General features: G+C 39.6%; 1 protein-coding gene across 1 annotated transcript; it reads right to left on the bottom strand.

Annotated features, from left to right (window-relative positions):
* Positions 1 to 263,790: 263,790 nt before the first annotated feature.
* Positions 263,791 to 576,436, bottom strand: SRBD1 (S1 RNA binding domain 1). Its single transcript, XM_079111646.1, is given in 23 exon segments — positions 263,791 to 264,246; positions 267,539 to 267,723; positions 306,054 to 306,230; positions 313,080 to 313,256; positions 314,480 to 314,586; positions 368,610 to 368,692; positions 385,322 to 385,413; positions 452,369 to 452,476; positions 453,146 to 453,236; positions 454,525 to 454,682; positions 458,538 to 458,645; positions 466,580 to 466,683; positions 476,322 to 476,457; positions 478,108 to 478,204; positions 483,114 to 483,252; positions 484,589 to 484,706; positions 495,162 to 495,328; positions 505,035 to 505,333; positions 505,336 to 505,408; positions 508,140 to 508,150; positions 508,153 to 508,316; positions 569,921 to 570,000; positions 576,329 to 576,436. Coding segments are annotated over 22 exon segments (2,964 nt in total). The 5' UTR covers positions 576,329 to 576,436; the 3' UTR covers positions 263,791 to 263,956.
* Between the last annotated feature and the right edge of the window lie 280 nt (positions 576,437 to 576,716).

The raw sequence follows: 576,716 nt of genomic DNA, 5'->3' as shown, positions 1-576,716 counted from the left end.
ACTAGACAGCTCTTTCTTCTGATCCGATTGGCCAGAACAAAAGGCCTCATTCTCTCAACTAAATCTTTCTTCATCTGACTGTTTTGCTATGGAGCCCTAAAGTGCTGTCAGTAGTGTGTCAGGAATATCTACGGATCACCTACCACTTGCTGGATACTGTGCTGAGGGCTTCCTGTCTTTACTTCCTACAGTGATCCACGGAGGGACATAACACGAGGAAGGGTGGCCTGAGTGGAGGGGCTAGGTGTCCATGCTGTGGTCTGGGCAGCCTGAATTCGCCATTGCCAGCTGCCACTTGGTGAGTGTCTTAACCCAGCTGTAAAATGGGGATGAGAAACAAACGTGTGTCACAAGGTCCTGGTGAGAACTGGAGAGATGATGATGCACAGTGCCACTCCATTTTCAGGGTATTTTAGCTGATATTGTCATTAGTCTCTGGTTTAATAACAAGGAAGGTGAATTACAACATAATTTCATAGCTTGCTCAAAATCACATAGTAAGCAATACACTAAGATTTGAACCTGTCTGGTCCCCAAATTCTTGTAATCACTACACCACACTACTATTGAACCAGGGGACAGGCTGCACAAGAGCTTTGCTACAAAGCTACCTCCCCAACTCAAGAACAGGGTGTTTTTTGTTTTTGTTTACCACTCTGTACCAGATCTCACAGTACCTGACATAGTGTTTAATAAATATTTATTAAAAGAATGGAAAGGGAACTGGATGCAGTGTTTGTCGCAGAGATAATAGTATGTGCAAAGGCCCAGAGGTGTGAAAGAGGACAGCCACCAGGGGAGCGAGTTGGTTGAGCCTGGTCTACACCATGGAGCTTTTTCTCACAGAAGGGATGCTCCCTGTGGGCAAGGCAGGATCCTGGGCTCACAGGAGTCCAGTCCAGCTAAGCATGGAGGCAGTTCACCTCGGGGCCTGGGGTGGACTGGAAATGTGCTCCTAGAATTTTTACTAAGGAAATAGTATTTCTCTCTCTCTCTCTGTCTCTCTTTCTCTCTCTCTCTCTCTCTCTCTCTCTTTCTCTCTCTCTCTCACAGACACACACACACACACACACACACACACTTATTTACAGTTTTAAAAGCATTGGATTTTTTGGTTTTTTAATTAGAAATTTGGCTTTGAGATAATCATAGATTCACATGCAGTTGTAAGAAATGATACCCTTCAGCTGGTTTCACCCAGCTGGGTACAAAACTATGTATACTATCACAACCAGAAAGTTACCAGTGACACAACCCACTCATCTAATTCCGATTTCACCAGCTTTACATATGTGCGTATTTAGTTTGATCCAATTTTATTAAACCTCTGGTCTCTACCACCAGAGTCAAGAGAAATAGTCCCACCACTACAAGAATCCCTTACCTCTGGAAATCTGTCCTAATTTTCTGTACTTTTGTCACTTTTAAGAATCTTACAGAAAAACAATCATATCATACAACACGATACCTTTGGAATGACCTTTTTAAAACCAGCACGGTCCCCTTGTGGTTCTCCTGGTTGTCGCATGGACCAACAGCCTGCTCCCATTCGTTGCTTTATAGTGTTGCACGCTAGGGATGCACCATGGCGTGTTGACCCATTCCTCATCAGAAGACGTCTGGGTTTCTTCCACTTGTTGCCTATTGGAATAAAGTTGCTATAAACATTTATGGGCAGGTTTTTATATAAACATAAATGGTTCTCATTTCTCTGGGATAAATGGCTAAGGGTACAATTACTGAGTCGAATGCTAATTGCATGGTCTGTTTTATGAGAAATGGTCAAATTTTTCTAGAGTGACTGTACTATTTTATATTTCCACCAGCAATACATGCATGATTGGCATCTTTTATGGTTTGGATCTGGAAGGTCCCCCACAGGCTCAGGTGTTGAAGTCTTGGTTTGCTAAGCTGCAACGTTCAGAGGTGGGGCTCTTGGGAAATGAGAGGGTCATGAAAGCTTATCAGTGGATTCTTCCATTGGCAGGTTCGTAGTGATGGCGTTATTGGCGGAGACTATAGGAGGTGAAGCTTAGTTGGAGGAAGTAGGTCACACCCTGGAAGGGGATGTCTTATCCCCAGCTCCTCTCCCTTTCTCTACTTCCCAGCCACCATGAGGTGAGCAGCTCTGCTCTGCCACATGCTCCCTGCCATGATGTTCTGCCAGTTCCCTGCCATGCCAAGTGACCAAGGACCAAAACCTCTGAAACCATGAGCCAAAATAGGATTTTCTTTCTTTAAAAACTTTTTCAGGTATTTTGTCACAGTGATGGAAAGCTGACATAGCACCTTTGTCCACATTTGATGTTGTCACTATTTAAAAAAATTATTTTTAGTTGCAGGTGGACACAATACCTTTATTTTATTTATTTATATGTGATGCTGAGGATTGAACCCAGTGCCTCAGATGTGCTAGCCAAGCTGTCCACCACTGAGTCACAACCCCAGTCCTGTTGTCACTAGCTTTGGGTTTTATTATTTGTTTGTTTTGCGGTGCTGGGGATTGAACCCATGACCTTGTGCTTGTGAGGCAAGCACTCTACCAACAGAGCTATATCCCCAGCCCTGTCACTGGCTTTTATTCTGGGCTTTTTGATAGGTGTGTGAGTTGCTTTTTATTATATGTTTTATTTTTAATTATTATTTTTTGTGGTGCCTCTTACATGCTAGGCAAGAGCTCTGCCACAAAGCTACTTCTACCAGCCCTGCTTTTAAAAGTTCTCCCTCCAGGCTTCTGGCTTTAAATCTGGGACTTTATCAATGATAATAGCAGTTGCCATTGACGGAGCCCGTGCTCTACAGGTGTTTTATGTGAATTGTCTTATTGAATTTCATCATTCCTCAGTATAAGCTTGGGAGGTAGGATAGTGCTGTGCATCACAGGCCCAGTCGTTTCCGAAATGGTTAATGGGCTTTAAGTCATCTGCTCCTCTGTGTGTCTGCTTTTCTGTTTTCCTTTTCTTTTTTCAGTTTACTCTTGTGTTCTCTCTCCGGATAGAAAGGAACTGAGAATATTCAGGACCTTGCTGGTGCCTTTGAGACAAGCACCAGATGGATGGGGACAGGCTGGAGAGCTGAGGAGCCAGAGTGGGGAGTGATTGATGGGCTTTTGGTGCCGCCCTCTTCCTGGTTCATGGATACTACTGACCAGCAAAGCAGGACACACACACACACACACACACACACACACACACACACACACACACACGAAAATGCCTCTGGCCTCCTTCACACAGGGCAGGGTCCTAGTCACCTGCCCAGGGCCTCCTCTGGCAAATGGAAACCGTTGACCACTCCAAGTCCAAGTGACTCTTGGCCCTCGCCCCAGAGCAGCAAGGAAGGAAAAACACACAGCTGAAACAGCAGAAAAGTCCAACTAAATCTTAGGGATAAAGCTAGAAGCAGCCCTGTGTCTCCAAGCTGACAAAAAGCCTGGAAACCAATTTGGGCAAAGGATACTAATCAATCAATCAATGTCCCGGGACATTTTCCAGTACCTTTTGCTTGAAAGGACTTTAACAGAAAGTTGAGCTGGAAGGGACCTAAGGGGCCCTCTCCTTTTTCTCCATTTTACAAATAAACAAAATCCATCTGTGAAGAGACCAAGAGTAAGGATGAGAGCTGCATGTTTGCCAAACATCATCTGTTTTCCAGTCATTTTCCAGGTCATCTCATCATACCTTGACATTGAACTTTTTTTTTTTTTTTAATTTTAATTTTTGGATCAGGAGGCTGATCAGAGACTCAGAGGGTTTAAGAAATTTGTCAGACATCCCCCAGCTTACTGGTAGCCGCCACCAGGATCTGAAAGTCCGTCCCCAATCCTGCTTCTTCCTTTCTTACAGATCAGTCCACACAGCAGTAATACACAATAGAAGGAGCACCTGTGATCAAGACCATGGATTCTTGTCACTAACTTAATGGGTGACCTTAGGCAAACCAATTACATTCTCTAGGACTCTTGTTTCTTTACCTTTCCAGCTCACATATTCCCTGGTAGAGATTACGTGTTGATCATCAAATGAGTGCAACATATAATACACTTTAGAGTCCAATGGTGGGGACAATTAGGATGTCTCTGAAGACTGGACAGCCCATAGGGCAGGTGGCATAGACTATGACCAGAAGGTGGACTTTGCAGACTTTAGGGCCCTGACAGTCCGTCTGGGGGTGTGTTTGTTGGCTGGTAAAGAAATATCAAAAGCCCTGCGCTCCTCACAGCCCTGCCTTTCCCACCCAAGGCAACACTGGCTTTACTTCAGGTGGACCCTGGTGGCCCAGCCAGGGCCAGCCTCTGCTGGGCACGTACATGGCTGCAGTTCATGCCCCCAGCCTCTCCTTCCTGTAAGTAGCTTTGACAGAGCTCTGCGGTGTTCCCAGGATGGTAGCTGTTTTCTTTTAAAAAACAGATGTGGACGACAATGAAGTCTAAAATGAAGGCTGCAATATAACTGGATTTAAAAATCATTTCTATTTAGAGGAATTCACTGGACATATTTTTCAAAAAGTACTGTATAAGCTTCGACGTGATTCCTATTACTAGTCCCATTGATGAAAAGGCTCAACCACATTTGGTTTAACAACCTTAATGCAAAGAAGTGCCTCAAAACACATTTCCTGGTGAAGAGCATGTAGAATTTTTTTCGCTTTCAATTAGACCTCACTTTGTGTCTATGGGATCCTCCGTTATCTCTCTTTCCTTTTTAAAAACAATTTAAAAAATGCAAGTAGTCTCTTTTGTTCATGAGAAAATTTAAGGAAAGAGAAGCAAAATAAACAATGATTTTGTTCATATATTTAACTATTTTGAAAACACAAGAAACATGTTAATATGATTAAAAGTTCAAAAATTTAATCTGCAAAAACTTCCCCCCCATAGCCCCTCAATTCCCCTCCCCAGAGGGGATCAGCATTGCTGGTTTCCGGTGTTTCCTTCCAGAGATATGTTATTCATAAACACACACATGTATACCTACATTTTTTTTTTCCTTTTTGGTACTGCAGTTTGAACCCAGGGCCTTGTGCATGCTAAGTATACTCTCACTGAGCTATGTTCTCAGCTCTATTTTTTTCTTTTTACATAACATACTACACACATTGTTCTCTCTGATATTTTTTTCATCTAGCAATATATCCTGGAGATAATTCATCTGCATTACATAAAAGATTTTCTATTCAGCTATATAGTATTTCATAACTATATGAAATTTAGTTATGAAATTTTTAGTTATGAATTTATAGTATTTTATAACTATATGAAAGTATTTGGCAAGTCCCCTACTGATGGACATTTGAGTTGTTCCCAGTTTATTGCTATTAAAAAAAAAAGACTGCAAAGAAGTACTTAATATATGCATAACTTCTCACATATGCTCATGAATCTTTAGGATAAATTCCTAGAGATGGAAGTTCAGGATCAAAGAGGTTAGCATGGGTAACTGATGAATTGACTTTCATTTTAAATCACCTATAATTCCTTCTCCTGTATTAGCCACGCTACCATTTTTATGTATAGTTTTCCAGTCACTGATGTAACAAATATTTCCTGAGCCCCCAGGGGGCACAGTGCTCTGTTAGGTACCGAACCCACTTCTAGGCCAGAGCAAGAGGCACAGGGTAGAATGGAGCAACTGGTATGAATCGTTCCATGACACTTGAGTGTGAAAATTTCCCCCTAAATCCCATCGAATCTGGATCTCTGTTCTACTCTTGCCAAGGTCTGCACTAAGTTCACATTAGTTACTGAGGTCATTTCCTTTCCCATGGACTATACTCAAATCCTGGCGTTTGGTGACCACATAATTGAAGTCAGTTCTTAGACTCAGTCCATACCTGCAGTCCTTAGGGTTGTCCTCACTCTTTCCTAGGGGGCTGGGTAGAGCCTGCTACAGTCCTTCACTGTTCTTGTCAACTCTGGGGGCAGTGGGTTCTACCAACCTGGCTTGCTTCAAATTGGGAGGTACTTGCTTTTTACCACTAAAGGCAATTCCTGCCCCTCCCTGCCCCTGGATTCTGCCCCTGGGAATTTACTCAGTTTCTGAGTACAAACCCCTCTGCCTTCTGTTCAAAGACCCCTGCTTCCATTCCTTCCCTTGTCCAATGCTAGGCCTCTCCTAAGCAACCCCCGTCTCTGTCCAGATATGGTCCTCCTGAAGAAGCCTAGACATTGGACCATAGAAACTAAGCTGCTTTGAGAATTGGAGGAGGGTCAATCACATCTCCCTTCTTGGAGTTTCTATATCCATGGGGATCAAGCCAAAATTAATATGTAAGTGAATGATCCCACTGCATAGATAAATAATGCATAAAAATATAATGCCAATCTCTGGTAAACCCAGTTTTGATCACTATGTTTTCTGCATCTAGAATAGTGCTAGACGCATGGCAGGTGCTCAATAAATGTTGGCTTACCTGGGACAAATTGCAGGCTGGGAATAACTGGAGGGTGAGCTAAGGGCATCTCTGAGATGGGAAAGCAGAGGGAAGCAGGATAGAGCATTTCGGCATCCACGGAGTGCTGGAGTAGTGAAGGGTAGGGGTGGGGGTCAGGCCGACTAGATCTTAGTGATGGCCCACAGTGCCCAGGTTCCTCACCTGGAAGGGCATAATAATACTTCTCTCCCAAATTTTTATGAGGAGCAATTGAGGTAATGTATACAAAATGATTACAATGGCATTTTTCATATAGTAAAGCATGCAATAATATTTAGCTATTTTTATTTTTATTTATTTTTAATTAAAATTTTTTTATTTGTTCCAATTAGTTGTACATTATAATAGAGTGCATTTGTACATTTTGATAGCTCATACATAAATGGAGTGTAATCTTTCATTTTTCTGATTATACATATTGTAGGATCACATTGGTCATGCAGTCATATATGTACATGAGGTAATAATGTCTGTTTCACTCTACTCTCATTCCTACCCACAAACCCCTTTCCCTCCCAGTTGAACTCAGAGGCACTTAACCTATGAACCACATCCCCACCCTTTTTATTTTATTTTTAAATTTCTTTGTTCTAATTAGTTGTACATGACAGTAGAATACATTTATACATTTTGATAGATCATACATAAATGAAGTGTAATCCTTTTTATTTTTTATTTTGAGACAGAGTCTCACTGAGTTGCTTAGAGCCTCACTAAATTGTTGAGGCTGGCTTTCAACAAGTGATCCTCCTGCCTCAGCCTCCAGAACTTCTGGGATTACAGGCATACACCACCACACTTGGCTATTTAGCTATTTTTATTATCTACCTCTACATTGGCATTGAAAATGGATGGAGAGTATTTCATTTATGAATGAATTATTTATCCAAGTTCTCATTTGGAATTCTATGCCTGCAATTTAATAATAATAGTATAGTTGTGGGCTGGGGAGATAGCTCAGTCGGAAGAGTGCTTGCCTTGTAAGCACAAGGCCGAGGGTTCGATACCCAGCACCAAAAAAAAAAAAAATAATAATAATAATAATAATAATAGCATAGTTGTTAAGAGCACAGACTTAGGAGTTTGGCTGCCTGGTTTAAGTACTACCCAAGTACTTACTGAAGGTATACCATGGGGCAAGTTAACTAACCTCTGTGTCTCAGTTTCCTCATCTCTAAACAGGATCATACTAATATCAGCTAATAACCTCTCTTTGCATAGTTCCTTATCTTTAAGATGCAGATAATAATACAAGCAACTAATCACACCAATCTGAGGAGAGATTCCACAGCAATCGAATATTAAGGTCTAGATGGCTTAGAACAGTGCCTTAGGACGTAGGCCATATTAGGTACTGTGTAACCATTTGCTTTTTTTCTTTTAATATTTTTTAGTTGTAGATGATCTTTTATTTGTTTATTTTTATGTGGTGCTGAGGGTCGAACCCAGTGCCTCACACATGCTAGGCAAGCGCTCTACCACTGAGCCCCAGCCCCAGCCCCTAACCATTTGCTTTTATCATTATGTACTAGTGACTCTTTTTGTCCTTGTGTCTTCATTTCATATTTACAACATCCCTATGGAGTACGTTTTACTATTATGCCAATGTTCTACAATAGAAAACTGAGGTGTAGAGAAGACTTGAACTTGGACTCCAGGTTTGAAAAACTATTACAAATGGCCCATCATTTTATGTGTATCTTTGCTCATTCATACTATTTCTTGAGGATAAATCCATCCAAATTTCATGATTTTAAAAAGTTCTTTTTAGGACCTTTGATAGATAATTAGCAAATTACTCTGCAGAGAGTTGTAGTGATTTACAATCCCACGGAAGTTAGAATAGAGTGTATTCTGACTGGACTACTTTCTTCCTAGTTAAGTAACATGCATTATTATTACTATGCTAATTTTTTGGTCTTTTTCTTTATTTTATTTTAATCTTTTTTTGTCCTTATATTTTAGGTTTTCCTCTTGCAAACACTATATGTCTATATTTTGACTTTTTATTCACTCTAAATTCTATGTGCCCTTTTAGGAAAGCCTAATTCAGTGTTTCTGATACAGTGGGACTTTTTCCCCGGACATATTATTTTTATTTTTTTATTTATCATATTTCTTTCAGTACTACTTTCCCTTTCCATCTCTTTGTTCTCCTAATGGATTGAGTCTTCTTATTTCTCCTTTGTTTCCTTGATTAGTTTGAAATCACGTGTTATATTTCTATTTTTTTAGCAATTGGGCTAAAATATTTAATATGCTCATTATTATTATTATTATTTGATACCAGGGATTGAACTCTGGGCACTCGACCACCAAGTCCTATCCCAGCCCTATTTTGTATTTTATTTAGAGACAGGGTCTCACTGAGTTGCTTAGTGCCTCGCTTTTGCTGAGATTGGCTTTGAACTCCATCCTCCTGCCTCAGCCTTGGGAGCCGCTGGGATTACAGGCCTATGCCAGGGAGCCTGGTTTAATATGCTTATTTAACAACACATTCTAATCTTCCCAAACAAGATTAGGATCTTAAAATGCATTCATTTCAACTTCCCTTCCTCTATTCATCTACAATATTACTAAGAGATTACTTTATTTTAAAAATTCTCTCAAATTATTCTTTAAAAGATACCCTTGGGCTGAATGTGTAGCTCAGTAGTAGAACACTTGCCTAGCATGTGTTTTAAACCAAGGCCCTGGTTTAAAAGAAGATATTCAGGCAGGAATTCTGGCTGTGGCCTAATGAGGAGGTTGGCAAACTCTTCTGCCCTCCCCACCCCCAAACAACCAGGAAGCAAGACAAGATGATAAACGTAACCAATTCCACACTCTGGAAACTGGTGGAGGGCATACAACGATCAGAGAAGCCTTTAATCTGGAAACTGGTGGACTTGGGGTAAGGACAATGGAAAGCTGTGGCATTCTAGCTTGGGGTTTATTTCAGCATGGCTGAAATGAGGTTTTCCCATACCAGGCACACCAGGAACAGTGGCAGCTTCTCTGTGGGGGTTGGGAGTTGAAGGCAACTCATCTGTTTGGAGTTGCGGGCAAGCTCACGCCCAGGGGTGCTACTAATGGATGTGGCCATGTTTGCTACCTGGGTGGGCCAGGGCCTCTACTGGCCTGAGCTTGTGAGTCAGGGCAAGGACATTACTGACCGAGGCCAGGCGCATGCACAGCAGAGACTGAGCACAGCATCCTCAGTTGTCAGCTCTTCTTAATTTTCTCCAGTCTGAGACAGTTAAGTCCTCCTCCCCGCCCCCCGCCCTTCCCAGACTCTTGGCACTTTTGAAAAGCAAATGCTCCTCAATTTGGAATCAGATAAGCAATAACATATATTTACAACTTATTTATATAACATTTTCTAAATATGTTAAAGGATTTATAGGAAAAGATGGATATAGTGAATAAAGAATTAATAGGGTATTTCAGAACAAAAATGGAAGCTAATGTGGAATCTAAAGAAAATTCTAGAACTGTAAAATACAATCTCTAAAATCATTTCATTGGATGGTATTAACAACAGATGGGATATAGGGGGATTACAGAAGGATCAGTGAGTTTGGAGATGGCCAGTATAAATTACTCAAACTGAAGAAGAATGAGAACAAAAATAAACAAACCATCAGTGACATGTAAAATAGTACCAGGTTTCTAGCATATATGTAATTGCACTCATAAAAGACAGGGAGAACATGACAGAAAAAAATTTAAAGAAATGATAGCCAAATATTTCTCAAATTTGATTAAAAAATCAATTCATAGACCCAAGATATTTGACAATCCCTATAGGATAAACACAGACACCTGGATGGATATAAATCATGATCAAATTGCTCAAAATGACATGGAGATAATACTAAAAGAAAACAAAAGAAAAAGGAAAAGTTATAGACAAGGTAACAAGGATATGGATCATGGTTGAATTGTCAAATTAGAAGCGACTCAAGCCAGAAACAATAGAAAAGCATCTTTGAGGTGCTGAAAGGATAAAAACCTTCAACCTTGAATCCTAGAGCCAGTAAAATGATACTTTTTCCTAAAATTAAGGTGAAATAAAGACATTTCTAATAAGCAACAGTTGAGAGAATTGATATCCATCAGATCATCACTGCAAGAACTGATAAGGGAGCTAGATGTAGTGGTGCACGCCTGTAATCCCAGTGGCTCAGGAGGCTGAGGCAGGAGGATGGCAAATTCAAAGCCAGCCTCAGCAAGTCAGTGAGGCTCTAAGCAACTTAGCAAGACCGTGTCTCAAAATAAAATAAAAATGAGGTGGGGATGTTGCTCAGTGGTTAAGCATCTCTGGGTTCAATCCCTGATCCCAAAGAGGAGGAGGGGGTGGTGGGAAGGGAGCTCTATAAACTGAAGGTAAGTGATCCATACCAGGTAGAACACAAAAACCAGGAAGAAACAGTTCCAGAAATGTAAGCATGTGGGTAAATATAAAGAACTTTTCCCTCTTTTTCTTAATTTTTTAAAAATATAACCGAAGATTTAGAGTAAATAAAATTATCAATAATGCTATTGGCTTTATAATGGATGTTTAAAAGTAAAATCTTTAAAAATACTAGTACAATGGACAACTGTACAATGGATAATATTGTACAGTTTTTCATTACATGTGAAGTGACATGATATTAGTAAACTGTAGTCTGTAAAGAGCTGAAGCTGCATATTGCAATCCTTAGATTAAGAACTAGAAGTAGAAACCAAAAAGTATAAACTAAAAATCCAATGAGGGAGATAATGGCATTCAAAGAAACAATCCCAAAAAGTCAGAAAAAGAGGAAAATGAACCAATGCAGGGGGACAAATAGAAAACAAATAGCCAGGTGGTAGAAGTAACCTAATACAAGATAATTATTTATCAATAATTGCATGCATGCAAATAGACTAAGCAACTCAATTAAAACCTCAGTGCCTTGAGCTCTTATCTGGTTCTGATCATACCATGTGCCGGTTGCTTGCCATTCTGATTTTAATGCTATTTTTCTATTTTTCTGTGAATTTCCTTTTCTAACTTTTGAAATAGGTTGGGCATAAATTGTTTTAAACTATATATTTAGGGCTGGGGAGATAGATCAGCTGCTAGAGTGCTTGCTTGCAAGCACAAGGCCCTGGGTTTAATCCCCAGCACCACAAAAAAAAAAAAAAAAAAAAAAAAAAAAAAAAAAATATATATATATATATATAGTAATATATATATATATAGTAATGTATGGTAGGTTGTCCAGGGACTCTCTCTGCAGCAGTTCGGTCAATCATATTGGCAGCTTTATTTTAAAATTTTGTGAAGTTAATACCTCCTGAATTTATTTTGTTTTAAGCCAACAGATAGGTTTCTAACTCTATTTCACAAGTGATTAGCTAATTGCCTTTTTTTGTTAAATAAAACTTAGCCTTCCTCCATTGGTCACAATGTATACTTGGGAATGTAGCTCAATTTCAGTTCTGTTACCATGGTTGCCTGTATCTATCCCGGTAGAATAGCCTTAAAATTACTTCAGGTTTACATTTTTTTCACTGTTGGTGTCTGCTAAGGTAAGGCCCAGTTTAAAACATTTTGGCTGATTTATTTTGATTAACTGTATGATTATTTCTTCAAGTTTAAAATCTTCTGTTTGGATTTTATTTGGACTCATGTTAATGCAGAATTTGAGGGAAGAATTGGTATCACAGTTGTTCAAGATTTTCCTACACAAAAATATGACATACTTTTTCATTTATTCAAGACATAAAAATCTCCCAGTAAAGTTTTGTAAATTTCTTTGTAGAGATCCTGTGCATTTTGTTGTAAGGGTATTCTTCGACCCCTGCTCAGTAACTTGTTTTGCTCCAGTGAATAAAAATTTTTCTATCACACATATTATGTTATTTTGCTTGTGTTTAGTGAAATAAAGCACTAACAGGAAGATGGTTTTCTTTATAAATCTTCACTAATGTGGCAATATATTCAAATTCTTTTTCTTCATTTTTTCAGTTAAGTATTTTTATTGAGGCATAACATGCATAAAGTGTGTAAGTACACTAATCAAACATGTTCATCTTGGTGGGTTTTTTACAAATGTATAATCAGGTCAAGATGTGGAATCTTTCCAGTACCCCAGGAAGGTTCTTCCTGCTCCTTCTCCATCCACAGTAACCCCCGAGGTAAATATTGTTTGTATTTCTATCAACAGGAATTAGTTTAGCCTGCTTATGAATTTAATATGAACAAATCATGCAGCATGCACTTTAATGTCTGGCTTTTTTTATTATGTCTGTTCCACATAATACCTTTGGGCTCATCCACTTTGTTGTACTTAGTGCTTTGTATGGAGTTTTGCTTTGTAGTATCCCATTGCACCTGTGTGTGCATAGGTGTGTCTGTATGTGTGTGCGTACGCATACAGACACTGAAATATCACAATTTATCAATTCATATATCCATTCTCTTATTGATGGGTCTTTGGACTGTTTCTAGTTTTTAGTCATTATGGGTGAAACTACTAGAAACATTGGTATGTGTCTTTTAATGCTTACATGTACAATTTTCTGTTGAGAGTTCCCCTGTGTGAATTTCCTGGGTCATATGTATGTACGTCTGCTTTAAGTAAGCTGTCAATCCTGTATATCCTACCAAATGATATGCAAGTGTGATTATTCCATTTTAAATTCCCACCATCAATGTTTGAGAGGGCCACAGGAGATCCTGTCCTCACTAACATTTGGTGTTGTCAATCTTTTTAATTTCAGTCATTCTGGTGAGGGTGTAGTGAATTTCACTATAGCTTTTAATTTGCACTTACTTGTTAGTAAGGTGTTTGGCACTTTTTCATATGCTTGATCACTTGAATCTCTTTTTTTTTATAGTGCCAGTTCAATGTTTTTGCAAATTTTTAAACTGAGTTGTTTGACTTTCTCTCTCTCTCTCTCTCTCTCTCTCTCTCTCTCTCTCTCTCTCTCTCTCTCTCTCTCTCTCTCTTTCTTTCTTTCTTTTTCTTTCTTTCTTTTGGTACTGGGGATTGAACCCAGGGGTGTACCACTGAACCACATCTCCAGTCCTTTTTCTATTTTATTTAGAGACAGGGTCTTGCTAAGTTGCTTAGGGACTCACTAAGTCACTGAGACTGACTTTGAACTCCCGACCCTTTTGCCTCAGCCTCCTGAGCTGCTGGAATTACAAGCATGTGCCACTGTGCCTGGCAATTATTTGACTTTCTCATTGATTGGTAGGAGTTCTCCACACATTTCAGATGAGTCCTTAGTCATAGTTGTATAAGGACATTTGTCTGTGGCATGCCTTTTGATTCTCTTAGTGATTTCTGTTGGTGAAGTCTTCGATTATAATGTAAATTCTCCAATGTTGTTCTTGAAGATAATTTTAGCTAGTCTGGGCCCTTTTTGCTTTTTTTTTTTTTCAGAATCAACTTGTCGATTTCAACAACCATGAGCTTTTTGGAATTTTGGATTTGGATTTGGATTTCAGTAAATTTATATCAGTTCAGGGAGAATTACTGTCTTAACATGGAGTCACTTGACCCATGAGTATGTGTGTCTCATTTATTCATCTTCTCTCAGTAATTCTGTTGTCACAGTTGTATTCTCAGTATATAAATCTTACTTGCATATCTTCTTAACTGTATTACCATGTATTTCATATTTCTTAATACTATTTTAATGGTATAGGGATTTAAAATTTTATTTTCCAATTGTGGTTATGCTATAGAAATACAATATTGTAGATCCACTTGTATTAACTCACTTACTAGTTCAAATAGTTTGTTGTAGATTCTTTTGGAGTTCCTACCTACACAATTGTGGCATCTGCAAATAAAGACAGTTTTACTTCTTCCTTTGCACTTCTTTATGGGCTTTTATTTATTTTTCCTTTCCAAAGAAGTTCCAAATATTTTCTCTGTAGACTGATGGTCCTAATTTAAGTCATATGTAAAATGAGCTATAAAAAGTGTGCAGACAAGGAAAGCTTCTTTGGGAAGAATATTGGATAATTTAATTGAAGCAATGATCTGAATATGATTTCTCACTCAATGCCCCTGTTGATATGAAATGTTTGCCTGCACAAAAATGCATCTAAGATACATGCATAATAAATATGCATATCAGCAACTGCATGGCGAATCACCTTCACGGTGAATGCAAAAAAAAACCTTGCCAGAAGGAAAATTTTTGCAAAATTGCCACAAAATGCTCCAGAGTTTGAATGCAGAGGTCTCAAAACAACTTTGCTTATATCAAAATTTGCCTCTTGATGTCTTGGGATTCTTTTGGAAAGCAAATTTATCCCTGTATTTATTATCCACATAAGCACTCAGATAAAGGCAGGGTCTCTGCTGCCGGTCCTAGTCTGTACTTTGCCACACAGGGGTTCTATAGTTATTCCTGAATACTCAAATAGATGACAGGAGTGAATGAGCAAACTTACAGATCAGAGAGCTCAGCCCAGCCTTCAACTAGCTTCGACTACTCACCTCATTGAACTTTGAATACATTTGCTACTTTTTGTTTGAAAGCCAGCTAATCAGGTTTCCCATTTCAACTTGATTCCATGAAAGGAATAATCCCATTTGTAATGCCATTTTCTCAAAGTTGGTCACATTGAGCTCTCTCCTTCCCACCACCTCACTCCTACTTCTCAGAGGGTGTCACTAAGGACAATCAAACAGTGAAGCTGCAGAAGTGGAGACTGGACAGAACCTGACTTTTTAAAAAACTGGATTTAGTTGTATCAATCTCTGTGCATACTCTGTAGAGTTGTGGGCATGGTAGATATGACATCACTATTTCACGCTTTCAACGAACTTCAATCCATCATCCGTCAGCTCTGGCCTCTCTACTTGTCCTTGCATCTATCTTGAGGCAAATACTTCCATTCTCAGTCTATAGTCAACACTCCTGCCAATGTCTACACACCCAACCCTCCACACCCAACCCTCGCCCCTTGCCCAGATAGTTTACTCACTTACCAAGGTACATCTCTAGCTCCAGATGCAAATTCCTAGGCCCTGAGTACCCAGCACAGTGTCTTGCTTCATGCAAAAAATAAAAAACCGGAACACATATATATTTAAGATGGAAGCAACTAATATATCCTAAATGTTATAATATGCAAGGTATAGTTATACCTTATATTACATTGGATAGCTTTCTAGCAATTATGGTTCTGGGCTTATAATGGTTTCTAGACAGGCATTAGAAAGTCCTACTTCAATTTAATCACAGTGTTTACTTTTCTCTCAGAAGGCACTTTATTTACTTAATATCACGGTACTAAAATAATTCCATTCTGCAGTGTTCAACAAACAGAAAAAAGCCCAGAACATCTATATTAAGTCATTGCTAAGAAAGTAAACATTTCTCCTCCTCTTTTCTCTGTGTTGATTAGGCACCAGTATATTTAAAAATGTTTCCCAAGCTTGAGAAGGCTTCCCTCTGTACTTACAACTATTCAATCTAAAATGTTTTTCCTACCCCTTGATTACAATTTGGCAGTAGTTTCTGAATAATTTACAAATTTTAAATTTCTGTGACCCAAACACACATGTGTTCGCAGCTAAACAGACTTGAAAGAATATGCAAATTGCACTTTTATGTCAGAAATGAGTGAATGCAGCTTCTTGCTGAAAAAAGCTAACTGTCACCCCTGTGTTTTTGTTTAGACTAATCTGTGTGCTCTCGCGCCCACATCAGACTGCATCAACATTTTCTTTGGGATATTAGACGTAAATGTTTATGACTGCAGATAGCCTAGGAGGGATTGGCACTTATTAAAAACGACCCTGGAGTATTTTCTTGGGTTTCCACATAAATATCCCAGGGAAGCATTCAATATAACAACAAACGAGGCTGCCAGGCGGAGGGAAGTGAGCACTCAGAGGGCACTTGGGACGCCTAGGTCCTGTCACATGACAGGCGCCACCCAAGGATGTGGTGACAAGGCCAAGCCCAGAGAATCAGGAGCAGCCTGGTTTGGCGGGTGATGAGATGTCTCTCCCTAAGGCCAGGAATCTCGGCCCCCAACGCCCCGCCCCCAATCTTACATTTTAAAAAGTCATCAAAAAACTAGATACACTTGTGAATTTCATTCCATCTCCACTGTGGGGCCAAGCACTGGTGTTTTACCAAGATGGGACAACTTCTTACACCCGACTCTTTCATTCACAAGATGAGGTAGGCAAGAGTCCACCATATCTTCACAAGGGGTGGGAGCTGACTCCTGAACTTGAAGCTCAGAGATATATTTTCATGATTCTAGAAAAATCTGAGAGTCCAATTCTAGCGTCTCAGATACTGAAGATGTCTCTTTCCCTCCCTGCTTCAACCAAAATGTATCCAAACTTCCTTTGCAAAGATCCATTAAGTTGTCTTGACACTAACAATGCCAATGGAATCACTGCCTCAAGCTTTATCCTGGACTCCTTGAAATCCAGAGATGCCCTCCTACTTCCTGCGGCCTCTCACCTCCCTTAATGTCTCCTCAACAGTTGCCACCAGTTCACAAACAACCTCCTCAAAAGCCAAATAGAATGTTCCCATCTTACCTTACCTCTCAACAGTACTGATATTCTGGACTCCTTCCATCTTGAAATCCTTCAGTAACTCCACTTTCCCTCCTGTCTGGATACTCCTGTCTCCTTTCTTTCTACGTGGTGTTTACATGGTGACAGACCAAAAAAGGTCACATGATCATTTCAAGGGGCACAGAAAAATCATGTATCATTCTTCCATGTTAAAAACACTCAGCTATAAATAGAAGGGCACTTCTTTAACCTGGTAAAGTCAAGGAACTAGAAGCACCTGTAGAGTGCCCACAACCTTGCCCAAACTGAGTTAGCCCAGTAGAGCCCACATTGGATTTCAGCTTACAAAACTGAGACATGCGTTTTGTTTTTTTTTAATATTTTCATTTGTTCTAATTAGTTGTACATGACAGTAGATTGCATGTATACATTTTGATAAATAATACATAAATGAAGTGTAATTTCTCATTTTTCTGATTGTACACATTGTAGGATCACATTGGTCATGCAGTCATACATGTACACAAGGTAATAATGTCTGTTTCACTCTACTATCCTTTCTACCCCAATACCTCTTCCCCTCCCTTCACTCCCCTCTACCTAAAGTAACTCTATTCTTCTCTATCCCACTCCCCTATTGTGAATTAGCATCCACATATCAGAGAAAACATTTGGTCTTTGGTTTTTTGGGTTTGGCTTATTTTACTTATAAGATAATCTCCAACTCCATCCGTTTACCAGCAAATGCCATAATTTCATACTTCTTTAAAAATGAGTAATAGTCCATTGTGTATATATACCACATTTTCTTTATCCAATTATCTGTTGGAGAGCATCTAGGTTGGTTCCATAGTTTAGCTATTGTGAGTTGAGCTGCTATAAACATGGATGTAGTTATGTCACTGTAGTTTGCTGATTTTAAGTCTTTTGGGTATAAACCAAGGAGTGGGATAGCTGGGTCAAATGGTGGTTCCATCCCAAGTTTTCTAAGGAATCTCCGTTCTGCTTTCCATAATGATTGTACCAATTTGCACTCCCACCAACAATGTATGAGGGTACCTTTTCCCCCACATCCTCACCAACGTTTATTGTTGCTTGTATTCTTGATAATTGCCATTCTGACTGGAGTGAGATGAAATCTTATAGTAGTTTTGATATGTATTTCTCTAATTGCTAGAGATGTTGAACATTTCTTACATATTTGTTGATCAATTGCATATCTTCTTCTGTGAAGTGTCTGTTCAGTTCCTTAGCCCATTTATTGATTGGGATATTTGCTTTTTTGGTGTTAGGTTTTTCTGAGTTCTTTATATATCCTGGAGATTAATGCTTTATCTGAGGTGCGTGTGGTAATGTTTTCTCCCACTTTGTAGGCTCTCTCTTCACATTATGGATTATTTCTTTTGCTGAGAAGACACTTTTTAGTTTGATTTCATTCCATTTTTTGATTCTTGATTTAACTTCTTATGCTTTAAGGATCTTGTTAAGGAAATCAGATCCTAGACCAACATGGTAGAGATATGGGCCTACTTTTTCTTCTAGTAGGTGCAGGGTCTTTGTTCTAGTGCCTAAGTCTTGGCTCCACTTTGAGTTGAGTTTCATTTTGTTACATGTGGCTTTCAATTTTTCCCAGCACCACTTATTGAATAGGCTATCTTTACTCTTGTGAATGTTTTTGGCGCCTTTGTCTAGTATGAGATATCTATATTTGTATGGGTTCATCTCTGTGTCTTCTATGTGTACTATTGGTCTATGTGTCTGTTTTGGTGCCAATACCATACTATTTTTATTACTACAGCTCTGCAGCATAGTTTGAGGTCTGGTATTGTGATCTTCTTGCTTCACTTTTCTTGTGAAGGATTGCTTTGGCTATTCTGAGTCTCTTATTTTTTCAACTGAATTTCATGATTGCTTTTTCTATCTCTATGAAGGATGTCATTGGGATTTTAATAGGAATTACATTAAAATTTGTATAACACTTTTGGTTGTAAGGCCATTTGGACAATACTAATTCTGCCTATCCCAGGACCACATTTATCTTAAATAGTTACAGCAGTGAGAGAAAGCTAATACAGCTGTCTATGAAAAATCCACATCTAATATCAACTCAATGGTGAAAGAATGATTTCTTTTCCCTTAAGATCAGGAACAAGGATATCCACTCTCACTACTTCTATCCAAAATGGTACTGGAAGCTCTAGTCAAGGTAATTAGGTAAGAAAAAGAAATCAAAGGCACACAGATTGGAAATGTAAAAAGCAAAACCAATTTGCTCATGATGTCACTTTGCATGGATCCTGAGGAATCCATGAAAATGATTATAACTAATAAATGGGTTTAATGTGGTTATAGGACACAAGATGAAGATACAAAAACATTGTATTTCTATAACACTAGCAAGAACAATCAAAAACAACACTTAAGATAGTGCCATTTAGAATAGCATTAAAAGAATAAAATACTTACAAATAAATTTAAAATAAGTTCAAGACATGTACACTGAAAACTATAAAACACCACTGAAATAAATTGAGAAAGACTTAAGTAAATGGGAAGTTATCCATTTTCATGAGTTGGAGGAGTTAATATTGTTAAGCTGTCAATACTCTCCAAATAGATCTACTGAGTCTATGGAATCCCTGCCAAAATCCCGGGTGACTGCTTTATAGATATTAGTAAGCTTGCTTCAAAATTTATGTGAATATTCAAAGAACCTAGAAGAAGAACCAAAATAGTCTTGAAAAAGAACAAATTTGGAGAACTCACATTTTCTAATTGAAAAGCAAACTACAAAACTACAGTCCTCAATACTGCAGTATTGATGTAAAAATATAGGTCAATGGAGTGGAATTGAGTCTAGAAATAAACCCTGACATTTTTGGTCAATTGATTTTTGATGAGAGTACCAAGATAATTAGAGGAGGAAATAATGGTCTTTTCAACAAATATTGCTGAAATCAGATATTCACAAGTTAGGGGATGAGCTCGGATGTCTACCCAACCCAGACCTAAAAGTTAACTAAAAGAGATCAGAGACCTTACTAAAAGGGCTAGCCCTGTCATTTTAGAAGAAAATATAAATCTTCATGACCTCAGATTAAGCAAGGGTTTCTTAAATATGACACAAAAAACGAGAGTAACAAAATAAAAATGTTAATTACAAACTATACTTCATCAAAGTCAAAAACTTTAGTGCTTCAAAGAACATCATCAAAAGAGTGAAAAGACAATTCCTAGAATGAGAGAAATTTTTGTAAATAATGTATCTGATAAGGGATTCATATCTTGAATAAAAAAACTTGTACACAGCACAATAATCAAAAGATAAATAACCCAACTTAAAAATGGGCAAAAGATTTGGATAGACATTTCTCCAAAGAAGATATGCAAAAGGTCAGTTTTGAAAGAGCACTCATCATCTTTAGGGAAATGCAAACCAAGCCCACAATGAGATACCACTTCACTTCCATTAGGACAGCTATAATGAAAAACTAGACAATGATAAGTGTGGGTGAGAAGCTGAACCTCACACATTATTGGTGAGCATGTAAATGACACACTACTTTGTAAAAAGTTTGGCTTCTTCTCAAAAGGTTAAACATGGAATTACCATATGGCCCAGCAGTTCTATTCCTAGGTGATTAAGAGAATTGAAAACATATGTCTATGCAAAAAATTATACATAAATGTCCATAGCAGGCTTATTCATACTAACTAAAAATGGAAATAACCCATATGTCTGTCAACTGATGGATGAATAAACAAAATATAATATATCTGTGCAATGAAATATTATTCAGCTATAAAAAGGAATGAAGTACTAATACATGTTACAATCTGGATAAACCTCATAATAATTATGCAAAGTGAAAGAAGACAGACACAAAAACTCACATGTTGTATGACTGTACTTATATGAGTTGTCGTTAACAGGCAAATCCAGAGACACAAAATAAATTTGTGATTGTCGGAGGCTAGGGGGGAGGGGTGAAGGAAGAGAGTGAATGCTAATGGAGACATGGTTCCTTTTTAGACTGACAAAAATATCAAGAAATTAGATATTAATGATGGTTGCATGAGTTTGTGGACATATTAAAAGACCAAGCCATACACTTTAAAGGTTGAATTTTAGATCTGTGAATTATATTTCAATAAACTATGGTATACCTAAAAAACAAAACAGCAGTGGGCCTCAAGCCTTCATCTGAAATCTTATTCTTTTTCTGCATCCTCCCTGGGCAATCTCTTCAATGCCTATGGCTTCAACTGTAATTGAGGGACCCGTCAACCTCAAGTTTGTATCTCTATCACAAATCTCTCTCCCATCACACTTCTTCCTATGTTCCATTGGGGGTTGAGGAGGTCCCATATAATGGGCCCTTTCCTCTGCTCAGGTTGATATGAACCAAGAGCTTATTGTCAGCTTTATTATTGATAAAGCCAATACTTTATCAATATAAATAAAGCCAATACTTTATCTTGTGTCTTGGTTGTATAATATCAGACAATTCCCCAATATAATCATATACTCAAAAATATTGATGACAGGGTAAACAAATGAAGAGACTATTGTAACCACTCCCTGTAGTGAGGGATTGGTTTTAGGCTCATGTATGTGCTACTTTTGGAAATAGAAAATGTCTATAGAAAATGCTCTTACCTGCGATGGTGCATAATGCATATGAAAGAAAATAGAGGATAAATGTATTTGGACTTAGAACTTGAACTTGAGTGTGGTTGTTTGTTTGTTTGTTTGTTTGTTTTTCTTTCAAGAGGCACCATGGAGATTATTCTGCTGTCCTGACTGTTCGTCTTCCTGGAAGATTTTGAAAACCCATACCTGGCAAATGGGAAGGCCTTTGTGTCTCACAAGTGTTTGGTGAGTGACATTGAGCACTTGACAGGGGAAGGTCTGGTGGTCTGGGCTCTCTTCTATAAAGATTTTTATGGTGGTGACAATGGGATGCGAATGTTTTTCACGCGTGACAGAGCAGAGTGTCTTGTGCAGCTCTCCTGTACTTACAGCAATAAACCTTTACCGCAGCCCAGATACTCTGCACTCCACGTACAATTTCTCTTGCTAATTTGGAACTCCCTTTCAGCCTTCTCCTCTCCCTGCGGGAGAGACACAGAGATTGATCTCACAGTTATGCATCTGGTCATAAGAAACCCAGAAACCAAAGTCCTCATGACATTTGCAGTTTCCCTCCTCTACTTGTGAAGACCAGATTGAAGTTGGGTGATTCTAGTGACCACTGTGTGTGTGTTGGGCTCCTACAAGGACCACGTCTTGGACTTCCTACATGTCTGCAATAATGAATGGCAATGGAAATTTGCACCTGACCACCCTCAAGAGTCACTGTGCTTAACTTGCCTCTGCTCATTAACAGGAAATAATTCAATGGCAATATAAGTTACTCTGTATAGTTGCTGAAAATCATAAGGTATAGAGCCCTGTAGAGTTATTAAAAAGTGTGCTGATGGAACTCACAGTTTCATCCTTCTTCCCAAAGCTTGCCAGAGAAGCCTTTGGACCAGGGGTAGAGAGAAAGATGGAGAGGAAGGCATTTTGCAAGAATATTCTCCTTTCCTCCTTTGACAAGTTTGAGCATGTTGGATCCTGTGCACCCTGACCTTGACCTTTGCCCTTTCTTAGTTTTCCAGAACCTTGGTTGTCCCACAGTGGTACTGCATATTCCTGAAGCCTCATGCCTTTCACCTGGTCTGGGTCATGCTGTTGATGACCAATGAAAATAAGCTTGGCAGCTGACAACGCAAGCTTGGGCATTGGCAGACTTAGATTTGAAAACTTTGTGAACTCAGACAAGGCACTTAGCTTTTCTGAAGCTGTGCGTCTTCACAGAGGAGAATTCCTCATGAGGCAGTTGGAGGAATAAACAAACACAGGTGAGGCTGCATGTCTAGAACATCTTGTCATCCGGCCATGCTTAGCTGTCATCATTGTCACCATGTCACATCATCATCATTATCATCAACCAGTAACAGTTGCAGGTGACAAAAGCCCAACTCAAATGATCTTAAACAAAGAAAGAAAATAGTTTGGCTTGGTTAACCAAAACGTCCCAGCACAGACTCGATCCAGAGGGTCAACTGTATCATCTGTGCCCGCCCGTCTCTCTCTAAATCTGGCTTTGCTCTATCTCGTCTTCACCCTCCAGAACGTAGATAAAAGATAACCAAAGGCCTCTGACCCACAGAGGCCCATTCCCTTCTCTTCCTACTAAGGACCTCTGAATATGTGACCGCTCTAGCCTACGTGTACCTGTGAATCCTTAAACAGACTCAAAGATTTTGGGAAAGGACTTCCAGGGTCCTGGGTATTGGGAATGTGGTCTGAAAGCAGGAGTAGAAAGGAGGCAGGCTCAAAATGTGAATGTCCACTTGTTCTCACAGAACCATCACCCCAGGGGGAAGGATGGGATCAGATGAGGACCAGAGCAGAGCCTTCCCACACGCAGAGGCCCTGACTCCAGGTCTAGGAGGGGTATTTATTTAGTGAATAGTGTGTTTATTCAGAAGTGAGTGTTGTGAAACTATCTAAAGCAGTGCAAGAGCGTTGTGGCAGTTCTCAGGAAGAGAAGGACTGCTACACAATGAAATTAGCAAAATTATGCTATGCACATGGGTGAACAGACCACAGTGAACCCCACCTTTACACATATCTACAAAGAACTAATTTAAAATAAATAAATAAATAATAAATTAAGAAAAGGAAGACCTGTAGAGTGGAGAAAGGGGTGGGGAATAACAGAATGAATCAAAAACTATTACCCTAGGTAAATGTATGATTACACAAATGGTATGCCTCTACTTCATGTACAAACAGAGAAACGAGATGTGTTCCATTTGTTTACAAAAAAAATGAATTTTAAAAAACCTCAAAAATGAAAACAAAAGCTATTTGTCAATCTTTCTCAGCATGTTAATAAGTTGGAGTAAAATATAACAACACATTTTTTTAAATTAATTTTAATAGGAATTATCAACAGTTATTTGAAAAAAAAAGAAAGAAAGGGGAGGGGAGAGAACGTGGAAGCACTCAGGATTGAAATGGAGTAAATTATATTACATGCATGTATGAATATGTCAAAATAACCTCACTAGTATGTACAACTATACTACACTAAGAAAAATGTGAAAAAAAAAAAAAAGAGGGAGAAAAGAATGGCTATCAGAAGAAAGGGACCTTGAGCAGAGGTCCTTGAGGGATGGGGAGATGAGGGTAGACCCGGACACAGGGAGGTGTTCCAGACAGGGAAAGAGACATGGACAAAGGCCTTGGGATCAGACGGGGCCTGCTGTGTATGGGAGCCATGGGGAACCCAGCCCAGTAAGATGGAAGATGCGTGCTGGGAGAAACAGGAGATGGTCAGGAAAGGGGACCCGGAAGGGTCATTTAGAAGAGCTCAAGGAGGAAGATTCTAGTTCCAAATCATGCTGCAAGAATTCAAGAATCTTTGAAGGTTTGTGAATAGAAAGGACAGTTCAAAGAGGAGGAGCTGGAAGCACCATACTGGTGGACCAAAGGGCCCAGAGCTGAGACCTGGGGTCGTGGCTGTGGAGCCAGACAACAGCTATTGTGTGATGATGAACGAGGAGTGAGAAAGGGAGGGAGGTGACTCAAAGTGCCCAAATCAAGACCTGATGTCATCAGAAGAACCAGTTGCCTAGCACTAGGTGAGCTGCTGGTAAACAGTGTTGTCAAGTCAAACTGTCAGAAAAGATGGGAGGGACACATGTCCAGTCTGTCAGTGGTCACAATGACTGGCAACTTCACCAGGTGATTTCTTTTCAATGTCCTTCCAGTCCTCAGATGGGAAAATTAAATTTTGAGTCCACGGGACTTGGCCTGGCCAGGGTTACCGCCTCTGGGTGTCCTGTGGGCAGAGCTGGCGCCTCAGGCTCAGCCTGGCACATTGGTGAAGTTCCTGTGGCCAGAACTGAGGGCTTTTTCCTGCCTGGTTTTGCTGGGTGGTTTGCAGGGCCGTCTGCTGACCAGGCGTGAATGCATACTTGAGTGTGTCTGTAAAGGGGGCTTCCAGTCCTGGCTGGTGCCCCCTGGCTTCTCTTCTGAGAAGGAGAATCCACAGTGCCTGGCCAGCCACATAACAGGGGTGCTGGAGCCAAAGGGTCTAGGTGGTCCCTCAGGAGCTTTGGATCCTACAGCATGGGGACATGAAGGGGCTCCAGGGAGTTCCTGAGAGAGAGAGAAAAATCATTCAAGGACGTGTAATTCAGCCCCAGCCTTTAAGCTGGGAAATTTATAATTGTGTGGTAACCGTCAACCCACGATTGTTTTCTGATCACCAGCTGAGTACTCTGCTTTGTGCTGAGAGCCATGTGAGGCACAGAAGGGAGCTGAATGACTTCTAACCAGTCTAGAGTTTTGAACTGGACATCTTTGCTTCCAGTCTTACCTCTTCCACTTACTAGTTACCTGGACTTCAGCAAGCCTTCCAAACTCTCTTGTCCTGTTTCCTCATCTGTGAAATGGTGCAGACACAACCTCTCTGACAATGCTAATGTGAGAAATAAATGAGATCATCTATAATGCTATATCCTAAACTGGCAGATATTTATTTGACTCTGATTTATGCAGATTAATGTAATTTATAGTTTCATAATATTTATTTATTAATGATAAAATTACTCCAGTTCTGAAATTCAAGAAATTCTATGAAACATTTTCTTGCTCCTAAGATGTATGTAGTTTAGGGAACTAAAACTAACACACGTGTTTGACAGCAGTGACAAGAGAGAAAATACGCCACCTTTTGTGAAAGAGACCATAAAGAGTCATTTGGCATTTTTTCAACTTCAGCCCAAATAAATGTGTCATTTTCTTCCTTTCTTACTGCCACCGTTTGGATTCCTCCATAGGCTCCTGAAGGTGGAAAGTGTCTGTAAGTGGGAGATGGTCAGGCCCCTGTCCTCCCTGTCCCTGCTTACAGATGGAGTGATCAAGGCCAATGAGGCGGGCATCCTGCACCCCAGACGTGGGCTGCAGGGAAGGAAGTAGTATGAGTGGCTGTTGACCTCAGGGCTTCTGGTTCTTTCCAACGCTCCCTGCTGCTCTCCTACGTGGCAGCCATTGTGGTGCGTAAGATCTGGATAACTGAGGTGGGCCACTGCACCCCCGCTTCATTCAGGCCACTCCTTGCTTTTGTTCCCTGGTGGGGTGGCTGTCCTTACATACCCAAAAATCACCACATAGACATTTGTTTTGGAGTGACAACACACACCCACACACAAGGACTGCCAAATAGGGAACAGGTGTAGAGCCAGGGAGGCCATCCCTCGGTGCCCCTGTCCCTACCCTAGCAGGATGCATTCCATGTTGACCTTAGACTTTCCAGGGTCACACAAGCCTCATCTCACAGAGGGTCACCCGTAGCTGCTGCTGCTCTCTGAGCCATCTTTGACTAGAATGACCATAAGATCCAGAAGTTTACTAAAAAAACCACTTGACTGGTGGTTTGAAGAGGATGGAGATGCTGGGGCAGCTGTAGCAGCCAGACATCCCTGGGGTACTTGGGGGTAGAGGGTTAATGTAGGAGAGAAGAAGCTACTAGCAGCCCCTGAGAGGGGAGCACCAGAGCTGGGAGCACCCAGGTGCTCTTTTTGATTTTATTTCTTCCATATCTGACAGAGTTGCTCAATTCATTCTTTTATCCAAGACTCAGTCACTGTGAAGCCTCATGTCTTCAGGATGCTGTTCTCCTCCTCCTTTAGGGTAATTGGTTTTTCTAATGATGTCCCTAGGGCCCTGTGTCACCCTGGAATGTGTTCCGAATCGCTAAGAGAGTTGAGGTTGTGTTCAGTCTAGTTTTAACAAGAAGTGATTCTTGCCCTGTGTTTCCAGAGCATAGAATAAATGGCAGCTCTCGTGGGAACTCCCTATATGTCCCAGGGAAAAAAAAGACAAAAAGACACCTGCCTGGGGGCTGACAGTGTGGCCCCGGCATTTCAACTACCTCTGGGTGTCTGCTTGTTTATGTGAACCCATGTTTATCTACATGAATTTATTTAGGCTACATTTGTGTTATCTGAGGTTTGAGGACTTGTGTTTTTTGTGTATTTATTTTTGTTTTGATTTTTGGATTTGTTTTTGTTTTGTTTTGTTTTGTTTTGTTTTTACTTATTGCAAACTCCTTGAGGGCAAGAAACATGGCTCAGCCTTCCTCTGTTCCTTTCATGCCCTGTTGCTGACTGCATTCACCTAGGAACTAAGTCCTGGGGATGCCAAGGTCACTGCACTGCTCTGACCAGAAACTGCCAACCCCCTGTAATGCATGTCCCTCTGTAGAAACATGAACTGCCTCCCCAAAGTGACAAATTCTTAGGCCTGAACTTCCCAATCATGGTGACCCTTTCCCTGGAACACACTTGGCCAGCAGTTCTTCTATGGAGGGTGCCTCTGCTCCATGGTTCCTTCCTGTTTTCCTCACAGATGTTTTCAATTATATTACCCACCTCCAGGGACAGGAATTGGTGAATGGACTGAGAAAAAAATAGCTGGCAGGGCAGAGGCAATGAGGAGGCTCTGGCAATGCTATGCTAGGAGGCAGAGATATGGCCTTCTGAAGCAGCCCCTATCCAGTAGGGCCCTTGAGGGTAAGAACCTGATATGCTCAGTTCAACTTTATATTCCCAGCATTGAGGAAAGTGCTCAACTTATGTCCAATAATTATTTGCTGAAGGATTGAGACTTGGGTTCCCAAACTAGTTCAGTCATTCATAAGTTCCCTGAATCTTCCACCTTTCCTCATCTTTAAACTGAATGGACTTCTACTATAGTTCATTTACTCCTCTGTACTATATTCCATTGAATAAATCTCAGAAAGAAGATGTTGGGTGGGAAATAAAAGTAAATAGTAGATGATGACATATAATATTAATAATCTCTCAAAGCTCAAAGAAGCAAAAGTAAACAATATGCTATCCAAGGATACACAGTGTATCAGTCAGCTATTGCTACAATAATGCTGCATAACAAACAATTCCAAAACTTGGTGACTTACAACATTTGTGTATTCTTAGGTTTACGGGGTATCCCTGGGAGTGGTTCAGCTAGGCGGGGCTCAGTTGGGCTTAATTATAACTTTAGATTGGATCCAGGCCTGCTCCACATATCTTTCTTCCTCCTTGGAACAGTAGGTGATCTGGAGCATGTTTTTTTCATGACAGAGGCAAAAACCCAAGAAGGTGAAGTGGATACATGTGATTCCTCTTAAATCTATGCTCAGAATTCAAACCCTGTCACTGTCTACAACATTCTCCTGGATAAAGCAAATCTACCATCATCAGGTGGGGAAATGCACTCCATCTCTAATGGGAGGAGCTGCAAAGTACTGGGTCTACAGAGAACTGAGAGCAATACTGCACCCTTCCAATCAAACATATTTGACAAAACTATAAAAATAATCAAGAGAGCAATCAACATAAAATGCAAGATAGTGGTTGTTTCTCTGGGGGGTGGAGGAGAAGAATGTGAGGTGCATCTGTCATCCTGGTCTGGTCTAAGGTTGACTGAATGGAGGGCTTACAGGCTTTGTTGTAAATGGAGGGTTTATGCTTTGAAATTTACATGCAATTTATTCTGTACTTATCAAATGCTATATAATAAAATCTGTAAATTTAAATAAATAAATGAAGGATTTGATTCACTGATGTGAGACATTCTTTTCAGGGCTAATGTTGTAACCACAATTCCAAAGTAACAGGAACTGAGAGCTCTCCTTTTGAGGTAGAACACACCTGAACAGTCATAAACACCACTGATCATCTTGCATCCAGGCTAAGAAAAAGGAATCAAACTGTGCTGGTTCTGCCCAGGCCAAGGCCTGTACTAGGCCCATAGGGAAGATGTGAAGATGTAGTCCTGCCCTTAGGGCTGCAGGAGTCTCCAGGGAACAACCTGGATTGCAGCCATGAGTGGCACAGAGCCCTGGCTTTAACCTCAGGCTGATTTGTCTCAAATCCCAACTGAGACACTGACCTTGGGTTAGTGAACTTCTCTGAGTCTATTTCCTCACTCATAAAGGAGACAACTCTACTTTGGAGGGTTGCTATGGATCCTTGAATCAACAAGTTTCTATTTTCTTTGAGCGGAGAGGCCCTTGTAGCACAGTAAGTTGCAAAGTTCAATCCCTGAGTTTGCATCTCATCTGTGCTGCTCATAGGGATGGGTCCGCAGGTCTTAACAACTTCTCCAATTCTCCATCACCTCCTGTAACGTGAGGTATCAATATTTTTTTCTCAAAAGACCTGTTTGGTGGTTTAAATAAATAATGTGTATTAAGTACCTAACATACAGGGGAGGGTTCCATAAATATGAATCCCTTTCTCCTCCTCTTTCCATCCACTTATGCAGTTTCTTTCTGGCTATGGCCCAAAGATGGTGGGGGAAAGAGGTCAAGTTCAGGTGTTTTCAGGAAAAGATGAGTGTGGATCCATGAATGGAATCCCAGTCTCTTGAGCTCAAAGGGTAGGAGGGTCTCAGGTGTGGGTACTGGGAGGGGGCTTGGGCCTAGGGAGGGATTATGTTTTCCATTACCCAAACATCTCCAATTTCAGCCTCCAATTTGGGGAAGCAAAATAATTTTGGCCCCCCACGCAGTATCTGTCTCTGGAACTGATTATCTGCTTTGTTAAGTTCAGAGGCATTCTGATAAGGGTAATTGAATTAGGCTTCCCGGGACTCCTACAAGCAGGCTAGCAGCCACAGTAGGGGGTCTTGCCGGCCAACCCCCTTGGCATGCAGGCTTTCCCTCCATGGCTTTGGAGCAGCCCTCCTGGGGGTCACAGTGCCTTGGGCTCGGCCTTTGAAGATCTCTGCATTGCAGAGAAGCCCCTCTACCCTCCACAGGCCCTTCATGCTTCCCTGGGGTGCTCTTCAGCCTGTTCCCAGCCCCTTGGAGACCTCTGGAGGCGAGGGGCTGTGAAGTCTTTCCTTGAGGCAGAGGAATTTTTGGAGGTCAAGGAAATGTCTGTTTGGGGACAAAAGATCAAGAGGTCAAGGTTCAACTGATGTTGATCTAAATTTTTTTCCAATTCCAGAGGGTGGTTTATTCCTCAGGGGAACTGCTGACACCCTCCACATCATCTTGACAGGACTCTGCCACCTGAAATGACAAAAGTTTGGAATTTGGGGATATTATTATGACGGCGGCTGCTCATGTTTCCAAAACTCAGTGGGCTGCAATAAGAATTATTTGGTCCCTAAAATGTGTTACTCACACCTGGACCATGGTCTCTCCACCCCCACTGCCTCCTCTTCTTGTGACTTGGCACTGAAAAAAATCATAAAATGTTGCACTCCTCTTGGGTGGTGGTGTCATTTTTTCTTCCACCAGACTCCCATGGATTCAGCATGAAGAGATGACAAGGAGCAGAGTAGCTCTGCAGAGTGCCCTTCAAGGCTCAGACCAAGTCCTCTCGATTCCACAAACCACAGTCAACGTCACCATTACCTCAGCTTCCGCTCACCACCCAACTCTACCTTGGCATGAACCTGTTGAGCCCTATTATTATTACAAGCAAAAGCAATGTCGTTTTAGAGAGTGCTAGAAAAGATCTGGGTTTGAACCCCAACTCTGGAATTCACCACGTGTGCTATCTTGGGCATGTTAGCAACCTGGGAGAAATAGTAATAACCCAGATGTTCCTGAGCTCTCTCTGTTCATGGTATCCTCAGTCCTTAAGCATCCCATTTATCAAGAAGTTAGGACCAAAGAACTTAATAAGAATTTATGTCCTGACAAAGTAATTATACATAAAATGAAGGAAAAAGTAATAGCTTGATTTCATTCTTAAGAAGCAACAGTTATTTATTAATGGGATGTAGACACTGCGTAACTTTTCGAACCTTGGAATGTGATTGGACACTACTTCTCTCATCTCCGGTTCCATGTTGACTTTCATATGGTTCTTGTTTACTTATAACGGCCACCTCCACAGATCTAGCTCCACAAAGATATGACATCATTAGAAGGAATGTAGTATGATCTAATGTTAAAACTGTGAACTACCTTGAGCTAGTTTGCACAGTGTCTAACAGATGTTAAATATCATGATGTTTCCCTGAAGTAACCCACGGTCCCCCTATGAGTTTACTTTGGCACCCCAGAGTGGGAACTGTTGCAATAATGTTTGAAAAGCACCTAACATGTTGTAAGTGTTTAAAGAATGGCAGCTATCATTATTTGTCTTTGAACTTTTAAAGTCACTGTTGGGGGCCTGATGACTGAATTGCCATGCTGCCAGACTATAATTCATCAGTTGATATAGTTCAAGGTCTATCTTGTTCAAGTATTTCCTATGACTGGAACATAGTAAGTGCTCAGTAAATGTTTCCTGAATGGATGGACAGTGGATGGATGGGTGACCTGGATGGATGGATGGATGCCTTTCTGGCCATTCACCTTCTGGTTCCTTCATACTTACATACATTTGCGCCTCCACCACTGCATGCATTCATCCATCCATGCATCCAAAAGCAACAGAAAGATGACTCTTCTGTCACCTGGAGCTGTCTTCCAAACCCTGCCTCACTTTCAGGGATGGCACTGACCCTTCCTTCCAGTTGGTCTATCTTGTGTTGCTTTGAAGAAACATCATATTTGGCATCATCTTTCATGTGTTTTCTCAAAAATTTTCTCAAGTCTTTGCAAAGTCCTCCAGGTCAGAAACAGGTCTATTTTATCCATAATTTCCCTCATTTACTTACAGCCACAGGGCTGACCATAACCTAGGTAGGTGCTCACTAAATACTTGCTGAATGAATTACTAATTTATGTCATAGTTCTATGTCTAACCGGTGTCAATATTTTGATCAACTGGGCTAGTGACTCCTTAATCATAAAATGGGCAGCTAGTTACCAGTCAATACATCCTCATGGCTCACTGAAAGAAGGAGGAATCGGGACATCTTACCAGGCTGTGGGCTTCGCTAAGAAGGAGCCAGAACTGGGTGTTGAATGATGGGTAGGACTGGGAGAAGCCAAAGGAGGAAGGCAGGCATTTAGGATTTGGATGGTGGGGCTCAGCATGAAAAATGACCTGGAGGAAGGAAAGGATTAGGGTCTAGTGAGGCAAAAGGCTTAACTGGAGAAGGAAGGAAATGGAATCATAAGGATTGGTGCTATAGTTTGGACGTGAATGTCTCCCAAGGTCTATGTGTTAAAGGCTTGGTTTCCAGGGGCAGTGTTATTGGGAGGGAGTGGAACCTTAAAAAATGGCATTTATTGGTGGCATCCAGAGGGAGGTCCTCAGGTCTTTGGGGCTAAGATCTTGAAGGGGATTGTGGGAACCCAGCTCCATCCTCTTCCTCTCTTTTGCTTGCTGGCTTGTGATTTAAACAGTTTTACACCATCACACGCTCCCATTATGAGGTGCTGCCTCACAACAGGCCCCAAACAATGTGGCTAATCCATGATGGACTCAAAACTCCAAAACTGAACCAAAACAAACCTTTCCTCTTTATCAGTTAATTATCCCAGCTATTTCATTATAGTGATGAAAAGCTGACTAACACAGTTGGTGAAAAAGCTTCCAAGATCTAGAGAGCTAGGAAGGAACATATACAGTCATAAAAATAAATGTGAACATGCGCAGTTATGTGGAAGTTATACCACAGAGTTGGTTGCAGAAAGGTGGTTGCACCATGTTGAATCACTTTACCTAGGGAAAAAGGACAAGGGGCGAGAGGAAATTAAAATAATCTACCCTATTGCAGGAAAACTCCAAATGAAAACATTTTGCTTGGGTCTAACTGGCCATAGGTCTGATGGTTTTTTTATCCACCACACAAGTAAATAGCTCAAGGGCAACCTGCCCGCCAGCATAAATCTTTGTGTGGAAAATACTGCCAGTGTGGCCATGGAAAATGCCCTCTTGCTGACCATAATTACATAGAATATGTGCAAATAAAAGCTGAAAGAAAACACTTTTGCAGAGGCGCATATATATGTGTGTGTGTGTGTGTGTTTTATCCCCCCCCCCCCGCCGTTCTTATTTTGACAGAGTGGAAGAGAAATTCGCAGACCATTTTCTCATTCTCCCAGTTGGGGCAGAATGAGCTCATGCTGCCTGGCTAGACAGGGGGTTGGATTTCAGCAAAAGACTTAAAACTAGTTTCTACACATAGACCTACGTTGGTGAGTCTATCAGTCCTCAAATGGCTTCAGGAGGTAGGAGTTGCTGAGGAGACTGCAGATACCATTTTCTTGTTTAACTCTGACCAACCAGAGATATGTGGTCTTCTTCAAGCAAAGGGAGATGGGAGACACTGGGGTTTTGGAAGCACAATCCCCACCTTTGAAGGTTAACTTCACTATAATGCAACCCCTCTGTGTCCTCAACTCTTCCCTGGGGGTCTTCTTAGAGACAACTTTTAACTCTGAAGAAGTCCAGAGCAAAATAAATGACTCCTAGAAATGTTTCTCAGAGCAGTAAGATGGCAGATTTTGTTCCTTCAGGTTTCACATCTGGATGTCCTTCCAGAAGGTTATCCTTTCTCCTCTTTTCTTTGACCTTTTTCAGAATACATGAGGAAAAGAAAAAGCCTTAGGGAAATAGTTGGTACTTGCGAGTCTTGCAATGATGGATGAATTGGCCCCCATCAAGTCTGGGCTCCAACGTGCAAACAGGCTAAGGATAGACAGTTGTTTTAGTTCAGCTTTGCGAGAAGACACATTCAGGGTCCCTGCGGTTGCAGATTTGTTGCATGGGCAATGGGCCCTAGAGTCAGAAATGGATCAGGAACCAGAAAGCTAGAAGGATCCCAGGAAGCCCTGGAGACTGGCCCTCCTCTCCACATCTCTTAGTCTATCTGTTTGTTCCATTCTCCTTTCTGTTCACCCATAGTTAGTTTCTTCTTGCATACGGCCCATCATGACTGACAGAACTCTTGCCAATGATACAAATTTTGGCCTCTATACCCAATGCTGACTAGCTATTTTTCCATTTCTTAAGAGAAATATATTTAGCCCAACTAGCCCAAATCATCTTGGGGGACAGGTATAAAGCCTGGATCAGTTTGTGGCTAGGTTGCCCTTGTGTTGGGTACCCTTCCAGGTGGCAGTCAGCTGAGTGATGGGCAATGTACTACCAAGGAGCAGAGATTATGAGTTGAAGTGTGGATAACCCAAGCAACACTTGTCATACAGAACACAACAGATATTCTGAACAGCAGTGGTAGGGAAGGCTGCAGTAAATTACACTTATACCTTCTATCAGCTTAGCTAATATTTTTTACATATAAAATTATTCATATGGGAAGAAAAATCATTGTTGGGGGCTGTGCCATGTTGGCGACGCCGGGATGGCGCCTGATCACATCGGCAGCGAGGAGGTTAATTGACATAAGCACACTCAGGTGACTTTCTCGTCCACGCACACAATGTATGCGCATGTGTTCTCGAGCACTAATTGCCTGCTCGGATTGTCTGGCCTAATCTTTGCGTAAGAGGCGTGGCCCTGCTCTCCGCCTCCTGGAGGTGATATAAGCGTAGGCAGAGCGAGACAGACACAGCAGCCATTAGCAGAAGAAAAACAGCAGAAGAAGACACGCGGCGAGGCAGCAGTAGCCAGAGAAGACACGCCACAGCAGCCATTAGCAAAAAAGCCAGAAGAAAGAACACAGCAGCGAGTAAGGGCAGCGGCGGAAGGCAGATTGCAGAACGGAGGACTGAGACGCATCACTAGGGCACCTTGGGTGGACGTACCTTTAGTTCACAGGATGCAGGACTTTAAGGCGTAGCAAGTTTCTCTCTTAAGCAAGGTCTCTCTTCTTCTAAGCTCTAAGAAAAGCCTGTCCTTCTTTCAATATCTCTCTTAAGCAAAGTCTCTGTCTCTGATAAGCAAACTCTCTCTCTCTCCTATCAAAGCAAGTAAACCTCATTTCCTCTATCCTCTATAAACAAGCAAGAAAGCAGTGCACTAAAGAGAAAGATAGAAGTGCCTCAGTTTCCACTCCACCACCCATAAGACCCATGCAAGTTGTTGCTGCAGGCGATGACAAATATTCATGGATTTTGTACCGCAAAGAGCCAGCGACAAATCATAATCATGAATACCATGTGATTGTGACTTAGTCTAAGACACATGGGTTCATGGTGCATATAGATATCTAATACCACCCAAATAACCTGTTAAAGAATCTAAATATCTACATGACCAGTATAACTCTGCATCATGTACAACCACAAGAATGGGAAGTTTTATTCCATGTATGTATAGTATGTCAAAATATACACTACTGTCATGTGTCTCTAAAAATTTTTTTTTAAAGAATCTGAATATCCACTTTAACACTTTAGCGCCATCCCAGAAGAAGTTCATTTTCCTTCAAAAACAAGGTAAACCTATTCAACTAGTTATCTGAATTAAAAAAAAATTCTTTGTTTTTAGAACATGATTTCACCTAGCAAAAAAGATGGGGAGAATTATAATGCTTAGGTTATGCTACGGTTTGGTTGTTGAATGTCCCCCAGAGGCCTATGTGTTAAAGGCTCTGTCCTCAGGGAGGCACCTATTGGAAGGGGCTCTGGAGGTTTAGGAGGTGGTGCTTTATGGGAGATCTTTAGGTCACTGGGGACATGCCCTTGAAAGGGATTTTGCAACTCTAGCCTTTTCTTCTTTCTCTTTTGCTCCATGACTTGTGATGTGAGTGGTTTTGTTGTGCCACACACTCCTGCCACCATGTGCCATTTCACCAAAAGCCAAAGCAATAGGGCTGTTGATCATAAAATAGAACCTCCAGAATTGTGGGCCAAAAGAAACCTTTCCTCTTTATATATTTATTATTTCAGGTATTTCATTATAGTGATGGAAAGCTGACTAATACAAGTGATAATCCCCATTTCTTTTAAAACTTATTTTTGTGGGAAGACAGCTCCACTTTGTCCCAGCCCACGTCTTGGGATATGTAAATGCCATCATGACCTGCACACAGGTATTCAGCATGCTTTGACCCCAGTTATAGGAGCTGTACTCAGACATAGTAGATGGACACAGGAAAGGCTGGGTATGTCATTTAAGATTAGGTTCAGCTGCTAGTAAGAGATATTCAAATAGCAGCGGATTAGCCAAAGATGGTCATTTCTCTCCCAAGTAAAATTTCAGAACAACATAGTAACTTTGCTCTGTTCATTCCAATGGCTTCAATTCTCAGATACAGCTTCCCTCTTCCTGTGCTCAGGATGCAGTTCCACCTAACACATCTCATCTCTGTTTCAAGTAGTAGGAAGGAGGGAAGAGGGAAAGAAGTGACAAAGGGCATGGGCCAGTAATGTCCTCAGTAAGGTCCTTAGAATCTGCCTTATGAACTTCTGCTTACATCCCATTGGTCAAAATTTAGTCACATGCCATACCTAGCTATAAAAAAGGCAAGGAAAGACAATTTTTATTCCACAAGGCTATTTGCCAGCTGGAATTCTCTTTCGATGTGTATTAGGATCAGACTTTATAGAATGTGTACATATATAGAAAAAGATTTATTATATGGAACAGGCTCACACCATTATGAAGACTAGTAAACCCGAAATCTGCAGGGTAGGCTGGTAGACTGAAGAATTCTCTCTTGTTCAGGTGAGGCCAGAATATTGGCTGTTCAGGCTTTCAACTGATTGGATGAGGCCCACACACATTAGAGAAGACAGTATGTTACTTAAAGCCCACAGATTTAAACGTTGATCTCATCGAAAGAACTCTCACAGAAATTCTCAGAATAGCATTGGACCAAATATGTGGGCAACCCATGACCCAGACAAAAATTAACCATCATACTATGGAAGAAGTAGAGCCAGATATTGGGGGACAACGGCTGTCTCTACCAGATTGAAAATCCACAACTTCTACTCCAAATAAGAATGTAAAATCCCCAAGGGCAATGACTGTCCTCATTGTTTCAGCAAATTTTATGATACTTTGTATAACAATGCTAATTCCCTCTTTGCTTCTACAGAAAATTTTGTCTAAACCAGGACTTCACAGCTTCTCTTCCTGACCTCTGCTTACATCATAAAACGGACTCTCCTTCCTTCCTTGTTGCAGGGAAGTGGAAAGAAGAGACTTTGGCTCTCAGAAGAGGCCGACATGGGCTAGGACACATTAAGGACTTAAGTGGGATGGTTCCTGAACTGGGAATCTGAAAGCTGGGACTTGGCCCTGATTTTGTGGCAGTCGTGAGCAAGGGCAGTCAGCACAGGTGACTCTGAATTGACTTCACCTCTGAAGTGGCTACTTCATCTCTCTGGGCTTCAGATTCCTCACCTATAAAGTGAAAAGAATGTTCCTCGCCCTCCTCTCAGGACGATTTCAAACCTAACAATTAATTTCTAAGAAGGACTTGAAAAACTAAAAGTGCAATTCTAACATTAAATAATTTGCATCCACAAGGTGGGGGAATTCCGCTCTTTCCTCCCTCTCTGTTCACTTTAGCAAATGCTAAAAAGCCAAATGCCTACTTTGGGCCAGGACTGCACTTGGCTTTCCTGTGCATCACAGGGGACTGACTTTCTTACCTGGCCCGCTCCCTATCCTTACTGCCAGGAGGATCTGCTTGTCTGAATGTCTCCCTTCTCACCTTCCATAACCACCTCCAACATGCAAACACTGCCCAACAGTAGTTTATCCAATTTCATCTTCATGGCGAAACTTCCAGGAAGCCCTGAGGAAGAAATCAGCTCGCACACCGATACTCACCCACAGGATGAAATGTACACAGAGACCCTCAAAATTGGTGTTAAAAGCACATAAACCTCTTGGGTTGTTGAGATTCTAGCCCAAGCAGGGTGTGTGTGTAATATCACTAAAAGCAGGTATGATGGATAAAAATGAGCGATGGCCCCTTCCAAACATAAACCGAGCTGCTCATCCCTCAGGGTTGTTTATAAATAGAGGGGGGTCCATTTGCTCAGGATCCCGAGGACAGGCCGGCACTCCATTTAGATAACGACCACACTTCGCGCCCAGCCGCCACTCTCCAGCCGCAACGGGTGATTAATCAAATGGTGTTTTGGTTTCTCCCGATACACATCTACTCCTTCCGGTTGAGAGTGGGCTGAAGGCGGCTTCCAGGGTTACAGAGCAGCCGGGGTGCACATCAGAAGGCAGCAGGACCTGGCCCTCCCCGGCCCGCGGCGGCACGCTCAGCGCATGCGCAGGGATCCCAGGAGCGCGCCGCAGTCTCGGTGGGCCTGGCTTTCTGATAGACCACTGACCACTGTCTTCAAGACGGAGATGCCTGAGTTGAAGAAACACCCAAACTGGAAGCACCGGAAGACATTTGTCTTGCTGATAAGATAATTTTAAGCCACAGTCTGAAAACAAGTTTCCTTCTCTGGCCTCATCTCAATCACAGGTGTGAAGAGGGACCCCTTATTTTGTGTGCACCCATGAGACATGCCACCCCACCCTGCCCACCCCAGGACTCCATCTGCTTCTCAGGCCACTAGCCCTTTTATTCCTGTTTGTTCATCACCCAAGAAGCCCAGGGCTTCTACATCACCCTTTACCCCCTAATTCTCGCCTTCAGACTGCCCCAGGAAGCCCCTAATCTTGACCATTTCCCACTCTCCCCTTTTCCCCAAACCTTCTGGATCTCAAGTATCTGCCTTTGGCCATCACCTGTTTGCTGTAACCCAATGCTGGCTTTCAGCCAAAGACACAACTTCCTGGAGGCCCTCTCAGGGGGGCTCTGCTTCCCCTCCTCCATTCCTTCTGTGTCCAGTGAGACCACCATCCCTTCCCCTCTATACAGTGCCTGCTTCAGAGCACATACCATCAGACTGCAGCTCCTGCAACAGACTCTGGTTATAGACGTCTACTACTGAGCCCTGGCTTGCTGCTCTCCTATTAGACTTCTTGGTGACTTCAATACCTGTGAAGACCATCCTTCCAACATCCAGGCTTCTCGGTTCCTTGATCACCTCTCCTCCAATGACCTGGCCCTCCAACCTATCCCTGACACTTACGCTCACCTCACAACCCTCCCACAGTACTGACTGTCACACTCTCACAGTCCCAATTTCATCTTCCCACTCTAGAATCACCCCTGCTGTGTTGTGATTCACACTCCCCCCCCAGTACCCAGCCCCAATAATCCTTTGACCCAGACTTCCATGTACTGAACAGAAGCCCTTAGCCAAAGGAACAAGGGGTCCTGAAATCCAGCCCAGGGTCCAGGAACAACACAGTGCCCACAGCTTGGTTCATGGCCTCCTCCACCCAGGAGAAAAGAAAGATTTTTTTTTTTTTGCACAATTGTGGGCTGTATCACCTAGAAGGGAAACATTTTTCTGATTCACTCAAGATGTTCCATGAACCAGTACCAGCTCTGATTTAGCCCCGCTGGGACCTACAATTCATTGTGATCACTATCTTCCCAATGTCCACCATCCCCCTCATGTCCCTTTTTGCCTTTACCAGCTTAAATATTATGTTTCATGATTATAAACCCTTTGCATATACTTAAAACTCCCTACTCCCTTTCTCTCTCTTTGTATCACTTGGAAAAATCTCATTCCTTAAAAATATTTAATCTTCCAGCTACTTTGTGGCTACCCCCATTGCAGTTGAGTGTGACCAGAGTAAGACGCACTTTTCACATTCCTGTTCATGATCACTAACTTCCGGTGAACCTTTAGTTCTGTCTGGTCATCAGAATCTAGCTACTGTCCTGCTCTCTCAGACCCCACTCTGTTGCGTGCACACAGGGAGAGTCCCGTTTCCCATTCCTCTGAGAGAACACAGCAATCAGAGGAGAACTTCCACATGGTCCCTGCCATATTCACCCATCTATTTGCACCTGCACCCCTTATTCTGCCTTCCCTTCTGTTACTGTGGATGAGCTGGTCCTGCTCTCATCCAAAACCAATGGCTCCACTCACACTTTAGATCCTGTCCTTTCAGCCTCTCTGAGGGCTGTGCTGTAATAATTATCACCCCTCTCTTCTACATCATCACCAAGTTTTTCTTTCTACTGGATCATTTATATTAACATATCAACAAGTTGTAATGTTTCCTCGACTTAAAAAAAACTTTCCTTGACCTTGTGACTCTTCCGGCTACTACATCATTTCTGCTGTCCTTTATAGCAAAACCTCCTCCTACAGAACAGGCTGTACCTGCAACTTGCTCCCCCATTGCCTCCTGAACTGACTCTGGGCAGGCTGTGGTCCTCATCATTCTTGTCAAGATTACCAACCACCTACACGTTGCTAAATGCAATGGTCAATTATCCACCCTCAGCTCATTTGACCTACAGCAGTCTTTGACCTGGCTGATCACTCCGTCTTTTTTCACTTGTTTTCTGGGACTCTGCTGTGCTGGCATCTTCTTTGGCCAAATTGATCTCACCCTCTCAGATGCCCTTCCTGGTTTCTTCCTATCTCCTCAAGCTCTGAACATGAGCATGGTTCTGGAAATCCTTAATGGATTCTTCTTGTCTTTATCCACACTCACTCCCCTGGTGAACTTATCTTCTCTTATGGCTGACGAGTCTCGATATTTCTATATGCAGTCCCCCAACTTTATATTCAATTGTCTACTTGCAAACACAGATCTCTGCTTGAATCTGAGACTCAAACTTAATATGTCCAAAAACAGAGTTCCCGATTCCACCATCCAGCCCAACTTGCATATATCCTGTCCTTCCCTCTCAGTAAATGGCAACTCCATACTGCCAGCACTTAAACCAAAAAACTGGGAGTCATCTTTGCCATGCCCCTTCATTTATTAATTACTAGTCTGTCAGTTGTGCATTCAAAATTTAGCCAGCATCCAGCCACTCCATATGATCTGTACTGCTACCACTGAGATCTCCATAATTTCTCACCTGGTGTATTGCAGTAGCATCTGGGGCCCTCTGCTGAGGCTGTGAGCATCCACATGTAACCTCCCCCATGGTGGCCTGTGCTTCCTCACAACATTTTGGCTAGGTTTAAGCACAAGGAGAGAGGGACAAGCAGGGTGAATTGGGGCAGGGGGAGGGAGGGAGAGAGAGAGAGAGAGAGAGAGAGAGAGAGAGAGAGAGAGAGAGAGAGAGAGAGAGAGAGAGAGAGAGAGAAAGAGAAAGAGAAAAGAGAAAAGCTGTAGTGCCTTTTCTAACCTAGCCCTACAGGATCAGGTATTAAATTAAGCATCAAGGACATAAAGATGCATAAGAAATAGTCCTTGAGTTCAAGGAGTATATAGACCAGAAGCAGAAGCAGAAAAGGTAACTCCGTGTTAGACCCTTACATCCTAAGTGCTGTCCTGGAATTAAGCAGAGGGCACTTTGGAAAGTGAAGTGAGAGAGGAAAATCAGAGTGGGGAGTTGCGGTTGAGTTTGAAGGTTGAGCAAGAATTACAGTATGGAGAAAGAGAGAAGCTTCTACATCGTGGGAACTGCACACCTGCTGGGTAGAGGTTAAAAAGGGTGCTGCAAGATCAACAATTGATTGACCAGGGAGTGAATCAGATGGGACGGATTCACATCTTCTTGCACTTCCTAGTTAGACTTGGAGAGATGATGCAATCTCTCTGAGCCTGTTGCTCATACAGAACAGAAATTACTTTCAGACTTGAGAAAATCATCACAACGTGTGACACTTAATAGATTTCCACTAAATGACAATTTTAAAAAATTAGTTGACTTAAATTGCCCAATGTAGCTTTCCTTGAAGTTTTTTCTTTTGCCAGTCCTATTCCAATAGGTCCAAACAATCTCCAGAGTTTTAATTTAAGAAATAAAAGAGGAAATTTTGGGAGCAGGGAAGTAGAAATCAAAGCTGTGCAGCCTGGTTTGTAATACCCTGTCACCCCTGACTTCAACAGGGAAACTCCTTGCAGTGGGCCAGGTATTGGATTCTAGGACCTAATCTGAAAAGTGCTATCCTGGGATATGGACTGATGGATGAGGTGGCTTCAAGGTCATGTCACTTTCTATGTCAACTGGGGCAGATTGAGTGTTATGACTTGAATATGAGGTGTCCCCCAAAAGCTCTTGTGTTAATGCAGGAATATTCCAAGGTGAATTGATTAGATTATGAGAACTGTAACTTAATCAGTCCTTCCTAGTTTGAATGGACTCACCGAGTGGTAACTGTAGGCAGGTGGGGCATGGCTGAAGGAGGGGTCGCTGGGGGTGCTGGAAGGGTTCATCTTCCCTGCAGTCCCTTCCTCCCTTTCTCTCTGCTTCTTGGTCGCCATGAGCAGAGCAGCACTCCTCCACCATGCACTTCTGCCATGATGTTCTGCCTCATCTGGGGCCCAGAGCAAGAAAGTTGGCCAACCATGGACTGAACCTCTGAAACTATGAGCCAAAATAAACTTTCCCCCTCCTCTAAATCTTTTTGTTTTTGTTTTTGTTTTTTTTTTTTTTTTTAGTTTTTAACATTTTTAGTGCATTATAGTTATACATATAGTGGAGTTCATTTTTAAGTATTTATAAATGCATGTAAAATAGTTTTCTCAATTTCAGTCTCCAGTACTGCCCCCTTCCCTCTGCTCCTTCCTCCCCCTGATTCCCTTCCTCCACTCGATTTCTAAGTTGTTTTTGTTAAGTATTTTGGTCACAATGACACAAAGCTGATCAGCACACAGGGAATACAGTAAAAATAAACTGGAAATAAAAGTTTTCTTTTTAGTTCAATTTTTAAACTGGTAAGAACAGAGAATACACCATCTGGTTTCTGCCTTCAAGATGCTTACAACAAACTCGGATGAGATTTAAACATGCAAATCAGAGTTGGAATCACAGAATATAATCGAGTATTTCAAGGGTTGGAACTGAAGGTGGAGCCGCTGGGTCAGGAGCCCCGCCCTGGCTGGGGGCATCTGTTTTACCAAATCTGGCTCTATGGAGGCAGATGTTGTCTCTGCATAATCACCTGCTTCTTTTTTAGCTGTTCATTCCAAGATTGCAACTTTCTGGAAAGGAAGTGCCAGCCAGACCCTAAAGCCATGAGGCCAGATCCATCAAAAAGCCTGCCCCACATGCTTTGAGGATTAGCATTGGGCTTATTTAACAATCTAATTAATGTTTTGATAATTTAACAATTTTGTATGCTTTTGGAGGGCTTTCGAGGGGAGCGACCTTGGCAGACAAAACCACATTTTCTTTCATTCTTAGAGAGATGCTTTTTCTGATCCTATTAATGAGAAACACCCTTCCTGTCTGTGCTGGGCCATGGGAGTGAGAGCAGATTTCCTGCTGTTGCAGGGGGTAGGGTGTCCACAGCAGTGGACCAGTGAGGGGTGGGGGCCGAGCAAATCAGAGCAGGAGGCTTCTAGTTCCCAGTCACACCAGTGTTGGTGACAGCCCTGTTCAGGTTTGGCACTGTAGCCCCATCAGACAGTGAGGCACCAAGTGCTGGAGGCAGACACAACTTGCTGAACTCTGCCTTCTGTTGACCCAGTTTCTTCTTATTTTTAATGGACATGGCATCTTACCTGACTGGCCTCAGTCCATGATAAGCCAGGAACGGCTGCATCACCAGGAAGAGGAGAGGGAAGCTAAAGTTAGAACTAAGATGAAGATCTCACACGACCCAAGGACAGAAAACTTGATGAGATGTACCTTCTAGAAAAGATGCAACTACCTCTCTCCTTTCACCCAGGCCCTATGGAGCAGAGTTCAGGAGTGCAGGCCCTGGGTTGACTGGATGGAGTTCGGATTCCTGATCCATCACTGCCTAGCTGTGCTTCTGGATGCTGGTTAGTTGCCCTCGCGGATCCTCTTCATCCATAAAAGATGCAATCACAGCACCATCTCCACCCTTCATGAAGTTACCATGAAAATTAAATGAGGTAACAAAGAGGCAGTCCTTCCTTTGCATAATTCAAATACATACCCATTTTGGTCATTACAGTTTAGTTCAATAATTCCTGTTCCCAACAATATGGTTCAAATGTCAGTTACCATGTTACCTGCTGAGCGCCAAGGAGGATTAGTGGCAATAGAGAGTCCAGGGAAGGAAGAGCTCACGTGGGCTGGGCTGGTCAGAGCTTCATGGACGAGGTCTTGTTCTCTATTTCTTCCCACAGACCATTCCTCAACCCTAGCTGGCCCTCTCACAAAAGCAAGCCACTGATAAGAAGGAGGGGTCAGGAGCATTAGGAGAGAATCTGAAATAAAACAACTGCCAGCGTAGCCGCTGTTGGTGAAGATGGATGGAGACAAGCTCCTTCTTATTACAAACAGTTAACTCAGTAGCGTCTCATTCAGAGAAGAAAGATGAACTCTGGGAAGGAGAGAGTGGGAGCCCATAGATGAGAAAGTTTCTGGGTGGCATCAAGACCCTGAATGGACCCCCCACTGTCTAGAGATGTCTGCAGAAGACAGTTGAAGGCCCACAGCACAGACTACTACTGAGTTTCCACCCATCACTCATTTCTCTAGTAAACCTACTGACCCAGCTATTTGATACTCAGTTCCTGGAAAAATGGAGGTGTGTGAGGTGGCCAGTCCTCACTGGCACTCAGCATGTAACGTGATCTTTTTCTTTTCCCCCACCCTTGTCCACCCAGGCAGGCATGACATTCCATGAAGGGAGAAGTGATCCATTGCCATCTCCCCTCTCCTGGAATGGCTCTCAGTAGCTCTAAATGGGAAGTTCCTGCTGATCAATTGAAAGGAGGAAGCTCTCAAGGAAGTGGGTGGAAGCTCTTGGGCAGGGAATAGATCCAGGTCGAGGGCAAGGCCTATCCATCCTGGGTCTGCATCTGTCTTACAGCTGCCCCTGAAATCAGTAATCTCAACAGTTTACCACCTCCAACAGGGTCTACCGGAGTAAATGTGTCTCAGGAGACCTCCTGGTTCTAAGAAAATGGAAGTTGGAAATGGGGCCGTTGCACATCCTGGAGGGAGAGGAAGGGCAGAGCCCTGTTCATGGCAAATCGAATCAGCTGCACAATGTGCAGGACCCAGTACAAAATGAAAATGGGTGATTCTCTGCCTAAAATCGATAAGAATTGTAAGATGGTAACCACACAGTATTAAACCAAGTACAGGCCTAGATGAGCACAAGTCCCTGGACTGCCTGGGCTTCAAGTCCGTGAACCTGACCCTGAAGAATATCCAGGACCTGAAATTCCAGCAGCTTGGGAATCTGAGGCAGGAGGATTTCAAGTTCAAAACCAACCTCAGCAATCTATGGAGGCCCAAGCAACTCAGCGAGACTCCTTCTCTAATAAAATATAAGAAAGGATTGGGGATGTGACTCAGTGGTTAAGTATGCCTTGGTTCAATTCCTAGTTAAAATATATACATATTATTTTATATATATATATACACACATTTATATATAATTCCTAGTTAAATATGTATTTTAAATATATAAAATATCCAGGAGCCCTGCCCAGCTCTGGCCTGGTGCAGCCCCTCACCACCTACCCCTTGCCACTCCTCAGGGGTAAGGGAAGAAGGGCAGTGTAGGCTCCTTCCTCCCTGGCTGAGAGCAGAGACCAGGACAAGAGGGACACTGGCAGGACTAGGGTACTGTGCCCTAGCAGAGGCCCCGGCAGCCCCATGGATGGAAATGTTAAACATGGGGTCTGTGTTTATCGCTCCTGTTGTCGTGGAGCATGACGACGGCCACTGCCACTCTGCCCTGGGCATGCTGGAACAGTCACGTCTTCTCCAGCTGTGACTTCACTGTGGCACCGGGGAGCTGTACACTCTTTGCTCTAACCCTCACCCTCATGAGCAGCTTCCTTTACCCATAGAGGGGGTCTGGCTTGAGTCCAGAGTGAGGTGCAAGTTGCCACCTGAAGAAAACCCAGGGAAACAGAAAACCTTCCATCTTTTACCACGGCCAAGGATGGAGGGCAAGGTGTGACCGTCGGTTCCCTTTGCCCACCAGCATCTCTGCCTCACAGTACTTGGGCCGGACAAAGGAGCTCAGTTTGCAGATCAGAAGGAGGGATGGAGGAGGACAGGCCAGGCAGCTTCTCTGTCCTGCTAACTCTGTTGGGCGCTGCGGGTGGGATGGGGCTAGAGGGTGGGGAGCCATGGAGGACAGCGGAGAATCTGCTCTCCCTGACTGTCATTCGCCTTGGCTTGCCAGGCAGGCCAGCTGGAATTCAGGTGTTGACTTTTGCCAAATACTTTAAGAGGAATGAACGCTTACCAGCTTTGTGAAGTTCCCCAGGGAGTCACCAAGGTTTTCCTAAGGATTTAGCCTGTCGTGAGCACATGAGACCTAAGATAGCTCTGCTTTTGAGAGTGATGTCCCAGAAAAGCCAGATAATACAGGGAAATGAGCCTCCTATTTACAGGAGACTAGTAAATAGAACACTCTTTTGCTTCACATAGATACTTCTATTCGTGGCAGGACATATCCTCTGGCATGTTTTCTATTCACCAAACTCATCAACCTTGGGATTATTGCATAGTTGTTGTCTTAGTAATATAAACTGATATGACTAACATAATGGAAACATAAAAAGAAAGTAATTTATTGTAAACTGAAATACTATTTTATTCTGTGTAATATATGTTATGTATTACATTATAAATTATATATCAGATGTTATATGCTGATGTCATATTTCTTACATATATCTCATATTTATATATATATATAAAACACATGCCAAATGTAATATAATAATGTATATAACTACCTTCCCTTATTACAGTTATTTAGATATAATTTAGATTTCCTTTTCTGCAGACTTTTAAATACCTTCTGTTTTGATAGGCCCAGATATTAAATGTCACTGAAGAAGAGAGATCTAGTCTTTTGGCTGATGACTTCATCAGACTGCTAGTCATTCTATCCCTTTTTAGTGTGACACAATTACTTAATAACCTATGTCAACAAATTATCATTTGCTCTCTATATTTGCAAATAACTTACTATTATTCATTTCATTCATATAAGCAAATCTGGCTGCAAACAACTTCATGTTTTATGGATCAGGCAGGTAATGGGACACACATGTACAGCAACCAGCATTTCAAGGGACCATGAGGACCCCAGCCTTCTCCACTTGTAGCCAATTTAGAGAACCCAGGAGTAAACTGAACTTGCTATGGGGCCAACTTGGCGCTCTACTGCTTTCTGTGGTGACTTTACTTACAAGACCTCAGGCTTGGCGGATTGGGGGAGATCTTCTTTAAGCACTTGATATCCTTATTTCCCAATCTATCCCCCACCCCACAACTTCTGAAATTTGTTTTTCCTCTTTTCACTGTGGTCACTTCACATTAGAGACTTTCTCTACACTTGGAAAAAGCAGCGGATTCTTGGCAGCCTCTACAATTAATTTACCCCTCCATTGCTTCCTGGGTGACAGCACTCACCTCCCCATTTTATTAGCTTAAAATAGCAACTCAGACCTGAACTTGTGGTCCAGTCCTGGTCAAGGGAACCTGAAGGGAAATAGGCTTGGGGTTTCAGAGAAAGGGTTTCCTTCTTAAAACAAGAGTAAGGGGAAATAGCAACTCCTACATTTGGATGTGGAGCATGATAAACAAACAAACAAACAAAAAAAAAAAAATCCACACTCTGAGCAGAAAAATGGAAAGAGCCTGGGTCTTTATAAATGTCATCACTGAGTCTCTTCTTGACCACTTTTTTTTTTGTACTGAGGATTGAACCCAGGGTCTCTTAACCACTGGGCTGCATCCCTAGCCCTTTCTATTTCTTATTTTGAGGCAGGATCTCACTGAGTTGCTTAAGACCTTGCTACGTTGCTGTGGCTGACCTCAAACTTGTGGTCCTCCTGTCTCAGCCTCTCGAGTTGCTGGGATTACAGGCATACGCCACAGCACCTGGCTCTGCTTGACCACTCTTGCTCCTGCCCTGCTTTCTCCTTGTTGCTATGTGAGTAAGGACAATACCCACATTGTTCAAGACAATTTTGGTTTTGCATTTCGTTTTGAGATCATCCCTCCCCACTAATAGCACTTTCTAATTAGCAACACACAGGGTAGATGAAGGACTTAGTTATCAGGTACTAGCAGGCAAATTCAAAAGAAACAGAAAATATGTTTATTTCTTTCTGTGAGATTAAAATCTAGTTGATGGAGATAAAATATATCTACAAATGCAAAATGAGAATTACTACCCAGCACCACACATTTGTGTGCAAAATGCTACAATGTAAACTAAACAGCAATGGCAAAAATCTCTGCTCTATTCACTTAGGTTATCTGTTTGCATCAAGATGTTTTCATACTCTTAAGAGAACAACAAAGAAAAATTAAATATAAAACACATTTTTTTTTCCCAAGAATCTTCTTGGAGACTGACATTGCTATCTTTGAAAGTGTACTCTGATGTTGTCTTGGAAAGTTCTAGGACATAAAAAAATTCTCAGAATTAGAAATTTACCCATAGAACCCGCCAAACATATATATTGCTGCTCATGTCTGATTTGAAATATTTAAGTAATTTACCCATTTAAGAATTTATTGGCATCAGGTTGATAGTAATCTTCACCTGACTCTGAACTAAACATTGCAGGTCCCTTCGTGCTTTTTAGAATTCTATTTGTGGCTGAGCAGTTAGCCGAAGTTAGCACGAATGCAAATTTGATGTGGTCAGAAGTAATCATTTTGCAGCTTTTGGTTTTCCTGGAGGCCATGTCTGTCAGAGGTGTCGTGAAAATGGTAAAAGGGTGTATTTGTAGGTGTGTGCTACACAGCAGTTATTGTAGTCGCAGCTTTGACTCCAATTTTCAGAGTTTGGGGAAACAGGCCTCATTTGAAAGGTAAACTGGTTGGTTGGCCTTCACATCATCTTCCCAGAAATACCACAAAATAATACCTGGACCAAAATTTCCCTAGAGGAACTGCAAGGGGTCTGGCAGCTGGCAGGCAACTGCGCCCCAGAGAACATTAGGACTTGGCTGGACCCTTTTCTGGTTGAAGGGGAAATGAGAGTAACAGAGGTATTTCATAGATGCTGGTATCTATGCTGCTGGCACAAAGAGGCACAGCCTAGGAGGGGACACAACTGTAGTGCACATGACATACGTGAACTCTAGAACCTTCCACAGATCTTTCTGCTGCCTCAAGTCCAAGCCCCTCCCCATAGACTTCCATCTGTCTACCCTCAATCCCGCTCTTCTCTGCTCATCCCTGGAAATGGGCATGTCATTCCTGCTTCCCTGCTTTGCCTGTGGCATACCCACTGCCTGGAGCACCTGCCTCACCCCACTTCCCTTCTACACCTCTGTTCTGCCCATTCCTCTTGACCTAGTTCAAGCCTCATCTCTAACAGGTCTATTCTGGTCTTTGGAGAACTGTCTCTGCTTTTGATAATGGTAATTACCATGTAGTGAGCGTGTCGGGCATAGGGAAACCCACACATGAGCAGTCACCCTGGCACAGCCCTTTGCAAGGAGGTAATTTGAGAAGATTTAAGTGCTCTCAAGGAGATTTAAGTGACTGGCAAGAAGCATACAAGTCAAAAGTAGCTAAGGTCAGACTCCAGTTGAGTCTGGCTCCAGCTGCCCCTACTCTTGCCCCCAGCCTCAAGCCACCGGTGTCAGTGCCTCAGGCTCAAACAGCTTTGCCTGCCTAGAGAGGGGAAATGGAGTTTCAGCCTTCCAGAGTGCTAAGTGCTCCTGAGTCAGAGGCGCTGCATGGGTGGAAGAATGTTCTGGAAATGAAAGCTCACAGTGATGGAGTAGGATTTTTCTATTCTCTATATGCTATCCCCCCCCCCCCCCAACACACACACACACACTGGGACCTGGAACACAGGTGCAAGAGCATTTGATAATACAACACGAGAAATCTGATAATTTAAGCTCTTAGCAAAATGATGTTCAGACTGTCTTGCCAGTGTTCCGCCTCTAGGAGCTAAAGGCTCCAACCCACTCAGAATGAACTGACATTTTTCAGAGGTTAGGGAGAGGTTGTCAGGCCCAAAGATTAGGGGACAAAGGGCTGAAGTGAAGAGAATCCATGGACTATAATAATCTGGTTTTCTTAAGATAGAAAGAGGCATCCATCATCAGAGGCTCTGCAGATCTTGGATGTGTTTTCAACGTGCTATTGAGAAGTGGGGGGAAAGAGTGAATAGGCAGGGGAGCTACTCCTGAATCCCCACCCTACTGCATACTCTGCTCTGTGACGGGGGAAAGGGTTGAATCTCCAAATGTTTCCATCAGTACCTCGTTCCGAATGAATGTCCCTTCCAGGCTTGGACATTTGCACAAAGGCTCCCCGCCTGGACATTCCCACCCTCCCAACTTCCCTCTTCAAAATCTAGGTCTTGTCTTTTATTCATCTTGTTCCCTGTATTAGGTGAAAGACTGATCCGGCTCCTGTAATAAAGACCAAACTAAGAATGGCTTATTTGAATGGCATTTATTCGTCCTTCTCTGCCAGTTTGAACATGAACAGTCTGTGGCTTGTGGACAGCTTTTCAGGGCTAGGAGCCTGGACACCTGTCCTGTTGCTCTGCAGTCCCCAACATACAGCTTCCCCTTCATGCTCACAGAGTCGCTGCAGCTGTCCTGCCATCACATCTGCAAGTTAGCAGTGGGAAGGCAGATCAAAGGAGAAGGGGAAAACAAACTCTGTCCTTCTAGAGACTTGACTCAGAAACCAGGTAAAGCAAGCACCCAGTTAAAATTCAGGAATCCACAACAACTACAAGAAGAGAGACACAAAATGGGGGACAACTAGCAATCTCTGCCATCTGTCTTCAGGTTCCCCGTCAGGTGTCCCTATTGTCCTTTCAATGGCTCCCCCTCTCAATGAAGGGAGATTCAGTCCCTTAGCTCCTGGCTCTTCGCAAAACTTGGACCAGATGCACAAAAAGGCTTTCTCTTGCTCTGTCACATGCATTCCAAAGGGATGGAGTGTGCTCTGCCCTTATTAGGGCAAATGTGGACTCCAATGCTGTTCACCTTCCCAATAGAAAGACAGACATGACTATTCTTCTTACTAGAAAAAAGTAAATACCTCTAACCAAGATAACTCTTTACAATGTTCACAGCAACATGGTGTCTACTCGTGGGACTGGAAGACCATTTCCCGTAGTTTGGCTTTCCTATTTGGAAACAATGACCCTGTTACTCATACCAAGGAGCAAAGGAGCACTGGACTCCTTCTGGTGTCTCCTGACCCTCTTGACATTACTCTCATTTTATCATGCAGGAGGGACAGCACCAACTTTTTTTTTCCCCATTTTCTTAAATTCCAAGAAATGAAAGGATGATGATGATAATAACTAAAATTTATTGAGATTTTCCAACCACCAGATTGTCCTCTGAGTGCTTCACCTGGTTTTCTTCATTTAATTCCCTAAACAGCCCTTGAGGTGAGAAGTTCTTTTCAACTTACAGACAAGAAAACCGAGACTTTATAAAGGGTAAGTAACATGCCCAAGATAATACAAAATCAAGTACCTCGGTTTTGATCTGAAAAAAAAAAAAAAAATGCTGGTATTTTTGTTTTATTTTTATATGAACGGTTATTGGAGAGTTTTCTAATTATCATTTTTTACTGCAGAAAAGTATGAGGGAAAGAAAGGAATCTTCCATCATACAATTTTCACAGCCAGCCATGGTGAGCACACTGCTCTCTTTCTCCACAGGCTTTGCCTCTGTGCTTGTCTCTCTATTTATCCCTGGGTTAGTGTTACTTTAACAGCCTCGATCTCGCTCTCGGCAGAAATGCCACTCCCAGCCTGTAGTCCATTATGCTCCTCCCATTTCTAATGCAACTTTTTCTGAAAACTTCAGCCTTGGTGTGTCCTTCAGAAATCATCCAGGTTAGAAGTAATACTGTGGGATGTGGCCCTTGTCAGGTAATATTCACATAGGGACATGCCTGGAGAGGCTTTTTAGCAGCCATGCCACCGCCTGGATGTTTTAAAGATGTCATCTGCACTCTTGAATCATAATTCAAATCCTCCCGGTGACTACAGCTTGCACCCCAGGGTTTCCAGGGAGATAGGATGTGGGCTTGGGTCTCCGTTTGAAGGCCTCAGCTATCAACAACAAATTCCCTCCAAGGCTATCCAAGGCTTTTAAAGATGGGAGCCAAGAAGTGGAATCACATGATGACATTTGATAATTTTTTGAAAATGAAACACACACAGAAGGATAAAGTTTTTGATCAGTAGCTGTCCCCTACTCTGTGTGATGTCAGACCTACAGACCTGGGGCAGGAAAGATGCATGGTTAGGTTAGAGGTTCTTGCTTTTCCTAAAACCAGTCTAATCCAGAAATGTTTACGCAGGTAGATTGATCACCCTCACTAATTGCCGGGGCACATTTTGCTAGGATTATGGGGAGCAAGAAATATTCCCAGGTGCCAAAGAAAACAAGGTGAAGCACTTTCAAAGTCTCTCTTCTCTCATTAAAAAAAATCTTTTATCCATTACATATTGCTCATTCTCTCTTCCCTGAGCCCTTCTTAACACTTGTCGGTTCTTAGCAAACGAAACCTTATCACCATAGTCACCTTGGGAGGGTGTCAGTGGATTGTCCTCAGCACTCCATTGTGTGTTCCTCATGTCCTTTCTTGTTCTTCCCAGAGTCACCCTCCTGGCCAAGCACAGTGACTATTCAACAGATTTTGCATTTCTTCTTGCACTAACTGCAAAGGTGGCAAGAACAAATGCAAATTCTGAAGCCAGATAGTCCCAGCAACCCTCTTGGCTGGCTTCTGGGTGCCCACTATTCTGCACTGAATCCATTCAGTTCCCACAATACATTGCGAGGCAGCAGTGCCACTTTTACCAAGGAGGAAGTTATGACTCAGACAAGCAAAGCCATTCCCCAAAGCTCCTCAGAAGAGCCAGTGGCCGGAGTGCACTTTTCTGATTCTAAATCTTGCCCTGATGTGACAGCTGTCCTCCCTTTGCCGCAATTATCAATTGGGCTGTGGGAAAATCTGAGCAATGTGGGGAGGGGCCCTTTGAGGCCATGTGTCTGCGTTGCCTCGTCCACTGGGTCACTGTACAGGGCCCAGATGGGCTCCATGGTGTGCTGCTTGGCAGCCTCGGGCTCCTTGTTTTCCTACTGAGGCTCTTTCATTCCTTTTTCCCTGCCCCCTCACTTCCCTACCGAATACAGACCCCAGGAATAAAATGCAAGAGCTCGACCAACTGAAAGCAAAGGTTAGAAATTGAACGCCGGCCCTCCCGAAGCCAGGAAATTCCAGAGACGCGGTTCTCATGGTAAGGGGACTTCAAGTTACATATTTTGCAGTCTGGCTAACTGGTTGTACTTTTCAGTGTGAGGCTTAAGACGGGGTCTGCCTGTGCTACGAAGGTGCCTCTGGGCTCTGAGGCCCATATTAGATTGCACACAGGCTGTACTGTGGATTAGCTGTGAGATTTGCAAATGTATAGTTTACAATGTGGTAAGAGCCTCACGGCCGAGTGGGCGAGCTTCAAGGGCGGTTACTGTGGCCTGGGCCTCGCTGTGTGCTGGTGCAGGGGGAGATCTGCTCAGCCTCCAGGCTGTGTGAGCACAGCTGGGGCCTACGGAGCTCTCCTGCTGTAAGAATCAGTGTGCAGGGCATCCAATTTGGTTTCCAGGAGTCCTCCCTCCCACCCCAAGCAACTGGGGGTACTTCCCTGGGTAAAACCTTAAAGGCCTCACAAGTCCGGATAGATGGGATGTCTAAGGTTTTAGAATCAGAGACTGGACTCCAGTAGAAGTGGTTTCCTAATCAGTTGTGAGCTAAATATGGGGGTCCTGTACTCCCCTACCCTGTGAGTACAAGGCACCAGCTCCAAATGCCAGGCTGAGAACTGACTGCTCACTACTCCTCTTGCCTCAAACCAGGGCCCAGAGAGTTCTCCAGCCCATGGCAAGGCACAAATCCTCACACCACCTGGTGAATGGCAGTGAGGGAATTCCAAGCTTTCCTCTAAAAGTCATCCTAGACTGGAGGCCTGAGAGCCCTGTCTCTTCACTTTCCTGTGCCTGATCTGTCCATGGCCCCAGAGAGTGGGCCCGTGTGTCCACACATTGCTTCTCATGGATCTTCAGTGCTCTGTGCTCCCACAACAGAAATCTGGCCAAGAGCCTCAGACACGTCACCTAATTGGCTTTTTGGTTTGAAATCTTTGTTGCTTCTCTTCTGCACCCATCTCCCCTCAAGACCTTTCCCCTATCTCCCTATGACCTTTTGGTGCCTTGCAGGCACCTGATGTCCTTCCCGCCATATATATATATATATATATTCCCACTGTGGAGATCTCGCCTCCTGTCCCTAATCCCTCCTACCCAGTGCTCTTGCCAAAGTTTTCCGCAGCTAGCTGCCACTCACAAGAAGATCTGATAAAAATCAATGAATAATGACTGATGCAATTGTGTTCCTTTGTAGAGAAATGCATTTCACAAATACTCACTCTTAACTCGCATCAGTCTGTAATATTACTCTCATGTCACCAGTGATGAAGGAAATAAATACCAGTCTCTCTGAGCAGTTAAGTGACCTGCCCTGGATTGTGTATTCAAGCAGCATTAGGACTTGAATCCAAGTCTGATTGCAAATACCTGGTGCCCCTTGCTTTGCCAGACACTGCTCTCTCACCATTGTCCTGCTAGAGATTAATGTCTGCTCTGGACTTGTGTTCCCTATTCCCATGGGGTTTGCATCTTGGGACTCAGCTCTTGCAGCAGAAGAGCAAGGCTGATGGGAGAACCCAAGAGGGCTTTCCCAACTTCCTTCTGAGCAGATGGCTCCCACTGGACATGCTCAAGAGAGAACTGAGTTGTGATCATTTAAAGAACTTCCCGAGGTGCTTTTCTGCCAGGGGACAGCAGCCATTGCTCGACGTACCATTCTGAGTGGTGAACTGACATTGCAGAGATCACAGGTTCTTCTCCTTTGCTGCTGCTTCTCTTCCTTCCTGGGAGTAGTTCTTCAGTCTTTGAGGCCTCTCTCTGGCCAGGAGGCTCAATCCTAACTGTGACTATATGGTACCCCTCTGACAGTCCCCTAAAAAGTCTTGATCCATCCCCACTTCCCTTGTTCTTCAGTGCATGAATGGGTGAATGCAAACTGCTACTCTAGCCCTCTGCTCAGAGGACCAAGTCCCCCAGGCAATTCATTCTCAAGGATGGGGTCTTAGGAGTTTAAGAGGTTATCGTTTGCTGGAGCAATGCTCAATGCTTTTTAAAAATGTGGCACATACAGCCCTAGAGCTCTTGTTTGGAAAAGATAGCTTACTAGAAGTCATTTTAGTTTCTTAGCAAATCCCTCTAGCAGCTGAGAATTGATGCAGGCTGCCTTCTACATAATTGGACTAGATGGTCGCCCTGTTGGTGTAACCAGAGAGGGGCTGGAATGGTCCTTCATCCTGAATATCACTCACATCAGTCTGTCTCAGTGCCTGGGATTCCACTGTTACCGATGCAGTACTTTGTAGTCTTAGGAGCATTTTCGATAAGCATTGTCAACAACTCAATGTGTGACTGACATGACACTAAATATTCAGATACATTCATCTCTGTGATTAGAGTTGTGTAAAGATAGCATCGTTCTACTTACTAATCAAATTAAAGAAAATCTACCCAAGATGAGATTCACATGCTTCTTATTTTCTGAAACTGAAGACACTTTGCTTACTAAGACTCTCCCCCTTTCCCTCCCCGATTGCCCTTTATATCAGGATACAGCTCAGCAGCACCTCCCAGTCTTTGGCTCCCAGCAGGACAAGGTCAAGTCCATAGAGTCCAGGCTCAAAGCCAAGGAGAGGAATGGAGGATGTAGGAAGAAAAAATGGTGTTGAAAACAGAAAGAGTCAGAAACAGAAGAAACAGAAAGTAGGAAAGAAAGGAGGTCAAGAAAGAGGTGCCAGAGTTGCTGGCAGGGAGGGGGAATATGGTGTCCATTTCCTCAGGGAAGCCATGATTTGGTCCTCCTGGGCTCAGCTCTGAATCTTTTCCTCCCCAACTCACGTTTATCCCAGGGCCTGAAATCCCACCTTTAGGGGTGAGTTTCTCTTGTAGACATGGCCTGTTAGCACACTTCACTGGGGCTGGTCCCATGTGGCTCCCGGTCTGAAGGCCTTTAATGTTCCTCAAGCTAAAGGTCAGAAGGTGAGGTTGGGCTGTGTAGACCAGGCCACTTTTGGGGATATATTGTTCACATCATCACAACCACGTTGAAGAAGTTTTAGGAAGAACTTAATGTGTGACTTGGGTCCAATCAAGTTGCTCTGTGGGATTGTTTATCCCAGATGCAGGGAGCTGAAGTTAAAGACGGGAAGTTAGTTTAGTAGTAGTGATGAGGCAATGTCTCGTCCCTTATAGTATTCAACTTACAAGCCTCTGTCCTCCCCGGTCTCCGTCAGAGATCTGGTCCAGGCCGAGGGTGAGGCACTCTGAGAACCAGACCGATGAGCAGATGATGCTTTGCCTGTGCTCCTTTTTGAACCAAAAATAGAGAAATATTGGGCATTTGGAAATAAGCTCTGATTCAATGTCCTCAGATGTAAGGTGGGTATGCGCCCCCCCAGGCAATGTTTTCTTCCTTCTTCTTTTTTTCTCCTTCATTTTCTTTTCTTTCTTTTTTCCTTCCCTCTTATCTTCCTTCCTTCTTTCCTTCCTTTCTTTCTTCTTTCCTTCCTTTCTTCCTTCTTTCCTTTCCTCCTTCCTTTTCCTTCTTTAAGTTGGGGACTGAACCCAGAGGCACTTAAGCACTGAGCCACTTCCCCCGACCTTTTATTTCATTTTTTACTTAGAGACAGGGTCTCACCAAGTTGCTTAGCACCTTGCTAAGTTGCTGTGGCTGGCTTTGAACTTGCAATCCTCCTGTCTCGGCCTCCTGAGCCACTGGTATTACAGGCATGTGCCACCTTGCCTGGCTCCAGATAATGTTATTTTAACTGGCTCTCCAGGTCAAATGAGTCTCAGTCTCCACAGCAAGAGAAGCCACCATAATCTGAAATGGGCAAAGATGCCTCACCCTTTTTGAAATACCAGGGATTTGGGATTACAGGGATAAGGAGAGATTCAACTGGCTGCTTGAATCTTTTAGTGCATTCTTCATGGTTCCAGGAGGATCTCTCCTCTCAGTCCCTACAAAGAATATCAGTTCACTTTTATAAGATTGTTGAAAATGCTGGCCAAAACTCAGGAGAAAGACTTACATCTTTAGCTTTCAACCTTCTTTTTCCCCAATTGCAACACATTATAGCAGCAGCTCGCAAACTCATTGCTTTCAGAAACTCCTTTCCATATTCTAACAATCATTGAGAACTTCAATAGGCTTTCGTTTTTATGAACTACGTCTACTGATAATTGCCAATTAGCAATTAAAATGGAGAAAAATTATAGACATGTATTACCTCATTAAAATAATATGACAAACCCATTACATGTTAATATAAATAAAACTTTTATTAAAAATAACTACATATACAAAAGCAACAACAAAACATGGTTGGGAAACCTGGCAGTATTTTTCAGTTTTGAAACTATTTTCAATGTCTGATTTGTTAGAAATCAGTTTGGTTCTCATATACAGTTCTGCATATAGTCTATTATAATATCACACATTGTATATCCTGTGGAAAATTCCAGAACTCATGAGAGAATGAGAATGAAAAAGTCAAATAACATCTTAGTATGGTTATGAAAATAGTTTTGACTTAGAGACCACTCTGGGAACCGCTGCTTTATAGCATCAGAGTTGTTAGGTTTCCCAACACCAACTGCCTTCTCATAACACCTGTGCATGGACACACGCACATGCATGCACTTGAATGTGCTTGACTAGTATTTCCGTTTTGGTAATATCATGGTATTCTTAGGATAACTGAAGACTGTGTACTGATAATTGACATTCTGCACTGCTGGCTAATAATAATTGAAGTTATTAGCCACTTTGGAGGCACATAATCCCAGATTTGGATCTTGGCCCTGTCACTGATAAACTCTGGGGCCTGGGGAAAATTATGTGATCTCTTTAAAGCCTTAGTTTCTTCTTCTGCAAAATGGAGACAATAATAACTTCTCTCCGCAGGGTTTCTGGGAGGATCAAGAGCACAATGTATGTAAAGCAGCAGGTGTCACACCTGGTAGAAAAGGAACGGGTGCTCTATACATGGTAGGTATCATTGGTAATAGTAATATGCTATTGTTATTCCTACTCAAGAATAATGTAAGTTCCATGTGTGTGAAAATATTGTTCCCTGCTTTACCTCCAGACCTCTAGGTAGCACTCGGAAAAGATGAATGCATGAATTTTTATTCAAATCCGACTTTCTTCAGAATCCATTAGCTTGACTAGTGGTGCTGTTAGGCTCAGCAGAGGAGTCAAAGTGAGCAGAGCCACCAGTAATTACTGCAGTTGCTCACAGATGGGAAATTCTACCACACAGCGTGGGGACTGATGTTGGCGCTGAGGTCTGTCTGTCACTGTTGTTGTTTTGAACCCACCTGCAACTTGCATGCACAACTGTGCAGCAATGAGGAGATGGAGTAGACAGTCTTCAGAGATGGTGATCTTCAGTTCCTCTTCTGTGCATGCTCTTCCTTCCAGCAGAGTTCTACTTCATTTGGACTGGCTTTGTGACCTGCTTTGATCGATAGAACACTGTGAAAAGGACACTCTGGAACTCCCAAACTCAGACCTTCTTAAGGCAGCTTCTGCTTCCCCTTTTTGGAAGCCAGAAGCCATGGAAAAAGTTTGATCACCCTGACACCACCATGCAGGGAAAGAGCCCAACAGGAAGAAAGTAACATAGAGAAGCGCCAAGGTACTGGACATAGCATGAAGCCTTCCTTGACTTTCCAGCAGAGTCCAGCTAGCAGCTGAATGCAGCCAAGGAATGTGGAGCAGAACTGCCTGGTCAATTCCAGCCAGGCCACAGAAGCACAAAAAATCAAAATTGTTACCTGAAGTCATTATATGCTGTTGGGTATTGCATGCACTGCAACAGAAAACCAACACTGGAGGCCAGGAACTGGATAAACGGGGTGAAAGGGGGTGGAGTCACTACCCTCATAAACCTTGGTATGTGGCAGATGGCAGTCTTCCCCTCCAACCTCTGGCATAAATCACCCTTTGCTAAGGTGTTTTTGGATTTGAGCGTATATTCTCAAAAAAAAAATCTCATAGACAATTGTCAGGTAGGAAAAATGGTAGGTAGCTGATAACAGCTGTCAGGAAAGAGATGCCCGAGTTCACCATTAGTAAATGTCCCTTCTGGTGGTGATCGCCACTAAAGCACTTTCTCCTGAGTACTTTATCTTTGTACTCTACTTCCACCAGGACCCACAGATCCCTGCTGCCAGGCCTTTGCTCGTGGTTTTCCTTTCTAGACTACCCTCTCTTTTCCTCTTCCAGTTGAACACTGCCATCCTTCAGGATTCTGCTTGGCCCATGGCCTCCACTGCAGGGCTTCCCCAACCCCAGCTCATGCCTGTCACACCCTCCCCCGAAGGCCCACAGGGCTGGTTTTCTGTAACATACATTTTGCCTCTTGGAATCTAGGTGTCACAGGTGGTTGGAACTGACTGAACTTTAGTGGTGGCATCCAGGGGAGGAAACTGAAGCTTGGGGAGGTGATCCACCCAAGGTCTTGCATTAGTCAGTGGAGCCCGGAGCGTTCACACTGCAACTCTCAAGTTTTGAAAACCCCAATTCACTAAACACCTGAGTTAAAACGGAATCAGGCCAGGACCCACTGAGAACCAGTAATTGCAAAATAGAGTTCTATCTGCTGTAAAATGAAGACACCCAGAGACAGCAGGTCAAAGTTGACTTCTGTCAGACTGTACTATCAGTAAGGTGAGATACGCAGAACAAGCATTATTTGAGAGAAAAGACAATGATCAAAACCATAAAGGCATATCTGATCAAAGCTCATAATTTGGACAGTTCTGCTGCAACAGAGTCTCCATGTATTAAACTTCTAGGCATCACCCATGAGGAGCACCACCTTAGGAAGCATGCTCTGGGGGCTTGTCGCCTGTCTGCAATCAAGTCCATCCACTTGTATTTGCAACTTAGCTCAATTGAGAAGGCAACACTGACTCATGTGCAGTTCAGTGAAAATCATGTCCCATGTGAAGAAAAAAGAACAGAGAAATGAATAATTAGAACAAAAACAAAGGAGGGAAGAATCCCATTTGTGTGTGTGGCGTTGGCCCTTTTTGAAACAGATGGTAGTGTAAGTTAACTGATGAGTTTTGTAATCATCAAATTATTGTCTATTTGTTAAGGCATTTAAAGCAATTAAAAGAATTTGATATATTGGAATTTTGAAGCCTTTAATTGCTTAAGGGTGCAAGAAATGTTTGCTTGTTAGGAGGAATCTAATTAGTTGATATTTTTGAGTTATTAGTTATTCAGTAGTGGGTAAATATTTTCAAAATGTTAATTGCTTAAAAATTAGTCAACTGGATGAAAAACTAAGCAGAAATCCTTGTGATTTTTCCTTTCTATCCTCCAGGCCCCTCTGACAGGACAAGCTTTGACTTTTCCCCAAGGAGTGCCCACCCAGCCGACTGGTCACCTCCCCTCCCTCGGCCACACAGCTCTTGCTTTGCTCTCCGTGTTTTTTGTGTGTGCTCATTTCCTGTCACTGGAGCAGATGGTGGCGTCCTCTTCTTTCTTCCTTCACTGCTCAGAGCAATCCCAAATTACTCCTACGTTTACATTAATTGCATTTAATAAAATTGAATGTGACTTTTAATCCAAAGACAGCCACGGGGCCCAGAATCTGTAAAGAACAAATTGGGCTCCGCCCTCATGGAAAAATATCCCTGAGGCCATGACACAATAGGGAAGGTGCTTCTCCAGCCACAGAAGGAAAAGCCAGAATGAACTCGCCTGGAATGGACGGTTGTGTTTTCAGATGGTGCCGGCAGGCAGGTTATCTAGAAGTGATTCCACTTCACATAATGGATCTCTTCTTCACTTACCATTTGAACAGTTCTAAGGTCCTGGCAGGCTCCCGAACTGTCTTCATGGATCAATAGAAGGAGGAAGACACAAGGAACCAAGTGACGAAGAATCATGGCTCCAACCTCTCCTCGCCCACCCCTGGCAGCCCCCCTTCCATCACACAGAGACATCCAAGTCTCATGGAACAAAACCTGAGAAGGGTGGCAGAGCACAGGTCAAGGGGACAGTGAGTTTGGTGTGGGGAGTAAAACAAAGGAGAGACTTGAGAATTCTCAGAGCAGCTAATGCTTACAACCCTGAAGGTGACAACCAGGATTCTATTAACAACCCATTAACTGAGGCCAATGATAAGAAAGGTCCCCATGGCCATAAAGGAAGTAAGGAGGGGTGGGGTGGAGAAGAAAGCTGCTGAGTCGCAGGGAGGAGCTTGGTATCCAGAGGGGCAAAGGGCGTGGAAAGCAAGGAGCCTGGGAGGAGGCCCATCTGAGTGGAAAGTGAGGAGGCTGCTGGAGAAAGAAGGGGAAGGTGCCCTTGGCCAAGCGCAGATTCAGAAACAGAGATGACTAAGACTGCCTGTCCTGGGGACGAGCTTGAGGTTAAAATCTGAGGCGAGGAAAGTATTTGAGTCATTCGCATAAAGCAGTGAAAACCTAAGGTCAAGTTTTCCAGAATATTGACATTTGGGACTAAACATTGGCTTTGGTGCCAAGAAGGGCTTCTATAACCACTCCAATACCTTTAATAGTTAGTTCTCCTCTGATGGACTAAATAACATCCCTATAGTACGTTATTTTGCACTTTGGGAAAAACACAGTGATGTGAGTCACCCTGTGACTTACCTGCGGGTGAAGTCGGGTGGCTCCTGGAAGAGTCAGAAGACAGGAGAGCAGTGAGTATTTAAGAGGCAGCTTACTGAAGTATGTCCAAACAGTCTTTTCACCCATCAGTAGCCGTGAACCGCAGAAGGCCTGGCTGATGTGGGAGGGGTGGGCTGACGGCCATGGGCATCATACACAATGTGGCCTGGAGTACTAGCGTCCATTGTGTCCTCCTGACGATATCTGGTAAGACAGTCCTGAGTGAGGAGCCTCAGCCCCAGTCCTAGCAGGGCTGAGGATGTCCCTCAGGTGAGGCTCAGGGGACTACTCAGAAGCAGCTGCAGGCAGCCTGGGGGCCCAAGGGAGGACCACAGACAGAGGGGCTGCCTGAGACCTTTGTCCACCCTATCCCCAGGTATTCATCATGAGGAAAGGGGGGAAATCTGCATGTTAGTGACCAAGTGGTTATCGAGAAAGATCATTTTTCTCTTATTACATTTTAGGGTTTTTGTCAAGTAGACCTGCAGTTCCCAAAGATGGGCATTGTTGTCTTGTGGCCTCTTACCTCCTGCTCAGGACCCATAGCTGGGGAAGACCTTCAGTGAAGACAGCCCATTAATCTTTTCAGCCCCTTCTCCACCCTCTTTGTGAATAAAGGAGGGTCAGATTGCCAACATTTTAAAAATGTGGTAAACAAATTTTGTAAACATCTGACTGGGGATTTTCTAAATGCTCTACCAGAATGAATTTATCGATATCTCAGATTTTAGTGAAACTCCTTTCACGATGTCTTAAGGTCTCTGTTTAAAAGTTTGTGCTATACTTTTTTGTCAAATTTTCTTTTGTATTTCACTTGTCCTATTGAGGTGATTAAAATATATATTCCACCAATGAAAATAGCCTCTTGGGGCTATTGGACTATCCTAAATATTATTATCATCATCATCATCATCATTATTATTATTTGCTATAAAGAAAACAGGGCTCCGGAAGTGATCTTTAGATTTTCTGTTGGAAAAATACATTGACAATACAATATGGAAAATATGGACAAAAAGAGAGCTGGAATATGGGGAGAGAGAAAGGAAAAAATCACACATGCAAGATAATGCCTCCCCTCCCCTGAGGTAGCTCTGGGAGCCCAGGGGGATCTGGAGTGACTGAAAGATTGAGGTGACTTTCCCATTGTATTCAATTTGCTACTATTTTTTAGTGGATAAAGGACAACAAATGGTCCTAGCTTTAGCAATAATTAGAATGACATTTTCCCCATTGTTGGGAAAGTGTTCCCCCAGTGTGATGCCAGCTGGGATGTTGTGGAACTAGCCTCTGGGCTCACAAGAGTTAGTCTGAGTATTGTATAGTCTCCGAAGGGAAAAAAGGGATTTCTTAAGGGAGGCCCAGGCGGGCAGTAATGGTGAATCAACTATTGTCGCAGCTGACTTCAGGGAAGTCCAGCATTAGCAAGGCCCCCGTTTTGTGCAAACTGATCAAATACAGATGTTTCCAGGGGGTTGACCTTATGGACCGAGACGTCACTGGAGATTGCAGAGCAGACAGCCGGCCAGTAGTGGGGTGAAGGCATGTTTTGGCCAGAGAGTGTAAATGTATATACAAGGACAGGATGTGGATGACACTTGACAAACATCTGTTTTATTGATAAATACATGTTTACTTCCCAAAAGTTTTCTACCAGGGAGATGTAGTGAAAAATAAGTACAGTTTCAAGCTTTAGTAGGTGTCTGGTGTGCACGTCGAACTCTGAAAGAAATGAAGGGGGAAAAAAGAAAAAGAAAAAAATTAAAAATGGGTTCAACCTTCCGTCTTCCTGAAATATCAGATTTCATATAAAACTCATCAGCTGAGTTAAGTATTAGGCTTGATCAATGGCAGGAAACTAGGGGATCAAATGCTAATAAATCAGAAACAGATACCCCCTCTTGAGCAGAAAATATATCACAAAACCGAAAACAAGGAAATCATCTGATGATTTTTTAATGTAATGTATGTGCATGGAGAAAACTTTTTTTTTTTTTTTGGGGGGGGTGCGCTGTACCATAATCAGGGATGAAGAATAATATTCCTAAGTATCCTAATCATAATTCAGCATTAACATATACAAAAAATGAAAGATCCAAATACTTGGTGAAGAATGGAAACTGAGGCATAATCTAAATGCTTGTGGATGTACAATACTAAAATGGCAGAGTGGATATATTCAAACCTTGCTAATGATATTTTGCTAGACAATCCTGCATTTTCTCTTTCAGAAGTATATCCTCAGCTTTCAGCCCTAATTTCTCTGCCTTTTAAAAATGTGTTGTCCCAATTCAATTCTTTCACCTTGTATTTTTTAATTCATTTTCATTTTGTAAATATTTTATTGAAATAAAAACATATGCGGAAAAAGCACAAAGTATAAATTTTAAAAAACGATAAGCTCAATGAAGTTTTTATAAATGGATACACCTCTCTAACTAGTGCCCAGTTTAAGAAACAGAACACTACCAGTGCCCAGAAACTCACCGTCAACTGCTCCTCTGAGGGTAACTACTATCCTGTCTGGTAACACTATAGATTAGAGTTGTCTGTTGCAGCTCAATATAAATCAAACCATAAAGCAAGTATTCTTGCATCTGGTTTCTTTTGCTTAATATTAATTCTGTGCAATTCATCCATGGTAGTTGGTTGCATACTTACCGATATTTAAATTGTATTGTTTTGAATAATACAGATGTATTCATTTCATCTAGTAGGTGCACCAATATCTATTTATTTTAGCAGGGGATTGGTCTCAGCACTCAGGAGAGTTCAAAAATGTAACCAATCATCAACAGAAATCACAAAGAATGCACAGATCTATGATAAAATTCTCAAGCTGACAAGTGTGCAGTCAAAGAAAATTATCACAAACACCTTGAAAACCATATCTGGTTCCCAATTATTTTTCCTAAAAAATGCACATGCAATTATTATGTTCTTTCTTTTACCCACCTTGAACAAGAAGCCAAAGAGTGTGGTCCTGCTCTGTGAATGGAAACTGTGTTTGTGAAAACAGAGCTAAATTAAATTAGAAAATCCTGGTATTCAGTAGGGCAGAATTTCCCTTCCTTCCTATTTTCCCATTCCACAATCTATCACCTAGAGTAATTAAGACCAGGGAGGTATCATCTTCACTGGATTAACCTTAACTAAATTGTGCTCATTCAACATGTGCCCTTTTGATTAGTCCGAGCAGGGCCTGCTGTCTCGGATACACCCACCTTGTAATTCTACACACTTAATTAATTTCAGATGAATAGTGAGGGGGATAAGCTAAATTCTCCGATTAATAAACTATAAGTCCTTATGTGTGTTAGAGTAGCTCGAGATTTCCATCTTCCCTTTATTTCTTTTTCTTGCAAAGGCTAAATGGAAATTGGAAGAGAAAACACACACACACACACACACACACACACACACACACACGGAACACATACACACAGCTGCAATTGTGTAGGGTTGATGAAAGGCACCCCTGAGAAGCTTCATCATCCTAAAGAGCAATCCTTAAGAATTATTGGCAAAATAGATTATTTTTTTGCCAGGCATAATTTTTAATGTCCTTCTCCATCTACTTGTCAGTATTTAATTTGTATTGGCACATATTTCCTGTTCTATGTACAGATTCTTGGTTATGAAAGCTCAATATTAATGTCACTAATTTTGTATTTTTAAATGCATTTCTCAGAAGTAAAATATTATTGATGGTCTGAGAACTTTTCTGAGAAATGGTTTGAAGTTATTTGCTTAATCATCAAATTTAACAGTTCTCAAAAATATAATAAAAACTTGCCCTCACAGTATCTGACAGCAAAGAAAATTATTTCCTTAAAACAGATCTTAAGGATGTTTATATGCTTTAGCTCATGTTAAATATTTTTTAAAAAATGAGTAAAAAATCATGGAAGATAGATTTACTGTCTCTCCTTCAACCCAGAAAATTTATGTCTAGTTATTAACGACTTAAAAAATACAACTGATTTGCATAATTGTATATAGTTTTCCCAGTAGCTTTTATGTCCTAGGATTCAACTTCATGAGGTCAATTATATTCAGGGAATTTAAATTGCTGATATTTGGGGAATAAAACCAACATAACTGTTAGTTTCTTATGTTGGTAGACAAGGAGTTCGAGTTATGTAAGACAAAATACCTATCTGAGCACAGCCTGTTTTATGTGTTTCTGCAAAGATTTTAAAGTTTTTTTTTTATGTAGAAAATCATTTAAGAAACCATATATTCAACTCACCACTATTTTCAAATGTTAAGACTGTTCTGATTTTGTTTCCTAAGTTTAGTTCTTTGTTCCAAAATGATTTTTAAAAATCCTGGAGTAATTGTTAGTATTTTCCACTAGTTTTTAAAAAAGTAACTGAAATTCTTGCATTTCATCTTTAATCATACTCTGAATTCCCTAGCTATTACATATTCCTAAGAGTTAAATAAGGATAATTTACCATTAAATGAGTGAGAAATTGTAGAAGGACTTATGGATTATTTTACTAATTGCTTATTTGCGAAAATTCTCAAAATGGTGGTGTCACCTGATTAGTTGAATGCAAATATTAAATAATTTTTGATTGATGACATGCATACTGATAAGTACATCATTTTCCAGGCTGTATCAGCTAATGCCTTGTCAGGTTTATATTATCTCCTCCATCTGAGACTAGGCACAGAGGCATTTTCACTCAGGAAATCTTATTCTCTCTGCCTTCCCCAAACCAGACCCTACCTTTGACCCTTTAGAAAAACACAAAACCAAGTAATTTAAATCAGCCCCACACCTGCACCATCTTCCAAAATAACCTCATATATATGCTTAGCACATCTCATTCCTGAGCACTTCAGGAGGCTGGAAAGGATAATTTATTCCCCCTAATGAACAAAACACTGACATTGCAGTTTGTCTTCTTTGGGGTCCCAGAAAAGCTGAGATATTATTCAGGAAAGGGCAGCAATGTTTGGCCCTGTGTGATTTAGATTTACTATGCAAACCAACAACTATTTTTGGATGATGGAATTAAGTATTTACACCAGGGAACTTAGCAGTTCTTTAGCTTGGTTCTGTCCAGCTGTTTGTTACAAAATCACTAACCTTGTGAATTCTTACATTAGGAAAGTCTGGGATTTTATTGTAGGCAAACTTGTTTACCTCAATTTTGCACTTTAAAAGATAACTGAAAAATTCATGAGAACGGTTCCCTAATGTATAGTCTAGTGCACTGGTCTCATCACCCTGCATTTATTGCCATGTGACTCTGCGTTGGTCCCTTTTAACAGGACTTACATCAGTAAATTTGAATGTTTGGTTTTTGCTTACAACCGGAATTCCCAGGTCCTGGCCAGATCTGCAGAAAGGAATAAAGGGTTTGGACAGTTTCTCGATAAAATTTGAAGCTGTTTATCACTTCGTCGTTTAAGAAATCTCTCCCTTTTCCGTACACCCATTGCTGCGTCCCCTCGGGCTCGGTACAGGAGTCCCTGCGCCAAGCCAGGTTGCTCCGGGCAGTTCGCGCTCCCGCGCCTCCACGCTCGTACAGTCCTATCCTCCTCATCTCTTTCGAGCACGTCTCTGAATTTTTTGTTCAAAGCCGGTGGCATTTCCTGGTGGAGACGGAAAGGCAAACGGCGGAGGTGGGTGCAGGTGCGAGCGGGTGCGGCGGGCTGGCTGGGGGCGGCGGCGGCGGCTGCTCCTTCCGGCGCCGGGGGCTATGCGGCGCCTACTCCGCGCACGTGGCTTTCGGCCCCGCGGCAGCCGGAGCGGAGAGCTGGGGCGGAGGCGGCCCCGGCCTGAAGTCCTACTCGCCGCGCCCGGCCGGCAGGGAAAGAGGAATGCCGGGGGTTGGCCGGCGACTCGGAGTACTGCTCCCAGCCCCGCGGCTCGGGAGGGCGGGCCCTGCGCGGTGCCCTGCCAAGCTCCGGGGGCCTCCTCCGCGGCCGAAGGGGTGTCAAGAGGCGCCGCGGGATGGAGGGTAGGCTTTGAAACCCCGGTCCCCGCCGTTCTCGAAAGCGACTGGCGGGCCCGGGACGGCCGGGCGGCTCGGTGGAGGAGGCCGTGCACCTCCGCGGCCGAGGCCCCTCGGGCCTTCACATTTCTAAGGGGAGCCGCTCCCGCAGCGGCGGGCTGGCGCGGTTGGTGCCTGGAGAGAAGTGAACGCCCCGGCCAGGCTCCCTGGGCGGGGATGGCTTGGGGGCCCGGCCTGTAGTCCGATGAGGCGGCGGACGTGGGCCGCCTCCAAGTGGTCTGCAGCTACGACCTCTGCCACCCTCGTGGGCGCCGGAGTGGCACCCACGGAGAACCGCCAGGATGGGCGAAAGAGGTTACTAGGACCCGAAGGGCCCGGGTCGGAGGCAGCGAGGACTGGAAGTTCCGGCCGGGATGGGGCGAGGGGTGACCCGAGCTAGCAGAGGGAGGATGATTGTGAATCCCACCGATTGGGCTCGGGACAGACCAAACACTGGAAGTGCGCTAGACTCGGTTTCCTTCTAGCTCTCCGCTTTCCCCCTGGTCATTTAGCAGAGGGGTGTCGGGTTCCGCTGTTCCACCTCCCAGCGGCGCGGGGCCTGCCTGGGGCTCGACCTCTCCGCTGCCTCTGCCTGCACGCACAGGAGCGCACACCGCGGTCCCGGAGGTCACCACGATGTTCTCAGGTCTGCGCGCCCACCTCTGAGTTCTCGCGCCTAAGCTCCAGTACCCAGCAGGGACCGAGAAGGCGTAGGTCTGCGTGCAGTGGGCTGAATCGGTTATTGGCCGTGGGATCAGCCAGGCGGTAGGAGAGTGAAGTTTCCCCAGCCGTCCGGTCCAACCGGGTTCGCGATTTCCCAGGTACTGCCCGACTGTCGGACCGGTGGAGGCCTGAGCGGGCAGAGAGGGAGAGTAACACCTCAGCTGCTTTAGAGAAGCGGCAGTGAGGCCAACAAGGTTGTGGGCAACGGTGCTCACATTATTGCCGCGCTGCCCACAAACTCCGGGCCTTCCTGCCCTCTGCTGTCACTTAACTTGTGCTTTAGCCATCCTCGGCGACATTACTGCCCGCGGGCGCACGGGCCTGCAAACCGAGGGAGGTGCGGTCGGAGAGGCCGCCTTCCGCCCTCCCTGGATCTCTCTCCTGCCTGTCACATCTGCATTTATTTAAAGCTCAGCTGGTGGTCCTCACTCTCTGGAATGCCAGTTGCGGGCCTGGCCTCCTACGACATTCGCATTGATTAGTGAGCCGTTATGGAGGTAGTGGGGGGCATAGAGGAGACCGGAGATGCACAATATTCATCCTGCCCCCTTCGTTCGAGCTAGCCTGCAGCCCAGCGATTCACACCAGATGACTGACTGTGTCTAGATCAGAGACCCGAACTTCTAGAACGTTCCATGGGTATGGGAACTGACCATTGTCACTTAGTATGTTGTGGTCAGGTGTGCACATGCGACGCTGGATCTCTGCAGGCTGCTGTGCCGAATCATGCAGAAGTGAACAAGTGCTGTCACCCCAGGTCCTAAAAGTGTATACGCAGCTTCCTCCATGTGAAACTCTTGAGAAATATTTGCTGGTACAAGTCCAGAAAAAAAAATGGGATTCACTTGCCTCGCTTAAAATACTGCACACAAAGCGTAAAAAAGGCACCGGCAACCTGCATGGGAGACGCCACCCCAAGCAATAGAAGCCGGTGCAAATTCATCGTTGAAAAACAAGCTATGTTCCAGTTTACAGTGAATCTCTTGAGAGTGCTTGGGAGCAGATGACGGGAGACTTCGGATTTTCTGAGTTCCCCCAAATCAGTCTGATTTTGCATTTGGTTTTGGGCTTGATATAATTAAGGGTGAAAATAAGGCCCCTCTGTATTTCTATTACCCTTTGCTTTTCTGCTAAGCTTTTACCCCAGAGAAAAGTTGTTTTAGTAATCTGGGAAAGAGAAACCATGTGCTGAGTCAGCAAAAATGCAGCACTAGGCCAGTTCAGTTCAATAATACCGGTATGTGTAATGTACACACTCTATATGCCTTTGTGGAAATAATGAAAAGTATATTGGAATTTTCATGGCATAAAGTACCCACAAAACCTGTTGGCAGTAGAGAGACCAGGTTAAGTGGCGTGTCTCTAATACACGGAAATATGTTCTGGACATGTTTCCTAAGACGGGTTAGATCTCACAACACTTAACATGGGCGCAAATGAGAAATACAATTCTCAAAACAATGCAAACTGTTTTTTTCAAATGGCTGTGTTGCAGAAAGTTAAAACAATCCTCTCTGCCTAAGGTCTTGTGACATGTATTCAAGGTGGCTCCAGTGAATGGAATCTTATGTTTTTGTTTTGCATCTATAAAACCATTTCTTCAAAAATACACCTTTAAAAAGTCCTAAAAGTCTCCTTGCAAATCCCATTAGACCTTTGATAACCTGTTGATCCTGCATTCACATTGGTGTGTAAGGAATAGATATATTTACAAAGTTGTTGTTAAGCAACTATTTTTCAAAATGATTGCTTATAACTGTCCAAGTGTTAACCTGAATTTGCAAAATGTGAGCATTTCAACTGTTAAACATTCCAAATTGCTGCATTTTCCTTGACTCAATATTTCTGGTGCTATTTCTTCATGATGTTTGTAATGTTTTAGATGCAAAAAGTATGTTTTTTTAAACTAGCATATTGCATAAAAACATTGATAAGTTTGCTTCAGTTTCACTTATCTCTACTACCTCAAAACAAATGAAACTGGTACAACTTTTATGCTTTTACTAATTCAACTCTTTAAAATACAGCTGACTTCTTTAAGTTGTTTCAGCATGATGCAAAAACATCTGGATGTAAAGTGAAAAATCCAGTCTGTCACCCAGCTTCCAGATGTTTGGTACTACGTAGACAAAACATCAGAATGAATGACTGAATTTTTTTTTTTTTTTCTTTCTCTACAATCCAGATGGTTCAGTGTCTGGTGCTTCTACAAGGAAGCGTATTTTCCTTTCTCTAAACATCACATCCTACTGTAACCCACGTAAAGCATGATTTACACTCTGTCAGCTACAGAATACTAGGCCATTTGGAGTGCAGCAAAACAATCAGTAAATGAAACTCTTAAGTATATGTTTTGGTAAATGCAGTCCAAATACAAGTGTTCGTGTCCGCTTAGGAGGGGTGGTGGTGGTGGAACAGAATGGGAAGGTGAGAGAGAGGGATGCTTGTTCAACAGAATGACTGACTTAAAGGACACAGCCCTCCAAAATGCCATCCCTGGCATCAAATAAGCTTAAATAGTGAAGCATAGCATTTAACAGTTTGGACCGGTCTACCTTTTGCCTGAGATGCAGCTAGACTCTGGAGTGTCATTATGTGCTCTGACACTCTTTCCCTACTCTTCCTTCTTGGAGTATTCTCAAATCAGACAAACGTAATATAGCATTAAAACATGATTTTTAAAAGAATTTTATTTGTTGTAGTTAGTTGTACATGAAAGTAGAATGCATTTATACATTTTGATAGATCATACATAAATGAAGTGTAGTCTCTCATTTTTCTGATTATACTCAAGTTTTATGGGCGGGGGTGGATCCTGTGTTTCCAAAGTAAGAGAGCAATAGGATGAGTATTTTAATCATTCACAAAATAGGATAATGACAACATATTCTCCTTTGTGTGAAATATCACCACATTTTACAGTTGTTAAACTTCCGGATGAAGACACAGCAACATTTTTTTTTCCTTCCTCACAGTCAGGAAGATTTAAGGTCACGAGCAAAGTACAGTTTCTCCAAGTCTCTTTGACTTAACCATGTTTAGAAAGAAGGGAGTGATAGGAGAAGCCTTCCACTAGCCCTAGCAGATGAAAGCAAACCCCAGAGTGAATTCCAGTCACCTAGGAACCTCACACTCACTGAATTGTAGGACAGTGTTTAGATAATGAATGCAATGAACATTAAAACATAAAACTACCACTTAACAAATGCCCAAGGAAAGCATACCATTTGAAAAGAGGCCTTCTTACATCTTAGAACCTGAGCTTTGGATAATAAGACACAGGCTTTTATACTGGTCCAAGATCAATTTTAAAACTAGTTTATGGGAAGCTAGTAGAATTTTAGGGGTACACATACTAAGTAGTTAAGAGACCCAAGTCAAGTGGGAATCTTTTAACACCATGTAAAACAGAATCACAGTTATTTTTTAGGATTGCTATAATTGGATGTTTCATGACTTTTGTCATGCGTTTATTAGAATAATAAAATGACAGAGCTGGAAGGGACTTAGCACTCATCCAGGCCTCCTCTTCTGTTTTATAGATGAGTAAGCTGGGGACCAAGAATATGAAAGGACCTATCCATGGCCACACAAGAGTTAGAGGAAGGGTCAGAAGCAGAGTTACTGAGTTCCAGTTGTGACTCAGAATCCAGTACTCTTTCCAGAACAGCTTGCCTTCACATTAATTCAATACTGCTCAGAGTTACAGATTTCCTGGTAGTATCCAAGAAACTGACACCCATCAGTACAGGTTGGAAATAGCTCCAAACCATTCATTTGTGTTACACATCTAAGAAGTATAAAACAAAGCCAGAACGAAGGCAGAGTTTCCCCCATTTGTCTCCAGAGTAAGACTATTGCAAAAACAGAGCTAATAAAACTCTGTCATCTTCAGCAACTTGGCTAGAGGTCCTGATAACAACAAATGATAGCTTTTTATAGAGAACTTAAAGCACCTTGGAAGAATGTCATGTGCAGAGTCTGCTACAGTCTCTTTCCTCAGAAGATATCACATCCAAACATTCAAAGCCAGTGACTCCAGTGGAGAGAAGGGAGGAGGAGGAGCAAGTGGTAGCCCCGTCGGCTCCACTCTTTACAAAAGAGAAGTGTCAGTGGTCATTTGTCCAACTCCGCCATCTCTGCTCACTACTCCAGTGGCCTCTATAACGAGGTGGAAGGGTAGGGTGCCCGAGGAAGGCAGAGGGTGAAGGATGGGGACTGGTGAGTCAGAGAGAGAGACTGTTTAAGAGTATTTAGATAGCATTATGAAGTGGACGTTCCCAATTTTAAGGACCAGGGAATCTGACTGTCCTTCATGGCATGGGCCAAGGAAGTGGCCTCATGTGATGTTACCAAACTTCTTCCATTGGATTCAGCACCAAATGAGAATGTAGAAGCATTCACTTCTAGGAGGGAATACAACCTTCTGCCTCTTTATGAGCATTCGATCTAAGAAATGCAGGGAAAGTTAACAATTAAGAGAGATGGGGGCGGGAGGGGTGGGCGGAATCCAGGCCCAGTATTTGGAGTTGTGAGGAAAGAAAGCTATGTTTTGACTGGCCTGGAAAGAGGACACTGGCAAGGTTTCCCCCTCACACTGATTCAAGGCCAGTGCCCTTTGAGAAGAGGCTTGGCCAGAATCTGGGGAAGAGGGATCATGGGAGAGGAGGTCTGACAAGCTATTCTTCTTTGGAGATGTTTAGGGCAGCAACTAAACCATCAGAAGTTAAACCAAATAAAACCCGCCTGCCCGCTTACCTCTTTAATTTACTCTCCCAAACAGATGATCATTTGGGCTATTCCTCTGAAGTCAAGCATGAAATCTATTTAGCTGGCTAGCTACCCATTTCCTCTGACCTGCAAAAGAGATGCCCTATTCCTTCAGAATCCCTGGAATGCCAGAAGGTTGGGAGAACCGAAGCCACATGCCTGGGCCCACTGGGATCCCCCATCCCTGCCCCTGTGCCAGAGGAACACTCTGACAAAGACAGAGCCGGTTTCAGCACCGCCCTGTCCAGATGCAGACTTTCCAGGTCTCTAGCTTGAGTCCCTGGGTGAGTGTAAGATGTGAAGGGTTTAGAGGAGCTCCTGGTTGAAAGTTTTTAACTTTCCTTGTACCTACAACCCCTGTGGACTACTTCTCAGAATGTGCTTAAGTGCATAAATTATATTGAAATAAAATTACCAAGATACTTTTAGAAACCAAGTTTGTGACGGAGTGCCTGTACTATATTTGCTTATTTATTAGCACATCAAAAGCAAGATCTGGTGGTGGTTCAAACTTCAAAAAAATTGAAATAAAGGTAAGTCTAGATAATAATTCAAAATACCATTAACAACTATAATGTGATAGTAAGGTATCTGTGATTTCTGTTGATGGCACAGGCACTGATATTGCTGTGTAACTGTAGTTTGTTATCTATGTCCATAATTAAAGAAATGTTAGTTTCCAGATAGAGGCTTGTGGAAATGAAGATGTACATTTTTCATCTGGACTTTGGCTCTTACATGATTGCATTTCCAAATGACTTCATGTCCAAGTGAAGAACCCCTTAGGAGGAAGAAGAGGGGCAGACCTAGTAGTACTATAGAGATACACATTGAGAGGGTTGTGCCTTTTGATTGGATTATGCTGGACCCAAGTTTGGAGTGTCAACATTGAGCCTGTGACATAAGATCTTGTTCCTGAGGTCAAGAGTAACTTTATATTCTAATCCTGGAGAGTTGAGATTTTCAAAAGCATTCCCTTGCTGAGAGGACACTAAAGGAGGTGTCAGGATCACCTGTCACAGTGGGGAAGTGGTAATCAGAGCCAGGAAGGACTTGATAAGCATGAGTGAACTTCCTCTGGTTGGGGAATGAACCAGGGTGGGGTTCAGACTGGGCTCTGCACTGCAGAGGTAGCTGAGAAGGAGTACTGGGTGCTGACAGCAGGCCAGAGACTCCCAGGAGGATGACATAATTCACATATATTTATTTAAACATTTACATGTTACATATATATTTTATATATTTCTATCATTGACTTGGAAACAACACAAATTGCAGTATGTTTATGTAATGGAATATCATATAGCAGTGAAAAATAGCAAACTACTGCTATACGCAGAGTGGGTGAATCTCATATGTACAGTGCAGAGCAAAAGGAGCCGACACTATAGCATATATATTTCATGCCTGTGTTCACGTGAAGGACGAGAGCAGGCAGAACAAATCTATGGTGACAGAGGTCAGGATAGAATTGACTTTCACAAGAGGTGGAGGGGGGTACTGATTGGGAGGGGACACAAGGGCACCTTCTGTGGTGCTAAATTATGAATATTATTGACTTTCTGAAAAGTGATTTGGAAATGCAATCAAGTAAAAGCAGCCCGTCATAATATAGATTCCCTCCTGACTCTGGTTTTAGGTTACAAAAAGATTTTGCTTGGGCCATGTGAGCTGGGAGAGATGCAAGGGCGAGCTACACGCTGGCAGGGGATGTTTGCAATAGATCGAGCTGAGGAGCAGCGTGCAGCCAGCTTCAAAGGTGCAAAGGACTCGAAATGCTCTTTATAAAGGAGCACGACCCAGTGGACAGTCAGTATAGGGAAAGTTGTTCCACGTCCTTCCTCTTTAAGGAAATGCAGATTACAGTTGCCAGGTGATACTAATACACACCCACAAAGATGACCGAGATGAAGGAGACCAGCAATGCCAAAGGTGGCGAGCCTCCTGAACAGTGGCACTCTCCCGCTCTGCTGCCGGGGAGTGCAAAGTGGCACAGCTGAACTGCAAGCTGGCTGTTGACCCTGAAGCTAAACGCGTGCCTCTCGGCTAAGGCTCTGCTTGCCTGGGCTAGGAACCCTGTTTTAGTGGAACAGGGAAAAGGATGGGAGCTTGTCTTGTGACGTCTGCCAGGCTTGGGAAACCTGATTCCAAGTGTTGGGGTTTTTCCTTAGGTTTCTAGAAGAGTTCCTTACACAAAATCCTACCATTATCTTGGCTTGATTAAAGGTGAAGAGGGAAGAGATCAGTTGTACATCATGGTGACTGTAGTTAATAAAAACATACTGTACATTTGAAAATTGCTAAGAGAGTAGATTTTAAGTGTTCTCACCACACACAGACAAGGATGTGACGTAATGTATGTTAAATAACTTGATTCAGCCATTCCACAATAGATACGTATGCATATATATCAAAGCATCATGTCATACATGATAAGTGTACAAATTTTACTTGTCAAAAATTTTGTGTGTGTGTATAGTACTGGGGACCAAATCTAGGAGTACTCTGTCACTGAGCTACATCCCCAGCCCTTTTGATTATTAGTATTATTTTTTTTTTTGAGACTGGGAATTGCCCAGGCTGGCCTCAAACTTGCCCCCTCCTGCCTCTGTCTCCCAAGTAGGTGGGACACAGGCTTGCGCCATTGCACCTAGCAGTGGAAACATTTTTATAGGGAGGAAGGGAAATCGCCCATGCTTAGTTTGGAACGTTAAGGGAGAGGAGAAATGGGTCTGCTAGTGGAAGCGGCTGAGCCCATGGAAACCTGGGGAGCACCCTGGGAGGTCTGGGGTGCGCGGGTGACTCAGAACGGCTAGCAGTTCCCCCCCGTGGGGCCCTCAGGGAGGAGGCAGGGAAAGCCACTCCCCTCTTCACACTGCTGTCCAGGAACTGGCCTTCTCCCTTTCTAGAACTCAGCTACCCATGGGCAGCAGGGTTGACATATGTGCCCTAAGCAGAGGTGTTCAGCAGCACTGCGCCTGCGCCTGATGAACTGACTGAGAGCCCAGCTCTGGAGGGGAGGAGGGTGCTGGAGGGGAAAAGGGGAAGGAGTCAAGGCGACTGAAGGAGTAAAGAAGATGGGAGCGAGGGGAAGTGGAGGCTCAGCCTTGCGGGTCTTGTGAGCCCATCCATCAGCACCCTTCTGGCCACACATGGGTGCTTCCCATGGAAATCCATTCCAGGGTGACTCAAGATAAACAGCAAGCAGCAGAAGTATGGCTGGGGTTTGACATCTGTTCTGCAGCCCATGATGGAAACTTCTTTCCCCAAACACAGGACAGTGGTTACAAGCACCAGCCTTTTTCCGTCACTGTCAGAGCACTCCTTCCTGGTTGGAGATTTTTTTCTCAGGACACATAACAAATCAGCCACCCTAGATTTCCCAGGCCATGTGTCAAAGTTCCAAATTTTCATTATCTTATGGAGCAAACAAAGTATAACTTACAAGATACCAGCGTCTTGCAAATGAAAGCTCTTTTAAAAGAGATGCTGTTTAACTTAGACCCTATTCACATGCCCTGTTCTGCACATTTGGCTTTCCAAGTGACTTTTCAACTTCATGTTCCTTGTTGTCACCATCCACAGACAAGCCTGCGTAGGCGCCTATCGTATCATAGAAGGGATGTGTATCAACTCATAAAAGGTATCAGTAGAATAAGCCAGTTAATGCCAAAAATCCCAAGATACCATGCATTTATTAAAAAAAAAAATATGTATTGAGCCTCCATTAGGTGCCCAGCACCAGGTAGCTGCCAGGGCACAACAGAGGGCAGTGGAATAGAAGCAGCTTCTGCCCCTAAGATGCTCAGTCAGTGAGGGAGGAAGACCTTTTAAATTAATTTTATTGGCATATTATAATTATACATAATAGTAGGGTGCCTTGTGATGTGTTCACACATGCACGTAGCATAGTTTGGTCTGTTCTCTTCCTTGTACCGAAGGGAGGAAGATTTTAACCATTAAAAACCACTCCTTTCCCCAACCTAAAGAAGATAGCTGGGAAGTTTAGGATGATCAGAGGCGCACAGTGAGATATAAACTTCCTGCACTCTGAGAGGGTTATGGATTGGGGAGAAAGTACACAAGTAAGCAGAGGAAGCTGTGGCTGGTAGGCCCTTCCTGCATTGTCAAGGACTTGGGGTGCCTGGCTGGGGTCAGCAATGGCATCCTCCAACTAAGGCAGCTCTGGAGAGGCCGGTGCCCCCATGTGGGTGGGAGTGCCCAAGCTGACTCCAGAGAGTAGTGGGGCCTGGGTGAGAGTGGAAAGTGGGGGGCTCCAGGCAGGCAGAGACCATGACTGAAGGCAAGAAGAATGTCATTATAGGTTCTCTCTCACCCTGACTCTCCACCTGGTCTCCACAAGAAGTCAGCCAATGCTGCCGCCTGCCCGTGAGAAGAGGAAGGACAGTGCACCTGCAGCTGCTGCCCAGGTCACAGACCTCTCACATGTGTGATTGCATTTGTTTCTCTTAACAACCTTCCGAGTAGGCGAGGGAGGCCATTTCACAGACGAGAACTGAGGCTCCCGTCTACAGGTTTAATAACCTGCACGATACCATACAATGTGCTAAGCGGCAGAGGGGGGATTTGAACCCCTGTTCTTTCCACAGGCATAAATAATATTATTTAAATTTGCAGAGCCAAGAACATGGATGATCTACCACCACCCACCACCAGGCAGCCCAGAACCTCCCAAGGTAAAGGTCTGCTTGGAATGCGCAAATGACATTGAAGATCCTGCCGAGAAGGTCTCTTGCATCTGTCAGAACACTTTCCCAGGAAAGCTGTCTCAGTGCTCCGAAGAGAAAACAGATGTCAGGAACAGGTTTTCAATCTCTGACATTCAGTCCACTTTATGATTCTCTTCCAGAGGCAAAATGGGAAAGAGGGATTCCTGCTTGCCAGACAGGGCTGTTTATATGCACACGGAAAATGATTTCTGTCTCTGCCATGTGATTCTAGAGCTGGGGTCAGCAAACTCTCTGTAAAGGGACAGTGATGTTTTAGGCTTCGGGGCCATATGCAGTATCTGTTACAACTGCTCACCTCTGCCCTTGAGGTGTGAAAGCAGCCATGGACAGTGTGGAAACCAATGGGCATGACTGTGTTCCAATAAAACTTTGTGAACGCTGAATTGCGTCTCTCATATAATTTTTACAAAATAGTCTTTCACTGCTTTTTTTTTTCAACCTTTAAAAAATATAAACACTATTCTCAGCTTGTGGATCATTACAAAACAGGTGTTGGGCCGGGTTTGACCCACAGGTGGTAGTTTGGTGATCTCCTACTCTAGAAAAACAAAGAGGTCTCTCAGTCCCAAGTATTTCCCCTACAGATGCTTGGAATTCCACTATCAGTACTTCCTTTTGGATTAAACTGTATTTCTGCAACTTCTTTTAAGAAGGAGGCATCCTGGCAGGGAGGGACATGTTGAATTCCTAATGCCTTCAATTGAGAAGTGGATTAGATGAGTCAGAGAACCGGTCTCTTCGTCCATTTTCTTCACTGTTAAGTTCAGCGTTATGTGCCTGGGCAATGCGCGGAGTTGTGTAAATGCCTATCAATACTCACCGAATGAATGAATGAGCTTTCCCTTCTAACCCGAGCTACCAGCAGGGGCAGCTGAGAGAAGAGTGAAAGCAAGGGGCCCTGGGTAAAGCCACCCTTGCCACATTCCTGCAGGCCCTGGGCCTGGGTGGCCCTGAAGTGTGCTGATGCTTCTGGAAGCAATAGGGCCTGGAAGAGGCAGGACGCAGGGTGCTCTAGTGCCCTGGGAACCTGGGAAGGAACCCAGCAGCTGCGTACAGCACCTGAAAAGTGGCACCAGCGGCCGACAGACTCAGCTGATCCATTTCAGTGGAGTGGCACAGTCCCTGCCGAGGAAAACATGAGGACTTGACAAGATTTGACAAGTCCCTGAGGCGTTCGTGCGTTGTAAAGTTAGAGGGGCCTTTTGGGAGATGGGGCAAATCTGAACAGATGGTACAAAGAGGGGACTTCAAAAGCCACACCCTCTGCAGGGAAGTGACAAGGAAAGGCTAAAAGGGGCTGAACATGAAGATAGCCCCTGACTCCTCCTCAACTGGCCCCACATTTTTCTGGGTCAGACATATCATAAAATGTTGTAAGACTGACTAAATGCAATGGATTAGTGTGTATTATTGAAAATAATGAAAGTGAGTTCATCATTTTGACTGTAATGAAGAATATCAACCAGGGTGCTTATAGGATGGGAAAGTTTCTAGAGATAAACTGGTCCAGCAAAGGGACTCCAGCCTTGCTTTTGCACCCCAACTTTCCTTGCGTAAAGCAAGGTTAACAACCAGCTGCCAATCTAATCCTCATCTGCATGTGGACATTTAGATATGACTTGGTGATTCCCCAAATTGTACAGAGATGGATCAGATCAACCCCTTTATCTCTAGTTAGATAAGTCAAGCTGGGGCTCTGTGAGGCTTTCCAGATGTGGGTACAGGGGGCAAAGTCTCCATATACTTGGTCCAGGAATCCCGAGATGGGAGAAACCACTGGAACAAACTGAGCTCTCGATGGCAGCTGGGGTCTGTGCCTGCAACGGTGAAGGATGGCATTTGGGACCAGCACAAGAATCACCTTCAGGGAGGGCCTGTGAGGAGTTGCAGACACACATGCTGGTTTTTCTTCCTTAAGACACCCACAGTGGCATGGCGTCCTAACAGACTGCTGGGCCTGGGATGGGATCCTGGGCTTTCATCTTACTTTCTGACTTAAGGAAGTTATTTTACCTCATCATAACTTAATTTCATCAGATGTAAAATGGAGTAATATTTATGAAATCATTCTCAATATTTTCAATATTTAATAAAACCACGTCCCTTGCTCCTAATTAGCATGGCTTCCATTCCCCATTTCCCAGCCTCCATGAGGAAATGGGGCCCTCTCATGATGTGGCACTTGATGTCAATCACCCACTCACTGCTCAAACTCATCTGCCCAAGGTCCCCAGTGGGGAGGAGGGCAAGCAGGTAGCCAGTTGGGTATGACCCAAAGTGGCACTCCACTCTCATGGAATTTCTTCAGAGTCTTGGCTTTTATTTAGACATTCTTACCAATTTTGCATTTTACTCCATATAATGTGTCATTGTGTCAAGTCTTCTAAATTCATTCCCCCAGGATCTTTGAGTACCTTCAAGACTCTGAGAAGAAGAGCAGTCATCCTGAATACACACCCCTGTTGGCTCTCAGGCTAAATCACTTCTGCTTGTGGTCAGTCAGCAACTCAGAGGAAGAGGCTTCCAGTTAGACCATCAGGCAGACTCCATGAAGATAGCGAGGCCTGGGCTGGTCTGGGAGGCTCTGGACACACGGAAAGAAGGTAGAAATGCCTTGAGCAAAATGCTGGGCATGGGGGATACAAATGAATCTCTCAATGTACCACAAAGAAACTTCATTCCAGAAACCAGGAACTAGGGTTCGTGCTCACCTGAAAGTCACTAATCTTTGTGTCTCATTCCAGTAAAGCCGGATCCCTTAGGAGCCAGGTTCACCGTCCGAGGTCATCAGTCACCTCCAGCAGCCCTGAAGTCTCTTCTCTCCCTCCTCCCTCACTCCCTGCACACTTTCCATCTGGACAGGCGGCCCCGTGCAAGCTTGGCTGGCGCCAGGCACAGCTCACGTGCCTCCCTCAGGACTCACGGTCATTAAGAAATTCTCATAACTAGCACTTTGGCCCCAAAGCACCAGGCCCTCCCTGCCCCTCTCAGCAGCCAGCCTTCAGGTCCTACCCTCCCCCATGTCAGGCCCCTGCGCCTTCTCGCCATGGGAACTGTCCAGCTTCCCTCCCCCTTCCCTTCCTTCCTCCCTGAAGCTTCCTTCCTGGAAGTCTTAACAAGGGTTCAAAGCCAAAGGGAAGATAAATTGTGACGCTCAACAGTTCTGCTACATGAAGCGTGAGTCGCCTGAGCGTGCTGAGCTAACATGCTTATCACCAGCCTGCTTCCCTTTTCTCTTCCGATTGTAGCCATGCTCCTTCAGGCCCAGGTGGAGATGTCCAGGAAGCAGAGCGAGGGGGCCATGGGTTGGGGGATCTAATGACACCCGCCTCCCATTGGCACACCCACCCACCACCACTGAAGATGGCTGCATGGAGACTCACTGGCACAGGGTGCTGTAATAAGGGGCCCCTTGAACTCATTGGGTCCTTAGAGTTATTTCTTGATGTTTGTCTACATCTTAAAGAGACCACCCAAGCTCGGCTGCAAAGAAGACAGGGCCAGTGGACATGTTTTCCTGTGTATTCCAAAGTGGGTCATGCAGAGGGATCTCTATTCACTTGGCCTTACAGCACTGAGTATGTCCTAGGTCTTGGTAGTATTGATGGGAATTACTGGCTTCTAGCCAACATATTTAGATGTCTTGTTCTCTTCCACACAGACACCAGCGTGCAACACCGGAATAGAAGCAGCAATTCTATTTAGAGAGACTGAGGGCACGACAGGGCACAATACAGTAGGATTACAGACTGGGCATGAAACATGGAGGATAGTCTTAGGGTTGGCTCAGATGTTACAGTCTAGCAGCTCATCTGTAAAATGGGGATAAATAACAGATTTGCTGTGCAACAGTTCAGCAGAGATGAACTGTTAGCAAAGGGTTTAGCATGTAGATCCACAGTTCTAATCATTCCTTCTTCCTGTCTTTGGTCATCAAATTCAAGAGGGTGAAGGTAAAGTGGCTCCTTTGGAAGCTTCAGAGAGAAAGATGTGCCTGTGTAATACAGTGGAAAGTCAAATTATGAAATTCACTCTTTCTAGAGAGGGCCCTGATGGAAAGTACCCAGAACTTACTGGACTATCTAGGTGTCTTGTCACAGCTATTTCCCTGCATAAATGGAGGTAGCCATTTCCCTAGGTTCTCAGTCCATGCTCTACCTTCTGAGGTCACAGTTCCCTCCCAAGTCATGCCTGGGTATCTCAGCCATCATGAGATTCTAGGCTGGATAGAACTTGGATCTGCTGACATGTGGAGACCTTTCCTGGGCTCTCGCACCCTTGGCCCCACTGTGACTAGCTAGTGGCACTGCAAATGAACTTAAAATGACTAGGACACAGTGGCTACCAAAGCCTCCTTAGGGTTTTGGGGAGGAACTGGAGATGCTTAAAGGGGGATGAGGAAGAACGGCACCCATGGAACCCCTACTTCTTGACAACAAGGTGGTCATGGGGGATGGCACCCATGCTGTGACTTTCTCCACTCACGGGGGCCAGGCAACTCCTCTCACAAAAGAGTAAGCACTAGAGGCCATTTTCCCCGACGCCGGGATTCTCCCCACGCCTGGAGCATGCAGACCTGACTACAGCTCTGAGGCTTAGTTTCCAAAACTAAACTGGGTAGGAGGTTGTTCAGTATCTCTTCAGCTTTGACAGTCCTGTTGAACATCAAGAACGTGTCGAAAGACCAGTGAGGTTTCAGTTAAATTGGTTTTGTTTGGTTTTACTGCTGTAAGGAGAAAGCAAGAACTAAAGAATTTTGTAGAATCAAACCAGTTTTGGCAGGCGGCAGGGTTACTTTTACTTAAACAGCATCTTCATTCCAGGAAGCTGGTACATCACCAGAATTTGTCCCCAAGTAAGGAAGACAGGAGTAAGGATGTGAACAGTTTGGGGTGGTGGCCCGGATCACAGCACAGGAAAGCCAATGGGGAGGAGGGGAAGCTGCAGGGGGAGCTGTTTTTCTGATGCCTGGTTTACAGTTCTTTCTGGCAGATGGATCTGTTTTCTTAACTTTTCAAATTTAGTCTTCGAATTCCAGCCCAAGGCAAGGCTGCACGGTCTTCAAGATGAAGCTCACACATACCAACAACCCATTTCTCCAGGGTTGGCCCCTTGGGTCCTTTGCCTCCAGCTCCCCCTGGCTGTCACAGTGCCATTCGTATCCAGAGTATTCCCACCACCATCTTCTCTGCTGTCTCTGCTTCCAGATTGACGTGAGAGGCTGGAGCAAGGTCATGACCAAGCAGGCTGCAGCAGAGCCAGACGCCATCTTCAGCGGGATTCTGAGTGCCGAAGCCCCATAGTTTGCTCCTGCTTGACTTCCCATCCCTTTTCCTGCCTGCCTCTCATCTCCGAGCGTCCCCATTCTTCCATGGCCTTGCTCTCCACGCCTCACCCTCAGCACATGGTCACACCATGCTCCCATGAGGGGCCACCAGCACTCCCGCCTCCCTCACCTTTGCCTCTGTGGTTCTCTGGCCCGTCACCCCTTCCTTCCACTGCGCTCCAAGGCCAAAGGCTCTTTCTGCCTTTCCCAAGATCTTGCTCCACCAGGGAGGCCCCTTTCTGGGGGCCTTTTCCTTCTCCATTGATTCATGCTTGACTATGGGCCAAGGGTCTGTCACCCAAGAGTACTCCTCTTGCAGGCATCACTGTGCCATTTCTTGAAAGCCACACCCAGCATACCCTCTTGCTGCCTCTGCCTCTCAGTCCGCCACCTTCCCCTCCCCATAGACTGCTCTCCCATGGGTAAGTGTTGTCCCAAGCAGCTGAGCCCAAGCAGCTCACTGACTCCTCCTGGGTCTCGACACAGAATTGTGTTCGTCTTCTTTTGGGGACTCTCCTCCCTTTTCTTGGTGCATCCCCAAAGCCTACTGTCCCCTTTCGTCTGTCACATTGATTGCTCTCCACCTGGGCATTCCTCGGAGTTCTGCCTTCCTCCCATTTGGGTCCATTTCTCCCTTTACCATCCCCATTGAAAGTCACTGTCAAGAACTAACAGTCATGTATCCAATGGGAACCAATGGTATGTTTTCTCCCCTCCCGCAAACCCACTACTCTCTTGGAGTTCCCTGTCTCTGTCATGGCCATGGCCAATTTTCCAGGCACTGTGAAGACAGACTACTGGCTGGCCCCTCTCTTCCTCCCACCACTCTGACTTGTTGCCCAGCATCCCCCGTCTCCAGGACACTGCCTCCTGCCTTGCAGCTCTCCTCCTCTCTGACCTGAGATATCGCAGTGGTCTCTGGTCTGCCGCCTCCCTCAAGCATCTCCCTTCCCACGTGCCCTCTATACAGCTCACAGGGTCTATTAATGAATACGCAAGTGGGTCACAGCTCCACTCCCTCACCGCCACGCCCCATCCTCCGGTGCCTTTAAGGGTTTGCAAAAAAAAGCATAGCTTCTGTAGCCTGCTGGTCAAGGCCCTCAGCGTGGCCCTATCTTAATTCTTCAATTTTATTTCCCGCCGCCTTTCCCATCCCTACACACACACACACACACACACACTTTATCCTCCCTTCCTTTGGGACCACTCATCATTCTCCCTCCCACCTCCATGCTTTGCTGATGCCTTACCTTGCAGCCTCCTCCTCCCCGTCTGAAATCCTACTCGTCTCTCAAGGCTCACCCCTTCCACGAAGCTTTCCCCTCATCCTCCTGGCGCAGGCCCCTTCCTGCTCTGAAGCCGCGGAGCATTTTGTGTGTAGCTCCCCCCACCCCACATTCCAGGCTTGAGAGGGCAGCCCCCGCCTGTCCCCACAGGAGCCTAGCCACACAGTGGGCACGCAGCGAGAACCGTACTTGCTGAGTGAGTGAAGTGTCCCCCGCCATGTGGGGGCTGCTGTGGCCTTCGCAGAAGGCAGATGGCTGTGCTTTCACGTGTTCCTGTCTTGGTTCCATCAGGACCCCGGCCCATGCTCAGCCAAGGCCCCTGGCCCTCCACCTTCCCCTCCTCACGGTATTTTCCTCCTGGGACATGGGCTTCCGGACCCCTTTACCCTGGATGAGGTTGTCTTCACTTCTTCATGAATCTCCTATCTGTTATTTCATCGGGGACCTTCATCTTTCTTCATGGGCCCCTGCGAAGGTGTCTGTCGACTGTAACACTTGTCCCCCATTCCTTTGCCCTCTCCCCTTCTAAGATCTCCTTGCTGCCATTCAGATACCAATTATGTCCAGTTCTTCCTCTCTCCCTGTCATGGCAGGCTTCGCTTGGCCCTCCCTCCCTTGACACCCATTCCCATGTCCTCTTCCCAAGGCCTTCTCTATTGAAGAAATGAAAGGCTCTGTGCCCCATTAAAGGGAATGGACTTAGGATCTGGGTAGAAGGGTTCTGAGGGTTTGAGACCCTTGCTCGTGCCCCTGGAGTCCCGTCAGCAGCCAGCTCTTCTGTTTTCCACTGCCGTAGATTTGGGGAGGTCAGACCTCACAGAAGTCCTTCCCCTGAGCCCTGTCCCGGGACACAGCCAGAGGGGGCAGGACGGGTAGGACAGCTTGTGATTCTGGCCCGCCTGGGTGGAGTGAGTCAGCATTCATGCGGTCGCCCTCTGGCTCCTCTCCACCAGCCTGGGGAGAAAACGCTGAGTCGCACACCCTGTGGGCAGCCGCGGAACTAGTGGCTCCCCGTGGCCCTCCAGCTCCACAGGCCCCAGACAGCTTGTGGGCCTCGTACCCACTCTTGGCCTTTGATGCGGGGGCCCAGCAGGCTCCAGAAGCGCTGCCAGCTGGGAAGCCATCCCTCTAGCGGTCAGATGAAAGGGGCCTTCAGAGAAGGGACAGAGCCACAGGCCTCATGTCTAGTGCCTGTACCTGCATGGGGGCCCCTTTCCTGGCTTCGGTTGGAAGCAGAGCCAGCAGATCACACCAGCCAATTCAGGTTTCCATTCATGACCCGTCTAGAACAAGGCTGGATGGCCGCCGCCTCCTCTGCCTTGGCTTGAAGTGGTTTGCACAGAGCAAGTTCAGATATGTAATAGCCGTTCTCTATTTTCTATGAGAAGATTTATTCAAAAATAAATTTAGTTGAGGGGGAAAAGTTTAAAAAAAAAAAAAAAAGGGAAGACAGACAGACTTTCTTGTTGACTTGATGCCAGGGATTGAAACACTGAGGCGGTCAGTCCCTTCGGAGGGGGACAGCTGCAACTTTTCAGGTGGAAAGTCAGCGAATTTCCACAGGCCCGCCTGCCAGAGACCACAGAATGGTTTCAAACAACGGCTCCTTCATGATATTTGTGTGTGAGTGTGTGTGCGCGTGTGTGTGAGTGTGTGTGTGTGTTTTCTTAGAAAAAGGCAAGGGTTGGGGGTGGACACAGGGGTTGCTAAAAAGTGTCCTCCTGCGTCCGACCGAGTGGGCAGGGGCGCGCTGAGCAGATTAATGAAAACGTTTCCCTGGCACGAGGGGTTTGATTGCCCCATTGCAAAATTGCTTGCAGATTCGAAAACAGCATGTTTCATTTCAAACTCATTCTCTTGCCATACATTAGCACTTGTCAATGTAACCATTAAGCACAGGCAGTGCAGAAATTTAATTACAAAACCATTTATTTTATTGAAAGAAAAATAAACCCAAGCTACCTCAAATGCATTAGGTAGGTTCAAAACATGTTCAGCTGATAACACCCAAGGGTAGGGAGGAATAAATGCGTCTTTCATGTGCAGTGGGGACTCGATATTAGAAACAGCTGCCTATAGGTCACTCTTTATTTAAGTTCAATTATGAATTAAAAAACAACTGATTTAATGAAGGGACTTTTTATATCTGAAGTTCCTGGGCAGTAGTATCCATTCTTCTCTTTCCGTTTTTTTGCCTCCCTTTTTACACGTTGGAATTAAAAAACGCTAACGAGGTGAACAGAACTTTTTATGGAGTGGGTTCCGCTCCCGTCCACCATCCACCCCCGTCTCAGGCTTGTCTTTTGTTCTCCTAATGGTGGAAGAATGCAGGAGCTGTGGTATTAAAGGAAGTCACAAAAATGTGCTAAACACATCAAAAAGTCTCCAATCTGTGTCTTATTTATGCCTTCTTCCCCTCTCCCCCGTGTATGTCTTCTACACAGTTGGAAAGCTGGCTGGGGAAGGCTGTGGTGAAATACTAGATTTGGGTCAAGCGGTGGGCTGATGTCATCTTGGAGACCACCGCTCCTTAGCACTAATGGGGTTGCCAATAACGAATCTGTTTTACTATTCTGTTGGAAAGAGAGAGAGAAAAAAAATAAGAGTTATAACCTTAGTGGTTTGGACCGATTTGTCAATTTAAAGGACTTTCCCCCCACTCCCGTCTGAGATATCCACCCACAATTTCTTACACATATCCCCTCATGCAGTCACACAGAGGAGGAATCTAGAAAGGGAAGATCTTTTTGTTATTATTATTATTATTTTAATTTCCCTAGTGACAATATGAATCGCTAAGATTTCAGAGGCATCATTTGATCATCTGCCTGGAGGGAGTGAGGAACAGGAAGTGGGGGTCTTTCTACCGAAAGTCTACTGAACAGTTTTTTAGCTGTTGCAACTGCTTTATGCACAGTAGCAGACTTTTGTGACATTGACACGGTGATGAGTTTGCCTATGTTCTTGCTTCCCAGGGTGAGACCCAAGGAGGGCTTCCTGGCCTGTTTCAGAAGGGTCTCCAGACCTCTGCAGATCCTTGCAGAACCACCGCTTGGTGGGGGGACCTACATCATTGTCTATGCTGCTCTGAGACCACCTCCCCAGGAGCAAAATCTGAGCAGCCATGTGGCCTGTGGTCCTGGTGGCTTAGAAATGGTACTGCTGTCTTGCCTGCATGGCTGCCTCTGACCCCGCTGCCCTGTTCTGTTCTCGACACGTGCTCTGCATGCCAAAGACCTGGGGAGTCTGAGGCAGGAAAAAACATTCTGAAACAGAGAAACTTGCCATTCCAGGCAGCAGACTCTTGACCGATAGGTTTTAGATAATCCCTTGCTTGGATAAGAGGAAAGAGGGCAGAAGGACCCAGGATGGGGAAGCTGGGGGAGGCATTTGGGTCACATTTTAATGTTCTAAAAGAATGGCATTTAAATGGAGCCCTGCATGCTGAGGGAGCCCCAGAGTAGGCCCAGAGTAGAGTGGTTTCTTCATCCTGTTATCACAAGTACACCAGCAGAGAAAATAGCAAAGCACTACAAACAATCCCACAGGGGGCCGAGAAGGGGACACCCCACTCTGACCCAGCCATGAGAGATGACAGAAGAAAAGAGCAAGGGGGGGAAAGGGGATGGTGGGGAGAAAGGGTTAGATCGGCTAATGCACTGTTACAAAAAGAATCTCCACTGGTTGCCGCGCTATAGATTTCCCGAGCATCATATCCTACTCAAGAGCATGCTCACATCGTGTGCTTCCGCCAAGGTTCCTTCCTATCTGGTGCCTGTGGTCGGTGAAGGCACTCTACCTCACTTCCAAGCTCTGTGAGGTCTATATTTTATAATTATGTGATAGTTCCTGGCCTGAGTTTCAGGCAGGAGACTTCTAAAATGTATCCTAGTTTCAGACAGCAATTTTTTTTTTTTAAATAAGGCAGCTTGATGAGTTATTCAAGCATGACTTCCTTTCTCTTACTTTCATCTTTAGGAGTGAGAAATAAATTCTCACAAAAGAGGTGTCATCTCGTAGGGGGCGAGGTTGGCAAAGTGTACGGAGCAGCCAAGCTCTTCAGAACCATCCTGTGGCCTAGACCCATGAGGAGGGGAAGGTGGAAGAAGTGTGCATGGCTGTGGCCTGCTGGGAGCGTGGAAGTCCCAACCCAGTGTGCCTAGGAACAGGGGAGCTGGGTGAATTACCCAAAGCACTTTTCTCACAGGCAAAGCCACTCCTCCCGAAGGAGCAGCAGAACCTATAACAAGATCAGGAGGAACTTCCTTTCAGGTGGGCTACTGGCAACTGGGATGCCCCCTTCCAACAGGGCTTTCTCTTCCCTCCTGTGGCTCTTCACCCTCGTTCATCAACCTGCTCTGTGATAGGCAGTGTTGATAACACAACTTCTGTTAATAGCCATTTATTGACATAGTGCTTGACTACCTACTCTATGCTGGGTACTTCACTTGCACTACAAGAGCAGTTAAGATGAAAACTGGTTTTTAATCATGAAATTGCAATATTACATGACCAATATTAATAAACCTTATCATTGTGGATGTCTAATGTACTTTAAAACCTGAGCTGTGGCCTCAAGTTGAAATTGAAAACAGACCTGGTAGAATATACCTCCATTTAGTGAACAACTGAGTGAGTGAACTGGAAGATTGATCAATAGGAACTGTCCAATCTCAAAATAAGAGAGAAAAAAGATTGCGGGGGAAAAATAGCTTTAGGTACATGTGGGACAATATCCAAAGTTATGCAGTTAATTTGAGTTCCAGGTGGAGAAGACAGAAATAACAAGACAGAAAATATATTTGAGAAAATACTGGATGAAAAATTCCCAAATTTGTTGAAAGATAAAAGTTAAAGATCCAAAAGAACAGTGAATCCCAAATAGGACAATTATGACTAAAATAACATCCAAGTACTTTATAATTAAACTGTCAAAAACTAAAGAGAAGGAAAAAATCTTGCAGGTAGTCAGAGAAAAATGACACGTTACACATAGGGTGATGGTGCTTCAAAAGGCTGTGGACTCACAATACTAACTCTAAGTACACTGTGAAAAATCTAAGGATATTTATTGTAATCACCAGCTTGACCATTTAAAAAGGAAATCAAAATGAGATAGGTCAAAATCTAATGAATAAGTTAAAACAATATTATAAAATATATGCAATAGTCCAAAAGAATGCAAGAAAGGGAGATCAGAGGAAATAAAACCAGAGTATACAACAGAAAAGAAATACAATAATAATATGTTTTCAATAATTACATTAAATGTAAATGAGCAAAATATTCCAATTAAAAGACAGAGATCACCAGATTTCTTTTTTAAATGCAAGACCAATTATATGCCAATTATATTTTTTAAATGTAAAAAGCCAGTCAATGAAGAAGAATAGTAATCATTAATGCATATGTGCCTAAGGAAGATGCATCAAGCAAAGTTGTAAGAATAAAAGAATAAACAGAAAACATTGTGATTGTAGTAGGATATTCGAATGCCCCATCTATGCAACTGATAAAGTACAAAAAATTTAGTCAAGTCATATAAGATCTCTGCAACTTTATCAATACCTTGACTGAACTGATATGTACAGAACACTATACATAACAAGTGAAGCATATGCATTCTTTTTAATCGCACAAACTCACCAAGAGAGACCAGATCCTGGGCTATGGGTCCTCATGAAAGGATTGAAATAATAGTGACATATATTCTGTGAAAATAATAGCTGAGCACTACACCAGGTATTTAATGCTTTGAATGGAATAAATTGTGAAAGGATTTAATAAGTAAGGTAGAAAAGGTCTCTAGAAAAAAAAAGAAGAAATAAAATATTACAATTATAGAGGGACATTTGAACATCCACTTCTCAATACAAATAAAATATCTAGGGAAAATCCAACATTAGCAAATAAAACACATGCTTCTAAGCAACCCATGAGTGAAAGAGAAAAAGAAACACAAAGATGTTATAAAATATTTTAAACTTAATAATAGTGAAAGCACAAAAAAATTGTGCAATGCAGCCAAAACTGATTAAAGATAATTTTATGGCTTAGATTCTTATATTAGAAAGGAAGAAAGGTCTAAAGTCCATGACTTAAATCAAAATCCAAAGTAAACCAAAGTAGTAAAAAGAAATTATAAAGAACAGAGCAGAAATCAATGTAATCATAAACAGGCAGTCAATAAAAAAATTAGCAAAGTCTATAGTTGTTTCTTTTCAAAGAACCAAAAGATAAATTTTGTTAGATTGATCAAGAAAAATGGAGAAAACAATTTAATATCAGGAATGAAGAGAAGTTATCATTACAGATTTTACAGACCTCAAAATAATAAAAGAAAACTTAAGGATGTTTTAAAAAACTTTGTAACAGTTATTTCTTTAAAAATGATAAATCAGACATATGTCCGTACATATACACATATATTGATAATATTTACACAATATGAAACAGGAAACCTAAATTCTAAACTGTAGATATTTTTCACTGATACATTTTATCCAACGTTCAAAGAAGCAATAACACCAAACTCTTTCCATAGATAAAGGATATCAGGATATACTTTTCAATTTGATTTATAGTACCATCGAAATTCTAATACCAAAACATGACAGACATTAAAAAGGACTGTCCAGACCAACATCTCTCCTGTTTATATCTCTCCAGATATAAAATCTTTAATAAAATCTTATCAGATTAAATTCAACAATATATTAAAAAAGAATAATCAATCATATCATGATCAAGGAGTGTTTATCCCAGGAATGCAAGGTTGGTTTAATACTTAAACATCAACCAATAATATAGTTACCACATTAACAGAATGAGAAGAAAAACCATACAATCATTCCAATAAATGCAGAAAAAGCATTTGACAAAACTTAACATATGTTTATGATAAAAACTGTCAGCAATCTAACAGTCTGATGAAGGGCATTTTTAATGAAGAACTATTGAACACAGCAGCTCAAGAATGCCCACTCTCACCACTTCCACTCAACATTGTACTAGTGGTCGTAGTCATTGCATTAAAGTAAAAAAAAGGAAAAAAAAATGTTTTAAAGATAAAAATAAAGAAGTAAAAGTGTCTCTGTCTATAGATGACAAAATTTCTTAGGTAGAAAATTCTAGAGTCTATAAAACTACTATTAGAACTAGTGAATTTAGAAAGATCTCATGTTATAAGGTAATATAAAAATTATTTTTTTACTTGCAACAAATAAAATTGAAAAAATTAATTTACAAGCTTGATGAAAATATAAACTCAACAAAAGATATGCAAGACCTATACACTGAAAACTGTAGGATACTGCTGAGATAAATTAAAGATGACATAAATTACAGAGATATATATTGTACTGATGTAGTAGAAGACTCCATGCTGGCAAGATGCTTGTTGTCCCCATATTTATCTATACATTTACCATGAAATTTCAGCAGTAAATTTCTTTTGGTAGCAATTAACAAATCAATTATATAATGTACATGAAATTCTAAATGACCCAGGAATGCTAAGTTTTTATGAAGAACTAGGTCAGTAGTCCTCTACTATCTAAGACTTGTGTTATAGCTATAATAGCTTTATAGTTAATGTAATTAAGACAATGTGATAATGTCCAAAGGACAAACAGGACAGTAGAACAGAGTTTGGAAATAAATGCCCAAATACACTGTTGATTGATTTTCAACAAAGGCAGGGGCAATTCAATGGAGAAAGGATGGTCTTTTCAATAAATGGTACTGGGACAATTATATATCCTTATGCAAAAAATGAGGAGGAGGAGGAGAGGGAAGAGGGGGAAGGGGAAAGAGAGGGAAGGGAAGAGAAAGGAAGGAGGGATGGAAGGGAGAGAAAAGGGAAAGGAAAAAAACCTTCCTCGACTCTCCTTATCTTGTAGCACATTCAAAGCTAAAAATGGATCATAGATCTAAATATAAAACCTTGGAGTATGTAGAATTTAGAAGGAAGCGTAGGAGACAATTTTTATGACCTTGGCAAAGGTTTCTTAAAGACAACACCAAAAACACAATCCATAGGAGAAAAAAAAAAGATAAATTGGACTTCATCCAAATTAAGCAGGAAGCAAAGTATCACTTTATTAATAGCTTTAAACTATAAGCTTACACAAGGTCACATAGCCAGCAAATGGCAGAGCCTAGAGCAATCTAACTCCAGAATCTGCAATTTTATGCACAGAATTCTAGAACAACTCCACTTGCAAGATAATGGCTCAGGGAGCAAGATCTCAACAGCACAGCTGTGACTCTGGGCTAATTGGCCAAGGAGAGCCCCACCCGCACTCCCAGCCAGAGCCCCCGGACCTGGGGAAGACCCAAAAGCTTGAGCTTTAGCAAGACTCAATGAGATTTCAACAAACAGCAATGCTTCATCGCCAAAGAAAAATGTTATGATGGAGGTTATGACTGGACTGTCTTCCCTGAAGATTTGCTAGTTCAGTCTCCATGACTTGTTATGGCTGAAAACAAGAGCCATCCATGTGACTGGTATCACCCCAGGGGCTGCGCTGCAGTGAATGCAGTTAGGTAAGAGCCAGGCCCCCTGCCCCCCAGTCAAGGCTTTAACTGGAGGGTCCAGCGAGGTTTGGGGATGAACTAAGGCAGCGAGGCCCCTGTCTCTCTGGACCTGCCTCCGCTTCTTTCCTGCAGTTCCTAACTCAGGACTAGATACACAGTGGATTTTGATAAAGATTCATTGCTTGAGAGATGGTTTGTAGATTTCATTATTCCCATTAGAGATTTATTTGTAGTTCTGAACTCCAGACATGAGACCATTGGCTTCTCTTAGTGTTTTATACAGCAGCACAAATGAATCTCCTTAAAATCCAGGCTCTGCTGCAGTAGGTCCGAGGTCGGGGTTGGGACGCCACACTTTTCACAAGCTTCCAAGTACTGCCGATGCTGTCCCTGGACTGCACTGTGACTAGCAAGGACAGAGAACATAAACTCCCCAGGTGCAGTTTCTCTCTTCCCTTTCAAGCAAGAGACGGCTCCACGAGAACAATGCCTTTCGATCACTTACCTCCTGGAAAGAAAAGCTCGACTAGTTCACTTCAACTTTCTTTTGAATTTGTTTATTTTAAAAACATTGATTCGGAATCCTTAGGAAAACCACCAAGTTATTTGGAGACCTGTGAGTGACAGGTCAGCCTCATGCGTGTCTGTCATGGTCTAAGGGTATCCTCCCAAAATTCACATGTTAGAATTCTTGAGGTGATGGGGTTAGGAGGTGGAACATGGGGGAGCGGTCATGGGGCCCCAGGTCTCATCCAGGGGAGTAGAGCCCTTAAAGAGGAGTCCTGAGAAAGATCCCTTGCCCCTTCCGCATGTGAGGACACATGGAGAAGGCTCTATGAATCAGAAGGCCGGTCCACACCGGACACCAAACATGCCAGCCAATTCCTTGATCTTGGACTCCCAGCCTCCAGGGCTATGAGAAATAAGTGTTTGTTGTTTAAAAGCCACCCTGTTTGTGGCATTTTGTCATAACATCCTGAACAGACTAAGAAGTGCACTTCAAACAAATTTGGGCACACAAATTTGAAGGTTGGGATGAGCTTTGCCTGGTGAAGGAGAAGAAGTAGCCTGGTCTTCCCTCTGTTTGCCTGGCCAGATTGGCTCTGGACCAAATTAGCAAACCCCTAAAACAATGTGGAGCAACTTAACTATTTGTTGAAGGGGGACCGATTCCAGGGTCTTTCCCAATCACATGAAACTTCTCATGAGACAGGAGGAAGTTTACTTCATTCTCTGAGAACTTGACATAGTCAGGAATCACCACCCCCAAACGCACACCCCAGGAGAAACAGGACCCCTTAGGACTAAGGGAAGAGCATCTTTCCAGGGGAAATAAGACAGCTGGGCTAGCTCTCAGTCCTGTGGGGTGAGCAGCCATCCTAGAAATGAGGAGTTAATGAGGAGTCTCTAGGGCCATGGGAGGGACCTAACTCACCAGGAGACGTAGGCTGGGAAAGGCAGCTTAGCCTTCTAGGCTGTGTGGTCAGCAGAAAGGCCAGCTCAGAAAATAATGACATTAGAGTCGTTGCCAGGTGAGAAGGGCAAGTCCAGGTGGTGAGGGGCAAGTGCCTGTGCAGAATAGTCACCAAATTTACCCACAGTTACTTTGACCTTATTAGCATAGTAAAGCCACCCCTTAGGGGGAGACCTAAGAAGGTCATGAAACACTACGCACGGGGAGGCATGATGAGGAAGGGTGCAGGCGGGATCAAGTCCCACCTCCACCTGTGGTGACATCCATCGCAGGTGGGGCTTTAGAGTATAGCCCCTGCTGACCCTGCAGATGCCTTAAAAGCTTTTGCTGTTTGTTCTTTGCTGGGATCTCTGTCCCCCAGGTGCTGTCTCCCTTTTGACTCCAGCAGAAGTCTTCAACAAAGCCTCGCCTGTGTTTAAATTCTTTCCAGGTTCATTGTTGGTTTCTATGGCTCTGGATCCAAGAGCCCAAGGTCAGGAACAAACCCAGTAAGTACACATTTTATATCTTGATATTGATACTAGAACAGCGTCCTGGGGAAAGGCCTTGGCCCATCCCTCTGGCTCACAGCTAAGCAGTGACAGTGGCTGGCTAACCCCTGGGCTGTGCTGCGCAGTCTGATGGCCATATGAGCAGGGACAGAGTACTGTGGCCTAGAAGAGATTCCTGGAAAGGGCTGGGCCAGGTCTAAGGGACAAGAACATAATGTGAAATCAGACAGTGTGAACCAAAGCCAGGGAAAGAAAACTTCAGTCTGGACAAAAACACACAGGAGCAGGCCTGCAGGTGGTCGGGAGCCAGTTCCCCTGGCTTTTCGGAGCCAGTTGCATGCTGTTCTTACCAGCGCCCGGCCAAAAGCCCCACAAACATTTCCATCCCAAAATCAGCCAGGTTGGGATAGTTCATTCTACCAAAAGGAAGAGCCAGAGGCTTCAACCTGACTGCAGAAAGAAGAGGTGGCAAAACAATGTTTGGAAATATTTCTTCAGAAAAAGAATTCAATCAATAACCTGGAAAATTGGCCGTCGTTTAGGACAACAGCTGAGGTGATTTGACAGAGGAGGGAACTGGGAAGCCCTTCCCTGCACTGCAGTGATGGCCCCGTGGTTCCTGGGAGACAGAGCTGGAGAAGAGCCCAGCAGTCTTGGAGCTGTAAGAAGCAGGGGCTGCCTGCAGCATCGGATGCTACAGCCGAGCCTGGCCTTCTCTTCCATGGCACCACAGTGACACGGTCCCATCTTCTGCCCCTGCAAGCTTCAGGTTAGAGCATTTGTAACATCAGATTTGCAATGTGCTTGTGGAATAAAATGCCATAACAGTTCAGCGGAGGATGGAGGAAAATAAGAAACAGTATGGCTGGGGCCCTTCTGCCTGATGAACTCTCTGCTCTTTGCAAAAACAGAGAACGGCAGCGCAGCAGTGCAAGGAGAGGCCTACAGCCCCTTAGGGTCAGCCCCCATCTTTGGGCAGCCATCAGGAACCTCTAGCTGGTAGGTTTGGCCCTTTGTCAGGGTAGCTGTGCTACAAGGAATGCCATGGTGTTTACAGCACAGGCAAACCGCCACCAAGGTGGCCAGGGATCCCAGGCCTCCACTGTTTGGAGCTTCTGCTCAAGAAGGCTTTGAACATCTTGGCCACCTGGGCATTCTGATTTAGGGAAGGAGAGACACTGTCAGGGACAACACTGCAGTCACCTCCCATAGAGCTCCATGGCTTATGGGAATTATTACCAACCTGTAATGACTGAGAGTTCAAGGCCTTTAAAATATGGACCCAATCCATTTGCCCCACCTAGTTCCTCCCTTGCACAACCCTGCATGAGCTCCAGCAAGGTCAGTGTTCTTGGCTCCTCACTGCTTCTCCCTCTGGGAACACCCTTCCTCTTCTCCCTGCTTTCTTATCCTACCATCTTCAAGACCCATGTCACTTCCTGACTCTACAGACCCACAATAAACTGGTCTTTCTCCAGGCCTGGGCTACCTGCTGACCACACTGGATTTAGAACCAGCAGATCATGGGCAACTAAAAGCATTGTTTGGAAAGAACGTGTTTTCAGAATTTTTGTTTTAAAAGTACTAAGATAATCGTAATGGGGAAAATATGAACTTTTTTTGTACTCCTTGGCTCTTATTTTATTGTTTATAGCACTGCTTACTTTTTTAGTTAAGGAAAGGAGTCCCCATAATTTCTTCAAGATTTAAGTTCCCTGACTCTGAATCCAGTCTGTGCTTCTCTAACCAGTTTGTCCAGTCTGCCTGTCCCACACATCTGGACTTTTAATCATGTGTCTTATGTGCGTCATGTAACTGTTTGCTGTTTAGCTTCTCAGTAGATCAGAATCTCTGTTGGGACAGGCACTTTGCCTTCTGTGTGGTTAAAGGATGTGAGGCATGGAAGGCTGTCAAGAGAGAGCCCAGTATGTAGGGAAAGCTTTACACATTGCTGTTTCCACTGCCATTGTCATTGTCACCATTGTCACCACCACCACCACCACCACCACCACCACCACCATCATCATCACCATCATCATCATTTCACTCTTCTGTAACACCTAGAGAAGAGATTTTTGTTTTCTTCAAATATTGAGCATGGGCGCAACTGATAGGAGCTTAATAAATGCTTGTTAAATTTCACTGCAATGAAGCAACGAAACAGCTGAAAGGGAAATGAGGAAAACAACTCCATTTGCAATAGCCTCAAAAAAAATAAAATACTTGGGCATCAATCTAACCAAAGAGGTAAAAGATCTCTACAATGAAAACTACAGAACATTGAAGAAAGAAATTGAGGAAGACCTTAGAAGATGGAAAGATCTCCCATGTTCTTGGATAGGCAGAATTAATATTGTCAAAATGGCCAAACTACCAAAAGTGCTATACAGATTCAATGCAATTCCAATTAAAATCCCAATGACGTACCTCACAGAAATAGAGCAAGCAATCATGAAATTCATCTGGAAGAATAAGAAACCCAGAATAGTTAAAGCAATCCTTAGCAGGAAGAATAAGCAGGGGGTATCACAATACCAGAACTTCAACTATACTACAAAGCAATAGTAACTAAAACGGCACGGTATTGGTACCAAAATAGACAGGTAGATCAATGGTACAGAATAGAGGCCATGGACACAAATCCAAATAAGTACATTTTTCTCATACTAGACAAAGGTGCCAAAAATATGCAATGGAGAAAAGATAGCCTCTTCAACAAATGGTGCTGGGAAAACTGGAAATCCATATGCAACAGAATGAAACTAAACCCCTATCTCTCACCCTGCACAAAACTCAACTCACAATGGATCAAGGACCTTGGAATCAGAGCAGAGACCCTGAATCTTATAGAAGAAAAAAGTAGATCCAAATCTTCAACTTGTTGGCTTAGGATCAGACTTCCTTAACAGGACTCCCATAGCACAAGAAATAAAAGCAAGAATCAACAACTGGGATAGATTCAAACTAAATAGCTTTCTCTCAACAAAGGAAACTATCAGCAATGCGAAGAGAGAGCCTACAGAGTGGGAGAATATCTTTGCAACTCATACTTCAGATAGAGCACTAATTTCCAGAATATATAAAGAACTCAAAAAACTCTACACCAAGAATACAAATAACCCAATCAACAAATGGGCTAAGGATATGAACAGACGCTTCACAGAAGAAGATCTACAAGCAATCAACAAACGTATGAAAAAATGTTCACCATCTTTAGTAATAAGAGAAATGCAAATCAAAACTACCCTAAGATCCCATCTCACCCCACTTAGAATGGCAATTATCAAGAATAGAAGCAACAATAGGTGTTGGAGAGGATGCGGGGGGAAAGGTACACTCATACATTGCTGGTGGGGTTGCAAATTAGTGCAGCCACTCTGGAAAGCGGTGTGGAGATTCCTTAGAAAACTTGGAATGGACCCGCCATTTGACCCAGCTACCCCACTCCTCGGCCTATACCCAAAGGACTTAAAATCAGCATACTACAGAGATACAGCCACATCAATGTTCATAGCTGCTCAATTCACAATAGCCAGACTGTGGAACCAACCTAGATGTCCTTCAATTGATGAATGGATAAAGAAACTGTGGTATATATACACACACAATGGAATATTACTCAGCTATAAAGAATAATAAAATTATGGCATTTGCAGGCAAATGGATGAAACTGGAGAATATCATGCTAAGTGAGATAAGCCAATCTAAAAAATCCAAAAGGTGAATGATCTCACTGATAAGCAGATGATGACATAATGGGGAGTGGGAGGGGGGCAAGAATGGAGGAAAGAGGGACTGTACAGAGGGAAAAGAGGGGTGGGAGGGGTGGGGGAGAAGGAAAAAATAACAGAATGAATCAAACATCATTACCCTATGTAAATGTATGATTATGCAAATGGTATGCTGCTACTCCATGTACAAACAGAGAAACAACATGTATCCCATTTGTTTACAATAAAAATAAATTAAAATAAAAAAAATTTTCACTGCAATGATAAAGTACCCACTAAATTAAATGGCGGGCTAGAGAGCAGCATGGCATAATGGTTAGAAGCAGAGTGTTTGCAGACATGAGATTTGGGTCCAATGTTGATACCTCTCACTGAGCACATTGCCTGGCCTGTGCGGGGCATCTCTGTTTCCTTGACTGTTGGGCCCACTTCATACTTCTGTGATGAGAATTAAATGGGTTAATATTCTCACAGTGCTTCTGACTGTGCCCAAACCATAGTAAGCCTTCAGTAGGTGTCTTAAAAGCATTACCAAATGGAGCTGAGTAGAAAATTACCCTAGAGAAAAAATTTTTATCAGCAGCATCAAGAAGACTGATGCTAGTTTATTGATTTGAGTGACTAAATTGCTCTTTTTGATAATATTGCTTACATATATTTAGTAGGCTAATTTCATTGACTCTCTGCTTTTCTTTGAAACAGATACAGCAGCAGGATCTCTGTCAAGACAGGACTAATGACTGACCTTAAGGTATGTATCTTGGTGATACTTTCAATTCAAGCTCTCCTCTGACATAGAGTAGTGAACACTCTGATATGCCACTTTGACCTGTGTTTCCAGCACTTTCTGGAAATCTGCCCTCAGCCAGAGAGAGCTCTTGGGAACAGCTACATCCATTGGCTGGTGGATGTGGAGATCAAAGATCTGTCCCCCTTCACTCCAAATTGGGACAATTCTGAAGGTCATCCAGCCCCAGAGTTCCCTGAGGTCACTTGAGGCCTTGATGAGACTTTAGGCAGACCAACTTCTCCCCACTGCCCAAACCCACTTTCTTCCTGTCCCTTCCATTTGTGGAATAATAAATGTCTTGCACCCTATCTCCATCTCAAAGTTCACTTCTAGGGAACTTGGCATGGGACACCAGTGAGGGCAAATTAATTTGTTTTTATTAGTTCTAATTTGACCTCTAATTTATAATTACCTAGATTCCATCTGTAACTAAGGTGATTATATGACCTGTTTTACTGTTTGCGATTTTAATTGCTAAAAGGCTCAATTACTTTAAGTTAAAAGGTTTAATTAGCAATGCGTTTTACTTTCAAAATATTCCCAGTTTGATCAATAAATTATATAGTCACCCTTTCTGTAAACAATCCTCCTGTCCACAGGCCTCACTGCCAGTGTGGAAGAAAGTGATCACATTGACGTGGTTGGAATCTCCTGAGTTTGGAGCTTTCCATAAGCATAACTTTGGAACCTCAGCCCCCTGCAGGTTCTATCACTGGCCCTACCCTACTTCCTCCCAGGACACCTGAGTGACCATAGGGAGCCTGCAAACTCTCAAAGGATCGAATTGTTCACTCAGCTCTGCTTAACCTACTTCAAAGCTACTGTTCCCACCCTTCAGAGATGGCCTCCTCCCTGCTCCCTGGAGCTGTGGCTCCTGCCTGTACAGCTCTTGGGCATCAATGGCCTTGGGGTGTTTCACCATATCCACAAGGCCCATTGGACCCTAGGAGTCCTTGTGGGTGCTCAGCTCAGCCCAGATCATACTTTGAGTTTCTATTTTGGTTGTTTCTTGATATGTTGACACTCCGTGAAGCAAGTAAAGAAATGCATTGCCTTTGTCTTGTACCCACCTTTTAGATGGATCCCTCAGCAGAAGGGTAGCATATATGGGTGCGGCTGATCTCATTTCATCCACAGAGCTCTTTCCCACCCAGAGTCATACACAGGCAATTGAGGTGGTTGGATCAGGTTGGGGTTGAATAGCAGCCTCCAAACTATACCTGGAACCCATGTTCCTACCTAATCCTAATAGTTTAAGGGGTTTTCCCCCCGGAAGTTTCCTCACACTTCACATAAGTTGGCACAACCAGATTTGAGGAAATTGTAGCCTACTCCACATAAACCAGGTCTGTATACAGGCAGTCCTTACTTAGCACAGTAGTGCAGGACCATAAAAATGACTCGGTAAGTTGAAACCATACAAAGTAATCTTAATAATCAAGGGGAAAAATTAAAATTGCTCTGTGACCTTTAAAAGGTTTTGTCAAAACATTAAAAACTCTCGTACCGTTGGTTATAAATGCATTGGGAAATGAAAAAGTAGTAAAAATAATATTTATTTATTACATTATAATTTAAAACATTAGAAACATAAAGTGTTTTATGTCTGTGTAAAAAGCTTATCAAAAGTAGTTTGGAAAAGAAGTCCTTGCCTTCTGTATGAGATCGAATACACATCTTTTCTATGCCTTGGTGAATTGTCATAGTTTGCTCTAAATTTGGATTAGTTTCTGATATTTTATTCCTTGTTCCTGCAATGTCATAAAATACCTGTGAGAACTCCTTTAAGGTAAAGCTTCATGTTGGCATCACTTCCATTGAAACGGCTTCATTTTGGGGGGATCTGGGTGCAGATTTTCACAGCAGCAGTTTTACCTGTGCTACTGTGTAAGCAGCGTTACCAGTTGTATTAACATCAGTCAAACCGTGCTCAGTTCTGAAGTGCGGAAACCAACATTTACAAGGTTCTTCTTTAATCTCCTTATAATCATTATTTTCTCTTAATGAGTCAAATAATTCCAATGCATTGGTCTGAATACTAGCCAAAACAATTAGAATTTTTAAAGATCAGTCTTTGATTCAAAGAAGAAAACATTCTATTTGAACCCCAAGCAACTTTTCTGTTCCTAGTGTGATTTAAACTAAAAGATGCTAAATTGGCTTACCTTGTTTCTTATAGTCATTGGACTTTTGCAATATGGCTACGTGTCCCATAGCTTCACGTCGATCCAGGTGTCCTTCTATCTTTGCTCTATTACAATTTTCAAGTCTTCAAATCACATCCAATTTCACTGTCAGCGCTATGACTTTCATGGTTTCATTTTAATTTTTGTTAGCTTTTATTATTGATTATCAATTTTTGTAAAATCTCACATGGGTTTATCCTTGGGAGACGAGACAGAAACACTAACTACACTACACTTTGCTGTCTGTGCATGAACTGGGTAACAGATGTGCAGCAACCAATTACAGACAGACTTTGAAAGAAGTGACATGATTGGTCAGGTCTCAATGTGCATCTGTTATTTATGTAGTGATATGTGGATTGACAGTGAAGCCTGTGCTAAACATTAATAAAGCAATCTTCTTTTTGTATGAGTTTCAGTTTGGTTACACAATACCAGTTCCCAATAACCTGGTTCAAACTGCAGTGAGGTTGGTACTTCATGCAATTACAGTGAATATACTGTGGTGTCTAGAATTTGAACTAGGTTGTTGGGGAGTGCTACTATTTAAACTGAAGCTCGTGTATATCAGTGTCATGCAAAGCAGGAACCGTTTTATTAATGTAGCTCTAACATATTTCTGAACAAGTTTATAGCACTGCATTTCACCTTCCTTGTGGTTGGGTGATTCCAAGTCACCAGCCTGGCCCATGGATTGTGAACAGAGGTTGCATATGTGAATTCTGGGCCAAATGAGGACATCTGATGAGGCAGCTGCTCTGTTAACCTGGGTCCCTGAGTAACTAAGATAAGCAGAACCCCCTGCTGAGATATGATAGACATGTAGCACCAGCAAGAAGTAGCCCTTTGTTGTAAACTGCTAAGATCTTGAGTCTGTTTGTTTCTGCAATGTAATAGCCCATTCTGATTGACAGAAAATGTACTTAAGAGAGAAACTAGGAGAAGGAGGAGAGGTAGCTGGCAGAATTCAGAACCCAGAAATTGGCAGCTGACAGTCAAAAGTGCTCCAAGTCAGTGGGAGAGAGGTGCATGTACTTCAAATAAACAAAAAAAGCTTTGTATGATGAAAACTTTAAAAAAGAAAAAGTCCAAATACAGAAAATAGATGTGTAGTGCAATAAGTTAGAAAGAGGGAATATTCTTGTAACCTCCATGCTAAGTTAAGAGACAGCCCAGCTTCTGGTGTGCACTGTCCCTCCTACTTCTTTCTCTGCTACAGGTTGCCCCTCACCTTATGATAATGTCCTCTTCCTTTCTTTACAGCAGTGTCAGTTCACATGCACACCCCTTGACATTGTGGTTTAGTTTTCTTTTTGTATATTTGTAAGTCTCCCCTTCCTGTATTGACTCTCCCTCTACCCTACCCCTTTTCCTTTGAGAATTTATTTTTGGGTCATTTGGGGAATTTCCCACAGTGCAGGTTTTGCTACTTGAATCCCATGGTGTTGTTGATATGTTCCTTTGACCCTAATATTTCCTATAAATTGCTAGTTGGATCTATAGGTTTGACCCAATTTGAGTTTGATTATTTTTTTTTTGCAAGACAATCCATAGGTGGTGCATTTGTTCACCAGAAGGAGGTATGTAATCATATATATATATATATATATATATATATATATATATATATACACCACCAATGTTTAATTCTAAGATTCTGCCTAGATACGTTCATTTATATGAGGTTTCAGAACAGTGAAATTCTAATTCAACACATCCCCTGTTCTACTATCTGATTACTAGTGGTACAGTTAAATGGGAAAATTTGGGTAAATGCTTGATTGTTCCCTTCCCACAGAACTCAAAACTCTGTCACATCCAGGTAAATTGCTTTAGTATTTGGCAAAACTGTTGTCAAGGCCAAGATGGCCTCCGTGAACCCAGCCTGCTGTGCTGGGTCCTCTGACTTGCAGAGAGGTCATCCCAGGGCCTGGGCATCATGGGGTTTTTCCCCACTTCATCAGAGTCCACCTTCGAGGAGGAAAGGTCCTTATTTCCTCCCACTGGTCCTTAAGCATTCTCTCGCTTAATCCTCCTGAGGTTGGGAAAAAGTCACCTCAAGCCCAGACCCGCCTGCAGGTGTCTGGTGTGAGCGCGCAGCGTGCTCTTGCTTGTTGGTCTGTTGTGTTCTGAGGCTGAGTGAGACTGCATTTAGGTGGGGGCGGGTGCGCTCCAGTTAGTTCAGAGTCCCCATCCCCCGGTGTGCTAAACCCATCCCGTATTCTAAGTCCCCACTGCACTTCCCTCCTTGGTCTTAGAGCAGCCTCGTGTGTAAATGTCACTAGCCCACTTTACAGATGAATGACACAAACTTGGGAGTGGCTGTGAATGCCCGGGGGAGGCACAGATGAACATCTGTGCCCTGGCAAAGAGACCACAGGCCAAAGCAGCGAGTGCCTGCTGGGCAGAGCCTGCCAGGGGGCCTCTCCAGTCAGCCCGGCACAAACTAAAACCTACATTCTTTCTTGGTCCCTTTCACAGAAACAGCTGAAGGAAGCATGATAAGATGAGGCCTCAGATAATATTTAGGGGGAACGTTTATTTTTTTATGGTCTGTTTGCATTATACTGTCGGGCAAAGAGAGGCGGAGAAAGACTTGTCCCGAATGGCAGGGCTGGAGAAGTACAAGTCCAATGTCAATAGTTGGAAATACAAGTGTTTGGTTTCATTAAATTTCTTTTCAAAGAAACCAGTTCTTTCTTTTTCCTGAGGTGATCCAAGAGAATGGGATATAGAGGCAGAAAGAGACGGGAGGGAGGAGGGAGCCGGCCGGGCGCCAGCTAGCGGGCTCATCGGAGGAATGGTTTCCCCTGAGTGTCTTCAGTCCAGGAGGTTGGTGGCCTGGCCTGTCCCTCAGCAGTGGGCTGGAGGCATGTGCTGGTCCCAGTGACTCTGCTAATCAAGGGCAGGCGAGCCAGAGTCTCCGTGTTTGTCCAACAGCAAATTTGGTGAAAAACAGTAAAAAGGAACCGTTGAACCAGGGCCACCCTGGGAAAAATGATTTGACTTCTGCGTTCCTCCATGACCCCACCAGGTGACAGCTGGCCCTTTCCTTCGCTTGCTGGCTCTTGGCTGCCCTGAGGTAGAGGCCACATTGCAAAGCAGAAGAGGGTTAGTTAGGAATGTAGGCTCTCATAATGTAGCCTGAGTTTTCAGGTTCAAATCCCGGCTGTCATTTATTAACTGGGTCACCTTGGTTTGTTTGTTTGTTTGTTTGTACGGAGGACTGAACCCAGATGCATTTACCACTGAGCTACATCCCCAGCCCCTTTTTCAGTTTCTATTTTGAGACAGGTCCTCACTAAGTTCCCTGGGGCTCACTAAGTTGCTGAGGCTGGTCTCAAACTTGCAATCCTCCGGCCTCAGCCTTCTTGAATTGCTGGGATTACAGGTGTGTGCCATCACGTTGGGTAAATTTTTTGTGCCTTAGTTTTCTTCACTTTAAGATGAAGAGATGATATCCTATGAGCTATTGAAAGGGTTCACTGGAAATGATACAATGCCTAGCATATAGTAAGTGATCAGTAAAACATTTGTTGTTACATCATTTTTAGAACGAAAATGTCCACTCCTTAGTGATCCCACTGAATTTGTCCAAATAGATACATTCACACAAGGAGATGAAAATATGTGTTCTTTCACAGGGCACTTTGCAATCGGTTTCTGTACAGCTTCGTGGATACAATATCCTTCCCCTCACCAACACACCCTAGTTCCTATGGCACTGCACACCCCAGATTGCCCTCATTGTTCACCTCTATTCACTCAAGTCTAGTTCAAGGTTCATCTTGCAACATGCTCTCTGTTTCAAGAGAACCAACCCAAGTTCACATAGGAAGAAAGGAAATGTTTTGACTACAAAGTTGAAAAGTTCTTTGGCTTCTCCACTGAAGATCAGGAACAAGGCAAGGATGTCCATCCCCATCATGTCTGTTCCACTAGTACAAGAAATCGTAGCAAGAGCAATTAAGCAAGAAAAAAGAAAAGCATCCAAATGAGAAAGAAGAAAGTAAAATTAACTCTGTTAACAGACGGCATGATCCTAAATTTAGAAAATACTAAAGATTATACATAAGAAGCTCTGGGGACTAGTAAGTTCAGCAAAGTTGCAGAATATAAAATTAATATTCAAAAATCAATTGCATTTTAATACACTAAAAACAATCCAAAAATAAATTAAGAAAACAATTCCATTTACAATAACATCAAAAGAGAATAAAATACCTATGAATAAACTTATAGACTTATACAGTGAAAAGTATAAAAAACACTGCTGAAAGAAATTTAAAAACACGAACAAATGTAGACATTATGCGTATGTGGGTTAGAGACTTACTATTGTTAAAGTGTACAACCCAAAACAATTTACAGATTTAATGCAATACTTTCAAAAATTCCTGGGCATTCTTTTCTCAGAAATAAGATAAAACAATTCTATAATTTATGAACCTGGGAAAAAGAACAACCCTGAGAAAATGCTAAACTGGAGCTTCACACACTTTCTGACTTGAAAACATATTTCAAAATGACAGTAATCAAAATAATATGGTACTGGCATAAAGACAGACATATAGACCAATGGACAGAATAGAGAACCCAGAATGGAACTTATGCACAAAGGATCTTCAACCATGGTGCCAAGACTACACAACGGGGAAAGGTAGTCTCCTCTATGAAGGGTGTTGGAAAAACTGGATATGCATATGCAAAAGAATGATATTGGACCTTATGTTACCATACACAGAAGTCAACTCAAAATGGCTTAAGGACTTAAACATAAGACCTGAAACTAAAAAACTTCTAGAAGAAAACATAAGAAAAAATCTTCATAACATCAGATTTAGCAATTTCTTGGATATGACACCAAAAGCAAAAAATGGCCAAGTGAGCCTACATCAAGCTAAAAAGCTTCTGCACGATCAACAGAGTGGAACACTTTGAAATCACTCTTTTCAATCTATATATCTGAAACATATAAGAACCCCCACAATTCAATCACAGCAAAATAAAAATAACCTGATTTAAAAGGGCAAAAGACTTCAATAGACATTTCTCCACAGAAGACATATAACTAGCCAACAGGTGCACGAAAACTGCCAGCATCACTAATCACCAGGGAAATGTAAATCGAAACCATGAAGAGACGTATGCGTTTTGATGGCCATTAGAAGAAGTGAAGATGAATTAACAAGTGCGGGTGGGAACGTGGGGAGACTGGCACCCTGGGGCACTGTTGGTGGAGAGAAAATGGCACCTGAATGGAGGATCTGCGAAGCATTGAAAGCATTACAAAGGACCCAGCAAGCCCCTTCTGAGCATTTATCCAGAAGAATTGAAATCAAGACCTCAAAGATCCTGTGTTCGTTGTAGCATTATTTACAAAGGGCAAGAGGTGGAAATGGCTTCAGGGCCCACAGACAGATGGATGGGTAAAGACAATATGGAATACACTAGAGCAGAGTACTGTTCAGTCTTAATCAAGAAGGAAATCCTGCCATATAATAAAATGCGGATGAACCTTGAGGAGAGAGCTGAAGTAAGCCTGTCACAGAGCTGAACGCTGCATGATTCCACTCGTATGAAGGATCTCAATTAGTCGAACTCTTAGAAGCTGAAGTAGTTGCCAGAGTCTAAAGGGAGGGGGGCATAGTGAATTGCTGTTGAATGGCTGGAGTCTTAAGTTATGCTGGATGAGAAAGTTCTAGAGATATGCAGCAAAATAATGTACATATGACTAACAACACTGTACTACAGACTTGATAAGAAGAAAGATTTTATTTCATTTATATTTATTTTTATTTTTTTTACCACAATAGGTTCCTCAGGCATGTGGAGAGGGGATATTCTGGGTCAAGGCATTGTCCCAGACTCCTCTAGTCACATGACTGAAGTGCGGGCCCCCTATTCTATCAACTGAAATGTGCTTGACATCTTGGTTCAAGCATCGCCGGAGTCTGCCATTAGGGGCTGGTGGGCTGGGGCTGGTGGGCTGGGACCGGAGGGCAGACCAGGTGAGCCCAGTGCAGGAGGCAGGAGCACAGCCTTTAAACAAACAAACAAGCTTTTCATTCTTCCGGGAACAGAGATGAATGCAGGGCAGGTCCTTAACAGGTAAATGAAAGAAGTCCACAAAATGAGAGCGATACCAAAAGGGTGTGAAACCAGTTTGGACGCTCCCTCCAAAGCCTCTGCCATTACCTGGCAAAACTCCTTCACTTGTGGAGGGAACTCTGTCCTCTGGGAGGAGTCCTCTTGAGCCTAGTCCAACCCAGCTTCCCTTTTCCCGCTGGTTCCCTGGCCGTAGGTCCCCAAGCACACTGATGGGCCTTTAGGTCGGGGAGGGCTGGGACTGCAGTCTCTCCCCAGTCCTCTACCAGAAGGCGAGGTCCCTGGGAGTCAGAACGGGGCAGGGATTGGCAATCCTTCCTCACAGGAAACCCCCAGCAGACACCTGCCATCCACCTCCTCCCAGCCCTGCCCTCCACTGTGTCTTAGACTGGAGTGGCAATGGGCAGAAGTAGGCGCTCTTGTTTTCCTGGAGAAAGAAGAAAAATTTAGAACATTTGAAAAGATTCTGTCAGGAGACCTTAGACCCCATTCTTGTCTCATTATTTTCTAGCTATGGAACCCCAGGTGACCTCTGCAGACCTGGATGCACTAACCTTTGGAGGGTATCTGGACAAGCTCCCTCCCGGCTCTAAGTCAGGTGACAGTCAGTGCTGATGACATGCTACCACTGGCATTGAGCACCCACAGATGTTTGGGGTCCTCAGTGGACAATTCAGGGAAAGCCTCCATTTGGCTGGTACGGTATGGAGCACAGGGCAGTGCTGCCTAGCAGGGAAGGACACTGCTCTGGAGCCAAAGTGCAGTGTTTGAACCCAGCTCTGCCCTCCCTCCATGCCGCATCCTTCCCGTCTATAAAATACAGATAGCGCCTATCTTGTACACAGGGTTGTTAGGAAGAGTCGGTGAGATGAGCTAGACAGAGCGCTTCATGGTTGGCATTTTGTAAGTGCTGGATAAGGGACAGGTGCTATTACCACGTGTTTAGGTAGGAGCCCATGGAGCTCAAAACCACCATTTGCACTAACAAAAGCTCCAAGGACTGAATCTTTGGGAAAGCTGGGGCTTGTGCAGACCTGGGACCAGAAGAGGTGGCCTTGGATGGGCCCAGCCTCACTCTGAGCTGGGAATCAGTCCCATTGCCTGGAGACTAGACCCCCTCAAGCTTCAGGGCACAGCTGGGGAGTGCTGCTGACCCTAAACAGCTGCACCCACATTGCCCCGTGCAGCCTGGCAAGCCGGATGTGGCCTCCTTTCTGGCCGGGCTCATGCCAGGCGCAGCTCCATTACGATGGGGTGCATTTCAGGCCTCTGGCTATTATCAGCTTCTCACTTTCACGGCTGGATCAAGGGCAGGCTCCTTCCTTTCTCCATCAGCCCCCTCACCAGGGGTTTGTTTCAAGACAGCCTGGACTGCAGAGGAGAGCAGTCTCCTGGCCTGATGAAGACCCTGGTCATCACGGCTCGTCTCTTAAGTTGGAATGTCACTCTTGCCTCCCAGCCCAGCCCCAAATGATCCAGTTTGAGTGTACACTGGGAGGTGAGGAGGGAGCTAAGTTATAACGGTCCAGCCCACGCCACCAGCAGGTCAGCGTCGCTGATGAAAAAGGTATTTTTTTCCCTAACTAACACCAGGAAAGAGGAAAGAAATTGATAGAGAAGGAAAAAGCAAAGACTTGTGCTAAAGTTATAGACATCAGATTTTCAAATTAGCCCTGTCCCCTCTGCTCCCTTCCTTGCGCAGCGTCTCCATGTCCTGTCCTCCCTTTTGCCCTCTCCTACCTGCAGCCACCTTCCCTCCACACTCCTCCCCAAGTGGACAGTGGGCACCAGCTGAGAGTTCCCCTGACCAAGCCCAGGTCAGAAAGCTTCCTAATGAATAAACAAATGATTCTTTCACCAAAGAGCATTAGAGAGAAGGTCTCCCAGGAGGAGGTGACAGTTTGGCAGCTGGTCCCTTCTCTTCCCCTCGATCCTTGGTCCCCACTGGTGCCACCCTGGTGTTCTTGCTGCCACCAAGTCACCTTGTCTGCCTTGTTCTCTGGTCCAGATGTGGTCTTCAACCCTGCTGTCCCCCTTTGCCAAGCTCAGACAGGTTGGAATTCTCAAAAAATAACCTCACAGAAAATCAGTGAAATGAACAAAGAGAACACAAACAACTGAACAACAGATGTGCTTACCCAGAGCAGTTTGCTAATCCTAAAATAACCAAAGTCTCGCCACCAGTGGGCTGGCCAGGTCTGGGTTCCTCCTGTCCATTTCTTGCTCCTGCCAGAAAAGACCCTCCCAGGTAAAGTCACTCCCCCAACCCCAGGCAGGCAAGGGTGGGAAGACAAAGGACAAGTGTTGTGCAGAACACAGCAAACTGCTGACCTTGTGGCTGAGCTAAGATCAAAGGCCAGGAAGGGCCCTGTCTGGAGGTTGGGCACAGGGTCTGGCTCCAGCTTTGCCTCTGTCGCTCTGGATGCCTCTTCGTGGGGCCTCAGTTTCCGCACTGGTAAAAGGAGGAGGCTTAAGTGAGTGATCTCCAAAGTCACTTTCACCTCTAACATTTTCTTTTCTGTAATTCTTGATCTCCGATCACCAATTCTCAGACTTAGACACTTGGGTCCACCCCAATAGGTCTCACTGTGTGTGGCACGTAGGTAAACATGAACTCCTGACACGGTAACAGTTAACCTTCTGGAATGCTGACCAGGCACCAGAAGAGACCGGGGCTGCTGCTTTGAACATATTAGCTCATTTCCTCCTTGCAACAGACTGAAACCTGAACTTTCCATCTCGCAGGTGAGAAACTGAAACACGAAGAGGTTAGGATCTTCACCAACATCCAGAGTAGTTAGCAAAGGCCAGGGGGAGTGACTTTACCTGGCTCCAAGGGTCTGGTTCTGATCCCCAGACAAGCAGATGAGCAGCTCTGGTAGCTCTGACAGACAACCGCCAAAACTGAATGTCCATCAACAAATGGATGAACAAATGTGGTCTGTATGTCCAATGGCTATTATTCTGCTCTTTAAAAAAGGTAAAATCTGACACATGTTGCAATAGCGATGATCCTTAAGGACATGATGCTAAGTGAAGCAAGCCAAGCATCAAGGGCAAATACCGTATGACTCCATTACATGGACTTTCTGAAAGAGCCCAGTTCCGAGGGTCAGAGAATAGGCTGGAGGTGCGCAGGTGCTGGGGAGGGGTAGGTGGGGGGTACTGCTTCACCAGAACAGAGTTTCTATTTGGGAGGATGACAAAGTACTAGAAAAGGGTAGTGGCGACGGCTGCTCTGCTTTGCGAATGTCCTTAACGCCTTCGAGCCGCATACCCACAAGCAGTGAGCGGCCGGCTGAAACGCAAACCCAGGTGCCTGAGAGCAAACCCAGAAGAGGGCAGCGAGAAACCCGAGACCTCGGAGCAAGCTGAGGCGAGCCAGGGAGGGGCCACCCACACCCTCGCCCGAGCCTGCCAGCTTCACAAATTCCGCGTTTGTCTTTCCTCACGTTTCTCCCTGCGTGGGTCACGCTTTCCCTCCTGTTTCCCATCCGGTCAACACCTTCCTGCCCCACTCCTCCGCTGACATCACTACCTCTGCCTTTCCTCTACCTGGACCCCTCCCCGCCCACCCCCACAGAGTAGGACAGCCTGGTGGGATTTGGGGGTGAAGGCAGGGCTCAGAGTCTGTGCTGATGGAGAGAGGCTCAGGTCATCGCTGCTTCCCGGCACCGCACTGGAGGTGACTCCGTGGGACGCTGGGCCTTGCTGGGTTCCTAGTTTACCAGTGTCTGTGGAAGGCCCGTGGGAGGAGTCAGGAGTCGGGGTAGTGAGTTTCTTCTGCCTCTTAAATAAGGGAGGGGCTGGGGTCGTGGCTCAGTGGTAGGGTGCTTGACTGGCGTGCATGAGGCACTGGGTTGGATTCTTAGCACCACATATAAATAAAATAAAGGTCCATCAACAACTAAAAAAAAAAAAATTAAAAATAAACAAATAAGGGAGAAGTCCCTAGGACTACTGAGGAACAGCATTTTGTATGTAGGTCACCCCTGGAAGCCAAGCACACCTACATTCAGTCCACTCCACTCCTGTCCAGGTAGAGCCTTCTGAGCTGTCAGCCTTCCTTAGGACCCAGGAGGAAGAGCTCAGGCAAAATTTTCAGCTGCTAAAGGTCATCATCGTCAGGACTGGAGCGGGGTTGGCGTGTGCCCCACGCCTTGCTCTCACGACCACTTATTTCTCTGGCATTCCGTTCCCCCAGCTCAGCTAGTAACTGAGAATCCCCAGAAGAAATCCATGAATGAGTTGTGACTCCTCTCAGGGACTGTGAACAGCAAACTCCAACTCAAGATATGGAGCCCATAGGGAGTCCACACCACAGGCATAGTGAAAGGAAGCAAGTATTAAGCCAACAGCCCTTTAATCCAGAAAAGACGATGGCCACTAGGTGGTAGATTTAAAACATAGACCCCCATACTCTCAGGAGTCACTATTGCCCAACAGGGAGGACTCTGTTGTCAGACTTCTAAGGTTTGATGCCTGAGTCCGCCACTAGCTAGCTACATGATCTTGACAACTTAATTTCCCTCATTTATAGACATTTAAAGCCAGGAAGAACACCTATCTCTATGGCAACCATCGTCTGGCATTTAATGCCCTTCTCCTTTCTCTGAGGTACAGCCCCCTTCTTTACCCTTATCTCTTATGATGCCAATACCAGGATCAAACTGTGACCCCTACACACATACATCCAAAATTGGTGTCCAGTTTCCTCATGCACAATTTCAAACAGTTTTATCAAGAAATAATTAGCACAGTATACAATTTACACTCATTTTAAGTGTGCATTTCAACAGCTTTTAGGATTTCAGAATTGAGGATCTATCACTATCATCAATTTTAGAATAGTATTTTTACTACCCCTTGAAATCCCACACCCCTTGCTATCATCCCCCAACTTACCATCTCTTACCCCACTTCCAGTTCAAGGTAACCACTAATATATTTTCTGTCTCTATGCACTTAATTAAAATAGAATCATATAATATGTGGTCCCTCATGATTGGCTGCTTCAACTTAGCATAATGTTTTCAAGCTTTACCATGTGTAGGACCTATCAGGACTTTATTTCCTTTTATTGCTGAATAATATTCCATTGTACACATATAGCACATTATCTTTATCAATTCTTCCATTGATGGACATTTGGATTGTTTCTGATTTTTGATTATTATGAATAATAACAGCAGCAGCTGTGAATATTTATGTTGAAGTTTTTGTGTGGCATGTTTTCATATCTCTTGGGTAGGTATCTAGGAGTGGAATTGTTGGGTCATATGGTAACTCTATGTTTAACCATTTGAGGAACTGGTAGATTTTTTTTCCAAAGCAGTGGAACCATTTTAAATTCCACAAGCAGCATATAAGGGTTTGATTTTTCCACATCCTTGCCCAAACTAGTTATTATCTGTGTTTTTGATTATGCCGGCATAAGATGGTATTTCATTGTGGTTTTATTTGCATTTCCCCAGTGTCTAATGACTTAAACATCTTTTCATGTGCTTATTGGTCATCCAGTCTCATTGGAGACACACCTGTTCAGAGCCTTTACTTGCATTTGATTGAGTTATTTGTCTTTTTATTATTGAGCTATAAGAGTTCTTTATATATTCTAGGTGCAAATTCCTTTTATTATATGCTTTTTAAATTTTTTTTCCATTTTTACCAAATTTTATTTGATCTGGAATACAGATTTTTTTATATGCTTTTAAATTTTTTCTCCCATTCTTGTACTGCTTTCTTAGGGATATCCTTTTAAACAAAAAAGTTTTTAATTTTATGTCATTCTAAGCAAATTTTGTATATGGTATGAAAGGCAGAGGCAAAATGATCATGATTTATAAATAATAACATGACTCTCTCTTTAAAATCCAAAATAATCTACTGAAAAACTGTTGCAAACAAGAGTATTCAATAGTGAAGCCAGTTAAACAATTACTATTTTAAACAATCACCTTTATATACACAAGTAAGCACTGGATAGAAGATATAGTAGAATGAAAGGTTCTGTTTTTAATGACAATTAACATATAAAATAGCTGTTCATAACCCTTTTAAAGTGTAAAAAGTGTATGAAGAAAACTTTTAAATATTTCTGGGGATAAAAGGGGAGCTCAAAAATGGAAAGTCATGACATATTCTTAGATGGGATGATACATCATCATGAAAATGTCAACTCTCTATTGAGTTGGTTATTGTTTTAAATCAAATACTACTCAATAGAGACACCTACAAGACTTTTTTTTGATGGAATAAAGAAGCTGCTTCTAAACTTCATATAGAAGATTAAATAAGTATGGCCATGAAAACCAGGGAAAGTGGAGTCAAAAGCAAGCTTGCGAGTGAGAATGAAGAGATCAGAGCTGTAGGCCCAGCTCTGCCCTAACAAACGAAAGAAACATTCTTCATTTCTGTTGGGGCTGGCATTTCCTTATCCGCAGAGTGAGGCACCGCTCACTCCATCCAGGTTAGAGGATGTCTAACCTTCCTTCCAACTCTAGAATTTTCTGGTTGATTCTAATTTTCTGATTGATTCTAAGACTGTTAGTGCAAACACTCTAGATTCAGTTGGTGCCAAGTCTGCTCTAAACAAGTCCAGGGCAGCTCAGCGTGGCAAGGCATCTGAAAGAGTGATGGCCTGGAAGGTGACCTTGTGAGGCCCTAGGAAGGCCCTGTGCCAAAACATGGCCCTGCTCTCACTGCCATTCTCTCTCTGGTTTGGCTCCATGGGCTTTGGTGAATCTTTTCACCTGGCTTCTCTCTCCATCACCTGCCCTCTGAAGAAGTAAGCAACATAGTTGGGTCTTGGTGCAACTTCTTTCTTAAGAGCCAGTCTGGGGGCTGGGGTTGTGGCTCAGTGGTAGAGAACTTGCATAAGGCCCTGGGCTCAATCCTCAGCACCCCCCAAAAATATTTACAAAAAAGGTATTGTGTCCACCTACAACTTAAAAAAAAAAAAAAAAAAAAAGCCAGTCTGAACAGGACAGGAGAGAAGACAGGAACAGAGACCCCACAGAAGGAGGGTGAGCCCCCACAGGGCAAAAAGAAAAGAAAGTGAAGACACAGAGAACAAACTGTCCTAAAAACTAGGATATCTTATCCCCAGAGTTCATTCTGCGATCATCCCATTTAGCTGATCTAGAAAAGCATATACTCAGAGAACCTACAGGAAGATCCAAGACCCAGACCCAGACCAAAGTAGAATTAAAGAATCAATATCTATATTCATTAAAGAATAACTGCCTTATAGACTGGGCTAGGTGGTTATCAATTTGACCGCAGCAGAAAAATTTGCACAAGAAGAAAATAAAAACCATTTTCTCTTCCCTAAGCTTAGTCATGAAGGACTTTCTGGGAAAGAAAAGATTTGAAAGAGTTCCTTGAAGGAAAGGAAGATGTTTGGTGAAGCTTGCAAAGATGTACTTTCTCTGAAATCCAGAGAAGACACAGGAGAGAGATGGGGTATAGCCAGACAGAAAATAAGAAATGATGAGCTTTCACTTAAAGGGAAAGAGGGATTGAAGAACAGGGAAAGAAATTTCAGCCCCAGATGCCCAAGCACAAAAAAGTGTCTGCAAGTGCACAGAAACTTAAAGTAGGTTGAACAATTTATCCTACTGTGGGTAGAACAGTAAATGCCCCAGTGTCAGGTCCCCATGTAGGAATTTTGGAGTGACACTCTGGTATAATTCTCTATGATATGATGCTGTGGGGCATCTGGGGAGATAGAAGTTGGACCATTTCCCAGTGCCCTTCACCTAACCTTGGAAATGTAAATCATGCTATAGTATTGCAAGGGGTCAGGCAAGGCCTGAATTCAGGTCAAGTCATCTATCAGCTCCTACCAGGAGTCCGGTGTCATGCTAAAGCCCATGGTGAAAGGAAAGGAAGCCAGAGTAGGTGCTTGCTGCTAAGTGTTCACAGTTAGAAAAAAGAGGAATTCCATATCACCAGAAGATTTATATAATTTGTTTATATAATTCACCCAAGTATTGAATTAAATAAAAATGTGAGGGGGAGAGTGAGAAGTTCAGGGGGGCCAGGGAGGACTCCATGGGGAAAGTGGAACTTGGCCCCATGTGCAGGACCAGAGCTCCAAGCGAGAGCCGGGGACTGGAAAGAGCTGCTTATCTTCTGGAAGCTTAGGGATGAGGCTGAAAGTGAGAACTTTCTCCTGTCCTATCTTTGTCAGAGCTGTTTGTTTGAAAAGGGAACATACTTTCCCGTGACAACAGCCAAGAAAACAGAAAATAAATCAAGAAAGGAGGGGCAAGAATAGGTCTGGAAATGAAGTTAAAATATCCAGGCTTGGAGAAGACACCACGACCTGGTTTTCTCCTCATGGCGGTTGCTCAGTTTAGGGGACCGCAGACTCGGCTGTGCTAATGAATCTGGGGACATAGTCTTCCTGAGGTCCCCACCCATCCCTCTTCCCACCCGTTTCCTCCAAAAGCTTTTTGCAGATGGTGCCTTTCAGTTCCCAGAACCAGTCTGGAGCAGTGATTAAAAGACCAAAATTCCAGGAACCATTTTTTTTTTCTTTTTGTGCACTTTGGCATATGCTTAGGCTACACTAAGACCTAGTGAATCATTTAAGAGTGACAATCAAGAGAGGAAAATTAAGGATTTCAGTAGGCATGGGGCCAGTCCTCAAAAAAGCACTTGTTTGGAAGGAAGGTAGGGTTTTTAGACACTCTTTGGGAACGCGCAGGTGCTCAGGCCTCCTTCCTGTCCCACTGAGTCCCTCCTTCCTTTCCCCATTCCCATTAACAGGAATCATTTCCACTATTACCCGTCTTCTAGATATTACAGAGTCATAATGTGACCTAGAAAAAAGAAAAAGAAAGAAAGAAAGAAAAAGAAATGCTCAGGAGCTGGGCACAGTAGAGCATGCCTGTAATCCCAGTAGCTCAGGAAACTAAGGCAGGAGGATTGAGAGTTCAAAACCAGCCTCAGCAAAAGCGAGGCACTAAGCAACTCAGTGAGACCCTGTCTCTAAATAAAATACAAAATAGGGCTGGGGGTGTGGCTCAGTGGCCACAAATGGGGTACAACTGTTGTTTCTGTGGTTGTACAGGAAGTAGAGTCACATGATTTGTGTAATTATACATGTACGTAGGGTAATTATGTTTGTCTCGTTCTGTTATTTTTCCTTCTCCCCACCCCTGTTCTTAAGTTTTTAAACAGGTCATGGTGAATATCATACTGCTATGATATTTATATTCTGTTGAATACATTAAAGAGTAATGGTATTATTTTTAAATGGTTTATTTTATAATTGCTGAATTTTCAATATGTCAGTAATGGCACTCCCTGGGCTGGGTTTGTGGCTCAGTGGTAGAGCACTTGCCTTTGCCTAGCATGTGTGAAGCATTGGGTTCAATCTGCAGCACCAGATAAAAATAAATAAGTAAAATCAATGTATATAAAGAAGAAATTTCACCCTCTTCAATTACTATTTAGGTTTGCCATGAAATATCTGTAATTGCCCATGTGCTCCCCCTGGGCCTTGACTCAGCACTTCCCCTTGTCTGGAACAGTCTTCCTCTCCTGGCTAGTACAGCACACACAGCACAGGGGTCCCGCGACTGGTGTGGCCCAGCGTGAAGAGGTCTCAAGAGGAGACACCTCCTGGTGCAGAGGTGAAGTTGGGGAGGCTCCAGGGTTCTCTGTCTGCGTCCCCTGTGCTGGTGCTGCCCCCACCCCAAAAGAGCCAAGCAGAGGAAAGTTGCAAGCCTTCCCTCGGGAGTGTGCCCTCTGAGCCGAGGACAGCGACAGCAGTGTCCACTCATGTCAGGGGTCCCCAGGACTTTCAGTTACAAACCCGTCCAGGGGCCACTGGCTTAGTGATGCTTGCATTCCTACTGGTAAGTAGTTGTGGGGCTTGGGTTGCATGTGTGTGCACATGAGCATACATAGCCTGTCCACCCACTGCATAGCCCGGCCTTCCCCCCAGCAGCCCTGAATAAGCACTCTGGAGAAAAAGAATGGGAGGACCAAAGTATCCGGGCTGTTGGAGAAGACAGTTCCCATACAGACGCTGAGAGGGCGCATCAGAATCTCCACCACTACCGCCTCATTCCTGTGTAAAAGGGTGGCAGATACTTTAAAAAGTCTGGGTCCCAAATATTCTCTGTGGTCCTTTAGAACAAGCTACAAAAGGAGAGAACCACATATGGCGAGGGCATAATAAAGGAAGCCAAATCTTAGGGACTGGCAATCCAGGAAGGCTCCCTGGAGGAAGAGAGAGATTCTGTTTTTAAGAGACTTGCGTCTCATGGAAGCTAGTCAGCAACAATTCCAATGACCGTTGCCCTTCCCCACAGGATATTGCCTGTGTGAGAAGGAGTTACAACCTGGAAAATGCCAGAGATCAGCTGGAGACAGATAAAGTGAAATTTGGAGAAAGCAGGTGAGAAGAGGGAAGTGGGAAGAGAAAAAACAAATTCTATCTCAAATCCAATAACACTGCCTGACTTCATTACCAGAGTCGAATGGGGCTTATAAATGATGACATAAGCTGAAATGTGATCCCCTGGGAGAAGCCCGTCAGCTGCCTCAGTAATTATAGATCTGCTCTCTGCCTGCCTTCCTCACTGATCTGCGTGAGCCCCATGATCTGAGGCCATTTGGTTGGGGAAAAGCGGAACACGGCACAGCACTGAGCCATTTGGGCAGCTCTGCTGTGGGGCCTCAGCCAAAGAATCCACAAGACCTGGGATCAGCCACAGCTCTGTGGTGTGGCTGAGGCGGACAGCCCATCCCCCAGCCCTCCTCTCCCGTACAAGGTGGACACAGAGCTGTGTGTGTCTGACGACGTTCCCACCCAGTCTGGCCACACTCTCTCCCCGGCGCTCCTGGCCAACCTTTCAGAGCTGCGTGCTCAGCGCAGCCGCCCAGGTTCTCAGATCCCGTGCCTACCTTCCGCCACTCTCCAAGTCCGGCCTCCACAGCTCCTCCTCCAGAAAGGCTTCTTCCCCACCAATTCACCAGGCCCGCGGGCCAAAGATCCTCTGCCATCTTCTGAGCTGCAGCCCCTGAGCCCTTGACCTGCGATTCATGGTTATTTAAATGGTGTGGTTTCCTCTCCAGCCCAGGGCAAGACTGACAAGCCCTTCTTCACTTCAACTCCACTCACATGAACTGAGCACCTCCATATATCAGGCAGTGTGCACAGTGGATGGGGGAGGAAGCCAGGGCCCTGCCACCGGAAGCTCCCATCCCAGCTGGAGAGCAAGGCTTGAATGGCCTGGCCGAGGTGGCCGAGCACACCCAGAGCCCTGTCTCTGGGGCCTTGCGCCATGCTCTTTCTGCAGTGTTAACCCAGGTGGGGCTTAGAACCAGATGGCTGCAAAATGATTTATCTCTAGCTGAGTGCAGGCCAGTCTGTGACCAGGCGATGGTCCAGGGAGCAGGGATTCAAAGGAAATCCAGCAAATGCCACAGTCACTGGGCATGGGCTCCCGGGCAAGGTGAATGCAGCCTCTGTCATAGCACTTTATCCATCTGGAGGCTCAGGAGGGACTCTGAGAACCAAGACTCCTGCTGGCGCAGCACAGTACAAGGAGAACATTCAGTTCACAAGCGGCAGGTGGTTCTGCACATTCTGAGAAGCTAATGAGAGTTCTGGATGTTCTCCCCAGAAAGGCATCAAGACCATGCAATGCGTGTCTGTCTTGCGCATAGTTCCAGGGCATCAGCTTCTCTTAGAAGCTCATCTGTGGAGTCCTGCAGCGGTAGTGCCTCGACTTAGACAGTGGATCCTTCAGTGTGGTTGCTGTTCAACGACGGAGGGAAAGTGCTTACTAAATATTGGTTGAATTAATGAATGGCCTTGAATTCGATCAGGCCAAGATCCCTCATTGGTAGCTATCTCTTGTACGTTCTGGTAGAGCCGGCAGGAGCTCTTAACCAGAGTCCACCTAGGGTTAGGTGAAATAGGTCACCTCCTGCATGGTGGCATTCTGGGGTTCAGGGAATGCCCTTCTTCTCCAAAGCATCTTCCCCCAACAATCTTCCTTTTGTCCCACCCTGCCTGGAACTCCAGAATCAACACAACTGTTACCACACATCCCTTTTGGGCAAGAGCTCAGAGTGCCTGGGTTTATAGCGCTCTTTCCTCCTCCCAGAAGCAGCCCAGGGGTTAAGAACAGATGTGTGGAGAAGAGGAAGCAGCTTGGCAAATGAAGGTAAGAGCAACACCACACAGAGACTTCCCAACCCGGGTTGGCCTCCACCATGGATGACAGTCAGACTGGGAAGGACTGTGGGGACCTTGAGAACACGGTCAAATCAAAACACCATCCTTATGATTCGACAACTTAGAAATGCAAAAGTATTCTAGGAAATCTTTTGTAAGTTAATAAGAGCTGTCAAGAGCCCTCAGAATCTAGAAAGTTTTGATTTATCCAAACAGGAAAGGGTTCTGCCAAAAGAGGTGTAGAGGGACAAGAATGAACATTAATTGGGTTTTTACTATGTGCCAGATGGTTTCCATATATTATCTCATTTAATCCTCACAATGTCAGGGAAAGAAAGTAACATTTTTCTCATTTACAAGTGAGGAAACCGAGACAAACCCGTACAAAGAACTCAGATGCAACCTCCAGGTTGTCAGTTTTCAAAGACCATGAGGATGTTTTGTTCTGTTTTATCTTAGGACAGAACACAGCTCAGAATCAGGGACAATTTGAGGAGACCAAGATCGTCCTAAATGACATCAGCTTCAAAAATGAAGCTGAGCCAAAACCTCTTTCCCCTGTGAAATTAGGGCTGGTTTTGCCTCTAGTTAAGAGGATTCAATCGCTTTTTATTTTTACTATACATCCTCTGCAGATACTCGGACCCTGATGAAATCTAAAAATTGGAAGATTTTCCCTGATGACCTGGGTCCAGACCTTTCAGGGACTGGAATGATGCTAGAGCACTAGCCTCTGCAGGGAAGCCAGGTCTGGGGTCCCAGTAGAGCCCAAGAGGGCCAACCCTGTGCCTCCACATTGGCCAGCAACTCCACAGTCCTTACGTTTTCTGGTACAAGAAAATCACCAACCTGGGAAGATATTCACTTCCAAAACATTATTTCTTTTCTTTTCTTTTGTAGAAAGTATTCGTATTTACTTTGCCTCTTTGGCTCTTCCTGTTATTTCCGCGAACAAGTGTCCTCCCCTAAATGTGATGCTCTTAATCGTTGTCATGACAGCTAACGTCCAGGAATTCATCGCAGTCTAAAAAGCATTCTCTCACTCATGGCTAATTATGAGTACGGGTCACCATCGAGGCCTGCAATACGGTCAGTGTTATTACAAAGATAAATTTATTTTTGTAGTTAGTAACTTCGGGTATGTTTATCAACTTTCACTCCTGGATTTTTTCCTCCTCTTTCTCTGACAGATTATTTTTACCTAGTTGTTGTTTTATAAGTTACTTTCCTATTGACCCCAATTGGACGGGGAAATAGGGACTGAGCAGGGTATCTACATATAAATAAATATTTGTGCACTCCAATATTTTCAAACTGATGACTTTTGAGGTCTAGTTGGAAAAATTTCCCAGACAAACACCATTTAGATAAAATTTCTGGAAAACAAATTTTACACTTAATAGAAAGCTCTGCAGAAAACATTTTTGGCATCTCGAGTTGTCTTTTTTGTAATCAGCTATTATTATAGGGGTTCACACCAGAGCCGTGTTCCAAAAGCTCTTTATCTCAGTTACATAAGCAGAATGGCATTTCAAAATCTCATTTTTAAAGGGCATTAGTCACCACTATAACAAAATACATGCTCTGTACCAATAAAATTTAATGTTCAAATAAAAAATGCTTGTTTACATGCATTTTTATTTGCCTCTCTATATAAAAGAAACCACGTTTTCATGACATAGTCTCCTTTGGTCAGTGGGTACTCCCTCCCATATCTCTGCTAATGTGGAATGGGCCCAACCCATCAACATGGTCCCTGGAGAGAAGGCAGATAGCCAAGAGGGTGGAGCCGATTTGGTAGTTGAGGCTTGACTTCAAGCTAAACATGGGCTCTGCCTCCTCACTCCCGCAAATTGCCTATCCTGTGGACCCTGCAAGAAGTTTCCTTCTTCCTACAATGGCAGTAGGAGAGGACCAGATGCTTGTGTTCTGACCAGAGCATGACAGAGAGGAGAGTTTCTCTTTTTCTTTCCTTCCTTCCTTCCTCTTGGCAGTGGACTTGACCAGTGCCTCATGCACCTAACCACACACTCTACTACTGAGCTCTACTCCCAGCCCCCTTTTTTATTTTTTAACACTTCCTTTTATTCTCAAAGCCAGAAGAATCCTCCATCAAAACAACTGCTTGTTAACTTGTTACTTCGTCCAAAAATTAAATCCCATGAGACGGGGCAATAGTTTACTTTAAGTCAGTTCAGATCAATTTGATCTCTTTAGACTAAAATTTCCCTTCCATCTAATTTAAATTTCCTAGCTGAAGTTTATGGGCTGGCAGTATCTGATATTTGTTACTAGCTTTAATGTATACCTTATATACATTCAGAAGGCACATAGCATAGCATAAACCTAACTGTTAGGTCATTCACAGACTTGTTTTGTGTGCTTAGTAACCATGGGAAAGGGTTGAGGTAGAGTTTCTTGTGGGTGATATTTTCTTTTTGGTACTATAAACAAAATAAGTGTTGTATTAAGTAATATTTTATTCTACTAAGAGCTTAAAGTTTTATTGAATAGCAGGTTAAATGATTCATTAGGCTTTTTCATTAGACACCAAAGCCTTAACAAATAAAAAATTAACTAAGCTTAATAGTAACAAAGATAGCATGAGGGTAGAAAAATATGTCCTGGAAACTATTTTGTGTGTGTGTGCAAATAAATACAGCTACCACTAATTCCTTTTCCTTGTGTGAGAGTCTTGCAAATTCTAGACAAACTACGCCTCTGTCAGAGTTCAGAAAGAGAATGAAAAAACAAAACTAAGCTGACACCATTTTTCGCCCATGATGTCATTTTCTGTCTTCCAAAGCCCGTGGGTCTGATTTTGATGTCAGGGTGCGTAGCTCCACAGTGACAGCCCCAAACGTATTTGAAGAGGGAAATAACCTTTCAGCTCCACAGCACTCATTTTCCCCAGCAAGACAAATACAGCCCTGGCTGAAATCACTTAGTGTCAATCAAGGTAACCAGATCAGCTCGGCGTTAATAATGAATTTGGTCACGTGCCCCCACTGGGAGAAAAGTGTGAGAGAGCTGAGCACTCGTTCTATGTGACACCCACCAGCTTCTATGTCAGGCCACAGTTCCCCAACCCAGCTGGGAAGCAACAGGGTGATTTAATCTGCCACCCACTTTAATTGTCAAACTGAGAGAATTATCAGGGTTGCCCAAAAAGGGACTTTCAGAGCACTGGTCCAGGTTTGGTAGCTGGCATGCAAGCCATACCTGGGTTTGTCATGAGGGGGACACGTCAAGCTTTTTTGTGGGTCTACAGTTTATAACATTTCTTTTTAAAGAAACAATGTAAAATTACAAATGTAAAATGAAGAGCAGGGCCTCGGAAGGGGCCCCTGTGCAAGTTAGAGGCCTGGAAACGTCAGCTTCCTTAGCACCATGGAGATGCTATCTCTAGTTGTCATGGAAACCATAAGTTCATTAGCGTCTTGTTGGCATCCTGGGTTCTGCATCCTCTAACTCCATAGCACTATAGCCTCTTTACTCTTATCCTAGTTTGTTCTTTTCCATGTTTCCTCAGATGAATATAATCTACTTAATACTCTCATGGGTCATGGGTCATACCATTACCAACTCCTCAGTCCATCTCGAATGTAAGATTGTATTTCTGCCAGGCACCAATCACCAGCCTGAATGTCCTGGCTGTACTCTATGATGTCAGTTTTAAAAAATTAATAATATATCCAAAATACCCTGAGTTTCTCCAATATAATCTTTAATAAAACCTCTAAAGAGAATGACACAGATTCCAATACCAGAAGCAAAATAACTGAACAAACAGAGCCAAGGAGGCCCATTAAGCGGTCTTCAAGCAAATCTGCCTGTCCCATGTGTACAAGCAATTTAAACGTATCATTAGATAAATGAGAAAATCAAATAGAATTTATTCCCTAAGAATAAATAATGTTGGCTCAACATTTCAAAACAGTGTTAAATCAATGGACTAAAAGAGAAAAAATTATATGATCATTTTGACAGAAGCAGAAGCAGAAAAATTAATTCATGAAACTTAACACCTATTTTCAACAAACTCCTACAAAGCTGGAAATAGAAGAAAAATTTTCTTTCCTTCATAATGAATGCCAGCTGGAAACTGGAGCAAATACCATACTTAAATAAGAAAAAGGAGAATTATTACCAACGATATTAGGAATAAGATAGTAATAACCACCACAATTAATCCACATTGGCCTGGAATTCCTAGACAATTAAATGATGAGGAAAAGAAACGAGATACAAAGATTTGAAAGGAAGAAACAAAACTATATTTGCATATAATAGAATTGTGTAGGTAGAAAAAGCCAAGAGAACCATTTGAACAAAACTATCAGAATCACAGAGCTTACTCAACTAGGAGGTTAAGCACAATATTAACATGTGAAGATTACGGCTTGCCTCTATTATATAAGAACTACTACAAAACGTCATGAAAAAGGGCTATTCACAAAAGCACTAAAACTACAAAATACCTAAAAATGAGCAAAAAATATGTGAAATATGACTGAAGAAAAATGATAAAATTTTACCAAAGATATAAAGGAAAACCAAAATAAGTGAAAAAAATGTGCACATAGCTTGTAGAAAAGATTTGACTTGGGAAATATATGCGTTCTCCCCCAAATCAGTCCATAACTTCAATGAAATCACAATGGAATTCCCAGTGGGGTTTTTCAAAGAACTTGTAAAATCCTCTAGAAGAGATATGTGAAAGAATATCCAAGGAAGTTTTGAAAAAGAGGACCTAAACAAGAGAACATTCTGTTCTGAATTTCAGAAATAATCCAGGAGAGGCTAATTTGAGGATGAGTGGGAAGGGCACACAGACACGGGTGCAAATTGCATGTCACTCTCTGACCTTGAAGGTCCTGAGGGCGCGTTGAGCAGGAGAGCACAGCTTCCTGGTTCCCTTTCATCCACCACAAGTGCTGCCACAGTCAGTTGTCAGGAGAAACTGTCCGGTGGTGGAAATCCTCAACAGCGTTTTCTGGAGCACAAAGGTCTCCACTCACAATACCTCGAAACTGCAGAAAGGTTACAAAACACTTTTGGCAAACCATATTTCCCAGATTAGTTAGCAAGTCCAATTTCTGCTGTTTTGCTATCATGCCCTATTGCTGCACTAAACACAAGTGAAATGGTAACAGCCACACATCACACGTGCCCGGTTGCACTAAGACGGTACCACAGGCCACGTGAGATGCCTGGTTATCATCGCACCCATCCGTAAACCCATCTGCTGCTGGACCACTTCAGAAATGTAGGAGAGCATGTTCTTTTTTTTACAACTCCCTTTTCAAAGTTTTATGCAGTCATATCATTTTTTTCTACTGGGAGGAGATGAGTAGTACAAGCCCAGCCGTAGCCTATAAAAACATAATATAAGTAACAGGAAACAAAACATTGTGATCTTGGTGCAAGGATTAAAAAAATAGCTCCATGGAACACAAAAGGGAATCTAGAAGCCATGAAGATGTGAAAATATATGATAAATGGGGCACTTCAAATCAATGGGAAAGAATAGACTATTTGAAGAATGGCATTGACATCAGCAACTTGCTCATTTGGAAAATATTGACATCACTACTCTTAACTATTCAAAGATATGAGTTCCAGAAGAATTAAAGACCTAAATACAATGCAAAACAATAAAACATTGGAAGAAAATATTAGAGACTATGACATAGACAAAGCCTTTGCAGAACCTATAGAGAAAAAGAGGGTATATTTCACTTTGCCAAATTATAGAACTGTCAAAAGAAATCACCATAAACATATTAAAAAAAGTAACAGATTAGCAAAAAAATATTTACTTCATTTTAAACAAAGAATTGGTATTCAAAATATGTAAGACACTCCTTCAAGAAAAAGACAAGTGACCCAATAGAAAAATGGGTGGAAAATATGAATTGGTAGTTCATAGAAGACAAATTACAAGTTAGTATTAAGCATAATAAAAAAGGTCAGCCTCGCTGCTCACTCACATATATTGAATAATAGTGAGGGGTTATTTGGGGGGGTACTAAGGATTGAACCCAGGAGCACTTAACCACTGAGTCACATCCCCAGCCTTTTTTAATATTTTATTTTGAGACAGGGTCTCACTAAGTTACCTAGCACCTCACTAATTTGCTGAGGCTGGCTTTGAACTTGAGATCTTCCTGCCTCAACCTCCTGAGTCACTAGGATTATAGGTGTGAGCCACTGTACCCAGTCTGAGATATCATTTTCTTAGTTGTGCCCCACAAAAACTTAATTTTTTTCCTTTATATCTGAAAGATATTTTTATGAGATATAAATTCTGGCTTGACAGGTATTTTTTCCCCAGCACTTCAAAGATGTTACTCCATCATTTTCTTGATTATGTACTTTCTGACAAGAAGTCCGTTCTGATTTTTGTCTTTCTTTACATTTCATGGTTTTCCTTCCCTCTGACTTCAAACTTTTATTTTTTTTTTAACAGTTTAAATTTGATATGCCTAGGTTGTTTTGTTTGCTTGGTATTTTCCAAGTTTTTCAAATCCCTGGTATTGTGTTTGTAATGAACCTTCATTTCTTTAAATGTTTTATCTGTCCTTTTCTCTCTTATTTTTCTGAGATTGTAATTTATATGTATGTTAGATTAGTTGATACTGTCCCTCAGACTTTTGTATGTCTGTTCTATTTGTTTTTTCCCACTTTTTTTTTAATGATGCTTTGGTTTGGGTAATTTCTTTGACCTTATCTTCATGTTTACTTATTCTTTCATTGGCTGTATCAAGTCTTCTATGGGCCTGTTGAAAGTATTCTTCATCTTGGTTGCTTGTGTCTTTGATTTCTAGTATCTCCATTTGATTTTTTTCTTATCTTTCCTCTGTTTGCTTTAATTACCCATCTGCTCTTACGCATTGTCTCTCTTTTCCATCAGAGCATTTAACACATAATCATAGTTAAATCCTCTCATTATTCCAGCATCTTGTGTTATGTCTGAGTCTGATCTTGTTGATTACTTTGCTTCCTGTTACTTTTTTCCTTGCTTTTTTGTATGTTTCATAATTTTTTCATGAAAGTCAGACATCTTTTACATGATAATAGACTTGAAGGAAAATGGTATTTAGGCCAGGAAGTGAACATGACTTTTCCTCTGCTAGGCCTTCAATATAGGGGTTGAGTCAATTTATTCAGGAGATGCCTTATGGCAGACACTGTTGTTTGTCCCCCCCAGCAAAACCTCTTCTTTCTTATTTTCTAAAAACCTCCAATTATTCAAGTATGGTGTGACATGCCTTTAGAGAAGAGGGGATCTTACTCCAGTTCCAGAAGTTGGAATTGTATTTGGTTAATCATGGGAATCTGATTCCCCTTTACCAAAAATTGGCTTAAAAGTAGACACATGACCGAGTTCACACCAAGGATATGCAGAACAAAGATTCCAGAGAGGAGTCTGGGAGAGCTCCCCCGCATGATAGAAAAGGGGGTCTGGAAGAGACTCTTACCCACTTCCACCCTCTTCAACTTCCTAGCATTTGAGGATATGATATTTAAAACTGTGACACCAACCGTGACCATAAAGGGAAAACCAAGGTTCAGAAGCTGAACCACGATCAAACTGGACACGATTGAACTACTGAATGAATCAACCATGAAGTCATTTATCTCTGGTTTTCATGGTGTGTAAGAAAATAAAAAAATCCCTTTTTCTTGTGTCATTTCTTATAGCGGAATAAAATACTTTGGAACAAATTTGGTTCTTAAAAATATTTGTTGGTAGAATGAATGCAAACTCGGGGCTGGGTCTCTGTTTACTCCCAACAATGTTCTCACTACTTCTCCCCTTCTCCTCTATACCCCTGTCATCCTGGTCTCTGATTCCAGTGCTCCATGACTTACAATTCTCTCTGCCAGCAAAAAGTCCCCAACATCTTTATCTTCATCTAGCTATTTTCTATTCATCGTTTGAAGTCTTAGGGCATTGCTTTGTTGAGGAGAGGCCTCTGTGGCCTTGAGTACAGTTAAGTGACCTTCTCATGTTCTCTCATAGCACCAGTACTGTCCCCTAAGTAGCACTTGTCACACTGAATGGCTATTTTCCCTCACCACACTGCAAGCCCTGGAGGGCAAGGACCATTTCTGTCCTCTATAGTGTTCCACAAGGAAATCGGGTCTCTGTGGTTAGTCCACAATAAATATTAGTTAAAGAAATGAATGAAATATTACCATCTACAAAGAAAAATAAAGCACACACATTAGATAGAAATAAAAATATAAGTCAGAATATGCTAAGTATCAATAATTTCTGTTGAAGCCCAGGGAACTGGATGGAGTAACTAGGAAACAATTTCTAGAGGGGGCTGTAGTAAGCTGGACCTTGCAGGAATCCTGCCAGAGGGAAGAGGACACTTCTGCCAGGATGACAGTCAAGTCCCAGAAATGGGCACATTAGGGCTAGATCCAAGGTTTTAAGTTAGGTGAGTTTGAGAAATTAAGTTGGATCAGATTACATAGAGTCACAAATGCCAGCTTAAAGGGTTTGATTTTTATTCAGTAAGCAAAAGGAAGCCTTAGTGATTTTGAGTTGGAGCAGTAGCATATGGACTATTTAGTGAGAGATCCAGGAGGAATGGGAGCTGGTGGGACGGAGCCCTGGCAATGAGTGAAGCAGCCACAGTGATACTCCAGTGTGTGTGTGACGAGACCGAAATGATGTGCACTTGAGTGTTGATCCTGCTACAATTTTAGCTGATAGTGAACACAAACTGTGATTAATATAAAAAGCACATTAATATAAAAAGTACATTAATTTTGAAAAGACCAAAAGGAAAAAATAGGCAAAAATGATTCCTCACCATGATTCTACAAACAAGAGATCAAGAACCAGTCCCAGAAAAAGAAGGAAGGAAGGTCCTTGAACAACTCATTTACCAACAAGACTGAGCTCTTTCGAAGCCCTCTATTTCTGAGTTGGCGCTGTGGCGCACACCTATAATTCTAGCAACTTGGGAGGCTGAGGCAGGAGGACCACAAGTTTAAGGCTAGGCAACTTAGCGAGGCTCTGTCTAAAAATAAAAAATAAAAAGGGCTGGAAGAGTAACTCAGTGGTAGAGTGCCCCTGGTTCAATCCCAGTACCAAGAACTGCAGCTGAGAGAGAAAACTTGGTTTGTCTTCTCAAAGACCAGTGTCATTCATGGTGTGTGGTTTTCAACTGCAAAGCAACTTTCCTGTTGTCACTAAAAGCTCTAAATTTTCTTCAAATTACAAAGTGAAGGTCAAAGCAGTACTGAAGTGAGTGAGTATGCTGTTCTCCAGAAATGTCTTTTTAAACTGGAGCAAGAGAAGAGATATTCAAGTAAAGTGTTTTTGTTTTTTTTTTTTTTTTTTCATCCCACAGTACTTTAATTATGATAACAGTTTGAAAATTCCTAACACCTTTCATGTGAAGTGATCAAAAGCAATTTTATCGCAGTCATGGTTTTATTTATATGCAGAAAATCTCTTCGGATTTCAGTAAAGAGGTGAGATTTATTATATATTTGCATCAAAGCTACCAACTCATATACCTGACAGCAAGTCATATTTTACCCAAAAATGATGCCTTAAAATTTTACTGTCATAAGGTTTCCAGTCCCTCAGTTGTGTTTTAGCATTCCTGCCAAGCTTGCCAAGAGGGAAGGAGCCTTGAACTTTCCTGACCCTATTGTGTCAAACACATCTCTTGTGCTTCCAACCTTGTCTCAGTTCTTTTTGACAGTTAGGTCTGAGGTTTAAGAAATTCTCCACAGGAAAACCCTCAAAACATGGAGCATACCTTCCACTTACATCTGGAGTCAGCCTCCAGAAACTGCCCAACTTTTCCTGACCAAGGGCTGGCTCTTTTTTCTTTACTTGATTCCTCATTTGCACATTAGGAACCCACTCTCCCTTTTGGTTCTCTCAAAGTCCTTGGAGGGTCTGTTTCTGGAATTCCTGGAACCCCATAAATAGTTCCTCAATCACACTAGCCTCTCCAGCAGAGCTCAGCTGATTGTGACCCATGCCTTCAAGCCCCAATTTGTGAAGTCAGATATCTTCACTCCTAAGGAAGATGTATGTGTTTAGATATTGAAGCCATGTCAAATCTGAATCTCTGGGGGGTAAGGCCCAGAGATCCATCCAAGATAATTTATCAGTCAGATAAATATCAGTCCAGATAATTTTGATCTGTAGCCAGGGTTTGGAACCACTGATGATGATCTCTAAAGTTCTTACCATCTTGTACATTCCATGATTCGGGGGGGGGGTGCTAAATAGATTACTAGGATGTACCACCCACTATTTTGTACATTGACGGGCACTCTGGAAGTATGATGGCTGATCCTAGAGCAGCAGGGACCTGCATTGGTGGCTTAGCAGTGGTTGGCTGAGCTCCATGGTGAAGTCACAGCAGTCTCTGGGCTGAATGGGAAGATAGCAGTGATCAATCAGCAGTGTCTGCTGTAAGCAATGGGGAGCCAGAGACACTAGAGATTTTCCCTGACCTGTCCTAATCCAAAAAGAAGACCATGCAGGGAGAGATCTCAGACACTGATACAGAATGGTTACTCTCCTTTGTTTCAGGTATGCATTGCTGCATAACAAGCATTCTAAATCATAGTTGCTCAGAGCAACCACCATTCATTCATGATGGTGCAATTTGAACAGGAATTTTTCAAGAACAACTCATCTCTCTTCCAAGCAGTGTTAAGGCAGGGATTGGGATTAGCCCTAGAGGATCCAAAGTGGCTTCACACTCTCATGTCTTGTGCCTGGGTCAGGGGGAGGCTGGAATGGCAGGTGGGGGGGCTGGGCCAGTCCTCCCCTCAGCAAGTTAGTCAGACTTCCCTACTTGATGGTTCAAAGCTCTAAGAGAAAGTGGAAGCCATCAGATGGCTTGAGGGTCTCTGACAAACAGAATTCTCTCCTCCGAAGCAAGTCACAAGGCCAGCCAGGCTCAAGAGAAGGAGAAATAGATTCCACTTCTTGGTGGAAGGCCCAACACATGTGTTTGTCAGCTTTGCAAGAAAATATCTGAGAAATCAACTTAAAGAAGAAAAGATTTACTGGCAGCTCACAGTTTCAGGGTGTCTTCCCATGGCCACTTGGTTCCAGGTTTCTGGCCCTGTGATAAGGCAGAATATTAGGACAGAAGGGCATGGTGGAAGAAAGCTGACCCTCTCCTGGCGGCTGGGAGGCAGAGAGAAAGAGAAAGAGAGAGAGGAAGGGGCTGCGGACAAAAATAGAGCCCCCAAGGCACACCCCCAAAGAGCCACTTCCTCCATCGAGGCTCCACCTCCTAAGTTTCCAACTCCTCCCAATGGCCTATTAAATGAGGAGTCCATTGATGAGGTTAGAGCCTTCCTGAGCCAGTCACCTTCAAAGGCCCACCTCTGAGCATGGCTGCCTCCAAGACAAAGCCTTCGACACATGAGTTTTAGGGGAACATTTCAGATCCAAACCATAACACTACTCTACTCGTCCAGGAAGGGGAGAAATTGTTTATAGCCATCTCTGCAGACAATTTTCCATATCACTTACTCAGCCCATCTGTATATATCTTTTCACCTGAAAATCATATAAAAATGGTGAGGAGGGGGAAAGTTGATATTCCTGATTATTCACTCCTAATTAAATAATTTAATTACTAATATAAGCCACATATATACATGTAATTCACAAACACATATGTTTATATCACTGCCTCGGTTAATATCTAAATATTGTCAATTAGTATCATTTATTAGACTCTTGCCTGTACCAATAAGAGATGTTTTCAAGTTTCAATCCTAAAATCTCTTGGAGGGACTGTATTTTTGTTGTACTTTTCAGAATATGATTGGGAAATAGGAAATTAAGAATACAATAGGAAAATAGCAGTTTCCCTCCATGGAACTTTCACCGTAAACCAAAATTGGCAGATATATTCTCTTGGGTGTCAATTTCAGGATGTAATGCACAGCAGTGAAGTGAAGGGCAGGGAGTGAAACTAGTGCCTTAAAACTTACTTCTTCCAGGAGATCACAATCTCAGCCAACTTTGACCTTCCCCTTGTGCTGCCTATCCTTAGCTTGTGTGCTTCTGTCTGGGGGTTCTGTGCACTTTTCTAAGTCATGTACCCAATCACACCATATGATCCCAAGAACTTGGCTAGTGGGGATGGGGAAGTTCTACTTTTTAAAAATTGCTCTTCAAATAGAACCCAGACTGACCTCTGTTCTTGAAACCACGTCCAGGACAGTGTGACCAGGACCACATCTCCAAGTGGAAAGATTTATTATCACTTGAGTTACACTGGTTTTCACATTGTAGTTCTGCTGGTTAAACTCCCAGGACAACTTTGCTATTTAAACAAAAATAAGACCTCCATGCTTTTAAAACCACAAGACAACTCATATGAAGATCAGAGAGGTAGAGTGAACGAGCTCCTTGTTCACTCTACTTGGGGGGAAAATGGTGTGAATGATGTCATAGATGTGACCATGTAGATTATTCCAGTCATTTATCCAACAAGCATTTATTGAACACTTAATATGCTCCTGACATGGTGTTCAGCACTGAGAAAACAGGAAAATGGGATTCCACTACAGTTCTTGTAGTCTAAGTAAGGGAGACAGATATGTAATCTATTATGCTGCATACTATACATTAAGTACTAACATATAATAATAATATATTTGCAATAGTAATAACAAAATATTTAGGTAGCACTTATGAATCAGACATTGCTCTAAATGCTTTAACTCATACTAACTCACTTCTCAGAATAATCCTATGGTATCGACTCTTGTGTTACCTCCCTTCTATCAATGTGGATCCTGAGGCATGGACAGGCCAAATGCTCTGCCCAAAGCAAACACCCAGTCGGTGGCAGGCCTGGGATTTACACCCCTGTGGGCTGGCGCTAGTGACCACTCTCATTACCACCATGCAGAGGGGACTAACTAATGTGTCTGGGGGAACTGGGAATGGTGCTAATGAGGCAATGCTGCTGCTCTATTAAAGGACAGGGAGAGTTTCCCAAGTGAAGAAGAGACATTTGCAAACTGAAGGACAATCTCTCAGGCAGGAGTGCTTGGGGACTGATGAGAAGGCCCGTAGGCTGTCTCCTGGGGTGTAACAGGGGGCTGGGGTGGTGGAGGCACTGATGGTGATAAGCCCCTGTACTCTAACCATGCCTGGGCTCCCCAGTGGCTTCATTTAGGGGCAGCCAGCTTCCTCGCATCCCCTGTGCAGACCCTAATGCACAACGAGGTCCTCATACCTCACAAATGACGTGCTGGAATCTGGGAAAGAGAGATGGAAAATAATGGTCACGAAATCTACATGTATAGCTTCAGTCTTTGGCACTCTGTGGTACACTTTCTCTTAGCTACACTTCATGTTTTGCAGTTGAGAAAAGAGACAGAAAAAAACAGTGTCATCCAGCAAATAAGTACAGAGCCAGTCCTCAGATCCAGTCTTTGGATTCTTTATCTGATGTCCTTTCCACTGAGATGGACACGGTCTGTCTCCATTGCTGGACCTGAAAATCTCCAAGTGTCCTCTCTGCTAGCTCTGTGAATAGAGGGCCATTGTTTTACCAGAAGGAGAGTGAAGCGCATACAGAACACTCAACTCCAGGGGAAGCAAATGTGCCCGTGATGCAAATGACATTGGAGTGAGAGCCAGGAAACTTAAACTTAAGTCTCATCATTATCACAAAGTCACAATGTGACCTGCAGGCCTTGGTGTCCTCACCTGTAAAATAAAGGAAAGTAATTTCCAAAGGGCTTGTCCAGCCTGATCTTTCTCCACCTCTGTCACTGTCTGCACAGCTTAATTATTTCAGTCAACTGCTGTTTTTGGCTATCAGTAAGTGCCCAGTTCCATTGGAAACAGAGTTGAGTTGACAGACTGTGCCATTAGAGCTGGAAGCACTGTGTCTGGGGCCCAGCTCTGGCCTGTCTGTATTCCAACTGAGTTCTCTCCGGTCGAAGCTAACCTTGGGGTGCCCAGCATTCCCATGGCCCACTGTGGGATCTGAAACCTGAAATGAGATACATGTCTCCCTATTAATATCCTCACACTGTCTGAATGCATTTTAAAAGCTCACTGTGCTTGGCAACCTGTGGGTCTGTCTTTGTTATTGTTGGTTGGAATCTTACATACTTGACTTAAAAATTAGCACCAAATGCAGGTCTATCTGATCAGGAAAGCATGAAATAGAAGGAATGGGTAAATTTCCTTTGCAAAACAGACATTCTTGGATGTGTTTTTCACGCTGGCATGAAATGAATGGCAGCCACCGGTTCTCACTAGGCAAAGCAAGTGGCAATGAGGTCACGGGGAGAGTGGTGGGCATTGCAAAGATGACAACAGAGACTGAGCCTACTGCCAAAGGCCACTGCTGTGTCTATACAGGGCTCTCCAGTTTTCAGATTCTCCACATTCCTTATTTCATTCAATCGCCATAGCTCTGGGGAGGTGAACAGGGCATAGGTAATTATCTCTGGTGACAGGAAGCTGAAGTTCAGTGCCCGGCCAAGGTAAAATGGAAAGGCAGGACTGGAACTCAGCTTTCCTAACCTCTAGCCCAGTGCTCTCTCCTCTGCACAAACTGCCACAAACACCTGTATTCAGATGTGACCTTCATGAGGGCAGAGACAGCCCACCTCACTGATGTGTCCTTGGGACCTGGTATCAATTCAAGAAATACTCACTGAATTTCTTGAAATCTAGCTTGGCTAATGAAGGAGACTGGTCTTTATCAATTGACTCAAGTAGGGACAGGAAAAAGTCCAAGTCCTGACAGTGCCTCTAGCCTTTATAATCTGTCCCCTGTTTTGTCTCCGACTCCACTTCCTTCTACATTGCTCCTTTCACTCTGGCCACTCTGCCTTTTGCTTTTTCTTAAACATGCCAGACGTACTTCTGCCTAAGGACCTTTGCACTGCTGTTCCTTCTCCCTGGAACACCCTTCCCCAAATACTCTCATGGCCAACTTCCTCTTCTCTCTCAAGCCTACATTCAGATATTATCTTATTACCTTCTCCACAAATATCCTATTTGAATATTTTTCACTCCAGTGTTTCCAAACACTCTTAATCCTGCTTTGTTCTTTTCTATGGCACTTATTTGCCTTTTGTCTATATTTATGCTTTATCCTATTGGAGTGTAAACTCTATGAAAGCAGGGATTTTTAATTCACTGATGTATCCCAAGGACCTAGAACAGTATCTGACACACAGTAGACTCTTAATAAATAGTGCTGAAGGAAGGAGTGAATGAATGGATGGAAGAATAGGTTTGCAAAGTCCCAGCATATTTGTATTTCATAGAGAAGTTTTCTATCGAACTCTACTTGGTGCAACAGGGTTATCAGGGAACGGGGACCCTGTTATCTTTGTCCAGAAGAGAAAGAGCAAGTTCTAGTATATTCTCCCATCAGGCATGGGCTCTCTGACTCTAGAAGGGGTTCTTGCAAATAGGAATGGGGGAGGATGAAAAAAAAAAAGAGGAAAACTCCCTCATGGTAATGTCCAGAGGGGCTGTCTTGCAGAATCAGGGATTGCTACATATGGCAGTTTGAGATGTTGAGGAGGGGTCAGGATGTGACACCAGAGCCACTAGAGGAGCAACACAGGAGCCAGGATGGAGACTCAGGAGCTGTCGGATAGGTAGAAGAACCCCTAGGTGTGGGTTCCAGACCCAGACCAAACAAGCACTGAATAGGCAGCACAGGTGGAGGAGGGGCTTCCCAAACGTGGACTCTCAGCAAGAATACTGAGCCCAGGTACAGGCAAGCTCCACAGCTGGCTTCCAGAACCCAGATCTCTGTTTGGAGCAAGCTGTCTTTGCCATTGGGGACTGAGGTCCTAGGCTAGTCACTGGCAGGACTCAGCAGGAAGAGAAGTCAGGGCTCAGAACCCAAGCTGCTGAGGAGGACTTAGCACACAACCCAGGGCACCCTCAGCTCAGACCAGGACTGGGAACTGGGGACAAGTTGAGCCAAAGAAGAAGGCAGCCTGGAGCAGCCCCTGCTGTGGAGAGAGGGAGGGTTGACCCCTGCTGTGCAGGGTAGGGTTGACCCAAGGCCCAAAACTCCTTCCTAGAGAGGAACGGCCAGGTTCAGTTCTTCATTTGGTGAGGCACTGCCCATAGACCCTCAGAGTTGGGGGCAAAGCCTTCCCTCACTGATTTAGAGCTGGGCAACTCTTTACTGTGTCAGGGTCTCAATTCCCTGTCAGGGTTTCCCAGGAGTGCTGGAATAATGGAAGGAGAGCTCAGGAAGCCTGCAGGGCATGCGCGCCTGTTGTACACACCGAGATGAGGGGCTCAGCCCAGTCTCTGTAGAAGGATCCGGTCCCTGACTTCCTCCTCCCTGATACACTCTCAGCCCAAACCGAGGCAGGTTGGACCCTATGGCTGGGCTCCTTCCCTCCCCTGTGCCCAGCCAGAGCTGGTTTATTTGAACAAAAATTTAAATATAAATATGCAACATCCCTTCCCCTCTCCTTCCACTCAGCAGGAGGGAGCGTGTGTCAGCTGCAGCAAGAGTGCCCTGTGTGCTGAGAGATCCTATCTGCATGGAAGAGAGCAGAAATATTAGACACGGCTAAATAAGAAAACACAGATTACTGCTGGAGACCCCTAAGGCCTACTTTGTCTGTGCAATAGTTTGTTTTACTTTTCACAGAATTTATTTTGGCTGCAGCCAGATTGATGGTGATTATCTGAAATCCCTCCCACATATCTGTCACATAAACACTTCATTTAATTCAGGTTTGTAAAAATCTATGGGCCAACAGGGAGCCGGCTTGTGGATTAATTAGCAGACGCTAATGCTGGGCATCTTGTCACGGGGTCCAACCTGGCTCTTTTCTCAGGAGTCTGATCCTCTGGACTGGACAAGGAAAACTAAGGAAGATCTGGAGCAGGGAGAGAAAAGTTGGTCACTGTCTAGCCTGGCTGGAAAAATGGATTCCAGACTGCCAAGGGGGCCAAAGTCACCCATCCGGGCCCGGCCAGAGTGCAGGATATTCAGAGGTGTTTTGAAGTTGATACAAAATAAACCCTCAGCTTCCTCGGGGTTTCTGTTGATAGCATCACTGGATCCGACACCTCCTGGGAAGGGGAAGGGCCTTGGGGGCCAGGGCAGGGAGCAAGACTCCTGATCAACCAGCTATATGGGGACACAGGGCCCCAGAGCCTTGGCAGTGATGGCTCTGATTCCTGAGCCCCCCAGGCCTCCTGTTCCCCAGGGGCTGCCCTAGCCTTGCCAGCGCCGGGCAGGATTTCCTAGTGTCTGATGGGAGTGTGCCCCTAATAGGCTGCATATGCCCGCCAGCTGTTGCTCTCCTCCTGCCACTGCAGGCCAAGACAAGAAAAGCATTATTTCCTATGGCTTTCTAATCTCTAGGCCTCCTGACTTCACAGGCTTGCATTGGACACTGTTAACTTGGGGCTTCTCTGGGGCTAGTTTCCCTTTGCTCAGAAAGGGCTCTTTTCTTCCTCCGTCCCATACGTCTCCTCCTTCAGCACAGCGTTCCTCAACCAAGGTGCTGTGCTCAGGCGTGTGGGACTTTAGTGGAATATTTGGCTCTTAGGGGCTTTCTTCCATCCCTGCTGCTTCGGGAGAGACTGTTCTATCTGCACAAATGGTCCCAAGCCTGGGAGAATTTGTTAGCCCAAGAATAAATATTTTTTGAGCACCAAAATCTCCAGAGTTTACATGTACATTTAACGTAACATCCCAGTCAACAGAGCTATTTTTGAGCCCATTTCACAGACGAGGAATCTGCATGATAAACAATAATTTGCAGGAGGCAACCCAGCCAAGAAGGGGCTAAGACACACGAGGCCCCTCTGCTTGAAGCCACATTTCAGTACCCCTCAGGCTTTCCAGAAGAGGCACTGGCACCGGAAGCCACAATGCTCCATTCTTGTCTCTGCTCTGCCAGGATGAGGATGACCAGAATCAAGTCCCCAACCCTCCCCAGGCCTGTTTCCTGATGTGTAAAGGAGGAGTGGGCAGCACCCCCCTCGGCCTGGCTTCCAGGGCCGCCTGTCTTGATTTCACCTCCAAATAACCATAAGAACTGGGCCATCCCCAACTGCTCAACCTGCAAAGGGACTGGAGGCCAAAAACCAGTTCCAGCCATATCCAGTTACTAACCAAACACTTGTCTTTCTTTCTCACTGAAACTGAACGTGCCTGTCTGTCGCTTGGGGTTCTTGACCAAGAAAGCTAATTTTTAACCATTTCACAACAGCTTTTTTTTTTTTTTTTTTAAACAGTGCATAAAACACAAGGCACTGATCTGTCAGAAACAATTCCATGCAGAACTCAGCTGGGGACGCCCTTTAAAAGAGAGAGAGCTGAAGGAGTCCAAGGATACACCATTTTTGGCTTAGCGCATCCTAATTTCTCACTCCTGTTCCTTTTTGTAAATGTCACTTTGGAAGTGTGATTATTTCACCCCCCTTTTAAAAACAAAGGATGGGATTGTTTAGAAGGCAGGAAACAAGAGGCTGGTTTGGAGTGGGGAGGGAGGGTGGGCAGGGGTTGGGATCAGGGTCATGCTTCGGTACAGGGATATGTGTTCCCCAAGGTGGAGCTGGGGAGGGCCCTGGCTCCTGGGAAGTCCCTACCGGATCAAGATGCCCCGCATCTGTGGGGAGCGCCCATCTAAATACTTCACAGGGCCTCTTACCCACTAACTCCGTATTCCTCAAACTCCCTTCTAGGCATGGTACTGGATCAGAGTTTTGTCTTTCTGTACCGATTTTTAATGGCTTCCAAGATTTTTAAAGCTCTGGCCCCAGCACCAAAATCAAACAAACAAAAATAAAACAAAGCAACTTCAGGGAACAGGACTGTGGAAACAGGATCAAAATTCCAAAATTTTTGGGTTCACCCCGGGATTAAGGACGTGATAGTGGAAGCCAGGAAACCGTGAGTCTGAGCGCTGGCCTCCCTGGCTGAGAGGCCTCGTTGTCAGACTGGGTTTCCAGATGCAAGCTTTCTGCCTTTGGCACGGACCTTTTCTATAACAAACCCACTTTGGGGTCATCCATCAATACCTAAATGCACACCTGGGAGGTGGGGGACAAGCCCCCATTTTTCTGGCTTTACAAATATGGAACTCACATTTCTCCAATTGACATTTGCAGAGGAATGATCGATTAGAGTGCCTTCTATCCTGGAGCAATGTCAAATAAACCAGAGTTGGCTGGTGGAGGCTCCCGCTCTCTGTGCCCTGCAGAGGGAATAAGCTTTCCCTGCCAGCCTCTGTGGGTGAGTGAAAGCAAAGCCCCACATGCCGAGAGGTTCTCTCCACCCAATGAGGTGAGAAAAGGTGAGGATGGACTTTCAGTTCTATTTACTACTTGCTAAAGCAGGGAACCCACAATTCAAACACAGATCAACTGGGATCAAAAAAAAAAAAAAAAAAAAAATGGAAGTGGTAAGACTCATGGCTGGGTGGCTCCCTGGTGTCACTAGCAATAGGCATCAAGGGTGACCCCTGTCTGCTGACCATTGGCTGTACAAATGGGAAAATGTGAGAGAACCGCTAGTATTGCTGCATACCCAAAATATCAACTGCCCCAATACCTGGAATGATGTCGTGGCTGATGCATTTCCTTGGGTTAATTTTGCCTTAAGTTTCTCTTCCTGGAGCAAATATGGTTCCCTAACTCCTCAGTGAAGAAGCCCAACAAATCCCTTTCCAAGCAGGACTTAAAGGAACCTAGCTTTGCATTCTTCCTTCTTCCCTTATCCATTGAACAAAGTTTGGGTTTCCATGCCATGCTGGGCACAATGCTAGACACAACACAGAGCCAAAGCAGCCATGGCCTTGTCTCCGTGAGCCTACTGCAGACTCAGGAAGACAGGCACATGGTCACTCAAAGAATAGGAGGCCATGACTGTGGCAGGATGAAGAGGACCCCTGAGAACGAGGAGGAAGTAGGAAGGCTGCCTGTCCCGCCCTGCCAGCCCTGGGAGGAGCAGACCCTGAAGGATGAGCAGGGGAGGGAAGTTCATCCTGAAGGAGAGCAGCACAGGCAGAAGCCAGAGGGGCAAGCACCCCAAAAAACAGGATGCAGGGAAGGCACGTGTGAGGCAGTGTTGATGGGCCAGTGGAAACCAATACCAGAAACAGTGAGAGAAAGAAGGCAAGTCCAGTCCATGTCACAGCCCTCCTGTGGATGCCAAAGCCCCTCCTGGCCGCAGCCATCTCCACATCCAAGGGACAACCGTGGTGGCAACACGCAGGCAATGCTCCTGCAGAGGGTCTGAGCAACAACACAGCAAAGTGCCAACCAGAGTCAGGGACAATGAAGCTGAGTTTTTGGAGCAGGTAAAGGTCAAGTGGGGTTGGGGCATCACAAGTTGCCGTGGGTGGCTTTGTCCTGAAGCCACCAGGCTGGCTATGTGCTGGCTGGTGGTTGGCATCTCACCGCTGAAGGCTCCTGGCTCAGAGCCTCAGTTCACTTCATTTATGACTCAGAAACTGACAGGGAGAAGTACATACCTGGAATTTCTGTGCCGATAGCAGGCGTGACACCCCCGCTCCTGCTCAGTCCCTCACCCACCACCTCAGGTGATTGCACTTCCAATCTGACAGGCTGTCGTGGCCTCCCACTTAATTATATTGTCACACAAGCTTTCAGGGATTCCAAGAACAGAGCCTTCTTCAGGGAAATTTAATCCTCCTCCCAGACTATGCACTGGCTCCACTTGCCCTTCCCTTCACACCCTGGTCTTTCCCTCTAAAAGCTCAAGAGAAAGTTCAGCAAGTGCCAGGCACCTGCTTGGTGTTGAAAGAGGAAAACAGGAGGCTGAGGAGGAGACTCCCCGGTCATCCTCCCTCACCCCTTTCTCTCTCAGGCTCGATTGACTCCAGTTTCCATTTCCTGGGGCTGTGTAAAGGGTGTAGGTGGAGAAGCCACCATTCCCGAGTTCCGCAGAGAAGCTATGTTGTGGAGGTTCAGCAGGTGAAGGGCACCCTATGGCTGGCCAGGTGAGGCTCGGGTCTCTCCCCTCTGTGGACTCCAGCCCTCCTACAAGTTACAGGTCAGGACCCCAAACCCCTTCGTCAGTATGGCTCCCTGCTTTGAAGGTCCTTTCACATACAGCATGTTATACGAGCTGCTCAAAGAGTCTGCGGGCCTTCTCCAAGTTCTTCACTCAGTTGTCTCATCAAGCAGGAGTGTTAGCTCTCTCTTCTTCAATCCCAGACTTATGAAAAATGACTCCATCCGCACTGCCTCTACTTCATGACCTGGAGTCTTCCTCTTCATCCAGAGGAGCTGCCATCTTTAAGGTGACCGCCAATGTCCGGCTTCTAATCCAGGGTCCTCCTGAAGCCTCACTGCTTCTGCGACATTTGTTGCTGTCACCAGCATCCATTCACCTTCTGCTCCCCGCCCACCTTCTCCCAGTCCACTTTCATCTCCTCCCAGTTTGATTCCTCCTCCACCCTGTCCATCTCCTCTTCCTCCCAGTCCACCCCCTACTCTGCCTCATCTTCCTGAGCCACGGTTACTCCACAGCTGTTTCAGGACTCCAATCTGAACCAACCTTTGATTTGGAGAACACTGCCGAATAGCTGCGATGGCCCCTTAAACAAATGTCATCCCCGCAGACAATAAACACCAACACACATACGTAGAGATAAACATATATATGTTCAGTCTCCAAACCATTTTAAATAAATATTTCCACGACACAGCTCAGCTATGTGGACTTTACAAAAAAAAATCGATATTGCCTTGGGCTGGCAAGTAAGGAAGGAAATCACTGGGAACTGCATTATTCATGAGCTCCCAAGTGCTGATGACTGCCAGTGATAAGAGTCCCAGCGTGAGCGAGGCGGGCTGACAGCTCCCTATCAAGTCAATCTAGCCAGCTGGCTTCCTGTTTTCGGGAGCAGGAGATCGGCTCTCATCACTCTTCTCCTCTTCTTTATTTAGGAGAGCGAGGCCCCATGCACCTGTGGGGACTGAACTTGTCTTTCTCTGGGGTCATGACATGCAGGGAACAGGATGGAGCAGGGGAAGGAGAGAACAGAACTCCCTCGGGGGACATCCTGATAAGAACTAATTGGAGTTCTGTCCTCTGCAAGTCTTTGACTCACAGTTCTCTAACTCACGCCTTCTTATGAGCGAGGAAGAATCGTTCTCAGCTTTTGAGAATTCTAACTGGCAAAGAAAAATAATCATTGGACATGTATCAATATGGAGTCTTTTCCTAATGGAAGTCTGGGAAAGGCTCTCAGAAGTCAGAGCCCAGAGGAGAGTCAGAGAGGCCCTGGGTACCCAGCTAGGTTAGCTGCCAGGGAAGAGGGTTGAGGAGGAAAAGGAAGGGCTCCTGGTCCTGAGATTACTCAAGAAGCTCTACTGCTCCTCAGGGAGGGTGCCCTGCTCCACCTGGGCTCCTGAGCACCCCTCCCTCCACTCTGTTCAAGTAAGTCAGGAGCCCGAAATGCAAGAAAAGAGACCCAGATTGCTTCTGAAGAGTTGGATGACCTAGAGAGAGAGAGAGAAAGGGGGAACTGAGAAGAATAAAATACTGTGGTGTTCACATTAAAATTCCAGATCATGAACAACATAGCCTCATGCTTAACTTACATGCACCTGAGAAATGTGATATGCAAATGAACACAGAGTTCCAAAGCTTACTGGTTCACACTCCACCATGCATGCAGAGGTTGTGAATCTAGTGCTGCACCACTAGGATAAGATAAGAAGCAAAGATCATTGCTAGAGAGGCACTTGCTAAAAGAGCTACGGTCATATTTGTTGAGCCTCCAGAGGTAAAAAGAGTCAGTTGTCTGATGTAGTTTGTTCCAGGCCTGAACTCCTAGCAGTATTTCTGGATGGCAGAGTCCATAGCAGAGATCAATGGGTGCTATTTCAAGGGGCTGGGGGTGGGGTGGGCAGAACAAGGTCCCAGGAGTCCCTAGCCCCGTAGGTAGAATGCAGAGGGGAGCCAGGTGTTGGCACCTTTCAGTCCTGGCTGGTCAGAGAAGAATCCTTGCTTACCATTCTCCTGGGTGATTGTCTTCAAGTACATGTTCCTAATGTGTGACAATTGTTCTTAGTTGAGCTGCCCTTCTTCCTGTAATTTTACTTCCATGATGGCAGTTTCCCGAAGGAAAGAACTGCAAGAATCTCAAGCACAGAACCAGCATAATACCCAGTGCACAGTAACAAGAATATCTAGGAACAAATAACTTTCTTAAAGCTCATGCATCCCAGGGATACCTAACCATTGCGCCACATCCGCAGCCCTTTTTATTTTTTGAGACAGGATCTTGCTAAGTTGCTTAGGGCCTCACTAGGTTGCTGAGGCTGACCTTGAACTTGTGATATGCACTAAACTCTTGAGATGACGTTGTCCTTCAGTCTCTTGCCCACATGAGGTGTCTAAGAGGCAAAGTCTGGTGGTGAGCAGGGCCAATGGCACAGACACATTACCAGCTGATTGCCCAGCTTGTCCCTGCAAACAATTCTGCTGTCTGTGTTCTTTCTGGGACACAAATTGGATCCATTTCATTCAGGAATGGAAAACAGTAATAACAAAAGCCCTCTCCTTCCCTTAATAGTCCCTGGGCACAACTTGTGTTACAAAATAGCATAGAACAATAGAACAAGGCATTAAAAGTCACCCTAAGAATCATCTGGGTTCAGTGTTTCCAAAACTTGGATTTCCTACTACATTTTCCCTAAGAGATGTTAATGCTGGGTTATATAAAAAGAATCTTGTTGTCAAATTAGTTTGAGAAATATGTAATACACCCTCCATGTATTTGATGCATGTTGAAATATTGAAGGCACTGAGAAGTACCCTAGTAAACAAACCTTAACTTTGATTTACCCATCATCTAACAATTGATTAAGCATGGAGTAACTTTTCCCTAGCACAGCCAACAACCATAGAATGATGTTATTATGGTTAAATGCTATCCACAGCTCCCCCACCAAGACTTTCTTGTCCCAAACTTCACCAAGCCCTGAGAACACCTGCTTGAATAAAGCAGCTTGTTGCACGTGGCTGATTGTTTTAATGTCCCAGTTCTTTGCCTGTATCTACACCCTTTGCCACATAATTTGCAGCTTCTTTCTCCACCTCTTGATTTCCAGTTTAGCCATGTGACTTGGGGCATGACCAACAGAAATGAGAGGACTGTATGTTGGATCCCAGGCTGAACCTCAGGGGGCCTGCATGATTCCTCCTGCTCTCTTCCACCTGCACCCCTGCCATGAAAGCATGCCTGCTGAAGGATGAAAGGCAGGTGGAGCAAAACTGAGTCACTCCCGTCACCTAAACAAGGTCAACCTAAATCAGCCAACAGCCAGTCAACCACCAGGCATGTGAGTGGGCCCAGCCAAGAACAGCAGAAGCAACTGACAACTCTTAACTGAACCTAGAGGCTAAGCAATAAGTATCTATTGTAGCCTGGCGCTGAGGTTCTGTGTGAGCTTGTCCTGCATCATGCAGCATCATGGAGACAATAGATAACCAGGACTGAGTAGTGGAAGAACGTGGGCTTTGGAGTCAGTGTTAATCGTATTCAAATCTTGGCTCCACTGACTGCCAGCTGCGTGTAACTGAACAAGTTCTGCAACTTTTCCTAGCTTTAGCTTCCTCATCTATTGAGCAAGGTTAACCTCAGAGCATGATTATCAGGATTAGCCAGATATCCTGTGAAAACTCCTATATCTTGTCTGGCAAATGGTAGGTGATCAGTGAATGTGACTTCCTTTGTCTGAGACCTTTTAATGGAGTGCATGATCTTTTAACTCAGGCCAAGTACTTTGGTGTCTTCGTTCATAGATTTGAAGAGTCTGGAATCAGAGCATGGGATCATCCTGATGTTCATCCTGTTTAGCAGCCTGCTTGAATCAGCTGGCAATAGAGCACAAACTCTCTCCAGTGTTCCAATTTCTACACTGATAGTCATCTACTTCATTTCCAAAGGCCACAGAGCAGCCTGTTAATGAACACAGCATCATTTATTTTACCATTTGAGATGTTTACACCATTGTCCCCACCAAATAAAGAGTAAGTATATGTTAATTACTAAAATTAAATAAGGTAATTAATTGGGTGTGGTAGCTCACGTCTGTAATCCCAGCACTTGGGAGGCTGTGGAGGAGGATCATAAGTTTGAAGCCAGCGTCAGCTACTTAGGGAGACCCTTTCTCAAAATAAATAAAAGTAAAAAGGAATGGGGATGTCAGTGGTAAAATGCTTCTGGGTTCAAACTCCACTATGTAAATAAATAAAGTGATATAATTGGGAATGCTAATGAACAAAGGATAACAAAGAGAAGACAAAGCCTTTAAAACTGACACTTGACATTAATGATCCTGCATCATTAATGAAATCTCGCATCCCTAAAACAAGTCTGTTGAAGAGGCACAAATAATATCTTTATTAAAACAATCTATCCTGAATCATTAAATAAGAGCTTTGATGTCTAAAGGCAAAAACCCTCGCTATCTGAGAAATTTTACTTCTGAGATGCATCAATGCCAGATAACAAATTAGCCAGCACACTCTTAAAAGAGAAGAAAAAAATATAGTCCAATCTTTCCAGATTGCAAGGGTTCAGGCTGGCGAGACTGGTGGTCACGATGCCCACCCCTCTAAACCTGTTTCTGCCCTTGGTCTTCTCAGAACATAAGACAAACAAGAGCAGCTGCCTGGCTTGAGAGAAAGATGTCTGTCTTTCCCCAACCCCCTCTGTGAGCACACAGTTCCCTCAGCATGCCATTTCCCCATTTCTGAGCTTTCCAATGGAAACAGCGGGTAAGGTTAAAACAGATGCTGCCAACTGGTCAGCAGGGCAGCGGCACGCCATCAGCAGATCCCTCGCTCCTGGAGGAAGTCATTCAGGTCTACAGCGGAAGTCCATTTCCAGTTATTACAACTAGACAAATGGCTTTTAAATTACATCCTCAAAGGCAAACAGGCCATTTGTCTTTGTAAGTAATGGCACAGAAATACAGTATTACTGCCATCCTCACCCTGCAAAGGGGAGTGTGGGAGGGTGGCTAAGAAAGAGGCCCAAGAGGCAGAAATACCCAGGGTGGGCAGGATTTGATTCAGAAAAGTTGGCAGTTTTTCTCGAGCCAGGTGGGAGCATGCACACTGGCTACATCTCTGAGAAGGTAGAGCTGAGGCAGCTGTTTCTGAAAGCTCAAAAGATCACAAAGAAACCTGGTGCAGAACTACCAGGATGAGACAGGGAGGCAGAGGAGCATTGGAGTATTGGTGAGCAAAGAGAAAGCTGGATGGTAGCCATGACCAGGCCTCAACCACCAGGCTAGAGAATTCAGACATAAACCTTGAAGAGGCAACCTTGTGAGCCACGGACTTTGCAAGGAAGTAGCCAGATGTCTGGCTAGCTCAGAGTCTGGGGCTCCGAGCCTTTCTCCTCACCATCCTCTGGAGATCTTAAAAGCCAGGAACTGCTACCTCTGCCAGGCCAGGCGTGAGTGCTATGACATGTTATGAATAGAGAGACATTAAAGAAAGAATGCCAGCATTCCTCTTCTGTACTCTAAAGCCTTTGTTTGTCTTATTAGTCGAGGCCTGTCAGTCCCCCCATGAGCTGACAGGTCTAGAGGGTGAAGGAAGCTGTCACCGCAAGGTTTCCAAGCTGACAGTCTGTCTCGACTCCGTTTCAGCACACAGCCAGACTTGAGGCACCAAGTCACGCTCCATCTTTCAGATTTGCGGCTTCCCTGGGGGCATGGCAGGACCAGCGCCCCCAGTCTGGAGCCCATAAAGTCACACGGTGGGGCCTCTGGGTCTGCTGAGAACAAAAAGCTGCCAGCTTTCAGGGATGAAGTTATCATCATCTCTTTTCGCTGGCCTCTCCTCCTTCCCAAGGAGGAAGCGTGGTTATGTGTAACCTCCTCCCTGCCGACTCATTTGCGTGAGGAGCAGTCAGGGCCACAGCTGTGTAAGATGCTCCGTTACTGACTTCATGTCCCTCCAACTGGACTTTCACACTATGTGTGCTTTACAATTGATTAGCATCATGCATGTCTGAGAGAGTTAGCTTTATAAAAATAAAGGGTTTCTATATTAGATACATTTAAAAATTAGAGTGCAAAATTTTCATGCATTTTTTAAGGTAACACAGAACTCCAAAAGTATTCAATTATTATGGAAGGAGCTAAGCCTCCAGATCCCTGGGATGAGGTTTCTACTCCTCTCTACTGTTAGGGATACTCTGGTGAAAACTGAAGAATCACTTTACTAACCAGATAAGTTACAAGAATAGGTATGTGTCCAAGTTCTTCATTTATAGCAATAAATAAAATTGCATTTCTATGACCAGTTCTATCCTAAGCCCTTTTTATGGATTATACTCTTCACACATGGCCACTACCCAATGAAACAAGGACTATTATTATAACAGCTCAAAAAAATCTAAGTGCCCAAAGGTCATTCAGTTTCAAAGTGGTGGTACCAAGATTTAAATATGATGACAGTAATATGATGACAGATGCTGCTTTCTTACATATTTATTTACTTAACTGGTATTGGGGATTGAACTCAGGGGCACTGAGCTACACCCCCAGTTTCCCAGTTTTCTTTTGTTTGTTTGCTTTTGAGACAGAGTCTCACTAAGTTGCTGAAGGTCTGTCTGGTTAATTTGCTGAGGCTGCCCTCAAACTTGCAATTCTCCTGCCTCAGCCTCCTGAGTTGCTGGGATTACAGGCATGTATTACCGTGCCTGGTTTAGATCCTGCTTTCTTGTTTGTTCATCTACACTGACTAAAATGAAGGAGCTGGATCAAGTGATTTCACAATTTTGTTTTGTTTTTTTCCAGCTATATGTTCCCAGAACCAAAGCACAAGGAAAGGGATTACATAAAGTGAAATTCTTTCTTAAAAAGATAATTCCAAGATAGGTCATCCTTATTCAACTCTAGTTTTTTCTAGGTGAGAATTTTGAGCTGGGTTTCATATTATAGTCAAATTAGGTAAATTGGAACCTGGGAAGGATTCCTGGAGGAAGCGTGCGAGTGGGCTCAGAGGACATGTATTTCATGAGCTTTCCAAAGCTTCCATGGTGCTGTGTTGGGGTCAACTTCTGCAGAATGAGAGTGACTTCCCAGTAACCACATGCACTCAGGAAGCAAATGGAGGAGATGACAATCAAGTCACAAACACGATTTGAAAAGGGGTTGCATGGCTGAAGAGTGGACCTCAGGGAATACCTGTCTTCCTGTGGGTTCTTGAGGCACTCTGAGCATAGTGACTCTGAAGGACAGGGACATCTGGTACCTAAACCCTACCATCTTTCCACTTCCAAAGACTACTTCTTGGTCCAGGATGCTGGCTCCAAGACCTGCCCTCTGGGCCTATCCTCATACAAAGCACAGCAAAGACAAGTTTGATTCACAGAATCAATGGAGGGAGCAGACATCTGCCTAAGAAGTGCCAGGGAAGAGAATACAAGGCAAGGGGTCTTAACACAAGATCACGTGGTCTTGGCGAGACCAGGTACAAAGGAGGAGAGACTTCACCAATCCCATGGTCTCTGTCCTGCTGTGAATGGCTTCAGGAAACAAAGGCTGAATATCTGAGATGCAGAACTTTTGATTAGTCTAACTCGAAGACTTTCCTTACCCACCTGTTCTGAATGTCCACACCCACCAGCAATTACTGAGCTACAGCTGCCTCTTCTCTGAAGCAGCCAAGGCTTTCCCCCAAGAACCATGGTTCAAGGTCATGCCTCCAGAGGTCATGGCATCACTTGGCCACGGATGTGATGCAGAGATCTTCAAAATATATAATTATTGGTGTGATTTGAGTACCAACCAATCAGAGAAGAATTGTTACCAAAGACACCTTCATATTGAGTGCCCTCTGCATTTTAGTTTTAACCTCCAGTGACATCACCCTTCACCTTACCTGCTGAGGACCTTCCCCTTCAGCAGCACCAGTCTATCTGCCCTGAATCCTTCCTCATGCCTCACATGCTTTCCCAAACTCCTAGACTCTCTCAGCACAGGCCACCAAAATGACCCAGGTATCACTTGTTGCAACCTCTCCTATGTAACCAAGCTTTCCCTGTTTTAGTCAGCTTTTAGGCTGCTGTGACTAAAAGGATCCAATCAGAACAATTTTAGGGGAGAAAAGGTTTATTTAGGGACTCACGGTTTCAGAGGCCTCAATCCATAGACAGCAGACTCCATTTCTCAGGGGTCAAGGTGACCAGGACATCGTGGAGGTAGAGTGTGGTGGAGGGAAGCAGCTCACGTGATGATCAGAAAGCAGAAAGAGAGACTCCACTCTCCAAATACAAAATATATACCCCAAAACCATGGCCCCAGTGAACTACTTCCTCCAGTCACACTCCATCTGCCTCCAGTTACCACTCAGTTAGACCCATCAGGGATTAACTCACGGATTATGTTAAGGCTCTAACCCAATCATTTCTCCTCCAAACCTTCTTGCATTGTCTCATATGTGAGCTTTTGGGGGATACCTACATCCAAACCACAGCACCCACCTTGCAAGGGTCCTGCTTTCTCCTTCACTGGTCACATCTCCCCACCTCCTCAGCTCTGCCTTCAACTTTCTGACTCTAATAATGTTTCCCTCTACTCCATCCAGTGTTGCCTGCATCTCTTCCAGGATACCTTCTTCTGGATTTGGCATTTGATGTCCTGAAGCTCAGTTCTTGACTAGATGTTGCCCTACAATGTCTTTCTGACTGCTCTATCATTGGTTCTACCACCCCTGTCCCTGAGTTTGGTGCTCCTTGAAGGCAGGGAGCAACCTTTAGGTTCTTATAACCCATCAGGCCTAGAGTAGGTCTGAGTATTCTGCAGATGTTCAACCAAGTTGACATGTATGTGGACATGAGTTCTGCCCTGATGCTGGCTGTCACCTTCATCTTGGAGTCTGTTTCCTCATCTGTAAAATGAGAGGTTGGAATCTGGTTCTCAACCATGGCATTACATCGAATCACCAGGGAACTCAGAAATAGTCTCAATAGCCAGGACCTCCTTGGAGATTCTGCTTAAATAGCATTGGGTAGGACCCAACATCAGATTTCGTCCTTTTTTAAAAATGTTTTTAAAGCATTCCTGGGAACTCCAGTGTGCAGGTAAGACTTTAACTAGTGGATTAGATCATCGAAACAGTCCTGTGCAACTCTGTGATTCCATGAATAGAAATGAATTGGATAGTGTTCCAAGGGAGGTCATCCCTGAGAGAAGGTCTGGTTTAACGCTCTTCTGACACACAGGCAGGAGAAGAGCTGCAGGTGGGGACTGTAGCAATAGCCACTGTCAGAGCTCAGTCCTGGTCATCACTGATGCCTGTGACAGGTCTTCCCCAGAGCCCTGTTCTTAAGTGATGTGTGTGTCCAAAGGATGGTAGATGCTGAATGAAAGGGTTAAGGCCTCCCCCAAATCCAACCCCCCATACATATTACGTGCTCTTTAAAGTGTCAAGAAAAGTTCAGGATTGCTGTTGGCAGGTCGTGCCAAAATTCTTGCCTGAACATATTGGATTATAAAATATGTGGATATGACAAGCCTATCTGACAGATCGAATGCCTCATGCTAAGATGATGTTTCAAAGAAAAGACATGTTTCTTCACTATTGTGGTTTAGGGTTTGGGGTTGTTTTGTGTATTTCCTGAGTGTTTTCATTCTTTCCTCCTCCTCAAAATATGGTCCTGACTTTGAGTTGTGACATCAATTAAAAACTGAACTAATAAAATAGTTAAATCCATGAGAGCACATGAAAGGCCACTTAGGAAGGTTGGTTCCGGCTCCTATTCAGAGCCAAATCTTGGACAGCAAACCATGCTCAATTACAGACCTTCACGATTCCTTGGGTATAAAGGTCTTTTTGTAACCCTCCCTCATTGCGGGGCTGCATAAATGGGCATATTCATATTCCCTCTCTCCCTTGCCTCCTCTCTCTTTCTCACCCCTGCCCCCACGTGTTGAAACAAGCACAGTAATTGCATTACCAGATTTCCAGGATTAACTCTTGGTTCAGGGAAAAGAGCCGAGTTTGAGCGTGTATCTGTAATTAGAGGTGGGAGGGTAATTGGCTGTGCACGGCTAGCTGATGGCTACAAGGGGCCTAGAAGACAAGTCTATTTGTTCTGTTTCATCAAACAATTTAATCAAACAGTAAGTGCCCTGCTCACAGGCCCCACAAAACAAATATTTGCTGATTGATTGATTCATCAAGCCTCTGGTCACTTCAGTTAAACCAGGTCTTTGCTGTCCATAGGGCCAAGGAGAGAAAAATAATTGACCTAAGTCCTTTGCTTTCCAATGGCTGCATTGCTACCTTGCAGAAGCCACTGCAGAGGGCACAGGGGAAAGGTGCTGAAACCTACTCCTCTCTCACCTCTTCATGTCTTTCCAAAATAAATAGAATTTTAAAATAAACAGTTTAAAAAATGAAGTTCAAGAGGAAAATCCACAAGAGACAGTCATCACTAAGCTAGGCAAAGCCCCGGTTCATGAGCGGCCCATCTCCTCAGGATGGAGGTGTTTCCCCCCAGCCAGAGTCTGTGAAATCAGTGTCCCCTTGCAGCAGGGCAGTCCTGACCCCAGAGGCATCTTCTCCGCCACCAGCTCTACAGATGCAGAGCAGAGATGCTATCCCATAGCCAGGTGTGGACATGATTCCAACATCTAGACACAAAGGGAACACAGGGAGCAGATGTGAATGCCTGTCCACCTCCCACAGAAACCTCTGCTCTGTCACTCATTAGCAGACTGTAAATGACTGGCTGGAAGCCCCACTCTGCCCTTTGGTAGAAATTCCCAGTGGGGAGTGAAGTGTCTCAACACACTTTATTTTCTATTCTGGAGCCACTGACCAAAGGATATTTGTCTATGTTGGGCCCAGAAGAAAGAAATTTACCCCACAGCAAAGCAGGGCTCCAGCTGTGCACAGAAATGCCTGCCTGGAGGCTCTGCCCAGGCTGAGGAATGGCAGGGAGGCAGCTTTCCATGAAAAGCAATTTAAAGTGACGTGATGTTAAAGGCCAGGAGTCCAAAAAAGGCAAACAGGTCATCACCTGTGAGTGATCCCCTGAGCCCGGACACAGTTTTTAAAAAATCTGTCTCACAACTCACCCAGTGTTTAACTTGAAGTCCATTTGTTAATTAGGTAAACACGGACATGATATTGACAATATATCTCTAATCCAGGCAGGAAGGAAGTATCCGGTGTCAGGCAACTTCAGGCCCTTTCCAGGCCCCTCACCTGAAGGGCTGGGATGCACGTGGGGGCAGGTGGGTGGATGGGGGGGTAACAGCTCAGACAACAGGTGGAGAGCAGTGGTGCAGGGGCTCCTTAACCCTCCATGTGCCAGGACACTCATGCTGGGGTCAGGGAGCAACACGCAAAAGTCCCCCCACTGCCCTTAGCGGTATAGAGCAGTTTGCAGTTTACGAAGCACGTCTCATATTTCCTAAGTAATTAAATCTTCAAACTCTCCCGATGCAACCAGTTGTGATGGTTAGTTTTATGTGTCAACCTGGCTGGGCTATAGTGCCCAGATATTTGGTCAGACGTTATTCTGGATGTTTCTGTGAAGGTGTTTTTCAGATGAGATCAACATTTCATCAGCAGGCTTTGAGTAAAGCAATTATCCTCACAGACATGGATGGGCCTCATCCAATCAGCAGAAGTTCTGAATAAGACAAAGATTCACCTCTCCAAGGCGAGAAGGAATTCTCCTGGCAGACTGACTACCTTTGGACTCAGCCCAACTGAGTCTTCTGCGTGATGGATCACCCTGCAGATTTTGTGGGTCAATTCATTATTTTCATTATCACACACACACACACACACACACACACACACACAGCCTGTTGGTCTGTTTCTCTGAAAAGCTGGGTAATACACTGGCGGTATTACCAAGCCCATTTTATGGATGAAGAAATGGGTTCAGTGAGAAAAGGAGCCAATACTGGGCCACTGTGGTACAGACTGATCACTCCCAGGGTGCATTGGGGACATGTTTACAAATGAGGACATCATCATTTAAAAACGTAAAAGGCCAGAGTTGGGAGGTCAGAGCTTTAGCGTGTGTCTTAATCATACCCCTTCTGGTCTTGAGGACTACGGGGCACATTCTCCCAGCCCACCCAGGGTTCCTCCCCAACTCCTGATCCGATCGCCTTTCTCAATTTTCCTCAGCGCTGTCTTCCACACAAGGGAAAATGCCTGCCTGCAAGGTTTCTGGCAGGAGACTTCTGTGAACTAAATGACAGTTTTAAAGAGTGCATAGCACAATGCTCAGAACTCAACAGATGAATGAAAGAAATAATTAAGCAATTGTGTCTGTGGTTCCCTACAAATGTGACCGGTGCTGCAAAAGTAAGGTGTCATCATCAATGTGGTTCCAGGTCGCAAGACTCTGGGATGTTGAGAGAACACACAATTTCTCAGGTGTAAAAAGAAACAGATCACAGAAGTTCCAAGTCCAAGGTCGAGACCACTCTGTGGTACAATTTAGCTTAAGTGAGATGATGAGACTTTAGACCCTGAATTAAGTAAATAAATCCTCCTGGTTCAATCACATTATCCTCCAGCCCTTGCATTAAATAGGTTCCTCTTCTTCATTAAGGAGAACCATTTGGTTGCAAGAAAGAGAAACCAACTTAAGGCAACTTCAACACACAAGTGTGGGTCTCACAGAACCTGAGGGTAAGAACAGCTGAGCCTAACAAAGAGTTGAGAATCAGAGCACGGAAGGCCATTGGGAAGCCAGGGGACATTCTTTTCTTCCTCTCCCAATGACTTCGTTCTTGTCGCTCTGTTAACTCAGTCTGTGTAAGTTTGTTCTAAATTTATGTTTGTCCTTTGTTCAAAAGTCTAACCAAGAATGAGACCTTTAGGTCCTTATTCCAGACTTGAGAGTAAACAGTTCTGATGGTGGAGGTGTATGCCAGATGCCCACCCCTCACCCAATCAGCTATGGCATCTGACATCAGCACTACCAACGTGGTCATCAGAGGCCTACCCTTGTGGCCATGGCTGTAGATGGAAACAGGAATGTTACCCCCAAATTGTCACTGACACTAGTATTTTTCCAAATCTGGCTCTGAATCAGAATTATCCAGAAATCTTGAAAAATATATGTATTGTCTTAACCTATACTAGCTCAGAGCCCTTGGACTGGTGGCCTCCAGCTCCTAGTAGCCTGTCTACCTTCCCTGAAATGTTCTAAGACTAGGACAGGATAATCGGCACATTCATTAATAGTCTCCTCTCCCTTTTCCTTGCCTACTTTCCCCGCTTCCCCAATCCTACCAAGTGATTCTGTGCAACTATTTTGAAGAACCCTCCTTGGAAAACCAATGTAAAGTACCATCAGGCGATGCCGAGTGAGAGACGGTGATGACAACCCAGGACCCTCATGAGCCTCTCACTGGGTATCAAGTGCTTTCCCACGTCAGTGCTTCCTACTAGCTGGTCACTGTGCAGCTTGATGACCATGAACTCCTTCCATCCTCAGGACAACCCCATAAGGCACATGCTTTTCATTCTCATATGACAGATGGAGAAAGTGACACTTAGAGAGGTTAAACGACTTGACGAAATCACTTAACAAGTGGCAACCACTGACATGTTGTCTCCTTTGGTTCCGTAAGGTCAGGGACTGCACTGTCCCAGCCATGAGCCTGATGCCTGGCATAAAGTAGTTACTCAACAATGTTTGTGGTCTGAATGTCAAGGAGAGGGATGGTGGCCTCCTGGTCTTTGGGCTAGGCCATTCTGTGCCTTCCGACTGCAGCTTCCTGACCAGGTGGCCTTCGGCACCTTTGCAAGACCTGATAGTCGACAGATGGATTATCCTCTGAACCACTAGGGCAGCCAGAGACCTTGGGCCAGTAGCCTCCTCCAGCTATAAGCAGTCTTTGTCTACTTCCCTTGGGATGCCAAAAAATGATTGTTTTGCATGTGTTATGATCTGGGAAAGTGTGGAAAATAGAGCGTAGTCTTATTTAAAGAATAAAGATTTGTCCTGCGATCAAACACTGTACCCCAACACTGACCCTTTTTGGTTATCTAAAGACCATCCTGTTGCTACAGGGCATGAAGCCTTCTGCAAAACTGAAGCAGTACAAAGACCTCCCCTTCACCCTGATTCTTGCAATCAGGCCAGAAAATTTCAGACATGTCACTCAGATTAACAGGTAGGAGTTTACTAGAAGGGATAGGAAAGGGAAAGGGGGACATTCCCAAGGGAGAGGGTGGATCCTCTGAGAGAGAAGGGATGGCACACCTCTCCTGCCCTCCAGTTTTATTGGGGGGCCCCAGGGGAGTTTAGAGTCCTGCCTAGGTCCTCCTCTTTTAACTGAGAGCAGGATGACATCAGACTTTCATGTCTCTACTGCCTTGACAACTCTGGGTTGTCATGGCCCATGCTTTGGCCCATGCTGACTTGAACCTGTTCTTACAGATTTTATGGTTAAGGGGAATTATCCTTATCTCCCTGACTTCTGGGACCTGGTCTGTGTAAGGATCACAAAAATGTCCACTGCAAGGTAATTTATGTTCTTTTTATCAGCATTTTGGGCCTGCATTTCTCCTGCAGATAACAGGTAGTATGCTAAGGAATATAACATATCCGATTGACTTAAGTTAGGCAGGTAAATTGCTTTTTAAAAGGGAAAGCATGTGGGGGTCAGCACAGTGGGTCATTTTATAGACTTATTCCCTTAATCTCATGTTCCCATCACTCACATCTGTGTGACCCTTATCACTGTGATATTTGGGAACTTGTTCTTTATCCTCTCTCTTAGGAGAATAACTGGATGACAGTCCTCACGAGACAGTGGCCTCCTCCTTTCCAGCCAAAACACCCCAAGACCTGGTCCAGATTTAAACCCAGACCCTAAAGATGGGGGATGGGCAGATGGATGAGTGCTCCAGTGCAGAGACGCTGACCAAGAAGAAGGCCATGGCCAACGAGTCTGGCATTCCTCACGTGAAACCCAGAGGCCCTAAGCCTGGTGCCAGGACTCTGAAACGCCTTTCCTGCCAGGGATTATGTTCATTTGCACAGGATCTGAGCAGAAATTCCAAAGAGATGATACTGGAAACCAAAGGCCCATATCATATTAATAATACAGACAGGAAGACTCCCTCAGCAGCTGGTAAAAAACGTATTAAATAAAGAAGGGGACCTGGCCCCAGCCCAAGCCCCAGCAATTCAGCCAGGTCATTTCAGATTACAAATAGAAACAATTAAACCTTATTAGGTTTATTATAGACTTTGTCTCTGGTTAGCTATTAGGTTTCTGCACTTACATGCTAATTTCTGAGTCAAGGAATTAGAGATCTCCCAGATTAGCTATCTACCACAGCTCTGTGGGCTGCACAAATCAAACTGTATTTACACTTCACCAAATCCTGCAGGTCCTGGTTGGGTGCAGCAGGGAGCAGAACCCAGGGTCAGTTGAGGGCTAGATTACAAGGCTCCACACAGAAACGCCAGTGTTCTGTTCAGAGGGCTTGGTCTACAGGTGTGGCTCAGCTGGGCAACCCTGGGAGAGGAAGAACCCACATTTCCACTACTTCTTATGTCAGTCTGCCCAAACCCCATCCCTCTCTTCCCCCAAACCAAATTTGGTTCCCACATTCCCACACCCACCACTTGTCAGCTGGTGATAACTGAACAATCATATCTTTTAAGTAGTACAGATGTAGACAGAACTGTCTCATTTTTATAATAAGAATAAGAATGACCCCTGCCTGGGTCTTGGACCCATCTGGGTTCATAGACTTGTTCAAATCACTACTTATATAACTAGTTGCTTAACTCCTCATGGTCTCAGTTTCTTTATCCAGGAAGTGGGGATTGGATTCTGGAGAGATGTAATGAGATGGATGTATTCCTTCTTTTGCAAACTCAATTCTTGTCCACTTTTCTTTTGGGACACTTATTTTTCATTGATTTGTAAGAGCTCTTTATATACTATACTCCTTAATCCTCACAAACACCATATTTTTCTTAGCCTATCATTTGTTGATGGTCTACAAAGTGTCTAACGTTGTGTCTAACACATTGGCAATAATTCTATGACTGAGAAATGGTTTCTAAGTGCAAAATTTCAACACAAAAAATAAGTTATCATTATCTTGTTATTACCAACAAGGACAAGGCTCTGGACCCCCAAATGGGGAGTTCTACCTTTCTAGGGAAATGAAATTGGTGGAAGCTGGCCAGGGCTGGCACTAGTAACTAGGAGCCTTCAGGTGAGAAAGACAAATGCTGACAGGAACTAAGATCTTGAAACTGAAGGACTGTGCTTGAATGAGACTACATCTTGTTCCCATCCACCCTTCTCCCTCCAGCATTCTTTCTTTCGCCCGCACACACACACACACACACACACACACACGCACACACGCACAGACATGCACGCACATGCAAGTTTGAGGGAACAATAAAAAGACCGATGGCAAAAATCATCCTATACCACATTACTGGAGGAAACTTAGAGCGGTTTAGTTGCAGAGTCGGCTCTGGTTGGAAGAGAAGCAGGTAGGATGCAGTTGTGCAAACCAGTCGTGACTGATATTCTGGGGGCGGGGTAACTCTGAGCATAAAAGGAGCATGGTAAACATGAGTGCCTGTGTGGAGATGCTGCAGAATGTCGCACATTCATTCCACTCAGAGCAGGCCTCAGAGGCACCCAGGACGGGTATTTCCGGGCCATTTCACAGAAGGAGAAACTGGGGCTCAGAAGTTCCATGCTGTCTTTAAAAACACTTAGTAACAGACAGAACCAGGATCTGGGTCTCTTGATTCCTATCAAAGATTTGCATTCCACAAATACGTACCGAGACCCTACCTTGTGTCAGGGTCCCAGCTGTGGGCTTATTCCACCCCCGGTTCCAGATGCCCTCAGTGTTCCTCACGCCTTCTCTGGCAGCCTAATGCTCGTGGACTCCCAGAAGGTCTCAGGATGAAAGGACCCTCTGAAAGGACCCTGGTCAGAGTGGCATTGCAAATGTCCCTGTATCGGAAGCCTAGGAAAACAGAGTTGTGGCCAACTCTATCAAACAGCTGGGCTGTGGCAACTCCAACGGAGGGCCAGCTCGTGAGCCACACAGAACCCTTCAATTTATTTGATAGCTTAAGAGGATTTGCATCTCTGAAATACCTTTGGTTTCACTGCCCCAGTTGAAACCCCTTTTACATTTTAGTTCCTGCTAATTCAGCAAAATCAGTGTGGTGTGGCTTGGGTTAGGGCTGACGGGGAAGAAGTTACCTCCTGTCCCTAAACCTAGTTCAATAGCAGACCAGACAGCTCTCAGTGGGCTCCACCTCACTTCACCCTTCCAATGAGCACCCCACCAAGGCTGGCCACCAAAGGAGCTGTTCGGGGATCCCCACAGCGGAGACCACAGAGGTCCACAGCATGCCAGCTACCTCATGGAGCTCACAGCTCTGGGTCCTTCCCTCCTCCTCAGCATCCTCTCCCTTAAGAGCTGCTCCCCTTTCAGGAGAGTCTAATCAGCCAGCAGCCAGAGCTGTGGTAACTGAGCCCAGACACTGGATCAGATGTCCTGAGGGCCCCTGCCGTAAACTGCAGGTCACATAATTCAACCTGATCCCTCACTCCATCCTACACTTTATGTGCTTCAGGGGACATGCAGCCCATGGTGAGGAGGTACGTCTTTGCTGTAGACCTGTGGGATGAAGGATTGCTCTAAAATGGAAAAGTTACTCAGGTCCAAAGAAGAGTGACTGGTTCAGATCTCCCAGAGGGGAGGGAGGGACCCATCAAGAGTCTCCATCAATTTCCCCCCCTGAACCCCATGAGGTAGACACGGCTCGTCTCTTTGCTCGTGCTACAGGCAAGTCCTCAGAACTGTGTCTATAACATGGGAACCCCTCTCTGCTGAGGAATGAGATAAAATATCAGTGTGCATCAGTCCTGGGGAAGAACAAATCTTGGAATGAGTGAGAAGGCCATTTTTCATCCTGGTGACCCTGTAACTGCAGAGAAAACATTTTGTTTTATCCTGTAGCAGGGACACGTTGCATGGGAGCAATGGCGGCACATGAGACTTTTTCACCAAAGGTACCTGTGGCGGACATCTAAGAAGACCAAGCCCTCCACAGAGCCTTGCAGAGAGGCTGAAGCCTCGGCTCCTGTTTTCACAGGGAGGAGTCCGAGGAACCTTCCCATCTGACCCAGGACCCCCAGGGACATGGGGGCAATCCCCAATCCGCATCTGCTTGGGAAACAGCCAGGAGGCCCATCCTCCCAGCAGCAGCTGTGTGCCTCAAGTGCTCCACACCACGGGGCATGATTGGCGGTCACACTCGGGTCTCCCTCTCAGCTGTCACAGGCAGACAGGCCCCATGGTGGGGCCGCTGTGCAGTGACATCTAGACACATTGCTAAACACTTCCAGCTGCCAGGAGGGCCTGGGTACTATATGAGGTGAGATTCTGCAAGGTTTCACCATAGAGGCGAGGACAGCCAGGGGGCATTCCCTAAACTCTTTTCTACTGTCCTCCATTTGATGAAAGACTTGTGGTTGAACCTTTATCTTCCATAAACACTGAAAATGTGGTTACCTTGATTTCCATGTCTCATTTTCATTTTATTAAAAAAATGGGTTCCTTGCAGTAAAACATTTGATACTCTGGATGTTCTGCAGAAAACAGATGTTTCTCCATGTAATAGATGTCGGCAGGCCTCTGTGTGCCCACCAGGCCTTGCACTCACACTCAAACACACTTACGCACACGTGCATCTGATGAGGGGCCAGGACAGGGCTGGCTCACTGGGGACAAAGAGTTTCAACAGCCACAAAGAGACAGCACTGGAGTCCCTTCAGCTGTGAGAACTTTGAGCCAATAGGTCAAAGGAAATGCAAAAGCACCAGCAGGAAAGTGAGGAGGCCTGGAACAGTGACTGGGGGGTCTTGGCTTCTGAGTCCCTGTATGCACATTGTGCTTGCTCCCTGGGGAGTGGCAGGTGTGGCTGACACTGGCTCTCTTCACCTCCAAGGGGGATAGGACAGGACTCAAAACCACTTAGGCCTCATCTTTCTCAAAATCCCATGGAAGCACCTTAAAGATTCTGCAAGGCCCTTTTTGACAAAGGTGTAAGTGGGTCCTCTTTCCATCTTTCTCCTGTTTCCACAATCCCAGGCTGAAGGGAGTGGGCCACATGGGGCCCAGGGACTCAGGAAAAGCCAAGGCTTGGTTTCTTCACCCACAGCACATAGACACTTTCACCAGCTTTATACCTTGGGCTCTGGGACAGTCTGGCTCGCTCATTTTTCCATGGACATGGTTCTCCATCTCTTCTGAAGCTTCCCCTAGAACTAGCTAAGATACCCAAGGCCTGTTTCCTTCCCAGGGATATTTGTACTTTCATTGAGACTCTGAAAAACAAAGAGCTTCCAAGACCCACAGTAATTAATCCCTCTCTGTGGAGTGCCTTGGTGCCAGGAGAGTTGTTTCTGGGCAGGAGGGGACTCTGCCTGCTGGAAGTTGCCCCTTTCCCCTACTCTTGCTGCCCACACCGCACCTTTAGGGCAGCACTGCAGGACTTGTCCTGCACCAGGATGCCCGGTCTCCTCTTGGCAGGCCTGTCTCTATTCTAGGGTGCCAGGTGTGTCACTTTCCTTCTCTGTCCCTCAAGACCACTTGGGAGGCTGCATGTTGTTCCTTTGAGCTCCTGTTGTACCCAAGAACTATAACTCTGCACCAATGATTCTGTGAAACCATTTCCCTCTGATTATTTTTAATTATGTCCACCTTACCTCCTTCCAAATAGGATTTGTGAATGTTTAAGAGGTACACATAGTCCACCGGGTATGGTGGTACATGCCTCTAATCCCAGTGACTCGGGAGGGTGAAGAAGGAAGATCTCAAGTTCAAGGCCAGCCTCAGCAATTTAGTGAGACCCTGTCTCAAAATAAAAAAGGATGAGAATGTAGCTTAGTGGTAGAATTCCCCTGGGTTCAATCATCAGTACTAGAGGGAAAAAAAATGCGGGAGCCATATAAAATGAAAGTATTATAGCAAATGACTTGGAAACCAAGATAGAAAAATAAGATGAATCATGAATCTCTGTTAAGGAGAACTATAAATTTGGATGTGGGATTCCCAGATGCTATAGCAAAGAGATAATTGATCAGTTATAAGATTTACAGTGTCACCAACATAAAATACGAATGTTGCTGAGGAGAATCAGTTATTCCTGGGAATGAGATTCAAAGTAATTAGTCACATAAGTTTGCAAAGAGAATACTGTAGTATGCCAGTGGTTTTCATCTTGGAAAAACAAAAACTAAAAGCTAAAAAAAAAAAAAAAAAGAAGAAGAAGGATAAATCTTTTTTCAAAGTTATGGGGAAAAATATATCATTCAAATGGATTTCATAAACAAGCAGGGGTTTCTATCTACATATCAGATAAAGTGAACTCCAAGTCAAAGTTAATCAGAAGGAACAAAGAAGGACATTTCATACTGCTTAAGGGAATTATAAATCAACAAGACATAACAATAGTAAATAATTATGCCCCAAACAATGGAGCATCTATATACATCATACAAACCCTTCTCAATTTCAAGAATCAAGTAGACCACAACACAATAATACTGGTTGACTTTAATGCACCCTATCACCATTGGATAGATCCTCTAAACAAAAACTAAATAAAGAAGGTACAGAACTAAAAAAATACAATTAGTAATTTAGACTTAACAGACATATATAGAATATTTCATCCATCAATACTGAATACACTTTCTTCTCAGCAGCACATGGATCCTTCTCTAAAATAGACCATATCTTAGGCCACAAACTCTTAGAAAATAAAAATAATAGAGATAATACCTTCCGTATTATCAGATCATAATGGATGAAATTAGAAAATAAAAAGTAGAAGCTACTCCAACACCTGGAGACTAATACACTATTGAATGATGAATGAATAGCAGAAGAAATCAAGGATGAAATACAAAATACTTAAAAGTAAGTGAGAATAGTGATACAATCTATCAAAATCTCTGGGACACTCTGAAGGCAGTGCTAACAGAAAAGTTTGTGGCACACAGCTCATTCATGAAAAGAACAGAAAGTCAACAAATAAACATTTGTTGACTAATATTACATCTCAAAGCCCTAGAAAAAGAAGAACAAATCATACCAAAATAAGTAGAAGATAGGAAATAATTAAAATCAGAGCTGAAATCAATGAAATTCTGAAACAAAAGAAAAAAATCCAAAAAGTTAACAAAAGTTGGTTCTTTGGAAAAAAAATCAGTAAAATTGATAAACCCTTAGCCAAACTAACAGAGAGAGAGAAAACTCAAATTACTAAAATTAATGTTGATAAAGGACATATTATAACAGATGCTACTGAAATACAGATGATAATCAAACTTATTTTGAAAATTTATTGTCTAATAAAATAAAAATCTTGAAGACATCTACAAATTTCTAAGACATATGACCTACCCAAATTGAATCAGGAGAACATAGAAAATTTAAACAGATCAATTCAAGCAATGAAATTGAAGACACCATCAAAACCTACCAAGAAAGAAAAGCCCAGGACCAGATTCTCAGCTGAGTTCTACCACACCTTCAAAGAAGAACTAACACCAATTCTTCTCAAATTATTCCATGAAATAGAAAAGGAAATGTATTACTCAGGGTTTTCTAGAGGAACAGAATCAACAGGAAGTATGATTATAAAAAGGGGATTCATTATATCCGCTTACATGACCAGAAGCTAGATAGTCGACAATGGCCGTCTGCAGCTGGAGAGCTGGTAGAACCAGTAGCTGTGCAGTCCAGGAGGCGGAAGCCCCAGAACAAGAAGGATCAACAGTGCTACCCTAGTCCAAGAAACTCCCTGGAGAATCACTGGCAGAGTCCATTTTGGAAGAGTGAAGAAGCGAAAGTCTGATATCCTCAAACAATGGAAGCAGCAATCAAGAACTCGTTCAAGAAGAGTCGAGCTTTCATCTGCATCTGCTTCCTTGTTCTTCCAACTTTTATTCCATCCAAGCCACCATCCTATTGGGTGGTGCTGCCCACGCTTAGGGAGGGTCTCCACTTCAGTTCACTCTCCCACATTCCAATCATTCCTAGACACGCTCTCATTGACACACCCAGAAGCCTTTTAATCATCAGTATCTCTTAATTACAGGAGATTACCTTTCCAAACTCATTCTATGAAGCTAGTATCACCCTGATACCAAAACCAGATGAAGACACAAGGATCAAGAAAAGAAACTTCTGACCAATATCCCTGATTAACATACATGCAAAAATTCTTAATAAAATACTGGTGAATTGCATACAAAAACATACTAAAAAGATAATGCACCATGATCAAGTGGCGTTTATTCCAGGAATGCAAGGTTATTTCAACATACAGAAATCAATAAACGTAATTCATCATATCAGTAGACTTAAAGACAAGAATCACATGATCTCAATATGTAAGGTTCCATATGCAGTCCGATCCACACCAAAGATGGCCCCTGAGCGGCTTCTTCTTCCCATAAGTCTCGGCTTCCCGCCACCTATTTTCCCGCCGGCGGCAAGCCGGACCAATCAGAAACCCACACGTCACTTTCTCCCTTAACCCGGAAGCCCCAAGAGTATATATGTAAGCCTCATCTTTTAATAAAGCGGACTTCTCCGGTGACTTGCCAACCGTCTCCATCTTTTATTGGTGCCGAAACCCGGGACGGAGTTAGCCTTCAACGGCACTCCGTTCCTCTGTTGGCAGGCCACCCTCGTCCTCTTGCTCCGGCGCTGGCTCTCAACACTCAACACCGGCTTCGAAAATTCGTAAGTTTCCCCTTGGAGGAGCACACCTTACCTCAGCTATACGCGGGAGTACTAGCCGTGACCGTCCGGTAGCCTCCCGACGCTGAGTTAAGGGGGGACAACCTCCCACCACGACCTTCATGGTCACAGTGGACCCCTGTGCCCTTCCGTCAGAACACAAAAGAGGCCAATAGAAGACACTTTATGAGGAGTGAGGAGCTTAATCTACCCCCCGGGGAACCCCAGTCACCTTTCCTCTCCAACTGCCTAAATCCAGTACTGGTAACCTCGTGGCCATCCGGGTTCCTTACCCCTTTGGGAATAGCGATCGAGGTGACGATCTCCATCGCGCTTTCCCTTCCGTTCCGTCTCTGGAACCTCCGGATCCTTCTCAAGGCATTGGGGACGCCCTTTACCTTGTAGATTGATCCCCCTCCGGGTCTCTCTCGAGGCATTGGGGACGCCCTTTACCTCGCAGACTGCTCCCTCCTCGCCCGAGGTCTTCCGCTCCCTACACCCTTCTTCCCTCTAACCATGGGGACCTCCCCATCTTCCCCGGTGGCAGACACGCCCCTCCAGTGTCTCCTCAAAAATTTTGGACCTCTTTCCCTTAAGCCTGACATCAAACCCAAATTATTGACAAAATTCTGATCCAAATCTTTTAAGGGACCTTTTCAACTATTGCCAGTGCCTGAACAAGTGGAAGGAGATCCCTTAAGATTGCTTCCCCATTGTCCTCCCCTCCCCCATCCTCCTCTCTTGATTCTTTTGACCCCGCCGATGAGCCTCCCCTTATAGGGCCCCTCCTCTCAACCCTATACTCCCGGAGCCACCTTCCTCTCCTCCCCCCTCCCCCCCCCCACCGCCTTGGCTCCCGCGCCCACAGCTCCTACACCCACCGCTCCGCCTATTTCCTGCCTATTTCCTTCAGCCCGCCGCTCACGCGCTCCCATGGACCCCCTCCAGCCCCTCCCACTTTTATGGCCCCATTAAGGGAGGTAGCTGGAGCTGAAGGTATTGTCCGTGTCCATGTCCCCTTCTCTCTGGCTGATTTATCTCAGATGGAGCGCAAACTGGGCTCCTATTCCTCCAATCCTACCACTTACATAAAGGAACCTGACTTATCCTGACCAATCTAGTTAAAACCCTTTCAGCTGCAGGAAAAAAACCCCCCAGGAAGTGACTCAACAATAAGAATTCCAATGGATTTTACAAGCCTACAGCTTAACTTTTAAAGATATATTTATGCTCCTTGCCAACACCCTCCTGACCGAGGAACGGCGACGAGTTTGGGATGCAGCTCAAACTCATGCGAATGAAACACATCGCATAGACCCTACTTTCCCTCTAGGGCCTGAAGCGGTCCCAGAAATCGATCCACAATGGGACTACAATACAAATCAAGGCATACAAGCCCGAGATAGGTTTGCCTCGTGTCTCGTTGTGGGCCTAAAGAAGGCGGCCCACAAAGTAGTTAATTTTCAGAAGGTCCAGGAAATTATCCAAAAAAAGGATGAAACCCCCACTGAGTTTCTAGAGAGGCTTACTCAGGCCCTCAGGCAATATACCACACTGGACCCGGACACAGATGAGGGCCGTCATATCCTTATGACCAGTTTCCTAGCTCAGTCCTACCCCGACATTAAGGCCAAATTAAAAAAATTGGAACATGGACCGGCAACTCCTCAAAGTGAGATTCTGTCGCTGGCCTTTAAGGTTTTCCATGGACGAGATGACGAAAAAGAACACCTAAGGCATAAGGCCAGGCAAACTGATTTACTAATGGTTGCTCAAATGATCAGGGGGACTCCTCATCCTGTTCCCCATTCACAGAAATTCCCGATCCCTACAAGGGCCCCTCCTGGAGCTTACTTTAAATGTGGAAAAGAGGGTCATTGGTCACGCTCCTGTCCTCAGCCACGGCCCCCCAATAAAAACAAACAGGACATTGGGGCTCCGATTGCCCCTTCTCCCGAAGGGGTGAAGGGCCAATCGCTAGAATGCCCCCCTCTTGTCCTCCGATAGTGGGATTGGCTGAGGAGGACTGACGGAGCCCTGGGCCACACCCGACCCTCAATATCACCACTCGCAAGCCTAGGGTAACCCTTGTAGTGGATGGCCGGTCTGTCACCTTTTTATTAGATACAGGAGCAACCTTCTCACTTTTGACAGAGTTCCATGGTGCCACCACTCCTAGTTCCACTCCTATTGTCGGGGTAGGAGGGAAACGCATATATCCACTCAGAACTCCCCCACTTCTGTGTCGCCTTAAGAATTCCTCTTCACATTTTATCCACTCCTTTTTAGTCATGCCTCAATGCCCAATTCCCTTGTTGGGACGGGACATTCTTTCCCAATTCAAGGCGTCTATTTCCTTCCCACTTTTCGATGCCTCTACTTCCTTTTTTATGGCCCTATTGCAGGATCCTACCTCCTCACATCCACGTATCTCCCACCCTGTTAACCCCTCAGTTTGGGACACGGACAATCCCTCCATAGCTCAGTGCCCCCCAGTCTCCATCCAATTACGGGACCCTACCAAATTTATTCATCAGCCTCAGTATCCCTTAACCACCTCTACCCTTCTCGGACTTTCTCCCATTATTTCTGACCTTCTTCGCAAAGGATATCTACGTCCCACTCAGTCCCCCTATAACACCCCCATTCTGGGTATAAAAAACCCAATGGTTCCTACCGTTTGGTACAGGACCTCCGCTCCATAAATGCCGCTGTCATACCCATCCACCCTCTTGTTCCCAATCCCTACACTCTACTCTCTCTCATCCCAGCTTCTTCCACTCACTTCTCAGTTCTGGACTTGAAGGATGCCTTCTTTTCCGTACCTCTAGACCCTTCCTCACAGGACCTTTTTGCCTTCACATGGACTGACCCCCACACACGACACTCCGAACAGCTCACTTGGACGGTTCTTCCTCAGGGTTTTAGGGACAGCCCACATCTATTTGGACAGACCCTCTCCCATGACCTCAAAAATTTCTACCCCACTTGTCCTCTTTCCACACTTTTGCAGTATGTTGATGATCTCCTTCTCTGTAGCCTTTCTTGGGATATCTCTCAACGGGACACGGCTGCCTTGCTTAACTTTTTGGCCCAACGTGGATACAAAGTGACACCTTTTAAAGCTCAAATCTCAGCCTCCCAAGTCACTTAATCCATTACAACTGACAGGAAACAAGCCCTTTCGTCCTGGCCCGTACCTAAAACCAAGGCTGAAATTCTCTCTTTTTTGGGCTTAGCAGGGTATTTCCGTGCTTGGATCCCTAACTTTTCTCTTTTAGCCCAACCCCTTTACGATCTCTCTAAAGGAGACCCAAATGAACCACTCCCCTCCTCCCCTAAAATGCCTTTTAATAACCTACATCTCAAACTCCTATCCGCCCCTGCATTACACTTACCAGATTTAACAAGGTCCTTTCTTCTCTATGTTCATGAAAATCAGGGACAGGCCCTAGGGGTACTGGGACAAATGCAGGGCCCCACATTTGCCCCAGTAGCCTATTTATCAAAACAACTTGACCCCACAGTAAGGGGATGGGCCCCTTGTCTCAGGGTCCTTGCAGCTGCCCAAAAACTACAGCAGGAAAACTTTTAAACTTACTTTTGGCCCTTAACTATATGCTCTCCACACCATCTAAAGGATCTCCTAGCTTACAAGTCCCTGCATACTTTACCCCCCTCACGAGTTTTAGCCCTAATAACTTCCTTTTTAGAAAACCCTTCTATATCCTTTCAATCCTGTTCTCCTCTCAACCCAGCCACTCTTCTTCCTGTTCACCCTACCCCAGAGCCTCCACTTCACAACTGTCTAGAAACATTACAATCCTTAACTCATTCTCCCTCTACCATTGTCGAGGGCCCCTTACCCCATGCGGATCACAATTGGTTCACGGATGGATCCTCATATAGAAGTCCAACAGCCCCCAAAGCTGGTTATGCCATAGTCTCCCTAACAGCCACTATAGAAGCCCAACCTCTCCCTCCGGGTACCACCAATCAGCAAGCTGAACTTATCGCGGCAACTCGAGCATGCATTCTGGCCGAAGGGAAAACCCTAAACTTATACACCGACTCTAAATATGTGTTCCACACACTCCTCTCCCATTCGGCAATATGGAAAGAGAGAGGATTTATGACAACTCGTGGGAACACCATTACCAATTCTGACCTAATTCACAAGCTATTACAAGCGTCCCAACTACCCACGCGGCTCGGATGCCCAAGAACCAACCCTAACACCACTACAGTTCCTTACCCATATCCCTCACATCAAGCCCGCGGTTCCATTCCGGCGGCAGACTGGCAAGTTGATTTCACACACATGCCTCCTGTTCGCCGACACTGGTACCTCCTAGTTTTCCTAGATACCTTTAGTGGCTGTATTGAGGCATTTCCTACTACCAACAAAAGGGCTTCCACTGTCGCCAATCACCTCCTTACCTCCATCATCCCACGCTTTGGGATGCCTACCTCCCTTCAATCGGACAACGGACCGGAATTCACAGCTCAAGTAATCCAATCTCTCTCTCAATCTCTAGCCTTACCCTGGCATCTACACTGCCCATATCGTCCCCAGGCCTCAGGTAAGGTTGAAAGAGCAAATCGGTCCATAAAGGAGACTCTCACCAAACTTTCCCTAGAACTCCACTTAGACTGGATTCGCCTTCTCCTACTGGTTACTTCCCCGTCCTCTTGCAACCTCCCCTCCTCCCTCCTTGAACCCAGGGGATCTTGCCTATTATACTCCACCAACCACACCTGAACCTTTATCTCCTAAATGGCTGGGACCATACCCAGTAATCCTTAGTACCCCCACCGCAGCTAAACTCATCCTACCTAATAACGAGACCACTCCTTGGATCCATATTTCCAGGTTAAAACCCTGCCCGGCTGACCAAGGAGACTCACCCCCTACTCCTCTGGATCCTGACCCTATAAATACGGGCAAGCCGAACATCTATACCAGTTCCGTGGATCCCTCTAATCCTTTGAAACTCCGTCTCTCGCGCCTCTCACCCATTCAGGAGGAATGATAACTTCCTACCTTTCTGCTTTTTTCCCCTTCTTTTCCCTGACCCTAGTTGGATTTGGTCCACCTGTCAACAAACTGGAACTCATTAAAACCCTATATGGACAACCCTGTGCAACTTGCAAAGGGGCCTTAACCCCGGGAGCAGTGACCACCACAGGGAAAAATTATGTAGTTGCCTCCCTCTATTAGGTCCACTTATTGGAGTTCTTTGCATCATTTTCTTCCTCCCCTGTCTCATAAGGTTCGTTAGAGACCAAGTACAAAAAATTTCTAACCAAGCCTTTAACCAGCTTCTCCTCAGGAATTATCAACTGCTACCTACTGGGAACAACGCCTGGTGACATCCTGCTATGATGGACTTCCCCCAACTTCTTCCAAGGCTAATATCCTTTCTACGGACCTTGGACACTGATGCATGGCTCCTCCACCCGACTAATGACTACAATGAATTCCTAGACCAAATTGAGGACTTATGGCTCCAAGGGAGTTTTATGGACTTTACGGGGGACGAAGTAATCTGATATAATAGCCAACGCTTTGTTCTCCCCTCACAACCAACCCCCCCTGCCCTGGGCCCCTTGACGACGCCCCTGATCAGCAGGAAGCAGCCAGATTGAAAATCAACGTCCCGAATACCCATAAACCAAAGAGGGGGGAATGTAAGGTTCCATATGCAGTCCGATCCACACCAAAGATGGCCCCTGAGCGGCTTCTTCTTCCCATAAGTCTCGGCTTCCCGCCACCTATTTTCCCGCCGGAGGCAAGCCGGACCAATCAGAAACCCACACGTCACTTTCTCCCTTAACCTGGAAGCCCCAAGAGTATATATGTAAGCCTCATCTTGTAATAAAGCGGACTTCTCCGGTGACTTGCCAACCGTCTCCATCTTTTACAATAGATGCAGTAAAAACATTTGACAAAATACAGCACCCCTTCATGTTCAAAACACTAGAAAAACTAGAGGTAGTAGGAACATACCTCAACATTGTAAAAGCTATATATGCTAAACCCAAAGTCAACATTATTCGAAATGGAGAAAAATTGAAAGCATTCCCTCTAAGAACTGGAGCAAGACAGGGATGTCCTCTTTCACCACTTCTATTCAACATAGTCCTATAAATTCTAACCAGAGCAATTAGACACAAGAAACAAATTAAAGAGATACAAATAGGAAAAGAAGAACTCTAACTATCCCTATTTGCTGACAACATGATTCTATATTTAGAAGACCCAAAAAACTCCACCAAAAAACTTCTTGAACTCATAAACAAATTCAGCAAAGTAGCAGGATATAAAATTAACACCCACAAATCAATTGTGTTCCTATACATCAGTGATGAATCAACTGAAAGAGAAATTAGGAAAACTGCTCCATTCACAATAACCTCAAAGAAAATAAAATATTTGGGAATCAGTCTAACAAAAGAGGTGGAAGACCTCTACAATGAAAACTACAGAACACTAAAGAAAGAAATTGAAAAAGACCTTAGAAGATGTAAAGATCCCCCACGTTCTTGGATAGGCAGAATTAATATTGTCAAAATAGTCATACTAAAAAAAGCACTGTACAGATTCAATGCAATTCCTATTAAGGTTCTGATGACATTCTTCATAGAAAAAGAAGTCATGAAATTCATATGAAAAAGTAAGAGGTTCAGAATAGCCAAAGCATTCCTCAGCAAGAAAATTGAAGCAGGAGCTATTACAATACCAGACCTTAAATTATGCTACAGAGATATAGTAACAAAAACGCCATGGTATTGGCACCAAAACAAACATGAAGACCAATGGTACAGAATAAAAGACACAGAGACAAACCCACATAAATACAGTTATCCCATACTAGACAAAGGCATCACAAACATACATTGGAGAAAAGATAACCTCTTCAACAAATGGTACTGGGAAAACTGGAAATCCACATGTAACAAAATGAAATTAGATCCCTCTCTCTCACCCTGCACAAAACTCAACTCTAAGTGGGTTAAGGACCTACACATTAGACCAGAGACCCTGTGCCTTGAAGAAATGTAGACCCAACTCTCCATCATGTCTGCTTAGGAACTGAATTCCTCAACAAGACTCCTAAAGTGCAAGAAGTAAAATCAAAAATCAATAAAGGGGATGGTATCAAACTAAAAAGTTTCTTCACAGCAAAGGAAACAAGAAGGTGACTAGAAAGTCTACAGAATGGGATAAAATCTTGGCTCTCTGCACCTCAGACAGAGCATTAATCTCCAGGATATAAAAAGAAGTTAGAGAACTTAATATTTAAAAAAAACCGATCAACAAATGGGCAAAGGAACTAAACACACCTCACAGAAGATGAAATGCAATTGGTCAACAAATATATGAAAAATGTTCAACAAGACTAGCAATTAGAGAAATGCAAATTAAAACTACACTGAGATTTCATCTCACTCCAGTCAGAATGACAATGATCAAGAATACAAGTAACAATAAATGTTGGCAAGAATATGGGGGTGAGGGAAGTACACTCATACATTGCTGGTGGGACTGCAAATTGGTGCAACCACTCTGGAAAGCAGTATGGAGATTCCTCAGAAAACTTGGATTGGAACCACCATTTGACCCAGTTATCCCACTCCTAAGCATACACCCAAAGGACTTAAAATTGATATACTATAGTGACATGGCCACATCAATGTTCATAGCAGCTCAATTCACAATAGCTAAGCTATGGAACCAATCTAGGTGTTCAACAAATGAATGGATAAAGAAAATGTGGTAGATATACACAATGGAATATTACTCAGCCATAAAGAGGAATGAAATTATGGCATTTTCTGGTAACTGGATGGAAGTAGAGACTATCATGCTAAGTGAAATAAGCCAATCCCAAAAAACCAAAGGTCAAATGTTCTCTCTGATATGCAGATTCTGACTCACAATAGAACTAAATAAATGAAATAGATAAAAGAATTGCTCTGGTTGAAGGGCTTTGTACTGTCCTCTGCCTGCCAAAATAATCCTTAACCTCACCCCCATTGGCTCAGTCAGACTGCCTTGGCTCTGTGTGAGTCACTGTTTCCAAACCTTGCCAGAGATATGAGTACCCTGGAGGACATGCTAAGCATAGGGAGCCCAAGGTCCTCAACAAAGAGATTGCAGCAGAATTCTGGAAAAAGGTGGGGGTATAGGTATGGCCCCAGGTGATCTCTGTCCAGGTGAGTTGTGGAAACCCTGCCACCGACCAACACCTCAATCACAGGGCTCCTGGATAGTGTACACCCAACCCTGGTAATGTTACCTTCATTATAAGGTGGGGCCCCTGCGGAGGTCTCAGCCACAAGAAACAGGTGGGGTAAGATGGCATTGAGTAGGCTCTCAGGTCCCTGGGCTACAGTGATCTGGGAGAGAGAATTTTCCTGACCCATTCCCTATCCCACCTCCACACCAGCCACCCTTTCCTGTCCTGTCCTTCCTACCCAAGGTGAAGCAGCTCTTCTAGTCCTCTCCTCAGAGATATGCAGATATCAGTGGCAACAATACCAGGCAGGTGGGCAACAAGGCTACCCCTTCACGTGGTGGCAGAAGGAAGAGCACAGCACCTCAGGTGACCTAAAAGCCATCTCCTTAGTCCAGCCCAGGCCCCACACATAAGCCAACACAGCTCCCGAAAATCCTGCTCTCATCAATTATTTTTACTTTGCAAAGTCCTTTATTAACTTTCCATTGACCATGTTTTGTCAAATCTTATCATGGTTACGTGCTTGGGCTTTAGAGCTGAATTCTGGGTTCAAATCCTGTGCTCTTAACGAGCTGTGTGCCCTGGGTAAGTTCTTGACCTAAAGAGCCCTAGATTTCTCATCTGTAAAACGAGGATATTCAATAGGCAGAATATGCCACATTGTGCTGCAATAACAAAGAATACCAAATTTCAGTAGATTAAAATAACAAAGGGTTTATTTCTTTTTAAAGCCAATTCAGCTAAAGGACCAGAACCTCCCCAAGGCAATTGTCCTCCACAGGTACAATACAGGCTGTTTCACACATTTCCACAATTGGGAGTGGATTTTGGAGGACTTCACTATTAACTGCATGGCCCAGAAATGATGCATGTCACTTCCATATGCCAATCATTAGTTTAAACTAACCATATGGTCCTGCTTCCAGTCAAGGTGTAGCAAATATTAACGATCCTGGTGCCCAGAAGAGACCCAGATACGAGGAAGCACTAAGCACATTGCCAATGTTTAAGGGAGTGCTGGTGATAATGAAAGGAAAGAATCCATATAAACCTTCAAAGTTTCTGCCATACAGAAAAGATTGAATAAATGTTTATCTTTGACCATTTTTTCCATTCTGGTTCTGACCAGGTTTTAGGAGTTGCCTATTTCCTAGTTTGCAACTTCATTTACCCTCCAAGCTCAGGTATTTGTAGCTTCTCACTTCCATGAAGCCTGATGTTCATCATGAGACTTGCATCAGCCACTGTAAGAACTGGAAGCTGCCAGGGCAAGGCCAAGGATGATTTAGCATCTGAAATATAATCACGCACACAGCACACATACTTAGAAAGACACGTCATCCAGAGGTCAGCAACTGATGTTTCATCCACACCATCATGAGCAGTGAAGAGAGCTGATTCAGGATCAAGGCGCAGGAGAGGTCATCAAACGCAGAGGCAGGAGCACGCCAGGAAAGGGATGATGACCCTGGGTTCTAAAACCTCAGTGTCTGCATGTAGCAAATGGGGTCGATGCTCCCGCTGAGCTCACTGAGCTGCGGAGAGCAGGACCTTGACCCTCTGTGATGTGCCATCCAAATGCAGAACGGCATCTCTGACACCTGCCAGATCCTTTAGTATCTGGCTCTGGGGAAAGCTCATAGCAAAGTCCTTTGAAGATCTCCCACGCGCCTCCCTGGCCCTCAGGGTTTCTCTCCTCAGAGGTCTCTGTCCCCCACCCCCTAATTCTTACTCCCTTGATAACCAATTTACCATCAGACTACACAAACCAATCTCCTCCTCCCTCCAGCTTGCTGGGGCGGAGCTGCTCGCTTGAATTTGGAGTGTGTGCAGCTTCCCGAGTCTTTCCCAGTGGAGCCCTGAGCTCTGGAGAACAGCAAGCAGCTGCCCTAATCGTAACGAGGCTCCTTTCCACCATTACACTACTTTAATGCCAGCTTTTACGTGGGCATCTGGGGATGTGTGTGCTTACGAGCAATTTGTAATGAAAAAAAGACTAACCTGCAGTGGGCGGGGAGGAGAGGAGTCCAGAGTAGCAAGAAAGACAGGCCCCTTCACAGGGGCCGCCCCAGGCTCTGGGGATAGGGCTGTTGCCCTGGGATGTTTAAGGTACTTATTTGATCTCTCCTTAAGTCCCATATGGCTTTAATTTCCATGTGTTCTGAAAGAGAATGGAATTAGACTCAACAGAACCCTTGTGTCTTTCCTAAAGACATGTTTTTAATCAAGAAGGAGAAGGACTAAGGGGAATTCCTGTTCATGAAAGACCTACTATGTGCCAGGACCATGCCAAGAGCTTTATTATCTCATATGTGCCTCACAATAACCCATGGAGGTAGGTTTTGTTATTATCCATTGTGCTCGATTGCCAAACCACCCCCTCAAATAGCCATCCGCTCATCGCATCCAGAAGGAAAGCCCCTGTCTCTATCCTTCGTCTTGTTTTCTTGCTCGGTCCATGGGGTATCCACAAAGACAGTGCAAGAAGGGGCTTGAGCAGCATTTTTGCATCGGGGCTTTCCTTCTCTTGTTGCTCTAGTTCTTTACCACCATGTGAACAAGTGCAGGCTAGCTTCCTGGAGAATGAGGGACCCCGTGGGCTTCCAGTCGTCTCAGCTAGGGTCACAGGCATAGGAGTGCGGCCATCCTAGACCATCAAGCCTAAGCCATGGCAATCAGGCCTGAAAAACTTCCCAGTCGACCTGCAGAATTGTGGGAAGGATTCTGTGCTTATTGTCTTAAATCACTATGATTTTGGAAATTTGCTTGGCAGCAAAAACTACCTGATATGTTCCTCATTATAGATAAGGAGTCGGTGGTTTAAAAGCTTAAGTCGCTTCTCCAAGGCTCCTCAGGGTAAGTAGCAGAGCAGGGATTTGAACCCAGACTTATATTCAGTGACAGAATTACTTACCTTCCCCTAAGACTAGCAATGGAGTGGAACACCTGTAAGAAACTTGCCCTAAGAAATGCTAACTCCCCTGCAGCCAGGGTCACCATGTCATATTGAAGGAAGTTGAGAACTCTATGACCCTTGAGAGCATCGCTGCTTGGGCAGACTGCGCTTCTTACAAAAGGCACAGCACAGGCCTGCAAACTTTTCTCTAGATGGTATTTTATAAATTGAACCTCTCCTTTAGGAATTTTTCTACCTCTGCCTCTGAAGAACCTTCAAAAGGTGGAGGCAGCATGACCTTCACTTCTGGTCATATTCTGAGTGGTTCAAAGATAAACCTTCAAGTGCATCATCTGGGGATTTCCTAGTTCAGAATATGCCTTAAGGGATGCTATTTTAAATGTTCAAATTTATCCCCCAAGGAAACTACTCCCTAATATGACATCATGTCATATTAGGCCCAAGAAGAGCCTGCCTGCGCATGGACACATCAGGCACAGGAGACTCCAGTCAGTTCATGAGTACAGATGTCCCCAGAAAAGTCCTGTTGTGCCTGCTGGTATAGCCTCAGCCACCCTATGTATCCTGGCACATAGGCACAATAGCGCATGAGCTCTGGATCCTACTGCCAGGTTAGCCTTCTGTGCTGATGCAGGATTGGCTTTAAGCAAAACTGAGAAATAACCACCATTATATTTTAACATTTCTGGTGTTCTTTTTCAAGCCCCTGGCTTCCCCACTTTGGAATGAGCTTTAGCCCACCTCCCACCTCCAGTACCATCAAAGAGCTCCATGCTCTGAAATTATTTCTCCTCTCTCTCCCAGCCTCCTGCCCTCTTTTCTAGTCCTCACCACCTGGATGGGCCAGTTCTCCAAGGGGGGCTTCCTTCAGTCATCCCAATTTTGTCTCATTTTAACTAATTCCTGTCCTCCACTTAGAATACCATAGATTATCTAGAAGCACCAGGTCTTTCTTACCTTGTCTCTCCCCTGGAAAAGGCAGTGGAGCTGCATGGTAGCTGCATGGACTAATTCGTCAACAACACTAAATTGGATTCAAATCATATCTGAAAATTCAGATATAAAGTCTCATCTACAGTGAGGAGGGAGTTTGTACTTTGGTATCCTTCATTACTTAAAGACTAAAGTCTGAATCTATTTAATGATAAAATGCATAAGGAGAAAGAAAACTTTTATTTGATTTATGGGATACTGTATTGAACCTGGAATTTATTCTTGAAAGTAGTTTTGTGTAAAGAAATTAGCAGATACTAATTGCTTTCGGGAGAAAATTACATCTCATTACCAACTATTGAATTTTTTTAAATGAGCTCCTTCCTAGCAGTGTGAACATCTGATTTCCAGGAACTATAAGCCATTGTAGAGCTTTCCTTCGAGTCCAAGACAGAGGACAGGTTTTGCAGGTTGCTGAGGAGCTTTGCTTAAGAAAAGCTGTAGGACTGGGAAGTGTCCAGTGTTATTTTTTGCATCACAAAGTGACTCCATATGGGGTCATCAGTAATAAGTGCTTATTTAAAATCTCAACTTCTATTCCAAACTCAGCATGACATCCAAGGCTCTAAAGCCTGGCCTTACCAGACTCTTTTCTGGGCTCAGACCCCCACCCCAAACCATCCCCTAGCCACAAATAACTTGTGTACCCTGAAATTACTTTCTTCCCTATCTTCACTGATTCATCCCCTCAGCCTTTAAGGTCCACTGCAAAGCAACTTCCTCCCTCTCCTGCAGGGCCTTGGCCCCTCCCCAGCAATAGCATGGAAGAATTCTGTGGGCCAGTTGTACCTCCTCCGGCCTGCCTCCTGCTGCTTTCACTTCTAACAAGGGCCAAGATGAGACTGGAAGAATCTTACTTAAAAGATCCTCTTCAGGGTTCATCCTGCAGGTTCTGGGGGTCAGACACCTTCTTCATAGACAGCACCACATTTGGGCAACCTAGGGCCTCCATCTGCCATGGCTAATAGACTGAGCACTAATGAGTCAAAACAGAGAACAGTGCATTTCCCACAACTCCCCCGGGGCCCTGTGGCTGGAAGGAGGGCCACAGCAGGAGGGCATGGGTAGGAGCCTCCAAGGGTCATTCCCAAGTAACAAGAATGGTCTCTAAACTGCACTTCAGGGCCCAGTAAGCTCCAGGGCATTGGTTTTACTGAGAAGGGAACTTGAACAGAACTGCTCAAGACCAGGGTCTCCGGTAGCCACCATGGGAAGTCTTCTGCTCTTCCCCACAGGGCTCTGCCTCTCCTCCAAACCAAACAGGGTCCATTAGAAACAGTGCCAGCTTTACCAGCCTACCCCAGATACCTACTGTACCCTAACTGTGGCCCTGCTGACAAAGAAGAGGGGCCTTTGTTCTTCCATCTCTAAAGGACTAGAATGGGATACCCTGCCAGGCCACTCTCTCTGCTCATGGGAAGTGCTGTCTATGGTTGGACTTGAGAGCTCTGCCCTAAAGCACACGTCTCAGTAGAAGAGTGGTCACTGGAGCCATTCAGGTGTTTATCAGTCAGGCCACCACTGGTCAGATTCCCTCTTGCTACTGGCAGCTTACAATGACCAGGTCACACCCAGGTCTTTGGAAGCCCAAATTTAGCCCCATTCTAAGCCTCAGTTCTGGGCCTTTCCAGAATTCCTCCCAACTGCAGAGGAGGAGGGGTCAGGACTCCTACAGAGGAACGTACCACTGAGCCCAGCCCAGGCAGATCTGACTCCAGGACAGTCAACCCAGAAACACAGAACTGAGGTTAGCACACTTTTCCTCCTGACCCTCCTGAGTAGAAACAAATGAGTTTGCCTAAGGAATCCTGGCCTTTAGGTTACTCTAAGAAGTGGGAGAACAACAGATGTTGCCCCCAAACAGTAGCTGAACCTCCAGGGTCCAGTGCCCTGTCTGCAGGCCTGGCTCCAAGGAGAGTGAGCTACAACCTGGCCTCAGCCACCCCAAGAGCCCACCCTGCTCAGCCAGAAGCAGTTGCCCTGCCACATGCTCTAAACACCAAAGCTCCCCTCAAATGCTAGCATTTCCTGTACCAAGCCCTGGTTTTGTGCCTCGATTCTGACCTTCATGTTTCCTGTTCCAGATACCAACTCTTGTCACCAAGGCCTGCCTCCTGCCAACACTCCTCACCAGCTCATGGTCTTGCAAAAAAGCACAATCTCTTAAACTACATCAAAATGTAAAAGTTCTGTGCCTCAAAGGACATTACACAATGAAAGGTAACCCACAGGATGGGAGAATATATTTGCAAATCACACGTCAAGTTAGTGAATAATATTCAGAATTTATAAATAATTCCTGTAATCCAACAACATGGGTGGAAAAAATGAACCTAACTAAAAAATGGGCAAAGGACTTGAATAGACATTTCTCCAAAGCAGATACTTAAATAGTCAGCAAATGCATGAAAAGATTCTCAATCTTCCTAATCATTAGGGAGATGCAAAACAAAATGACAATGAGATAACACCTCAAATCTATTAGGAAGGAAGCTATAAAAAATAAATAAACAAATAACAAGCAGCTAGGGTGTGGAGAAGTTGGAACCCTTATCCAATACTGGTGGGAATGTAAAATGGTATAGGTACTAGAAAATAATATGGTGGTTACATAAAATTTTTTAAAATAGACTTAGCATATGATCCAACAATTCCACTTCCAGGAATATACACAATAGAACTCAGGGTCTTAAAGAGATATTTGTGCATCCATGTTCATAGGAGCATTATTCACCATAGCTACAATGTGGAAGCAACTCAAGTGTCCATCAATGAATGAATGCACAAGCAAAACGTGGTATTGCCCTCATACATTGCTGGTGGGGCTGCAAATTAGTACAGCCACTCTGGAAAGCAGTGTGGAGATTCCTTAGAAAACTTGACCCAGCTATCCCACTCCTCAGCCTATACCCAAAGGACTTAAAATCAGCATACTACAGAGATACAGCCACATCAATGTTCATAGCTGCTCAATTCACAATAGCCAGACTATGGAACCAACCTAGATGCCCTTCAATTGATGAATGGATAAAGAAGCTGTGGTATATATATACAATGGAATATTACTCAGCTATAAAGAATAATAAAATTATGGCATTTGCAGGCAAATGGATGAAATTGGAGAATATCATGCTAAGTGAGATAAGCAAATCTCAAAAATCCAAAAGACGAATGATCTCACTGATAAGCAGATGATGACACGTAATGGGGGGTGGGAGGGGGTCAAGAATGGAGAAAGGAGGGACTGTATAGAGGGAAAAGAGAGGTGGGAGGGGTGGGGGGGAAGGAAAAAAATAACGGAATGAATCAACCATCATTACTCTATGTAAATGTATGAATATGCGAATGGTATGCTGTTACTCCTTGTACAAACAGAAACAACATGTATCCCATTTGTTTACAATAAAAAATAAATAAGAAAAAAAACATGGTATTGCTATGGTCTAAATATTTATGCTCCCCCAAAATCCATATGCTGAAATCCTAATCCCTAAAATGATGGCATTAGAAGGTGGAGCTTTAAGGGGGAGATTAAACCATGAGGGTGGAGCCCTCATGCATGGGTTGTGTGCTGTGTGTTGTGTGTGCGTGTGTGCACATGTGTGCACCCCAAGGGAGTTCGTTTACAACTTCTACCATGAGAGGAAACAGCGAAAAGTGCTGTCTATGAGTGGAAAGTTGGGCTTCATCAGACACAAAATCTGCTGGTGTATACTTCCCAACATCCAGAACTGTGAGGAATACATCTTTGTTGTTTATGAGTCATCCAGTTTAGAGCATTTTGTTATAGCAGTTCAAATGGACTGAGACAGGTATATACCTATGATGGAATGTTACCCAGTTTTAAAAAGAAAAGGAAAGAAATTCTGACACCTGCTAAAACATGAATGGAACTTAAGGACATTATGTTAAGTGAAATGGCTTATTAGTATACAAATACTGTGTGCTTTCTTTTACACGAGGTACCTGGAGTATTACCACGGAGAGAACAAAGTAGAATGGTGGTTTCCAGGGGGAATGCAGTGGAGAGGAGGAATGGAGAATTGCTGTTTAATGTACAAAGATTTTCAGTTTTGCAAGATGAAAAAAGTTCTGGGGATTGAATGTTCAGCAAGTGGATGGATGTACCTAATACTATTGAACTATACATTTAAGACAGTTAAGGTGGTAAAAAAAATTAAGTTTTTTGTATTTTACCATAATTTAAACAACAACAACAACAAAATTCCTCAGATTTGGGTCTCCATAATGTAAATCCTGACTGCAGTGCTGCAGACAGAAGAAAAGATGTCTGTCCAAGACTGCAGCAACCTATGTTTCTACTGCCAAGAATAAAAATTTAAGAATGGTCACTCAAAAGTCAGTACTAAGCATGACCCAAGCACCACCATATACCAGCAGCTAGTTATCAAGACAACATCAATGTAAACACTTCAGTTTGAGAACAGCACCAAAATGTTTTTCAACAACTAGTAAAATGGCAAAGCTTGATCACATCCCATTTGAGGACATAGTACCCTATGATCCCTAGGTCTGCTCTATCTTGGGAATCCCCATTTTGTGGGTGACTTGACACACTTTTAGTTTTAGATGACGTTAGGACAAGAGTGGAAAACCACTTACTGGGGACGTCTGAATTTCAGATAAACCATGCCTGTCCATGTCTGCAGCAAGGTTGTCCAAGGCCACATATGATTACCAAAACTTGATAATGGGCTCTGCCTTCACATCTTCATTACCTGCTTTCCAGTCTGGGCCTCCTCAATAATTTTCTAGAACTATCACCTGACGCCTCTGGTGAGCAGCCAGGGTTCTTCCAGGAATCGGGTTCTCTTCAGAGCAGCACAGACCAAACTTGACAAGCCGCAGGAAGGCCTCAGGCTCCTGGAATAAGAATTCTCGTCAGGAAAGTAAACGAGGGTGTCCCTTCCTAAACACAAGGAGCCGAGATCACCACTGAGAGAGGGAGAACTGTTTAGTTTGGCCAAAGCCAGGTCTAACGGGGAGTGCGAGTGATAACCATCTCCAGGCTCAGCGAGGGGATACAGACCAAGGAGGAAAGAGGAGCTGGGCTTGGGACCCACGAAGTCAGGAAATAACGGATGAGGGGAAATACAGTCTGAAAGGCAGGAATGTTCCCCAGCCCTGGTTCACCGAACATGTTGAAGGGGGCAAGCAGATAAAAAAGATAAAAATGCTGACATTAATACTGGAATCATCCTCCAACTTCATCTTTTCCTGAAACATTAAAACAAAAGAAATAGAAATAGAAACACAACAGTAACCCTCTCCATTTCTATTTTCCCTTAAAATGGAAGTGGATAATGTCTTGCTTGTGCCAGCACCTGGCACAGAGCATCCACCTAGGTTAACTAATTGAGGAAATTGTTGAATAAACACACAAATAAATGAAGGGGGTATCCTATTAGAACTGCCTCTAAGCTTGAAATCAGAATATCTGGGTTTGAATCCAGCTTTGTTCCTCTCTTAGGGCTTTGAATCTCCCCAAAGCCTCCCTATCTATAAAATCATATTCATAACTGTACTAAATAACCTCACCAGACAACAGTGAGCACTGAGTGACATGAAATAGCAGAAAGAGCTGTCAACTCTAAAGCTATTTCAAAATATTTCCAAATATTATGTTCCACAAAATGTGATCCCACCTTTAAGCAGTTTACACCCCAGACCTGTGCTGTCCATTATGGTAGCCACTCGCCACAAGTGGCTGTTGAGCACTAGAAATACAGCTGATGCAAGGTGGGGTGACACATACTGAAAGTATAAAATACGCACTAGGAGTGTGTGTGTTTTAATATAAAGCATGTTTTAAAAATCTTGCTAATATGTTTTATATTGAATACATGATGAAATTAGAGTATTTTGGTTTACTGAGTTAAAGAAAACATATTATTAAAATTTCTCCTGTTTCATTTTACTTCTTTTAATGTGGCTACTAGAAAATTCTAAATTGAACATGCAACTCATGTCGTATTTCCAGGGTATGGTGTTGGTGTAGATGGACAAGAATACAGCAAGTCAATGATAGTACAAGAACCAAACAATAAAAGGTCAAGATGCACAAGGTCAGGAGGGGTTCTCAATACTTTATCACTGTTCATTTACTGATGAGGGCAATAATTTACTGGTGCTGGCCAATCACTTTGCCTTGAAATGTAAACTAATTGTATGTTTGTCTCTTTGAGCCTCTTTTAATCAGAAGAACAAACATTTAGAACTCTAACCAATCTTCGAGATAGTCCAATCCAACATTTAATTTTTTTCAAAATGAAGAATTTAAGGTTCAGAGAAGTTTCGGACTTAACCAAGATCACACAGCCCATAAATATCCAATGTATTTTCAAATACACCATAGTGTGGTTTTTAGAGCTTATCAAAGTTTTTATATGAAGATTGTCCAAATCAAGACTCACAATGTCTCTGGGAGATAACAACCATATCCACATTTGGAGGATAAGAAAGCTGAAGACCCAAATGACTAAACACAATTAGTCATATCTTTGAGATGACCAGAGCCCTGAAATTTCACCCCGTGCTCTCCCTGACCACAGGCTTCCTCTTCAGATCCAGAGGTCCAATAACGTGTGAAGCATCCCCCCTCCCATCCCCGACTTCTTGTTCAGGAAGAATGCCCGTGAGCATTCTTCCACCTAATTAAATAATGGAACCACACTGATCCTTTCTTCCAAAGTCCAGGGGCACTGTTTCCTCTCTAGCCCAGTTCTGCTTGGGAATGTTGATTTTGGAAAACGGCACCAAAAACACTCCAGCTGCAATTTCCAAATCAGAAACAGTCTCTAAATCCTTATTCAGCAGAGAGCAAGGGACCTTGAAGGGCCCTGAGAGCCTAGAACGTCTTTTTGTTGTAGAACTTCCAGAGACAAAAAGGGGTGATTGGTGTGATAAAATTCACAAATGGGTACCATCTGGGTGTCCCAGGATTCAGAGATGAATGAAATAAAGTCCTACCTGCTCATGATTTTTCTAGTCCAGGATTGATATATCTGGTTAGCTGGACTGTGAGGCAGGAGGACATGAGTACCAGCCATGTGGACTCAGAATAAGGAGCCTCCAGGGTAGGCTTCCTGGAGGAATGGGGTCTGACCAAGGTCTCAGAGAATAAGAAGGACGTGTGGGCAAAGAAATAGGAATGGACTTTTTCAGGCAGTGGCACAGAGATCTAAGGAACTGTCAGTCTTTGAGGGCATGTGACCAGAGCTTTTATTGTGACAGCTCTTTAGGGTCTTCCTGAGCCAAGTTGGCTCAGCAGCATTAGCAGGCACTCCTCACTTCTCTATGATACTTCATTCCATGCCTGATCTCACAGGATCCTCACAAGCAGCCCAGGAGATACGAAGAGCAAAATTCCCCATGAGTTCTCCAGATCAGGAAAGCAACACTGGGGTGGGAGGCTAGTACCCTGACTCACCTCACACACCAATATCAAGGTGTGGAGCCCAGGCACACCGAGGCTTCTGTCCTCTCCACTCTGCTCTGGCTCTTCCTCACAGTTCAGCTGCTGGGATCCGTGCAGCCCCATAGTCTTCCCCTTCTTCCTTTATCTTCATGGAAACTCAGTGACTGCCAAATACCACTCATGGGGCACTCTGCAGATGGCCTTGCCCTGCAGCTCTTTTCTCAGGGTCTTTATCTTACCTCCAAAGTGCTTCTTTTCTAGAATGGTACTGGGCACACAATAGGTGTTCAGTGACTTGTCGATTGATGAACCGGCAGAACCAATGCAGACAGAGATGATGTCACACAGGGAAGAAGATGCTGGAGAGTCCAAACCCTGCTATCACTACCTCAGTTCATAGACATTGTCTTTGGAAGTCTTCAAAAATCAGGGTTAGCTGGTCACTGTCTCTGAGCATCAAGCCCCTCACCTACCTACAGACATTTTCCTACTTGCCTGCAGGAACCTCTTTAATCCCATGCAACGCATCTACCTCCATTAGATAAACACCAATTCATCGAACATCTCTATCTTGGGCACCAAGACACAGAAGAGGTGTGTGGGAGGGTGGGGGAGACGTGTGTTGCAAAGGAGACCCAGACCTGTGCTGTCCACCAAGCCACAGGTGGCTATTGAATACTTGGAATGTGACTCCTCTGAATTGAGATGTACAAGTATAAAATTTCAAAAGATTTCAAAGATAGTAGAGAAAAAAATAATTGTAAAAGTAGTTTATTAAAACTGAGTGCCTGTTGAAATGATAATATTTTAGGCTGCTGGGTTAAATAAAATATATTACTTAAAATTAATTTTACTGGTTTCTTTTAACTCTTATTAATATGGCTACTAGGAAATTTTAAGATACATATGTGACTCACAAGATATTTCTGTTGTGCAGTACTGACCCGTAGAGGGGTCAGATCTGGAAAGGGGATAGATGTGAACAACCCACCCTACTAGGACCTGCAGTGTGGGGAGCCACGTTTCCCTCTAAATGCTGATCTTAGTTTCTTTCTCTATATTTTCCACATTTGGTCCCTTAGTCCATCCAGTCCAATAACAAATTATTTATGTCTCCCCCTCCAATCAATCCAAGCCCAAGTACTTCAGAATGAAACTCAAGGGCACCTTGACCCACACCTACTGTCCCCGTGTGCCCTCTGACTGACTCCCTTTGCTGCTTGTTGCTTATTTCACCCATTTCTGCCTTATTCGCCATGGCGCGAAGTGGCTGCCACAGGGTGGTCCCTCAACACTAGCGTGAAGGAGTGGCCAAAAAAAATGGCAAGAGAGTGAAGAGTGCAAAGCAGATACACACGGCCTTGCTCGCCTATTTCTTTGTGTGTTTTTTATTTCAAATATACACGTCTCGTGTGTTTTACTAGCTGTCAGACCTCTGCCTTATGACTTTAGTTAAGTTTCAGCACATGGTTTTTACGTCAGATACCCAATATGTTCTTGTTGGCTAATTAATTCTCTTTTTCAAGGCCAAGCCAGAGTCTCACTTCCTTCATAAAGTCTCCATGACCTCATCCACATGGTTCTTCCCCCCACCCCCAGCCAGTCCTATACAATGTGACAAGTATGCCTTGGGTTTCTTTTAATTGTTTTGGAGTATGAATCCCACATGCCCTTTAGCCCTCTGCTCTAGTTTGGATTTGAAATGGCACCTAAAGGCTCATGTTTTAAAGGCTTGGCCCCTAGCTTGGCACTATTGGGAGATGATGGAAACCTTAAGAGGCGGGGCCTTGCAGGAGGCTGTTAGATCACTGGGGAATGCCCCTCAAGGGGACCCCAGCCCCTTCCTCTTTCTGTTTTGATTCTCATGGTTATGAGGAGAGTAGCTTTGTTCTCCCACACGCTCCCACCATGGCATGCTGCCTCAGGACAAACCTAAGAGCAACAGAACCAAACAACTAGGGGCTGAACCTCCAAAATTCTGAGTCAAACATTTTCTCTTCATAAGTTGATTCATTTTCTCAGGTATGTGTTATAGTGATGCAAAACTGACTAATATACTCTCCCTCTGCCCACAGTCCCAGTGGACTATAAGTTTCTTAAAACTATCTTTTCTAAAGTCTTAGTACACAGTAATTGTTTAATGGAAACTTGATTGATTGTTTGGAGGATGGAGTGATGTTTCCTTAAAGGTCTTCCAAAGAGACATTTTTGGGAAGATTGGTATCAGGACTTCTAACCCCTTCTCTCTACTGCTAGCATTCAACTACATTCCATGAAAAATAAAAATCAGCCAAATAAAAATAATTTCAGAGATGGCCTACTGGTCTTCATGCACTGCCTGTCGATGGATTTCACCTTATTATGTACCCTCCCCCAAAATTAATGAATTGGTCTGCATAATAACCAACTCAGTCTGAGACTTTGCCAGGAATTTCAGCACAAGCAGGGTTGATGTTGACTTTCCTAAACTGTATCTTCTACTACACCAATAATAAGGCTGCCCAGGAGGGGCCAGGAGACCAGATGAAGCTCTGAGGAGTGGTGAGTTCCCAAACTGAAGCAAAACATGCTGTGTAGCAAACCCCACATCACTCTCTACCCACCCAAAGCTCCACTAGGAAGAGCTCATAAATGACAAACACTGATCCCTCAGATCAGCAAGCCAGCAGGCCAGGGCATAACCTCAGGACTCCATGTCCCTGGGCCCTGCCCTTTGGCCTCCCAGAGGAACCTCTGGCAGTTAGAGAACCACAGTGTCCATTACCAGCTGAGATACTGGCCTCAGGCTGCTGCAGGGGCAAAGGGGTCTTTTGCAGCTATGTCTGCCTTGTCACAAGGCCATGCTGCTATCCTGACTCTTGAATTTCCATGGGGCTCTGAGCACTTTTCCCACAGTGTGGTAGTCCCAGACTGACAAAAGAATGTGTTTGAAACAGGAGAGAGACCTAGGATTTGGCCCAAACTTGTTCCCTGAACGCTTTCAATGGCTCATGCTGAGAACTGCTCAGGAAAGCCAGGCATGGCTCCAAAATGACCTTCTTTCAGGAAGCATTAGGTCCCTTGCCCAGTGTCACAGACCCTACAGCAGACACCCATTATCTCTGGGACACCTCTCTCTTGGCCTAAATAATCTCTTTTAACCAGAACCTAAATGACCAGTCTCACCCAATGTCACAGGGGTGAGCCTTAGCAACTGTCAACGAGTTCCCTGTAGTGGAGATCTTGGAGTGGTTTGGAGACTTCATCCCTGACTCTTGATTTTACTCAGGCCCTTAGAAGATACTATAGCGTAGGTATCACCCCATGTGGAAGCATCCAGACTGCCAGTGTGTGGAAGTGGTATCCTGGCTGCCCTAGGCAGGCCCCAGTTCATTCATCGTTCTTACTCTCCTCCCCTCCACATTGTGAGGGAGCTGTGTTTTCTAGGTCTCCCAGGAAGACCAAGATCCTAAAGCTACTAGGACATTGTGCTCTTCCAGTCTGTCCTTGGCCCTTCCTGGGACTGTCCTTCATCATTGCCAAGGGCTCATTAAGCTGTGGTGCATGAGAAATGCTGTAGACTCAAGGGCAAAAGGAACCCGACAGTTCTCACCTTGACCTGACACCATTCCCAAAGCTAGGTGGAAGATAGGGAGGGAAGGACTGGAATATCTCCCATGCCCCAGGACTAAGCTGGGTGATTTATACCTGTTAACCTCTTAGCAGCACATAGGAAGGTACCTGTCTGCTTTGCAGAGGCCCTGCTCCCTGATGCTCCATCTGGCTTTGTGGGAATAATTCTAAGTGTGTTATGCACACAGTGTGTTGGCTGTAGTGGCAAAGGAAAGTCTGAGCTCACAGCCTCTATTGAGAAAGCTTGCCCACTTTTCAAATTTGGCAAGACTCTAAATGGACTTTCAAATGAATTCTGGGGCAGCTGTGGTTAAGTAATTATTCGTATATCCCGAAAATTGAATGATGGGGAAACTTTCTGATTTCACTTGAACTTGAAAAAGCCTTTGCTTGGTGCACAGGTATATATTCTCAAGTCCCTCATTTCAGGAAGGCGAAGACCACTTCAGTAGCATGAGTGTGCTGGTGCGCGTGCACACAACTACCTCAAGCATTAAAAGGGTGTGCGTGTTTATGTTCTTTACTATCCTCACAGGCATTTCTACTGAAGTTACATTTTTCTAAAATTTTATTGCAGGTGAAAGAAATGCATAAATGTGCAGAGTGGAATTACTGACACATTCAGGATATATGAAGGACATTAAAGGCACAGTTAGGATTTGATGACAGCTGCCAAGAATCTTTTCTATAATCATAAATGAGATAAGCACAAAGCAATGAAGACGACATAAAAAGCCTGGCATGGGCCTGGGGCAGGTGTTTCCCCTGCTGTAGTTAATGACCCCGCGGGAGCCTGCCACAAACACAAAACACATGCAGGCGGTCCGACACCCAGAGCTGGGGGGCCGGGGGCCGTGGCTCCATTATTCTTGATGTCCATTCTTACCTATACACAGTTTTCCAGAATGATGTCCTAGAAAACCTCCCCTCCTGTGCTTCCAGCTCTTGGAACCCCTGCCAGCTCTCGAGCCTCGGTGGGAACACTTTTCCTCCCAGGAGACCAGGCTTCTTCTGCACTTGGCTGCTCACCCGGCTCCCTACCATGTGCTCTCCAGTGCCTGCACAGCGGGAGTCTCCCCGGTTCTATAGCAAGGCATGCTCTGCTCATTCAGGGGAGTGTCTCACTGGGCCTTGGCCAGCTACATGCTGGAGGTAACCTGGTGCTGTGGCTTAAATGTCTCCACCAAAACTCCTCTTAAAGTTTCACCCACATTGGGACCAGAGGTGGGACCAGGTAGGATCTTTATGAGTTGATTAGGTCACTAGGGCTCTGCCCTCTGTCATGGATTATTCCATTCATGAATTAATGAATTAGTGGGTTATCTTGAAAGTGGGTCTGTTAGAAAAGCCAGTTTGGCCCTCTGTCTTTTGTATGTGTCTCTCTTGCCACGTGATGCCCTGCGCAACCTCTGGAATCTGCACAGTCCTCGCAAGCAAGAAGACTCTCAACCAGATGTAGCCCTTCGACCTTGGACCTCCAAGCTTCCTGAACTGGGAGCTGAGTAAGTCTTTACTCTCTATAAATTACCCAGCCTCAGGTATTCAGTTATAGCAACAAAAAAATGAACTAAGACACTCAATAGAGAAGACAGACCAGGTCTGTGAGTACCACTGCCTCTACTATTGTTTACTTTCCAACTTCCCTGCTTTCCTTCCCAAAGTTCTCTATTCTGAAACTTTCAAAAAAAAATCTTATTAATGACACACAAACTCTGTCATGATCCCATTGAAGACACCCAAGGAGCAATGAGTCTCAGAAAAGCTGTGAAGTCCACAGAGCTTGATTTATAAAATAGCTGTCCTTCTCCCTCCATTCTGCGTGCCCAAGTCATGCCTGAGTCTCGCACCTCTCAGTGGCCTCATGACATTGGAGAACTCTCTCTGGGGCTTTGGAAGGGACTGGGGAGCCAGGGAAGTGGGCTACCATCCCAAAGCAGGATTCTATAAGGCAGACACTGTGCGGGGACGGTGTCTTTGGACTCCAGGGCTGAGGCAGTGATACCGCCGTTCACTGGTGACGAGTTCTGCTCCTTCTAATGTTGAAGATTGAACACTAGAGAAACACGCCAAGGCAAGCATATTAAGCAGGTTTTATTTAAAGGTAATAATACAGACTTCTCCCGGCAGGAAGAAGGGGGCCATGGCTGATGTTCTAAAGTCCCAAGAAGTGAGCGCACCCTACACCTTTTATAGGTTAAATTCTCTTTTATTCTCCAGTTCTCTCCCCCCTTATCTCTCTTTCCTGCCTACGTGACTAGGCCTGGTTTTGCATTAAGTGAAAAGCCATGGGCAGGGGGAGGGCCAAGGTGATTCAGGCAGGTAAGGGTCCAGGAGGGGCAGCTCCTTGCTTGCAGTCCTTGATAAAGGTAGGTAAATTTGGTAATCAATGGGCTCCGGAGATCCTTGACATTCCATTCTTCCAGGGGCAGTCTCCAACTTCCAGAGGCAGATGGCTTCATGGCTTCATTTCCTCGAATTGACCCAATTCCCTATTTCTACACTAACTACCTGTCCTTAATTCTGGCTTCAGCAGTATCTAAGAATCCCCCGAGATCTGAGCACAGAGCACAGGCCACGCCCTCTGTTGTTGGGGTTCCCAGGTGCTACTGATGCTGCTGTCCCAGGACCACACTATGAACCACTGCTGAAGGATGAGGCAAGCAGGACCTCTTCCACACTGTCACTGTGCATCTCCAGCACCCAGCATGGTGCCTGGTAGAGAGGAGGTGTTCTAGAACTCCCGCTCTGGCGTTGCGGGGCTTGCTGCTTCTGTGGTCACCCACCACACTCCCCAAGTGTGAGAAGCCTGCTCTCTGACCTACCCCAGCAGCTGGGGAAGCCACTCAGCCCTATAGCCCTTCCACAGGCATCTGACAGAGCTGGAGGACAGCCCTCCACCAACCCTGCCACGCCCAGCACAGCCTCAGCACAGCTGCCTGTCACAATGAACCCCAGACATTTCCAACATCATTAACTGGCCCAAGACAGGAAGGGACCAGAGGTGAAGGTGGCGGGGAGAGGGTGGGAAGGTGGGGCAGTGTAATCCAGGCAGCCCATCTTGACCTTTCAGTAACCCAGCAAGCCCTTACAGGTTTTTGTTTTGTTCTTTTTCTTCTTCTTCCTCCTCCATCCACTTTCCTTCTTCTATCCTATTCTTTTCCTTTCAGTTTTTTTTTTCTTTTTTAGCTTCTAAAACAAAGCCAAGACACCTTGCCTAGACCAGTGATGAGTTTTAGGGTTCCCCTGTCTGAGATAAAGGTCTGCAGACCCTTGGAGGGTGTAACGTCCCACAATATGTGGCCTCCATGCATCTGCCCAGACACAGAGAGCAACCTCCAAGGCTTCCTGCAAAACTTGGCTCCATCCTGCACCCCAAACAATAGGTCCCTGTGGATATCCACCCACAGCAGCCCCACAGGCTCCTCTCATTTTTATGAGGAGTGTAGACTGTTATCTCTCCAGAAGCATCTACATCACTCTCCCTGTTGGAGCAAGTCCTTAAGAGAAAATGCCAGGACAGCAGAATAGAACAATGCCACCTATTTTTTTTTTTTCCCTTAGGGGAAACAGTGAAGGTAGAGAAGGACAACTAGATTTAGGCGAAGTAGGCAGCCAGTACTGAGGAAGTTCTCCCAAATATTTTAAACTTTTATTTTAGAATAATTCTAGATTTATACATGTTGCAAAGATAGTAAAGAGATTTCCTGTATCCTCACCACTCAGTTTCCCTTAATGTTAACATCTTACATAACAAAGGTACATATGTCAAAACTCAAAAATTCACACTGGTACATTGTGATTAATTAAACTTCCTATTTTATTTGGATTGCACCAGTTTTTCCACCAAGGTAATTTTTATGTTCCAGGATCTGATTTGGCAAATAGATGGTTTTAGTTACTCAACAAATGTGTAGTGAATACTTTAGGTGCTGGAAAGCACTATTGCAGAATCATGCTTTTGGGAAGTGAAGACTTCTTGATCTTACATCTCTAATATGCTACCTTTCTGGGATTAGTAATCCATGAATATGCTATTAAACAAGATGATTGCATTACCTGTCATTTATAGAAATTCAAAGATCACAAGCAGGAATATATGTGGTGCAGCATGCCTAGAGTCTGAGACTTCCCAGAAGGCTGGCAGAATGGGTGGAAGGACATTCCCGCCAGACTCCTGCATTGCTAGCCACTCACAGTACGTCTCAGATGAACTAATCATGGATCAGAGGACCTGAAGACCTGCATCCTATTCTGGTAGTGTCCCTCTCCAGATAAGGTACCTTCTTAGCAACTTCAGTACTCCTCTGATCCTTAGTGCCCTCACCTGGGCTGGTTGATCCAGGCTTCCACCTGCTGACTGCCTACTGTTTGCCAAACAGACTTGCCTGGAATCTAACCAGGAGCAAGAACAGACATTGCTGTAGCTACCCCAGGGATACAGAAAGGTCATTTCTTCAAATCTCATCCCTTGTTCCATAGCAGAGGTCTCACCTCAGAGGCTAAGTTCAGAGACAGGAAACATGAGAACAATTCCACAGATAGGTTTTTCCAGGACACCTCGCCATCTATAGCCAGTATGGCACTACAGTCTCTCATCCCTAAGTATTTCACCAGGTTATACCCAAGGCCACTGCTATGGCTTGAATGTTTATGTTCCTCCAGAATCTGTATGCTGAAAGTAATCAATCCTCAATGCAATCTTATTGAGAGGTAGGATGTTTAGGGGGCAAGTAAGTCATGAGGGTGGAGCCTTCCTGAAGGGGATTAGTACCCTTGTAAAAGAGACTCAAGGCAGTTTCTTTGCCCCTTCCAACACCCCAAAACACAACAAAAAGGCACCATCCATGAGGAAAAGACCAAGTCTTCACCAGACATTGACTTTGCTGGCACATTGACCTTGGACTTTTTAGCCTCCAGTTGTAAGTAGAAAATTTTTGTTGTTATTTATAAATTATCCAGTACAAAGTAGTTACAACAGCTCAAATGAACTAAGCCACCAACAGCCATGGGCTGAATTTTTGTGGGAAAAGTGGTTAGAGTGCAGCAATGTCTAAACATACAGGGATGCCTGCCATCTGCCTGGTTAAAAGAATGTAATCCATGTTCCAGCGTCCCCCCACTGCTAGGCCCAGACAGGATGAAGAGACAGCTTCCCCTGAGGGCAGAGCGATGAGGAGCAGAGACCAAGGAAGGGCTGATATAGAGCACTTTAGTGAGGCAGGGTCCCCTGGGTAGGAGTGTGAGTGCTGGAGGAGTAGGAACTATATAAAGAATGCATGACCCCAAATTCCACCACCACAATGAACCAAGAGACTAGGACACAATGTGCCATGAGCCCGTGTGCAGTGGATGCTTTAGGGCAGAGGACTTCCTCTTCCTAGAGCTCTCTGTAAGGGAAGTGCTCTTGAGAGTAGTCAGTGGAATGAGCACAAGCTCATCCAGAAGTCTGCTTTGAGGGAGAACACTTTTGAGATGACATGAGTTCTAATGAGGTTTTTTCTCTCTTTTCTAAAACACAATATAGTCTAACCTCATCCTGCATTTCTCTGATTTTTTTTTTTTTACCCTAAGTTAAAAGGTTTAGAACTGGGGATATAGGAAAACCATACTGTTTTCTCAACACTTTTAACAGTTCTGACAACAAATGAAAGGGGGTGGGGTGGGGGTTCCACACCAACAATTCTCTGATTCCCTGCAGACACCAAACGAGTATCCTACAATCCATTTCTAACACTACCAGATCTCACAAGTTAAGGGCCCAGTTTTACAAGATTTCCCCCACTTCAGTTGTCAATCACAAGTCTGATGTTGCCACCTGTACTTCTAACCAATTAGCTATAAATTGGGGTTCCCATGACCTCCTCCACAAGTTCAGTCATTTTCTAGAACAGCTCACAGAGCTCAGGGAAACACTTTCATTTACCAGTTTACTGCATCATAAAGGACACAGGTGAGGAGGTACAAAGGGTGAGGTCTGGAAGGGTCCCAAGCACAGGAGCTATTGCCCCAGGGGTTGGGCTGTGCCACCCATCTGTCACATGAATATGTCTATCAAGCTGAAAACTCTCCAAATTCCATACTTCAGGGACTTTTATGGTGGCTTCTTTACATAGCCATAATTGATTATTAATTTCATCTCCAATTCCTCTCCCCTCCCCAGAAGACAGGGCCTAGGAATGAAAGTTCCAAACTCTTGATCATGGTTTCATCTTTGTGGTAATCAGCTCCCACCCAGGATCCCATCTGGAGTCACTTTACTATGATAAATGACACCTCTATCACCCAAAAAATTTCAGGGGATTTAGGGCCTCTGTGTCAGGAAACAGGGTCTTTTAGAACAAAAGATGTTCCTAGCACCCTATCACTTAGGAAATCACAAAGGTTTTAGAAATCAACGATACACACTTTATGTCACACTGTGCCACAATGGTTCCCGTGGTTGAGAACCAGAGGTATTCGTCTCCCTTGGCTCTTTTATTCTTCTGTACCTCCCCACAGTGTTTGGAGGGATTCTGCCCACAGTGTATCTGCATGAACGGCACTCACTAATTTACTCTCTGGGATTTGGATGACAGTGGTAGGGAAGGAGGTTAGCTATGGGGAAGAAAGGGCTGTATCTTGGGGCAGCTGGGCACCACCACAAGGCCATAGGCATCCATGAGGTGGGTACCACTGGGCAGAGTGTGCTGAACCAAAAGCAGGACAACAAGCAGAGAGACTTCAGCTCTCTCTGAGGTCATGAAAAGGTGTGTGTGTGTGAGAGAGAGAGAGACAGACAGACAGACAGACAGACAGAGAGTTTTCTGATCCTCCTTTAAGGGAAAAGGAAAAGAGAAAGAAAACAAAAATAAAAACCCATTCTCTTAAGGTTGGGGTGGCCACAGCTTCAATTTCTTAACTGCAAGTTTAACTGTGTGGGTTGATTCCTCAAGGAGAGAATAGAAAGTGGCTTCTCTATATCTATTTATGATGTTAGTGACAACTAATAGCATTTCTGGGATTGTCCACAATCAATGGACCCTTGACATTCATTAGCTCCAGCAGGAAGGACCTCAAGTTGAAATAACAGAATAGGGTAAACAGGGCTGGGAGGATGACCCCTTACACAAGCTGTGGGACAGTCACTGTCACGTCTATCCAGGTAGGGATCACAGGGAGTCAAGTCACACCACCAAGGAAGAGAACAGCTCAAAACACTGACCTGTGGCTGACTGATCAGTCCTAGCAGGTCCTGCCAGAACTGACTGGAGACTCTGACCTCTTGAATTCATTAGGAGAAAACTAGAAAAGATTTTCTTGTGTTTCTTTTTTTCTTTTTCTTCATTTTTAATGAAAGCCTCAAATATAACCTACCAAAATTTAGGGGAAAAGATCAAGAAAACATACTGCTTATTACCAATAAAGCTTCAGCTAAAGAGACTGCTTGGTAGTTTAAAATGTGGGTGCTGATGCCAGACTGTCTGGGTTTAAATCCTAGCACAACAACTTATTGTGTGACTTTCCACAAGTTAGTCTCCCTCACTGGGCCTCAGTTTCCCCATTAATAAAAAAGAGGATAAAAATAGTGCCTACTTCATAGGGGTAAGAGTCAGCTAGCGTATGCGTAAAGTACTTAGAGCAGTGCCTGCTCAGGATGCTGCGTGAACGTGAATGGTTATTATTGGGTGCAAGGTTTTCACAACTGCCAATTATTTTTAACCACTAAATCCTGAAGAAGTAAAGATCTGAGGGGCCATCCCTGGGTGCCTGCTGGCCAGCAGCAAGATGAAGATTCCCCCATCTTCCAGCCCTTTGGAGATGTGAATTTTGGCGAGACTCGATTAGGAAGCATTAGGATCAGGTGATTGATTACATTCATATGATGATACGTGATACGGTTATTAAAAATAATGGCGAGTAGAAGGAAATTCATGATTTTGTGCTAAGTGAAATAAACAGGTAACAGGACCGTTCATTTTTGTGAAAAACATACACAAGCAGCGTGTAAAAGTCACACTCCATGTGCTCCTGCTTCTGCCTCTACCCCAACCTCCCCAGTCCAGAAAAGCATGGGCTTGGAACTGGAGAGGGAGGAGCCGGGAGAAGCCATGGCAGTGAGCTCAGATGTGTGTGGACAGGGACAGACCTGACTGGGCGTGTGTCCCAGGGTAGTTGTCTCTGACCGGCTGTGGGTGTGATTATAATTTTCTATTCCTTAATTTCTCTGCGCTTTCTACAATAAATATGAATCACTTTTCAAAAACTTTAAAGGAAGTATGTGGTAACGGAGCCATGATTCCTTTAGAGGGCTGAATGAGGAGCATTTCTAAAACAAGAGACAGTAGAGATGATGGAAGCTGCCCTGCAAGTTCCACTCCAGTGCATGGCCTAAGCATTTAGCTCATGGGTCCACATGTGCACGGCTACTTAGGGAGAGAGGCCCGCTCAGAACTCCAGGTAGACAGGCCAAGGCCTGAGCAAGCTACTCCGTCCCAGCCCCCCTCCACCAGGACTAGCTTTTCAGCAACACTGGGTAGAGACTACTAAGTGCCCCTCAGTGTGTGGGAAAGGACGATTTCCATTCTTCATCCTTCCTGGGGTCCCTCAGCCCATCCTGTTCAGAGGTACAACAACATCCCCAGGTGTGGTTTCATGTGTCACCATCTCCCATCATCACCAACCTTCACTGGATGACAAAATGGAAAGTAAGAAGGTCACAGTCTTGCTGACTCCGGCCCTCTCTTCTCAGAAGACCTGGTTTATTAGTTTTGGTGATCTGGTCAGCGACAAGCTGTTTGATTTGGGGCTACAGAATCAGGACTATTTTCCTTTCTGCACCTGGTGGAATCGGGTGAGAGGAGGAAGGCTCTTGGACCTGGATGCTCAGCTCCCATCTCCCACTGCTGCTGCTTGAGATTCCAGCTCCCCTGACAAATGTGGTGGGTGCTGCTTTCCATAGCCGGAGGGACAGTTCATGGAAATACAGTCAGATGTCCCCCTACCCCAGGGGTGAAAACACTCTTCACTCTGGGGCTTTTCCCAGGAGAGGAGCCTTTGCAACAGAAGAAACAGGCAGAAGAGCAGCTCCTCTGTCAGCCTCAGGGTTCCCAGTTTAGGCTTCTCGGCTCCCAGGGCTGTCAAAGGCCATTTCTCTCCACCTTCCAGCAGATTCTCAGCATCCCCAGGACATGCAGTAAGTGGGGTCCTCAAAGGCTCTTTGATCTCAAATCCATGGGAGTGTCAGCCCATAAACATTGTGCTAGCAGCCCTGTCATAAGCCCTTGGGTGTTATAATGTCTGTGTTTTTAATTCTGACTTAGATTAACAATGGCTAAGTTCTATTTAATGATTTCTGCGTCTGGACTTTTCCTCTTAACTTGAGTGAAAATCTTTTAAGATAGACATCATTTTCTCACAAGCCAAAGTATAGGTTAAACAATGAAGAGGTACCCAAATCACACTTGAATGACAATGCTAGGTGATGGACAGACGATGGATGGATGGCAGACATCTTTCACTGAGATCTTCTCATAGCAGGAATAGCTGTTCTGGGCAATCATTCAATATTTACTTACTATATGCCAGCCACTGTTCTAGATCCTTGAGATTCATCAGTGAGCAAAAACAATAAAATAAATAAAAAATCCCTGCCTTCATGGAACTAAGGTGCCATTAAGAGACATGTATAGGAGAATAGATGTGAGGAAAGGATAGCTAGTATGGAAGCAACCAAAAAGTAGAACAGAGTAAGGAGGGTTGGAACTGGGGGGAAGGCAGGTTGTAGCACACAAGGGAGTCAGAGCGGATCTCATCCAGACGGTAACATCAAGCAAAAATTTGAAGGACGTGCAGGAGTGGAAGATGGGATATATGGGGCAGGAGCATTCCAGGAGAGTGAACAGACAGCCAGGCTGGTAAGGTGGAGTGTGCCTGGTGCGTTGAGGAATTGTAGTGGGGTCCTGGCTGGAGTGCAGCAAAAAGAGGGAGAAGTAGAGGAGATGAGTTCAGAGAAGTAGAGTTGAGAGGGCCTGGCCGATCCTGTGGGGCCTTAGGGAAATGAGCCATGGAAGAGTTTTTTTTTTTTTTTTAATTGTGCGTTCTATTTAGTTATACATGACAGCAGAATGCATTTTGATTCACTGTACACAGATGGGACACAACTTTCCATTCCTCTGTATGTACACAATGTAGAGTCACACCATTCATGTAATCTTACATGTACATAGGGTAATGGTGTTCATCACATTTCACCATCGTTCCTTCTCCCACCCCTGCCCTCCCCTCATTTCCCTCTGCATAATCCAACCTTTCCTCCATTCTCCACTCCGCCCTCCCCTGACCATGGAATGGTTTTAAGAAGAGGAATGACATGATCTGATTTAAATTTTAAAAGACTCCCTCTAGTTCTGTTTTGAGAATAGACCCCAGAGAGGAAATAAGTACAAAGCTATACTACAATAATCCAGGTGATAAATGATGAAGATTCCAACCAGATGGTAGCCATGGAGATAATGAGCCCAAGCAACTAGAACCATAGAGTTGCCATCCAGTGAGGTGGACATGGCTGTGGATGAAGCAAGGTCGCTAGGTGGAGGTAGGCACAGGGCAGATCAGGAGGGGATGTTGAGCTCAAGGTATCAGCAAGTAGCCTTCCAAGTGAAGATCTGAAGATGACAATTTAAATTTGGGCATCAGTAATATATGACATGCATAACCATGAGATCACCAAAAGGCTTAGTATAGATAAAGAAAAGAGAACCAAGGAATGAGCCAACAAAGGAGACCAAAAGGAGCAAAGAGTGTGCTGTCCGGAGTCAAGTGAAGAATGCACAGTGTGGAAGAAAAAACAATCAACCGTGTCAAATGAGGCTGAGAGGTCAGCTAAGCTGAGGGCTGAGACACCACCATGGACCCAGCAATACCAAGACTGACAAGAGCAATCTGTAGATATTGGGGCAAAAGTTTGGTTAGAGTGGGTTTAAGAGAGAATGGGAGGAAGCAAATGGGGGAAAGTGAGCACAGACAACTTTCTGGAAAAACTGCTGCAAATGGAGAGCAAACAAAAAGTTGCAGGCAAAGCAGGCACAAGACAAGGTATTTTTTAAAAAGTCCAAGAAATAATGTCACATGTATGCTGATGGGATGATTCTGGAGGGAATGAGCTGAGGACGCAGGAGACAAGTGGACAATATTGCGGGAATGACATCCTTGAAAGGTAAGAGGGGATGGCATCAGTGTGCAGGTGCAGAGGTTGGCGCTACAGAGGTGCATGACTAGTTCATCCCTGTCATAGCCAAGGGAACAGGATGTGAGGGCAGATGCCAGCAGTGGTTGGAATGAAGTTTGTCTGTGAACAGGGAAACAGTCATCAGTTGGGAGTGATGCGGGAGGAAGGTGTTAGGGGCCTGAAGAGGGAAGTGATGTATGAAGTTGTCTCCAGGACAGTGGGGGGGAGGGTGGTGAACAGAACCAGAACGCAGTGTGTGAGAACCTGGCGGCAACTGAAGGCCTCCTTGAAAACTGTGGGCGTGCACTGAAAATGAGATCAATCAGAATGGTTCTATTTTTTCCCCCAAATAAGCATGGAGTAAATGGAGAGCTGGACTTAACCATGGCTGTGGCTTTGCCAAGACAGTACAACGAAATGAGAGGGACAAAGGCGTCAAAGGGATATGCAAGGGAGTGATTATAATGGCTGACCATGGAATTTAACTTACATTCTAGAAAGAAGGGTTTCCATTTTAGTAAGTGGGAACATGTGAGGTCTTTCACTTTGCCAAGAGTAAGCTGCGGATGGAAAAAGTCTGAGACTCACTGCCTGGAGCCATCATTAACTCAGTGACTCCCTGATGATTTAATGGCGGTGACCTACCTCCTGAACTTGCTCTCAGGATCAGCTTGCCAAGAGAAGGGATACAGTGCAGGACTTGGCCATGGAATAGGGAGGTAAGGGGCTGTCATATTTCACTAAATTGCCATTAGGCCACCTTGGAGTGCCCCACTCACCCCAAAGACACAGTCCTTCCTGCCCCATCGGCAAGCCTGGCCTCCCCAGGAGCAGCTCCAGCAGTTAACTCTGACCGCAGGAAGGCCCCTCAGCTCCTCCAGTTTGTGCTGAAGGAGCTCCACCAGGCAGCTGCCTGTCCTGCCTTTCTTCTTATGGCTGGCCTTCCCACCACCCTGTTTGTTAGCCCCACCTCAATCCATGTCCTTTAATTCCCAGAGATGTCTGAATCTCTGCCCCTGGCTTATGTGGCCAGGTCCTCGTCTCCTCTGCTCTAGTCAGCCTCTACTCTTCCCCATCCAACCAGGCCTGCCACACACCCAGGCTGGACCTCACCAACCAGCCTCATTCCTACACACAGGGTCCCAGGATTTGTTGGCTCAGCCTCACCCACTCCACTGGCAGTCAATCTCTAGGCCTGTTTCTAGGATTATGATGATAAAAATCAGCAGTAACTATACAACATAATCACTGATCTATTTAGCTCACTGCTTAGTTCCCCAAAACCACCACAAAGCCTTACACATAGTAGGTACTCAGTAAATACTTGAGAAATAAAGCAGTAAGTGAGTAACATCTACCAAGTGGTTAAGTCCCAGGGATGATCTAAGTCTTTTTTCATATATTAACTAATTTAATCCTCCCAATAACCCTCTGTAAGAAAAAAAAAAATGATATTATCCTAATTTTACAGAAGAGGAAATTGAGATGCAAGGAATCACATGGCTAATACATGGCAGAAACAGATGTAGAACCCATTCTGTTTGCCTTTTAAACCCAATGTCCTATAGCATCTAGCCTAGAGAGTCCCCAAAGTCACTCTGGACTCACTGAGTACAAAACAAGAGGTTACGAATCAGAGACCCTCACCAGTCAAACTACATCTCTTGATACATGGCACAGTAACAACAAGCCCCTTGTTGGGGCTTGGGCCCCCCAGCTCCAGCTTTGGGAAGCCAGGCTCCAATGCTTGATGGCCCAACTCCCATGGATGGCTCTGCCCAAGAAGTGCCAGATGACCATCAGATTCCTGCACAAGGACTCTAGAGATTATTCCTCTAGGGACCACCCCTCAGTCTATCCCTGCACAGCCAGTCTCACTGTCTTCTAGGCAGATGTCTCAGATATAAGGTAGGACTTCAGTAAGCTGGCAGTCCAAATACCTGAGACCAATGCAGAGACTCCCAGTTGTCCCCAAACATTAATTCCATTTTTCTTTAATAACAAAACTCCAAAGCTTTAGATGCAAGCCAAGTTCCAAGCAATAAGATGACTCCAGCTTTTTTCCTAGATCCATAGTTTTAACTGAGAGTGATTCTTTCTCCCAAGAACATTTGACTTCTGGCAGATGTTCTTCATTGTCACAACTAGGGGGTACTACTGTAAGAAGAAGCCAGGGATGCTAAACACCCTACAATGCACAAATTAGCTCCTTGCAAAAAAAGAATTGTGTGGCCCAAAATGTCAACAATGTCAAGGTTGAGAAATTCTGTTCTATATTATGCCTTTACATGGAATGCACATTTTTACCTCCTCTCCTCCAAGCCACAAGTTGAGGGAAAGTGGAGTGATCACATCAGTTTAAGAAACTACATGCTTGGGGATGGTAGAGCCACCATAACAGCACTGTACTGCCTACCCCTACTATTACCATAGAGAGAAATCATCTCTCTTGCTTCAGGCATTGTACTTAGGGGTCCTTTTGCTATAGCAGTTTAGCTCATATACTAAGGTCTGTTCACCTTGCAAAGGTCAGTGTGGCAATTCCTAGAGTTGCCAATTACTCTGTTTTTTCTTGGCATATCATAGCTGTTAAAACAGACTTTAAGAGGGCAGCAACATGGAACCCTTGATATGGTTTCCAAAGTTATGAAGCACCAGTCCCTGCCCTTTGACCCACCTTCTGAGACCACCATCTGGTGCCTTTCTGAGATAATCTCTAATCCTGGGTTAAAGAGGATTTCAATTTAGCATAACTTGGTGTAATTCTTTCTCTCTCCTATTCTCTTTTTTCCTCTTGTCCTTTATTTCCAAAATATCCAATGGCAGACCAAATAACATCCTCCACCAAGATGTCTACATCCTAATCTCTAAAATTTGTGAATATATTGTATTTGTATGACAAAGGGAAATTAAGGTTTCAGATTAATTTAGGATTCTAATCAGCTGATAAACTATAGAGATTTTTCCTGGATTAGCCAGGTATCTCCAATGTAATCACAAAGGTTCTTATAAATGAAAGAAGAAAGCATGAAAGGCAGAATCAAAGTGATGCAGTGTAAGAGAGACTTGACTGACCATTGCTGGTTTTGAAGATGGAAGGGGCCACAAGCCAAGGAATGCAGGCAGTCTCCAGGAGCTGGAAAAGGCCAGGAATCTTATTCTCCCCTAGAGCCTCCAGGAGGAACTTCAGCCCTGCTGAACCTTGATATCAGACCAGAGACCCCTTTAGAACTTCTGATCTCAAGAACACCAACAAAAGGTCTGTTGTCTTAAACTCTAAGTGTGAGGAATTTGCTAAAGCAACCATAGAAAAGAATATGAACCTCTTCTTTCTTCCTCCTCCTTCCTTCTCCTCTTTCTCTTTCCAATTTAGCTTCCAGGGATCTAATTATTCTCTAGGAAAGCATGACTCAGGAAAGAGAACCATGCCCCAGTTGTTCTATGTCTGGGTCCTCCTTCTCTCCACCAGCAGGATAGAATGAACACCAGGAGAAGGAACAGTGGTTATGCTAATCCCAAGCAGGGGCTGCATTCAGTGATTCATAGATTTGGGACTAATTCCTCTTAAGATTTGAAACACATTTCATTGCATCCAAGGTCCTGCAGCAAGTCACATAGTCTGCTCCATATGAAATCCAGGTCATTGCTAAGATGGTCAGGTTCCAAAGGTGCTCTGTCCAAAGCCAAAGGGACCAGTAGGCCACAGCCACACTACATGGCAGTGGAATTAGCCAACCCTCTAATTCCAAAGTGTTTAGCTTTGGAGCACAAAAAGTTAAACACCTTCTTGCAACACATTGTAAACATGTCAGTGTGTTTAACATGTTAACCGTGCTCTGTTCTCCTGCCCATGTGTTTAGAAAAGAAACAGGTTATGATGTTTAACTAGTAAATGGATGTATGTGCTCATAGCAGCTAACACTTTTTAAACACTTGTGGATGCTTAAAATTATGATGTGTTTAAGATTCGAACACGTTTGCTTTTCTACACTCTTAATCCAATGAGTGCTCGCTGCACTTTTTCTGATCGCGAGGGTTTGTCCACCTTGCAGGCCAGTCTGCAATGACGCGTTCCCAGAGCTTCTAGTTGCTTTTTAATTATTTTTTCTTAGCATTTCTTTCAGATGCAGATTCCCTTCTCAGGGGAAAACACCAACTAGGCATGAATAAATACTAGTCATTCTCTAGAGGATTTCTAGAGCTCTGTTCAAAAGGGTTTCACTGCCATCAACTGCAAGACTTTACCAATTCCACTATGTGGTTCAGAAAATGAAAACTGAAGAGGCTCTGAGTTTTGTGCAGGCCACACAGAAGAACATGGAGGAACTGAAGGATGAGGCCATGCCTCTCTGCTGCCCAGGGCTCTATCTACTTGTCTTCACACCCAGCCTTTCCAAACCAGTAACTGAGAAGGCCAACGCCTGCTCCCTCTTCCCAGCATGGGCTCAGAGTGCAGTCATGGAGAGGCTGGTCAGGGGCAGGTGCCCATCTGCGCTCCTCAGTCCCGCTGCATGCTCTTTCCCAGGGCTTTATCCTGATGAGATAATGACTCTCATCATCTCCTATCTCCCTCATCCTCTCTTCACATCTCCAGGCCCTGCCCACCACAGCTTCTCCTGTGACCTCTAATGACCTTAAGTTTCTACCATCAGATACCTGTCCTAACACTCCTTTTTGTTGTCAAAATTGCTCTCTGCCTGTGTGCTCCAGCCCCTGGCCTCCTTTCAGTCCTTGTTACTTCCTGGCCTGAGGAATTTAAGTATGCTGTTCCCTCTGCTTGAAAGCCATTCCTTTCTTGGTTCTCTTCGCCTGACTGTTTTGAACAGCAGTGCCTCAGAAGAGCTTTCAGTCCAGGTCATATCCTCCTTTTCTATGCCATTGGGGCACTTTGGATTCTCCTCTTGTAGCACCTAATTACCATTTATTTAGGTTTGCTAGGCTAAATTTCCAATGAGGTCAGGGTCTATGACCTGTCTTGTTCACCATTATATCCCAGCACCCAATGTCTGACACATAGTTAGCACCTAATGAATGTTTGTTGAATGGCCAATGGGACTTCCAGCTATCCAGTCAGTCTCGAAGAAATGGAAAGAAAGGTTGCATTATGAGTTGGGGGCTGCAAGCATAGTTTCCCACCTGGTGTAAGCTGTTTAATTTCTCTGACTCTCAGTCTGGCTACATGCCAGATAGGGACCAGCTCAATTCAGCAAATGTTTATTGAACTGGCCCTGTGTATAATGGCTCTGCTAGGCTCTCTTGGTGCTTGCAGAAATAAAAACACAGTCCTTACCCTCAAGAGGTTTGTAGTTTAGCGTGAAAGATAGAACTTCAACATAAATAATCACAAATACAAGGCAAACTTAATAACACTCCAGGATAATTTGAAAGGACTAGAGAATAAACAGGAGTAAGAACTCACTTCCAAGTGACAGACTGAGAAGCTTGTATGGAGGAAGGGACATCTGGACAAACAGGTAGGATTTCAGCAGGCCAAAGGTAGGGGAAGCGAGAAGGAACCTTCTCACTCATGCAGTAATAGGAAAGGCAAGAGGTGGCGGAGGAGCATACAGGAGCCCACTTAACTGCCATGTGTGATATTCAAGATGAGGTGAAACAGGAAAGGTGTTTCATCAAGAGGCTTATTCCAAGCTCCGGATGTAGCAGGGAGCTACTGGACAGCAGTGAGCAGGGAAGTGACCAGTGAGAGCTCCACTGTAGGGTGGTTAATCTAGTTGCTGGAATAAGGAGGGATGATCAGTCAGGAGGCAACTGCAATCACTCAGGAGAGAAGGGGAAGACAGACAACAGTGAGAGGAGGCAGAGGCTGACAACAGGGACCTTTAAACACAGAAGCAGCTGAACTAAGGAGGTGATCAGATGTAAAGGCCAAGTGAAAGAGCGAAGCCCGACAAAGGTGTCAAGGTGGCAAGCTTGAATCATTAGGAGCAGGATGTAACAGACCTAAGGGACCAGAGGGTCTCTAAGAGAGATGGGGGACCAGGCCCTATATTTCAGACGTGCTCAATGCAAGGCACTGGTAAAGCCACTGTGAAAACATTTGCAGGCAAAGGAAATGCAGGTCTTGAAACTGGAATGTGGATGAAATGTCCCCTACCTGGGTAAATCAAAGATGTGAAACAGAAGGTACTCTGGGGCATAGGAGTCACTGTGTGCACTAAAGCATGACAATTTATGTGTTTATTACTGTAACAAAATATACTTTTAAATGTTTCAGAAGTGAAGATGGAGAAAATACATCTAATCTGTCTCTCTCCTTAGAGACTAGAAATCCAAAATCTAGAGTCCACTCACATTCCTGAGTGTTAAAACCAACCCACAAAGGAGCTGACTGAAGGTCCTTGACAGAATGACTTCAGGGTCAATAGATAGTAGCAAAGGAGCTGAAGAGTCCCTGTGGACACAGGAAAGACAGAAGTAGGATCTTTCCTCTCTCTGGCACAACTGGCCTCATCCAGTCAAGTCCTGACCAGATGCCAGGCACATCCCCATCTCCTTGGTGATGATCCCTATCATCACACAAATTCTCACGCCAAAGTGCACACACACATGCACTTACTATCATGTCTGGGTTCTATCTACAGAGATTCAGACTGGTCTTCTAATTTCACAGACGTCTTTGAGTTTGGTTAATGTAAATTATGCACACAGAGAATCCCCTCACACAAGCAAGGCAGAGTGCTAGGCTCACCATTAATGAATTTGCCAAGTGAATTCTACCTGGTAGAGACCCAGGTCAAAGAGAAATGAATGGGTTCCTGAAGGGAATCTTAGAGGGACAAAAGATTCTAGGCTCTCGAGACCAGTATTTTAAAAATATTTAACACTTACTTAGGGAAAAAAAAGAAGAAACATATTTTATAGTGATAACAAATAGTCAACCTACTTTCATTAATAGAAACTATTCTAGACCAGATAGGCAGCACATGACTATAATCCCAGTGACTCAGGATGTTGAAGCAGGAGGATGGTAAGTTCAAGGCCAACCAGGGTAATTCAGCAAGACCCTGTCTTAAATTTTTTTTTTTTTTTTTTTTTTTTTTTTTTTTTTTTGTACTGGAAATTAAACCCAGGGGCAGTTTGCTACAAAGCTGCATCCCAGTCCTTTTTACTTTTTATTTTGCAACAGGGTCTGACTTGTAATTTGCAATGTTCTTGTCTCAGCCTCCCTAGTCACTGGGATTACAGGCGTGTGCTACCATGCCCAGCTTCAAAATAAACTTTCATACAAAAGGCTAAGGATGTAGCTCTGGTAGAGCACTTGAGCATGCAAGGGGCCCTGGGTTCAGTCGCTGGTTTGGCCAAAAAAAGAGGGACGGAGGAAAGAATGAAGGAAAACTTTTTGTAATTAAAATAGAATTTCAGACACTGAACATGCCAATAGCACTTCAGTGCATTTGGAACAGGCTTTCGTTTTCCGGTTTCCTCATCTCTCAGAAATGGACAGCATGAATCTTTCATGCTCACTGAAGTCTGAGGTAACTTCTGTGGAGACAAAGTCATATTCAAAATATGATTTAAATGCCATTTTCTCAAGTATTCCGATTTTCTGTAATCCTGCTGGCATCAGTGGTGGAAGGCTGGTTCCCCGCGGGTGGCCTCCCAAGGCGGGGAGCTGGTGTTCTACAGGCTCTGTAGTTTTCTGAACCACTTGGCTTCTTGGGAGGTATATTAAAATATTTGAATTTTAGATAGCAAAATAAATCACTCATTTCCTGAGAATAGCATCACTCCATGCATGATTCGGTTTCAGAATTTCACCTGATGATGCCTGCCAGTCTGGGGCCATTGTCAGCTGCATAGTCTCAGGACTGGTGGGGACTCCCACAATGCACACCACATAACATGCAAATGTGAGTTCGCAAAGCCCTCCATGGCTCTGGGGCCAGTGAAGTAGAGAATGTTTCCTGTGCCTCTTGCTTGTCCCATGTCCGTGACAGCATGCTGGACTTTCCCAGCATTCACTCACTGTTGGTTCTCATCCTTCGCTGGCACAGGAAGCTGCTACTTCTCGAGCTCCATAGAGCAGCATGGAACATGTGCTGGCTCTGGCTGTAGTCTGAGAGGAAGCAACTCCTAGGGTGAAGTAGTATAAGCCCATGCACGGTTTTCCCTCTCCCTTCCTCTGCCTCATTGATTAAGGAAGCCATATGTTTCAGAAATACGACCCTCATGGGTCCCTAAGTTGTTATATGAAAGATGTCTGCTCTGTGGAGGATCAGGGCTGCTGTGAACCTTGTGTGTTAAAACTTGGATATGTGAGGCTCATGTATGGAAATGTGATCCACACCAGATCTTTATTTTTCTGTGACGTTTTATATCCTAGAGTGAATTGGTAACTGTATAAATTTTCTATTGCTGCTATAACAAATTACCACAAACTCAGTGACTTAGAACAACACAAATTTTGATTTATAGTCATTGTGATCAGAAGCCCTAAATCAGTCTCTGCTAGTGTCAGTGTTGGCAGGGCTGGTTCTTTGTGGAGGCCCTAGGGAAGAATCCATTTCCTTGCCTTTTCAAACTTGGGGAGGTTCCCCACATTCCTTGGCTTGTGAGCCCTTCCTCCATCTTCACAGTCAGTAGAGTAGCATCTTCAAATCTCTCTCTGCTTTTGCTTCTATAGTCACGCTGACTCTCTTGCCTTTCCCTTACAAAGGATATTTGTAACTATACTGGGTTCAAAATCCTTAACCAAATTACATCTACAAGATCCTTTTTATCCTGTGAGGTAACATATTCACAGGTTCAGAGGATTAGGTCATAGATAGCTGTAGGGGGCCATTGCTCAGTCTTTCACAATGACCCACACATTTGCTTGTCCAATTGGCCAGCAGACAGACAAGGGTTCTCTAGGGAATATTCCTCTGTGTTTGGTTTGGGTCTAGGATCTCCTCCAGAGACTCTTATGTTGAAAGTTTGGTCCCAAGTACTGTAGTGTTCACAGAGCTTTTAGGAAGTCATTGAGTCATGAGGGCTCTGATGTCATCAGTGAATTAATCCATTGATAGAATCGTAATTTGATGACATATATTGGGAATCTAGGAGGTGAGGCCCTAGTGGGAGGAAGTTGGTCACTGAGGGCTTGCCCTGGAAAGGTATATCTTGTCTCCAGTCCCTTCTCTCTCTCTCTCTCTGCTTCATGACTGCCGTGAGGTGAGGAGCCTTCCTCTGCCACACCTTCTGCCATGATGTTTTGCCTTGGAGCCAGACAACTATGAACTGAAATCTCTGACTGTAGGAGCCAAAATAAATCTATCCTCCTAAGTTGTTTTTCTCAGGTATTTTATCCTGGAGGCAGAAAGCTGACTAACACACTCCCTGATGCCCACGGTTATCCGTCTTTTCTTTTGAAACACACTTAGTTCCACCCATGAGAAGTGATTATGGGGAAATAATCCAAATGAAGAAAAACTTTATGCACAAAGACTTTTATGAAGGATTACAGGTTTTAAGAAAAATTGGAAACAACTAAATGTGTAACAATAGGGAAAAGTGCAAAGAAATTCTAGAACACCCCATGTATGAATATTATGCAACCATTTGAACGTTTATGACAAGCTTTTACAACTAAACCTTAACGATAGTTTTTAAAGTAAATTCTATATTTATATTATCTCAACTCTGAGAAGAACATATGTAGAAGAGAAAATGTCCACAGTGAGTTTTATTTTCCTGGAGCTTACATATAGCTTCCATTTTTCTTTTTCATTCTCTCACTTTTTTAAAAAAAAAATATTTCTTAGTTGTCAATGGACCTTCATTTTTTAAAATTTATTTTTATGTGGTGCTGAGGATCGAACCCAGTGCCTCACATATGCTAGGCAAGCACTCTGCCACTGAGCCACAACACCAGCCCCATTCTTTAACTTTTTAAAATGCCCACAAAGATCAAGGACTACTTCTGTAACAGGAGAGCTCTCCTGATGTTAGTAATAGGTCATCAGAGTAAAAAGGGGTGATCTGCAGGTCCCAGAGAACTGCTATTGATTAGGTGAGGTGCTGCACCATCTGTCTGCAGGCACCTGAGGATTAGTGGCTGGGTAGGTTCTGCTTCCCTGTATTCATATTCGTCCTTCTATGTTCTTCCTTTTTGCCTTGAGGGAGCAGCTAGGATTTCTGCAAAATGCAGGGACCCACTGTGCCATCCTGGATGGTGAGGTTAGAGCTGTCATTTCATCAGTTACCACATGTTCCTGTTCAGCTCAGCAAGGAGATGGTCAAGGGAAGGTATTCATGTGAGTATGAACACATACACCATCTTCCAGAATGGCCAGTGACTGGGTAAAAAACCCAAATCTCAAGCAACAGCTCCACTGCCCTGAAGCATTGCTTGCCTGAGAACAAGAGGAAAATGAGTGATATCCAGTGTGGTAGAAAGACGGGGAAATGAGCACATTCAAAGATAGCTAGAGGAAGTATAAACTGGTAAAAACCACACTGGACAGCAGTAGGTAGTCTGTATCAAACTATAGAAATGTCTGTATCCTGTGGACCCATATTTCTACTTCAAGGAATTTATCCTAAGATAGGAAAAATAATAATCTAACTATGGAGCTTTATGAGTCCCCCACAGTGGAATACTATGTAGCCATTAAAACAATGTTTGAGAACAATTAAAAAAGAGATGATATCTATAGTATATGGCCAAGTTTTAAAAGCAGGATATAAAACTGCAAATACAGCATCATCTAATTTTTCAGGAAATAAATATGTATGAACAGATAAATATATAAATAGATGTTTTGTTGCATACAGCAATATGTGTTCAACTCAGCAATAACAGAATTTTTACTGACTGGCACCTCAAATTCTTTTTCAGAATGAGGCAGAGTATGTAGCTAACATGTATGTCCCAGGGAATTCTGGCTTTGCTGCATGACTGCTGGAGGGGCAAGTTTCATTTGGTTAGGTTCGTTTGATAAACTTAAGTTTTAAGCTGCAGCCTCATTATCAGAGTAGTCATGCTTAATAATTTCCTGCTCCTTGTTCCTACAGGGAGACTTTATCCACATTTAATTGCCTTTCTTAAAGAATTAGCAAAAAGTGGACATGGACTTGGCATGATTGATTACATCATGTATTAAGGTGTTTACACACAGCAGGGTTTTCCATCAGTTCCCCATTAGATTCCAGTGATGTGTCTAAGGCTGATCTGGTGATGGTTTCAGGATCAAGCAGAACAATGTCCCCCAGCCCTCATTCCGCTACTGTCTGACTAGACAGGAGTGGTGAGTTGGTCCCACCACCCTGATGTGTGAGGTGACAGCTACACTGGCTTCTTTACTTTGCCCTCTTTTCATTGATCCAGCTGTAGGGAAGAGTCTACTTTTTCTATGACAAATGATGAATGGTGACTGCAGCTTTGCAAGGTTGGGGGAGCCAAATCCAGTGCGCACTGTCATCTCCCTGGTCAGGACAATCTTCATAAAAGACCAAGCTGTCTGTGCAGTGTGGCCTGAGTGCAGGGGCACCTCAAAAGTTCCCTGTTCTGGTGCCTCCATGCCCCCTACGGATGCCATGGTCTCCCATGAAAGCTCCTGTCCCTTCAGGAGAAATAGTAATCAGCTGCTCCCTTTAAGCATCAATGTGCAAGTGGGATAGCGGCTGTGGTCTGGGGGTACAGTGCACTGAAGCCCCAGCCATAGGCCCATCCCCAGCAATTCCTCCTCCCTCCAACAGTCTCCATCCCTACTCAACCCTTTGCCTGTTCCCTGTGTAGATAGGCTACTCTCTGTGTCAGCTCCTCATTCTGGCTCTGAATTCCAGATCATGGATCTTCCTGCTAGCCAATGCCCAGGCTCCTTCTGTTTGCCAACCTTGAGAAGAGTGAACCCCTTCACTGCAAAACACTTTGAAAGGGTTGAATCAATAGCTGATTCCCAAGAAGGAAGCAGGAGCTCAGGAGAGACTGTGGGCAGGGGCAGGAATGATGTGCAACCTCCACTCTGCTCCCACTAACTCATGGCTACAAGGGTAGGGATGGGGTTTGGCTGTTTTCCCTTGTCATTGACCTTCTTCCCTCTAGTTCTGATGCCAAAAGTCCATTTGCAAGGACACTGCCTGTCTTAGCCCATAAGCTCCTTAGAAAGAGTAATGGAGCTACCCCCAGCACAGGGCCAGCCATAGCCATTTAAAGTCTGTGAGTAAAGGAAGGAGAGAACGAGGAAAGAGAGAGAAAGAAGGGGGAAGGAGGCAGAGGAGATAACATTCTTCACCCAGCCTCCAGGCCTTCGCTCATCCTGAAACCTGCAGAGGCTGCCACATATGAACTCCTACTCACGACTGCCCTGGCCTTGGCTGCTGTCACCCTCCCTTGGCCTCACCATTTGGTTGTGCCCTAACAACCCAGCCCAGCCTCACAGCCTGCTCGCACTGTGGCCGCCTCCATGTGCATCTGTCTTGGGTCCACACCTCAGTTGGAAGCTGTTCTTTTCACCTCCCTGTGGTGACTAATGGACCCTGGCTATAGCCTTGATTGATTGCGTGACAGAGCAGCCAGGGTCTGAGGCACCCTAGTGGCTTTTTGCAGAAGAAAGGGGAGTCCGGGGCACATTCCAAGCCTTGTCAGCGCTGGCTTAGCCCCGTGTGGTGTAAAATCTCACGCCTGGAGCCCTGTACTCTCTTGGTGCCAGCTGCTATTTTATTGGTGGTCTGTGACTTCAAAGGCCTCCCCTTCTGCATAGCTGGGCTAGGCAGGCTGAGCAGGAGGCCTGTGCCCAGGGCACTGAGGAATTACCCTGGGGACCTGGAACCAGCCTCTTGCTAGCCTGGCCTGCCTCTTTCTTTCATATCCACAAAGATCATTTTCCCAGTTCACTCTGTGGCCATGAAGATAGGGAGTAACCACCTATTTGGGAGATTTCATCAACCTATATGTCCCAGGTGTGCAGGCAAGACACTGCTGAACAAACATCTGTTCACTGTTCCAGCAAGATCCTTTAAAAAAATTTTTTTTTCTTTTTGGTGCTGGGGATTGAACCTGGGAGCACTTTACTAAGCTACATCCCTAGTCCTTTTTTATTTTCAGACAGGATCTAGCTAAGTTGCTAAGGCTGGCCTTGAACTTTCAATCCTCCTGCTTTAGCCTCCTGAGTTGCTGGGATTACAGGTGTGTACCACCATGCCCAGCTTTTTTTTTTTTTTTTTTTTTTTAATCTATAGAAAGCTCTTGCAGCAGCAAGATGGAAAGCTGGGGTGTGGTCTGAATAACCGTGGGCACCCACTTAACATTTCTCTGCCTCATCTATCTGCCAGACCTCAAGGCCTGGTCACAGCCCTGCAGCTCTTTGGAGGTTAGAAGAGGTCAAGTATGGGAGTCCAGGCTGCAAAGTTCTCAGTAAAGGCACCACCCAGTCCACACTGCTGGTGTCTCTCTCTGGCAGTCCTGAAACTCAATGGAGTGTTCAAGACACACTCGGCATCTTCAACTCTTCAACTCTGACACTTTCCAGCTCTGTTCCTTTGGGAGAGTTACCTAACCCCTCTATGCTTCAGTTTCCTCATGGGAATTAGTTAACATTAGGGAAGCACTTGAATAGTCCCTGGCACCTGGCAGGTGTTTTAGAAATGTTTGTTATTATTATTATGGCCATGCATATGCCTCATCTCATTTACTGATTCCACATAAGTACATATTATCTGCCAAAGAACAAGATGACAGTGTTTGTTCTTTCTTTCCCCCATAACACCGACAGGCACACTGGCCCACTAGTCCAGAATGCTATGGTGGCAAGGGTGACCCAGCTCCTACTTTGTCTTTTCATTTGTTAAGCATAAGCCCCTGCAACCCAGGTCACTCACGGATAAAGGGAAGCTAAGAATAACCTGTTTTACCAATCAACATAGGATTTATATGAAATTTAAGGAAAGTTACCAATAAATATGAGCAAAGTGGAGTGCCTACCCCACAGTAGGCACCTGATGAATTTTGTTCTCCTGGGACTGTGTACATAGTAGCTAAATAAACATTTGGTGGGTTGAGGTCCATCTGAAAAGTATACATTAAACTGGGCAGTGGCATCAGTCATTGGTGTCACCATCCACCCCTGGCCACACCTTCCATAGCAGCCATGCTTAGAATACACTTAGATGAGCTGACGGGCACGAACCCCTTGAGAACAAGGACTGCATCTTCTCCCTCACACTTGCTAGCATCTGGTACCACTCCATGCACACCCCACGAGACATGACCCCAGCAGAAGTGGCCCTGGCTTTCTGAAATACTGTCCAGAGGAAAAGTGAGAGAAGCTGAAGAAGGAAAAGCTACCCTCCAACCTATCCGGAATCTTGCTGGAGATGGAAACTAACATGGATGGAAACATGACAGCAGAAAAATACACACTGTTTTGAAGTCTGCCCACCTGGGAGTCAAGCCACATTGAAAATCAATAAGGCATCAAGGCCGGGAGCTCGGAGAGCCAACTGGATACCTGCTTGGGCCTCCTTTAAAGCAGGGAAACCTTTGAAGTTGCAGATGACCAATAAAAATACAGCTGGCATTTACAGCTTCAATCCCTCTGCCTTTGCTTTTCCCTGCACTGCTAAAGCTGCAAACAAAGCTGCCCCAGGCAGAAATCTTGGCCCAGGAGCACAGGACCCCTTCTCTAAGGACAGTGGCTCCTGGTGTCCGCTAGCCAGGGATTGTGATCAACTATAATCATGCTGGCACCTTCCCAGGACAATCCCATCTACTTCTGGCCACCAGAGGCAGTGGCTAAGGGCCCTCAAAGTATATAAGATAAGCTCAGTTAGAAGCAGTCTAAATTGTTACCTGCTGAACCCCAGGGAAGCTCTTGCCCTTATGTGAGACCCTTCTTCTATTTGGTATGCCTTCTGCCTCATTCTGTGTTTGTTTTTTAATTCCTGTGACACCAGGAGATGAGCAGGGCTGCTGAAATGACTCCCTCCCCACAAAGATGGAGCAATAAAGACACAGCAGGGTTAAGAGACTAGTCTAAAAAGGCAGCAAAGGTTCCAGTGAATGGGCACTAGCCCCTGATCCTGCCCAATGCCTGGTGTTAAAGGTGCTGGCATTGGAAGCTTTTCTTCCTTTTTTCTATTCACCATTCATAGGAAGCTCCATCACCTTACTCTTCATTCAGTAAGCACATAACAGGTTCTCAGAACCTGAGCCTCACGGTCCAGTCAGGAATACAAGATTTAGAGACATAAAACTTCCAGGAAAAAGCTGTCTCAGAGTAAATGGAAGATGTTATACTATGCAATATATATGGGCAATGTCAGGCCTAATGACCAAGCTGAGCTAATGTCAATAAACAGAGAACTATTAGGAAATTCATTAATCAAGGTCTTGTTTATACTCCTATTTGTCAACCAAATTATTTGTTTGACTTGTGGCCTCCTTGGTTTATTATGGTCATTTCTGTCATCAGCAGAGCTGAGCTGATGGAATTTCACACATAGGGAGGGCCTGCACATGGCCTTGCTATGCAATCTTGGTCAGCCTAGTCACAGAATCAGAGCTCTCAGGGGCCTAAGGTCTGTCTTCAGTTAACAGTCACTCTTTATAATCCAGTGATTTGGTGGACCTTAATTGATTTGCTAATCACTGCTTCCTGTTTCCAGAAAGAAGCTGGTGAAGTTGACCTCTGAAGCACCCTCCTGCTCTTGGGGGAATGTCCTCAGAAAGCCACTCCAGGCTGAAAACATGGCAGCAGGGCTAACGGGATGCCTAGCAGCTTACTGGGGCCACCTAACGTTCTACCCCACCGGGTACTGGTCTCCACCTTCTCTTGCTGTCCTTGCACCCCCACTTCCATCTGCACACCATCTTCTTCTTCACTTGTTTCACACCTGTCTCTCCCTCTGCCTTTCCTCAATCCCAGCCCCAAAGTTGAGCTCCTCCAGAAAGCCTCCGCCTGTTCACATAAGCCAGAAAGGATTTTAGCTTCAGAACTCCTCAGTCCCAATGACCATCTCTGCTCCATAAGCACCTTTCCTATACAGCTTTGTGAAACGTGCCCTTCAACTGGTCAAGGTGTGTAAGTTCTTTGCCAGCTCACAGCTCTGTATTCTGTATTCTAGTTCCTTGGCCCCATTCCCCCACCAACACACATACATGTGTATGTTCACATGCAGTGCTGGCCCAATAGAGAATAAGCTACTTGGTACAAATGGAACTATGTCATTAGGGGGTTTGCCTCCCCCCGGGGGACACTTACATATCCCCATTTAAGGCCCTGCCCTTAAGCAAATAGGGAATGATAATTACCTTGGTAAATAGCAGCGCCATTCCTCACTTTTCTCTCCTATGTTGTGCTAATTTCTGGGGTTTATACCTTCTCTGAGGTGGTGCTTCCTGTTTGGGAAATAAATGTGAAATGATTTCTCCATTACAAGTGACAGATCACAGTAGGTTTCTGGGTAGCAGGCAGGGAAACCCACCTCATAAAAGTAGACATCCTTTATTACTTTGAAGGGTAAAGAGTGAAGGGCCTTGTGGGGAGTGGGATCAAGGATTGGATTTCTCCAGAATCACTGAGTAATATCTATTCTCAGCAGCTGCCCTATGGATTCTGACATATCTCAAAAAAGCAAGCGTCTGGAAAATGTAGTCAGAATCTCTTACCTTCTGCAAAAAGCTACTGTGCAGTCTGTTCCTTTGTAGTTTTTTTTTTTTTTTTTTTTTTTTTTTTTTTTAAAGTCAAGCCATCTTGGAAAAATCAGAAAGCAGATGCGCCCATAATTGAACTTGGCAAGGGCAATAGAAACCTCGTTATGGGTGTTACAGGCACTCGCACCTCAATTAACCTGCAGGGTGGAGGGGCTGTCGGTTTCTCTGCACAGATGTCTAGGGATAAGAGGGTCTCATGGGCAAGAGACTTAGCTGCCCTGAGACCCCTCCAGAAGCTGAGGGCCGGAGACCCCCACCCAGCCTGAATTCCCTCTCCGGGCTTCGGAGTCTTACGTCCAAGGAAATCCCTGGACCCAGGGCCTGTCTCTGATGAAACCCTGGCTGCCTGGTGGCCCACCCCAGAGCGGACCAAGCGCGGACGGAGGCTGGCTCTGCTCTGACAACCACGACCTGGTGCCGAATTTTACTGTCCGCCATTTACCATTCTGAAGGGGAAAACAAATTTAAAACACCTGGGCATTTATGTCTCTGATGGGTCAAGTTGCACTGTTCCATTATATTAAATAAGCCAGGCTGTGGGCTTCAAAGGCCGCCGGCCTCCTGGAGGCCGCCAGGGTGCAGGGCCTTTGTTAGCAGCGCTTGGAGCGGGCGCCCAGGCCCACCTGCGCCTGCGCCCCTGCCCCTGCCCCTGCCGGGAGCGCCCGCTGCACCGCGAGCCCACGACTCTCCGCCGCCGTGCCTGCGCTGCAGGTCGCCCTGGAGGGTGGACTTCACAGCTAGCTGCGTAGTGCTTTGGGCTATGGGTCGCCAGCTTTCCCTCTCCTCTCCTTCCACACGCTTGGAATTTGGGCACATAGCAACATTTTCAGGGGTTTGAGTTCCGAAGGTTGAGGTTTACTTGTTATCGAGGCGTTCCCTGGCAAAGTGACTTGGAGACATGGTTTCCTCATCTGTGTTGAGGACATCAGTGGTGGACAGCTGTTTGCGTGGCCTACTCCCCTCCCCAGTCGCACGCTGCCCTCAACGCACCCCCACCCCCCAGATTTACTCAGGGACTAGAACTTGGAAATTCAAGAGGCAATTCCTGCTAGTTTACTTTCCTCAACTGGAATAAAAATTTTAAGAACTCAAAAAGCCCTAACGGTGATTTGTCTCTTCAGATTATGGCACTAAAGTTAGGCCACCAGCAGTCATATATAGGTCAGAGGTAGATTCAGTCCTGGCCTGGACGTTGGTTGAGTTCATTGGCCCCAGAAGTACTCAGCTATCCGAGGGGGTCTCCTGGGCTGGAGGAATCAGCAGCCAGAAAGGCCACTCCACTACCTGACCCAGTCCCCAAAGTTGGAGGGGCCTTTTGAACCCCCATGCCACACAGGACAGGAGGTCTCCACCTGTATGTGCAGTCAGTCATCCTTCCAAGCGGAGCCTTTGAGATTTACACTGGTTTGCTCTGCCCACAGACATGTGAAAGTTACATTTCTGTGGACCAGAGTGGGAAGGAACTTGAGGCAGAAAGTTCTCCATCAGAGTGTTTGGAAGAAATCCTCTGTTAACCCTTTCTAGGACACCAATGGCAGATGTTGAAGCTTGACGAGGTCTCCAGAGAGCCCCTGACCCAAGCCCTACTTGCAGGCAGGAAAGGAACTCCTTCCCATCTTAACTCTGCAGTAAAAAGCCAAAGGAAGGGATGATCATGTGTGCCTCACCTGGTCTGCTCTAATGAACTATATTTATTTCTAACCCTAGTTATTTCCAATTAACCAGACTCTAAACTCTAAACTGACATGCTTGGGAATTTTTCCTTTCTTAAGCAATAATGATAATACTTTCCCTTTATTATGTACCTATTTCCCCAGTGTGGTGCCGCATAACCCCTTGAAATAGGTGAGGCAGGTCACTATATTCACAGATTAGGCACTCAGCATAAGGTAATGCCAGGATGAACTCTTCCGAAAGCCAGGTCTCTGAAGTATCTGTCATGGTCTTATTCTTACCCCATAATGCTGTTAAATAGCTCTTTCCCCAGCTGCAATCAAGCTTAGACCATTTGCTTGCTCAGCAATTTTATGTTTTAATTAAAGGCATGTGTTGTATTCCCAATTATAGAGATAAAAAGCATGAGATAAGATTGTGTTTAAAATCTGATCTCAACTTTGAAAAAGTATGTGTATGTTACATTCACATAGAATAAACTAACCCAAATAAAATACATCAAAATATTAACCATGGTTATCTATGGATGGCGAGATTATAGTTGACTTTTACTGTCTTCCTTTTACCTCTATGTATATTTTAATACCTTTAAGTATGTGTTAATTTTGAATTTTAAAACAAGTTAATTTAAAGATTGAGTTTGGGCTCAGGAGATTGTGCAAGAGTAAGCATCAACTCAGCCCCATCTACGTCATCGTGAATTTTGAAATGGCACCAATCCAGTTGGGATGGCAATTACCAAGAGAGAGCATGCAGTTTAGCACCCCAAGCAAAGCCCCAAATTAATGGCTGGTAGCCATCACAATGGCTGATTTCTCAGGGATCATTCCAATTAGGATCTTCTCTGTGGCTTACAACACCAGCCCTCTGACTTCAGACAAGGAGCATCTGCAGCACAGCTGGAGCAGCTGGTTTGGAAAATCAATCACTGCCCAACAACTGTGTAACTGATGGCCCATCAATCAGAAACATAAGGCGTTTGCTCCATTTATAAAACACATACATTTGCTTGCAAATCTGCAAATGCAATAAGCAGCCTGAGCACCTCCAACCCTAGAGAAATGGCAGCACCAGTCACTTTTGCCTATAAAGAATCATGAACTGGCATCCCTAAATGGTGGACTCCCACTACAAGAGACTGGGAAGGTCCCTGGGCCCATATACACCAGCCGTCAAAGCCTCTGCTATCCACAGGGACCCTGAACCCTCTTAATATTCACACCCAAGGCTGGTTTCGAGATTTCTATTGACTCTGACAACTGCCATGCTATAACTTTCTGAGAACCCATCTGTACTTGAAGAATATCTTTGAAACATTTCTAAAATGGACTTTTTTGCCTGCTTTCCTTCTCCCCTCCTTCATTCTAAAATCCAAATACTAAAGGAGTCTTTTCCCTAGATCATGGTCAGGTGAAGATCAAACTTGTGAAACTAAAACACCCACATATCAACTGATTTCTGAGGTGAACTTACTTTCTCAGTATTCAAAAGACTGCCACCAGACCCACCCAAGACATTCTTTTTTACAGAATTTCAGAAACCTTCAGTAAATATACTCTGAATAAATATTTGGACAAAAGACCTCACATCCACGTCTTTCCACTTGGAGAAGTGCAGTTGTCTCCATTCCCTTCTGGAAGTCTTGAGACTATCTGGTGATGTCCCTTCACCGACCTCTGGAGAAGGTGGACTGTCATTAGGCGTTGGCCCTGCACTGGGGTGGAAACACTGCCTAATAAATATCCCTGGTCTCTGCCAAGACTGCTTAACATGTTCCTCTTTATATCATGTAACATTGATGATGATGAACATCATATAGTGCTTTTTGATTTATAGATTACCTCATTTGATTCTGAAAATTCTGTGAAATAAGCATTAGCCTTAACAGAAAAGATAAGGAAACTGCAAGGGAACGGGGGGAAAGAATATTGAATAAGTGTCTGTCAGTGGTATGCTAAACTGTGCTAAGCACTTTTCAAATGTGAGATCCTTTATTCTTTAGGACCACCCTGAAAAATGTATATTTTTAAGCCCATTTTGCACAAACGAAATTAAGACTCAGAAATGAAAAAGAATCAGGGAGGTTGTAGGACATACCAAGGTTACATGGCAAGTGATGGGATTTTAATCTAGGACGTGTGATTGCAAATCCTTAAATTTTTTCCAGCTATAGTTTTTTTTTAATTGCTATGTAATAATCATACATATTTATGGGGCACAATGGGATATTTCAACACAAGTGCTGTGTGTACTGATCAAATCAGCATAATTATGACTGCAGTTCTATGAGTCAAAGTATGTTAAGGGCATAGTTTTTAAAGTCATGTAAGTTTTTCTGGTTGATTGAGGATCTGGAGTTCTTGGTTTCTTTTCTGGAGTGGAAGACTAGACCAAAAATATCCCCAAAGGGCCCAGCCTAAAGTCCAACTCACTCCTGAGAATAGATTCCCATGACCTACTCTTGCCCAAGGCAGCCCCAAAGTTGGAATTCAGTGTTCTTGGTCACCACATTGCCAGACCACCTCCTCTCAGTTCCTGCTCTCTCAGCGCAGAACTTCAGGCTGTTTGCTTCACAAGGGATGGCTTCTGAAACCCCAGGACCCCACCTGCACTGATCTGGGGGAAGAAAGAGAAAGCTGCCTCTACCTATGGCTTTAACATCCTTTCTCTCGGTGAACAAGGAACACACAGCATCGGTGGGCAGAAGGGAATGCTGCAGTGGCTCCATTCCTGCTCTGAGAAACGCAGCCATGGTATTACAACAGCATCAGAAAACTCAGGCAGCAGAAGCAGGCTGCCAAACCACATCACGCCTGGGGGTGAGCTGTGAAACTCCGGGGCAGGCGGTGCACCCGGAGTTTGGCTGGGTTAATGGTGTTCAGAAACAATAATTGTAGAGAGTGGTTATTGAGCATTTACATGTGCCAGGTGGAAAAGCAATTGAACTTTTCTGTATGGTTCCAAGGGAGGACCACAGGGAAGAAGCAAAAAGGAGACAGACTTCAGGACATAAAGGGAAGAATAGAACTGTGTGGAGAAGCAGAAGGCTGCATTGGTGGGGAGTGGGTTTCTCGTCACTGGAGCTGTCCTTTCCTAGTGTGGATGAGTCCTTTCTATGATGCTGTAGACAGAATCATGGAATAGAGGAGCAGAGAATAATGTCTGGAGATCTTTAACGTCCCTATCAACAATGAGGTTCCTACAACTCTATTTCTGTGTTTTAGCACCTGTCTTCTCTCTTCCATTCTTCAAACCAAGCACGTGCTGACATTTTCCAGCTAGCAATTACTATGTCCAAAAGCATGAGGACTTCGGTTCCCTATATCTTCCCACCAAGATTCACGGCTGCATCCCAGCATTTTCCATCTATGTGGTGGAGGTAGTTCACACTTGGAGGCCTCCCTGCAGTCCAGAACATAGCAATATTAGATAAAACCTGAGATGAGAGTGCTAGACCAAGCTCCAGAGCTCGAAACCATGTGAGCATCTCCAAGGACCTGAAACAAACAAGCCAACAAAAGACAAGCTAGCAAACAGCAGCAGCTTAGCTCTGGCAGGAGAGCAAACCCTAAAAGTGCCTAACAGAGGTAAAAAGCTGGATTCAGACCCATGGTCCAAAATCAGGGGTTGGGCTGGAGTTTTCCTGCCTGTGAATAAGATAAAAATTAGCTCTGACGCTACTGTAGGCTCTGGTTCATCTGGAGGGGCAGGGGAAATGGTGCAGTCTCAAAGCCAGGACCCAGAGCCAGCTCCTGCTGACTTGAGATGGGAGACCCAAGGCACAACACCAGGCCAGGACTACAGAAGGTAGGACTTTAATGTACCTACACATGAAACACAGGACCCAGGACCTCTGCAAAACTGCTAAATGGAGGCAAGTAGGAAGGGGGGAAGGGAGAAATGAGAAAACACAAAACTTTATTCAAAACAAGCTTACAAACAAAAATTTCAGAACCCACAAGAAAAACTAAGGAAAAAAAATCTATTGGGAAATGTATTCGTTCCAAATTAAATAAAAATAGTAGAGAATTCTGAAAGCAAATTTAAAATAAATATATTTCTGTAAAGGAGGTAAAACAAAAGAAGAAATTGTATTTTTAAAATTATGTAACAGAATATAAACCAGTCAAGAAGACACAGCTATAAAAATAAACAAAACCCACAACCTTGAAAGTAAAAATACATAAAATTTAAAAATTTAGTAGAATATCTTCTGTGTGGGATATAGTTAAAAGAGAGAAGAAATGAATTAGAAGACAATACCAAGGTATTTACTCAGAATGTAGCATATAATGAAAAAGAAATTATATATGCAACTTAAGAGGCCTGGAGGATAGATTGAGAAACTCAAATACATATTTAATAGAAGTCCCATTGAGAAACAAAGAAAGCAGGAATAACAGAGAAGCAACAGAGAGAGTGCTGGGAATTTTCTGAAACTGAAGAGCTATAACTCACCAAATTGAAAGTAGTCACTGAGTACAGATCCGAATAAACACCTTGATACACCACAGTGAAACTGAAGACCATCCAGGAGAAGACGAAAACTATAAAAGTTCCTGGAACTGGCTCTATCAGAACTCAGAGAAGGAGTACTCAGGGAAGCCCAGGGCTAGGAGCTGTAAATTCTTTCCCTTGTTTCTAGAACAAGGAGTTTGGCCCCATCAGCAGGAAGGAGCAGGCCTGAGGAGCTGCAGCCAGTGTTCTGAGCCCATAGGTCTGATGCACAGAGAAGGGCTGTCATGCTGGGCACTGGGTTCATTAGGCCCCACCTACGTACTCCAATCCCACAAGCTCTTTACACAAACTCTCAGAGCCGTGGTAGCACTCTCTGGCATTTGTGATGAACTCAGAATCCAGGACTTCTTTTTGCCACTGATTCCCAAAGAAACAGGTCTTTTGGAAGGCCTCGAATTCCTTTCTTGGCTATTACCCATTGCCGTTTTTCTTTATTTTGTAACTTTCGGTTTTTCCCACAGTTTGTCACTCTGGAAAATATGTGGAAATGGGGCTTTCACATGTTTGAGATGGAGAACAAAATCCTGTTGGAAAAAATGAAATCTCCGACCTGGAGCCCCAAGTGTGAGTCAAACTTTCCACAGAATCAAGATCTCTACTTGCAACTTGAGAGGCAAAATTAAGTCATAATATTCCAGCAAATAGCTACAGCCATTCAGAATGCTACTCCTGGCTCCTTGGCTGGATCACAAACCAATGCAGAGGCAAATTTAATTACCTGTCAGGAACTAAATAAAAGGTTTGCTTCATCTAATACTCCCAGTGTGCGGGACAGCTATGAAAACAAGCTGACGCTCAATCGATTTGCTGTTTACAGAGGCCCAAAGAGGTGCTGAGACATACAAATGGGCTACTTGAAGCTTTGGGAAGTTTAAATATTCTTTAATGCGTGTGCCAACTGCTCTGTCTTCCTGAGCTAGACTCAAAGCCACTGCCTACCCCCAATGGGTCTTGCATCTGTTCCTTTAAAATATTCAATAATCTTTCATTTCTGATACCAAAAGTGACTGGGAGGTGAGTCCCAGTGCATTAGGTTATCCACGACAGAATGCTCTCCTCTCCCGGAGAGAATCCTGCCTCCTCATCAAAACCTCCAGGCTGCCTTTATCCCCAGCAGCACCAGCCATTGGTGAGGTCATGGTAGAAAGACTGTTTTGGCACCTGGAGACTTTGGTGAACAAGGCTAAGTTTAGACCCATTGCTCTGAACCTCAGTAGCCCCAACTGTCACCTGGAGAAGCCTTCCCTACCCACTTGCAGGGCTGTCACAAGCCTGAGTATAATGATCGTTATGAGAGAGCTGGACCATGTAAGGAAGTCTTCTTAATGTAGATTAATAACTGCAGTGTTATTTCATTGTCTGGATTTGGGGGCCCAGAGACCAGGGAAGGAGCAATTTCTATGTGCACAAACGTGGAAAGGCAGCTGTGAGTAGCATGCTGAGATCAGAGGGCAGGGGAGGCAGAGCTGTGGTGTGGCCTGGACAGTGAGATGGGCAGAGGCAGCTGATTCCCAGCACAGCCCAAAGTGACCTGGCCATCCAGACCTCTCCTCCAAGGCTTTGCAGAAAGCAGCGTCGGCCCGCAGTTGAGTTTGAGAGAACACAGCTCAGCTTTTAAAAATCCCAAGAAACTACAAAATTGGTAGTTGGTTGGAAACAAAGGATAAAATCGGGACTGAGGAAAAGAAATTCAATTAAATCCAATTTCTTCCTGGTCCTAAAGTCAGCAGTATTGATTTTCAGAGCCAGGACCCTGCATTGCTGCATGCATTGCTGCATGCATTACTTAACTTCTCTGAGACTCAGTTTCTTTACTTATAAAATGGACTTTGAAAAGTAACTTTTTTTTAATTATAATAATAATAAAAAAAAACAAGTTACAATTGTGTAACTTGTTTATTATAATGGGATACATGTTGTTTCTCTGTTTGTACATGGCGTAAAGGCATACCATTTGTGTAATCATATATTTACATAGAGTAATGTTGTTTGATTCATTCTGTTATTTTTTCCCTTCCCCCCACCCCTCCCACCCCTTTTCCCTCTATACAGTCCTTCCTTCCTCCATTCTTGCCCCCCTCCCACCTCCCATTATGTGTCATCATCTGCTTATCAGCGAGATCATTCGTTCTTTGGTTTTTAACTTTTTAAAGTGAAAATCACTTAGGTGAGCAACTCTTGTACCTTATGGTTTCTGCCACATTTCACCAGGAGCCTAGAGGACTCAGTGGATGTACGGGTTCATCTGTGCCCCTGCATGATTGGGAAGGAGGTTGCAGAAAGGGCAGCCTGGACTACTTGGAGCCAGTTCGGACCTGCAGCAGTCTCCTCAGCCCTGGCTCAGTGGATCAAGGGAACGGTTTTTCAACTTAAAGATACCAGGTTCCTGGCATGAATATCCTGCACTTATAAGGCATGGATTAAAGCAGGGTCTCCCCATCTGCTTCTAAGTCCTGACCCCCAGGTACTGCCACCACTCCAGCGGCACTCCCAGGACCAGAGAGGTCTCATGCCTCTCTTCTCCACACCCCTACCAGATAGGGCCTGGGGCATGCTCGACTCAACTGGACCAGTACCAAAGAATGTGACTGAATCACTCTTCTGGTCCTTCCATGATAGGAAGGGTCACAGGAGCTCTACCCACCTCCCCACCTCCCAGCCCTTCAAAGCTCAGCTTAAAGTGATCTAAAAAGAGAAGGATCCTATGGTCCACCTAGCCAAGTGCAGGGAGGCCCAGGATACCCCAGCACAGCTGGCCCTGAGCTAAAGATGGAAGATGACTGCTTTTAAAGAACCCTGGATGCCTTTTTCCAAGAACAGGGTGAAGAAAGATGCTCTCTGCGCATCCGCAAGGAACCAATGATCAGGAAGACACAGCGTTTTATATTTCTCTCCTTGGTGATTTTCTTCCTAAGCAGTGCTAATAAAATCCCTAACCCACGTGGCAGCCCCACTGCTCATCAATTAGCTGCCCTCAGGCTGCGCCAGTCTGTTTATATTATAAATAAAGGCTGAAATATGCAGCTTGCTCCGTGCAGGCTCCTTAGGGGCCGGAGGGAGCAGGGCCAGCCCCGTCCCTACTGCTTGCCCTCCCCCAACTGGGCAGAACAGAACCCTTGCCTGAAGCCAGCTCCTTTGGACGTTAACAAACCACTACAAGGACCTGCGATCCATCCCTGGAATCCAGGTTTAATTATTTAGGAAGGAGAGTGCTTTTGCTCCCCCCAAGCTCTGCGGTCCCCCAGAGCCCATGGAATCATTGTTCAATGCTTATTACCGCCGCAGGCCCCCGGGCACGGTGTTGCAGAGACCTCATTTCAATATTTACCACTTAGATCACTTAAGGGCTGTCAGCTTTAATAACATTTTATCAATTGGATACTTATATTATTCACGGCTTCATAAAAATAACAAGACCTGCCTTGGCATTTCAATCATACCCAGGCTAATTTTGGTGACTGCTCAGGGATTTCATTTTTATTAACATTTAGATCCACCATGACTGATTCTTTTCCTGGATGCATAGTATGTGAGGTGGCCACACCAGCAGGCGGTGAGGAACAAGCTGCAGAGCTCTTAGCTGTGGGCCTGTGGCCTGGGGAGGCACCAAGTTGACACACCAACTGGCCAGGCTGAGACCCCTGCCCCAATCGTGTAACTTGTTCTCACTAGGTGGGGTGGCTCGGGATCTGTTGGTGGAAAACTCTCCTCCAGCCCCTGACAGTCTGTCCCCAGCCTCTTTTTCCTCCCTATTCCCGGGCTGTAGCCCCTATTCAACTGTAACTCCATTTGGACAGCCTGCCCTCCATCTACAGCATCCCGAGGTCACCTCCACCAGGAAGTCCTCCCCTGCTCCCCAAGAACCTGTGGCAGGGTGGGTACTCACTGTGTGTCTTTGGAGACAGTGGTCCCTCTGGCCCTTCTGGTCACTCTGCAGCTAATCCTGATGCCCTCTTCTCTCTCAGGCGCCAGAGTTCAGCCTTTCTTGAAGCCACCACTACTCTCCCTTCTGCCATCCCTTGGGACCATGGTTGTGGTTCCTCACTTTTCCAGCATTTAGCTTTCTGGGCCAAAAGCTTGCAAACCTCTTCCTGTCTTGACGGTGTTTGCTATTGCTAGAGCTACAGGGCAACTCCAGGACTTCTGTACACTCGTAATCTGGGCAACACCCCCAAGAGATGTTGCCAATTTAGAGGCAACACCACTTTGTGCAGTGGCTGCCCATCTCCAGTGGCTCCTGCCTCCCATCACTACCTCTCTCCTTACTGCTCCCAGGCCTCCTGAGCCTCCTTCACTCCCCCATGGGGCCTTCAGCAGCCTCCTTACTGGTCTCTTCTCCCTGTGTCCCCTCCAATCTGTTCTCCTCACACATACCATGGGCCATTTATTCATGGTTTAAAACACTTCTGAGGATTTTTATTGCCTTCAGAATAAAACCCAAAATCTTCAACCCTCTGTCTCTGCGTCCTGTGCCTCCACTCTTGGCCTCACCCACAGCCCTTCTCAACTGACAGTTATCTGGCCACCCAGAGCCTTTGCAGTTCCCTACCTAGAATGCCCTTCCCCCTGCTCTGCCGGTGGCCAACACTAGTCTCTGCTTTCGTGTCACCTAAAAGATAATGTTAATTATCTGCAATGTTGATTTCTCCTTCCAGCCCAGTCGTCATCTATCTTGGTCTCCTTTGCTATCTCCTTGGGACTGATCACAACTTGCACTTTTAAAATCATCTTTGTTAATTTGGTCTCCTCCAAGAACTAAGAGACTAAAACTGGTGCATAGTAGTTGCATAATAAAAATGAATGGATGAACTTATCCATTCCCTTATTCCTTTTCTCTTATGAGAATCCCACCCTGCTCAGCCATATCTTGAGTATCCTGAAAAAGGTAATCAGACTCGTATGGACCAATCACATTGCTGGAAAACATCGGATTAGTGTTCATAGTTCATCATGCACAGTGGTTAAGGACACAGGCTCAGGAGGCAGACTGGGCTCACTTGTCATCTTATGCTCTTGGGTAAGTCCCTCAACTTTTTCAGTGCTCTGTCTGTTCACCTGTAACTGGGGTCATATGGTTATTGTGAGATTAAATGAGTTAAGAGCAGTGCCTGTCCCAGAACAAGTGCTTCATAAATGCCAGCTAGTATTGGACATTTAGAATGGCCCTCTCCATTTCCCACTGATCCCTCCTCACTTGCACTACCCATCCCACCCAGCCCAGAGACTTGGGAGGCTGGTCCTCACTCCCAGGGAGGGGCATCTAATGAAGCTCAGACTCCCACACCTCCCTACTGCTGCTGTGGAAGACTGGGGGTGGGAATAGGTAGAGCTGGGCTGAATCCTTGCTGCCAGCTCACCAGGCAGATCTGTCTCTACAGTGGGGGAGATATGCTTTCTTGCAAGAAGATGTTTCCCATTTGTGCCTGTTCTGGATCGCCTTTCAAAGGTCCATTCCTTGCAATAAGGGCTTAAGGGAACTCAGCTTCTCACAACTTCTTCTAGGAAAGGGTTGCCACATCCGCATGCCCCATGGGACAACCAGGGCCCCTGAAGAGAAGGGATTGGCTTCTCTTGTCACCAAGGAGGAAGGTGAGAGCCTGGCCAGCAGCCCCTCTTCTGGCTGAAGTCCTCCAAACAGAGCAGATGCTACAGGGATGCCAGGCCCCCGTTTGTGCCCATAAGTAGTGCTGATTCTGTCAGTAAATTTGTCTACTGCTCGAAGCTTCTATGTCTATTACAGAGATGGTAAATGCCTCCCAGGTTGCAGGGCTGCAAGGTTTCCAGTCTCCTGGGGCTGCATGTGTTCTCTGCATGTGTGTGGGGAGCCATGTGAAATAAGACTTATCCTTTTGACACCCTGGGTCACCTGGGTTCTGTCCTCCCAAACATTCTAAATTGCAGGAGAAATCGCCCTGACAGAACCTCCCGCTGACAGACAGTGTCTTTTGTTACAGAGGAGGTGTTGATCCCTCTCTAATCAACAGCTTAATTAAGTCTGCCGAGATGAAAGCGTCATTTTTACTTTGGGAGCTAATATTTATAGACAACCCTCCCCCCGGCCCCTGCACTGGAGGTGTTAACAACTTGAGAGCTAAATCAAATAAAAATTATAAAACTCATTTCTTCACTCTACAAAAATCACTGGCAAACTCGGAACTCTCCAGACTGAGCTGCTCCATAAAGCAGTTTTGTTCTTGCCGCAGAGCCCAGCACAGGCTTGGCACACGCTGGGCACTTGGGAAGCATTTGTTGAATTTTGAAAAAGTGCAGAGTCGTTGGATGGTTCCCTTCTCTGGCAGGAATCAGTATGGCACCGTGGTTAAGAGCTTGGCTTGGAATTAAATCCTAGCAGTCTCACCACTCAGCTCTATGACCTTGGGTAAAGCTGGGTTACATCTCTAAACCCCAGCTTCTGTGGCTATAAAATGGGACAATAATAGTACCTATCTTAAAGCCCACAGCACCATCTTTGGCACATAGAAGCACTTTCAGCATTGGCTACTCAGAGCAGAGGAGGTGGCAGTAGAGGTGGAGGTGACATGTAAATCTCAGAGCCCCTACTTCTATAGAAAGGTCTGCCAGGCAGCTTTTAAGATGTCTTGTTTCCCAGACTGCTCAGTTCTGTTAGCAGTGTATTAGGGAAATGCAAATCAAAACCATAATGAGACGCCACTTGATGCCTGCTAAGACAGCTATAATAAAGAAAACTGGAAAATAACAATGTTGGCAGGGATGTTGAGAAATTGGAATCCTCATACATTGCTGGTGAGGTCAATGGTGCAGCCACTGTGGAAAACAGTTTAGTGGTTCCTCGAAAAGGTAAACATAGTAGTGCCATACATCCAATAATCCCTAGGTAGATGTCTTAGTCTGTTCAGGCTAAGAAAAATATTGTAATTTGTAAACAATACAAATATTGTGTTTGTAAAAATATTGCTTCTATTTCAAGCAGGGGGGAGTACAAGATCGAGAAGTCAGCAGGCTGTGTCTGGTCAAGGTTCCTTCTATGTGTCTTAACAAGATGGGGGAAGGGGGTTCCCTCAAACCTTTATTTATGAGGATGCCAATCTCAGTCTTGAGGGTGGAGCCCACAACACCTAATCACCTACAGGAGCACCTTTTAATATCATCACAAAGGGGATCAGGATTCAACAGGAAATTTGGAGGGACACAACATTCAGGCAATAGCAGTATACATCCAAAAGAACTGAAAAGGGGCTCAGACAGGTACTTGTATATCAGTGTTCACAGCAGCATAATTCATATTAAAGATGTAGGAAGAACCCAAATGCCTGTTAACTGATGTACTGAATAACAAATAAAGTGGACTCAAACAGTGGGATATTAATTAGTCATTGAAAGGAATATAATTCTAATACATGCTACAACATGGATAAACCTTAAAAATATTATGCTAACATACTATGCCACATATTGTTGATTCCATTTATATGAAATGTCTAGAATAGACAAATCCATAGAGAAATAAAGTAGATTAGTGGTTTCCATGATTACCTACATTTGGGGGTCTAGGAAGAGACCGCTAAGGGGTTTCTATTTGGGGTAATGGAAATGTTCTGGAAATAGTGGTGATATACTAAGAACCACTGAATTGTACCCTTTAATGCAATAAGTATTATATGAATTGTATCTCAATTCTTTTTTAAAAAGAGGTACTTGCCTCCTGATGATTCACGCCTTACACTCATTCCTGCTGCACCTCTATCCACAGGAGACCTCCTTCATCACCTGTTGTCTGGGACTAGAACCAAAAACTGTTCTCAAGACAAAGTCTACACAGTATAAAACTTTTCCTAACACTTTACAATTTGCAAATAATCTTCCAACTTGATCTTTATAACCACCATGAAGGCAGGATTATTATTGCTATTCTATAGATATGGAAACCGAAATTCAAAAACATGAAGCAATTTGGTCAACATAACTCAGTTCACAAGCAGAAGAGATGGAACTGAACCTCAAGCCTTTGAATGCCAACACCCTATGATATGCAATCTGAACAAAAGTGCTTTGAAATCATCACAACAGCAAGCCACTTCCAGAGTCCAGACTTACCTCTGATTTCAGCCCTTATTCTCATCTACATGTGCCACATTCTTGATACTGTGGGCCTCCAGAGCTCATGTTCCACAGGTCAGAAGGACAGAAATGGCTCACCCAAACAAGGAGCTTCCTGCAGCATGAACCATTATCTAGCTACCATATACTCCCCTGAATGTCCCACTGATCTTGACATTGACTAAACACTGCAAACGCAGGAAGGCAGTAAGGAAGTCCCTGTTTTCACTCATTTCTCTCCTCCTGCCCCATTAAGTCCTCCAGTTGCAAGAAGGCTTCTTGTGACATTCAGAGGCTTTGACATACAAAATGAATGAGGTGTTGGGGGCAGCTGTAAAGAAACAGGAGAGTGAGGAGGGTTTTCCATTTCTGATGTTGAGACAAGGGGTAAGATAAAGGGAGGAAGGAGGACACCAAGGACGGGAGTGGAGAATAGACAGCATATAGAAGGAACCATGAGGAGTCCAGCCTGTCTGGAGCAAAAAGGGTAGAGATGAGGGGACAGGAGCAGGGTGGAATCTGAATTACAAAGCCATGGGCAGTAGGCTAAGGAGGGAGACCCACTCTGCCAGTCAGTGGGAAGTCTCTAGCACTTCTTCAGTAGGGGACTGATGGGTTCTCCAATGTGTAAGTTGACCAAATGGAAAAGTCACTAAAACTAAGACCCACTTGCTTATGGGCCTCAGCTGTAGCTTCAGTGGGTAGCCTGGAAAGGTTTTAATAACCAGCCAAATGTGGGCCATGTTGCAAGGAATGGAACCAGTGGAGAGTGTAAAGCTTACACAGAAATCTTTAACTCTGAGTTATTGGGGAAGGTCTGAAAATCCCAATGCTATTTTTCATTTGATCCTTCTGGTCCTTCACTGGAATAGAAGGTGACCCCCTTCAGAATTAAGATTCAACAGGCATAAAAATAATGGCCTTGTCATTTATTTCGATAGCCATACCAAATTGTCTTTTGTTAAGAAGCCACCTTCAAATCATTGGTACTTTCACGTGAAACCCAAGTTCTGAAGATTAATTATAATATTCTTGCCAAATCATTGTCCGACTTCTGCATGAACCCCACTCAACCACCCAGTGACAGTGTTGTCACAATCTATTGGAGTAAAATATCTTTAGAAATATCCGGCTTTTGGAAACTACTTCCTTAGCTAACGAACCTGACTTCCTGTGCCTTCCACTCACTGACCTCATTTCACCTCCTCGGGCTGTTCAGAAGCACTTTCGCTCCTTCTTCTACATGATGGCTCTTCAGTATTTTAAAACTATTGTACCTTAATCACCTACTCAATGAGTTTTCTTTGTATTTGGGGGGAGTTACTGGGAACCAACCCCAGGGGTGCTCTACACTGAGCTATATCCCTAGCCCTTTTAATTTTTTTATTTTGAGACAGGGTCTTCCTAAGTTACTTGTCTGGCTTTAAACTTGCATTCCACCTCCCTCAGGCCCCCAAGTTGCAGGGATTACATTCATGCATCACTGTGCCAAGGGCCTTCTTTGTATTTCTTATGTGACATTGATCTGAAGTTCTAAACTATCCATGTCATTGTGTTCTTTTTTCTTGTCATACAACTTACTTCCTGGGAAGGAAAAATACACATTCTGCATTCCTCCGAGAGACTTTCGAACGTCCCTCCATGATCCCACAGAGGAAAACCTTGGAAAGGCATGGTTTTATGTCCTTCTCACATCCCAAGTAATATATCTCTTTGCATGATCGTGCAGAGGCATGGGATGGGACCTGGAGCTCGATGTACCAGCTATGGTGTGGAGGGTCCTGGGAGGAATTCAAGTACAACAGCAGAATGTGACATCTAAAGGGCATGGAGACCAACAGCAGCAGTCATCAAGGAGCTAACCCAATGAGGGTCTCAAGAGGGATCTCCCCATAGATGCAAGAATCAGACATCCAGGAATATGCAATGCCTCAAGAACGAGGCAGACAGTGACACCAGGAAGTTTTGCACCAAGTGGCCAAGCCTCAGGCCTAGAGCCTTCATCTTAAGGAGAGCGGTGTTCTGGGAAGATCATCAATAACAAGGACATAGACACAGAGAAATGCAACCCAGATCTGTATCTGGGTGAGGGACAAGATCTTGGCCAGGTTACCTGCCAGCTCTGACTGGTTGCTGCCTCATTTCTGCCTTTTTGGTTTAAGTAGTCTGGACTCCCCATGGTTCCTTCATATATCCTGCATATTTTTCACTTTATTCCCTGCTTCTCCTCTTTCTTCCTTCCTCCCTCTCACTCGCCATCCCAACATCTGGAATGGAAAGCCCTTCTCACTCTTGTCTGCTTCTTTACATCTGGCCTTTTCTTCTTGTTCCAGCTAATTGGATGCTCCCAACACCTCATTCTTCTTGATTCTTGGATTCTAAGACAAGACTATTTTCAGAAATGAGTTTTGTGGTTGATTACCAATGGTCACTCTAGGCAGAGGAGAGAAGCATAGTGGCATGAATGTTGACTATTTCCAAACAAGGAACTAGGGACAGGGTCCCAATGGGAAGAGCATCAAATGGTACTTGATGCTATTGAGTCCTGAGGTTGGAACAGAGCTACCTCAATATCCTACCAAAGGACAGGCTGAGGGGCAGACTGCAACCTAGCTGAGCCTGCTGGGAGTTGGGGAGATAGTAGGCCAAGGCTGAAGACAAGGCGGGACTCAGCCACAATCTCCAGGCCAACATGAGGCTCTGGCCATTTCTGACCTCTCCAAAATGTGCTGACTCTTGACTCTCCTCAGTTTAGGTAGTGAAGTTCTACAATCAGGAAGCATTTTACAGAAATGATTTTTAACAGTGAACAAAAGGAGAATTCCATCTGTTTCAGGTTCCCCCAAATCCAACAAAAACCAGGGGTGAGGGTGTGGGGAAAGGAGATGGAATGAGGGTGGAAATAGTTAATAGAGAGTTTAATTTCTATAATTAGTAAATGGCAAGGTATGTGAAATTTCTTTATGTATATTTAAGAGGCTTATCACTACTTGGAAGGTCATCCTGCTTGTAAAACCTGTAATGGAAACTGCTGGGTTTTCTCTGAGTGATTGAACTGTAGAAACCCACATTCTTACTGAGGCACAGGAAAACTGGAGTCCATCAGGCTGGACTACAGGAAGAAGGAGGGCAGGGTGTCTTGAGATGTTTGGAGCCTGTCAAGACATTCGAGTAGGATTTTATGCAAATCTAATCAGCTCCAAAATCAGATCACAATTATTTAACCTATTATCCCTAGTCCAGAGTAATGTCAGGCACATTATTCTCACCAACCCCTAACCCTGTCAAGACAGGAAAAAATAGGAGTATTTACTTTTATTATTATGCATCCTGTTACATACTCAACTGTCACTAAGTACGTACAGCACCTTTAACTAAAGAAACTAATTGCAAGCCACTTTCAATATCCCTTGTTTTTTAATTTAATGCCCTCGGAGAGATATAATTGGGCTGGAGGGAAGAATTTTCACTGAAGTCATGAATTTGCTATATAAATACAAACAAGAAAGAAAGCTAATACAGTAAGGGAATATGGGATTAATTTTGAAATTGTCTGATTAGTGGATTGCTGCCCATCAATAATTGCCTTATATTTTCCCAAGGCCCTCTCTTTATTGGAGTTTGGCACCGCATCTGCCCACAGTCTGTCAATCAGCCCGCGCAGCTGGGAGGGTCTGGAGACACCACAATTGGAAGCCTGCTGGGGCGCCTTGTTAGACAAAGCAATATATCCCAGACGTGAAAATGCTCCCATCTCAACTCAGCTGCTAACGTCTTTACACTCAATCCTCCTGCACTGGAGCAGGGCCTCAGTGGGACTAGGTCTGATTTTTAAAAAGGAAAAGAAGAAGTTGCAGTTGCCTGTTTACATATATTTTGCAGGTCTGGTCTCTGCTGGAGTCTGAGGTCAGAAACACCTTCCCTCTTGCAGTGGCCAAGTTGCCCAGTAATGTCATTAACATGAGCTCGGCAACAGCTGGAATTTCTAAAGCAACATCAGTGTCATGGGGGATGCCTGTTTAGGCATCATACGCTTCACACATTTAAAAATTAAGAAAAATGATCAGAAGGGTTATGAGCAAGTGTGCAGATGGTGGGTTTCTAACTTAATTAATGCTTAAAATCTGAATGTTCAAGCTCTGAGAATGTTTCCCATCTCTCCTCTCTATGCCTGATGCTTTTAAGTGCTTAAAGATGCTTAAACGGAGAGAGGAGGGGAGGGTCTGTTGACCGAACTCACCATAAACATCTTTTCAAACCGCACATGCCCATGCACATGCACACAAAGTTGCAGGCTGGCTAATGATATGTTTATGCCATGTCCATTACCAGAAATATTTATGTCTATCTTGCCAGCAATCAGTCAAAATATACAAAAATGGATTTGCATGTAAAGATGCTCCACTTGGAAGACAAAATATAATAGAACAAAGATGGCTCAGAGCATGTTCTTTCATGTTTTGTTTTCTTATCATCTACTGTTTGCCTTTCCTGTTTGGTAAACTGAGCACTTATTTTCCACAGGGATGGGGATTTTGTTCTTGTGAGGTAGGAACTTCAATGACCTGGAGCAATGTCCCTCTGGCAGCAGGATGGGTTTCTTAGCGACTGCAGCATAATTTCCTATCAAGGTTCAGGTCCCTGCTCTGTCCTGTGGCTAGGATGAGCTTTGTTGCCCTTTTCCATTCTGCACTCTTGACACCTGTGTCTGTCTGTCTGCAGTGGCAGCAGCCCACTGGGCACAAGGGTCAAGGTCTAAAAGACAAGCTGGAGGAGATCCAGGCCTGCATGATAGCAATTCCAGTCTCTGGTTCTTGAGAGATTCATATCCATGCCCAGAACAGAAACCTTACCCAAGTCACTTCCCTCTACTTTCCGTTTGGATCCATGCCTTGAAGCTTATTGCACCACCCTATGTGTCTCCCACTCTGAATGACTTATAAGAGCAGGGTCACCAGGGGTTGCTGTTTGCACTTCCAGAACACCCCGGGTGGATGCTTCAGTTCCTGGCCTTGCCAGTAGCAGGCCAGGGCCAGTCTGAAAATGTATGTCCATTGGGCGGGAATACAAATACTTGTGCTATAGAAGTGTCATGGAAATGAAGAGCTAGAAGGTAGGTGGACCCAGTTTTAAGCTCCGTCTTCTGCATGGCTTGTTCATTCTATCAAAGAAAGGGGATATTTTGTTATTACAAATACTAGCAAATCTTTTCGTGACTATGCATTATAGTCATGTGAAGGCAGTGGCCTGGGTTGCTTGTGTGGCTTTGGAGGAGCTAGGAGCTACCAGCTTAGGCCACAAGTACCTGGAGCTTATAGTAGCCACCTTCCCAGGTAATGAACTTGTGGCCCCAGATGGCAGGGTGTCTTCTCTACCTCTATTTTTCTTTTCTAATCCCCTCCAAGGACCATCAGACACTGGAAAACTTCTTAATCCAACTTGAAAGAAATCACACTTTATTTCCTTTATGAGTTAAAACTCCCGTAGGTCAATGCAGGCATAGTCCTTCTCTCCAGGTCATAAACCAGCTTTCGGGAACTCCATACTTGTACCTGCTACTCCCCAAATGTGCTCACCCTCTTTCCCACTCTGATCTCATCACCCCTGAGCAGGGCTGACTCTGCTATTTGCTCTTGTCTTCCCTTGCCTGTAATGCTTCCTTTCTTCCTTCATTAGCCCAACTCTGACCTCAAGACTTCCAACTGCATTTCTTCCACTTGCCACACCAGCCCTTGCTCATCCGCTCTGTCTTGTGGCAGTTGTTGGTAGATGTTAATGGACAGTGGTAACCCTGATGGATTGTTCCCCTCACATTTGTTCAGACTCTCCTAGTGTTGAGTGCTGTGTCATGGCAGATCACAAGGATACACATAATTTTGTCATTTGCTATTGTAGTCCCAGTGCCTGAACCATGCTTAGTACATAAGAGATACTGAAGGAATATTTGTTGAATGAGTAAATTAGTGAATAGATAATAAGATGTAAGTGAGTGCAACATCCTTATTATCATATACACAATAAATCTCATGGAGTAATTTTTTAAAAAGCTGGGTTTCTCTGTGGGAAAAAAAAAATAGATCCCCAAAGAAAGAAAATCACTAAAACAGACACCATAGATTATAAAGAGAACTCCTAAAGCAAAATGCAGGTCTTGCAGGGTCGCAAGAGTGTGTCATGGGGGTAGGGGTGGCTGGACCTGCCTGTCTGATCCTCAAGGTTCCCTCCCACCTTAAGAGCTCTGAACCATTACTGCTTTCACCCCAGCTCCAATTTCTCACAATAGAACTGAGACTAGAACAGAACATTTAAACAAGTCCAGGGAAACTGAAGAAAAAGTGTGGTCTATAATGAGTGAGGTCCTAGGCATTGCAAGGAGGAAAGACCTTCATTAGGGACTTCTAGCTTATGTTAAAGATGGATCACTTTGGAAAAGACAACATAAGGTTTGGGAGATAGAGGGGGGATGGACATAGAAATGGAGATGGAAATGATGGCGCGGTCACTCATTCATTCACGTCAGTCTTCCTCACCATGCAGGCGAGATAGAAACTCAGACTCCAGTCTTCGCAGGCATTGTGCCTGGAGGCAGGAGTTGCAATCAGGTTGGCATGACAGGAAAACTGGTGTTTCTGAAACACCTTGGATCTCCATCCCACCAGGGCCCATTGGACCAAAGTTCCCTTCTCTGTCTGGGACCTAAAGAAGACTGTGAGATTCCACTTACATTACAAACACCTGCACTGGCTTGTTTTAAAACAAATGGTATGACCCTTGATTCCCCATGATTCACACACCAGAATGAGAGTTGGGGGGAAAGAACGTTCTGAAGCAAAGCTACTCCCTCACCATAAGGCCCAAACCTTGCTAGAAACGTGACTGATGATGTGATAAGAGGGTGCCCGTGCCATACAGAATGCAAAACAGGAATCCCAAGGTAACTGATTGCATATAAAGAACTAGGTAACTGATTGCATATTAGGAACAGTTTCCATTTAGCCATTTGGAACAGGACAATCTGTAGCATAAAAGGAGAGTAAAATTTGGCAGGGCTCACTGTGAGCCCTTGAGGAGGCATGAGTGCAGAGAATTCCTAAAAGAGATCCTAACTTAATCAATCACTTGAAGCAAGAGGCAAAAAGCTGCCGTTAGAAACAGATCAAAAGGGTTGTATTGGCCCAGGCGTGCACACACCGTATCAATCTCTGGCCAACCCTCCGAGCCTCCAGGCGTCACCTCACAAGCGTGCCCAGAGCAGCCTGGTTTTATTTGTAAATGCACAGGAGTGGCCTGAAACACAATCCCAGGCAAGGCCAAGGGCCACGGGCCATGTGGAGTAGGAGTCAGAATCAAATGGAAATTCCCTTGTATTCATTTTCCTTCTGATTCCATCTCTCTGGAACATACACTAAATCTATCCTTAAACTGACAAATCAGTGGAATCCTATCTAAGAGACGGGAGAGGGTCTGATGCAAGAAACAAAGGCCAAAGCTGGCTTGTGCCAATCACAGAGGACCTGCATTGTCGACCTAGAGTTGCGTGAACTCAACTCCCACTAAAGGAGGCCTCTGCTGTTTCCCAGCTCACCGCTCAAGGCTCTGGGCCCTGCAGCCAGCCTCAGCTCTACTTCCCCTGCGCATATGAGCGACCGTACTGATAGCTTTTTATTTACATGGAAGGAACTAATTATACATCCTGCTTATAGTTCATCTTACTTTTCTCACTTTATAATATATATATATTTTCACTTTATACTATATCCTGCAAATATTTCCACACATTAAGTTCGAATGCACTAAGGCATCAGTGTCTTGAATTACCTCGTCCCTAATGCATTGAGGATGGCAGCAGTAAGTGTACAATCCTTGGAAGAAGAGAGAAAGGGGCCATTCAAATCAATTTCTGTTTTCTGGGTTTGGATGAGCATCCTGCACTGCACTTTAAGTACCCGATATCCCACAATTCGTAAATGGCAGAACCGAGTTTGAATCTGCCTTTTCTTCTATTCTCCTCCCTTTGCTCCTAGGAGGGGATTTATCTTGATGTTCAAGCTTCAGACCTACATTAGAACCAAGACTTCTATGACCCAGGGAGGGGCCCTGGTGGCGTTTATAGTCATGTATTTTTGTAAAATTTGGAGATATAAGATATGGAATGGTAATTAAAACTACTGTCTTTTTCATTCAACTCTCTTCTCTCTTGGGTGACCTTTAAGTGGCTGAGGGCATTTTTAGGATCTGGCTAAAAGTTAGTTGAGTTGGGGGTATATTTAGTTTGGGTTTGGTGAGATATATTTATATGATTCACAATCACTTCCATGTAGAGCTAAGTTATTGCTTGCTAACTTTGTGCAAAAACAAAATAAAACCAACAAACTCGTTAATTTTACCAAAGTAATACATGTACATGTTAACAAATCAAGTAGTACAAGGCTTAGAGAAAAGTTGAATAGTACCACAGACCTTTAACCAAAAGCAGTTCTCCCCAACTCTCTGAGATAATTACTTTCAATTTCTTTTGACATTTATCTCCATGTTTTTAAACAAAATTCTAACACTTCATTTTTTTAAGTTAAAAAAACAACAAAAAACCCCTTTGTGGATATGTAAAACTTTTCTTGCATAAATTCTTTAACTTGTTTTCTATATTGGAAAATATCTAAATTTGAATGTTATAAAAACTCAAATATTAAAATAATATTTATAAGACATTATTTTATAATACATTTTGATTTGTGAACATTAGATATTATCTATTGATTTCTTATTTCAGATGATAAAGCTATAGCTTTTCCTAGTTATTCTCTCTCCCTGCCATTTTCTTTTTATAATTATGTTATCATTTTGTTAAATAATATAGTTTACATTTAATATGACGAGGATAATATTTTTGTGAACATTAAATTAGCATGTTTTATTTTCCCTCAAATAATTATTCCCAGCCAAAAAGCAGGAATATGTTCTCCAAGAAGACAAACAGAAGAATGTTCATAGCAGAATTATTCATTGTGCCACTTACTGAAGTGGACCCAAATGCCCATCAATGGCAGAATGAATAAATTGTGACATACTCTATAATTGAGTACCCTACATACATGATAATAAATGAACTATTATTGTTACATGCAATAACATGATTGACAATATAATATTGAGTAAAGGAAACCAGACACATCATAGGATATAGATCTTATTATATAACATACAAAAACAGACATAACTAATATATTCAGTTGGAAAGTAGTTCAGTGGATGCCCCTGGGCAGGTATAGTGAATATAAGGAGATAAGAGGAAGGTTCCTAAGTGCTGGTAATGTTCTATTTCTTGGTCTGTGTCTTTTTGTATGGGTATATTCACATGTTCACTTTGTGAAAATTTAACACTATATACACTTGGAATTTTTCTAGTCTGTATGAATGTAAACATTCATAAAAAATACAAAATATCATAAAAATATATTTACACTCCTATTATTAAATTATATTTTTGACTTCCCCCCAGCTTTTAAAGATTTTGTTGTATTTGAAACATTAGGGTCTTTATCCCTTTTCCTCACAACTTTTGTTACTTAATTTCATCTTCATGTTAGTTTATAATATTTACATGCTTTTCTGTAATCAACTCCATATTCGTTTTTGTTTATTTCTGTAGTTAAGTAGATTCAATGCTCACCACCAGATTATTTTGCTGTAGTTTTCCCAGTTTTCTTTTAGATAATTAAAATGTAAGCTTTTTACTGGGCATGGTGGTACAGGTCTGTAATCGGAGCTTCTTGGGAGGCTGAGGTAGGACTACAAATTCAAGGCCAACCTGGGCAACTTAGTAAGATCCTGTCTCAAATGAAATAAAAAGGGATGGGGATGTAGCTCAGTGATAGAGCACTTGCCCAGCATGTGTGAGGTTCTGGGTTCAAGCCCAGTACTGAAAAAAAAAAAATGTATGCTGTATTCATCAAAAAGGTTCAATGAAACAATATCCTCTCTATAATGTTCTTGCATATTCAAAACATTTTGTTGTTACAGTACAGTATTGGTTGGAATGATAGTTAGGCTGGGAATAAAATTCTTGAGTCATACTTTCTCAAGAAAGTATGTCCTGTTGTCTTTTAATTACTTTGAGGCTTGTCTGATAAGTCCCACAATTTTCTCTCCCATAGGTAACTCATTTTAAATTTGCCTGCTTTCCAAAGAATTCTTTGAAGTTTAGAAATTTTTTGAGGATACATCTCTAAGTTGACCATTTTGGCTCAGTATTTCTTACTTGTACCCCTTCCTTATAGATTTTTTTTTTTAATTTCAGGAAACTTTTCTTGAATTTAATCTTTAAAAATTTGTTCTTCTCATTATTTCTCTTGCCTTCTTTGGAGACCCTGCACTGAACTCCTTGGCTTGTCTTCTGTAACTATCATTTCCCTTTTAAGGTTTTCTATTCATGTACTTGCTTTGTTTCATTTTGCTGTCTTTTCTCATTTCTATTCTCTATGCTAGCAGTCTTTTGTATACTCCTGGGCAAAGACTTTCTAAGGAATATGTAAGCAGTTTTAAGACAACCAACTTCCATATTCTCAATTTACATATGTATTCTTTTCAAAATTGACCAGCCATCAAGGTCAATGTTTGAGTTCAATACCCATTGTTTCACTTTTGGTTATATCTGAAATTAATTATCACAGGTTTCATTAGTATTTCATTAGTATTAGTAGTGTTGCCACCATAATATGGCACAAGAAGTCAATCTAAAATTCAGTAGCTTACAACAAAACTAAGCATATCTATTTTCTCTCAAGAGTCTGCAGGTTGGTCGCAGTTCTGCAGAACTTGGCTAAAATTACTTGGACTTGACTTGAGGTTACAAGCTTGATGCATGTCTGCTCTATAGATCTTTTCATTCTCCTTGAAACACTAGGTATCCGAAGAATATTCTTCTCTGATAAACAGCAGGAGTGTAAGAGAATGAAACAAAATTATGCAAGTGGGGTTAAAGTTCCTGTTTTTATTCAGTGCACAAACAGGCCATTGGCTAACGCAAGGCACACGGTCAAGATCAATGACACTTTGGGAGGAAGTATACTCTGCCCATAGTGGGGGCTGGAGGAAAGGAGTACAAAGTTATGTGATAAAGGGTGTGAATTCACAATCCTGTTGTATAATCTCTACTGATATATTCTATTAAATTTTTAAAGTCAAGTTGTTTCTTTTTATAATCTTGGCTGAACTCTTTTATCTCTCTAACAGTTGTTGAAACTTTGGGATTTTCAAGACAGATAATCACAATTTTGTATACAAGGAAAGTTTAATGTCCTTCCTTTCAATTTTTACGGTACTATTTCTTTTTTATTTACTTATAGCATTGGCTAGGACTCACTCTGTTGAATCACAGGAGAGATAGTGGGCAATTTTATCTTATTCCAGATCTTGAAAAGAATAAATAGGATATTTCTTCATTAAAAAAATTGATCTGCCAAAAAATATATCTATGAGTTTAATGTTTTGTGGGTTCTTTTTCCTCATCCATTCTGCTTTTGCAATCACTCAGTTTCATGGGTGTTGGTGAAGCACCATAATCCTCAGTAGGGCTTTGTCTTTCCTTCTCTTGTACACATTTATATTAAGACTGACTTTCCTTAGCTGGGGCCAAGATGCTTGGTTCTTCCTGGGAAACAGAAACCTCATTGGGGTGAGGCCCTTATTTCATTGGGCAATTAGCATGGCACCTGGCAACACCAGCCCTACATTTGCCTATAACATGGCCTTGGTCTCCTAGCTTGCCTGCACCTGCTCTGACTTACCCTGCTCATCGAATGGGTAAACATCATAGAGGATGAGGTCAACGTCCTCATTAAAGCAGTTGGTGTAAATGTTGAACCTCTTTGGCCTGGCTTGTTTGCAAAGGCCCTGGTCACCATAAACCTTGGGAATCGCATCTGCAACGAGGACTGGTCAACCTGCTACAGCAGCTGGTGCCACATCAGCAGGAGGGTCTGCCTACTCCACCATTGCTTCCTGGCTAAGGAGAAGCAAGTGGAAACAAAGGAAGTATCTGAGAGGTCTGATGATGACATGCTTTGGTAATCTTTAGGACTAGGTCTCTTTATAACATTCAATAAAAAGCTTAATTCTTGAGTGGGGGGAGATTGAATGAAAGCATTAGAAACTGGGAATTCTGCCTGTTGTATGTTCTGAATTCACTGAACAGTGGAGCAGCAGGAAAGATGGAAGTTTTCACTGATCTCACCTCTTCTAATATGTAACCATTGTCAAAGAATACACTGCCCCTAAAGGAGAGTCTTAGGAGCATGTAGGATACAAATTTATGACAATCTCTGGCTCTTATTTATCTTATCTTCATGTCCATTAATCTAAGGTATTCAGTATTGAAGTGATTAATCTAAGGTATTCGGTATTGAAGTGATATATATTAATCTACCATAAATCACTCTCTCTGAATTTCTACCAATTTTAGTGATGGAGCTTGGAGAATATTCTCATTCATTGGTCCATTGCATATCAACATGATTTTGAGGAGGAAGTGAACAATTCCACACTAATTTCCAAGTTTCACAGCAGATTAGTGTTACATCTGGAGGTAGAAAATATACCAAAGTTAGGAATTTAACACAATTTTTTTTTTTTTTTTGCAGCACTGGGGATTGAACCCAAAGCTTTACACATATTAGGCAAGCACTCTACCACTGACTGAACTACACTTCCAGCCCCTTCTAAATTTTATTTTGAAGCGGAGTCTTGCTAAGTTTCTCAGTCTTGCCTTGAATTTGTGATCCTTCTGCCTCAGCTTCCCAAGTACTTGTGATTACAGGTGTGTGCCATCATGCCCAACTTTATATTTTTGAATATAGGGCCCTAAGCAACTCAGCTAGACCCCATCTCTAAATAAAATACAAAAGAGGGCTACGGATGTGGCTCAGTAGTTAAGAGCCTCTGAGTTCAATCACCAGTACCAAAAAAAAAAAAAAAAAAAAAATATATATATATATATATATATATATATATATGTATTAACTTTTGTTAACAGATCATGAGATGCTGTAAACTCATGTTTATTTTTTTATTTGGGCATATGATTCCTTCTCATTGCCACCAGAAAAACCTGTTCAATTATTCTTTTCACTATGCAGCTACTCGATTTATATTATTATAACAGGAATATGTTATAGATTCTACAGTGAATAATATATACAGCAACAATTATTAATAAAGTTTTATTAAGTCTTCTACTTATCAATGGTCAAATGCTTTTCTTTTGCCCTTACTCTTCACAAAGCAGTTTAAATTGCATTCTGAAAAACAGAACATCCATCTCTGTCCAGGTGTAGGATAAAATGTTCCCAAAACATATAATAGAACATAATATCCTGAACTTTACATAACCAATTTTATTTAATTAGGGATAATTCCTCCCTCTCAGATGTTGATGTGCTTTTTTAACAAAATGAAACACATAATTATAAACATGATCCTTTTCAACCATTAAGTGAATTGCTAACTTATCTCTGTCAAGTATCAAACTCTGTTCACCTGTTGCCTTTTAAAGACATTTCAAAATCTCTTTAGAAAAATGAAATTCAGCATTATACTATGTTCATAACGAACATACAATGTCTAACTTTTTTTAAACCTTCATTTAATTAACTTAAGCTGAAAAAAAAGTTCCTCTAAAAACAAGAAGAACAATTAATAGGAATTTGATAAGTCTTAAAAAGGCTTTTTTTTTTCTTCTGGGCAAAATTACCAAAAATTAAGAAATTGAATGGCTCTAAAGAAGGGAAACAAACTCTTTTGCAAGTTGGGTCAGTTCTAATTCCAGGGTTTCAACAAAGTTGAGGGAGGATCTAATCAAGTTATCAGCTATAGAGGATTAAAAATATTTTTTTATTATCACCATATGATTTTGGCATGTAACTTGAAGGGATTTCCACATGTAAAATAATAAAATTCTTTTAATTTCTACCTGCTTATTTATGTGAAGGGATTTTTCAGCTCTTACATCTATAAAAACTAAAAAGAGAAATATAATTGATGCTATATTGGTCTCAATCTGAAAATAACTCATTTATATATTTACTTGTAAATATGAGAACTAATTGAAAATGCTTTATCCAATATCACTGAGTGATAATTTTCTAATAACCTTTTACTTTTTAAATTTAATCGTTATTTATCAAAATTTGTAACATCTATTTAGTTTAACCGTATGCTGCTAATAATTACAATACTCAGTCAGAAGAGGAAAAATAAATACTTTAGACATGGATGCAGGAAATTGAAAACGATTAAATTTTAATTTATGTATGATTTTTGTTGCAGAGAAATACGATAAGGTAATCAATAACATCTTTTAAACATAAAGATTTTGTGTTGGGATAAAATTATCTGGAAGAAGTGGAAAGAGGAATTCGAGGAAAACAGAAGTGGTGTATCTATAATATTTGTCTATTAAAACGAACTTGTTCATGTACTGTGGCGCATATCAAAGCACTGGAACATTTAGATCGGAATGGATAAATTAAAAGTTATGCAATCAGTGTAATGTGGCTCTTGGGTTGTAGTTTGCTGATTCTTGGTCTAGACCTAAGAAAGTGATCGGTAAAATATTAGTAATGAAGATGAAACTTGGAAGTCTGTAGCCACTGTGTTGTGTATTGGAAGAAAAGAAAAAGTAAAAAGAAAGCGGGGCGGGGGGAGAAAAATCCAAGAAGTATTCTTCCAGTATTCATAAACTTTTTCAATTCAGTAAAGAAGCCACATACGCCATTGACAGCAGATGAAGGATGAAGCTGCAATTTATGTGCTCATTGTTGTACTTTTGTATTACTCGTTAGCATAAAACAAGTTACTACTCAACATTCACGTGGGAACTACACTTGGCCAGCCAGTTGTTCAACATTTTTCAGCAGCACACACAACAGGCCTTGTGTGATTGCTTGTTCAGTCCATCTCCTTGTGCTTCTCAAAATCAAATTGGGTCTTGGGAACCTTCTGCCACCAGCCCACGAGTTTTCTTCTTGCTGGTGTGCACAAAGGTTTTAGGTCTGACACTTGAGAACATGTTCCTCACTCTGAGCAACACACTTGCTGGGCTGCTCTAAAATCCACAGTGATGAATTCTCACTGCATCTCTCACTTGAGCTCCACAGCTTTTGTTGTTTGTTCCTTATCCAGTCTGAATAATCTCTGCCTTGTAATGAAAGAATATTTAAAGTAATGACAGATGTATTAAGGCTTAAAGCTCCCTTCTCACTATTTGTTTTCTCTTTGTCCCATCTGTTCTGTGCTTTTCATTCTTCTTTCTAGCAGCTTAAAAGAAAATTAATCAAATACATTTTACCATTGCATTTCTCTTTTGATCACTTTGTTAATGATACATAATTTTACTACTCTTTTGTGGTTGCCTTAGAGATTACAACATGCATGTTGATTTGCTAAAATCTGATGTAGATTTGTATTTTCATCAATGCAAGGACTATATAGAATATTTTAATTCCCTTTATTCTCTTTTCTGTTTTTTGTGCTATTATTGCCATGAATTTTATTTCTACATATTTAAATATCTCAAGATAATATATATAATAAGCATTGTTACACAGGCAGTATTAATTATATTTACCCATATATTTTTCTGATTTTGATGTTAGAGTAACACTGGCTTCATAGAATGAATTGGGAAAACTTCTCTTTAACAATCTGGAAGTATCCCTATAGAAAGACTTCTAGAAGAATTAGCTTTTTTTCCTTAAATATTTGGCAAAATTCCCCAGGGGGCCTTAAGTTTTCTTTGTATGAAGGTTTTAAACTATAAATTTAATCTCTTTAATAGCTATAGCACAATTTTATCTATTTCTTCTAGAGTGAACTTTGGCAGTTTGTGCTTTCAAGGAATTTTCTTGGAAGTGTTGAGATGATTGCCATAATGTTGTTCTTTGATTCTTTCAAAAAAATCTTTTAAATAGAAACAGATTATTTAATTCTATTCTATGTTATCCCCAGGAGAGATTTACCTCTGCTTTTTCCCCCTTCAAAATAACCAGTTTCACTGATTTTTCTCTATTATTTCTCTGTTTTCTATTTCTGTGAGTTTGGCTCTTGTTGCCTCTTCCACTTACTTTGTTCTTTTCCTAGTTCCTGAAGGTGGAAGCTTAGGTCATTCCCAGGACTTGAGGGTAAAGATTCCCAAGACTCTGCAACTTTTCCTTTCAATAAATCTGGTGCTAAATGGCTTAGGTATAACAGTGGAAAAAAAACAAAGGAAAGAGGAGCAGCTTGGAATCTGGGAATACAATCATATATTTCAACAACCTTCCAGGCTGGGGTCAGGAATTAGAGCTCAGCATCTACCAATTAGGAGGGGCCTGGATACACAATCTAGACTTCTAGTTAAGACCCTGGAAGAGGAACACCACAGGCATATGGGTACACTGAAAGCAGAACAGTATGTGCAAGACTGAAGCCCAGCTTCAAGTGCACTCATCCCAGACTAACCCATAAAGTGATCCTTCCTTATTCTAGTTCCCTGTGAAACAGCTTTGCATATTCTCTGGAAAATGATATCAGAGTTTCAAATATTTGTGTCTATGATTTTCATATATAGTAGCTGGCATTTAACAGAGGAATTGTAAGACTTGACAAGAGATAAGATCAAATGATCCAGACCAAGGAATAAAACAGACTTCAGAACAGACTCATAGATGGTAGACATTGAAGTTATCAGGAATTAATTTAAAATAACCGTGACTAATAAGAGCACTATAATCAATAATAATGAAAAAAATCAAAAGTAAGTTGTCAATCTGAAGAACAGTGCTAAATTAAAAATTCATTAGAAACTAAGAACTGAATAGATACAGATGGAAAGAGGATTAACTAAAAAGGTGATCAGAAGATATCCAGAGTGAAGCAGATAAGAAGAATGTTTTATGGTGTATACAATGTTAAAATTATTAAATTGCATACTTTAAACATGCAGTTTTATTGCATATTGGTTATTCCTCAATAAAGGTGTATCAACCATAACAGAACAAGAATAAAATGGCATCAGATTTCTTTTCTAGAACACAATAGAGCTATACTTTGAAAGTTCTCAGAAATGTATTATTTTTATTCTAGAAAATTCTAAGCTTAGCTAAATCAGCAGTCAAGTGAGAGGGTATATTAGTGATAATTTCATACACATAGGAAATATCAAAGTATTTAATCCATGCACATTTAAAAAATCTTAAGAATGTATTCTAGTTAACAACAAAAATGAAATGCAAGAAAGAAAACTACAGCTTCAAGAAACAGTGATACCTCCCTATGAGTGTGATAAAAAGGAAATACCAGTATAACAATTAACCAATAGGCTACAAAAGTGGCCAGTTCCAATTGTATCACAGGAAGTCTACCTTCCAAAAGAAAGTGAGTTTTATCAAAAGGTCCTATGGCGAAAGAGATGGATATTTTCATATGATGGTGAATGTATATATTGTAAATAATGTGTATAATGTAAACACTGAAGAGGGGAAAAAGGTAATTAAAAACCTGGGGTGGGGACATTGTACAAGAAAAATGAACAATTGGGCTAGGGGTGTAGTTCAGTGGTAGAGTATTTGTCTAGCATGGGTGAGGCCCAAGTTCAATTCTGCACTGCAGAAAACCAAAACCCAAAAACCAAAAACACCATGAAACTAAAATGTAATATAATTTTCTCAGAGTACAAGAAAGATAGAATTGTGCATAAAACATCCTAGAACATTATACTTCAAGAGTTAGTGACATGGGATTATATTTCCTTCTCTAAGGTTTCAGTAACAATTCTGAAGCCAGTTTACCATATTTGCATAGTCTACAATAATTTAAGCAAATGGTATTTTTTCTAGTTTTTAGAATCAATGTATAAAAAAGCACAAAGAAGGCAGAAGGAACTGTAGATATATTTATTTTCTTACTTTACAAAGTTATATATATATATATACACACACACCCACATAAGTTGATATATGTGTTGATTATATGTTATATAATATATATGTGATTTTGGCTCTTGTGTATTATTTTGCCTCTTCCACTTATTTTATAAATATATAAATATATATATATATTTAAGTTGATAGGCAAGAAAGAGAGGTTTAAATGTATAGTTAAAATTTGAAAAATACCTGAGAGAGGAACTAAACTGATAATAAATTATCATTCTTTCATTTTAAGAGGGAGGAATAAAAAAATCTATGACCTTATCTGCTTTCTAACACTAATCAGAAACAATAAGAATAAAAATTCCATCTAGGAGGAATTCAGGAAATACCCACAATCCGAACCTTAGTATTCATAAAGAAAAGCTGCCAGGCACAGGGAAAATTAGACCAGAGTGAGAAAGGATGCCAAGAGGTGATGATGCCCACAGCTGCAGATATGAAGCAGTTTTACAAATTAGTGATTTATCTTGAGAAGCAAAAGCAACAGTTCCTTGTTTGAAAAAGCCTGAGATTTATAATCTGGCTGCAGGTTTCTCTATGATCCCCTTTTGAAATTACATAGCTATTACATTCCTGCAAGAAAAAATTTTGAGCAAGTTATAGAAACTAAGGTTAATTGGTGTCCCGGAAGCTACCAATTCTTATAAATTATTTTGTAGTTTGATACACTCCACTCCATCTTATATACTCAGCACTTCCCTGCAAGTTAAGAGAACTTCTTTTTGACCCAGAGGTTGTTCAAAACCTCTGACACCTCTTTCTCACGTTTTCTTTCCCCAAGAAAAATCCTTCAATTTCCTTGTAGGAGGACATTATGTTATAAAATGTGAATACCAGAAAAAGAACCAGGAATGTTTTTGTAACCCTTGAATATATTTTAAAAATACTGTATTTGTGCATTTTTGGTAAGTGAGTTATATTGTATATGAATTATATTTCAATAAAGCTTTTTTAAAAAAATGCGCTAGGTGATAAAATTATAAGCTCGGTTCCTATCAGAAAAAGTTTTGTGGAATAGTTGAAAATCGTGACCAATCAGCTCCATTTGGATTCAAAGAACCTAGTGAAAAAGTAGTTTCTATGGATTGAGAGTATGAAGTACAGATAAAAGGACTGAAAGAAGAAATGATAAAATAACATAAGACAAAACTATACTGCATAAGTCCAAGAAGATGTGGAAGAGAAATGATGACACCATAGAAATGGAAACCACACAAAGAACAACAGGTAGGATTGAAAACAAGCTAAAAGAATGGAGGGCAGACTTACAAACATGGAGCAAGATAAGAGAAAAAGTAAAAAAATCCTGAATTACTGAAAAAAATCATATATATATATGGGAGACATATAGGGAAGAGTTCATGTTCAATTATGCATTTTTGGAAGACAACAAAACAATCAAGCATCAAAAAATTTCAAAGTATAATTTAAGAAAATTCTTCTGAAATAAAAGACTTGACTCTATAAATTTAAACAAGCACATCATCTTCCAGGAAAACTAACAAAGATCAATCAGCACTAGAACATACCCTAATAAAGTTACTGGATTGCAAAGATATGATCATTCAGACAGAAAATCAAATGCCTCAAGGGGAAGGGTAAGAAATCAGGTTGGCTTTAAACTTCTTTAAAGCAACATTCAACATTGTAGAAATTCACTGTTTTTAAAAACCTCAGAAAAACTACGACTATGACTCAAGATTTTATTTCCAGCCAAAATATAATTCATGCATAAAGGCAACATGAAAATGATTTCAAACATACAAACATTCCAAGATCACACAGTTCTGAGGAATCTTTCTTGAAAGAACTATTAAAAACCAGCTTTGTCCACTGAAATACAAATGGAGAATGAAATAAGTGTTCAATAAGTTACAACAGTACAATAACCTTAAGAACAAAAGAAGGGAGATACTAGTAAAGATAAAAGAACAGTTAAAGAATTAGGAAAGAAGAGAACTGTAAGACATATATCTTTCTCCAAGAAAATGTTCTTTTTTTTTTTTTTTTTTTGTTTCAGGGTTGAGGACCAAACTCAGGGCCTCACTCATGCTAGACAAGCGCTCTGTCACTGAGCTAAATCCCCAATCCCAAGAATGTTAAGGAAAAATAAAAGGGTAAACATTTAGATAGACTAATCAAATAATATAAATAAAAATATTAAAGACAAGTATGGAGAAATAAGGATACATGCTGAGAAAATTAAAATTATGAGAATATATTGCTCAGCTTTATGCAAAAACAGTTGTTCCAGGACATCTGTAGATATGAACATGTGCGGGAGCTCAAGTCCATTATATGAAATGGACTGATATGTAGGTTATTTGCATTAAACCTATACACATCTCCTACATACTTTAAACCATCTCTAGATTACTTATAATATCAAATATAATGTAAGTGCAGTGTCATCAGCTGTTATACTGTATTGATTAGGAATAAGGACAGATACAAAGTTTTAAAAATATTTTGGATCTGTGGTCTGCTTAATTCACAAATGTAGAAGTCATGGATACAGAGGACTTACTATATATATAGTAGATAATTAGCTAAAGAAATACAAATTATCAAAACTTATTCCAGGAAAGGAAGAAAATACAAACAGATCAATTTTTTAAAAAATTTTACAAGCTAATTCCATCAACATTTTAAGGAACATATAACTCTTTAATATTATTTAAATGATTCCAGAGTAAATTTTTCAAAATATTATACTAGAATAGTTTAATCCCTGAACTTACTAAATAAAATGTCAGCCTGTTTATTCTAAGTAGCACATTAGTCAAATACATATCATGATTAAGCAAAATGCGTACCAGGAATGCAAAGATGGTTCAGTATTAAGAAATCTAGTATTATCAATCCAGGCTCATAAGTGGATGAATGGATTAAGAAATTGTGGTATGTACATACAATGGAGTTTTACTCAGCCATAAAGAAGCATAAAATTATTTGCTGATAAATGAATGGAAATGGAGAACATTGTGTTAAGTGAAATAAGCCAGTCTCAGAAAATCAAGGGTTGAATATTTTTTCTCATATCTGGAAGCTGGAGCAAAATAAAGGAAAGAAGGAGGGGAGGAATGGATATCAAAATGATATAGGGAAGGTCTGTAGGGTAGAAGAAGGAGATCAAGAGGGAGAGAGAAGGGATGAGAAAGGGCAGGAAATGCAGAATTAATTTTTTAAAATCATGTTATGTACATATATAAATATACCACATGGAATTCCACCTTAATGTATAAGTAGAAAGTACCAATCAAAAATAAATAAATGAGTGAAAGGAAGATTAGAAGGAATGAGAACTGGAGGAATGAGGAGGGGAGGAAAAGGTACAGGGCATGCTCATGAAGTGAAATTGAATTTTAGGCCTGTATAATTTTGTCAGGAAGAATCCAACTACTATGCTAACAATAACACTCTAATTAAAAAAACTACTATTATAATAAAACTTGCACACAGATCTAAGGGGAAATACTGTATGAACATTCCTGTAGATGCTGAAAAGGCATCTGATAACATTTGCTATCCCTTTTGAATGAAAAAAGCTATCAACAAAATACTGTTTCTTTTTTTTTTTAATAAGATTTTAGATGTTGATGGATCTTTATTTTATTCATTTATTTATATGTGGTGCTGAGAATCAAACCCAGTGTCTCACACATGCTAAGCAAATGCTCTACCACTGAGCCACAATCCCAGCCCCCAAATATCAATAGTTTCTTAACATGAAAAATGTACATATCGCATTTCAAAAGCCAGAAACCATATCGTGAAACACTGAATCACATTAAAATCAGAGGGAAAACAAGGGTGCACATTATTACCACTATTATTTAATTTTGCTTAGGCAATACTAGCCAATGTTCTTAGAGAAATGAAAGAAAAAATATGTAATATCAGAAAGGAAAACAAAAAAATTTATAGATGAGATGCTACTATGCTAGGAACTCTTAAGAAAATCAACTAAAATTTTTCTTATTACCAAGGTTAAGATAATTTAGTGATGTGATGGAGAACAAAACTGAAACAAAAAGAATCAATATTTCTCCATATAAATAACAATCATCCCAGAAAATATAACAGAAGAAAATATCCAATTTACAATAACAGGGAATATGATAAGATCCTAAGACATGTACATGGTGAACAGGGAGAAAACTTGGTAACATTTAAAAATATAAGAAAGGTATATATAAATAGTAAGATATTAAAACAATGGTAATTCTCTTTAAGCCTATGAATAGAACTTTCTCAGTGAAAACACCAACACCATTATTTTGGGAATAAAGTAAGAAGAGAGTAATGGGGGAGGACCAGTCCTAGGAGATACTGAAAAGTACTATACACATTAGAGTAAAATTACAACAGTTTGGTATCAGCACATGAAAAGAAAGATGTATGAACAGAACAGATATCCCAGAAACAGATGCAAATATGTAATGGTTTTAGATTCTCATACAGTTGACATTCAGAGTAGTAAAATTATGTTTGTTAAATGGTATAAGAGTATATCCATGTGGAAAATATGAAATTCTCTTTCACTCCTTACCCCAAAATTAATTCTAGATAGATTACTTAAATGAAAAATGTTAAACATAAAAGTAATGGAAATTATATATTTAACTTTATAAAAATTTTGATTTTCTTTATATGAAAAGTCCCTCTAATTATATTTTGACTTTCCAACTATAATTTAGCCTCTTTTATCAGATCTCTATTGGAAACTTAAAAAAAATAAAAAAAACTTCCCATTTTTGTGGTCGTACATGATGTGGAGTTATACCGGACATGTATTCATGTAAGAACATAGGAAAGTTATGTCCCATTCATTCTGCTGTCTTACTGTCTTTCCCATTCCCATTCTCCTCCCCCTCCCTCCACTCCCCCCTGTCCAATCTGGTGCATTTGCACTCTACCCCCACCCCCCACTGCCTATTGTGAGTCAGTATCCACGTATCAGAGAGAACATTTGGCCTTTGGGTTTTTGGGATTGGCTTATTTCACTTATCATGATAGTCTCCAGTTCCATCCATTTACTAGAAAATGCCATAATGTCATTCCTCTTTATGGCTGAGTAATATTCCATAGTGTGTATGTACCATAATTTCTTCATCCATTTATTTGTTGAAGGATACCTCGGTTGGTTCCATAGCTTAGTTACTGTGAATTGAGCTGCTATAAACATTGATGTGGTCATATCACTGTAGTATGCTGATTTTAAGTTCTTTGGGTATATGTCAAGGAGTGGGATATATGGGCCAAATAAATGGTGGTTACCTTCCAAGTTTTCTGAGGAATCTCCATACTGCTTTCCAGAGTGGTTGCACCAATTTGCAGTCTACCAGCAATGTATGAATGCACCTTTTCCCTACATCCTCACCAACATATATTGTTACTTGTATCCTTGATAATTGTCATTCTGACTGGAGTGAGATGAAATCTTACTGTAGCTTTAACTTACATTTCTCTAATTGCTAGTCATGTTGAACATTTCATATATTTGTTGACAAATCATACTTCTGTGAAGTGTCTGTTTAGTTCCTTTGTCCATTTGTTGATTGGGTTTTTTTTTATGTTAAGTTTTCTGAGTATATATCCTGGAAATTAGTGCTCTGAGGTGCAGGTGGCAAAGATTTTCTCCCATTCTGTAGGTTCTCTTTTCATGTTGTTTGTTTGTTTCCTTTGATGTGAAGCTTTTTAGTTTGGTACCATCCCATTTATTGATTCTTGCACTTTAGGAGTCTTATTGAGGAATTCAGTTCCTAAGTGGACATGATGGAGAGTTAGGTCTGCTTTTTCTTCTAGTAGGTGCAGGGTCTCTGGTCTGATGTGTGGGTCCTTGGCCCACTTTGAGTCACATGCAGGGTAAGAGATAGGGGTCTAATTTCATTTTGTTACATATGGATTTCCAGTTTTCCCAGCACTATTTTCTCCAATGTATGTTTATGGCAACTTTGTCCAGTAAAACTAAATTTATGCAGGTTTCTCTTTGTGTCTTGTATTCTGTACCACTGATCTTACGTGTGTTTTTGTGCCAATACTATGCCGTTTTTGTTACTCTGGCTCTGTAATATAATTTAAGGTCTGGAATTGGGATGCCTCCTGCTTCACTTTTCTGAGGATTGCTTACATTGATTTGTGTTCAATTCCTTCTTTTATTTAAACATATCAAATATACTAATTTTCTAATCGACATCTAATAATTCCAGTATGCAAAAGCTTTCTTGTTCAGTTTTGTTCTCTTCTGCTACTCTTATTCAGGTGGCTTATTTCTTGCTTTGTTTTGTTTTGTTTGTATTTAAATTCTTGACTGTAATATATTCTTTGGAAGTTTTCTGAGAGAATGCTTCTTCAATGTCTTATGTTCACTTCAGCAGATACCAAGAAGCACAGCTAATGTTAACAATATTCTTAGCATAAAGATTTGGGGATCACTCAGGTAATATGAAACAGCAGTGCTAAACAGCATTTTTAATAGTTTGTTTTTTCTTTTTTTCAGAAGTTTTAAGTATTTTCTAATTTTCTCTCTAATTTCTTATTTGATTGATGGATTTTAAACCTTTCAGATACCAGTTGTTGAGTTTCTCTACTGTCGATTACCTCTGAGCATTCTGCAAGGGAACATTTACCACTACTGCTGCATTCAGGCCTCAGTTACCTCTTGCTTGTACTAGAATAACCCCTGCATACCATCTATAGCATCAATGCTGTCTCTATATTTAGGGGAGAATGCTCTTTGTCTTTTTTGCTTTGTGTTTTCATTTTAATTGTATTTAGTGACAGGTCTAATCCAGATCTTACAAAATTATTCTAGAAAAATTCACAGACAAAAACCTCCTGGCGAGGATATCAGTGAGGCATTGAGTCACCTGGATTCACCTGAAACAATAGAGCCCATTGAATCAGGGCACATATGCTTCCTCTGAGGACACAGAATTGATCTGTTTAATTTCTGAAAGGTCATCTGCCCTGGGAAAGGGAAAGGGAATTCTGCATTCTCTTCCTTGGTCTGTAACCTCATCCTTGACAGCTGCAGGGACACGTGCATGAAGAGCCCACATCCCTGCCCCCCACCCTGCTATTCACACTTAACTGCTTGGCAATTTACTTTCAACACCATGTCCTGGGATGGGCTTTGCTTGCTAGGCATCATCTTCTCCTCAGAGGTGTCTTGGGAAAGTTTCTCCTGAGCCTCTGGAATCATCAGACCAGGCATTGTTTCCCTCTTGAGTCCATCCTTGGATTGACCTCAGTTCATCACCAAGTCCTGATGAGTGTAGCTATCCATGCCTCCACTCTGAGTCAGTGGCTAATCACACTTACACATTCCAGTCCCAGAAGGCACAACATAAGGTCACAGAGCCAAAATGAAGCCAAAAACTTACACGAGCATGTAATGTAGAATGATTTATAATAGCCAAAAGTAGAAATAACCCAATGTCCATCAACTGATAATGGATAAATAAGATGTATATCCCTACAGTAGGCTATGATTCAGCAATAAAAATAAGTAAATATAAAGGATCACAGCTGGCTATGATCCAGTTACAACATGGATGAAACCTTGAAAACATGCTAAGTGAAAGAAATCAGCCACAAAAGACGATATGTTGCAGGACTCCATTTATATGAAACATTCAAGATAGGCAAATGCATAGAGACAGAAAGTAGATTAGTGGTTACCTAGGGCAAGGGTGCAGGTTCTGATGTGGAGCAACTGCTAATGGGTACAGGGTTTCTTGCTGGTAGGATGGAAATGTTCTGAAATTTATTGAGTAATGGTTGCAGAACTTTGTGAATATACGAAGATCTGTTGATTTGTACCATTTACATGGGTGAATGCTATGTAAGTGAATTATATCTCAGTGAAAGTGTTTCCCCCTCCTCCCATCTCATTCCATATTTCCACCGCCCCCACAAAAAGGGGCAAGGTAAAGTTTCTGGAGGTAAAACTTTTGACTGCAGACTATTTTCTTTGGTCCTGGCCCTCTTCACTGGGGCCAGCAGACTGTAGTAATGAAGAGTTGGACAAAGCCCAAAGGAACTCTTGCTCTGTGCTTTGCCTTGAGCAATTTATTTTTAAATAACCCTTTGTCAAATTAGACATACACAGTCTAGTTTTGCATATCCTCTCCTAGGGCTTTTGATGTTTTTATCTTGGGGATGAGTGGGGCATGGAGAGTATGTTTTCCTCTTTGAAAGATGTGATGGGTTAAGGGCCAATTGTCGGTTTTGGTTTTCTTGGCCCCTGACTCTCGTCCATTTTCAACTCCAACAGCTTCCAGTATCAATCAAACAGGAGCCAAACTCTCCATGAGCCAAAAAGTCCTCCCCACTGCTCTGAATTTCCAATTTTCTGTCTTTAATGGATGTGCAGCCTTTGCTCAGTGTTCCTGGAGGGCTGGCGCAATGGGGAGCAGGGGAGCGATCCAAGGGAACCTTGTAAACAATGAAGAAATAAAGGCTTTTTGGCACCTCCGACGCTTGGTGCTCCTACAAATTGTGAGGCCTGGGAGTTGGTTGGGTACTCTGGGTTTGAGTTGAGTTCCACAAATACAGAATGGGAGTGAGGGATGACTGGGGTGGGATGTAGCTGTGGTGGTGGTAGGCAGCTTCACTTAGGTAAGCTAAGTGTGTTAGAAGAACATCAGTTCTAATGCACCAGTCAAAGTACCTATCCTGTTTATGGGGCTTCCCAGATTCACTTGGCCTCACCTGCATCACCCCCTTCCCCATCTCCAGCCAGATGTTCCCTGGGAGGCCTGGCTACTACTGCAGTTGTGCTGTTTCATCTCTGCTGGGAGATGGGAGGGAGTGTTAAGGACCAGACTTCAGCATGGACTTCATCATGTCTGCTCCTGGGAGATCCAAAGTGGCTTTGACAAAAGGATATAGCCCAATTGGACCACCAAGGCCAAGAAATAAAACCTGGAAGTATGGAGGAATTAGTGGCTGGTAAGGTAAACAATGTCCAGTTAAGAAAGAAACAGGAGATAGGAAGACAGCAAATAAATACTTTCTCTTTCGTACCTGCCTTCTACCCTTCCACTGTTCTGAGCCACCATCATTCCACACGGCTTTTTCCAAGATAAACTGGAAACTTGGAAACCTGCAAGGTTTTCTTGTGAGGCTTTGTCTACCTCAGTAACACACCCCTTCATATTTGCTTTCTCTACTTCCTGGGCTCACTTCCGTTTTTCCTTTCCTTTTCCTGCCCTGGGATTGTAATCTTCAAAAAAGCATGAGTATATAAGCTTTTTTCATGCTCTATTTTATAGAAAAAGTGAGCTCAGTCAGAGACTAAGGGAAACATCACATTTAGTAGAATCAAAGGAAAAAGATGGAAGACTCACAAGGTCTGGAGATGATAGGGTCAAAACCAGAGGAGGTAAAGAATAAATGAGAGGACAAACAGTGGTAGTTGCCATCCTGACGGAGTGCGGAGGAAGACATTAAAAATACTAGTGTCATATACACAAATATATATGTAGAGGAAGTGGAGGAAAATCATATGGTGCAAGGACAGCCTCTAACAGTGAATCTTATTTAGTCTGAAAGGTCAATAAGACTTCTGCAAGATACCGTCATCTGAAGTGATATCCATTCTTGGGAATGAAAATGAGGGGAAGCTGGTCCAGTCAAATGGAATGACAGGTACAAAGGCTCTGAAATGACAGGCAACATCACTTCCACTTTGGGGGAAGAGAGAACTCTGCCATAGAGAAAGGGGCCTGCCTGGCTTGACCTTCACTTTTTAAAAAAATCTCGACCCACAAAAATTATATTAATCCAGTATCAACACACATTCACAAACTGAAACAGGAGTTCACGGAATAATATTTATCCTTATATATGGGGGATTTCATTAGCAGGTACTGTCACTGAAATGTGCACATACTTTTGTGGTGTTCACAGCAGCATTGCCGGCAATTTATATACGTACATTGAAATGTATTATGGTAGCTACGTATATGATGATGTGGAAAGTTGGGCATACTATATTGCAAACAGTATGTATAATATCACAACATGGTAAAAATCTTAATATAGGAAGGAGTATACGTATAAAATAGGGCTGGACCATACACAACCTATGAAAGTGGCTACTTCTGAAATGACGGGATTTTTCTATTTCACTATTTGTACTTTTTACACCAGAGACTATGTATTCCTTTTTCAATCAAGAAACAGGTCATAAAATTATGATAAAATAGCTAAAAAAATAGCTTCAGATGTTTCTCATGGGCCTTACTACAGGAAAAATGACAGTATACCTTACTAGGAATTCAACTGTTTTGGTTACTGAGTAGCAAATTACACATAATTTGGCTAAACTGGCATTTTGTGTTAGCTTCACTGAATCACTTTAACCCTGTGCTCAAAGGTTTGAAGAAAACTTTGGGTTTGCTCTTTACTGGTGCTACCTCCTCTTCCTCCTTCAATGCCAAGAGACAAACATGGGCAATGTCAAATGATCAAAGAACCAATCGCTGGGTCTGGAGAAAGACATCCAAAGGCGTGTTCCCTTGGGGGAAATTTCCCTAGTTATTGAGGGTCTGGCTACAAGGAGGTGGAAAGTTTTGTCAAAAGTGAAAAGCTTCAGTAGCAGGCTTTCATCCATCTGTTACTTGATTGCTTTTGCAAAATACTGCAATAAATCTGGAGACATATTTGGCCTAATTGCTTGGATAAAACAGGATTCTCAAAACTTGGTTCTTCAACCCCAGAGGGTTACGACATTGCGCTCTCTCCTCCCTTTCTCCCTGTCTCTCCCTTCATTGTACCTTTCACTTTAGATTCTTTTTCTAGGTTTGAGCCACAAAACATTTCAGGCCTATTGGGCCATACTGTTGTGAAAAACTCTCTGGCACTGGAGAAGTTTCTCTGCAGAACCATTTATTTCCTTTCTTCACTATGAAACTTCTCTCGTTCCAAATACTTGAGGGGTGTGTACAATAATACGTATTTATATTCCTGATATAAGGCAAGAAAACAGCAAATTTCTTTCTGGGAATATTCTGAATTTCTAAAAAGGTAATGTTTAGTGCTGATGGGACTAGCCTGCTAATCCCTCTCTCTCCTAAATAAGAAACCCAGCCTGTGCACAAAAAATCATCCTTGCTATATAAGATGAGTGAGTGAGAAGAAATCTAATCTTTCTTCCTGTGGAACAGACTGCTTTGGCAATGAGCCCAGTCATTCAGGAGTTCTCCATGATCTGTTATTTAAATCCAGTTCATAATTATGACTGATTTTAGGCAGGAAGCCAAGGTGAAAAGATTGACTAAATATATCTTTGGTTTTTCCATCCTGTCCCTTCTTGCCATCTCCAATTTAACACAAGTGCTGACTCTGAGGTCAGGGTTAGAAATACAGACACCCCAAGGTGAGTACTCAAGTATTACAAAGCCAAATTTTCCAAAGAGTTCTGTGGCCTCAAATAAGATGGGATGCCACCATATTCTGAAGACAGCAGCCAGGTTGAACTTAAAGAGAGCACCTGATATTGAACTTAAAATATGCATGGCTACCATTTCAAATCCAGCTCCTCTAAGGATGAAGACAGTCTCCAAAGGTCTTATTCATCCTTTGGCTCTAGCACCTGGCGCAGGGCCTCATATAGGTGTCCAGGAAATGACTGTGGAGTGGAATTTTTAGGTCTACTACTATGGTTATTCAACCACTTCTCAAAGTCCTCCTATGTTTGCCTATAATTAAAAAAAAAAAAAAAAAACTTTATGTGTAATACATCTGGAGTTTATTTTGATGTGTAGTAAGGCAATATAACGGTTTCAATCTGAAATGCCACTTTTTAACATCATCCATTGATTTTGAAATCTTTATTTTATTCTATTCTGTTTGTTCCTGTGCTAGCAACATACTGTTTAAATGATGGCAGTTTTTGCGTATACTTTAATACTGAATAGGACAATTACCCTCATACCTTCCAACTCAATTATCCTTTTAAAGTATCTATCTTTTTTCACAAATAAGCAAAAGAAAAGCTCGTTGGGATTTTGGCAAAAGTATGTGTGTGCATAATCTGCTTTCTAAAGACATGCAGTTTTGAAGGATTGGTCTTTCTATAATGCCATGTCTCCCCACCCATGAACATAGTATACCTTAATGTATGTTGCTCTTATATTTATTAATAAAGTTTTATAATTTTTCTTCATTTTCATCTTTTGTATCACTTGTAAGATTATTTCTAGATACTTCGTAGTGTATTTTACATAATAAATAGGAATCTGCCATCATTTTTTTAACATGATTGTTTGGACATTTGTTTTATATTCAACCATTTCATTGAATTCTTACTAGATGTTTGATCATTTATTCATCCAATCAACCAACCTTTATTGGTACTGACTACATGTGGGACATTTTTCTACATGTAGGGGATACAATAAGGAAAATACAAATGTATATTTAGAAATGTACTTTGCTGTAAACCCTCTCTCCTTGCCCTGGGCTTAAATGAATAAGGAGTTTAGTTTATTTCTCACATAATGCAAAGTCCAGGCTGTTTTGGTTACACCACAATGCTAAGCTGAATTCAGGCTCTTAATGTCTTTCTGTCTGGCAGTTCTTATTGCATACTTGGCACGGTTTGACCCCCAGCACATCCAGCATTCTATCTGCATTCCAAGGAGAGCTTGATACTGACTCCAACCTCCCTGCTCTAACTTTCCCAGAATCCCATTCAATGCATTTTTGCCTACACTCAACTGGTCAAAACTGTATCACATGACCATGTTTATCTCCACTGGCCCTTTTATTGCTCCCCTTACATCAGAATTCTGTTAGGAAGAAAAGGAAAAAATTTCTGCCTTTATGAAGAGATTCAAAGAATTCTTAGCTGAGTGTCTTGGATTTCCAGCAACTCAGTCCTTGGACCTCTTTTTAACTTTATTTCCACTCATCCCATCAATGATCTCATTCAGTCTCATGTGTAACTAGTTGCACACTAGTGGCAACCACATTTACATTTCTAGCCCACCACTCTCCACTGAACTTCAGATTAGAACAGCTAACTGCCTATCTCGGCAGATCCACTTGGATGTCTAATTTAATCTGTTCAAAATGAACACCTTCCCCAAAACTTCCTCCCACAGCTTTACCCATCTCATAGATAACACTGTATCCTTCTAGTTCCTTGGGCCAAAAACCTTCGGGCCATCCTAGGCTCTGTTTGTCTTGCATCTTACACCAGGAAATCCTGTTTGGCTTTATCTCCCCCTTCTAACTACATTCAGAATCCCAGTGCTTCTCATCATTTCTATCACTAATATTCTGATCCCAGCCACCATATTTTATGTCTGCATCACTGTGACAGCCTCCTGAAATCATTATCCACATACATGACACTTTCTGAGTTTGTTCCTGGTCTCCTCTTCCCTATGATCTCATTCTCTACTTCTGTACTTAACCCATCAGTATTCCTATAATGTCATTACCCAAAGCTGCAATTCCACTAGAATCTCAGGGTCATGCACCCTGTGGTTGACAACCACTCTTACCTACCCATTATTTCCTCTTTCATTCCCACTCCACCATCTCTCCAATTCTGTTAGAACCCACAAGCCTTTAATCTGACAATTTTTGACTACCCTTTACTTTCCTCTTACATTCTTACTTTTTCTTCTGAGCTTAAATTTCAGTGAATAATTTTTCTTTGTCCACCAGTCCTCAACTTCCTTGCCCTTCTCTCATGTAGCAATACAGCACACTCCCAAATCTGATCAGATTGCCTTTTCACCTACTCTGAGCCTGTACCCACATAGCTGATACAGCTGTAAAAAACCCAATAGTTAAGTCTTAAATTCACTTCACAATTTCTGATCTTAAGCAGAACACAGAACACTGCCTGGAAATCATACTCCTATTTCCCTAGGCTTTTCACACTCTCATTCTGATCCTTTTCTTGTCTTTTCCTTTCTTCTCATTCCTCTACCTTCATGCCCCCAAACCCATTCAGTCTCATATGATGACATTCCTTCATATTTCAATGAGACAATCAGAAGTCCAGATATTCTCTACAAGCTCCCACATTATCTACCATCTCTGTGCCCACACAATCTTTTCTTCTGTTAAGGTGGATAGACTCTTTGCATTTCTTTATCAAACCAGCCCCTTGTGTGCTCAATTTCATCTGACCTCATCCAGTCAAGGATGTCATTCCAGTAATTCTTCCCTGTCTCCTGTACCAAATTCTCCTGTTTTCTGAATTATTTCCATTTGTATACATTATTTTATCTTAAAAACAAATATCTTCTCTTGACTCCATTTCCCCCTTCCAACCATTATGTTATTTTTCCTCTTTTACAATCTCCCTGAAATAAATGTTCATATTAATTATCTCTAAACTAACTCCTCGTACTCTATTAAACTCACTCCAGTAAGGCTCACCCTCATCACTTATTGAAACCAACTCTGATAAAAGTCAACAAATCACTTTTCCTACTTACTTCTGTTCATTTTAATATCTCAGTCAAACCCCACTGAAACATTTTGACTTTACTAAATCAATTCCTCTATTATATGCAGTCACTATTACATCATTTATCATGGTTATAATTTTTATTTGTATATAATTCTTTGATTTAGGTTTTTCTTCCTCAGTAGACTAAGTTCCATAAGGGGAGCAGTTATATCTATTTTTTTATTACAACAGTATGGCTGGTGTCTAGCACAATGGCTGGTGTACAGAAGGCTGCCAATAAATGTTTAGGGGGATAAATGCTTTATTATCCTCATCTTATATTTGGGATCGGAAGACTCCCCGAAGGAAATATCAGCTGAAAGGCACACTGTGGATTATTGATAGAGTAAGGATTAGGAATAGTATAAAATACTGATCTCCAAACTACATTTTAGAGTTGCAATGATAAAGATATAGGGAACTTCTTTTCCCAGCTTTGGTCTTAAAGAACTGCCACCATGTTAGGGATGGAAAGGTCAAACCATGCAACCTAGTACAATGTCAAGCCCTCCTTGTGTCCACAAAGGCTTAGCTGCCAAGTCAACAGAGCTGCTTGGCATTATCAACTGCTCTGGTTCCTGTGTACAAAGTGTCCAGGGAGAAGGGACTCTTACCCAAGAGCACTTGTTTGAAGTTACATCCCACAGGGGTGTATCACTCATCAATGATTTGCAAATTATGGACCATGAAAACTACTGGGAAGAGTAAGTAGGAGGATCAATTTAAGGTTACAACATTATGTAATGATATGATCCAAAATGGTGCACTCTGGGGATAAAAAGAGGCATTATTAAAAATTATGCCAGGATGATGGGTGTTTTCTAGGATTGTCTCAGGCAAATAAATAGGATTGGTCACATTTTAATAACCATACTTTACTCATTAAACATGGAGAAAACCAGGTATTGATTCATGCAAATAACTTCATTGGCAAATCAACAATAGCGGCAGTAGTAAGACACTGCTACCAGTCCAATCTGGGATCTATTCATATCATTTTGACCCTGAATTGTCATGCTAATACTTACCATTCTCCACTGAGTTAAAAGAGAGTGAGACTCACTTCCTTTATCTAGTTGTTTTTCTTGCCCCTTCTCACCCGATCTATAATCTTTAGGGAGGCCATTTTTATTTCCAATTGAAGTTTAATCCTGATGGTTAAGAAAGAGTATATTCTGTGATAAGCTAACTCAAATGAAATCATTCTTCAAATTTCCAGAGCATTCCTATTCCTAAAGGTACAGTTCCATGAACCATATCTTCTTTAATCAAGATTGAATTCTATTCATTCACTGAATCAACAGAGCAAAAAAAAAGTCACTAGCCACAAAACTTTATTGTAGGGATCAATACAAATATCCTCTCAAAAACATTTTGAGCCATTCACCTGATGGTCACAAACACTTCAAAATCTGTTTTACTGATATAATTTGGTTTGTGTGGCAAGAGAAAAGAAAGATTGTTGCAAATTCAGGAATCGTGTCCAAAAGGCTTGATTTAAAAAAAAAAAAATCTATAAAATGGAAGAATTAAACACTGCCAGCTCTACTGTGTCAACAAATATTGTACAATCCAAATAAAAAAGTTAATCCCATACAAGCCCAATAAGGATAATGTTGGCAAGAAGATGTGAACAATCTATTATAAAAAATGTTGGGCCAAAATATGAAATACAAAAAATAAAAAATAAAAATTTGGTCAGAAAACTGTGACTACATAATACCACATAAGAATGTCTACCAGCAGGCAAATGGTTGAAATTGGAGAATATCATGCTAAGTGAGATAAGCCAATCTCAAAAAACCAAAGGACGAATGATCTCGCTGATAAGCGGATGATGACATATAATGGGGGGTGGGAGGGGTTAGCCATAGGGTTAGGGTTAGGTTTAGTGTTAGGGTTAAGGAGGGTGGCAAGAATGGAGGAAGGAAGGACTGTATAGAGGGAAAAGAGTGGTGGGAGAGGTGGGGGGGAAGGGAAAAAATAAGAGAATGAATCAAACAACATTACCCTATGTAAATTTATGATTACACAAATGGTATGCTTTTACTCCATGTACAGAGAAACAACATGTATCCCATTTGTTTACAATTAAAAAAAAAAAAGAATGTCTACCAGCTGTTTAACTAGCTTTCTATTTATTCATAAGGAAAGTGGAAAATACTCTGATTATAAGTGGATTCTTTCTTATCTGTTACTTAGAACTCATGAACATGTGACCTATTCTTGTCAATCTGTAGAAAGAGGAAATAAAAATCAGTGTCTGGCCTTCAGTGGGACACTTACAACACCCGAATGAGGTCCAGAGTAATCCTAGATCGGGGGACGTCAATGTTCAGTACTCGAACTTCCACTCTTTCTCCAGGGCCCAGTCCAAGACTCCTTCTCTTTTTTGTTTTAGAAAGTTTTGCTTCTGTTACATTTCGTATGGGGATCAGCCCTGATTTTCCCACTCCTATATCCACAAAAATCCCAAACAGAGTGGCATTCTCAACTTTGCCTGTAAGAACTGTTCCAACCTGCAGATCTTCCAAGCATACTATACTTCTCTTGAAATCGGGTTTATCAAAATCTGTAAGGAAAGAGGCAAAAATTCAGTGTAACTAATAATGCATTGAATTTCTTAGATACAATATAACTTAGTGGATTAGCATTAACTACATATTGATTATATGCCCAGACCACTATTAGACTTTGAGGGGGATATAAACAGAGCTGAAGACGCAGGCCAGCTTTCAAAGAAAATGTACTCTAGAAGAAAAAGCAGTCACACAGTAGAAATAATTCAAGAAGATTTACTTACTTTCTTCTCCCCAAACTCTATTTCACTAATGTGAACATTAGCACTATTCATAGATAGTTTTAGACTATTTTTCTCTTTGTAAGATATGATGACAATATTATCTTTGGTTAATGAATATACACAGCTAAATCATAAACACTGAGAAAGTAAGACCCTTGGAGACAGGAATTCTTAAGCTGTTTAAAGGTGGAAGAAAATACATTAACTTTTGGTCAAACGTGGATGAAATTCAAATGTTCTCTCTTCTAGCTTTTCCCTGCAAAACTGGAACTCAGGAATCGATTCTTGTCCATTTCAAGTATATTTATCCAATAAAAATGTATGGATTATGATTCTGGGTATCCTAATCAGGTACTCAGATCATCTAACCTCCTTTCTCCTCTTTCAATTCAATTCATCAAACATTTATTAACTTGTATTATTACCTCCTGGCCAGACACTCTGCTGGACACTAGAGATACAAAGATGAAGACACTTAGATCTCTGTTCTCAAGGGCCTATAGCCCCCTCATTCCTTGCTCATCCAAGTGTATATTTCTCTGTTCACTAATACCGACTGTCCCCTAAGAAGTGGGCATAAAGCATGCCAACGAATCATTATGGCTCTAGTTAAAATAAGAACAAAAACAACAACCCATGTTTTATGAGTGAGAAAGTGAGAACTAACAGTTTAAATGGGCCTGTGAATTATCTGTGGCCTCCATTTATCCATGCTCTTCTTGGCCCCCTTTCCTAGGATTACTGAGTGTTGACTCTAATAACAAAGAACACATTCTATGCTTGGATCTCCTTTTACTAAGACCTCATTTTCCCCTCCACCCAGTCCATTTCCTTTTCCTCCACAGCTGTTGGCTTTATCCTGATTACTTGTTAGAGCTATCCTTTACATTTGTATTAACAACTGGTCACCTCTTTTTTCCCCTCCCCCAGTCCAACCACACTAAAACCAGGATCTTTTAAAAATTAAGCTTTTTCCTGTAAAACAAAACAAAAAGCCCTCTCTAAAGCCTAAATCTCATTTTTCTTTATAAAAAATATGCTAAAATTGGAATTGATTCTGTAGAATTTCACCTGATGCCGAAGCAATGAATACCAAAAGCAAGAAGCCTACTGTAATGTAATGTTACACCAGGCAAGGACTGTGTCAAAACAAAGTTAAACTAAGTTGTTGATCAGGGCCAGAGGTAGGATGGTCTCTGAGGCCCTATAAGGCATTGTTTTTATGCTTGGAAACTTTTTCCCCCCCTCTTTTTCTTACAGAGGTCCAGCTGCTACAGATTCCCCAAGGGGTTCTGATCAGCTGCTTAGTTTAATTCTGCATGGAAAATCAGAGTCAGAAACTACTTAACATGTTCCTGAAGACAGTCTGGGCCACTGAGAAATCAGAAAATCCACCAAGTACCATATAAATTTTAACACTTTGATAGCCAAGCCTGCATATTCAGGCCACTGTCACCAGACTGCTCCTGATGAACCCCATAATGGACACTAACTTGCAACTGGACTGTTAATAAAAATGGAATCGATTTTGTCACTGAGAAAACAGAAGACAGGATGAATATGAGGAAAGAATAAGGCATTAAGAAAGGAAATATTTTTGAGAAAATGGAAATGCAACATAAATACTGCTATGTGGAAACATCCAAAATATTATCTACCCCCTCAAAAGTGTGACTATTCTCCCTTCCCCTTGGGGATGTAGCAAAGTGACAGTTCTCAGATATCATGAAAATTGTGACTTCTGTTGCTTAAGGAGACATATTTGAAATTTCACTTGTCACACTGATACACACTTTAGTAACTGGAAAGCTCAGTCCAAAGCCCAGGTGCCTCTGTTTCTGTTCAATGAAGGGCATCTCAGATAAGGACCTCTACTTAGCTTGGTTGGCTAAGTGGACCATGTAATTTGAGTGCTGATCTTTTCTCTGAGTCTACCACATAACTGGGATAATGGAGAATCAACACCATGATAGAAAAACAAAAATAGAAATATCCTAGACAGGATACCTGTAGCTAAGGCATATTTGCCAGCTGTCTTCTGCCATGGCATAGGCATACCACTCCAAACCCCACCCTGTTTGAGACCCACTGCTCCATGTAGTATTTCTGCTAGACATATCCATGACACTCACACTCAAGGAACCAGGCTTCCAGTGGAGATGGGTTTGTCTGTTGGAACAGTTATTTTTTGTGAGAAGGACCACTTGGAGGGTTCTATGCCCACATTTTTGTCATAGGTCTAACTGGGTGTTTTATTTATACCCACTTTTTTTTTTTTTCTTTTTGAGACCTACAGAAGACTCGGGAATAGTACAATGAATGAACTTGTTGGGCGTGTTTTAAAATTCCCTTAAATCTTTTCAAGCATACATGTCTAACTACCTTATTATAGCCTAATCCAGACTGAAAAGACCAAGTCCTAAATACGGCATCATCAAAACTAGTTATGAGACAAGTGTGCAGATTCACTTAAATTTCATGGGTTACTAGTCAAACTTCCTTACAAAGTAGATCATTTAATACCTTAATTCTTTTTCACTGGTCATTGCTCTCAACAACTATGGCTATTATACTTCCCTCACCCTCTATCTGTGCTGAAAGCTGAGAGCACTTTTAATTAGAAGGAAAATCAACACAGAGATATCACCTTATTTGTTCAATATGCTCATTGACACAGAATCCAGAAACTTGGAAGGTTGTAATTTAGGAAGAAGATTCACTTTTAGCTTGTGAATGGAATGTCTTACCTTGGATTTCTGGTTTCTAGGATATAAAAACAGTATACAGAAGAATGACAAAAAGTGTGTGCCTTTGTGCATAAGCAGGACATATATGTATCTAGTCCAGTGATATGACAAATGAACAGTGGAAAAGGAGGCTGGAGACCTGGCTTTCAGCTTTGGCTCTAAACTAACTAAATATAATGACTTTGAAGGCTACTAAGTTCAATTTTCTCACGTATAGAATGAAAGAATCTGTTTTGTTCATGACATAGAGCTGTTATGGGGTCAAAAGAGACAACGTGAGCTATGCAAATGGCAGGCACTCTAATTCGACTTACCTGTTCGAAAGTCAAAGCTTTCAGGCTGGCTGAGACCATCTACAATGACCTGTAAAGTGTGTGCTGTTGTCTGCAATCTTTCTGCAGTTTTCTCTATCCCTTCCTTTTCAAGGGATGAATTTATTTTTTGTTGCATTTCAGGCTTTCCAATCTCACACAGCGTCCCTCCAATGAATGATAAAAACCTTCAGTGGAAAGAAATGCCCAAAATTTATCAAAAATATTACTTCTTTCCCACTCTCTGTATACAGATCTTCTTAAAATTAATTTACTTCAATTTATAAATCAACATCTCAGATCTACACATCACCATACATCAATTAATCAGTCTTTATTGAGAATCTACTACACATATCATGCTATATAATAGGTGATCTATCTTGAGTAGAGGGAGGCAGGGGCAGGAAATGGAGGTGATTTAGGTTCTTGTACTTTTTTTTTTTTTTTTTTTTTTAAATGAAGCACCTGCTCAGAGTCAGCACTGGAACATTTTTACAGTGATGCTCATTGTAGTCTAGTGTCACATGTATTTTCTAAATAAGGCTGTTTCCTAAAATTTCAGTTAGGATAACATTTGAATTTAAATGAGCTAATAGCCAAACCGGTAATTGATAATACCAAAATCCAACAAAATATGCATCAAGCATTGCCACTTCTGACAAATGACCTGCTCTACTCATGGGTGGTAGGTATCATCACTTTTTACTTCTATGTATCTGGGACGGGAGCAACACTTTATAGTCCACTTTCAAGCCTAGTGACTCCCAAATTCCATCAAGTCTCATATCAACTAAATTATATCAAGAGCAAGCAACATTCAGAGTCCACAGACAAAATATGGGAGGAGAGCTGGGGGAAGGCTTCAAAGGTAGGGTGTGCACTTAGCATGTATGAGGCCCTGGGTTCAATCTCTGACACACACACACACACACACACACACACAGCAAAATGGGGGGAGCATATCTGAAACAAAAAGAAACTTTCTTCTAAAACAGAATCAAGTTTAAGACCTCAATTACATAATCCGAAGATGAATATTATCTTTATATATTTTACATATGAAATAGCTTCAACGTTTGCCAAATAAAAATAGCTGACTTAAAATTTTCCTTTTGCTATGCTTACTATTTCCCTTGCTTGCACAGCTGCCTCTCAACTACTTAACTTTGAAGTTCAGAAATAAGTAAGGGGGAAAAAAAAAACAAGTAAAGGGTTAAGATGTCTTTTCCTTCAATTTCATGTGAATATTGGGCTGTAGCTTACTTTCTTGACATTCCTTGGCTGGGTATTTTTCTACATCATTGAGTTCCATTTCCTATGATTAATGGCACTTTAAAAATGTCAACACAGTAATCAGACAGACAGTGATACTAATGCCCTCAAATCCTTTCCTCTAAGGACGTCTCTTGAATACAAGAAGGGAAAGGGAAACTGTTGGAGGTTTGTCTACGATCAGGACTGGGATGCATCCCATTTGGCAGGCTGCTGTATCATCACAAAAAGAATGCATGTGATTCCACCTCTTTATTTTGCCTTGTTGTGTTCAACCAGAAAATGCCTCTTCAGCGGTACTCTGGTACTGATAATCTGGTATCTGGTGGAGAAAGCTCTCCCATCTCTCATTTAACTAGGGTGTCCTTTTGGATTCAAATGTGCCCTCCTACATTTCCATGGCCATTTTTTGGGGGGGTGAAAATAAAGCAAAACCCCCTGTATTCTCCAGTACTCAGCTAATCTCTTGAGACTATTTTTCAGTATGGTTTAATAAAAGATAAGGAGTGATACTTACTATCCTTCTTTGGAAATGAGCTTCCATGCAAACTAGAGGCCAGAGAGATACACACTCTAAGTTTGTATGTCTACAGCTTCTCCAGCAGGCAGAGAGGCAGCTGGTATCAGTGCTGACTGATGGGCAGTAGCACACAGGCCCTGGTGACAGGGCACAGCTGTCGGAGCTCTGACTGATGGGGCAGATGACACATGACAACCTCTGCCCACAGCCAACTTCTTTACACAAGTTTCTAAATAATTCATGCCCTGCTGAGCAGGCTTCCCTGGTATTCAATGTCTTGGCTTTATTCGTCTGCAACTGGCTATTTAAGCAGGACATCTTTCAAATCCTTGAGATTCTGGCTTGTAACCATCTGTTAAAATGCCAAAAAATATATTCATGGGCTGTAAATCTATAACCTTGAATGGCATTTTACAATTAATAGAAGTAACTAAATGGTAAAAACTTCCCAAGCACTGTACATCTTGGCCTCAATAACAAAAATACACACTCAGCAGGCCACTTAGAATACTTAGATTGTGTGTCTGTGTCTAAGAGAGGAACTAATTGCTACTGAAGTCACTCCCATATAAAGAATTCTGCTTATAGTGATTGCATATATAAGAAGAAAATTGGTCTGTTTAACCTGGGTGCCTATTTCACTATCATTTTCATTCTTACATACACAAGCCTGAGAGCACTAATACCTGAAATCAATAAAAAAGTACCAGTTGTTTTCCTAGCTAATGCTTCACATTGATCAACTCTATTTTTAAATGACTACAGAGCTCAGTTGAGTGCTTTTTTACTTTGAAAACTTTCTTAAAGAAGGTTACCCAAAAAGAAAAATAGAAATAAAAAAAGGAGAGGGGCTATAAAATGAACTGGGAATAGCACTGGAACTGACCTCCCCTTACTGGCTTTTTCAAATACATTCAACTGCATATGGGAGGAAGCAGAACTTTCTGCTTAGCCGCCACTAGAGACATGTGCTTCTTAAAGAACCCAAAATAATTTTTTCTACATATTCCAAATTTTCACTTTAGAATTAAGAAGTAATATTCAATGCAAGTATTTCCTAGCTCAAAAGTAATAAATAAAAATGACTTTGAGAAGCTTGGAACACAGAATGTAAGAGAACACGTGCTGATCCGTAGGTGCCTGGCATTATGCTAGCTGGGTATTCTCATTTAATTAGGATAATAATCTTAAAAGGTAGGTATGCTATCATACAGAGAAGAAAAATTAAGGTTCAGGGAGGTTCAATAACTTGCCCACGGCCATGTAGCTATTCCTACTAACTGGAGTTTCATGTCACCCATAGGGTATCTGTATAACTGAAAGCACATAAATATTAATGTCTTACTTTTGGTTAAGATAGAAAACACAATACTAAGGATGATAATTTACCAACATGATTTAATGGAAGATAACTTTTAGACATCAGACAGTCAACACTGAGTAAATCCCACAAAGAACTTATTATATACAAGTTTTTAAATAGAAAATTCTCTCCAAAGTCAATGAGTTATTAAAGCCATAGTCTCATTTTCTCCACTGTCTCTAGAAGGCTTTTTCAGCTTGCTAAGGACTGCAGTTTGAGCTGCTGTTTTTATTTAATATGTAATTTCATCCATCTTACTTAAAGTAAGAAAGTAGCATAAATGCAACAAATAAGCACATCATGTTCTTTTAGCACACATCTGCACAAAGTTAAAATACAGACCTTGGAACAGAGATAATGCTTATTTTTCAAACAGAGAGCTATATAACTGAAATCACTCAAACCTATACAACCTAAAATCAGTGGTATGTCCGACAGAGACTTGTTACAAATACAAGGCTTTTCTTCCCAAAGAATAAGAAGAGTCTTTGTAAAAATTTTTTTCCCAAAGAATAAGAAATTCTCAAAATTCATAAGACTTCATAAATAGCTGTTCAGTTTTATGTAATCATTTCCAGCATGGAGATTTAGGCGCTGGGGACTTGGTTCATTACATGAAAGCAACATGATACTTACAGAGCACAGAAGAGCCTGGTGATGCAACACAAGCACTAAAAGCAACTTTGTATTATTAGCATGTGCTTTGTGGGCAATGCACATAGGATGTATGACCCCACCAAGAACCATGTTGTCAGGGCAAAGAAATTTAGCTGTCTACCCAACTCTCCACTCTCCACATTCTCAGAGGCCTTCATACTTGTTTGTTTTTATCCATGAGTTTTACTCAGTTTTAACATGATTTCACCAATAAGCAAAAAATTTAATGCAATAACACTGCCATTTTAGAAATGAATAGGAACAGACAGAATAGGTTACAATTTGTAAAACAGTGAGAAATGTAATGAATTTAAAAATAGAGTTTACACTCTAAGAAAAAATCTGGACTTTAAAAACTGTAATTGTAGATTAAGTGGTGAGACATGAATGAAAAGTCCAGCATTAATTTTTTATTATACACACACACACACACACACACACACACACACACACGCATATGCGTGTGTGTTCAAATCTACTGTTGTTAATACAAAAGGTTGAATATAGGTTCAAATGTGGCAAAGGAGAAAAACCTGTTCCTCCTTTGACACTATCTATGGGGAGCTAAATTTGCACACACCAGTGAGTGTGCAACAGCATGGATTTAGTTTATCTTGAAGAGAGAATGCCAACTTTACCACATCTGCTGCTCCAGTGGTCAAATCAAAGCGACAGCAATGTGAATTGTACTTTAATCATCAAAGAATCTTCTCAAACTTCTAACCTCCTTGTTAAGCCAAGAAACGGAACTGGGCCAGAATTCTTAAAAATCTATGCTGGTGTAAAACCCACAAGGAGTTGTAAATTCAAGGAAAGTGCAGTTAAGAAGAGGCCCCCAGAATACCTCCTTACTATAGAAGCTAGTAAAGAGCTAATGAAAATAATATCTAAATGGCTTTTCTCAGCATTTGATCAACCACAGAAAGTAAGAGCAAATAACTCCCCATGAGAATGTACAGCTGACTGGCTTTAAAAAACTAACATACTATTGATGAATATTTTAAAAATGTATTCCTTTCAGAGAGGGTGGTTCTGAAAGCTCTCACAGACTGATCTGAGAGTATACTTTTAAACAGTGTGCAGTTATCTTATCTAGGTTGGGATAGGGTACCTTTAATATCATTGCTTAGAACCATTTGGCTTTGGAGCATCTCTTGTACTTATGAGAAGCAAAAAAACCAACCCAGATGAACCCAAACAAGAAGACACTGTCATGGATTAAAGAACACAGGTTTTCCTGCCAAGAAATTACTTTATAAGATCATAATGTTACCTGCTTTTAACTTCTGAAGTACTAAATGTTTCCTACTTTTTTAGGGGTCTGTTACACTTCCATAGAAACTGGATATTCGTTAATTGTATGTGTGATAACATATCCTTAGAAAGCTGTTTCATTTTAAACTTCTTATTCCCTAGCAACATAGTAGAGGGAATTAACTGTCAGAAAAAAAAAAAAAAAAAGTGCCAGTTAAAATACATCTTACTCCAATTAGAATGGCTATTATCAAGAACACAAACAATAACAGATGTTGACGAGGATGTAGGGAAAAAGGAACACTTTTACATTGCTGGTGGAGTTACATTGCTGGCGGAGTGGTGCAGCCACTCTGGAAAGCAGTGTGGAGAATCCTCAGAAAACTTGAATGAACCCACCTTTTAACCCAGTTATCCCACTCCTCAGTTTATACGCAAAGGACTTAAAATTAGCATACTACAGTAATGCAGTTGCATCAACGTTTATAGCAGCTCAATTCATAATGGCTAGATTGTGGAATCAACCTAGATGTCCTTCAACAGATGAATGGATAAAGAAACTGTGGTATATATACACAATGGAATATTATTCAGCCATAAAGAATAAAAATATTATGGCATTTGCAGAATGGATGAAATTGGAGAATATCATGCTAAGTGAAATAAGCCAATCCCAAAAAACCAAAGACCAAATGTTTTCCCTGATAAGTGGATGGTGATATATAATGGGGGTGGGGGGTGAGAGAAGAATGGAGGACTTTAGATTACGTAGCAGGAAATGAGAGGGAGGGGGAGTATGAAAAATGATGGAATGAGACAGACATCATTATCCTATGTACATGTATGATTACACAAATGGTATGAATCTACATTGTGCACAACCATAGAAACGAAATAATGTATTCCATAAAAAAATACCCTAATATAGAAGTCTTATAAAAGTTTTAAGATTTAGGACAGTGTTATGGTTTGGATGTGAGGTGTTCCCCAAAAGCTCACATGTAAGACAATGCAAGAAGGTTTAGAGGAGAAATGGCTGGGCTGTGGGATTCTTAATCCCATCAGTGAATTAATCCTGTGATGGGATGAACTGAGTGATAACTGAAGGTGGGAAGGGTGTGGCTGGAGGAGGGGGGTCTTTGGGGGCATATATTTTATATCTGGCAAGTGGAGTCTCTCTTTCTGCTTTCTGATCATCATGTGACTTGCCATACTCTTCTGTCATGTGGTTCTGCCTCAATTTGAGACAGGAAGAAGGGAGCTGGTTGTCTATGAACTGGGACCTCTCAAACTGTGAGCCTTCAAATAAATTCTTCCTCCTCTACAGTTGTTCTGGTCAGGTCTTTTAGTCACAGTAGTAAAAATCTGACTAATACAGATGGTCTTCCTTTTAGAAATAGTTGAAGACAGTGCTCATGTAGTTATATATATTAAAAAAGAGTACCAGAAAAACAAAAAACAAAACCCTAACAACTCAGTATTAATTAATTTGATCACCTTTTCCATAGTCTTGGTTGTTTTTAAACATATGCACCCCTACTTCAAATGGTAAAGATCTGCTCAAATCAAAGCTTTACAAAGGAGTGTGACAAAATGCTGAGGTCAATTAAAAACAATTTGGAAAAGCATATTCAGAGTTGGGCATGGTGGCTAATCCCAGAGACTCAGGAGGTTAAGGAAGGAAGATCACAAATTCCAGGCTAACCTCAGCAACTTAGGGAGACCCTGTCTCAAAATAAAAAATTAAAAAGGGGTGAGGATGTAGCTCAGTGGTAGAGTGCCCTGTTTTCAATTCCCAATATGGAGGAAAAAAAAAAAAAAAAAAAAAGAAAAGCCTACTTAGCTTATTCAATATATATTTGTTTCATGTGGAGGAGACAATCAAAGATCATAACAGAACCTTTGCCTTGAATGAGCTTATAGTCTGACTTTAAATAATGACCGTATAATTGGAATAAAGAGCTTCTACTTACATCTACTCTTTCAGAGGCAGAATTTTATGTTCAGATAAATACTTTGAAAAAAATGATTTCATTTAATTCTCTCAAAAATTTCCTGTGGCTGTAGATTAGCAAAAAAGGGAATCGACCCTCAGAGAAACTAAGTGACTAGCCTTAAGTCATATACTGAGACCACAAGTTGTAGCTAAGGTAAAAGTTACACATCACATCTTCATTAGCACTTCTACCTCTTCACTTTGGAGAATTTTCAATGCAGACAGAATACTTAGATCTTAGATAAAATTTGGCACCCAGGACCCTGCCTGGGAACAATTTATTATTATTTTTAAACCAAATTTAAAAGACAAAAAAAAAAAAAAAAAAAAAAAAAAAAAAAACTTTGGCCTCTTTTGAGTTACTGAATAAGTTACTGAATAAGAGTTGGACAAAATTAAGTTAGTGGTTTCAAAGGCTGCAGACTCTCTACAACTCAAAAATACTGTGTTTAGAATTAATATAATTTAATTTACTGCCTGTAAAGCCATGATGTGGATTAGTGCCTGTGTATTTGAACAGGCAAATAAAAAAGCAGCATTCGAAAACACAGGCTAGTGGTGGAAAGGTTGAAATTAAACAGCTCTAGCATGAACAGGGATAAAGTCCACCTCTTAGGGGTAAAGACTTTCTTCCTTGGGACACAGTTTTCTATTATGAACGTGGACCTGTTAAGGAAAACTCTTTTCAAAAAATATGAAGATGTGTAACATCTGCCATTTTAGTGGCTTCTTGGCTGGTCCCTGAATGGACAGAGACACTGTTATTCCATTTAAAGAGTGGGCAACTGAGCTCAAAGTCACTTTTTTAGGGTGACAAAGTAGGTTACTATGGTCGCAAGACATGCTGAGAGTCAAATCAGCCTGGGAACAGGGGAGGAGGAGATAATGGGAGACCAAATCAATGCCTTTCTGAATTTTGAGCTCCAGGCTGAGTGGCCTAAAATTGAAGAGAATACAAGGAGAAGGACAGACACATACTTTGGAAATATAAGACCGAAGCAAGTGCAAAGTTTTAATGGCTGGCTGGCAGTTCCCTCTCCTCCCACAGTCGGTACTAACAAGCTATTCCACATACAGAGGAGAAAAACCAGCATGTTCTCCAGTCCCAAGAGCCAGTATAAAAATAAATTAACAATGTTAAATGCCCCAAATTATATCTAGATCACATGATGAAATAACTTCTTCCTCGGGGTCAAACTGTGGTGATTTTCCCTGTTATTTTCTTGTTTGGCTCAGCTTGACAGTCCCTTCTCAATCACAGTCAAAGTAACAGTCAAAACTGTAGCAACTACCCTAACCCACTTTGTCTCAGGAGCTAAGTGTTCCATATACATAACTCACGTAGCTGTATGAGATAGGCATATTATTACCACCATTTAAAAGACAGGAAGACTGAGGCACAAGGAAGTTAAATAACATTGCCAGGTCAAACAGTTATAATTTGAACCCAGGTGGTCTGACACTGCAATGCCTCTAGACTGAGCTAGGGCAAAGTTAGGGACAGTCTCAGGTCCTAGTGCCTTCTACGAGCTTTGTAGAAACATTGTGTGGTTGGTATGTTGAAGAGTGTGTAAAAGACATTAGAAGTGATCAATTCCTAAGAACCTGCGAACCTAATTATCTACCTCTCACATGGACGGATTCCCTTTTATCACTTTTCTCTTTTGTTACGGCACTTTTGAAAATATGAACATTACTTCCTGGGAGCTATAATATACTATGCTTTTTAACTATTAATACAAAAATCACTAAACAAAAATTTAGTACTCTGTCCATTTAATCTTTAATCTTTAATTTAAATCTTTAATTTTTAGATTTGGCCTCTCCTTTATGATTCTTTTAAAATTTTAATAACACATTCTATTTAACCTGATATATTCAAAATATTGTTTCTATGTGTAAGCAATGTGAAAATTATTAGTGAAGTCTCCTTTATGATTATTATTTCTTTTATGAAAAGGCAATCTAATATTTCCTAATTATAGCTCCACTAGAAATGAATGCAGGATAATGAATTGTTCCAATTCATAAGTTAACTGCTTATCAAAATCCAGCAATGATTCTCCCTAAATTTTCATGTCTAAATACTATCAATTATTCTGAGACAAGTCTAGAAAAATTTGAAATCTTTCAGATTTTCAAATAAACTCTTAGTTGTATTTACCTAGGTGCCATTTATTTCACAGCATTTGCAGCTGGATTTCTTTTCAGGCAAGTTTTCCAAAAAGAAACATGTTTTTAGTACTGCAGGAGTTAGGTGGCATGCCACTGCAGAACAAAGCTGTGGTGAATTTTAGATAGGTGAGGGGTGGGAGGTGAGCTAAGGGAAACACCCCTCACTAGAATAACAAATATCAAGGCCTGGGGCTTCTGGTTGCTCACAGATGAAATTATGAAATCACATGTGTGACTGGCATTGCTCTACTCTTGCTTGTTTTTTTTTTTTTTTTGTTTTTTTTTTTTTTTTTAAACACAAAAGCAATTTAAACTCTCTGTATTACAGCTGCTTATTAGCTAGAAACTTTCTTTCCTTGCTGGGCAGCAAGCAAAGATTGAAGAAGGTCATAAAACCTCTGAAGGAAATTTCAAAAGAGGAGTTCAGGGAAGCTAAATTCTTGAACAGAAATGGTAAAGAGCCAGAGAGTGGGATGCACCCTCTAAGGGTCTTCAGTATTGGCCATTGGTCATTATCTGGCTTGACTTATTTTAGCTTCATGGCAGGGACCAGCAAGGCAGGACCTCCCAATCTCCCTCCCCCTAACTCCAATTACTTCTAACCCAGGGCACCAATTAGGGTCCATCTAGCTACTGATCTCATCAGTGAATTCTTGTGTATCAGTTGTGTTAATTCTACTTCTGCTCTTAAAGATCTTATTCAAGTTTTTAGTAAATTAAAGATAAACATACTGCTTTCTAGATTAGCTGCACCCATTTGCAAATGTGGGTGGGGAATAAGAAAAGAATGGAGGAACTTTGGATTATGTAGAGGGAAATGAGAGGGGGAGGGGGCAGGGTATGAAAGATGGTGGAACGAGAAAGACATCATTACCCTATGTACATGTATGATTACACGAATGGTGTGAATCTACATTGTTTACAACCACAGAAATGAAAAGTTGTACCCCACTTGTGTAAAATGCAGTCTGTAAAAATAAAATAAATAAATAAATAAGATAAACATTGCTTGGCTTTTTTTTTTTTTAACAGAAGTTCATTCCTTCTTTAAATAAAAATTTTGTCAGGTTGATAAGATTATTCCTATCCCAAACCTAAATTTTAATTTCATGATGGTTTATTCTCTCAAAATATACCTTTCAGGCCACACTCTGGTAATCCCAGTGAGTCTGAGGCAGGAGGATCACAAGTTTGAGGTCAATTTCAGCAACTTAGTGAGATCCTGTCTCATATGTAGCTTATCAGTAAAGTACTACTGGGTTCAATCCTTTTGTGTGCATGCACACACACACACACACACACAAATGTATATAAACACTTTTCGGAGTTGGATTAAGGGTCAGAAACAGGCATATAATACAGGAAATACCACAGTACTAACATTAAAATATAGCATTGATACAAATCATTCCTTGATGTACGTTTACTACTCTGTGAGAATGGCATTACAGTGTTATATTCCTGCTACAAAGGCTATTAACCACTTCTAGAAACTGGTCCTAAAATTCCTCCCTAATGGCCAATATGGAAATAACAAAAAATAGCTAACGTTTTATCAAAATGAGTGCTGAGTGACAGTCTTGACATTAAATTTCCTGGTATTTTTCAAGAGTACAACTTTATAGTTTAACTATCTGGAGTGAATCAAACTCTTAATGTGACAGATTCTTTGGGAGAGTGCCAGGTCTCACTGGGACACATACAAATCAGCATAATCTGCAGCACAAAGCATGACTTCCTGGCACCTTACTATTTAAAAAAAAAAAAAAAGGCAGGCAGATTGGACATGTGCCTTGGTTTTCAGATCAACTCAAATGGCAGGACTGAAAGGAAGGAGGTAGGGTGGAGGCAGGGGATAAAAACTCTACACAGGCTGTTCTGGGCCTCAGGGCCTCATTCTCCTCATAAGGTAGCAGCAATTTTATCCGTGGCTTACAGTAACCATCATAATGAAATCACTCACATGTGGACACACTGTCTGATAATGAAAGAAAACAGGAAGAAATCCCCCTTCACAGACTCCGATTTTTCAGTCTGTAGTATCTAGGAGGGCCTGATCACTGGATGCAATGCTCTGTTAAGGCCAGTGGGATTCAATTCGGAGCGGTTCTGAAATCATTTCTATCCACACAGGCATCTCACAGGTATCTGAAAGTAATTTCTCAATATAGGACAAGGCAATGCCATGAAAGGATGATCTAAATATTCTAGCAACAGTTTTACCTGCACAACTGCATTGACCTCAGCCAGTGTAGATGATAGAAAAAATATTCAGATTGAAGTAAAACTAAGCACTTCATTTTTTTTTCTATTAAAGTGTTAATTCCTAAGTAGTTCCTTCTCCTCAATGTCCTTCTATATGGACATCTTCCATTCTCTGTTTCTACTATTGCCCTATCAATCTTTGTTAGGTTTTGGGGATATAGTGGTAAATCAGCTTCTTATAGTTCCTGCCTTATTTAGAACTTACAGCCTACAATTATAAACTAGACTTAAATTTAACTGTCACTAGCCTAAACAAATCTGGTGCCTAATTTTCAGATGCATCATTTATTTTATGGGGACAAGGACAAATGGAGAGGCTTGCAATTTTCAGTATGATATTATACTCTGTCATAATTTTTTGACCATCTAAGACTATTATGATTAAGTGGGACAAAATGGAGTAATGAGGGGCACATCAAAGAAACTGTTCAATTAAAAACATTTAACCTGTTACTATTTTCTTGATTTTAAGTAAGATGGGTCTTACTTAAAGGGATTTTTTTAAGATCCCTGACCTCTAAGATAAATTCAGTATTCCCCAACTCTTATATTCTTTATGGCTCCAATAATTACTGTATGGATTCTGTTGTTATTATTTTATTCATTGCTTGGACCATGCAGATCACTGTGGTAAGGTCTGAATAACATAAAAATAAACAGAAACAATTTATGACCTCCAAGAGTCTACCAAAATAGGAAGGATAAAACTTATACTCCCAGAGGTAGGCACAGTGGCATGTGCCTGTAATTCCAGCAACTTGGAAGGCTGAGGTAGGAAGATTGCAAGTTTGAGGCCAGCTTGGGCAACTTATTAAGACCATGTCTCAAAGAATAAAAATTTTAAAGGGCTGAGAATGTAGCTCAGTGGCATGATGGCTCTGGGTTCAATCCTCAATATAATGAAACAAAATCAAACAAAAATCTTATACTCCCAGATACTATAATGGACATCAATAATTAGTCAGGTCCTTGGTGAGCTTGGTGGAGGTTCCAGCAGGAGAACACAGCTACTTATACACCCCTTGACCAAAGCGGTCCTCCTCTACCAGGGAAGGTTGTCCTCTTTGACTGAGTATACAGCTTTGGGAGACATGCACATGGAGTGGTGAGGGAGGAAGGGGACACCCACCTAGACAGCCAGATCAGACAAATCAACTCTGGCAATCAATGAGGTGACAAAAGTCGCAACCAGACTGTCCTCACTTCAGGGACTGCTGTGAAGTACAAAGGTGGTTCAAGAAAGAACGCATTATTAGAAAGATCTCACAAGGCCAAGGATGACTGCAGGGTTGTTGGTCTACAATACTTAAGGGATGAATGAAATTATCTGAGATGAAGAAGACTGTAGTTGGAGTAAGATTCAGAGGAAAGACCTAGGTTAAGTTTTAGACATGTTAGATTTGAGGTACCAAGTAGGTAGCTATATACACAGTATGAAGTTTGGAAGAATGGTTTGGTTTAAGTGTACAAATTTAGAAGTCATGTGCTTATGACAGTCCTTCAACTATGAGACTGGAAGAGATTATCAGGGGAGTGATCACTGTTTAGTTCTTTAACTTTTCCTTTTCCCTCTCCCCTTCCAACACAGTGAATTTCTACTTCATCCAATCTGTCAGCAAATCTTATTGGCTTTACTTTCAAAATTCACAGAGAATGTATGTACTTCTCACCACTTTTGCTATCATCTGAATGTCAATCATCATCATCATTCACTTGGATTTACTGCTATTAGTTTAACTGGTCTCCCTGCTTCTCCTACTGCCTCCTATAGCTTATTCCCAACACAGCAGACAATGGGGTCCTTTCAACCTGTACACTGGATCATGTCACGCTTCAGCTCAAAACCTAGCCATGATTCCTGATTTCACTCAGAATGAAGATCAACTCATTGCAATAGCCTCTCAGTAAGCTGATGGTGTCAAATATGGCAGCAAGATTAAGTAGTTTAAGGAAGAAAGAGGTCACTAGTTTTGACAATTGGGAGGTCGCTGGTTGAAAGTAATTTCAAAAGATGGGCAAGGATGAAAACCAATCAGTAAGGGACTGGAATAAAGCAGGCAGTGAGACCTAGAGGCAAGAAGTTCTTCTGAGAAGTTTGGCAATGAAAAGGAGGAGAGATGGACTAGAAGTTCTAGGGAAAAGTCAGATAAAAGGTGGCTGCTGCTCTTAGCTCTCAGGGAGTAAGGAATGGGGGGAGGTCATAGCAATAAGTATGTGGGCTAAAGTGATAGGCATAAGTGAAGGAGACATTAAGATACTAGACAGTCATATAATTTTATAGACAGCCATATAATTTTATAAAGTTAAAAGACTTTATTCATTTACTTACCACTTTCTGCCTCACGTTTAGAAGTGGGACAATTATAAATTATAATAAAATTATGGCATTTGCAGGCAAATGGATGAAATTGGAGTGTATCATGCTAAGTGAGATAAGCCAATCTCAAAAAACCAAAGGACGAATGATCTTGCTGATAAGCAGATGATGACACATAATGGGGAGTTGGAGGGGTGCAAGAATGGAGGAAGGAGGGACTGTATAGAGGGAAAAGAGGGGTGGGGGTGGGAGGGAAGGGAAAAAATAACAGAATGAGTCAAAAACTATTACCCTATGTAAATGTATGATTACACAAATGGTATGCCTCTACTTCATGTACAAACAAAGAAACAAGATGTATCCCATTTGTTTACAATAAAAAAAGTTAGAAGCAAGTATAAAGTTAAAAAAAAGCAATACCTATACATTGGTCTAATTTTTTTTTCTAATTTTTATTTAAAATTCAAAAGGGTTGACGTCGATCATTATTCATTCTGTAATGTTCATTGAGGCTTAGTATGTGCAAAAAAATGCTGCCTACTAGGGAAAATGATGGTGAATGCATCCAAAATTTAATAAAGGTTCTATCTAAAAAAAAAAGAGTTCTCAATAGCAGCTTGGAAGAGGGAAACAGAATGAAGAAATGAGGGATAGCTTAGGTAAGGATGGAACAAAATAAATAAAGAGACAATCAGATGAAGTGGACTGTAAGATAGTTTGAATATTTTCAATGAGGTAGGAAGTGAAGTTACCAGGTAAATGTGAGAAGACTCTGAAAAGAGATTTTGGATACAATGCCTTCAAAGGACTATTGAAGGAAAACTCATCTGTAGCAATGGGTTTTTAAATCCCATGTTCCCTTATATCTTCTATAATATGGGTCCTCTTACTATGTTTCTTTAAACTGACTTCCCCTTCCCCTTACTTACCAACTCCAGGATGAACATGCTATCCTGGCTCCTATATCCTCCTTCTCTCCTAAATGGTAAGATGGCAAATGCAAAAGCGAAGTTGCTTGCTTCGAAACGCACATGCCTTACTCTAAAAAGTGTAATGGGGGCTGAGGATGCAGTCCAGTGGCAGAGGCCTGGGTTGGATTCCCAGTATAAATAAAATGCTGATGATGGTGGTGGGAAAGGGAATTCTGTTTAATGCAACTCAGAAAACAGATTCTTCAGCAGAACAGCATGAAATTCTACCTACTGAAGAGAAAAATCCATATCCTACAGATCCTTCAATAAAATAAACAGGCAAAATTTTATTTATTGGAGGAGGTAATGTTTTCTTGAGAAAAAGGGAAAAACCTAATTTCAGCCTTGTGATGACACCAAACTAGAATGTCCCAGATACTCATTTTTTCCCTTACAGAGCGCATGTCATTCGTGGCATACTGCTTTTCTAGGATGAACAACACTACTCTTTAAGGGGACACTGCCTTAATTTTAAAGATCATTTTTATTACATTCAAATCTGACTCCAAGGTACTTTTAAAACTGGTACTTAGTTAAGAGCTCAGAATTTGAAGTAAAACAGATCTGTTTAAATCTTGATTCAACCAGTTGAGCTATCTCCAGCAGTTTACTTACCCTAATGGAGACTACCAACCTAAAGATGTGGGAATAACAGCACCAGCCTCATGAGATTGTGGGGGGTTTACAGGAGATGATGCTTCTAACGTCTTGGTAATGAGGGAGTAGCCAATAAATGTTTGTTGTTTTTAAAGGACTAACCTGAACTATATTTTCCTGTTTCCAACCTCCCTCCCTACCCTTCTTATTTTTTCTTTTGTGGTGCTGTGGGTCTAACCCAGGACTTCACAAGTACTCTAACATTGACCTACATTCACAGTCCTTGTCTCCAACCCTCTTTTTCTCTTTTACTGTCTGAAATTCTTAAAGACCTAGCCCAGATGTAACCTCTCATATGAAATCTTACAAGATTCACCTATCTGGAAATGAACTCTTTCTCCTTGAACAAGATTTATACTTCCCTGAGGGCACTTACTAGTTATTGACATCTATCATGATATTTAGAAGTATATGCTTCGGTAGGATACTTGAGGAATAAATCACACCTCTATTCATTTTTATGTTCTTCAGGCCCTACTACTGTGCTTGTGCCACATTTTAAATAATGAGTAAAACCATCACCAACAAAATTCTACATAAGTATTGAAATCATAAAGAATACAAAAATTGGGGAATAATAGACTGCTCTTAGAGATCAAGATCTTGCATAAAAGCAAGAAAAATAGGTTTTACTTATAAAAATTAAACATATTTCAAAAATACGACAATAATATGAGCAGTTATAAAGGTAAACAAACTAGAAAAAATTTCAGACCATATTAATAGGGCTTTAACTTATAGGTAACCCCTACGTGTAAATAAGAAAAGCTTTTAAAAAAATATAAATACTCTAAGAAAAACACAGTAGGCCCTCTGTATTCACTGGTACAACATGTATAGATTCAACCAATTACAAGTAGAAAAAAAAAAGTTGACTTTCTTTAAATCACTAAATGACTAACCTGGATACAAAATATGATTTCAGCTGGGTGCAGTGGCACACACCTGTAATCCCAGTAGCATGGGAAGCTGAGGCAGGAGGATGGTGAGTTCAAAGCCAGCCTCAGCAAAAGCAAGGTGCTAAGCAACTCAGTGAGACCCTGTCTCTACATAAAATATAAAAAAGGGCTGTACCCACTCCCCTGCAAAAAAAAAAAAAAAAAAAAGATCTCGATTTTTAAAAATTTGAATATGAGAACAAGTACTATAAATACAAAAGTAAAAAGACTTAATCACTTTACATTTTGATGCATTTCTGTGGGTGACATTATGGTAGGATGATATTAGAGCCATCTGCTTTCCTACTACTTGTCTGATAAAAAACAAAACACGAAGTTTACTGCCATGAAACCTATTTTTACAAAAATGAAGTCAAACCAATGATGACCCAATCAAATCCTGAATGGGCTTCTTTTTTTTTTTTTTATTCCCTGGGAAGAGACTTGTATGACAATGTATTAGATTTTGGATTAGACCTATGTTGAGTGGTAGCCAGACTAAGTTGTACTTGAAAGCCAGAAATGACAATCAGAGCTCCAAACTGGATAATGGGGATGGCAAGTTTAATTACGTGAATTATCAATTTTATCTCCAGATTTTAAAGGTCAGTAGTGGAACTGCATATGAAAGAAATTTCTCATGAAATAGTTTACAAGTATGCTTTTTCTGAGAGAGAAAGCTACTCCCAAAGGAAGCATAGAATGAGATGAAATCACTAGGACATTTATGTTCCACACGTGGAAACTGGCCCACACAACAACTGCAGAAAAGATCTGTATAACAAGAAAAATTAAAGATTATTCAGGCCAGAAGCAGTGGCACACACCTGTAGTCCCAGCAGCTGGGAGGCTGAGGCAGGAGAAGTTCAAAGCCAGCTTCAGCAACAGCGAGGTGCTAAGCAACTCAGTGAGACCCTGTCTCTAAATAAAATACAAAATAGGGCACGGGATGTGGCTCAGTGGTTGAGTGCCTCTGAGTTCAGTTCCTGTTACACACCCCCCCATTCAAGCAGTATGAGGCTTGAATACTGCTGATGGCATTATAAATCAGTATGTTACTTGGCAATATATATCAAGAGTCACAAACTTTCAATCCATTGGCAGAATACTACTACTTCTAGGAACCCATCATAAAGAACCACTACTAAAACTACTAGTACTAAATTATAGTTCAATCATTTGATGAAGTCTTATTTAGCCTTTTAAAAAGAATATATAAATAATACTAGGTGATTTTAACACACCTCTCTCACCACTGGATAGATCGTCCAAACAAAAATTGAATAAAGAAGCCATATATCTCAATAACACAATCAACAATTTAGACTTAACCGACTTATATAGAATATACCATCCAACAAAGAACAAATACACTTTCTTCTCAACAGCACATGGATCCTTCTCTAAAATAGACCATGTTTTATGCCACAAAGCTACTGTTAGCAAATACAAGAAGATAGAGATACTACCTTGTACTCTATCAGATCATAATGGACTGAAATTAGAAATAAATGACAGAATAAAAAACAGAAACTTCTCTAATACCTGGAGATTAAATAATACAATATTATATGATGAATGGATAACAGAAGACATTAGGAGGGAAATTAAAAAATTCTTAGAAGTAAATGAGAACAAAGACATATCATATCAAAATCTCTGGGACACTATGAAAGCAGTACTTAGAGGAAGATTTATTTCATGGGGTGCATTCAACAAAAGAAGTAGAAATCAACAAATAAACGACTTAACATTACACCTCAAAGCCCTAGAAAAAGAAGAGCAGACCAACACCAAAAGTAGTAGGAAACAGGAAATAGTTAAAATCAGAGCTGAAATCAACGAAATTGAAACAAAAGAAACAATCGGAAAAATTAACAAAATAAATAGTTGGTTCTTTGAAAAAATAAACAAAATTGATAAACCCTTAGCCACACTAACAAAGAGAAAGAGGGAGAAAACTCAAATTACTAAAATTCGGAATGAACAAGGAAATATCACAACAGACACGAGTGAAATACAAAACATAAGTAGAAGCTATTTTGAAAATCTACACTCCAACAAAACAGAAAACCTCGAAGACATCAACAAGTTTCTAGAGACATATGAATTACCTAAACTGAACGAGGAGGACATACGCAACTTAAATCAATCAATTTCAAGCAATGAAATAGAAGAGGTCATCAAAAGCCTACCAACAAAGAAAAGTCCGGGACCAGATAGGTTCTCAGCCAAGTTCTACAAAACCTTTAAAGAAGAGCTCATTCCAATACTTCTCAAGGTATTCCATAAAACAGAAGAGGAAGGAACCCTCCCAAACTCATTCTATGAAGCCAATATCACACTGATACCTAAACCAGACAGAGAGACATCAAGGAAAGAAAATTTCAGACCAATATCCTTAATGAACATCGACGCAAAAATTCTCAACAAAATTTTAGCAAATCGCATACAAAAATATATTAAAAAGATAGTGCACCACGATCAAGTGGGTTTTATCCCAGGGATGCAAGGTTGGTTCAACATCCGGAAATCAATAAATGTCATTCACCATATCAACAGACTAAAAGTTAAGAATCACATGATTATTTCAATAGATGCAGAAAAAGCATTCGATAAAATACAGCATCCCTTCATGCTCAAAACACTAGAAAAAATTGGGGTAGTGGGATCATTCCTTAACATTGTGAAGGCCATCTACGCTAAGCCCATGGCCAATATCGTTCTAAATGGTGAAAAACTGAAAGCATTCCCCCTAAAAACTGGAACAAGGCAGGGATGCCCTCTTTTACCACTTCTATTCAACATTGTTCTTGAGACTCTAGCCAGAGAAATTAGACAAACCACAGAAATTAAAGGGATATGAATTGGAAAAGAGGAACTCAAACTATCCCTGTTCGCTGATGACATGATTATATATTTAGAGGAACCTGGAAATTCCACCAGAAACTCTTAGAACTCATAAGTGAATTCAGTAAGATCAATGCTCATAAATCCAATGCATTTTTATACGTAAGTGATGAATCTTCAGAAAGAGAAATTAGGAAAACTACCCCATTCACAATAGCATCAAAAAAATAAAATAAAATACTTGGGAATCAATCTCACAAAAGAGGTGAAAGACCTCTACAATGAGAACTACAGAACACTAAAGAAAGAATTTAAAGAAAACCTTAGAAAATGGAAAGATCTCCCATGTTCTTGGATAGGAAGAATTAATATTGTCAAAATGGCCATACTACCAAAAGTGCTATATAGATTCAATGCAATTCCAATTAAAATCCCAATGATGTACCTTACAGAAATAGAGCAAGCAATTATGAAATTCATCTGGAAGAATAAGAAACCCAGAATAGTTAAAGCAATCCTCAGTAGAAAGAGCGAAGCAGGGGGTATCGCAATACCAGATCTTCCAATCTATTACAAAGCAATAGTAACAAAAACGGCGTGGTATTGGTACCAAAATAGACAGGTAGATCAATGGTACAGAATAGAGGACATGGACACAAATCCAAATAGATACAATTTTCTCATACTAGACAAAGGGGCCAAAAATATGCAATGGAGAAAAGACAGCCTCTTCAACAAATGGTGCTGGGAAAACTGGAAATCCATATGCAACAGAATGAAATTAAACCCCTATCTCTCACCCTGCACAAAACTCAACTCAAAATGGATCAAGGACCTTGGAATCAGACCAGAGACCCTGCAGATTATAGAAGAAAAAGTAGGTCCAAACTTTCAACTTGTTGGCTTAGGATCAGACTTCCTTAACAGGACTCCCATAGCACAAGAAATAAAAGCTAGAATCAACAACTGGGATAGATTCAAACTAAAAAGCTTTCTCTCAGCAAAGGAAACTATCAGTAATGTGAAGAGAGAGCCTACAGAGTGGGAGAATATCTTCGCCACTCATACTTCAGATAGAGCTCTAATTTCCAGAGTCTATAAAGAACTCAAAAAACTCTACACCAAGAATACAAATAATCCAATCAACAAATGGGCTAAGGAAATGAACAGACACTTCACAGAAGAAGATGTACAAGCAATCAACAGATATATGAAAAAATGTTCAACATCTCTAGTAATAAGAGAAATGCAAATCAAAACTACCCTAAGATTCCATCTCACCCCAATTAGAATGGCGATTATCAAGAATACGAGCAACAACAGGTGTTGGCGAGGATGTGGGGAGAAAGGTACACTCATACACTGCTGGTGGGGTTGCAAATTAGTGCAGCCACTCTGGAAAGCAGTATGGAGATTCCTCAGAAAGCTTGGAATGGAACCACCATTTGACCCAGCTATCCCACTCCTTGGCCTATACCCAAAGGACTTAAAATCAGCATACTACAGAGATACAGCCACATCAATGTTCATAGCTGCTCAATTCACCATAGCCAGAGTGTGGAACCAACCAAGATGCCCTTCAGTTGATGAATGGATAAAGAAACTGTGGCATATATACACAATGGAATATTACTCCACCATGAAGAATGATAAAATTATGGCATTTGCAGGCAAATGGATGAAATTGGAGGATATCATGCTAAGTGAGATAAGCCAATCTCAAAAAACTAAAGGACGAATGATCTCGCTGATAAGCGGATGAGGACATAAAATGGGGGGTAGGAGGGGTTAGCGTTAGGGCTAGGGTTAGGTTTAGGGTTAGGGATAAGGAGGGTGGTAAGAATGGAGGAAGGAAGGACTGTATAGAGGGAAAAGAGGGGTGGGAGGGGTGGGGGGAAGGCAAAAAATAAGAGAATGAATCAAACAACATTACCCTATGTAAATTTATGATTTTTAATTAAAAAGTGGGAAAAAAAAGAATATATAGAAATAAAAAAATGTGTACTTGCAATAGAAAGCAAGTTGAAAAACTTACAAATGATATTAAAACTACATTATGGAGGGAACACGGTGGAGTAGAGAAAAGGTGCATTCCAAATTGCGCCATGGTGTGGATCCAAAGGAGCGGGTGTATCGCTTCTCGGCAAGGTAGATGAAAGAAGGATTTCACCAAATCTTAATACTGGACATTCAAAGCGCTCAGAGACTCAGAAATTTGGGTCTAATAAACTAAGAAGAAAGAATACATCAGAGCCAACCTGGCAGTCCCACTGCCAGTGCAGGTTCACCACAGACAGAGGGAGGGGAAACACAGTCTAAGGACAGAGAAACCTGAGATCAAAATGCTGCATGATCTTAACTCATCCAAAGGTTGCATCATGCCCTAGTGCTTGAAAAGCACACTCTGGTGCTTGAAACGTGTGTCTAAACCTCATCTGGTAAGGGAGAGCTGAGGTGGGAGCTATCTTGGGGCAAGTGTGTTGCCCTGGCAACTGTGGGACCCAGAGATCATGGAAACAAACAAACAAACAAATAAAAAAACCCCACAGAGTCACAATATCACAGCAAGTACCTATCAAGGGACCTAGGCTGGGCCTGAAAGAATGTGAGTGAAACAGGTGCATAGTAGACTGTACTCAGGGGATTCGAGTTGGAAGGGTGAAGGGGAGCCCAACTTGCTTTTCCTTTGTGTTGGTGGTTCACATGACCAGCTGAAGTGTGATGGGAGTCCGAGTGGGTGGGGGTGAAATACACTCAGGAACTAAGCCAGGGAAGGCTGTGTTCCTGGGCAGTAGGGAGTGAAATAGCACCCCTGAGAACAAGTACCACAGAAGAGATCTGCTACTGTATAGCCCTAGGGGTGGGTCAGTCTAGTCTCTCCAAGGATCTAGTCTCTACAAAGAAAGCACCACCCAACAAAGTCATGTGGCCTGATTAAACCTCAGGGTTGCCTGCTAGAACTCCCCTAACAGAATGCTGCAGAAACAGGATCCTGGGAATGCAACAAATTGGTCTAAATGGACAAAAATGCCAACTGATGGTACATCCTAACCCATCCCACCTCATATTGGTGAGAAGGGAAGCTGAGTCTTATATCAATAGGGTTTAATCCTGGGCTGCTCCAACTGGCAGCTCAGAGAGCAACACAAAAACAAACTGGTTAATGCCTCCCACCCCTTGCGCTATCAGTACATAAATCAAGAAGAATTAGAAAGAAAGACTGTCAGACACAGACAGTGACCACCCATTCTGGTCCACTATAATGACTACTCATAACAGTAATTCTTCACTAAGATTTTAGATTTTTTTATTTGTTATTTTTAAGTCTGTCTTTGTCTTTGGTGTGTGTGTGTGTGTGTGTGTGAATTTTTTTAATGTAATTTTTTTCCTTCTAGCATTGTCTTCTGAGGGTTCAGAATTTTTGGATTGTATATTTTGGTTTGATTCTGTATTATTTTCATTTGTTTATTTCTCTCTCTTATCTTCTGTTAATGGCCAAGTTCTATTCTTTCCCAATACCTTGCTGATTCTCTTTCCCCGTCTTTCCATATAAACATCACTTGCTTACATCTCTTCTGCATTCTCTGTGCACTCTTTGAAATTGTAAAGTCTTTTCTAACTTCCTAACACATTTCCTTGTACCCCCAGTAAGTGTATTTTTACCATCTTCCAGAACTAATTGGTCAATATAATTCCTGCCCCCACCATTAATGCTAATATAATCATTACTGCTGGGGATGACAGAGTTGATACCTGCTATTTGTTTAAAAGCCAGATCTAGTTCGTGGTTATTGTTCTTACTGTTGAAAACTGCTGAACCTAACATTCCTCTTCACTGATGGCAATTTATTTTAACACTGTGTATTTTCTGTTGTTTGCAATGGGTGCTACCATTGTTTATTTCATCCCATTCTATAAGGGGCGGGGAACCTGCAGGGACACTAAATGTGCAGTGGTCAGAGACTGATGCTGAACTAAACATTTCCTGTATTACTCTAACTCAAAGAAGTGAAGAGACAAAAGCCTCAAACCAACAAGAACGCAAGAAGGAACAATCAGAGAGGGAACCCAGAGAGAAGTTCCAGAACAAATAGCTACACACAAAAAAAGAGGAAGGGGAATTCACCTCAACTGATGCACAAGTCCAAGATATCTGAAAACATGAGAAAAAGGCAAACAAATCTCCCCCCATCAAATCCACAACCTCCCAACAAAGGGCTTCACTGATAGCAAGGTAGACAAGAGCCCAGAGAAAGACTGTTAAAAAACTGATTATTAAAATGTTCAATGAACTAATATAAGACCTAAGAAAGGAATTAAGAGAGCAATTACAGGAAATTGAAATTAGAGCAATTACAGCAATTACATTTTAATAAAGACATAGAAATAGTGGAAAAAAAAAAAACAAGCAGAACTCCTAGAAATAAAAGACATAATCAAATTAAAATCTCAATTAAAAGCATCACTAAGAGATTAGATTGCATAGAAAACAGAACCTCAGCCCTTGAAGACAGAACTTTGGGAACTTAAGACAGGCTATAAGTACACAGAAGGCAATAAAGGGGAAAAAATAATATAACATGACCAGAATATATAAGAATTCTGGGACAACTTTAAAAGATCAAATCTGAGAAACAATGGGAGAGAAGAGAACATGTAGATACAAACTAAAGGCATAAAGATAATTTTCTATAAGATGTTACAGAAAACTTTTCCCATATCAGAAATGAAATAGACATTCACATACAGTAGGCTTAAAGGACCCCAAACACACCTAGCTAAGTAAGAAGCTCATTAAGAAATAGCATAATCAAAATGCTTAACACAGAAAATAAGGAAAAAATATTAAAAGCTGCAAGAGAGAAACACCAGGTCACATTTAGAGACAAACTAACAAGGCTCACTTTTGTTTTCTCAGCTCAGACCCCCAAGTCAAGGAGGACCTGGGATGAGATATTCTAAGCCCTAAAAGAAAACAACTAACAGTCACAAGGTTACCCAGTAAAACTTAGTTTCAATTTCCAGGGGGAATAAAAAGTTTCCACAAGAAGAATAAATTAAAAGAATTCATGAGCACCAAGCTAGTACTATAAAGAATATTCAAAGCTAAACTGTACATAGAGAAACTAAAAATAATTCCCAAAGCTCCCAAAGAGAAGAAGTCCAACAGAATAATAATCCACTAATGAGAATCAAAACAGGATAAAATATAGCAAAAAAAAAAAAAGGAAGAAACTACAAGCACAAATCCATAAAAACGCTGAATGTTAATGGTCTCAACTTGCCAACTAAAAGACACAGATTAGCATAATAGATCAAAAAACAAAATCCAACAATATGCTATTTATAAGAGACTCATCTTATAGGCAAAGACATCCACAGGCTAAAAATATCCTATGCACATGGCCCAAGAAAACAAGAAAGAATAGTTCTCATATCTGACAAAGCAGATTTCAAGCAAAAATTAATCAGAAGAGACAAAGAAGGCTACTACATCCTAGTAAAGGGAACAAGATAATATAATGGCAGTAGACATTTATGCCCCAAATACGCACATGGAAAAATGCTCTATTACATTAAATCCCACATAGACTCCAACACAATAATACTGGGTGATTTCAATATACCCTTATCTGCAGAGACATGTTTAAGCAGCTCTAAGATGGTGGCTGGCATTGGGCCAAGAGGTGGTGCATAATTAGTGTTAACATGGCATGATCTACCTTTGCCTGATTGGTTGATGTCTCTTCTGTGCTAGTGGTCAACAGATGTTCCTCATTCTTGATTGGTACCGTGGCGCATACTCCAATCATGCTACTTAATCCTAAAATGATTGGCTGCCTTAGTGTATATAAGATCACAGAACACGGGACTAAGCACACACCTCTAGGTTGCAGGTCGCAGATCGCAGAATGCGGGACTAAGAACACACCTCTAGTTCACAGGTTGCAGGTTGCAGGATGCAGGACGCACCTCCAAGAAGTGACCCACCTCTAAGAAGCAGTAGACCTCTGAAAGCGTAGCCTCTCTGAAAGCGTAGCACCTCTAAAATTAGGCAAAGTCTCTCTTCCTCTAAGCAAAGCCTCTCTTCCTCTAAGCAAAGCCTCTCTTCCTCTATAAACTAGCGAACAAGCAAGCAAGCAAGAAAGCAGCCACTAAAGAAAGATAATAGAAGAAGTTCATTCCCAGTCCACCTCTGATTCCTTCCCATGGGATTGTTGCTGTGGGCGGCAACACTTATCACCAATAGGTCATCGAACACAAAATTAATAAAGGTATCTCCAACTTAACACCATAAATCTAATGGTGTTCGACCTAATGGACATCTCTAGAATATTCAGCCCCAAAAGAGCTAAATTTACCCTCTTCTCAGTTACACATGAAACTTTTTCCAAAATAGATAATATTCTAGGCCACAAAACAAATCTTAATACAAAAAAATTAGTATAATCCCATGTATCCCATCAGATCATAATGTAATCAAGCTAGAAATCGACAGCAAGAAAAATGATATAAACCATATAAACACACGGAGATGAATGATATTCTCTTAAATGAAGAATGGATCAAAGAAGAAATGACAATTCTTAGAAGCAAACAAGAACAGAGATCCAACATATCAAAATCTCTGGGACAGTAGTATGAAAGCAGTACTAAGAGGAAAATTTAAAGCTCTGAGTGCCTACATTAAAAAAAATTAGAGACTCCCAAGTAAATAAGCTTATGCTTCACCTCAAGGCCTTAGAAAAAGAATAAACTAACCCCCAAACCAATAAAAGACAGGAAATAATTAAGATGAGAGCCAAAATCAATGAAATTGAGAATAAGAAAACAATACACAGGATCAATGCAATGAAGAGTTGATTCTTTGAAAAGATAAGACTGACAAACCTTTAGCCAAACTTGAACAAAAAAAAAGTGAGAAGAAACAAATCAACAAGATCAGAAATGAAAAAGGAGATCTCACCAGACCTTTCTGAAATCAAAAAGAATATCAGAACCTATTTCAAAAATTTATACTCCAATAAACTGAAAAATCTGGAAGACACTGACAAATATCTAGACAAGTATAACTTGCCACACTTGAATCAGGAAGATGTAGAAAACTTAAACAGACCAATATCAAGTAATCGAAACAGTAATTAAAAGCCTTCCCAAATATATGTAATACATTTTCTGTAGCCAATACGCATGTAAATTAATGTAGATTCAAAAGTATATACATTTGTGTATGTTTATAATTATACCACGTACATACGTATTCTCTAGATCTAGCTACTGAGCACATATTGATTTATAAACAATATTCCACTAAAAGGACCATGGATCCTTGAGGAAATGACTAATTCTAGACTGCAGCAGAGAATGTCAAAGGTTAACCAGGAATATCGTACACAAAAAGCAAGTTGGGTAGATAATAAATGGACAAAGAATCTGGGCCAGAGAGACTTCTTGTGACTAAATTAAAAATATGAGTATCAAAACGTTTGTAATAAAATTTATTAAAAAAAAAAAAAAAAAAAAGCCTTCCCAAATGAAAAGCCTAGGATCTGATGGAGTCTCAGCTGAATTCTACTGGACCTTTATAGAAGAACTAACACCAATCTTTCTCAAGTTATTCCATGTAACTGAAAGGGAGGAAACACTCCCAAATACATTTTATGAAGCCAGCATAACCCTGATACCAAAACAAGACAAAGACATATCAATGACAGAAAACTGTGGAACAATATCCCTAAGGAACACAGATACAAAAATCCTTACTAAAATATGAGCAAACCGCATTCACAAACACATCAAAAAAATAATACACCATGATCAAGTGATCAGGGATGCAAGGTTGGTTTGACATATGCAAATCAACAAATATAATTCATCACTTAAAATTAAGGGGGAAAAAAAACACACACAATCACCTCAATAAATGCAGAAAAGGCCTTTGATAGAAGCCAACACCCATTTATGTTAAAAGAAGCTAGAGATCAAAGGAACTTACCTCAACACCATGAAGGTCATTTATGACAAACTCAAAAGTCAATGTAATACTAATTGGAGAAACACTAAAGGCATTTCATCTAAAATCAGGAACAAGACAAAGCTGTCCACTCTCACCACTCCTTTTCAGTATAGATCTCAAAACATTAGCGAGAGCCATCAGGCAAGAAAGGAAATCAAAGGGATGCAAATAGGAAAATAAAAAAGTCAAACTATCTCTTTTGCCAACAATATGATCCTATACCTAGAAGACCCCCAGAACTCCACCAGAAGACTTTCAGAGCTTATAAATGAGTTTATCAAAGTAGCAGGATACATCAACACCATAAATCAAAAGCTTTCCTAGGGGATCCAAGATGGCGGACTAGAGGGAGCTGCGTTCCTCGTCACTCTGTAACTCCAGTTTCAAGCAGAGGATACCTGTTTCTTGATTGCTCACTGTCAGGCGCCTATCATCCGCCATTTGCCTGCCTCTCACCTGTCCATATCCTGCCTTACACCTATCCATCACCCAACAAACGAGGTTTACCTCCCGATCATCCAACAACAGTCAGCAAACTGATCGCCAACCGCCAGTGGAGCACCAGCTGCCTGCTGTTGCCTGGAAGTTCACTGTTACAGTACCTGCAGGTTTGATTACACATGGCTGAAGCCATTTTGAGACAACAGCCAGGCACTGTAGGACCCCTGGCCGGACTGACTGAGCCCCATCTCTAGGATCCCTCAGCCTGACCGATCACTCCTTGCCTCTGGGGACCTCACGTCAACTGACTGCTCCCTGCCGCCAGGACCCCCAGACCAACTGACTGCGCTCTATCACCGAGACCCCAGACCGACTGATTGCAACCGGCCTCCAGGATCCCACAATCACACCAAACACACCCAACCTCCAGGACCCCTGCCTGACCAACCACATCCCGCCTCCAGGACCTCCAGAAGACCATGGCCACACCCTGAGCTGCAGCTCCCCATTTGCCAACACATTTTGAAGCCAAGGCAGCCATCTTGGATAATCCTGGAAGCTGTAGCTCCGATCTTTAGGTGGGGCAAAACCCATCCTGAGACACCTGCTGGAGGCTTGAAGTTCATTGTCAAGTACCTCTCATGCATCAGGCTACTGAACTCTGGGAGGTTTCATTACTATATGACTATTATAGTGTAGTTTTTCTTTTTTCTCCTTATTGAAAAAATTTAAGTTTTCATTTCTTTACTTTTCTTGCTCTCTTTTCGTTTTGTTTACCTGTTCCCTCAGAATCTCTTTCTCCCTTTTTTGCATGCTAACATCCAATTTCTTTTGATTACACTCTCACCCTTTCTATTATCTACAAAATCTGTATATTCTTTTCTTATCCCATTAACAGCCACATTTTACATCCCTCTGCATCCTCTTTGTCCTCCATTTGAAATTGCAGACCTTATTGCAAATCTGTTGGTTTTATTGAAGATATATTTTAACTCATTCAGTTTATTATGACAATTTTGTAATTGTCCTCATAGGGGCTATTTGGTCTAGGATTGCACAGTGTCTGAAGTGGGCACTGCTAATATTGATCTCCCCTTAAAGAAAGGGTTTTGGAAACCTATAGGGCCACTATAAGCTTATAGAGGGAAATCTGTAATACCCCACATCTGCACTGCTAGAGGGGAAGATACATGAACAATATGAAAAAACAAGGCAAGAAAATGATCCAAACAAATCTAGATTCTATATTAATAGAATTCAATGGCAGTATGGTAGAAGAAATGTCAGAAAAGGACTTCAGATTATACATGATTAAGATGATTCGTGAAGCAAAGGATGTGATAAGAGAGTAAATGCAGGCAATGAAAGATAACACCAATAAGCTGAAAGAGCAACTGCAGGAAGCAAAAGATCATTTCAAAAAAGAGATAGAGATTCTAAAAAAACAAACAAACAAACAAACAAACAGAAATCCTTGAAATGAAGGAAACAATAAACCAAATAAAAAAAACTCATGGAAAGCATCACCAAAAGACTAGACCACTTGGAAGATAGAACCTCAGGCAATGAAGACAAAATATTGAATCTTGAAAATAAAGTTGCCCAAACAGAGAAGATGGTAAGAAATCATGAACAGAATCTCCAAGAACTATGGGACATCATGAAAAGACCAAATTTAAGAATTATCGGGATTGAGGAAGGCACAGAGATACAAACCAGAGGAATGAACAACCTATTCAATGAAATAATATCAGAAAATTTCCCAAACCTGAAGAATGAAATGGAAAATCAAATACAAGAGGCTTATGGAACACCAATTGCACAAAATCACAACAGATCCACACCAAGGCACATTATAATGAAAATGCCTAACATTCAAAATAAAGATAGAATTTTGAAGGCCATGAGAGAAAAGTATCAGATTACATATAGGGAGAGACCAACACAGATAGCAGCCGACTACTCAACCCAGACTCTAAAAGCTAGAAGGACCTGGAACAACATATTTCAAGCTCTGAAACAACATGGTTGCCAACCAAGAATCCTATACGCAGCAAAACTAACCTTCAGATTTGAAGATGAAATAAAATCCTTCCATGATAAACAAAAGTTAAAAGAATTTACAAATAGAAAGCCTGCGCTACAGAATGTTCTGAACAAAATATTCCATGAGGAAGAAATGAAAAACAACAATGGAGGTCAGCAAAGGGAGGAACTACCTTAGAGAAAAACCCACTCAAAGGAGAAACCAAGCCAACTTAAAAACCAAAAATAAGCCAAATGACTAGGAATACAAATCATATCTCAATAATAACCCTGAACGTCAATGACCTAAACTCATCAATCAAAAGACATAGACTGGCAGAATGGATTAAAAAGAAAGACCCAACAATATGCTGCCTGCAAGAGACTCATCTCAGAAAAAGACGTCCACAGACTAAAAGTTAAAGGATCGGAAAAAAACCTACCACACACATGGACTCAGTAAAAAAGCGAGGGTCTCCATCCTTAGATAAAGTAAACTTCAAGCCAAAGTTAGTCAGAAGGGATAAAGAAGGACATTTCATACTGCTTAAGGGAACCATAAATCAGGAAGACATAACGATAGTAAATATTTATGCCCCAAACAATAGTGCATCCCTGTACACCAAACAAATCCTTCTCAATTTCAGGAATCACATAGACCACAACACAGTAATTCTGGGCGACTTTAATGCACAGCTGTCACCACTAGATAAATCTTCCAAACAAAATCCAACCAAAGAAACCATAGAACTCAATAACACAATCAATAACCTAGACTTAATAGACATATATAGAATATTCCATCCATCAACGAGCGGATACACTTTCTCCTCAGCAGCACATGGAACCTTCTCCAAAATAGACTATATGTTATGCCACAAAGCAGCCCTTAGGAAACGCAAAAAAATAGAGATACTTATGCCTTGTGTTCTATTAGATCATAATGGACTGAGAGTAGAAATCGATGACAAAATAAAAAACAGAAATTACTCCAACACCTGGAGACTAAATAATATGCTATTAAATGAAACATGGATAACAGAAAACATCAGGGAGGAGATTTAAAAATTCTTAGAGGTCAATGAAAATGACGATACAACATATCAAAATCTTGGGACACTATGAAAGCGGTACTAAGAGGAAAATTCATTGCATGGAGCACATTCCAGAGAATAATGAAAAGTCAACAACTAAATGACCTAACATTACAGCTCAAAGCCCTAGAAAAAGAAGAACAGAATAACAGCAAAAGTAATAGAAGACAGGAAATAATTAAAATCAGAGCTGAAATCAATGAAATTGAAACAAAAGAAACAATTCAAAAAATTGACAAAAAGTTGGTTCTTTGAGAAAGTAAACAAAATAGACAAACCCTTAGCCACACTAACAAAGAGAAGGAGAGAGAAGACTCGAATTACTAAAATTCGTGATGAAAAAGGAAATATCATGACAGACACCACTGAGATACAGAACATAATGAGAAGCTACTTTGAAAATCTGTATTCCAACAAAATAGAAACTACCGAAGACACTGACAAATTTCTAGAGACATATGCTCCTCCCAAGCTGAACCAGGAGGACATACACAATTGAAACAGATCAATATCAAGCAATGAAATAGAAGAAGCCATTAAAAATCTACCATCCAAGAAAAGCCCAGGACCAGGCGGATTCTCAGCAGAATTCTACAATACCTTCAAAGAAGATCTCATTCCAATACTTCTCAAAGTATTCCAGGAAATAGAAAAGGAGGGTACCCTACCGAGCTCATTCTATGAAGCTAATATCACCCTCATACCCAAATCGGGAAAAGACACATCAAGGAAAGAAAATTTTAGACCAATGTCCCTGATGAATATAAATGCAAAGATCCTTAAGAAAATATTGGCAAACTGTATCCAAAAACATTAAGAAAATCATGCACCACGATCATGGGGTTCATCCCTGGAATGCAAGGATGGTTTAACATCCGTAAATCAATAAATGTAATCCATCATGTCAATAGACTTAAGGATAAGAATCATATGGTTATTTTAATTGACGCAGAAAAAGTGTTCGACAAAATACAACACCCCTTCATGCTCAAAACACTAGAAAAAATAGGGATAGTAGGAACATACCTGAACATCGTAAAGGCTATTTATGCTAAGCCCATGGCCAACATTATTCTTAATGGAGAAAAACTGAAACCATTCCCTTTAAAAACGGGAACAAGACAGGGATGTCCTCTTTCACCACTTCTATTCAACATTGTCCACGAAACTCCAGCCAGAGCAATGAGGCAGACTAAAGAAATTAAAGGGATACGAATAGGAAAAGAGGAACTTAAGCTGTCACTATTTGCGGATGACATGATTCTATATTTAGAGGATCCAAAAAACTCCTCCAGAAAACTTCTAGACTTCATCAACGAATTCAGCAAAATAGCAGGCTATAAAATCAACATGCATAAATCTAAAGCATTTTTATACGCAAGTGATGAAACATCTGAAAGGGAAATGAGGAAAACAACTGCATTTGCAATAGCCTCAAAAAAAAAAAAAATAAAACACTTGGGAATCAATCTAACCACAGAGGTAAAAGTTCTCTACAATGAAAACTACAAAAAGTTGAAGAAAGAAATTGAGGAATACCCTAGAAGATGGAAAGATCTCCCATGTTCTTGGATAGGAAGAATTAATATTGTCAAAATGGCCATACTATCAAAAGTGCTATACAGATTCAATGCAATTCCAATTAAAATCCCAATGACGTACCCTACAGAAATAGAGCAAGCAATCGTGAAATTCATCTGGAAGAATAAGAAACCCAGAATAGCTAAAGCAATCCTTAGCAGGAAGAATGAAGCAGGGGGATCACAATACCAGAACTTAAACTATACTACAAAGCAATAGTAACAAAAACGGCATGGTATTGGCACCAAAATAGACAGGTAGATCAATGGTACAGAATAGAGGCCATGGACACAAACCCAAATAAATACAATTTTCTCATACTAGACAAAGGGGCCAAAAACATGTAATGGAGAAAAGACAGCCTGTTCAACAAATGGTGCTGGGAAAACTGGAAATCCATATGCAACAGAATGAAACTAAACCCCTATCTCTCACCATGCACAAAACTCAACTCACAATGGATCAAGGACCTTGAAATCAGACCAGAGACCCTGCATCTTATAGAAGAAAAAGTAGGTCCAAATCTTCACCTTGTTGGCTTAGGATCAGACTTCCTTAACAGGACTCCCATAGCACAAGAAATAAAAGCAAGAATCAACAACTGGGATAGATTCAAACTAAATAGCTTTCTCTCAGCAAAGGAAACTATCAGCAATGTAAAGAGAGAGCCTACAGAGTGGGCTCATACTTCAGATAGAGCTCTAATTTCCAGAATATATAAAGAACTCAAAAAACTCTACACCAAGAATACAAATAATCCAATCAACAAATGGGCTAAGGATATGAACAGATGCTTCACAGAAGATCTACAAGCAATCAACAAACATATGAAAAAATGTTAACCATCTTTAGTAATAAGAGAAATGCAAATCAAAACTACCTTAAGATTCCATCTCACCCCAATTAGAATGGCAATTATCAAGAATACAAGCAACAATACGTGTTGGAGACATGTGGGAAAAAAGGTACACTCATACATTGCTGGTGGGGTTGCAAATTAGTGCAGCCACTCTGGAAAGCAGTGTGGAGATTCCTTAGAAAATTTGAAATGGACCCACCATTTGACCCAGCTATCCCACTCCTTGTCCTATACCCAAAGGACTTAAAATCAGCATACGACAGAGATACAGCCACATCAATGTTCATAGCTGCTCAATTCACGATAGCCAGAGTGTGGAACCAACCTAGATGTCCTTCAATTGATGAGTGGATAAAGAACTGTAGTATATATATGCAGTGGAATATTACTCAGCTATAAAGAATAAAATTATGGTATTTGCAGGCAAATGGATGAAATTGGAGAATATCATGCTAAGTGAGATAAGCCAATCTCAAAAATCCAAAAGACGAATGAGCTCAGTGATAAGCAGATGATGACACAGAATGGGAGGTGCAAGGGGGGAAGAATAGAGGAAGGAGGGACTGTCTAGAGGGAAAAGAGGGGTGGGGGGAAGGAAAAAACAACAGAATGAATCAAACATCATTACCCTATGTTAATGTACGATTACGCAAATGGTATGCTGTTACTCCATGTACAAACAGAAACAAGATGTATCCCATTTGTTTACAATAAAAAAAAAAAAAAAAAAAAGCTTTCGTATACTCCAACAGTGACTTGGTCAAGGAAGAAATCAGGAAAACCATTCCATTTACAATAACCTAATTAAAAAAAAAAAAAAAACTTGGGAATTTATTTAACTAAGGAGGTAAAAGAACTCTACAATGAAAATTTTAGAACACTGGAGAAACTGAGGAAGACCTTAGAAGATGGAAGGACATCCCATCTTCTTAGATAGCCACAATCAATATTGTCAAAATGGTCATACTACCAAAAGCAATAGATAAGAGTGAATGGAATCACCATCAAAATATCAATGTCATTTTTCATAAAATTAGAAAAAATAATTTTAAAATTTGTTTGGAAGAATGAGACACCCAATAGCCAAAGCAATACTAAGCAAAAAAAGTGAAGCAAGAAACATCACAATACAAGATCAGAAATTATACCATTGAGCTGTAGTAATAAAAACAGCATGATACTGGCATCAAAATAGACATGAAGATCAATGGAACAGAATAGAAGACACAGAGACAAATCGACATACCTGTAGCCATCTGATATTTGACAAAGGCACCAAAAATGTATCTTGGAGAAAAGAAAGCCTTTTTAACAAACAGTGCTGGGAAAAAGGGATAGCTATCTGCAGAAAAATGAAATTAGACCACTCTCTCTCACCCTGCACAAAACTTAAATCAAAAGACTTAGCAATTACACAAGAAACTTTACAACTTTTAGAACATAGGGTCAACACTCCATCATATAGATGCTGGCACCATCTTCCTTAACAAGACCCCCAAACTCAAGAAAATAAAACCAAGAATCAATAAGTAGGATGGGGCTGGGAATACAGCTCAGTTGGTAAAGTGCTTGCCTCACACACACAAGGCCCTGGATTCAATCCCCAGCACCAAAAAAAAAAAAAAAAATAGGATGCCATCAAACTAAAAAGCTTCTGCTCGGCAAAGGATACAATTTAGAGGATGAAGAGAACACCTACAGAATGCGAGAAAATCTTGGCCAACTACTCGTCCAACAGGGGACTAATATCCAGAATATACAAAGAACTCAAAAAACACCAAAAAAAATCAACAAAAGGGCAAAACAACTAAATAGAAACTTCTCAAAAGAAGAAATAGAAATGGTCAACAAATATATGAAAAAATGTTCAACATCTCTAGCAATCAGGAAAATGCAAATCAAAACTATACTAAGATTTTTATCTCATTCCAGTCAGAATGGCAATGATCAAGAATATAAACAACAATAAATGCTGGTGAGGTTGTGGGGGAAAAGGTAGACTTGTACGCACTGCAGAATAGGATAACCACTCTGGAAAGTAGTATGGCAACTCCTCAAAAAAATAGGGATAAAACCACCACAGGACTCAGTATCTCACTCCTTAGTATTCTCCCAAGATCTAAAATCAGCATACTACAGTGATACTTCAATGTTTACAGCAGCACAATTCATGATTGCTAAATTATGAAATCAACTCAGATGCCCATCAATAGATGAATGGATTAAGAAACTGTGATACACATACACAATGGAGTTCTACTCAGCCATAAAAGAATGAAATTATGGCATTTACTGCTAAATGATGGAAATGGAAAATATCATGCTAAGTGAAATAAGCCAAACTCAGAAGTTCAAAGGTCAAATGTTTTCTCTCAAATGTGGAAAATAGAGTAAAATAAAAGAAAGGGAGAGAAGGATAGGATAACATAAAGAACTAATCAAATAAATTTATATATGGGCAAAAGGAAGTCAAACAGAGTAGAGAAGTAGTTAAGTAGAAAGGAGAATGGGAGAGGAGAGGTAGGTAAGGAGAATGGGAGGGGAAAAGAGCGGGGAGCTGGGGAATGAACTCAAGGCCTTATGCATTTTAGGAATCCTTATTTGGAACAGAATGGTCAAAAGCACAACTCACAGTCTGTGCTTGTGCCTGCCATCTGAAGTGGGGGCAGTTTTATGGGACAGAGCTCTCAACTTGTAGAATCTGACATTATCACCAGGTAGATGGTGTCATAATTGAATTAGAGGGTGCCCAGCTGGTATCTACTGAAGAATAGGCTACAGAATTGATTGGGTTTTGGTGCCATATACTTTGATGACCAGAGATCTCAGAAATGTTCTATATCATACAGAGAGTAAAGAATAAAAGAAACAGTTTGTTTTTTCCTGTATCTCTTAAAATCTATAAATAGAAGAACAGATAAGCTCCAGTGTACACTTATAATGAAATATTATTCAGCAATGAAAAGGAAAAAGCTACTGTTACAAGATGGATAAAACCCTAAACATTATGCTGAAAGAAGCTTTATACAAATAAGTCACACAGAAATTTAGAGATACAGAGCGAAAACTAAGTCTCTAAAGGAGAAATGTCCCTGTTAGAATATGAATGTATAACTTGTGAACAACTGGTGAACTTGACAAAGAAGTCTAAAGCATAGAAAGGGACCAAAATGTATGAGAGTACTAAAGAGTCCACAACATATTTCACAACTTTTCAGCTCTCTATTATGTTTTCTAGAATGGAGCAAAGGAGGAATAAAACCTCAAAAGAAAAAGACCATTAACCTCAGGTTAACATTTGATTGGAACACAACCCTCCGTCCCAAGCAACCTGATCTACCAAGCAATCATCCCATAAAGCACACAACCACCAGATGTTGATGTCAGCTGAAACCAACATACTAGACCAGACTGTAGTCCTGAGGGAACGCCAGCACCTTTGGATCATATTCTACCTAATTACGTACCGTAAAAAAACCCAACCTTAAGCCCTGGCAGTGGATATGGTTCTCAAGATTGCCTGCATTCTGTTCTGAGAATGCCTATCTTCACCTTCCATTTTCTAATAAAGTTTTTCCTTTGCTAAAACCTGACTTTTTCCTGAACATGGTCAAGAGCCTGGAAGGTCCATACAGAGGTCTCCTCTGCCTCTGGAGAGACTGCCTCATACCCGCTTCTGGTGACATGAAGATAACCACGTGGTATTGCTTACACAAAGTTCTAGAAGCAGCAAACTAATTAGAACAAGTAGTTACTTCTGGAAGGCTGGAGCAGGATTAGTAGGGAAGGGAATGTTTGGGCATGCCAGTAATGTTCTGTTTCTTGAGGGTTACACAGATGTAGGTATATGTCAAAGTTCAGCTAAAATACAGTTAAAATTTAATTGTACGTGAATTTTGCCTCAAAAACAAAACAAAACAAACAAACAAACAAACAAAAACAACCCTGTAAAGAATCATCAAAATGTAGTTAAGGGCTGGGGAAATAAGTTGGTAGAGTGCTTGCCTCGCAAGCACAAGGCCCTGGGTTCAATCCCTAGCACCGCAAAAAAAAAAAAAAAAAAAAAAAAAGAAAAAAAAATGTAGTTAACTGTACACATGATGAAGAATTTAGTGGAAAGTGTATTGATGTCTGCGATTTTTTTGACATATTGTACATATATGGAATATAATTTCCTATTTTTCTGACTGTATATGATGTGGAACTACATTGGCTGTGTAATCATATATGCACATAGTAATGTTAATGCACCCAAAAATAAGAAACTGATCAATGAACAGATGGATAGATATGTGGAAAAACAGGTATAGTAAAATGTTAATGATAAAATCTAGGTGTGGGTATACAGGAATTCACTTCAGTTTTTTTTCAACTTTTTCGTACACTTACATTTTTTCATAATAAAATGTTGGGGGTAAGTGGAGAAAGCGCTGTTTTGATGTTAATAGAATATTATTTTTTACTTTTTCCCTATTTTCTAAATTCACCATAATGTGCTGTATCTTTATAAATCAAACATTTTTAAAAGAAAACAAAATAATGGAATTTACTAACATAAGTGAATACAAATGATTTCAAGACAAGTTACATATCTCATTTTAAAGTCAATAAAAGTTAAATTATTCACTATTGTAAAATTCACTGTAATATAATTCAGTAAGTAAAAATACCTTAAAATTTTTTGATTAAGTAGCAAGTCACTGGTTTTGAACTAGTTAAAAATTTTAAAGCTAATTAAATGTGCTAGTAAAAAGTTGTTTTTTCTTTTAATGTTTTATACTAAACTTCTCATATTCAAAAACTTTCCTTTATCATTCTGTGTTAGCATGCTCACTAAAAGTACACTGTTTCTTAGATTCTGTAATAACCCACCAGGACAGTAATTCTTAGGAACTCTGAGTTGGATGTTTACTTTCAAAAGGGCTCTATCTTTAGAGAAGCACAAGATTATGCCAGGTGCTAGTCAATTGTGTCCTGTTAATTTCCAAAACAAACAGAAGAGAGTGCCATGCAATTTCCATTACACACACTTAACCATTAGAACCAGGGTTTATTAGCTTGACACTGATCCAGGAATAATGGTTTCATTCCTCAATGAAATAAAATAATGTGCCACATAACTCAGCAATGCGGAACTTCTAAAAAAAATGTTGTCATGTTAAACACGGTCATATTTTTCAGTTTCCATTATGCCCAAACAAAGGTCCTTTGCTGTAGAGAATTCACTGGGCACAGAGAACTCTTGCATGGGCCTCAGACTTACCTCATTGCTATGTCATATGATTCCGGATGAATACAAGTCTGATCCAAAGGATTTGGCTTCAGTACAACATCCACTGTAGTTTTGCTCTTCTTTTTGCCTTGCTTCTCATTTGTGACCTCACCTGCTGAAGATGTTACAGCAACTCCTTGAATCTGGCCTGAAGATTCAATTTGCTGACTACTGCATCAATTAAAACCAGAATAAAACAAATTTTAAAAAGGGGAAAGGTTGGGCAGAAAAGAAAAGAAACTTTAATTAAATGCTTTTTTATTTCTCCACCATACAAATATATACAAACAGCAATCATTTACTGCACAGAAACTGTCACTTATATGTTTAAACCACTGTTAATATGACTTTCTGTTACTTAAAGCCAAAAACATTCTTAACTGATTCAATCTGTGTAATTGGCATTCTAGGAAAGAACAGAAAAATGTAGGGAAATGATAATAATACGATGATGATTTCTCAGTTGAAGAAAATCCCAAGTTTTCAAAAGAACTTAGTGAGTACAGAATAGGATGAATGGAAAAAGACTTGAAGCTGACATATCGGGGGAACTTTGAAATATAATTTTTTAAAACCCTAAAAGTCTTTAAAGAGAGTAAAATGACAGATCATAGGCACTTTTCACTTCTTATTTCTTTTTGAAAACTGTTGGACTTTTTGAACAAAGGGTTCAAAAAACAAAAACAAACAGAGGATTATTTTATCATCAGTTTTAGTTCTGCCTTCAGGATTTTGTGCTCTACTTAGAACTTCTACCACTCCATTGGTCTGCAAGATTTACCCATGTTCTGGTACTTTTACAGTTTCTCTTTTTACATTTAATCCATTTGGAATTTATTTGGGTATGAGTAAGGTGGAACTACAGCTTCCTTCACATATATCAAATTCCTGATAGTTGTCATAATGCCATTTATGGATAATTGATCAATTTTTCCTCAGTTTTTGAAATGTCATCTTTATTATAAACTAAGTTCCAAATAACATTTTGGTGAATTTCAGACTCTATTGTTGTATTTATTCTATCAAACCAAGCTTTAGAGTTCCGGCGGAGAGCGTGGAGAGCGGCCTGCTCTCCGGGCCTTCTGGGGCCCTCCGGCCTCAGGCCAGCGGGTGAGCTGGGGAGCCCCGGGCACAGGCCGCGGCCTCTTCCCTGCAGACTTCCGGAGCTTTGCTGCGACTGCCCACTGGCTGGCCCTGCCTGTGAAGGACCTGCGAGCCTCCTCCCCTGGCTGGATGACCTGATGGCGGCGGCGACCTGTCGGATCCCGGCCCACGGACACCGCGGGCGGCCAGGTCTCGGGGCCCAGTCCTGTTTGTCCCAGCTGAAGCCGCCGCAGAGCTCGTGGCGCCTTTGAGTAGCGGCGGGCGTGGCGGGGCGAGAAGAATGGCGGCCGCCTGGTCGCCGCGGAGGGAGGCCGGCAGGGGCTTTGAGGGCCCTCAGAGGAGAGTGGACACCCGAAAGCTCAGCCACTCGTTGGACAGAGGAGCGGCGCAGACTAGGGCCCTCCCCGACCGCGCCTGGTCGGGACAGGCGAACAAAGGCCTTAACCATCCAGAAGGTGAGCGAAGCCCCTGAAGAGGACCACGGGTGGAACGGTGAGCGGCCTCGGGCGGTTGGTGTGCGTTCTCCCCGAGAGAAGCGGTCGTCAGGTGCGTGGCCGCCACCCTGGGGAGATGTCCTGGCCTGCGTAGAAGGCCTGTGTATATAAATATGAAAAAGCTGCTCTCAACTTGCCCCATCCTGTTACAACGTGTGCTGCGTCTGGACATCTCAATGTGAAGAGGTTGCCGAGGTCTGATAGGAAATAACGTCTTATAAATGGCCTTTTGTTTTTAAAAATCGGAAATGTCTTCTGCAAGTGGCTTTGGAATGGATTCCTTAGCCCATCTCTGGAGCTGCGCGTGTCCACGTTTGTTAAGGGGGTTAGAGGACTTGGAGAAGACTGACCTGAGGAGGAGGAGGTCCTGTGCAGACTGGTTTTATGTAAAAGACATTTTCCTATTGTAACCATTGTTTTGTGTGTGTATTTTATTCCTCATTAGTGTATAGATAGTTGAAAATGATGAGTACTTTTTTGGAAATATCTAGGCTTTCTAGATGTTCTAAAGTGCCTGATATATGTTAAAAGTAGAAGTGGTAACATACAACACGTTTTGTACATTTCTTTTTGTTAAAATTCTTATGAAATTTTTTTTGGGGGGGGGCAGTAGCCAAACCCCCTTTTGAGTCATACAGAGTTGTGTGCTGGTCCTTGGGTGTGCCTACCGTGAGCTAAGACTTGTACCTTATGTCTGTGGGTTTTGTTTTACTTTGCTGTGTATATAATGTATATAAAGGACAAATGAATCCTAATCTGCATCTAGTCTGTCTAGATGTTAAAGAGGTTGCCAGTGTATGACAAAAGTAGAATTAGTAAACAAATATTGTATGTTTTGTGTTAAAATTCCTAGGAAGGATTGTCTTCTGAAAATTTTGAGCATTATAGCCCACTGGGTCAGTGACAGGCCAGAATGCTCGTATTTTGAAGACATTTTAAAATTAGAACTATTGTTACATGTGTGCAGTTTATTCAAGACTGTCATGTACATAGTGGACAAACTGAGTCCTTACTTGAAACATCTAGTCTGGCTAGATGTTTAGAAGTGTCCGATGTATGTTAAATGTAGAGATAATAAAATATCACTTTGTAAATATCTTTTTGCTAAAATTCATATGAAATAGTCTTTTGGGGAAGGGAACTGTTAAACCACCTCTGTGAGCAGTATAGTACTGTCTGCACTTGTTCGGTGATGTGGAGGAGGTGGGAGGGAAGCAATTGCAAAAGGTAATATGTTAGTGTGTTCATACTTGGGACATTTTCAGACATCAATTTTGTTTCATGCATTTTGTTTTGCTGTGTATATAGTGTATATAATGGGCAAATGAGTCCCAGTTTTGAGACATCTAGTCTCTAGATGTTAAAGAGGTTGCCAGTGTATGACCAAGTAGTTAGTAAAATTAGCACATTTCGTACACTTTGTGTTGAAATTCATAGGGAAGCTTGTCCTCTGTAAATGACTTTTGAATATGAATTTGTTCAGCCATCTCTAAGCATTGCATATGCCTGTAATTGTCCACTGGACTGAAAGATAGAGGGATGTGAGGATAGAAAGGTTCAAGGACAAAATGGTCATATTAGAAAATACCTCAGATTCTAACCATTGCTATGTGTGCAATTTTATTTACCAGTGCTGCGTGCATAGTGGACAGGTTATTATGTGGAATATCTAGTCCTTCTATTTATTTAGAAGTGCTTGATATTTTAAAAGTAGAAGTGGTAGAATTAAAACTTTGTAAATAGCTTTTAAAAAGTGATGGGAAATACTGTTTGGGATTGTTAAGCCACCTCTGAACAGAATACTGTCTGTACTTGTTCACTGGGTTGAGGGAGGTGGGAGGGAAGAAGTTGCAAGGGTGTTTTGTTAAGAGTGTGCTAGAAAACTTCAGCTTATCCATTGCCCTGTGATGTGCATTTCATTTAACTTTGCTGTGCTGTATATATTGTATATATACTGGACAAAGGAGTCCTAATTTTATAATATCTAGTCTCTAGATATTAAAGAGGTTGCCAATGTATGACAAAAGTAGAGTTAGTAAACGAACACATTTTGTATATTTTGTGTTAAAATTCATAGAAAGGCAGTCTTCTGAAAAGGACCTTTGGAAGTGAAATTGTAACATATCATGTGACGCTCATGTGGCACATGTGACATAGAAGAAAGAAGTGGAAGAAATGAAGGATTCTAGGCCAGAGTGATCCTACTTAGAAGACACTTTCAGATGTAACCATTGTTACATGTGTGTAGTTTATTTAACACTACTATGTACATAGTGGACAAACGTAAGTCCTTATTTGAAACATCTAGTCTTTCTAGAGGTTTAGAAGTGCACAAAGTATGTTAAAAGTAGAGGTAGTAAATAAAACATTTTGTAAGTATCTTTTTGTTAAAATCCATAATGAAATAAACTCTTTTAGAAATGGAATGATCAAAACAGTTCTCTGAGCAGTACACGTTGTATTTGTGCTGTTCAGGGAGGAAGAAGGAAAAGAAAATGCAAAGGGCTTTATACCAACGTATTTTCTGTGAAGCAAGATTGACCATTGTCTCTTATATCTGAGTTTTGTTTTACTATGTAAATAGTGTATATAAAGGACACAAGTCCTAATTTACATCTAGTCTATCTAGATATTAAAGAGGTTGCCAGTGTATGACAAGTAGAGTTAGTAAACTAACACATTGAGTACACTTCATGTTAAATTCATAGGAAAGACTGTTCTTAAAACCACTTAGGAAGTGAAATTGTTAGTCATCTCTCAGCATTACAGATGCATATATCTGACCCCTGTGTTGATAAGAGACTAGAAGGGGAAGGTTTGTAGGCCAGAATGTTCTTGTTTGGAAGACACTTTCAAATTCTAGCCTTTAAAAAGAGGGGTTTTGCTTCAGAGTGTAGCCTTTGTTCAGTAAGTTGCACTTTATTCAATGCTACTGTATGTATAGTTTAAAACTTAGGTCCTTGTTGGAAACATCTAGTGTTTGTAGATGTTTAAAGGTGCACAACACATGGTAAAAGTTGAGGACTAATGTAATGCCTGTTAAGTATTTTTTGTTATTATACCGGAATGGTTGCCATGTAGGAGAATGGAATTGTTGAACTTGATGTCTTGGAGAATACGTGGAAGATTCACTGGGTGGTGGGTGGGGGAATGAGAAAGTATGCATAGAGAAACACTCTGTGCCCTTAGATTAGTTCCAATTGTCTAACCATTGTTATATGTGCATTTTAGTTAGTATTGCTGGGTATTAAAGGATAAGTCCTAATGCCCAAAGTTTGTTAGAAGTAGCAAAATAATCCCTATATAAATATCCTTGTTAGTTTTTAGGAAGAACTGTCTTCTGGGAATGACCCTTGTTAATCCACCTCTTGGAGCTAGGGGTAGTCCTGAATTTAGTCACTGAAATGGTGCTGAGGGAGAAGAGGAAGGGTGAGGGGACGTGCTCTTTGCTAGTAGCTCCATATCTGGAAGGCAGGTTTAGACTATAACCATAGATCTATATGCATTTTGGTAAAGTCCTTGTGTTTATTGTGCACAAAGTTCATACTTTATTTCACAACCTCTAAGCTTTCTAGATGTCCTGAGGGTAACAGTGAATCATAAAAAGTAGAGCTAGTCAATTAGCCAATTTGTAAATAACTTTGTTATAACTGATAGAAAAGATGCATCTGGGACATGGAATTGCTTTGTCTCTGGGCTATGTGTATCAGGACTTGCTCGTTAGGCTGGCAGCAAAGGGGCAAAGGGGTGCACACAGGGAAAGAGGAGCAAGTGCTCAAGGATAGACATTTCCATGTGAGCCACTGGTGTGTGCATCTTCTGGCTGTACTATAGGAATACTATAATTCACTGGGAACATGCATTCTTGCTAATACTTTAGTAGAAATCTGGTAATGAAACAAGCTTGGTGTATCCTATTGCTTTGTCTCATTTTAAATTGAGCATTAAGGGAATGCATTATTTTAGTTGTAACTCTGCAAATATGTCTATCCTAGAGGCCTGTTGCCATTTCTGTCTTCAGTGAAATTTTTGTCCCCAAGAAAGGGTAACAGATTGAGTTGGTATAGTGTATTCTTGGTTATCAAAAATACTCATGTAGCTTTGGGATTTTGAATTGGTGAATATTCATGATGTGTGGAAAAGCATGATACACACTACAATCTCAATCACAAAATGGGATATTGTGTATGTATATGCACGACCTGGAGGGACACATCCAACTAAGCTGCTTGTGATTGGATGACTTTGTTCTTTGCTTGTGTTTTTGTTTTTCCTGTAATGTACACATTAACATTTAAAAAATAAATGCTATTTAAAAAAAAACCAAAAAACAAAAAACAAACAAACAAACAAAAAAAAAAACCAAGCTTTACAATATATTCTACTATCTTGTGGGGTTGGTTTTCTTTTAGTCTTTTCTAGAATAAGGATTATTTTTCCATATCACCTTTATTATAATTTTGTCCAGAGGAAAACTACATATCAATAAATCAAATAGTCCCACAGAAGCAGATACATAAAAGCTATTTTTTCATAATTACAAAAATGCTAAGAAGTTTATCTAATTTCTTTGCTTTTGCACTACTATGACTAGAAAATAGGAGTTTAGGGGGAAATGACAGGGTGTGTTATTGATCAAATTATATTGTTATATTGTGTGCAAGTACCAATATGTAACTAAATTCCATCGTTATGTACAATTATAATGTACCAACAAAATGTGGGAACAAAAGTAAAGAAAAGTAAAGTAAAGAATTTAACTCAATCTACACAATTGATAATTAATGCTAAGGGAGGAGTCCTTTCCACTTGCTACGCTCTAATCATGCTAGCCTTCATGCCATTTCTCAAATATACAAGTTGGTCCTGCCATAGAATTCTGCACACTCACTGTTTGCTTTCTCTCTGATCCTTGTGCAGCTGGCCCCTTCATTTCATGTACAACTCTACTCAAGTAACTATTTTTTTTTAAAAATTTTAGATGTTAGTAGACCTTTATGTTATTCATTTATTTACGTGCAGTGCTAAGAATCAAATCCAATGCCTCACACATGCTAGGCAAGAGTTCTACCACTAAGCCACAACCCTCAAGTAACTTTTTAATAACTCACCTAAAGCAGTTGCCCTGCTTTCTAACACAATATCATGTCTTTGTGTGTTAATTTTTTTAGCACTTATGTACTATCTTAAGCTATTATTTTACTAGTTTATTATATTTATCAAACTCCATGACTCCATGAGAACAGAGAATTTGCTGACCTGTTAACTGCTATATTCCCAGTTCCTAGCAATAAAAAAGACACTCAACATATATTGAATGAAGGCATAAACAAGAGGCACCTTCGTCAATCCATAGGCTGAGTAATAATCAAAAGAGAGAAGGAAGAAAATACTACCAGAAATACACTCTTATAATCACCTGCAAAATGTTCGAATATAATCCTGATTGATTCTGATGAAACCAGCACACTGTTGGAAGGATTTTGGACCCAGCCCTTTCACTTTCTTCAGCTGTTCTCGGTTGATGAAGGGTCCATTTTTCTCTCGCCATTCAATAATATTTTTGGCTCTGTTGGCATTGAGTCCTGCAATATGCCTTAAAATAAAAAAAGTAAACAAAATGAATAAACCAGGGAAAATATCTCATCTAAAAAGACAATGATATAAAAACATCTGGATCATAAAATCAATTGCAATTACATATTCTATGTCAAAAGTTAATCCAAAAGGGAGTTAAATCAAAAGGACGAACAGGAAATAAGGACGACGGAATGCAAAAATAATGACAAAACTAGCTGCTGTCAAAGATGCTGGTCCACCTTGATATAAGGAAAAAAACCACTCTTCATAGTATTTCTCAATTCATCATATTTCTGAATCAAGATAAAATTCTACCTATTTCTATTTAGCTTAAAAAGATAGTTAGCAGTAGAAGTTCTAATAGGTATGATTATGTTGTACCATTCTCTTTTGGTGGTGCTGGGGGTGGTGTGTCTGTTTTCATTAAAGAGAACACCCATGAATGTTGACATTAGAATGAAAATATGAAAACAATATCATCAGGTAGTTTGCTTGATGTTAACTAAAACATTATTATTTCAGAAAATCTCAATCCTATTATGGAATTCATACCTGGAATTATGAAATGTTTGTAGCCATGGAAGACAAGCAGTACCTTAAAACGTAAAGGATATTTTTCACTGTACTGTTTCAGTGAAAAAGGTCCAGATCAGGGAATTTCACACTGCAACAGCACACTTGTGTAATAAATACAAGACTACAAACTGAAAAAGCAGCTTTTCTGCCACCACAGGAAAAAAAAGATACAACATTTTTTTGTATCTTACAGCATGTAAGATACAACTGAATGAGGGAAATTTTGATAGGTGACATGTGCAATCAGGGTAAAAATATGGTAACCAGAAGTTGGATTTTCAGAGTTTTATCTTTTGGTTGCTGCCAGCTATGATCAATGCATGCAAGAGACTGAACTAGTGAAAAATACCTACTCTCATGTGGGAAACGGCTCTTTTTCATGTTAACCTTATTTAAATTCTATTAGCGACACTAATGCATTCAATGGTTACCATATGCTTTTCACTTTAGATTTGCAATATTAAAAATGATAATGTGAATTGTTATAATTCTTTTCTTAAATGATGTTTTCCTCTCTGACTGATTATCTAAAGCAATGTATAAATTCATAGATTTTCTATACTTGACAACTTTACACATGTCCCTTGTTCTGCTGGAGTTTGAACTGGATAGTCAGTTACACTCAAGATTCTGTGATCTTCAGCCACAGATTTCTTGTCTCACCTTAATAAAACTTCTGAACAGATGTTAATATCCACTCCTACAAAGCTGACACATTCTTCTACAACACTGTCCAGAGTGGCCTTGAGTAAAGTCTGGGATACATCATGCTGAAAAGACAAGATCACGTATCAATCAAAAGTGAGGGAGAGGGCTGGGGTTGTGGCTCAGTGGTAGAGCACTTGCCTAGCATGTGTGAGGCACTGGATTTGACTCTCAGCACCAGATATAAATAAATGAATAAAATAAAGGTTCATCAACTTCAAAAAATATATTTTTTAAAAAAGTGAAAGAGACAAAGCTCTTGGATTATTCTATTGTTCTGCCTATACTCCTGGTAGCTGGCTAATACACAACATGGTGAATTTCTTCATTTCTCTTAAACACACATAACAGATGTAAAGGACCTGAACTTAAAGAATCTGTATGTTCTGATACACTAAGATACTCATACACCTGATTTGAATATAAGAATACCAATATTTTTTCTTTGTCTGAAATTTTGTCTAGAGTAGTTGTTCTCAAACCTTAGCCTGCATCAAAATCACGTGTAGGGATTGTTAAAACAGGTCAATGGGCCCCATATCCAGATTTCTGATTAAGTAGGTCTGAAGTTGGGGCTGAGAATGTGCATTCTAACAAGTCACCAGGAAATATTGTGGCTGCTGGTCATGCTTTGAGGAATTGGCATTGTCATTCATGCACTGCTTTATGGTATTATCTCACATGTAGATGCATTCTGTTCCTTAGTTGTTCTAAGAGAAGAAAGCATTAAGTTAAAATAGGAAGCAGTACAATAATACTCAGTAAGTTGAACAGTAAATCAAGGTATTATATTTCATCTAATTGAAGGTAGTATTGCTTATATGAAACATTACTATTTTATACACTAAGAAAGAAATACACTGTCAATTAAACCATAAGACAATGCATTTTTATTGCTTAGAATTTTATTAATTTTTAAAAATTTTATAAAAGAACTTTTAGACTTTTCTAAGAATTTTTTTTTGGGTGCTGGGGATTGAACCCAGGGTGAGGTCTTGCATGTGAGGCAAGCAATCTACCAACTGGGCTATATCCCTAGTCCAAATGAGCTATATCCCCAGCCCAGAAATTTTAAAACTTGTTTAACATCCACAAATCTGAAGGAAAATGTAAGCAACTTAAGCTGGTTAAGGTAGTCTTAAACTTTATTATATTCAGTGTTCTATTCTTCTGGATCATTACTTTACTCAAAGACATAGGTGTCAAGGTTTTCTGTGCAGTATAGTTATGCTAAAGACTCTTGGTAATGCAGCATTTCCAAAAAGAGCCACCCTCTATTATCTCTGAGATTTTCTTTTAAGCTTTAGATGGTCATTCTTGGAAACTTTGAAGATAGTAGTCCTATCTTAATCTTAACAGAAGATATCGAAAGAAGAGATTTTAGAATCCTACAAAACTCCCATTTCTTCCTTAAATCGTCTATTGTTCAGGTTTGTTCACTAAAACAGTGAAGGGTCTGCAGTCAGTCATGTTTCTAGGATTAACAATCAAGTTCATGAAGACACAATACCATTATTGACCACAGGGCCAACAGTAATCAAAGAACACAATTTATTTTAATATGTATTCTGATTTCAGATGTGTTAACAGGTGAAAAAATGTGCAGCTTACAATTGAAGAAATGCACTATCTAAAAGTAAACATTTGATAGTTAATTGAATCTGTTACTACAATGAATACACTTGATATTACTAATAATTCTAAAATTAATACTCCTCTGGTTGTTGTCCTGGTTATGAATTGTAGGTCAATGTATTTCTCCAAATGTCTCAGGGAAGTAAGAAAAACAATATAGTATAGTTCCCACATATTGCAATTACATTATTACCATTTAATAATAGAATTTTATGCTCTGGAAGACTGAGAGTGCAGGAATGTTTCTGATTTTAAGAGGTAACTTTGTAACTATCCAGGTCACAGATAAAAATTTTGGATATAATTTTGAAATATAATAAGCAAGCATGCCTGAGGCCCTGGGTTCCATCCCCAGTACCAATACAAACAAACAAACAAAAAAACTACATAGTCTTTCCTTTGTTTAAAAAGAGATAAGAAGCAGCACAATGAAAAGGGGACATTTAATATGAAAGGAAGACAATCAAAAGACAACAATGATAACAAAAAGAAAATATCTGAGAGAAAACACAAAACTATTAACATGGGGGAAAAGGTAGATAAATAGTTGGGAACCGGTTAAGTCAGCTTTTGCATTGCTGTGACTGAAAGACCTGACAAGAACAAGGTCGAAGAGAAAAAGCTTATTTGGGGCTCACAATTTCAGAGGTCTCAGTTCAAAGATGGCCAACTGCATTGCTCTGGGCCTGAGATGATGCAGAATGTGGCGGAAGCGTATGGCAGAGAGAAGCAATTCAGGACATGGCAATAGAAAGCACAGAAAGCCAGCTATGCTCATCAGGGACAATCTATAAAACCCAACAGCATGGCCCCGGTGACCTACATCTTTCAGTCATACCCTACCTGCCTATAGTTATTGCCAAGTTAATCCATATCAGTGGATTAATGCACTGATAAGGTTAAGGCTCTCAACGTCCAATCACTTCACCTCTGAAAATTCTTGCATTGTCTACACATGAGTTTTTTGGGGACCCCACATATCCAAACCATAACAGGAGTCATTAGAACAAGGGCATATAATTACATAATTCAAAGCACGCCAGATGATTTGATAGCTAAATGAGTAAACTATGGTTCCTGATGAAGGTTGTGCTGGTTGCCTCTTCTACCTCTAGCTTTCAACTCCCATTTCCTCTTTCCAAACAAGTCTGACTGTGCTTCACATATCTGACCCACCTCTATAAGACCACATGCTCTGGGAAAACTGCCCCCTCTACCTTCCAGCATGTGATAGTGACTGGTTCAAACCACTGCTTTTCAAACTGAGGGTTGGACCAATCAGTGGACAACAAAATTAATTTAGTGACATGCCACTAGCATAAAAAATATCAAGAAAAAAACAAATAGACCACATAGAGTATATTGTACATATTCTTAACATGGAATAAGAGTACAATAAATAAAATAGTCAACTGAGATTATCATGTGAGAGGAAGAAAATATAAATTGGCCAGGAATAGGTACTTGGTTCCTGGACATCTCACTTGATTTTCTGATATATTATAATCAATTTGGTCATTGATTGATGAAGAGATTAAATAACTTCATAGAGTTATGGAGAAAAGTATGTGAGAAGTGTATTATCTATTGGCGAAATACTAATTTTTTCAAACAAGTATAGTTACTGAGCATAACATTTTTCAAATTCTCAGCAATTTGAATATTTTAACTGAGTTAGTACAAGTCACCCTTAAAATCATTTATACTTAGAAGAAAACAATAGTGAAATAAGATTTATAGAGCAAGCTCAACTACCAGACATAGAAGGGTTAATAGTACCAAATTTAAAGAAAATATTAACTCCAACTTAGTCTTTGACTTGACTTGAGCCATTCTAAATGGAAAACAAATTCTAAGACTTTAAAATAAACTTGATTTTTAAAAAGTTTTATAAATATGCAAAACTTAATGATAGATCTCAGATGTTTGTTAATAATGATATTTTTGTAGATGACACCTTAAAACCTTCAAAATTGAAAAAAAAAAACTTAGAACACTTATAACTAGAATGACTAACATGAAAAAAATGGAAAATATCAAGTGCTGGTTAGGATGTAGAATAAGTAGAATGCTCAAAACATTATCATGGTAAGTAAAATACATTTCAGATCAGATGTTAAGTTTATGGAGGATTTATTTTGTATGGCTGAAATATAACTTCACATAAAACTTAAATCAGATATATTTACGCAATGTAAAATGTGATATTATTCAATATAATATTAAACTAGACAGACTTTAAAGGAATAAAAATTAACAAATTCCTAGGAACACAGAAATTGCCATAACTGACTCAAGAAGAAACAGAAAATCTGAACAGACTTATCAACAAGTAAAAAGATTCAATCAGTAACCACAAATCTCCCAACCAAAAAAAAGTTCAGGTCCAGATAGCTTCATTGATGAATACTATTAATCATTTCAAAAAGAACTAATATCAATCCTTTTCAAATTTTTCCAAAAAGAAAAAAAAAAAAATAGAAAAGGAGAACTCTTTCAAAGTCATCCTGTGAGGCCAGCATAACCCTGATACTAAAGTCACACAAAGACACCACAAGAAAACTTAGACCAATATCCTTTATGAATACAGATGCAAAAATTCTCAACAAATACTAACAAACTAAATCTAACAACATATTAAGTGAATTATAAATCATGATATACAAAATAGTATATTCAGATTATATGAAATAAAAAAACAGGTTCACATTTTTTTTACAGTTGGAAAATAATCCTTGACATTTTACAACTTTTCATTTGGAAATAATTTCAAATTTAGAAGAAATATGTAAAAGCAATACAAAGAACTTCCCTATAGCCTTCCCTCAAATACATACTTTGGTGTATTTTCCAAATAACAAGAACATTGTCACATATACCCACAATATAATTATTAATATCAGGGGATTCATCAATGTAATATTATTATCTAATGTACAGCCCATACTGGATTTCATCAACTGTCCCAATTATTGTTTAAAGTGTTTTCTTCTAATCCAGAATTCAATCCAGGATCACATGTGGCATTTAGTTATCTTTTTATATTCTTGCTAGGCAACTTCAAAGATGGTTCCAAATTCCCCAAATCCTGGTATTCATATGCTTGTATAATATATTCCCATTGAGTGTGAAATTAATGACTATTCTCTGAATCAGTTCTAAAATTATCTTATGAATCAAAGATTGTAAAGAAGTATTTTCAATCTTGATCTGATTCACATTTGAAAGAGCAACCTCAATGGTGCACCACTGGGTGCTCCAGCATGCCATCATGTGTTCTGGACTACAAAAAAGTTAACAAACAGCCTATACCTATACATTAGGTAATATAACAAATATAATTAAATATAAATAAAATAGCATTTAACCTTACTATAACTATAGTAGAAAGGTTATATACTGTTTTTGGAAAAACTTTACTTTGAATTATATTTACTTGTAAAGAGTGACGTACTCAAATATATGTGTGATGGGTACTCCGGTCATGGTGTAAAATGTGTTTCCTAGTGTATGTCATGATCAAAAGGAATAAAAAATAATGTCTAAATAAATCATGATGGTGTCATTCCATTTATTCAATAACACCAAATGAAATGTAAGGGTAAATCTGCTATTTACAAATGCCAGGCACTGCATCACGTGGAGGGACTAGCTTGAGGAGAAGCTGACTCACAAAGCTATAGCAGTTGGCATACATGGCATACATTCAAGGCTGGTTATTCACAATACTATGGAGCTCCTGAATCAACTAGCTCAGGGCTCATCCCTCCTCTGGGCTTCTCATAATAACATTTCCTTATTGTTTAATAAAGAATAATAATTTCCTTATTGTTCAAGCCACTCTGACTTGGGATCTCTTGTTTTTCTAACTCACTCACTTTATCGAGGGGCTCAAAGTCTAGAGGGAAGATAGATGCAATGAAAACTACAATAACCATGTTACAAAAACCTTTGAACTTTTACGGTCAGGCATTAAGGCTTTATGATGTTATCTAACTGAATCTCACAAAAATATATCAAATATAAATATAATTTTACATAGTACCTTCATATGCAACAATTTATTCTAAGGAAATAGCAAGATACATGCAAAGGTAGGTGTGAGTGTGTGTGTGTGTACACAATCTAAAAATGCACCCAGAGGGGATTCATACAAATAAATGATAGACTAGCTATATAGTACACTATTATGAGGCAATTAAAAAACATAGTAATCTATCTATTTCACTAAAATACCTTAGACTGAAAAAAGGTCCAAACATATTGAGTTAAAATTTAATTCCTCTAGCAGCTACTAATGTAAGAGAAATTTCCACAAGCACGGCTGTCAACTATAATCATGGATTTTACCTATATTCTTCCCCAACTTTTTGCTCAGGAAAGTACTGAAGAGTTGACATTATTTTCTGAAAGTAAAAATCTTACATATTTGGGGGAGAGAATGTGGGACAAAGTTGCACACTGTGCTCATAATAGTGTCCTTGATATTAAAAGCGTATTCATTTTTCCATTTAAAAAATATTTTCTAAGCAACTACTATGTATCAGACACTGTGCTAGTTGTGCTAGGTGTTGAAAGCACAGGAAAAATCACGAATATTCCGTGTCCTTAAAGCATCTCCATTTAGATTTGCTGAAAGCTAAGATGTGACATATTGCCTTATTGGCAATCACAAGAGGCAAGAGGCCCCCAGGACTGACTGTACTAATGATCACCAAAGACTTGAGGCCAGGAAAAAAAGGACTGTTCCATTTTTAAAAAAAGTTACCCAACTCTGAATTTTTGGGCAAGCTATTCGAATTATATAAACAGTCTCTTCTGAATTTAAGGAAATACTGTTTGAGTGATTAAATTTTTATGTAAAATTTATAAGATTTTAAAAAAGGAATATAAGTGGTCATTTATGCTGCTCAGTCTTTTTGAGGCAAGAACCCACATTTTTATTATTACTGTACCACAAACTTCTAAAGAATTGTTCATCAAACTGCTGTTTCATTTTGTTCTGAAGCACTAAAATTATCTCACAATTATTAAAAGAAAAATAAAAAAAGTCCTTCCAGATACAACATTGTCTGCACTACAACTTCTACAAGAACAACAGTCTACTTTATATATTCCATGTTAAACTTTAAGTTTATGCCCCTGTGGTTTTCTGGTGCAATATTCTTACTTGAGTCTTTATTTTACTTAGTATTACCACTCATACCCCTTACTATTGCCAAAATACAAAACACAGCTAGAAGCTAAAGAAGCAAAACAACTTAACAGGAAACAGCTACCCAATTTAAAATAAAAGTAAGTTTATTTCCTTGTCTTGCATCTACTTTCCTTTGATTGACAGGTGACAGTTTAAAAGAATCATCCAGGGGAGTGTGTGAATGACCCATAAAAGAACTGACAGGACAATGGGAAACAATTGAGGAAACAGAAATATGTGTGCTTAAGAGCAGCAGCTCCTTCAATTCTTCACATCCAGTATACAAGAAGTCTTTATGTTCTCCCTATAAAGATGACGGCAGTGTTCAGCACCACAGAAATACCTTAGCCATTTAAAAACCAGTGTTCTACATCTACTGATCACAGATAATTGCAACAAGACAAAGATTTCTTCATAAGTACATTCTTTTTAAAACACATACTTGGAAATAGCAGAACATTTTTATTTTTTAAATGAATAAACTATACAATGAAAGACAAATGGTGCTATAGAGCTCTGGGACCAAGATAGAAAGAAGGTTATCAGTCTTTCGGCACTGGAGGGATTTTTCCAGATCTGGAAATTCAGATTGAAATACGGTCAGTAGTCATAAGAAAAGAAAAAACAAAAAGCAAAAAACAAAAACAACAACAACACAGGAAGATGTTCTCTTTGCAAATTTTCCTCCTCTGAAAATGCCTGTGGAAGGTATACTGAAGACTTCTTAATTGCAAATTCAGCATTTAAGTATCCAGTTTTCACAAATTTATACTATTTAATAGAAATTAGTCATTCAAGTCATCTTCATGGAAAGGTCCCTGGGACAATGATTTGTCTTATATGTTCTATACAGAAATGGAACTTAATTTTAAAATCCTAACCTTTAGTACTTGAATCCCACTTTAAGGGCATGGATCTTTTAGGGTATCAAATGAGTGTCCACAGATGTTCAATTAAGTCTCCCCACTTTGCATGGCCAGACTCCTATGTTTCCAGGGCACTGTATACACTCTGGACTCTCCATTCTGCTCACAAATCTTCAGTAGTTTTTCTGTGCCAGGCCTCATGAAGTTTTGGCCTATTATATGTACCTTAATATCTGGCAACTGATTTCAGATATTGGACAACAGTCAATGTAGGACCATGAGCTCAGAAAGGGGGAAACTACATAGGATAAACCACAAAACATTCCAGTTGTCTGAGGACATTTTCAAGACTGTGGCACAATCAGTCTTACTGAGCTGGGGAAAGATAAACAAGACGTCAGGAGTACTGAGACAAGTGGAATTTTAAGAGTATACCAAAGAGAACTAAGATTTGAAAAGACTCCAGAAATTTGTATAAGAGACATCTTATGTATTTGGTAAAGCTGCACATAACCAGAGAACAAGGACAAGACTATACAAGATCAAAGAAAACAGAGCTGCCTGGAAGTTGTGGGTTACACAGAGAAGCCTGAGATTGCATAGAACTTGGAGACATAAGCTGTTCTACCAGCCATAATGAGGGGAATGCCTTGAACATCCTAAATACTTGGCTGACACCCCAGAAAGGGTATAAGTAAGCTATTCTAGTCCTAGAGTAAGGGTTACCTGACTCTCCTCCAGAAAACTTTAAAATAAGCAATCCTTACCAACATGAGTTCACTGATAAATTCTACCAAGTATTTAAGGGAAAAACTGTATCAATTCTCTTTATTCTCTTCTAGACAATATAAGCAGCAGGAATACTTTCTAACTCATTCTATGAAGACAGCATTACTCTAATATAAAACCATAAAGAACATTTTAAGGAAACTACAAACCAGCATCTCTTTTGAAGAGAGATGCAAAAATCTCAACTAAATATTAGCAAATTGAATTTAACAATGTATAAACATAATTATATATCATAATCAACTGTGATTTATCCCACATATGCAAATTTGGCTTGACATTCAAAAAACAACTAATGGATTTCATCATAACAACAGGCTTATTTAAAAAATAGCATAATCCAAACTCTCAGCAATCTGGTTATAGAGGGGAACACTCTCAACTTGATTAAAAACATTTACGAAAACAAAACAAAAAAAACCTACAGCTGACATTACATTCAATGGTAGGAAACTAGAAGATTTCTCACTAAGATCAGGCACAAGGCAAGGATGATCTCCTCTCTTTTAACATTATATTGCAAGTCCTAGCAATGAAATAAGAAGAGGAAATAAAGGTAAAGAAATTAAGAAGAAAGAAAATGCTCACTGATGACATGATAATGTAGAAAATTCAAAAGAATCAACAAAAAACTCCTAGAATAAGTGATATGGTGATGACACAGGATACAAGATAAATATACAAAAGTCAATCACTTTTCTATATACCAGCAATGAACAAGTGGCACAAATTAGAAACACAAATTAGAAATTAGAAACACAGACACGTACACATGGATAATCTATATGGAGAAATTACAAAAATAAAGAATTAAATGAGTGGAAAGATATTCCATGTCCATGGATAGGAAAGACATTTCAACACTGCGAAGATGTCAAGATGTTAGTTTTTTCCCATCTTGAACTATAGATTCAAAACTATTATAATCAGGATTGTAACATTTATTTTGGGACTATCAAAATGATTCTAAAGTTTATATAGACAGATAAAAGACCCAGAACAGCTAACAAAATATTGTAGGAGAACAAGGAAAGAGGATTGACACTGTGATTTTAAGATATACTATAAAGTTGAGGTAATTAACACAGTGTGGCTTTTGTAAAAAAAAGAGACAACTAGAAAAATGGAATAGAAGAAAGCACAGAAATCGACCCACATAAATACAGACAACAGATCTTTGACAAAGAAGCAAAGGCAACACAATGGGGAAAAGATAGTCTTTCAACAAATGGTACTGGAACACCTAGACATCAACATGAAAAAATATGAATCTAGACACAGATCTGAAACCCTTTCCAAAACGAATTCAAAATGGACCACAGGCTTAAATATAAAATGTGAAACAATAAAACCTCTAGAAGTAACATAGGAGAAAATCTAAATGACCTTGGTAAAACAATGACTTTCTAGATAAAACGCCAAAGGCATGAACAGAAATAACTGATAAGCTGGGCTTCATTAAAATCAAAACTCTCTCCTTTACAAAGGCCACTGTCAAGAAAATGAGAAGATAATCCATACACTGGGAGAAATTATTCACAAAAGATATGTCTGATAAATAATGGTTATCCAAAATATATTAAAAAGTCTTAAACCTCACCAAAAATCAAACAACTGACTTGATTAAAAAATGGGTAAAAGATTTGAACAGCTATCTCACCAAAGAAGATATACAGATGGCAAATGTGCATGTGGAAAGATGGTCCACATCATATGTCCAAATTAAAATATTAATGAGATATACTACTGCCCATTTATTAGAATGATGAATATTTGAAACACTCAATAATTGCTTCTAAACACAATGAACTGAATGAACAGAAAACATGTCCACATGAAAAACTTCATGGTTTTAGCCATAATTTCCAAAACCAGAAAGAACTTTGGTAGATGAATGAATAATGAGTATAACAGGACAATGGAATATTAATCAGCACTATAAAGAAATAAGCTATCATCAAGTCATGAAAAGACATGAACAGATCTTCAATGCATATTACTAAGTAAAAGAAAGAAATCTGAAAAGGTTACACACTGTATAATTTCAACCCTATCATATTCTGGAAAAGGCAAAAGCAAATGGTTAGTGAAAAAAGCAAATGGTTACTAGTGGCCAAATGACAGGACTGGAAGACATTTTAGTTTTAGGTTCACAGCAAAATTGAACAGAAAATTGGAAGAAGCAGCAAAGCAGAAGAGCATTTTTTAGGGTGGTGAAACTATTCTGTATTATAATATAATAACTGATTATATTATACATGTGTCCAATCCTACAGGATAAAAAACATCAGGGGTGAACTCTAAACTATGGACTTTGGTGACCATTACCTGTCAATTCAGGTTCACTGTAATAATTATACCCATTCTGGGGTAGGCTGTTGATAATGTAGAGGCTGTGACTATGTGCAGTGAGAAAAGCAAAAGGGTTAAGCTCTCTGTACTTTCTGTTCAATTTTTCTGTGAACCTAAAATTAAAACTGCTCTAAAAATCCCTATTAGATTCAATCTGATCTGATGGTTCATTACCTGATTCTCAGAGTGAATTTCAATTTTCTTTAAAAGAAGACAATAAATTTGTATTCTCAACAACATAGCACATACAATGTCTACCACACAATAAAAGATAGCTAGATATACTAAGAAGCAAGTCAATGTGACCTATAATAGAATAATGGAATAGACCATTCACTCAATAGAAAGCAACATAGAATGATGACTCAGGTGTTAGAAATAGTATACAAGAATTTTAAAGTAGCTCCAGGTCTACTAACAGGAAAATATGGTTACAAAAGAATGAATATATTGAAAATAGCAGGAGAGAAAGAAGCTATAATAAATAAAGAACTAAGAAATAGTGACGAATAAAAAAGATAATGAATGGGCTTAATGACTGACTGGAAAAGAAACAAATCAAGGAACATGAAGAGAGATCAGCAGAGATTACTCTATCAAAAGTACAGGACTTTAAAAAAAAAAAGTGGTGGTACAGGGAGGAATAGAGCCCCAATGCCCTGCAGGATAAGATCAAAATGTGTAAATATGTGTAATGGAAATCCCAAGAAGAGAGAATGGAACAGATAAATATTTGAAGAAGTAACAATGAAATCTTTCCCAAAGTTTCTGAAAAACATAATGTATAGATCCAAGAAGCGAAGTGACCCCCCAAAAGGATAAAAAGACAATAAAACCCTACCTAGGACTATTATAGTCAAACTGCTGGAAAACAAAGATAAAAAGAAAATCATGAAGGCCATCAGAAAGAAAGAATACGCTGAATATAGAAGAATAACAATACAGACATGACTAAGTTCTTATCAGAAACAACAGACACTAGGAAACAATGAAATGACATCTTTAAAATGCTGAATAAAAAAAAATACACAAAATCCTGTCAACCTCAAGTTCCATATCTTTCAAACATGAAGGAAGAATAAAGGCCTTTATAGATAAATGAGAACTCAAAGCCAGCAGACCCACACTTAAAAAAAAAAAAAAAGTTAAAGGGAAATTTCAGACGATAGAAAATTGACACCAGATGGAAAATGCATGGGTAAATATAAAATTCTATGTGTGTGTACGCATTTTTAAGTTAGAAGACATGAGCATTTAAAGCAAAAATTATAACATGGTATTTCTGGATGTATACATTATATGTATATAAACATACATATATGCACATATATATATTATAAACGTGCACACACACATACAATAGCACAAAGGAGAGTGGTAAGTACTGTGAAAAGTTAAGAATATATTTAAATCCCTAGAATAACCACTAAGAAAAAAATGCCAAGAAGTATAGCTGAAAGGCCAGTAAAATAAAAATAGAAAACTGAAAATTATTTGATTTTCTGCCCAAAATAAGAAAGACCAAAAGGAGATGGAACAAATGGAAAGCAAATAACACAATTATAGACTTTAATTCAACTGATATTAAATGTTAGTGAAATAAATGCTCCAATTAAAAGGCAAAGATAATCAATAAAGACTGTACTGCTTGAAATCTTTGCATTTTTCTATAAAAATTATAAACGAACAAAAATTCAACTTAAGTTTCTAAACTGTTATGTCAGATCATCAGGTTCATAAAAGGAACAGCAATGCCCTTAACTGCATCTCTCTTTCAGGGTTCGAAGTTCCAGAGCAGGTAGCTAGAGTATAAAGTAAAGAACACTTCTGATTTTTGTCCATTGGAACCCAGTAGGACATGTCCTCCTGACTATCAGGAGGTGCTCAACTACTGACTCCAAATTATAATGCTTTTTTGTACAAAGTAATTTTCAAAGCCAGAATCATTCTCAACATAGCTTCATGGGAGTCAGTTAAAAAAAAAAAAAAAAAAAAGAAAGAACATGCAGTTGGGTAATGCAAACTTGCTAGTCAGCTGTCAGTTTGATTCTCATTCACTAACTACCAACAAAAGACACTGATCTTGCCTCTGAGGATGAAAATTTAAATAAGATGTATAACCACTTTATGAATCAAGGGAATACAAAGTCCCTGCATATGTTATTCAGTCCAGTGTTTATTACATTTTAATCTACTTAGGTTTTTCTCTAGTCTCCCACTAGGTACTCTTATGTCCCCCTAGTGGATACAAGTTGATACGGTGGTAGAAAGACAGGAGCAGTACTGGCTACGTAAAGATCATAAATCCTAAATGCCTGCATTGCCCACGTACTTTTCCAAACCAAAGTCTTGCACTGTCTAATTCACCATAAACAAGGAAAATATTAACACATCTGAACTGGACCACACTATCTGCCCCATGTGTGGTCACTAGGCTAAAGCATAATCCTGGCTCATGACATAGGCATGAACAAATGCACACCAATTAGCAGCACATTTTGACCTGACATAATACAAAGGAGTCGACATTTCCACTGTAAATCTCTAAAAATAGAGATTTACAGTTTAGTCATAAAAGTGGACTTCAGAAAAATTTAGGGTGCAAAGATTTAGCCACAAGAGAGAATTTTTCCTTCTAATGAACTAAAACAGCGTGCAGAAAATCTGATCTGAAACTATGAGTGTGTGAGGGGTTGGGGAGAAACACCCTCCTTGTGAACAGAAAATTTAACAGCTAAGTGTTCAAACTGTCTATTTTTTGAAGGGATAGAGGTTAGAGATAAAAGAAGGTATCAATGTAAATTTTAAAAGATTTTTCTTTCCAAAATGCAAAAATAAGTCTCCCTGTTAATATTTTCAGTATTAAGTTCTAAAAATACAATTTTGTCCCCAAATACATATATACATACATATAATGAGGCCAGACATGCAGTTGGATATGAATTGTCTTCCAGCCCATTATTATTATTATACATAGTTCACTTTTCCCAATTAGACCTGAAGCTGACACTGCCAGCACTGGATCCATGTCAATGGGTTTCCACAGAGCCTTTGCACAGAAAGGCAAGGTTCCCTTTTATTGGGGAGTCCCCTTCTCCACAACATCATGGCAACAGAGAGACCAGGTTCTACAATGATACTCTACAATGATACTCCATTCCTAACTTCAGCTTCAAAACTTTACCCCCATACCTCACTTTCTATCTTCACTTCCTGTTTTATTTGCATTTGAATATGATCATCAGGTACACACAGGAATGTGTCTAAGTAAATAAATACATTTTGTTCATTGCTGTATCTTAGCACATAGTAGATGCTTAATCCTCCTGCCATTTTAATTTGCATTGCTCTAGTTCAGCTGAGGATCTTTTTGTGTGTTTACTAGACCCTTAGACTTTGCTTTGTATCCCCACTTGCTAACACCGTGCTTCTTAGTATATGGTAGGTACTAAATAAATGGAAGGAACAACCATAGTCAAAAATCTAGCAGTTTGGTTTTTGTATTCTTCTGCCGAGTTAGGAATTGAGTTTAAGAAAAAGAGTTGTCCTAAAGAATTAGATACTGGTGATATGGAATTGTTTAAGGTTATTACAGTAGCACAATCTACATTCATATTCTAGAAACATGTTTTTAGCTGGCATAATCAACAGCAAACTCATAAGGCGAAATTTAAAAATCTAAGATCCTCCCATAACATGTTAATACTGACCATGGTCACAGACCCTCCCATTTCAAGCTGCCAAATCCTCATGCAAATTATTTCTAGGTTTCTAGTTCAATAAAGTGTTCCTGTTAACTCGCAACCTAGTCAAAATAATCCCTGATGCTCTAAAATTAGAAATGCTTTGTTCTGGGAATTCAACAAAACTCAAACTTCCCTCATTTTGAACTCAGCTAAAGTGTAGCATCTTGTAACACAATAAAGAGACAAAAGAAGTTGGGAGATTTGGAACCCAAAAGCAAAGAAACACTAGAAAGAAAGTTCTCACTTGTCAGCACCTGGACATACGCCTTGTAAAACTCACTCATAGGATACAATTTATCATAGACAGTCTCATAATGGACATGATTAAAAACTCATTAGGTACCACTACTAGAAAGGTCAAACAGCATACCTTGAGAGACAACTAATAGGTTGGGTGAAAATACTTTTGGTATGAAAATGTTGCATTGAAACATAATCTTCTAAGGCTCAATGTAGTACAATGACTTGTTTTCCCAAAATCTATGAGTCATTGCAAGATTAGGCAAAAACACACCCATATGACTCAATAACAAGACATGAACAAGGCTAGATGATAGAGTTAAATTGAAAAATTGAAGATTTCTAGAATTTAGAAGAGTGACACGGATGTTACAAACTCCTCTCTACAAAAGAATCCTAGGACGTAGAAACCAAACATTATCCTTGAAGAACAAGCTACACAATTAAGATTAGGACTCAAATAACTTTTCCTTTCATTACTTCTTCAAACTATCAAGGGGAATATTCTGTACGAGTAATCTCAGTTTAGAATCAACAGCTTATTTTATATAAGTTTGGGTTTCAAAGTGAATTACCAACTTATTTCCATTTTAGTTTGAAGCTTTTTTTGTTTGTTTGTTTGTTTTCCTGCTGACATTAGAAAAAGGCAGCCTAGGAGCCTTCTTTTAGGTGCCTTTCTTTCATAACATTCTAATAAAATGTCTTTGGTTCATAAAAGTTGTAATAAATCTGTTTTGAATGGAAAATTTCAGAGGCAACCACAGTCCTTCATTCCAACAGGAAGAAGTGGTAAGTTTTACCCTCTCAAAAGTCACAGTGAAAGCTGGGTTGTAGCTTAGCAGTAGAGCACTTACTGAGCATGTGCAAGGTCTGGGTTCCATCCCCAGCACTGCAAATGCAAAAACAAAAACAAAAAAAGAACCAAAACAAAACAAAAACCAGAAAAGAATCAGTGAACCAGGTTACCCTTGAGGAAACTAACACTTTATCATTAATTACTGTGGCAAACAGACCCTAAGGTGACCCTCAACAATACCCAACTCCTGGTGTACACTCCTCCTGCAATCCCCTCACCTTGATTATGCACGATTATGCAAAAGACCTGTGAATTGCTCCTAAATAGGACATGGCAAAGGTGACAGGATATCATTCCTGTGGTTAGGTTACATTATAGAGCGAGGGCAATTCTCCATATGGCTTGATGAAGTGAGCAGTCATGCTGAAGAAGTCCCTGTGGCAAGGAGTTATGGGTAGCTTCTAGAAAGAACTGAGTGTGGCCTCATGGTTTTAATAAAAAGAGTTTTTAATGACATTTGTAGCTTTACTAATTGGGTGACTGGTGATGCCACTAATAGAAGTGGAGAAGAATGGAGACAAAGTGATTAGTGGTTTTAATTTTAAATTTGGTGGGGGTGGGTGAGTAGTGGAGTGAGGCTGAGAGTTCTTTTCTAGGCATTGTAAAGTTTGAGAAGCGTGTTGGGCTTCCAATTTGTAAGATTCAGTTGGCAGGAAGATATATGGAGTTTGGGGTTTAGGGGCAAGATCTATAGTGAAGCATTTAAAGGATGAACTTCTAGTGTACAAATGGGAGGAGAATTAATAAACACTAAAACTTGGGAGGGAGGCGGGGTGAAGTGGGCAGAGGATCCAGCTTCATCAAGGGGCAGACGGGAAAATGTGCATACAATAAGCAGGAAAGCAAACAAGAAATGGAACACAACTCTTTTGCAGTTACCATATGCAAATGATTTTAAATTTTGTCTGCAAAATGTAGGAGCTGACACAACCTGCTGTTTTATGAAGGAGGACTGCTCCAGAATCTTTCTTATGTTCATCAGGCAATTTTCATTGGATGAGGTGCTCAATTTTTAATGACAGGTACTCTGTAAGTAAATGTCTACGACAGTGCTGAACTTCCAGATTAAGAATTTATAATTTTGCTTAGTTGTTTTTCATATGAGGGGGCAAAATACAAAATGTTACAGGGCATCTATCTATACTAAGCTACCAAACTTCCTCTAAGTTCTTATACAAGAACTTAAAGTAATAAAGCTAGAAAACATTTATATTGTTTGCAAATAGGTGTCTGGAATTTTACAATGCCAACTTAATTCATCCTCACAACCCTGTGGGTTAGGGACTATTATTAACACCACTTTACAGAAGAAGATGTAAAGGGCATGGATGGCTAAGTTAATTGGCACTCTGACCGTGCCCACAGTCAGAGTGCCAGGGTGTAGCTGGACACAAAGGGTCTATCGCTTGAGCTCAAGCTTTTAAACACAGTACCCCTGTTTCTCATAAGTAAAGCAGTATCACTTGATCTAGCAAATTCCAGCATTTTTGCTTGGGTTGCAAAGAAAGCCCATCAGTTTTATCTATTTTATTTTCTAAGGGAATCATTTTAATAATCATGAACACATTGTTTATAATATTTTCTATTCACTCACAAGATTTATCATGACCAAAAATGTTCTGAGAAAATATACTTTGGAAATTCTGTTATTACATTGTTCATATTACAAATCTTATATAAGTGGTAACTGCAATCTCAAAAAAAAAAAAAAAAAAAAAGAGAGAGATAAGTGATTTCAGAAGAAACTACATGGTAACTTGTTTTGACAGGGCACTACTCTTTTCTATTATAAAACTATAATTTAGTTTCTCCTGTTCCCTTTCCCTCTAATTTTTCTATCCTTCTGTCACTAAGAAGGATCAATTGCACCATTTTATTTGACACATTGAAAATAATTATGATTTGCCACCTAACCAGCTCATCTGTGAATGACAGATGCACTTCTTCCTCAAAGGAAACTTGACTGCTTTGGGACATTTCCATTACTGGCTGGTTCCTTCACAGTGGAATAAGAGTAAATATAGATGTTAGGAAGGAAGTATGCACACATCAGACTTAGAGGAAAAGGAATATGTCCCCTCAACTGGTGTTTCTGTCCCCCCTTCCCTTGCCCCAGTCCAGCTTTTGTGTGCTGATAAGATACCAAATTTGATTTTTTTAATGGGTTATTTTTAATTATACATGACAGTAGAATACATTTTGATATAACTATACAATCACAGCATATATCTTATTCTAGTTAGGATCCATTCTTGTGTATGTACAACAATTTCATTTTTAAAAATGGAAAATACAAAGATTTTAGGGTGAGCATCTCCAAACAGTACAGGAGAAAAGAATAATGTCCAAAAGAATCTTCAACTATAAGAGTTACAAAAGCTTATAAGGGATCATATTATAGTACTCAATTCACAAATGGGAAAATCTAAATTTGGAGCAACTGGACAGCATGATTAAAATGTCTTTATGTGTCATTGTACTTTCTACCACAAATAAGAAATACAACTTGAGTTTCCCAAACTTTTTCTATAGCCACAATTCAAAACACAACAAAATTTTCTTTATCCAGCAAATACCTCAGGATAAAAAAGGCAGGTGTTTGGGCAAAGTTGAAAACACCCAAGTGAAATACAGCATGAAGTATAATGGTTCCCTAATGTCAGTGGATGACGATGTTGTCAGCAATGAAGAGCAAATGAAAAATGAACAAGTTTATCAATAAGATAAATGTTCTCTATTTTAACAACTGTCCTTTACTGAATAATTATGACATTCCTAACTATTTTGGTGCTAAGATAGCCCCTTCTCCTTTCCTTGTCTATGACAAGGAAACATTTTAAAACTACATCAGTTCTTCATAACCTCACTGTGTTAGTTACCTATTGTTGTGTGACAAATCACTCCCCAAAGCTTGGCCACTTAAAAACAAATGTTTATTATCTCTCACAGTTTTAAGAACAGCTCTCCTGAGGATATTCCACGAGGCTGCAGTCAAGAGGTAGGCTGGGGCCGCAGTCATTTGAAGATCTGGGTAGGTTGAAGGTCCTTATTCAAGGTGGCTTACTTATGTAACTGCTGGCAAAAGGCCTGGGTTCCTCAGATGCTCTTGGCCAGAGACTTCAGTCCCTTTCCATAAGGGTAACTCTATGGGGCTGCTTATGATATGGAAGTTTTCTTCCCTCATGGTAAATAATCCAACAGAATGAAAGCATTCAAGACAGAAGTCATATTTATTACCTTTTATAACAATCTTAGAAGTGATGCACCATCATTTCTGCCATATTTTACTGGTCACAAAAACCAGTAGATTGAAGGAAGAGATCAGGGTGTGACTACAAGGAGACAGGGATCATTGAGGATTATTTTGGAGGCTGGCTACCACAATATTTTTTAAAAAATATTACTTTATTATTCCATGAAATTAAAAGTCTGGAAACTACTAGCATAAAAGTTAAAAAATTATTGTTCTAGTTACAGTGGAAACATTAATTAGTGTTGAATAAGTCATTCAACTGTCAAGATTTCAGTTTCTTTAGATAAAAGGGGGTCAGTTGATAGTCTCTTAGGTTTCCTCCTCAGTGCTAACATTCTACAATTTACATGTCTGTACTAGGAATGATGAGTCATAGCACCTAGACTGAAGAGCCCAGGCTATCTTAACCTCAGGAAACAAATGAAAATGAAATATGGTAAGAATTATTAAGCAAATCAAATAATACTTTTCTGCCTTACTGTCAATTGTAAAATGGAGAAAATAATCCTATCCCATCCCTATTAAATCATTCCTAAGTATTGTTTTCTTTATTAACTTCGACATTCCTTAGTTATAATGGCCCATTTTGAGAAACCTGCCTTTCTATCAATGTGGAATACAAGAGTTTTGTGAATTGTGAAATTTCTACTGTAAAATCACTCTGCTTACTATGTTGTTATAATATCAATTTGGTAAAGAAATGATGTTAATATTAATAGTCATGGAAATCTTCTGCCCAGGTTGTCCTCAAACTTCTATCTTCCTGCCTCAGCCTCCAGAGTAGGTAGGATTCCATGCATGTGCCACTGTGCCCAGCATGGTAGTAATTGTAAATTATGTAATAGTTCTTCTTCCTAAGAAGTTCTTCTTCAACTTCTCAGAGAACTTCATAATAGCTTAGTTTTCAATGAATCCTTTTTGTATGTTTTTCAATTTAAAAAATGTCAAATAGTATGCAAATAGACAAAAAAAATCATGCTTTAATGATTTTCAGTTCTTCATCCTTCTGTTTTAGTTTAAATACTAATGAACATATTTGTGCTAGTTGACATCATATTCAGGATTATATTTGTTCTTTTTTTTTTCCCCCAAAATTTCCTCTGAATGTACTTCTTAGTCCCCCCTAATACTAATACTCTCTGCATTGAAACTGGAAGCCATGCAAACCAAGGAATTCGTTTGGTATCAATAAAGAAACAAGGAAAGCCCCTGGCCTGTGACTGCTCAGTGTTACAATCAGGGCAACTTCTGGCCTAAAAGCAAGGCCAGAGGTTAGATAAAAAGAATCACACAAAATTTACCCAAAATATTGCCAGAAGACGAACATGAAAAGTAGAGGCAAAATAATATTGTCAAACTGGCTCTTCATTTTAGGAACTCGAGGCAAGACAAAAATTATTTGGAGACTATTAGACATCTTTTCCCCACTGCTTTCAACTAACAAAGTAAAAAAAAAAAAAAAAAAATTAAGGTTTCAGGCATTCAAGAGTGACAACTGTCTTTCAGACAGTTGGAAAAGACTTGAAAAAACACTGGTTGGAATAAATGGAATGTGCCTTGGCTTCTGTGGTCAAAATTTCTGGGACTCAGCTGAAACAAGATTTTGGCTTAAGACTTATATGGTTTTCATCACCCCATAAACATTAACATTATTGATGCAGATCTGTCACTTGAAATATTTACCCATATCCTCTACTGCAAGGAATTTTCTTTTTACCCATTCATCTCTAGTGACAAATTTGTGGCACTTACAAATTTAAAAGGCTGTCAAAATCTAATAATGAAATTTGGTGGGGGGGGGGAGTTATGTGGGGCATAGATCAGAAAGAACCAAAATTAATTTCAGAGAATTTACTGCAAAGGTTAGGGGTCACAATGAGGCAAGTTTCTGTCTATAATATAAAATCTACAGAAGCAATATTTTCCCAGAGGTAAAGAAAAAGTAGAGAAAGAACTAGTGCTACTTAAACCAGGGAACAAAGTTAGAAACAAAAACCAGTGTACAGACAGCATAAAAAACCACATGTTGTCAGTGACTTAAACCATGCCTGGGCCCATGTTCATTTTAATAATGGTTATTCCTAAGAGCCAGACATACTTTTCATCTACTGATAACTCACCTAAGAAACTTTTCCATCTCAAAAAGGATTGAATGTAACAGCTTGAGTTCTATATCACTGCCCCCCCACCAAAAAAAAAAAAAGTTTAAGAAAAACGTAAAGATGGTGTAAAAAGAAAAGAAGCCAGAGTTTTTTTCCCTGCTGAATCTTCTATGATATACCTCCTACTAGAGCAGTTCTATAGTTTGGGGTAGACATTTGCCTCAAGGTCTTAGTTTTAGGTGTCTTGAGGAAGAAGTCCGAAGGAGGAAGTCACAGGTGGGCATATTCACAGAGAGGACACAGTTGAGGAAGAAGCTCACAAGCCAAGTAGAGAGCTCTTGCTTCATTATGTCAGAGACAATACTGGATAAGAACTGGGACATTAACTCAAAGTCTGGCTATAAAAAGCTTGCATCCTAAGATAGTTAAGAGTTAAAATGCCAAAGTTTGATGCCCATTGGGTTGGCTTCATACTAAAGGTGGCCTTCTGTACAGTGTGCCATGGGAATAGTAGCCAAGTGCTTAGGAAAATCAATCCTGATAGAAAGTTGCAGTGGTCAATCAGGTCTCTGCTTCATAATACATCCAATGCTGGAACTTCAAGTCCAGAGACCTCCGGTTACTTTATCATGATAGCCCCTCAATCATGAATGCTGAGATAGCAGAACATGAGAAGAGGCAAAATTCCGCCACATCCTATCACAATTCAATCTTCCTTATCCTGCCCTAATCATTATACCCAAAATTCTCATAGTTTAAGGTTTGGGGATCCTGTTATTCAGTGTGAGTTCCCAAATCTGTGATATAAATCTCTGAACTTTCTTGCGTACGGTCCCTGAATGAAAACACTGCAGGAGCAAGAGATGCTGTTTTGGCTGTAAGTCCTGTATGCTACACACCCCAATCTTAGTTTTCAAGGGTTGCTATAACAAATTGCTACAAACTGGGTGGCTTCAAACAACAGAAACCGATCCTCTCACAGCTATAGCGCCTAGAAGCCTGAAATCAAGTTGTCAGCCATTAGTTCCTTCTGGGGGCTTTTGAGAGAATCTGCTCCACACCTCTCTCCAAGTGTATGGTTTCACTGGCAATCCTTGGCATTCCTTGGCTTGCAGCTCTATTATCAGTCTCTGTTTCTCTTCACAGGTCCATGTGTCCATGTGTCTGTTTTCTTATAAGTACAGTAATGGTGGATTAGGGACCATCCTGATTCATTATGGCCTCATCTTAATAAAATGTATCTGTAAAGACCCTCTTTCCAAGTAAGGTCATGTTCTGAGTTTCTGGGCAGATATGACTTTGGGGGTAAGGACATTACTCAACCAGTACACCTCTCACAAACTTACCACAAGAAGCACCCTAAATATTTGTCCACCTTCCCTACCAAAGGAGAAAAAAAGTATCAGGGCTCTTCATGAAGGAGGTACCAGAGAAACTATTCTCTGAAATGTGGTATTATAGTCATTTTCCATCACTCCTCATGAGATCCTGATAAAGCAAAGTCTGCTAATGAAACAATCCCTGCCTCCTTTCAACTTTTTAGGGCCATGTTCTTAAATAGGAAGAAACCAAGGCTCATATAAGAAACTGACAAAATCTCTATTCTAAGAGGTACCAATGTAACATATAGGAGAAAGGAACAACATCAATAAACAAACCAGAAGAAACAAAGACACGGGAAGACTCCCTCTGGTTTATATTCTTAGAAAATCTGAAGAAAATATTATAGCTAAAAATATTAACAACAACAAGAACATAATGCCACAGAAAGGGGATCAGAGATCAAGAGAATATATTTTTTAGAAATTAAAAATAGAATTACCAAAATGAAATACTCAAAATTATCAGAAGGTAAAAGCTGAGAAACTCTTAGCACAACAACAACACACGTCAAGAGGTGAAATTTTAGGGGGAAAAAAAAAACAAAGATGTTCCACTGAACAGGTCTAATATCCAACTCAGTAGAGGAAGAGAAAACTGAGGGCCAGTCAAATATACAGAAGATAATTCCCCAGAAGTGAGGGACATCTTTAGATTAAAGAGTGGTATGAGAAGTGTCCAGGTCAGTGAATGGAAAAGGACAAGCACCTAGGTACATAAAGTTGCAAAAACAAAACAAAACAAAAAAACAGGTTCAGGAGAAAAATAAAACCAAATCAGATTGCCCTCAAAGAAGTGAGAATCAGATCACCATCAATAACACAGATGGTAGAATGGAACACGCAAGTAAGAAAATCTCTACGGAAACATTATTTTCAACCTACATCCAGTGAAACTATTATTCAACCATGACAGTAAAATCTTTTTCAACATGCCAATCATTTACATACCTCCCAATAATTACCCACCAGTGGTAGATAAAAAGAAGTATTTATTCTTTTGTAATTTTCCATTTATCACTAGCATTAATACATGCTTTTTATTAAACTTGTTAAGAGTTTAGAAGCAGATGATATTTCTGTGACTTTTTTCCTTTTATCATCACTTGTAAACAATTACTTTAAGATGGCATGTTATATTCCTGAAATTAGACTCAGGTACAAAGAGTTAAGTGACTTAGACTTCATGAGATTATAACAAATTTTGGAACATAAACATTTCTTGTCTCATAGAGAAGCCAATTTTCTCCCTCTAATTAGAATCTACAACAATAATTTCTTTTGCCAAAAGAAAACCAAAAGGAAAAACCAAGCATGTATTTCAGATAACAGGCAATAGGTATTTAAAAACTATGAAAGTGGTATATCAAAGTATTTACCAGAAAGTTTGTTTTTATAGACTTCATTATTAAAAGGGTTATGTTCTTAAATTATGTTACACAGCAGAAGCTGTGTATATCAGAATTATAAATTTGAACAACAGAGAATATTTATATCAAGTTTCCATAAACACCAGTGAAAACTCTCCACATTTTAACACAATGTACAATAAATTAAAAATTAAAGCAGTTTATTGTTTAATAAGAGTAAAAATAATACCAGGAACATTCTCTCCTTTAGTTTGTGACATGCATAAATAAGAAAGACAACTGTTAACTTTAAGTCCTTTGGGTATAAACTGAGGAGTGGGATAGCTAGGTCAAATAGTGGTTCCATTAAGAGTTTTCTTAGCAACCTCCATATTGCCTTTCATAATGGTTGCACCAAATTGCATTCCCACCAGCAACGTATGAGTGTACCTTTTTCCCCACATCCTCAACATTTATTTTTGTCTATATTCTTGATAATTGCCAGTCTGACTGGGATGAGATGAAATCTTAGAATAGTTTTGATCTGCATTTCTCTAATTGCTCTTTAGCAATTAGATATTGAACATTTTTTCATACATTTGTTGATTGATTATATTTCTTCTGTGAAGTCTGTTCAGTTCCTTAGCCCATTTATTGGTTGGGTTACTTAAAATCAGCATATTACAGTGACATAGCCACATCAATGTTTATAGCAGCTCAACTCACAACAGCTAAACTATGGAACCAACCTAGGTGCCTTTCAACAGATGAATGGCTAAAGAAAATGTGGTATATATATATACAATGGAATATTACTCAGTTTTAAAGATGAATGAAATTATGTCATTGGCAGGTAAATGGATGGAGCTAGACAGTATCATGCTAAGTGAAATAAGCCAATCTCAAAACGAAAGGCCGAATGTTTTCTCTGATATGCATATGCTAATTTATAATAAGGGGGTGGGGAGGGCTAGGGAAGAATAAAGTTACTTTAGATTACGTAGAGGGAGTGAAAGGAGGGGAGAGGGCATGGGGGTAGGAAGGATAGTAAAAAGAATCTGACATTATTACCCTATGTATATATATGACTATATAATCGGTGAGATTCTACATCATGTACAACCAGAAGAATGAGAAATTATACTCCATCTACATATGATGTATCAAAGTGCATTCTACTGTCATGGATAACTAATTATAAAAAATTAAAAATACAATTGTTACTAAGTGCTCTCTTTGATAATATGTGCATCACAGTTAAAGATTTCTAAAGTATATGAAAGTATAATCATTACACATGTAACTTAGCTATTAATGACACAGATTTTGAGTCCAGATAGACTTAGCTTCAAGTCTCAACTCTACTGTTAATAGATTCTCTAAGTTTCAGTTGCTATAAAAGAGAGCAATAATAGCACCTAGCTATATTGAATTAGAAATGATTAGTGTCCTGGGAGGCACAGAACGAGATTATGTGACTTCAAAGTTATATTCCTTTTACTAATAATGCACTGTAAAATTGTATTGATCCTCTGAAATCCTATGTATTAATATAATCAGATATGGATAATTTTATTTAAATTATGTAAGTTGTTGGGGAGCAAAACCAGGATAGAATACCAAAATTTAGGAATAATAATAAAACTCATTTAGTCAATATATTAGTACCCCCTTATCTGTAGTTTTGCTTTCCACGGTTCTAGTGACCCCACCTGTGATCTGAAAATTTTAAATAGAAAATTCCAGAAATAAAAATTTTTTAGGATTTAAATTACACACCATTCTGAAGTGTGATGGAATTTCACAAAGTCTCACTCTATCCCTTCTACGACATGAATCATCCTTTTGTCCAGCATATTCATGTTGAATGCACTACCCGTTCATTTTATCACTTAGTAGCTGTCAGATAAAATGTGCCCATATTGCAGTGTTTGTATTCAAGTAATCTGTATTTTACTTAATAATGGATTCAAAGAGCAAGAATAGCAATGGTGGCAATTTGGCTATGTTAAAGAGATGTCATAATTTGCTTCCTTTAAACAAAATGATGAAAATACCATTAAGATATTTTGAAAGAGACCACATTCACGTTTTACAGTATGTTATCATGATTGTTCTATTTCATTGTTAGTTACTATTGTTAATCTCTCACTGTTCCTAATTTGTTAATTAAACTTTGTCACAGGTATTGTATGTATAGGAAAAAGATGTGCCTGTATACACAAGTGTGTGTGCATGCATGTGGGTTGGGGGAGTTGGGTGGTTTGGTACTACCCATGCTTTCAGGCCTCCTATGGTGTCTTGGAACCGATTCCACTTGGATTATATTGTATCATACTTTCAACCAACTTCAACCCTGAATTTCTCTTTTTCAGAGCAGTAGGAATAAAAATTAAAATACCATCATTTTTCCTTTTGTGGTACTGGGGATTGAACTCAAGCCTCATGTAGGCTTGGCAAGTACTACACCACTGAGCTCCATCCCAGAACTTTTAAATTTTATCTTGATATAGGGTTTCACTAAATTGCCCAGGCTGGCCTCAAACTTGTGATCTTAAACCCTGGGATTACAGGTGTGTGCTACCATGCCTGGTGAAACACTGTCCTATAGGAGCAGTTTCAGAGGACACACACTGTGTGCAGCACTAGCTTACATTCTTGTGGATCTGCCTTTTATGTGAGAGTGAAGAAGCAGTGGAAAGCCAACTGTGGCTAATACGAACTAGATAACCTTCTTGAGTCAGCTATTTCAATGAAACTTCAGGGGTGTGACCTAAGAAGGTGAAAATCAGGGCTTCATAAAGGTGATTAGGATCTACAGAAATTATCTGTCCTAGTTTTCTGTTCTAAGACAGATTGAAACCAGGTTATCACATAGAGATATTCAGAGGGAGTGGCCTCATGTAACACACAATGTCCAACAGACTTAGACATTCCTTAATAGATAGCAGGAGACCACAAAAGTGGCGCAACAGGCCTAGGAAACCAGATTTTCATTATATATAGAAATAGGGAGTTGAAAAATTAAAAAAAAAAATCATTATCACTAAATAATGTTATAAACTGCTATATTTTGAAGTATTAATTATCAGTTAAATATAACAAGACACTACATTCAAAGTTTCTTTAGGGTATCAATCATGTACTTTGTGATTCCTATGGTTTATAGCACATTGCCCTTAAAATTGTTGGTCTAATAATTTGTTGAGTAAATGAATAATTTAAGTTACATTTGTTCAGTACCACATGCAAAATACTGTTCACAGAATGAATTTACAGCCCTAGTAGCAATGTTTCCAAAGAGTTTTGATTCTCCATGTTAGAAAAAAAAGAGTTAACAAAATTTTAAAACTTTTTCTGCTTTGTAACATTAGTTGCAAATTAAGAAGTTCTTATCAATTAGCATTATATGTTAAAATGAAGCCCTGTCATAGTTCATTAGATGTTCAAGAAAGGGAACAAGAGAATGATTATATATTTCAATTAAAGCAATTATAGAACACAAAGATGTTGGGATGAATATCCATCAAGTTAGTTTTAGAATACCTAAGAAGCATCAGGGTCTGTCCCCCCCGCCCCCCCCCCCCCCCTCCCCGTGGTGGTGGTGGGGAGGCAAAAGTGCCCTATCTTGGCTGAGTAGCACTATTAAATTCAGATGCAGGGTTCTATTTAGTTTGGACAGGTCCCAGCCATAGAACAAAGTCAGTCTGTCTTAGTACCATAACTGAATTCTACAAGTTAACAGCTTTTCATGAAAAGCTGCCATTTCAAAATGTCAATCAAATCTGAGCATAAGTGGGAACTCCTGCAGAAATAACCAGCTGCAGGTTTGAAAAACATTTTTCACTGAAAGTGGAAACACAAAAGATGTTTGAACGGGATCTCTTTTCATTCCTGTAACAGTAGACGGCCATTTTCACAACATCAAGGACAGAAAACAGAGGACAAAATTGCAAATAATGTCTTGAAAGGGCTATTTGCAGGGGTGATGACTGATTCAAGTTACAAATGACAGAATTATTGGCAAATGGGAACTCATTAATATGAAATTGTTTGTTTCTCGTTAAATGATCATAGACTCAGACTATTTTTTAATTGCAGCAGAATGACTATGCCATACAGAATAAAATGCAGCCTCAAGTTTTGACATTTATTTTCAACCCCTTTACAGAAATTGAAGGCATCCCCTGACCTTACAGTGAAAAAAAAAAAAAATCCACTAATTATGGATTATGGAACATAAAAAAAGAAAGGTTCATTTTTCAGAAAATCAAAGATGATAAAAATATTAGGCATCGATACTGTACCTGTCTTCCAAGAAAAAGTTCCTTGTAAGCAATTATATCATATAGTGAGATTAAATGATGGAGTACTAAGTATAATATACTATGAGAGATTTTGTGGATGAGAGAGAGGATTCACTCAAGATCTGCATAGAAAATAAGACTACAGGAGCTCTGTTTTCATGCTACATCTTCAGAGCAAAAATATTAATCAGAAAATAATTTGGGATTCAGCTTGGTGCTAGAGTGTACCTTTGTAAGTACAAAGCCCTGGGTCTGATCCTCAGTGTGCAAGCACACACACACACACAAAATCACACACAGAGAAGGAAAATAATGTTTAATAAAGTGGTAGAGCACAAATATCCTCCAAATATTTTCTTTTTACACCACACACTTCAAGAAATCTTTTTTGCCTTTGCTGGCAGCAGTTAGGAGCATTAAGTTCATAGACATGATGAGTCCTCTCAACACCAATGCAATGATCATTCTGTGCAGTGGAGATAACATCAGTGTTGACCTTATTTTACAGTAATGAAAAGTAAAATCAGAACTGTAATTTAAAAGGTACTACTCATGCTGTACACATACCATTAGATTCTATTACAATTTGGGGGGGGGGGCTCCCACTGTAATTAACCTTTATTTGGAAGACTTAGAGAACCTGTTTGAGCTTTGTTCATACATTTATTATACTCTATATTGGTATCACATGTGAAAACAAAAAGGAAATCAGAATTCCACCCCCAAATAAATGGAACAAACTGTTCAAAGAAGTGTCTGCATATGGCATAGCATAATTCGTTTTTTTCATTTTTAAAAAATAATTCAATTTCTCACTTTCAGAAATTTGGACTTGTACTGTTTTCTTGACACCAAAATTTGCCACATCTAACTCAACTGCAGATTTATTTAATTTTAATAGGTATGATCTAATTAATATACTTATCTCTTAGCCAAATAGTGATTCCTATGGTTTCACTTTATATACTTCATATAACTTCATCTACTTGGGAATTTCTCTTGGGCTCATAATCATCAGCAATACAGCCCCCAAGTAAGCATTCAACAAGATATGTAATTTTTTTTAAAAAAAATTTTTAGTTGTAGATGGAAACAATGCCTTTATTTATTTATGTATTTATTTACTTATTTAGTGTGGTGTTGAGGATTGAACCCAGTGCCTCACATGTACTAGGCAAGTGCACTCCCACTGAGCCACAACCCCAGCCAAGATATGTTACATTTATATATGATATTAATTAAGCAGAGATAAGATTAATCTTCCTTAATCTTTCCCAAAGTGCACCAACTCATGTTTCCCAAAGTACACCAATCCCATTCACCATGACAAAACAAAACAAAACAAATTCTCTTCATCCTAATTTAAGCAAATGAATTTGGTTTTAATGGATGTGTTTCTAAATATGGGATAGTTAAGTCTTGACACAATGGTGTCGTTTGCATTACATTAAGAACTTTTCACCTAGTTCTATACCACTTATAGGTATTCCCATGAGAACATGGAATATTTAGGTCTGAATGCTTTCAATTCTTGTGCTCCAGCAGCTGTGTGAGGTTGTAGAGTTTGCTGGAAAAACTGGGGTGAGGGACATGAGCTGGTTACCAGTTGTCACCCAAAGATAACAGCTGCTTTTATTGGGGTATTGCAAATGCAAATGGTTAAAGTGGATAAACTGTATACTAGATTTCAGTTAGAATGTCTAAAGCTATCACACAAGGCATTCATCGGCATTCTGTTTATGGGAATGAAATATGTAGTCATTTGAAGTCCACAATATGTATACTATGTTTGTAATAACTGCAGATTTTACAAGCACATTATTCTTTCCATTAGGATTAAAACCTCACCAAATAGCAATTTGTGAAAGAATTCTAGCAGGGCCCAGAGCCCAGAACTCTGACCTCTGATGAGATGCTTGGCAGCAACAAACTCTAGGTCTAGGCAAAACATCTGGTTTGAGTTAGACTTCCTGAAAAAATAGCCCCTGTACTGGGGAAACTGGTATTCACTCAGCTTTGTATATATACTTTGACTGACTTCAACACTGCTATAGGGGTTTAAAAAAAAAAAAAAAAAGGAGAAGAAAAAGAAAGACTCCACTAGAATGCTTGTCAATCATGACAGATGCGCGTTGGTGGCCCCTCCAGAGTTAAGCACCCTTATTAGTTAGAACATTCTATTTCTTTCCATATTCTTGGAATATTTTTCCATGTTACAGCATATAGAATGTACAATACTGTTAAAATAAGTCCAAGTTTGTTATCAATAATATGACATATTACCTTTCTTTAATCACTTTAGAGTAGAAATTACTGGGTAAACCAAATTTTGTTTACATGTATGAAAGGAAAAAAGGTAAAACAATAACATGCTGGGTTCCTACAAATTTGACAAATATTAAAACTAAAAAAAATTAAATAGTTTATAATGAGTGTTTCTTCTAAACATTACAAATTTAATGTCATAGTGATGCTTATTTGAAGAGGGCTCCATTTTTGTTTTTAATATTCATTGCAAATCTCATGAATGTAATTCAAAAATTATTCCTCTAACACACACACACACACACACACACACACACACACACACACACACACAAACATACATACACACACAGTTTGGTTATATATAATCATTTAGAAGGACGTGGGATAATCTGAAAGACTGAGAAAGTTTTGCTCATCTCAGGTAGTGGTAAACTGCCATTTAAACTTTCTACAGATCACCTTAGTTTAATTATTACCTTTGTGAGTAGAAGTGTAAATGTATTTAAAATTTAGTCTTTGAAAAAAAGTGTATATATAATACATATAATATACACACATATTAGAGGAAAAAGTGCTCTGAGTTACTATGAAAATATGAAACAATCTGGAGGCAGAACATTCTTTAAAGTCTCTACTCATTTTCACCTTCTGAGAAGCCGCTTTAGAAGTACAAATGCAGCAATCTATCCATTGTGATTAACATAAATCTCAAGTTCATTTAAAACCTATTGAAAGGTGATTTTTAAATTATTCCACTTCTTATAAATATACAGTCTTTTGAAGCTTCAGTCTAATATATTAGACTGAAGACAGTCTAAAACCATGAATGGTGCTATAAAAGGAAGGGACAATATCTAGATGAGTTGGTTTCTACAGCCAAAGGTTAGTGTACAGTCTAACAGGAGCCTAAAAACGGGATATTCCAACGTGGCATTCACTACTGTGTCTGTGATTTATTTGAACTTCTAGTGAAAGTAAAATTGTAACTGGATTTATACCACTGTCAATGTGAGATTCAGGTCCTGTGTGACAATGACTGAAGCATAATTCACCTGATAGGACCTGGAAGAGTTTTGTCCCTCTCCAGTGGTGGTAAATTGCCACTTTAAATTTCTACATATATATATCCTTAATTTAATCATTACCTTTGTGAGTGGAAGTGCAAAGATATTTAAATTTAGTCCTTTGAAAGAACAGTATGGAACAGAATGCAAATTAATAGTTGTACATTTCTTAAGGTACAAATTTATTTTCCACCCACTGATATTGTCAAGGACTCTATTGAATAGTAATATGTTATAAAACATCAATATTGTTCTTAGACAGGTATCAGCAGTCTGCATAACCCCATTTTTACTTTATACTTCAGGGTGCAATTTAGAAATGACTATGATTATTTACACTCTGCGAGTTAAAAATAAAGTCTTATTGGCCAAACTCAAACCAGATTATGCACAAAGTTCTTCAGTGTTCTCATGAACACTTGTTTATCTACTTGTCACAAATAGCACAGATAGTTTTTAATATGTCACAACCATTATTCAGCAAATTGTAGGCTTTGTACCATCTTAATACATCATAATTTTTCAAAAGGAACATTTATACTTCCACTGTGAAGTCCTGTTGTTTGTATTCTAATCTGAATCAGTGTAGAAACCACATAAAGTAAAAAAAAACTCCAAAATTTGCGTTTTGAATCCATAATTTTATGTACTTTAACATAAAGTTTTCATTGCACCTTTGGATAAATACTACATAGCTCCAATCCCATACTTCTTTTCTTTATGCTCTTTGCACAGGCACAACCCCTTTACATTCCTTAGCTCACTATAAAGTTTAACATTTTTCTAAAAGATACTGATTTTAACACAAAATAAAAGTTAATAAATAAAGGACAATATAACAAACTCCTCACTTTCAATTTTTTAAGAGACTATACTGTGAAAATTATTGCCGATTAATACTAATAAATTTCTACAAGGATGCATTTACTTTCCCACTTCAAAATAATGATAAAGTAAACCTGCTTGGTTTATTTCAGAAAGAAGGCAGAGGTGCTTTTTAAACTGTGTGAAAACACATGCTGTATTATTCATCCATATTTATATGTAATCACACTATAAGTTGGTAGATTTAGAGGTAAAGTTGGAGAATAATCATTGCTTTTGAGATCTACATAAATGAGGTCTGAAAGACTTTTTTCTCTTAAACCGGACAATGTAATAATATGTATTTGGGTTAAAGCATAAACATATATACTCATGATGAGACACACGTAGTTTTGTTCATTTTTGTCTGACAGTGATAAAGAAGAAAGCCATTCTCCTAATTCTTAAAGCCACCCTGACAAGGGGACCCTGAATCACAGGGAAAAGAACTCTGTTATCTTCCTATGACAAAAGTAGCAAGAAAACATTTTTTCCCTGATGCAACTTTGGAATAGATAAGTGAAGTCTTGTGAGCACAGATCAAAAAAGCTGACTACAACAAATGACTAGAAACGAATGACACTGGTGATTTGTATTCTAGTAGTACTTTTACACTGGATTTGAACAGCAAATTTTCTTTCCAAAAGGCAGAAACAGCATGTGACTGTTAACCTTGCGCATTTTTTAAAGCTACGGCCACAAAGGCACATTTATAAAATAAGCCCCCACTTGTTAAAACTGTAACATTGCCACCATCGCTAGAGTTTCACCTTAGTGACTTAAACAAATATAAACAAAGTAATAAACACTATATGTTTTATAGAGTTCTATGAACCAGGAATAAAAATCACCTTACTAAATAACCTTCTGGCAAATGCAAAAGAAAAGCTAAATTTGGTTTGCTCATATTTTCTGAGTTCCCAGAATATAAGAGGCAGTTAGGGGATACCTAACGCAGTCAACTGAAAGACTTTTGCTTATTTCACTTTTCACACTGGCCTTTCTGAAAAGCAAGGAGAAAAAGTATTACATAAGAAAGGATAAAGGAATTAGAAAATGGCAATTGTCAGAATAAAAATATGTGGGCATTTAAAAGACATTTCATATTTAATGCTTCAAGTGACCTTGATGGAAATCTTTCTATTGACTGAAGATGAAGGTTTGAGAACAAGCTCTGTAAGGATCAGACACGATGGCCTGCTACCTCAGGTGGCCAGATGTCCAGCAAGCAAGTTATCCACTTTGCCTTCCCCGCAAGGAAAGTGATGGTGAACACTCCATGCTACTGCTGCTGTCATGGAAAACATTTATTCAGAATTGAGGAATTGAACATATTAATGGCTGTTATAAGGACAATTTTTCAAAAGAATATATTGTTTCAGACTCGTTAATGAACTAATGGAGGTTCTGTGAAGTTTGAGTAAAATTTTCAAGTCATCACCTGGATGATATCAATAACAACAACACTTATTTTAAATAAGCCCAAATTATATACAGTTGAGTAAATTTTAATTTGTTTTCATTTAAGGTCTTCTAAAGTTGAGGCCATCATGCTGAAGAAAAATATTAAACTATCTATAACGCTGTGTCAACATATGATGCTACTGGGAATGGTAAGTGAATTAATTTTCCAAGGAAAATTAATTACTTATGACTTACAGTTGTAAAAGCAAACAGCGTAACTCTGGATTAGGGCACATTTAATTTCTGTTTGTAGTAGCGATTAAATTAATTTCATATAATTCATGGTATGTAATGGAAAGCAGAACAAAAATGAAATTCTAGACAATGACTGACAGAGAAAAATGTATATATTTATGAAGCTGGTCCAAAAATAAAGGTCATGGATATTAATCACTGGATAATAAATCAGTATTTTTAGTGGTTCTATAATAATGGATTTTTAACATAGTTTTGAGACAGCATTACCAAGTAAGAGTCTAACACAGAGAAATGGAAGTAAAAAACTGTAATAATACCCTGTAATGTCTCCTACTATTCCCTCCTCCCACTTAAAAGCCCAGGAGAGCAGGATTTGCACATCTTTAGTTTATAACTGATTATTTTTTGTCCACATAAACTTGGGGAAATAAAATAAATATGCCATTAAATGATTTGGGGATGAAGTTCCTAAAATTATAACTAAATTTTCTTTCCCTGACACCTAAATAGTAAAGTGCCTTTCGAATGGATCATCTGTAATTCATTTGACTGAATTTCACACCTGAGCACTACTAAGACAAGATTTTGGCTAACTAATAGAGCCCTAAGAATATATGCACAGCTGCACTTATGAAAATATTCACCTTTATACTCCATCACTTCCTACCTGCTCCAATTAAGCCAGACATAATCTTTTAATTTTCCATACCAACCTCATGGTATAGCTAGCATTTTAAGATAAAGAAATAAACCTCTCCCTGTTTTTATTAACTGTAATTAAAGTAATGTACGTATTAACTGTCACTAGGAGTCTGGTGAAATGATGAAGTCTAATCCCTGTGAACAGTTAGGGTCACATGTCTAAGAGAAAAGAAGAATTTTGACAATTATTTTTAAAGTAAAATATTTCTATGACTTATGCTTTTAGAAAACAGTAGATGTGAATTTCAGATAAAAGATATTATAGAAACATAATGCAAATAATGAAAATTAATACTATACAAAATACAGAAAGTATACAAGATATACTTTTCAAAATTTTACTTTTTACAAATTTTAAACAAATGTATTCCTTTTCCTAGTAATACCTTCTTTTAAAAAAAAGACATTGTGCACATATTACTGTCTTTTAAAATATGTATTTATGTAGAGAACAATTACTAATTTTTGAGATCGAAGAATTACTAAAAGTATTCTAAAGTCCATTATAATTTTAAAATTATCAAACCAAAGAGAAAGTATGATGTTACTCTGGAGTAATAAAAGAATAGTTTAAAAATAAAAATTTGTGGTGCTGCAGTTTGAAGGGAATTTCTCTGAGATAACTTTGGACTATGAAAAGCTTAGTTAAGAAACTGTTCCAGTCCTAAAGAGGCTGTGACTTAAGCATGATTAGAAAATGTTGTGGCTTTATTCTAAGAGTAAAATTAAATGAAGCAACAGCAGCCTCACCTCTCTGGCTTGTTTTCCTAAAACACAGAGTTCCCCTTATTTCGAACGGGCCTCACTCAGCACAGTCCAGATTGAAAGGAGTCTGTTTATAAAATGGCCTAGATAAGTCTCTTCAGAGTAGGAGGCACATCCAGCTATTTACCAGCTAGTAAAGTTACCCAGGAAGATGAAACCTCACCTTGGATCGTCAGAGAACTTTAACTTTATTTCCTTTCATTCTTGGCTTCACCATCAGAACAGTGTTTTAAGAAAACAGAAAAACAGCAAGCAAGTAATCATGTCCTTCTGGATCAGAACGCAACCTACTCTGCTGTCCCCATCAGTTCCACCTCACTACACTAGTGAAAACAGGAAACAAGGCTCCTGGATCAGCAATGGGTCTACAAGACAGGGAAGTCACCCCGAGGCTCCCTCCTTACAAAACACCCACAAAACACCCTTCACATTGCTGTAAGTTTGAAATCCATTTTAGAGGTTTCTTTAGGCATCTTTCTTTTATTACAACCCACATTCATATTTCAGTAGAATGACTACAGGGGAATCACTAATTTTTGTCTAAACTATGACATTTGGCAAACGTCATATAACTAACTCTAAATCTGCAAGAAGCCTCAAATACTACAGAGTTGGTTATTACATGATGAGAAGCAGCCTGATTGTGGGAGAGAAAAGGCAGTCTGTCAACAAGCAAACAGCTGCTTTTTATTGCCAACTCGTAAGCAGATCGTGCATCCCAACAAACTAAGGAGTTGTTTTTGTTGGTGCTGTTGTGTTTGTTTTTAACTATTCTTACACTCCCACCTCCAAAATACTGAGTCGATTTAAACATTAAATGTGAACCACAACAGAAGAATCAGATACACACGGATAACAAGTAAAGCACTATAGACTTTCACAAAATTCTGCAGTTAATAACTAACAGAAGGTTGAAGTGTACTTTCCAATTTGACTTCAAATACCTATCTTTCCCTGGGCAACCCGTTCTGTCATTACCGTTTCTAAAAGGCAGCTTAGGCAATGGGCCTCCACTTCCTCATTCCTGGATTATGACCACAGCAATGCTGCCACTCTGATCCTTTGTTCTAGAAGCTTTCACCACAGCTTCTTCCGTCTCCTCCCTTTCAGCAGAAGGGAATGAACATGCTTATACCTGCCAGTGTGAACTAACTGACCTTGAATGTCCCCTGTAACTTGAAATTAAATGATTCTACAAATACTTGATAAGCTTAGCATGGGAAAATTATTAGAATAAAAGGGACTTTACCTCAAAGGTTAAAAAGAGTCCCACCAAAGGAAACAACCCATTTATTTGATGGTTCTCACTGTAGAAATAAAATCACTTTCACATCTGCATTTCAGGTACTTTCATGTCTAATTATTTTCTTTCTCTTTTAGTATTCCTTCAGAAAACATATAGGTATTCTCACTTTGCTTTCCAATAAGGCATGGTGACATGGCAAAGGTAAGCCCCGTGTCCTGGGGCTGTGTGTTCTTTTCAACGAATCATGCAGAAATGAGGATGATGCCAATGAGAATGTACACGCAGTTCAAGCGTTTCTACGTAGGAGCCTTACCCATCAGGGAATCTGAATTACACTCCCTGAACTGTACTGCTCAACTGCAAGTTTGGGCATAGGTCAATAAGCACAGCCCTGTGCACAACAACAAACCGAAAATTTGAATTTAGAATCCAAATTTCCTTTTCCAAACACAACACTTCTCCACAAAAAGATACCTTCTGTCTCACTCTAAACTGCAAGTTACCATTGTATTTCAAACCATCCTCTTATCATCTAACAGTCTGGGTTGGATGTCTTCTGTATTCTGCCACTATCACTGGGTTTGTGTTTGGTTAATACTAACTTTGGTAGCATGCCCACAAATTTGCATTTTGAAAAACTCAAGAAATACCTAGATTTGTTAATATATATTGGAGTAGCTTTCAAATCGTAAGCAAGGGTTAGATCACTTTTTTAAAACGTGGTAGTATTTCAAACCACATGAAGGGAGCCCTGAGTAAGAGACTAGGGAACAAACTACCTCTTCAAAAAGTAGCTCACAGGAGGTTGCAAATAAGAGCAAAAAGGCACATAAGCAAGTGGACAGGGCAGGAGGAAAACACTGAGGAAAGCAGAGAATAATGGAGAACTGTGCCTTCTCTATTTTCTGTGCTTTAAAAACAACTGGTATATTCTGCACTGGTTTGTGGTAGTCATTTAGAAGAGCAGAATGAAAAGTAACAGACTTTTAAAAACCTATTTCCATAAATAATGTATAAATTTCCATCTTTTAAGAGTAGCAAAAATGTTATAAGTCCACTTTAACCAATGCAATGCTAGCTTTCAAAGCATCAAACATCATCTCTTGGAATACCCAAAACATAGTTTTATTCTACTAGTGAGGACACTTGTGAGTTTGACAACCCAACCAATACCATTAAAATGAAGTTTACCTACAATCCAGTTCTTTTAAAATTAAATTACTAAATCACAGTCTGGGACTGGATGATCTTCACTATCGTCAAGATTGAAGCAGTCTCAAAATGGAAACACTGTCACGAGGACTGCCTGGTCATGAAGACTGATTAATGACCTGGTAATGACCTAACCAAGGGGCCAGTGCTCTCTCTCTCTCTCCCAGTTCACCCTGTTAACAGAAACCACAGGACTGGACTGCCCTTCTCTTTATTGTCTTTATACAAATGATGTTTCTTTTGGTCTTTGCCAACTATATGAAGGAATGACATAATTTTAAGGGTAAATTTAGGGCTCCAAAGAGATATGTAGATGACACCTTCCACAGAACCAGAGATAAAACATAAATATAAAATCACTGCTATCCTTACTTTCATGGAGCTTGCAATGTTCCAGACATAAAATACTCTAATTAATTAAAATGCCTCACTAATTTCCAAGCTTTTCCATCTGTAAATGGTTGGTACTGGGCACCTCTGGAAAATGAAAGGGCCTCTCAAAACTACTGCTGGGAAGATGACCTATTTTTGCTCTCCTTTGAGGCAGGTTCACATCACCGGATGATGCTGGATATGGCTCTGTTCCAAAGAAAACAACCTTTTCTCGGTCATTCAATAGATGTTTATGAGTATACAACAAGTGCTTTATATACACTGTGAGCTTGTCAGACACTCAAGTCCTCTTTCGATCTCCCTCTATAGTACGTGTAACCCCTGTGTGGTGTAATACCCTTACCTCCTCCCATAACTGACCCCCACTAGTAAACACACGTTTGTCAGAGACTCTTGCAGGAGACAGACTTTCTTTCCCAGTAGAGTATGTTTATAAATGCAGAGTAGAAAGCCCAGGTGCCTCACTTCTCCTGAATGCCTGACTTGAAACATGTACCCTCACCCACTGAAGGCTGAGTACTGATTCACTCTGTGGAGTGCTCCTCTGAGGCACACACAGAAGCATGGAAACTGTGAAGATGCTCTCATGTCTCATGGATTCTTGATCCCTTTTTTTCCCCCTTAACTCATTGGCGAGGACTATTTAGATCATTCGTATTTAGTAAATGTCCACAATAAAATGAAGGAGAAAATTTCTAATTTAAAATTATTCAAAAACATTACAAGGGGAAAGAGAGAGGGAAAAAGAGAGAGCGAGAAAGAGAAGGGGGTGGGGGAAGGAATCATTTTGTAGATAAACTTCATGCTCTGGTGTTGAAAGTTAAGGTCCACAAATCAAAAAGCAGTCATGTCTGCAGAACTAGGCTTTTCCACTGCCCTCTCAGTGAATCACACTGCGGTTAGTTGAAAGTGCTGTTCACATAATAAATTAACCACCTCATTTCCTTCATCACCAAAATATACATAGCACCCCCATACAGATTTGTTTTAATAAAAGTAATAAAGCAAGTCCAGAGGTTATGGCTGTTATGACATAATCACACCTCTGAGATTTAAAAACACTCACTTGCACATCATGCCTCAAAAAGTCTTTGCAAGACCCTGTCCAACAAAACCTAACTGTACTCATACCTTCTGGCCCCATTTATTCCAAATAAATAATAAAACAAAAGCCTTGAACATGTCAGGAGAAAAATTTCACCTTAAATTATACATTTGAAAAGAAGATATACTTTTTAGTAATAATGTATAATAAACAGCTTGAGTACCTGATTTTGATGACTGAAGAAAATATATCACTGGAGTTAACAGTGTCCTAAGAAGGCAGCCAACTAACCTAGCCTCACTCAAAAACAAGTATATTTTCTAAAGTTATCTGTTCGAAATGACAAGTGATACATGTGTTTCTGTGGCCTGAGAAACAATCTTCATTCTATATAAATCCCAGGTAGATGAACTTCTCTTACCTGGTAATGATACCTAATTATTGAGAATAACCTGGGGTGGAAGAGAAACTCCAGTAAATTAAATTTGTCCTCAACACAGACTCTTCCCCTTAGAATTTCTTTCCATGATCACCAAAAAGAAAGACACTATAATACAACTGTCCATAACATAAGGTGGATTTGGTGGAGTAATGTGCCACAAGTGAACCTGCCCTATGTTCTTCGAGGCCAGTCTTCCTGTCTGCATCACATTATAATCTCTTTATGGAGGCAGGGTTCACTGTTCTCCTAAGCTCTTTATGCCTTCCAGTCCTTTCTGCAGAATCATGCATTCTATGCATGTTGTCACTATGATAATGGGGGTGCTTCTCCTTGAATATAAGATGTAATATAATCTTACATTTACCAACACTATTCTTCTTTTAAAGATCATGGTCAACACTCCCATACACGCACACGCACACACACACACACACACACACACACACACACACACACATATGTATAAAGGAATGTGTTTATAGGCATTTCTGAACAATATCAGAAGATATTCAAAATAAACACTTTTAAATGGTTAGAAGTGGCCCTCCTAATATTTACATATTTTATTTCTTTTTTCAATTGCATAATTACCTGACATGCTCTTATAGAACTTTGGTTTTTAGCTACATTTTTCTAAAGTGAATATTATACTGCACAACTAGTTTTTTTTGCTGAGTAAAGTTAAATATTACATCCAAGATTCTCTTAATATGCTAGTTTTATACACATAATTATATTCCACAGTTCAGCAAAAAAGAAAATAGTATCTATATCAATACCACAATTAAACATTTTAGAATAACCTTATAACACTATATTTAATCTGTAGATTTTATGCCCACACAACCATTATTAGTCCTAATCAGTATACTAAAAAATTAAAATTTTTCATCACTTACATTTTAATAGATAATTTCACTTTAAAGAAAAGATGATATTCCAACGGATCCCATTGTGACCAAGATTTGTCTTTGATAAAGATATTCTACTATATTAGTGATAGGTACTTACAAATACTGATTGGCAATGATTTAGATTTAATGGCCATATATAAAATATTTCATCCATCATTGAGTGAATACACTTCTCAGTTGCACATGGATCCTTCTCTAAAACAGACTATATGTTATGTCACAAAGCAACTCTCAGTAACTGCACAAAAATATACTACCCTATATTCTATCAGAGCATAATGTAATGAAAGTAGAAATCATTGATAAAATAAAAAATAGAAGCTACTCTAACACATGGAGACTAAGTAATACACTACTGAATGATGAATGGATAGTAGAAGAAATCAAGGATGAAATAAATAAATACTTAGAGGTAAAGAGAATACCGATGCAACATACCAAAATCTATGGGACACTATGAAGTCAGTACTAAGAGGAAAGTTTATTGCACTGAGCTCATTCATTAAAAGAATAAAAAGTCAACAAGTAAACGACCTAACATTACATCTCAAAGTCCTAGAAAAAGAAGAGCAAATCAACGTCAAGAGTAGCAGAAGACAGGAAATAATTAAAATCAGAGCTGATGTCAATGAAATTCAAACAAAAAAAACAACTGAAAAAACTGACAAAACCAAAAGTTGGTTCTTTGAAAAAAATTGATAAACCCCTAGCCACACTAACCAAGAGAAAAACCAAATTACTAAAATATGTGATGAGTAAGGAAATATCACAACAGACACAACTGAAATACAGAAGATAATTAGAATCTATTCTGGAAATTTATACTCCAATAAAATAGAAAATACTGAAGACATCAACAAATTTCTAGAGACATACCTAAACTGAGTCAGGAGGTCATACACAATTTAAACAGAACAATTTCAAGTAATGAAATAGAAAACGCCATCAAAAGTCAACCAATTAAGAAAAGCCCAGGACCAGATGGATTCTCAGCTGAGTTCTACAAGACCTTCAAAGAAAAGTTAACACCAATACTCCTCAAATTATTCCATGAAATAGAGAAGGAGGGAACCCTTCCAAACTCATTCTATGAGGCTAATATCCCCGATACTAAAACCAGACAAAGATACATCAAGGAAATAAAATTTCAGACCAACATCCTTGATGACCATAGATGCAAAAATTATCAATAAAATTCTGGCAAATCACATACAAAAACATATTAAAAAGTTAGTGAACCACCCTGGGTTCATCGCAGGGAGGCAGGGTGGGTTCAACATATGGAAATCAATAAATGTAATTCATCATATCAATAGCCTTAAAAACAAGAATAATATGATCATATCAATAGATGCAGAAAAAACACTGGACAAAATACAGCACTCCTTCATGTTCAAAACACTAGAAAAACTAGGGATAGTAGGAATATACCTCAACATTGTAAAAGCTAAATATGCTAAACTGAAGGCCAACATCGTTCTAAACAGAGAAAAATTTAAAGTATTCCCTCTAAGAACTGGAACAAGACAGAGGTGCCCTCTTTCACTACTTCTATTTGACATAGTCCTGTAAATTCTAGCCAGAGTAATTACACAAAAGAAATTACGGGAATACAAACAGGAAAAGAACTCAAACTATCCCTATTTGCTGACATTATTCTATATTTAGAAGTCTCAAAAACCTCCACCAGAAAACTTCTTGAACTCACAAATGCAGCAAAGTAGCAGGATATAAAATTAACACCCATAAATCAAATACATCAGTGATGAATCCACTGCAAGAGAAATTAGGAAAACTACCTCATTCATAATAGCCTCAAAAAAAAAAAAAAAAAAAAAAAATACTTAGGTGAAAGACCTCTACAATGAAAACTACAGAACACTAAAGAAAGAAATTGAAGAAGACCTTTGAAGATGGAAAGGTCTTCCATGCTCCTCGATAGGCAGAATTAATATTGTCAAAATGCCATACTACCAAAAAAGTTATAGAGATTCAATGCAATTCCAATTAAAATCCCAATGACATTCTTCATGGAACTAGAAAAGGCAATCATGAAATTCATTTGGAAAAATAAGAGACCCAGAATAGTCAAAGCAATTCTTAGCAAGAAAAGTGAAGCAGGCATCACAATACCAGACCTTAAACTTTACTACAGAGCTATAGTAATAAAAACAGCATGGTATTGGCACCCAAGCAGACATGTAGACCTGTAAGACCCCCAAAAAGGAGACCCTAACTCTGTCCCACGGATCGACTGCAACCCCAATCAACTGCAGGAGGCGTCACTTGATGCAAACCGCAAGAGGCTTTTATTCCAGCGCGCTGGGACCCAACTCGTGACTCACGCAGGAGTCGAGGAGTCGAGTCCCTAGCAGAAAATCTTACAAGTTTATAAAGGCAGAAACTACACATCGGGAGGGGTCGCACACGGGAGGGAAAAGGGGAACAAAGCTGCCGGGAAATTCCAAAGGGGGTCTGGGTTTGCTGATAACATACAACATGTTTCACAATGTTTTACAACAGGGCATAGATTCTGGTCAACAGTTTCTGGTAATCTTATATCCTATATATCTTAACTGTCTGAGCACTATCTTGCTCAATTTATCCTTTTACTCTCTGTTTGGGGCTGTTTCCTGGAACAGCTTTAAGGGCTTTGTTCCCATCACTGGGAGGGAGACCTTAGGGAGTTGAGATAAAGACAGCTTAAAAAAATGTCCATTCTTTCAGACCAATGGTACAAAATAGAAGACACAGAGATGAACCCACGTAAACACAGTTATCTCATAGTAGACAAAAACATACATTGGAGAAAAGATAGCCTATCCAACAAACAATGCTGGGAAAAATGGAAAACCACATGTAACAAAATGAAATTAAACCTTTATCTCTCACCCTGCACAAACTCAACTGAAAGTGAATCAACAACTTAGGCACTATCCTAGAGACCCTGAGCCTACTAGAAGAAAGTAGGCCCAGACCTTCACCATGTTGGCCTAGGATCTGACTTCCTTAACAAGACCCCTAAAGTGAAAGAAGTTAAATCAAGAACCAAAAAATGGGATGGAGTAAAACTAAAAAGCTTCTCAGCAAAAAAAAACAATCAATAATGTAAAGAGAGAGCTTGTAGAATGGGGAGAAAATCTTTACCACCTCAGACAAAGCATTAATCTCCAAGATATATAACAAACTAAAAAAACTAAACACCAAAAAAAGAAATCAACAAATGGGCTAAGGAACTGAACTGAAACTTCATAGAATAAGAAACAAAATCAATCAACAAATTTATTAAAAAATGTTCAACATCTCTAGCAATTAGGGAAATGCAATCAAAACTAAGATTTCATCTCACTCCAATCAGAATGGCAATTATCAAGAGTATCAATTAGCAACAATAAATGTTGGCAAGGATGTGGGGGAGAACATACACTCATACACTGCTGGTAGGATTGCAGATTGGTCCACTCTGGAAAGCAGTATGGAGATTCCTAAGAAAACTTGGAATAGAACCACCATTTGACCCAGCTATCCCATTCCTCAGTTTATACCCAAAGGACTTAAAATCAGTATACTACAGTGATGTGGCCACATAAATGTTTACAGCAGCTCAACTCACAATAGCTAAACTATGGAACCATCCTAGTTGTCCTTCAATAGATAAATGGATAAAGAAAATGTGGTATACACACACACACACACACACACACACACACACACACACAGGAATATTACTCAGCTTTAAAGAAGAATGAAATTATGATATTTGCTGGTAAATTGATGGAGCTGGAGAATATCATGCTAAGAAATAAGCCAAACCAAAAATTCAAAAGCCAAATATTTTCTTTGATATGTGGATGCTAATTCACAACAAGGAAGGGGGGCGCTAGGGAAGAATAGTTACTCTAGATTTGGTAGAGGGGAGTGAAGGGAGGAGAAGGGATAAGGGTGTAGGAAGGATAGTAGAGTGAAACAGACATTATCATCTCATGTACATATGACTGCATGATCAATGTGATCATATATAATCAGAAAAATGAGATATTATACTTCATTTATGTATGATTTATCAAAATGCATAAATGCATTCTATTGTCATGTATAAGAACCAATAAAAAAATTAAAGAAAATTTTAAAAAAGAATGGTAGTTCTGGTTTCTACCTTTGTTTTGAGTCAAAATGCACTTTAAATATGTAACAAGCTTCATGAGGTCCAGCCATCTACTATACTATCTACTATATCAATCCAAGGACTTGAAACCCATACTGGGAAAAACACTGACACACACAATTGGAGACTGGATCAGTGTTTCAGATTACAGGTAAGAAAATAAGACAATACTTTCAGATAACTGAGGTCTTAACAATAAGTATCTATAAAAAAAGCATTTGCCAAAAACAGCTTGCAAGAGCAAGAAAAAGATGGTATTTACAAAATAGAAAAGTGATTTCATCATCATCTTCAAGCATTCATTGGAACTGTTCAAATTAGTACCAGTACTCTGTGTTATAAAGAAAATGTCATTTTTGAGATTACACACACATACAAATGTGAGAGTGGAAATTCTGATGGAAAATAATTCAAACTGCAGGTTTAAACTACAGTTCTTGTCCAATTGAAGAAATGAACAAATTCTAACCTTGAACATAAAGGATTAAAGTATAAGATGGAAGGAAACCAAGAGGATTTTTCAAGATAACTTTCCTGAAAGAAATTCCATTAAAAAAAAAAAATACTTGTAACTAACAGTTCAGATTTATCCAACAAAATTTTAAGTGAGAGGCTACAAAATTTTATAGTGTGTTCATACTAAATAGTTAAAAATATAATAAATAATTGACAACATTGATAATCTACCATTAATTAATTAATTCATTCATTCCATCAGCAAATACTTGCTGACTATCTGCCATGTACCAGGATCTGGTACACAGAGGTGGAAATACCCTGCCCTCTTATAAGGGTTTATATTGCATCAGATGAGACAACAAATAAATGAATGCTGTGGTTTCAGGAATTTAAACACTAGCTATTCTTTTATGGGTTGGGTGTAAAACAGCAGGTTTCTACTTCACAGAGAAAAAAAAAGACTAACAGGTAGGGGACAAGGCCTCTCACATCCTTGCTATCTTATATTTCTTCCCAGAGACACTGCATAGTGTTGACTGCAGGTGAGGAAGGGAGAAAAGTTATTGAGATCAGGAGTCTCTGCTGCCCTCATGGCTGTGGCATGCCTGGTTCCTGGGAATGTTTCTGTGCAAGGGCACAGGATGCCTAGCTACTGTAGCAATGCCCTGCATGAGGACGCTCTGTGCAAGAGCCCTATCAGTTCTAACCTTGATCTTAGCACCCAGCTCCTGGGAAGGAAGGAATTCTTATGTGAGACAACCACAATGTTTCACCAGCTTCTCCAGTTCCTGCCCACCTTATAGTATCTTTAAGCAATAGACTTTCTTTAGAGCTACACAAAGCCTTTAACATTGCACTTTGCAACTATGCATTGCAACTGTGGAAAAGCTACATAGGACATCCTAGTTTCTGTAACTTTCCTAAATACAAAGAATAATGGTTGCATAGTCTTTAACCTGATAATGAGACGCATATAAAGATTGCTGGCATAACTCTTTAGACCTGCATCTCCATCAGAGAGCAGGCTCCACCTGATCCCAGCTTAATCTTCAAGATCTATGTCTGTCAATTTTTATTTTCCACTCCCCCTTCACTCCTCGCCGGACCCGAGAGTTTAGTCCCACTGGTCATGACAGCATGGCATATCTCTTCTGAATTCTTCAAGTTCATTTCCTTCCTTAGGCTGCTTCTGTAGGCCTCCTGTGGATGCCAACTCCTCAGACGCCCATCTTTTTTCTTCTCCAGCACCTTAACATCTCCATTCTCCTATCAACATTCAAACACTTTCAAATCCTGACCTTCTTTAAGGATTTGTATACACTTGTCTCTTGAATGTTCACTTTTCATTCAATCCTGAACTTATTTGTCTGATTTCTCCCATAGCATTCCAGTGAAATTACCCATTAGGCTCATCACTGACTTTTTTTTTTGGTACCAGGGATTGAACTCAGGGGTACTCGACTACCGAGCCACATCCCCAGCCCTATTTTTGTATTTTATTTAGAGATAGGTTCTCATTGAGTTGCTTAGCACCTCACCACTGCTGAGGCTAGCTTTGAACTCACAATCCTTCTGTCTCAGCCTTCCAAGTCACTGGGATTACAGGCGTGCACCACCATGCCCAGACACCATTGACTTTTTAAAACAAAACTTTGTAGTTTTAAAAATGTATCTGTAGATACATAACAACCTAAAATTGTACGTATTTATGGAGTACCATATGATGTTTCAATACACATATACACTGCATAACATTTAAATCAGCTTAAAAATATTTGTCTCCTCAAACACTTATCGTTTCTTTATGGTAAAAACATTCAAAATCCTTTCTTCTAACTTCCTGAAATACACAGTATATAAATGTTATCTATAGTCATGCAAGTGTAATAACTAGCACATCAGAACTTCTTCTATTTAACTGTGACTTAGTTCCCACTGATCGACCTTCCTCCCCACTCCATTTTTAACAAAATATGAAAGGCACATTTTCAGTTCCTGTCCTACTTTATCTTTGTATTATTTTATAATATGACTTTTCCTTCTTTGATCTCTCACTCTCGCTATTTGCATGGTCTGATTTCTCTTTTATCTTACATAAACTGTAATGTGCATTCAAGATACCTCGAAATCTTGTGAAAATCAAATTCTGATTTAATAGGCCTGGTGGTACCCAAGAGACTCTAAATGGGGTCTATTACTCAAACGAGACCAGCAGCATTGGAATAGCCCCACCCCCATTTCTCATCCTGTAGATCTAAGAAAGGGTGCAAGAATTTGTATTTCTAACAAACTCTCAGATGACACTGATGCTGCTGGTGTAGGAACCATATTTTGAGAACCAGTGGTTCTCAGTCTGGCTGTACACAACAATCACTTTACTTTAAGGATTAGTTTGCTGGCATGTGAAGCACACCCTGCCACCACCAATAACAACAATTAAATTAAAATCTCCAGGGATATTGTCTAAGCTAGATATTTTTAAAAGCTCCCCGGCTTAATCTTAAAAGTTTCTAATTTAGATAATTTAGGAGTGAGGGAAGGGGTTAGTGGTGAAAAGAAATAGTATAGGATGACTACTAGCTAAATGACATACTGTAACACACTACTACAATTCCTTTAACACCTGCTCTACTCAACACTGTCCTGTAAAAAAGCACTAGAAATTTCACAGGTGTATCCTCTACAAAATTACCATGAGGACAAAATAAATGGTGGTTAATAAAAAATGCACAGAAGTCCATATTTGTGACATAAAAGATTTCTCAAATAGCATCAAAACTCAGCATTAAAGAATGTTTAATTGGGTACAAGATTAGGGTCTTAAAGAAAATCTAAGATTATGAAGACAAATGTAATCTATAACATTACATTTATTTTTTTCACTTTTGCTTAAAATTTTATATTCTCTGATAATGTAAATAAATCCTTATTGTAACATACATGTATACACATAAAAAGAAAACCAACTGAAAGCCAACGTTCCTGAGTTAAAGGACTTTTACCATTTAAGCAAATTTACCTGAACCTTTTTAGAAATTACACAGCATTAAACAAAAAGTTATAGCATATAATCAGCTTAAGAAAGAAAAGATTACAGATATAATTTAGACTCCTGGTGTACATCTCTGAGATCACATTCTTTTCTCATTCATAACCAATAAAAAGTAATCACTATCTTAAACTCCTATACTTATTTTTATATTCTTAATATATATGTATTCATAAGTAATATTTTAATATTTTAAAATTTTATATCCATTGCATAATACTATACTTATTCTACAACTTGTTTTCTCTCTTAGCATTATATCCTATGAGATTTATCTACATTAATACAGGTACCCCTAACTGGGTCATTTTCACTGGTATATAATATTACACTAGAGTATACTAGTTTATTTTTCCATTTTCCAGATAATGGGCATAATTTAAAATTGATGCTATGATAAACAGTGCTTCAAAGAACTCCTTACACTTATCTCCTTGCACCCAAATGATAAAATTTTCCTATGCCATTTCTAGCCACAGAATTGCTGAATCAAAGAGAATCTCCAACATTACCAATCTCTTTAACTGTTCTCGAAAGTGGTTGTACCAATTTATACTGTGATAAACAATGTACAGGATTACCGGTGTTCCCCCTGCTTGCTAATATCTGAACTGTCTAATTTTTGACAATATGAAGGGTTTCTCATCATAGCTTTAACTTGCATTTCTTCTGCTACTGCTGTGATAATTTTTTTCTGTATCTTTCTTGGTCTTTTGTGTCTCCATGCCTACGAGCTATCTTTTGCCTGTTTTTCTGTTGAATATTTTTTTTCTCTTGTTTTGCAGCAGATCCTTATATATATATTCTGGATCATTTATAGGTTATATGTTGCAGTTTCTCACTAACTGTGAACTTTCTATATATTGTTTTCTGTTTCAGAGACATTTTAGATTCTAACAAAATTCATTAGTCTTTTCCTTTATGGATATATTTTTAATGCTACACGTATTTTTCAATGATCATGATAATTACTAGTTTTAAACTCCAAAAATACCTTGACGTTTCAGAAATCAAGACAGTGATTTTTGTGCCAATGTATGGAAACTAGAAGGTGAACTTCAGTAGAAAATGACATGAATCTAGTTCCATTGTCAAGGTCAATGATATACAGTGTAAATGAACAAAAATATTGTCATTATTATTTCAGTTAGTAACTGAAAGTATTATTGAAAAAAGGTACTTCACATAATACTAATATTTCACATTTCTTTTAAAGATAAGTAATATTACAACATCAGACTGTGTGTGTATATATATAGAGATTTTTACATTGTTGGTGAGTTCTAAGAACTCAAGAATGCCAAAGCTAATATTTGAATGTAGGAAGTCTAATTTATCCCAAGATAAAATATCCCAAATAAAAATTTTTAAACTTGAAATTTAAGGAATAATTAGCAAATTCTAATAACATGAGTCTGTCAGGGTCAATTACTTAATTGCATTCAGGACTCTGCATGGTCATGAATAAAATATTTGAGTCCAAGGCTAAGTTTCAATTTCATTCATAACATAAAGCAGATTCAGTATAGCCTTTTTTTTTTTTTTTGGGGGGGGACTTGGAGTCAAGGGACAAGATGGCAAAACTATTTTGGCAGGGAATTTACCTGTGTGAATGAATAATACCTCAGTTTTAAAATAGTTTCATCTGTTTCACTTTGTATTTATTTCAAAATACTGCATTAGTTTAGTGGCACAAATCCAAGCAAGTTATCTAAATGACTGTCTATGGGGCAGTCTCTTCTGAAACCCATCCAACAATGACAACTTAGGGATATAAGTGTTTTTATAGATTTGAGTAAATGATATAGAACAGATTAACTTTTACAGACTTCAACTAAAACTACACTTAATAATCCCTACATGTTCACTATAAAACTGTTTTCAACAAACTAATGTTAGCACTGAAGAGTTGTATTTGGTTTTATTAGTTTGTTTGTTTCTACCCAGAATTGAGCACAGAGGGGGTGGTGAAATAAAATGAAAAATTTAAGCTGGGAAGATGAGTTTCCTTTCACTGTGACTCCTCATTATCCACAATGAGGAATAAAGATGGCCTGGATACGGAATCCATTAAGGGTTCCAAAAACTTATTTTGGACAGTCATTTCATATTCTAACATCATCAAATGATCTAACAGAGAGGCACAAAATTAGAAAAGAGGCTGTTCTGAGTCTTTCCTACTTAACTGCACATGCTCATTACCAAATGGAGGTGTTAATGAGCATGAAAGTATCTAGAATGCACTCCAAAGAAAAAATAAATAGCAAGTAAATCCAACTTAATTTAAGTTGTGCTTTCAGGGTATGACAAGGCCAAGCTAAACCACCATTCCCCACGTCCCACAGAACGTCCACAGCCAACCCTGCATCATCCTGCTCTCACCCGGGAGTGTTTTCTTGGGAGTAACACCAAGCCACTTTCCAGCAAAGTCTTTAGGGGTCAGTTAGGGATATGCTGTCATTCGACCACACTGGCAGCCTCTCTCTCCAGAAATAATGACAGGCATGTGTTTTTAAAATCAGCCCTCTCCATTTTCTAAGACATGGATTGGAATGTTGCCTTTAGCATTTTAGCTGTTATTAAACCAAAAGAATTTTAGTTTCTATTGAAATAATATTATACTTTCTATTATTTCATCTAACTATTTAACACTTTCATTGAACAGCTTTCACTTTTTAAGTCAGCAATGTTTGTTCACTTACATCTTAAATCAGAATGAATGTAAGTATTAAATTTATACTAAAACCATAGGGAGGTTCCAACTACAAAGCAAGTGAATTCTACTATGTTTGTATTGGAAATTCATTGTATCAAGACTTAAAACTAAGTAGTACATTGGCTGAGGCATGGAAATGGATATATATATATATATATATAATGATAAGATGTTTCTAATACATATTCACTATAGAAAGTTTGAAAAAGTGAAAAAAGAAAATAAGAAATCCCTCATCACATCAACCAAAAACATAAATAACAGTAACTTTCCAGGTACATTTTTTTCTTTCAATGTAAATACATAGCCATATTTTAAAAATACATGTTAGTTTTATCTGTAACAACAACTTTGTTGCAATTTAAAAATATTGTGACAACAGCAATTTCTCACGTTTGTAAATCCTCCTAGAAATCCTGAAATTTTATGGTTCTACAATATCTCAACTGACATATATACTATAATCAGTTTAACTATTCTTCTACTATAGTTGCTTCCAATATTTTGCAATTTGTCCAGCAAATTTGTATATAAATGTTCCCAGAAGTTCTTATTACTACCTTGGAATGAGCTAAAGGAAGAACTTGAAGGTAAAAAGAAAGCATTTTTTAAAAAATGACTATTTGCTAGAAATAGCACTACCAATAGTGCATATGAACGCTCGTTTCATTACATCCTTCTCACCTACACAGACTTTTATTACAACTTTATTCAACTGTTATATTGAAATAATAACCTTGTTATTATTTGATAAAAAAGATAAATTTCTATTCTTTTCATGGTAAATGGCATGTAAAGGCTCCTTATGTATTTTATGTAAATGTTTTATAGAAACCCACATATAAATGTATACAAATCAACAACAACAACAAAAGGTAGTAAAATATATAGTTAGCATAATATACATATAAAATTGTGGCAAAAAATTTTCCCAATTCATCAGCTGGCTTGAAATTCATGTGTTAACAAATGACCTGTACATGTTTTGGGCTGTAGCTCCATCAGGTTTTATATTTATGGGAGTGATTCTTCATTCTTAGTATCTTTCTAGAATTTCTGAGATTTCCATTCATGAATGGGACCTTTCTTATTTTTCCAGCTATTATCATTCAAACAGACAAATATGCATTCACGTGGGTATAGATATGTAAGTACACCTTTTCTGTCATTTCACAGAATTTGGAGTTGTGAATACATTGGCAGTGGCAGTAGTGCAGTTAAAGAATACCATAAGTTCAACCTGCTGTCTTGATCACTTTCTCAGTTTTATTATTTGCTAAACAGTGTGTACTCCAAATTAATAGGGCTTTTTCTTTTAATCTAAGATCTGTAAATGAACTTGTGTTTGACATCTTTCCTTGGATTTCTCACAAGCATCTCAAAGCAACATGTTCAAAACTGAATTATGGATCTTACCTACAAAATCTACACTACTCAGACACATACCAGAACCTGTGGAGCAAATTCTTAACAATTTCTTTTCTCTTACTTATCGTGAAGTAGTCCCTACAAAATAGACTTAATTTCTTTTCATCTTAACAGTCATTACCATTGTCCAAACACCATCATCTCTCACGTGGGCTACTTTAACAGCCTCCTAAATGGCTTTATTGCTTTTCCTCTTCCCCTCTAATTCATTCTCCCCAGAATGCCAAAGTCAACGTTTATAAATACAAATAAGATTATATCAATCCCTTACTTAAAACTCTTCTGTCTTCTCATTGCTGTTGCAATAAATTTACTCTTTCCCATTAAACCCTATCTCCGGTTAGGTCTCTACTATTTACTTAAAGACCTCTTTGATACTAATGATTTATTAGCCTACCTGGATTTATAAATTTGAAACATTGCTCTTTCCTTTATCCTACTATGTTGCTAAGATGCACCAGGATTTCATCTTGAAGTCATATAACTACAATTCCTCTTCACAAAAACTGCCTACATCACAAAACTCTTCTAGTTGTATTATTTAGATACCAGGTATTTATATTTACATGTAGATAGCTCTCTTAACTATTTTCCCCAAATGAACAAGGCCAGTTAAAGCTCTGAATGTCACTTAGTCCAACGTTATATAAAATGGGAATACTTGCAGTTTAGTTTCAAAATATGGTAGATTCATACAAACTATGTCACCATATAATCCTGGGTAGAAATTCTTAATCTAAAGCACAGTCATTTTTTTCTGTAAAATGAGGAAGTAGGGTTGTATGATTTCTATGGTTTCTTCTACTTCTAGTAATCACAGATTTCATGACTGAACATTTCTTTAAGAGAAAGTACAATATTGTACTTATCACTCAAAGTCCATGAAAATTGTACAGAAGGTAATATTCTATTTCAGATTTAAGAATGATTTTATCAAAGAAAAAACCTATTTGACCCAAGTTTTTTGGAGACAACTTAAGCCCCATATGCTATTCTGCTACCATCATAAATCCATACTGCTAAGATTCAGTGCTGTCCCCAATTGCTCAAAGAACACATACGACCTTAAGAACTGAAAATATAGTAACAACAAAAACCACTGCTGCTGCTGCTGCTACCACTACACAGTAACAACAATTGGCAAGTTTTAGACTATTCTGGGTAAGAATCAAAAACCAATTACAAAAATCAAATGGAAAATAGGGAAAAAATAAGGCACAGTAGGTACCAAAAGCTTCTTCCTGAAAGATCAATAAAGATCAATGGTTCATACTGGTTTACTCAAAGAAACAACATGCCCCCCTTGTTCCACACTCCTTCCATTTTTATAATAGCATTAAAAGGAAAGGCTCTCCAAATTGTTACTAGTTTGATCTAATGTTTTACTAGTTTTTAAATTTCACTAAAGGCAATTCTAAGACTTGATCAAGATCATGAACACCAGGAAAAACCAAGAATTCTCTTCTTCCCTGGCAAGTTATAACTCCTAACGACCTTCCCACAAACTGTATGACCTTTGAAAATGGAAATCCACTCCCCCTAACACTTAATTACTATGCCAGATTTGAGCACTGCTCTTTGTATTGATGGATTTCATAAATTAAATGATCCACATTGCTTTACCTGATACATTCCAACTCCAATGTGCTTCGGCTCAATTTTCACTAGCTCAGCTAATGGATCTTGTACACGCCTTGCTATGGAAACTGAAAAAACAGAATTCGAAAACAAGTATGACTTAATGTGAAAAGCAGTACTCAGATAATTACTTATGTTAGTTCCTCATAATATAAGTACTTAATCCCATACCTCCTCATTCTGCCCTCTGAAGACAGACAATTTAAATTTCAAAGTTCTCTTTTTTCTCCCATGCAAAATTTCAGGACTAATTATGCCATCATAACTCCTAGGCACAAACAGACTAAAAGAATTATAGCCTTGAAAAAAATAATCATAACAGTTCCTATAGCTATATAATCATCTGTTCATTCTTAAAGAATAATAAGATATTTCATCCTTTAAAAAGTGAATAGATATTTGCTTTACTTTTAAATAATTCTGATTATAAATAAGATTTAGGGCAGGCCCAAGATGGTTATAGTTAGGATCCTTTGCCAAGGCTTCCAGTTGATTTTTAGTATATGGCCAAAATCATGATTACCTTCAGTCTGCATATATTCTCAACATCATAAACTTTTGCTTGTGGACATGTGCCCACTTATGTAACCAGTTGGCAATGGGCCTTCTTTGATTGGCCTGCATATAAAAAGGCCTATGAAATTGGCTTGGGGGGGTTAAATGGAACTGGCTGGGGCAAAAATGGGGCTGAAGTTGAGGCTGGGGGCTTCTGCCTTCTCTGAATAAGAATGTCTACTATCCCAACTTCATCTTGCATCTTCTTCCACCTGCCAGAATCCCAAATCTGTTTCCCAGGGTCTGAGCATCTCCTGCAACAAACGACTTGTAGTTATATGGTCAAACATGCTTATCAGAACTAGATCACGTGAGAATAATGAATAATGATGAATCATATCTTAATGAAAGTAGAGACTGAGTCTGTTGGCTAGTGAATACATTGTATGACACTGAATATGATTGCAAGAGTATATTGGGAAGTGCTTGAGCCTAACTGCTTGACTCATGACACATACATGCGCGCGCACACACACACACACACACACACACACACACACACACACATTCTAATCACATCCCTTTCTTGACCATCACAATTCACATTCAATAAACTTGAAAGTTAATTTCATACTTTTACTTATGTATGTCATGATTTTTTAGCCAATCATCATTTACTATCATCACTTTAAACCAAACAATAAAACTTCCTATCTATTTGACTTATAAAATAGATTTAGCTAGAGAAGACATATTTATTATGATCTTTATGGATATTCCTAAAGGCACCCACCTTATCCCAAACCCAAGTAGCACAGTAAACACTGAGTTCTTATGTATGAACAGCTTCATACATACACACACTATTATATACAATACACTAATATATTACACTATTATATTATTAAGTACTGTTATGTATACACATAGTTACATTGAGTACCTTATGTATGCTTTATTTAATTAAAGCTACCCTGTGTTACTTTCTAAATATATGAAAGCTAATCAGTGTTACCTACTCATATTGATTGAATACAATGTAATGTTTCACTAAGTGAAAACATTTTAAGACTATCAAAGGAAATCCATGCTGCTTTCATATTAAACTATCTAAGGTCTAGCAATAGAAGTCATCTCTTGTAAGAGATCTTCAGATTCTTTAGTCACTGATATGTGCCACCTCTCTCATCAGAAAATAAGATCTACTGTGAACATCAAGTTCACTACAATGACACTGCCTTTTTTATGTCCTTTCATGTCTAAAATACAGTGACAACAGGAGTTTGCAAAGTAAGCTTAGAGAATAGTAAGCTGGATTCATACAATCTGCCTATATCTCTTACAGAAGAGATGGGATTTCAAGACCTTCAAGTATACCTTCCTACTAAAAATAACAAAAGCAGGGCTGGTGGTTTGCCACAGTCATAAAGCACTTGCTTAGCATGTGCAAGTTCCTAAGTTCAATCCCCAGCACCATCAAAAAAAAAAAAGGTTAATTGGGTGCAGACATTGCAGGCTATAGAAGAAATACCTTCCTCTAATAATGACATAATTATAGAATGAAAATACAATGCTACTAGTGATGTACTTGAATTTCTCTAAACCAAACGTTTATTTATCCTAGCTTTAAATCTATAATGCAATAAAAATGATTTCCAAATACATATATATAGCCTAAATACTTTATATACATATTTTACATATATATATATGTGTGTGTGTATATATATATATATATATATATATATATATATATATATATATATGGCCTAAATACTTTAAGAATTAAAAAAAAAAAACCCACAAGAGTAAACCAAGTTAAAATATAGGCATCACAGGGCTGGGGTTGTGGCTCAATGGTAGAGTGCTTGCCTAGCATGTGTGAGGCACTGGGCTCGATTCTCAGCACCACATAAATAAATAAAGGCATTGTGTCCATCTACGACTAGAAGAAAAAAAAAAAAAACCTTTAAAAAATATAGGCATCACTTATGAGTTCTAAGAGTTTTCTGGTGGAATTTCCAGGTTCCTCTAAATATATAATCATGTCATCAGCGAACAGGGATAGTTTGAGTTCTTCTTTTCCAATTCGTATCCCTTTAATTTCTTTGGTTTGTCTAATTGCTCTGGCCAGAGTCTCAAGAACGATGTTGAATAGAAGTGGTGAAAGAGGGCATCCCTGCCTTGTTCCAGTTTTTTAGGGGGAATGCTTTCAGTTTTTCACCATTTAGAATGATATTAGCCATGGGCTTAGCATAAATGGCCTTTACAATGTTAAGGAATGTTCCCACTATCCCTATTTTTTCTAGTGTTTTGAGCATGAAGGGGTGCTGTATTTTATCAAATGCTTTTTCTGCATCTATTGAAATAATCATGTGATTCTTGACTTTAAGTCTATTAATGTGGTGAATTATGTTTATTGATTTCCTGATGTTGAACCAACCTTGCATCCCTGGGATGAAACCATTTCAGTAAAGTAGCAGGTTACAAGATCAATGCCCATAAATCCAACGCATTTTTATACATAAGTGATGAATCTTCAGAAAGAGAAATTAGGAAAACTACCCCATTCACAATAGCCTCGAAAAAAATAAAATACTTGGGAATCAATCTCACAAAAGAGGTGAAAGACCTCTACAATGAGAACTATACAACACTAAAGAAAGACATTAAAGAACACCTTAGAAGATGGAAAGATCTTCCATGTTCTTGGATAGGAAGAATTAATATTGTCAAAATGGCCATACTACCTAAAGTGCTATACAAATTCAATGCAATTCCAATTAAAATCCCAATGACGTACCTTACAGAAAGAGCAAGCAATTATGAAATTCATCTGGAAGAATAAGAAACCCAGAATAGCTAAAGCAATCCTCAGTAGAAAGAGCGAAGCAGGGGGTATTGCAATACCAGATCTTCAACTCTACTACAAAGCAATAGTAACAAAAACGGCATGGTATTGGTACCAAAATAGAAAGGTAGATCAATGGTACAGAATAGAGGACACGGACACAAACCCAAAGAAATACAATTTTCTCATACTAGACAAAGGGGCCAAAAATATGCAATGGAGAAAAGATAGCCTCTTCAACAAATGCTGCTGGGAGAATTGGAAATCCATATGCAACAGAATGAAACTAAACCCATATCTCTCACCATGCACGAAACTAAACTCAAAATGGATTAAGGACCTCGGAATCAGACCAGAGACCCTGCAGATTATAGAAGAAAAAGTAGGTCCAAATCTTCACCTTGTTGGTCTAGGACCAGACTTCCTTAACAGGACTCCCATAGCACAAGAAATAAAAGCTAGAATCAACCACTGGGATAGATTCAAACTAAAAAGCTTTCTCTCAGCAAAGGAAACTATCAGCAATGCGAAGAAAGAGCCTACAGAGTGGGAGAATATCTTTGCCACTCATACTTCAGAGAGAGCACTAATCTCCAGAATCTATAAAGAACTCAAAAAACTCTACTCCAAGAATTCAAATAATCCAGTCGACAAATGGGCTAAGCAAATGAATAGACACTTCACAGAAGAAGATCTACAAGCAATCAACAAACATATGGAAAAATGTTCAACATCTCTAGTAATAAGAGAAATGCAAATCAAAACTACCCTAAGATTCCATCTCACCCCAATTAGAATGGCGATTATCAAGAATACGAGCAACAACAGGTGTTGGCGAGGATGTGGGGAGAAAGGTACACTCATACACTGCTGGTGGGGCTGCAAATTAGTGCAGCCACTCTGGAAAGCAGTGTGGAGATTCCTTAGAAAACTTGGAATGGACCCTCCATTTGACCCAGCTATCCCACTCCTTGGCCTATACCCAAAGGACTTAAAATCTGCATACTACAGAGATACAGCCACATCAATGTTCATAGCTGCTCAATTCACAATAGCCAGACTGTGGAACCAACCTAGATGCCCTTCAATTGATGAGTGGATAAAGAAACTGTGGTATATATATACAATGGAATATTACTCAGCCATAAAGAATGATAAAATTATGGCATTTGCAGGCAAATGGATGAAATTGGAGAATATCATGCTAAGTGAGATAAGCCAATCTCAAAAAGCGAAAGGACAAATGATATCACTAATAAGTGGAGGATGACACATAATGGGGGGGAAGGAAGGGTTAGTGTTAGGGTTAGAGTTAGGGTTAGGGAGGGGGGCAAGTATGGAGGAAGGAAGTACTGTATAGAGGGTAAAGAGGGGTGGGAGGGGTGGGGGGAAGGGAAAAAATAACAGAATGAATCAAACAACATTACTCTATGTAAATTTATGATTACACAAATGGTATGCCTTTACGCCATGTACAAACAGAGAAACAACATGTATCCCATTTGTTTACAATAAAAAAATAAATAAATAAATAAAAAATATAGGCATCAGAATATTTAAATTTAGAGAGGCAAGGACTAGAAATTCAATAAAAGAAGATCAATAATGGGTAAATCTCTTAAATCTATTCCTACTGGAAAACCCACATTATGAAACTCTAAACAGAAAGTGGTTAGAGCAGTTGCATAATTTGTTAAGTGTGGGTATAGTCTCATAGTTAAAATTTTTCTGAAATATACAAGAGGGTTTGAAACTATTTTCTATTTGGTTTGCATCTAATTGCTCTGTTCCCCTTTCCATCCTAATATTACTAAATGCAGCAGAGCAATGGAATGGAAATTTGGGTTTCTAGGTGACAAGTTAATTCTACAGTAAATCCAAAGAGCCTCTGGAGTTACAGTGTTTCCAATGAACAGCCTTGACAGAGAACTTAATGTTTCTCCAGCTAGTATTTCCCTCTCAGATGCTGTTCACTCTATATGAGTCTAAAAACTTAAGCATGGAAGAAAAGGGAGGAAGAGTGGAGGGGAAGAAAGATGAACACCAGTTTAAAATAGATTCAAACAGTCACATGTTCAGGCTTTGGAGAGAACATGACAACATCACCAAGCAAGAATTGCTTTGTATGCATGATAAAGCAGAGCTCCAGGTGGATAATGATCAGGCTTGGCAAAGGATTCCCAAAAGGAAGAGACTAAGAGAAAACTCAGGAAAGGAGAGTATGGTTAACCAAAAGAGTTTAAAAAAAGAGGGAAGTTGTAGTCCCAAACTTGGGGAACATCTATATTTTGAGACAGAGAAGAAAAGGTAGAAATAATGAAAAAGGCAACAAATGAATCATAAGGAGACTACAGAAACATAAGTCAGTATGATTTCTGGGAAATGTTAAACATAGTTACCACATACCCTCAAATTTTTATTCCTAGGTAGATGCTCAACAGACATGGAAACATGTCCACGTAAGAACTTATGCACAAATGTTCATAGCATTATTTATAATAACCAAAAAAGTAAAAACAACCTAAATATCCATCAACTGATGAATGGATAAACAAAATGTGGTCTACCCATTCAAAGAGTATCATGCGGTAATAAGAAGGAATGAAATGTTGATATATACTTCAGAGGGAGAGCATGGATGAACCTGGGAAACATTATGCTAAGTAAAAGAAGCCAGACACAAAAGACCACATACAGTATGATTCTCATCAAATAAAAAGTCCACAATAGGCAAATCCACATAGTTAGAGGGCAGATTAGTTTGCCAAGGGTTGGGGTGGTAAATGAGAAGCAGAATGTAAGTGATTTCTAATGGGTACAGGGTTTCTTTGGAGGGGAATAAAGATGTTTAAAAATTAGATTAAATTGCGGTAGCTGAACAACTCTGACTATACCACAAAAACACTGACTTGTACACTTTTGCTTGAAATTTATTTTTATTGTAAACAAATGGGATACACCTTGTTCCTCTGTTTGCACAAGAAATAGAGGCATACCATTTGTGGACTTATACACTTTTCAAAGGTAAATTTTATGTTAGATAATAAATAACTTATCAATAAAGTTATTATGTATTTTTTTAATGTACAGATTTGGTTTGTGCCAAACACTACTTTATATACATATGGCATCAATATTTTGCTATATCAATGCTACTGTTTGCTATTGTTTAGGAAATAATAGTTTTAACACACTTTAACAAAAAGGAAGATATAAATATTTTAAGTATGGAAATTATTTTTATTTGCATCATTTGCAGATGATGACTGTCTACCTAGAAAACTAAAGTAGTTAGTAAACTGAAAAATATCAGAACCAATAAGATTCCTATCAGTTTGGCTGGTTTCAAACACAGTCAAAAAACAATGCTCTACACTTCATTTGTGTATGATCTATCAAAATGTATAAATGCATTTTATTGTCATGTAAAACAAATTAGAATAAAAAATTAATTAAAAATTTTGGGACAAGAAAAAAGGACGAATAAACAGTTACAGTATCTTAAAAATAACAATTAAAAAATGATGCTCTATCTTAGGCACTCAACAACCAATAAGAAACAGGTTGGGGAATGAGAAAAATGGGAAGATGTTGGTCAAAGGGTACAGAGTTGCAGTTATAAATGAGAAGGTTGTGGAGATCTGATGTACAGTGTGGTACAATTAAAAACAAACAAAAAAAGATCACTTACTATATATATATGTATGTGTATACACACACGTATGTATGTGTGTATTTAATCTCCATGAGTAATAAAAAAGTACAGAACCTGGATAAAAGTATAGATTTAACAGGATTTCTTTCTATATCCTACAGAGTTTTAAAACTATTTATTAAATGGATCTAAAATTTATTTGGAAAAAAAGAAACACCTAAGAAAAGTGAAATTAAAACAGATTAAAGCACTCCTATTATAAGTCACAAAAGCAGAGAATCTTATATTGTGGTAAACTAGACAGACCAATGAAAAGTACACATGAAATTTTAGTTGTTAATAAATGATAAGTTGGTAAATGGTACTGTCATTCAATGTGTAAAAGAAAATTATTAATAAGGGATATTGGGATAAGAAGTTAAATATTAAAGGAAAAATATGTTAGCTACATAAAAGGAGGCTAGGGAGTCCAGATTTAGTGAAGATCATCACTGTAAAAGGTTAGCAACCACACCTTTCTCATATGGCTAAGCGCATGGTGCACAACTTGCACTTTCATATATAGTAGTCTTGAAAGCAATATTCCCCCTCCTTCAATACATGCCTCATACCCAAAGGATAAAAAGGGTCCCAAGGACTTTCAATTCTCTGAAATACCTAGAATCCTAAAGCTTCTAGAGTATATCAAATCATTGCCAAAAAAGACTCTACTAAAAAGTTCTCTTTAAATTTTGTCTTATTATATTATGTAACAATATTAAATAGAAATATTTCTTTCTAAGATTCAATATTCATTTCACTTTATCTTTCCCCTTGTCAGGAAGGAACAGAGGAAATCCATAAAATTTCTCAATGTAGATTTTTTTTTTTTGTTCATTCAACAATACCAAATTAAAATTCTTTTCATTATAAAGTTTATTAAGGCTGGGCACAGTGACCCAAGCCTGTAATCCCAGCAACCTGGGAGGCCTGAGGCAGGAGAATCACAAGTTCAGGGTTAGCCTAGGTGATTTAGTGACAACCTGATTTCAAATAAAAAAATGAAAAAAGGACTAGGGATGTAGCTCAGTGGTAGAGTATTCCTGGGTTCAATCTCCAATACCATTAGAAAAACCTACTTTATTAAAAACAATGTTAATAGTTTTGATGTAAACATATCATCTTGACCCTCTAATAACTATACTGTTGAATAAGAAACTAATACATATGTTAATCTGATTAAAATACTCTACATCTTGATTGTGATAGAGTTGGTAGAGGTTACAAAAGTTGTTCAAAGTTTATAGATGGTGAATTCATCCTTCTATGGAATCAATTTTAAGGAAGAATTTAAAAAATGAAGTCTTTCTTTTTACAGGATGAATTTTACTTTATGTAATATATCTCTAAATGAATGGAATATTTCTATTTCTTTGAGAATGTTAAACATTTCCTTATTTTTCTTCGCCAACATCAATTCAATTTCCGCTGTTGCTTTTTCCCCTAGTGTATTTTGACATGTCTTAAGGAAATTTTCCTTATATGTTAGGTGACCCCTAACTGTCCCACCAGGGGCAGGGTACAAACAAGCTGACTGAAAGCACTTCTTCAAAGGTAAGACTGAACTGTGGGCTGTACTATAGGGTGCTCTGGTCTATTACTCTAAAGAACCTCTGATCTAGGTTTCTTAGGTGTTAGCTTTGTTTTGGCCAAAATTATCAATCTTCATGAAAGCTTTTTTTTCTTTTTTTTTTTAAATGCTTATATTCTTTTTTTTATTTATTTTAATTAAAAATCATAAATTTACATAGGGCAATGTTGTTTGATTCATTCTGTTATTTTTTTCCCTTCCCCCCATTACTCCCACCCCTCTTTTCCCTCTATACAGTCCTTCCTTCCTCCAGTCTTACCACCCTCCTTATCCCTAGCCCTAAACCTAACCCTAACCCTAATGCTAACCCCTCATACCTCCCCTTATATGTCCTCATCCGCTTATCAGCGAGATCATTCGTCCTTCAGTTTTTTGAGATTGGCTTATCTCACTTAGCATGATATCCTCCAATTTCATCCATTTGCCTGCAAATGCCATAATTTTATCATTCTTCAGGGCGGAGTAATATTCCATTGTATATATATGCCACAGTTTCATTATCCATTCATCAACTGAAGGGCATCTACGTTGGTTCCACGATCTGGCTATAGTGAATTGAGCAGCTATGAACATTGATGTGGCTGTATCTCTGTAGTATGTTGATTTTAAGTCCTTTGGGTACAGGCCAAGGAGTGGGATAGCTGGGTCAAATGGTGGTTCCATTCCAAGCTTTCTGAGGAATCTCCATACTGCTTTCCAGAGTGGCTGCACTAATTTGCAACCCCACCAGCAATGTACCTTTTTCCCCACATCCTCGCCAACACCTATTGTTGCTTGTGTTCTTGATAATCGCCATTCTAATTGGGGTGAGATGAAATCTTAGGGTAGTTTTGATTTGCATTTCTCTTATTACTAGAGATGTTGAACATTTTTTCATATATCTGTTGATTGCATGTACATCTTCTTCTGTGAAATGTCTGTTCATTTCCTTACCCATTTGTTGATTGGATTATTTGTATTCTTGGTGTAGAGTTTTTTGAGCTCTTTATACATTCTGGAAATTAGCGCTCTATCTGAAGTATGAGTGGCAAAGATATTCTCCCACTCTGTAGGCTCTCTCTTCACATTACTGATAGTTTCCTTTGCTGAGAGAAAACTTTTTAGTTTGAATCTATCCCAGTGGTTGATTCTTGCTTTTATTTCTTGTGCTATGGGAGTCCTGTTAAGGAAGTCTGATCCTAAGTCAACAAGTTGAAGGTTTGGACCTACTTTTTCTTCTATAAGATGCAGGGTCTCTGCTCTGATTCCAAGGTCCTGATCCATTTTGAGTTGAATTTTGTGCAGGGTGAGACATAGGGGTTTAGTTTCAATTCTGTTGCATATGGATTTCCAGTTTTCCCAGCACCATTTGTTGAAGAGGCTATCTTTTCTCCATTGCATATTTTTGGCACCTTTGTCTAGTATGAGAAAATTGTATTATTTGGGTTTGTGTCCATGTCCTCTGTTCTCTACCATTCATCTACCTGTCTATTTTGGTACCAATACCATGCCGTTTTTGTTACTATTGCTTTGTAATACAGTTGAAGATCTGGTATTGCGATACCCCCTGCTTCGCTCTTTCTACTGAGGATTGCTTTAGCTATTCTGGGTTTCTCATTCTTCCACATGAATTTCATAATTGCTTGCTCTATTTCTGTAAAGTACATCCTTGGGATTTTAATTGGAATTGTACTGAATCTGTATAACACTTTTGGTAGTATGGCCATTTTGACAATATTAATTCTGCCTACCCAAGAAGATGGGAGATCTTTCCATCTTCTAAGGTTTTCTTTAATTTCTTTCTTTAGTGTTCTGTAGTTCTCATTGTAGAGGTCTTTCACCTCTTTGTGAAATTGATTCCCAGTATTTTATTTTTTTCGATGCTATTGTGAATGGGGTACTTTTCCTAATTTCTCTTTCTGAAGATTCATCACTTATGTATAAAAATGCATTGGATTTATGGGCATTGATCTTGTAACCTGCTACTTTACTGAATTCACTTATGAGTTCTAAGAGTTTTCTGGTGGAATTGCCAAGATCCTCTAAATATATAATCATGTCATCAGCGAACAGGGATAGTTGGAGTCCTCTTTTCCAATTCGTATCCCTTTAATTTCTTTGGTTTGTCTAATTGCTCTGCCTAGAGTTTCAAGAATGATATTGAATAGAAGTGGTGAAAGAGGGGCATCCCTGCCTTGTTCCAGTTTTTAGGGGAATGCTTTCAGTTTTTCACCATTTAGAATGATATTGACCATGGCTTAGCATAGATGGCCTTTACAATGTTAAGGAATGTTCCCACTACCCCAATTTCGCTAGTGTTTTGAGCATGAAGGGATGCTGTATTTTATCACAATGCTTTTTTCTGCATCTGTTGAAATAATCATGTGATTCTTAACTTTTAGTCTGTTGATATGGTGAATGACATTTATTGATTTCCCGGATGTTGAACCAACCTTACATTCCTGGGATAAAAACCACTTGATCGTGGTACACTATCTTTTTAATATATTTTTGTATGCGATTTGCTAAAATTTTGTTGAGAATTTTTGCATCGATGTTCATTAAGGATATTGGTCTGAAATTTTCTTTCCTTGATGTGTCTCTGTCTGGTTTAGGTATCAGTGTGATATTGGCTTCATAGAATGAGTTTGGGAGGGTTCCCTCCTCTTCTATTTTATGGAATACTTTGAGAAGTATTGGAATGAGCCTCTTCGTTAAAGGTTTTGTAGAACTCGGGTGAGAACCCATCTGGTCCCGGGACTTTCTTTGTTGGTAGGCTTTTGATGACCTCTTCTATTTCATTGCTTGAAATTGATTGATTTAAGTTGCGTATGTCCTCCTCGTTCAGTTTAGGTAATTCATATGTCTCTAGAAACTTGTTTGATGTCTTCGAGGTTTTCTGTTTTGTTGGAGTATAGATTTTCAAGATAGCTTCTACTTATGTTTTGTATTTCACTCGTGTCTGTTGTGATATTTCCTTGTTCATTCGAATTTTAGTAATTTGAGTTTTCTCCCTCTTTCTCTTTGTTAGTGTGGCTAAGGGTCTATCAATTTTGTTTATTTTTTTCAAAGAACCAACTATTTATTTTGTTAATTTTTCCGATTGTTTCTTTTGTTTCAATTTTGTTGATTTCGGCTCTGATTTTAAACTATTTCCCGTCTTCTACTACTTTTGGTGTTGGTCTGCTCTTCTTTTTCTAGGGCTTTGAGCTGTAGTGTTAGAGTCGTTAATTTGTTGATTTCTACTTCTTTTGTTGAATGCACACCCCATGAAATAAATCTTCCTCTAAGTACTGCTTTCATAGTGTCCCAGAGATTTTGATATGATGTGTCTTTGTTCTCGTTTACTTCTAAGAATTTTTTAATTTCCCTCCTGATGTCTTCTGTTATCCATTCATCATATAATATTGTATTATTTAATCTCCAGGTATTGGAGAAGTTTCTGTTTTTTATTCTGTCATTTATTTCTAATTTCAATCCATTATGATATGATAGAGTACAAGGTAGTATCTCTATCTTCTTGTATTTGCTAACAGTAGCTTTGTGGCATAAGATATGGTCTATTTTAGAGAAGGATCCCCGTGCTGCTGAGAAGAAAGTGTATTTATTCTTTGTTGGATGGTATATTCTATATAAGTCAGTTAAGTCTAAATTGTTGATTGTGTTATTGAGATCTATGGTTTCTTTATTCAATTTTTGTTTGGACGATCTATCCAGCGGTGAGAGAGATGTGTTAAAATCGCCTAGTATCATTGTGTTGTGGTCTATTTGATTTCTGGAATTGAGAAGGATTTGTTTGACATACATGGATGAGCCAATGTTCGGGCATAGATATTTATGATTGTTATGTCTTGCTGATTTATGCTTCCCTTATGCAGTATGTAATGTCCTTCTTAATCCCTTCTGACTAGTTTGGCTTGAAGTCCACATTATCTGAAATGAGGATGGATACTCCAGCTTTTTTTGCTGTGTCCGTGTGCATGGTAGGTTTTTTCCCATCCTTTCACCTTTAGTCTATGGGTTGTCTCTTTCTATGAGATGAGTCTCTTGCAGGCAGCAAACTGTTGGACTTTTCTTTTTAATCCATTCTGCCAGTCTATGTCTTTTGATTGATGAGTTCAGGCCATTAACATTCAGGGTTATTATTGTGATATGATTTGTATTCCCAGTCATTTGACTCATTTTTGTTTTTTGACAGGATTTGGTTTCCCCTTTATTGGCTATTCCTTTAGGCTAGTTCCTCCCGTTGCTGATTTGCATCGTTGTTTTTCATCTCTTCCTCATGGAATATTTTGCTGAGAATGTTCTGCAATGCTGCTTTCTTTTTGTAAATTCCTTTAGCTTTTGTTTATCATGGAAGGATCTTATTTCATCGTCAAATCTGAAAGTAAGTTTTGCTGGGTATAAGATTCTTGGTTGGCATCCATTTTCTTTCAGGGCTTGGTAAATGTTGTTCCACGCCCTTCTAGCTTTTAGGGTCTGGATTGAAAATCTGCTGATATACTTATTGGTTTCCCCCTGAATGTAATTTGATTCTTTTCTCTCGTGGCCTTTAAAATTCTGTCTTATTGTGTATGTTAGGTATTTTCATAATAATGTGCCTTGGTGTGGGTCTGTTGTAATTTTGTATATTTGGAGTCCTATAAGCCTCTTGTACTTGGTTTTCCATTTCATTCTTCAGATTTGGGAAATTTTCTGGTATTATTTCATTGAATAGGTTGTTCATTCCTTTGGTTTGTTTCTCTAAGCCTTCCTCAATCCCAATAATTCTTAAATTTGGCCTTTTCATGATATCCATAATTCTTGTAGATTCTGTTCATGATTTCTTACCATCTTTTCTGTTTGTTCAACTTTGTTTTCAAGATTAAATATTTTGTCTTCAATATCTGAGGTTGTCTTCCAGGTGTTCTATCCTATTGGTTATGCTTTCTATGGAGTTTTTAACTTGGTTTATTGTTTCCTTCATTTCAAGGATTTCTGTTTTTTTTTTTTTTCAATATCTCTAACTCTTTATTGAAATGATCTCTTGCTTCTCGTATTTGCTCCTGTAACTGTTCATTGGTGCGATCATTTAATGCCTGCATTTGCTCTTTCATCTCCTCGTTTGCTTCCCTGATTGTTTTAATTATGTACATTCTGAACTCCCTTTCTGACATTTCTTCTGCTGTGCTGTCATTGGGTTTTATTGATATAGTGTCTAGTTTGTTTGGGATATTTTCTTCCCTTGTTTTCTCCTATTGGTCAGATGGTCAGATGTCAGTGGGACTTTGTGATATTGCAGAATTCTTCTATTGGCTTATAGTGTCCCTGTAGATTTCCAGTGTATCACCTTTCTGCCTTCAGTAGCCTGAAGTCTTGGAGTAACTTGATAATGCAGTGCTTCCAAGGAAAGCTGCCCCTAGCCTGCTACTGGTTCCAGGACTTGGAGCTGGCTCTGTGTGGAAAGGCTGTCACTGGGGGGTCTGCTCCGAGAAGCTAGCCTGGAAAGGCGCTTCCCGCCGAAGGGGGCCGGGCTGCGGGCTGCTTGGGGAAGTCCCTGGCTGCCCTGTCCTGGTCCCTGAAGCAACCTGCGGGCAGGAACTCGCCGCCCTGGTTCAGGGACCTTGAAGCTGGGTCTGTGCAGAAAGGCTCTCACTGGGGGGCCGCTCCAAGATGCTGGAGAATCTGGCCCTGTGGGAGGAGCCCGCCTCCGGAGTGCGCAGGGCCACCTGGGGAGGACTCTAGCTGCTCTTGCCCTACTCTAATAAGCACCCCGAATTGGGCCTGCCGCCCCTGGCAGCGCTTCACGGGGTGGGGGAGACTCACCCCGAGGCTCTATTTTAGTCCGAGTCTCTCAATGCCTCCCCTTCTTGAATCCTGGGTTTCTGGAGCGCATGGAGATGCAGTCACCCTCTAGTCTGCCATCTTGGATCCTTCATGAAAAGGTTTGATCCTCTCTAATCACTCTTCAACAGCATGTAAATATCTGCTTCGTCTCTTGTTTCCCAGCAGGCCTCCCCACTCTATGTTTAAGCTGTGTCCACCATGCAGAGACCTTCTGTTTACCACCCCAGAGAACAAATCTCCAGTCTTCTGCAAAGGTAGAAAAAGAATAGTGACCAAAAAAAAAAAGATTCCACTACATGTCAACATCACTACACTGGGGATTGAGTTTCTGGCACATGAATCTTCAGGGGACAACAACACCCAAACCATATCAAGGTTTAAAGGAAAAACCCATACCTGTAGGTAGCTCAGGTTTCAAAGTACAAAGTCATCTCTGGCAGAAGGTACTACAAAAGTGGGAAGACTCCCAATCAGAAACAGGACTCAAAGGAAGTGGGGGTTGGGAATGTAGCTCAGAGGTAGAGCACTGCCTACCATGCATCAGATCCTACACTACAAAAAAAAAAAAAAAGAAAAAAAAACAACAACTAAAGAAAAGGAGGAAGTGGGCCCTAGAAAGCCAAGAATGGAGACTGGAAGCTTGTTGGAATATTTGCCTTCGGATCTAGTCTTTAAAAAACTCAGAGTGTCTAGGTAAATGTTTTGCATTATATGGATTAAATATCATCATTGCCACACACAGCAGCTGAGATATGTCTTGTGATTTTCAAGGAAGGCATGAGAATCACAAACTAATTCAAGCCAGATAGTTATTCCCTTTTTTACTATCATCTTCTTTCATAGAGTCTTACTGGAATGTTGTAATCTGGTCCCACCTATAATTTTTTGACAGTTGTGCAACCACCTGGATCAGGGGTTAGGAAGAAACAGCAGTCCCTTGAGCAGTGGAAGGCTGAGGACTGCTGCCTCCAAGAAAAACGGGTCCAAATCATTTTTCCAACACCCCGTTGGAAGATACCCTTTCAGTGCCAAGTTGGGAAGTTCTGGACTTTAGTATTTATTTTTTTTAAAAAAAGTATCATTCTCTTAGAGACATTAGACACACAAATATTAAATACATGCTTACTGCCTCTGTGGCCATTTTAAGCCTTAGTTTCCTCATCTGTAAAGTAGGAATAATAATAATGTCTCCTAGGACAATTGTGAGGATAAAATAAAATAATCCTGGTAATGTATTTCTCACAATGTCTTGTACAAGTAAGTGCTTAAGAAAGACTGGAATTAGTGATTACTCTTTATGATATGATTACTATTTCTACTCCTACATTATTGCTATTGTTATTACAGGGCAAGCCCAAAAGTGCAAGATGTAATTTTTGACAGGGAATTGTATCATGGAAGAAACAACAGAAGGGAAACTACAAGGCCTTTTAAATGTTAACAAACAACAACAAGATTTTAGCTTTAGATTAATGGAAAACTGTTCAAAATATATCTCCAGTTGTAGATTTCAAGAACAGCCAATGAAAACTGAAGAGATATTTAAAGAAAAAAATTAAATGAAAGGCTTATTAGTAACAAAGTGATCTAATATTCTTCCATTACATAGAAAAATGCTCCTGACCAGATCTAATATTTGCTTGACACCAACTGCTTCCACCTGATGTGTCAAAGTATTTTAATTTCCTCAAATAAAGATTCTGCATCATGGAAATTAAAGCAATCAAATACAACTACAATAAAAGTAGGCTTTTTAAAGGCAATACACTATCAAATTACAACCTCTATTAGTAAGCCAACAGAGATGAAGCATCTGACAAATATTTAGCAATAACTGAAAGACTGTATATTCATGCATTTGCACAATATTTTTTGTAATATATTACTATTGCCAAAAAGTCTATAATTATATTTTGTAATAATAATTAAAAGTTATTTTGTTATTTTCATTATAAACTCTCTGGCATTTAATTTTCTAAATACTTTTTAGGTTAATTTTTCACTATTCTCTAGAGTACTATGTAGTGTTCTTTAAAATGGGACCAATAGTTCTTCTTCTTTCCTATAATTCCCATTATTAATACAATCAACCACTTTCCTTCTACTATGACAATTCTTAGGCACATGTGGTATATCTTTTACATTTTCTTGGGATTAAATTTATAACAAAAAAATTAAAAATAAGATAAAATATCAGCTTGCCACACATGTAAGTCCCAAATATCAAATGTCATGTTTTGTGATGGACCATAGTTTCTTACCTGCACTTCTTAGATTAGGATCCAGTCCTGGCATCTCTTTGTTAGCTTCAGGGCTAACACTGAGATTGATGCTCCTGCCTTCACTAACGATACTGGAAAAAAAAAAAAAAAAATTTTTTTTTCCCCCAAACTTTCTATCTAGCCAAAGAAAATAAATACATAAAACTCAGGAGATATATAACACACACACATACACAACAAATACACCACACATATATGTATTTATCAATGTATATATCACACTGTATCATAAAATACACACACATACACAAACACCAGGGCAAAGCGCTCTCTCTTCATATCTCAATGATACCAAGCATTCTAGTATTTCATCAATACAAAGTGATCAAGCAATGTTTATTTCTTCCACAAAGAAACACATGGGGTTATATCCAGGATAAATTTATTCCATATTTTCTGTCACTGGTAACAAGAGTAAGTTTATAGGGTGAACACAATGAATTACTTTGCCCTAATGCTAATTTCAAAATGTTCAGAGTATACTTAGCTTCTCCTGTGTTTAGAATCCATCACTGGCTGACATTTATGCACATTTTGAATCAATAATTCTAAAGTATTTTAGAAAGCATATATTCACATGTGTAGATTGGTGCATATAAGGATATACCCCAGAAAAATCACCATACATATTGCTATTGTTATTATCTGGTTATTTATTTATAACAACCAGAAAATGAAAAGCAAAGAGCAGAAGACCCTTCCTTTCAAGAGGGTCTGAAATAATCCTTTCATTGGATCTGAGCCTTTCACTATTTCATTTCACAATTTATTTAATCAAAGTATCACACAAATCATCCACTTCCTTTCTTCTGTGGCTCCAAAAGCTCTACAAACCACAACAGGAACCCTCCCAAAGCTGACATTTGTGTGGTGGTTGGCTTTTATACAGTTCATATGACATAATGCACAAAAAAGTGTTACCTATGATTTTATAACACAGGATCATCTAGGTGTCAAGATTCAAAAGCAGAAATGTGTCAGTGCTCAATTTCTAATCCACTCTTAGCAACCTCTTCCTTTCTCTGCTTCTCAATATTTACTTCGTTTGCATGAGACAAGTTTAATAGATAACTTTTTAACATATTTTTCCAATGTAATAACTGAACACTGAGAAATAAAATAGGGAAAAGTTGGTTTGCTACCCTTTGTCTGTGGGAGAATTTTTGATTGAATTTTGACAACTATAAGCCACTCAGACTTGAGAAGATTATTCTAGAGAACATGAAAAGTTATCTTTTTGCAACTAAGATCTACCATCCTAAATTTTGTGATAGGAAAAATGAACACTGCAATTGAAAAGCATAGCTGCTCATCCTGCCTCCCATTAACACCATACAGTAAGAGATAACTGAGTGCATATTTCATACAAAGTATAAAACCAACTACTTTACAGAAATTACTTCATTTAATGAAGTAGGTCTATTTTAAAAGGAGCAGTATACCCAAGGTCATACAACTGATAAGTAACTGAGCTGGGTTTGGACCCTAACCTTGATCTCTTTTAACCAGAACAATCAAGTAATTCCTAAATAGTTTCACAGTCTTTCATTAACCCATTAAGTCCCAGGTTTTCAACTGTGTAAACATAATAAATACTCAAATACTATATCAAAGTTACCTAGATAGTACATTTTTTGTTCGACTTACGTTTTTAGAGGTGTTCCACATCTGAGACAATGGGACAAAATGGGTTAAAATGAGAACCCATATTTCTGTGCAAATCAACAAATGCAAAATCTTTTCTAAAGAGCTACTGTCTTCAACAACACAGCCATAAGAACTCATCTCTCTTCCACTGTCTTCATCTCTGACCCAAAGATAAAACGAGGTTTTTTTTTTTAAAGTATCTAAGATAGATCCTGAAGCACATACAAGGCCAAGCATGTCCCATAACTTCAGAGACAACTTTAAAATTAAAGGAAATTATGCTTTTTCACCAAAATAATATTTAAATTATGTATCTTCTATATAATGATCAAGAAGAAAATGTAATCTTAAATAAAGCTTAAAGTGAAGAAAACTATGTGACCTAATAATGATGGTAAAACTAGGAAACTAGAAGTGATTTTTCAGTTCCAATGAAGCAGTACTTCTAAATCTAGAGCCCTTGGAGTGCTGGACAGAGTGAAGTGGGATTAATTAAAACTTGGTAAAATGTTTGTGCTTAGGCATTCTCCCACTCACCCCAGGAAGAGGGCTTATACCTTTCACTGATTATACTTAACAGAAATTCAAGACCCCCCAAAAGGTTATAAAGCACCACCATGGGATAAGAATAGTCAGTAACCATTTCAAACACAAATCAACGCTCAGTCTGATTAAGTCTTTTCTAAAAAAAATTAGAGTATCCATGAAGCTCAACCTATTGTTTAGAGAAAAGAATGTTTTTGAAACCCCCAAAGTTACAACTATGTAAGCAAAGGGTACTTAAAAAGTAAATTAAAATTCTAACTAACTGTACTTTTAGCAGTTGGGTACCTGAGAATTTGCTGGTGATTCACTGTCTCCTGAAGTTATAATTCTCAATGGACTGAGGGAAACTGTTGCAAAGAAAAACACTCAGATAATAAATATTCCTTCAAATACCACACTGCCACATCTTTCAAACAGAGGAATACAAAACAGATGTGACACATTGCACCCAAAGATTTTAGATTAACATTAATATTAAATCAATACAAAATGTAGTAAATTTCATATGCTTTAGTTATTGAATAATATGGGACCAATAAACAGCTCAGTACTAAGCACAGATCAGAAAGCTTAAATAATCTAAATGAACAGAAAAGCCTCAACACTGATTACTTCAATATAAAATATATAAGGACCCAAGAAGTATATGCGGCAAGAATTAAATGAAACAAATCAAACTGAGAGTGGTGATGATTTTTTCCAGAAATTGCTAAGAACAAAAGCTATAGTGCACCCCTCTCACCTTTTCATTCTGCAGAAAGCATACTAGATTTATAAGGTAACTTCTGTTTAATGGGCAGTTTTCCAATAAACTATTGGGAAATTATTCCAACCACGTCTAACATAGTAAGAAAAGTAAAAATGAACTTTATGTAAAATTCACATATCTAATGATTTAATAAGTATTTCAATTCCAAAAAAGAAATTTCTGTCCAATATAAATAAGTTAGGCTCTAAATCTTAGCAATTTGATTATTTTATATAAGACTAAGCAGAATTTATTATTTTAGGGCACTTTAGCTGACAAAGTTATAACTGAACTAATGTTTCAAGAATAATACTCTGAAAGCCCTTCAAATTGCTCCAGTTTAGACAAACACCTAAAAAGATACATATGGTGGTATCTAGAGTTATAAATATATGAAAACATGTTTCAAAAGCTAAAACTGGAGTTATATTTTATCAGAACTATATGTTAATATGATAATTCTTTAGAATTAAATTGATAATCTTTTAAACATTTTATCTGGTTAAGTACTATTTTAGGGTCTCTTTGGATCTTTCTGTTCTAAGTAAATAAAGCACCTTTATATACTAAAAAGCAAGTAAAACATCTACAATATGGAAAAATTCCCTTTTAAATTCTTTCAAAATATTTTTTCCAAAAATCCTATTTTGAACATGCTACATTTGGTTATCTTAATAAAATTCTATGTAACATATAAAACTGATCATTAACCAAAAATCATTTGTTTTTTCAAAGATATGTATAAATTTCAGAATTGATACCTCCACATTTCTTAAGTTTCTTCTACCATGACAGACTATATTGATAGAGCTTTTAAAACCAGGTTTGTGAGTACTTCTCTTATGAGGACAATTCGTTCAAGTAGTAAGAGAATCTTTTCTGGTTTTTTGTTTTTAACCAAGTTGAGATGGGAGGGTGGGATTCTTTTCACAAGAAAAGAAAACTAGCTTGTTTGGCTGTTCAAGCTACTGGGCTAACAGTTTTCATATTCATTCATAAGGTTACACACAGTCTCTGTATGAATCTCCTTTCTGTTTCCCAAATATCAAAATAGCTTTGTTATTTCTTCTGACTTTAAAATAAATTATATGCTTTCTTTTGTTATCAAGAAAATTTAATTCAAAGGTAATTTTCTTAAATGAAAATGTAGTTAATAAGATCTAAAAAAAATTGCCAGCATGTTTCCTAACTAATACAAATTGATGTTTTTTATGCTTCATAAAAGTATATTATAATTCCTCAAGCCCCATCAATATGTAGCACCTTTCCTTTTTTCCCTGCCTACCAAAAAAAAAATGCAATTAATAGCTACTAAACTAAACCCAATGCTTTCTATTTTGCCTTGTCTTGTCTTGTTTGAGGTATTGGATCAAATCCATGATGTGTGCCAGGTAAGCATTCTACCACTAAGCTACATGCCAGTCCTAACTGAAGTTTTAAAATAATTTATTTAAAATCTGTTCTTCCAATTTTTCAGAATAAAAACACTCATATTGAGAAAGATTAAATGAGTTAGTCTTCAACAAGTAATAGAAAGCACTAACAATATTATCCAACATAGATCTTAAAGTTTGTTCTTAAGTATAAAAGGATAGCTGTTAGCATTTTAGGGATATGCGAAAAGATCAAAAGCAAACCATTACCTAGGATTTAATGCCGAAAGAACACAGTTCTAAGAAAATATCAAAGCTCTTTTAAATTCCTATATTTAATGATGATTACCATTTCAAGGAGTCTGAAATGCAAAATATCCAATCACTTCAAAAACTAAGGTAATCTGCTGATGAAGAGAACATAGTGAAACAAGCAAAATCAAATACTGGTAAAGATGTTTAACAATAGAATTCTTGAATGCTAATCTGATGATCATAGCAAAAGTTACAAAAATGTACATTTCTCTCTGAACTATTATAAAGAATTTAGGTGAAAGTAATAAAAACCTCCCAAATTAAATAGCACTATTCATCATAGCACAGCAGTGACCAAAATAAACTGAAAATCAAAATGCCTGTTGATAAAGGGTTCATTAAATAGAAAACTATGTTGTCATTAAAAATTACTACTGTAAAATATTTTCATTTAAGATAAATTACTAAGTGAAAAAACTAGTTAAGAAACTCTGATAGTTTAAAAATAAATATATTCACAAAAGAAAGAAGTTTATGTAATATAAATGGTACTTAAAAATGAACTATCACTTTAATTTCAATCTTTTTTATTTTCTGTAATAACCATGTAATGTTTATTTGTAATAAGTTTGAAATTTAAGCACAGTTATTAACTGATCAAGAAATCTGGCATTGGACAATGGCAAATATTTTTTAAATGTTGCCAAATGTTTTTTAAAGTTATTTTTAATGTCAGTCTGGGTAAGTATATCATTAGTAATGACTGATGAACATCTAGTTCAGTTTGTTAGTAATGACCTCTAGATCTTAAACAATGATATTTTAAGATATGATAAAATAAAATTAGCTAAGCAGAAAACTCAACAGTAAGTTTTCAAATTCTACACACAGACCATATGAGAGACAAATATATGGTGAAAAATTTTATAAGAAAGTATATATTATATGTCCCTATGTTTTACTTAGTCCTTAGCCTCCTGAATCCATCTCCCTCATGATGGTCATAATAAGACCCTTATCCATAATATAAAAGATGTGAGGTGATGCAACAATATACCAGAAAAGTAGTGTATGTGAAGAAAACACTAAGGTAAAGCAGAAAAAGAGAAAGAAAATACACAATCTGGGTATTTCAATGGCACCAAAGTAGTTTATCTTTAGATATGTAACACTAGCACCATCTGGTGGAACACTAGTTAGAAGCAATTCTTCGATTACCAGTTTTTAATTATTTTTAAAAAGTTTTAATTGTATTTTTAAAAACATGATCATTTTCCAAAGACAGTAACTTTAGCAATGACAGAGTTATCACCTGGAGGATCCATAATGAGCCTGGGAGAATTTGAAAAGCCTACCAAATAGAGGATCTGCATGTGATCCCAGATAAACACCCTATCATCTTTTCCACACAGCAATCTTTCAGCAAAACAGAATTCCTTTGGTTATTTTCCTCCAGTGCCCCACACCACAATGGATGAAAAGAATACTTTCCAGTCACAAAAGAATGCCAAAAAGAAAGACCCAAACTAGCAACGACTAAATAGAACTTTAGCTTGGATTCTGGAGTTTCTCAAAGCATTAGCTACCTATCCTGCTGTTATGAGGGGGAGAAAAAAATAGTATTTTGCCAGAAAATCCACCTCTCCTATTTAGCATCACAAGTTTACATTCACAATGATGTTGAGCTGCTACAGCGTGCCACAATGTGTCAAAACATGACATTTAAATCACTTTTACTGCTGTCAGTGGGCCATTCAATGACAGAAATGACGAATTCAATAGTATCTTCAAATCCACCATAGGGGAAAGAAAATCAACAAACTGAAGGACAAAGAAGACAGAAAGCTTGTCCCCAGTTTGTAAGTTGAGAGAGAACATCTACTGAGGTAGAAGCAATTTCTGACAAGGAATGGCAGGAGAAAAAATTGTCACTCTCCATTACCTTCCACAGTTAAGCATCTCTTATCTGCCTTCTCCTTTCCTTCATTATCTTCTCCTTTCCTTTTGAAAAAAAAAAACTTTCTTTTTTTTCCTACATATATACGAGACCAACATGAACTTGTTATAAGTACTGTGTGTCACCACAAAGGGAGCCACAGGACCAGAGGCTGAATGCACAAGTGGCATTAGATCAAGCGAAGGGCAAGGGTGTCACTAATTCTGGGACAGGAATAAAAGTTCAAGAAGTAGAACACTACCTATGAAGAAAACTGTTGTCTGTAGCAATACTACAAATGTTCCAGGTTCACCAATAACAAGGTACAAAAACACAGAGGGCAGGAAATTCTGAGGGTTGTGGCTGATCTAGTTTTACAACTGGAATATTATTTGGCCAATAATTTGTTTTGTATTGACCTAAAAAATATGATATGACAAACTACCTGCCATTACCCACAATATACTCAAAAGTATGATTCTTCTGATTCTTACAGTTAACTCCAAAAGTATCTATTTTTATGTATTCAATTTATATTTACTAAGAGATTTACTGCATTTATTTTTGTTCAACTGCAATTCTATATAATCAATCACTTGCAATTCTATACAGTATTTATTCTTGTTCAATTATAATTCTACACAGATATTATCATAAATCATAAAGTCTTCTTACAAAGGGAAAAGTCAGCTTCTTTCACTCTTCTAACCCTCCTATTCTTTTTTAATTGTTGCTGTTGCTGTTTTTCATTTAAATGGATCTATGGAAGTTGGTACACTAATAAATATGAGGACTTCAGATCTCTATTGCACAGATTTGTTAGAATGAAACTTACTATGCATTACTAGACTCCTTTGTTATTTATCCAATAACGGAAATCAGAATCAGAATGGCCAACAGTAAGGACACAATATTCTAACATTTCTCTAATAAGGACTCAAAAAACTTTTAAAAAGAACAATAGCCAGGTGGGGTGGTACACATGTATAGTCCCAGTGGCTTGGGAGGCTGAGGCAGGAGGATTCTGAGTTCAAAGCCAGCCTCAGCAAAAGCAAGGCACTGAGCAACTCAGGGAGACCCTGTCTCTAAATAAAAATACAAAACACAGGACTGGGGATGTGGCTCAGTGGTCGAGTAATCCACCCCCAAAAAAAGGACAATAAAGAAAACCCCAATTACAAGAGAAACGGGGGGGGGGGGGGGGGGGGGGCGGGGGAACAACTACAAAGAGAGAACAAATAAATAGCCCAGTTCTTTTTACCTATGTATGGATAAAGTTTTCGAAATAACAATGGTTTGCGCTACATTGTCTGATACTCTTCTAAACAGTACTGTTAACAATCTTAATTCCACTAATAAATGACACGCATTTATCAATTTTTATGCCTTGGTTTCCACTTCTCCTATTCTTGTCTTTCTTACCTTTGTTTCACCCTTCCCCTGACAACTTCTACTTTCCTCTCAAGGGAACTTAAACTTCAGCATAAATTATTGTTCCTCTAGTCAAGGAAACCCTACCTACAAACTTGATCTAACACCTACCAACAGCCTTCAGGTTGCAGCTCCAAGCTCTATTGTGAAATAGCCTCCACTTCGAGAATGTCGTTTTGCTACACAGTTAAAGCTGAAAAGAATCCTCAAAGACAAGTTGTGTATAAGACCACTACACTAGATCAACTCTTTCTAAATGTGGTTTTAAGGTACACTGAGCAGAAGGAGAGAGAATAGCTTGCTCAGTCCAGCTGGCTATTCCATTTACTCCTTCATCTATAGGTGAATTTTTACTTTTTTGGGATCACTGCACATTTCTGGCTCTACTATATTATACTGTGTAAATATTTAGGAGAAATAATTCCTTTCATGGATCTAAACTTCCACTGTCATTATGGCAAATGAATCTGTTTATGCTATGTTCATTAACTTAACAGCTAGCCTAAAAGAACACAGGAATTTACTAACATATGTGGCACTCAAACACCACAATCATAAAGCTCGGAATTGATGCGGGGGCAGGGGCATATCAAGAACATGAAAGACCAGTTTATTTTTATTCCCATTGCTCTGTAATTTCCTTTAACTCTACTAGAACAGTCCTTAATTTGAACCTGTCCTGCATTTACAGGAACAGGGTAGACTGAGCGTATATAAACTATACCAAAACAAACCCACAACTCTGTTTAAGTAGTTGAGTACTGTTTCTTTGAGTAGTAATTCTCAAGCTTGAGCCTGCATAAGAAAATCATCTGAAGGGTTTGCTAAAATGCAGATTTCTGGGCCCTATCCTCACTGTCTGTATTACTGAAGCAAGGAACTTGCAGAAACCAAAGATGGTGACTCCAGTTCAAATCTTGTCTAGAACTCTAACATGCAAATGTATAAAACAAGCTTCAAGAAATGGAAAATACAGGGAGCTGGAGTTGTGGCTCAGTGGCAGAACACTTGCCTGGCATGTGGGAGGCCCTGGGTTTGATACTCAGCACCACATATAAACAAATAAAATGAAAGATCCATTGACAACTAAAAAAAAATAAATAAAAATAAAAGAATAAAAAAATATGTTTTGATTCAAGTAGAAACAATATTGATTGTTTTGTGAAATTCCCATTTCCACAAAGATACAGCCAACAGAATGGGAGAAAATCTTTGCCAGTTACTCTTTCAACAGAGAATTAATATGTAGAATATATAAAGAACTCAAAAACTTAAAACCAAAAATCAAATAACCAAAACCCAAAACCTAAAAATAACCCATCCAACAAATGGACAAATGAAACTAAAAGACACTTTTAAAAAGAAGTATAAGTGGTTTACAATTATATGAAAAAATGTTCAACATCTTTATCCATCAGGGCAATACTAATTCAAAGTACACTGAGATTCCATCTCACTTCAATCAGAATGACAACCATAAAGAACACAATAACAACAACTGCTGGTGAGGATATATAGAGAAAGGAACTCCATACTGTTGGTGGAAGTATAAGTTAGTATAACTACTATGGAAATTGGTATGGAGTTCCTCAAAAAACTAAAAACAGAACTACCATTTGATCCAGCTATATCGCTCCTTGGTATTTACCCAAAAGAATTAAAGTTAGCCTAGTTTAGTGACTGCAGACAAATCACAACAGCCAAGCTATGGAATCAGCCTAGGTGCCCAGTGACAGACAAATGGACAAATAAAATATGGTATATTTTCATAATGGAGTTTTATTCAATCATTTAAAAAAAACCCTGAAATTATGTCATTTTCAGGAAAATGGATGGAACTGGAAAGCATTATGTTAAGCAAAATAAACCTGACTTAGAAAGACAAATATGTTTGTTTTCTCTTAGATGTGAAGCTGCAAGGGCTGGGGCGGGGGAGAAAGAACATCATAGAAATAAAAGGCAGATCATTTGGGTAGAGGAAGGGGACACAGGGGTGAGGAGTAAGGGAAGTATTGGAGAATAAAATTGATCAAATTATGCTATATGTATGTTCTGTATAACTAATAAGTACCAAGTTTTAAAAATTGTTCATTTCCAAGGTGGAACTCAAAGTAATACATGTTTATTCCCAATGATTACATATATCCAAAAAAGCAAGCACTAAAATGAAGACATATAAATGCAATGACTATAACCTAAGACACATGTTCTGTGAGTCTATAAGAAAAGCTATTAAAATAGGACAGAGCCAGTTAAAACATGCAGGGAAGTTCAAATGGTGTGACACAAAATCTTTCTTTATATAATTCAAATCGACCCTAGAACCTTAAGCAAGAAGCTGTGTTTCCTAAAGAACTACAAGGCTTTCACTACAAATGTTTTCAATATTTATGCTGTATTTCATAAATTTTATTGATAATTGCCATTCATCTCCACTGCTTTACAATTGCTGAAATGGATTTTATATTTCTACTAGTCTCTATAAATACACTACAAGGAACAAGCCTGCTGGCCAATATTCATTCTCCCTTTTGCACTATGCACTTAAAGTCACTTGAGAAGTAATTTTCCAACCAGATACCAGTAGATACAATTTCATATGGGATCAACAATCTCTCAAAATGCTCTGCCTTCCAATGACATAACTATTAGGGTATCTTCTCACCTAACCTCCTCATATTTTTTGCAATTCAAAGAGATGAGAGTCATTTGAACATCTTATCCTAACAATAATAATATAGTTTTTTAAACCTTCATTTTAAACCAGAGTTCATCTCCCCTCCTCAATCAGTTAAATACCAGTTACTAAGAAGAGCAAACTTGTTTGTACTTCTTCTGCCCTTTATTTACCAACCAATCCTCGTTTTAGAACATTAAGATGGCACAAGGTGAAGAAAGAAGCAGCAGCAGCAGCAAGGACCTCAAACAGGAGATCTTACTCCTGAAGATTTAGGATTTGAGAGTGTGTGCATCCATATTACACTATGATCATTAACAGAAGCCGATCTTTAAAGTTCCACAATTTCCTGGTGAGGTTTTGAATAAAAATGAGGAGTTAAGAATGAGAACCATCTCCAACTCTCATCATTTCTCTAGTGAAATCCAGAAAATAATCACTAAACCACAGCGTATACGAAAAGAAACACAAAAAACCTGGGGAGGCACCCTAAAATAACTGAACTGTACCATTTCTGCAATTGCATCCATCTATGAACAACCACCTCCGCCTACTCCTGAGACAGGGAAGGATGATCAGTTACATCTGTCCTCATCTTGTCTAGAAATCTTTGACATTTTTCAGCAAGTAAAGGTTCCAAATGGCAGGTGTCAGAATGTCTTAGCCTCACATGTGGTGCTAGAAGGCAGAAAGAGCAGGGGAAGCATGTGGTCATGTCAGCCACACAGAAGCTGCCTGAAGAGCACATTCTGAAAAGAGCAAACCTCAGACTCAGTTAAATCAGTCCAATGCCAGATTCCACTACGAGAACAAAGCTGTGGTGCCAAGGATGAGCTGCCCAGAGAAACATTCAACTCAAGGCTCTTATGGAAAGGGAAAATAGCTAAGTATAATGGCACCTGTCCATGTCCTGTCTGTATAACAATATGGTCAAACTAGTTCCTCCAATCAGAGAAGAAATTGCCATAGAATTCTTTGTTTAGTCTACAAGCAGGTATTATTTTCTCAAGGTCATTTTTCATTTATTCTAAAGTAAATAATATGAATCTTCACTTGCATAACACAGTTGTGCAGTTGTATGTTGTCTAATGACAGGAACATCTTCTGAGAAATGTGTCAATGGGTGATTCTGTCATGAGTGAACAACACAGGACTGTAAACCTACACAACTATTATGGCTGCAGTATCACTGGGTGACACCATCACTGGGTGATATACATAGTTCATTATTGACCAAAATGTCATTATGTGAAACATGGCGTACTTACAGCTTTCTATAAGAGCTACAATTCAAGCTAACTCATTTTAGTATTTATACTCCATGAGAAAGTCAGAAAATAAGTAATCTCCTTATTTTGGAGTAAGAGAGGGGCAAGGAGTTAAATAATCAAACCAAGATAATCTTGAATCAAGTGGTAAAACCAAGACTCCAGAAGTAAAACCTGTTTCTCTGGATTGTTCAGTCGGACTTCCTTCTACTTCCTTTTCTTCTCTCTGCCCCACTCCTTTCCTTCCAATCATCTTTCTGCACAGATTTTCCCAATAATGACAGCACTTTGGAGGGTTTTGAAAAAGAGCTTGTTAAAGTCAGTCAATTAACATTTTTGTTCCCAAAGGCTGTCACAATTGGCATGATGTGTTTACCCTCAAACCTGAGTCTTCGACATGGTAATGGTGTTTGAGGCTACACAAAACTGGAGATGCTGGAAAAGCATACAAATAATCCATCTGGTCAAATCCATCAGAAACTAAACAAACGGGGATTCACTTGAATGATCAATACATGGTTTCTGATATAATCCATCTATGGGAAAATGAATGAGTATTATTTAGGTTTTTAACTCTATTAGAATATACAAAGGGATCACTTGGATCAAAGACAGACACTTCAATCCACCCTGATTTCCTCTAATACCTCATAAAATGAAAAACAAACAAGAGCCAAGGTTCCACTTGGATTCAAGTTAGTAATCTTTTAACAAAGTAGTGTAAATGTAAGAACCTTTAGAAGCATATAAATAGGCTTGACCTTTTTAATTCTCTCATGAAGAAGTTATTTCTTTTTTCCTTTATAACATTTTTACTCCCTGGACTACACCACTAACCTTTATTTATTTGCCATATACTTGTACTTATTCTCACCCTAAAATAACTCTGTGGAGCTTACATTATCTTATTGCCTTCTAATCAACTGGCAAACACTGTTCTTCAACTCTGCTTTCAAGTAATTTCTCATCTTCATATTATCAGATCTTTTTCTAAGCTCAATTAAAATATACAGCACAAAGAAGATAAAAATGCTAATGAACCACATTCATATAAGAACTAAGTAATCTCACATATATATTCTACAGCTTGAAAATAAAATTTTAAATAAAATTAAAACTGAAACAAAATAAATTTTCTAAATAACTTCTTGTTCACCATTGGTTTACAGGTTTCCATTTCTGTAAAACAAGCCATTTTTATTGATTTCCATGTCTGCTGCCTTTTCCTACACCCTTTGCTAACTTAATTGATTCCAGACTTACTAGAACAGTTGTTTTTCTGTTTTACCCAATTAACATAGAGTAGATGAAGTTGTTTTTCATTAACATGGTTAAAAATGAATTCGTGCTTCAAGGTTAGGGTAAAAATGATGGGGAGAGTAGCAGGGGAGGAAAAAACAAATTGTGATTACTCCGTATTAAGGCGTGTTTTTGTATTGTTCAACAGTCATGCAAATGGAATAAATAAAAACCAGAAGAAATGTCCAAGTTTTCATGTTTGATCAATCAAAGCTGACATGTATTTCAGTTGAAAAACAAAGCAGGACTAGGCCAAGTTGGACACAACTATATCACAACACTCCAATGTCATCTGAATCATATGAACCATCATCAGTTCTCTAGTACCATAAAAAGGAAGCAACACTAGGTTTTTTTTAAATATTACTTGGCTAATGAAGATTTATTGCAATGTTCCTGATGAAACCAAGGGATAAGGCACAAACAACTATGCTTATTAAATCACTGAACATTTTCTGAAACTTAAAAATAAATCCATATTCAGAAAATTCTTTCTTTAAGACCCGAAATCTTCTAATATCTTCTTTGATATTCTTGACAATTTTAAAGTTTAATTATTGTGGCCTAAGTTTTGGCAATATATTTATCTCAATACTTCTCAATGCTAAGATGAACTCATAAGTGGAAGGAAATGAGTCTACAGAAAACAAATGAGTAAACATAACCTTCTAGTCTAATCTTCTATCTTCCTCTCTTTTTCTTGGAGGGGATTCCTTACCCAAATTCTAAAACCTGGCCAACAGATAATATATATAATTTTAAAACAATATACTAAAGAATTTAGAACATTGTTCAAAATATGTAATCATATTACATTTTAAAAGTCACTATTCTTGAATATTAAAAATATTCCTATTCTTGAATATTAAAATTCTTGAAAATTAAAAATAAATTGAACAAAGCTAAAGCCATGTTCTTGAAATTCCCAACGCTAAGACAAGAAAAGTTATAGTTGTCACTTAACATCACATGGAAAAGAAAATCTACAACATAATCTGATCCTGAAAAATATAAACCACAGACTTCCTATTTCCCAGTCAGTGCTGGAAAGCATCTCAAAGGGTAACTACGAGCAATTGATAAAGAAACTTTAAAGATTAATTCATTTCTCCTAAATTGATGTAAGTATAAAGTCTCCATTCCAAATAAGTTCAAAATTATCTGATGTTGTCCTAATGTTAATAATTTGAATCATATTCCTACATCATTTTCATTTGAAATTTAAAAACAAAGATATTAGAATACAAACTAAACGTATGATATGTTAACTTTGACTTTATTATTCTTAGGAATTTCTTTCTTATATTAAAAGTAAATAGTGGTATTTCTTATGTGTGAGCAATTTTAACCATTGGATTGCTAAATGTACTTTACAAGTGATTTTATTAAAAATATTGTGAAATGATTTAAATAAGGTCTTCATGAAACAAAACAAATTATAAGCCCATAGGCATTCTTACACAATGAAAAGGAAAGACATTAACCTTTCCCCCAGGAAAGCAGACAGATGAATGTAGAGAAGAGAACATGCTAGCTCACATATGTACATGACTGGCAAATTCATTAAACTTTTCTTTTTTTCACTATAGTATACTAAGATACTAATAATGGCTAGTAAAGAGTTAACATGTTAACCACTCAACACTAAGCAGTCCAAATCATCTACTACCCTAATCTCCAGGGGCTTATGTTGGTAGTAAAAAGAATGTACCTTCCTTGCATAGAATAAATCACTATCATCATGAGAAAATTAAAATGTATTAATTTGTAACCTTATCTAGTGGTTAAGAAACAAAACATGACATATTAGAAACACATACACACAAAGAAATTAAAAAATCATCTTCCTTCTCTTTAAACTACTTCCCACGTTTAGAATTCCAGGACTTCTGTTATGATAAAATTCAAACATCTATTTCATTTTCAATTTGGCCACTGGGAATCTTTTTCCCCCAAATATCTGCAGAAACACAGATTTCTAAGACAATTTTTCAGAATTAAATTAGCAGGGATGCCATATATGTTTGTATACTGTATATGTGCTTCGAGATTTAACATTGTTATTTAAAAATTTTTAAGCTTTTCATACGCCAAAATTCCTAAGGGCACACACACAAAAACTTCATTGAAATTAATCTGTTCTACCATTTTTAATATCTTGGGGGAGATTTTTTTAAACAAATGATATTAGAAAGCTGTAGATTAAAATATAATTTACCCATTAATCTCAGGTTTCCAATTCTGCAAGTATGTCCACGAAATTAACACAGATGCATTAAAATGTATTGGAAAGCAAAATCTAGAACCTATTATATAGTTTATTATCATTAATAATATCAATGAGATCACTAATAATATTAACAAATATTATCATTAACTATTGGACCACTACTTTTATTAAAAGAACAGAACTCTAAAACATATTTATTTCAAAGTTACCATGAGTGATATATTTGTTGGTCAATTTAATAAGTTTTTTTATGTGTTCCATAAAACGGGATGATAGGATATAATCGTTAAAGAATAAAAGGGCATAAAAATTTAAACATTTTATACCTAAATTTCCTGTCCTTGTGGAAAGCCCTTTTGGTCCACAACATCAGAATTCACTGCATTACTCTCTAAAGCCTAAAATCGATTGGAAAAAGTCTTTATGTAAAAAGATTTTATACAAAAGTCTTTTAGGTGAAGCTCCTATTAAAACACTTGCTAGGCAGCTTGCATTATATTACATGGATCACAAGCTTTATAAAGTGCTGCCAACTTTCAAAGGCATTCCTACACTGAGGATTCACGATCGTAGCAAGAGAAGATGCCACTTCAGGAACATGTCTAAATTGTTTCTCTGAATTGTTCTTGTCAAATTAAAACGTCAAAAATATATTCTATCAAATGTTGTCCCTAAGGACTCTAGCTCAATCCAAAGCACAGCTACCAGTGAGCAAATCTGGGTCTTTCAGATGGGGAGAGAAAGGGATGATTCTTTTTCTATTGATATGTGAAATGAGCAGGATCCAAAAAGAAAAGTTTCATCTCAGCAGTTAGTTTAGGTGCTGCGGATAGCTACAATCATATGCAGACTGCAATTCCTTTTGAAAGGTTTTTTCAAATGCACAACTACAAAGAAAAAAGAGAAACACAAGTGTTTCATAGTGCATGACTGCCTACAATTATGGAGTTATAAAAAAACAAGGTTAGAGATCTATATATATATGTGAGTATTATGAACTATTAAGTCAAAGTCAAATGTAATCCCTACTCACTCCTTTTGACAAGGTCAGTGCACCCATCCCTTAGCACAATAAACAATTGAATTTCAGATCGTAAAAGGTGCTCAGGAAAATAAAATTTCCCACATATCATTCAATGTTTCTCTACTGTACTGAATGTATAAATAAAATTCTCTAAGAAAAAACATTTTTCTGTTCATTTTGTTATTTTCTAGAAGCTGTATATTACTCAGCAACTGGTAGAAGTGCTCATCCATTAGCAACCTAAGGGTGTGATGTCCTCTGGCAGCCAATAATTACTATATTTTCTTCACTTGCAAGTTTAATTTTTATAGTATATTTATAATTCACCCACAGAAGAGTCATGTTCATCTACTGGAAAGCACTACAATTACATGAACTTCCCCCCAAAAGTTCTAAAGCTTGATTTCAAAGGATAGAAATATAAGCAACAGGACAAATAAACTGTTTATAAGAGGCATGGACATGATATGCCTAGGCTTGTGTTTTGGCAAAAATAATTACGTGACCTACGGCTACTAGGGCAATCGAAAGGTTCCATCTTAACAGTGACAAGGGTCAATATCAACAGCAAAAATTCGATGGTATATATTCCTTCTATACTTTTTATAAAAAGTCTCTATAGACTTAAATTATCAAACATTTTCCAATGTTAGTGCTTTTTAGTCTCCTTTCCAGGTACCAAAGTTTCCCGGCTTTGTAGGCTAAGCGGTAACAACTATTCTGATAATTTTCCTATGCACTCCATTTACCATATCATCAACAAGAATCTAGTTATGTAAATAATTATTTTCAACAGTCACCTTCAATTACAAATGTTTGACATGATCACAGACTTCCAAACTAATCTCCTTTCAGGTTGAAATACCCACACAAGGGCTCTTTGAGAAACACAGCATGGCTATTTTCTTTGCTTGCTTGCCTTATCCAGCAAAGAGTCTGAAATACATTGTGGTCATATTCATCTCTTATGCAAGAAGCATGCAGATCCACACGCTTTTGTCAAGACCTGAGTTTCTGACCAAGTGATTTCATGACTAAAACACTGTTCCCCTAAATATACTTCTAAACCTGAAGGCTGCTAAAAGAAAGAAAATTCTTCATGTAACTGACTCTAGCTTCTCCAAGTTTTCCACCTATAGACCATGCTTACTTTGTTTACATACTTTGAAAGACCTGAATATATTTCAAAACCCTATTGCTAACCACAATTCCAGACTTGGAAACTTTCAGTCTAGTTTAGTTCAGGAAGAATACCCAGCACTTATCCAATGAAAAGAAAACCTGTAAAGGATAGTCCTATCAACACAGAAGTTATTTGTTAAAGAGAGATCTGGTACACCAATAGTTTTCTGGCACATTAAATTCAGGCACTAAGGGTATATTTTGAACTCAATATTTTTTCGGTGTGACAACCAACTGAGGCACTGAACACAAGATGATGGTTCTGTTTTATGTGTGGGTGGATTCAGGACAATCTGTTTTATAATGAATTTCATAAGTCAAATTTTATTTTAAATGCAACACAGAGCTCACTCACTGAAGGAACTACACATCAAAACTTTTAGAATAAAAATAAATCACTGATCACCCTTTTTTGTGAGCTTTTAACTTGTGATTATGCATTTACAACTTATGTAAGTGAATAATACTTCTCTTCATGCCTGTATCATAACCTATGCTAATCATAGAAACATGAGCTTCCATGTTCCCTTAAGGGAAAGAGAGGTCTCACTCCTTTAACCTAATCTAGTTTATGTTAGGGAAGTTAGATACAAACTTCATGTTAAGAAGGACCAAGTCAGCACACAATAAACACACCAATTACTTCCAGCAGCATACCCTCATCAGCTAACAAGATGCACCAAATGGAAAGCAACAAACTCAAGCTCTCGCTTCAAACTCTTTTCTGGTAATGCTACCACTATACTTTTATAACATTTATTCCATTGCTCCAACAAGGTCATATCCACAGGACAGGTGCCCAACATGGTACAGAGATCTTCCCTTTCTTCCTTCAAATTCTTCATCATTAAAAGTGTTTAGCACAAAAGTAATCCTTCAGTGACTATTTCTTGCTAGTTGTTAGGATTATAGGATCAAAAAAATAAAATGTCTAATGATGAAGAGACATGACATGTAGTCTCCTTACATAAGGAAGGCTAAGTTACTTTCTGAAAAATCTACTCCTCCAGAATGTTCCTTCAAAATACCTGACTAGTTAATGAAATAGTTGCTCAGTTTCAACCTAGCACTAAGAAGAATAAGTTCTTGCTGAATTTTAAAAAGCTGAGGAGACGAAAAATTCAAAATAGGTGTTACATTCCACCACTCTAATTGGGGGGGGAAGGTTAAAAAAAAAAAAACTAAACAAGTTTTAGGGCCTATAAATAACAAATTCTGCATGGTTTGCTCACGGAGCCTCAGTTTCCTTCTAGAAAATGAGAATTTGGCCTAGATCTTTGAGGGTAGTCTCACTCCAATGTAATACATGACTTTGGGATATTCCTTATGCTGAAAAGCATAAATAACTATTTAATGTGAATATAACCTCATTCCTGTTCACAGTTTTTTTTTTTTTTGTTTTTTTTTTTTTGCTAGTGCCCTCAATGGAAAAAGGCAAAATTAACAGTATTAAGGTAACAAGTCAAACTTTTTGGCACTAGTCACCACACCTGAACAAATTGAGAGGTTAAAAGGCAGCCCAGTACACCAGAAATAACACGTGATTCATAATCAGATAACTTGAACTTAGGTCTCCTTCCTACTAATTCTTTAATTCATATTACCCTGCTAGTTAGTTTCCTTACCTGTTAAACGCGATTAACACAATCAGAGGGTTATTGTAAAAAATAATTAAGAATAGTTATAAATGTACTTGAAGGGTTATGAAAAATAATATTCCTAAAAGACAGAGCCCCAAGAAAAATTGCAGGGACAGTGTGCCTCGGGAGTTGGGAGGGGAAATTGGCCAAACATTAAATCTCTCCCAGCACACCCTTTCCTAACAACAATGGGCCCTACACCATGACCTTCCCCCATGGTTAATTAGTCCAAATGGAAGCACAGCAAGTCACCAATGGGTAAGATCTGTGTACTCATCCCTGGGATCTGGACTCATCTTTCCAGACAACACTGATCTGGAAAATGGGCCCCAATGGTGTCGAGTCTGAGAAGGAATAAAGGCTTCTCTGAATCCCCTTGAGGTCTGCTTCCTGTCCTTTGCACCTCTAGTACTGATAAGCAGCAGTAAACTTGCCAGATACTGCAAAGAAATCCAAACTAAAAAATCTACTAAAATCTACCCTTTATTCACCTCTAAGAAAAGTCACATACCAAATAACCTACTATTAAAAGCATAACCCAAAATAACCTACTATAAAAACAAAATACTTATTTTAAGTACATACTGCTAACACTAATGTTTAAAGCAAGATTCCTAATTTTTTACTGTAATATCTTCCCCCCACTTTTGTTTTTTTACAAAGAAACAAATTATTTGAATCTCTTACTAATTAAAAGAATTAATTCTGAGAATGTAATTTTTCACAAACACCCAGTTTATGAAATTACATTCTATGAAGTGGTGACCTAATAAAAAGGCAAAAGAGCAAGAATAATTTTGTTGTGTGAAGCAGCAAACAGTATAATCAGCAGTTTTAAATAATCCAGATATCATTTCACAAAGTAAATGGGAATGAATCTCAACAAGAAACAAATGTGAGTAATAAATGCATTGGACAATTCACCTATGAAGAAATGGAAAAAAAAGAATTATTTTACTAGTACACTTAATCTCCTAAAGTGAAAAAAACACCACTGAGAAACACATTGCAACAAAGATAATTTAGCTAACTTTATGCTAAAATAGGCAGAATAATAATTTTCTTACATGTCTACATAATCCATGGCTAGAATGAAAACAAACACATGTCATACTTCCAGGCTCTTCCCACTAAGAATAAAAATGAAATGGGGGCGTTTGGAACTGTCTGAGACCTTCTGGCTCCATCATTATGGAAATCAGTGAATTGTCTGAGTCAGGGTTTCCAGAGGAAATACCTATTTTCATGACAGTGTCTCTGAAATAAATACCTTTCAAAGTGTTCCAATTCTCATTTAAACCACTTTAAAAGTATTAACAACTTCCTTATGCCTTACAAATTTTATGGCTCTAGCAATTTTCAAAGCATTTTAAACCAAAAACTGTCTTAGATAATGAATAGCTATGCAGACTATATTCTTTACTAAATATCTTTACTCAGTTCTTTAATCACTGGATGTCATCCTTAAAAGGAATTTTTATCTCATAAGAATGAACAATATGAAGGAGACACTTGGGAAATTAGAAGTACTTCAATCTCAAGAACAACAAATTCAGTGACAATCAAGGAACAAGAGAGAGTACATACACATACAGTGTAGAACTACTTCAGGATTAAAGGAGACTTTTTATTAGCTAATGAGTGTTAAAACTTAGAGCTTATAGGAGCAGATATTATAAACTATTAAGTGTTAACACTCAGTAGCTATTAACACATGTGCACTAAGTTCTTTAATATTTTAATAAACCTCACATTGTCCTCCTATATTACAGCTGAGGAAACTAAGGTAGTACAAAGAGGTCAGATAATTTGCTGAAGGTCATACAACTAGTAAGAGGCAGATTTGGGATATGCAAATGTCAGTCTGACTCAAGAGACCAGATTCTTTATCAGTATTTTGAGTTGTGTACTGTATTTGGCAAATCTCATTAAATGTACATATTTCTGAGAAACAGGGATTATTATTCTCCTTTTACTAATTAGAAAACTGAAGTTCAGAGAAACTTGCCCAAAGTCAGCAAGGAGTGAAGTGAAGTTGAAACCCAGGACTGTATGACTCTGAAGTCTATGCTTTTGGACTTAGTACTCCACCACCACCATGACAGGCCCTCACCAATCACTGTGATATTTATTTCTTCTCCTCTAGCTCACTGGATTCCTGACATAATGGGATAGGTATGAAAACTAAATTAAATTTTGTGACAGACAATGAGCAGCCAAGAAAGACCCAAAAGGTAAATTAAGTACTGTGATATTTCCAAGTCATCTCTACACAGAAAATCCACGGTCAACATTTTTTTAAATCTAGTTATCAGAAGGTAGGTCATAAATTTACCTTTCACAATCACTGTGAATGTTGGCTGTCTGCAACATGGCAAGTCCCAGAGATGCACTCCAAAGGGCATTCCTAGGTATAACTGCTCTTATTCAGTAATCCCTGCCTTATTCTCTGAGCTACCTATCTTTTCTTCACTCAAAAACCACTTCTAGTCAAGTACTCAGCCTTGATTTTGAATCTTGGAGAAACAAAACGGAGTGTTCTGAGAAGCTCATTTCAAAGTGCCAGGAACTTAATGTAGTCAACTCAAAAACAGGATCTGCAAGTAAACTACTAAATATGCAGGTTGCATAAAGAGTTAAAATGAGATCTTTTGGTCTTAAGAAGGGGACAAAACAGATATTCCAAATACATAAATTTATGACAGTCCACTATTATTTTTTAAGAAAAAATAATAAAGAAAATTAGCAGTTGGCTTTGTTTTGAGAGCCTAGATCATGGGCTTAGCACCTCTGCCAAAACAAAAAACAACAACAAAAAAGCATATTCAGAAAATGAACCATAATATATACTCATACAATAAAATATGACTTGGTAGTCCTTAAAAATGATGTTTATCTGTAACATGTCAGTGAAAGAAAAGACAAATATCCATTAATGTTAAATTATTTATCACATATACATAAAAAAGAAAAATCTGTGATCATGTTCACCAATATAATAATGATTTTATTCCTGGATCTCCTGGATGGTAGGGTACAAATGATTTTCTACACTGCTTGTTGGAATATTCTATACTATTTAAAATACTTAGAGAAGTACATATTTCCTCAAAAGCAATACTAATATTTTTAAACTGTCATTATATAAAGCATATAAGTATAATAAAACACATTCCAATTTCACAAAAAATATTTTTTTAAAAGCTAAGTATATGTGCAGTAAGAAATTTTAAAGTGGTTCTATAGGGGAAAGGAATTTTGTAAATGTGAATGTAAAATAAGGTACACTGGAATTCATAAGATCTGTGTATACAGAATATTTTAACTTAGTTATGGAATATTTGAGGGTGTACCACGTGCTAGGTATTGCTCTATGCTTAGATAATCCAGTAAACAAATAGCCAAATATCCCCTGTACCTGTGGAGCTTACATGTTAGCATATGTTTTCTAGTCTTTAAATTTTAAAAAGTATAAAACCCAGACCAAAAATATGTATACTGTAAATGAGTGATGGCATACTATAGTAGTAAAAGAAACTGTAACTTAATAAAAAAATTAAAGGCTCTCCAGAAGGGTTTTATTAATTCATACACAATCTATGAGGGTATCTAGCTCATTGCACACTCATCAGCACTGAATATTAATCAAACATTTAAAAATCAATTCAAATATCATTAAAACATATTTTCTTCCCATTGGTTGGCCATGCTTCTTCTATCTTTTATATGGTTAGCTCTGTTTTAGCATTTTCTATTATATTTACTGATATCTTTTCTATTTTTGTGTCACACTACTTTGCAATACATTCAATTTCAATTATAACTCAATGTTTATATTAGTGAGAATTTTCATTGTAATATGTTGTGGTACTAAAACAAGTCAAAATAGCAAGTAGGTTACAAGTCAACTAAAAGCAGAAAAGGCTGCTGGATCCATCAGAATAGATGAAAGCTATTTCAGAGTAAGGAAGGTTGGCGTGACAAGCTTTAAGCAATCTACAGCTAAGTCACTGAGCATTAATTTGTCAGAAATTTCCTGCTGAGTTTAAGCCAAAGTTAACTCTGAACTCAGTTTTTTAATACATATAGAATTTCAGAAATAACTTGGTCAATCTTACTTGATTTATTTTTTTATGTATAAAGTATTTTATGTCTAGATAATTTAAAATGTTCAATATGTAAGAAATTACAATGACATAATTTAATAGTCAGGTTTTTTTTCCCTTAAAATACACAAAATGTGTCTTCAAATTGGTATCTTAGATTCACTGAATTACAATAATATATTTAGCCTTCACAATAATTCTATTAATATTATTACCATCACCATTTTAACAAATAAAAAAACAGAAAGGTTAAGTAATTCACCAAGAACATAAAACTAGTAAATTATCAAAGTTAACCTAGAATCCAGAAATCTAGCTCTACAATGCACTACTGTTCCTTCAAAGAGTCTACTGAATACTTAATTATCCATCACACTTACCTGAACACTACTATATGATACGCTTTTGAGCAAAAAAAATGACATGCCAACACTTACAGTAATTTCAAAAGCTAGGATGGTAGTACTCATCAATCCAGTTGTTTGCTGAGTGAAGTGAGAAAGAAATGAGAGATTAGATGAGGCTCAAAGCCCCAGGTCATGCCTCTCATTTCCTTTATCCACAGTACCTTACTGGGAAACAAGAGTTAAGGGTAAGTAGGTAGCAATCTTCCACTTTACAGTTTTACGAAATGCCCAAGATTTCTTAAGAATCAGCCAAGGAAACAGCTTCCTTATGTTTTGAATAGACTATAAAGGGATAGTTTAGAAAAGGATATATCACAGAATAATGACTTCAAAAAGTTTTAGAGAAAGAATACAACTATATTCAAGCAACTAAATCTCTTTAAATGTAAATATCTAATTTAACTTACTTCTTACTGTGCTTAATTTATAAATGAAACTTTATTACAGGTATGTATGTATGGTATAGGAAAAACATAGTATCTATAGGGCTCAATACTATCTGCAGTTTTAGATCATCCACTGGGTGTCCTGGAACATATTCCCTGTAGATAAAGAGGAACTATCGTGTCTAAAACATGAAACACCAAAGGGACAAAAGGAAAAGAATAAAAATATATTCCTGACAATTATTAGTCAAAACAAAGCTGTTCCAAATGTCATAATCGAGTAGAAATCAATAGGCTGTGAATTTGTAGGCAGTGAAGAATTTTAGTTACTAAAGTCAGAAATAAGAAGAGGACATTATTACTGACCTTACACAGAAACAATCAAACTATATATACACATGCATATATATATACATATATATACATATAATATAAAGTAGTAAGGACAACGACTGAATGCCCATAAATAATTAACTTAGATAAAATGGGCAAACTCCTGGAAAAATACAAACTATAGAAAATGATTTTAAAAAATCTGAATAGACAAAAAATAAAAGACAAAGAATTGGCAATTTAAAAAAAACCTACCTACAAAGAAAAGTACGGCTCTACCACTGAATTCTACCAAATAATTAAAAGAAAGAACAGTCAGGCACAGTAGTACATACCTACAGTACCAGCTATTTGAGCAGCTGAGGCAGAAGAATTAAATGAATCCAGGAGTTTAAAGCAAACCTGGGCAATACAGTGAGACTCTGTTTCCAAAATAAAAAGAAGGAAAAAAGAAAAGAAAAAGTAAGGGAAATAGAGAAGAAAACAATTAATACTAATACTTCACACATTCTTCCAAAAGTGGGGGGAGATACTTCCCAACTAATTCTATGAAGCCAACATTACCCTGGTATAAAAATCAGACACACAACACAAAAAAAAAAAAAAAAAAAAAAAAAAAACTCTAAACCAATGGTTCTTACAATATGAATGCAAAAATTCTCATAAACTATCAGTAAACCAATGTAGCAACATATAATGAATTATAAGTCATGACCAAGGGAGATATATCCCAAGAATACAAGGTTGCTTTAGTATCTAAAAAATCAATAAATAGAATACTCAATATATCAACAGAATAAAAGACAAACTTATATAATCATTTCAACAAACACAGAAAAAATATTTGACAAAATCCAACATCTTTTTCTGATAAAAACATTTAACAAACTAAGATAAAGAACATGTAAGCAACCTCAATAGTCAACATATTTAATGGTCAAAGACTGCATTCCCCTAAAACAGGAAAAAGATGAAGATGTCTGCTCTAGCCACTCCTATTCAATAATGCATCGGAGGTTCTAGCCAAGACAACAGGGTAAGAAAAATAAAGAAAAGAAACACAGAGTAGAAAGGAAGAAATGAAACTACCCCTATTTAAAATGTCATGATCTTGTCTATAGAAAATCCTAAGAAATCTACTTAAAAACTAATAGAACTAATATGTTCAGCAAGGTTGCAAAATACAAGATCAATTATAAAAACCAATTGTATTCCTACACACTTTTAATGAACAATCCAAAAATAAAAAAAGAAAATCACATTTCCAATAGCATAAAAAAATTTAGGAATAAATTTAACAAAAGAAGTATAAAACTTATACTCTGAACACTAAAGCCCATTATTTAAAGAAATTAAAGAGTCTCTAAATAAATGGAATAATAACACATGCTCATAAAAATAGCAATAATCCCTAAACTAAGTTATCTAATCAAAGCAATCTCTATCAGAATTCTGGCTGCCTTCTCTGTAGAAATCAACAAGTTAATTTTAAAATTCAAAAGGAACTAAACGTGAACCTAACTAGTCAAAATAATCTTGAAGCAACCAAAGTAAACAATTCATACTTTTCAATTTCAAAACTTAATATACATCCAAAGCAATCAAGACAGTGTAATACTGGCACAAGAAAAGATTTGCAGATCAATGGAATAGGACTGAGAATCAACAAATTCACACAACTGGTCAAGTGATTTTGGCAGGGCACTAAGAGCATCCAAAAAATGAAAGAGTAGTCTTGTAAACAAATGTTGCTGCAACAACTGAAAAATTAAGTTGGGGGCTGGGGCTGTAGCTCAGGGACAGAGTGCTTGCCTAGCACTTGTGAGGCACTGAATTTGATCCTTAGCACCACATAAAAATAAACAAAATAAAGGCATGCTGTCCATCTACAACCACAAAAATAAATAAATAAATAAAACTAAATAAATAATAAAATTTAAAAAAGAAATAAGTTGGACCTTACTTTACACTACATACAAAAATTAAATCAGTCAAAGATCTGAATAAAAGAATTAAAACTACAAAACTCTCAGAAGAAAACAGGAATATCAAATCATGTCCTGGATTTGGCAAAGGATTCTTACATATGGCAATAAGTCTGAACAATAAAAGAAAAAACAAATCAGATTTCATCAATATTTAAAATTCTGGTGCTTACATTTACATAAAAATGTAAAAAGATAATCCACAGAATGGTAGAAGCTATTTACAAATCATATACTGATAAGGACTAAAATCCAAAACTATAAAGAACTTTTACAACACAATATTTATTCCATATTTTTCATTGGTGCATTAAAATTACATATAATAGTGGAATTCATTGTTACATATATGTAGATACTATACATATTCATTGTTACATTATATACTGGACACAATATAACAATGTAATTTGGTCAGTATCATTCCCCAGAATTTCCCCTGGTCCCTTTCCTTTACTTTCATGAGACCCCACCTACATACTCACACACACTTTTTTTTTTTTTTTACCCTTTTTTTCTCTCTAGCTTCCACATATGAGACAAAACATACCACCCTGACCTTCTGAATTTGGCTTATTTTGCTTAACATACTGCTCTCAAATTCCATCTATTTTCCTGCAAATGACATAATTTCACTCTTCTTTATGACTGAATAAAACTCCATCGTGCATATACAATACATTTTCTTTAGCCATTCATCCATTAATGGATACCTAGGCTGGTTCCATAATTTGGATCTTGTGAATCATGCTGCTATAAACATAGGTATACATGTATCGCTATAGTATGATGACTTTAATTCTTAAGGATAAATACCAAGGGGTGTTAAAGCTGGGTCATATGGTGGTTCCATGTCTAGTCTTTTGAGGAACTTCTGTTCGGGTTTCCATAGTAGCTGTACTAATTTCCAACCCAACCAACAGTGTAAAAGTGTTCCTTTCCCCCATCCTCTCCAGCCTTTATTATTGTTTGTATTACTGATGGCTGCCATTCTAACTGGAGTAAGACACTATCTCAGTGTAGTTTTGATTTACATTTCCCTAATTGCTGAAGATGCTGACACTTTTTCATATATTTGTTAGACATTTGTATTCCTTTTTTTGAGAAGTGTCTGTTTAGTTCATTTGCCCATTTACTGATTTTTGGTCCATTTTTTGGTGGTAAGTTTTTTGAGTTCTTTATGTATCCTAGATGTTAATCCTCTGTCAGAAGAGTCCTTTAGCAAAGATTTTCTTACATTCTGTGGGTTCTCTCTTCACATTCTTAATTTTTTCTTTGCTATGCAGAAGCCACCCTATTTATTATTTTTTGTATTATTTCCTGAGCTTTCGAGGTCCTATCAATTCGGAAGTCATTGCTTGTGCCTACATGTTGGAGTGCTGACCCTGTGATTTCTTCTTGGAGTTACAATTCAGTATTAAAAAGACAATCTAAATAAAAATGGAGCAAAGGTTTTAGCTAGGAGGAATTTGTTTAAAAAAAGGTATCATATGACATGGTGACTAGAGTTAATACTATATTATTCTTGAGAAAATCTAAAAGAAGGGATATAAAAAATGCTTTACCACATAAATCATAAATATGTAAGGTCATGAATATGTTAGCTAGATTTAGTCAGTCTACAAAGCATATCTCAATAAAACAATTACTTAGACATAATAAATGAACTTAGACACCCAAAAACAACAAAACTGGAAAAACTCAAATATCCATCAATTCTAAAATGAGGGGGGGAGAAGTATAATTACATAATGCAACACTGAAAATGAATGAATCACAGTTACATATAAAATAATCATAGGAAAAAAAGCAACTCAGAAGAATACATGCAATAGGTTTCTGTTTATATACAGGAGGTAACATGTAAAACAGTGAGGGAATAATTAACACAGAACTCAAGACAGTAAATATCTGTGGAAGGGAAGATGCAAGACATGAAAAGGGAGCAACAGAGGGCTTCATACAAATTGATAATGTTATATGTCTTAAACTGAGTTGTGGGGACACAACTCATTTAATCATTACTGTTTTAAGTTACCTCTATTGTATACACTTCAAAATGCTTTTAAGTATGTGAATAACACTTGGTATCACCTAGGAAAGAACCACCATTTATTTTTTTTTGTTTCCTCTACAACCTTTGTGAAAGTACCTTTACTGAACAGTCATGGGTGTGCACGCATGCACACTATGTACAGGCAGGGAATGCAGGTAGTGATTAGCTTTACGATCAATCCAAACTTCAGAGTGCCAACTTGGGTTAAGCAGGGAATTAGGTACTATTCTGAAAGGATGAAAGACAATGACTCCCTGATTGGTTGAAAATGATTTTCCAAATAACAGGGACACAAGTTGGTATAGTATAAAGAGGACTACATGGTAAGTGTCTTAGTAGAAATCCATAGGAAGTTTAGGGGCATACAAAGCAGGATAAGATTGATCCCAACCTGAAACACCGAAGAAATTTTATGGAGGATAGAATCTGAGGACTTGAAGGACAGGTTAAGATTTTAATAGGCAGAGGATGAAGCAAGGGTATTCTAAGGGAAGAAAACAGTGTAATCAATAATAACAATTATTATTATTATATATTTAGTAGTTAAAATAAAAATAGCAACTAACATTTATTGATTGCATACTATATGCCACACACTATTCTAAATAGTTTTAATGTCTTATCCAGTTTAACCTTCAAAAAAACCCTAAAAAGTAGATAACTATTATTAGCCCCACTTTAAAGATGAGGAGACACAGAGAGATTAAGTAACTTAAGCATAGTCACTGTGACAGTAAGGGATAAAGGTGTAATTTAAACCTGGCTGAGTGCTTAACTACAAAAGCGGTAGGAAAAACTCCTTACCCACATTCAAAGAACAAATATTCCAATTTACCTGGCACATAGGAATTGTTAGGATCTAAGAACACTTGATATGCAGGAAAGGGCATTAAATGAAGTCATTGAAAAGAGGAACCAAATGTCATTGCAAGTAATAGGAGTAGATCATAAGATTTAAACAAAACAACCTTGAAAAATAAAACATTAAAAATGGGTTTATTTTAATTTATAGTCAATAAATATAGGATGTAATGATAACTGTGCTAAATCTTATAATAAATAAAGAATAAGTAAACCACTGATTATATATATGACTCTAAAAATTATATGGGTCCTGAATGAACAGCATCAAAGGCTATCTCTCATTGAGATACAGATGTAGAATCTCTCAAAGAGCTTGAAAGGTAGGAGACCCCCCACCACCACCAAAGGACAGGAGACAGAAAAAGAAACGGGCAACTGGGCTCCTCTTGTATAAACAGTGGATAGTAATTCAAAATAAGCCCAGGACCTTGAAAGGAAACCATCAAATGCTAGAAATTAGAGCATATAGTCTGAACAGTAATGGACATCTTCAATGTAAAAATAACCAGGAAGACTCAGATTTTGAATGTTTGAATGATGATACCATGTCTTGGATTGAGAAGGGAGTACCAAAAGATTATACTGAAAAAGTAGGCTGAGGCTAGTTCATGAATGTCTTATTATCTCAAAGAAAGAAAACTGGCATACAGGAAATATTGGTGGGAAGAAAGAAATGGGAGAAACACTCCAGAGACAATCAAAAGAACTTAATGACAGTTTGAATGGCATGTAAGAGAATAAGAAATTAAAGATAACAAGTTTTATGCCCAAGAGAACTATTAGCCCATCAACAAAGGATGAAAAACAAAAAGTCTGGGCCCAAAGCAAGGAGTTAAATTTGGGTAGATATGAGGCATCAGAATGATACTGGAGATGAGCACAAGACATTTAACTTAAGGTCTCTATAGAGAACTTGAAACTAATGGTGTTGACTTAGAACCCACATAGGTGTAAAAGATGAATCACTTTGTCTCTTGATGAAGAAATTATCAAGAAAAAGAATACAGAAGTGGAGGATGACACATAATGGGGGGGAGGGAAGGGTTAATGTTAGGGTTAGAGTTAGGGTTAGGGAGGGGGGCAAGTATGGAGGAAGAAAGTATTGTATAGAGGGTAAAGAGGGGTGGGAGGGGTGGGGGGAAGGGAAAAAATAGCAGAATGAATCAAACAACATTACTGTATGTAAATTTATGATTACACAAATGGTATGCCTTTACGCCATGTACAAACAGAGAAACAACATGTATCCCATTTGTTTACATTAAAAAAAATAATAATAATAATAAAAAAAAAAAGAATACAGAGAAGACAAAAAGGATGAGGAAAACATTTGGAATGCTGTTTACCTTTAAGAATAAGGAAGAGGTGTAAGGACACATAGGAAGAATGGATAACACAACTATAAGTTAGACTATGAAAAGGGGGTAGAATAAACGCCGGTATACAAAATGAAAAGATTGTCCAGAGTAGCTGGGGCATAGAATAGGTCACTGAACTGAATATAAAGTGGTCACTGGACATGTTTTTATGAATTTCTAACTCCACAGGATCTAACAAAGATTGGTATAATCAACAAAATTTGTTGAATGAGTAAATGAATTTTGATAGTCAAAAAAAGAAGCTATTATCATAACCAGTAAATTCCTAAAGTTATGTTAGTTAAAATGACAGTAACTGTGATACTACAATAAGATCAGGCTTTTTAATTGTGGAGAGGAATTAAAATGAAATATTTCACTTCTGTGTAATGCCAAAAAAAAGATGTTGTGTGTACACTAGATTTTGGAGACAGATTTTCTCCCAAGATATTAAATTCAAGAAGACAGATACATTTTACATTTTTCCACTAAGCATAAACCTGTCACTTCTCACTAAGGAAAGGTAGTTAGAAGAAAGATGCGGGGGGGAGGGGAGCAGTAAAAAAAAAAAAAAGAAAGAAAGAAAGAAAGAAAAGAAAAATGAAGATTGGTAGAAGCGAATCAAACCTGAAAGATCTAAGATATCCAATGTGTTCCTGAGATATCCTTAAGTCTACTTTCTTTATTTACTCTTCATACTTCCCTGCTAAAATCCATGAATGAGAAAACATCAATTCCCACATCTGAAAATTAGAGCAGCGGTCCTTAATATCCTTCCAGTCTTTCTGCACCCAACGAAAGAAAGGTGCTTTCTGCACCCTTAAAATAAAAAACAAAAAAGACTGATTTCAAGATAGAATTTTTAGCTATTATTTTTTTCCACTGGAGTCTAAACTCTACAAAAGTACTATCTCTCATTGAGAGACAGATGTAGAATCTCTCAAAGAGCTTGAAAGGTAGGAGACCCCCCACCACCAAAGGACAGGAGACAGAAAGAAATCGGGCAACTGGGCTCCTCTTGTGTAACCTCTTGTAATTCAATCCTCTTGTAATTCAAATAAATTCTCTTGTAATTCAAAATAAGCCCAGGACCTTGAAAGGAAATCATCAAATGCTAGAAATTAGAGCATATAGTCTGAGCAGTAATGGACATCTTCAAAGTAGTACTCATTACTGAAGACATTACAGAGGTCTCTTTGTATCTATATCCCACAGTTTTGGCAAAAACAACATCTGAATTCTGAAACAGAAATATCCCAAATATATTGCTGAGGGTACCTTAAAACAGGGAGTGAAACATGACAATGTCAGTGATGGTGGTGGCATGGTTTTAAACAATGGAACTAGCTAATTCAGACCTATCACAAGATAGGAGGATGGGCTATCAAATTTCTTTTATGGTCCTGTACAGTCCTTTGATTCATAAAAATTACTGTGTTGAAAGGAAAAATTAAAAACGCTTGAAGAAGAATCAACAAATGGGATGGAGTCAAACTAAGAAGCTTTTTCTCAGCAAAGGAAACTATCAACAATGTGAAAAGAGAGCCTACAGAGTGGGAGAAAATCTTTTCCACACACACTTCAGACACAGCACTAATCTCCAAAGTTTATAAAGAACTTAAAAAACTTTACACTCAAAATACAAAGAACCCAATCAATAAACGGGCTAAGGAACTGGGCATACGCTTCACAGAAGAAGATATACAGGTGATCGACAAATACATGAAAAAGTGCCCATCATCTCTAGTAATCAGAGAAATGCAAATTAAAACCATCCTAAGATTTCATCTAACCCCAATCAGAATGGCTATTATCAAGAATACAAGCAATAATAAGAGTTGGCATGGATGTGGGAAAAAAGGTACATTAGTATATTGCTGGTGGAGTTGCAAATTGGTGCAGCCACTCTGGAAAGCAATATGGAGATTCCTCAGAAAACCTGGAATGGACCTACCATTTGACCCAGCTATCCCACTCCTTGGTTTATACCCAAAGGACTTAAAATCACCATACTACGGTGACGCAGCCACAACAACATTCATAGCTGCTCAACTCACAATAACTAGACTGTGGAACCAACCTAGATGCCCTTCAATTGATGACTGGATAAGGAAAATGTGGTATATATACACAATGGAGTATTACTCAGCCATAAAGAAGAGTAAAATGATGGTATTTCTGGTAAATGGATGGAGCTGGAGAATATAATGCTAAGTGAAATAAGCTAATCCCAAAAAAACCAAAGGCTGAATGTTTTCTCTGGTAAGTGGATGATGATATGTAACGGGGGAGTGAGGGGCAAGAGAAGAATGGAGGAACTTTGGACTGTGTAGAGGGAAATGGGGCAGGATGGGGTGGGGGAAGGAAAGACAGTGGACTGAGCCAGACATTATTACCCTATGTACATATATGATTACACAAATGATGTGAATCTACATTGCATACAACCACAGAAATGAAAAGTTGTACCCCCTTAGTGTACAATGAATCAAAATGCAGTCTGTAAAAATAAAAGGCAAAAAAATTTAAAAAAGAAAAATGCTTGAAGAATAGTATGAATCTTAAGTAAACAAAGTAACTGAGAAGACATAAAACAAACAGTCAAAAATAAACTCATCAACTATTAAGCTTGTGATTCATTTGCATGTTCAAATTGATTATCACCAAGTAACTAATAAATATCAGTTAAGGATCCTTGGCTATGATGAACCTCATCAATCAAACTTTAGACTAACTTGTAGTTAACACATTTGAACAACAGCACATACAATACTAGGCCAATTTATATGTTATAACTATGATGATCCTAAACAAGGTGGGAAACACAAAAGAATCTTCAAAAAATAAAATACAATAAAAAATAAATAAAAAACACAAGTCATAAGTCAATCAAAGGAGTCTGCAATTCTACCTCAGACAAGTTAAAGTGCTAAAAAAACAAGGTCTTGAAGACTTTCTAAGCAGGACTGCTTCATTGTCTCCCAATTCCCTATGATTATAATATGTCATATCAAATTACCAAAGGAACATATCCTGTGTGTAAAAGAAGATGCTGTTAACTGTGAATGGGGCAGAGGAACAGCTTTTGTCTACTGCCTATTTCCTAATATTGATCTCCCAACCCCAGAGAGTCAAATGCAAGGGGTGACCATGTATGGTGTATGGTAATAGCAGCAAGATGTTCTTCGACATGGCCTGTATCAGCAAATGAGCAAAATTTTTCTCTCCCCTCCTTCCTTATTTAAGCACAGATTAAAATGCCAAATAAACTGCTTATACCTCTCACTCCTCACACATACTAGGCAATCTCTCTTTAAAAACCCCAGAAGAGACCTCTGTCACTCATTCTATATTGACAGTTACAATCACTCAAATAATCTGCCTTCCTTGAAAAGAAAAGGCCATTAACAAGATCCTTTGTGCCACCTGAGCATTGATTTCTTATATTTCACAGACCAAAATCTTTAATGTAATAAAGTGCCATGACCAGGGCTGAACTGAAAATTATTTTCATACCATAGATGAATAAAAAGGTAAGCAGGAAACTATAAACAAATTAGAGAATATCAGGAAAGTATGCTAAGTTTTAAGTATTTTAATGCTATACAAATACATACTAACAAATACTATTTACAAAAGTTTTTATTACAATAGATTTTTAAAGACCTCTACAAGTCAAAGTTATGTTAGTAAGTTCAAAACAAAGGAAAAATTTGAAGAGAAGTAAATTTCACTTTCTAAAACATTCCATAATGTCTATTCTTCACTAGAGTTCAGAACTATGGTAAAGATGATAGGAATAGATCCAGAGATAATCCTGCTGAGAATCTAAAAAGTAAAAGGCTTTTAAATATTTTTTTTCTTGAGTAGTGAAAAACAGTCAACTAATATTTGTGAAACAAAAAAGGAAATAGTTTCAAATCTTAGCTACAAGAAGATCATCTCTCAGCCCAGAACAGAGACAACAGACTCTAACAGATGTGTTAGTGGGAAAATAAATATTCCATAATACATATGGCAAGCCTTCTCTGGGTCTGGTTTCCTTCGTTCTTTCTTTAGATTCAGTTTCCCACATTACTACATTTAACAGCTTTTTTCTCCTACCGCTCAGTAAAGGATAAACAGGCTATGAACTTTAGTTGTTCAAACAAATTTCTGAATCAGATACTGATGTGGTCTTTTATTCTTTCTTTCACAGAGGTTTGAAGATTTTCTTTGGCTACCCTCTTCCACCTTCTGATAGCCAAGATGAGTGCCTTCTAACCACAAGCAAAGTCTTGCACTAAAGATCCCAACCCACAGAAAGACATGAAAACGATATTGGGAGAAGCACAGTTTTAAAAAGTATGTTCTCAAACTCTCATTTACACTCTTCCCTGGCTCACAACTGCCACTCCATCACCACCATGGCCATCATCACCATCAGTACCCTCCCCCACCTGACCACCCCCTCAAAACGTGAAACAACTGCTTTAAATTTCTTTTAGTGCAGCAAGCAATAGCTTGTAAAAGGAAGCAAACCAGCTGAAACATTTGACAGACAATGTTAAATACCAGGGAACTCCTATCAACCATTTTACTTTAAAAGGTGCTTTGATGTTGGCTATCTTTCATGTACCTCTTTCATGGCACATTAATAAAGAAAACGGAGCTGAAGTAAATCAAGACCCAGGGTCACATCTAGAATTACAACACTGTAGGTACCTGATGAAATACGGATTAATGCTGCATGAGTAGTGAATAAATAAAAGCACCTCAATCTACCAATCAGACAAGTTTTACAAGTGCTTCTGAACTTTATTCTGCAACTAGACCTGAGACATCTTTAATCCCCACACCCCTAAAGCCTCATTATCATAATGTGAACCCACACGTTTGGGTTCTTTCAAATGCAAGTGCTATGAAGCGGAAAAGTAATAGGAATTAAGCTGGGTGTAACCTTAGAAATGTACGGATGTGGAGAACTTGAAAGTGGTATATTTCAATAAGTCAGGAGAGCATAAGACAAAGAATTAGCCACATAAAATACATTAGAATCAAAAGCCTCCTTGCCCCAACCCTGGTCAAAAACAAAAATAAGGTGGATTCAAGAACTCATATTTTCAGCTATCTGGTCTGGCCCTTAATCTCCAAGTCCTGTATAACCAAATAAAAAGGCTCTCAGCAAAGGATTCCAGCAATTTTGAATTTTCCTACTGCAAAATGAAATGAGAGAAAGACAACCAAGTAATTCTCCACAACCCAAATGATAGAAATAAGAAAAATTTTAAAATATTCTTCAATGACCAATTGAGTATTTCCTTTTAAAAGTATTGACCAAAGGTGAAGGAAAATATCAAGCTATTTAATGCCATCAAAAATTTGAAAACAGGGGCTGGGGTTGTGGCTCAGTGGTAGAGTGCTTGCCTAGCATTTGTGAGGCACTGGGTTCCATTCTCAGCACCAAATGTAAAAACTGAATAAAATTACGGTCTATCAATTTCTTAAAAAAAAAAAAAGTTGAAAACATGAATAAGAACATGCTAAAGAGTTAATCATCTCAAAGTAAAAATGGCTCCATTATTAACAACCAGTATTGTAGTCCTATCCCTTACACATCTAATTTACTCTAAGAACTATGATTTTCAAAAAGAAGAGCTAAAATTACTTAATATTAACACATTTGTCTTGTATGCACTACATGTCAGTGTTGATGATACAGAGATGATTACTGAAAGTTCCAAAAGGTGGGCTTCACAACCCTATACTATGGTTTCTAAATTTTACCAAGAACATCATTAATAGAAAGTCATACATACAATTATTTGACTTATACATAAGAATTCTAAAAACTATCTTTTAAAACTCAGTTGATGTCTTTATGACAGAAAGTGCTGTTTACTGATATAGGCACTTTTGGAAGTAATAGAACTATAGATATATAAAATTGGTGAAGTCTATTCTGTTTTCCAAATCACAATAAAATATCAATTTGGAAAAGTACCCAGGAGTGTAAAATTATACATACCCGAACTGAAACTGGACAGAGAAAAAATGTTAAACAACTCCGTAAATATGGCATTGTTTCTTTCATTTCTAAAAGTTATCAAAAATCACGTAAAATGCACAAGTTCATCAATTATTACATTAATGCTGAACACTTTGTTGTTTAATTTACATTTTAGATTGTTAGAGCAAATACACTTGTCTAAACAGAACATCTGTTTTGGTTATATTACACTGTATCATTGGCAAGAACTTACAATAAAACTAACAAAAACAATCAAGAATCTGTATTGGAACTAGCAACAAAAGCAGATCTGTAACCAAAAACCTTAAGATGAGAAATGACCATCACTGGGCTCTAGGCCAGTTCTAATCTAAGTCAATAAACAAAGACCTGCAAGAAGGGCTATTGTAAAGGGTGGGCTGGATAACTCCTGCAGATACTTAAATTGGACTTAGGGACACAAAAACTCATGGGTTACAAAATTGGTAAAACATATTTTATTTTGAGCAAAAACTGTCAAACTGAATTCAAATCCAGACAGTATTTTAAAACCAAAGACACACACACACTCCAATTATTTATTCCTTATGCTTCTTTTGTCACTGTGCTCCACTGAAATGGTCTATTGAAACACATGTTTTTAAAAATATTCTAGCCTTTCAACAAAAGGAACATGAATTTATGTTCAAATTTATTCAATAGCACAAACATCTCATCAAGGAAACTTAATCAACAAGATGCTAGTGTTCATTATAATCACAGAAATAGAGAGGTACATCAATAGGTGACAGGCAACAAAGTTCTACAAAGTCACTAACATCTTCTCAAGCCATCACTGTAGAGAGAAATGAGAAATTTAAATGTTAAAATCACCTTGTCATTATGCATAATAATCAAAGAAACGTCCAGAAAACAACTTGGGCTGTCCAAGCTGGGTTGATGCATGGACCTCATCATTATCAGGAAAGTTTCCTATGTAAAAAAGGGAAAGTACTCACTAGTGAGGGACAAATAACAGCAACCACAAATTTCCTCCATGTAAAACAGTATTAACTTCACAACATTATGGGCTTTACATGGCTAGATATATTGTAGGTTATACAGATAAGCTTATTGATTGGCTGGAAAATTAATTTCTTTAAACTGAAGCAAAAGAAAAAAAGTCCAGATTGTTCAGGGCAGAGGAAATCTGCTGCATGTTATTCTGATAGAATCATCCAGGGTCAGAGTTTGAAGAAATCTTAGAAATCAACCCATCAAAATTTCTATCAAAATATACTCTTAGCATCGCAAAAGCCACTTATCCAATATTGCACAGAGTAAGATCAGGTTCAAAAAATAAAGTCTTTCAAAATTACTCAGATATTGATTCTAACAAACCTCAATGTCCTCCAAACCTTGACTAAATTATTAACTACAATATTAACTGACAGGGTGTCTGTGGCATGGCTCTAGGGCCTTCGCACCAAACATCAATCCATTAGCTAATTAACATCCTTTTCGGAGCCACATCAATTATCAAAATAATTACCAATTATCAAAACTGTGTTGATAAATCCATTCAGAACTTCAGAAAATGTTTCATCTGGGCCAAAAGATAAGAAACACCTTTCTTAATATCGTCTTATTTTAATTATGTTCTAGTTTAATTGATACCAATTCTACTACTTTAGCCCTAAAATCATTCTATCTCACAAATCAAAACAAGAAGTGAGCAATTCCACTTTTCTCTTAGCCACATTAGGATTATGACAATCAGTCAGGATTATCTACAAGCAATGGGATTCCTTTTCTAACTCTCTTTTCCCTAAGATAATCATTAGAAGTATAGCATAAAAGGGCCTCAAACTTTATTCTTCCAGTACTAGTTTTGTTAGATCAGTGAGTGCCTCTTACACACAATCTTGCTTACTTTGTCTTTTTTTCAGCTTTGTTTATGTCCTTGGGAAATCCACACGTGGCAAGAAGTCTGTAATCAGCACACACAGACTGGTTTACTTTTAGCTCCAAAACTTTTTCTGGTGGCAAAGCCCCTGGAAGTCAATGTGCCATATTCAGAACACATTGGAATAGTTCCATATAGAATAATTTGATTAAATACACAAGCACTAAATCAGATATCAGATACTAGTAGACATCAAAAAATTAGAAAAGGATCCAAGATGGCGGACTCGAGGGTGACTGCATCTCCAGTCGCTCCAGAACCCAGGATTCAAGAAGGGAGGCATTTAGAGACTCGGACTAAAATAGAGCCTCGGGGTGAGTCTCCCCTACCCGGTGAAGCACTGTCCGGGCGGAAGGCCCGGATTTGGGTGGCTTATTAGAGTAGGGCAGAGCAGCTAGAGTCCTCCCCAGGTGGCCCTGCGCACTCTGGCGGTGGGCTCCTCCCACAGGGCCAGATTCTTCATCTTAGAGCAGGCCCCCCAGTGAGAGCCTTTCTGCACAGACCCAAGCTTCAAGTCCCTGAACCAGGGCGGCGAGTTCCTGCCCGCAGGTTGCTTCAGGGACCAGGACAGGGCAGCCAGGGACTTCCCCAAGCAGCCCGCAGCCCGGCCCCCTTCGGCGGGAAGCGCCTTTCCAGACTAGCTTCTCGGAGCAGACCCCCCAGTGACAGCCTTTCCACACAGAGCCAGCTCCAAGTCCTGGAACCAGTAGCGGGCTAGGGGCAGCTTTCCTTGGAAGCACTGCATTATCAAGTTACTCCAAGACTTCAGGCTACTGAAGGCAGAAAGGTGATACACTGGAAATCTACAGGGACACTATAAGCCAATAGAAGAATTCTGCAATATCACAAAGTCCCACTGACATCTGACCATCTGACCAATAGGAGAAAACAAGGGAAGAAAATATCCCAAACAAACTAGATACTATATCAATAAAACCCAATGACAGCACAGCAGAAGAAATGTCAGAAAGGGAGTTCAGAATGTACATAATTAAAACAATCAGGGAAGCAAATGAGGAGATGAAAGAGCAAATGCAGGCATTAAATGATCGCACCAATGAACAGTTACAGGAGCAAATACGAGAAGCAAGAGATCATTTCAATAAAGAGTTAGAGATATTGAAGAAAAAAAAAAAAACAGAAATCCTTGAAATGAAGGAAACAATAAACCAAGTTAAAAACTCCATAGAAAGCATAACCAATAGGATAGAACACCTGGAAGACAGAACCTCAGATATTGAAGACAAAATATTTAATCTTGAAAACAAAGTTGAACAAACAGAAAAGATGGTAAGAAATCATGAACAGAATCTACAAGAATTATGGGGTATCATGAAAAGGCCAAATTTAAGAATTATTGGGATTGAGGAAGGCTTAGAGAAACAAACCAAAGGAATGAACAACCTATTCAATGAAATAATACCAGAAAATTTCCCAAATCTGAAGAATGAAATGGAAAACCAAGTACAAGAGGCTTATAGGACTCCAAATATACAAAATTACAACAGACCCACACCAAGGCACATTATTATGAAAATACCTAACATACACAATAAAGACAGAATTTTAAAGGCCACGAGAGAAAAGAATCAAATTACATTCAGGGGGAAACCAATAAGTATATCAGCAGATTTTTCAATCCAGACCCTAAAAGCTAGAAGGGCGTGGAACAACATTTACCAAGCCCTGAAAGAAAATGGATGCCAACCAAGAATCTTATACCCAGCAAAACTTACTTTCAGATTTGACGATGAAATAAGATCCTTCCATGATAAACAAAAGCTAAAGGAATTTACAAAAAGAAAGCCAGCATTGCAGAACATTCTCAGCAAAATATTCCATGAGGAAGAGATGAAAAACAACGATGCAAATCAGCAACGGGAGGAACTAGCCTAAAGGAATAGCCAAATAAAGGGGAAACCAAATCCTGTCAAAAAACAAAAATGAGTCAAATGACTGGGAATACAAATCATATCACAATAATAACCCTGAATGTTAATGGCCTGAACTCATCAATCAAAAGACATAGACTGGCAGAATGGATTAAAAAGAAAAGTCCAACAGTTTGCTGCCTGCAAGAGACTCATCTCATAGAAAGAGACACCCATAGACTAAAGGTGAAAGGATGGGAAAAAACCTACCATGCACACGGACACAGCAAAAAAGCTGGAGTATCCATCCTCATTTCAGATAATGTGGACTTCAAGCCAAAACTAGTCAGAAGGGATTAAGAAGGACATTACATACTGCATAAGGGAAGCATAAATCAGCAAGACATAACAATCATAAATATCTATGCCCCGAACATTGGCTCATCCATGTATGTCAAACAAATCCTTCTCAATTCCAGAAATCAAATAGACCACAACACAATGATACTAGGCGATTTTAACACACCTCTCTCACCGCTGGATAGATCGTCCAAACAAAAATTGAATAAAGAAACCATAGATCTCAATAACACAATCAACAATTTAGACTTAACTGACTTATATAGAATATACCATCTGACAAAGAATAAATACACTTTCATCTCAGCAGCATGTGGATCCTTCTCTAAAATAGACCATATCTTATGCCACAAAGCTACTGTTAGCAAATACAAGAAGATAGAGATACTACCTTGTACTCTATCATATCATAATGGATTGAAATTAGAAATAAATGACAGAATAAAAAACAGAAACTTCTCCAATACCTGGAGATTAAATAATACAATATTATATGATGAATGGGTAACAGAAGACATCAGGAGGGAAATTTAAAAATTCTTAGAAGTAAACGAGAACAAAAACATCATATCAAAATCTCTGGGACACTATGAAAGCAGTACTTAGAGGAAGATTTATTTCATGGGGTGCATTCAACAAAAGAAGTAGAAATCAACAAATTAACGACTTAACACTACAGCTCAAAGCCCTAGAAAAAGAAGAGCAGACCAACACCAAAAGTAGTAGAAGACGGGAAATAGTTAAAATCAGAGCCGAAATCAACAAAATTGAAACAAAAGAAACAATCGGAAAAATTAACAAAATAAATAGTTGGTTCTTTGAAAAAAATAAACAAAATTGATAGACCCTTAGCCACACTAACAAAGAGAAAGAGGGAGAAAACTCAAATTACTAAAATTCAGAATGAACAAGGAAATATCACAACAGACACGAGTGAAATACAAAACATAAGTAGAAGCTATCTTGAAAATCTGTACTCCAACAAAACAGAACACCTCGAAGACATCAACAAGTTTCTAGAGACATATGAATTACCTAAACTGAACGAGGAGGACATACGCAACTTAAATCAATCAATTTCAAGCAATGAAATAGAAGAGGTCATCAAAAGCCTACCAACAAAGAAAAGTCCGGGACCAGATGGGTTCTCACCCGAGTTCTACAAAACCTTTAACGAAGAGCTCACTCCAATACTTCTCAAAGTATTCCATAAAATAGAAGAGGAAGGAACCCTCCCAAACTCATTCTATGAAGCCAATATCACCCTGATACCTAAACCAGACAGAGACACATCAAGGAAAGAAAATTTCAGACCAATATCCTTAATGAACATCGATGCAAAAATTCTCAACAAAATTTTAGCAAATCGCATACAAAAATATATTAAAAAGATAGTGCACCACGATCAAGTGGGTTTTATCCCAGGGATGCAAGGTTGGTTCAACATCCGGAAATCAATAAATGTCATTCACCATATCAACAGACTAAAAGTTAAGAATCACATGATTATTTCAATAGATGCAGAAAAAGCATTTGATAAAATACAGCATCCCTTCATGCTCAAAACACTAGAGAAAATTGGGGTAGTGGGAACATTCCTTAACATTGTAAAGGCCATCTATGCTAAGCCCATGGCCAATATCATTCTAAATGGTGAAAAACTGAAAGCATTCCCCCTAAAAACTGGAACAAGGCAGGGATGCCCTCTTTCACCACTTCTATTCAATATCATTCTTGAGACTCTAGGCAGAGCAATTAGACAAACCAAAGAAATTAAAGGGATACGAATTGGAAAAGAGGAACTCAAACTATCCCTGTTCGCTGATGACATGATCATATATTTAGAGGAACCTGGAAATTCCACCAGAAAACTCTTAGAACTCATAAGTGAATTCAGTAAAGTAGCAGGTTACAAGATCAATGCTCACTAAATCCAATGCATTTTTATACATAAGTGATGAATCTTCAGAAAGAGAAATTAGGACAACTACCCCATTCACAATAGCATCAAAAAAAATAATACTTCTACAATGAGAACTACAGAACACTAAAGAAAACCTTAGAAGATGGAAAGATCTCCCTGTTCTTGGATAGGGAGAATTAATATTGTCAAAATGGCCATACTACAAAAAGTGCTATACAGATTCAATGCAATTCCAATTAATATCCCAAGGATATACTTTACAGAAATAGAGCAAGCAATCATGAAATTCATCTGGAAGAATAAGAAACCCAGAATAGTTAAAGCAATCCTTAGCAGGAAGAATGAAGCAGGGGGTATTACAATACCAGATCTTCAACTCTATTACAAAGCAATAGCAACAAAAACGGCATGGTATTGGTACCAAAATAGACAGGTAGATCAATGGTACAGAATAGAGGCCATGGACACAAACCCAAATAAATACAATTTTCTCATACTAGACAAAGGTGCCAAAAATATGCAATGGAGAAAAGATAGCCTCTTCAACAAATGGTGCTGGGAAAACTGGAAATCCATATGCAACAGAATGAAACTAAACCCCTATCTCTCACCCTGCACAAAAATCAACTCACAATGGATCAAGGACCTTGAAATCAGACCAGAGACCCCGCATCTTATAGAAGAAAAGGTAGATCCAAATCTTCAACTTGTTGGCTTAGGATCAGACTTCCTTAACAGGACTCCCATAGCACAAGAAATAAAAGCAAGAATCAACAACTGGGATAGATTCAAACTAAATAGCTTTCTCTCAGCAAAGGAAACTATCAGCAATGCGAAGAGAGAGCCTACAGAGTGGGAGAATATCTTTGCCACTCATACTTCAGATAGAGCACTAATTTCCAGAATCTATAAAGAACTCAAAAAGTCTACACCAAGAATACAAATAATCCAATCAACAAATGGGCTAAGGAAACGGACAGACACTCCACAGAAGAAGATGTACAAGCAATCAAAAGATATACGAAAAAATGTTCAACATCTCTAGTAATAAGAGAAATGCAAATCAAAACTACCCTAAGATTTCATCTCACCCCAATTAGAATGGCGATTATCAAGAACACAAGCAACAATAGGTGTTGGCGAGGATGTGGGGAAAAAGGTACACTCATACATTGCTGGTGGGGTTGCAAATTAGTGCAGCCACTCTGGAAAGCAGTATGGGGATTCCTCAGAAAGCTTGGAATGGAACCACCATTTGACCCAGCTATCCCACTCCTTGGCCTATACCCAAAGGACTTAAAATCAACATACTACAGAGATACAGCCACATCAATGTTCATACCTGCTCAATTCACTATAGCCAGATTGTGGAACCAACGTAGATGCCCTTCAGTTGATGAATGGCTAATGAAACTGTGGCATATATATATACAATGGAATATTACTCCGCCATGAAGAATGATAAAATTATGGCATTTGCAGGCAAATGGATGAAATTGGAGGATATCATGCTAAGTGAGATAAGCCAATCTTAAAAAACTAAAGGACGAATGATCTCGCTGATAAGCGGATGAGGACATATAAGGGGGGGATATGAGGGGTTAGCATTAGGGTTAGGGTTAGGGTTAGGTTTAGGGTTAGGGATAAGGAGGGTGGTAAGAATGGAGGAAGGAAGGACTGTATAGAGGGAAAAGAGGGGTGGGAGGAATGGGGGGAAGGCAAAAAATAACAGAATGAATCAAACAATATTGCCCTATGTAAATTTATGATTTTTAATTAAAAAAATAAATAAAAAATTTAGAAAAATTTATGAATATAAAATTCTTTCCAAACTTGATTTGGAAAAGAAAATTCATAATCTTCTAGGGGAAAAAAGCATTCTTGATAACATGTTTAAACAATTTTTTGATATACTTTAATATCCAACTCATTTTAAAAACCAATCATCTAAACATTCTTGTTATCTTTTATATTATTATTTTACATTCTCTTTTCCATAACATTTTTCTAGCAAGAGTGCATCTTTGAACTAGCCTACTAGAAGCCCTTTCCTTGTAATAAAATTTAATAACCAAAGTGCTTGGAAAGTTTTCTGTACCATGAAGAGTCTTTTTTTTTTTTTTTTTTTTTTTTTTTTTGTGGTGCTGGGGATTTGAACCCAGGGCCTTGTGCTTGCGAGGCAAGCACTCTACCAACTGAGCTATCTCCCCAGCCCCCATGAAGAGTCTTAATTTTAAAAATTCTATTAATTTAACTTTTGCCAGAGAATTTGGAAAGGGCCATGGTTCATGATTTTACTGACGAAGCATATTAGTCACGTTTACATATTTAAAAGTGTTCTATAAAAAATTACCTTATTTCCTTTCCTTATAAGGATCTTTTGAATTTTATAAGGTAGTCTGAATTACATTTCTAAGAGTTTCCTACCTTCTTATTAGAGACTCTCACAGAGTAATCTTCTCTCTTTAACTTTCCATTTTCAAAATTTAAAAAGTTTTAAAAGGATAAAAGTTTACTGGATTTCATACAACATTTCTCAAACTCTTCTGATCATCAGGGACAATAACAAATACACTTTACATCACAACCTGGTACACAACACATATCTGCAGCTCACACAAATATTCATGAGACAAAATTTAGTCTGCTACATAAGATATACGCTATATATTCTTTTTTACTTAACTTTAAAAAATACTGATTAGAACCCACTAAATTGATTTCACCTCTCACCAATGGGTTGCAATTTACAATTTGAAAAACATGGCTCTACAGAGCTTATATGACATGAGAATAAGGAGGATAATAATCTGCATGATATGGATAGATATGAACATAAATTTTTCACACTTTAGTCTGGGTGGCATTCTTAAAATGAATCTGATATACCACACCCACAAACAGAATTCCTATCACCAAGAGATGAGAATATCTGTTACATCTTATCTAAATCATACTTCTTACTCTCTATCCTTATCCCTTGCTTTTAATTCCCTATATAGAACTTATTCCTAATTCATAGTGTATATAAATGCTCATGCACTTATCATTTCACACTCATAGTTATGTTTTTGCCTATATTCCCCCACTAGAATGAGAGCTTCAAGATGGCAGGGACTTTTCCTGGTTCACTGCTTCTATTCCCAGCACATAATACTGGTCCTTCCCCACCGTTTGCATGCCCAGTAAACTGCTGATAATATGAAAAAACATGTAATGAGACGTTTCTATTCTGGCAAAAGTCCCACACAAAGGCCTGTTTCATCGACATTAGCAATCACCCACCCTTGTCCTGTAAAATAGGCATATGTTTAGGAGGAGTGACTAGAGGGAATTACAGAGCTGCAAGAGGAAATGTTTCAAGGAAGATGGCTGGAATGCTGTGTACTCCTCCTGCTATGCCATCACACGTGGGGTACACACATGGCCAATACTTCATGGGGAAAAATATTCCATGCATCACATGCCAACTCAGAGGGACTTCACTGAGACCATTATGTGAGCTTCATCAACACTCCTCGGAGTACTGGAAGTTAAATGTGCCTTAGAGAAAAAAGCAGCAAGAGCCCTGTGCCATAGTGCACTCCTCTAATCCTAGTGAGTAATTCCAGCAACTCAAGAGGCTGAGGCAGGATCACAAGTTTAAAACTACCTCAGTAACTTAGTGAAACCTGGATTTACAATAAAATAAAAAGAGCTGGGGATGTAGCTCAGTGATAGCGTGCCTCTGAGTTCAAACAAAAAGAGAGATGAACAGCAAGAGCTACTTGTAAGAACACAGAAGTATAAAGGGGAAATGGAAGATGAAAATAAACAGAATGGTGCAAGAATACCAGAAAGGAAGAGAGAGAGAATTAAAAAGGGAACAAAGCTGTGCTGAAGATAAGTTATTGATCCCTCTTTGAGAGTAGGCAAGGATGCCTGAAGCAAATGAGCCAGCCTATAAGAGGAAATACATGGTAGGCTTTAAAGAGATTCTGTCTAGCCTTTTTAACAAATGATGCTGGAAAGAATGTTATCCATATGTAAAGAATGAAACTAGACCCTTATCTCTCACTTTGCACAAAAATCAACTCAAAATAGATCAAAGACCTAAGAATTAGAACAGAAACTACGCAACTCCTAGAAGAAAACACAGAATCAACGCTCCAGCATAAAGTCACAGGCAACAACTTTCTCAATAGGACCCCTAAAGGTGAGGAAACAGTGCCAAGAGTTAATACATGAGATGGCATCAAATTAAAAACCTTCTGAACAGCAAAAGAAATTAGGAATGTGAGAAAAGAATCCACAGAATGGGAGAAAATCTTTGCTAGCTACTCTTCTGACAAAGGATTAATATCTAGAATATAAAAAGTCTCAAAAAAATTTTACACCAAAAGTGAAATAATTCAATTAATGAATGGGCAAATGAATTAAACACTTCTCAAAAGAAGAAATAAAAATAGCAACAAATACATGAAAAAAACAGGTTCAACATCACTAGCAATTAGGAAAATGCAAACCAAAATTACACTGAGATTTTATCTTACCTCAGTCAGAATGGCAGTCATCAAGAATACAAATAATAATAAATGTTGAAGAGGATGTGGAGAAAAGGAGTATTTTTACACTGTTGGTAGAATTATAAATCAGTACAACCACTATGGAAATCAGTATGGAGGTTCCTCAAAACACTAGGCATGGAACCACCATATGACCCAGCTGTATCACTTCTCCATATTTAATCTGAAGAATTAAAGTCATCATACTACAGTGATACCTGCATACCCATGTTTACAGCATCACAATTCACAATAACCAAACTATGGAATCAGCCTAGGTGTCTATCAATGGATGAATAGAAAAAGAAAATGTGGTATCTCTTCCTCTTCCAGTCTCAACCGCTCTGGGAGCGACGGCTTACAGTGCAGACATGGCCAAGTCCAAGAACCACACCACGCACAGCAATCCCCAAAATGGCACAGAAACCCCGATCACAAAGATAGGAATGTCTTAAGGGGGTAGACCCCAAGTTCCTGAAAAATATGGGTTTTGACAAGAAGCGCAAGAAGGGCCTGAAAAAGATGCAGGCAAACAATGCCAAAGCCATGAGTGCATGTGTCAAAGCTATCAAGGCTTTAGTCTTTCTAAAGCGGTCACGCCCAAGATGCCAAAGGGTGCCAGCCGCAGACTTGGTTGCCCTGCCTTGCTTGCCCATGCCAAGCACAGGAAGCATGTTCGTGCCCACATGGCCAGGGAGCACTGGCTGTGCCGGCCAAAGGCCAAAGTCCAAGACCAAGCCAAGACCCAGGCTGCAACTCCAGCTCCTGCTCCTGTTCCTGCTTCCAAGGTGCCCAGGTTCCTGCACAGTAAAAACCTCTGTGAATGTGAGGACAGAAGAACTGGTGTGACCCCTGAGCCCCTGTCTTCAGGGACTGGTATCCTCCTGTGCTGTTTGTATAAATAAATCCAGAGGCAGGAAAAAAAATTTTTAAATATGGTATATACACACAATGGATTTTACTCAGTCATTAAAAAAAATGAAATTATGTCATTTGTAAAAATAGAACTTGAGACTATCCATTAAGCAAAATAAACCAAACTTAGGTGGTGTTCAAGGGTAGTATGCTTTCTCATAAGTGGAACCTAGAGAAGGCAAAGGAAAAGAAAGTAGGGTACAGATCTCATGGAAATCAAAGGGAAACAGGGTTTTGTGGCACATGACCCTAGTCCCAGCACTCAAGAGGCTGAGGCAGGAGGACCACAAGTTCAAAGTCAGCCTCAGCAACCTAGTGAGGCCCTAAGCTACTTAGTGAGAACCTGTCTCAAAATAAAAACAGTGGCTAGGCGTCCCTAGGTTCAATCCCTGGTACCAAAAAAAAAAAAAAAAAAAGAATCAATGGGAGATCAGTAGAGGAAAGAGACCAAGAGGTGAGAGATGGGGAGACAGCAGAGAAGTGAAGTGCTAGGGATTGATATTGGTCAAATTATATTGTTATATTGTGTGCGTGCATGAATATGTAACATACAAATCCCCTCATTATGTACAACTATAATGCACAATAAAAATAAATGTGGTGGGAAAAAAAGAGAGAGATACTGTCCAAGAGGACTGAGTAGTAAAGTGACCCACACATGAGTAGACTGTCTGCAGCCCAGTTCTGGAGAAGGAACGCCACAACTGATCCACTGGAGAGAATAACTGCCATGTCACAGCCTCCTAATGGGGGAAACTAAGAAAACAAATTTTGAAGAAAAATTCTTAAGATGTCTTTTGAAAAAAAGCAGACCCCGGAGGGCCCTAGCAGCTTTTGAGCATACTTTAAAAAAAATTAAAATTGCCAGAGAATAAAAGCTATATCATTTTTATCCTCAACTGGTACAGCTATTCCAACTTCCATTTAATTTTTCTTATTTTTTATTTTTCTTACTATAAATCCTTTGGTTGGTTGGTTGAATTATTTATTTATTTATTTATTTATTTATTTATTTTTTTTTTTTTTTTTTTTTTTTTTTTTTTTTGGAGTTGCACTGGTTACTCATGAACATAGGAAAGTTATGTCAAATTCATTCTACTGTCTTTCCCATTCCCAACCTCCCTCCCTTCCCTTCATACCCTTTTGTCTAATCCAATTAACTTCTTCCTTCCCCCCCACCTAATTGTGTGTTAGCATCCACATGTCGGAGAGACCATTCAGTCTTTGGTTCCACTCATTTACCAGCAAATGCCATAATTTCATTCTTCTTTTTGGCTGAGTAATATTCAATTGTATATATAGAAAACATATTTTCTTTATCTATTCATCTGTTGAAAGGCACCTAGGCTGGTTCCACAATCTAGCTATTGTGAATTGAGCTGCTATAAACATTAATGTGGCCGTGTCACTATAGAATGATGATTTTAAGTCCTTTGGGTATATTCCAAGAAGTGGGATAACTGAATCCAATTGTGGTTCCAAACCAAGTTTTCTGTGGAATCTTCATACTGCTTTACAGAGTGATTGCACCAATTTGCAGTTCCATCAGCAATGTATGAATGTATCTTTCCTCCCACAACCTCACCAACAGTTATTGTTACTTGTACTCTTGATAATTGCCATTCGGACTGGAGTGAGATGGAATCTCAGTGTGGTTTTAATTTTCATTTTTCTAATTGCAACTTCCTAAGACAATGCTTCCTTTTCCCTATTATCCTCAACTATGAGGATAGAAACTTGGAGGGATGAGAAAATTCAGTTAATACTTTGGGGAAGAGAAGAAAAAGGGAGGGAGAAAGGAAGAGAGGCTAACTATGCCAACTGCAAACCCCTACAGAAAAGTAGTGTTTCCCAGGATGAAACAGAACTGATAAAGAAATTAACTTATATGATGTTTGGAGCTCTGGTTATTCTACTAGAGAAAATATTTCAGTTGCTGAAATAAGACCTGATGACTAGGAGAGACTGAAAAAGTTATGAGAACTGCCCATTACTTAACCAGAGATGAAGCTGAGTTCATTTAAACATTAATTAAATAAAGAGTTGGGGTAATAAAGAAGAAGTTTTCTTCTTATCCTTTATTAAGACTACCCATTCAATTCAATATTTACATGTGATCAGTACTTGTTAAATGAAAAAAACACATAAAATAACTAATTTTTTATGTTTACATTAAAATATTAATGCCATTCTCTGAGAAGTGAGATTATAAATTATTTTTATTTTCTTCTTTGTATTTTTCTGGATTTTTTTCAAAATCTCTCTTTTGTGCATACTTAAAAAAAATAAAATTGCCAGAGAATGAAAGCTATATCATGTATGTTTCAGAAGACATCTTGCAAGTTATAATAAATGAAAGAAGTAATTCTTATAAGTGTAAACAAAGGTGATCAAAAATAATTATACCAATTAAATATTCTCTTATGAACTAATCTATGCCTTTTGTATCGAAAAACACCAAATTTTAAATTTAAAAGAAATTTAAATAGAAAAACCAAACAGTGACCTCTGTTTCCCAGTAATAAAACACGATTATCCACCTGAGTTAACCTATTTCTGAAAACAACTAAAAATCCTTAATATATCTTCTTAGGTGCATCCAGTTAAAAAAAATACAATACATACGGGAAGCTGGATTTCTGAGGCTGACTTTCAGCTTAGGGTATCTGCTGAACTGAGTGAATTTTATTTTCCAGCTTCATGGCCTCCCAGTTTTACAGAACCAGAGGAACAGAAGACAAAACCTAGAATCCACCTTAGACAGCTGTTAAAAAGAGATTCCTTCACCTTCCCTCACATAGGTAAAACTGGGTCCCCAAAAGAGTAAGCCTTTGGTATAAGGATAAAACAAATAAACTCACTACATCCTACCTCGGGAGATCACAAAGAAACCAGACTATCCCAAACCTTGTCATAGGCTGATGTGTACAGAATTCTGATGAGAAAGAATATAGAGCCACAAGTCATCTCTCTAGTTTGCATCCAAAATTCACACTACCTGGGCAGTCAGAAGAAAATTCAGACTAAGAATTTAAGTGATCCAGACTGGCAGCATCTAGAGGCACCCGGTAGAAAAAAAAAAATGCAAATCCTCTTTGAAGCAACTCAATCAATCCAGGTCTCAATGAATTCCAACAGAAAAATTCCCAAGAAAAACAGGAGTTCACAATAAAAACTGAAAAGAAAACAAAACACCACAAAGCAGAACCAGCAGTTAACAACACTTAGCAGAATTCAACTTGCAAGGGTGGTAGATTAGAATTATCTCAAACACTGTAAAACAAAATGCTTCACATGGCTAAGGAAGTAAAAGATAGGCTTGAAAATATATTAAGAAACAACTGAAAACTTTAAGAATAATTAAGCAGATATGAAAAATAGAACTTCTACAGGTGAAAATATAACAGAAATTAAAAATTAAAAATTATATGGATGATGTCAATCTTCTAAAAATTAAGTGAAAGTTGAACTGTAAAATTTCTACAAGAGAAGAAAATTAAAGCAACCTTGGTTTTGCCACATACTTCTTAAATAGGAGACAAAAAACAAAAACTATTATTAAAAAACCAAAAAGTTGTATTTTATCCAAATTAAAATTATTTGCTAGTCAAAAAAATACTGTTTTTAAAAAACTGAAAAGCTACAGAACAGTATATGTTTTTAAAACATGCCTGAGCCAGGCATGGTGGTACACTCCTGAAAGGATAGGAAGGCTGAAGCAGGAGATCCCAAGTTCAAAACCAGCCTCAGCAACTTAGTGAAGTTATAAGCAACTTTGCAAGACCCTATCACAAAACAAAAAAATAAAAAAGGTTGGGGATATGGCTCAGTGGTTAAGCTCCCCTGGGTTCAATTCCTGGGACCAAAAAAAATTTTTTAAATATGCCTGAGAAAGGATTTGCATTGAGAATACATTTTAAACTACTATTTTTTCATAATAAGAAGGAAAACAACTCAATTTTTTTAAATGAAAAGATTTGAACAGATACTTCATTAAAGAAGATGTGTGATAGCAAAAAAGCAAATGAGGGTGCTCAACATCATTAATCACTACAAAAATACAGATTAAAACCACAACAAATCCATTAAAATAGCTAAATTTAATAAAGCTGCCCATACCAAGCACTAGCCATAATTCCATAATTCCATTGAGGATATGAAGAAACCAGAACTTGGATGCACCACTGGTAGAAATATAAAATGGTACAGCTACCTTGCAAAATAATTTGGCAGTTTCTTCAGCTGATCTCATACTTCCCATACAATACAGCCTTTCCACACATGGTTGTTTAAGAGAATGAAAGCAGATGTTCACAAGACTTATTTTAAAAAATGCTCACACTCCTTTATTTGTAATAGACAAAAACTGGCACTGACCCCAATGCCCACCAACCCATGAATAATAATATATTTATAACGAATAGTAAAATAGTTATACAATGGAATATAACTCAGCAATAAAAAAACAAATTACTAACAAATGCAACAATATGGATCTCAAAATAATTATACTGAGTGAAAGAAATGATAAAAGAATACATACTACATGATTCTGTTATATCGAGGTGTAGAAACACAAACTCTTGATTTTCTATAACTGTAGAAAGATAATTAGAGATTGCCTGGGAGAAGGAAGAAGCGGAGAGGGAAACGTAGAAGGAAATTTGGAGGATAGTGGATATGTCCATTATCTTGATTATGGTGGTTAATTTCAGGAGATTAAACATATGTCCAGGTTTTTTCAAGATGGCGGCCTAGAGGGTGGCTGCATTACGTGTTGCTCCAGAACTCAGGATTCAAGAGAGGAGATATTGAGACGCTTGGGACCAACTCAAAGTAGCCGGGTGACTCTCACCCCCTGGGGGGGCATCCCGGATGGGACGGGGGTCCCGGAACGCAGGAAACTTTGTGAAGTAGAACTGCCGGCGAGACGCCCCTCCCCCCGCTGGAGCGCCATAGAGGAGGCCGCTTGGCACAGCGCTGGGACTCGGAGCAGCCACTGGGGCTCCGGCGGCTGCCCGGGGGAGGAGTGGCGGGGAGAACTGTGTGGACTCAGGACACCGGGGCCTGCCCTGAGGAGGAGGAGAGGAGCGTGGCCACTTGGATTCGGAGAGACTGCGCCAGAGCTGCAGGCGGTTGCCAGAGGAGAAGCCGCGCGGCGAGCCGTTTGGAATCAGAACGACGCTTCTGAACCCCGGGGCCTGCCCTGAGGACGAGGAGGAAGAGGAGCAGCCGCTTGGATTCGGGTGACTACACGGGAACTACAGGCGGTTGCCAGAGAAGGGGCTGCGTGGCAAGCTGTTTGGACCCTGACCACTTCTGAACCCCGGGGCCTGCCCGGAGGAGTAGGAGAAGGAGGAGAAGGAGCGCGGCAGGTCCTTTGGACTCGCAGTGACTGCATTAGCGCTCCAGGCGGCTGCTCAGAGGAGAAGGCGAGCGGTGAGTTGTTTGGTCTTAAAGTGACAGCTCCTGAACACAGGGGGGCTGCCTGGAGGAGAAGCGTGGTGGGACGCTTGGTCTTGAGGGGCCACACCAGAGCTCCGGGCGGTGCCCAGAGGACCCATGCAGCGGGTCACGTGGATTCAGAGCCACTCAGAGGGACTGCTCCTGAACACCCGGGGGGTTATCTGGAGAAGGAGGAGGAACGGGGAGGGTCACTTCGACTCGGAGTGATTGATTGCCCCGGGCTACGGGTGGTTGGTGGGAGGAGGAGGCACGAAGTGAGTTTCATGGACTCCTAGTGACCGCACCGGCATACTGGGCGGCTGTCTGGAGGAAGAGGCCTGTGGCGGGTCTCTGGGACTCAGAGCAATTGTTCGGGGCCACAGGTGGCTGCTCAGAGGAGGGGCCACGCAGCCAGGCGATTAGGTGCAGAACAGGGTCCCAGGATCTAGGAGGCTTCTGGGTGGAAGAGCCGCACAGACACAGGCTTAGGGCGGAGCGAAGGTTCCAGGCCTATGGGCAAATTCTCTGAGGAGGGGCAGCCTAAGGAGATTCATCTGCGAAGGGTGAGGCTCCCAGGCCCAGGAGGTAGGGCCGGGCCCCTGGAAACTTTGCAGAGGAAGGCAGCCCAGCCCAGGCAGTAGCTGTAAATTGAGGGGAACCTCTAGGAGGAAACTGACCAGCGAGACCTCCCCATTGGGTGAGTCTTCCCTGCCTGGTGAGGTTTCCCCACAAGGACAGTAAAACCAGAGACACAGGCCCAAACAGGCCTTGCCTCAGCCCACAGCCTAGGTCCCCTTTGGATGACCATTGGTCAACAAGTGGAGGCACCTCTGCCCACTAGCAGGGAATATACCCCACCTGAAGGCCACCACTCCTAGAGAGGCAGCTTCCTTGTGGAACACCGCATTATCAACCTCCTCCAAGACTTCAGCCTACTGAAGGCTAAGAGGGGATATATATAGAAATCTTCAGGGTCATTGTAAATCAACAGAGGAAATCTGCAATATCTCAGCGGTCCACTGATATCTGAACAACATGAGAAAACAAGGAAAGAAAATGCTGCAAACAAATCTAGATGTTACATCAATAAAACCCAATGACAGCATGGCAGAAGAAATGACAGAAAAGGAGTTCAGAATGTACATAATTAAAATGATCAGAGAAGCAAACGAGGAGATGAAAGAGCAAATGCAAGCATTGAATGATGAGATGAAAGAGCAAATGCAAGCATTGATTGATCGCACCAATCGACAGTTAAAAGAGCAAATACAGGAAGCAAAAGATCATTTCAATAAAGAGTTAGAGATATTGAAAAAAAACCAAACAGAAATCCTTGACATGAAGGAAACAATAAACCAAATTAAGAACTCCATAGAAAGCATATCCAATAGGATAGAACACCTGGAAGACAGAACCTCAGACATTGAAGACAAAATATTTAACCTTGAAAACAAAGCTGAACAAACAGAGAAGATGGTAAGAAATCATGAACAGAATCTACAAGAACTATGGGATATCATGAAAAGGCCAAATTTAAGAATTATTGGGATTGAGGAAGGCCTAGAGAAACAAGCCAAAGGAATGAACAACCTATTCAATGAAATAATATCAGAAAATTTCCCAAATCTGAAGAATGAAATGGAAAATCAAGTTCAAGAGGCTTACAGGACTCCAAATATACAAAATTACAACAGACCCACACCAAGGCACATTATAATGAAAATACCTAACATACAAAATAAAGACAGAATTTTAAAGGCTGTGAGAGAAAAGAACCAAATTACATTCAGGGGGAAACCAATACGCATATCAGCAGATTTTTCAATCCAGACCCTAAAAGCTAGAAGGTCCTGGAACAACATTTTTCAAGCCCTGAAAGAAAATGGATGCCAACCAAGAATCTTATACCCAGCAAAACTTACCTTCAAATTTGACGATGAAATAAAATCCTTCCATGATAAACAAAAGCTAAAAGAATTTACAAAAAGAAAGCCAGCATTACAGAACATTCTCAACAAAATATTCCATGAGGAAGAGATGAAAAACAAAGAAGCAAATCAGCAAAGGGAAGAATTATCCTAAAGGAATTGTCAAATAAAGGAGGAAACAAGTTGTGTCAAACAAATAAATAAACAAAATTTTAAAAATGAACCAAATGACCGGGAAACCAAATCATTTCTCTATAATAACCCTGAATGTTAATGGCCTGAACTCATCAATCAAAAGACATAGACTGGCAGAATGGATTAAAAAGAAAGATCCAACAATATGTTGCCTGCAAGAGACTCACCTCATAGAAAAAGATACCCATAGATTAAAGGTGAAAGGATGGGGAAAAACATACCATGCACATGGACTCAGCAAAAAAGCTAGAGTATCCATCCTCATTTCCGATAATGTGGACTTCAAGCCAAAGTTAGTCAGAAGGGATAAAGAAGGTCATTTCATACTGCTTAAGGGAAGCATAAATCAGCAAGATATAACAATCATAAACATCTATGCCCCAAACAGTGGCTCATCTATGTATGTCAAACAAATCCTTCTCAATTTCAGAAACCAAATAGACCACAACACAATAATACTAGGTGATTTTAACACGCCGCTCTCACCACTGGACAGATCTTCCAGACAAAAATTGAGCAAAGAAACCATAGATCTCAACAACACAATCAATAATTTAGACTTAACGGACATTTATAGAATATTCCATCCAACCAAGAGTGAATACACTTTCTTCTCAGCAGCACACGGATCCTTCTCTAAAATAGACCATATATTATGCCACAAAGCTAATGTTAGCAAATACAAGAAGATAGAGACACTAGCATGTATTCTATCAGATCATAATGGATTGAAGTTAGAAATAAATGAAAGAGTAAAACACAGAAACTATTCCAACATCTGGAGATTAAACAATATGCTATTATATGATGAATGGATAACAGAAGATATTAGGAAGGAAATTAAAAAATTCTTAGAGGTAAATGAGAACAAAGAAACATCATATCAAAATCTCTGGGACACTATGAAAGCAGTACTTAGAGGGAAATTTATTTCATGGAGCGCATTTAATAAAAGAAGTAAATCTCAACAAATAAACAACCTAACACTACAGCTCAAAGCCTTAGAAAAAGAAGAACAGAACAGCACCAAAAGTAGTAGAAGACAGGAAATAGTTAAACTCAGAGCTGAAATCAATGAAATTGAAACAAAAGAAACAATACAAAAAATTGACAAAATAAATAGTTGGTTCTTCGAAAAAATAAACAAAATTGATAAACCTTTAGCCACACTAACAAAGAGAAGATGAGAGAAAACCCAAATCACTAAAATTCGGAATGAACAAGGAAATATCACAACAGACAGGATGGAAATACAAAACATAATTAGAAGCTATTTTGAAAATCTATACTCCAACAAAATAGAAAATTACGAAGACATCAACAGGTTTCTAGAGACATATGAATTGCCTAAACTGAATGAGGAGGACATAAACAATTTAAATAGACCAATTTCAAGTACTGAAATAGAAGAAGTCATCAAAAGCCTACCAACAAAGAAAAGTCCGGGACCAGATGGGTTCTCAGCCGAGTTCTACAAAACCTTTAAGGAAGAGCTCATTCCAATACTTCTCAAAGTATTCCATAAAATAGAAGAGGAGGGAACCCTCCCAAACTCATTCTATGAAGCCAATATCACACTGATACCTAAACCAGACAGAGACTCATCAAGGAAAGAAAATTTCAGACCAATATCCTTAATGAACATCGACGCAAAAATTCTCAACAAAATTTTAGCAAATCGCATACAAAAACATATTAAAAAGACAGTGCACCATGATCAAGTGGGTTTCATCCCAGGGATGCAAGGTTGGTTCAACATCAGGAAATCAATAAATGTCATTCACCATATTAATAGACTTAAAGTCAAGAATCACATGATTATTTCAATAGATGCAGAAAAAGCATTTGATAAAATACAGCACCCCTTCATGCTCAAAACACTAGAAAAAATAGGGATAGTGGGAACATTCCTTAATATTGTAAAGGCCATTTATGCTAAGCCCATGGCTAATATCATTCTAAATGGTGAAAAACTGAAAGCATTCCCCCTAAAAACTGGAACAAGGCAGGGATGCCCTCTTTCACCACTTCTATTTAACATCGTTCTTGAGACTCTGGCCAGAGCAATTAGATAAACCAAAGAAATTAAAGGGATACGAATTGGAAAAGAAGAACTCAAACTATCCCTGTTCGCTGATGACATGATTATATATTTAGAGGAACCTGGAAATTCCACCAGAAAACTCTTAGAACTCATAAGTGATTTCAGTAAAGTAGCAGGTTACAAGATCAATGCCCATAAATCCAACGCATTTTTATACATAAGTGATGAATCTTCAGAAAGAGAAATTAGGAAAACTACCCCATTCACAATAGCCTCGAAAAAAATAAAATACTTGGGAATCAATCTCACAAAAGAGGTGAAAGACCTCTACAATGAGAACTATACAACACTAAAGAAAGAAATTAAAGAACACCTTAGAAGATGGAAAGATCTTCCATGTTCTTGGATAGGAAGAATTAATATTGTCAAAATGGCCATACTACCTAAAGTGCTATACAAATTCAATGCAATCCCAATTAAAATCCCAATGACGTACCTTACAGAAATAGAGCAGGCAATTATGAAATTCATCTGGAAGAATAAGAAACCCAGAATAGCTAAAGCAATCCTTAGCAGGAAGAGTGAAACAGGGGGTATTGCAATACCAGATCTTCAACTCTACTACAAAACAATAGTAACAAAAACGGCATGGTATTGGTACCAAAATAGAAAGGTAGATCAATGGTACAGAATAGAGGACACGGACACAAACCCAAATAAATACAATTTTCTCATACTAGACAAAGGGGCCAAAAATATGCAATGGAGAAAAGATAGCCTCTTCAACAAATGGTGCTGGGAGAATTGGAAATCCATATGCAACAGAATAAAACTAAACCCATATCTCTCACCATGCACGAAACTAAACTCAAAATGGATTAAGGACCTCGGAATCAGACCAGAGACCCTGCAGATTATAGAAGAAAAAGTAGGTCCAAATCTTCACCTTGTTGGTCTAGGACCAGACTTCCTTAACAGGACTCCCATAGCACAAGAAATAAAAGCTAGAATCAACCACTGGGATAGATTCAAACTAAAAAGCTTTCTCTCAGCAAAGGAAACTATCAGCAATGCGAAGAAAGAGCCTACAGAGTGGGAGAATATCTTTGCCAATCATACTTCAGATAGAGCACTAATCTCCAGAATCTATAAAGAACTCAAAAAATTCTACTCCAAGAATTCAAACAGTCCAGTCAACAAATGGGCTAAGGAAATGAATAGACACTTCACAGAAGAAGATCTACAAGCAATCAACAAACATATGGAAAAATGTTCAACATCTCTAGTAATAAGAGAAATGCAAATCAAAACCACCCTAAGATTCCATCTCACCCCAATTAGAATGGCGATTATCAAGAATACGAGCAACAACAGGTGTTGGCGAGGATGTGGGGAGAAAGGTACACTCATACACTGCTGGTGGGGCTGCAAATTAGTGCAGCCACTCTGGAAAGCAGTGTGGAGATTCCTTAGAAAACTTGGAATGGAACCACCATTTGACCCAGCTATCCCACTCCTTGGCCTATACCCAAAGGACTTAAAATCTGCATACTACAGAAATACAGCCACATCAATGTTCATAGCTGCTCAATTCACAATAGCCAGACTGTGGAACCAACCTAGATGCCCTTCAATTGATGAGTGGATAAAGAAACTGTGGTATATATATACTATGGAATATTACTCAGCCATAAAGAATGATAAAATTATGTCATTTGCAGGCAAATGGATGAAATTGGAGAATATCATGCTAAGTGAGATAAGCCAATCTCAAAAAGCCAAAGGACGAATGATATCGCTAATAAGTGGAGGTTGACACATAATGGGGGGGAGGGAAGGGTTAGAGTTAGGGTTAGGGAGGGGGGCAAGTATGGAGGAAGGAAGTACTGTATAGAGGGTAAAGAGGGGTGGGAGGGGTGGGGGGAAGGGAAAAAATAACAGAATGAATCAAACAACATTGCTCTATGTAAATTTATGATTACACAAATGGTATGCCTTTACGCCATGTACAAACAGAAAAACAACATGTATCCCATTTGTTTACAATAAAAAAAAAAAGATAAAAAAAAAAAAAACATATGTCCAAACTCATAAAGTTGTAGACTGTACATATACTGCAATTTGTCATATGTCAATTATCTCTCAATAAAGCTAAAAAACAAATAATTTTCAAAAGCAAAAGATATAACAAATGAAATTTAAAATTCAACTGACTGATTCAACAGCTAAGGAAAAAGCTAGTGAACCAGGAAAAAAAGACCTGAAGAAATCAACCATAAAGCAGTCCAGAGAGACAAGAGATAAAAAATGAAGAGAGAGCTTAAAAGTCATGGAGAATGGAGTGAGAAGGCTAAATATGCATATAGTTAAAATTTCTGAATGAGAACAGAGAGAGAATGGGACAATGTACAAAGAGTACTGGCTAAAATTTTGAAGATCTAAAAAAATCACCCCATAGATTTAACAATTCCAATAAATTACAAATGGAATAAAGCAACATAAAATGCTACTTAATGGCAAAAATCAATACTTCATTTTCTTATCAATATATAAATAATATTGGGTATCAATGATAAATTTAAAAACAGAAATATCCTTCCTTCCTCAACTCATAACCAATACCATACTAAATATGTCTGTAAATAAATATTAAAATTATGGTTTGTAAGTCTGTACCACTAGTTTTAGAAACAAAGACTGAAATAACCCAGTTGGCCAAACAATAGGAGATGACTAAACTATGGTACAAAGTAGAAGTGGAGAGAAGGGAAGAGAAAGGAAATGGAAAAGGAAAGGAGGAGAGGTAAAGAAAGGGGATAAACGAGGGGGCTCTGAAGTTTACCAAACAGAACAGCTGGGTGAACGAGGACACCTTAAGAACAAGGGGGTGGGGAAAGCAGCATCCATTCTTTGATTTTTCAAACCTTCCTCAGATTAAGTGTTTTCTAGTCTCTACTTCTGTTATCTAAAACTAAGGTTCTCAAGTCAATTTTTAATTTCTTACAGAATCAAGCTTTCAAGCAACCATGTAAGTAAGTCTGTGGCTTCACAAGGAAAAAGTAAAAGACTTCAAGAAAAGGAAAATAAAAGCTTGAGAGGCTTGCATCTTTAAAATAATTGCCATTCCAGATATATGAGAGGTTCATATGTTCAACAATTACTATATAATACTTTTTAATATTCTAGACTCAAGCATAATACAAAACTCAAAAACAGTAAAACAATAAATCTGAGAAAATAAAATTTTTAATTCTGTATATAAAAGGATTAAATTATAAACAAAAATGGGGGGAATTATTTCCATAATTTACAAAAATCATGACATATTAATAATTAATATATAAAGACATTCCCAAATCATTGAATGAAATGAAAACCTGGAACAGAAGAAGAAATGAACAAAGGATATAAATAAGCTATCCCTGACCACCCCAGTCAATGAAAAATTAAAATACAAATATCAAATGACCTCATTAATAATAACAGCAAGTATGTACCATGTGCTATTCTAAGCGCATTACATATATTAACTCACTTTACCTTCAGAACAATTCTTTTAGACAGGTGCTATTATTGTCCCATTTTATAGATACAGAAACTGTATTACAGCGAGCTTAAGTATCCAACATTAGGTCAAAGAATTAGTTAATAAATGGTGCTACTGGGACTTCAACTCGGTTTGTGCAAATCAAAACAAAAACAGCAGAACAAACAGGCACTGTCTAATAACCAATGCCACAAGACAATGGGATCAGACATATTGCTAAGAGTATGAACTGGAAATCATTCTGGAAGACAACATGGCAAAGTATTTCCAAAGAAATATGCAGTTTTAGAATTTAACTTTCCTACATATATGCAGCTTTAGAATTAATTTTCTTAAATAAGCAATAATTCACACAAAATTCAAAATAGCAGTGTTAGTAGTTTAGATATGAGGTGCCCCCAAAAGTTCATGTGTTAGCCAATGCAAGAAAATTTAGGGGTGAAATGATTTGGTTATGAGAGCTTTAATCTAATCAGTGCATTGATCCAGTTGAATGGATTAACTGGGTGGAACTGTAGGCAGGCATGGTGTGGCTGGAGAAGGTAAGTCACTGGGGTGTGTTTTGGGGTATATATTTTGTAAGTGAAGCTCTCTGCTTCCTAGTGCCATGTCTTCAGTTGCTTTTCTCCACCACACTCTTTCACCAAGATGTTCTGCCTCACCTCCAGCCCAGAGCAATAGAGTTATCTGTCTATGGATTGAGACCTTTGCGATTGTAAGCCAAATAAACTTTTCCTCCTCTACATTGTTCTCAGCAGCTCTATTGGTCACAGCAATGAAAAGTTGACTAAAACAAGAAATTACATGGGGTGTAGAAAGAGGGTAAGTAGAAAAAGACAATCCAAAGAAAAAGCACAGAAGAGGCTTCAAAGCTGGAAACAAAAATATTCACTTTATTCTTTTTAAATTGTATACAACTTATATAGTCTTTGGCATATTTTAATGTATTTGACAATTAAAAAATGCTTTATTTTCTTCCCTCTCTATGCGGACCTTTATATATACTAGCAATATAAATGTTTCTAAACAGCAGAATCCTGAAGTGGTTAACACATTGAAAAACAGGAAAAATGCAGCATAGAAACAACCTAAGTGTTCTAAGTTTGTTATTTCAGTATTTTTCAGGTAGAAGAGGTAAGATGCCCCTTTAAACTCATACTCTAATTCCTAGAATGTATTCTAAAGAAAATATGGTACATGCAAATATCTAAGCACAAGAAAATTTACTTTAGCTTAGCTTATAATGGTAATGACTACAAAATCCAAGCTTTTGAATAAGGCATGACTAAACAGGATACAACTATACAAGAATGTATCTGTAGTAATTTTTAAATGATGAGGTAGAGTATGTTTGTTGGCATGGAAAGATGATAACAATATTAAAATAAAACAAAAATCCAGAAATATAGCCAAAGACATAAATAGCAATTTAGGAAACAGAAAATTTTACCATATATCTATATTTTCTAATTAACCTGCATAACATTCTTAATACCTTTAAAGGAAAAAAAAAGTTGGCCTTTTAAATTTTAAGGCAAAAAAAACTACACTGGCTTTGCTATCAAGCCTTTTTTTTACAAGTGAGTTACCCTTTAAGGCTCAAGCGAATTCCCTGTAATTGAGCTAGAAACTCTGGCAGGTACATCTCAAGCAACAAAACTATGATTCCTTAAATTAAAGAAAGACCAAATTCTTTTACTAAAGGTTGGTACCTTACTGGAATGGGCTTCAATGTGAGTTTCACAAGTGTCTAGCACTAGGCCTTTTTTCCTAATATGATCTGATCAAGGCCATGGCCTTCACTCACTAGGTCGCATGTATATGGCTAAGCTTGAAAACCTATTCTCAGTCTCCACAATAGCATCCCTTCTTTTTTTTTCATTCTTTCATCACACACTATACTTTCTCAGTTCAATCTATTTTCTAATTTTTTCACTGTTCTAATGAAAGATATTAGAAAGCAAAAATAATTCATTTTTGTTTTCTATATTTGCCTACTCAAATTCATCTGTATGTTGCAGAGTTCAGAGTAGAAACATTAAACTTAAACACAAGGTCTGAAGTAACAAAACAAAATGTTCTCTTCCATTTTCTGATTTAAGTGGCCTCATGTATATCTGTGATAGTTCAAAATACACAAAATGCTGTGATTCTGAGCAACATTTAGCTTAATCTTACCAAAGTCTGAAATACTAGATAACAAATAATAAATATTATTTTTAGATCTTTCATAGTACATTAAATAAACAACTCTAACCATATCATTATCTTATTTCCAAGTCATCATTTATCTTTGGGAAACTCTAAGTTGTCAATTAGAAATTTTCATATCAAGAAAAAATAGGTGCTAGGGTTGTGGTTCAGTGGTAGAGCACTCGCCTAGCACGCATGAGGCCCTGGGTTTGATCCTCAGCACAGCATAAAAAATAATATAAAGGTATTGTGTTCACCTACAACTAAAACAATATATTTTTAAAAAAAGAAAAAATAGAGCATAAAGTCAGAGTTATTAAAGCATTATGCAGAAGAGAAATTTCTATACTTGGTACTTATACAGGTTGAACATCCCTAATCCAAAAACTCCAAAATGCTCCAAAATCTGAAACTTTTTGAGTACTGACATGACACCAGAGTGGAAAATTCCACACCTGAATTTATGTGACAGATTAGTCAAAACACAGGTACACTATGAACAGTGTATGAAATTACCTTCAAACCATGTATATAAGGTGTACATGCAACATAAATTTTGTGTTCAGACTTGGGTCCCATTCCCCAGGATATCTCATTATGTATTTACAAATATCCTAAAATCCAAAACAATTAACAAAATCTAAAACACTTCTTATCCCAAGCATTTCAGGTAAGTGATACTTATAATAATTCCAGTCAATAGTCTTAAGAAGAAGATACATTTGACTAAAAGATTAAATGTATAATATTAATAAATACTTATAAAATTACCATTTGTCAAGATAGACACATAAGTAATATTCTTAATGTAAAGGAGATATAAATAAAGTATGGTCTTTTGATCTGAGAAGGCTTCAGTGAAGGACACAATGGACACATTACCTATAAACACAAATGTCTCCTAAACAGTTAAACCATTTCTACATTTCAATAAATTTCACCATTGTTACACACACACACCAAAAAAAATCCCTATTTTTTTACTTAAGAAAAAATAGCAATAAAAGGTTTAAAAATAATCAAGGGTAGTAATTTAACATTAATAGAAACAAATATTAAGATATAGTAAACTGAGTACCTGCTATCTGCCAGGAGACTGAAAACAGCAAATCATTCTATCATACACTTTAAATGATATATAAAATAGCGCAATTTTTCAAGAACACTTCCAACTTTTAAACCTGAGTAACTAACTGAGCCTCAATTACATTCTGCAACTTGATTTGAAGCTTTGGATGACTTCCCCAATAATATATGGGTATTTTAAGAGTAGGGAGAGAAATAGATGAGCGAAAAGGTGGATGGATGGGTCATGATAGAAATGTTATTAAGATAGGATAGACTGATAACCTACTGCAGCAAGTCAAGGTCTAAGTGTTGGAAGGAATAGGTCAGAGGGAATGTGCTAGTAGATACCACTGGGAAAGGTTTTTCAGGATGAGTGAAAGGAATATGAAAATATACATCAGCTTATTTGTTGAGAAGGTACCAAAAAAAAAAAAAAAAATGCCTGAGAAAGCATAGTGATTTCAATTTCAACATAACCTCAAAGTGTTAGATGAGAAAACACAGTTTCTTCAAATAGGTAGTTGGAACTGGAAAAAAATAAAATGAAGTTGAACAGTTGAATTTCTTCAAGCAGTCACTGTAAACTCTCTTTTTGTTTGCTTTCTGTACTACTGGGGATTGAATCCAAGGTCTCCTGCAGACTAGGCAAGTGCTCTATCAGAGTTATATTCCCCGGTTATTTTATTTTTCATTTTGAGACAGGCTCACTAAGTTGCCCAGGCTGGCCTAAACTTATAATACTCTTGCCTCAGTCTCCCAAGTCATTGGGATTATAGGCATATTCCATGTACCCAGCTCTTTTTCCCATTTTAAAAATGAAAATGTGTAGCTAAACGGAGAAACTCTTCTAACCTTCCATAATTAGTACATGATGAAAAGAAAAAGTGAATCCAGATTAGTCTTTCCATGGTTCATCCTTTCTAATACTATACTATCTAAATATCAGATGAGGGCTAGGGATGTAGCTCAATGGTACAGCATTTGCCTGACATGTGCAAGGCCCAGTACCCCATTCCCAAAATACTCAGATGAAATTCAGAATGTTTACATTACTTAATTTTTTATGATTTGAAAGTTGTATTTATAATATTACAAATGTACCCAAGATATTTATATCGAATGAACATGAACAAGTAAAAAAGAAATCAAAGTTACCAGAAAAAAAAAAAAGAAAAGAAAAAAAAAAAAAAAAAAAAAAACAGAATCAGTTATGTCAGGTGCTTATTTTAGGTTCTCAAAGTGAGTAAATACATGTTTTCAGTTTCCAAAATAGGAAGATCCACAGTATTACCCAGGCCAACTTGAATAACTCAAGAGAGAGAAGGAAAAAAGCTGAGGTAAACTTTTCAATCCAGACCTTTCCTGAAACATGGAATCTACAGTTTGTTCCTAAAGTTCTCCTAATCGCCTCTGGTCACCCTGAGTTTGTTTTCCTAACTTACTTTGAATACACTCTAAGCACTTAGAATATTGCACTAAATATCTGGCCTATACTTTCTAGCCTACCTAAATGAATTCTAGAATTCTTCCTTCTGTAGGTTTAATTTATTTATTTATTTATTTTGCTTTATTCATCCTATCAGTCCCCTATTTATCAGCTGACATTTGTAGTTAAGCAGTGGAGAATGGCTCTTGAGTACTGTCCCCTAAATACCCACCACTACTTCTACCCTCTCTCTTAGAAATAAACTCTATAGGACTTACTATTTCACTATAGTCTGAAATGGATAATCCTGGGTATTTGAGGTCCAAAGGGAAAACAATAGAGAATGGAAACAGAACTACTAGAAAGTCTTAAAAGAATCTGAGTCAAACTGATCCACAACTATCCAGAAGTTATGTGTATGCCTGTATAAAAGGAAAACTTATAACCAGGAAGACAAATGAGAAAGGAACATCAAAAATACTTTTAAACTCATAATCTTTACCTTGGCTCTCAATAAAGGGCAATGATTCATCTTTGGGAGAAGGCAGTTATGCACAATCTATAACTGCTAACCTAGCACTAGTGCCCGCCCCAAGCACACACCATGCATAGCCTGGAAAATCACAGTAGGTGAGGCCTAATACGCTCATTCTGTGAGAGGATTCAGGACCCATTCCGCTCTAATCATTCCTGTCCTAAATTTCTCCAAGGGGCAGACACTTCATGTAATTCTACAAAACTTATGAAAAGAAAGAGGTAGGCTGGGAGGAGAGGACAAATAAGACACATATCTTAAAAAAGAGAAAGGAGAATTTATCACAAAAGGAGCTTTAGAAGCTCCCATGGCTCTCCAAGAAAACAAATATTCCTAACATCCTTACCAGTAAACAACATCCAGTGGTGTGAAGTAATTTTTCATTATCAGGTCAGCAAAGTAAGCTTCGGTTTCCCGGCAGGCGGTTCCATTTCCAATCACCACTGTGCTGCAGCTTCAAGGCAGAAACAGAATGAGAAACTGGATGAGTTCAAGACATGCTCTGAAATCAACCAAAGAAAATGTACAGAATGCACAAATACTATCCTACACTGCTCTTATTCTCTCATATATTCAAGTAATCTTTCCATTGTTTCAAAGGGAAACAGACTTACACAGATTAAAAGATGCTGTCCCTGCCTTTGGTATAGGAGGCAGTGAAGAAATAGTTTACTGTTATTCAATCTCAAGAAGAATCAGTCAGCTTTCTTCCCATTGACAAGGAATCAAAATTAAAAGGCAGTAGGTAAATTCTGGGGCATTCTAAGACACAATAAAGACATTATGACTGAATTACATTGTCTATTTCTGAAACTTCTTAACTAATACTACAGCCATTCCTCAGAGAAGGAAAGGAGGGAGTAAAGGAAGGAGGAAAGGAAAGAAGGCCAAACAGAAGAAATAAGTGCTCATTTTTGCCCACTATTTGTGAAAGAGAGAGGAAGTGGCACTTGTCTGGAGTCCTCATAGGCAGTTCACCAGCAGTTTGTCTCAGTTTGTTATACAGGCCTCCTTCTCTCTCACCAAGGCACCTTCCTTGACCCCTCCCTCCTACTTCAGGTTTCAAAGGAATCTCTGATTGCCTGGGCCAGTGAAGTACTGAAAAGATTACTTATTCTCATACTTGAAATTCAGCAAAAGCCTCTTTATTTTCTCAGCCTCTCGGAAGCCTTGTCCACAATGCAAGTAAACCACATCAGTATGAAGTATCTGACCTTAAAAAAAATGAAAAAAAGAAAGAAAGAAAAAAAGAAAAAGCCATTTTGTTGTGAACTTACAAAATATAACACCAGTGTTTTGATTAAGCAGGTTGTAACAGAAAAGGCAACTGGCTTATCTTTTCAAATGCAATCTAAATCATTCATATTCACTAGATCAGATTCTCCCTAAGACCTCTGAAATACTGTTACTTTCAAAGTGATATGGATTATAACACTTATTTTGCTACACAAAACCATTAACTGGTTTATATGCCATGTTTAAAAGAGAAATGGTTTTCAGTACACCTAATGTTAACAAAATAGTAAAAACTAACATTTACTGAATATTCACTATACACTAAACACTGTTACAATACTATTCATTTCCTTCTTTTTAGTTGTAGATATAAGAATTGTTTCTTAGTATAAATCTCTGGGCTATATAGTTAAGAACTGCACTTTTCTGTACTGTATTATACAGAAAATATTTTATTTCTGACTACAAATATTATTTTAATTAAAACTCCATACATATTTGATGGTAATAACCTAACAAAAATAAGTGATCTAGGTAAACAATGTAGGAGGTGAGGAAAACAACAGAATAATTCCAAAGAAAGCAGAAGACAGAAAATAATAAAGTTAAAAACATAAATTAATGAAATAGAACACAACACAAAGAAGCAACAAAATTTTTAAAAAAGAACTTTTAACAATTAACAATCGAGAAAAATAGATTATCTTTTTCTAATTATAAATTATATATAGAGTAAATTACATTAGAAATAATTATATTAGTAATAATTATATTTAAATTATAAATATAACTATGACTATATTATAAATTATAAAATATTTTCAAATAGGCACTTGGAACTGGCAAATAATAAAATGAACAGCTGTGTTTCCTAAAGCAGTCACTGTAAATTTTTTTTTGTAGGACAAATATTAGAAATGATTTCATAAATTATACGAGAAATGAAAAGGCTACAGAATATAAGATGAAAAGAGAATATAGAAATAAAAAGAGGCTGTAACTAGAGATCTCAAGTCTGAGCCTAGTTAATCTTCAGTTCTCCACTAAGAAACAGGGAAGGAGGTAAATGATGGTCATATGTTAAGAACACTGATCAACAAATAAAAGAAGTATGAAGTTTGATTCTCTGGTTCTCATATCCCTGTAAGAAAACCATTTTCTAAGCCTCAAAATTTTACATTATTTCCACATCCTCATGAAATCTATAAAGTAAAACTTAACAACAGACCAAACAACTTTTATATGAAAAGCTAAAAGAGAACTTACTGGTAGGAGAAATTATAGCTAATTTGCAACCATGTTTGTAACCAGGATCCACTCCCATTAAGGTACGACCTGGAACAGGGCTTGTTAAAAGAAGCTGACGAAGGTTCCGTCCAAACATCATTACTGATTCCTTCTCTGCATCTGATGTCAGTTTGGCTCTTCAGAAATGAAAAGTAAATAAATAAATGAATAAGCAAATAAATAAATGGAAAGGGAAAAGGACAGAATTTATTTTGTACCATTATTCCTCACAGGAACAGTCCTTATAACAAAATAAGTTAAAAAGAAAAACATCACATACAAAAATTATATTATTTTTGCTAGTCACAGTAATACATGATACCACAAAAATTTTGAAGCAATCCTATGAATTTGTCACACCTACCTTCCTTCTCTGTCTGCTCTTTGCTATATAAAAAAGTCATATATTAGATGTGTGTGTGTGTGTGTGTGTGTGTGTGTATTACTTCTTGGCCTTTTAGTTAAGATAAAGTGTACATATGTATGTATGTGAGAAAAAAAAGTATAAAGACGCATGTCATGTGGGATGTCAAATTAAATCTTCTCAAATTATTAAAAATATACACACAAAATAAGAATGACAAATTACTGAATCATAGATAACCTATTATATTTTATATCTTCACCTTTAAATATCCCAGTCATCATCTCTATTCTATTCTCCACTCTACCCCTTTGTCATTCCCAGTCATGACATAACCAGAGAATAAGAACCAATCCAGAACTGTGCCTAATATGAATAACTTCTCAGTTTTATCCAGAGAAGTTATTTTTTAAGTGTGCTTTATTAAGATGTTCTAGGATAAAAATATATGTCCATTATGGTTTAAAATCATTTGAAAACCAAGTTTTATGCCATTGACCTACTTAATAGAGGCTCTCAACATACTATTTCCTGAAACTCTTAAGAATTTACAGAGTATGACCTCTCTTAGACTGTGTGAAGTATACATGCTATTGACCACACAAGAAATCTGAACATGTAAGTCATTCAAAGCACATTTCATATCAATGTTGAAGCGAAATATCAACATTTATGAAGATGCACACAGTTAACTAATTTATTTTACTGATTAAATTTAATTTACTTTCTAAAGATTTCTCTCATCTTCTCTAAACATTTCATTATCATTGTCTCTAAATTCAGTCAAACAAAGGAAAAATTATGTTTCTGAGTATTTCTAAATCTACTCTTTATTTATTGCTTGAGTATTTGTTAACAGTCTTATATAAGATACTGCAACTGGTATAAGAGAGATGAAGCTAAAAAGACAAGATTCTCTGCCCTGATTTCCACTGTGCAGTGGAAGAAACAAAAAGTAAACAGGCAAATTTAAAATAATTGTTAAGTGCTAAGCTAACAGGAATCCCTAGGAAGGACAGCTAAACTTTGTAAGTTCAGGTAAATCAAGAGTTAAAAGAGGGAAACAGTAGATAAAAGGAAGGGAAATGACTCAGAAAAAGCAAGTACTTTCATAAGCTAAAATAAAAAGAAAGAGTGAACATATAAAAGCTATAGAAGCAAGAAGAATCCAGATCACACAGGGCCATGTGTATTCCTCTGGCGAGCCTGGGTTTTATGTTGGAGACAAAGAAGATATATTAGAGGATTTTAAGTAGACAAGCATAAAATAAAGAGATGGGAATTTTAAATGGCAATGTAGAATCTGTGTTAGAAAAGACAGAAGGCAGTGATCATCTGTGACACTAATATAGTAGTGAGACAAGAAATGATGATGTCCTGAACTAAGACAATAACCATGGACATAAAGAGAAGGAAACAATTCAAGATACAGTACAAGATGGTAAAACAGTGCTTGGTAATTGAAAAGGTAGGAGGATAAAGGAAGTAGATATGAAAAATGGGCAAATGATCATGAGAGTCATGGAAATAAGAAATGCAGAAGCAGTTTATGCATAGGATGTAATCAACTGGATAAAATGACTACAAAATAATATAGCCTATATGGTCTCATAATGTGCATAAAAATGAAGAAAACTCTGGTTGACAATGGATATCTCTAGCAAAATAACATGTTTTATACCCTTTGTGCTTTACTGATTCTTTCCATTTTCCCACAGTTAGGACAAACTTCTTTTTAATTACAAAAATAAAATACTGTGGTGCATATACACAATGGAATAAATGAAATTATGGTATCTGCTGGTAAATGGATGGAACCAGAGATAATCATACTAAGTTAAATAAGTCAATTCCAAAAAACCAAAGGTCCAATGTTCTTTCTGATATGCAGATGCTGACTCGTAATAGGTGGGGGCAGGGAGAGTGGAGATTCACCAAATTGGACAGGAGGGAATGGGGGAAAGGGAAGGAGGATAGGAAAGGGAAAGAGAGTAGAATGAATCGGACATAAACTTTCCTATGTTCATATATGAGTACACGACCAGTATAATTCCACATCATGTATAACCACAAGAATGGGAAGTTATACTACATGTTATATATGATACGTCAAAATACATTCTACTGTCATGTATAACTAAAAAAGAACAAAAAAAAAAGAAAAAGAAAAAGAAAGTATTTTCCTTTATTAAAAAAAAAAAAAGTAAAACCTACTGGGACTGCCTTCCTCAACTGCTGTTCATGGAAGTATTTCTATCAAGACACACCTCCAGACAATGTCTGCAAACTGTACTTATTTAGGTAATTAGGAAAAAGAGAAGGAAAGTACTCTGGATTTCTCACTGTCAGATTATATGTTAGACAATCCCATAACAAACTGCTTATATTCAATCTGAACAAAATTATTCCACATGCAGTAAAGCCACCCAAATATCAAATAGATGCAAATATGTCAAAAGTGTCACTGGACATAACATGAAACATGAAAAAAAATAAGTTAATAACAACTATAAAAGAGGAATAAAATTTTAAAATAAGATAATTTTTTCTTCATTAAGAACTGAATTCCCTATCTTTAAATTTTATGCCCTACCACCAAAAACAAGAGATGTTGCTTAACATAAATTTGAAACAATTCCAAAATAAACACTATTTTTAGGGAAATTCTCAGCTAAAAAAGCTGAAACAAGAATCTGAATGTCACTGATAAAAAAGAAATTGAACAAGAGAGTTACGGAACTTTTAAGAGTACTTGCTCATTGAACACCCTGAACTCAATGGTCATGCCCAGCAAACGAGGAACAGACAAACAAACAGTATACAGTCTCCTAGAAATTCTAGTGAGGCTGATGAGATAGTTAGAAATCTCAATTCCCAAGTAGCCCCTGCTGAAACTCAGGGAAAAAAGTAGGAATGAAATAAATCCACTGCACACAGGAAAGACTATATGAGAGAATGGCTACTTTTTAAAGATTGACTACCAGGACCGAGGCTGGAGAAAATGGAAGTGGAGGGATTTTGCCTCCCTACATTTCTTTTCTTTCCATCTTCTCATCTAAAACAATCTACACCCCATTTCTTTTGTAGTTTTCATTGTTATTGCTCTTAGAATTTCTATTAGTCCTTTTAAATGGCTATTTTAATAATGTCCTGATATTTGCTCATCATTGCTGATTATATTTCATCCAAAAAACTCCCCCTTAGAGAAGATAATGTACATATCAGCTTTCCCTCTTCACAGTAATAAATTTATCATGTCCTCCCTATGCTTTCTTTGGCTCTCTTACCTCTAAAACCTGACTCCAAGTAACTTCTCCGTTTGTTTCTTCTAAGCCAAATCTCAAATCAATAAAACCATTTATTTGGCTTTGTTGTCAAAATGCAAGACTATTATTGCAGAATTTGAGAGGGTTTACATTAAGCGGTCCAGCTTGAAAAGTATATCATAATTAACAACAAAGTTTTAAGACTTATGCTTATGTACAGATTGAAATCAAGGCTTGAATTTAAGACTTTGTGATTCTAAGTTCTTTGACTTTGTTAATCAATCAACAAATAGTTAATATATGCTTTAATAGTACATTACATAATAAAGAGCACACAAAATTAAGCAAGACAAAATACGAACCTGAACTCTCTACAGAGGAGAGGATAAATGAGGCGTTTAAAGGAATCATCCAATGAATTATGTAAGATCTTCATTAATTCTGGTCTTGCAAAGCCACGTGGTCTCCACCTGCAAAAAAAAAAAAAGCCCATACCAAATCTGATGTGACAATAATGAGACCATGAAAGGGCACCTGGAAGAAGGAGAGTGTGAAATAGGGAAGGGGGAAAAGCCTTTATTGAAGCAAAAGTAACATAATCTGTAAGGAGAGGCGTGGTGTCTGGAACTTGTTACTATGACATCTGGAGTTTTTATTTTTAAAAACCTAGTAACTATGGTCAGACATAAAACTTAAAGGGGAAAAAAATCTTCTGGGAAGAGTCTCCAAAGCATTATTAGTAATAACCAAAATATCAAGATCCAAGAAAGTCATCAAAAAATTTTTACTATGAACTAACAGTACTGCTATGAACTGAATTGTGCCCCTCCCCAAATTCCTATATTGAAGCCCTAATCTCTATTGTGATAGCATCTAAACACAGGGACTTTCAGAGATAATTAGCTTTAGATGAGGTCATGACACCAGGGAGCTTGCTTGCTTTCTCTCCCTCTCTATGTGATGACCTAGAGAGAATGTGGCTGTCTATAAAACAGGAAGAATACCCACCCTGCCTGACCCCCAAAGGAAGTGACTCAACTCCTTATTTTGAACTTACTAGCCTCTAGAACTGTGAGAAAATAAATTTTGTTGTTTAAGAGAGTCTATAGCATTTTGTCATGGTAATAAAAGCTAAGACAATCACTGATTCTTCTATTCCCTTTTCTTTATCTCTTCATGAGAGTTAAAGGAGACTGAGCAAAGGATAAACTGAAACTCACCTCTGGCAGTTCTTAAGTGTAACCTAACTGCTCAGGTCACCTTGCTCTGGGAGAGTGGGGAGGGCATGTGTACCCATACTGAGGAATGTAAAGGCCACAGAACCAACTGTAAGTGAACACTGAAGAAAGAATTGAAGAGAAAAACACAAGCTAAAAAGGATGAATTCAATCCTACCCTGTCTGCATTTTCATCCATCTACAGCAATTCTGCTCTTGTCCTTCAATGGCTCTTGAGAATACATTAACAAAATATTAATGTTTTCTAGTCCACCATTAAAGGTCCTCTCATCTCCCTTACTCATCTCAGGCAAGGAAATGAACTAAGCTTCAGTGAGTAAATGTACAAGCAATTACACTGTGACATTCCAAAGGTTACCTGATAGCAAACAACTAAACCCCTTCCATAGAAGGACATTACTGTAGTTACAAATAATTTTGTTTTTTTAATTTGAATAAAAGCTCTTTTAGGCAGGATATATATCCTTCTTTCCACCCAAATCTCCACTATGCCCCACTGTCACCTTAACCTGAGGACAAGAATTAGCCACAAGTTCTGCTTTCACTGGACAAAAATTTTTTTAAAATGCAAACCATGAAAAAAGTTAATACTAGAAATATGCAAAATAAGGTACAGAGAGCTCAAAGTAGGGTGATAGCAGTCTAACATACTTAGTGAAAAGCAAGATTTGAGTCAGACTGTCTATGTTCAAATTCTACTCTATTACTTTCTTGGGAGATTTATTTAACCATATCTGCTATTTCTCATCTATAAAATAGGAGTAATAATCATATTTAATTCAGTGTTGTGAATTAATATGTAAGGAGCTTATAATTTTTTTAAGCACTTGGTGCTGCTGCTGTTATTGTTATTAATTTGGAGAATTCAATATCAAGAAAAACTTCCCAGAAGAAACACCTGAGATAGGTTTTAAAAATGAATTGTGGTAAGCTGGGGTTGTGGCTCAGTGGTAGAGTGCCTGTCTAGCATGTGAGGCACTGGGTTCAATTCTCAGCACTGCATATAAATAAATAAATAAAATAAAGGTCCATCAACAACTAAAAAAGTATTTTAAAAAATGAATTGCACTTACCAAGTAAGACAAAGAAATATGATCATTCTGAGAAGAAACCATAGCATACCAGAAAGCTCAGAGGCAAGAAAGAACATGATAGATTCAAGTAACTGCAAGTAGATTAGTACTGTTAGGGTATAAACTGGCAGGATGAAGTCAGAGGAAGAAGAGGCTAGAATATATGGCAGTGGAAAGATTATAAATGGTTTTATATACCCTGCTATAGAGACTGGCTAGTTAGGAGAGGAAACACAGTTCTGGGTTATGGGATAATAGCCTAGGAAGATAGTGCTTAAGGCAGGAAGACTACTGAAGTGATTTTTTTAAATGAATACACCTGATGTCTGCTAAGGTTCTTCCCCTTAAAACCCGAACAAAGGTTTTCCCACTAGTTACAGGAAAAAGTCAGAAATCCTACTATTACCTATGCATATCCTCTTGAAGCTCTCCAGTGATCTTTTTCAAACCTCAAAATCCTCCCTTGGTTTCAACTGCTCTGCTCTCCTCCCTGGAACAGAGTACTGTGGGTCTATTTTACTCTTGAAGATGTCTCAGTTACATCCATTCAGTTGCCCTTTAGACCACTAGACTCCGTCCTGAAAGATAACAGCTCGACTGATATCCAGCATTTCAGAAGCTTCTTTTTTCCCTACACAACAATAATTTATGCCCCTTCCCTTTATGCTGCTTCCTTAGCTTCCTAGAAGCTATTCACAGAAATTAGCACAAGGGACCTGAAACAGTATGATGAATTCATAGACCTTATTACTATACTATATCTTTAAAGCAACACAATAGGTTTGCCTTACAGAATATTATCCCAAAACCTGATTCTTCCACCACTGAATAAAACTGAAGGACCTCACCTAAACCAAATTCCACAATATGAAACACATGTCATATGAGATATGCAAATAAAGCAAAAAAAAAAAAAAAAAAAAAAAAAGGCAGGAACCACAAACTCAAATGCCTGCAAGGGCCAGGAGAGTACTATAAACAACTGAAAAAACCCATACCCTAAACTATATGTTTTTGACAGAGACATGCTTTGTTCACCAACTGCACAAAGAAATAGTCTCTACTTTGGCAAAGAAATATACTGTCCTCATTTCTTATACTTAAGATAGAAAAAGGCTTTCTCCATCCAGCTTTTGTTTTCCACATTTAAAAAAGAATTGGAATCAGGAGACAGTTCTCCTTAAAACCACTAAACAAAAATTAGTACAATTTTAAAGAACAGAATTTACTCATCAGGTCAAAGACAAAAATCTGCAAGCTCAAAATTACAGATCCTGGCCACTTGTACAGTCCAAGTCATGAACAGGAACTGTTGAGATCATTCCCTCACATATGTTTTTGTTTAAAGAGCAAATGCAGAAATTTGGATTATTGGAGTTTTCACAAACATAACTATTACAACACGTGACAAGATTAGAAAATCTCTTCATATTTATCCTCTTGAACTAGCAACATACTATTACCAATTATGAACTGTTCAGTTGTTGGATTTGGACCTAGATTTTTTTTAATACTAAGATGTTAGTACTCAATTCTTCCTTGTTATTCTAATTAACTTAGATAATAACAATATTTCCATTCAGCTTATCGTTTGCCCTAATTATATGGTACTTTATCTCTTTATAGCATAATAAGTGATGCCATCATCTATCTCCTTGTTCCAGCCATACAAATGCCATGCTTCACGTCACCTCTCCCTAATCAATTCATCCACAGTTAACGGAATACTCTGTCCCACTTACCTCTTGTAGACTCTACCTCCTAAACATTGCTACAATCTATTTACTTATTTCCTATTGTTACTACCCTAGTCCAAGTTACCATCATCTCTTTCCACCACATCTACTCTTAGTTCTTCTCAAATAATTTTCTATACTGCAGTCACAGTGATCTTAAAATGTAATCTGATCACGACACTCCTCTGTTTAAAACATTTATTAGATTCCCACTAAAGATGAAAAAACAAAATCTTTAGTATACCTAGAAAACTAAGTGTCACCTAGTCCACACTGATCACCATCCTCATTTCTTGCTGCCTTTCCTCCCTCTTCTGGCTCTGACCTACATACATGCCAAGTCAAATACATTTGAGTTCTGTGACACAAACTCTTACAAGTACTCCATACTTCTATTCAGTGTTCCCTCATTAAACTGCATGGTCTTCAAGGACACACAGTGTGTTTTTCAAGTTTCCAGGTGGATCTCCAACATCTAATATGCACCTGATTGGATGAGTATATGAGGGAGGAAAGTGGAAAAAGTAGAGGTAAAGAGTAAAAAACAAAAAGATTCATTAAGCAACCATGTCAAATGTGCCCTAAAAAAGAAAAAAATGTCCTTGAGAATAGTTCAAGGGTTCCCAGAAAAATGTTTCAGCTCTACATGAAAAAAAACCTTTTAATTAAAAATTATATTACTATATCATATTTACATAGCATGTTATATTGTAGGTTAAATAATATCACCAATTAGTTAACTAGGAAATGCAATCCTTTTTTTGGAAAGAGTATAATTAAAAGGACAATACCAGCTGGGGACAGTGGAATACACCTGTAATCTCAGCAACTCAAGAGGCTGAAGCAGGAGGATCACAGTTTGAGGCCAGTCTCAGTAACTGAGGGAGGGCCCAATAAGCCATATAGCAAGACATCCCACCTCAAAATTTAAAATTTTTTAAAAGGGCTGGGGATGCAGCACAGTGGTAAAGCACACCTAGGTTCAATCCCCACTACCAAAAATTAATATATAAATAAGCGCAGTGGGAAAAAATAAAATACAGCTAAGCCAAGGAAAAATAATTACATCACTATACAGAAAAACATTCCCTGATAGTTACTGAGTATAAAGACAGTTAAAAGTAAAACTAATAGTTCTTTATTAAGGACTGACTGATACTAATAATTAGGAATATTTTCAGGAAAATAAGTCAGAAGTTGTCCCCAATTTATTGTGACCTATTTACTAAAACACTTCTAGGAAAGGAATGGGACCATAATCTCACCACTAGGTAATCACTTTGTGATACTATCAAAGGCCTATTTACATGGGGCATTAAGCTACAAAATTACACAGAGTATCACTTCATTCTCTTAAATTTATAAGGAAGGTATAATTCACCACTTTAAGGACAATGAAACTGAGAATGAAATTAAGTAACATACCCATGGCAACATGGGTAGGAAGTAATATAACATAATTGAAACTCATACATGTCTGCTTCACAAGATTTTATTTTTTCTAAGAAACCATTTTAGAGTTTGATTATAATTCAAATTAAAACATATCTTAATGTAAATTCTTCAATCTAATATTTCTTTTAGATATTTATTCTTTTTATTTTCGATGAAATTTATTTATTTACAAAGGAAATAAGCATTCGCAGAAAGTGATAATTACACAGTAAAGTATAAAATAGAAAATTAAAATCTCATACCAAAACCAAGGAATAAACCATTTACTATCTTCTCAGGCATTTTCCTCTATATACATAGACAAATTATTTGCCATTAATGAAATTATACTATAAATAATTATCTTTTTAACCTACTAAAACATGTTAATCTCAACTTCGGCTCAATCTCAGCTTTTTCTAAAAGCTGCACAAAATTCCATTGTATGTACATAATTGAGTAATTAACCTACTAATTAACATTCAAATTAAGTTTTACTTGTTGAATATTATTTGGTGAATCAGCAAGTTGATCCTTTGTGGAACTGCATTGGGCAACCGGCTTCCAGTAAACCTGACACAAGAACTATGTTGTATGAAGGAACCATTTACCAAAGTATATAGCACATATACTTTTCAAAGAATACTACATCTAACATTTCAAGTAGTATTTGCAGCAAGCTCTCTAAACTAAGTTCACACAGAGGCAGCTGGTGATAAGCATATCTGAAATTTAGGTAACCTCCTTTACATCTTTGTTTTCTTATTAGTCACATGGTGGTGACAAAATCTGCTGTACCAATCAAATAGATTGTTGTGAGGATCAGATACATTTAGGAAAGTTAAAATTAAAAGTCAAAAGTGTTATACAAAACTGTGTTGCTAGTTTAAATGGTTTCCTTAACAACTAAAAAGGTTAACAAAAAATTTAATAAGTTTAAAAATGTCACTGAAATATCCAATAAGTTTAATGTTTATTTCAATCACCCTTAACATGCAAAGTTTTTTAGGTAAACCACATACAATTTGTTTAAAGATTTATAATGTAATACCCTATTAATCACATTTTTGTTTCAATCATCCTTAATGAGTAAAACATTTCGGATATACTATATACAATATGATGTTTAACTTATTTTTCATGAGGGAAAATATGCTCTTTGTAAAAGAGTCAAATGGTACAGAAAAGTACAGTCATGTATCACCTAATAATGGGGATAAGTTATAAGAAATGCACTGTTAGGTAATTTTGTCACAGTGCAAACACCTAAGTGTGTTTCTGCAAATCAAGATGGTATAGACTACCACACAGCTAGGCTATATGGGATAGTCTATTGCCTATAAACTTAGTTTATAACCTAGTTATAAACTTGGTTACTGTACTGAACACTGTAGGCAACTGTAACAAGATGGTAAGTATTTGTGTATGTAAACACAGAATAATACAGTAAAAATTCAGGATAAAAGATTAAAATAAAACAGTACACCTGTATAGGGGGCTTACCATAAATGGACCTTGCAGAACTGAAAGTTATTCTTGGTGTCACTGACTGGGGAGAGAATATGAAGGCCTAGGACATTACTGTATATTTACCATAGATTTCATAAACACTGTACACTTAAGTCACACTAAATTTATTTTAAGATGTTTTTCTTTCTTCAATAATAAATTAACCTTAGCTTACTTTAACTATTTTACTTTATGAACTTATTTTTTTTTAACTTCTTGACTCTTTTGTGATGACACTTAGTTTAAAATACAAACACAGCTATGCAGAAATAATTTCTTTCTGCATATTCTAATTTTATAAGCCTTTCTCTATTTTTTTTTATACTTTTTAAATTTTTTTATTAAAAAACTAAGGCACAGTATTCAGATTAGCCCAGGCACATCTCGTCCCACAGGAAGGTCCTCAGAAAAGCAACATGCATGGAGTTGTCACCCTCTCTGATAACAATGCCTTCTTCTGAAATACCTCCTGAGATGTTCTTGAGGAGGAATCATTCCTTCCAGATGTATGTCTATGATGGTTTACTTCGTTTGTCTCTCCTTTTTTTAATCATAGATTTGCTTAGAAGCAGGTAATGAACCACAATCAGTCCTCTCAGTTAACACAAAACTTTCCAGGGCGAGAGAAGGAGCTCAATGGTAGAACATTTCCCTAGCGTACATGAGGCCCTGGGTTTGATCCCCAATTAAAAAAAAAAAAAATTAAAGCATTGGGGTCCATGTTTTCAAACTTTATAACAGCCTGCTGAGGTCTGTAAAAGCTTCTACTAAACCCTTCACTTTGAATTTTCTTGGGCATTCTTTTTTCTCTCCTGCAGTTCCTTTTTCTGTTCTTCGGGTATGTGTTCACTAAGCAATGGAACTTTTTCAGCTCTATAATAATCCTATGGGACCACTGGCATATATAGTCACTGACTATTGACTAAAATGTTGTTATGCAGTACTGACTGTACTGAAGTAAAAGTTCTTCTCCGAGAAATCATTATTGTTTCTTATGCACCCTCCCAGATATTTTCTATTTAAACATACACAACACATGTACTTATTTTTCTTAAATATACCTGGGCATGGTGATATACACATATGATCCCAACAACTCAGAAGGAAGGAGGACCACCAGTTTGAGACCATTCTCAGCAACTTGGGTCCTAAGCAACTTAGTGAGACCCCGTCTCAAAATAAAAAATAAAAAGGGGTGAGTACGTAGCTGAGTGGTAAAGTGCCCTGTGTTCAATTGCCCCATACCAAAAAAGAAAAGGAAATAAAAGGGAAACAAAAACAAAAAACAAAGAAGATACTATATACATTGACACTAGCTTTTTTGTAAAACATCATAGACATCTTTCATATCAGTACATAAAGACATCAATATGGAACTTTAGAAAGGAAATCTGATAGAAATATATAAACATACCTATTTTGGATGCACCACCTACAGAATTCATTCTTCACTCCATCAGAAATGTTGACCTTGACTGTCAATATCTTCAAATTCTCTCCACGATTAATTGCCAAAATCTGAGCACAAACATATATGGTAAAGACTGATAATCCACAAATATATAAATGATAAATTTAATGAGTCAACATTTATGGCTCAGTCAATTTATGAAACCAATTAGGCAGCAACTTAGCCAAGAGCTATTATCAATTATTTATTTTTTAATTTACCAAGAATGTATTCAAACTAATACATTCCACCATGGAATTCCACCATTTTAAGAAGAATTAATAGCAATTCTTCTTAAACTTTTCCAAATATATAAGAGATGAAAAAACTTCCCAATTCTGAGGCCTATATTACACTGATAGAAAAGAAAGCAAAACTTATACAGACCAATATCTCTTATGAATATAGATGGAAAAATCCTCAGCAAAACAATAACAATTCAAATCCAGAAACATATAAATGGGATTACACACCAGAACAGAGTATAATTAATTCCAGGAGTGTCCAGTTGACTTAACATCTAAAAATCAATTCATATATCAATTCAATAAAAAACAAAAATTTTACAATCATATCAATAGATTCAGAAACATCTGACAAAATCCACCAGTTCTTCATGATAACACTAAACAAACTAGTAATAGAAGGCAAATACTTTTTTTTTTTTTGCAGGGGGGCAGGTACCAGGGATTGAACTCAGGGTCACTTGAGCCCTGAGCCACATCCCCAGTCCTATTTTGTACTTTATTTAGAGACAGGGTCTCACTGCGTTACTTAGGCCTCTCTTTTGCTGAGACTGGCTCTGAACTCTCGATCCTTCTGTCTCGGTCTCCCGAGCAGCTGGGATAACAGGCAAATGCCACGGTGCCTGGTTTAGAAGGCAAGTTCTTTAATGTGAGAAAGAACAGAATTTAAGGCATAAACTGAAATTGAAAGTAAGTAATGGGATAAAGCAGAATTATTGTAGATGTCAACAATGAACAGGAAATAGGTAGTAAGAAAGGCAAAGGAAGTTGGATCAGTGAAGGGAGCAGCAAAAAAAGAACAGGAATAGAAGATCCCAGGAGAGAATGTGAAGGTCAAGTTACAAATTCATGTGAGAAAAAATACCCCACTAAGGACCAATTCAGAGAATGAAAACAAGTTTCAGCCAAAGTGATTAATTTAGTAGACAGGCATAACAGCTAGCTCCTCAACACTTGGAGAAATTATAGGTAATGCTGTTCCTTTACCACAGACTTCCATCATTTTCATAGGTTTCTGTATTCCGAGGTACTACATCCTCAGATATTTATGTGGAGGCTGAAAAAGAAGGTTCAGAGCTGGGAACACAAGGCCTCAGCACTGTAGGGATTAGGAAGCTATCTTTGTGACATCATCCCTCTTGCATTCAAAATAACCTAAAAAGTTCTTAAAACACAGGACTGTTTTTCAAAACTGACATTCCCCAAAAGGTTTACTTTCTCAGGCCTCAGTACTGTTACATCTAGAAGACAGTGTCAATCACAAACTTAAATCTAGTCACAAACTAACCCGGAATACCACATGGACTAAACACACTATTTAAAATGCTGAGACCAACAAAATATTTTCAAGCAGAGATTAAAAAGGACAGTTTTAGTAAAATAAAATTGCATGTTTTTCAAAGTTTCATTAAAATTTTAAAAAGCACAGAAGGGACAAAATATGACATCATCTTCATTTCTGAAAAAGGAAATTAAGGATGCTTAGTCACGAGTACCCACTATTAGAAATTATTTTTTCCTTCTGCTATATCCATCAATAATAACCTGGCAAGTAAAATATCAATGTATGAACATTTTTTCAAATTACTGAAAGCATACACTTCACCTAATATGATAAATACAGTATATACAAATTAAAATTGACAACTTTTTAGAATATAAATAGGAAAACATTTCAAATCTTTGAGGGTAAGGGCCATGTCACCTCTATACTTCAAATACGACCCAAAATATAATAATATTAAAGAAAAGTCTTTGGGATAATTAAAGAGTTTCGTCATGATACAACAAGAATAAAATATTTTTGTGTCTGTGCTATTGTAAGATTTTTGAAAAATCACTTTTTTTTTTTTTTTTTTTTTTTTTTTTTTTTTGTAGTGCTTGGGATTGAACCCAGGGCCTTGTGCTTGCAAAGAGAGCACTCTACCAACTGAGCTATCGCCACAGCCCGAAAAATTACATTTTTAATGATGGAAGCTAAGTATCACATAAACAGTAAAGCATTCTACCACTTTCTTTTTTTTATTAAAATCTTCTTTATTTTTACCAACTGTATTTTGATTCATTGTACACAAATGGGGTACAACTTTTCATTTCTATGGTTGTACACAATGTAGATTCACACCATTCATGTAATCATACATAAACATAGGGTATACTGTTTCATTCTACTATCTTTCCTCCCACCCCATCTTCCTCTACACCACCCAAAGTTCTCTCATTCTTCTCTTCCCTTTGCCACCCCCCATCATTATATATTGTCATGCACTTATCAGAGAAAACATTCGGCCTCTGGTTTTTTGGGCTTGTCCTATTTCATTTAGCATATTTTTCAATTTCATTCCTTTACCAGCAAATGCCATAATTTTTATTCTTCTTTATGACTGAGTAATATTCCATTGTGTATATATACCCCCACCGTGCAAGAAATAAATGCAAGAATCAATAAATGGGATAGATTCAAACTAAAAAGCTTTTTCTCAGCAAAGGACACAATCAATAATGTGAAGAGAGAGCCTACTGAGTGGGAGAAAATCTTTTCCACATACACTTCAGACACCGCACTAATCTCCAAAATTTATAAAGAACTTAAAAACTTTACACCCCAAATACAAAGAACTCAATCAATAAATGGGCTAAGGAACTGGGCACACACTTCACAGAAGAAGATATACAGGTGATCAACACATATATGAAAAAGTGCTCATCACCTCTAGTAATTAGAGAAATGCAAATTAAAACCACCCTAAGATTTCATCTAACACCAATCAGAATGGCTTTATCAAGAACACAAGCAATAATAAGAGTTGACATGGATGTGGGGAAAAAGGCACACTCATACATTGCTGGTGGGGTTGCAAACTGGTGCAGTCACTCTGGAAAGCAGTATGGAGAGTCCTCAGAAAGCTTGGAATGGACCTACCATTTGATCCAGCTATCCCACTCCTTGGTTTATACACAAAGGACTTAAAATCAGCATACTACAGTGATGCAGCCACATCAATGTTCATAGCAGCTCAATTCACAATAGCTAGATTGTGGAACCAACCAAGATGCCCTTCAATTGATGAATGGATAAAGAAACTGTGGTATATATACACATTTTACTACTTTCCATCATCCTCTTTTTACCACAGTGAAATGCAGATAGGAAGAGAAATAATTTGAAAATGATTTATTGAAGACTTCAGATTTGTAGAAGAGTAACAGTCCATTTCCTGATTTGAAATCTCTCCTCATCCTCCAAGAACCATAAAATCAATAAAGAGAACAAATAAAGCAACAGAGAACACCTTTAGCTGAGATCTTTATCTAAGAGAGATTTCTTAAAAACAACATACAAAGAAAAGCAACAATAGAATAACATTCAAGAAACTTAAGAAAGTGGAAAAAAAATCTGAACATATCAGAACTTAGAACACTGTATGCATATACCCTTCTTGAGTCATATGCTAGGGCAGCAGTCAGCAAACTATGGTCCATGAGCTTGTTAAATAAAATTTATAGAATGGTACTGATTTGGACAGAGCTTATGCACTAGGCCCAACAGTCCAAGTCAAAAATGGAGTCACTTAATGCAAGTTTCAAGTCATCCAGCAAGCATATTTATCTGATCTTCCAAGAAATCAGGAGAGTAAAAGATACAGTAAGAGTCAATCTGCAAACAAGACAGTTTTAGCCAGCATAATATGGAAGTTTCCACTACTTACAAAGAAAGTAACTTTAAAACAACTAATCTGCTTTTTTGCATTCTTTCAGCTTTCCCCAGCCCAGTTTTTGACTATGAAGCCGAACTCCTCTGCTCAACTCATCAGAATAGTCATTGTATTTTATATGAGGTGTTGCCCCATTCTAGAATCCCAAATAAGAACTAATTAAGATCTTTAAATTTGTTGTAATTTTGTCTTCTGACAGGATGAAGTCAGTCTGACATCTATTTTTGTAAATAAAACTACTAAAATACACATATGATCACTCATTCATGTATTGCCAGTGACTGTTTTCATATACCTGGTAGTTGTACACTTTCAAAAAAAAAAAAACATCTAACAAGTCTAAAATATTTACTCTCTGAGCCTTTACAGGAAAAATCTACCAACTTCATACTAGATTACAGAATAAGTTTCATTAATTCAAATGACTAGGAAGCTGTAGCAGAAGGACTAAGGACAGGCATTTCCTATAATTGTGGAGTTAAGATTAAAGCAAGAGTGGAATCATTTTCTATTAAGAAAGCATAGGTTGCTATCCTGATAGACAAAGAAGACTTCAAGATAGAAAGCACTAAACAGGATAAAAGAGGAAACTTAATTTTAAAAGTCATATTCTATTTTTGGAATTGAGGGACACTACACTTCAAACACGTTGACAGGAATATCACTAAAAATGGTAAATCAGTAACTCCAAAACTATTCTATCACAAAATTAGCAGAATGAACATTCTCATAACTCTGAGATCTAAAAAAATTTTCAACCAGAACACCACCCACAGAAGAAGGAAGCTGCATAATTTCCATAGAGAGCACTTTTAACTCACCTGCTTACACCCCTGACTCTGGGGCTCAGCAGGGCCTTGAGGATAACAGCCCACATCTCACACTCCTGGGCCAGGTTCCTGGTACCAAAGGAAGCAATATGGACCTTCTCAAATACTTGTGATTTTGTGTTTAAATCAGTTTGCATTGATTTAAAGGTTTGCTTTGTTTCACCTATCTTAGCACTTACCCAGAGCAGAAGTAGCTTTCTAGGGATTCATTGTCAAAATGCTTTGTTTTTTTTTTTAATTTTGTTTTTGTTTTTGTAGTGCTGGGGATCAAACTCAACTGAGGTCTACCACTAAGCTATACCCCCAGTCCTGTTAAAAGTATTTAAAGATAGGGGTTTAGTTTCATTTTACTGCATATGGATTTCCAGTTTTCCCAGCACCGTTTGTTGAACAGGCTATCTTTTCTCCATTGTATGTTTTTGGCACCTTTGTCTAGTATGAGAAAACTGTATTTATGAGGGTTTTTCTCTGTGCCTTCTATTCAGTACCATTGGTCTGTCTGTTTTGGTGCCAATACCATGCTGTTTTTGTTACTATTGCTTTGTAGTTTAGTTTAAGTTCTGGTATTGCGATACCCCCTACTTCACTCTTCCTGCTAAGGATTACTTTAGCTATTCTGGGTCTCTTAGTCTTCCAAATGAATTTCATGATTGCTTTCTCTACTTCTATGAGGTATGTCATGGGGATTTTAATTGGAATTTTTTCCAATTGCGTTGAATTTCTATAGCACTTTTGGTAGTATGGCCATTTGGAAAAAATTAATTCTGCCTATCCAAGAACATAGGAGATGTTTCCATCTTCTAAGGTTTTCTTTAATTTCTTTCTTTAGTGTTCCGTAGTTTTCATTGTAGAGGCCTTCCACCTCTTTTGTTAGATTGATTCCCAAGTATTTTATTTATTTTGAGGCTATTGTGAATGGGGTAGTTTTCCTAATTTCTCTTTCAGAGGATTCCTCACTTATGAATAAAAATGCATTAGATTTATGAGTGTTGATTTTATATCCTGCTACTTTGCTGAATTAATTTGAGTTCTAGAAGTCACTCTGCACAAAACTCAACTCGAAATGGATCAATGACCTAGGAATTAGACCAAAGACTCTGCACCTAATAGAATAAAAAGTACGGCCAAATCTTCATCACGTCAGCTTAAGACCAGACTTCCTTAACATGATTCCCAAAGCACAAGAAATAAAAGCAGGAATCAATAACTGGGATAGATTCAAACTCAAAAGCTTTTTCTCAGCAAAGGAAACAATCAGCAATGTGAAGAGAGAGCCTACAGAGTGGGAGAAAATCTTTGCCACATGCACTTCAGATAGAGCACTAATCTCCAGAATTTATAGAACTCAAAAAACTTTATATCAAGTTTACAAATAACCCAGTCAACAAGTGGGCAAAGGAAATGAGCAGACACTTCACAGAAGATCTGCAAGGAATAAACAGATATATGAAAAAATGGTCAACATCTCTAGTAATAAGAGAAATGCAAATAATAACTACCCTAAGATTTCATCTCACCCCAATTAGATTGTCTACTATAAAAGGTGCACTCATACATTGCTGATGGGGTTGCAAATTGGTGTAGCCACTCTGGAAAGCAGTATGGAGATTCCTTAGAAAACTTGGAATGGACCCACCATTTGACCCAGCTATCCCACTCCTTGGCCTATACTCAAAGGACTTAAAATCAGTATACTACAGTGACACAGCTACACCAATGTTCATAGCAACTCAATTCACAATAGCTAGACTATGGAACCAACCTAGATACATGAATGGATAAAGAAACTGTGGGGTATACAGACAATGGAATACTACTCAGCCATAAAGAAGAATAGTATTATGGCATTTGCAGGTAAATGGATGGAGCTAGAGAATATCATGCTAAGTGAAATAAGCCAATCCCAAAAAACCAAAGGCCAAATGATTTCTCTGATAAGTGGATGATGATACATAATGGGGAGGAGAGGCAAGAATGGAGGAAGGATGGATTGTATAGAGGAAAATGAGGGGTGGGGAGGGAGCATAGGGAAGGAAGAATAATAGAATGAGACAAACATAATTACCCTATGTACATGCATGATTACACAGTGTGACTCTACTTCATGTATAACCAGAGAAATGAAAGTTGTACCCCATTTGTGTACAATGAATGAAAAATTTTTTAAGAGTATTTAAAGGCAAATGTAATTAAAAAAAAAAAAAAAACAATGAATCAAACACCATTACCCTATGTAAACATATGATTACACAAATGGTATGCCTTTACTTCATGTACAAACAGAGAAATAAGTTGTACCCCATTTGTTAACAATACAAAAAAAAAGGCAAATGTCTTGGCCACAGTCATTGTGGCTATGGCAACCAATAGACAGACCAACAATAAACAAATAAAATAAAATAAACAGTGAAGAAAGAGGCCAAGAAATGAGATATTTCGGGGGGAAAGATCTTTTAAAAATTCATGTGTATACCAGGGACTCTAGTAGGCACCTGCATACCTATGGCTGGAAACATGCTCTAATAAACCTTAAGCTTTCATCTCTAACTGACTTTGGGCTCCATGCAAACAGCAAGCAAAGGCTAAGACAATAAGGCAGAGTTGCTAATGGCCTCTCTATATTTTGAAGAAGTACCCCAACACAGAACCAATCTACAAAGGCTGAATTTGAAAAAAATTTGTTTTTCACTCTATACTTTTAAGGAAATCTCTGGCAAATAGCTAGCTACTTACTAAGCTAATGGAAAAGAGACTTCAGAGATCAAACATGAAAAAGAGCCTAGAGGTTTACAAAAATAATTCAGAAAAGTCACTAAAACAAATAACTACCCACAACCAGCAGCAACAACATTGGGAAAGTAAAAGAATATGATTTCCAAAGATGCCAAGTTATATAAAGAAACAAGAAAACAGGAAAAAAGAAACTGGAAAAAAAAGTACCTGAGGAAGCTGAGACACTGGCCTTACTAAACTAAGGTTTTAAACCAACTGTGTTAAATATGCCCAGATTTGGAGGAAACCATGGTCAGAGACCTAAAGGAACCCAAGAGAATGATGTCTTCACTATACAGACTAACAATAAAGAGTAAGACATTTTAAAAAGGAACCAAATAGAAATTGTAGAGCTGAAAAGCACAATGACTAAAATGAAATATTCATTAGGGGGGTTCAACATCAAATTTGAGCTAGCAGAAATCAAGTCATCAAAGTTGAAGGTAAGAAAATTGAGTTTACACAGTTTGAGAAGAGAGGGATAAAAAGGACGAAAAGAAGTTAACAGAGCTCCTGTGGGACACACATAAAGCATTACATTAAATAATGTAAGTCCCACAAGTGGGGAGAAAGAGGCCAAGAATAAAGACCAGAAGTATATCAATTTTGATTTTAAAAAATTAGTATATATATCTGAGAATCACAATGAACTACAGATAGAATAAACTAAGAGACCCCTAAGGCACATTACAATCAAAATTTCAAAAGACAAAGGCAAAGAATCCTGAATAGAGAGAAAGAAGTGACTTGGCTCAGTAAGATTAGCAGCTGACAGCTCATTAAAAATTATGAAGGGGCCACGCATAGTGGCATATGTCTGTAATCCCAGGGGTTTGGGAGGCTAAAACAGAAGGATCGAAAGTTCAAAGTCAGCCTCAACAACTTAGTGAGGCCCTATGCAACCTAGCAAGACCCTGTCTCAAAATAAAAATAAAAGGTAGGGGTGGGGCTAGAGATGTGGTTCTGTGGCCACTGAGCACCCCTGGTTTAATCCCTAGTACAGAAAGTTAAAAAATAAAATAAAATAAAATAAGCTTGGAAGTCATACCACTAGCTGGTGGATGAAATATCCAAAGTTATAAAAGAAAAAACTATCATTTAAGAATTCTATATGCAGAAAAATTATCCTTCAGAAATAAAGAAAAATGTTTAATGGGTATAGAGTTTCAGTTCTGCAAGATGAAAAAGTTCTGAGTTGTAGAACAATGTGAATATATTAAACATTACTTATTCTTAAAATGATAAAGATGGTACATTTTATGCTATGTGTATTTTACTGCAGTTAAATAAAAGTTAATAAAAGAAGAACTTAAGACATCCCAGATAAACAAAGACTAAGTATGAAGGGGCCAATAGACCTGCCCTACATAAAATATTACTGGGGGGGCCTTAGGGATGGAACGAAAAGACACTAGACAGTAACTCAAAACCAAATGAAGAAATAAAGAACATGGTTAAGGTAACTACAAAGGTAAATATAAAAGCCAGTACTATTATATTTTTTATTTCTTTTTTTTTTTTTTTTTTTTTTTTTTGGTGGTGCTGGGGATTGAACCCAGGGTCTTGTGCTTGCAAGGCAAGCACTCTACCAACTGAGCTATATCCCCAGCCCTATATTTTTGATTTCTAACTCCTCTTTTTTTCTCCAATATTATTTTAAAATCACATTCTACAATGTACACATGCATTCCTAAATGACTACATTTAGAAAAAGAAATTCGTGAACTGGAAAATGTAATCAGAAGACTGAGTGACAATGACTACAGCTCATACAACTAAATGAGCTCTCTCACACTTTATTCTAAATGAACATCTCTGATGTGTATTTCATGTGGAAAAGATCTAGAAGTGAGCATATAGAGAATCAGGGTCTAACATGAACGATCACCAGACAGTAAGCAAGATACCTACGTTGTTATACTGTCAGCTTTGCTAAAAATTCTCAGTGTCACTAACATTTCTAGGTCTTTAGTTTCCCATTTGTGAAATCAGGGGAATATGATGATATTTTATAAAAATTGCATATGAAGAAAAAATAAACCAGATGACATAAAACTATTTAAATCCTTAGTAAGTAAAGGAGCAGGCAAGTCCAGAGCACTATCATTACTGGCATCAGCACACACAAGCATTCCTTACTCACCTGATGATGTTGGATGTTTCTTATGTTGCATGAAAAGTTCTGGTAGAGCTGAAACTTATCAACATCTTTCTCATTTACTTTTTTTGAGGACACTTTTGCCAGAGATGACTGGATACAAATGTATCTATTTTGGCACCTGCTCAGGTACACAAATGTTCAAAAAACAAGCAGTAATTAATATTTTATTTACTTATTTAGGTACTGGGATTGAACCCAGGGTGCTACACCACTGAATTACATTGCTAGCCATTTTTATTATTAATTTTGACAGTCTTGCTAAGTTGCTGAGGCTAGCCTCAAACTTGTGATCCTCCTGCCTCAGCCTCCCAAGTTGCTGGAATTACAAGCATGTCCCCAGCTAATACATACTTCAGAGAACAAAAATAAGTTACACAGAAATAAGGATAGCAAAAAAGTTAAGCCATTATCAAGTGAAATTTGTTTAATGATGTCCAATTATGAAAACAATAGTATTATTAATCCAGCAAAAGGACTCTTTGCCTACCATGCTAGCATATGCCCTACAGAACTGTTTATGTATCAACCCAATACCCCCCAAAATGCCTAAATGAGTTCAAATACCATTTACAGTTATGCAAGAGACCAAAACTATCCACATATATCAGACCAACAACTCTAGTCTAAATACCACCCTTCTCTAACAATTCAATTAGACAGTCACTGTCAATTAAAAGCTAAAAAGAAAGGAAACAAAAGGATGTACCAGAATAGATTCCAATAACAATTTATAAAACTGAGCCAAACTTCAGAAGCATAATTACTTACAAAAACACATTTTTAATCCAATCACTTCTACTTCAACTCACTCCTGCTGTGGACACTGAGAAAACAGAAAAGTTCTTTTCCTTGTATTAACAAAACCCCTGATGCAATAGCAATCAACTGGTTCATCCCCTTGCCTCTCTCTGCACAGCCATACAGCTGGAGGTATGGAAGGACACAGAGCAAAAGCAGATCTCTTGCAGAAACCTACTGTTTCTTTTAACACATAGCAGAAAAAGAACAACGGGGTACAAAAAAATAGGGATTTAAGGGCTGGAGTTTTAGCTCAGTGGTGAAGTGCTTGCCTAGTACATGTGAAGCACTGTAGTCAATTCTCAGCACCACATTAAAAAATAAACAAAATAAAGATCCATCACTAAAAAAAAATTTTTTTAAAGAGGGTTTTAAATTAATGTCTTTTTAAAATTGAAGCTTAAAATCCATGAGCCCAAGTAGGCCTAGCAAAGAGCTTTAATGTCATAAATGCAGACTGTGATGCAACCAATGGATGAGCTGCTCTCCCCAGAAGCTAAAATTCACTGAGGTCAGTTCTTTTATCCACACTTCATATCACACATTCCCAAGAAAACCCAATTGCCAGTAAACACCATAAATCAACTATTATAAAATTAAGGATATACATCACAATTAACATGTTTAAAAAAGCAATGCTACCCACTCTAAATAAGCACAAATCTCTAGTATACATTATGTAATTCCATGGTTTATAAACTGTGTTCTTCAGAGTCCTCCACTGAGGTGCCTCGATGTAAGGAGATGATTAGGCAAAGTTCCAGGCTCCCTGCCCAGAATTCAATTAAAACAACTTTTCTTTTATCTGTTCTATGTATTAAGGTTCTGTTGTTTGAATAAAGGAATCTGCTACTAGGGAAAAAAAAAAGTCTGAAGACAGGTTTTAATGAATACTGGTGTTAGTACTAACCATGTGACCCTTAAGAGCAAAAGCCCACAAAGCAGAAAACTCTGTGAAAGAGTTACTCACAATTTCCGAATGAAATCAAGCGTGTCTTTGTCTTTAGCAATCATGTCTGCTAAAATATGCTGCACTCCTGTTTCAATATCTTGGAGCGCTGACAGCCCTTTAGGTGAAGGGTAAGAGGGAGAACAAAAACACAAAGTATAACAGTTGTTTTTAATGCCTGCAATTATCACATTAAATTAAATCCCGGTCAAAATAAAATCTTAAATTAACAAATTTAAGACAGAAAGAGGGACTGGGGTTGTGTCTCAGTGAGTGCTTGCCTAGCATGGGTGAGGCACTGGGTTCGATTCTTAGAATCACAGATAAATAAATGAATAAAATAAAGGTCTATCAACATCTAAAGAAATTTTTTAAGAAAGAAAGATATCATAACAGTGACTAGCTTCCATATGCAACAAAAAAGAGCTGCCCAAAGCAATAATGTAGGGCCTTTCCATAATGTATAGCCTAATGGTGAAAAAGCAGGTTTGGGGATAGCTGCCTGGTCTGTTCCTTGTTCTAACACCAACTGTGGAACCCTGGGCAAGTTCCTTGACTTCTCCACCTCAAGTTTCCTATAAAAATAATAGTATCGCTTTCATGAAGTAATTGCAAAAATTAAATGTGATGGTAAATATGTATTAAGAGTCATATCCCAAGGTTCACAATTTTTTCAATTGTTAAAAAATACTCTTCCTTACAAGCACTTTTATTACTATTCCCATTTTGGATCATGAAACATTTATTCACATTTTCAATGACCCAGCTGAATTTCTCAAATCTCACAAACACAAAACAAAGCTTAGTGCAGGTGTTCATCTTCAAAATTAAACTGCCTCTCAATGATGCACTATGTTCTTTCCAAGTGCTTTTGTACTTGTAAATTTGCTAATTTACAGCACTCAGTCTTATATATCATGGTCCCTGTGAAATGAAACTATGCAGACAGATGTCATTTGCATTGCTTTCTTTCATTTCCTTTGTCTTTATTGTTCTATATGCATTAAAAGCTTTTTGGTGGTGGTGGTGGTGTTTTACACTAAGGCCTGAATTATACAGCATTGAGTATCTTGTTCATGTATGTTTTTCTGTGAGCACAGTTTTAATGAGAAAGAGGTACAAAAGCCAAAGAGAATAGGAAAACAGACTTATTATGACATAACTAATAAAGAAAAATGCCTTATTGTTATTGTTGTGTTATGATAGTTAATATAGTTATGGTAGTAGTTAATGGTAACTACTGAAGTAACTGTGTTTAAAGAAACTAAAAGAGAAATAAAACCATTGAAATTAATAGGAATTCTACTTACATTTGAAGAGAATTTCTCTATGAAGAAATTTTCAGAAACGAATTAGCTTTACAAGGTGGAAGATTATATGTAAAAGACCTAGAACAGCTCTGACATAGTAAGCACTCAATAAATGCTTGCTCTTGGGTTAGCTATCTCCCTACATTAGCCTTCATCTAAGAAAACCATTCTCTATGCACTACTTCCAGGATATCCAAACCACCTTAGAGTGTCATTACACAAAAGTCTTATGAGAACACCAGGGTAATGAGTCAGTAAAGATGAACTCTACAATGATGCACAGAACAGAAAGAAGAAATTATACACTTTGCTATAACAAAGATCCTTTGAAAAGCCCCCATCACATTGGGGGAATATGGTTAGAGAACCTTATGTAATTAATGAACCTTTCATAATTAAAATCACATTAGAGCTCTAGCATAATGTTTTGTGAAGTCGTCTGAAGACCTGAAAATAAAATCATACTAAGGACTTGTTAAAAATACAGATTTCAGGGGCTGGGGATATAGCTCAGTTGGTAGAGTGCTTGCCTCACAAGCACAAGGCCCTGGGTTCAATCCCCAGCACCACAAAAAAAAAGAAAAAAGAAAAAAAAATACAGATTTCAGACTGGGGTGTTACTCAGTGGTAGAGCACCTGTCCAGCATGCACAAAGCTCTAGGTTCAATACACGCATACACACATGCGCACACACACCCTGAGACTATGGGATTGTGTCATTTCACAGAGCATCCCAAATGATTCTGAAACTCATTAGACTTTTAAAAACCACTGCTAGGGAGTTACCTTGAGCTACCTCTACAGCACTGGTTCTCAGTGGGAGGTAGAAATTATCAGAATCATTTGGGAAAATCTTTCAAATCACATACCCCTCTCAATCCAGAAAATAATTGAAAAAAGAGTCGTGTGTGTTTTGAAAAAGTTCTTTCTCCAATCAAAGAGAATTGATTTTTAGAGGTCTAATACAGCCAAGGACAACGGGAGTTCCTAACGTTTAGCCTTTCAGTGAAAGTAGGAAGAAATAAGTCCACAAAATCAGAAAATTCTATCCCTCTCATTATAATGAAATCCTTCCAGCCACAGACTCTCCAGACCTCCACATATGAAACAAAAATTAAAAAGTCAACATTTCATTTCTCTTTTACTACACTTAAGCCACCTCTTCTTACATACAACAAAACAATCAGCTACTCCTTGTGTACAACATGAGGGTTTTCTGGATCACCTAGGACAGAGTTCATCTGCAACACAGAATAGCTTTTGATTCCAACCAAATCTTGTTAGTCCGTGGCAAGCAAGAAGTGTCTTCCACTGAAGAAAAAAATGTGAAATATTCAGTTTCTTAAATATTTCTTGAGGAATAATGAAAATACTTCTTTAGAAAACGGTAATTAAGAATGATCATGTGGTACCTGTACAGCAAAAACAGTGAAGGGGCAGTGAGACAGGAAAAAATTACAATTTTTTTAAAAGCAGTACCTGGTTTCTTTAGAATTAATTATCATTCTTCTATACTTGTGATCAGGATGAAAGAATAAAGCAAACAGAAAATTCTGGAACGTTGCAAGTACTACAGTAACTACATTGGCTCTGAACTACTCAAACAAGTGATCAGAAGGATCACTACCTGGTATTCATTATCATGTATTCCAGGAGCTATACCACATATGACAATCAGGAGACAGGGCTACTAAAAACCTACCCAGTAGGGACTCAGTATATGTGAGAAATAAGGAGACCTTTATTTCAAAGGGGGTGGGAAGAAGAAGGAAAAGAAACCAATCATAAGGAGAAAATAGGCAATATATCTTTGTGCATGTAACATGTCAAAAGCTCCAACATTCCATTCCATTAAATTTCTTGATGGGCACACTGTGATTAACCTTAAGGTTTGGCTATATGGCCTCAGCTATTATTAAAATATTAAATATTGCAACCATTTGAAAAATTTAACTTTAAATACACGTTAAAAAAATTAAAACAAATTTGAATTTTACTCATTTCAAACGATCTCCAAATTCAAATAATACTATTCTGCTTTTCCTTTTCTTTATGGTCTTTTTCCAAAGATATTAAGATAACTGTGTATGAACAACAGCTGTATTTTACAAACACACATACTCAATAAATCACAAATCTGGATTATTTAAAATTAAAAACAGTTTATGGCATGCTATTATTCTCTACAGATAAATACATAAGTGTGGATTTTGTTATCAGAGGCTGCCCCCTACAGACATTTATGTCTCCCATCCTAAAGAATCAACAAAAGGCCAAAAAACTACAGTGGAGATGGGGGCATATAGCTCAAAGTTGCAGTTATTTGTAGTGAGGTAAGCTGACTAAACCTTGAGATCCAATGTATAAAATGAAAATTAGTTAACGATATTATGTACTGGAAATTTACTAAGAGAATAGACTTCAGGTGTCCTTATCACAAAAGAACAAAAAAGGCAACTGTGAAATAAAGAATATATTAATTTGATTATCAAATACAGTACTGTTTTACTATAGTAATCATTTAACTATGTGCATATATATACACATATATGGGTATATGTTTGTGTATGTGTGTGTGTGTGTGTGTATATTTCAAAACATCTTTGAGATAGGCATGATGGCACACACCTATAATCCCAACTACTAGGGAGGCTGAAGAAGGAGAATCACAAGTTCAAGGTGAATCTTCAAATTAATGAGACCCTTTCCCAAAATTTTCAAGAAATAGGGATACAGCTCAGTAGAGTGCCCATGGAACCAATCTCTAGTACCACAAAGCAAACAAACAAACAAACAAAAAAAATCACATTGTATACCTTACACACATAAAATTCTTAAAAAACATAAACAGTTTTTAAAAAATAGGAATCACCAGAATATCAATCTCCCACTCAATCGAAAAAACAATCCTGGTAAAAAACTATTCTTAATCTCAGTTTCATTTTGACAATAAAACCAATGAACCTTGACAGGAATCAACTATCAGTTTCTTTGGATTTCTCTTCAAAGTACCTCTTCTTTACTCCGTCCTTCTCATTCAAAGAACAGGAAGATTTACTGGGAAGTAAATTTCAGAAAAAGATACTTTATTTCTTAGAAAGTAGAAGTGTGGGAGTGTGGCTTCAATTTATACTTCATGTATGTTACAAGTGTGGAAATTCTTTATAAAGAGGAGGTCTGAGTTGTGTAATTAAACAAACAGAAACAGTAAAAAATGTAAAAGACAAAGTAAGAGAATCTTTATATTTTCAGGGTATAAAGGGATTTCTTTAAAAAAAGGAAAAAAAAAAGCAGTTATCATAAAAAAATAATAACCACAAAACTGAGACCTTCTTTTTTACCAAGAGATGACATAAAAGAAAGTCAAAAGACAAGTCATAAACTGAGAAAAAAGATTTGGTACACACATTAAGTAAAAAAGATTATCTAAAAGATACTTAACAAATTCATAAGAAAAAGAGAAACAACAAAAAAGAAAAATGGACAAAAGACTAGAACAGGTACTTCAAAAAAAGGAAAGGTAAATGGCTAAGCAACAGGTCTATAAGGATCTATTTCATTAGAATCATTTAGTCTTTACATGCTATAATATTCCTTTGTATGGTCATTACTAAATGACAGCATTTTTTCACGTAAGTTTTTGAAATTTAAAAAAAAAAAAAAAAAAAGAAAGAAGAAAGGAAGGCAACAGGGCTGAACTCTTTATAAAGCTAGTACCTTTAATATCAGGTCTAATGTAAGACAGCAGATTGAGCTCCCCAGGCTTCTCCAGCAGTGTCCAGGCTGCTCCTTCCAATCCTAACTGCTTTGCTCTTTGGGCTTTGGTGCCTTTGCTCCCAGTTTTATAGGGAGCAGACTAGGAAAAAAATAAAAAGGCAGAAAACACTTAGGATTCAGTTTTAAAAAGCAAAAGCTAAAATTAAGATGCAAAATAGAGGACACACTAAGAATTCTGAAGATATCCTTTTCTCAACCCTTTCCCCTGCCTTCAGAGATAAATTCATACTAATTAGCTAATACTTATGAAGATGGTGTGTGCCTTATCTTATCCTTTATTATACTTTTATATAAGCTTAATTCATTATTTCTTTAGTTTTACTTATCTTAATAATTGCCTAGACTGCAAGGTCCTCCTTTCAACTCAAGCAAGCTACTCTAAAAGTTGTCTGCTTAGGATGCATCTACTTAATCCACATTCATTCCTAAATCCACCACTATTAGCTTCTAGAAAAGAAACACCTTACTGAAAATGGTATCACAAAAACCCATAATGATCCCCTAATTATATATAGTTTTCAGTCCTTATCTCACCAAACCTCCTTGCTACACTTACCTATTGATTGTTACCCTCCTTCTAAAACTCTTTTCCCTACCTACCGCATTCCATGTACCATCACCTCTAGATTCTTCCCATAATTCTCTGACCATTTTTTCTTTAGGTTTTCCCTTCCTCACTTTAAAAGCTGATGTTGCCCAGTGGTTCATTCTGACCTGCTTACCCACTTTAGTAAGTTCTTCCACTCTCACAGTTTCTAATACAACCCTCCCACAGTATCCATGGGGGACTGGTTTCAGGCACACCCTTCCCTTCCCACTGAATACCAAAATTTGATGATGCTCAGGCTCTTATATAAAATGGTAAAACATTTTCATATAATCTATGCATATCATCCTATGTACTTTAAATCATCTTGAGATTATTCATAACATCTAAAACAAAGAAGATATATGTAAACAGTTGTTGTATTGTTTTGGGAATACTAACAAAAAATCTGTACTTGTTCAATATAGACATAATACTTTTCAAATATTTTTGACCAACGGTTGGTTGAACACATGGATGTGGGACGCACAAATAAATAACGGAAGGGTCAACTATACAGAACGACACTCATGTCTATGTATCCAGTTCAGCCCTCTTCCTTAAGCTTCACATCACTGACCTACTCTTCTTTCACTCAGTGGGAAATTCCTTGAGGGTAAGGATTGTACATTATCCATATCTGTAAACCCAAGTGCCTAACACAAAAAAGTATTCCATAAATATTTATTGAACAAAGGGCAAGTATTTTGATGAATTAAATAATGGTGGCTATTAACTTTAGCTCCTTATGTCTTGGTCTTCAATTATAAAAAGACCCAAATCATAATATATTCAGGTATTACATTAAAAGATAAAAAGAGTTCCTTACCACATGTTCTAGTTCTTCAAACGTTTTACAGTTCAGCAAGGCTTTTAATAAGCACTCAGACATCTTCCCCTCCTTCTTAATTTTCTGGATTGTACTATGAACCTTCTTTGCAACAGTCCTGAAAATAAAAACTTTTGTAATACACAAGACCTGTATATTAACACTTTCCTTTTGAGGCTATCTCAAAAAGTTGCAGGTAAAAAGAATCTTTCTCACCTGATTCATTTGAGAATAATTTGCCCCCCTACACACTTTAGTGTGTTATTTCCTATTAAAAAAAATCTACAAAATCACAAAACAATCTTTAATACCAAGTAATTAATACTGATGCATTATCATCATCCAGTACTCAGACCTGAGACCACATTCAAAGTTTCATCAACTGTGTCAACAAAGTCCTTTAGTAGGATGCAGTGTCACACACCTATAATCCCCATCTACTTGGAAGGCAGAGGCAGGAGGATCACAAGTTCAAGGCCAGCCTCAGCAACTTAGCAAGACTCTGTCTCAAAATAAAAAAAGTAATAAGGGCTGGGAATGTAGCTCAGTGATAGAGCACTCACGGGGGTTCAATCCCTAGTACCATAATAATAATAATAATAATACAAATAATGTTTTTTATAGTATATTCACTTCATAATTACAAGTTTCACATATTCAGTTTCCTTCAAAATGAAATAGTATTTTGGGCTTTCCTTGATTTTCAAGATCTTAAAACTTTGAAATGCTACAGGCAAGTTATTTTGTATAATGTCCCAAAGCTTGGATTCCTCTGGTGTTTCTATGTAGTTATATTCAGGTGGTGCCTCCCTATGGGAACAGCTTAGAAGTGACTCTGATCCTTCACCACTCCCCATTAGGTGGCAAGTAATTGTGATTTGTCCCACTACTAATTAACTTTGATCATTTGATTAAGGTGCTGTCTGTGGGTTTCTCCACAATATACAGGTACTCTTTATTTCCTTTGCAATTAATATTTTGTGGAGAGGTACTTTGAGACTATGTAATTATCCCATTCCTCATTAGGCTTTCTACTAACTCACTGATTTATTTATATCACTCTAGATGTGGTTTCTTTATTTAGTTGCTATAATCCATTGCCATTATTTATTTTAATGCTCACATTGTCCCAAATTTGACCAGAAGTAACCCCTTCAAGCTAGCTGCTATATCCTTTTGACATGTCCCCACCATTGTTTGAGTCCCAAGGTATCTTATTCTCTGCTACAAGATATTCCAGGCTCATCTTTTACATTCTCTGCCTCAGCCCTGGAATCAGAAGAACGGCACGTAGAAACCAAGTTACAGGTATTAGGTGTGCTCACTGCTAAGGAAGTATCATTACTCAAGAAAGGCACACATAGCACCCACAACTGGTTTCTAAATACCATTTACCACTAAAGAGAAACCGGATTTCATGTAGAAAAGCTTATTCCAGGAACCAACATACAGGAATCAATTTATAAATTGAAGCAAGGAAGGAGAGGGCATAGTAGTTCCCCCCACTTTACAATGTTTTTCTCTGATATACAATTCTTTTTAAAAAAAATTATTTTAGTTGTAGATGTACACAATACCTTCCTTTATTTTTTTATATTGATTTTTATGTGGTGCTGAGGATCAAACCCACAGCCTCACACATGCCAGGCAAGCACTCTACCATTGAGCCACAACCCAGCCCCTCGATTCTTATATATAATGGTTCTCACTCTACTTCATTCCCTATTCCTATTTATAGGCTCTGCTCAATAAGGGTATTATTAGAATGCTGGGCAAATGTTTGCAATAATGATTAAAAATAATTGATAGAAAAGAAAATTAAATCTACTTGTATTTTAAAAAATACTTAAAAATACTGTCAAGTCAAAAAACTGATCACCAACCGCCAGTGGAACGCCAGCTGCCTGCTGTTGCCTGGAAGTTCACTATCACAGTACCTGCAGGTTTGGTTACACGTGGCTGCCGCCATTTTGAGACAACAGCCAGGCACCATAGGACCCCTGGCCGTACTGACTGAGCCCCTTCTCCAGGATCCCTCAGCCCGACCTATCACTCCTTGCCTCCAGGGCCCTCACATCGACTGACTGCTCCCTGCCGCCAGGACCCCCAGACCAACTGACTGTGCCCTATCACCAGGACCCCATACCAACTGATTGCACCCGGCCTCCAGGATCCCACAACCACACCAAACACACCCAACCACCAGGACCTCTGCCTGACCAACCACACCCCGCCTCCAGGACCTCCAGCTGACCACGTCCACACCCCAAGCTGCAACTCCCCATTTGCCAACACATTTGGAAGCCAGAGAGGCCATGTTGGATAATCCTAGAGTCGTACCTCCAATCTTTAGGTGGGGAAAATCCCATCCTGAAACGCCTGCTGGAAACTGGAAGCTCATTGTCAGGTACCTCTCACGCATCAGGCTACTAAAGACTGGGAGGTTTCAATACTATATGACTGTTATAGTGTAGATTTTCTTTTTCTCCTTATTGAACAATTTTAAGTTTTTATTTCTATACTTTTCTTGCTCTCTTTTCCTTTTGTATACCTTTTCCCTCAGAATCTCTTTCTCCCTTTTTGCATGCTAACATCCAATTTCTTTTTATTATACTCTCACCCTTTCTATTTTCTAGAACTTCTATATATTCTTTTCTTATCCCATTAACAGCTACATCCTACATCCCTCTGCATCCTCTTTGTCCTCCCTTAGAAACTGCAGATTTATTGCAAATCTGTTTGTTATACAGAAGATAATATTTGAACTCATTCTGTTTATAATGACAATATTGTTATCATCCTTATAGGGGCTATTTGGTCTAGGATTGCAGTGTCTGAAGTGGGCACTGCTAATATTGATCTCCCCTTAAAGAAAAGGTTTTGGAAACCTATAGGGCCACTATAAGCCTATAAGGGGGAATCTGCAATACCCCATATCTGTACTGCTAGAGCGGAAGATACATGAACAACATGAAAAGACAAGGGAAGAAAATGATCCAAACAAATCTAGATTCTATATTAATAGAATCCAATGGCAGTATGGTAGAAGAAATGTCAGAAAAAGACTTCAAATTATACATGATTAAGATGATTTGTGAAGCAAAGGATGAGATAAGAGAGTAAATGCAGGCAATGAATGATAATACCAATAAGCTGAAAAAGCAAGTGCAGGAAGCAAAAGATCATTTCAACAAAGATAGAGATTCTAAAAAAAAAAAAAAAAAAAAAAAAAAAAAGAAAGGAAATCCTGGAAATGAAGGAAACAATAAACCAAATAAAAAACTCAATGGAAAGCATCACCAACACACGAGACCACTTGGAAGGTGGAACCTCAGACAATGAAGACAAAATATTGAATCTTGAAAATAAAGTTGCCCAAACAGAGAAGATGGTAAGAAATCATGAACAGAATCTCCAAGAACTACGGGACATCATGAAAAGACCAAATTTAAGAATTATCGGGATTGAGGAAGGCACAGAGATACAAACCAAAGGAATGAACAACCTATTCAATGAAATAATATCAGAAAATTTCTCAAACCTGAAGAATGAAATGGAAAATCAAATACAAGAGGCTTACAGAACACCAAATGCACAAAATCACAACAGATCCACACCAAGGCACATTATAATGAAAATGCCTAACATTCAAAATAAAAATAGGATTTTGAAGGCCATGAGAGAAAAGCATCAGATTACATATAGGGGGAAACCAATACAGATAGCAGCCGACTTCTCAACCCAGACTCTAAAAGCTTTCTGGAACAACATATTTCAAGCTCTGAAAGAACATGGTTGCCAACCAAGAATCCTATACACAGCAAAACTAACCTTCAGATTTGAAGATGAAATAAAATCCTTCCATGATAAACAAAAGTTAAAATAATTTACAAATAGAAAGCCTGCGCTACAGAATGTTCTCAACAAAATATTCCATGAGGAGGAAATGAAAGACAAAAATGTAGGTCAGCAAAGGGAGGAACTACCTTAGAGAAAAACCCACTCAAAGTAGAAACCAAGCCAACTTAAAAGCCAAAAATAAGCCCAAATGACTGGGAATACAAATCATATCTCAATAATAACCCTGAACGTTAATGGCCTAAACTCATCAATCAAAAGACATAGACTGGCAGAATGGATTAAAAAGAAAGACCCAACAATATGCTGCCTGCAAGAGACTCATCTCACAGAAAAAGACATCCACAGACTAAAGGTGAAAGGATGGGAAAAAACCTACCACGCACATGCACTCAGTAAAAAAGCGGGGGTGTCCATCCTTATATCAGATAAAGTGGACTTCAAGCCAAAGTTAGTCAGAAGGGATAAAGAAGGACATTTCATACTGCTTAAGGGAACCATAAATCAGGAAGACATAACAATAGTAAATATTTATGCCCCAAACAATGGTGCATTCCTGTACATCAAACAAATCCTTCTCAATTTCAGAATCAAATAGACCACAACAAAATAATTCTGAGTGACTTTAACACACTGCTGTCACCACTAGATAGATCTTCCAAACAAAAACCAAATAAAGAAACCATAGAATTCAATAACACAATCAATAATCTAGACTTAATAGACATATATAGAATATTCCATCCATCCGAGCGAATTCACTTTCTTCTCAGCAGCACATGGAACCTTCTCCAAAATAGACCATATGTTATGCCACAAAGCAGCCCTTAGGAAATGCAAAAAAATAGTGACACTGCCTTGTGTTCTATTAGATCATAATGGACTGAGAGTAGAAATCAATGACAAAATAAAAAACAGAAATTACTCCAACACCTGGAGACTAAATAATATGCTATTGAATGAAACATGGATAACAGAAAACATCAGGGAGGAGATAAAAAAAAATTCTTAGAAGTCAATGAGAACGACAATAAAACATATCAAAATCTCTGGGACACTATGAAAGCGGTACTAAGAGGAAAATTCATTGCATGGAGCGCATTCAAGAAAAGAACGAAAAGTCAACAACTAAACGACCTAAATTTACAGCTCAAAGCCCTAGAAAGAGAAGAAGAGAATAACAGCAAAAGTAGTAGAAGACAGGAAATAATTAAAATCAGAGCTGAAATCAATGAAATTGAAACAAAAGAAACAATTCAAAAAATTGACAAAACAAAAAGTTGGTTCTTTGAAAAAGTAAACAAAATAGACAAACCTTTAGCCACACTAACAAAGAGAAGGAGAGAGAAAACTCAAATTACTAAAATTCGTGATAAAAAGGAAATATCACGACAGACACCACTGAGATACAGAACATAATGAGAAGCTACTTTGAAAATCTGTATTCTAACAAAATAGAAACTATCAAACACATTGACAAATTTCTAGAGACATATGCTCCTCCCAAGCTGAACCAGGAGGACATACACAATTGAAACAGATCAATATCAAGCAATGAAATAGAAGAAGCCATTAAAAACCTACCATCCAAGAAAAGCCCAGGACCACACGGATTCTCAGCCGAGTTCTACAAAGAACTCATAAACTCATAAACCTTCAAATGACTCATTACGATACTTCTCAAAGTATTCCAGGAAATAGAAAAGGAGGGTACCCTACCAAACTCATTCTATGAAGCTAATATCACCCTCATACCCAAACCAGGAAAAGACACATCAAAGAAAGAAAATTTTAGACCAATATCCTTGATAAATATAGATGCAAAGATCCTTAACAAAATACTGGCAAACCGTATCCAAAAACATATTAAGAAAATTGTGCACCATGATCAAGTGGGGTTCATCCCTGGAATGCTAGGACGGTTTAACATCCGTAAATCAATAAATGTAATCCATCATGTCAATAGACTTAAGGATAAGAATCATATGATTATTTCAATTGACGCAGAAAAAGCGTTTGACAAAATACAACACCCCTTCATGCTCAAAACACTAGAAAAAATAGGGATAGTAGGAACATACCTGAACATTGTAAAGGCTATTTATGCTAAGCCCATGGCCAACATCATTCTTAATGGAGAAAAACTGAAAGCATTCCCTTTAAAAATCGGAATAAGACAGGGATGTCCTCTTTTACCACTTCTATTCAACATTGTTCTCAAAACTCTAGCCAGAGCAATTAGGCAGACTAAAGAAATTAAAGGGATACGAATAGGAAAAGAGGAACTTTAGCTGTCACTATTTGCTGATGACATGATTCTATATTTAGAGGATCCAAAAAACTCCTCCAGAAAACTTCTAGACCTCATCAATGAATTCAGCAAAATAGCAGGCTATAAAATCAACACGCATAAATCTAAAGCATTTTTATACACAAGCGATGAAACATCTGAAAGGGAAATGAGGAAAACAACTCCATTTGCAATAGCTTCAAAAAAAATAAAATACTTGGAAATCGATCTAACCAGAGGTAAAAGATCTCTACAATGAAAACTATAAAACATTGAAGAAAGAAATTAAGGAAGACCTTAGAAGATGGAAAGATCTACCATGTTCTTGGATAGGCAGAATTAATATTGTCAAAATGACCATACTACCAAAAGTGCTATACAGATTCAATGCAATTCCAATTAAAATCCCAATGATGTGCCCTACAGAAATAGAGCAAGCAATCATGAAATTCATCTGGAAAAATAAGAAACCCAGAATAGTTAAAGCAATCATTACAGGAAGAATAAAACAGGGGGTATGGCAATACCAGAACTTAAACTATACTACAAAGCAATAGTAACAAAAACGGCATGGTGTTGGTACCAAAATAGACAGAAAGATCAATGGTACAGAATAGAGGACACGGACACAAACCCAAATAAATACAATTTTCTCATACTAGACAAAGGTGCCAAAAATATGCAATGGAGAAAAGATAGCCTCTTCAACAAATGGTGCTGGGAAAACTGGAAATCCATATGCAGCAGAATGAAACTAAACCCCTATCTCTCACCCTGTACAAAAATCAACTCAAAATGGATTAAGGACCTCGGAATCAGACCAGAGACCCTTCATCTTATAGAAGAAAAAGTAGGTCCAAACCTTCAACATGTCGGCTTAGGATCAGACTTCCTTAACAGGACTCCCATAGCACACAAAATAAAAGCAAGAATCAATAACTGGGATAGATTCAAACTAAATAGCTTTCTCTCAGCAAAGGAAACTATCAGCAATGTGAAGAGAGAGCCTACAGAGTGGGAGAAAATCTTTGCCACTCATACTTCAGAAAAAGCACTATTTTCCAGAATATATAAAGAACTCAAAAAACTCTACACCAAGAATACAAATAATTCAATCAATGAAAGGGCTAACGAAATGAACAGACACTTCACAGAAGAAGATCTACAAGCAATCAACAAACATATGAAAAAATGTTCAACATCTCTAGTAATAAGAGAAATGCAAATCAAAACTACCCTAAGATTCCATCTCACCCCAATTAGAATGGCGATTACCAAGAATACACGCAACAATAGGTGTTGGCAAGGATGTGGGAAAAAGGTACACTCATACATTGCTGGTGGGGATGAAAATTAGTGCTGCCACTCTGGAAAGCAGTGTGGAGATTCCTCAGAAAGCTTGGAATGGAACCACCATTTGACCCAGCTATCCCACTCCTTGGCCTATACCCAAAGGACTTAAAATCAGCATACTACAGAGATACAGCCACATCAATGTTCATAACTGCTCAATTCACAATAGCCAGATTGTGGAACCAACCTAGATGTCCTTCAATTAATGAATGGATAAAGAAACTGTGGTATGTATGTATATATATATATATATATATATATATATATATATATATACACAATGGAATATTACTCAGCTATGAAGAATAATAAAATTATGGCATTTGCAGGCAAATGGATGAAATTGGAGAATATCATGCCAAGTGAGATAAGCCAATCTCAAAAAACCAAAGGAGGAATGATCTTGCTGATAAGCAGATGATGACATATAATGGGGGGTGGGGGGGGCAAAGAATGGAGGAAGGAGGGACTCTGTAGAGGAATAACAGGGGTGGGAGGGGTGGGGAGGAAGGAAAAAAAGAATGAATCAAACATCATTACCCTATGTAGATGTATGATTACACAAATGGTATGCCTTTACTTCATGTACAAACAGAAACAACATATATCCCATTTGTTTACAATAAAAATAAATTTAAAAAAAGAATATTGTCAATTAAAAGAAAAATATGAAAAATATGCAATCTTAAATTACAACTTGTATGTCTTTTATAATCCTGATAACCCACGACATTGTCAAGGTCAAAAGGCTATCAGGGTCATTTAGACAAAGGGCCAATATCCTGCTGGCCTGCATATAAGGAAGAGAAAAAAACCCAGGAAATTTTTCTTACTATCCAGATCTACACTACTTAATTCCCTTTCTAACAGCCATTCACACTGAGAAATATTTTACCTCGCAAGCCAGTACATACACAGAACAAGGTTTCATGAAACAATATTTACCTTTACCATATAAACTGTACCCTATGTTTTCTATTTTATTTTTTAGATGAATCATTGGCTTCACTTCTCATATATAGGTAGTAATTAACAGGTTGAAAATCAATATTCTAGTTAGAGAAAATGCTGCGCTTAAGTATGGAAATTCCTCAGAAAATGTGGAATGGAACACCACCACTTGACCCAGTTATCCCATTTCTCAGCATATACCCAAAGCCCTTAAAATCAGCATACTAGTGTGACACAGTCACACTAGTTCATAGCAGCTCAATTCACAATAGCTAAGCTATGGAACCAACCTAGGTGCCTTTCAAAGATGAATGGATACAGAAAATGTGGTACTACACACAATGGAATATTACTCAACCTTAAAGAATGAAATTATGGCTTTTGCAGGTAAATGGATGGAACTAGAGACTGCCATGCTAAGTGAAATAAGCCAATCCCAAAAAACCAAAGGCCATATGTTTTCTCTGATATGTGGATGTTGATCCATAAGGGAGAGGGTGGTAAAGGAACAATGGAGGAACTTTCGTTTATTACCTTAGGTACAGAAATGATCACACAAATGGTATGACTCTACATCATGTACAAACAGAGAAATGAAAAGTTATACTCCATTCATATACAATGAATCAAAATGTATTCTGCTGTCATATATAACTAATTAGGACAAATAAAAAAATAAAAAATAAATACATTCTGCTGTCATATATAATTTAAAAAAAACAACTAAAAAAGAAAAAGAAAATGCCAAACTTAAGAAACAGTAGAGACCATACATCTCATTAACAAAAAGAAATATCTATGTAATGGAAAAAGACCTTCTAAGTCTCAAAGCTTCCACTTATGTCAAGGAATATACCTTGAGTAACAGTCAATGTATTCCTCTATTAACTGGAACCCAGATAATGAAACTCTTTTGCAGAAGTGCTCTTTTGAGAAAAAGAAAATATTAAATAATAATCTTGGCATAAAGTTTCTATTTGTCCCACATACAATAAAATATTAGAATAACTTTAAGCAAACCATTCTTATTTGTGACATTGTCCCCAATTTCAGGTCCCCAAATTCTCAGGCCTTCTTTACTACCTTGCCCTTAATCAAGCAGAAACTTACTTAGAATTTGCAAATTACTGGTCTTCCAGATTGCCCTGTAGACTGTTTGGTCCAGAAACTCTTTACATAAAATTCCAGATTACCAGATTCTTTTTATATATAGGGAACTCCAGCAAACTGAGCAGATAATTGTGAGTCAGTGATTTCCTAGAGATAAGGGCTCCCCTCTTAGACAAGACTTGTAATCTCTAGTTCTTATATCCTAATGCTTGATTATACTAGCCAGGCCTAGAAGATCTATATCTGAGACCATCTGATTAGCAAGTCATTTACACTTCTGAGTTGGCTAATGTATTCTGCCTCTCAAGGAAATATAATTTACTAGACACTAACACTTTAATTCTCCTGATACTGAAAGAACATCAACACAGTGCAGTGTGGAGTGTGGCTTGTTTGCCCTCGTGATCACATAGCTGAATAAAAGGAAAGCATCACAGAAGAGTATCCTACAGCTAGCCTAAGAAAAAATTAGAATTCAAAATTTTCAAAATATGGTTTCCACTGAATGGTTATGGTTTTAATCATCATAAAGTCAAAAAACTGTTAAGTCAAAGTATCGTAGGTTGCAGACCATCTGTACTTCCAAAGAACTCTCCATTTAGGGATTCTGCAGTATTAATAGTACAGTTTTATGGAAGCTGTTGAAGAGTTAGACTAAAATGTACTTTTCTGAGTTTCCAGCTGGCAGTCCTGATTTTCCCAGCAAAAATGGTAAATTACCTCTATCAGAAGATGACAGTCAACCCTGAGGCATACTCAACTACAAACCACCTTTCTGCTGATTCATGCCCAAGATAATAAAATACACACCAGCAGAGGGAGTCATACACACCCAAATATGTAAAACAGAGCTGACTGTCAGAAGAGGACCACATTCAGATTACAATTCTAGAAAACAAAACATTGAAAGTATTAAAATATACTGTCAAACACTTCCTCCTAGTTTCTCCTCACTGGCTTACCAGGTCTCTATGCCCTTACATGAGGTTCATCCCTCCCCAGGTTTCTTACCGTAGCTCCTCTAGGGTTTGTCGAACTTCTCTCAAGGAATCAGCATCAAGGTTATTAATGAGCTCTTTTCGATAACGTATAATAAAGGGAATTGTGTTATCATCATTAAAGAGACGAATGATGTTGGCACAAACCCAAAGTTCAACATTAGTTCTCTCAGATAAAACCTACAAGTTAAAGATATGTAGTGATTTAAAACACTGAAAATTAGGCATCTATGTTATACAGTTTCAAATATAGTATTAAAAATTCTTTCCAGGCACTTAGAAACCATTTGTTTTGTTTTGTTTTTTTAAAGGAAACTATAAATTACATATATGTACTGGAAGAGCACTTTCCAATATTGCAATGATGCTCTTTTCATTTCTCAAAGTGACAGCAAAGATCAAGTATCAGTAACTCACTGTCTTGGCCTGAGTACAAAGAAAAAGCATTTTTAATCACCACTAGTGACAAGATACAATGATTTAACCTCTAGAGGAAGAACAATTTGACAATATCTATCAAAATTTAGAATGACTATACTGTTTGACCTGGCAATTCCACTCCCATAAATTCGTCTTAATATTGACACCTCTGGTAAATAAATATACCATTTACAGTGATTTTTCTTTCCTTTTCTTTTTCTTTCTTTTTTTTGGAAGAACTATTTCTAGCATAGTAAAATTCATCAAAAACCTAAATTTACAATGGGGAACTGGTAAATGAATTACAATATGCCAATACAGTAGAATACCGTGCAACCATTTAAGACTATGAAGCAACCCTAAATGAATTGATAGGGAATGATTCACAAGAATGAGGACCACAACGAGGACCAGGAAAGTAACTGGTCAACTAAGGATTAAGGTAGGAGGATCCACCTATATTTTTTTAAATTTTGTAACATGCACAGATACCACACAGTCAAAATAATTAAATTATTTTTAAAAATGAGTCACAGGTCTCAGCAAAATGTACAGGTAAGCAGAAAAGTCAACCTGGTGAAGAGAAAGAATAAAACTCAATTTCAGGATCATTCCCAAAATAAAGAAGAACAGAATTTAGTTTTATTATAATTTCAACCTGCACGCCCAAGAACTGCCAAACACTGGAGAGAAAAAAAAAAAAAAAAAAAATTTTTTTTTCAGGGGAAAATTATTTTAAAATTACAATCAACTAACAAAATCAAGTCAAGATACGGCTAAACTCCAGAAACTATGGAGTACACCTCATTCTCTAGGCATCTAAAATCCTGAGACCTATATCTTACCACCCATTCTGATAGCTTAATACCAAATCTCTGGTAAGGACATCAATTTTACATCTGTAGTCCTGACTCTTCTTAGCATGAACTCCAAACACCAACTATTTAATATACTCTCCCAGAAATCTAACAGGCATCTCTACCTTGCATTTGCAAAGTGTTCTTCCTCTCAAACTTATTCCTCCATCTTTCCTCATATAATTAATGTCTACTTAAACAGTTCAAGCTAAGAAAGTCTTCCATTTCCTTCAACTCTTAAACCATCCATCATTAAGAACCAGTCAACTCTAACTATGAAATAACTTCCTTAGTCTCTCTGTTTCTTCTGCCCTATACCCCAGTCCAATTCTACTATTTTCAACTAAAACAGACTGCATCTGCTCAGTCTCATCTATTCCTTTTTCCATACAACACCAAGAACAGTCTTTTCAAAATGTCCACTGGATCATGTCATTTGGTCAAAATCCACATTGATTTCTCATTACATTTGAAACCGAAACTCCTTCCCATGACCCAAAAGACATCCGCCTCCCTTTATCAGCCTCATCTTATCCTGCCTTCCCCTTCTCCATTAGAAACCAGCCCAATGGTTCTGGAACAACCCCAGGTGCTTTACTCTTGAAGGCCTTCACAAAGTGGCTCCATCAATGAGAAGTGCGCCTTTTCAGCATTTTCTCTCTTAAACCTGTACCTTTCCCATTTACTATTCCAGTCGTCGACGTCGTCGTCGTCGTCGTCGTCATCATCATCATCATCATCATCATCCACCACAGAGACCTTAAGGGATTTCGTAGGTATCTATCCAACCTATGGTTACCACCTTATTATGTAGCAGCTATTGGTTTGACAGTGCTTGATCCCAACTTCAGTTCCATTTGGTTCAAGTAGTTTTATAAGAATTAACAGCCAAGGAGATAAACCAACCAACATGAAGCTCAAGATATGGGGTAGAACTCTGGGCCCCTGTAAAATGTCTTCTGAAAAAATACAGTTTATTGATGTAAAATCATAAAGCTATAACTATTTTGCTATAAAGTAGACAGTAGTGCTGAGAGAACAGTAGAAATACAATGACCCCAACTTTCCTATCTTGTAGGAAAATAAATCTCCTTTATTTCTTAAACTAGCTTAAGATAGGTTTTGTTTTATTGTAACCAAAAGCATTCTAATCAAAAGCATCAACATCACTGTGGATTTTCTATCACACCCATTTAATCTGTCACCAAGGAGGCGAATGAAACTTGAAAGATGTCTGTTCCCTCCCCTTGAGCTCCTTGCCCACTAATGAAATCTTTTATCTGAATACATAGTAGTATGTTGTCATTATTGTTGTTCTCTACACCTCCCATCCAGCCTTCTGCATCACCACTGATTATATTTTTTAAGTATAGATACAATCAGAACTTGTGGTTTGGATATGAGGGGTCCCCAAAAGCTCCTGTGTTAATGCAGGAATATTCAGAGATGAAAGGATTAGATTATGAGAGTTGTAACCTAATTGGTCAATCCTAATTTGATAGGGCTACAGGGCTGGGTATTAACTCTGGACTGGTGGGTCAAGGTTGGAGGAGGTGGGTGGATGAGAGTATGCCCTTGGGGACTGTATCTTGTTCCCCTGGCTCCTCCCTTGCATTCTTTCTGCTTCTTGGCTGCCAGGAACAGAGCAATACTCCTCCACCACCATCTGTCATGTTCGGCCTCACCTTGGGCCCAGAGCAATGGAGTTGGCCCATCAGGGACTGAACCTCTGAAACCATGAGCCAAAATAAACTTTTCCTCCTCTAAATTGTACCTTGTTAGGTATTTTGATCACAGCAACAAAAAAAACTAACACAGACCCCTTGTTTTTTTTCTTTTCTTTTTTTTGAACATAAACTCCAATGATTTCTACTGGAAAAAGTCTAACTACATACCATAATTTTAAAATCCCTTCCCAAGTTGAGGCTCAAACTTCACTGTCCTCAAAGTAGTTAGCAATATTAAAAGGAAGATAAAAGAGTAATACAAATAAGTACAAATAAAACAGCACATGCCAGGCAGTAAGTAATACCATGCCTTGAGAGAAGAAAAAGCTGTCCTCTGGGTAATAAAGGCCTATTACAGGGGTAGCATTTCACTTGGCCCTTAAAAGACAGGCAAGATTCTGAAAGATGGTAATGAGAGATGGAAGTGACAAAATGCTAATTTTGAAACTGTGTGATTGCTTGTGTAGTCTGAGACTACACTAAATATCTCAGCTGTCCCTGAATAATGGAATCTAAAGCTAGTCATTGTGAAGCACCAATGACTCAGGAGGCTGAGGCAGAAGGATCACAAGTTTGAGGCTACTGTTGGTAACCTATTGATACCCTGTCTCAAAATAAAATAAAAGGGGTTGAGGGTGTGGCTCAGTGGTAGAGACCCCCTGGGTTCAATCCCCAATACTGCCAAAAAAAAAAAAAAAAAAGGAAAAAGAAAAAGTCTAAGCTAAAATTCCAGACTCCCACTTGGATAAATTAGGCCCTAAGGAATTCAGATAGCATGTGTTAAGGGAGTGTACGCTGCTGCTTATGCAAACCTGTTCATTGAAATTAAGCTAACAAAACTACATTTGAACAGTCATCACTTTTGGGACTTCAAATCTTCAAAATTTGTTCTCTGTTGATTTTGTCAAACATTTATTTTGCTTCATATTACATGTCAATAGCCATATTAAGCCAGTAATAACCAAGATATTAAAAAAACAAAGCTGTGAGGATACTCCAGAGGCAGAGTGCCTACATAGCACACAAGGTCCTGGATTTGATTATAAAACCACAAACACACATACACACACACGGCAACTTCCTACTCCTAAGGAGCTAACAAGCTAACAGAAATCAACAGTTAAAATACAGTGTGATCACCAGGCATGGAGATGCACACCTGTAATCCCAGCGGTTTGGGAGGCGGAGGCAGGAGGATCATGAGTTCAAAGCCAGCCTCAGCAACAGTAAGACCCTAAGCAACTCAGTGAGACCCTATCTCTAAATATAATACAAAATAGGGCTGGGGATGTGGCTCAGGGGTCGAGTGCCTCTGAGTTCAATCCCCAGTACCCAAAAAAAATAAAAAATAAAAAATACAATGTGATCTTTTCTAGAAGCATAAATACACTATTTTAAGAGCACAGGAGCACAGCAATGGAAAAAAAAAAAAAAAAAAAAAATGAAGGTATCTCCAGACACCTAAATGAGGGGCAGGAATTCAGGAAGAAAGAATAGCCTATCAGAAATCAGTGATGAGAAACCACTGTACATTCTTTAAATCACTAAAAGTTCGGTAATGCTGAAATGTACATGTGGTGGAAATGGAAAGGTAAATGGGGCTGGATGGTAATTCTGTAGAGAATGAATTTTGTTCTATGCTCAGAAAGAAGCCATTAAAGGACTGATTTGTTCATAGCTTGGTTTCAGTGACTGAGTCAAACCCGTAAGCTGTTACGTTTGAGTAAATGACTCCAACAGTGGTCACACACTGTGGTCCCAAACCAGCAGAACACGTTAGAAATGCAAATTCTTATGTACTGCCTAAAACAAACTGATCTGGGATATGGCCCAGCAAACTGTGTTTCAGAAAAATGAGGTGGCTGGGTGCTGTGGTGCACGCCTATAATCCCAGTGGCTTCGGAGGCTGAGGCAAAAGGATCGCAAGTTTAAGGCCAGCCTCAGCAACTTAGCGAGACTCTTTCTCAAAAAATAAAGAGGTCTGGGATGTAGCTCAGTGGTAAATCACTACTAGGTTCAATCCCCAGCAGAAAAAAAGAAAAGAAAAATGTGAACAACTAAGATACAACTAAGTGTGAAAAGTAGAGAGCAAGACTTAGGGATGGGGAGGTGTGGGGTATATATATTACTTTAATTTTTTTTTAATTAGCTGATAGATCGGAATGAGAGTAAGGTTTAAAAAAAGGCAATCTTAAGAGAGTTTTTTAACCTCTAAGTTTTAGAGAGGTTATTTTTGTTGTGTTATGTTAAAACCTGTATAGGACTTATTATGTTGTAAATTCTCTTACACATTTGATATTAACTCATTTAAATTATATGAGATCGGTACAATAATAATTCCACTTTATTAACACAAAAACCAAAGACTAAAGAAGTCAAGTAAATTGCCCCAAATCTCACAAGTTATATATGTCTTCAAAAATTCAAATTTTATGCAAAACTTGATGACTTTTCATACAAAAATACAAACTGCTCAAATTGCCTCACTTCTTTTCCTGAGCACAACTGCAGATAAGTAGGTCAAGGTGTCTTCCTACCACCCTCCAGTTGTCAAGAACCTTCAAGGAGGGCTGAAAGTGCAGCTCAGTGGCAGAGTGCTTGCCTAGCATGTACAAGGTTCTGGGTTCAATCCCCAGCAACATGAAAAAATAAGAACTCCAAGAAAATGCCTTCTCCCAGGGTGACCCAAGATTGACTTCTCCAAATGAAAATTCCCATTCCCTCAGTTTAAAAGAAAACATGTAGGAATCAGCAAATACACTATATCCTTAAGCATCCAGGAAGCATCTGCTTTAAAAAAGAAAAAAACAAAATTGGTGAGTAGAGGGCTGGGGACATAGCTCAGTTGGTAGAGTGCTTGCCTCACAAGCACAAGGCCTGGGTTCAATCCCTAGCACCACCAAAAAAAAAAAAAAAATTAGTGAGTAGAATTAAGAGGATTTCTATTCAGAATCACTTCCAAGCCAGCAACTGCATACCTCCCTTCTGAAAAGCTATGAAAAGCTATTGATCCTGCTGTTCTCTCTACCCTCCTCTAGTTTGCTGTATCACTTATTTTAACACACACACCAAAATTTTCCTTAAGACTGCAGAAGGAAAACTAAACTATGCTGTTAGAAATCAGAAGAATGGTTACAAGAGAGCGAAGAAGGAACTGGAAAAGGGTATAAGGCAGATTGCACTGTTTCTTGACCTGGCAGTCGGTTATATGGTTACCCTTTTGAACAATCCTGGGCTATTCACTTAAATAAATTTCTTGTATGTGTGTTATACTTTAAAAAAAATTAAGCCCATAATAAATACTACCAGTTAAATTATAGGAAAAAAATTCTAATTTCTTTATTTAATCTCTCCTAGGACAAACAGGTTGCACCTACCAAGTTGTTCTGCATTTAGATGTAGAATTAGTGAATGATCAGCTCATAGGCATTGGCCACCTTTCATCCCACTTCTTCCCACACTTTTATCATTCCATGCATGGTCTTCCCCCATATAATCCCACATCTCTTGGAACAAAGGGGAAAATGGCTAATAAAAAGGTTTTTGTTTGCTTTATCTCCTTCATTTAGCAAATGTTACTGAGAAGCGCATAACTGCTCCACTCCCCTACATGCACCAACCTCAAAAAAAAGAAACACAACCTTGGGCAGTTTAATTTTTTTCAAAAACTGATTACAGCTACTTGCTTCTTTAAATTGTTATAAAATTCATGATGTTTTTACATATTTGCATAGTAATATAATGGACTTCAGCAAAAATTAGTTTCTGGTGATAACCATACATTTGCAGTTTGAGAGAAAGGAATGAAAATGAGGAGGATGCTTTTGCTCAAGAGATCTAGTGATCCCCAGACCCTGATCAGGAAATAGACAAATATGTTCATATGTAAAGCCTAAAAATAAATCAAGTGTTGGCTGTATAGTTTTTCCCTCCCCAAACGAGATGGGGATGTTCCTAAAAAAGCAGTAGAGTTTTTAGAATTCATAAACACACTTGAAGAAAAAAATAGGGGGACCAAGCATGGTGGTGGGCAGGGGCCATGAGACCTAGTACACAGAATGAGAGAGATATATAACATTTCTATAATATAATAATAATTTCTTTACAGTTAATTTCATTGACCATTCCTTGCTGGCTAGGTGCTATTAGGGATTTCTCAAAAGAAGCTGGGCATATATTTTGTGGTAGATAATATAAACATTAGAAACACATCATTCAGTCAAATGTTCCAGACCCTCCTGATTTTCTGACTGGGTTCCGCTGACTCTCCGCTCTTCTCACTTCCTTGTTCTTCCAACACCAACACTTTCTCAACCATGTTAGGAAGCAGGAATATGACTTTAAGACAAAATTATTTCCTCTAACACAAAGTTTCTCTTTTTTATGGGAGAATTTAAAATATATATATATATGAATGAAATCCACATTTCCAATTAAGGATTGTCTATAAAAGCTAATTTGACGTTAACAAAGGATGACTGCATTTGATTAAATGAAAAGAACGCAACTAGTAAAAATTCTTAACAGTTTCCCAGGCAATTTCCCTAAGCCTACCTGGAAAACACTGAACTTAACAGTTGTCATCAAGCTGCTCAGCTAAGGTGGCAACTATAAACAACAACTTTTACCAACTCACAGATAAATAAGACTGCCCAGATTCCCTGAGAACAAGATTTCAACCATAAAAATTTGCTTTCAATAAGAAGGAGGGAAAAAATTGCTTGAATTAAAAGGAAAGACTAGTGTATCTTTATTTTCCAAGGAGACCAAAGGCTGTAAAATGTTTTTAGGGTCTTAAAATGAGATGACTTGCTTCCACTTGATGTTCCCACAATTAATGGACACAGTTGCTATGGTTTATAAATGAAGCTTCTCCCTCTGCTTGTCTTCTGCCACTCACCCTCTGACAGCTAGACTCTTGGCTCTCAACATACCTTTCCCTCCTCATTCTACTCAGCAAGTAATCTTACTTTTCTTTTGGAATATATTTTGAAAAAGACTTTGTTTAGCTGCTATCTTACTAACATTATAGAACTCATTAGTGAACCTGGTTAATCTCCCCTAAGAAAAAATTAAAAGTGCACATTAACAAATTTCAGAACAAACTTTCCCCTTGAAGCCTGTAATCGACTTTAGTTATACCTATTAAAGAAAGGACATAGCCTATAGAAACTAAATTCTACAAACACTTTTGAGTTAGTTCTCAGTAATATTTAACTTTGAGATGATTTTGCTTTAGTTCCTACCATACAAACAAAAATGTTTTCTGTCTATTCTAATCTTAGCTATCATTGATTTTTTAGGTTATACATTACTTCTAATAATTTCTATCATCATAATAATAAAATAAAAGAATGTAATAATTAAGTGCCTGATATGGAGCCTGGCCTAGCCATGACAAATCATCTGTAAGTAAATGGCAAGTATTATTTCTTGTCAATCACGAATCTGTGAACAAACACTTTAAGGTATTAGAGCAGTGATAGATAGATAAATAAAATAAAACCTATGTAAATCTTCATTAAGAGCCTTTACTACTACCTTTCAGTTTGGGATGCATGTTAGTTGTTTTCCTTTGGAGAAGTGTCTTTGTTTACCAACACTGTCTTTTCTATTACCTATAAATAGAATGTCAATAGTAAATTTTAACGATTTTTCTTCTTTCTGGCCCACTAAAGAATAGAATGTTGCCTCACACTTTTTCTTCTCACTCTTGTTCCTGAATTAAATAATCAAAGGTACAAACTATAATTAGGTTCCATCCTACGCCTTCTTTTGCTTTATTCATTTAGACCTAAAAAGACAATATTTTCAAATTGTGGGTCATAGATCCATACTAGATTCATCCTGAAGGCTACCTCATCTACCCTGAAATGGTCCCAGAATGTGTGCGACCAGACAAAATTAAGACTCACTGCTCATGAGTTACTCTTCAGGTTCCCTCTACTAGTCCCAAAGCCAACCCCCATCCCTGGAGAAAAAAAAAAAAAAAAAGGAAAGAAATCCATCCCAATTTCCCCTGTAGTAAAAGTTAGGATTCTGGCATCTCAAGTTGACATTCTTAAAACTTTTTTCCTTTGAAAGATTGCTAGGCTTTTTCATAGTACATTATAGCACTCTAATGATCAAACAGAGGCAGGAATAGCCTAAATGACTTTTAAGCGTTTACAGTGAAAGACAGTACAAGTTCGAAGCAAAAATCAAGCAATGAACCTTTGAGGTCCCAATCTGTTAGTGCAATCTGTCCACATAGTAAATGTATGCTATAGTTTAGATTTGTAATGTCCCCCAAAGACCCAAGTGTTAAAGGGTTGGTCCCTGAGTACCACTGGGAGGCAGCAGAACTTTCAAAGGTGAGGTCTAGTGGAGGATGTAAGGTCACTTAGTCACTTAGGTCACAAGGTAGAATCTTGGGACCCTGACCCTCCTCTTTCTTTGCTTCCTGGTGCTGAGAGGTAAGCAAATTATCCTACCATGTGCTCCTGCGATGGTATATTGCCATAGGCCCAAAAGCAATGAAGCCAATCAACCATGAACTGAAACCTTTATACCCATGAGTCAAAATAAACCTTTCCTCATTATAAGGTGATTTATCTCAGGAATCTGTTATAGGAACAGAAGCGAATTCACACAATCTAAAACACCATGGCAAAGACCCACCCAACCAAGTTCATAGCCTTTAGCCAAAGAACTGATGATGATGATAAAACATAATACAAAACAGCATACTCTAGAAAAGAACCAGTGGTCAAAGCATCCAGAAATTACTGGCCAACTGAGGAGAGAGCTGAAAACTCCAACCCTTCTTTTAACCAGCACAACCCCTATTTCAAAAGAAAGGAATTAAATTAACTAAATTAATAGGAAATGGCCTGCACATACCTGAACTATATCCCAGTTCATTTCTACCTCCTCATTAATATTGTTGGCATTTGCTGGAAACTTGACAGGCTGCCCCTGAAGACATGTTTCAGTCTTGATTTTCTTTAAAGGAGACTGACCAAAGGTAAAGTCATCTTCACTCTCTTCCTTCTTGCATTCACCTTCCCACATGGTGCTTGTTGATGGTATTTCTGTACTATTATTCGTCCCATCCTCTAAATTGCTGGTTTTGCTCTTTTCTTCATCAATTTTCAGTTTTTTGGTTCTTTGAGCTGAAGTTTTCCTTTTTGTCTTGCTGATTTCAGAGTCTGTACAGTTTCCAATTTGGTTTTTTTCTCTTCCAAATCCACATCAGCAATTGCCACAGAGCTATTCTATTAAGCCACAAAGAAAAGACATGACAATTAGAAGATAAAAACCAACTGCCCCAGAATACTACTCCGAAATAAAAAAGAACAAATTATTGATATACACAATAATTGGAAGACTCTCAAGCGAACTATGTTGAGTGGGGAAAAAGACTTACATGATTATATTTATATAACAATCCTGAACAGATCAGTGATTGCCAGGAGTTAGAGATGCAAGTGGGAGAAGCAGAAGGGAGGCAGGTGTAGCTATACACGGGCAACAAGATCCTTGTGATACTGAATATGTGAAAAAACTGCATAGAACTAAATACATACAAGTAAACACAAATAAAACTAGAGATATCTAAATTATTTTATTAATGTCAATAACCTGATTGTGAAATTTACTAAAGTTTTGTAAGACAAGTAAGTTTACCACTGGGGACAATTGGATAAAGGGTACATGGAATCCCTCTGTGTTATTTCTTACAACTGCATGTGAATTGTTTAGAAATTGTTTTAAAAATGAATAAAAGATAGGTCTATATGCCAGAAAACAAAGATTAAAATTTATTATCAAAGTCAACAAATTAGGAAGAGAAAATAACATTCACAAAATCATAAAGGCTACATGTGTCACCTATTTATACAGGAGGAGAGAGGACAGAAAACACAATGACAGCAGGTTAATGGCAGGCATGTTCTTTATCAGAGTCCACCTAGCAGTCTACACAGGAATCCAGGGACTACTCCCTGCACCCTCACTCTCTCTCCCCAAGTGACAGTTTGACGGTGAAGGAAGGAAACCTGACACTCCTCTTGGTACTAAGGATAGAACAATAAATATATTCTGCCTTTCAGGAGCTTACAATTTCACATGCTAGCCTGTTTCCAGTTATTTAAGTAACACGGATGGTACAAACAAAATCAACAATGCCCAAACTAAGTTTAAGCCAAAATTCAGACTCTCAAGGGAACTATGTTGAGTGGGAAAAAAGCCTTACAAGATTAACTCTCCTATCAAATACTTTTCCAGAGTTATTGACTATTAAAAACCCTGGGGAGTTGGGGATATTGCACAGTGATAGAGCATTTGCCCAACACGCATAAGGCCCAGGGTTCAATTCCTAGTACCACAAAAATAAAGAAATAAAAACACCGGAAACTATAATAAGAGCACCCCAATACCAATGCCCACCTACCACCAACCTCACGTGATTTTATAAATGCTGTATACTATCTAGCCCTGAGTATTAAATGTTTTACTCGAACACGATGGATCAGAAAAGAGATATGAAGATAATATGATGCTAAACCAATAAGAATTAATAAAAACCCAATTAAATGAATTGCTATATTTAAAGAAACAATGTGTCAGTTATAAAGGGAATTATCAGCCACAGAGGGAACAGGAAAAGGAAAAAGCAAATATGATTAGCAACTTCTGTCATGTACAAAACAGAAGAAAGCTCAGCAAATAGATGGAATATTTTGGTCCCAATGATAGGAGAATCCTACTGTGAGATGGATACTTCAGACTACCTTAGCTCCATGCAATTAAAACATTCAATTGTCACTACGACAAACACAGTGTCTAGACCACAGGGAGCTTCAATAAACCCAAATAAATGGTCATTTATCCTACTCTGAGTCCATGCTCATCAAGCAGATTTCTGATTCTTATTAAGACCCTACTTAGATCAGCCCTCCAAGCAGAAAAAGTGCTAGCCATAAGAATTTTAAGTACTTGTGATGATTATTTCAAAGTGTTAATTATTAAACCAGCACACTGGTTATATACATCACTCTTGAGCATGGCTAATGTAAAAACACTCATAAGAAGTAGATCAGTTCCTAAAGTACTGACTTAGAAAGCCAGTTGCCATCACATACCATGTACTGTGAGCAAGTCACTCAATATCACTTGCCTCAGCTTTCTTAGCTATAAAATCTGGAAATACAGCACCTGCCTTAACAGTTGTTGCTAAGATTAAGATCATAAGAGTGAGGCAGGCACCTTGGTGCATACCTATAATCCCAGAGGCTCACAACGCTGAGGCAGGAGGATCACAAGTTCAAAGCCAGCCTCAGCAACTTAGTGAGGCTCTGTCTCTAAATAAAATATTTTTTTAAAAGGGGCTTGGAGGGATGGGGTCATGGCTCAGTGGTGGAGCACTTGCCTAGCATGCATGGGGCCCTGGGTTCAATTCTCAGCACCACATATAAATAAATGAATAAAATAAAGGTCTATCAACATCTAAAAAATATTTTAAAAAGGTGGGGGGGAGTGCTGGGAATGTGGTTCAGAGGTAAGTGACCCTAGGTAAAATTCCTGGTACCAAAAAAAAAAAAAAATCATAAGAGTGCAATGTTCAACATACTGCTTGACTAACAGTAAGCACTTACTACTTGCTAATGTTGCCATTATTATTAGGAGAAGAAAAAAAAAAAAGCAGAAGAAGAAACATAATGGTTCTGATGATAAATGTTAAGAGAAGGTTAGGAGTACAGGATAGAAGCAGAGTGCTTGCCTAGAATGTACAAGGCCCTGATTTCCAGCACCACAAAAATATTATAGTATGTGTGTATATTTATTTTATAATATATATAAAGATACTATTAAGACTCGCGAGAAGGGACACTACTGCCCTGCAGTTTTTGTCATTTGCACTTATCCTACTCTGTGTAAGAAGAAAGTAACATTCCCAATCAGGAAAACACTTCAGTTTTCCCCCTATCTGGCTACAGCACCTACCGGCTCCTCCTAACATCCACGATCCCTGCGCCATCACTGATCTGTGGAGTGTTCTTGATTCGAGGTACCCTTTTTGGTTTGGAATCCTTGGGAGCTGGCTGCTTGCGGCTTCTGGAGACTTTCTTTTGGGGCTCCCAGACACTGTCTTCCTTGTCATCTTCTTCAGAGGCAGATGATCTAGAAGTAAATTGACAGAAGAATTTCCAGAAAATCAAAACCAAATGTCAAAGGTAAAAAACAAACACACGCTTCTTAAAAAATTGATAAAGTCAGAGGTATTTATGATAAATGGAATAATATGAGCATAAGCTGTGAAAAGTTATTGCTAAGAATTAAAAGAAGAGTGATCAGCATATAAAAAGACCCTCCCTATAGCATATCATACACTATAAATCATTGGTCTCACCACTTTCCTCTCACCTAACTGACAAACATGTACACACACACCCTTCATGGCGTGGAAAATCATTTATTACCTTAAGCAATTTACTAGGTCATGTCACACATAGTCAAGTTAACTTTTCAATTAACAGGTGAAGAGCACTTAAGTTCCGAAGTGCTGATCAAATTCATTTAAATTATATTAAGCTATCATTCAATGAAAAGAGAAAATGACTCTAGGAAACACTCTAAATTATATAAAAAACACCAACACCAAGACCTGCCCAGTTGTTTTTATTAACCTGTCTTTTCCTTTCACAGAAAGATTGTATCCCTGACTACACTGGATCAGGTGCAGCTACCATACTTTTTTGACAACTAACATTAAACTCACAACATAAGCAGAAAAAAAGCAGCCAGTGAATTCTGTTGAGGGAACATCATGCTCCTGCAAACCTGGGTTCATTCTATTTCTAACCTAATATAAGAGATCACTTTGGGTGATTAAAGATAACCATTTCCTTCAGTGAGACTAGTGACAGAAATGTCTGGGTTTTTGATTAGTTAAATTCCACTTTGGCACCAAAAGCCTAACTGAATGACTTCTTAGTTAAATTATGTTCCAGGGAAGCACAATTATGATAGGATGATCCACTGATACCCTCAAAGTTGAGTTCTCTGCAGAGGTAGACCTCTATGCCCAAAACTAGCATAAAACACATAAAATCATTAGATAATAACAGCAGTGGATTAAAAGGACTAGAATTAGAAGACCAAGGAATTAGAAAACCAGGGTTTCTTCCTGTTATCCAACTGAGCAAGATGACACCCTTCCACCTTAGTCTTATTAAACCTGCTGAGCAGGAGTGCTGACTAACCCCACTTCACATAGTAATACTACCAAAAGTAAAGGGATTTTATTAGGAAGAAAGCACAAGCGCTGGTCCCATTTTGTTAACACTTGAAGCAGTTTCTGAGGCAGCTGAGTCAACTCTCATTCCCCATAACATGTGCGTTCTCAGCAGCGTCTGGCACTCACCCCTAGAGCATGTCCTTCCACAAGCCTTCAGAGAGTCCTACTCCTCTAGTGTTTCTCCTTCCTGCTTAAAGTTTCCCCTTAGTTCCTTTTACCCCCCATCTCCTTGCCCTCTAAATGTTGGAATCTCCTAAGGAAGATGAGTCCTCACCCCTCTATCCTCCTCTCTATGCTCTCTTGCTAGCTCAGGTATCTTGTCATCTTGTCATTGAGGTCGGTACAGTAACTTCAATTTCATATCTCCAGCACAACCTTCTCCTGAGTTCAGACTTGCCTATCCACTTTCAGAGGAAGCCTAACCATCATTTCAAACTTACCAAATCCCAAATACAAGTCTCATTTCATCACACTTACATCTATTCCTCTTCCATTGTTCCCAAAATGTCTGTCTTTCCTTCATACTCCAAATGTAATTAATTCATCACCAGGTCCTATCTCCTTTATCTTGAAAATATATCCCAATTAGACCATTTCCTACCATTTTCATTTCTAGGCTTCTACAATGATCTTCTTAACTTATCCCCCACTTCTATTCTTGCCCCCGACAGTCTGTTCTCCACCAAGAAACTCGGAATGATATTTTACAAATGTAAATCAGATCAGGTCACATCCCTATTCACAAACCTCCAGAGGCTTCCCAACTCCCATCAAATAAAATCCTAGACCCCGACCTAGCCCCTTACACACTACCCATTCCAATCTCAGTTTCTATTACTCTCTACCTGATGACTCTGAACTGGCCACAGTGGTCTCCTTGCTGTTCCCTGAACACATCAAAATCATCTCTATCTCAGAAATGATTTGCTGCTGTATTTGGAATGCTAACCCTTGAGAACTTTCCATAGAGTTTCTCTCCTATGTTAGTCAGTTTTGCATTACTACAATAAAGTACCTCACACAACTAACTTAAATAAAGAGAATTTTTTTTATTTAACTCAGTTTTGGAGGTTCAAGTACAAGATAAGGCAGCCCCATTTGTTTGAGCCTCTGGTTAGGGCAACAGATGGCAATGGAAAGAGCACATGTCAGAGAGTGTTCACATCTCAATGCAAGAACAAAGAGAGACAGAACAGAGCCCCACAATCCCCTTTGAAGGCATATCTCCAATGAACTAAGGATCTCTCACAGGGACTCACCTCTTAAAAGGTTCCACCAACTTTCAAAACCACCACCACCCTAGAGACAAAGCCTTTATATATTTATGTATGGACCTTTGAGGAACACATTTAAACCAAACTCCCACACTTTATTAGATTCCCACACATCCGCCAAAGAACTCCCTATCTAAAATGCCCTTCCACTACTATCACTGTGCTCTCTATTCCTTGCTCTGCTTTTTTTTTTTTAACAGTACCTATTATGACTTAACATTAATCACTCATTTCTTTAACAAATATCTTAAGAGTACTTAATATGATGCTCTACAGCAAAGATTCTCAACTGGGGATAATTTACACTTACACACACACACACAAACACACGGCCACTATCTAAAGACATTTTTGATTGTCACAAATGGTGGGAGGGGTGCTATTGACATCTAGTGGGCCAGGGATGCAGTTAAACATCCTACAAGGCAAAAGACAGGCCCCACAACAAAGAATTATTCTGCACACAATGTCAATAGTGCAGAGGTTGAGAAAACTCTGCTCTAACATAATATAAAATACTCCTGTACTCATGGAGCTTATATTCTAGTATAAATAAGTTATATATTTAGATGGTTACTTTTTCCCTCATTTAACACTTCATCGCCAACATTAGACAGAATCTAGAACACAGCTTCAATAAATATTGTAAGAATGAATGAAAAACACACAGCTTTCTTCCACCAAAATGACTTAAGTGTGTAAGAGACAAATGCATTACTCCTTAAAATACGCCTCATTCCCCTACTACCATATTAAACCAAGAAGCTTACAACTCTGAGAGTATGAGAACTCGTCTTGGATACTGCAGTCTGAACCTGTATTTTTGCTCTTCTTGGCAATGACGACATCTGGAAGAAATGAACATGAAATCAGCATGACTTGAATAGTCTGATCACAGTCATTCAGTTACAAAAATGATGTGCCATTTGAAAATAACACTCCAACAGCTCTGCTGCTAGAAAATGCCAAAGGAAAAAAACATGAACCTTATTCACAAGCCAAATGCTGGTTTCCCCTGCTAAGTAGCCTCAATTAAAAGAGCAACAAACACCCTTCCAAAGGTTTCAAATGCTTCATGAATGCTGGCTACCTTTTGAAAAATAAGTTCCCAGAAGGTGAGTATTCTACAAATATTATTAGTGATACTATCAGTCATCAAATTATAAAATCTTAGGTTAAACTACCTCTCAAAGACAAGAAATATTTTCTCTCTTCTGTATCTTCTTACAGGATACAGTAGAGGTGCCACTACAAAGATGGCAGGCAGTCAAATGGTACTGATTAACTGAATAAGCAGTCAGGTTATTCCTAAAACAAGATAAGCATTCTTCTATAATAATAGTTCATACTTAATAAAATGATTAATCACTATGCCACTATGATTCAAAGCCTCAGCTCTAGAAAAAAATCAAATAGTAAGAGGCATCACATAATATAGGAAGTAAATAAATTTACTGAGGCTGCAAGACTTATTTCCTAAAGACTGTGTGTCAAACCATAAAAAAGTACATTAGACTCTGATATGTTAGAACCTTCAAAAATAAGGTCCTAAACCAGTCATATATTATAGTGCCTCTGCCGTTCTAACATCCACTTAGAAGAGGAAATAATATCTCATAGAAAGGAGAGTTGTCACAAATGGGAACATGTTCCCCCAGCAAAAATAGCTCAGCTCTGTCCATTAAGTGCAGAACTCCTGGACAGAACAGCAGCTCAGAGGAAACCAGAAAGGCAAAATAGTCTGTAGGAAGCAGATGGAAAACCTCCCATCTTTGCTTTCACAATTTTTTAGATATGGTTATGCAGGTATCCTTCCTCAATATGAGTAGATTCTAAATATTGGCCATAAGGTAACAGGTAACTCTGATTTTTTGGTTATGTGCAATTACCAGAATAAAAATAAAACAAACAGAGGAAAATGACTGTTTGACAGGGGTGGCAATTCAAATCAGGACAGGGCCCAAACAGATCAGTCAGGAAAGGTATTGACAATCAGGTATTCCTCTAAGAAAAACAAGTGTTTAATTTCCACCCTCCAAGTGTTTTGTTCCATCATGAACCAAAAATATATTTTGCAATGGACTAATTATTTAAAAACACAAAAAATAAAACTATTAAAGTGCTACAAAATACAAAGACAACTATTAGTAATCTTGAGTAGGTGTAAGGAAACACAGGTTTTCCTAGGCATGACTCAAAATTCCAGAAGCAACTGCTGATACCTTTGAGACCAAGGATGAGGGCAGTTAAGTATAAGCTACCTGACACAAAGGCGTATCTCTTAGGTCCCCTACCCAACATGCCAGTAGACAACTGCCCTGGGAAAAGGTCTAGTTTATTCTCCAAAGAAGAGAAAATAGAATCTCTAGAACTAGAGGACAAATGGCAACGTGTTGCATGTGAACCATACAGACTGAATACTAAATGGAGAATTCCCCAGTACTCTTGTTCCATTAAGATCCCAAAATGTCACCAGTCAGATCCTTATCCTCTAGGACTAAACAATGGGAAGGCTTTTCTTCTGGTGAACCTGACCACACCCAAAGAAAAAATCTGAAGGTTCTTTGCCTCCCCATCAAACAACCCACCCGGATCACCTTACATTCATTCCTATCACTCAGTCTACAACATACAGTAGTTTCCTTCTTAACCAGGGTTTGCTTTCTACAGTTTGTTACCTCAATCAATTGCTATTCAAAAATATTAAACAGAAAATTCCAGAATAAACAATCCTTAGGTTTTACTGCACACTTTTCCAAGTAATGGATGAAATCTCCATTTTCTCTGTTAAGGACATGACTCTTCCCTTGTTCAGCATATCCATATCATATACACTACCTCACACACCCATTATTCACTTAGCAGTCCTCTTGGTTATTAGATAGCTATCATAAGATCACAATAGCTTGTGTTCTTGGAACCCTAATTTTATTTAATAGCCTCAAAGCACAAATAGCAATGGCTGGCAATTTTATTACAATATATTGTAATTGTTCTATTTATAATTAATCTCTTACTATGCTTTACTTAAAAATTAAACTATCATAAGTAGCATATAAAAAACACATGGCATATATCCAGGTTCAGTACTATTGAGATATCAGGTTTCCACTTGGGGTCTTGACGTGTATTTTCTAAGGAAGGGGAGCTATTATATCTTAATTTGAAACCTCCTCCCACTCCGTGACAGACTACCATATACCAAATCTATCTCCACATTTGAACCTTAACAGAAATGCATTTAAAATAGGGAAAAAACAAGCGAGGCATGGTGGTACATGATGCCCTGAATCCACAACAGAGGCAAGAGGCTGAAGCAGGATTGCAAATTCATGACCAGCTGTGGAAATTTATCAAGACCCTCAGCAACTTACTGAAATCCTGTTTCAAAATAAAAAATAAAAAGGACTGGGGGATGTAGCTGTGGTAAAGCACTCCTGAATTCAATATCCAGTTCCCCCCCCCCCCCCAAAAAAAAAAAAAACAGGGCAAGACAAATCAGTGGCAGGCTTATATCTGATAAACTATTCATCTTTCTTCTTCTTCTTCTTTTTTTTTTTTTTTTTTGTGGTGCTGGGTATTGAACCCAGGGCCTATGCACGTGAGGCAAGCACTTTACTAACTGACGTATATCTCCAGCCCCTAACAACTTGTCTTAAAGACTTCCTGAAACAAGTATTTCCAACTATCCCTTATTAGACACTCTAGAGTAAATGAACATAGAAAGGTGGTAAAAAGCAAGCATTCTTTTCACAAGTAGAAAAAACTATGAGTGTAAGAACGGAGTAAAAAAGGAGAATCTGTGGAACACACGGGCCAATGACAAGCAGTTCCATTTTTAGAAAGAATTTTATATGTAGAGAAGCGGAGGCCTAGAAATTATTATTTAAAAATATTCCATGCCAATTATACTCCAGGGGTGTGACTGTGCCAGTTTAAAGACCAAATGTCCTTAAAGATCTGTTTTTCCACCTCCACACTCCTATTGTCCTTTTACTTCATATCATAAAACTTACGGCATCCATTCCATGTTTGAGGGCTGGGGAGAGAGCTCAGTTGGTAGAGTGCTTGCCTTGTAAGCACAAGGCCCTGGGTTCGATCCCCAGCACCCAAAAAAATAAAATAAAAAAAACATTTCCATGTTTTGAGTTTTTTCTTCGTTTTTTTTTTTTTGGTACTGGAGATTGAACCCAGGGGTGCTTTACCACTGAGCTATATTCCCAGTTCTTTTTCTCTCTTTTTTTTTTTTTTTTTTGAGCCACCATCTCAAAAAGTTGTTGAAGCTAATTTTGAACTTGCAATCCTCCTGCCTCAGCAGCCTCCCAAGTTATAGGCATGCCCAGCCATCTCCATGTCTTCAATTCAGTCAAGTGTTACTTAACTAGAGACACATTCTGAGAAATGCACCATTAGGCAATTTTGTTATTGTGTGATTGGTGTACTTACACAAACTACAGCTACAACATCATCAGGCATGTATGCATCCATCGTTGGCTTCTATCACCAACATCACTGTTATTCAGCACATGACTGTAACCATATCACCTTCCTAACAATCCTAATTGCTCCATCCCAAAACTCGCCTTTAAGATTTCCATTTACATAATAAAATTTCTGTCTCTGAAACTACTTAGATGCCTCACAGTTACTTAAAATTTAACACATCCAGAATGGAAAGCTTGATAACCATTCCCTGCCCTAAAACCCATTCTACTCCAGTCTTTCCCATCTCAGTAAATGGCACCAGCATTCATCTGTTTGCTAAGCCAGAAGCTTGGAATATTTTTTAACAGCTTCGTTGAGGTGCAAATGACATTCAGTACACTGAACACATTTAAAGTTCTCAAATATGATAAGTTTTGACATATGTACACACATCACCACAATCAAGATAATAAACATATTCATCCTTTGCTAAGTCAAAACACTGTGAAACTTTTTTTCTTCCATATCTTATATCCAGTCTATTAGTAAGTCACATAAATTTTTCCTCCAAAATATATCTTAAATCTCTACAATCTCCAGTGTATATTTGGTCCTTGAGTCTGTTTCCTGTTGTTATTACAGAATGCCACAGACTAGTGGTTGGGAAGCAGACCTTCTTCCTGAGTCACCATGGCTGAAGTCATCACACACTAGGGAAAGAGAGTTTTCCCTCTTTTATAATGCCACTGATCCCATCATGAGAGCACCACCCTCATAATCTCATCTAACTAAAAACACCTCCCAAAGACCCTACCTCCAAATTCTAAATATATGAATTACAAATTAAATTTTCAACACATGAACTTTGGGGGGATACATTCAAACTAATGTCCTATCTTTTACCTGAACTATGGCAATATCCCCTAAATGCCCTCCCTGCTTTCATGTCCTTGCCCCTACAACCCATTCTTCACATATCATCCTAAGACATGATTTAGAAAATGCTTAAAAACACTTAATGAGGGGATAGGGGTGTAGCTAAGTGGTAGTAGAACACTTGCCTAGCATGTGTAAGGCACTGGGTTCAATCCTCAGCACCACATAAAAACAAAAAAACAAAACATAAAGGTGTAAAAAAATACAATTAACATTATTAAAAAAAAAAAAACACTTAATGACTTCCCATCTCATCCTTCACTCAGAATCAAACCATACTTTTTACCAAGGTTTTCTACAATGCCCTACAGGTCTGACCCCTGCTTACCTTCCTAATCATACTTACCACTTGTAGCTCTTAAACTCTAGTCACATTCTACCATTCCCTGTAACAAGCATGATTCTTTCCCAAGTCAGGGTCACTCCATCTGGAGTACTCTTCCTGCTCATCAAATGTCTAGCTCCTCTCATCCCTTAGGCCTAATATGAGCTTCTCAGTTACACTATATTTTTTTAAAATCCTATTTATTTCTTTTAGATAGCAATATATAACAACCTAAAATTATTATTTGTTTTATTATTGGAATCCCCCTCAATGTAGTGAACAACAGGAAGGAAGGAAACATGTCTTATTCACTTTCATATGATACTGAGCCTAGCATTTGCTGGTTGCTCTATAACTATTCATTAAATATAAGAATATATACAAATATGGCCTCTATAGAGAAATATGAATTTATTTTCTATCCTTATTAGGCAATGCAATACATGGCACTCACTGCAGTCTTGAAAAGGCACATTAAGAACATTCCTATTCTTCAGCGATCTAGGATTTTCCCTCTTCCAAGTTATCTTATTTCTGTGGGCACATGAGTACATTCCAAATCAATAATCTGTAGGTCACTTTGATGTTACTAAGGAAGTACTAAATTAGGGCAAGTGAAAAGTGGAAGCAAGGGGCAAAAAGTCCTACAAAAACATATTGAAATGGGGGGGGAACACTAAAATTCAAGGAGATTGAAGAGGATAATTTCTTAAAAGGCAGCTAAAGAAGTTTCCCAGAGGAAAACAAAAGTGCTTCGAATGTTAACACAGACACCCAAGTTATAAAAACAAAATTCGAGTTAGAAAGAGCCTCTGAGATCAGACAGCCCTGCCGTATTGCCATATTTTTTTATCAATGAGAAGCCTGACGCTCGAGAAGGTAAAATGGGTTACTCGAAAAGAAGACATATGGCAAAGGACTAGAAACCAGAGCCCCAAATAGCAAGACTAGTCTTGTTTCCCATTTCACACCAATTACATTAATGACATGCTGCAATGTGGAAGGCTCGAGGAAAGTTGCCCACAGGTCCCTATTCATCTTTCCTCAAGTTACTCAAGCGCCTCCGAGATGCCCAGCACACTGCTGAAGATGCAGCTGATTCAGACAGGGCCCCGATCTGAGAGTGAAAGGGTGCTTCCTCCCTCATCTTCGCTCCTTCGAGGTTTAAAACAATCTAAGCTTTCCCAGGTTTTCTCCTCTTTGCCCCTCTGAACTAAGACCTGCTGCAATTAGGAGACACGCCAGGTGACACGCAGCAGCTAGGAGGCATTCTCCGGGTGTAAGTTGTGAGATACAGTCCGCTGATAGTAAAATGTAATGGCACTTCTACTTCTCACTTTCAAAAATGGGGGGAGTGTTACTTCCCAAATGGGCGCTCAGAACTTTTTAAGTGGCCTCAAACTTGCCAGAGCCCGGACACCGGCTCGTGGGTGCCCGCAGAACTGCCGCCGAGGCGGACGCACAGCTCACCTTCCCGCCCGGCGTGTCGGAAGACCCGGGATTCTGTGCGTGTTACTGTGTCCTTCCGGTTCCCGGCCGGAAGTTTTTCAAATACCCGGAAGTCCCGCCTCGCTTTTTCCCAGAAAGAGGTAAGCTGAGCCAAGTTGCGGTGCTGACGGAACGGGGGCGGAGCCAAGCTGGATGGAGGCGGGGCCGGAGCAAGGATCCTCTGGGAGCGTAGGGGGCGATCCTTGCTCCAAGGCTGCGAGTCAGCTAAGCTGCGTGTCCCCTGGTGCAGCGGGGGTGGGGTTCTGGGTGCTGCGAATGCGGGGCCCTGCCCCTTTTGCTTGCTCTTTTCTTTTGACCCGTTTTTATTTTCATCTGTCATTTTTAAAATACAATCAAGGACGGTTCTTTTCATTGCATTATTCATTTATGTGAAAAAAAATGAGAAAACAACTTAGCTTTAGTTTTCATTTAAAACGCCGTTAATTTCTCGTCTTTGTTTTCTAAGGCCCTGGAAATATGGTTTTTCGACTAGTCTTTTAGATAGACCCAAATCTTGTCGCCTCTAACTAAAGTCCTTCTTCAGTCTATGGGGGAAACTCTACCTTAATGGAAGACTTAAACCGTGGCCTCTTAAACTAACTTAGTTTGGTCATTCGGGGTAGCTTGGTACACTGCCAAGTAGACCGATTGGAAAAAACCTGCTTCTCTCAGGAATTTCCTAGTAGATTTCTGCAAACCTGCCCCCCCCCCGCGCCCCCTTGGTACCAGGGATGGAACCCAGAGGCACTTCACCACAGAGCCCCAGCCCCAACCCTTTTTATGTTTTATTTAGAGACAGAACCTCACATAAAGTTGCTTAGGGCCCACAAAGTTGCTGAGGCTGGAAATGAACTTGAGATCCTCCTGCCTCGGCCTCCCACGCCACTGCACTCAGCCTGCCTTAGGTTGTTGGACCCTGTTTCCACTGCCTTCAACTCCCACTGATCCCTTACCTGTTCAGATACTGGGCAAAACTAAGAGTAAATATTCAATTAATATTTTACTTTAGGCAAAAGGCAGATCCAGTTACCTGTACTTCTTGGGCAAGAATAGAAAAACCCTGCCCCACTTAATTTTCAGATTATCTGAAAAGTGCTATGACTTAATTCCTGGTACCCAATATCCTAGGTGGGTCTTCTTCCAGATTCAGCATTTACAATTTTCTCTGCACACAACACACAAAGTAGCGTTCTACTTTTTAATTCAATCAGGTATAAATATCTTAACCCTGCTTCCACGCCCTGGACGCCCCCCCCCCCTTTTTTTTTTTTCACTAACGGATTGCTTCCCACCCTTAACACCAGGTACCAGGGAAGTTGAGGCAGGAGTGTCTCAAATTGGAGGCCAACCTGGGCAATTTAGCCAGGAAGGATGCCGCTTAGCAGTAGATTACTTACTGAGCATGCATGAGGTCCTGGATTGACTCCACAGAACCACAAGAAGAAAAATTGCTTCCCATCAATTTTTTCTGTTTACTGTTGTACACGTCTTAAAATCAGCGTTCAGTAGAAATGAAAAATGACTTGTCTTTAGTTTCGTGTTTTTTACCAGGTGTTCTAAACTAAGCCCACAGAAACTAATTAAATTGTAAAGTAGATTTTACAATAAGCCTGCTGTTAGTCTAGATAAGAGCTTAGCTGATCAAAACCCCATGGATTCGTTTAGAAGATTCTAAAGAGCAGCTTTCCACTGCTACTCATTCATTTCCAAGGACTCTGAATATGGAAGAGCCTAACAAACAAAAGTACTGAAATGACCCATGAGTGGGCCGTGGCTATTAATTCATCCAAATTGAGCATACATTTTACTGGATAATTTTGTGATGGGAATAAAAGCAGGGCTCTTTTTAATGATTTTTTAAAATTTGTTCTAATTGGCTATATATGACAGTAGAATGCATTTTTGCCACATTGTACACAAGTGGAGCATAACTTCTCATTCCTCCTGCTGTTTACTGGTGTGCTAAGTCACACCTGTAGTGTAATCATACACGTGTACAGGATAAGAATGTCTGAGACATTCTGTATCCTTCCCATCCCCACCACCCTACCTCTCCCCTCACTCCCCTCTGCCCAATCCAAAGTTTTCTTCATTCTTCCCTACCACCCCCACACTATGGATCAGCATTTGCTTATCAGAGAAAACATTCAAGTTTGGTTTTTTGGGATTTGACTTATTTAACTTAGCATGATATTCTCCAACTCACATCCAATCTACCTGCAAATGCCATAATGTCATTCTTCTTTAAGGCTGAGTAAGATTCCACTGTGTATTTGCACCACGTTTTCTTTACCCATACATCTGTTGAAGGGCATCTAGGTTGGTCCATAGTTTAGCTATTGTGAATTGAGCTGCTATTAACATTGATGTGGCTGTGTTACTGTAGTAAGCTGATTTTTCAGTCCTTTGGATATAAACCGAGGAGTGGGACAGCTGGGTCAAATGGTGGTTACATTCCAAGTTTTCTTAGGAATCTCATACTGAAAAGCAGGGCTCATTTAAACTTGGTAAATCAATCTTCTATCTCAATCATTGGCTGCTAAAGATCAGTTTCTAAGTTTGCTTAGGGACTTTTTTCTTTCTTAATTTCCATTCTTATGTTGCCTTTTGCAGTTGGTTTCAGAAAGTCTGTAAATGTCTGCTACAATCATAATTTATTTTACAATTTATAGTCCTGAAAGAATACTAGGGAACACATTACAGTCCAGGATTATGGGAAAAGAAACCACATCATAAAAATCAACCACAATTATTTACTATTTATTTCCTTTTGATGTTGCATTGTACTAGACAAATTTAAGGTAGGGGTATTAGGAATCAAGGTGAATCAATATACTACAAAGCCTCTCTCTTCTTTCTCTTCTCTCTTCTCTTCTCTTCTCTTCTCTTCTCTTCTCTTCTCTTCTCTTTCTCACAGTACTGGAGATTCAACCCAGGACCTTGCACATACTAGGCAAGTGCACTACCCCTGAGTTACATTCTCAGACCTTTTTATTTTGAGACTGACCTCAAATTTGGGATCCTCCTGCCTCAGCCTCCCAAGTAGCTGGGATTGCAGGTATGTACCACTGTGGCCAGCTCTACAGTTTTTTTTACATAGTTCCTGCCCCTGGAGAGTTTACAAACAAGACTAGAAAATAGATATATCCACAAGAGACAAAGACCCAAGCAATACAGTCTAGACTCCAGGGTTGAGTTAAGCAGGTAGTAGCCACACTACATAGTCAGGAAGAAAGTAGGGATTAACCAGTTTATGTTGGACCTTGACTAACATCAGGGATATTTGCCTTTTACCTGGGAAAGAAAAGATTGCTAAGCTAAAGTGAAAACTCTGGTAAGATTTAGACATCAAACATCTGGTAAAATAAAACTTAGGGCAGAGTCCTCTAAAATTAAAATATGTAGGTGGTGGTTTAATCCAAAGACAAGTAAAACTGTCCAGAGAACATTTCCCTTGGAATTTTGCAAGAGAGCCACTCCCGCTACGAACTGTCACAGGATATTTGTAATCAGTTAAGTATAAACCAGTCCCCGCCACTAAAACTGCCTTTTCTGTCTAGGACCTTGCTCAAATTATTGTTTACCTTTGGATCTCAAGTGCTGAATTCCAAGAAATTCATGGATTTAGACACATGGCCTGGAATAATCTGGACATTCACCTGAAATTATGCAATCAGGGAGCAATTAAAACATGCTTTGGATGTGCTCAGGGTTTGTTTATTTTGTTTCTTCAAAACATATAGCTCTTACCATGATACTTACTAGTTTATTATCATTTGTATGCTATTGTCTATGTTTTCAAATTCTCTCTATGCATTTTGTCTCCTCAGGGAGAACATAATAATAACAGTAGTGGTAATGTACCCTTATTGATTACCTACCTTGTGTCAGACACTAACTTAATGCTTTTACATTTATTTGTGTAATTAACTCACATGTCAGTTAAAGAAGCTGTTGCTACAATCCCCTTTCTATAAATGAGAAAAACGAGTTATAGAGACGTTAAATAATTCATATAAAGTCACACCAACTACTAAATTGCAGATGTGGAATTCAGAACTAGTGATATGCTTTACTCCAAAGCCAGTACTTTCAAAGATATCCATGTACCATCAATTTGAAGCGAAGATCTTTTCTTTCTCAACTATGGTGGCCCCTGCAGTACTTTGAATCCTTGAGACATTCAGAAACAGTTGAATCTCTAAATACAATAAATAAAATACAATCTAACCACCTGAAACATAACAAGGCCATTCTCTGTACTGACTTCAAATGAATTGAAATTCTACAGAAGCAAAAAGTCTTAACATAGATGCAACTGTTTCACCCACTAAATCATAAGATACTTAGATCTAGGAACTAAGTCTTGGGCATTTTGTATCCCCAACCCACCCCCAGCCTCTCCCTTCACCTACATAGTGTCTAATAATGCTTGACAAATGCTCGAAAATTATCAACAGTAGACCAGTCCCTGAATCCAAAAATGTGCCTGGAGTAAAAAACAAAACAAAAAAAAATCCTTCCTTATTCTAGAAAAGTAATCTAGAGTTCCTACTCCAGTTAAGTTCCCATTTTTAAAACCTACTATACTTCTGATAATTCAAACTTTTTCCCCTTAGAGACAATCACTTAATATGATAGTTCATTTTAGGTGTCAACTTGACTGAATTAAGAGATGGCCTGGTGGCTGGCAAAGCATTATTTCTGGATAAGCCTATGAGGCGTTTCTAGAAGAGAATGGCATTTGAACTCAGTGGACTAAATAAAGAAGATCCTCCCTCACCCAATGTGGGCAGGCACCATCCACTTACTAAAGGCCTGAATAGAGCAAAAGGGAGAGGAAAGTTGAATTCTCTCTGTTCTGGAACTGGAGCATGCATTTTATCTGCCCTGGGATACTAGAACTCCAGATTCTTTGATCTTTGTATGGTAAGACTTGTGCTTGTGGCCCACCAGTTTCTTAGATATTTGGCCTTGGACTAAGAGTTAAATCATCACCTCCCCTGATTTTGAACTTGAACTGAGCCATATTTACAGCTTCCCTGGTACTCCAGCTTTCAGGTGGCCTATGGTACATTTAGCCTCCATAATTATATGAGCCAGTTCTCTTAATAAATCCCCTCTCATCTATCTGTCTATCATATTGTTATTTCTCTGGAGAACCCTCACAAATATAATCAGAATGGTGGAAGAGTGTTTCAGATTAGGGGAAGCATAAACTGAAACTGAGTCCAATTTCATAAATTTCCATTTTAGCTCCTCCCTATCCTCTTTTCTCACTATGAAAAGCTCTGATTCCTAAACAAGAAGTCATTGGTTCCAATGAGCTTCAAAGAATAATTCAACCAATAATTTGGAGATGTCCTGCAAAATCTTAGAGATTCTAAAGCAAAGAATCCCTAAAGCAAAGTTTCCCAAGTGAGAAATGGGTTTCTTGTTAAAGATAGACCAGTAGGTGGAGTTCTCAAACTCTGCCTGTCCTGTTACTTCTTAAACATGATTGGAAGCAGCAGCATAATACCAATATGCTAGTCTTAGCATTGAGGCCATTTTTCTAGCCCCAAATGCATTTATTTGTCTGTCTTTTTTATAAAAGAAGAAAAATCCAAGGGACTAAAATCCCAAGTATCAATTGAGTATTAAATGGATCTTGAGGAGGCATAAATTAAGCCTGAAGAAGTTGATTGTACAGATTTTTCAAGGAATTGAAATCAAAGGGATTACATATATTTAATATATATGTATATGTATATGTATGTATATATACATATATAGTCTCAGGAAGTAAAATTATATATATATGTATATATACATATATTTATATATGTATGTATGTATATATATACACATATACATATACCCAGGAAATAAAATTATGGTAACTGTATAGTGAAACAATATAATTTCTATCTTTAGGCAGAAACTTAAAATTTTCAATGGTTTATCCTATAGTTTTTCTAATATCTCAAGGTATTTTTTAATTAATGCAATTAGAAAACAAGATTAAGACACACAAAAAGCATAAACAAAGATGAAATGCTGTGTCTTTTGCATGGTCCACTCTTCTACTCATCACTCTGACTAGCAAATTCACTAAGAAACACAGGATTGATTGCTTTCAGGAGCAGCATATTATGACATTATCTTGTGGTGGATTTCTCATTAGTAGTGTCCAGGGACCACCTCAAAGTTCTGAAATTTCCATCTAATGGCCAGAGATTTTAAGTATGGTACCCCAAAGGGCTCATTTAGATCTTAATGATGGCATAGCTGGCTGGGGTTTCCAAAAAAGATAAAATGGCAGCATAGTGGGGCTGGACTTACTTTAATCTAGAATAAAATTACAAGAGACACATCTGGAGACTCTATATTAGAACTAGATTTTACATCCAGCATCTTAGATTCATAATCCAGCATAACAAATTGAAACTCTCCTGAAAAATGCTTACCTGAAACACTTATCCAGGAATACCTATAATCATAATTTTAATACTTGAGCTTTCACACACAAACTGGCATTCATATTCAGAAGAATTTTGTGTATCATATCAGTCTATGTCCAGTTGCTTTTTAAAGTTTATTGACTTTTTTAAAGTTTATTGAGTTAATTACATAGAATAAAACTACTTTTGTATCTGACAAATGAATATAGGTTGTGTAATACCATCAAGATTAATCAAGATATAGTGTTCTATAACCTTCTATCACTCCAACAAACCCCTCCTCCACCCCAGGCAACCACTAATTAGCTCTCTGTTTTCAATAATTTATCTTTTCCAGAAGTCTATAAATGGAATCCCATAGTATGTGACTATCGAGTCTGATTTCTTTCAGTATAATACATTAAGATTTAATGCCATGTCACTGTTACTGTATCACCTTTGTTTCTTTTTACAGCCAGGTAGACATTCCATTGTATGGGATTACCACAGTTTGTTTATCCATTCACCAGTTAAACATTTAAGTTGTTTCCACTATTAAGCTATCATGAGTAATGCCACTGTGAATCATATATGTACAGTTTCTGTGTAAACATGTTTCATTTCTCTTTTGTAAGAAATTATCTAGAAAGCAGGTAGCTGACGAACCTGTAAAGTGTGTGTTTGTAATTGTATAGAAGCTACTCAAATTTGTTTTCCAATGGTACATGAAAAAGGTACAGTTATCATTCAACTGTACCACATCCTTGCCAGAACTTAATATTGTCGTTTTTTTAAAATTGTCTTTTTGCATTCCAGTAAGTAAATAGGGTTTTTTCATTATGGTTTTAATTTGTATTTTGACAATAATTTTGGTTAATAATTTTGACTAATGACTAATGATCTTTATAGTAATATGTTATTTTCCATCTATATGTCTTCTTAGGTGAGATGTCTGCTCAAATATTTTATCAAATTTTAATTGCATTTTTTTAATTATTGAATTATGAAAGTTCTCATTATTATAATTCTAGTACTTTATGAAATATAAAATCTGGCTTTAAGAATTGTGATTTATCATCTGATCACAGTGACATACATCTGTAGGCCCAGGTACTTGGGAGGCTAGGTAGGAGGATCTGCAACTCTAAGGCCAGCCTTGGCCAACTTAGGGAGACCACTGCCTTAAAATAAAAAAAGGCCCAGTTGTAGCTCAGCAGTAGAACTCCATAGAACTCCTCTGAGTTCAATCCCTAGTACTGCAGAAGGGGAAAAAAAAAAAAAAAAAAAAAAAAAAAATATATATATATATATATATATATATATATATTTATCACAGGCAATTGCCAACATAGTAGCAAACAGAAAAATGGTTCCTTCTTTGGCCACAAAGAAAATAACCACAGATAAGTGTCCTTTAAGAGTCTATCTGACAGAGGGAGTCAAAATCACCAATACCTAATCACTATTACTGAAATCCCTGATACCAGCATCACTGAAGACAGAAAACATTGTTTATAGAAAAATGACATCATTCACAGTGAAAGATAATAAAAGTATGAACTTTAAATACATTAGTTTAGCATTCTAAAGGATGCTTTTAAATGGAGGAGGAAAGCGGCACTTATACATTTTAGGAAATAATATGAAAAGTTAGCTAAGCCGTAACTGGCTTATTTGTTTAGACTATACCACTAACTCCTGATAGTTCATCCAGCAAATGCTGTTGGATCTGGAGTTTAGACTTTAAAAGTAAATATTGTGTATATAAGGGCCTTTAATAACTTTCTATCACAAACTTTGTCAGTTGGAGATTCTAGGGCTACAACTCCCATAACTTTCAGGCCCGTTCTCTAGGAAATCATTAGCTACCACTTCTTATATTTTAATGCACCTATAATCATGAGAGTACTTCTTTTAAATGCCAATCTTATCTCCCAGATCATGAGATTCCAAATCAATGAGTGTGGGGAAAGCACCAAGTGATCCCCAACAGTTTTCTGTACACTACACAAGAATAGCATTTGGTGGGCACTTGATTTGAAAGCTGAGGATGAAAGCTTATAGCAATACGGTATCTTAACACAGCATTTTATGGATCTTACCTTAAACATATCTTTTCAAGAGATTAGGCCAGATATATCCTAGTTCACTCTAGCCACTCTAACTATATAGTATTAATTTATTAATTGAAAACAATGACAATAGCTAATACTTATCAATTGCCTAATATTTAAAGATTCTATAGTAAAGTCTTTAAGTACTTTTTTAGTTAAAGATTTTTTGGGATTATTTTCACTTTTAAAATAACTGTTTGAGCCTGGTGTGATTCAGGAGGCTGAAACAGGAGAATAACAAGTTCAAGAACAGCGTGGGGGTTACTTAGGGAGACCCTGTCTCAAAATAAAATTTAAGAAAAGGCTGGGATGTAGCTCAGTGGTAGAACAACCCTGGGTTCAATCAGTAGTTCAGTAAAGTAGTACAGTAAACAAACAAACAAACAAAAAACTTTGAGACAAAAAGGTGATGTATTTATTCTATTTTAAGATGATGAACTGAAGTGCTTAGGGATTTTAAGTAATTCATCCAAATTTACAGAGCATAATTAAGTAGGCGTGTCAAAAACCTCAAGAACTAAAAAAAAATAGTTCCATGCAGTACCTACTTCAACCAAACCTGTATTAGTTATCCATTGCTGCCAAACAAATGACCCTCAAATATTTTCAAATATCATATGCATCCTAAATAATTCACTGGCTCTCCTGGCAAATGAAGTGGATGAATTGGAGTCCAGAGTAACAGAGTTTAGATGAGAGCATATTCAAAAATATATTGAAAATAATATCTTCGGACTTTCTCATACACAGTAAAAAGAGAATTTGAGTTGTTTTTGTTTTTTAATTTAAATATAGTATACTTAATTCAGTAGAAGAATAATGCTATTAAAGTCTTTCCTAATGATATACAAAAAAGCTGTACTATATTGATAGCATCAACTCAATTAAAGGGCAAAAAGAATCCTCTACCTGAATAGAGCAGTGTTCACACAATTACCAGAATAAGCCTGAATCTAACTGACAGAGAAAAGGAAGAAAAAGATGGAAAAGAAGGATGATGAAACAAGAAAAGAGGAAGAGAAGGAAAAGAAACGTAAATTGTTTCTCTTTAGTTCAGATTTAGGACGTGGGCAAAGCCTGCTTGTCTCTATGACCATATGTCACAGACATTTCTATCAGAAAATAGAAATCCGCATGAAGTTCACAGTAACAGTCAATGGGGTTGGTGGGAATGAAGCTGTTCTGACAATAAGCTGCTATTCTACTCCTATCCAACCTACCTCAGTGCACAAGTCCATAAAAAGTCAACTCAGAGGGTTTCTTGGTCTGATTGAACAGAGCCATACAAGTGGGAACATGGTGTTAATGTCTGAGAAGCAAAAGGAGTTTTGACATAATTTAGGTCACCAAGGAAATAAATTATGACTCTTTTTAATGATGTTTGAAATAGTAAAGTTTCTGGTTAATAGAATTATTTTTTAAAAGTTAATCCTGAAGTTCTGAAAAACTGGTTTATTGAAAGAAATGAGCTACTCACTTGTTCTTCGTTTATTAAACTCTTTCACCACTTCTCCCCTTCACCCTATCTATCCTTTCTACCTTTCTAGTCATATAGTCTATTTCATTACTTGTATCTTCATCAGAAAAATGGACAGGGCAAAGTCAAGCATATTAAATATTGTTGTGTTAGAGTTTGGATCTTAAATGTTCCATAGAATTCCATGTAGTGAAAATCTGCTCCCCAGAGTGTCTCTATTGGAGATAGGGGAGCCTTTAGGAGGTGGACCTTAGTGGGAAGTTTTAGGTCATTGGGGGGTATGCCCTTGAAGGGAATTCTAGGACTCTGCTCTCTTTTCTTCTTTGCTCCCTGGCCATAAGATGAACCAATTTTGTTCCACCACATATTCCTGCCATGATGTGCTGCCTCACCCAATGGGGACATGTCAGTCATGGACTGGAACCTCCAGAAACCGTAATCCAAGATACCCTTTTCTCTTTATAAGTGGATTATCTTGGATATTTATTATAGTGGTGGAAATCTGACTAACACTATGCTACTTGTTATGTGTCTTGTGGGAAGACAGTTGAGATTGTTTGTTTGATTGTTTTGAAGAATTAGGCAGGACTTCCAGCTATGGTGGAGTAAAGAGGTCAGCAAATATCCCACCTCCCCATCCAAAAACTCTAAAATTGGGAGGGGGAGTTCAGAAATAACCATTTTAAGTTCCTTAGATATTTATTGCAAATGTTTTTTATTGTTTGTCTTTTAATTTTGCTTATAATGAGTTTTCAGTCAGAAATGTTTCATGTTTATATGATTGACCTCTGGGATTTATGTCATACTTTTAAAGAACTTTTTCATCCTGAGAGAAGGTCTCTTAGTCACTGAAAGACCAATTCACACTAGTCATTATCTTGTGTTAGTTTCTTAGTTTTATTTTTGGCTTCCTGATGAGATTTGGCAGACCATTTAGAATCCTAATGGGAGATTAGGATAATACTCTAGTTCTTTGATAAGATTTCTTTTTTAACTTTAAGTTTATTAGCAGGGTATTTTTAAAATTATCTATTCTTGTGACAAGTTCTCCTATTTTAATGTGTCTAGATATCAATTGAAAAACTTATTTAAAATACTCGCCCCTCTCTCCCTGCAGTCTGTCTTCCAGAGGTAGAATCGATTGGGCCTGAGAATCTGCTTTTAATCAAATTTCAGATGATTGTGATATGGATCATCTACAAGTCTCACTTTTTAAAATCCTGGTTTGGAGCTCCCTTTATTCCATTTGGTCAATTTAGGTTAGGTTTTCCTGGGGGGGAATATATCACTCAGGGTCCAAATAGGAGATGAATGTTCCTTTCAATTCAAATAAACTATTCTCGAGGGTGTGGATCTGGTGAGGTGACCACAGGGAAAAGCAAGAGAATGTTGCTACAACTCATGGGCTTTAAAGATGAGAGGTAGAGTGAATGGTTACTGCTGCTGGAGGAAATTCTGTACAGTTGGCCTCCTTGAGAGAAACAGGAAACTTTGGTCAAGGGACACAGCCAACGTGAGTTGGCAAAAGTGGAGAATAAATACCTTCACTTCATTCCCCTTTTTTGATTTCCTTCCTGAGATCCCGAGGGGCAAGACTGAGCTATAACCTGGTAGGTGTGAGTCCTTGAGATTTCCCATAGAGGTCAGCCTTCTGTGACAAAAACACAGGTTGAAGAAAGGTGGCAAGTGGATCTCGAAGAACTGAGGATATCTGGCACAAGAATGGAAGATATACCTTGGAGAATAACCTGTGTGAAAGAGAAAGCATAGCCTTCTTGAAGGAAAGCATGGGAAAGAAGATCAGCAGCAATACTTAAGATCTGGTATTCGAATAAGAAAACTACATATTCTATACCATAGATTGGAACAAGTTGTCTATTCTTTAATTTGGGAAGGTATTACAGGAAAACTTTTATGTTTGTTGCACATTAAATTATTCGTGTTATTGAAGAGTTAATTTATATAAAATTTGGTCTTTGTCCCAATTCTAGGAATTTATTATTGTAGCTATACCCCAACACAATAAACCACAAAGGCTGCTCATTTTACTCCTGGGTGGTAAGCTTGCTTCACCCTGCACCAGCCTGCTGATAAGAATGAACCACAAATGTCAACAGGAATAGATGATAATCACCCTGGAACCTGCCCTTTTCCATACCCAGCCAGCATTGGCTTGGATTTTATCTCTGTCAAGATTGAAAGCTCTGACCCTAAAAATACTACTTTTTGATATAGGCCTGATATGTTAGCTCTGCTTAGTTACTGGTTATTCTGGACCACTCAGGATTTCTAGGGTCGATTTGGCTTACTTGAGATTTAATATGACTTTCTGTGTGCATATAACCTTTAGAGTAGTCCGAAAAGTGTGTATTTGCATTTCTAAATATGGAATGAATCAGCAATGGTGGTTTTAGTGACATGCAAAATTGCCAGATCTTCTAGTCCCTCCTTGCAGTCACCTCCTGATTCATTTAGCAAACACCATTGTGTGAGCTATCATGGTAACTCAATTATTGTCAAGTGCATTGGCACCAATTAAACTGTTTTTCTTTTCTTTTTAGCATGTTTTTATCCTCATCTCCCTAGATACTGCTCAATGGTTGTGTTGGAAGCCAAATCTAATAAAAGCAGAACATCAGATATATTTATGCCTTGCTCTATGGAAAATTTTATCAACAGGAAGGTAAAGGAAGTAACGAGAGAAATGGTTATATTGAACTAAATTCTGACCAACAAAGATCTGGTTAATGATTTACAAGTGACAAACCTTGGGAGAAGGAACCCTATCAGTTGGAGTTAGCCTGACCAGGCACCATGCTGGACTCCGGATGAAACAGCAGCACATGTAATGGCACAGTTCTACCTTCCCACTGCTCTTTGGCCATTTCTAGAAAGGAACAGAAAACTGTGTACAATTCTGCATAAAGTAGTGGTGTCCAAACAACTCACATCCAGTTGTACTTTTAAAACTTGAATTGTTCAAATGTTTTATTTGTTAACATAATTATGTGACTCAAAATGTAAAAAATACAAAAGGAAATGTCATATAGAAATTCTGTCACCTCTGTTCCCCAGCCACCTAGTTTAGTTCCCCTATGTAGGAGCAATCTATTTTACTAGTTTCTTGAGAATCTTTTCAGAGAAAATCCTATGCCTATACAAACAAATGCAAATAATATATTTTATCATAAATGTATTATTTGCCATCAATTGCAAGATGCACCATTATTGTTTTTATTACTATAAAAGCCATTTCTAAAAAAGCCTGCCAATGAAACTATGACATGCCATCTAGTACATAACACATTCTAATTTCAGAAACATCAAAAATGTAAAAATATGTACATATTAAAATCAAATGAAGGGGATTTGGGGATATAGCTCAGTTGGTAGAATGCTTGCCTGTCAGCATAAGGCCTGGGTTCAATCCTGAGCACTGCAAAAAAAAAAAAAAAAATCAAATGAATCATAATCTGTAAATCTGTATTCATTTCTTCCAATGTTACACAAAAGATAGCATCTGATGTTTATGGTTCTATATTCAGTGATATACCTTGAGCTTATTCCACATCATTGCCAAAGCTATTTCCTCCTTTTTCTGACTGAATAGTGTTCCATGGCAGAACAGTGAAGTGAGGATTTTAACATATATGCTCTAAGTCAGAAAGTGGAGAAGGAAGGAATAGATTGTTTCTTTGGAAAAGATAGTGAATAACTGTAGATGGTTAAAAGAAAAAACAGTAATCCATATTTGCCTCTTTTCCTCTAAGGATAAAGATCTTCAACTTGGAAAGAAAAAGAAAAATGCCATGAAGGGGAACTCAAGTCTGACATAGAAAAAAATTGGAAAATGTTATCTAGACAATTTACTGGAGTCAGTATGTCTTGAGTTGAGTCTGAACAAATACAAACCACGGTCATAAAATAAGCACACTATGTGACAGAATCATTCTTGGGAAATTATGTGAAATAATGAAGAAAGGAGAGGGGGCTGAAGATGGTGTTAAAGTGTTGTATTTGTTTTTCTTTCCAGTACTAGTACTGGGGACTGAATGCAGGGCTGCCTCATCACTCAGCTACATCCCCTGCCCTTTTATTTTTGATTTGAAACAACACCTTGCTAAATTGCCCAGGCTAGCCTCAAACTTGCTATCCTCCTGCCTCAGCCCCCCCAAGTTGCTGAAATCAGAGGCATGTGCCACCATGCCAGACAGGCTAAGAAAATTTTACAGAGGCTGGAGTTGTAGCTCAGTGGTCGAATACTTGCCTACCACTAGGTTTGATCCTCAGCATCAAATAAGTAAATAAGATAATGGTATTAAAAATTTTTTTTGCAAAGATAGGCAATGTAGATTATAGGAAACATAGGTTTGTAAAATTTCCCATCCACAACAAGATTTAGAACACATATTAAACAGATGGTTTATTAACATTTAAAGAGTAAAAATGTTATACTTTATTTTTAATTTAAAGAAAAGAAGGTGATTAGAAGGAACTAGAACAGGCTTGCCAGAGATGTTGTACCCTACCTAGGTTGCAGGGAAAAGAACCAGGGAGACACCTGCTTTGGCGGATAATTGAGTGACCTACGTGGTGCGTCCCTTTGTCATTCTCTGTGTGACACACTGTGGAGGACATGAGCATAATGCTGAGTGGAACTGAATTCAAAACCTGCTGAACTATGGGAAATGTACTTCATTTTTATTTCCCTTTCCTAAAATAAGGAGATTCATTTATTGATTCCTAAATTATTTTCTGTTAATGATATTTTGACTATAACTTGATGGGTCAGGAGAGCATGGGAGACTGAGTTTGTTCGTGTGAGCAAAAAGTCTGGTGTTTTTCAAGATCTCTTGGTGGAAGTGATGCAGAAATGTGGGTTGGTTTACCATCTAATTCTGATCAGGTTGACATTTGGGTCCTCGTGATGATGCAGAGCAGAATTGCCAACTAACTTTCCCTGGATTCCTGACTGAGAAACATAAGATAACAGACACCAATAGCTTTAGGCCATGAGGGTTTAGAGTAATTATTTCACAGCAATAGAGGAGTAAGCTGCATACTTTTTAAAAAGATATTTTTAGTCATAGATGGATACAATACCTTTGTTTTACTTATTTTATGTTGTGCTAAGGATCAAACCCAGTGCCTCACATGTGCCAGGCTCTACCACTGAGCAACAGTCCCAGACCCTAAGGTGCATACTTGAAGGGTCACTGACAAATCTAACTGTGTCCCAAGAAGGACAGCCAAGGAGCACTAGGGTTTGAAATCCTGTGATGCATGGAATGCACCTGAGATGTTTTGTTGGAGTGGGCAGCTCTTATGAGGTCTGTGCTATGTTCCAGTATCTTTCAGCTTATGATGGGGTCAGGGGCCTTCTCTGTGATTCTAGCAGGCAAAATGCTGGTGGAAGTAGGTTGGGATTCTCACTGAGGGGTCATTCTCTAAAAGTCACAACTAACATGAGAAGGGTAATCCTTAAATAGGGTTAACAGAAGGGTCCAGCTGAGGCTTAATGGAACAGGTGGAGGCTCCTACCTAAGAAGAAAGGATGTCTCCTTATGGACAGTCTAAGGCATTTTCTCCCATGGTTTGGGGTCCAGTTTAGGAATCTCAAAGCTGAAACCAGGTATGGATTGGAGGTCCAGTTTTAGGAATCTCAAAGCTGAAACCAGGTAATGGATTGGAGCTGTGCTCTTACCTTAAATAAATATTTAAAAAATTGTTCTCTCTACATTAAACCACAGACTAATGGAGATCAGGGTCTCTTCCCTCTGCTGAATGTTGAACAAAAGCAGCTGTCAGCTTGGTGGGCCAAGGATTTGCGCAAAGATATTATTTACATCCACACCAGCCTCTAGAATTGTCAGTGTACTTTCACAGACCTCCTCTGGTCTGAGACCAACACTGAGTAGGAGGCAGGGATGACTCGCCTCTCGTGGGCTGAGGACACTGAGACTCAGAGCTGAGTGATTCATTCCATATCACACAGCTGGTAACTGGTCAGGCAGGGACCAGGGACCTGGATCCCATCCAAGTTCTAAGAGAAATATCACAGGAAAGGTGAACTGCAGGTAAATAGATCCTGCTGGGGATGGGGGTCACCAGAAGGGTTTCTGGTAAATGTCAAAGTTAATCAGAGCAAACAAACCAGTGAAGCAGGGACCAGCCTTGATGTGAATCCCCAGCTTCTGAACTGCAGGAACAAGCCCATGGTTGCTCGTTTTGAAAATTGAATACTTGGACAGTTTCCTTTCCTAGAAGAGGAAAATTACTGACTATGGAAGATACGAGGCATTGAGGAAGAAGCATACTTTTCCCAAACTGTGGGGTATGAGAGGGTAATTGGCACTATCATCCAGAAACTTGGGGTTTGAACCTTATATTCCTGTGGTAAGCTTATCCTTTTTATCTTAAAAGCTTATCTACTGCTTACCGGGAAATTTCTCAGAAGGATTGAAGGGAAAGGGAAATTCTGGCTTGGTTCCTACTTCTACCACTCTAGAGAGTCCCATTCAAACAGGGTGAGCGCACCTTTTCCAGGATGCTGTGTTCTGCAGGCTGAGGGAGGGTGTGTTGGGGTGTGGGGAAGTAGAAGAGGAAAGGTCAACGTCACACCTCTTTTCAAATTAAGTCTTGGCTCACATCTTCACTTTTGGCTCTACTCAGTCCTGGGTAGAAACAAGCTCTAAAGGCCTAGGTAGGCAAATACACCTATTGTCTTTTTCATTTTAAGTGAGCAGTGGTCCCAGAGGCCTCCAGTAAGTTAAAGCTGTATGTCATTCTCAGATTGGCATTTCTATCCAAAACAATCAGTCCAGAACCATTTCACCGAAGGAGTTGGTCGTTCCTTTCCAGGGACTCTGCAGATGTTCCTTCTGTCGTGAGGGAAAGAGTGGCAGAGGTTTGGACCCGATGCTTCCCTCATCCATCCTTTGCCCTCAGCCTTTTTTTGTTTTGGAGGGGCGAGTTACCATGGATTAGACTCAGGGGCACTTCACCACTGAGCCACTATTTGTATTTAATTTAGAGGTAAGGTCTCACTGAGTTGTTTAGCACCTCACTTTTGCTGAGGCTGGCTTTGAACTCTCCGATCCTCCTGTTGAAGCCTCCTGAGCTGCTGGGATTACAGGCATGTACTACCATGACCAGCTTGCCCTCAGTCTTGAATGCTTCCTAGCTGGAACAGGGAGGCAGCAATTCCTAATGTAGAAAACATGAGCTTGGGAACTAGCTAGACTATCTTGTATCTATCTCCTTCACTTTCAAGCTTTGGGAAGATGGCATGTCATGTTGCCTGGGTCTCAGTTTCCATGCATATAAAAAATAATAATAATACTGTTAACTTTATGAGATTCTTGCAGGAATTGAATGAAATCATATGTTTTACTTAAAATAGTTCCAGGTTATGTTAGTTGCACAAAAAAAATGTTAGTTCCTTTGTCCCAGACTTATTCTGTTTCTGGTTTCTGCCAGAGTCTCCAATTATGTCAGTTACCTGGACATTTTCACTTTTGGAAGCGAGTTTACCAAGTGTACTCTTCTTCTTATGGAATTGTACCCCTAGGTACAATTCTTATGTGTTGTACCCCCAGGGATTAGAAAAGTGTGTATTGAACAATCTACCAAACTATTTAATCTGGATTGCTTGGATCTAAGAGCGTGTACCTCAAAGTCTGAGGGACAACTTCTGCAGTGAGGATCAGGATGAAAATGTGACTAGAAGACTTATGAGTTGGTCTATGACTATGGAGCAAGGCACAGGCTAAATGGCCAACTCAGGGTCAAAGCTGGGACTCTGAAAAAAGACTGACCATCAGCAAATTTGTGGAGTCTGTGAGCATCTCTTCCTACCTCCTGCTTTCCCTTTTTAGGATCCAGCAAGTCCCTGTATTAGTTTCCTGTGACTGCTGTAACATAGGAGGTTTAAAACAACACAACACAGAACAAACAACAACAAAAATCCAAATTCTTTCAAAGTTCTGGGGCCCAGAAGTTCAAAATCAGGATTATATTTCCCCAAGGGCTTTCAGAATGAACCTTTCCTTGCCTCTCTCCCACTTGTAGCTCTCAGCCTTCTTTGACTTCCTTGGCTTGTGACCTCATCACCAGTTTCTGCTGTATCTTCAAATGCTCCTCTCTGTGTCAGCATCAATTTCTCTCTGCTTTACTCCTATAAAATAAGGATATTTGATATCGAATATAGGACCTGCACCAATAATCCAGCACAATGTCCTCATCTCAAGATCTTTAACTTAATTTTAATCTGCAAAGTTCTCTTTTCCAAATAAAGAAGCAATCATAATTCCAGATATTAAGTTCCAGAGATTCAGATGTAGACATATGTGTGGGAGCCACCATGCAATCCACTAAAGACAGGCTTTAATTTATTAATTCTAATACTTAGAATGATAGTGGGATAGAAAAAATTTATGTTTCCAAATTCAAAATTTTCAAATTAAAAAAATGTTAACAAATAAATTGGTTAAAAACTTTCAAAATTTTGAGAAAGGTATTGACTCCTAAATTCAAGAGAACTCACTGAACTCCAAATAGGAAAAACACAAAGAATTTCATTCTGAGATGCAGCATAAGCACACCACTGAAACCAGAGACAGAAAAATCTTGAAACCAGAAGAATTTGTACATTGCATACAAGGGAAACAACAATTCTAATGACTGTGAATTCTTCATCAGAAATGGTGAAGGTGACAATGTAGTGAAACAACATTTTAAAAGCTTAAAAGATTATCAGCCAAGAATTCTATGTCCAGCAAAAATAGCTTTTAGGAATTAAGGTAAAATGAAGATAGTATCAGATGCAGAAAAAAATAAGATAATTTATCACCAGCAACTCTGATCACAAAAACAAAACAAATAAAAAAGAGCTAAAAGAATTACTTCAGGTAATTAAACTAGAGGAAACTTAGAAAATTAGCATGAAGAGTAACATAAATGGCAAAAATCCCAATATAATAGATAATTTTCTCTTAAGTTTCGTTTAAAACACATAGGACAGTTAAAAACAAACTTAAAATATTGTTTTGAGATGTTTCAAGGCACATAAATGTATCATACACATAAAACAACCAAAATAAAAGAGGGGGAGAAGAAAGGGATCTAAATAGGATTATGGTTTCTACATTCTACTTGAAGTGGTAAAATATTAGCTAAACATAAACTATAAAATTCAAACAGTGTGACATAATACCTAGAGCAATCACTAAAAAGATATATTCAAAGCCACAAAAGATAACTAAAATGGATTACTAAAAAAATTTTTAATAATGCAAAAACCAAAGTCAGGAAAGAGGAGAAAGAGGAACAAAAACAGGACCACCATGAAACAAATGATAACCTGGCACACTTAAATTCAATTTAAATTAAATGTAAATAATCTAAACATACTAATACAAAAATATTGCCAAGCCAGAGAATGAATGTACATGCATATATATCCTTGCCAAGATTCAACTAAATGTCATCTACAAAAAAACCTGCACTAAATATAATAAGGATGGATTAAAGAAAAAGGATGGAAATAGGTATACCATGTCAACACGAATGAAAACCAAGTTAGAATTCTTTTATTAACATCAGACAAATTAGACTTCAAAAAGTAAAATCATCAGGGATGAAGATATAAGAATCAATTCACCAAGAAGACATAACAATGCTAAATGTATACGCACCTAACAATGGAGTTTCAAAAGATATAAAGCAAAACATGATAAAACTGCTAGGAAAAACAAACACAATTGTAGCTGCAGACTTCAAAATTCCTTTTAATAAACAATAGAACAAGTGGACAGAATCTATCAGCAAGGATACAGAAGAACTGAAAATTATCAACTCACTATTATTTAATTGCCCATTTATAGGTTGTTCCTTCCAGCAGCAAGAAAATACACAGTATTTTTAAGTGTTTTTGGAATCACCTCCAGATAGTCTATACTCCAGGTCATAACAATCCATAATTTAAATGTACATTTAATTTACAATTAAGATAATTGAAATAATACAAAATATGTTCTATGACCATAATGTATTAAACTAGGAATAACAGAAAGATATGAGGAAAATTTCCCCAAACTTGGAAAATCTAAATAATACTTATAAATAATCCTTGGATCAAAGAGAAAATATCAAGGGAAAAAATTTTTATAACTAAATGAAATCATGCAACTAAAGCAATGTTTAGAGGGAAATTCTAAGCACTGTTAAGTTAGAAAATAAGAATAGAAAAAATTTAGACTGATATTCCTCACGAATACAGAAGGCAGAAATCCTCAACAATATGTACAGCAATATGTAAAACTAATAATACAACACCAAGTGCAATTTATTCTGGGAAGTCAAGGCTGGGTATGGTATTGGTCAAACTAGAGACATGTAAGTAAATAGAACAACAGAGAGTCTAGAACAGACATACACAAATGATTGATTGATTATTGTTATTATTACTATTTTTGCAGTACTGGGAACTGTAACTCAGGGGTACTCCACCACTAAGCCACATCCCTAGCCATTTTTTTTTTTTTTTGAGACAGGGTGCTGCCTAAGTTGCTGACCTCATATTTAGGGTCTTTCTGCTCAGCCTCTTGAGGAATTGGAATTACAAGCATGTGGCCACCCCGACTGGCAGAGAGCAATTAATTTGTATTTATTTATTTATTTTTATACTGGGGATTAAAACCCGGTGCGGGCACTTACCACTGAGTACATTCCAGCCCGTTTATTTTTATTTTGAGACAGGGTCTCACTAAGTGCAAAGGCTGTTCTTGAACTTGCCATTCTTCTGCCTCAGCCTCCTGAGTCCCTGAGATTATAGTGTGTGTCACTGCACCTGGAAAGAGCAATTAATTTTAACAAAGGTATGAAAGTGATTTCATGAACAAAGGACAACCTATTCTATAACAGGAAAAGGACTGAAGATATACATACATATGTATATAAATAATATATCCCCCCCAAAATGAACTTCGACCTATAATATCAGAGTATAATTTATAGAAAAATTAACCTGAAATGAATAATTCATCTAACTGTAAAGCCAAAAGTTGCAATATGTTTGTTTAAAAACTAGGAAAATGCCTGGATGTGGTGGTGCATGCCTGTAATCCCAGTGCCTTGGGAAGCCGAGGCAGGAGGATCATGAGTTCAAAGCCAGCCTCAGCAACTTAGCAAGGCTCTAAGCAACTTAGTGAGACTCAGTCTCTAAAAATGGGTTGGGGATGTGACTCAGTGGTTGAGCACCCCTGGCACCCCTGGGTTCAATCCCTAGTACCAAAAAAAAAAAAAAAAAAAAGCAAACAAACTAGGAAAATGATTGTGACCATAAGTTTTATAAAGAATTCTTAGATATCGTACAAAGCCAATTTGTAAAAGAAAAAAATTAGGTAAATTAGACTTAAAAAGGAAAACATTTTTCTTCAAAGACATTGCTAAAAGAACTCAAAGACAAACTATAAATATGGATCAAATTTTAGCAAATCCAAAAAAGGACATGTATCCAGAATATGTATAAAACTTTCAAAACTCAATGATAAGGAAGCAACCACACAATTTTAAAAATAGACAAAATATTTGAATAAACATTTCACCCAAGAAATTATGCAGATGGCAGATAAACACATGAAAAGAGGCTCAAAATCACCAGCTATGTGAAAAATGAAAACTAAAACCACAATGAGATGTTACTGTACACCTCTTAAAATGACTAAAAACACCACCACTACCACCATCCCATGAAAATACCAAGTGTGGGTCAGGCTGCAGAAAAACTAGAACTTTCATACCTTGCTGGTAGGCCTGTGAAATGGTAAAGACTCTGAAGACAGTTTGTTACTTTCTTATATAGTTTAACGTTTTCTTACCATACAATCTAGCAATCTCATCTTAGATATTTACCCGGCAGAAATGAAACATGCTCAATACAAAAGTTTATCCGTGGATGCTTATAGATCTTTATTTATAATTACCAAATCCTGGAAATGCCCTAAATGCCCCTCAGTTAATGCATGGCTAAGAAAAGTGTGCATTCATTCAGTGAATCATGACTTGACAATAAAAGGGAATAGATTATTGATATACTCAACAATACAGATGAAGCTCAAAGACATTTTTACTGAATGAAACCAGTCTTAAAAAGTTACATACTGTGTTTTTGCATTTATAAGATTCTGCAAAGATAACACAATTGGGATAAGGAACTAAGAAGTGATTGCAGAGGGTAGACAGGGGGAACAGTTTCAATACAAACTGGTAATGTGAGTAAATTCCCGAGGGTGACAAAACCATTCTGAATTTTGATTCGGGCTGTGGCATGAGAGTTCAAAGAAATACACATGTGCAAAAAAAATTTTATTCTTTGTAAATAAAAAGAGGATTTTAAATTAAGGATATGTGTTCATATGTTTAAAATGTTAGGGGTACACATCAAAAACATTGGGGAGGCCAGACTCAGTGGCACAAACCTGTCATTCGGTGATTTGGGAAGTGGAGGCAGGAAGACTGCAAATCCGGGGCCATCCTCAGCAAGTTAGCAAGGTCTCAGTGACTTAGTGAGACCCTGTCTGAAAATTAAAAAATGACAAGGGCTGAGGATATACCCCCTGGGTTCAATCTCTAGCACCCCCTTCAAAAAAAAAAAAAAAAGTTTGGGAGAGGTACAAGTTCCTCCTTTCACAGTTGAAGAAACTTCAGTGGAAGAGTTTAAATAACTTAAAGCCAAAAGAACTACAGAGCCATCACAGGAGTAGAATTTCTCTTAGGAAATATTTCTGATGCCTATTCTCCACCCCAGCCCCATCCAGTCTGATCTAACCTGGCCTGTTTTTCTTTGGGGAGTATCTAAATTCAGAGTTACTATGAAAGAGAATAGAACCACAGTTACATGTGCCAGTTAAAACAATAGCAGTGTGAATTAATATATATAACTTATCTTACAGAGAATGAAGTCATCATGACCTTGACTTCTTATGGACAGACCTATGGGTGACAGCAAGGGAAGATGTTTACAGTATGCCCAAAATTGCAAAAAAAAAAAATATAAGCAAACGAGTGGGCTCTGGAGCCGGACCACTTCCCTATGAACCCGGGCTCTGCTGCCTACTTACTGTTTGACCTGGGAACATTATTAGTTTTTCTTCACCTTAGTAGCTTCATTTGTAAAGTGTACCCTAATTTTCTATACTACTTAGAGATTTTTTTTAAACCTCATCAATTATAGTATGATAGCACTTTTCTTGTCATAGATTATAAAAAGTGTTTTAAAAAAATCCATGCTTTTAAAAAACACATCTTTGAAAAAAAAATCTTAGAATCAAATAAATATGGTAATATTATTTCAATGGGCTGTTTCAATGATTAAAAGAACTGTTAAATACTAATGCTTGGTACATTGTTCTCAACCAATAGTGTTAGCTATTATTATTGGTGTTGTTGTTATTACTAATATTTTAATAAATGAATAGTGGGACTTGTATTGCAATAAATTGTAAAATGTTCCTCCCAGTCACCCTTCATTTGCATATCCTACCTATTTTGCTGAATGTTCAAGCTTTGGCACATGTAGGCAGAGAGCAGAATGAGAGAAACATTCACCACCTCTCAATTCCTGTCAGAGAAAAACTGCTATGACATGGTAAGTGTTGTGGCAGCACGGTCATGTCTTGCATTGACATGCACACTGGTTCTCACAAGGTAAAGGAGCGGGGGAGGGAACTTGAATGAATTTAGCCGTGTACGCGTCAATCCTGTGCAGAAGGACAGGGACAGGAGGCCAGGTCCAGCAAGGACATGGACCTGGGCCATAGTTCTGGGTCTGCTGCTTGCCAACCAAGGCCCTTGAAGCATGTGATTCAATATGTCCTGTGAGTCTCTCTTTCTTCTCTGTGAGACAGAGATAATTACCACTCAAAAGCCCTATGAGGGAGATACATCAATTAGGGTTCTCTTTGGGCTAAGATGGCTATAAAACTCTACCACAGCTGCATGGGGAAGCTGGCAAGTCACATTTGTTTCCTTATATTCGTATTATATTATCATTCAAGTTCCTTGGATTTCCCATGCAGTCCTTTATTTTACTCCCAGAAGGAGCAGTATATAGGGGGATACCCAGACCCAGTCTTGGGGTCATTCTTAGTGGGATGTTGGGCCCAAGGAAAATCCCTTTGTGTTCTAAGCCTCCACCCACAAACCCCATTATCCAGGAACCACCTTGCGAGAAAGGATTTGCTGTCAGTGTTGGTGATAAAAGAATTGAAAAATGAAATGTTCCAGAGGGAGGACAGTTCCTGAGAACTACTTGTGCCAGGTCTTGTACCTACCAGTAATTCAATACCCCTTGTTATTCTGTAAGGTGTTGCTATCACTCTGTTATATTTGAATAAATCAAGGCCCATTGAGAGGTGAGTAATTTATCCAGGATGCTAGAACAAAGTCACTAAGTGTCCAAGCTAATTCCTCTCATACAAGGTGCTGCACTAAAGGGATAGGCCAGCCATCAGATTTCCCAGGTGACAGCTAAGCATGAGCATGTCCTTTCTTCCTTTCATTCTTTTACCCGACAACTGTCTATTGGGAGCCTAGAATGTGCTGTAGACACTAGGAATAACCCTTACGAATCCCACACGTGGTCCCTGATTCAGGGAGTGTGCAGAATAGTTGTGTTTTACACTTTAGCCCATTTTCTGTCATTGATGGCCTTCTCACTGGCAGAATCCCAAGATGGTGGAAGCCATCCCATGGCAAGAAGACAGAGCACATGTGTGTCTCCTCTGATCTTTCTCTTACTTCTTATAAAGCCACCAGTATTTATTAGGGGGTTCCTTATCTGATCCTAATCACTTCCCAAAGGTCCCACATTTAAACAGCATAATTGGATTAAACTTCCACCCTCTTACCCTCTTAATAGCTCACAATAGGGAGTCAACTCTAACATGAGCTTCAGAGCAGACAAACAATATGGGAAAGGCCATGGTGGCCCAGGTTTCATGGGCCCCAAAGCTTAACCACTTTGAAGAACCCTCTGTGGGAAAAGGAATTTAAAATGAGGAATACAAAATTAGGACCAGTGAGCTATGGGTATAGTTCAGTGGTAGAGTGTATACTCAGCATGAGCAAGGGGCTGGGTTCCATCCCCAGTGAAGGAGAAGAGAAGGAGAAGAGGAGGGGGAAGGAAGGAAGGAGGAAGAACAGAAGGAGGAAGATAGGAGGGGAGAAGATAAAGGAGACAGGAGAGGAAGAGTTTTAAGGAGGAGAAAAGAAAACAACAATAACAAAACAAAAACAAAAATAAACTAGGAACAGCACCTTGGAGGGAATACAAGATTGTGAGGACCCTAAAATCAAACTTATCAGTGCTGCTGCAATTTTTTAGGGGAAAACAAACAAGTATATCAAGTATATCAGCGCGTGCCGATGCAAGTGACAAAAAAAAAAAAATGAAATGTATTCAGGGTTACTGGGGGATCAAAGGAGACTTCTAGAAGACATATTACCCACACTGAGACTTAGAGGTTGGAGCAGGGAGTCCTGGCAAAGGGAAAATACAGGTGCAGGACCCAGGTAGGGTACAGGGGCAGCATCTTTGGCTCCTTCCTCACTAGACCCAGAGTACAGGGCCTTGAGTTGCCACTCCTAGAGGTTAACAGGACCCCCCCCCCCCCCCCCCCCCCGTCCTGAGCAGGACTGTCACCTTTCCTCTGAGATCGAGGAGGAGCCTTCCATACTCATTTCCCACCCTCCAAGAACACCAGGCCTGCATCAGCCACATCTGGCCTTGCTTTCTTGGTCAGCTTATGTTTGCATTTGCAAAAAAAATCTGGAAAAGCTTCCTCTATCAAAAGTTAACCTGAGGTGTAGTGCAACAGGTTCAGTGAAAGAGAGGGAAAAGACTGTCTTTGAAAAGAAAATCCTTCACCGAGGTAAGAACTTGAAAGATATCTGCCTGACCCAGAGGTGGGGTACAGTTAGTGCCCCTCAGGAAGGGACATTCAGCAGAATGAGTGACCCTTAGTCATTTTCTCTCTGTGGATGGCTCCGTTGGCGACAACCCCAGGGTGATTATGTAACCTGGGATGGTTAGGGACACCCCAATGTGTTCAGTCACCCAATATGGATAGGTAAGAAATAAAGAAACATCTCTTTATTTAAGCTTTTATACATTTTGGGATCTATGTGAAAGAGCACTGTTTCTGTCCTAATTTGAACAGACCAGTGCAGCCCAGGAGCCACGTCACCTTTAGAAAGCCCCTGCGAATCTGTCCTACCACATTTGCCTCTACCAAACACCACCTTTTATTGCTATGCAATCATTTTATGGGAATATCAAACTGGAGACTCACAACTTGCATTTCTCTTTATGTCTTGCCCTGAAAAGTACTGGCTCCAAAGCGATGCTTAATAGTCAGTGGGTAAAATTGTTCTTAGTTTTAACTCTGTGCAGTCCGAGGGAAGTCCCTCCACAGGAATGCCTTTTTCCTTGTTCTCCGCCTCTGAACCTGTCTCCCCATCCACGCTCCTTTCCCACCTCCCCTCCTCGAGGGCCTTTCCTTGCCATGCCCGGCCACAGGGATCTATCTCTCCTTCCTTTAAAGTCATAGCATTCTTAATGGTCACTTGCTTGACAACTCATCCAGAAAACTGGTGCATTATTGTCTTAGCATTTGGCAATGTACCCATACAATGATGCCTTTAGGAGATGGGCAGGGGAAGAGGAAAACAAAAGAAACGGAATAGAAGGAGCCAAAGAGGTCGGAAGAAAACATGGAGAGCTCAGATGTCATGGAAACCAGAGGAAGAAAGCACATCAAGGAGGGAGGTAGAGTTGCATCATTTGCTGCAGAGAGTGGTTAAATAAGGTAAAGACGACAAAAAGGGTTTTAGCAGGGTGGAAGTGAGTGATGTTTCAGTGAGCCCAATAGCGTGGGCTGAGGAAGGAGTGGGTAGTAAGAAAGTGGAGATAGTGAAAATAAATAACATGTAAGAAGTTTGGGGAGGAGAAGAGTGTTGAGTGGTAGCGAGGGAGAAATGTGAGGTGAGGAGAGGTTAAAAATATTTAATTTGAGGTAGATGAGACTAACTGAGGGGAAAGAGCTGGTAGAAGGGAAGAGGTTGAAGAAAAGTGAGGGGCGACGTACAGAGCGGAGTCCCTGAGAAGCAGGGCTGAGGGATGCACCAGGTATGGGGTGGCTGATCTGGAGGGATCTGCTTCCAGGATGACTGGTGGGATGGATGAGTGACGCTCACCCTTTTTCCTTCCTAAGTGACAGTCGGGTTTGGTAGTGAGTAAACCCCCAACATATGGCTTCTGGGATTCTACCCTCTGCTTCAGGAGCTGACCTAAAGTATCAAGTTAAGAAAAGTACAGAGTTGGTCTGGGGTTGTAGCTCAGGGGTAGAGCACTTGCCTAGCATGCGTGATGCACTGGATTCAATCCTCAGCACCACATAAAAATAAATAAATAAAATGAAGGAATTGTACTTATCTACAACTAAAAATATTAAAAAAAAAAAAGAAAGGGGATTCAGTGGTGTTGAAAATGTTAAAAAAAAAAGTACAAAATTGGTCTCTGTGGTCTCTCTGGAGAGCTTTAGAATTTCTTTACCTTCAAGTTTTAGCTTCTGGAACACCTGGGCCATAACTCCTTCATGACTTTTTTTGAACCCAGCATGGATTTAACTGCCAAATAGATGGACTGTTACTCCAATACAATGATAAGAACAGAGTTCTTCACTTTGAGAAGCCTAGTTATTAAAACAAACAAACAAACAAACAAAAGACTCTAGGCACAGCATTTTTGTTTTTAATACTGGGAACTGAACCTAGAGGCATTTTATCACTGAGTTAGATTCCAGCCCTTTTTAGCTTTGATTTCCAGACAGGGCCTTGCTAAATTGTCCAGGCTAGTCTCCAACTTGACATCCTCTTGCCAGAGCCTCCTGTAACTGGGATTACAGGAGGGTGTCACCAGGCCTGGCTTTAGCACGGTGTTTGCAAAGAACGAGCTGTTGCTGACTGCATTTGTCCTTCACTTGTGGTGGGCATGCGGATCAAGTCCCAAGCTCTGTGGTCTTCCCCAGACTTAATCCCTTGGCTGCTAAGTTATCATGTGATTCTATATGTGCAGGGCACATCAATTGATGATTCGCTCGGGATAGTCCACTAATCCTCAGGACAGTTCTATACAGTGTTACTACTATGTCCACATTGGAGAAAATAAAACTTCCAGAGGGTGGATAAGTCACATAGCTTGAATGAGGCTGAGTAAATGAGTCCCCTGTCCATCGCCTACCCTCTGACCCTGTGGTCATGATATCCAAATGCCCTGTGTCTGTCTCCTGTCCCTTCTCCCTAGGTCTGCTGTGCTTTTACTCCAGGGCTTTCAGAAATCTTCTGAGGCCACGGCCCCGTCATACTCCTCTCCTTCCCAGTTGCTTTCTCTTCTCCTGGCTCAGAGCCTAGCAGCTGTCCCTTTCAAAACCTCCTCCAGGGAGATAAACAGGGACTATCTACCACCTGTTCCTGGCTCTGCGAAATGAAAGGATTCAGACAGGTATCAAATAAGTCCAGGCTGCTAAACCGAAGATACTAGACTCGCTAGACCCTCCTTTAGACCCAAGTCTCTATTCGCTTCTCTATCCGGCGCTGGCCTGGACCGCAGCGACCTGAGAGGGTCTGGGAGCTATAACAGAGAACCACGCCAGAGTAAGGCTGGGAAGGGTCAACCCTCTGTCGCGCAGGGAGCCAAGAGCGCGGGGGCTGTCAGAACCCAGTGAAGCACTGGGCCCGCGTGCTCGATTCCGCCAGAGGGCGCTGTGGGCTCGCGGAGCTGGGAACCCGCGGCAGGCCAGAGCTGCGGTCCAGGGACTGAGCTACCCTGACTGGGGTTGACTCTGGGTGAAGAGGCCAACCATCTCAAGGCACTCATTTGGACGAGCTAGGGAAGACCGACGAGAGGGCCATTTGTGACACTCTTTATTTTTCAAAACGTTGCTAGAACACAAAGTCACTAAAACAATGAAGTCTTTTTGTTTTAAATACCCTTATCAAAACAACTTAAAGAACTCATCAATATAATCATCTCGTGAGAATTATTATAATTATATTGTTATTTTGGTATATCCAAGATAAAATTTAAGAGTGTCAAGAAGAGTCATGCTGGGTCTCCAAACCTGAAGCCCTTTCAGAGAAGTGGCAGAATTTAGACAAGTTCCAAATAACTGTCATGGTTTAGTAGGAGGAAGTAGGAGCTCTGCGGCGTAGTAAGGGTGAGGATGTGGGAGAATTCTGGACGGAAGGCTATATTCGGGTAGGGGAATAATACCTGGTTCACAGAGGATTTGAACCTTAGAAGAGGGAAGCATTTGGCACCCTGCCTCCAGTATTTATTGCAATAGACCTTGTGGATTTAATCAGTCCTAGCCTTACATTTTGTTATGTCTAAATGCTTGTTATCAGTGACAAAGGGCACTATTCCCTGCCCTTGAGTCCCAACTTGTTAATGCTGAAATGTGAATCAGAAATAGAAATGAATTAGTCAAATGTCCAGAATGTGCTAGAGACACATGACCTAGGGGGAACATTCAGGTCAGTCATTCTGTATTGATAAAATATCCATAGCCTGTGGGAGCAGCTGTTACACACTGTACAGGTGTCATAACACCAGATGCCAAAAATACATCAATACATATGCTGGTGTTAGGAGGCAAGATGCAAAAATATAGAAGTTGAGAAATCATAGGTTCTTTCTTGTTTTAAAGATTCTTATCACCAAAATGACTTAAGGAAGAACTATCAATATCATTGTCCTCCTGAGAATTATTATAATTGTATTATTATTGTTGTGGTACATGGGATAGATATAGTATTATAAGTATTATCATATTGTACTGAGATAAGTTCAGTTTAATTTGGAAGCAAAATTAAATCCAGGACCTTGGATTTGTAGAAATTTTCTAAGAAATTATGCAATTGAAGTTATCATTACTAAATGGTGTTGTGTTGGTTCCAGCCGGACAATGGAAAAAAAGTAGTAAATTTAACTAGGAGGTATAAGATTTGGGTTTCCATCTCTAATTATTAGCATTAGCATTGTTTTCTTTTTTTTTTTCCTTTTCTTTTTTTTGGCAAGCCAGTTAACTTCTCTGGGTCTCATATTCCTAATTTAATAGAGAAATTTAATAACAATAAGAATATAGACAAGTGATCTCTCAGATCCTGTAGAGTATAACAAACTTCTCTGTTCTGTTGCATCTAAATGCCTCCTTAGTGCTGTCTTGGTTCTGACATGACTTTAAGGGTCAGCAGGTCCTTTAAGGTTCGGTATGTGAAGGAGAAGAGAAAGGAGTGTAGGTGATTGCTAGTTCTGAGACTGCGTAGGATTCCCCATGTCACCTGAAGTCTTTTGTATGCAGTGGCCCAGGGCCATTGGGGATCAGACAGTCCCACTCTTACTATAATCATTGTTCCTACTGAATTTCTACATCACTTTCTGACAGGGACCTTTATCTGTCATTTGCTGTGTGCCACCTTGATTTATTTTCTGCACCAGTCATTTGAGATTGGTTTCTATGGCAATCTCCAATGCTACTCACCAAATACTCTAGGTTCCTTGCCCTGGAAGATGGTAGAACTTTCTAGCTCCCTGGTGGTTGGGGTAGAGGGTCATGTGACTGATTCTAGCTAACAACTAGCAAGCAACAGATATTTAGCATTTGGAGGGGAAGAGACTATTGAATTGCCTAAGACTGTCCAGATATTCTTTTGCTTTCTGCTTACCCCCAGCTGTGTTCCAAATGGTGAGTCTTTGGTCAGCTTGGACACAGGAGCAAAGATGATGCTGGGGTGGGGCAGAATTCCCAGCATCTGAGAAGAAACCTTTGTCATTTCAAGACTTTGAGATTTGTGGACAGCTTATTATAGCAACATGTCCTACCAATCCTGACTAATGAAGGACCAACCCCAACTAATACCTGACTGACTGAATTGATCTATTTACCTTCCTGACTAGAGCAGGAATTATTCAATATCTGCTTATCCTCCCGAGCACCTGCCCTCATAGCTTGTACGTAGCAGGTACTTAGTAAAGACCCTTGGATTATATATGTAGTTAAAGGTCCTAAGACACAATGTAGCAGCTAACTAAAGAAGAGTATATGTGATGTTATTTCCCTCTGGTGTCCTAGAGAGTGGGGTTCACAGTCCATAGAACTGAGGAAAGAAGGGCTCCAGGCCATCTCCTCCATCTTTAATCTCTGTGGAGCCACCTCAGATCCCTTGGTCTCCTTGCAGGTGTAAGTGAAGCTTGACCTCTGAGTCACTGAAAAAGAGTTCAGAGCAGAGATGGGGCCAAATAAGAAGTCACGGCAGTCCAGACAAAAGCCAGCAATGGAAGGTGGGCCTGGGAAAGAGTTGGGAGCTGAGCTGGGCCTGGCTGGCAGGGCTCTGTCATTGTGTTGCTGCACATTCCATCCCATGGTCCAGGTGGTTGAATTCTGTTCAATGGAGCATGTGAGGAATGTCTGATAGACCTTGACCAGGCAGACCTTCACAGAGGCCCATTAACATTCTATAAATGGCAACAACCAGCACAGCAGCCGGGGCATGAATATTAACACGCTGCTCTGGGTTCCAGCTCCCCCTTCCTGGTTGCCTTTAGCTGATCTAAACAATATCCACAGACTGTTTCATTTTTTTTTTTCTTCTTATCAGAGTATAAATCATTTTCTGAGTTGAATCTTCTTTCTAACACCCTATTTTGAGGTAAGTCTGTTGAAGGAAAAAATTACAAAAGAGAAAAATATCCATCTGTCACAAAGTTGTCTTTTTATATATTGTTATGCTGCTTGCCCACCAGAAGTTTCAGTGTCTCTCCAGGAAACACAATCTGAAGGCCCTAGCAGACCTCAACTATCTGATTCCAACCTACCTCATCTCCACTACTACCTGCCACAAAGCCAGGTTCAACTGGTCCCTTACTCTTCCCCAATAGCCACAGCCTTTTCTATCTGCCCTGCACACTCTGCTTCCTTTGCCGCCAATGCCCATCCCACATTTTTTGCAGCTGGAGGAACTCCGGGCTCAAAGGACCTTTTAGATGATATATTCTTAAGCTTCTCCAGGCAACAGATGCCACTCTGATCCCTGGATCTACTGCAACATTGGTTACACTGCCCTGCGCATGCTTGCTGCTCTATCAATCCTTTTCCCATCAACTAATTTCAAAAGGAGAGAGGCCCCCTCTTGATCATCTTTGTTGCATTCTTACATTTTTTCTCTCTCTCAATGATTATGGAATAAGGAGGCCATTATTGGAACCCAAAGGGCATCTTACGCAATGTATACCCCAACTACTGTCCTATCCTTTAGCACTGTACAGGGGTCAAAAGAAGGATGAAGCAGGTAGGAATCGTTGGTTGGAATTTTACATTCTAAGTCTCCCCCTGCAAGGGTGTGTTTTCTTTTCATATGAAATCTGGAGCAGAGGGCTATTTTAGAGTTGCCTTCCCTTTAGGTGAACTTAAGATTTTCCCCCAACAACACCACATAAGGGAATGTCCGTGATACTCCTGGAGAATACATATTTTCATTTGGTCAAGTTTGACAGTGGGAAGGTATATTTATTTAGAAATAAGAATGTAATAAGGGTAAGAAACAAGCAGTGTTTACATGTAGAATATGGGTATTTTCCCTTTTAATGTAAATATTAAAAAGCAGGCATTTTGTTTGGTAAAGTCTTTATGTACCCCTAAAAATTGTAATGGAAAAGGAGACTGGTATTGGTTGCCTTTGAGAATTGCAGTCTGATTACCCACATGGATAACAGCCTCTTAAGAGGTGGTGTCACCTTTCTGTAACCTTGCCCAGTTGTGTTGGAAGTTTGTTGGTTATCTGTTTTAAGATAGTCACTGAGATGGCAACAAGACCCTATTTAATACATTTGGGGTCTTACCTGGGCAGCAATGCTGTTCAGAGCTGATGCTCCCCTGAATGGCATAGCCAAGGACCAGCATAAATAGGAAGAATCCCTTTGTAAAAAATAAACAAACACATGCAAAAGGTTCAAGTTCAGTATGTCCTTAATTCTAACTTACTTTCTGTTTAACACAAAAGAGGAAGGATTTATGTCAAGGTTTTTAAATCCCATGTATTTCTGTTTGTATGTAAGATAGGACCTGCCAGAGTGAGTTAGAGGGACAGTATGAAATACCAACTTGTCAAGGATTCCTAACTAAATAAATTTTTGGCATTCAAGATTTCTCAACTGAGCCAAGATGAGGGTGAAGCAAATGAAGCATTCGGTCCGGTATAAAATTTAATAGGTGCCAATAAACTCAGCAATAGAAAGAGTATTTTAGTGTAGTTTTAAAATTATTTAAGATTTGGATAGTCTGTTCATCCTGAAATGTTACCTTTTTATTTTAAAAATTACATTAAAATTATTTACTTTGATTAATGTGTTTATTGGTACTCTTTAAATTTTGCCTGCTTGAAAAGTATCTCACGCAGCTCATTTTCCTGCTGGCCCTGCTTCCTGAATACATTTTCAGAAGATCAAGCCTTATGTGCCATTACCTTCAATCGCATTCCACAAGAAGATGGAAAATTGGGCTCAGTGGTGGAAAGGGAGGAGATGTATGGCACATACCTGTAATCTCCCCAATTCTGGAGGCTAAGGCAGTAGGATTGCAAGTTCTAGGCCAGTCTTAGAAACTTAGTGAGACCCTGTCTCAAAATCAGAACTAAAAAGGGCTGGGGAGGTAGGTAAGGGGATTCCTTGGATTCCATCTCCAGTAAGGGCAGGAAGAATACAATGGTAGAATTGAGAAGCAAGGAAGAAAAATTCCAATGATCAAAGAAATGAGAAAATAAACAGCAATGAGATATCTCTGCTAGTGTTTTGTCAAACTGATGTTTTAAAATACTACACCTCCAGCTGGTGGAAGTGTCCATGTAAGGCACACTTTAAAATCCTGACTTTTGGCGTGTGAACAATTTTAGTTGTCCCCAAGACTGCATTTTATCACCATCTCTACTCAGCCCCCATGCAACAGAGTCAGATCTAAGAACTACTAGTAAGCTCTCGGGTAGTGACTGCAGGTGTCTACTTTGTGTGCTCCTCTGGGGCTGGAGGAACTCCCAGATGGCCTTGGGACTCTTCTGATGATTTTGGGGAGGCTGTATGTTGTACTATGTGTGGATCCGGTTGTTCCAACGGGCAGCCTTCTTCGTCTTTAAGCCTTTAAGACACAAGCAATGATAACCTTTTCCACTGAGGAAAAAAATGATCGGGAGACAGGTTTGAAATTTGGTCTACACTAATCAGATCCGCCAGATAACACTCGGTTTACTACTATCACTACAAACTCTGGGACTTGACTTGGCAGAGGGCAAGAGCGGAGGTTTCTTTTTCCACTCTCAAAGCCCTGCAGCTCCCAGGTCGACCTCTTCCCGCCGCAGCCTTGCAGCTCCAGCTGGGCCGCACCCCAGGCCTGGGCGCTCTCTGCCCCTCCCTCGCAGGTTCCCAGTCTCCCGGCGCGGGGCCGTTCCTTGCCCCGGCTCCCCGCGGAGGAAATTCTTCCCCAACAGCCCAGGGCTCGCCTCACGTGACCAGCCGCCGCGGCGGCTTCCAGCGAGAGTTTAAAGGTTACGGAGGAAATTAGCAGGGACACCGCCACTCGCCCCAGGAGAGCGCGCCTCGCTTTCCCAAAGCCCGGACGCCGGCTGTCAGCGCACTAATCAGAGCTAGGTCCCCCTTAGAGCCATAGACAGGGTCCAGCGTAGAGGAAAACACACTTCGTAAATAAACAGACACCCAAACCGGGCCTGGCCGGGGTTCTACCCAGCTTTCCCTCGTCAAGTTCTCGCACCCAGAGAGGTCCAGGACAGATCCCAAAGGGGACAGCGCTCCCCACACAAGCGGAAGAGCCAATAATCGAGTTTAAAAACTCACACGAGCCTTGCCCGTCCCTCCCTGGGCCCCTCCCCCACTGCCAGGGAGCTGAGCGTCCCGGGACAGAATGACAGGTCAATACTCGCAGGCTTTTCTGGCCAGCCATTGCCCCAGTAGGGCAGGACTATGGGAGGTTCCCGAGTCTTCTGCGGGCAACGCGACCCCCGCCACTCCTCTATCCCCAACTCTTAGAGAGTTGGCTGCAGAGTCCACCAGAAATGCGCGGCCCGGTCGTCTCCCGGTGGAGACCCAAAATGACGTATCCAGAGCTCGCGGCTCTCGCTCCCGCACCCCTATGCCGCCACTCCCCGGGGTTCCGCTCAGGGTACCCGCCGGGCTCCCCGGCTCGCCGGCTCGACCCAGGCAGGCTGGCCCGCGCTTTGCTGTTCTCTCCTCAGCTCACTTTTCCCGTATTGCTCCCCCAACCGGCAAAACTTTCTATTTCTAAACACTGACGCGCGCGCGCGCGCGTGCACACCAACACACACCACACACCACACACACACACACACTCACACACTGACGTCTTTTGCGCATTTCCTGCATTAGAGGGAGGGAGACTCGCTCGCGCACCGACCGAGGGAGAAGAGACCGGGGGAGAGGGCTGGCGGGCAGCGAGCGAGCGGCAGCCGAGAGCTGGGACGCCGGGAGCGCGGCGGGCGGGCGCTGGCGCCCAGAGGTGGGGCCGCGCCGAGTCGCAGTCCCGGCCCCGCCGCCGCGCTGCGCACCGCCGGGTGCCGGCCTGCGCCCAAGCCCGAACGGCGGCCACCCGACTCCCGAGCCCGCGCGACTGTAAGATTCCGGTCTCCTGGCGCGTATAATAAAGGGAATTGTGTTATCATCATTAAAGAGACGAATGATGTTGGCACAAACCCAAAGTTCAACATTAGTTCTCTCAGATAAAACCTACAAGTTAAAGATATGTAGTGATTTAAAACACTGAAAATTAGGCATCTATGTTATACAGTTTCAAATATAGTATTAAAAATTCTTTCCAGGCACTTAGAAACCATTTGTTTTGTTTTGTTTTTTTAAAGGAAACTATAAATTACATATATGTACTGGAAGAGCACTTTCCAATATTGCAATGATGCTCTTTTCATTTCTCAAAGTGACAGCAAAGATCAAGTATCAGTAACTCACTGTCTTGGCCTGAGTACAAAGAAAAAGCATTTTTAATCACCACTAGTGACAAGATACAATGATTTAACCTCTAGAGGAAGAACAATTTGACAATCTATCAAAATTTAGAATGACTATACTGTTTGACCTGGCAATTCCACTCCCATAAATTCGTCTTAATATTGACACCTCTGGTAAATAAATATACCATTTACAGTGATTTTTCTTTCCTTTTCTTTTTCTTTCTTTTTTTTGGAAGAACTATTTCTAGCATAGTAAAATTCATCAAAAACCTAAATTTACAATGGGGAACTGGTAAATGAATTACAATATGCCAATACAGTAGAATACCGTGCAACCATTTAAGACTATGAAGCAACCCTAAATGAATTGATAGGGAATGATTCACAAGAATGAGGACCACAACGAGGACCAGGAAAAGTAACTGGTCAACTAAGGATTAAGGTAGGAGGATCCACCTATATTTTTTTAAATTTTGTAACATGCACAGATACCACACAGTCAAAATAATTAAATTATTTTTAAAATGAGTCACAGGTCTCAGCAAAATGTACAGGTAAGCAGAAAAGTCAACCTGGTGAAGAGAAAGAATAAAACTCAATTTCAGGATCATTCCCAAAATAAAGAAGAACAGAATTTAGTTTTATTATAATTTCAACCTGCACGCCCAAGAACTGCCAAACACTGGAGAGAAAAAAAAAAAAAAAAAAATTTTTTTTTCAGGGGAAAATTATTTTAAAATTACAATCAACTAACAAAATCAAGTCAAGATACGGCTAAACTCCAGAAACTATGGAGTACACCTCATTCTCTAGGCATCTAAAATCCCGAGACCTATATCTTACCACCCATTCTGATAGCTTAATACCAAATCTCTGGTAAGGACATCAATTTTACATCTGTAGTCCTGACTCTTCTTAGCATGAACTCCAAACACCAACTATTTAATATACTCTCCCAGAAATCTTAACAGGCATCTCTACCTTGCATTTGCAAAGTGTTCTTCCTCTCAAACTTATTCCTCCATCTTTCCTCATATAATTAATGTCTACTTAACAGTTCAAGCTAAGAAAGTCTTCCATTTCCTTCAACTCTTAAACCATCCATCATTAAGAACCAGTCAACTCTAACTATGAAATAACTTCCTTAGTCTCTCTGTTTCTTCTGCCCTATACCCCAGTCCCAATTCTACTATTTTCAACTAAAACAGACTGCATCTGCTCAGTCTCATCTATTCCTTTTTCCATACAACACCAAGAACAGTCTTTTCAAAATGTCCACTGGATCATGTCATTTGGTCAAAATCCACATTGATTTCTCATTACATTTGAAACCGAAACTCCTTCCCATGACCCAAAGACATCCGCCTCCCTTATCAGCCTCATCTTATCCTGCCTTCCCCTTCTCCATTAGAAACCAGCCCAATGGTTTCTGGAACAACCCCAGGTGCTTTACTCTTGAAGGCCTTCACAAAGTGGCTCCATCAATGAGAAGTGCGCCTTTTCAGCATTTTCTCTCTTAAACCTGTACCTTTCCCATTTACTATTCCAGTCGTCGACGTCGTCGTCGTCGTCGTCGTCATCATCATCATCATCATCATCATCCACACAGAGACCTTAAGGGATTTCGTAGGTATCTATCCAACCTATGGTTACCACCTTATTATGTAGCAGCTATTGGTTTGACAGTGCTTGAATCCCAACTTCAGTTCCATTTGGTTCAAGTAGTTTTATAAGAATTAACAGCCAAGGAGATAAACCAACCAACATGAAGCTCAAGATATGGGGTAGAACTCTGGGCCCCTGTAAAATGTCTTCTGAAAAAATACAGTTTATTGATGTAAAATCATAAAGCTATAACTATTTTGCTATAAAGTAGACAGTAGTGCTGAGAGAACAGTAGAAATACAATGACCCCAACTTTCCTATCTTGTAGGAAAATAAATCTCCTTATTTCTTAAACTAGCTTAAGATAGGTTTTGTTTTATTGTAACCAAAAGCATTCTAATCAAAAGCATCAACATCACTGTGGATTTTCTATCACACCCATTTAATCTGTCACCAAGGAGGCGAATGAAACTTGAAAGATGTCTGTTCCCTCCCCTTGAGCTCCTTGCCCACTAATGAAAATCTTTTATCTGAATACATAGTAGTATGTTGTCATTATTGTTGTTCTCTACACCTCCCATCCAGCCTTCTGCATCACCACTGATTATATTTTTTAAGTATAGATACAATCAGAACTTGTGGTTTGGATATGAGGGGTCCCCAAAAGCTCCTGTGTTAATGCAGGATATTCAGAGATGAAAGGATTAGATTATGAGAGTTGTAACCTAATTGGTCAATCCTAATTTGATAGGGCTACAGGGCTGGGTATTAACTCTGGACTGGTGGGTCAAGGTTGGAGGAGGTGGGTGGATGAGAGTATGCCCTTGGGGACTGTATCTTGTTCCCCTGGCTCCTCCCTTGCATTCTTTCTGCTTCTTGGCTGCCAGGAACAGAGCAATACTCCTCCACCACCATCTGTCATGTTCGCCTCACCTTGGGCCCAGAGCAATGGAGTTGGCCCATCAGGGACTGAACCTCTGAAACCATGAGCCAAATAAACTTTTCCTCCTCTAAATTGTACCCTTGTTAGGTATTTTGATCACAGCAACAAAAAAAACTAACACAGACCCTTGTTTTTTTTCTTTTTCTTTTTTTTGAACATAAACTCCAATGATTTCTACTGGAAAAAGTCTAACTACATACCATAATTTTAAAATCCCTTCCCAAGTTGAGGCTCAAACTTCACTGTCCTCAAAGTAGTTAGCAATATTAAAAGGAAGATAAAAGAGTAATACAAATAAGTACAAATAAAACAGCACATGCCAGGCAGTAAGTAATACCATGCCTTGAGAGAAGAAAAAGCTGTCCTCTGGGTAATAAAGGCCTATTACAGGGGTAGCATTTCACTTGGCCCTTAAAAGACAGGCAAGATTCTGAAAGATGGTAATGAGAGATGGAAGTGACAAAAATGCTAATTTTGAAACTGTGTGATTGCTTGTGTAGTCTGAGACTACACTAAATATCTCAGCTGTCCCTGAATAATGGAATCTAAAGCTAGTCATTGTGAAGCACCAATGACTCAGGAGGCTGAGGCAGAAGGATCACAAGTTTGAGGCTACTGTTGGTAACCTATTGATACCCTGTCTCAAAATAAAATAAAAGGGGTTGAGGGTGTGGCTCAGTGGTAGAGACCCCCTGGGTTCAATCCCCAATACTGCCAAAAAAAAAAAAAAAAAAAGGAAAAAGAAAAAGTCTAAGCTAAAATTCCAGACTCCCACTTGGATAAAATTAGGCCCTAAGGAATTCAGATAGCATGTGTTAAGGGAGTGTACGCTGCTGCTTATGCAAACCTGTTCATTGAAATTAAGCTAACAAAACTACATTTGAACAGTCATCACTTTTGGGACTTCAAATCTTCAAAATTTGTTCTCTGTTGATTTTGTCAAACATTTATTTTGCTTCATATTACATGTCAATAGCCATATTAAGCCAGTAATAACCAAGATATTAAAAAAACAAAGCTGTGAGGATACTCCAGAGGCAGAGTGCCTACATAGCACACAAGGTCCTGGATTTGATTATAAAACCACAAACACACATACACACACACGGCAACTTCCTACTCCTAAGGAGCTAACAAGCTACAGAAATCAACAGTTAAAATACAGTGTGATCACCAGGCATGGAGATGCACACCTGTAATCCCCAGCGGTTTGGGGAGGCGGAGGCAGGAGGATCATGAGTTCAAAGCCAGCCTCAGCAACAGTAAGACCCTAAGCAACTCAGTGAGACCCTATCTCTAAATATAATACAAAATAGGGCTGGGGATGTGGCTCAGGGGTCGAGTGCCTCTGAGTTCAATCCCCAGTACCCAAAAAAAATAAAAAATAAAAAAATACAATGTGATCTTTTCTAGAAGCATAAATACACTATTTTAAGAGGCACAGGAGCACAGCAATGGAAAAAAAAAAAAAAAAAAATGAAGGTATCTCCAGACACCTAAATGAGGGGCAGGAATTCAGGAAGAAAGAATAGCCTATCAGAAATCAGTGATGAGAAACCACTGTACATTCTTAAATCACTAAAAGTTCGGTAATGCTGAAATGTACATGTGGTGGAAATGGAAAGGTAAATGGGGCTGGATGGTAATTCTGTAGAGAATGAATTTTGTTCTATGCTCAGAAAGAAGCCATTAAAGGACTGATTTGTTCATAGCTTGGTTTCAGTGACTGAGTCAAACCCGTAAGCTGTTACGTTTGAGTAAATGACTCCAACAGTGGTCACACACTGTGGTCCCAAACCAGCAGAACACGTTAGAAATGCAAATTCTTATGTACTGCCTAAAAACAAACTGATCTGGGATAGGGCCCAGCAAACTGTGTTTCAGAAAAATGAGGTGGCTGGGTGCTGTGGTGCACGCCTATAATCCAGTGGCTTCGGAGGCTGAGGCAAAAGGATCGCAAGTTTAAGGCCAGCCTCAGCAACTTAGCGAGACTCTTTCTCAAAAAATAAAGAGGTCTGGGATGTAGCTCAGTGGTAAATCACTACTAGGTTCAATCCCCAGCAGAAAAAAAGAAAAGAAAAATGTGAACAACTAAGATACAACTAAGTGTGAAAAGTAGAGAGCAAGACTTAGGGATGGGGAGGTGTGGGGTATATATATTACTTTAATTTTTTTTAATTAGCTGATAGATCGGAATGAGAGTAAGGTTTAAAAAAAGGCAATCTTAAGAGAGTTTTTTAACCTCTAAGTTTTAGAGAGGTTATTTTTGTTGTGTTATGTTAAAACCTGTATAGGACTTATTATGTTGTAATTCTCTTACACATTTGATATTAACTCATTTAAATTATATGAGATCGGTACAATAATAATTCCACTTTATTAACACAAAAACCAAAGACTAAAGAAGTCAAGTAAATTGCCCCAAATCTCACAAGTTATATATGTCTTCAAAAATTCAAATTTTATGCAAAACTTGATGACTTTTCATACAAAAATACAAACTGCTCAAATTGCCTCACTTCTTTTCCTGAGCACAACTGCAGATAAGTAGGTCAAGGTGTCTTCCTACCACCCTCCAGTTGTCAAGAACCTTCAAGGAGGGCTGAAAGTGCAGCTCAGTGGCAGAGTGCTTGCCTAGCATGTACAAGGTTCTGGGTTCAATCCCCAGCAACATGAAAAAATAAGAACTCCAAGAAAATGCCTTCTCCCAGGGTGACCCAAGATTGACTTCTCCAAATGAAAATTCCCATTCCCTCAGTTTTAAAAGAAAAAACATGTAGGAATCAGCAAATACACTATATCCTTAAGCATCCAGGAAGCATCTGCTTTAAAAAAAGAAAAAAACAAAATTGGTGAGTAGAGGGCTGGGGACATAGCTCAGTTGGTAGAGTGCTTGCCTCACAAGCACAAGGCCTGGGTTCAATCCCTAGCACCACCAAAAAAAAAAAAAAAAATTAGTGAGTAGAATTAAGAGGATTTCTATTCAGAATCACTTCCAAGCCAGCAACTGCATACCTCCCTTCTGAAAAGCTATGAAAAGCTATTGATCCTGCTGTTCTCTCTACCCTCCTCTAGTTTGCTGTATCACTTATTTTAACACACACACCAAAATTTTCCTTAAAGACTGCAGAAGGAAAACTAAACTATGCTGTTAGAAATCAGAAGAATGGTTACAAGAGAGCGAAGAAGGAACTGGAAAAGGGTATAAGGCAGATTGCACTGTTTCTTGACCTGGCAGTCGGTTATATGGTTACCCTTTTGAACAATCCTGGGCTATTCACTTAAATAAATTTCTTGTATGTGTGTTATACTTAAAAAAAATTAAGCCCATAATAAATACTACCAGTTAAATTATAGGAAAAAAATTCTAATTTCTTTATTTAATCTCTCCTAGGACAAACAGGTTGCACCTACCAAGTTGTTCTGCATTTAGATGTAGAATTAGTGAATGATCAGCTCATAGGCATTGGCCACCTTTCATCCCACTTCTTCCCACACTTTTATCATTCCATGCATGGTCTTCCCCCATATAATCCCACATCTCTTGGAACAAAGGGGAAAATGGCTAATAAAAAGGTTTTTGTTTGCTTTATCTCCTTCATTTAGCAAATGTTACTGAGAAGCGCATAACTGCTCCACTCCCCTACATGCACCAACCTCAAAAAAAAAGAAACACAACCTTGGGCAGTTTAATTTTTTTCAAAAACTGATTACAGCTACTTGCTTCTTTAAATTGTTATAAAATTCATGATGTTTTTACATATTTGCATAGTAATATAATGGACTTCAGCAAAAATTAGTTTCTGGTGATAACCATACATTTGCAGTTTGAGAGAAAGGAATGAAAATGAGGAGGATGCTTTTGCTCAAGAGATCTAGTGATCCCCAGACCCTGATCAGGAAATAGACAAATATGTTCATATGTAAAGCCTAAAAATAAATCAAGTGTTGGCTGTATAGTTTTTCCCTCCCCAAACGAGATGGGGATGTTCCTAAAAAAGCAGTAGAGTTTTTAGAATTCATAAACACACTTGAAGAAAAAAATAGGGGACCAAGCATGGTGGTGGGCAGGGGCCATGAGACCTAGTACACAGAATGAGAGAGATATATAACATTTCTATAATATAATAATAATTTCTTTACAGTTAATTTCATTGACCATTCCTTGCTGGCTAGGTGCTATTAGGGATTTCTCAAAAGAAGCTGGGCATATATTTTGTGGTAGATAATATAAACATTAGAAACACATCATTCAGTCAAATGTTCCAGACCCTCCTGATTTTCTGACTGGGTTCCGCTGACTCTCCGCTCTTCTCACTTCCTTGTTCTTCCAACACCAACCACTTTCTCAACCATGTTAGGAAGCAGGAATATGACTTTAAGACAAAATTATTTCCTCTAACACAAAGTTTCTCTTTTTTATGGGAGAATTTAAAAATATATATATATATGAAATGAAATCCACATTTCCAATTAAGGATTGTCTATAAAAGCTAATTTGACGTTAACAAAGGATGACTGCATTTGATTAAATGAAAAGAACGCAAACTAGTAAAAAATTCTTAACAGTTTCCCAGGCAATTTCCCTAAGCCTACCTGGAAAACACTGAACTTAACAGTTGTCATCAAGCTGCTCAGCTAAGGTGGCAACTATAACAACAACTTTTACCAACTCACAGATAAATAAGACTGCCCAGATTCCCTGAGAACAAGATTTCAACCATAAAAATTTGCTTTCAATAAGAAGGAGGGAAAAAATTGCTTGAATTAAAAGGAAAGGACTAGTGTATCTTTATTTTCCAAGGAGACCAAAGGCTGTAAAATGTTTTTAGGGTCTTAAAATGAGATGACTTGCTTCCACTTGATGTTCCCACAATTAATGGACACAGTTGCTATGGTTTATAAATGAAGCTTCTCACCTCTGCTTGTCTTCTGCCACTCACCCTCTGGACAGCTAGACTCTTGGCTCTCAACATACCTTTCCCTCCTCATTCTACTCAGCAAGTAATCTTACTTTTCTTTTGGAATAGATTTTGAAAAGACTTTGTTTAGCTGCTATCTTACTACATTATAGAACTCATTAGTGAACCTGGTTAATCTCCCCTAAGAAAAAATTAAAAGTGCACATTAACAAATTTCAGAACAAACTTCCCCTTGAAGCCTGTAATCGACTTTAGTTATACCTATTAAAGAAAGGACATAGCCTATAGAAACTAAATTCTACAAACACTTTTGAGTTAGTTCTCAGTAATATTTAACTTTGAGATGATTTTGCTTTAGTTCCTACCATACAAACAAAAATGTTTCTGTCTATTCTAATCTTAGCTATCATTGATTTTTTAGTTATACATTACTTCTAATAATTTCTATCATCATAATAATAAAATAAAAGAATGTAATAATTAAGTGCCTGATATGGAGCCTGGCCTAGCCATGACAAATCATCTGTAAGTAAATGGCAAGTATTATTTCTTGTCAATCACGAATCTGTGAACAAACACTTTAAGGTATTAGAGCAGTGATAGATAGATAAATAAAATAAAACCTATGTAAATCTTCATTAAGAGCCTTTACTACTACCTTTCAGTTTGGATGCATGTTAGTTGTTTTCCTTTGGAGAAGTGTCTTTGTTTACCAACACTGTCTTTTCTATTACCTATAAATAGAATGTCAATAGTAAATTTTAACGATTTTTCTTCTTTCTGGCCCACTAAAGAATAGAATGTTGCCTCACACTTTTCTTCTCACTCTTGTTCCTGAATTAAATAATCAAAGGTACAAACTATAATTAGGTTCCATCCTACGCCTTCTTTTGCTTTATTCATTTAGACCTAAAAAGACAATATTTTCAAATTGTGGGTCATAGATCCATACTAGATTCATCCTGAAGGCTACCTCATCTACCCTGAAATGGTCCCAGAATGTGTGCGACCAGACAAAATTAAGACTCACTGCTCATGAGTTACTCTTCAGGTTCCCTCTACTAGTCCCAAAGCCAACCCCCATCCCTGGAGAAAAAAAAAAAAAAAAAAAGGAAAGAAATCCATCCCAATTTCCCCTGTAGTAAAAGTTAGGATTCTGGCATCTCAAGTTGACATTCTTAAAACTTTTTTCCTTTGAAAGATTGCTAGGCTTTTTCATAGTACATTATAGCACTCTAATGATCAAACAGAGGCAGGAATAGCCTAAATGACTTTTAAGCGTTTACAGTGAAAGACAGTACAAGTTCGAAGCAAAAATCAAGCAATGAACCTTTGAGGTCCCAATCTGTTAGTGCAATCTGTCCACATAGTAAATGTATGCTATAGTTTAGATTTGTAATGTCCCCCAAAGACCCAAGTGTTAAAGGGTTGGTCCCTGAGTACCACTGGGAGGCAGCAGAACTTTCAAAGGTGAGGTCTAGTGGAGGATGTAAGGTCACTTAGTCACTTAGGTCACAAGGTAGAATCTTGGGACCCTGACCCTCCTCTTTCTTTGCTTCCTGGTTGCTGAGAGGTAAGCAAATTATCCTACCATGTGCTCCTGCGATGGTATATTGCCATAGGCCCAAAAGCAATGAAGCCAATCAACCATGAACTGAAACCTTTATACCCATGAGTCAAAATAAACCTTTCCTCATTATAAGGTGATTTATCTCAGGAATCTGTTATAGGAACAGAAAGCGAATTCACACAATCTAAAACACCATGGCAAAGACCCACCCCAACCAAGTTCATAGCCTTTAGCCAAAGAACTGATGATGATGATAAAACATAATACAAAACAGCATACTCTAGAAAAGAACCAGTGGTCAAAGCATCCAGAAATTACTGGCCAAACTGAGGAGAGAGCTGAAAACTCCAACCCTTCTTTTAACCAGCACAACCCCTATTTCAAAAAGAAAGGAATTAAATTAACTAAATTAATAGGAAATGGCTGCACATACCTGAACTATATCCCAGTTCATTTCTACCTCCTCATTAATATTGTTGGCATTTGCTGGAAACTTGACAGGCTGCCCCTGAAGACATGTTTCAGTCTTGATTTTCTTTAAAGGAGACTGACCAAAGGTAAAGTCATCTTCACTCTCTTCCTTCTTGCATTCACCTTCCCACATGGTGCTTGTTGATGGTATTTCTGTACTATTATTCGTCCCATCCTCTAAATTGCTGGTTTTGCTCTTTTCTTCATCAATTTTCAGTTTTTTGGTTCTTTGAGCTGAAGTTTTCCTTTTTGTCTTTGCTGATTTCAGAGTCTGTACAGTTTCCAATTTGGTTTTTTTCTCTTCCAAATCCACATCAGCAATTGCCACAGAGCTATTCTATTAAGCCACAAAGAAAAGACATGACAATTAGAAGATAAAAACCAACTGCCCCAGAATACTACTCCGAAATAAAAAAGAACAAATTATTGATATACACAATAATTGGAAGACTCTCAAGCGAACTATGTTGAGTGGGGAAAAAGACTTACATGATTATATTTATATAACAATCCTGAACAGATCAGTGATTGCCAGGAGTTAGAGATGCAAGTGGGAGAAGCAGAAGGGAGGCAGGTGTAGCTATACACGGGCAACAAGATCCTTGTGATACTGAATATGTGAAAAAACTGCATAGAACTAAATACATACAAGTAAACACAAATAAAACTAGAGATATCTAAATTATTTTATTAATGTCAATAACCTGATTGTGAAATTTTACTAAAGTTTTGTAAGACAAGTAAGTTTACCACTGGGGACAATTGGATAAAGGGTACATGGAATCCCTCTGTGTTATTTCTTACAACTGCATGTGAATTGTTTAGAAATTGTTTTAAAAATGAATAAAAGATAGGTCTATATGCCAGAAAACAAAGATTAAAATTTATTATCAAAGTCAACAAATTAGGAAGAGAAAATAACATTCACAAAATCATAAAGGCTACATGTGTCACCTATTTATACAGGAGGAGAGAGGACAGAAAACACAATGACAGCAGGTTAATGGCAGGCATGTTCTTTATCAGAGTCCACCTAGCAGTCTACACAGGAATCCAGGGACTACTCCCTGCACCCTCACTCTCTCTCCCCAAGTGACAGTTTGACGGTGAAGGAAGGAAACCTGACACTCCTCTTGGTACTAAGGATAGAACAATAAATATATTCTGCCTTTCAGGAGCTTACAATTTCACATGCTAGCCTGTTTCCAGTTATTTAAGTAACACGGATGGTACAAACAAAATCAACAATGCCCAAACTAAGTTTAAGCCAAAATTCAGACTCTCAAGGGAACTATGTTGAGTGGGAAAAAAGCCTTACAAGATTAACTCTCCTATCAAATACTTTTCCAGAGTTATTGACTATTAAAAACCCTGGGGAGTTGGGGATATTGCACAGTGATAGAGCATTTGCCCAACACGCATAAGGCCCAGGGTTCAATTCCTAGTACCACAAAAATAAAGAAATAAAAACACCGGAAACTATAATAAGAGCACCCCAATACCAATGCCCACCTACCACCAACCTCACGTGATTTTATAAATGCTGTATACTATCTAGCCCTGAGTATTAAATGTTTTACTCGAACACGATGGATCAGAAAAGAGATATGAAGATAATATGATGCTAAACCAATAAGAATTAATAAAAAACCCAATTAAATGAATTGCTATATTTAAAGAAACAATGTGTCAGTTATAAAGGGAATTATCAGCCACAGAGGAACAGGAAAAGGAAAAAGCAAATATGATTAGCAACTTCTGTCATGTACAAAACAGAAGAAAGCTCAGCAAATAGATGGAATATTTTGGTCCCAATGATAGGAGAATCCTACTGTGAGATGGATACTTCAGACTACCTTAGCTCCATGCAATTAAAACATTCAATTGTCACTACGACAAACACAGTGTCTAGACCACAGGGAGCTTCAATAAACCCAAATAAATGGTCATTTATCCTACTCTGAGTCCATGCTCATCAAGCAGATTTCTGATTCTTATTTAAGACCCTACTTAGATCAGCCTCCAAGCAGAAAAAGTGCTAGCCATAAGAATTTTAAGTACTTGTGATGATTATTTCAAAGTGTTAATTATTAAACCAGCACACTGGTTATATACATCACTCTTGAGCATGGCTAATGTAAAAACACTCATAAGAAGTAGATCAGTTCCTAAAGTACTGACTTAGAAAGCCAGTGCCATCACATACCATGTACTGTGAGCAAGTCACTCAATATCACTTGCCTCAGCTTTCTTAGCTATAAAATCTGGAAATAACAGCACCTGCCTTAACAGTTGTTGCTAAGATTAAGATCATAAGAGTGAGGCAGGCACCTTGGTGCATACCTATAATCCCAGAGGCTCACAACGCTGAGGCAGGAGGATCACAAGTTCAAAGCCAGCCTCAGCAACTTAGTGAGGCTCTGTCTCTAAATAAAATATTTTTTAAAAGGGGCTTGGAGGGATGGGGTCATGGCTCAGTGGTGGAGCACTTGCCTAGCATGCATGGGGCCCTGGGTTCAATTCTCAGCACCACATATAAATAAATGAATAAAATAAAGGTCTATCAACATCTAAAAAAATATTTTAAAAAGGTGGGGGGGAGTGCTGGGAATGTGGTTCAGAGGTTAAGTGACCCTAGGTAAAATTCCTGGTACCAAAAAAAAAAAAAAATCATAAGAGTGCAATGTTCAACATACTGCTTGACTAACAGTAAGCACTTACTACTTGCTAATGTTGCCATTATTATTAGGAGAAGAAAAAAAAAAAAAGCAGAAGAAGAAACATAATGGTTCTGATGATAAATGTTAAGAGAAGGTTAGGAGTACAGGATAGAAGCAGAGTGCTTGCCTAGAATGTACAAGGCCCTGATTTCCAGCACCACAAAAAATATATAGTATGTGTGTATATTTATTTTATAATATATATAAAAGATACTATTAAGACTCGCGAGAAGGGACACTACTGCCCTGCAGTTTTTGTCATTTGCACTTTATCCTACTCTGTGTAAGAAGAAAGTAACATTCCCAATCAGGAAAACACTTCAGTTTTCCCCCTATCTGGCTACAGCACCTACCGGCTCCTCCTTAACATCCACGATCCCTGCGCCATCACTGATCTGTGGAGTGTTCTTGATTCGAGGTACCCTTTTTGGTTTGGAATCCTTGGGAGCTGGCTGCTTGCGGCTTCTGGAGACTTTCTTTTGGGGCTCCCAGACACTGTCTTCCTTGTCATCTTCTTCAGAGGCAGATGATCTAGAAGTAAATTGACAGAAGAATTTCCAGGAAAATCAAAACCAAATGTCAAAGGTAAAAAACAAACACACGCTTCTTAAAAAATTGATAAAGTCAGAGGTATTTATGATAAAATGGAATAATATGAGCATAAGCTGTGAAAAGTTATTGCTAAGAATTAAAAGAAGAGTTGATCAGCATATAAAAAGACCCTCCCTATAGCATATCATACACTATAAATCATTGGTCTCACCACTTTCCTCTCACCTAACTGACAAACATGTACACACACACCTTCATGGCGTGGAAAATCATTTATTACCTTAAGCAATTTACTAGGTCATGTCACACATAGTCAAAGTTAACTTTTCAATTTTAACAGTGAAGAGCACTTAAGTTCCGAAGTGCTGATCAAATTCATTTAAATTATATTAAGCTATTCATTCAATGAAAAGAGAAAATGACTCTAGGAAACACTCTAAATTATATAAAAACACCAACACCAAGACCTGCCCAGTTGTTTTTATTAACCTGTCTTTTCCTTTCACAGAAAGATTGTATCCTGACTACACTGGATCAGGTGCAGCTACCATACTTTTTTGACAACTAAACATTAAACTCACAACATAAGCAGAAAAAAAGCAGCCAGTGAATTCTGTTGAGGGAACATCATGCTCCTGCAAACCTGGTTCATTCTATTTCTAACCTAATATAAGAGATCACTTTGGGGTGAAAGATAACCATTTCCTTCAGTGAGACTAGTGAACAGAAATGTCTGGGTTTTTGATTAGTTAAATTCCACTTTGGCACCAAAAGCCTAACTGAATGACTTCTTAGTTAAATTATGTTCCAGGGAAGCACAATTATGATAGGATGATCCACTGATACCCTCAAAGTTGAGTTCTCTGCAGAGGTAGACTCTATGCCCAAAACTAAGCATAAAACACATAAAATCATTAGATAATAACAGCAGTGGATTTAAAAGGAACTAGAATTAGAAGACCAAGGAATTAGAAAACCAGGGTTTCTTCCTGTTATCCAACTGAGCAAGATGACACCCTTCCACCTTAGTCTTATTAAACCTGCTGAGCAGGAGTGCTGACTAACCCCACTTCACATAGTAATACTACCAAAAGTAAAGGGATTTTATTAGGAAGAAAGCACAAGCGCTGGTCCCATTTTGTTACACATGAAGCAGTTCTGAGGCAGCTGAGTCAACTCTCATTCCCCATAACATGTGCGTTCTCAGCAGCGTCTGGCACTCACCCCTAGAGCATGTCCTTCCACAAGCCTTCAGAGAGTCCTACTCCTCTAGTGTTTCTCCTTCCTGCTTAAAGTTTCCCCTTAGTTCCTTTTACCCCCATCTCCTTGCCCTCTAAATGTTGGAATCTCCTAAGGAAGATGAGTCCTCACCCTCTCTCCTCCTCTCTATGCTCTCTTGCTAGCTCAGGTATCTTGTCATCTTGTCATTGAGGTCGGTACAGGAACTTCAATTTCATATCTCCAGCACAACCTTCTCCTGAGTTCAAGACTTGCCTATCCACTTTCAGAGGGAAGCCTAACCATCATTTCAAACTTACCAAATCCAAAATACAAGTCTCATTTCATCACACTTACATCTATTCCTCTTCCATTGTTCCCAAAATGTCTGTCTTTCCTTCATACTCCAAATGTAATTAATTCATCACCAGGTCCTATCTCCTTTATCTTGAAAATATATCCCAATTAGACCATTTCCTACCATTTTCATTTCTAGGCTTCTACAATGATCTTCTTAACTTATCCCCCACTTCTATTCTTGCCCCCGACAGTCTGTTCTCCACCAAGAAACTCGGAATGATATTTTACAAATGTAAATCAGATCAGGTCACATCCCTATTCACAAACCTCCAGAGGCTTCCCAACTCCCATCAAATAAAATCCTAGACCCCGACCTAGCCCCTTACACACTACCCATTCCAATCTCAGTTTCTATTACTCTCTACCTGATGACTCTGAACTGGCCACAGTGGTCTCCTTGCTGTTCCCTGAACACATCAAAATCATCTCTATCTCAGAAATGATTTGCTGCTGTATTTGGAATGCTAACCCTTGAGAACTTTCCATAGAGTTTCTCTCCTATGTTAGTCAGTTTTGCATTACTACAATAAAGTACCTCACACAACTAACTTAAATAAAGAGAATTTTTTTATTTAACTCAGTTTTGGAGGTTCAAGTACAAGATAAGGCAGCCCCATTTGTTTGAGCCTCTGGTTAGGGCAACAGATGGCAATGGAAAGAGCACATGTCAGAGAGTGTTCACATCTCAATGCAAGAACAAAGAGAGACAGAACAGAGCCCCACAATCCCCTTTGAAGGCATATCTCCAATGAACTAAGGATCTCTCACAGGGACTCACCTCTTAAAAGGTTCCACCACTTTCAAAACCACCACCACCCTAGAGACAAAGCCTTTATATATTTATGTATGGACCTTTGAGGAACACATTTAAACCAAACTCCCACACTTTATTAGATTCCCACACATCCGCCAAAGAACTCCCTATCTAAAATGCCCTTCCACTACTATCACTGTGCTCTCTATTCCTTGCTCTGCTTTTTTTTTTTAACAGTACCTATTATGACTTAACATTAATCACTCATTTCTTTAACAAATATCTTAAGAGTACTTAATATGATGCTCTACAGCAAAGATTCTCAACTGGGGATAATTTACACTTACACACACACACACAAACACACGGCACTATCTAAAGACATTTTTGATTGTCACAAATGGTGGGAGGGGTGCTATTGACATCTAGTGGGCCAGGGATGCAGTTAAACATCCTACAAGGCAAAAGACAGGCCCCACAACAAAGAATTATTCTGCACACAATGTCAATAGTGCAGAGGTTGAGAAACTCTGCTCTAACATAATATAAAATACTCCTGTACTCATGGAGCTTATATTCTAGTATAAATAAGTTATATATTTAGATGGTTACTTTTTCCCTCATTTAACACTTCATCGCCAACATTAGACAGAATCTAGAACACAGCTTCAATAAATATTGTAAGAATGAATGAAAAACACACAGCTTTCTTCCACCAAAATGACTTAAGTGTGTAAGAGACAAATGCATTACTCCTTAAAATACGCCTCATTCCCCTACTACCATATTAAACCAAGAAGCTTACAACTCTGAGAAGTATGAGAACTCGTCTTTGGATACTGCAGTCTGAACCTGTATTTTTGCTCTTCTTGGCAATGACGACATCTGGAAGAAATGAACATGAAATCAGCATGACTTGAATAGTCTGATCACAGTCATTCAGTTACAAAATGATGTGCCATTTGAAAATAACACTCCAACAGCTCTGCTGCTAGAAAATGCCAAAGGAAAAAAACATGAACCTTATTCACAAGCCAAATGCTGGTTTCCCCTGCTAAGTAGCCTCAATTAAAAGAGCAACAAACACCCTTCCAAAGGTTTCAAATGCTTCATGAATGCTGGCTACCTTTTGAAAAATAAGTTCCCAGAAGGTGAGTATTCTACAAATATTATTAGTGATACTATCAGTCATCAAATTATAAAATCTTAGGTTAAACTACCTCTCAAAGACAAGAAATATTTTCTCTCTTCTGTATCTTCTTACAGGATACAGTAGAGGTGCCACTACAAAGATGGCAGGCAGTCAAATGGTACTGATTAACTGAATAAGCAGTCAGGTTATTCCTAAAACAAGATAAGCATTCTTCTATAATAATAGTTCATACTTAAATAAAATGATTAATCACTATGCCACTATGATTCAAAGCCTCAGCTCTAGAAAAAAAATCAAATAGTAAGAGGCATCACATAATATAGGAAGTAAATAAATTTACTGAGGCTGCAAAGACTTATTTCCTAAAGACTGTGTGTCAAACCATAAAAAAGTACATTAGACTCTGATATGTTTAGAACCTTCAAAATAAGGTCCTAAACCAGTCATATATTATAGTGCCTCTGGTTCTAACATCCACTTAGAAGAGGAAATAATATCTCATAGAAAGGAGAGTTGTCACAAATGGGAACATGTTCCCCCAGCAAAAATAGCTCAGCTCTGTCCATTAAGTGCAGAACTCCTGGACAGAACAGCACTCAGAGGAAACCAGAAAGGAAAATAGTCTGTAGGAAGCAGATGGAAAACCTCCCATCTTTGCTTTCACAATTTTTTTAGATATGGTTATGCAGGTAATCCTTCCTCAAATGAGTAGTTCTAAATATTGGCCATAAGGTAACAGGTAACTCTGATTTTTGGGTTATGTGCAATTTACCAGAATAAAAATAAAACAAAACAGAGGAAATGACTGTTTGACAGGGGTGGCAATTCAAATCAGGACAGGGCCCAAACAGATCAGTCAGTAAAAGGTATTGACAATCAGGTATTCCTCTAAGAAAAACAAGTGTTTAATTTCCACCTCCAAGTGTTTTGTTCCATCATGAACAAAAATATATTTTGCAATGACTAATTATTTAAAACACAAAAAATAAAACTATTAAAGTGCTACAAAATACAAAGACAACTATTAGTAATCTTGAGTAGGTGTAAGGAAACACAGGTTTTCCTAGGCATGACTCAAAATTCCAGAAGCAACTGCTGATACCTTTGAGACCAAGGATGAGGCAGTTAAGTATAAGCTACCTGACACAAAGGCGTATCTCTAGGTCCCCTACCCAACATGCCAGTAGACAACTGCCCTGGGAAAAGGTCTAGTTTATTCTCCAAAGAAGATAAAATAGAATCTCTAGACTAGAGGACAAATGCAAGCGTGTGCATGTGAACCATACAGACTGAATACTAAATGGAGAATTCCCCAGTACTCTTGTTCCATTAAGATCCCAAAATGTCACCAGTCAGATCCTTATCCTCTAGGACTAAACAATGGGAAGGCTTTTCTTCTGGTGAACCTGACCACACCCAAAGAAAAAATCTGAAGGTTCTTTGCTCCCCATCAAACAACCCACCCGGATCACCTTACATTCATTCCTATCACTCCAGTCTACAACATACAGTAGTTCCTTCTTAACCAGGGTTTTGCTTTCTACAGTTTGTTACCTCAATCAATTGCTATTCAAAAATATTAAACAGAAAATTCCAGAAATAAACAATCCTTAGGTTTTTAACTGCACACTTTTCCAAGTAATTGGATGAAATCTCCATTTTACTCTGTTAAGGACATGACTCTTCCCTTTGTTCAGCATATCCATATCATATACACTACTCACACCCATTATTCACTTAGCAGTCCTCTTGGTTATTAGATAGCTATCATAAGATCACAATGCTTGTGTTCTTGGAACCCTAATTTTATTTAATAGCCTCAAAGCACAAATAGCAATGCTGGCAATTTTATTACAATATATTGTAATTGTTCTATTTTATAATTAATCTCTTACTATGCTTTACTTAAAAATTAAACTATCATAAGTAGCATATAAAAAACACATGGCATATATCCAAGGTTCAGTACTATTGAGATATCAGGTTTCCACTTGGGGTCTTGACGTGTATTTTCTAAGGAAGGGGGAGCTATTATATCTTAATTTGAAACCTCCTCCCACTTCCGTGACAGACTACCATATACCAAATCTATCTCCACATTTGAACCTTAACAGAAATGCATTTAAAATAGGGAAAAACAAGCGAGGCATGGTGGTACATGATGCCCTGAATCCCAACAGAGCAAGAGGCTGAAGCAGGATTGCAAATTCATGACCAGCTGTGGAAATTTATCAAGACCCTCAGCAACTTACTGAAATCCTGTTTCAAAATAAAAAATAAAAAGGACTGGGGATGTAGCTGTGGTAAAGCACTCCTGAATTCAATATCCAGTTCCCCTCCCCCCCCCAAAAAAAAAAAAAACAGGGCAAGACAAATCAGTGGCAGGCTTATATTCTGATAAACTATTCATCTTTCTTCTTCTTCTTCTTTTTTTTTTTTTTTTTTTTTTGGTGCTGGGTATTGAACCCAGGGCCTATGCACGTGAGGCAAGCACTTTACTAACTGACGTATATCTCCAGCCCCTAACAACTTGTCTTAAAGACTTCCTGAAACAAGTATTTCCAACTATCCCTTATTAGACACTCTAGAGTAAATGAACATAGAAAGGTGGTAAAAAGCAAGCATTTCTTTTCACAAGTAGAAAAAACTATGAGTGTAAGAACGGAGGTAAAAAAGGAGAATCTGTGTGAACACACGGGCCAATGACAAGCAGTTCCATTTTTAGAAAGAATTTATATGTAGAGAAGCTGAGGCCTAGAAATTATTTATTTAAAAATTATTCATGCCAATTATACTCCCAGGGGTGTGACTGTGCCAGTTTAAAGACCAATGTCCTTAAAGGATCTGTTTTTCCACCTCCACTCCTATTGTCCTTTTACTTCATATCATAAAACTTACGGCATCCATTTCCATGTTTTGAGGGCTGGGGAGATAGCTCAGTTGGTAGAGTGCTTGCCTTGTAAGCACAAGGCCCTGGGTTCGATCCCCAGCACCCAAAAAAATAAAATAAAACAAAACATTTCCATGTTTTGAGTTTTTTCTTCGTTTTTTTTTTTTTTGGTACTGGAGATTGAACCCAGGGGTGCTTTACCACTGAGCTATATTCCCAGTTCTTTTTCTCTCTCTTTTTTTTTTTTTTTTTTTTTTTGAGCCACCATCTCAAAAAGTTGTTGAAGCTAATTTTGAACTTGCAATCCTCCTGCCTCAGCAGCCTCCCAAGTTATAGGCATGCCCAGCCATCTCCATGTCTTCAATTCAGTCAAGTGTTACTTAACTAGAGACACATTCTGAGAAATGCACCATTAGGCAATTTTGTTATTGTGTGATTGGTGTACTTACACAAACTACAGCTACAACATCATCAGGCATGTATGCATCCATCGTTGGCTTCTATCACCAACATCACTGTTATTCAGCACATGACTGTAACCATATCACCTTCCTAACAATCCTAATTGCTCCATCCCAAAACTCGCCTTTAAGATTTCCATTTACATAATAAAATTTCTGTCTCTGAAACTACTTAGATGCCTCACAGTTACTTAAAATTTAACACATCCAGAATGGAAAGCTTGATAACCATTCCCTGCCCTAAAACCCATTCTACTCCAGTCTTTCCCATCTCAGTAAATGGCACCAGCATTCATCTATTTGCTAAGCCAGAAGCTTGGAATATTTTTTAACAGCTTCGTTGAGGTGCAAATGACATTCAGTACACTGAACACATTTAAAGTTCTCAAATATGATAAGTTTTGACATATGTACACACATCACCACAATCAAGATAATAAACATATTCATCCTTTGCTAAGTCAAAACACTGTGAAACTTTTTTTCTTCCATATCTTATATCCAGTCTATTAGTAAGTCACATAAATTTTTCCTCCAAAATATATCTTAAATCTCTACAATCTCCAGTGTATATTTGGTCCTTGAGTCTGTTTCCTGTTGTTATTACAGAATGCCACAGACTAGTGGTTGGGAAGCAGACCTTCTTCCTGAGTCACATCATGGCTGAAGTCATCACACACTAGGGAAAGAGAGTTTTCCCTCTTTTATAATGCCACTGATCCCATCATGAGAGCACCACCCTCATAATCTCATCTAACTAAAAACACCTCCCAAAGACCCTACCTCCAAATTCTATCAATATATGAATTACAAATTAAATTTTCAACACATGAACTTTGGGGGGATACATTCAAACTAATGTCCTATCTTTTACCTGAACTATGGCAATATCCCCTAAATGCCCTCCCTGCTTTCATGTCCTTGCCCCTACAACCCATTCTTCACATATCATCCTAAGACATGATTTAGAAAATGCTTAAAAACACTTAATGAGGGGATAGGGGTGTAGCTAAGTGGTAGAACACTTGCCTAGCATGTGTAAGGCACTGGGTTCAATCCTCAGCACCACATAAAAACAAAAAAACAAAACATAAAGGTGTAAAAAAATACAATTAACATTATTAAAAAAATAAAAAACACTTAATGACTTCCCATCTCATCCTTCACTCAGAATCAAACCATACTTTTTACCAAGGTTTTCTACAATGCCCTACAGGTCTGACCCCTGCTTACCTTCCTAATCATACTTACCACTTGTAGCTCTTAAACTCTAGTCACATTCTACCATTCCCTGTAACAAGCATGATTCTTTCCCAAGTCAGGGTCACTCCATCTGGAGTACTCTTCCTGCTCATCAAATGTCTAGCTCCTCTCATCCCTTAGGCCTAATATGAGCTTCTCAGTTACACTATATTTTTTTAAAATCCTATTTATTTCTTTTAGATAGCAATATATAACAACCTAAAATTATTATTTTGTTTTATTATTGGAATCCCCCTCAATGTAGTGAACAACAGGAAGGAAGGAAACATGTCTTATTCACTTTCATATGATACTGAGCCTAGCATTTGCTGGTTGCTCTATAACTATTCATTAAATAAATATAAGAATATATACAAATATGGCCTCTATAGAGAAATATGAATTTATTTTCTATCCTTATTAGGCAATGCAATACATGGCACTCACTGCAGTCTTGAAAAGGCACATTAAGAACATTCCTATTCTTCAGCGATCTAGGATTTTCCCTCTTCCAAGTTATCTTATTTCTGTGGGCACATGAGTACATTCCAAATCAATAATCTGTAGGTCACTTTGATGTTACTAAGGAAGTACTAAATTAGGGCAAGTGAAAAGTGGAAGCAAGGGGCAAAAAGTCCTACAAAAACATATTGAAATGGGGGGGGAACACTAAAATTCAAGGAGATTGAAGAGGAATAATTTCTTAAAAGGCAGCTAAAGAAGTTTCCCAGAGGAAAACAAAAGTGCTTCGAATGTTAACACAGACACCCAAGTTATAAAAACAAAATTCGAGTTAGAAAGAGCCTCTGAGATCAGACAGCCCTGCCGTATTGCCATATTTTTTTAATCAATGAGAAGCCTGACGCTCGAGAAGGTAAAATGGGTTACTCGAAAAGAAGACATATGGCAAAGGACTAGAAACCAGAGCCCCAAATAGCAAGACTAGTCTTGTTTCCCATTTCACACCAATTACATTAATGACATGCTGCAATGTGGAAGGCTCGAGGAAAGTTGCCCACAGGTCCCTATTCATCTCTTTCCTCAAGTTACTCAAGCGCCTCCGAGATGCCCAGCACACTGCTGAAGATGCAGCTGATTCAGACAGGGCCCCGATCTGAGAGTGAAAGGGTGCTTCCTCCCTCATCTTCGCTCCTTCGAGGTTTAAAACAATCTAAGCTTTCCCAGGTTTTCTCCTCTTTGCCCCTCTGAACTAAGACCTGCTGCAATTAGGAGACACGCCAGGTGACACGCAGCAGCTAGGAGGCATTCTCCGGGTGTAAGTTGTGAGATACAGTCCGCTGATAGTAAAATGTAATGGCACTTCTACTTCTCACTTTCAAAAATGGGGGGAGTGTTACTTCCCAAATGGGCGCTCAGAACTTTTTAAGTGGCCTCAAACTTGCCAGAGCCCGGACACCGGCTCGTGGGTGCCCGCAGAACTGCCGCCGAGGCGGACGCACAGCTCACCTTCCCGCCCGGCGTGTCGGAAGACCCGGGATTCTGTGCGTGTTACTGTGTCTTCCGGTTCCCGCCGGAAGTTTTTCAAATACCGGAAGTCCCGCCTCGCTTTTCCCAGAAGAAGGTAAGCTGAGCCAAGTTGCGGTGCTGACGGAACGGGGCGGAGCCAAGCTGGATGGAGGCGGGGCCGGAGCAAGGATCCTCTGGGAGCGTAGGGGGCGATCCTTGCTCCAAGGCTGCGAGTCAGCTAAGCTGCGTGTCCCCTGGTGCAGCGGGGGTGGGGTTCTGGGTGCTGCGAATGCGGGCCCTGCCCCTTTTGCTTGCTCTTTCTTTTGACCCGTTTTATTTTCATCTGTCATTTTTAAAATACAATCAAGGACGGTTCTTTTCATTGCAT

The sequence above is a fragment of the Sciurus vulgaris genome (genome assembly GCF_902686455.1).
Source record: "Sciurus vulgaris genome assembly, chromosome: 14".
NCBI classification, from domain to species: Eukaryota; Metazoa; Chordata; class Mammalia; order Rodentia; family Sciuridae; genus Sciurus; species Sciurus vulgaris.
This window is presented reverse-complemented; position numbering and strand designations above follow the sequence as displayed.